At 47.7% G+C, this 474,512-nt stretch overlaps 4 protein-coding genes, 2 long non-coding RNA genes and 1 pseudogene across 14 annotated transcripts; 3 read left to right on the forward strand and 4 right to left on the reverse strand.

Moving 5' to 3' along the window:
• Positions 1-35,285: 35,285 nt before the first annotated feature.
• On the reverse strand, positions 35,286-42,265 carry LOC121827592 (uncharacterized). Its single transcript, XR_006069901.2, has 3 exons — positions 42,153-42,265; positions 36,491-36,596; positions 35,286-35,405 (listed from the first exon to the last, which is right to left on the reverse strand). It is a non-coding gene; the product is annotated as an uncharacterized LOC121827592 (long non-coding RNA).
• Positions 42,266-217,045: 174,780 nt separating this feature from the next.
• On the forward strand, positions 217,046-217,170 carry LOC121827737 (small nucleolar RNA SNORA70; annotated as a pseudogene).
• A 23,104-nt stretch (positions 217,171-240,274) lies between these two features.
• On the forward strand, positions 240,275-412,232 carry Znf618 (zinc finger protein 618). Of its 6 annotated transcripts, XM_076564338.1 has the most exons (17): positions 240,275-240,460; positions 333,414-333,457; positions 342,235-342,342; positions 349,369-349,628; positions 361,878-361,973; positions 365,046-365,123; positions 365,675-365,713; positions 370,780-370,869; positions 371,626-371,661; positions 371,754-371,831; positions 380,339-380,428; positions 392,514-392,753; positions 396,203-396,283; positions 398,195-398,239; positions 399,134-399,211; positions 409,871-409,972; positions 410,587-412,232. In XM_076564338.1, the coding sequence occupies exons 1-17, from the start codon at positions 240,428-240,430 to the stop codon at positions 412,101-412,103; spliced, it is 3,015 nt and encodes a 1,004-aa protein (XP_076420453.1). In that variant the 5' UTR covers positions 240,275-240,427; the 3' UTR covers positions 412,104-412,232. The 6 variants fall into 6 exon arrangements, with proteins under 6 accessions (XP_076420453.1, XP_076420457.1, XP_076420454.1 ...); XM_076564342.1 differs by lacking the exon at positions 342,235-342,342; XM_076564339.1 differs by lacking the exon at positions 398,195-398,239 and having other exon boundaries at positions 240,276-240,460.
• Positions 412,233-420,930: 8,698 nt separating this feature from the next.
• LOC107401504 (protein AMBP-like) lies at positions 420,931-432,458 on the reverse strand. Of its 2 annotated transcripts, none has more exons than XM_076564347.1 (12): positions 432,384-432,458; positions 431,883-432,004; positions 431,699-431,768; positions 430,783-430,843; positions 430,141-430,402; positions 429,168-429,332; positions 426,422-426,564; positions 424,735-424,811; positions 423,422-423,538; positions 422,584-422,685; positions 421,861-421,907; positions 420,931-421,052 (listed from the first exon to the last, which is right to left on the reverse strand). In XM_076564347.1, the coding sequence occupies exons 7-12, from the start codon at positions 426,487-426,489 to the stop codon at positions 421,038-421,040; spliced, it is 426 nt and encodes a 141-aa protein (XP_076420462.1). In that variant the 5' UTR covers positions 426,490-426,564; positions 429,168-429,332; positions 430,141-430,402; positions 430,783-430,843; positions 431,699-431,768; positions 431,883-432,004; positions 432,384-432,458; the 3' UTR covers positions 420,931-421,037. The 2 variants fall into 2 exon arrangements, with proteins under 2 accessions (XP_076420462.1, XP_076420461.1); XM_076564346.1 differs by lacking the exon at positions 431,883-432,004 and adding an exon at positions 427,642-427,952 and having other exon boundaries at positions 432,384-432,425.
• Positions 432,459-434,949: 2,491 nt separating this feature from the next.
• On the forward strand, positions 434,950-441,165 carry LOC143271868 (uncharacterized). Its single transcript, XR_013049149.1, has 2 exons — positions 434,950-435,328; positions 440,728-441,165. It is a non-coding gene; the product is annotated as an uncharacterized LOC143271868 (long non-coding RNA).
• Positions 436,527-448,688, reverse strand: LOC102922692 (protein AMBP). The gene is made up of 10 exons (XM_076564345.1): positions 448,481-448,688; positions 447,295-447,437; positions 445,881-445,957; positions 444,578-444,694; positions 443,734-443,835; positions 442,946-442,992; positions 440,297-440,378; positions 439,080-439,247; positions 438,607-438,780; positions 436,527-436,648 (listed from the first exon to the last, which is right to left on the reverse strand). The coding sequence occupies exons 1-10, from the start codon at positions 448,592-448,594 to the stop codon at positions 436,623-436,625; spliced, it is 1,050 nt and encodes a 349-aa protein (XP_076420460.1). The 5' UTR covers positions 448,595-448,688; the 3' UTR covers positions 436,527-436,622.
• An 11,914-nt stretch (positions 448,689-460,602) lies between these two features.
• Kif12 (kinesin family member 12) lies at positions 460,603-467,650 on the reverse strand. Of its 3 annotated transcripts, none has more exons than XM_076564349.1 (19): positions 467,501-467,647; positions 467,340-467,405; positions 467,172-467,250; positions 466,646-466,773; positions 466,480-466,555; positions 466,001-466,135; positions 465,727-465,862; positions 465,019-465,110; positions 464,683-464,839; positions 464,002-464,120; positions 463,809-463,913; positions 463,181-463,283; positions 463,007-463,091; positions 462,752-462,838; positions 462,377-462,461; positions 462,202-462,300; positions 461,534-461,637; positions 461,338-461,453; positions 460,603-461,076 (listed from the first exon to the last, which is right to left on the reverse strand). In XM_076564349.1, exons 1-18 carry the CDS (start codon positions 467,524-467,526, stop codon positions 461,339-461,341), a joined length of 1,797 nt encoding a protein of 598 aa, XP_076420464.1. In that variant the 5' UTR covers positions 467,527-467,647; the 3' UTR covers positions 460,603-461,076; position 461,338. The 3 variants fall into 3 exon arrangements, 2 of the variants coding, with proteins under 2 accessions (XP_076420464.1, XP_042127205.1); XM_042271271.2 differs by having other exon boundaries at positions 463,007-463,097; XR_013049150.1 differs by lacking the exons at positions 460,603-461,076; positions 461,338-461,453 and having other exon boundaries at positions 461,534-461,634; positions 462,377-462,838; positions 463,007-463,097; positions 467,501-467,650.
• Between the last annotated feature and the right edge of the window lie 6,862 nt (positions 467,651-474,512).

Below are 474,512 nucleotides of genomic sequence, written 5' to 3' on the forward strand. Positions count from 1 at the left end.
ATTCAAAGTCCTCAGACACTCACGCCCCCGAAGACAGACCCAACAAAATTACCCAAGAAACTTCAAGAGGGCTGGAAGAGCCCCCAAGAACATGGCTCTGAGACGTGCTTGGAGTCCACAGGTGCCCACCTTCTCTCTATCCCCACCACCTCTTTCACAGATGGGGAAACCAAGGCCTGGAGAGGAGCGGGACAATGACTCCAAGTCACCGGGCAAGTCAGAAGTTGAGCTGGCCTCTGGCTGGCTGGCTTCCTTCCCCTGCATTCTGCCTGCCCTCCTTGAGCATTCCAAGGCACGGTGTAACAGGAAAGGAAGTGTCAGCACTGCCCCCCCCCCCCCGTGCCCCCACCCCCCACTCACCACACACAGCCCTCACTCTCACAGTCAGGCTCCATGAGCCTGCTTTTTCCAGACCAGGATGGGGACCAGATTACCCAAACCAGCATCTACTTTTATTTCCCAAGCCTTAAGTCAGCAGTTTTGCTCCGAGCAAAGTGCTCAGGGGCCCTGGATGTACACCCCCAAAGTCCCCTCCGGGTCTGCCTTAGCATCTTCAAGGTGTGTGTCATGGACCCTGAGACACAGCACCTTTCTCTGTCACCCCTTCTCCTTACACTTCTAAAGCGGAGGGTGGGCCCCTGAGTGGTTCTATCCACAATGCACAGCAGAAAACCTCTCTGCCCCGAATGTCCTGGGTGTTGAGCTGTGGGCATACTGTGCAGGATGTTGGAAGTCTAGATGTGAATCACGGTTTTGCCTCTGAAGTGTGGTGTGAGCTTCAGTACCGGCCCCTCCATTTCTGGGCCTCTCCCACTGTCTGCACCAAGAGGAAACAGAAGGAGCATGTCTCTGGGGCCTCTGCGGTGTGGGCCAGTGTGGACTCTGCAGTCCAGGAGGCCTGAGACCAGCCGATGCCTTAAAGTGGCTGTCACAGGAGGGAGATCCATCCACTCCTGCGCCTAAAGGGTGGACAATCAGCTCTCTTGGGTTCCTCCCCCAAGCACAGTATCCTAACTCCAGCTCTACCAGGAATGGAAAAACCTCTATCTGCCAATGACCTCACTCTGGAAAACTTCAGGAGGCGGAGCCCAGCCTCACTCCGGGGGAAGTAGCCAGGGAAAGGCTCCCAGCTGCCAGCAGGGCTCCAGAGCCCCACTGATCTCAGGAAGGCCCCAGTCCTTGGTGAAGTTCACATGTTCTCCTTCCTACTCCACAAAGGGCACGCCGGAGAATGACCAGGACCTTCTCACTGGACAGACACCCTTAATACCTTTGGGGCTCTGCATGTAGAATTTTAGAGGCCTCTGGGTTCCAGGTCCACACCATGAGAGGCTCCCCAGGCCCTGAGAGGCACAGGTGGGGACTGAGGAAACAGGAAAGGGGTCGCCCTGCCTGATAGAGAGGACACTGGACTGACCCTGGAGGTTTGTCATGTGACCCACCCACCAGCCCAGAATCTTCTTGCTCTAGAGTTGGGGAGAATGCTCTACCCCATGCAGTGATGGCAGATAACATCCTAGTGTCTGCTGCAGCGGGGGTGTTTGTGAAAAGAGCCCATGATGATGCCCACAGCTCAGCTTACCAACCCACAGAATGAGAGGACTGTAAAGATCAGCTTCAGGCTGCTGAGCTGGTCCAGTGGCAGAAGCCACTTGCCGCCATGCCTGATGGTCCAAGTTTGATCCCCAGGAGTCACATAAAGGAAGGAGAGGACTGATTCCTGCAAGTGGTCCTCTGGTGTGTGGGTGTGTGCATGCGCGGGTGTGTGCATGCACACATGTGTGTATAGGCACATGTACTAAATAAGTAAATGTAAAAGAAAATTCTTTTAAGATCAGATCCAATGAGCAGAGGGAGCCTGGAAGGACTGGAGGCTTGGGTTCCAGTGCCCTCTGAGGCCTGGGGGAGGGGCACCTTTCTGCTGTAGCTCAGAGAAGCCCCCCCCACACACACACACAAGCAGAAAGTAGGGGGAGGCAGTTAGAGTCCCAGGACAGAGCACAGGAAGAGCAGCAGAGCCACCTTTCCCCCTGAGACCAGAATCCCCATGCATCCCTGCGGGGCTCTCAGTGGAGGAGGACAGGGCTGATCAACCACAGCCGCAGTGGAGGAGGAGGAGGCTGCCATGGAGGTCAGAAAAACACTGCTGCAAGAGCTGGGGCACTTACTTTTCCTGTCGCAAAACTCTCTTGCACAGTGCTTTGGGGAGATGCCAGCAAGGAGAGGTTAGCTAGCTGCTACTCAGCCTCTCCGAGCTCGCAGGTTTTCACCCCAGCCTTTGAGTCTCCAGTCTTATTTATAAATAGAATGATAGAGATTCAGTTAGAGCTGCCTTTAGCAGCGGCAACAGAGCCAGTGCCTGCGGGAACAGAATTCCTGCCAGGCTGCGGCCTGAGTGGCCAGGCTGCTGCCAGAGAAACAGGCTGGTAACTGCGGCGTGGCATTTGCTGGCCAAGATAGCAGTGGATTAAGGCACAGCCACCGTGCTGAAGATAGAACAATGGTTTTTCTTGTAAATTTTCTTCCCACTCCAGAAGCCTCCTGGTAGCTCCCTGAGCAAATAAAGAAAGCAGACCCCCCCACCCCACCCCCCCGTAATTAACGATGGTCTGGGAGGTCTGTCTTGTTACCTACGTAGTGAGGCCTTTATGTCCTCTTCCTCACATTCTAGTTTGGAGAAACTGCTCCATCCCTAGCCAATGACATGTGACATGTGACCTAGCCACTAGCTTCCTTAGGCCGCCTGGGCCAATCAGTCAGGTGTTCTGGTCAGGAAACTTGTAACTGGGATTCAGAGCAGGGGAGGACCACCTGTGGGGAGCTGTGGTGCAGGCCGGGTCAGTCTGGGGCTGAGGCCACACATGAGCAAGAGAGCAGTCCTCCTAGGCTGTGGCCAGGCAGCCAGGAGTCAGGCTGCCTGACCTCTGAGGTGGAGTGAGAAGACAGCAGTCCGGAGGCGGGGCTGCTCCAGTGAATTCACACAGAGAGTGAGGTATGGGGTGTGGCCGAGACTGATCCAAGGTCATGCTAGGGACAGGGCTACGCTAGCTAGCCTCGACTCTGCATGCCTGTTCCGTTTTCTTGCTGGCTGTGACTGGGATGAAGATGGCAGGCCTGTCCCCTCCCCCTGCCGTTCCACCTCAGCTCTGCTGTTTATCAGCAACTCTGGGGGGAAGGGGGGTGCACACCACGGCTAGTGTTCTCAGCTTCACTAACGGCTGCGAGAACCTGAGACGAAGAAACCCTCTTTATGGAATCTCTAGGCAGTTTGTCACTAGTATACTGCTTTGGGAGGCTGGCTTCATCAGAGAGGAGGAAATGGGCTCAGAGAGGGACAGGTGGCACAGAGATCAGAAGCAGGGCTACCTGTCATTACCAGAGCCTGGGATCTCTTCAAAGCAAGCTCAGACATGGAGACAAGCAGAGGCCAGGAGACAGGACCGGCAGCAAGATGCGCTTGTTCCAGGGAACCATGCAATGAGAAAGCCTTGGGAGTCAGAGCCGAAGGCACTGCCACGTCAAGTCCTTTCAGGGTCGAACCTCGCTCACCTCCTAAGGTGGGGTTGGCCTGGTGCCGTCTGTGACCCCTGAGCACTCTCTGGGCTGAGAGGGGCCCAGGGTCAGAGGTCTGAGGCAGGAGAGCTTCTTGTCAGCGGAGGGTTGTTACCCACCGCTTCAGAGGCCCAGCTCTGCTCAAGCCGCGTAAGCTGCACGTCATCTTTGGTTCTCACGTCTGTAAAGTGGGGTCGGGACGGTTCTAGATGCTTCTCCATGTAACTATTGAATCCTGCGACGTCGGCCGGCACCAGTGCTCCTGCGTGCGCATTGACGGATTAGGTGCTGTCACCCGCTGTCACCCACTGTCCCGCACTCTCCCTGGGGCTGGTGAGTGGCTGGGGCCTCCTGTCCCACTGAACATCGTCCCTTCCCCAACTGCAGGGCAGCTCTGGGATCTAGCCGCTGGCCCCCGTGGGCTCATTTCCTGGGCAGAATGAGTCCATGAGCTCGGAGACATGACACACTGCCTGGCCTCCCCCCACTGACCGCAGGCAGCCAGGCCCTGTGCTAAAAATACCCAGTTCATGAATGGAGCCAGGGAGACGATCCCGACCCCACACTTAGCCTCAGTCATAAACCTACTCTCTGCTCCCCATAGGGTGCTCAGTCCACCTGGGCCACTCTGCTCAGCTGCTCTGGGCTGGAAGGCTGGGGGATGCTCAGAATAAGCAGTGGGTACCAGTCCTTTGACAGGTAAGGAGTCAGCTCTCCCTCTTACACAGAGAGAGAGGGCGTTGATGAGAATGAATATAAAAGGATTAGATTCCCCTTTGTGGTAGAAACAGACCTCTGTTTGCAGAGTGCTCAGCCAGGGGAGAGAGGTAAACTTGAGACTCTGAGTGTGTCCATCAAGTCCATCCCATCACTTGCTACCCTGGAGAAATCTTCTGGGTGGGTGGAGTGCTGGGTGATGAGCTCAGACATCTTCCCTCTTTCCTTGGAAACAAGTGACTGGAAGTGAGGGCCAAGCTCCCAGAGCAGTAGATGCAGACCTGAAACCCAACTGGGGACATCCAAGGGTCACTAGGTGATGGACCAGGCCCAGGGTGGGAATAATCTTGGGAAAACTCCTAGACTCACTGAAAGCCACAGACTCCTGGGTTCTTCCTCTAGTGGCGGGGGCTGACGGCTGGTATCCTTGAGACGGGACAGCAGATACAGGTGAAGACCACCATCTCAAAGGGGGTCCAATGTAATTAGGCCATGGGTTGCTAAGATCTCTCCCAGGGTCCCTCTCTTGGAAGATTATTGCTCTCTGAGGGCAGAGTTCTGAGGAATGGGAATAGACAAACAGGTGGGCTCTGGAATCGAGATAGAAAAAGACTTGGGGACTCAGGGGCGTAGAGGGTAGTGGGGGTTCCAGGGGATCACAGAAAAAAGGTTAAGATTAAGAAAAAGGTTAAGGTTAAGGGACCTTGTCTTGGAGATCACTGAACTCGGGAATGACTGCCCCTCAAGAGTCTTAGGGACAGCCATTCCCAAGGGGTCAACCAGGGTCCTGCCAACTTCTCCTACTCTTCATAGTGGCCTCAGGTGGGACTGTTGGGATCTAGGAGGCTGAACTTTCGAAGCCTGTGGTGGTGGGAGAATCCGGGAGTATCAGAGCTTCAGAAACCTCAGTATCCTGGAAACTTCAGAACCCCTGGACTCTTACGACCTAGTAAACTCATAGGGTCTTGGACTCCTTTGACATTTTAGAGTTTTGGGGGATTTAAACTTGGGGCTCCTTGATTCTGAGCGTGATGTGTGTCCCCTTGGTGGGCATTTGTCAGCACCTCTGACTGCAGGATTTTAAGAAGTTTTCATTCTGGATTTAAGAAATAAAATCCTAGTGTTGAGTGTTGTATCTCTCAACTGACAGTATTTGTTGGCCTATGGGACTCTCTCTCAAGCTTATATATATATAGTTTATTTGTGTACATTCCATTGTGGTTATGTGGAGGTCAGAGGGAGTTTGTTATGTGGGTCCTGGGGATGGACACAAGCTGTCAGGCTTGGCAGGAAGTGGTGTTTTAGTTGTTTTTTGTTTGTTTTGTTTTTAAAACCCAGTGAACCAACTTGCTGGCCCTCAACTATTTTTGTTTCTTATATGACAGACTCACCAAATATTAGTATTCACTTGAGTGTAGGACATAGAAATTGCCTACTTTTGCAGGTGGGGAAACAGAAGCCCAGGGGTGGTGGTGTCCATCTTTGGCTTAGAGTGAGATAGATCAGAGGTGGAAGTGGGCTTCTTGCCCCTGCACTTGAGTGCTGACCCCAACACCACATTCTTAGAGCCTCCTCTCACTTCCAGGCTCCAGCCCTCTGCATTGGGTCAGTGGGTCCTTGAGTCAGGCCTGGCCACATGCCCAGAACTGCTACATGATTGAGGAGCAGGGGTGCTGCGGGGTCCCTTCCAGCCAGTGGTGAATAAGGAGCTGAAGCCTCCTCTCACCTTGCCGGGGCTCCCATCCAGAGGGTGGTGTCCTCCACAGCGCCTCTCCGTGCTCCTTGTGTGGGTGCTCCCAGTCCCCAGCTGCTGTTCCCGCCTCCACCAATCTGCCTCCAGCTTCCCGTGGCCCAGTCTGTGTTTCCTGTGAGCTCACAGCTTCTGCAAGCCATCTCTCTACGTCCCTTCCCGAATCTCAGCCTCACTGTCACAACCAGTTAACATACTCCATGTCCCTCAAAAGTGGGACTTGCGTGGTTGGGGACTCTTGCCAATACAGAACCTGAGTTATATGCTTTCACCCTGAAATCCTAATTCTGCAACATCAGTCAGAGGTCACCACAGTCCTACTCAAGGCTGATGTCATCTCCTGGTGTTAGCTCAACCCCCCCACAGGTTGGTGGCTCGGTCCCATGGGGCTGTCCCCTCTGCATCCAGCACAAGGCAGGGTCCATCTATACACCCCAGAGAATGACCATGGGCTGGGGTATCCACAAGCCTCCTGTCTACAGCCTGAAGTCTTTCTTACACCTGCCTTTCTGGGGACACACTAAACCTGCAAAGTTATCTGACTCACGGGCAGGCCACATGCTCCTGGGGTGGGCTCCCGTCCACTTCCTTTGTTTAGCACTATGCAGGGCATCTTGGGTAAGCCTGGCCAGGCTGACAGCTACCCTATGTGGGTGCTCTGGAATCAACGATGGTCACACCACACAAGGGCAGTGAGTTAAGCCAGGTATGGTGGCTCATACCTGTAGCCTAGCTATTCATGTGACTGAGATTGAAGGAGTGCCTAAGCCTAGGAGTTTGGGCTAGCCTGGGCAACATAGCAAGACTATGTTTAGAGAGAGGGAGACAGACAAAGAGAAAGAGAGGGAAAGGGAAGAGGTAAGAAAGGGAAGGGAAGGAAGAGTAAAAAAACAATAACTTGAATATTTAGCAATAGCCAATTAAAAATACACGGTTGTAATCGAGAATGGAGTTTCCTGGTCCTTAAGTCAATCTGAAAGCAGACGGGAGCTCAACAGCCGAATCTGTCATCAGGAAAACAGAAATCAAAACCACAGTGAGGTTCCCTTCTCACTCTCGGGGGTGGCTATGGTTTTTTGTTTTTTGGGTTATTTTTCAGAGAGAAAAGAAGATGTGCAGTGTTGGTGAGGATGTGGAGAAGTCAGAGTCCTTACACTAGGCTGGTGGGAATGTAAAACTGTGCAACCACAGTGGCAAAGAACCTGGCCGCCTCTCAGAAAGCTAAACATAGAATTACCATAATCGCAGCAATTCTGCTTCTAGGTATGTATTAAAGAAAAGGAAAACACCACACAAAACCTTCCCCATGGCTGAGAGGATCATCTGCCACTTGTAAAATGTGCAGATGACTCAAATGTTGGTCAAGCGGTGAGTGAACAAAACGTGGCACATCCGTGTAATGGAATATTATTCAGCCATCAAGAGGAACGGGGCAGTGAGTCACTGTAACGTGATGAACCCTGACAGCAGTACGCTCTGTGAAAGCGGCCGGGCTGCTGCTGCTGACTCCATTGTGTGGCTTAGCCAGAAGGGCAAATCCTGAGAGACAGGAAATGGGTTTTGGTTGCTAGGGCATGGTGTGTGTGTGTGTGTGTGTGTGTGTGTGTGTGTGTGTGTGCGCGCACGCGCTCCAGAATTGGGATGATTGGTATTACACAATGCTTCTTTGGAGCACAGCAGTGCTCTGGGACAAGGCAGCCAGCCGTGACAGTCTCATACACAATGAATACACGAAAGGCTCCCAGGCTGTGCTCTTTCGGAGGGTGACTTTCAAGTCTTGGGGCTCACACCCCCTTCCTGCTTTGGGGAATGGGCAGAGGCAATCTTTATAAGCCATCCTGCCATGTGCTTGCAACAGAAAGCAAGATGGTAAATGCTTACAGAGTTGTCTCTGGGGGGAATTATGTTATTTTCTTTATTTTAATTTCATACTGTTTTGAGGGTTTTTTTTTTCTTCTCAATGACTGCATACCGTTTTATTAATAAGTACAATTTAGAACGTATCTTAGTTACTATTATATTGACCAAAGCAACCCTTAAAAAGAAAACATTTAATCAGGGGCTTGCTTGTAGCTTGTTTATGTCATGGCAAGAAGCAGACAGGCATGTTGCTGGAGCAGTAGCTGAGAGCTTTACATCCACAGGCAGGAGGAGAGAGAGAGAGAGAGAGAGAGAGAGAGAGAGAGAGAGAGAGAGAGAGAGAGAGAGGAGAGAGGGAGGGAGGGAGGGAGGGAGGGAGGAGAGAGAGAGACAGAGAGAGAGAGGGAGAGAGAGAGAGAGAGAGAGAGAGAGAGGGAGGGAGAGAGAGAGAGAGAGAGAGAGAGAGAGAGAGAGAGAGAGAGAGAGAGAGAGAGAGAGAGACTGGTCCTGCATAGGCTTTTGAAACCCCAAAGCCCACCCCCAAAGACACACCTCCTCCAACAATGCTACACCTCCTAATCCTTCCCAACAGTTCTATTCCCTAATGACCAAGCATTCAAATATATGAGCCTATGAGGACCATTTTCAAACCACTACAGAAGGTGAGACTAGAAACACACCTGTAACCCCAGCACTCTGAGAGCTGGGGCAGGAAGATTGCTATGAGTCTGAGGCCAACCTCAGCTACATAGAGAGAACTAGTTTAATTAGGTATAACAAGAAATCCACAGAGACTATTTAAAGGGCAAAGGATTTATTAAGGGGAAAACTTATTGTACAGAACAAAATTGATACAGATTCTGGACCACTGTTCCAGCTGCCTGGGTCAGTTTTGCACCCAAGTCCCGTGATGGAGCGAAAAGAGGGATGCCTACATGCATCCCAGGTCTTAAAGATCTGAGAGCCATGCCCCCGGGGAGAGCCATGACTTTAAGGTCATAGGCAGGCGGAGCAGTTACATAGCAAGATTCTGCCTCAAAAACATCAATCAATCCATCAATAATAAATAGAACAGGAGGAGCTGGGGTGTATCTCAGTGGCAAAGTGTGTGCTTGGTATGCGCACAGCCCTTGGTTAATCCCTCGGTCTTCTGAATAAGTTGAATAAATAAAAGTGGCTTTTAAACCTGCTATTTATTATTCTGCTAAAGAAACATGCAGTGAAATGACTCTTAATGACACACTGCTGTACTCACAGGCCAGCGCCTCACTCAGCACTTGTCAGAGGAGCTTCCTTTTGCAGAAGATGCCCATTAACACAAAGACCACACTGGACAATGTGCAGACATCGGGGGAAATCGGAGCACTCAGTCCCGAAAGGGATGACTTCATCAAATGCCTCCCCTGGGGGCTCAGGGACCTCTGTGGCAGAGAAGGCAGGAAGATTGTAAGTGCCAGAGGGAATGGAGGACTCCATGAAAGAGTGTCTTCCAGACACGTATGCACTTGAAGACACTGTGACAGGACAAGACTGCACAGGTTCAAAGCGGACAAAACCCCAGCACGGAGAAGGGAAGTGGACACAAGTCCTACCATAAGGAAGAAGCTGTCTGCCGTTGATGGCGGCTGGCCAAGGCAAGATCAGCTTCTCCAATGGAGCCTCATGAGAATATCAAGCCCACTCCAGGACAGGCCCCATGCGCAGTAGTTGGCCACCACAAAGGACTCCATGGTTTTTATTTTTATTTATTGTTTTGGTACATTTTGTCTTATTTTTTGTTTGCTTTTATTTTGTTTCACATACATACACAGATAAAGAGAGACAGACAGACGGAACATGACGTGATGTGGGTAGGGAGGCAGAGATGATCTGGGAGGAGTTGGGGGAGGAGAAAAACATGATATTAATATATTGCATTAAACCTTTTAAATTAAAAATTAGCATTTAAACTAAACCCACCTCTTGCTACATGTTTTTTTGCTTTCCTTTCCACGAGACCCAAGGTCCGGCCCTCCTCAGACCCCATCGGGTCCCTCTAGCCACAGTGGAGGGGGGGGGGGCACTGAGGCTTAGCCGCCTGTCTAGACAATGGGGGCTGTGGACAATGGGTCTCAGTCCCTACATGGAACGCTACCTCAGAGGTGCAGACTTCGCAGAGGAAATGGCAGAGAATGCCTTGGGCCTGGAACCAGGAAACAGTTGGGAGGCAGAAGGCTGCTGAGAAAGCCCTTGAAGAGAGGCCAGGGGGCCAGGGGCCCCTTTTCCTGAAGGAGTTGCAGCCTCTGTTCCCTGGGGTTGGGGCTGGGTCAGCTCAAGTGTTCTGGAGAAGGGGGAACAGGGGATGCTGGCTGGGTTCTTGGAGGACCACCGTCCTCAGCCCACAGCGTGTTTCCGAGTTGTGGTCCTGCAGTCCTGCCAGTGAACCCCTGTGAGAATCTTCTGGGAGGGGCCTAGATCTATGTGGGGTGGGATAGGTGTGGAGTCAGGAATTCATGGGGCAGAGATAGGACTGAAGGGTGCCTATAAGTGGGACCCAGATAGCAGCCTCATCAGGTGATTAAACACCCCTTCTTTTCAAGCTGCACCTGGCGTCTGAGGAACCCCACATCTTCCGGGTGACAGTCTTTCTTGGTGACTCAGGAAGAAGCTAAAAGGTTTGTCTCAGTGGGTGTGTCAGGATCCAAGATGGCGTGGCGGGGGTGCCTGGGTGATCTTCGGCTACAGTGATCAACCAGGTAGCAGCAGAGAGGGAGGAGGAGATCCCTGACAGAGCACTGCCCCGTGGTGGGTTTGCTGGGCTGTGTCCCACTGAGCCTGGTCTCAGAGGTGACACTGGGGTGTCACGGTCCCTTCTCTACTACTCAGGCCAGTTCCCTAAGGCAGATTTCTCACCCCAAGATAGTGCAGACAGAGACACAGGGGCCCCAAAGGGAGAGATGATATCCTTGGATCTCTGACCATCTTTCTGGGCCCTGTTGCAGCCCCTGGCTCCTTCCAACAGTACGGGAGATGTGGGACAAGTAGTGATGTCCCCATCACCAGGCAAATAAAAGAACTTCTGCCCTGAGGAAGAACACGTCCCCGCTCTGGGTCAGCTCTGGAACTCAGTGTGGGCCTTGTGGGGAGGCCTGTGGGGATTGCTGCTTTGCTTGTAGGCCTGGGCCATGGAGTTAAAGGTCAGGCCCTGCCAAGGAAACCAGCAGATCTGTGTGGCCTCGTGCTGCGCTTATCAGTTGTGGAGAGAGGTGCATGCACATGTGTACCCAGCTCCCAACACTTTCCTTCCCTCAAGGCTCTCCTGGTGAGGCCACCCACAAGGGGCACTGTGCCCTGGAGGTCACAGACTATGACACAGAACAGGGGCACGAAATTCCAGGAGAAAGCTGCTGGGGGAGGGGCCCTGACATGTTTCCTGTGGGGAGCCTGGTCCTTCTGTCCAGCAAGGCTGGCTGGGGGCGGGAGGGGGATGGGGAGGGCCTGCCTAAGGAGACATGATTGCTCCCAGAGGGCAGGAGCCACAGGAGTGTCCTGACCAAGCTCTCTAGACGACCTTCTCTCTCTCTCTCTCTCCACCTGCCCCTTGCATCTCTACAGGGAGGTCAGAGGGCAGGAGAATCTGACCACCAGGTTCCTTGGAATTCCCCAGGCCAGGAAGGCCCTGAGCATTCCCCTAAAAGGCCTGGCAGGGACAGCTGGGCTCAAAGAATCCAGATGACATCAAAGAGGACGGAAGCAATCTGGCCAGCGCTTCCTGGTGGAAGGTACCAGCGACATTCTTGGCTGTGAGGTGGCTCGGAGGAGAAGGGGCAGCCAGCCCCACCAGAGCCCCAGCGTGGGAAAACAGCTGGAGACAGCAGGGATTAGGAATCCATCCTCCGTGCCTGGCTCACCCAGGAGGATTTGATCTGGTGCTGTAAACAGGTTTAAGGAGGCTTCCAGAAACCTCCGAGCAGGGGAAGGGGAAGGTTTCAGATCCACACTGGAGTTCTGAGCCGCCTGCCTTCCTGGTATGGTTCTTGCATCTTGGCAGTGGGTGTGGGGTTTCTGTTTTCTGTTTTGTGGTACATGCTGCGAGAAAGAATCTGAAAACTAAAGCCAAAATAAAAAAAAAAAATTGTCAAAGTTCAAATCCATCAATTACTACTGAACGTGTGTGTATGTGTGTGTGTGTGTGTGTGTGTGTGTGTGTGTGTGTGTGTGTGTGTGTGTGTGTGATATCGTGTGTGATAGCATGAAGGAAACATGACCCAGTACATGATTGTGTGGCGTGGGCTGTGGGATCAGAGAGCTTATATCACTTGCCCAGAACCACACAGCAGTCAGTGGGCGACTTGGCTTCTTCATCCTTGTGCTCAGGAGGCTGAGGTAGGTTGCCCAAGTTGGTGGTCATTCTCATTCTTCCTCCGTGCAAGGTGCTGATCCTGGGACAAGAGATGAGACCCTGTTTCCACGGTTACACACTCCCTGGCGCTGCTCTGAAGGAGACCCCTCTAGAAGCTCCAAGTCCAGAAACCTGGTCCAGGGACACGACCGTGACCGGCAGACAGTGCCGCCGCAGAGGCCGGAGGAGGCAGGGCTGACGGGAATGTCGGCTGCAGCTCTCCGGGGGAAGGTGGCTGGACTAATGAGGACACTCACCCCCAGCTCTAGTCACGAGAGGGTTCACAGTGGCTGGAGGGCCCTCAGAGTCAGGGCGAGGAGAGAGTTAGGGACACTGGCTTTACAACCAGCCAGCTCTGGACTCCAACCCAGCTCTGGCTCTCTGTGCCTTTGAGCAAATTACTCGCCCCTCTCTGAGCCTCAGTTTCCCCAACTGTTCATGAAGGGTGATACCACTTTCCTTGCAGGGAGGTCACAGGCAAAGCATTTGACCCCGTGGTCAGAGCAGCAGACATGTTCCCAAGAGGGAGGTGCTGGTTCACCCCGTGCCTGGGCACACTCTTCTCCATGTTCCCTCAGGTAACTCTGGGGGGTGGTGGTGCTCTGGGAGGTCAGGGCTTCTTCCTTGGGTAGGGTGACCCAGGCCAGGTCCCCACGGAGATCAAGTTCCCAGCTACTCCATGGAGCCAGATAAACACAGGGGAGACCGCGCGGCTCCTTGGCCTGCCCACTAACTACCAGATTCCGAAGCTCCACAGCTGTGGCTGCCCACTGTGATTGTGCCTGGCTCCAGTGTCCCTGGCCTGCTGTACCCCCCTCCTGGGACCCGGAGGCCTGGGCTGAGGGGTGTGGGGGAGGTGGGGCTAGCCTTGGCAGCCCTTTCCCAGGCAGAAGCCCTGCCTTCTGGAGTTGCCCTGCCCAGCTGCCTCCTCTCCCCTTTGGTGGTGATGTCACTGGGCCCGTGTGACGGACCCCTGGACTCTAAGGACACCCCTACACTTGGGCATCTCAGCTCTCTACTCTCAAGGCCAGGGGCCTCCATTTGATAAAGTCTACATTCTTCTAGTCTTTGTTTTTACTTCCCGGAGCAAATCAGTCTGTATTTAGGGGGCACGGCCTGAATTTTCAGCATAGATAAGCAAGAGGTGGAATTCTAAGTCCTTAATGAGTTTATAAAAGCGCCTGGTGAACTCTTACCAACCCTCCAAAGCCCAGCTCAAATACCCTTTCTTCCCTCTCTGCGACTTGCCTCAGGCCACTCCCTCAAGAGTTTTCTGCACAGAGCCAAGTGACCTTTCAGCCCTGGGGGATGGAAAGAGACTCTGAAGTTCCTTCAGGGGTGGGGGTGGGGCCTCCTGTGGTGCCGTCTTTGTTCCAAGCATCCTATACCTTTGAGAACCAGATTCAGGTGGGGTCCTCCCACAGGCAGAGCAGAAGGGCCAGACCACCACCGACTTGCAGGCTTTAATTAGTGTTTATGTGATGCCTGCTGGTCTCCCTTGCTGGAATGTAAATTCTGTGGGGACCTGGGGAGATGGGTGGTCTCAAAGACTAGTGTGCTTAACAGTCTAGTGTGCCTCTGTTAAAGTAGGCGTTTGTTCTGCACTCTGCCTCAGTTTCCCCAGGCTTATCTGCTCTCTCTCCTCCACATACCTCCTGGCAGTATTTCTTCTTTCGCAAAGCCTGTAACATACTGATTTTTTAAAATGTCTTATGTACAGAGAAAAGAATCCAGTAGGTCTATTGTTTATCAGCTGTCAATCAAGTGTCCCTTAACCACTGGAGCGAGTGTTACCAGCAGCTGGAACTCCAGCAGGCCTTCTCCTCCCTGCAAGGAGGTAGGACCTTGATTTCTGCTCACCTTGTTTACCTGTCATGCTGTTGGCCACGTGGCATCCTGCAAACCCGGGGATGAGTTGTGCTCACTGTGGGTCGCTCTGCAGGCTGGCACACCTCAGAGCTTCCGTGTGTTTGACATCTGCAACTTGGTGTCCCTCCCACAGCTCCTCCATCCCCCCTCCTCACATATCACCCTGGCAAACGATGTCACGTTTTCATCTAACCTACTACCCACATGCACTCTGCCCCCTGGTCCCCTGGGGCCCTTGCTCACTCTAGTTCTACTGAATGTCCCCAGTCACAGAATACACATTTCGTCACTTCGAATAACTAAGGCCAAACTATTTTGTGAAGTGTTTGTACTGATTTTTACTCTCTCCTCTTCCAGAGAGAGTTCTTACTGCTCCGTGGTCAACACGGAACCGGGGACATGGGCTTTGGGGCAAATGCAATTCCAGAGGACAGGACAGCGCTTTCTAAGAATGACTCTCTCAGTGTCCTCATGGCAAGCATAACAAACCTGATCCTTGCCCTGCACCACGGAATGAAACCAAACAACAAAACAAAGCAGAGCCTTCCACGTGGCGCCCACGTCTGCACGGTCTGGACTCTTCGTCTCCACTGGTCTTGTGGCACGTGTATTATTTCTTTCATTGACATTTTTACTTAGAGCCTCTGGGACTGGTTCCTGTGAGCACCGTTTCGGCTTGCAGTAGGCATCTGAACTTCCTGTTGTGGGGAAACAGTTGTCTCCTTTCTCCTTGGGAGTTCTTTGGATGGATTCTGGATCTGAGTTCTTTGTCTGATGCATTGTGGGAACATTGCCTCTAATCCTGAGGTGTGTTTCTACGTGGCTTCAGTGATGATCAGACATCTAACACACTTTTTAAATGTGTCGTTTTTCTAGAGGCTTAGTGCTTGCTCGTGTGTGTGTGTGTGTGTGTGTGTGTGTGTGTGTGTGTGTGTGTGTGTGCTTGCATGTGGTTGTATAGTGTATGTGCACACATGTGTCAAGGTGAGAACCACCCCCCTCATGTCCATGGAGGTCTGGTGTCTTCACTTACCTCATTCCTGTGAGATGGAGTCTCCTTCTGGACCTGGATCTAGGAGGGCAGCCAACAAGACCCCACATCTTCCTTTCTCCAACCCCAAAGTGCTGGGGTTACGTGACCAGCCTGGCTTTTTACATGGATGCCGGGGATTCGAACTCGGGTCCTCATGCTTGTCAACAAGCTCTTTAATCATGGACCATCTCCCCAGCCTGCTTAGTGCCTCTTAAGGAAACATTGGCCCCCTGGCTCCAGGCTAACTTTTGAAGTCTTGTCATTTGCTATCTTTAGATTTACATTTTGCACAGTGAGTTTCGTTTTCTGGAGTGGGGTCCAAGAGCTCACCTGACACATCTCATCTCCCGTGTCCACAGTGACCCCTCAGCCTGCCTCTGAGCTCTGTCTGAGGGACAGACTGATGTCCGTTCTGGCACCAATATCGTGCCTTGACAATGGCCTGTGGTGTGCATAGGAACTGTGAATCTTCCTGGTGGTTAATTTTCACACACCATCTTCCCAGCCTGGGTGTGAATCTCCCAGTTAGAACAGTGTGCTTGTGTGTGAACATATGTATAAGCCAACCAGCCACCCTGTGTCTAACCAGAGAATCTTCACTTGACTCACGCAGGAGGAAGGCTGGCCGTGAGGAATGCTGAGAAAGATGTCACAGACTGTGGCCCCCAACAGGGTCCCTCCATGCAAGACTTTTTAGAATGGCTTTAGGTCAACCAGTATTCTCTGTATGTGCTGACCTGAGCTCCAGCTTCCACAGACACAGAACTTCTCCAGGCCACCTACAGGACCAGCTTACCCAGTATCACCTCCAAGAATCCCTTCATGACCCACGGCTGTGGCTGGGATCTGGAATATTCTTCTTCCAAAGCCAGATTCCCCAGCATGGTGCTATTGGGATCCTTGCCCTTTAAGAGGTGGAGCTAGTGAGAGGTCTTTATGGAACTGGAAACAAGTCCTTGGAGGAGATGGGCCCTGGTTTGCCCCTTCTCTGTTTCTCTCCCCAGCTGTGGAGTGAGTGGTTCTGACCCACTCTGTGCTCTCTCCATGAGGCCCTGCCTCCCTACAAGTCCTAGAGCAACTGGGCTAGTTGATTACAAACGGAAACTTCCAGAAGTATGAGTCTACACAAACCTTTGTAAGTGATTACCGACAACGTTTGGTGCAGTGTGGGACAGCGTGCTTGCCTGCCAAGTTCCTCCACCAGTTTCAGTCCACACTCACCACCTTCCTCCACAGCTGGATTTAACCCCTCCTACCGTGCTGTGGGATGTTCTGTATGTCCTGCGGGAGCCCTTCTTGGGTTCTTTGTGGCGTTACCCAGCAGGTCCGTATAGAGGATGATTAGGACCATGGGCCTGAGTGCAGGTGTCTGAGATGGTCTGCACTTGGCTGTGCTGGGGGATGGTCTGTATGTCAAGTTGTTCTGATTGATCAATAAATAAAACCTGATCGGCTGTGGCTAGGCAGGAAGGATAGGCGGGACTAACAGAGAGGAGAAATAAAAGGACAGGAAGGCAGAAGGACTGACTGCCAGATGCCGCCATGACCAGCTGCATGTGAAGTCACCGGGAAGCCACCAGCCACGTGGCAAGGTATAGATTTATGGAAATGGACTAATTTAAGCTATAAGCACAGTTAGCAAGAAGCCTGCCACGGCCATACAGTTTGTAAGCAATATAAGTCTCTGTGTTGACTTGGTTGGGTCTGAGCGGCTATGGGACTGGCGGGTGACAAAGATTTGTCCTGACTGTGGGCAAGGCGGAAAACTCTAGCAACACTACCACGTGCGTGGATGGCACCATGCACTGTGTAGTGCTTTGCGTGTGGCGTCTTTTACTCAGCACACTGTTTCCGAGGGTCCTTCACCGGGTCTCAGTAGTGTAGTTTTGTTGCTATGATTGCACAGTCGGAACCCCGTCTTGCGCAGATCTACCTCAGTCTGTGCAGTCCCCTTGACTGGCATCCCAGCTTGGAAGTCTCACGGATAAAGCGACTAGAATTACTGATATCCAAGTCTTTCCACGCATGTGTGTTTCAGCTGCTCTTGGGACATCCTGAGGGGTGGTCAGACACCAGTCAACTCTGTCAAGGGCTGTCAATCAATCTTCAGAACGCCCTTTTACAGCCTCTCCTACTGATGCGTATCCTTGTCTATACGCGGCTCTTCCCTTCATTTTGTCGCTAGCCTCTCTCATGCACGTGCCCTGGAGTCGCTGCCATTTTTCATGTGTGCCTCTCTAGCAGGATATCTAGCATCTTACATATTTATTGGCTGACAACTCATGTATATTTTAAGGTATATACTCATGCATGTTAAATTTTGGATTGTCTTATTGAGTTGAAAATGCTCTTTGTATATTCTGGATCAAACTGTGGAATATAGCATTTTGAATATATCTTTAAAAATGCCTTTAAAAAACAGAAATGTCAATTGTGATGAAGTTCGTCTTAAATTTTTTCCCTCTCATGGTTAGTACATTTTATGTCCCATATAAGAAAATTTTTGGCTAGGAAGATGACTTGGTGGTTAAAGACTTCGATATGCAAGCATGAAGACTGGAGTTCGGGTCCCCAGAGCCACAAAGAGATTGAGACCAGACACATAGGTGAGCTCGGGGCTTGACCTGTCTCAGTGAGAAAGAATGGTGGAGGATGACTCCTGAGGTCAACCTTGGGCTGCCACAGGTACATGCAACCATGTACACGTGTACACACACACACACACACACACACACACACACACACACACACACACACACACACACACACACACACGGAGGATGCAGGGGCGGGGTGGGGTTGCTTAACCAAAACTGAAAAGGATTTTTTCCTTTCCTTCTAAAAGCTTTATAATTTCAGCAATTTTTCTTTCTTTGAGACAGAGTCTCATGTAGCTCAGGCTGGCCTCAAACTTACTGTGTAGCTCAGGTTGACCTTCAACTCCTGATCTTTCTTCCTCTACTTCCTGATTGCAAGGATGGTAGAGGCTTGTGCCTTTGTAAGTTCAATTTTGTGTCTAGGTCTATGTCTACTTGCTTTAATCTTTGCATGTGAACAGAGCGAGGGCAGGCTCTTTATCTCTCACCCAGATATCAAGTGTTCTGGCACCATTGCTGGAAGTCTGTCTTCCCTCATTGAATTCCCTTGGCACTTTTAGACAGGAACATGTATGGTCAGTTTAGCACATCTGCTTGGGCAGATTTTAAGATTCTAGCTTGTTCTATTTATCTTGCTGCGCAACCTTTTGCCAGAAACATATGAATTACTATAGCTTTATTGTTTAGAAATCAGGTAGTTTAACTCCCTAAAATTTGTTATTATTATTATTTTGGGGGATTTTTGTTTGTTTGTTTGTTTTTTGAGATAGGGTTTCTCTGTGTTGTTTTGGTGCCTTTCCTGGAACTCACTTTGTAGCCCAGGCTGGCCTCGAACTCACAGAGATCTGCCTGGCTCTGCCTCCCGAGTGCTGGGATTAAAGGTGTGTGCCACCACCACCCAGCTCCAAATGTGTTTTTGTAATCAACTGGTCTTTTTTATTTATTTATTTATTTTAAATCCTGATTGGATTTTGACTAGGACAGCATTGGGTAGGCAGACAAATTATAGTGATGTTGAGATTTCTGGTCACAGAACATGGGATGCCTCTCCATTTCCTCGGGATGTCTTGGATGCTTCTTAGTCATGTTTCACAGCTTTTTCTCATATCAATATTACATGTGCTGTGTTCAATATATTGCCCATTATTTAATGTCCTGATGCCATTGTGCTTCTTTATCAGTTCAGTCCCAAATGTTTGTTGCCGTTATATAAAAACACCATGCATTTAAAACTATTTATCTTGGATCATGTGACCCCGATGAACCCACCTTCATTCTAATAGCTCTTTATTGATACATTGTAGAAAGTAGTTTGGGAGAATTCTTTTTTATTTTTTTAGTTTAATTTTATTTAACTAACATTTTTTCATTTATTTTACAAACCAACCACAGTTTCCCCTCCCTCCTCTCCTTCCCTTCCCCCACCCCCACCCTCATCTACTCCCCTCTCCATCCGCTTCTCCTCTGGCTCTATTCAGAAAGGGTCTGGCCTCCCACGGGCTTGAACAAAGCATGGCACATCAAGGTGAGGTAGGACCGAGCTCCTCCCCCTGCATAAAGGCTGGGTGAGGTAATCCAGCATGGGGGACAGGTTCCCAAAAGCCAGCTAAGCGCCAGGGGAGGTCCTGATCTCACTGCTAGGAGCCTTACAAACAGACCAGGCTACACAACTGTCACACACCTGCAGAGGGTCTAGGTCGGTCCCATGGAGGCTAGTTTGGGAGAATTTTTAACAAATCAAGATCTCTTTACTTTTTATTGTCCAATAACTACGTATTTATTTCCTTTTCCTTCCTTATTGCTGTGGCCTGTGCCTCCCATACACCCCTACATCACGGAGTTTGCTCCAGGCCCCATGAGAAGGCAGGCAATGTTCACTGCTAAATATGAAGAATACGATTTTCACAGATCTTTTTTATAAAACATTAATTTCTATTTTTTTTTTTTTTTGAGCATCTCAAACTCATAGAGATCCGCCTGCCTCTACCTCCCAAGTGCTGGGATTAAAGGTGTGTGCGCTTGGCTTTTAAAAAATTTTTTTTTATTTCTATTGATTTGTGTGTGTGTGTGTGTGTGTGTGTGTGTGTGTGTGTGTGTGTGTGTTTGCTGAGAGTTTTAAACATGCTCCAATGTCAAATTTTATCAATTATTTTCTCAATTAGTTATAATAGTCTCTTTTTTCTATTATTCTTTCAGTGTTGTGAATGATATTAACTTTTGGTAACTGGGCCCATTTGGCAGTGTGAGTGATTTTACTTACCTCTTAGCAGATTGTCTTAGCTGAAATAGGACTTTTGTCTGTGTATGAGGGACCTTGTTTTGAAAAATGCACTGTGAATTACTTTATGTAATTTCCAAAAATTTAGAGACTTTTCAAAATACCCCCTTTTTTTTTTTGGTGACTGATTTCTGATTTTTTTGTTTTGTTTTATGTTTTTTGTTTTGTTTGTTTGTTTGTTTGTTTGTTTTTAAGACAGGGTTTCTCTATGTAGCCTTGGCTGTCATGGAACTTGATCTGTGGACCAGGTTGGCTCCAAACTCACAGAGATCCCCCTGCCTCTGCCTCCAGAGTACTGGGATTAAAGGTGTGCACCACCACCACCTGGCTTGATTTCTGATTTTATTCTACTGTTACCAGAGAGCTCACCCAGCGATGGCCGTCTTTTGAAATTCGCTTAGCCTTTCTGTGGCCCAGCACATGGTCTGTGTCAGTGGATGTTGCGTGTGCGGTGGGACAAGCATGTCCCGCCACTGTGGAGCCCCCTCTGAATGTCATTTTAGCTCAGGGGGCTGCAGTATCGCTTGAGTCTTACATCTCTGTTCTGGTTTTCCCAATCACCTTCACTGTTAGTGTGCAGATAGACCATGACAAGGTCAATCCAAAGAGCCAGACATGTGTGTGTGTGTGTGTGTGTGTGTGTGTGTGTGTGTGTGTGTGTGTGTGTGTGTGTGTAAGCCTGAAGCTGTCAATAGGCATCTTCCTCAGTTGCTCCCCACCTCATGTTTTCAGGCAAGGTCTCTCACTGAACCTAGAGCTTCCTTGTTACCTGGATTGGCTGGCCACTGAGCCCCAGGGAATCCTCCTGTCTCTGCCCCCAGGAACTGGAATTCTACATGAACAATGCCTCCCTCCCCCAGCCCCTTTGCTCTTGAGATATGGTCTGTCTATGCAGTCTGGGCTGGTTTTGAACTGGTGATCTTCATGCCTCAGCCTCCTGAGTGCATCCATTACAGACCTTCCCCTCTTCCTCTTTGTCTTCCTCCTCCTTTTTCTTCTTCTTTAAATCAAGAGACATGGCAGCCGCTGCTCTGAAGGGCAGGGCAAGGTGTCAGCAGGTAGCAGACTCCTTAGTCAGCTGAGAAGCTCCAAAGACCCCACGTTATCAGGCTCCTCACCAGAAGTCATTCTCTCAGAGCTCCCAGAGGCTCTGCCTTGGTCCCCAGACCTGTGCTGTTCAGCCTGCAGAGGAGATTATCCCAAGGACTCCCCACCAGCCAGGGCACCTGCCTCCATTGCGGAGGGCAAAAGGAGGTTCCAGCCACCAAGGCCCATGAGGCCCATGAAGTAAAATGACAGCTCCCTTCCTGATGGAAAGGCACCTGGGCAGGTGCTCTTGGAGGCCTTGAGAGAGGATGGGTGAAGAGGTCACATCCTCACTGAATGTGGGTCAGGCCATCAGTAGTAGGTCACCATTTGTGAACCCATAAAATACTAACTTCATGACTCACGAACCTGGGAAGTCTGGGCTTCCTGTCTTCTAGGGAGGAATTCCTGCCCCTCACCGTCTCTGTGGTGTTCACAACTACAGTAGCAGACATGATGCTACAAGTGCCCAGCATCTCCTCAGGGGAATGATGAGGATCCTGGGCACGGAACAGGAGACTGCTGACACGTGGGGTAGAGAATTCTCACCACCCCTTCCCCTGCACAGGAACACAGCCCATGGAGAGGGGGACACTGATAGGAAACTACCCACGGAGGCCTGGTTCTATGCCAGGGCTAGGCAAGGCACTCAGCTGTCACCAGTTAGCTGAGGTGTGTCCTCTTACGCCACTTAGGTTAGTAAACATCAAGTGGAGGTTCAGAGAGCCAGTAAACGGGCTGTCCCACATCACGTAGTCAGGGAACTGGGACCCGAATCCCAGAGCTCACCACTGTCAAGTCCATTTCCTCTGCTCTGCTTTCTCTGCGCACCTTCACCTTGCTCTCTTCTCCAGTGAGTCCGCACCCAGTGCTCTGGCTCCTCAAGCCTCCCTTACCCCCAAGGGCAAATTCAAGGTGGGGAAAAAGACACTGCAAGGTCACTGGGCCAAAGGTTACAGAGCAAGGAGAAAGAAGGGGCCGTCTGTCTCCCTTCTTCCTCTCTCTGGGCATCCTTGATCGTCCAACGGAGAACAGTTTCCTTGAATCCTGGAACAACTGGTCACCGCTGGGTTTTCTCTGTCACAGCCGTGTTTGCTTCCTTGGAGCAGATCTGTGTGCACGTGGAGTCCCACGTCCAGCTCAAGGGCTGACACCCAGTAGGCAAATGCTTGCGGAACAGACAGCTGTGCCATAGCTGTGGAGAAAGACGGGCTGGGCCGAGATCTGCGGCTAGCGTCCTCTCTTGGCGTTGCTGCGTTATAGAGAACAGCTCCTACACTACACTGCATCCGAGCTCGATGTCTAAGGCAGTGATAGAGAGCGTGACCAATGGTAACCGGGGAGCAGTGGGCTCATCGGGTTTATAGGTCCCAATCCACAGCCGATCAGCCAGGGAAGCCCGGGCAGGACCTCAGGCAAGAGCGGAGGCAGGAACTTCAGAGGAGAGCTGACCCACTGGCTGGCTCCGTTTGCCTTCTTGGACCACCTGCCCAGGGGTGGTACCATCCACAGTGATCTGGGCCCTCCCACATCAATTATAAGTCAAGAAAACACCTCCTCAGACTTGCCCGCAGGATAATCTGATGGAGGCAATACCTTAGGTTCCTTTGCACCAGATGACACTAATTTGTGTCAAGTTGACAAAAAACAAAACAACCCCAAGCCCCACAAATAAAAACCCCAAATGAATTAGCACAGCCCAGCCCCCTAAGGCAACCCTCACTATTAGAATGCCATTTACAAGCCTAGCTGAGAACCCTCTTACTTAGTGGCCACAGCGGGGGAGTCACGCTGCCCTGCTGGAGAGGCTGGGCCACTCTGACCTCCCTTCACCCTCCTCTACTGAAATAGACTTCCAGATGGCCCCTTGGAGAAATGGCTGCTGGAGTCTCAGAACACACGTCCCAGCCCGCGGGGCCCTGAGCCCTTGGAATCAAGGAACCGAGGCTCATAGGTAAAGCTGGCAGTGCAGGCCACCCCCCCACCCCACCCCCCGTCTCCCAGTTTGTCTCTACCTGCCCAGTCCCCAGGGGGCTTCCTGGTCACTATGTGTAGTGACTGAAGGGACACTTCAAAACCTGCTCACTGGCTGTGGAGAGAACCTTCGAGCGAGAGTAACGGGGAACTAACTGCCTTTATCATCCCCAACACTGATGTCCACAAGAGGAAGAACAACAGCACCTGCTGTGTGCTGGAATGTAACAGTGCATAAGGAATACGGCACACACTGGCTTGTAATTCTCATGACCACTTGAGATTTGCAGATGAGAAGCCAGGATATCGGAGGGCTGTGCCTAGGTTGTACCACTAGGAGGCAGTAGAGTAACATTTGAATGTCTTTTCTGCTTCCAGACTCTGCTGGCAGCCCAAGGGTCGGCCACACCTCTGGGTTCTTATCTTCTATTTCTGGGCCTTCCTTCACACTCCCTCACCCCCATGAGGCCCCAGGCTCATAGGACCAAAGTAGCAGGTGGCCTGTTGGGGTCTGAGCTGGGAGGAAACCTGGCTTCTGGGGTGTTAGGCGAAAACCGCATGGGAGGACCAATTTCGCCCCCCAGAGGCCTCTGTCTCTTTGGTGACCGGCACCCTGCAGGCCCCTCCAGGCCCCTGAGAGCCTTCAAGGCTGTGGGCCAAGTCCTTGGCAGATGGCCGACAGAGGATGCTGAGTGGAAGCAGATGTGTGGGCGTGTCTGGCTGTGGGCCCAGAGGAGCTCCACATCTGGAGTCCTGGGGCTTGGAGTGGGGGATGCTCAGATGGTGAGAGGGACCCAGGGTGGGTGGGACTCAGACATGCTCCCTCCCTCAGATCACAGTGTTTTAGTGCGCTTGGCCTCAGGAAGAAATAGCTTCATTTTTCTCTGTGTACACTGAAACTGTTTCCAAGGCAACAGTGGTTAGACATCAACATCCAGCCTCGTCTACATTTTTTCACATGGGGAAACTGAGGCCTAGGGAGGAGCAAGGATGAGGACATGCTATGGCAAGTGGGGTGACTGGAAGCCTTTCACTTGACATGACTGCAGCCATCGTGGTTACATCCACCATTTTCCCCTGCCAGGTGACCCTGAACCGCATCTGGAACGCTAGGGGTCAGAAAAGGTTGCTATGAGAGTCAGATGAGTGAGCTGGATGCCTGGACGGTTTCTCAGCTGAGGCTGACTTCTTCATGGCTTTAGTTTTAGGGAGGGCCGAGGGACATCCTATTTGGCTGCTGTTCAGCTTCAAATGGAGGCCTCTTTGTCCCACTAGGGTATCCTTAGGATCCTTCAGTTTTGCTATTGCCTAAGACACCCTTCTGTTCTACACTCTGGACAGACAGAACACCACCTTTCTCATCCTCTCTCTCTTTCTCTCCCTCTTCTTCTCTGTGTGTGTGCACATGTGTGTGTGTGCACATGTATATGCTCGCATGTAGAGGCCAGAGGTCAGCCATGAGTGTCTTCTTCAATATCTCCCCACATTATTTTTTTGAGACAGAGTCTCTCGCTGGCTCTGGAGTTCACTGATTGGCTAGACTGGCTGGCCAGCAAGCCCCAGGGGTCCTCCCTTCCCCTCCTCCCCCATGCTGGGATTCCAAGTGTGCACCTCAGTGCCTGGCTTTTATGTGGGTGTTGAGTGTGGAACTCAGGTCCTTGAGCTAGCATCGTGTACTTTACTGGGCTCCTCTCCTCTGCATGTCTCCTCCAGCCATCTACTTCCTGACAGTGTGTAAAGCCAGCCCCCCGAGGTAGGGAGAATGATATTCTCTTTGGGGAAGAGACCTGCTCAAGGATGTACAGAATCCACGAAGCCATGCTGCAGGGGCGCTGCAGAGCTTCCTGACCCTTAGTTCAGCGGTCATCTCCTCCTCGGGGGACCCCCTGCCCCCTGCCAAGCCACACGGGGATTGTGGGCACGGCCTCCAACCCTGGGTCCTCTCCCATGCCTCTTGGGAGAACTAGAGAGAGAGGCAAGGGCCAAAGTTTTGCGGTTTGCCTCTGCTTCCTGTTAGGAGGGGCTGTTGAGGCTTAACATCACAGACCTCATCGGAGATCTGGAGATTGCAGTCTGCTGGCCTCTGTCAGGATGCTTCCCTGATGGGAAGCTCATCACCTCCTCAGCACAGCCCACCCCATTCAGTGCTCACCCTGAGAACGCATTTCCATTCAGGTGGGGCCCTGACTCTTTGTCAAGGCCCCTCCACATCTCAGGCTGTCCGAGGCTACTCCTCAGCTGGAGGCACAGAGCAAACACCCGGAGTGGCCCAGCTCCCATCCTCCTACCTGGTCCCTGAGGCCCAAGCCCAAGAGTGTTGCCACCAGAGGTTGTGAAGTACCTGCAGCAGGTGGGCCCTCTCTCCCTGGCCAAGCCACAGGGGTTCCTGGTGCCTGTGAGCACCACAGTTCTGGACCATCCTACTGACGGATATCTCTCTCCTCACTGAGGAAGGGGAGACACTTCTGGTTCAGACTGGAAGTCGGCAAACAAAGATAAGCTTCTCCTCAAAACAGGGTATGATTCTCAGATGATGTGGTAGTTTGAAAAAAAAAAATGGAGGCATAATTAGGAGGTGTGGCCATGTTGGAGTAGGTGTGGTCTTGTTGGAGGAAGTGTGTCACTGTGAAGGAGGGCTTTGAGGTCTCATATATGCTCAAGCAATGCCCAGCAAGACAGACCACTTCCTGTTGCCTACAGGTCAACATGTAGGAATCTCAGCTCCTTCTCCAGCACCGTATCTGCCTGCAGGTAGCCACGTCCCACAATGAAGATAATTGACTAAACCTCTGATATTGTAAGCCCCTCAATTAAATATTTTTTTTTATAAGAGTTGCCACGGTCATAGTATCCCTTCACAGCAATGAACCCTCCCTAAGATGAGTCCTGAGCAGGTAGCCACAGGCACATGGGCCCCTGGAAGAGGCTCTAGTTGCTTGAGTTCTCAGCAATCTCCCAGGTGGATTCTGAGAGCACACTTGGGTCCCACAGGCAGTGAGTGACGAAGCATGGCTGGCACCACCCTCTTCCACCTGTGACCTTGGTTTGGAAGGCAGTGGACAACCTGAGACAGTCTTCTAGGGGGAATAGCTAACAGAAGCTAACCTGCTCTGCCTGGTGAATTCTAACATTAACCTTTGTAGCTTGCTATATTCAGGGAGAATCATGTCTGCAAGGACCGCCGGGAGGCCAGTGCTGGTGAACAGGGTATTCGCTAATTTGGAAATAACCACAAGGATTTCTTGCTCACTACAAAGGCTGGGGAGTCTGGGCAGCCAGCATCTTCTCGTGCCTCAGGCTAGGCCTTGTTGTTGGGAGGACAGGCTGACCGCCTATTCTGCCCTTGCAGGATATGTGGGCTTTAAGCTGACCCAGGAACTTGTCCCATGGGATGTTCTGCAGGCTGTCTGTCTGGATTCTTCAAGGGATTTGATTCCCCCCAAGAACAGAGTTGGGGAGATACAACACGCAGGATGCTTGATCAGACCCTATGTTGGGAAAAGATGGACAGATACACGGTGCGTGCAGGGGCAGGTGTGGGGACATGAGCGTGGGTCTTCTGTGGACCAGCACTGCCAGAGGACACTGGTTCTCTTCGCAGCACAGTCCTGTGAGTTGGACAGAGAACGTCCCTGCTCCTGGGTATGGGAGCTTGAGGGTCTGGGCTGAGATTCAGTCCGTCCTGGTGTAGAAGTCAAGGCCGCAGGAGCTTGAGCAGGTGGTCACACTGCATTCGAGTCGTGAAGAAGAGAGTGACGGATGCTGGCGCTCAGCTTGCTTGCTCCTTTCTATCCAGTCAGGTACCCAAGCCCAAGGAATGGTGCTGCCCACCTTCAGGATGTCTTCCAACCTCACTGAGCCTAGTTGAGATGATCTGGCATAGTCCTGTGCTAAGCTAATTTAGACAGTCCCTCATGGGCGTGCCTGGAGGCTTGCCTCCTGGGTAAATCCAGATTCTGTCAGGTTACAATCAACATTAACTGTATGGCAGGAAAAAAAATGTTTCAGCAGCCTCCCCTGTGCCTTCAAGTCGTGGTAATTGTGATGCCCCCACCTCACCCCATGCCAGTCCCAGAACTGCCCCTATCACACCCTGGCCCTGCCCTGGCTTACTGCCCCTGTCTGGGCTTCTCTGTATCGGACAGTGGCTAACCTTCTTCATCACATTTGGCTATCGGAAACAGGTTTTCAGGTGAGGTACCAGCGTGACGGAGCATTAGCATTTAGGTAGTGTATCAGAGTTGCTTAGGCCTTTCTCTGCTTCAGTTTTCCTATCTGTAAAGTAGGGAGAGCATTGGTATGTACTTCACAGTGCTGTCTTGAGGACTGAATGTAATTTAGACGATCTGGGCAGAGAACAAGAGTTCAGTCAATGATGACTGCTTGTCTTGTTCCAGGGTTAGTCACTTTGGTACAAGAGCCAGCCCCAAGTGTAGCTGCTGAGGCATCCCTGAGAGGCCGTGTCATGGAGGCAGATGGCCATCGCTGTTAACTTCCTTCTCCCAGGTTCCTCCTTTGGTGCATGAATGATCATACCAAGCAGCTACCAAGATCTTGGGCATGGCATGGCCACTCTCCTTGCTGAGGCTGCCAGGGGCTCAGTACCTCATGCTCTCCCCAATTCTGGTCTGCAGGGTAGCATGTAGGCTCTACCAAGCCCTTTGGGGCTCTGCACGAAGTGAGAGGTTGACCTCTGCCATGAGCCACCTTGTGGACATAGGAGCTGCCATGTTTCCAGTGTTCATATAGGTGAGGCGGAGCTGCCCTGTTCCAGGGATAAAGTCTCCCTGGAATGTTTGTTTACGCGAGGGTTAGCACTTTCTAAGTGTCTCTGGCCCCCGGCCAATGGATGGCCTCCGCTGCTCAGAAGCCTCCAAGGCTACTGAAATGCCATCTCATTTCTCCAAAGAGAGATTCTTGTCAGCTTCGTCTGCTCCCGGACACTCAGTCACCGACTTAGTCCAGACATGAAAATGAAGCCATCTTATTGGATCCTCTCCTGGGGAAGTTGGGTCTGGCTTTATCACAGCCAACACTCCTCTGCCTCTAGCCCCAGCTGCTGGGACGTCTGAAAGGCAGCTTGTTGGAAAGGGAGCCAGGAATGAAGGACAGAGCCCGGGCAAGAGCCAGAAAACCCAGACCACAGCCCAGCATTACTTCTTGGGGGCTCCCTGGCTGAAGAGCTAACAGCTTTGCATTCCCCTGCCTCGGGGCCTTTGCATCAGTTGGTCTCTGCTCACGCCCCTCTCTCCACTTGGTGACTCTAACACAGCCACAACACTTCGTTCTAAACACAGAATCATCACGTTCAATGCACTGTGTACCTCCTTTGGAGCAAACGCCTTCCTTAATTACGTGCTGGTGGGGCTCTGAGGGGCTGTGAGGGAATTTGGCTGGCTTGGTGAAGGCATGGGTGGATGATCTGTGCAAATCTGCCTTGTAGAGACTCCAGCTCCCTGGTTCTGGCAGAGTGGCTATGCCCAGCCCACTCCTCCTAGGAGCTGCAGAGGGCCCCTCTCTTTCTTCTGAGGGGTTAGGCTCCTTGGCAGGGTTAAGCAGCCCTGATCTGGCCCTGTGCTGCCCCCTGGTGTCCATTTCTGAAATAACATCTGGTGGAGTCACCTTTCTAGGAGGAAGGATGGTCCTAGGTTTGGGAAATAAAGTTTAAATTTGTTAACTTATCTTGGTAAATAATTATCAAATACCATAATTTTGAAGTCCTTTTCAAGAGTCTAGAACTTTCTTAGTAATCAGCACTCACAGAGCTAACACTTAGGCTGAACTGGATTGGGGGGGGTGGCAAGCAAATGAATAGAGATTCTCTCTCTCTCTCTCTCTCTCTCTCTCACACACACACACACACACACACACACACACAGACACACACAATTACAGGATGCCAGGGTGACCACAGCTGGTGCTTTGATGGGTCAGTTATCAATTTGCATCTCTGTGGTCATAGATAAATGGCCTGACTTGGACCCAGTGGTGACGATCATGGCTAACAACTCCATAAGACCTAACTCAGAGCCAGGTGCTGTTTTTTATCCTCATGACAACCTCACTGTCCCTACATTTCTCAGACAGAAAGCAAACCCGGAGAGGACAGGACACTCCCTTCCTTAAGATCACTCAGCAACATGGCCTGTCTTCTGAAGATGCTAAGTTTGGACCCCCACAGCTGAAGGCATGGCGGGCGGTGGCCACAAACTCGGTGTCCCTTTCTCCTCCCATCCCAGCAGGAAGGTTCGGAAAAGCCAGTTAGGCTGGTTTCATTTCCTGTGGTTGTGATGAAACACTCCGACAAAGCAACTTCAAGGAGGAAGGGCTGACTCTGGCTCACAGCTCGAGGGTAGAGTCCATCATGCCCGGGGAGGTCAAGGCAGCGGGGGCTTGAAGTGGCTGGCCACATCCCATCCATACTCAGGAGCAGAGAGCCATACATCCTGCTCAGCTCCGCACATACACAGTCCACGATCCCAGCCGGGGAATGGTGCGACCAAGGGTAGGTGGGTCTTCCCTCCTCGGTAGCATGCACAGAAGCCCTTTCCCAGGCGATTCAGATTGCCCAGGTTGACAGTTAACACTACCATCATATCATTCTGGCCAGTCCCCTCTCTAAACTATCCAAGAGACTTGGATTAGCGAGAACCTGGGAGAAGGGGTTGTGGAAGGCCCCTGCCCCCAGAGAGCCCGATGGACAGGCTGTGGGAACATCAGCCTTGAGGGACTATGAGGCAGTGGGTTCCGTGGGGAGGGAAGTATTCAGAGGTAAGGCTGAAGTGGGCGCAGGAGGTTGAGTAGGACTCGGAGGGGCAGCTTGGTGGCTCTCTGACGAGTCCTCCAGCCCTCCACCTCCATTCCTCCACTCCTTGCTTTGACTCGACAGTCACAGTACAATCCTCGAAGGATGGCCCACGTCACGCTTCTGTCTCCACCTGCCTCCAGCCTTCATCTTCCTCCTGTTCCTTCTCAAAGGTCACCAGAAGGCCTGGACAGTCCCCGACTGCTGCACAGAATAGGCAGCGAACCCAGCCCTCTGTGCACAAGGCTTCTCCTCTGCACATGTCTGTGGGAGAACCAGGTGGGAGACTGGCTCCCACATTTTATCCCAGGGTGCTCTTGAGGAGAGAGGGACAAGAGATTTAGTTAGAAAGACAGAGGGGAGAGAAACCGATAGAAACACAGGATAGCCTCGGGAGGGCCTGGATTTTTATCCACCAGCCCCTCCTGTCTCTCCTAAAGGGCTATGTATAGGAATGCCAAGGGGTTGAGCAAAAGACCTTCCCCCAGCACAGCCAAGTGCAGACCCTTTCCAATCACCTGGTAACCATGCACGTGGTCAAGCAGTCCTCTACTGCAGCTCTGCTGGGTAAAGCAAGCTCAGATCTCACTAGGAAACCTTTGTGGGCCTCTACACATGTCCTTGTGTGTGGCTGAGGGCACAGTGGGACTCGGTGCTCAAGATCAAGGTCTTATGAGCAGGGCAGGGGCAGAGTGAGCAGCTGCTAGACCATATCCTACCCACTTTTGAGTGACAGCTCCTGAGACAAATATCCAAGAGGGCAGAGAGATCAGTGTACACACATAGCTATATACACATCCATGTGTTACATACACCTGTAAACACCCACCTGAATGCATGGGCATACACAAACACTCACATGTATAACATACTTGTGCGCACACACTTATAGACATGCATGAAGTGCACCTAAACAATGTACATATACAAACACCTATGACCCCCACATGCACATGTACACACACACAGAGTATATACATATACTCATGTGCAAGCATACTAACACATACATGTCCACACACATGTGCATATATGTACACTTGTTTTTGAATCATGCTTCATATAGCCTAAGCTGGCCTCAAGCTTGCTATGTAGTCAAAGATGACCATGCACTTCTGATTCTCCTGCTTTCACCTCCTGCGTGCTGGAATTAAGGTATGCACTACCACACTTGGCTTATACGGTTCTGGGGATGAGACCCAGGGCCTCACGCATGCGAGGCCAGCATTCTACCAACTCAGCTGTAGTCCCAGGCTGCACATGTCTGCACTTCTGACACCTAACTCCCAGCCCCTCCCTTGCTGGGGTGATGACCTAGCTGCTCAGGGCCCCGTGCAGAGATTGGCTGGGTTGTGGCTGTGGACACCCAGGTCTCTCCAGAACGCTGGTGGAGGTAGAGCTGCCTAGGGGACGCCACTGAACCTCTGCTGACACCTTGTGGTGATGTTCCAGGTGGCACTAGTCTGCGACAGAATAGATTCTACTTGCTCTCAGTCCGCGCTCTTGGAAAGTTGTAGCATACCCTAAACCTGGACAGTCCTGGGACAGGCCACATGGGGGCTTCGTCAAATGCCACGGGTGTTCACTGGGCACGGAACAAGGTCCATACGCCTACGCCCACACACCCATTCGCTCCTCTTACCTACCACTGGGTCTCTGCTGCACTGCCTGCTGCCCAGTGAGCTCCTGGTAGCAGAGCCCTGACTGTGCTCATCTGGGTGTCTGGAACCTCCCTGGCCTCTGGTGTAGATGAATGCTCTGAGAACATGGAGATGGGACAGGTGAGTGGGAGGGGGCAGAGAAAATGGGTTTCCTTCTCCAGGAAACCCTTCAGACCGGAGAAGCTTGTATACCGGGGAGGGGACACTTAAAGGATTAAGCGACACCAAGAACATAGAGGGGGCTCCATGGGCTGGTGGAGATGGTGACTAAGGTCCTGTGTGTGTGGCAACAGATGAGGATGCTGCCATCTGGATGGTCTTGCCAGGCCCAATGGGGACAGCCTCCTGGGGGTGGGGGGGAGAAACGTTGGCACTACCAAGCCTTCTCTCAAAGCTAGGGAAAGGCTCCTTTTCCATAATGCCAGCCCACCTGGCAGAGCCTCAAGCCCCAATTAACAGGGTGTGCTGGCTAATCTTGAGTACCACCTTTATTAGTTAAGAGATGCCCAGAATACACAATGAAATGCCATGCTGGGCTATCTCAGGCATTTCCAGAGATGATTAGACCATGGAGACTCGGATTAGATCAGTGGGTCAACCCACCTGTGATTTCATTATAGGATGGATTACTGGGGAGGGGTGAAAAGATGAGACCTTAGGAGGCCGTCACCACAGGTGGTATCCTTGGGACTGTCTCTCGTCTGGTCCCTTCCAGCATTTCCCACATTTCCTGCTTCCTGGCAGCCATGATGTGGGTTGCCCTGTTCTACTACACCTTCCCTGCTGTGAGGTACTGAACCCCTGAATCCATGGGCCTAGATGAGCAATGCTTCCCCTAATTAGTTTCTGTCAGTATTTGGTCACAGAGACGAGCAAAGTAACGAACACAGGGCAGCTCTCAGCCTGGATGTGACATTAAAATCACGGGCCAGGAAACATCTAGGCTGACCCCACAGATACCACTCTCCACCCTCCTCCCCCACCACACCCCTGGCTTCTAGACCTAACCTGTCACTTTCTGGTGGCCCCCTGCCTCCTGTGCTCTGCAGAAGATGTCTCCGAGGGCCTGAGGTGGGCAGCTTTGGGGTCTTTGCTCACTTCTCCCAGGCGGTCCCCCTTCCTAGGTTATGGTACCATTGCCGCACTCACACGGCATCGAAGCCTTGTCTCCCTGGCTTATCTTTGACCAAGGCCTATCATGAATCTACCCAGGGCTGATTGCTACTTACTGCTCCAGCCCTGAGGCTGGAGGCTGCGTGAATGTCTACGGATCCTAGTTGAAGCTCACTGCTTACGGAGTGGTCCACACTAACATCTGTGCTGCGATTCTTCCATGGTCAGCCACTCAGGGTTCTGAGAACAGTGGGCTGTGGCTTTGCAAAGCTTTGGACAGATGGACAATAGCCTGGATGTTCTGGTTGGCAAAGGCCCTGGTGGGGCACAGACCACCGGTGGGAGTGTCTTCCCACCTTCTCTCTTCCAGATGGACTTTGTAAAAGGAACCAGTAAAGTCCAGATCAAATCCTGTGGCTCCCTTCCTGAAGCAATGTGCTGACTCCCCTCTGCCCTCACGTGCCCTCCCCATCACATGCCCTCACCTTCATCCCGAGTTGCCGCTCTGCCCTTGAACTTTACGTAGCTTCCTAAGTAACTGCCTCTGACTTCCATGCCTTTGCTGCAGCTGCTCCTGGGGTGACAGTGGCTTTTCCTTCCTCGGGAGAGACTGGTGATGCAGGGCTCAGGGGCACAGCTTCTGTGAACCTTCTATGACGTCCCCCCAGCTGGATGGAAGTCCCCCTTTCTCCCACCATGTTCATCTATCCACACATTGGCTGCTTTTCCCACAAACCCCACTTCTTTAAGGCCTGATGGCCTTCCTGACAGTCCTTTGTGAGGGACAGGTTGTGTAGGGTGACTTCATCACTCAGCAGTAGGCACACAATTTACTCCTTGTCACTAAGCCTCAGTGTACTTCTGGTGGCGGGTGATGCACGTGGGTGATCTGTGGAAAACTCAGACCTGACTTTGGGAGGACAGACTTAGGGATGCAAGGGCAGGGCTGTGGATGCATCTTAGTTGGTGGAGTGCTTGCCTAGCATGCATAAAATCGTGGGTTTGGTCCCCAGTGAGGCATAAAACCTGCGTGATGGCACACTTGCCTGTAATCCCAGCCCTGGGGTGGCAGGAGATCAGAGTTCAAGGTCATCCTTGATTACATAGTGAGTTTGAGGTCAGCCTGGAATACCTGGGACCATGTTACAACGACAAGAAAGGGCAGATCTCACATGACACAACTGGGCATTTCATGGGCTATCTATCCTTTTCCATTGGATGTTTTCAAAGCTGCGTTCCTAAACTGCTTTAGAAATTTACAAAGATCTCTGCAGAACCCATCCTTCTAAAGCCAGACACCCAGACCCCTCTGCTCATGGAACTGGATGTAAAAATAACCACCAACTCTAGTGCCGAAAGGTACTTCCTCAGGGAGGAGGCAGGTGAGGGGCGGGGGGTGGGGGGGTGGGGGGGGTAAGCAGGAGCAATGATGGGCAGGAATAGGCAGTTAAAAAACAAAACAAAATAACACAAAACTGTTCTCAGCCAGCCTCCTCTGGCAGCCCCCAAGTTGATGTGGAAGCCACCAAATGTGTGTATTTGTGGAGTCTTAAGTAGGTCAGATATTTCTGTCGCTAATTATTACTGTGGAAGAGATGTCGGGAGCTTGCCGCAGGGGGCGAGTATTGGAGCAGCATCGATCTTCAGAACCTCAGGCCCCTTCCTCCATGCAGGCCTGGTGCAGAGTAGCAACAGAACCAGAGGAATGTCACAAGGTGGAGTCCAAAGGGGTGTGGGGAGGCAGTTGAGGAAAAGTCTAGAAGGAAATAGGGAAATCCCCCATCCCAGCTCTACAGGGTCCTTCCTGCCTCTGGTCTGCCTCAGTTTCTCTTTGGGCTCTGTCTTCAGTTTGTGTGTAAATTCTGGCTCCTGAGCTCCTCAGTGGAAGATGATCTTTTGGGGTCCAGGGCTTCCCTCGTGACATCGGGATGGGGTCCATTTCTTATGGAAGGTAAACATCCCCCGAGAATCAGATGAGGAGTGAGACATCTCTGGATTAATACCAGGCAGCTGGTGAGGTGACTCAGGGGGGTACTGGTGTTCGCTGTCAGGGTCAATACGATTGATTCTCTTGACCCACGTGGTGGGAGGGGAGGGGACCAATCCCTGAAACTTGTCCTCTGACCTCTACATAACTCACTATGGCACGTGAGCACCCGTGCCCACATCCACACTTGTACACATATGCAGAACAAATAAATAGAATGTAAATGAAAATCAGGTGGAAAATTTTGCTGTCCATGGATCAGACCCACTCAATGCCTAAATATTGAATGAGTCCTGGTTGTGCGTTGGTCATTGTGCCAAGCAGTTGGACAGACAGACCCACATGTCTTGGCTTATCCTCTGGGAGAGGGTCTTACTACGCTGCCAGGTTGTTTGAATTTGTAACCCACTCCATCTCAGTCTCCCCTGTGCTTGCACCACTGAGGAGCTGTCAATCATTCCATAATTGTCCTTGTTGGTGAGGATCGGAAGGCAAGGTTCTTGGCCCCACGTTATACAGATAGCCAGCAGCAGACTTGGATGAAACTCCATCCCGGGGATGGGGATATAGCTCAGTTTGTGGAGCGTTTAGCATGTGTGAGGCTCAGGGTTTGATCCCCACCCAGCACCACAGAAACCTGGCTGGTGGTACACACCTGTCATCCCGGCACTTGGATGGTAGAGGTCAGAGGTTATCCTTGGTTATATAGCCAGTCCAAGGCCAACCGGGGCTACAAGAGACCCTGTCTCAAAAACCAAACAGGATCCAGTCAGACTGCAAGCCAGCCTCATAATGCTGGGTCAGCCCCACAGCTGTACTGAGGGGAGCAGCTCAGAATGCAAACACGTCCCCTCCCCTCCTAGGACAAGGCACATTCCTCTAATTAGTTTTCTTGTACAGGCTCTGGGACTTGTCAATGCTTTATGCAAAGTTATGCAGAATATGTAAATCAGCGGAGGCTCTGGTTGTCTCGTCACCAGTGGGGCCACAGTGAGTCTCTGATCTGAGGGGGTAAAGCTTCCGGGTGGCCTGGGCAGTGTGTGTGTGTGTGTGTGTGTGTGTGTGTGTGTGTGTGTGTGTGTGTGTACAGGGGCGTGCTGGGTTCCTATCCTCAGTGCCACCTCCTTGAAGGTCCCTGTGAGAACTGTGCCCCAGAACTGGAATGCAAAGGCTCCTGGGAAACAGAGAGAGCTGACTTCTTCAGACGCCTGGACAGGCATGGATCTATTTGTTTGGAAGCTCTTGGTTTTGAGTTTTGGAAAATGAACCTTAGTTTCTCCTCACTCTCAAATGGAAAGTAGGTGGGCTGGTCTCACAGGTTTTAAGTTTCTGCGATAACCACAGTTCAGATTCTTGTGTGGAGGCTTCTGGAAAGTACTGCTCTCTCGTTTCTCCACTGCTCCTTTTGTGGTTTTGCTTGTTTTCTTGAGCTCACTGTTGCTAAGGCCGTCTTCAAGCTTCTAAGTACAGGCAGCCTGGCTGTCGTCCCAGTGGCTGGGACTGCATCAGCATGCTGTTGCACTGGACTGGCTCTTTCAGTGACCTCTGTCCCCACCCATCTCCCATGGTCACACCCCTGACACTGCTTGTTGGTTCTCCAGGGAGGTTTCTGGCCTTCTAGAACCTGCCAAGACCTCTCCTGCCTCCTGTGACTTGTACCTGCTAACCCTACAAGCTGGAATGCCTATCCCTCCCTTCTCCTGCTAATCTCTTCTTCTCTGACCTCTTATCTTTCCTCAAGGGTCAATTCTATGTTCCCCTGCTCCCGCCACCCACTCCAGGCCAGCTGGGGCTTCCTTCATCCTGAGCCTTCCTGACCACACCTACCTGCCTTCCGCAGGAAGAGTGAGGATGTCCCCCAGTGACTGAGACCTGTCTTCTCCATGTTCCCAAGGCTTGTAGCACTCACTGGACCATCGTGGATCAACTGTCCCTAATTAACAGTGAAGAGTGGGTGAGTGAGAATGAATGTTCTCGCCCTCAGCCAGGACTGACCCCCAAAAGCGGTTGAGTTCCCCTCTCCGTTTGTGACTTTAGACTAAAAATAGGTACAAGGACACCAAGCTCCTCACGCGCCCTAATATACATTTTAATTTTTAATAACTTGAGAAATCAGTGACTATACCTGTGGGAAAATGATGAGGAGCCAGGCACATAAATTAATGGAAAGTGTGTGTTCACAGTATCTAACTGTATTAAGTGTGAATAATAATTAATTATAGATTCTGCACACAGTCATGGCCTAGAGAATTCTCTAAGCTGATGGGAAAGAATTTAAAAAGTCTTCCATCACCCCTGTGCTCCACCCCAGGCCATAACATAACAAGCAATAGCCAAAGAATTTTCCATAATTTATGAAAACTAGTATCTTGCAGAAAAAAAAGAGAGCTGGTATTAGGAGCATAATTGCTTGGGAAAAAGAGCTACAGCCAAGTGTGGTTTAGGCTATTTGAATTATCTGCCCACTTTCCTAATTTCCCATTCATTCATTCATTCATTCATTCATTCATTCATTCATTCATTCATCTATTCATCCATCCATTCACTCACTCACCACATACTCACCTGGTGTGTGTGGAGAGGTGGACAGTGGACACAAGGGAACATGAACTCTCAAGTGCTTCAATAATTATTTGGATTCCGATGAAAGTTTGTCTTCTGTCTGTGTGGTATTAAGCAAGTTGTGCAACCTTTCTGTGGCCCAGTTTTCTGAATGGTGGTAATCAATACCCTGTCTGGGAGGTTTCCTATGGAGGGTGAACGGAGTACTCTGGAAGTGCTTATCATGGTGTCTAAACACTCAGTAGATGCTGCCCTTAGCTGTGGCTGGGTGCTATGTGGATATTACTTAAGGCAGACCACGTTTCTGCCCTTGAAGGAGCTGCTGACCAGTACTGGCCAGACAGCCAGGAAGAAGCATGGTCAATGCCACAAACGGCCTGTGCCACTCCTGCAGGGCACTGCAGCACTGCCCCAGGGAAGAGCCCAGGCAGCTCCAGGCCAGACCTAAAGGTCCATAGGAGCTGGTTAGGTAACAAGTTAGTGGCAGAAGTTTTCAGGTCCTGGCTAGTGCTATACCTTCCTTCCATCAGGACACGCTTTACATGTGTACTGTGTGCGTGAAGGTGGAGGCCAGAGGCTACCCTTAGTGTCGTCCCTTGGGGTCTATCCACTTTGTTCTTGGAGGCAGAGCCTCTCAGTGAGACCTGATTAGCCCAGGCTGGCCAGTGAGCTCCAGGGATGCAGCACTAGCAGTCTGCAAAAACACTCTAGCTTTTTTTTTTTTTTTATGTGAATTCTGAGAATCGGACTGTGCAAGCACGTTACCAATGAAGCTGTCTCTCTAGGCCCTGCTTTGACTTTTTAAAGGAAGGACCCGCCACAGCAGATGTTAAGACACACCACAGAGCCCACACACTAAACATGTGATGAGGACACACACAGAAGGGAACTGGAGCGGAACCTCTGAAGGAAGATCCGTGGAGATTCTGGAGCTGGGTAGGTGAACCGCAGGCAAGAGAGGAGGTCGGGGCCCCTGGCCAGGGAAGACTAAGGGAGAAAAGAAAACTCAGTCCTGCCTCCCTCCCATCAGCCAGGTCAGCTCAGAACACAGCACTAGAGCCCCACAGAGAACCAAGGGAAGCTGGGGAGATCCCCGGACATAGACTCGAAGGGTAGGACTGTGGAAACAGGCACAAAGCAGTGTTCTTCAGCAGAGGAAAACACAGAGAAGGCAGGCAGGCAGGGGTGAAGCCAGGGAGACAGAGCAGAAAAGGCTCAGTGTGCACACTCTGCAAAGAACTCCTACAAACCACCCGTGATGCTCTCTGCAAATCGGCAGAGGAAGAAGTCCAGGAGCCCAGGAGCACTTGAGGAGATGTGTGGGCACACTAAAAAAGCCAAGGCATGGAGGTCGGGAAGGCTCAAGACCTGAGCACGGATCCCCAGCACCCATGGGGAACGTGTGTGTGTGTGTGTGTGTGTGTGTGTGTGTGTGTGTGTGTGTGTGTGTGTGTGTGTGTATAGATGTCCCCCCACATGTAACACACACACACACACACACACACACACACACACACACACACACACACACACACACGCATGCAAAAGAAACCCTGCTACTCCTCCCCAGCCTGTCTGGCAGCAGCTAGAAAGACAAGTGAACCCAGGGATGCAGGGGAAGGGCAGTCCTGGCCATGCCCTGCATGCGGGAGCCATTCTCTAGAGTGCTGTGCGTGGTCACCACAGCCTCAAGCTGTGCCTTTGGCCTAGGCCTGGGCAAGACAAAGGAAGGGTCTCTCTTCAAACCCGTGCCAGCTTCCCACCACCTGTGGGGCAAGCTGGAGTTGGTGGGGCAGCACCCACCTGGAGGGGGCAATCTTGCTTGACTGTAGGGTCCTGGCCTTTCAAAAGCTGTTTGAGAGAGGAATTTAGCATTTCCTCAGGACTGACCTAATTCTATTGCTGTGATAAACAATGTGACCAAAACGGCCTGGGGAGGAAAGTGTTTGTCTCACAGTTTACAGTCCATCCTTGAAGGAAGTCGGGCCAGGAACTCAAGCAGGGCGGAACACTGAAGCAGAAATCACGGAGGAATGCTGCTTCCTGGCTTGCTCCCAAGCTCACGTTCAGCCACGTTTCTTGTATAGCCCAGACTCGCTTGCCTAAGCACGATGCTGCCCACAGTAGGCTCGACTCTCTTACCTCGATTAGCAGTCAAAGGATGCCCGCAGACACCACTACAGACCAGTATAAGGGAGGCGACTCTTCAACTGAGGTTTCCTCTAAGTGTTTCCTCTTAGCCATCACAGTGACCCGACAAGGTCCTCCTGGACAACCACCCCAAGGCCACTTCACACAGGAGGAAAGGACGCTGCTAGAGAGCTATGACAGTGGTGCTTTGGGGTACCAGGGCTTTGGAGGCCACTTAGATGTCCTTCCCTGGGGAAATGCATGAGCAAGTGTGGCGCGTTCTGGTGGACTTCATACAGGTAGAGGCAGCTATGACATGCCTCGGCACACTCCTGGCACCGACCAATATAATAAAAATATAATAAAAAGACAGCTACAGCCCAGAATCAAGCCACGTTAGCGAAAACATCCAGAAGCAGGGAAACAGAGCGTGCATTGCAAGGATCCACACCTATTTAAGGACGTGTAGCAAACACATTCGTGAGGACGGTTGTGGGGAGGAGGACACAGCGGGGTAAGATACAAAGGAGAAAACGGTAGGAAACAGGGAAGTAACCCTGTGGAGAGGGTCTTGCCCAGTGTGAGGGTGGGGACACTGTGAGGAGGGGAGGACCCCGCTTTGCCTCAGTCTGGCAGAAGTGATAAGACAACAAAGCCAAGACAGAAAGGAAAATCTAACCTTGGAGGCCACTCTGGTCCGAATCTGAAGTGTGCCCCCACCCTACGGTCACATTTTGAACACTTGGTCTCCACTTGATGACGCCATTTTGGGAACTTCAAGAAGCACAGGGAAGCGGGGCCTGGCGGGTGGAAGGAGTCCTGTGGTGGTATTGTGTTCCCCAAAATATTGTGCACCCTAATAAACTTATCTGGGGTCAGAGAACAGAACAGCCACTAGATATGGAGGCCAGAAAATGGTGGCACACACGCCTTTGATCCTAGCATTCTGAAGGCAGAGATCCGCCTGGATCTCTGTGAGTTCAAAGCCACTGGAAACAGCCAGGCATGGTGACACATGCCTTTAATCCCAGGAAGTGATGGCAGAAAGCAGAATGGAATATAAGGTGTGAGGACCAGGAACCAGAGCTGGTTAAGCTTTTAGGCTTTTGAGCAGCAGTTCAGCTGAGATTCATTCTGGATGAGGACTCAGAAGCTTCCAGTCTGAGGAAACAGGATCAGCTGAGGAACTGGGGAGGTGAGGAAGCTGTGGCTTGTTCTGCTTCTCTGATCTTCCAGCGTTGACCCCAATAACTGGCACCGGGTTTGTTTTTTTTTTTTTTTTTTATTAATAAGACCTGTTAAGATTTGTGCTACAAGATCCTTTAGCGTGGGCCTTTAAGTTTATACCCAGCCTTTGGTCTCTGCCTCTCTGCTTCTGGGTCCACCATGATGTGAAGAGCATCTGCCACAGCCTCCTGCGGCCTGAAATGCTCTGCCCTTCCCTCCCTGTTATGAAGGCCTGAAACCGTGGCCAGTCCCTCTGTGATCCCTCAGGTGTTTCTGTCAGGCTCTTACGGTCCTAGTGACGCAAAGGTAAGTGATGGAGAGGCTCAGCTCACTGCCTGCTCCTCAGGGGCGGAGGCCATCTTTCCTCCTCCCAGAGCCCTGGCAATGGCCTCTCTCTGCCTGGGAAATGGGGGTGCGGTGGGGGAGGGCATCTGTACAGACATCATGCGCCTGTCACATTTTTCTCCCACTTAAAAACAGCTGGCCAAGCTGAAAGTCTGCCAGACTGATGTCCTATTTTCTCCACACGTCGTGTAACTGACCAGGCGGGAGGGAAGACGGTCTATGAGACACCCTGGCCCTCTTCCCACCACTTCAGAAAGAGTGGTCCCCAAGGAATCGAGATGTCCTTTGGAGCATCGTGCTGGGAGAGAGGAAAGGTGGAAAAGCTCATGGCAGCCAGAGAAGGAGTGTGACGCCTGGAAACACATTTTACCCAGTTCTGAAGTATTGTCAGACCACTTTACACGAGACCCTGGAGCTGGGACGATGGCTCAGTGACAGGGGGGATCACACCTCGGCCATGTCCACCTAATTACGTATACTTCCTGCCCTCTATTTCAACTTGAAACTCATATCGGAACCCGGAAGATGGACATGGGCGTCATCAGGATCCTTTGTGTCTCTTCCCAGTGTGGCTGCACGGAATAAATCTCCTTTCTCTATTTGTCTGTTTAATCGGCCTATTCAGGATGGGCTGCCACGGTCCAGGCTCTGACTACAGTAACTGGTTAATGATAGCAGTGTGATCCCATCAGCAACTGCCAGGAGGGGACAGTAGTGAGACCCAAGAAAGCAAGCGTCAGGAGTGTGGCCTCTTTTTGTCAAGTTGCTGAGTGGTCTAGGCTGATGACTTTTTCTTCCCAGGCCTCAGTTTCTCATTGGGGCCTTCTTAACAGAAGAGATTGGCTTCAATTCTCTTCAAAGATTCTCTGGTTCTTTCCAGGCCCACAGTCAGCCTAAACTTCAGCCCCTGTGATGAGGGGTGCTGGTTGTGAAGCCCGAGTTTCAGGCAGCAGAATGTGTCTAAGTGGCACTTGGAATAGCAGTAGCTCAGAATCCAAAAGGAGCCAGCCAAGTGCTGGGGTGTCTCCATGAAGTTGGTTCTATCCCATGATTCAGCTGAGAAAGCAGTTCTCTTCAGCATCCCAGGGCTTTACATGAGCCATTTGCTCAGCCCAGAATGTGCTTCCAGCCTCTCCTTCCCATCTTTGGAGCTAGACTTAAGTCACTTCCCTGAAGGTGTCTGGTCACTCTGAGCACCCTGTCCAGTCTGAATAGACATGCTTACCTTCCATGACATTCATCTCAGCTTCTCCTGCTTCTTCAGCTAATGGGCAGACTCTCTTTCCCAGAATGCATAGAGAGGCTCGCTGCTGGTTGGCTTTTGCCAACTTGACACAAACCTAGGAAAACATATCTAGGAAGAGGGGATTTTAATTAAGACAATGCCTCCGTCAGATTGGTCTGTAGAAAAGTTTATGGGGGTGCTCTCTTGATTAGTGGTTGGTGTAGGAGGGCCCAGTCAGTTGTGGGCAGTGTTACCCTGTGGACAGAAGTTTCTGCCCCCCCTTGTCCCGCAGTGGTTCAGTCCCACATAAACACACAGGGGTGTATATTAATTACAAACTGTTTGGTCTGTGGCTCGGGCTTCTTGCCAGCTAGCTCTTACAACTTAACCCGTTCCGATCAATCTATGTTTGCCGCGTGGCTTCATGGCGTTACCTGTTCTCTCACGTCTTGCTTCTCCTGGTGGCGGCTTGGAGAGGCTCCCGCTCAACCTTTCTATCTCTCTTGGATTTCCTGCCTGGCTCCATCCTGCCCTGCCATAGGCCAATGCAGCTTTATTTATCAACCAATGGGAGCAACACATATTCACAGCATACAGAAAGACATCCCACTGAATGTAGGTGGAAGTTTCCCTCCTGCCTGCCTGTTCCCAAATACCCGGCAGACGCTTCCCAAATAATTGACTTGGAAGCTTAACATTAATTACAAACCATTTGGCCCATGGCTTAGGCTTATTATTAACTAGCTCTTACACTTAAATTAACCATAATTCTTGTCTATATTTAACCACGTGGCTTGGTACTTTTTCTCAGTACAGCATTCTCATCTTGCTTCCTCTGTGTCTGGTTGGTGACTCCTGACTCCGCCCATCCTCTTCCCAGAGTTCTCCTCGTCTAGTTGCCTTGCCTATACTTCCTGCCTGGTTACCGACCAATCAGTGTTTATTAAACCAATTCAAGTGACAAATCTTTACATTATCCTCCACTACCCTTTGGTAATGGTCCTGGATGGTATAAGAAAGCAGGCTGAGAAAGTCATGGGGTGCAAGCCAGTAAGCAGGACTGTTCTGTGGTCTCTGCTTCAGTTCTGACTGTTACCTGGAAGTGTGAACGAAATAAACCCTTTCCTCCCTAGGTTCCTTTTGCTCATGGTGTTCAATCACAGCAACAGAAACTAACTAAAGCAGGCCCTTTCAGGTGGGTTCAAATGACGGTTAATGTATATAATACATAATGTTGCTTTCTTCTATGAAGCCCCAGTATCAGGGTTAGGAGTGTGTGTGTGTGTGTGTGTGTGTGTGTGTGTGTGTGTGTGTGTGTGTTGGGGAGTATGTATTTATTCTTTTAGGCTAGGCCCAGGCTCTCCAGGGCACCCCAAAGTGCCAGCACCCTCCACATAGTGAGGCTTTAGGGTGATTCTCCAGTGGCTCAGTAGGAGGGTGACTGCCAGGATAGACCCTCTGTGACCTCTCAGGCCTGCCAGCCTATCGATGACATCCTTTTTCATCCCTCACGAGGTATCCCGTGACCCTTGACCCACCATTGCCGCGTTAATGATTGGTGTAACTGTGGAAATGCTGTACCCGAACCACCGGCTGCCAAGTCGGGAGGAGGTGGCCAGGCCCATCCTGGGTGAACTGGATCCTGAGCTCTGCTGTGAGCACACAGTGAATGCAGGGCAATATTCCTTACTGGGACCTTGGAGTGGGACGGTAGAAGCGTTCTCCCTTCTGATGGATTTCTCAGAGCACTCAACACCCGACTGGGCGTCAGCGGAGGCTGACGGTGTTGCCGACACTTACCGGATCCCAGGAGTTCTTGCTGTGAGGAACACTGCTGTTGTATGAAATGGACTCTGACCTGAACTAACTTACTGGAGCAGTTGAGGCCATTTTTAAAGTCTCCAGTCACTGTCCAGCGCCGATGCTGACCCCATCTTCTCTCAGGCTGCCACGAACCCAGATGCTTTTGATAAACAACTGCAAACTCCCCTGATCTCTCCTGGCTGCTGAGACGTCACACCCTTGGCCACATGGCTCATGTTCCATGACCTCTCCCCACCCTATTGCTAGGAGCAGTACCTGTCCCTCGGGAAAGGAGCAAACTGGGATATGGGAAGAGATGAGAAAGGGGAAGGGTCATTTATGGGCACGCGGCTGGCATGCCGGTGCAGGGGAAGTCACCCGTCAGCTTGGTTATCTGCTCTGTGGGGTTTGCACCCCCCGAACCTCTATGGGCTGTCTGAAGTCCCCTGCCCTTTCTCAAGCATCAGGGTTATACAAAGAGCTCCAGAGTCCAGGGGTGACGCCCTGGCATACAGTGGAGACTGAAGAAGACAGACAGCCGCACTGGCCTGGGTCTGTTAGCTGATGACATCAGTTGGTGGGGGTGGGCCTTGAATATGGATTTCACCGTTGCCCCCATGCCTCGTTTTTTTTTTTTTTTTTTTGTGTATAACTTCCCTCAGTGATGGACTGTTCCCAGAACTTGTAAACAGAAGAAACCCTTCCCTCTCCAAGTTGCTTTTGGTCATGGCGTTTGCTCACAGCAATAGACACCCTGACTGACACTGACGGGTGCTAGCAATGGAATCCAGGCTTCCGATATCACTTCCACAAAGAACATCACATTTTTCTGAAAAGGAGAAGCAGGCTCAGGGAGGGGGCAGAGCTCACCAGAAGTCATGTTGAACCCGAATGTGTCTGAGCTGAGCTGAGAGCCAAGTTCTTGCCTCTGTCCCCATGGCTGCCACTCGGTCCCATTATTGAACTGTGAGCAAGTACTGCACACAGTCTATTGTCTATTCGACAGTCTATTCATCAATCTCCACAGAATACAGACCACTTTATCAGCCCCAAATGGGCACTTCTGGCCTCTGCAAGGGTCTGGCACACTTCCCTTCCTGGAATTTTCCACTTCCCATTCCCATTTAAGCTTGCTTCCTAAAACTGAAACCTTATAACTGAAATCTGACTGGCTCACCACATGCCCACCCCGGCAGCCAGCCTCTTTGTCTTCTAAAGATTTCTTTGCATTTTCTCAGTATCGTGTCTTTGATTTCATGACATTTCCACAATGCCCTAAGTGATCTTAGCATTTTCCCTAAACTGGAAAAATAAAAAAAGTAAAATGCTCTCCTAGGGAGAAAGGGCAAATTGTATGTTCTTTTGTTTACACATGTGTACAGAAAATCATTATTCTCCTTGGTGATTTTCCATGTGATAGCAAGAGAGAAATGGAGAGACTGGGACTTTGTAATGGCTCCTGAGGGACTCTTTCCTATTTGGTGACCCCAGAAAGGCTCCAAGCATCCAGCTATTTTTGAAAGAAAAGAGGAAATGCGGATGGTGGCCTCCCCCAGCCACAGGTCACCGAATGGCTAACTTATTCTTATGATTGCTTATTTTTATTTTTATTTAATCTGATGTTTTGATGCAATCGTTGGCATTTTGAGTTTGACCTTAGACTAGTACCATCCATCTTGGGCATGCAGAGAGTCAGTGGACTACATTCAAGAGAGGAGAAGTCACCTGGTTCCTTAAAATATGGCCACTCTGCTCATCCAGCTGATGAAGGCCAGGGTTTACTGGGGAGAGAAGGTTGACCCAGCTTTTATCTTCTTGTTTTTCCTTTTTAAACAAACAAACAAACAAACAAACAAACATCAGCATTTATTTACTCTTTTGCCACCTAGAGTAGAAGCCTGCTTCTTCTGGCCCAAGGTTTTTACCAAAATGTCTGTAAATCCAGGGATGAACTTGAGCCAAGTCCTGACCTGGGAGTCAGGTGTAACCCAGCTTCGTAACGGGCTGTCTTCCTAAGCGTCTGGGACTCATAAACTTCAGTTAAAGTCGGTGAGCACTGGACTGGGAGTCACCGTGGGAAGGAAGGTCAGTTGTGACCACTTCACCAAGAAGGATCCAGAGCCATGAAGTGTTGAACGCATTTCAGTACTGAAGCCTTGGTTAGAGTGCAGGAGGCTTTCTGTCTGTCTGGAGTCCCTTCAAACCTGGGGTGACCAGGGGTCAATCCCTTTTCTTCTCTGCCCCCTTCCTTCTCCTTTAAAATAAGGTATGTTGGATGAATGATTTCTAAAGCCTTCCCACCATGGGCTGCTTATAAAACATGACCTTCTTGAAGGTCCAGCAGGCACCCAGACCTTTACAGTCATGGCCAGGTTCAGTCAAGATGTGCAGAGAATTTGGCATGACTGAAGAAACAAGTCACCACGCTGTGTCTTACACATGGTCTACCCCGTGTCTCCGCTGGGTGCTCACCACTGTTTGGTGAAGAAGGTCCCATTACCACCCTCAGTCCGCAGGTGAGTACATATGCCTGAGGAGTGGTGGAGCCGTGAGAAGCCTGAGGGTCCTTTTCCATCCAAGCATGTTTGGAGTTAGCTCTCTGAACATATCTAGTGCAGAGTGTGAGCTAGGGCGGGGGCAGTATCTACAGGAGCCAGGGTCTGGCCCAAATAGATGCCCATCTGCACCGTGGCATGGATGGGTGGGTTGAGTACCCTCCATGCCCTGGTGCTAACTGTGCAGGGACTTCTGGCTGAAAAGGAAGTCCCACATGGAGAGATGGCCTAGGGGAAGCACCTGCCATTTCGGATCAGCAGCTGGAGCTGAGCCGCTTGGTACTCAGTCCTCGTGACTGCCTGGCCTGGACCACCAGCTCGGAACGGGGCTACAACTGGCCAAGTGCTTTGTAGAAATAGTGCCATTCCTTCTAAAGCAGTGTCTGGAGGACCAAGGACTCTATAACTTCATCCCTTTCTCTTGTTGGTTGAGTGTAGAGGGCCACTGTTAGCTCGTAAGTCTTTCTTTCTTTTTAAATATTTATTTTTAAGCATGTGTGTATGTGTGTGGGTGGATGCCTGAGGAGGCCAGAGGTGTCATATCCCATGGAGCCAGGGTTCCAGGCAGCTGTGAGCCCCCTGATATGGGTTCTGGGAATTGAACTCAGGTCTTCTGGAAATGATAATCCAGTCTTAAACCATCTTGTTTGTGCTTTTCGTCAGTTTCAAAATTTTGCATAATGACTTTTAAAAAGCAAAGTAACAGTTCCATATTTAGAGGTAGGGCCAGTTACAAGACTATGTCTTCATTTCCAAGCTTTGGGAATTGTACTACAGGGGTTGTTTGGCATCAAAAAGAATGATGGCTACCTGTCCCTTTAACAAACACAATGCTAGGAGAGCAAAGAGGCCGGTCATTACCGCTGATGCCCACAAGAGGGCGTCTCAGGGTCATCGAGAAGCAAACCCAAACCCAGGATCCTTGAGGCTCTGCAGTGAATGACCAATGAGTAGGCTCTGAAATACCAGTTGTGACCCCACCTTCCCAGCACTTTAAGGAGACCCTTTCTCTTCTACCTCGCTGGAACCATTTCTGCTCTCTTCAGCCCTGAGGGCACACTGGGCATTTGTGTGTGTGTGTGTGTGTGTGTGTGTGTGTGTGTGTGTGTGTGCAGAAATGGAAACTGCCTATCACAACTGTATTGCCCTGCACTCTCCCTAAAGATGTGACATTTCTGCCCTGGCAACAACACCCTCTCTTGGAAACTGAGGTCTGGAGCAGCCATATTAAAGATATCTGTCACCAACCTTGTCAAAACCAATTTGGAGGGAATATCGGCAGAGTCCCAGCAGGTGGAGGTGGGGGCGGGGCACGTCTTTTCTCTGGGACTCTGCAAAGGGAGGGAAGGGTGCCATCTTGGTGGGAACCCATTCAGGATATCGCGCATGGCATCTCTTTTGGGGCCCACAGGCCCAACAGAGAAGTGCTGTTAGCCCATTTTAACATGGGCAGACGGAGGCTCAGGGAAGGTAAGTCATCTGCTCAATGTGTCTCAGCCCTTCTGGGACACAAAGAATCAAGATGCCAATCCCGGAAGGGTCCACATTTCCCTAGGTCTCTACTTCTTCTGTAAGGAAGTGATGGGCCTTGGGGTGGGAGGCAGTGAAGAGCAGGGTGGGCAAGGCGCAGGCGCGCCTCCTGCATTCTCATAGGCTGCAGGGAGGCCTCGCTTTGTTTCCAGTGACCTGTGAGCCTGCGCAGGGAATCGTCGTCTCCCCCCCCCCCCCCCATTAATGCATGCTTTACTTACACTACTTGCTACAATTACTCTGCGGTAATTAACAAGGGAAATAACACATCTGGGGCTAACTGCGGCTCCAAACAGATGTTCAGGATGCAGAGGCGTGCCGAAGCCCTTATGCTTCTCTGACGGCTGTACTGAGCACCTTCTATGCGGTAGCAGTGAGCCTGGGAACAAGGTCCCTGCGGGCCACCAGGGTAGGCTCCGAGGGAGGGGTGGAGGGGTGCAGCATGCAGACAGCGGGTGCAGGAATAAAGCAACACTGTCAGCGAAGGATACGAGCTGTGAAGACAAAAAATGATGACGCGGCAGGGACAGCCCTTTCTTTCCCTTCCCAGGGGGGTGACATGTGAGCTGAGGGCTGTGGGGAGCCAGGGGGAAGCGTGGCCAGTTGGGAAAGGGCAAGGGCCAAAGCCCGGCAGCAGAATGAGTTGCTTACACTTTGGGAAGATGGGCAAACCAGCGTGGAGCAGAGGGATGCTATCAGGGTGAGGGGATGGCTCAGAGGAGGGCTAGATGGGGCCCCTGTCTGGTCTGGAGGCCGTAGAAAAGTGGTTAGATGTTCTAGAAAGCACAAAGGGAAGGCCTTGCTGGGACCTTTCGCGAGGTCTCTGAATAGTCTGATTCTGCGTAGTTCTGAAGGGTTTGCGCTTTTGTCTGTACAGGGCGATGGGTCCAGGGTCTTTGTATAAGCTGGAAGTGACCGGCCAGCCTAAGCCGGCCATCATTCCCGTCTGACCTTTTCCACGCTGGACAATCTCCGCTTGCCACTCTGCAAAAGGTGCCCCAAAGCCCTGCTGTGGGCCTGGGGCCTGCGTTGTCTGGGAGAAAAGTGGTAAACCTGACTCTCTGGACCTCCTGTGCCCTGCAGAAACCTGGGCCCTGCTTTGAAGGGCTTCTCTGCCCCGTGACAACTCCATACAAGCCCACTGGTCCAGGACCTATGGGGCACCTTCAACATCAGTCCTTTAGTTTGCAATCATCTTGAGGAAGACAGGAAGCAAGAGGGTGCAAGGCGGGCAGTGGACCTGGGAGGAGTGGATCGGCAAGATGGGAAAGAGATGGCCTCTCCAGAGGGCAAGGGCTTGTGGGAGCTGTTTCCACGGGCCCACAGGGGAGCAGGGGCAGAAGCCAGTTATCGCTGAGGGAGGAAGAGGTGCAGGCCACCCCGCCAAGGTGGCCTGGACCCTTCCTACCTCCAGCCTGGGGAGGGCCGCTCACAGAATCTGTCTAAGGCCATTGCTCTGTGCCAGGAGCTCCAAGGAGATACGGCCATGGTAGGGATGGGGGGTGGGGGGACCGAGTCCTTTACAGGTATAATTTCTCTGGAGCCTGTGAAACACTGTGAAACAGAGTGTGCGGGAAGGGGGATGATGGAGTGAATGAGGATGATGGAGCGAAGGGACTGTGGATATGGTAAGACCACCCTCCCCAGGGCTGGTGAGCCCTGTCTCCCTTTCTGCCTGGGACCTCATTCCTCCTGCAGGGCGGGTGGCCTCCTGGAAGGACTCTGGAACTTTCTCATCAGAACTTTCTATCTCCTTTTCTCTGCCTCCCAGTTTGGGACACTTCTGGCTTACCTCGGAGGCCAAGGGAGGGACTGTTATAAACCCAAGGGGGTCCCAGGAGAACGGCTCTGCTCTGGAGCCACCCACAGGAGGCAGATCCTTGTCACCCTGTTTCCTCACAGTTCCGAGTCACCCACAGCTTGCTTTTCTGGGACCCCAGGGACCTTCTACAAGGATCTTTTGATTGCTCCTGCTCATTTCTCCCCACTTATAATACACCCAGGGGCCTGCCCTGTCCCTGGTGGGTGTTCCTGGGGATATTTGCAGGCTGTGTGTTTGTGTGTCTGTGGGAATTGCCAGTGGCTTCAGAGGGCAGAGGTGGGAACTATGACGCCGTGTGGAGGCCTCTGGAGGGCAGTGGGTAGGGGACCCTGAGGGAGGAAGGGGCACCTCCAGCCCCAAATTCTTAATTCTATACCTGGATTGATTTTGATTCCTCCTCTTTGATCTCTCTGTTTCCTTTTTAGGAAACTGAGGCCATACCCAGAGAATGAATGGGTGATTGTTAAATGCATTTTTTTCTAGCAAGGCATATGTGTTTATGAGGGAGAGGGGGCTGGCTTGGGAGGTGAAGGGGTCAGACTCTGAAATCCAGTCACTTGGGTTCCAGTGCTAGCACTGAGTCACCTTTAAGGAGTCATTCAAGAGTTTTATGCCTCAGTTTCCCCTTGTGTGGAGTGTTACTTCCTGTGGGCTAGTCTGAAAATTCAATGACTTTTACACACGTAAAGTCATTAGCAGGGTGACTGGTACAAGATGTGCCCATTAAGTGTTGGCTGATGTCACTGTCACCCGTTACGCAGGTGGGTAAAGTGAGATCCTGGGAGCTTTCCTCTGCAGGAAAGTCCAGCTCTCAGCTTCCACCCCACCCCCAGCACCTTCTCAGGCTGTTCCTCTGACATGAGGTACAGCCTTTGGGACACACAGAGGTGCCCAGCAGGGGACTAGCCCTGAGCATCCAGGAGAAAATGATTTGCTAGGAGGAGGCCCCTAACCAAGAAGGCAGGCACTCTGGGTCCTGACTGTGCAGGGCTGTGGGTGGAACCCCGAGTTCTGAGGCGTCCCTGGAGATGCCTGCTGGACGGATGGACCCTTGAGAAGACCCCGGGTTATAGAGTCAGACAAACACGGGGTCTGCCTTTGCCGCTGATTCTGGGTGTCCTTGAGCTGTGCGTCATCTCTCAGGGATAAATGTCCTGAACTACACGCGGGAGCAGCAACCTCTGCTCTGGAGGATTGGCAAGACTCAGAGACGCCTACTTAGGCGAATACCTGTTCACAACGGGCGTTCAGGTTATCAAACACTGGGAATAGTGTGCGCATCACCTGCCGCCTGTGCTAAGCCTCATTTTTCGAGTCCTGGTAAGGAGGTAACTCTGTAACGCTGCATTGATGGAAATGTCCCTGTTCTTACCCGGCATGCCGCTGAACTCCCTGGATCTGTACACAGGGCTTTCTCTGGCTGTAGGATCACAGGTGACTGCTGTGAGCTGCTTGCCAATGGGCAGATGATCCAGGGAGTTAGCGCCCCCAGAGCAGCCCTCAGCCACCAATAGACTGATGGGGCTGATGCGTGATTCCCTCTGTTCTTTCTCCAGGGACAGTGTCAAAGCCCCCAAGAGCCGTTAGCACAAAGGACCTCCATTTGCCCACAGAAGTAACCCGCTGCTCCCTCATGTCCTCCAAATGGCATTCTTCACCACCTGGTGCCGTCTGCTCCTCAGCAGCACCTCCGGCAGTCACCGACCACATCTATTCATTCAGCCTAGGGCCAGACCTCTTCTCTAATGGTCCTCCAAGATGGCCACTGTCCAGCATGGGAGGCCTAAGGGGCAAGAGCTTGACCAGAAAATTCGGTCTCTTCCCTCCGCTGAAGGTCAAGACCAAGGGCCAATTGTTCCAGGTGTGTTGCTGGAGAGCTTCTCTCCAGATTCCCCAAGCCCCGCAGTCCCACAATCCACTTATAAAATAATCACTCAGACGCTTGTATCACTTATAAACTGTATGGCCGTGGCAGGCTTCTTGTTAACTGTTCTTATATCTTAAATTAACCCATTTTTATAAATCTATAGCTTGCCACGTGGCTGGTGGCTTACCGGCTTCTTTACATGCTCTTCTCCTGGCGGTGGCTGCCGTGTCTCTGGTCATGGCGGCGGCTGCAGCGTCTCCTTCTGCCTTTCTGTCCTTTTATTTCTCCTCTCTGTTAGTCCCGCCTATCTTTCCTGCCTAGCCACGGCCGATCAGGTTTTATTTATTAACCAATCAGAGCAACTTGACATACAGACCATCCCCCAGCACAGCCAAGTGCAGACCATCTCAAACACCTGCACTCAGGCCCATGGTCCTAATCATCCTCTATACGGACCTGCTGGGTAACGCCACAAAGAACCCAAGAAGGGCTCCCACAGGACAAACAGAACATCCCACAGCACAGGTGCTCCCAGAAGCAGGGACCAGGACTATGTTGATGTCACTACCTAGACCTCCAAAGATCCTTCAATGAATGGGCAGGGCAGGGAACACAGAGGACAGGGGTGAATGTGCAGTTTCACAGTCTCTCCCATGGGGTGGTGCTTCCAGGCTTCTGAAAAGGCTACACAAAATGGAGCACAGTACAGGGGTGGAAGGAGTAGGGGGGGTGGGGGTGGGGGCTAAGTGGCATGAGTCAGAATGTCTCGATTTACCCTGAGAGCCTTTGATTCAAGTCCATGTGTTCAATTCACGAGGCACCTTCACACCCATGACCTTATCTTCTGTTCCCAACAACCGGCCTGGGAGAGTGCAGCTGGACTTGACTATTACTGCTATCCAAGTCATCATGATTGCTTATTTCATTCTACTGTGGGAAGCTGTCACCCATTCCTGGTCCCTGGCCAGACATGAGCAATCAATCGACGATCTTTTGGCATTGTTGGGATCTTTTCCCACCTAGCACTCCAGGAAGTCACCATCAGTTGATGGAAGTTCTCAAGAGAGCTTGGGGTCATTTTTGTTTCCCATCTAGCAACTTTCCTAACAATAGCAAACTCTTTGAAACTGGCATGAAAGGCTCAAGGGGAAGCCGAAGACAGTCCCGGACCAGGGTTTCCCGATATACTCCCCATTTCAGGCCTTCACAGTAGACATTAGCCAGAGGAGTACCTTCTGAGACACTCAGTGGATACCTGAAACCTCAAATAAGACTGAGCCATATCCGCACAGCTATTTCCTATGCAGATATCTCTCTGACAAAGTCTAATGTATTAATCAGGCACAACGAGAGATTAAGAATAACTAATGATCAAATGCAGCAAGTCAGCTCTTTGCGACTGTGATGAAGGTGAGATTTATCTTGGCTCATTTCAGAGGGTTGAGCCCAAGGTTGCCTGCCTCCATTGCTTTGGGTCTGAGGTGGAGGGAAGGGGTGTGGTGGAGGAAGCTGCCCACCTCATGGTGGCCAGGAAGCAGAGAAAGACAGGATACACCTTTCCTGGCCACACCTTCAGTGACCTACTTCCCCCAGCTATGCCCCACTTCCTAATTTCTATAGTCTCCCAACAATGTCGCTGTGTTATGTATTTATCACTGGGTAAATCAACATCAGGACCAAATCCCCCACCTAGGAGCCCATCAGCCTTTAACACAGAGCCTTAGGGGGATGTGGGAGCCCGTTCTGGGGTTCCTCGTGGCTCTACCCAGCAGGTCCGAATAGAGGATGATCAGGACCACGGGCCTGAGTGCAGGTGTCTGAGATGGCCTGCACTTGGCTGTGCTGGGGGAGGAGGTCTTTTGCTCCACCCCTTGGCGTCTCTATAAAAACCCTGGACCAGAGACAGTCCGGGCCCGTTGGAATAGGTTCCAGGCCCTCTCGAGGCTATCCTTTATTTTCTATCTGTTTATCTCCACAAGATTCTCCACTATAAATCCTTCTATCTAATATTTCCTGCTGCTCGCACTCAAGAAAACTCTGGGAAGCTGTGGGGGTGGTGGGTAAACGCCCCACAGAATGGCGCCATGAACAGGGACTAAAGAAAAAAAGGGACTAAAGAAAAAAAGGGACTAAAGAAAAAAAGGGACTAAAGAAAGGGGAAAAAAGGGACTAAAGAAAGGGAAAAAAAAGGGACTAAAGAAAGGGGAAAAAAGGGACTAAAGAAAAAAGGGACAAAAAAAGGGGGGACTAAAGACAAATGAACAGGGACTAAAGACAAATGAATAGGGACTAAAGATAAAGGAAAATAATAGTTTTATTACAGAGTTTTTGGTGAAAGTGCTGAGTCAGCCCTGCCAGTGGAAAGGCATGCCGGTGTTATGGAATATATATATTTTTATATATATTTTTGGTGAGGCAGGGGTTTTATCCTCGAGAGAAAAGGAAAGCGGACTGGAAGGATGTCCGATGCTGCAGCGAAATTCTCTTCTGTCAAAATTTTCTATCTTCTATCCCTTTCTCAATTTCTATCTGTGATAAGTATAAGATATAGGGTAGTAATATAGTTTAGGAAAAACTTAGAAGTATAAGATTGTGTAGGAAAAAATAAGTAAGGCAACTAGACAGAAAAACTCAATTTTCTAACTTTGGGGGCTTTGAAAGCAAACTGGGGAAAAAAATCTTTCTTTGGGCTTTTCGGGTAGTAAAAAAGCTCTTCTTTGAGCTTATGGGGAAGGAAAAGTTTCCTATGGAAGCTTTTGACCTGGGGACAGCTGAAATGCCAAGTCCAAGCGGCAGGAGAAAGTAATTTCTCCCTGAGGCAAAAATGGGGGTGTAAGAAGTCAAAGCTTAAAGCTGGGAAGTTTTGGGAAAAGTTGGTCTTTCTCCTGGGGGGAAAAAAACCTTTCTCTTAAACTATAAAGCTTTTCTTGGAAAACTTGGGGGGAAAATCTCTCTAAAAAGCCTTAATCTTTCTCTCTTAAGAAACTTAGAAACTAAAGCCTTTAACTTTCTCAGAAGGACAAAAATTAGAATCACCTGAAGATATTAGTATGGGGACCACCTGTGATTAGCTCTAAGGGAAAACAACAAATGTAAGACAGCAAAACCTCTTAGCTCTTTCAAGCTTTAACAATCCTCCCTGCAATGCAGGAGGCAAGGACAAGTTTCTAAAAACCCCTTCTAAGCTCTGTCTCTTCAAGCTAGTAAAAGACAGTGGGTCAGAGTACCCTGAGGGAAACGCTTGTGGAGAGTGTGGGTGAAGAGCTACAGAGAGCCCAAAAGGGCAGCAAACTTTACCTGAGAAAAGCAAAATAGTCAAGCTTCACAGTTACAGCGGAGCTGAGGCAGCAAAGGTTCTGAGTGAGTGTTTCAGAATGAAAAGGTGCTCCTAATCCTCCTAATGCAAAGATCCCCTGAAGCAATGCAAACGGTTAGCACTGAATCCTTGTTTCTGACCAAAAACCCAGAGGCGACTGGCCAGCGTCTCTGAGTTGGAGTGCATTTCGGGGATACTAGGGTTCCTGCAGTTGTAAACTTCCTGGAGCACAGAGCTCAGGCAGGAAGGTGCAGCACCCAGGGGAAGATTGCTAATGAACAAACAAAGCTAAAGCCGGTGGGAACGGCACAGTTGTCCACTTTCCTACAAGTCCCGGGTTGATAGGTCCACAACTACAAAAAGTCTGAGAAAAAGCTTTCCTATCAGAGAAAGGACCTTTCTGGGAAAACAGTAAAGCTAAACTGTGTCTGAAACAGTTGTGCTGCCGAGTCAGAACGCTGTCTGGGAAAAGAGCCCAGCCAGGACAGAACAGAACTATCCAGGAGTAAAGCTTTCTTTCTGTCAGAGAAAGCATCTCTTTGAGAAAAGCTTTGTTTCAACTGACTCCCTGAGATGAGGGAGTATAGCCCTGAGGGGTGATTGCCTCTGACATAAGCTCTGTCCTTGAGCACCCAGACAAGCAAACACAACCCATTGGGGGACTGGGCCAGGTGAAGGCCTGATGATACAAAGCACCTGTCCTAATGGGAGTTTAGAAATGGCAAAAACCTCCCTTGTTAGATTTTCAGTCTGTACGCAAACAACACAGACCCCGAAAACAAACGGACAAAAAGCCCCTACCTTCAGTAGCAGGGAAAGCCGCCACTGTAGTGTCCGAAACCGTTTCTGGGGTAGAGGGGATAAACTGAGACCAAACTGGGGAACTGTCTGGGAGAAAGACTCTGAAGCAACAGAGGGGACAGATTCCTCCCCAGAAAATGTATGACCTGACAAAGCTGCTAGAATTTGAGGCAGATTCGGGGGAGAAAAAAAAGCCCCTACCTCCAAAGGCAGCTAGCAGAGGAACAGAGCCGCAGACAGATACCTGAAGCTCTGCATCTGGGGGGGAATGAACAAGCAAAATGAAAATAAGATCAGTGGGAGAAAATCTCTGAAAGAGCTATGAAAAGCTGTTGTAAATGATCTTGTTTTTCACCGACTGGCTAAGGCAAGCACAAGCAAAGTTGCTATCAGAAATGCCAGCCTCAATGCCGGCTAACGAGGCAGGTGTGGTTCTGATCCGGGGGCCAGTGTCTGATGAAGTTGAAACACCTGTTAAAGCCAGCCGAGGAGAATAGAAACCTCCCAATGTGCCACAGCTGAAAATGTAAAATGCTTGTTCAAATCTCCCATTGCAAAAGCAAAAAACTTTGTTCAAACCTCCCGGGCAAGAATTTGTAAGCAAGTCTGGTAAAAGAGAACCAGTTGACTCTCAAACCCAAAAAGAAAGATGGGAAATGATATAAGGGACTGAAATAAGGGACTGATATGGAACTGATATTATTATGGACTGATATAAGGGAAATGCATTCTGGGAAAGGTAGTTTTTCCGCTAAAGGTGGCGACATTGACCTGAAACACTTTTGTCAGCTCGAAAATACATTCATGGTAAACTTAAAAATACAGCCTTTAAAAAGAGTAAGGAGGAAAATCATCTAAGAGTTTAAGTGTCAGTTCCAATGAAAAATTGAAAGGATACGGAACTAGGTGCTTCGCGGTTTGGGGCTCCGTTGGTAAAATGCCTTATTTAGCCTAATAGCTGTGCAAAGTTTTTACGGTAATTGGATGACAAAAAAGCTACCTATAAGAGCAAACGAGTCACTTTAAAATCCTTAAAATACCACATAATAGCTGTTCAGTTTTTGGCAAAGAGCTTTTACAGCAGCTAAATATGATAACTTCACCCTCAGCATAAAGTTTTTCAGTAGAACAAACCAAAAGTACTGCTGTGATAGAAACGTTTGTTTGAATTGAAGTTCTTAGGGGAGCTATTATGAATTTGGGTGAAGGGACAACCTCTAGTTAAAAACCGTTTACCGTTGACAGTGCATCTCTGCCTCTTCGAAAAGGCCCACTCGCAACTTTGGAGTGTGGCTTTGTCCTGAGAATGTTACAATCCCCTAGCAACAAGTATCACAACTCTATAATGACAACACTCACTAAATCCCAGTGCTTTATAGCAAAGCTGACTATAAACTCTAAACTTTAGAAATGATGTACGTACTTCCTGTCTAGTTAAGAGAATCTTTATAATAGAGATAATGATAATAATTAAGAGTAAGAAGTAGAAAAATGAAAATATGTGAGTTTGTAGAAATTCTGTCTTGTTATATCGGTGTTAAGAAATCTTTAGGTGTTTGCTAAGTTAGATATATGCTAATGGTAGCCTATATAAGTTTGTAAAATAGATCTATAGAGTTCCTTTAAGAATATAAGCTTGTAAGAAGTATCTAAGGTAGTCTTAAGACATGTAGTAATAAACTTGTAAGATGCTAGTTGTAAATGTAAGTTTAAATAAGAAATAAAATGGAATGAATATAAGTATATAAGAATAAATAAGAAGTATATTTGCTAAAGTAGTTCTATAGTTTCCTTAAGAATATAAGCTTGTAAGAAGTATCTAAGGTAGTCTTAAGACATGTAGTAATAAGCTTGTAAGATGCTAGTTGTAAGTTTAAATAAGAAATAAGATGGAATGAATATAAGTATATAAGAATTAATAAGAAATATATTTGCTAAAGTAGTTCTATAAAGTATAAATAAGTAGATGTTAATATGATGTATGTGAGTGTAAATGTTGAATATAAGTCTAAATGCTTTGCAAGGCAAAAAAATGTTATATGTGAGTTTGTGAAAAAGTGTAAATGTTAAGTGTGAGTCTATTAATGTAAATGGTGAAAACACCTGAGACATAGGAGATAGTGTCCTAGTAGACTGCAAAGTAGGCAGTCTAAATGATTTCAAAAGCTCCAGAAGCCGCTAAGAAGCTAAGAATGGCGGACGCCAAAACCAGCACAAGGCATCCGCAGCTGAGATCCGTGGAATATCAACGCAGCACAGAAAAACCTGAGCTAACAGCAGAAACGGTGCGGTTTAAAATCTTACTATAACTAAAAAGGTCTGTCTGTGAGAACAAAAGTTGCAGAGACGCTTGTTTGAACAAAAATTATTAACTGCAAAAAGTTTTGGTTAAAAAAGTCTCTTCATATTTGGAAGTAAAAGCCTGATACCAGAATTTATTTCTTATTTAAACTTTTTGAACTTAAAATGAGATAAAATTACAAAAACATTTTGGTTATGGATTTCTTCAAATTTGGAAGGCTAGTACCAATATTTATCATTTGAATTTTGGTACTTAAATGAAATGAACAATAGAGATTTCATTGCAATGGGACAATTTTGAGCTTACTTATAGTAATGACCTAGGAACGGTTTTCTGGAATTGGGTTAAAAATGAAACTGTTTAAATGAAGAAATGTATTTCTACTTAGAATCAAGATGCAATTTTGTGTATGCGTATATGACTGGAGATTTATGAATTGTTTTGTGGAACTGTTTATGTAAAAATGGAATTACTTATGGAACTGGTTTTGTGTTACAAATGGAACTGTTCAAACAGATAAGTTTGGGTTCCTCTAACTAGGTTTGAGACTTTGTTTAAAAAATTATAAAGAAAAGGAGGAATTATGAGATTGAATTATGTTCGCAGAAACCTATTGATATTAATGCACCCTGGTTTTGTGGAGTTAAGAAAATGTTTAAGTTTGATGTGAATACATCGAAGTTTTTCCTATGTTCTGTTAACAAGAAAATTCAAATGAGTGAGTTAAAGTTGTAAGACGGAAAAAATTGTTAACTATATATAGCACCATATATGCTAATTCTAATGGTTCTGTTAAGAGTTTGCTTTGAGTTGTAAGATTGAGAGAATTGTGACTATGTATAGCAATATTTATGTTAACCTATTAATGGTAATGATGAAGCTAAGGGATTCTTTAAGTTTGTAGTTGCCTTAAGAGTTTTGGTTTAGAAAGGGCTTGAGGCAGCTAAGACTGCTGTAGTCACCTTGGACCTAATTCAAAAGAGAAATGCCATCTATATCATCCTCTACTCCCATACTGGGAGGTGTAACAGCTATGGAGATTGCTGTAAGCCATTAATAGTTATTTTTTATATATATTAAGAAGGGGGGACCTGTGGGAGCCCGTTCTGGGGTTCCTCGTGGCTCTACCCAGCAGGTCCGAATAGAGGATGATCAGGACCATGGGCCTGAGTGCAGGTGTCTGAGATGGCCTGCACTTGGCTGTGCTGGGGGAGGAGGTCTTTTGCTCCACCCCTTGGCGTCTCTATAAAAACCCTGGACCAGAGACAGTCCGGGCCCGTTGGAATAGGTTCCAGGCCCTCTCGAGGCTATCCTTTATTTTCTATCTGTTTATCTCCACAAGATTCTCCACTATAAATCCTTCTATCTAATATTTCCTGCTGCTCGCACTCAAGAAAACTCTGGGAAGCTGTGGGGGTGGTGGGTAAACGCCCCACAGGGGGATATCTCAAATTTAACTATAGTAGCACATCTCAAATATGACAGTTCTCTCTCTCTCTCTCTCTCTCTCTCTCTCTCTCTCTCTCTCCTCTCCTCTCCTCTCCTCTCCTCCTCCTCCTCCTCTCCCTCCTCCTCCTCCTTCTTCTTCAGATAAGGTAGCGTGGGTGGGGACCACTGGACAGTACTGGATACACATGGTAGACTCCTCTTACCTTAAAACTGAGATTAAAGGGAAAACAGCGGTAAACAGTGTTGGCCCCTGAGACCTGGTTGTTACTGTTAGGCCCAGTGTGGAAGAGGGTCAGGGACCTGGAGGAGGCCGGCGCTGTAGCACTACATCCCTGAGATAAAGAGTTTGCCTCCTCCTTCCCTCTCGCCAGGATGCTTGTGACTGATGATGGCACATTTTCTTCTTGCCATAGCAAGCACATGACTTGTGCTTTCATTTGCCACTTTCTAGACAGGAGTCTTCCTCTAGGAATTCAGATCAGCTTCTAGAAGTCCAGGGAAGAGGTGAAGCTGAGCCATGGTGAGGGTCAAGGCAGAAAGGGGCTGGCCTAATCTATGTGACTTCTCAGAGCCTCCCCGATCTGGACACGCAGCACACAGGCGTCCCTGCCCGACTGCCCCTGCACCTACCACACAGCACAGGCGATGGGCAGCTAAAAAGCATGGGCAACCTGCTCGGCTTCAGAGGGCTTCAGAGCCGTGTTCCCGCTGTGTGAGCATGCGGTCCCAAGACAGCCCAGAGAGGAAGCGACTGCCCTCCATCTCGTCGTCGTTAGCTCTCCGTTAGCTCCACGAATCCTTGTAAAAACCAAGGCAGCCAAGATGTCCTCTCTGCCCTGGTGCTATTGGTAGAACTTCCTAGAAGGATGAAGACGTCTCGTAGAGTTCAGAAGCTGCTAATGACAGGCAGCCAGTGAGCCCTTGAAATGTGGCTCGTGTCCTGAAGTATTGTCTTTTCAATTTGGCTTCACTTAAATTAATATAGAGTCAAAGAGCCCCATGTGGCTCGTGGTAACTTGGGTAGGCTTAGCGGATCTACACCTACAGCAAGGATCCCATTAGGCAGTAAATCATTTCACTCCCTGCCAGAGCCGACGCTCTACCTCCAGCAGCTGCTCTGCCTGTTAAGCTCAGAAGCCAGCTGAGGTCTCTGGCAGCTTTGGAGACCCATCAAGCTGATTCTGCCATTAAAAAAAAAAATCTAGTCGGGCTGGAGAGGCAGCTCAAGATGTAAAGTGCTTCTGGGAAACCCCAGGTCCTGAGTTTGGATCCCAGGACATGGAGCGCCGGGTGCAGGACGTGTCTGTCATAGCAGGCGCTGGGGAGGTGGCGACAAAGACCGCTGCGGCTCAGTGGCCAGCCAGCCTAGTGAGCAATGAACTCTAGGCTCGGTGAGAGACCCTGTCTCAAACCATAAGGGGGGGCGAGTGTCTTAGTTCGGGTTTCTGTTGCTCTAGAAACACCACGACCAGAAGCAACTTGGGGGAGAAAAGCAGGGCAGGAACCTGGAGGCAGGAACTGAAGCAGAGGCCTCGGAAGACTGCGGCTTACTGGCTTGCTCCCTCATGGTTTTCTCAGTCTGCTTTCTTATACCACCCAGGACCACTAGCCCAGAGGTGATAACTAAACAACGGGCCCTGGATGCTGTCAAGACCTTCTGGTGGGGTTACGGTGAGGGGAAGCGGGGAGAAGAACTCTCTCCTCTTTATACCTTTTAAATGTTGATTGTACCTATTCCAAAATGAACAAATAAAGGATTTATTTACAAAAAAAAATTATTGTGATACCTGTGTTATGCCCCAGTGGGCACAGATGAAATTAGAGGTCATTTCCCAGAATAGTAGTATTGGGGCTTGGTTTAGGATCAGGTGGTTCTCACCCCCAGAAGCCACATCTCACAGCTGCCCGAGGAGCTTTCAGACCTCCTGAAGCCTGGCCCTGCCCACAGAGGCTGTGGTAATTGGCCTGGGGCGTGGCTTCAATTTCAGGAATTTTTACAAAGCTCTACATGTGGTTCCAATGTGCTGCTAAATTAACAGCGCCCTGCCGTGGGGTGGGGTAGGATTCTGCTAAGAGACAGCTGGGGAGCGCACAGAATGGGCTCAGCGCAGGGCACAGCACGAGCTGGGGCCAGGCTGAAGTGGCGGATTTGTGTGGAAAGCATGAAAAAGAGGGACTTTGGAGGCGTTGATGCTGAAGCCACACAGAACAAAAGGGAACAGAGGTCTTCAGCTTTCTGTGCCCCAGTAATACCACGTTCAGGGGGTTGATTCACTGAAATGCCCAGCCTTTCTGGCTGAATCGATCCCTCCCCGGAGGACCAGATTTGAAGGCTGGTAGTCATTAGGTTGGGTAGCTGGGAGAAACAATCGCAGTATACAATTCTCCAGAGAATGGAGAGAGACCCTGTGTCAGGAAAACAGGGTGGGCAGTTATAGAGCCTCTGCACATTCAGTCACAGGTACGCACACACATGTATGCATACATCACACACACACACACACACACACACACACACACACACACACAGGCACACACACCAATCAGGTGACATTAATGTGAAGTGAAGCCAGAGAGCCACTGGATCAGGGAACATAGAACCAGGCTTTGGCCCAGGTTAGACCTCAGTACTGACACAGAGGTAAAACTTTGGGAACTGGGAATTTGCAGTCAGAAGGCTCAGTCAGCAGCAATACACCTGGAAGTAAATACAGTCAGGTCTTTCCTCGGGTCACAAACCACAATCCAGTCCAGATGGATGAATACATAGGCAGAAAGGACAAAATAACAAAGCTGACATATAGAGCAATACTTTCATAATTACGGGGAAGTGGGGGAGGAAGGACTTTTTCAAGCATGACACAAATCCCAGAAGCCACAAAGGAAAATGGCTGGCAGCCTGGCTGCCTCTCAAATTTAGGATCCTGTTCAGCAAATAAACAACAAAGGCAAAAGACATGTGAAATGTAAGAAGAAAGCATTTGAAACTTATAGTAAACCAAGGGTTTCTAAAAATAGGCGTTAACTTATAAATAATTAAGAGGACAGAAGCTCAATAAAAATGGACTAATGAGAGATGGCTCGGTGATGGTCATCATGTCTGATGACCCGAGTTCAATCCCTGAGACCCACATGGTAGAGAAAGGAGAGAAATTACTCCAGAAAATTGTCCTCTGACCTCTGACCTCATCATATGTGCTGTGACACGTGTTCACACTCACACACACACACACACACACACACACACACAAATGTAATAAAAGCAGACTAGTGATGCTGAACAATAATTCCCAGGAGAAGAAATACAGGAAAATATTGATGTATCTGCTAATAAGTATGCCAGAAGATGCTCAATTTCATGAACAATTGAAATGGATTTTTTTTTTAAACTTACTTGGTAAACAATGAAAAGTTTAATGTATCAGTCCTAGGGAAGATGAGGGAAAATGATAGGTCTCAACTGTTGTTGGTGGAACGTAAGTCAGACTTTATGGGCGCCAACTTGGAGAAATCATGAAAATGTAAAATGCACCGGTTGGTCTGACAATCCTGCATTAGAATCTATCCCGCTGTGGTTGGCTGATGAGCTGTCCCACATATTCTCAGGCATCCGAATACTCGAGCTCCATTTGGTGACTGTTTGGGTAGGTTTAGGACGTTTGGCTGGAGGAAGTATGTCACTGGGGTCTTTGAAGGTTCAGAAGCCTTGTGCCATTTCCAATGTGCTCGCTCTGCTTCCCGTCTGCCGGTTGAGAGGTGAGCTCTCTGCAGCCACTCCATCTGCCTGCTGCCTCTGCCTCTGTTCCGCCATCATGGACTCCTATTCCTCCGGAACCGTAAGCTATAAACACACCCTTTCTTCTCTAAGCTGCCCTGGTCACAGTGTTCATCACAGCAACAGAAAAGTAACTAATAAATGCCAACATCTGTACAACGCTTCTGGGCCAGGGCGCTCAGGGTACCTTTCAAATATATTAATGAATTGTGTGATTAGTTAATTGTGTAAGTGTGCATGTGTTCCACAGCCCACGTGTGGAGATCAGAGGACAGCATGCAGGGGTAGATTCTCAATCCTCCTAAGGCTGCAACCCTTTGATACAGCCCCTCATGCTGTGGTGACCCCCAGCAGTAACATTATTTTCATTGCGACTTCGTAACTGTAATTTTGCTACTGTTATCAATTGTAACGTAAATATTCGATATGCAGGATATCTGATATGCAACCCTCATGAAAGGAGCATTGATCCCTCAAAGGGGGCTGTGACCCACAGGTTGGGAACCTCAGTTCTACACTAGACCAGTGACTGTTCCCTGAGCAGGATGAGCAACAGGCAGAACTCTGTGCACAAGATGGAAAGATGTTCTTGACTTACAGTAAGCGACTGTCACACGCAGTGCTTGGGTTAGGAGAACAAGTCAGTGTGGGCTCACAGTGTCTGCCGCGATCCGCTTTGGGCAGCATATGAATTCCAGAAAAGCTGAGGTCCCTTTCTGGAGACATCACGGAGAGTCTTGGATAAGATCTTGTGAGAGCATGATAAAGAAATCTGTTTGTTTTGGGCTTAGAAACACAATGATAATAAGAATTCACGCCGTGACAATGGCTTCAGTGCTGTGTGTCCAGCTTTGTCCCACCTCCTTCCTTCAATGCTTCCAGGCAGAGTCATGTTCAAATCCTACTTACCCACTCCCTGCTCTCTGTCCCCAGAGAGATCACTCCCTGCACCGAGTCTCAGTTGGTAAATAAGGTGGCAGAGAAGGATGCTGATTTAAACGATGTGACCCTGCTGAGGGCCCCCTCCATGCGCACAAGTCACTGGCTGCTCACAGTTCACTTCCTAAAAGACACCCTCAGAATAGGACGCAGCTTAACTCAGCCCGTGTACCGACTTCCTTCCTTTAAGGCGCGGCTATCAACTTTCTGGAGATTTATTCATGGTTTCGTTTCAATTTTCCTGCTCTTGAACTCTCAGGGCAAGTCTTCAGTCTTGAAGCCATTCAGTGTCAATTTTATTACTTCCCAGAATGGGTTGCCCAGCCCTCTGTGACCCACTGAGGCCTCTGGCTGCATGTGACATTTTAAATACTAACTTTGGGGTGCTTGTCTTAAAGTGACGAAGAATTAAGTTCAAATTGTGGCTCTTTAGAAATCCATAAAACATGAGTGAGTTTTTTAATGGAAAGTACCACACAGGCTCAGCTAGGTAAGGCCAGGAACAGAGACGTTCATCTCCTCCCATTTTCAAAATCAAGAGGGAATATTTGTTTCCTCTTAACCAAGATGACCTCAGGCCTATTTTCTGTTGACGTAAAATAGCAAGAGTTGCTCAAGGCAAAAGGGAGCCAAAGGTGAGCATGCAATTTGGGGGTTCTTATTGCACAGCCAGTTAGGAAAAACTGAGCATTCCATTTAATGCTGCCCTTTCAGGGCTTGGGGACGTGGCCCAGTTAGGTAAAACGATTACCCTGCAGCCAGGGGGACCTGAGTTTGAGCCCCAGAACCCAGGTGAAGAAGCAGGATGTGGAGACACAGACTTGTAATCCCAGTGACTGAGACAGATAGATCCCAGGGCCAGCTGGCCTAAGTGACATACTTGCTGAGTTCCAGGCCTGTGAGACAGCTTGTCTCAAACAGAAAAGGAGGAGGCACCTGGGGAATGATTGTCCTCTGACCTCCACATGTACCCACACACACATGAACATACACACACACACACACACACACACACACACACACTCTAAAAATAAACACACAAAGTGAACTCTTCACAGGAAGATTCTTTACCTAAGGAACACACAAGGAACGGTGGTGTTCTTAGGAGTTCTAAAAGGCACGTGTTCAGCTCTGGGCTGACCACACAGAGTGCCTTCAGCTGGACATAAGCTTAATATATGGTTATTTAGCAACTGTCCAGAAACCAGCATTGGAAATCTGGTTGGTAAAAACCAAGTGGCATGGTAGCTCACTTGGTCATAAACCACAGACCCTGAGACCAGGTCACCTGGCTTTTAAGCTGGCCTCTGCTAATAGCCAATGGTATAAATTTGACCTGTCTTTAACAATAACAACAACAACACCACTCCTGTGTATCTTAAGCTGCAGAAGAGGAAAGGAGAACAGGAGAAGGAGCCTGACCATGCTGTTATAAGTAAATGTTCACTTGAAAGATATCTGACATCTTTCTAAGTTTTGACTTTATTTTCGAAAATAAAGTCAAAGATAGATAAAACTTATACTAGGTAGGGACCCTTCCCTGAGGTGACTTATTCTCTCTCTCTCTCTCTCTCTCTCTCTCTCTCTCTCTCTCTCTCTCTCTCTCTCTCTCTCTCTCTCAGAGATCCTTAACAGACAGGGTCATACCAAGTCAACTCCTTCTGCTGGTCAGACATGTTAGTTTCATGGGAAACCAGCATTGCTTCTCTCATCCTGGCAGCCTTGAGTGTCACCACATCATCTGATGGCCACGGGAAAGTCCCCGAGCCCCCTGACCACCCTTTCACCTCTCACAGCTCCGGAAATGGTCCTCAGCATCTCATCCCCCCACCTTGAAAGCCATGACAGCTGAGGGGATGCTCTCTGGGCATCCTCCCAGAATCTCATTCTGCCCCTCTCCAGAACTTCATCCCACTGCTACCCACTCCAGCTTCAGCCTTTCCTGGTGGGCTCACGCTATGTGCCAACTTGCCTAGGCTACGAGGTGCCCAGGTACCAAGTCACACATTACTCTGTGTGCACCCAAGACAGCTTCTGATGAGATTGAAATCTGAAGGGATGAGTCAGGAGGATGCTATCTCGGGTGGAAGCCTACTCAGAGCAATCAGGCCGACCTTTCCAGGGGTGAGGGGGATCTCCTTCAGTCTGGCTGAGTTGAGCTAGGATATCGGTCTTTTCCCGCCTTCAGTCTCCATCTGAAACACTCAGTTCTCCCTGAGTCTTGAGCCTTTGGCGGTAACCTTCCTAATGCTTCGATGACCCTTTAATACAATTCCAGGTGCTCATATGTGAGCATGCCTGCATGTGGGTGGACCTGCCTGGAGGCCATAGAGGAGCAGTGTCTCAGTTCCTAACACCATTGGAAATATGTGTTTTCTGAGGGTCTTAGGTGACTCCTGTGAAAGAACCATCTGACACCCGAGGGGTCGCAACCCACAGGTTGAGAACCACTGGCCTATGGTCTCCAGGCAGGAGCTCTCCACCCTATACTCAGCTGCTTCTCAGGCTTTGGACTTGCCCTGGAAGCATGCTGTGAGCTCTTTGGGTCTGACTGCAGATCCTGGGTTGTCTCCACATCCATTTTCATGTCAGCCATTTCCTTATGATAAGTCCATCCATCCATCTATCTGTAATCTGTCTATCTGTATGTCACCTCTATCATGTGCATCACACACACACACACACACATTATTGTGCATGTGTGCAGTCATGCAGGCATGCATATGTTGCAGCATGTGTGTGCAGGTCAGAGGATGACTCTTGGGAGATAGTTCTGTCCTGCTGCTGTGTGGTGTCTGGAGACGGGTAGCGCTTAGGCTGCAGGCTGTGCACAAGTACACTTCTACCAGACAAGTCATCTCACCTGCCATTTACACGTAAGGCCTATAAACATATACTTCACAGGCCGATATATATGACCTATAAATCCACATATTTTATATATCACACAGGCATCGTATGTGACCTGTTGGTTCTTTTTCTCTGTGAAATCCTGCCTGAGGCAGGCTGTAAGTGCAGCAGCAGCAGCAGCAGCAGCAGCAGCAGCAGCAGCAGCAGGGGATGTCCCTGCTCAGCTTCTTGCTCCTCAGAGCCCCGGGAAGGGCAGGCAATCTGTCAGTGTGCTGTAAGCAGATGCTGGGGTGGCTGGGATCCCTGTGTCAAGGTGGCAGCCCTCAGCCCTCAGCCCTCTGAAAGCCTTAACTAACAAAGCGTTCAGAGGACCTGTGCCGTTGGTGAGTGTCTCGGTAGGACTTTTGCCTCTCACTCTCCTCTAGTCTTTGGCTGGGATAAACCTCGCGTCCTAGTCTCCATCGATGTGGAATGATGGGGCTACCCTGTAGTGCAATGGTTCTCAACCTGTGGGTCTTGACCCCTCAGGAGTCGAATAGCTCTTTCATTGGAAAACCCAGATATCTGCATTACAGTTCAATTACAGTTATGAAGCAGCAATGGAAGTAGTGATATGATTGGGGCTCACCACACCATGAGGAGCTGTATTAAAGGGCCGCAGCATCAGGAAGGTTGAGAACCACTGTTGTGGTGGATACAGAGCCGATGGCAGACACACAGGCTTTTCCCTGGGGCCTGACCCCGGGTAGGAACTCAATCAATACTATTCATTATTTTGTGTTATTACATCAGGTTATTTCTATGAGTGTCAAGGAAAAAGCAAAAGGGAAATACTGCCCTCATTTTGTACAAGTGGTGTGAGAACTGAGAGAGCTCACCCAAGGGCACACGGCCCCGGCATGGCAGGACTGGAGTTCAAATTATCCTCTGTGGGACTCTAAGCCTTGAGCTTCCTGAAAGGCCACTCAGAGCGGATGGATCATTATGCCCAGATCATTGCTTCCATCTTTAACAGAAATATACGTCTTCATGCTTCATGGACAGTGACACTTACCTACGTATACAGAGGAGGACTTACGTGCGTGACCAAGATCTGCATGGGCTCCTTGATCCCTCTGATGTATCATTAGAATACCAGATCATGGACTGAACTTGGTCCAACTCAAATCCTGCAGCCAATCCAGACTAACCTGCTCTCAGCTCACAGCCAAGACAGCTAATAGGCCTTTTCGAGGCAGGGAGAAAAATGAATGCTGAGTATTCATATCATATCATAAAGTATTGAGTGTAGAGAGATTTGTTAGGCAGCATTACTGTTATAATCACTGGCTAATACACTTCCTTAAATGAAAAGTTTTTTCAAATGTCATATATGGAAAGAGCAAAGAGATCTCATAGGTTAATAAGAATAAGGATAAAAAGGTAAAGGTAGGTGAAAAAACACCAGTCCAAACATGTGTGGCCACCAAGTACATAAGACATTCAGCCTTGCTAATGATGTAATATGTTCATATCGAAGAAACTGCTTCTCTCACGAGTTGGCCATGGATGAAAACAGTCAGTGTGGATCAGCATCGGTCAGGATGCTGTAATAATTTCCAAGTACTCATTAATATAAAGGTTATTAATGATAGAATTATAATGATAAAACTCCCTAATGTATCTGTCATAAAATTAATGGTGAACTTAAATAATTGTTCTTCTTTCTTCTAAAGTATCTCCCTTGTTTTTAAAAATACATTTATTTGCTTATATAGATGCAACAATAATATCTAAAGAAAAAAGAGAGGGGGCATGAATTAGAGGGGGGAGGAGGAACACGGGAGAGGCTGGAGGTAGGAAAGGGAGGGGGAAATGATGTAAATATATTTTATTTTATTTATTTATTTTGATTTTTCGAGACAGGTTTCTCTGTATAACAGACCTGGCTGTCCTGGAACTCACTTTGTAGACCAGGCTGGCCTCAAACTCACAGAGATCTGCCTGCCTCTGCCTCCCAAGTGCTGGGATTAAAGGCGTGTGCCACCACCGTCCAGCTTAATATGTTTTAATTAAATAAAAAACTAAATGGTGTGAATTTCCAGGATACAGACGTAATTATATTCACGGAGAAGGTCACAACTTTAGACAGTGTTATTCATCAGGCAACTTTGTAAAGTACAGAAAAGGAACAAAAGTGAGTCCAAAGGGTTGATTTTATCAAAATCTCTAATTGTCCTAGGCTCCCAAAATGCACTCCTTGTTCATGTGACAAAAATCAGCTTCAGTGATACCCAGGCAACCTCAACTCCTTCTTGTCATTGTGTGAAAGACAATGGGTTAAATAAGAGTGACAGCTTCCGCCAGGCACTCCAGGAGGGATGTCAAAACTGGCTTCACACTCCTACTACAATACGCCGGGTCTGCAAGATGAGCTGATTATCATTTGATGGAGGCTGCGGTTTTCTCTGGCTCTGCATGCCATCTTGACCGTCACTGGCCTCCCAGGTCGTATGTGGCCTCCTCTGCTTGACTAGACATCTCTGAGATTTCAGAGTATGTTTCTCAGAGAAGTCTATGCACCAAACACTCCCAAGATCTGGTGCAGATCCAGCCTTTCAAACTGAGCCTTTCTGAGAGGCTCCGTACAGCGGGCTCTCTTCAGCTATGTGAAGGAAGGACATGAATTCGTGCCCTGAGTGCCATTTCTAGGGGAGATGTCATATACCACTTTTATTTTCCAACAATCCACTTCAAAATACAGTACTAGAAAGGAAACCAAAGAGAGAAATGAGTTGGGGGCTCAGGCCCTACCACCTACCCCAAAGCTGGTCTAAGTGCAGGCCAGGGGGGTTAAGGATTCTGGATCTTTTTCTGTACCCACATTTCAGTGTAGCTAGGGGCATGGCATCTGAAAGGGGAGACTGTGAAGGTGGCATCTGTGACTGTATATCTCTGTCCCATGGATGAGATGATGGAATCCCCTCAACCCTTCAAGCCACTCTCTGGGGAGGTCTTCCCATGGACGTTTTCAGGTCTTGGTATGACATATTCATCTAGGTTCTGGTGCTGTAACAAAATGCCAAAGGCTGTGTACTTTATAAAGAAAACAGTTTTAAGTTGCAGGATGAAGTTTCAAGATCTGGTAGCTTCATCTCTTCTGTTGTCTGGTGAGGCCCTCCAGTGACAGCTGTAGTGGGTGCAGATGCGATCACACAGTGAGAAGAAGCAGGAGGAAGAGAAGTCAGGTCTTCCGAGAACACAGGCTCTCTTGGGACCTGTGTTGGTTACTTGCTATAGTGACAAAATTCCTAACCAAAACAACTTAGAGAAGAAAGGGTTTATCTTGGCTCACGGGGCGCAGCCCATCATGGCAGGGAACTCGTAGTGGCAGGACTTTTCGGGTGTGAGTGGTGGGGAGGTGGTTACATTGCATCTACAGCCAGGATGCTGAATCAAGAATACTGGCGCTCAACTCACTTTCTCCTTTGTGTTTTGTCGGGGCCCCAGCCTAAGGAATGGTGCTGCCCAACACAGGTGTCTTCCTTCTTTAACTAAGTTAATCTAGAATCCCTCAAAGACATGTCCCGAAGTCCTGGGTGATTCCTGATCCTGCTAAGATGACAATCACGCGGGAACTAACCAGGGTCTCATTGTAACTGCATCAGCCCCTTCGAAGGCAATGTTGCCATTGAACAAAATACTTTCCCTTACATTCCATCGCTTCTCAACATCCCCTCAACAAGGACCAAGCTTCTAGCTCCAGAAGTGTTGGGGACTCACTCAAACCGTAGCACTTGGGGTTCTGGGTGGATTAGTCAGGGTTCTCCAGAGAAACGGAGCAGGGTGTGTGTGTGTGTGTGTGTGTGTGTGTGTGTTGGGGATGGCTCTGTAAAGTTAACCTGTGCTCTACCAACTGCTGTCAAGAGGCCTTCATCAGGGGCGATCAAGAGAGGCGTCACCCCCATTCCCATTCCCTTTTCTCACTGTGGGTGTACACAGACTCGCAGTGCACACAGACTCACAGTGCACACAGACTCGCAGTGCACACAGACTCGCAGTGCACACAGACTTGCAGTGCACACGCATTTGCAGTGCACACATTTTCAGTGCACACACATTTGCAGTGCACACACATTTGCAGTGCACACACATTGGCAGTGCACACACATTTGCAGTGCACACACATTGGCAGTGCACACACATTTGCAGTGCACGCATTTGCAATGCACACACACAGTTGCCTCAGAAGAACCAAGAAGAAACCCCAGAAGAAAGCCCAGGAAATGTGGGCTCAGGGGATAATCAATCCTAGGTTTTCACACCTGTCAGTCTCTGATAGAACACTTCACGGGGATTGAGACTGTAATTCACACTAGTTAACAGTTGACACAGAGGTTCAGTAACTTGTCTGGGTTCTTACTGCTGTAGAGACCAGGGTTAGAATCCAGCCTCCCAGAGTGCAGAGTCTGGGTGTGGAATCCCGAGGCTCTGCTGTCTGCCTCTGAGGAGGAATGGCAGGGGCTCCGTGGAGAGAGGCAGGGAGGGGCCACGAGATTCGGGGCATGGCTTCCAGCTGGAGGTGGCCCTTAGAGGAAGTAGCTCCCAAGGAGGGTGGAGCTGCTCCTTAATTCAGAGGTGGAACATGTGGAGAATGTGGCTGGCGGATGAGAGAAGTCGGCTGCCAAATCAAAGCAATAGAGGGGGCCTGAAGACACAGCACCCTGAGACCACGGGTGTGTGGGGGGAGTGGGGAGGGGCAAGCCCGTAGCTGGAGACCTTCCTGGCAGCTCCCACGGCACTGCCTGCTGCCTGCTCCCCCTTGGCTCTGGGAGCAGGCCAGAGTGCTCCCTCCCTCCCACTTGGCTCCTTCCTAGGCTTTGGCACTTGACACACTGACCCACTTCACAAGCCGCTGCATGCTCTGCCTACCTCCCCCGGCAGAGGCCACTTCCTTCATGCTGCTTACTCGAGGGCAGCCAGACAGGAAACCATCGGCCAGGGAGCTCTGGGCGCCTCCAGGGACAAAGAGTGTCTGGCCCCGTCAGCTGAGGTTCCCTCAAGGCCTGCTCTGCTCAGGAAGGTGTGGCTGTGGGGGCAGCCGGAGGCTGGGACAGCACGAGGCTGGGACAGCACGAGGCAGCTGCTCGTTCACATCTCAGTGGGTATGAAAACAGAGAAGGGAATCTGGCATTTCGCTTTCTCCTTTTTCTCTTTTCTTCTGTCTGGAACCCCAGCTCATGGGATGGATCTGCCCATATACAGGAGGGGTCTTTCCTCTTAAGTTAATCGTCTCTGGAAATACCCTTACAGACATACCCAGGAGTGAGCCCCACTATGCCCTAGGCATTAATTTTTCAAACCCAGTGGGGACAGTCAAAATGGACCACCATACCCATTCATCCCATTGACCTATGTGTTCATTTGTTCTGGAAGCAGTCTCTCAGATACACCCAGAAATAATGCTTTGCCATTTCTCCAGAAGTCCTAATCCAGGCCAGGGGGCACCTAACATTAGCCACCCCAGCAAGGCATCCATGTGGACCAACAGTCGATTACTCTTTCATTCAATCAACAAACACTTCTTGAGTACCTAGTATGGTGTTCAAGGAAGGCATATCTGCTTAGTTCTAAGGGTGGCAAACCCTGGTGGGGCCATCTTGTGGGATGTCTCTTCCTTAGGACCTTCCTCCTCCTGCACAAGACCAAACTGACCTCATCAACGTCATCTTTTATTTTCAGATTCCCTGTCCCCATGAGCGATACCACAAAGATCCCGTGGTCAGCCAGAGAGTGTCCCTGGCCTGCCTCGTCCTCTTGGCTTCCACCCAGTCCAGAGAGCTGCCTTTCAAAGCCTTTTCCTGTCTCACCCTGTGCTGAGAGTCAGACCTCTGCGCCCTTCCCCCAATCTGGGCTTTGGGTCTTCTCTTCTTTGCCCATGGCTATGGCTGCTTCCAGCTTACGATCCCTCCAGGGTTTCCCTACCGCCCTCAGGCAAAGGGCCAAGGCCCTGGGGTGTGGACTGAGCTGTGTGCCTCCCCCAACTCCTCTGCTGAATCTACCGCCTGTGACACGACCCTTGGAGAATGGGTCTTTAGCAGCTCTTGGAGGTGATGCCTTAGAGGCAGAGCCTTAGTCCAGTGGGACTGGTGTCCCTGCAAGAGGAGACACTACTGAGTTCTCTGCCATTTGAGGACACAGCAAGAAGACTTTTTGTGTGGCTTTTCCGAGGGAGACAGACGTTGAGGCTGTGGGCCCCTGGGATAGGAGAAGGGGACATAAAACCCCAGTTTGAGGGGTTTTGTTTTTAAATGGCTTTTTAATCCCCAACAATAGACAGTTTCCATTTCTCTGTGGCTTCTCCACCCCCCATCAGTAAATTTTTATTTCTCTGAAATGCAGCCCATTTCCCCTCACATGCGACAAGTCTCTCTGTGCCTGTCATACCTCGGAGAGCGGGGTGGGGGGTGGTGGGGGGTGGAGGGGGGTCTGCTCTCACTCAGTCAACAATTACAGAGGCAGACTCAGCTCCTGCTTTAGAAGAGACACAGGAAAAAAAAAAAAGAGAGACACAGCAGACAAAGGGAGGGGAGTGATCATGAGGTAAGGCACCCCCAAAACCCTTAGAGTGGTTGGTCCCTCAACCCTGGGGCCTTTCTCCACCTGAGAGGCCTGTAACACTTGCCAATGAACATGTCCATCTTACACTGCATCATTTCCCTCTTATAAATCTAATGGACAGCCGGGCAGCGGTGGTGGCGCACGCCTTTAATCCCAGCACTCGGGAGGCAGAGGCAGGCAGATCTCTGTGAGTTCGAGGCCAGCCTGGTCTCCAAAGCGAGTTCCAGGAAAGGCGCAAAGCTATACAGAGAAAACCTGTCTTGAAAAACCAAATAAATAAATAAAAATAAATAAATAAATAAATAAATAAATAAATAAATCTAATGGACAAAGGAAAAGAAGCCGCCCACCAGCCACTATCAATGTGAACCAATGTCTATTTACTCCAGATGGGGCACTGAGAACAAGCCTAAGTTCACCTTGGGAAACCAGTGAGCTCAGCGGGATTCCTTACAGGAGCATGGACTACCCAAAGCCCACGGACACTGAGAAGCCCACCCCAGTGTGGACCACCACTCAGCAAGGCCACCCTCCAGGAGTTTCCTGCATGGCAGTTTGGAGAGTCCCCCTCTCCTCAGCAGTAATTACTGCTTTTATCACCGTGAGGAAGGGACTTGTGAAGTTCATTTCTGGAGTCTCATGAGACTCCCTCCTCCCTCCAGGATGAGATGTTTCAATTCGGAAGCTGCTATTCAACAAGGCTCCTGCACTGTGAGCTTTGACCTTAGACTTGTAGAGATGCCATCACAGATGATCCTCTTGGAAGGCTGGTTGGTGCTGACCCTCCAGCAGGGGATGCTCAGTGTCCACACTCACCCCTGACCCCCAGCAGGGGATGCTCAGTGTCCACACCAACCCCTAACCCCCAGCAGGGGATGCTCAGTGTCCACACCTACCCCTGACCCCTAGCAGGAGAGGCTCTCAGTGTCCACACCTACCCCTGACCCCCAGCAGGAGAGGTTCTCAGTGTCCACACTCACCTAACCCCCAGCAAGGGATGCTCTCAGTATCCACACCCATTCCTGACCCCCCAGCAGGGGATGAGCAGTGTCCACACCCACCCCTGACCCCCAGCAGGAGAGGCTCTCAGTGTCCACACCCACTCCTGACCCCCAGCAGGAGAGGCTCTCAGTGTCCACACCCACCCCTGGCCCCCAGCAGGAGAGGCTCTCAGTGTCCACACCCACCCCAGGTTCTCCTGCAGCTGCAGTTAAGAACTGTCCCCAAGCACACCATCCCATGTGCATTGTCCTATGATAAGGCTTCCACCAGATGCCTGCTGGAGCTTAGAACTTTTTGTCTCTGCTTCCCATCCCGTCAAAGGACAGTTCAGAGACACATTTTGAACAATTCCTTGGTCTTCTCAAGCTGAGCTCCCATTGTTCCCAGGTACACCCAGTTCAACTTGGCACCCTCCCTGGCCTGCCTTCTGCAGTTTGATGCCTGCCCTCTCCTCACACTTGAGTCCTGAGGTCACTGAAAGGTCAAGTAAATGCCCTGCTCCTGAGTGCTTGCCTCTGCTCTGTTTTCAGGGCACTCAAACCAAGACACCTCCTCTTTCCTCCACAGGAGAGTCGATTCTTCTATTTTCTCCCTCAGCCACTCACCATTTGGTGTTGTGAAGGTCTGCCTAGGTGCTTGTCCTAGTTAGCTTTAATTATTAATGACGCAGCCTAGAATTATATGACATGATAGACTCAATTGAAGGATTGCATAGAGTACATTGGCCTGTGGGCATGTCTGCGGGGGATTATCTTAACTAATAATTGACGTAAGAGAGCCCAGCCAGCCCACTGTGGGCAGTGCCATTCCCTGGAAAGCTGGTTCTGGGCAGTATAAGGAAGAGAGCTAAGCACAAGTCTGTGAGCAAGGTGAAGAGCAAATCAGCCAGCAGCATTTCTGCACGGTGTCCATCTCAAGTTCCCGCCATGGCTTCTTTCAGTAATGAACTATGATCTGGAGGTGTTTGGTGAAAGTGTTTTATATCACAGAAACAAGGACAGTGCCCATCTCCTCCACTTCACTATGATCTGGAAAATAATAGGGACCTGTCCTTGTTCCCGAGAATATGCTTCACTTGGCATATGCAGCAAGTCCTCCATCAGCGCTGTGAAAGAATGAATAGAAGCAAGGTGCTGGCTATAAATACACCCAACAAATGTGTAGAGGGAGCATTCTCAACCTTATAAAGGGCATTTATAAAAGCAACAACAGGAAAACCGTGGTCCCATCATACCCTGTGTTGAACAGCCAGAAGCCTCCCCTGCCCAGGGTCAAGAATGTGTCCAGAATGCTTCCTCTTGCTGTGTCTTTTCAACACTAAACCAAAAGTTATAGTCAGAGAATCAGAACAATATCCATTCTTGCGTGAAAAAGGATCAATTATTTATTTTTGAATTGACAAAAATTATATATATTTGTGGAATACAACATGCTGTTTTGAAATATGCATATATGTTGGAATGCCTGAATCAAATTTGTGAATACCTTACCCCACCTCCTTAGCATTTATTTGTGGTAGGAATGCTTTAAATCTATTCTTAGCACGTTCCAAGTACACAATACTCTGCATCTGTAGATATTAAGTGCAGCTCTCCTCAAAGAAACCTCCTTTTTGCAGTAGATGGAGACCATTACAGGAAACCACAACTGGCCAGAATGCACACAACAGACCATTGGGTGTCCAGTCCAAATGGATACGTCTACAGCATAACCCCTACACTGAAGGCCCAGGGAATATCATGGAATAGGTGCAGAAAGATCGGAAGAGTCAGAGGACAAGGACATCCGCTGTGAGACAGTGTCTTCTATGTGTGCACCCATGAAGTTTCAACAATATGGTTTCCTAAACAAGAGATGGATGATGGGAACACTCAGCGACATGCCAATGTGGATGAGAGGAGATCTCACAAAGCCCCACCCTTAGACGTACAGCTACAGACAACTAATGGCTTCAGAGAGGGTGTGGTGATATTGTGTCCCCCAATATAATGTGTACCCTAATAAATTTATCTGGGGTCAGAGAACAGAACAGCCACTAGATAGCCATAGAGGCCGGAAAATGGTGGCACACACACCTTTAATCTTACCATTCCAGAGGCAGAGAGCCATCCAATCTCTGTGAGTTCAAGGCCACACTGGAAACAGCCAGGCATAGTGACACATACACCTTCTATCCCAGCACTTGAGATCTCATGTCTTGTTTGGGAAAGACACATGCCTTTAATCCCAGGAAGTGATGGTAGGAAGCAGAAAGGTATATAAGGCATGAGGACCAAGAACTAGAGGCTTTTAAGCTTTTAGGCTTTTGAGCAGCAGTTCAGCTGAAATCCATTTGGATGAGGACTCAGAGGCTTCCAGTTTGAGGAAACAGGATCGGCTGAGAAGTTGGCGAAGTGAGGTTAGATGTGGCTTGTTCTGCTTCTCTGATCTTTCAGAATTCACCCCAATATCTGGCTCCATGTTTTTTTTTTTTTTTTATTGAATAAGACCTTTTAAGATTCGTGTTACAAGAGGGGGAATCAGTCTTCTCCAGGGATGAGCTCCCTGATGGGTTATTCAGTCCCAAGTGGTCAGCCCTAAATAAATACACATGAGAAACACTAGGTGGACTCAGCAGGTTGTATTTATTTGTAATAATAGTGATTAAAGAATAAGATGTCAATAACTTTGAGAGAGAGCAGAGGTCATAGAAAGAGCTGGGGGCAGAAGAAGGAGGGGTCAAAATGATGTAAATATAGTACTTGTCTTAGGGTTACTATTGCTGTAATGAAAAACTATTACCAAAGCAACTTGGGGAGGAAAGGGTTTATGTGGCTTACACTTCCATGTCATAGTCCATCACTGAAGGAAGTCAGGACAGGAGCACAAACATGGCAGGAACCTGGAGGCAGGAGCAGATGCAGAAGCCATGGAGGGGTGCTGCTTACTGGTTTGCTCAGTTTGCTTTCTTATAGACTCCAGGACCACCAGCCCAAAGATGGAACCACCCACAATGGTCTGGGCCCTCCTCTATCAATCACTAATCAAGAAAATGCTACAGGCTTGCTTACAACCCAAGCTTATGGAGATATTTTCTCAGTTGAGGTTCTCGCCTCTCAAGTGACTTTAGCTTGTGTCAAATTGACATAAAACTATCCAGCACAGTACTCATGTGTGAAATTATTTTAGATATAAATGAAAACTATTCTTAGTAATTGTTAAGTATACATTATTATTATCCACAGTTACTATGCTGAATGACAGATCTCTTGAAAAAGCAAATTCTTAAAAATGCAATTAAAAGCATCCAGATGAAAAAGAAACAAAATTGTTTATATTTAAGTGATATGAAGCTAGTTACTAATTTTAAAGACTTGACAAAAACTGTGAAAACTAACAAGCAAATTCAGCAAAGTTACAGGGCAAAAAGTAAGTTATAAAAATCAGTTGAATTTCCTCATACTAGCAACAAACAATCCAAAATAGGAAGCAAGCAAACAATCCCATTGGAGATATCAAGAAAGGTACAAGATACTTAGAAATAAGTGTAACCAAGGAGGTAAGACATTGAAACAAAATAGTACCAAAGTAAAAGAAATCTAAACCAATGGAAAGACATCCAATGTTCATGGACTGGAAAGTGGACCATGAGCAAGATGTCAACACTCTGAACAAGACTACAGGTTCAATGCCATCCCCTCAGTGGGCTTCTTTTTATTTTTCTTCAGAAATGGAAAAGATGATCTTCAGATTTATCAGAAATTGCAAAGAATCTTGAATTCTCAATAAAACTTTGAAAAAAGAATGAGTAATTTCAAGATTTATCACAAATATATAGTAATCAAAATAATGCTGTCAAAACTGTATGTACAAGTAATGTTATATAGAACGAGTAGGTTATATTTAGAAATATAGATGTATGTACAAAAACATACAAGCATGCAATAACAATTAATGTAAAAAGAGACCATGAATTTGAAGAAGAGTAGGGAGGGAAGGGAAGGGATGGGAGAAATGTTGTAATTTATATTAACATCAAAAATTAAAAAAGGATGGATACATAGATCATGGAATAGAACTAAAGACTAGAAATAAACTCAAACTTTGGCCAGTTGATAGCGTGTATGTGTTTGTGTGTGTGCACATGAGCATGCATCAGGCCTCACGCATGACAGGCAAGTGGTCTACCACTGAGCTGTATCCCCAGTCAGCCAGTTTTCAATGAGGAGGGGAAGAAGGCTCTTCAGTAACACAGTGGTGCTGGGACAACTGTTGCCCAATGACAAAAAGAGAGGAAAAATGAAGCTGAGCCTCATCTTGCCCTATGTATATAACCGCCCCAAACAATGCCTATCCGAAGATCAAGTGTGTAAATGCATGAGCCCACAGGGAACATTGCAGATCCAAACCATCACATCTGGCCACGCCCATCTCCGCATCTCGTTTTGTACCAGTGCGCGAGGCCTCTGTAGATGGAGTCTCCCTTCATTAGTCCTTTGTGTTCCTCACAATACTGTCACCTGAGCCTGCCACAGACTTGTTCCACTTCTGAAGGCCACAGAGGGTGTCTCACATTTTGGAGTTCCTGGACTGGAAGTGCCTATCAGAATCTGGTCAGAAGAAGAGCTCTGGGTCACAGTGGCTGCCAACACAAGTGTGTGACTATTTATGACGGGTCCTGCGCCGCAAATTCACTTGTCCAGTTGCTAGTGGCCCTGTTTGCTTTCTTGCTGAGAATAAAAACTCAGTTTATGTCTCCATCAAATTCCTCGGGGGTCAGGGAACCCTGGGGAAGAGGAGTCAGAAAGGGTGTAAGAGCCAGAGAGGATGGAGGACACCAAGGAAACAAGGCCCTCTGAATCAGCAGGACTGATGCTCCTATAAACTCACAGAGACTGAGGCAGTACACGCAGGGCCTGCACGGGTCTGTGCATGATGAGGTCCTGGAGCTGAACAAAGTGGAAACATGTCCCCATCCCTAACCCAGAAGCCGTCTCCGACGGATAACTACTTGTCAATGAAAATTTAGTTATCTCCAACAGAGTCTCACTGGGGAAACGACTTACTCTTAAGGTTAGACTATGTGCCCAGCACTGGATGCCCAACAGAAACTGAGCTCAGTGACATCACTGGAAGTTCTCTGTCACATGTCAGGGCTTTTTTTTTTTTTTAATTTTTATTTCACTTTATCTTATTTTTTATTTTTATTTGTGTGTGTGTGTGTTTGTGTGTTTCTCTTTCTTTTTACCCTATGTGTCCTTTGAGTATGTCTTATGGCTTCCAGTTTGTGGTTTTAAGGGGTTCTTGAGTGTGTGACTCTCTGCATCTCTATTTGTTTCATGTGCCTTTTGTTGGGCTCTTTTCTATTGTTATTTTGTCCTATCCAGATGTATTAGTTTTTGTTTTATCTTATTATATTTTATTATTAAAAATCTTAATTTATAACAAAAACAAGCATTCCATTGAAGGTCTGGACTTTTAGGAGCCTACAAAGGCTCTGTGGAGATTTACTTTAGCCTAGTAAATATTTTGCCCCAGGGTGAGGCTTCAGAACTTCCTAATGATTCCTTTTGAAGGATTTGGTTATTGGACAACTCCTATAGGGTCTTTAATTTAATGGGACATAGTGACAAACAGAACGGACTCCTCGGAGAGCAGAGGATCCCTGGTGTCTGGGATGGCTTGCCATCCTAAAGGATCTTCAAAACACATGACCATGGAGGCATTCCTGGGAGAGGGAGGAGCTAGGTCTTGGCCTATGCAGAGGCTGTATGGGCTCATGTAATTCCTCCCTCCCTACTAGGCCTCAGTGTTTTTTTTTTTTTTTTTTTTTTTTTTTTTTTTTTTTTTTTTAGAAATGTCAGAATTAAGTTAGACATAATAAGACTTTGTGACTTCAGCATCCCATACTTGAGTTTTTTTCCAGAAAGAAAAAAAATCATCAAGGCAGAAAATTATACATTTAAAACTGTTCAAGGGCCAGCAAGATGGTGCAGCAGGTAAAGGTGCTTGCTACCAAATTTCATGTTCCCGGTTCAGTTCCCAGAACCCGCATGGTAGAAGGTGAGAACCAGTTCCTCAGACCTGTCTTTTGACTCCCACACTGGTGCCATGGCATGTGCCTGACCACCTATCTACACACATAAGCTTATAAAATAAATAAAATATAACACCATTTTTAAAAAATCCATCTAATGTAGTGTTATCCATTAAAGAAAAAGGCAAATCAACAAAAAGAACCCAAGAATTGGATGGAATTATGACACCATCTATGGTCTATTAGTTGGCATTTAATACAGTTGTAGGCAGGCACACCACCTTGGCCTCCACGCCACCCAGACAGGGATGACACTTGTTCAGATAAAACTCTGGTGCTCTCCAAGTGATGGGCTCACAGATGAGTTTTGTTTCCTTCTCTCTGCTATTACAGATTTTTTTGATTTTCTATAATGAACACATATTGCTTTAATAATCAGTAAAAAAAAGAAAACCCAAATGTCACTGAAACAGCAATTAATTCTATAAGGAATGTGCAACAAACGAGAAAAAGCTGAAGTCATATGTGAGAGGAGAAGCAAATCCAACAGGAAATGAATATTCAGATTGCGGCGATATTGAAATGCAAAGTCATTTCGCCTAATTGTCAATTCATCTCATAACCAATTCTCTACAAATTCACACACACACAGCCTTTAGGTTTTATAATTTTTTGTCTATTCAATTAGTGGATTCTTTCTCACTTTGCCATCTTATGACACGCTAAACATTTTTGTCCCACTGTCTGAAGTTACTACTTAATATTCTGTTCCTAGGAGTTAAATTGGCACTATCCCGCTGTCCTAAGATAGTTTTTTATCCCTGCATGTGCAATTGTTTCTTTTTAATCTACTTTTGAATAACTTAAGGACTCATTAGGTTGTTTGCTAAAAATCATTTCTTTAGAATTTCTTGTTTCAAACACACTTTTCTGTGGTGTCTGAACACTATGAGGACCATTCATTGTAATGTTAGCCTTTGTAAAAAGTTAAGACCCTTCCTTATAAGTCAGTTATGGACCAAGGAAGGCAGGCATGGAGTGCTAAACAAAACAAAACAAAACACCAACCAACCAAATGAATGAACAAAAACCCACTTTTATGAAACAGTAACAATTTGATCAGCATAAAATGCCCAAAAGATACAAGAAGGCATGAGATACAGAAGCAGATTCAACACAGGATTGAATTTTAGGCGACTACACTTATCTGTGGGTGTGAGGATAAACGTTTAGACTGTAGCTAGGGATTATGCTGATTTGGTAAATTAATGGCTGTAGATTCTCCTTCAATAACCATGACTTTACCAGCACTGAGTATTTGGCTAGGTTTCCAGGACCAGGCATGTTTTCCTTCTTGTTGAACAGGTCTCAAAGCACAATTAAAGGGCTGTTGGCTACAGCCAAGGTCTGTGTGCCATTACCGCCTCTTAGGGTTATTGTGCCGTAGTCATTGACGTGGTTCATAGGCATCATAGCTGGGTAGAACCGCTTGTTGCCTCTCTCCTTTGGAAGCTTGCATGGTACCTTCTGGTACCACAAAATCTCAGTGAGGGGATCATTTGGGTCAGGTCCAGCTTGGGGGTCTCTGGGCTCTGTTTCTGAAGTGCATGCTATCTTTAACAATAGGGACTCACCTTCCCTGTCTGGGAAGTCACCGAGGGCAATCGAAGTAGGCTGTATGTTTAGGAGTCTCTTGGACAGTCCTTAGGATTCCTTATGGCTTTTTCAGACACCTTTATTGTTATTTTACTCTCCTCCCTCTTTCTGTGTTCCCCTCCCTCTCCGCTGTCTAAAGAGGCTCCCTTTTCCATTTCCCCCATTTTGTACTCTGCTACTTCCCTCTTCACTGCTTCCACCCCACCCCCAAATCCCGACAATTGTCCATTTTTACATTCCTGGTTTCTGTAGTTACTCCAGGCTAGGTACTAGTATCTAAAGATTTGGAGCCAGGAGCCTCCACTGAGAGAGAACATGGGACGCTTGTCTTTCTGGATCCAAGTTATCTCACTCAATGCAATTTTTTCCCAGTTCCATCCATTTACCTGCAAAGTTCATGATTTCATTTTTTCCTTACAGCTGAATAGTATTTCATAGTGTCTATGTTCCACATTCTCTTGATCCATTCATCTGCTGAAAGACATTTAGATTGTTTCCACTTCCTAGCTGTTGTGAATGAAGCAGTAATGCATACGGCTGATGAAGTATCTGTGAAGTAAGATATTGAGTCATTTGGGCATAGGCCAAGGTCTAGTACAGCTGGGCCGTATAGTAGGTTTCCTTTTAGCTTTTTGAGAATGCCCCATACTGGTTTCCAAAGTGGCATCACCAGTTTGCCATCCCACCAGCAGTGAATGAGCGTTCCCTTTTCTCTGCATCCTCTCCAGCAGTTGTTAGTTGTTCTGTGGATAGCCCGAGCCACAGGAACCCTCCTGTCTCTGCCTCCCGGCACTGGGATTACAAGCATGCACCACTGCACGCAGATTTTTTTAAACATGAGTCTTCATGCCTGTGCAGCAAGCCCCTCCCTGCTGGGGCCGTCTCCCCTGGCCTAGACTTTGTTCTCATGTTTACAGTTTAAATTACTACATACCTTTCTTTCCAAGATTTATACTTGTTTTTCTCATATCCAATTGTTCTTGTTTCATTTCCATCATTACTAGGATCACAAAATCTTGTTCCTTTTTAACAGTTGGCAGCTTAAGTTTCTCCTAACTACCTTAAAGATACTTCTTTTAAAGTTTTTTTTCTCAATTGATCCAGTTGGTTAGATTTGAATGAAGTGAGTGTATGTGATTATTGATTTTTCTGGCTGTGAGATTAGTTTCCACCTCGTGTTTGTCTTTGTTCTTGCTTTTTAATTCAGATACCATAAGACTCACCCTTTTGGAGTGAAATGCTGTGGGATATCTGTACATTGTGTGAAAATGTATTGCTGTGATTGGTATAATGAAAAGCTGAATGGCCAATAGCTAGGCAGGAGGTGTAGGTGGGATTTCTGGGAGAGAGACAGGAAGAAGAGGAGATAATCAAGGCACAGGGGAGATGCCAAAGAGACATGGAGAGACTGTGACATACAGAATGAAACAAAGGTAAAAAGCCATGAGGCAAAATGTAGATTAATATCAATGGATTAATTTTTAAGAGCTAATGGGACAAGCCTAAACTAAGGCCTGGTTTTCATACTTAATAATACGTCTCCGTGTCATTATCTGGGAGCTGGCTGGAGGGACGAAGAAAGGTTGGTTGCAGTGAATGATGCCACAGTTTTTAAATAAACTCACAAGGCTGTGAAGCTATCATAACTGCCTGTTGACCATTTTCAGCTCCATTACTGTTACAGTCCTTTTCCATTACCTCTCCTCCTCACCGACAATCACTCATCTGAGTTCTGTCCATATACTTGCCCGCTGTGAATGGTCAACTGAATGAGAATGGCCCCGTAGGCTCAGGTGTTTGAATGCTTGGTCCTCAGTTGGTGGAACTCTTTGGGAAGGATTAGGTGGCCTTGTTGGAGGAAATGTGTCACGTAGGGCAGTCTTTGAGGTTTCAAAAAGCCCACATCATTTCCAATGTGCTCTCTGCTTCCTGATTGTGTCTCAAGATGGAAGGAAGCTCTCAGCTATGGCTCTAGTGCCATGCCTGCCTGCCTGTTGCCATATTCTCCACCATGATGGTCACAGACTGTACTGGCGGGTTTTGTGTGTCAACTCAGGACAAGCTAGAGTCCTCAGAGAGGAAGGAGCCTCAGCTGAGGAAATGCCCCCATGAGATCCAGCTGTAAGACATTTTTTCAATTAGTGATAAAAGAGGGAAGGACCAGCCCATGGTGGGTGATGCCATCCTTGGGCTGCAGGTCCTGAGTTCTATTAGAAGGTAGGCTAAGGAAGCCATGAGGAGTAAGCCAGTAAGGAGCACTCCTCCATGGCCTCTGCATCAGCTCCAGCCTTTGGGGTCCTGCCCTGCTTGAATTCCTGTTCCTTCCTTCAGTGACGAACAGCAATGCTGGAGTGTAAGTCAAATAAACCCTTTCCTCCCCAACTTGCTTTTTGGTCATGGTGTCACTTCACAGCAAAGGAAACCCTCCCTCACTAAGACACAGGCTCTAACCCTCTGAAACTGTGAAACCCCACATAAACTCTTCTGTAAGTTGCCTTGATCATGGTGTCTTATCACAGCCACAGAAAAGGAACTAAGATACCCGCTCTGCACAAATGCCACACAAACAGCATCCTATAGAACGTGACCAGATTCTTTGACCCAGCACAATGTTCATCTTCAAGTACAGATCTGTTACTTCATTCCTTTTCATGGTAAAATAGTACTCCACTGTGTGGTTGGGTCCCATGTTATTCACCCATTCATGAACTTACAAATTAAATTGCTTGTACTCTTTGATTATTATGAAGGCTACTGTGAGCGTTTGGGTACAAGTTTTTGTAGGGACTTAATTACATTACAATTATTTTCATGTGTTTGCAGATATGTGAGTGGCTGCCCACATGCCACACCACACCTGTGGAGGTCAGAGGCCAACTTTCTGGAGTCACTTCTCTCCTTTTATTAAGTGAGTCCCAGGGATCAAACAGGTCACCAGGCTCGGTGACAAGCACTGTTACGTACTGAGCTGTCCCGCTGGCCCTGTGTGGACATGTTTTCTTTCCTCTGCGTGATCAATTATGCTGTTAAGTCCCTCTACTAAAATTTTCATTTTAGTGATTATGTTCTTAAACTACAGGATATCTACCGGGCTCTTTTTTAAAAATTAATCTCTACATTTTATTGAAAGTGATATAAGCTAATAGAATTTACATGAGTATAAATTGATACAACTTTTCTACCTGGTAAGACATCATTCCATACATTTCTTTGTTTCTTTGATACGGTTCCTTTAGCTCACTGGATATACTTGTAGTAATCCGCCGAATAATTATCTAGAAAGGCCTGTGTGCAACCTTCTCAGGGAGTATGTGCCGAGTGCTCCTTCCTGGATATGGATCATATTTTCATGTTTTGTTTTGTGTGTGTGTGTTTTTTTGTTTTGTTTTCAGGAATTGTAATATTTTGCTAAGTTCTTGAAATTTAAAATAATATGATTTGGTAACTGTGGAACTTCTTCTTTAAGGTCCCTGTCCCTCGATGTGTGTGGGCACCTTGGTAAGTTCATTCTTCCTGGACTCGGCTGTGTGTGTGTTGGTACATGCTCTCCACACTCAGAGACAACCTGACAACCTGGCCTTAGCCTTCACTTCTCACTTGTGTGGCGTCTGAGCAATGGCGCGGTCCCAGACGCGTGCATAGCCCTGCATGTGTGCCCCAGCCTCTACATTCCCAAGATGAACTCAGACCTTTAAAACCCCCTGGCCTTACGCACTGTCTTTTCCTTCAAGCTTCTGTTTAGCCCCTTGTTCGCTCCAGTGACCAACCACCCCAGGAAGCCACAGATTTCATCAGTTGCCTCTAAGTGTTTTCAACAAACATCTAGGGCGGTAGTACTCAACCTTCCTCATGCTGCAACCCTTTAATACAGTTCATGTTGTGGTTACTGCCAACCGTAAAATTATTTTTGTTGCTATTTCATAACTATTTTGTTACTGTTATGTTATGACTCATAACATAAATGTCAATATGCAGGATATCTGATATGTGACTCCTGTGAAAGGGTCATTTGAGCTGGGTCTTGACCCACAGGTTGAGAACCACTGATCTAGGGAAGAAGCTTTTGGCGTTCCAAGGCAAGCCAGTGATGACTTTTGCAAGGGGTTTTCCAGGGAGGCACTAGACAGGTCCGATGATGACAGTTCTCTGGGAGTGAGACTCTAGAGGAAGTCCAATCCTGTTGTGTCCCGCCCACGGCTGTCAAGCTGATGGGTTTTGCTGTTGATTGTCAAGACCACCATGAAACTGAACAACATGAGATGGGGTCAGGTCAGATAAAAACATAACACTTGCTCTTCCCAGGATGCAGCTCTTTCTCTGGAATTTAAACTCCTAGACTATGGACTGCGCCCTCGAATTGTGAGCCTAAACAAACCTTCCCTAGCACAGGATGCTTAGGCTAGGTATTTTGTCCTGGCCACAGGAAAACTAGCAGATACGTGGATTCTATTTTATTTATTATTGATGTGTTTGGATGAAGAAGAACGGGTTTTAGCAGTAGGCAACGCACAGGAGCAATGCCACCTTACCTACACATTGGTTAATATCTGATGTCACTCAGATTGAAGCTAGGTCTTATCTAGAGACGGTATCTATTGACGATCTGCCGTGATTGATGGGGGATTTAGCTCAGCTGATTAAAAAATGACAATTGGTATCTATGGCTGAAGGGAACTCTGGGGGCCACATATCTGCAGCTCACGGGTGCTCAGGGGCTGCACCCCTGGGTGTCTTTCTCTGATGAGAGATTTCTGCTGCTTTCAAGCTCATGCAAACATACCAAGCATTTATCTTGATTTGGCTACACTAGAAAACACGGATGTAAGGCACCAATCACTGTAACAAGGAATTTCCCCTTTTCTGTTGTCAAGCATGTTTTATGGGGGAGAAGCAGCTCTGTGGAGGATAGACATAATTCCCAGAAACTCCACAATTCCGTTGAATTACAATACTTGAATGCATTTTATGGACTGGGATGAAAAACTGTAATTCCCAGCTGAGTAAGACTCTCCTAACAAGAAGTTTATAGACTAAACTGGCTTGATCCAGTCTGATTAGGATTCACTGAACCTTTAGAAGATACAACTTATGCTAGGCATTGAGGGGAATAGCAAATCTCAGTCACTTCTGTCCTCCAAGACTGGCAAGGGAATTAACGTGACTTGGGAGTAGGTGGTGTAGTCTACATAGGCCTGATATCTTCCAATGAAGTTATTCTGAGCATCAGCCTGAAGATCAGGCCACCTGGATTTTTTTTTTTTCCCCCCGAGATAGGGTTTCTCTGTGTAGTTTTGGTGTCTGTCCTGGATCTTGCTCTGTAGACCAGGCTGGTCTCAAATCCATAGAGATCCGCCTGGCTCTGCCTCCCGAATGCTGGGATTAAAGGCATGTGCCACCACTGCCCACTGCCACCTGGATTTTTAGGCACAAGCTTCACCATGCTGTTGAAGACCCAGTGATCATAAAATAATTGGTATCTGTATTTAAATGTTCTCTTTGGATCTTTACGGATTAGTTCACTATTCTAGAGGAAGAAATGCTATTGGCTAATCATCTGGGGTCAGTGCTCTGAACTTTCCAGAAAGTCCGTTATTTTGGTGTTGAGATCTAAATTGGGGGAGAAAGGGACTACCATAGCTCCATGTAAACCTCTTTACTTTTTAAACCGTATTTTGTGTTTTGTTTCCATGTTGTTTTGGAGAAAGGCTCTCATGAAGCCCAACCCAGCACCAGGGACAGACAGAGTTATGGGGAGCCTACCAGAGATGACCACTCGGATAGCTTATAGCCAACTGGAGCTACACTCATATTCAGGGACCCCAAGTGTAGCACTGAGAGTTCAGAGCAAAGGTTTTTTTTTTTTTTGGTTTTTGCTTTTTTGTTTTTTAAAGACAAAAACATCCTGGTATCTTGCTCAGCAGCTACAGGGTTATGAAAGCAAGCAGTTTAACAGAAGCCAAGATAAGCTGTTAGCTAGAGAAGGAGGTTTGTATAAGCAGGCAGCTTAACAGAAGCTAAGATAAGTTAGCTGGGGCATCTTGATCCAAGAGATTAGGGCTACCCACCCTTGAGTTGGGTAAAGTAATTTTCTGTGGGATTCTCCACCAAGGACATAGAATTCTAGTTAAATTGAAAATGACCTCAGCAAAAATACAAGATGGAGGATCTCTGTAGTTTCTTGCTGTCACACCAGGACAGACTCACCTGGTAACACCCACAAAGGAGGTGGGACAGCAGACTTTTTCTTGATGATGAGAGGGAGGGAGGAACCTACTTGGGATACAGATGTGGATACAGCGGGGGCCACAGAAAGAGCAGTCCAGGCAGATGAAGGTGAAGACTTAAACATTCTGATGACAGAGAAAGTGACATCAAAGATGGACACTTGGCAAGGCATGCTGAGGAAGCATGGAACAGGAACCAGGTACAAGGAACTAAGAACCATTCCCAGGGCCACAGCTTCACTCATGAACATGTTCCTGTTTGGAACACCCTCACATCTCTTTTCTCATCTCAACTTTTCTTTTGAGACACTATGTAGCCCTGGCTTGGAACTTACTATGTGGACCAGGCTGACCTCAAACTCAGAGATCCACCTTCCTTTGCCTCCTGAGTACCTATAATAGTCTTTTGTTGGTGCCTATTATTTGTTTGTTTTGAGACAGAATATTGTGAAGCCTGGACTGGACTTGAACTCGCCATGTAACAGAGGATGGTCATGAACTCCTGACCCTCTTGCCTCCATTTCCCCAAGACTGGAGTTATAGATGTGTACCACCAGCACCACATCTAGTTTGGATGTCTATTATGAAACAGGCAGTTAATACGTACACAGGACGCCCTCCCTATCTTGGAGTTATGCATCTGAAAATTCAACCAATCAAGGATTGAAATTCCTCTAAAAAGAAAATTACCCCTGTGTGGAGTGTGAATAGACTTCCTGTCATTAATCCCTGAGTAATACAGTAGAACAACGATTTGCATAGCATTTACATTGTATTAGGGATAATAAGTAACCTAGAGATGATTTAAAGTTTACTGGAGGATGTGTGTAGGATATATGCAAATGCCACATCATTTTGTATAAGGGACTTGAGCATCTGCAGATTTAGGTACCCCTGAAGAGACTGAGGACAGCAATTTTCTTCCAACCATGCCCTTGTTATAGTTTTAAGGGTTTGACAAAAATTTGTCTTTCTCTCATCTAAAATGAGGACCAGCTGAGAAGTAAGACCCAGGAGACCAGTGAACAGAGCTGGGCATTCGCTTTTTATTGATGAGACATTCAGAGAGCCCAGCTCTATGTTTGTGGTTGAACACCAAGCTAATAACCCTTTCTACCCTTCCCGAGCGAGTGAAGTCCTGGGACAGCCCACCAGGAGGAATCTCAGGCTTCAGAGCCCCCCATCGACGTAGAATTGGGGAGGCGAGAGGGGGCATCCCATGCCTCACAGGATTCTAGGTAATCATCAGTTGAATATTTCCTCTCAGTGGGAGCCAAGGTTAATGAGGTAAAGATCAGATAACTCACCTCCCTCCAGGCCTCAATGGAAGAAGAAGGGATGGGGCTAGAGATCAGGAGTGTTCTCTTTTCAAGTGCCTGCTATGTGGACACTTAGACAGGAGGCACTGAAATTCCACCCAACAAGCCCGGATGAAGGGAATTGTTTTAGCTTTGTGACAGCAGAGGAAGACAGCCCCTGAGATGTCCCTGGAGAGGTCACTCAGATAACAGGTGGCAGGGAATTCCAAAGCCAAATCTATTTAGCTCTGAACGCTTGCCTCTAGTCACTAGCTCTAGACTCTTTTAGACCCTGGAAGGAAGCATTATAGTAGAACGGGTGTGTGTTCCCAGCAGTGGCTGGCACAAGCTCCCTTACCATCAGAAGACGGCAGTGCACAGGCCCCAGGCTCTGGGCCACTTGCCTTACTTTGTCATTGTTTTCTGTTCGGACTCAGTTTCCCTCCTTCCCTCCCTCCCCAGCCCTAATTCTGCCCCCATCCCTTCCATCTTTATCTTCATCCCCAAATCTATCACTTTCATTTTTGAGGCTTGGTCTCACTAAGTCACCCAAATTAACCTTCAACCTGTGATCCTCCTGCCTCAGCTTCCCCAATGCTTGGATTATAGGTGTGTAGGCGTGCACCATCACACATGGCCATCAGCTCATTTCCTTGCTAAGACAGTGTACCTGAGAGCAGGAACTACAGATACTGCCAGAGACTTTCCACAATGCTGCAGGGTGTGCCATTATTTGATGTATAGTGTGAGATGCTTTGTGGCCTCCCTCCCTCCCTCCCTCCCTCCCTCCCTCCCTCCCTCCCTCCCTCCCTCCCTCCCTCCCTCCCTCCCTCCCTCCCAAATGACTGTCCTTAAACCACTGTGTCCAAAGCATTTCAAGAGAGTGGAGAGCGACTGGGTTAATCGAAATTGTGCAGAAAATTGAATTCAAGTGTGTACTTTTTAGTTTCCACTGGGGGGCGCTGTCTACTTTGATGGAAGTGCAGCTATGGTCCATTTCACCAATTCCAGCGACCTCTCAGCTTCCCGTGTGAACTTGTGTCCTAGGCAGTTGACCCACTGTCTACTAGGTACCTGGCTTTTCACAAAGCCCCACAATGCATTTGTACCAGGATCCACACAAGACCCTGGTCAGTCTAATTTCTACCGGGCTAAGCCCACACATTTAGAGGGCTCTTGTCGCCCTTCGTTGTCTTTTATGTGTTTTTTTTTTACTTCCAGCATCAGGCTCTACCTGGCTCCCCATGTATGTGTGCCTCTCCTACACTCTCCATACTGTCTGTGACATCATTTCCAACACTGCAAGCTTTGCCTATTGATAATAGCTCTGACGGGCATCTCTCCCAGGGGCGGGCTTCTTCGGTCCTCCCTTTTGTTTGGATTCATTGTGTACCTTCTCTCCACACTGTCAGCACATGGCTTTAGCACACAGGACTGCCTGAGCAGCTTGTGACAATAAGGATGGATACCTGTGTGGGTGTGGGTGCACACACACGATGCCCATGTGGAGGCCAGAGGACAAGGTTAGAGAGTTGACCCTCAAGTCCCTTTCACCCTCTTTTGTTCTGAGTCAGGGCCTCTCACGGGCTGGGGGCTTCTTCATGAAGTCGGGGTTCGCTGGCCCCTGAGCTGGCAGAGCTCCGTTTGTCTGGGCTCCCATCTCACAGCTCTGGGGTTACAGGCATGTCATGCCACCTGGCTTATATGGGTTTCCGGGATCTGAACTCAGGGCCTCACGTTTTCCAGGCAAATGCTTTACCCACTGACCCATCTCCTTGGCTCCTTGACCCTACTTTAAAGGTGAAGAATCCAAGATCCAAGGAGCAATGAGCATCTAGGGCCCCCACTAGAAGGGTGGGCAGCGGGGTGGCAGCTGGGACTCCAGCTTCAGTGCCGTTTGCACCACATGTGGGGGCCCCCGACCGTCAGTGGGACTGCCTCCCAGCACCCCGCTGCTCTTTTGTTCTCTGTTCCCTCCTGTGGCATGCTTCCAGCTGGGCTGATTCATGGATCTGGGACCGCATGGCTCCCATTAACTTCGAGGAAAGGCATAAGGCAAAACCCACATCAATCAAGACTCTAAATTACTCATCCATCTTTGCAGGTGACACATGGATTAAGATGAACTTGGAGAGAAGAATAACTATAGAAAAGCTATTTAGATTTATGAAAATTGCTTAAGAGTTTATATCAAGTCCCCAAATGGAAGCTGACTCTGTGTTCTCAGCACAGATGAGACGAAATGGCCGTGAGAAGAGCCAGGTTGTCACAATACAACAGCCTTGGGCTTGAAGTCACAGGGGCTGGGACTCCCCCATTCACTACCTGCGTAGCTTGTGTTGGTAGGCAAGTTCTTTTACCTGTAGGATTCATTTTCTCATTTTAAAATTGAACACGGATTTTTAATTATGCATAGGGGGGGGGCGCATGTGTGAATACAGTTGTTCACAGAGTCTAGAAGAGGGCACCGGGTATCTTGGAGCTTTGGGAAACTGAACTCAGGTCCTCTAAAGGAGCAATGCATGCTCTTAACCACTGAGTCATCTCTCCATCCCCTGTTTTCTGATTTCATTTTTCGTTCTCCCAATGAAACTGAAGAATCAGGTTTTGCCCCATTTTTACAGTTAGGGAAACTGAGGCACAGAAAGGTTAAGGTACTTGCTCAAGGTAGCATTGTTACCCAAGGATGAGGCAGTGTCAGATGTCTTTGTGCCACTTTATCTCCTAAATGAGACGTGAGTCCAAAGCATCAGGCACAGAGTAGGTGCTTCGTGAGGCTTTCTGAAGCCGAATCTCCGGGACAGTTGTCCCAGCACCGTGGGCCCTAGTAGGCGCTCAATTAGTCAAGTCGCATGGCACAGTTCTGTGGAAACGGCTCTGCTTTTATTTAATGACTTGCTTAGATGCGTTTTAATATGCAGACCACAATGCCGGTACACTGTCTTCTGGACGGCGAGGCGCAGGCATTCATTATTTTATGAGCTGCGTATGTCATGCAGAGCACAAGCCCCTTTCTTAAACCAACACAACATGCAAATAGAAATTTCATGTAAAATCACATTCAGACAGACTCAAAGTAGAAACAGATGTCTGAAAAATACGAACGCCGGGCTTATTAAATATTTTATCATCAAATATTTCATACATTTCAAAAATGTCATCTGTGAAAACAGAAATACCGCCTCAGGAGAACCAAAATATTTAATCACTTTCAAGAAATTCTTAAAAATAAGTCCTCACCCCAGAACTATTCCCAGGCAGAGAACAAATTTCCAGGTGCAGCAAGCTATATTTATTATATTTTCATCAAAATCAGTAACCTAGTTGAAGGAGATACAGTAATCAGTAAGGTCATTATTAGGTAAGATAATGACTTCTGAATGAATTCTCTCATTAATCTCATTACAAAATGGTAATGGTACCTGACTAATCATGCCAGAGGGGAGAGCTGTGTTGAATCAGAGCAAAATTAAGGCTGTAATCATTGAGCTGCTCTCCTTGTTTCTTCAGGAAAACCTCACTGGGCGCTTGGAGAGCGGCTTGAGGTTCCTCTGACCCACTGGACCGCAGATCTGAAGGCTGGGACACTCGCAGTGTTGAGGGCAGGTGGGGAGAGCTGGCTGGCAGCAGCAGCAGACCTGGGCTCTTCCTGCTTCTGTCCTCTACCTCCTGGGTGTCCTTGGCCAGGTCATTCCTGTCTCTGGGCTCCATTTGCTTGACTTGGTCCTCTGTTTCCATCCTTGATTCATTTATAGTCTGGGCTCTGTCCATCAACCCACATGGTCCAGAACGAAGGCTGGATCACTTCACTCCCCGCAAAGACTGCTCATCTCCCCCAGAGAAGTTCCCAGGCCCTTCCGTGGACCACCATGGCTTCCTTCATCCTCGATGCTGTTTTACTTCTACAGCATGAACCTTGTTACTGCTGTTTGAACACAGACACACCTGTTGTCACCACACACTGCCTGGCTTGTCCCTCAGGCCCACCCTGCATTTTTAGGATGTACCCCCTCACCTTCTCTTAGTCGCCACCTTAGTCCTGCCTTAGCCCAGCCCACCACACTGAGAGCTGCAACCTTTCTGTCATCACTCAAGGCCACTCTTTCTTTCTCCACATTCTTATTATTCACTGCATGATTTATTGAATGTCTTGTCCGTCTGCCTCCTCCACTTCCCCCTCAGGAATGTAAGCTCCCCAAGGGTTTAGCGTGGTGACGGTTCATCTACATGCCAGGCACACAGCAGATGCACAGTGTTTGAGGGATGGAGACCGGGCAGGAAGGCAGGAACCCAGTGAGGGGGACGGAGGACCAGGGATGACTAAGTGCATTCACAGGAGGGAGTGTGGGTGGGACTAGCCTTGCTGTTACAGACTGGAGCCGCACCAAGGCCCTTTATTTTATGAGAATGGACAGTGCCAGGGTCCAGGAAACCTGCACAGCCAGGAGGGTAGTACCGTCTGACTGTGGCCTTACCCCAAGATCCAGCACCAGTGTAGGTAGGGATTAGGAATGCTTGATTAGACTCCTTGTGGTGGAAATTAGGAAGGTGACAAACTCATGCATTGTCACAGAAGGAGCCTCTCACCCCTGGTTTGTAGTGGTGTCCATGAACGCTGTGTGGATGCTCAGTAAACACTCGGTGAATTAAGCTCTCAGTTAACACTTGAATTCATTTTTATAGGGTCCAGCAATAAACTGCCCAGTGCTAAAACAGAGTTTCGAAATCACACCTCTCAAGGGACGATGGGAAAATAAGGGAGTACTTATACTGAGTCATAGAAGGCGGAAATAGTGTAGTCTTCAGTACTTGCAGGACCAGTATACAACAGCTGGATGGTTTTTATTGTTCTGCGCCTTTAGAGCTAGGATAGCATCACATACCCTCACTCCAGATCAACCGTCAGTCAGTATCACTAGCTGGTCCTGGGCATTCTCCTGCCATGTCAGACCAAACCTGGGAATACTATTCCACACAACACAGCACGCCAAGCTTTCCAACCCAGCTGAATGAAATCTCACAGAAGGAATGGAATTGGCATGCTTTCTCTAGAATACAGGGATAGATCATGGATTGAAAGCCATGAGTATTAGGAAATATATTTATGTCCAAGTATAGTAGGAGCACAACTCTGATTCCAGCACCCTGGAGGGCGATGAGATTGAGGCTGTCCTGGGCTACATATGCAGAACGTGTCTCAAAACTAAACAACAAAATATTAACTGGCTGGGTGGTGGTGGCGCACACCTTTAATCCCAGCACTCGGGAGGCAGAGGCAGGCGGATCTCTGTGAGTTCGAGGCCAGCCTGGGCTACCAAGTGAGTTCCAGGAAAGGCGCAAAGCTATACAAGAGAAACCCTGTCTCGAAAAACCAAAAAAAAAAAAAAAAAAAAAATTAACTGGATGAGAGGATGACACATCTTTCTGGATGTGGGAGGGGCTGCTCAAGAGGCTGCTGCTGTCCCCTCCTTGCTGATGGTGGCCAGGAACAAGGAAAGCAGCCAAGTCCCCACTGGTAGTGTTGAATTTGACAGTTCAGACCTGTAGTTGTATCTGACCAGGCATCTTAACAGCTAGGGATGGTGAGTGGAGCTCAGGAAGAGGAGGGACAAGGCACACCGACTGGTCAACCCAGCACACAGCATCTGCATGTTTATGCACAGGGCCAGGAAGTTTGGCCATTTTCTTCTGCTGACCAGGTTCCGGCTTCGTGAGGTCTCCTTGGCATTTTTTTTTTAATTTGGTGTTTGATCCTGCAGCCTTCATGTCGTAGGGACCCCTTTGCCTCACTGTGGGCCCTGTGACGACCATGTACTCAGTACCTGCACTGGATAGTTTTTATGTTAGCTTGACACAAGCTAGAGTGTCTGGGAAAACGCCTCCAAAAGATTGGACTGTAGGCAAGCCTGTAGGGCGGTTTCTTAATTAGTGATGGAGGAGAGCCCAGCCCATGGTGGGTGGTGCCACATCTGGCTTGGTGGTCCTAGGTTCTATAAGAAGGCAGGCTGAGCATGTCATGGGGAGCAAGCCAGTCAGCAGCATTCCATCCATGACCTCTGCATCAGCTTCTGTCTTCAGGTTTCTGCCCAACTTGAGTTCCTCCCTTGCCTTCCCTCAGTGGAGTGTGATTTAGGATGCGTAAGCCAAATAAACCCTCTCCTCCCCAAGTTGCTTTTGGTCATGGTGTTTCATTACAGCAATAGAAACCCTAACCATTGCTTCCCACATGTTCTGTGCAAATACCTAAACACAGAATTTCTCTCGCGCTCCTTCCTTCCATCTTGTTTTCTCATGTAGGCACAGGACACCAGGAAGGCGTCTGACCTTGGCTTGGAAGGAGCATATGCTGGTACTTGAGCCAGTTACCCACAATCCCTTCTGCCCACGGTTCCTTCCAGACCAGGACACTGGAGTCTGCCCTCCATATAGTTCCTCATCACCCCCACTTCTTTCCTCTCCTTCTCCTTTCCCTCTGGTAAGAGTGTACCTTATCACTACCCTTTATGTCTACCACAGGGCATTATGAAGTAACTTCCGGTCCAAGTAGAGAAGTCATCCAGCATCTGAAGATGTTGGCTCTTTTCCCAACAGAGCCCTCTGTCAAGGCTTTCTTCTGCTCCTGTCTTTGTCTCACAGTTCTGGTCTGATCAGAACTGGGACGATGACCTTTCTGAGCTAGACTCTTAGGTGACACCCATGTTTCTCTCAGAAGGAAAGAAGACCATTGGTTCCATAAATGGGAAGTCACAAGACAATACGACAATACCAGGATATGCAAAACTGTTTATTATAGTATTATTTATAACAGAAATAAAGTCAGGAACAAATTGAATATCTAATGTAAGGGGATCAAAGCTTGATCTTAAATGATATTATAGAACATTGTTCATTTACACAGGCAGAATTTTATCACATATTATCAGGCAAGGAAAGATTAGTATAAATATAGTATGAAATATTATTACATTTTGTAAAAGTATATAACTACCTCCATGTGGCAAAATGACAAATTATTTTTTTATTTTCAAGACAGGGTTTCTCTGTGTAGCCCTGGCTGTCCTGTAACTTGCTCTGTAGACCAGTCTGGCCTGGAACTCAGGGATCTGCCTACTTCTGCCTCCTGAGTGCTGGGATTAAAGGTGTGTGCCATCATCACCCCACTGACCTGACGAGTGATTTTTTTTTTAATTTCTCCCTTGTTCTTTACAATATTTTCCAAATTCTAGTGGACATGGTTAGATGTGATGGCATTTTTTTTTCTGTCAGAAATAAAAGAATATTAAATGCTCTCATCACATTTTTAAAGAAGGAAGACTGGTAAGTCCTTGTTGGGAATAGCAAGGGTTCTGAAGGCACAGAGGATGTAGTAGCCAGCTTCTTCCTATTTGAGAGACTCTGGTCCTGTGTCCTTTCAACTTTGGCATCTTGCTCAGTGATGTGATGGAAGGGGGCCCTACTTTGGTGGTCCCCAGGCTCTTGGGCAGTGGCCAGTGCTCCCACCAGCACAGAAAGTGCCCCCCGCCCCATGAGGCCTTCCCACCACACTCCCATCACTCTGTATTGAACAGGCTTAGTAGGCGGAGAGCCTGCTGCCTGGTCTCCAAGCCCGAGTACCCTGGAGCTTCAATCTTTTATGAAATAGCTTTTCATTTTCCCTTCTCAACTAAGGGCTTTTACAAGCCACTGAGTGGTTCTTTGTACATCAATTTTTAATCTTGTTAAGGTTTTATTTTTCCACTTGACCAATACTCAGTTCATAAATAACACATCAAAAATTTGCTCCAATTCTTTCTGTAGGTTTTTGTTTGTTTGTGTTTATTTTTAAATGGTCTCCTATTGGGAAGGAAGAAAGTGGAGAACACGTCAAATGTCTGCCTGTCCTTCCCTTGTATACAGACTTCAATGTCTGCCTGTCCATCCCTTGAATACAGACTATAATGGCTGCCTGTCCTTCCCTTGTATACAGACTTCAATGTCTGCCTGTCCATCCCTTGAATACAGACTTTAATGGTTGCCTGTGGCCAAGCAGAGGAAGGCCCTGTTCTTAGCATAGCACTCAAGGTTGCCATGCCTGGCTCCTTATTCCCCCTTCAATCAACTCTCCTCCAGTACACCTGGGAAGGCAGAACCAAGCCCTGCTCCAGCACCTACTCTGATCCCCGGTCCTGCCATCTCTGCCTACCTTTAACCTCCATTTTGGGAGCTTAGGGAAGGCATAGAGTGATTTTGCTTCATTTATCATGTTTCTGTCTGGTTTTCTCTGAGCTGCATTTCTGAGTCACTAACTCTGTATTGCTTCTTTGTAGTTATGGCTGCATTAGTCAGTGCTGGACTTGAGGTCAGATAGATGTGTGAGAATCATACCCCATATCACTGTTTACAAGTTCTATGTATTTATTCACCAAAGTGAGGGGAGGGAGGGGAGGGAAGGAGGGAGGAGGAAGGAGAGAAAGAGAAAGAATTATTTAGGTTTAGATGGACAGTCTGACCAATGGTCAACAGACAGAGAGTTGGCTAGGCAGAGACAGTTAGCTAGATGGCCAGTGTTAACAGTGTTTGGAGAGAGATGGAGAACACACAGATACAAGAATACAGTGTAGCTAGGAGTTCAAATTCGGCCGAAGTCTCAGATCTCATGGCTACCGAAATCCTGTCATACATCCAACCTGTTGTTCTGCACCATGACGTGTGTATTTGTAGTTAATTCTCATCACTGACCTGTTAGGTAACTCTCTTTCTACCCCCTGCCTTCTTGCCCTCCCTTTCTCCTTCCCTCTCTCTGCCTTTCTCTCTCCTTCTCTTCCCCACCATCCCCACCACCCCATGTGTGTGTCATTGTGTGTGCGTTTCTCTGTCCAAGGCACTTGGAAGATGTCAGCAGATACAATGATTTGGCTCTTGGTGTCTGAGGATCAGAACATTCTCTTATATAACCAGAACATTCTCTTATATAGGATTTTGTCCAGAACACTAGCCATGATTCCATATAATCATTGTACAATGTGTGCCTGAAATGTACCCCAAAGGCCCGTGACTTAAAGGCTGACTGGAGCTGAGGGGTGGTGGAATCTACAACAGGCAGGAATATCCCCTTAGAGGGATTGAGGGATCCTGGTCTCTTCCTCTTTTTCCTATCACATCTTGACCATTCATTGAATGACTTTGCTCCTACAGTGATGTGCTGTCATGGACCCAAAGCAATGAGGACAATTGGTCATGTGGCCATGGCTGAAATATCCAAGACTGTGAACCAAAATAAATCCTTTTTCTTTATAAGCCTGTCTCCAGCATTTTGTTATAATACTGGAAAGCTGACTGTGACTGTAGCTATCTAATATCTATGCTTCATTAGCCCCCAACCAAGATCCAATCAATTCAGATAGTTCATCTTCACTGCCTCTTTTTTTAATCTAGAACATCTCTAATACTCATCTTTATTGACTTTGGGAAACTCTAGGCTACTGTCTTATGAAATGGTTCACATTTTGGAATTTCTTATTATTTCTTTGTATTATCATTTAACATTTTCCTTTATTCCTTGTATTTTCTATCAAATATTTAGCACAGAATATAGCCTACTACAATGGTAAGTATGGGCTTAATTCTTTTCCTTTCAGTACCAAGTTTTAGGGTAAAGAGTTGAAGTTGTGACTCTTTCAATGTTAGCATCTGACTTGATTCTCTTTCTTCCTCTGTTATTAATTATGTTTTTAGGGCCTGGAGAAATTGCTCAGGGGTTAAGAGCATGCACTACACTTGCCTAGAACCCAAGTTTAGATCCAATATCCATGTCCAGTGGCTCACAGCTGCCTGTCACTCCAGCTCTAGGGGATCCAACACCCTCTTCTGGCCTCCTCTGGCAACTGCACTTACTTGTACATGGACGGACACACACACACACACACACACACACACACACACACACACACACACACGATTCCAAGGAATCTACAAGGATAACCCCAGCTAAGACTCCTAGCAATAGCAGATACACAACCTGAGCTGCCCATCTCCTGTGACCAGATTGGTGCCTAGCCCAACTGTCATCAGAGAGGCTTCATCCAGCAACCGATGGAAACAGATACAGACCCACAGCCAAACATTAGGTGAAGTTTGGGGGAATCCTGAGAAGAGGAGGAGAAAGGATTGTAGGAGCCAGAGGGGTCAAGGACACCACATGAAAATTCACAAAATCAACCAACATGAGCTCATAGGGGCTCACAGAGACTGAACCAACATCCAGGAAGCCTGGGTGTGACTGACCTAGGCCTTCTGCATATATGTTACAGTTGTGTGGCTTGGTCCTCTTGTGGGACTCCTAACAGTGGGAGCAGGGGCTGTCTCCAACTCTTTTACAGGCTTTTGGGAACCTACTCCTCATACTGGGTAACCTTGCCCAGCCTTAGTGCATGGGAGGTGCTTAGTCTTACTGTAACTTGATATGTCATGTTTTGTTGAGACTCACGGGAGACCTCCCCTTTCCTAAACAGAAACAGAGGAGGAGTGAATTGGGGGTGGGATGTTAAACTCTTATATCCAAGAGTGGAGGTGGGGGAAGGGACTAGGAGGAGAGGAGAGAAACTGCAGCCAGGATGTAAAATAAATAGATAAATAAATTTATTAAAAAATAAATAAAAATAAAAATCTTGACTGAATCATTCTTTGAAGTCATTCCATCCACTGCTTTACTTAGTCATGAATTCATCAGATGATAGAAGGATCCAGGGATTCCCCCCATCCCAGTATACTATCTGGTTGTCACATGTTATTTATCTTAAAATCCACATGTCTTCAAGATTTTGCAATTTCCACTTTAATATTTCTGCGCACATGGAGTATTCCCATATTTCCATGTATAGTAAATCTGTTTCTGATCTCTTTACTCCATTCTATTGATGTATCTGTCAAGTTATGTGATGTTAAACTCTTATATCCAAGAGAACTAGCTTCCCTGGGCGTTGGTTTACATTCTTTTTTGCTTTTTCCTGAATGTTCCTATATTAGGACTGAGTTGTCTAGTTCCGAGAAAAAAGAAACATTGATATTTTTACTGTGATTGGACCAAATTTATAATTTGAGAACTGTATTTGAGAAAGGTCATATAAAAATGCCTATGGAGAGTTTCACATCATTTTTATTATTAAGTAATTATAAATTTAACTATTAATTATTATTACTATTTATGGGTGTATAAATTCCATAATATTGAACTATCCTTGAATTGTTATGTGTTATTTTTAAATATGCTTTTGGATTTCTTAATAAAGTTTCATTGTGATTTTTGTGTAATTACTGAGACATGAGATTGCCCAGGAGCCTTAGTTTTTTTTTTACACAATGTTTGTCAGGTTTACCTACCAATTTTATTTTGACTTTCTCCCCAGATTTATAAGTTTGCATTGTTTTCTGCCACTTTAAACAGTTTAAGTGACACAGAAATGATCTGATTTTGAACCCATAGATAGCGTTAATCACCTTTTCAAGTCATCTAACTCTGGGGTTTTTATGGTTGTCTAACGGTTCTATAACTTTCTCTACTATGGAAATGGATCTCTCCCAACTGGCTCCACAGTGTCTGTTCTCATCAGTTGTATTTCTCCTTGAACATTTTCTACCCATCTGCCTCAATTAGGGTTTCTATTGCTGTGAAAAGACACCGTGACCATGGCAACTCTTATAAGGAAAACATTTAATCGTGGTGTCTCATGTACAGTTCAGAGATTCAGTCCATTATCATCATGGTGTCTGGGAGTATGGCGGCATGCAGGCAGACATGGTGCTGGAGAATTAGCCATGAGTTCCACATCTTGCAGGCAACAGGAAGTGGTCTGTGACACTGAGTGAAGCGTAAGCAAAGGAGATCTCAAAGCCCGCCTCCACAGTGACACACTTCCTTCAACAAGGCCACATCTCCCAATAGTGCCACTCCCTATGAGCTTACAGTGACATTCAAATTGCCACATTATCTAAGCTTTCAAATTGTATGTGTTCATAATAATGCAAAGAAGAATTTTCCACATTTCTTCTGTTTCACTTGATACTTTCTCCCTGTTGCTTATTTTTATGTTTCTTTATGATTATAATTTTTTAATTTTTAAAATTACATTCAAAATTACTTCTTTTTTGTGGGGTGTGGGAAGCAGAAGAAGGCCTGACCTGAGTGGATACATAAGGAGTGGATGACGTTCTGAGTGAGTGTGTGTTATGGACAAGGGCCCCGGTGTCTCAGACCCATGGACATGGCAAGGAAATCCTCCTCTGGTCTGGGTGCAGATGTTGGCAGTGTGTGCAAAGACTAGCAGCCGCAGCTTCCTCCTCCTGGATGACTGCAACCTGGCCTGCTCCAGTGAGACTCGTTAGTCCCTGCTCCTGTCCTGTGTGTGATACATGTGCCGAGGGTCCAGGATGCTGGGTAGTGATCGCTGCGTCTCCATCAGAACTCGACAGCCCACCCAATCCCAGATTTCCTGTCTGTGCCTGCTTCTCCTCATTCCCTCGCAGGCCTCCTCAGGGGTCCAGGACCAGGTTGTGAAGGATGCAGCCGTGGGTTGGGAGATGCCTGTGAGGATGCACTCCCAGAGGTCAGAGGATAACTTGCGGGAGTCAGTTCTCTTCTTCCACCCACCCCAAAGTTGGAAATTTTGGAATTTGAATCAAGTTTCGGGGTTATCAGCTCCTGCTTTTGCCCCAAAGCCATCTTACTGGCCTTTATTTTTGAGATGTAATTTTGTGTAGTCCAGGCTAGACTTGAACTCCATATATAGCTGAGGCTAATTTTGAATACTCCTGATACACCTTATTTTCATATTATGCTATTTGTATGTTTCATTTGTATTTTTTTTCTATAACTTATTAAGGTTTCCAGTATGGCCTAATATGTTGTTGACTTTTGTGAATGTTTCATGTATGATTGAGAAAAAGACATATTTTCAATTATCAGGGCATATATTTAGATGGACACATAAGATTTATCTCATTTATTACCATTGATGATGTTGAGACAATCTTATTTCATATCATGGCCCAGAACTTGCACCAACCCCTCTGTTACAGATTCCCAAGTTCCCCTTACTTTCCTTGGAGTGAGGGCATTATTTGAAGTTTACCACTTTTGATTGGAGGCTTAAATACAGTTCTTTTTTCATATCTTAGTGTTTCTGCTTCATAAAGATAGTGATGTGTGTGTGTGTGTGTGTGTGTGTGTGTGTGTGTGTGTGTGTGTGTGTGTGTGAGAGAGAGAGAGACAGACAGACAGACAGACAGACAGACAGACAGACAGACAGAGGAGACAGGCAGGCAGAGGTGTATAGTTTATGCATCTGTGAATGTACCTGAGTACACTCACATGTGTGTGCCCTGGGTCACATGTGGAAATTAAAGGACAGCCTCAGCTATCTGTCTTTATCATCCACCTTGCTTGAGACAGGATCTCTTTGGTTTTTTTCTGCTATGTATGCCAGGCTAGCTCACCTTCGGGGGACTCTCCTGTCTCTGGCTCCCATACCTTTGTTGGACATTGGGGTTGTAGATGCCTACTCCTGTACCCTGCTTTCAGGCCCTTATGCTGTGCAGTGAACACCTAGCCACTGAGCTCTCCAGCCCAAATGGCATTCACATCTGTGCCATCTTCCAGATGAATTACAACCTATGACCACCAAGTGCTTCATTTTGTCTCAAGTCCTTTGGCCCAAAGTTTACTGGTTATATACAGGTCAAGCTGTCAGTTTTTCTGACTGCCATGCTTTGGCTCTGTCTTTTATTTATAGATGTCTGCTAGTTTTCAATACGTGTCTTTAAAACACAATGGAGTTGGATTTGGTTGAGTGAGTCGACCTGAAAATCCTTTTCCAGAAGGTAATCCTATTTACATTTATTGGTGTCATTTAAGCCTAGCCTCAGCTCTGCCATTTGTCATTAACACTTGGTGTCATTCGTTATCTGATCGCCTTAACCTTTTTCTTGGATTTTATTTCCTTGGTTCTTAATTTTTCATATTCTTGGTTATACAGTTGGCTTCCAGATCCACAGGGTTGCATTTGAGATTCAAGCAACTGCGCACTATATTTGGAAGAGAATTATGAACACGTGCTCTTGTTTCCCTTTTCCCCGTTTTCTTTTTTTGGGCAGGATCTTGTGTAGCTCAGGTTGACCTCAAATTCAAATATGTAGCCAAAGATCACCTTGAACTCTTGATGCCCCTGCCCTCTGTCTTCCAAGTATCAGGGTGCAGGCATGCATCACCACACCTGATGCATGGCCTAGTGCATGCTAGGCAAGAGTTCTAATTCACATATATCCCTAGCCCCGTACAGCCCTTTACATGCCATTTACATTGCATTGGGTATCATGAGTAACCCAGAGATAGAAAAGTGCACAGGAGGATTATGTAGGCACCATGCCAATTTATATAAGAAACTTTAACATTGCAGTGTTTGTTATTTCATGGTCCCCTAGGAAGATGAACAAGAATTGAACCAATAGACGTCCTGATAACAGGCAAAGAGTCAGGGAAGAAGCAGAGCATATGAAGATGGTTACAGGAGCTCCAAATGGACTTCGAGAGCAGGCAGTGCGTTGGTGTGGCACAAGAGGTGGTGGGAGCCAGGCCAGTGAGGCTGGGCCAGGAGTGGAGCCACGACACCTAGGGCCATGGGGAATCATGAAGGAGCAAGCACTGAGTCGCAGCGCCCGTGTGCAGAAGGGGCCTCACCAGTGACCTGGTCCACTTCCCACTCTGCACAAGAAGCCCCGCTGGAGGTGAGAGGAGCTCATTCTCCCGGACAGCCTGTAGCCTGGGTACCTCTGGTTAGCAGCACACTCTTCAGCTTCCCACCTGAAGCAGCGCCTCCCTTTTATCTCTCATCGACAGCCCGGCTCTGGAGCAGCACCAACCAGTCAAACCTGGAGACATTTTATTTTACTGCCTACAAGCTGTTCTGGCCCCAGGTCCTCATTACAGTGGCCCTAGTTTCTACTCTCTGAATCCTGCCCAGGTCCCCTCTTCATTTCATAGGCCTGTTCTTCAAAGCACTACAGCAAACTGACTTATTAAACAAATCCCATCTAATGGAAGTTCCACCACTGAGCACATCTGACCAGGGAAAGGGAGAATATTCCTCAGTCAGGAGTGCCTTTATTTCATGGGGGCCTGTCACTCACTGAAATTCACAGGAGAAAGAGAATCCCAAGAAAATCAAGGGCATTTGCATTACAATCCACCTCAGTGCCCAAAAATATCCTGCTGAGCATGCAGAATTTCAAGGGAGTGAGTGTGTTTTGCTTATTCGCAGGAAATAAATGAATGCTTTAGGGGTGGGGGTGGGGTGTGTGTGATTTAAACTCTCAGGCATGCGGAGTCAAACATTTAGTAAATGTTGACCAAAGAATCACCTTTGACCCTGCAGATTTGGGAGCAGCCAACAGAGCTGATGTAGGCAGGGGTAGAAAGGAATCTACTTACAGGATGGAGAGAAGGCTCTGTGTTTCAGCGGGGACCTAAAGGCTGGGAATCTTGACTTTCCTGCCCATCTGTTCTCTCCTCATTGGTAGAAGAAAGAGAGCAAGAACTTGACCCTCCATACCCTCCATCTTGCTGCTAGGAGTGGTACTAGGAGGCAGAGGGATGCCCTCTGTGCTTATCAAAGTGGAAGTGACTTTGAAGTCTTGTTCTTGACGTTGGGATTTCTTTACATTTGTTTGTTCGTGTGTACATTTATTTGGGAGTGCCACGGCATTTGTGTGGAGGTCGGAGGACAACATGCAGAAGTCTGTTCTCTCTTTCTATTATGTGTAAATCTGAGAGCATCCACCTCACCTCATCAGGCTTGGTCTCAAGTGTCCTTACTCACCAAGCTGCCTTGCAGGCCCTGAAGTTGCCAACAATCACACCAAGTATCTGCCAGATGCTGTTTTACTTCAAGACTTTAGGAAACTTTCCCACGGTCCTATGCTTAGGAAATGGCAGCTAAATCAAACTGATAGAACCCCACAGCACAGATGCAATCTCCCAGGCAGCCTGAGTCTCACAGCGACGAGGGAGGCATGGGCCAAAGAGGAAAGATGCTGCATCTGACTGACAAAGTAGTCGGACTTTATTTGGGGCCACCAGCCCCTAAATAATGACATGAAGACTTATGATTAGTTATGGAAGCTTAGGCTCATTCCCAGCTAGCTCCTATAACTTAAATTAACCCGTTTCTATTAATCTAAGTTCCTCCATATCGCGTTTAACCTCTCCTCCATCCTGTATGCCCAACTCCCCTCGTGTCTAGCTGGCACCCTCCTCACACCTAGATTCTAACCCTGAGTTCCTTTTTCCCTGGAAGTCCTACCTATCCTCTCCTTCTTCTAGCTATTGGCCACTCAGCTGTTTATTAAACCAATCAGGTGCCTTAGGCAGGCGAGGCAAGGTGTAGACACATCCTCATGCAATGTAAACAAATATCCATCAATATGGCACTCTGGACATCCCTTTCTCCTTGTACATTATGGTGTTTTAAGAATCCAGACTCCAGGGAAGATGTGGGTGCCAGGAATCTCTTACCCAGTCATTGTTTCTTCAGCAATGATTGGCAGGGGGAGAGGTACAGGGACTGACTAGAGAGATGTTTCCTCATTTGGCCTTGGGCAAGTCAAGATGATCCTCATTCTTCTGTGGTGATATTTTAATTGTACTGAAATGTGTTTTTATTTGTATGTTAATAAATAAAGTTTGCCTGGAGATCAGAGGTCACACAGCGAGCCAAAAGCAGAAGTCAAGCAGTGGTAGCACATGCCCTTAATCCAATCACATGGCAGGCAAAGTCTCTGTGTGGTCAAGGACACAGCCAAGTGTGGTGACACGAGCCTTTAATCCCACTACCAACCATAGAGACCTGGAGGTCTGTATAGACACGCAGTGATGAGGAAGTCATGTGGCTGGGCTTAGAGCCAATGAGAAGGCAGAACAGAAAGGCAATAAAAACATGAGTTAGACAGAAAGAAGCTCTCTCTGTAGAAGCTACTGCTGGTGGTAAGCTAAAGCTAGTCGTGGCTATTGCTCCGATCTCTTTGGCTATTTCCTCTGCATTTAGCTCTGTGTTTCTTATTTACTAAGACTGTTTAGAATTTTGTCTACATCCTTCTGTCCTGTCACAGGGAAATGCTCACAGAGGACATTCTAGGAAGGAAATATGGCATCTGTTGAGGGTTGTGGCAATTTTCTTTTTATTTGTATATTTGTGTGTGTGTGTGTGTGTGTGTGTGTGTGTTTGTGTGGTGTTTGCATAGGTGTACGTGGAGACCAGAAGTTGATGTCTGTTATCTTGCTTGATAGTGCTCCACTTTATTTACCAAGGCAGAGTCTTCCTATGAACTTTGATCTCCCCAATTTAGATAGTACAGGTAACCAACTTGCCCCCATGTCCCTAGCTCTGTCTCTTGAGTACTGGGATTACAGACAACCACCACATCTACTTGGTATTTTTATGTGGTTGTTGGAAATACACACACTGGTCCTGAAGTTTATGCAACAAGTGCTTTGCCCACTGAGCCATCCTACCTGGCCCAGGTGTGATTGTCATTACCCTGTATCCCAGTCTAGTGTCCCCTCTCCACCTGGTACTCAAGCCTGCCTTGGCTAGCAGATAACCTTATTGCTTTGACAGACAATCTGCTAATTGTTTGGAATATTAAATGCTAGTAAGAAATTTTACCCAGTGTTTCATGCCTCTCCTTTGGTTTTAAAGTCTCTCTGTTGATGACAGACTAGAAGGCAGTTTTCATCCATGTTTGCCTTCCAGTGTGTGATTCTCTATCTATCCTCAGTCCTGCAAAACCTCTATGAATAATTTTAGTCAGCTAGTAGCTAGTTCCACCCTCTGGAAACTTTCAAAGCAAACTTTATTGGCAGTCTCAGGAGCATCAGAATACAGAATGTGATCAAAACATCTCACAGCATTTCCCCCTTTTTGCCTAAATAAAAGGGGAAGGTTTTAACTAACACAGTAAAGCTATATATAATAAGAACAATTATCAGGTAAGAATGACATTCACAATGTCCAGTCCATTTGCATTTGGCAAATTCAGAGAAAAGACTCTGTTATCTATCCCATCATAGTGAGTTCAAAGTTTTAAACCCAATTCACTTTCTGTCCTGACTTGCGTTACCAACTCAAAACTATTTTTTTAGACCTTAAAACATTTTCTTAGAGAAATAACATAAGCTTCTATGTCTTTCAACATGTGGTGATACATTGTGTATCAAATAAAGCTTGCCTGAAGATCAGAGGACAGAGCTAGCCACAGAGTTAACCACAGAGGTCAGGCAGTGGTAGCATACACCTTTAATCCTAGCACTGGGAGACAGAGGCAGAGATCCATCTGGATTTCTGTGAATTCAAGGCCACACTGGGCTACATGAGGTTAATCCAGTCTAAAAGAGAAACAGAGCCACACATCTTTAATACCAGCACTTGGGATCACACACCTTTAATCCAAGCACTAGGATATACTGGGCAGAGAAAGGAATATAAGGTGAGAGGAGACAGGAATTCACTCTCTTGCAGGGGCTCTGCCAGGCTGAGGAGTTGGTGAGGAAAGAGGTGGTAGCTGTTGCTTGCTCTGCTTCTCTTATTTTTCAGCTTTCACTCTGATATCTGGCTCTGCGTTTTAATTATAAGACCATTTAGGATTCATGCAGGTTTGTCAGTTAACCATTGTAAAGGTAGGCTGTTGATACCTTTGAAAGATCAGCAGCTGTTGTGCCCTGCTTATGTATAACCTGAATGGTCGATGATTGTTCTCGATAATGCCTTTTAATAGTTCCTTCAGAAGTATTCTTTATTTTATAGTTTGTTTCTGAGATTGGAGAAATGTTAATCTGGGTTTTCCATTGCTGTAACAAATTATGTCCCATAAATTCATTGCTATATTAGCCACATATGGCTTTAATTTTCCTCTCTGCCCTTCTGGCCCTAAATACTTGACCTGTCTTGTACTTTGTTTTACCTGAGATAAAGGTCCAATCTCTAGAAACCGGACATTTACCTCCTGAAAAGGCCAATGTGGATGCCAAGATTTTGGTGAAATTATTGTTACATCTGCCCCTGTGTCTACCAAACCCTCAATTTCAATGCCATTTATTTGTATTTTTAACTTTGATAATTTATAAAAGTTTGATAAAATTCTTGTTTTATGGTATTTCCTAAAATTTTTGTTTTATCTATTGAAGCTGTGCTGGCATCCAGAGCAGTATGGTTTTTAACAACAGGCATTAAGTATTTAAATTGCTCTGTGGAGTAGTTTCCACAATGCTGACAGAAAAAGCTTGAACAATACTTGACACCAGGGCCTTCAAGAGGCCCCTAAGGCATTTCCCAATGGCAAAGGGTTACCTTATTTGATCCATGTTGGTCTGCATTCACTAGTGCAATGCTGACCTTTGGCATACCTTCTGCATATTCCAGAATTCTGAGGCCTTCTTTTTGGATTATCTCTAGAAAAAAACATTGTTTCTTAGAACATTTTGCCTATAATCCCTTTTCAGATGACCTGGTTTACCACAATTAAAACATCTAACCTTTTTTCTTAAAAAAAAAAAAATCACTTCTACTTAAGTATCATCATAAGTGTGAGATCCAATATCAGCTGTATTTCTAATCCATTCATCTATTGGTGCTGATCTTGCCTTTATAGGGCTAATATTCTTTTGAATTCTGAATTAGTATTTTGAAAATCCAAAGATTCAATTAGTATTTTCTAACTTCTGGATCTGATATCATTCTATTTACAGGTGAAGTCAATCTTGAAACAAATCAATGAAGGGTTCTTGTGGGCCTTGTATAATTTTAGTAAATGACTCAGTCCTCTTTCCTGATTCTTCAATTCTGTCCCAAGCATTCAAAGCTGCTATATAGCATAGAATCAGAGGGCTTGGGGCAGGTGGGAGGAAAAGCCAGCCATGGCAGCAGCTCTGTCGGCTGTAAAGTCAGTGGCTACCTCATGATCTTGTGTCCCTAGTTGGACATCAAACATTTGTCTAATTATTCTTTATTAATAAAAACTTGGGAGTCAGGTATCAGATTAAGAACTTGAATGATCAGAGAAGTGGCAGAGAAACAACCAGTGATCTCCTCTCTCAGTCCAAAAGGGCCAGGGCTCTCTCTAAGCCCCACCCTGTTATTTCCTGTGTCTCTCTATCTGTCTTTGGTCCTCCAAAACCTCTATGGCTAATGTTGGTCAGCTAGTAGCTAGCTCCACTCTCTGATTCAAAGCAAACTTTATTGACAGTCTTGGGAGCATCAGAATGAGATCAAAATATCCCATAACACTTACCAGTGTATGTAAAAGTTAGATTTATATTCAACTAGTCTATTAAGTATGAATTAATGTATATTAAATTTTTCATCTCTTAAAAACACTCCATTGCTAAAAATGCAAGTCATCAAAGCTATTAAGAACCTATGGGCCGGGCGGTGGTGGCACACGCCTTTAATCCCAGCACTCGGGAGGCAGAGCCAGGTGGATCTCTGTGAGTTCAAGGCCAGCCTGGGCTACCAAGTGAGCTCCAGGAAAGGCGCAAAGCTACACAGAGAAACCCTGTCTCGAAAAAAAAAAAAAAAAAAAAAAAAAAAAAAAAGAGAACCTGTGGTGCTGGTAGACTTACTTGACAAGGGGATAGCACAAGACTTTAAAAGACAGAGAATCTCCTCAGTGCAGTAAAGCAAAGCAGAATGAGGCAAAGTGTGCCCACTGTGTAGTTGAAGAGTTTCATCTCTGTGACAGACACGATTCATCTTTTAAAAGATGAGTGACAGACACACTCTCTCTCAGCCTCCCTTGCAGCTTTAGGGTATAGGTAGGTTACTTGATATCTGGATGCACCAACTCACTTTTAATTAGAAACTAGTGATAGAAAGAGCTGAGGACTTTGTAAACATCTGGCATGGCTGCAGGTGGCAGTGGCCACACTCCAGGGATAGACTGCTATTATTGGGGGCAAGGGGGCAGGTTGCTAATAGTGGCTATCCTGGTAATGTTTCTGTGGGTCCCTTCTGGAGCATGCCTTTGGGCACAGCTTTGGACTGAATACAGTTTTTTTTCTGGGAGTCTGTGAACTTACCCAGTGTTCATGAGTGCATTTCTCCTCTGAAATCAGGCTCTTTCACTGATGAAGCAAAAGCAAATGTGTATCAGTGGAGTTAAAAGGGGTTTGACGTTACTGCCTGCTTCATTGCATCCTTTTCTTAAATGATGATGAATCAAACGTGCTATTTTGGGCAAAATCTTCCTATTTTTAAGCCTCAGTGACACACTGGAAAGAAACCTAAATGAAAAACACTTCTAGGCAGAATACCCTCATGAATGATGCAGTGGTCCCAAGACCCTTAAGCTGTCTGTCTCACTTAAGGTTTGACCACTATACCACTGATCCCACCTTCACTAATATTCTTGAGATTTTCAAGTTGACAGTGTGCTGTCAAAAAATGACCCATGTGTTACTGAAAATTCTTCACTGTCTCATCCTGGAGATTTTATCAGACCCTTTATAAATAAAGCAATTAATAAGATATAAAATACCCCAAATCTTAACATGTAAGTCTTATCTAATATATGGAAAATAATGAGGGTAAGGGAAATGGCTTAATTGGTAAAGTGCTTGACACATAAGCTTGAAGACCTGCACACACACACACACACACACACACACACACACACACACACACACGGCCTGGTAATGTATGATTATAATCCCAGCCCTGGGGAGGTAGAGCCTGAGGATCCTTGGGCTCACTGGATAGCTAGTGTTGCTGAATCTCTGAGCTCTAGGTAACAAGAGACTTTGTCTCAGAAATTACAGTGGAGAGTGATTGAGGAAGATGCTCAGTGTCCACTCTGGCTGGCATCGTCTGCTGCTGGAACATGTCTATGGTGAGAACTAAAGCCAGGCCTGGGGAATATGGCTCAGTTTTAGCGTGCTTGCCTAGCCCATGTGAGGCCCCAGGTCAAATTCCTAGTGTGGCAAAAAAATTAAAATAAAAATTAAATTAAACCAGTTCTTATAATAATGAGGACAGCAAGGTCAAAAGCACACAGAAGCCAACTGAAAGAGCTCCCACAGGGCAAGAATTAAATAAACAAATAAACATAAAGACAAAATAAACAAAGTAAAGTAATATTACTTTATAACTCAAAGTATCCAATAAATTTACTATTCATTCTGGTATTAATGATTAGTGAGTGGGTAAGTAACTCAACAGGAGCAGAAAAATCTCCTGTGTAGAGGAATTCCCAGCACTGTGTGTAGATGGTCACTCTCATGGAGGTGAAACAGCTTCCCCTCAGAAGTGTACCTGTGCATGAGGACCTCACAAAAAGCAATGGGTAGAATAGGGGGAGAACCCGACAGACAGTCATGGACCTGGAGTTCAAGGTCAACAGCAGTGGCAGGAAGTGATGCTGATTTCACATCCCTTATTATGATATGATATAATGACTCTCTACCTGTGTCCGCCCACCAGAGGGAAAAACCAGGGTACTCCCAGCAGGACATCCTACAAAACATCTGACCAGTACTTTCTAAAATGCCAGTGTCCTGCAGAACAAGAAAAGTCTGAGAAGCTGCCACACTCTAGTGGAGTCCGAGGATACTGACGGCAAGCTGTGAGGTGGCATTGAGGTGCTGAAGCATGAACAGGCAAGGACAGAGGGACTCTGCAAAAGGACAGACTTCGGCCTCAAATACCCTGTCAACGCTGGCTGATCAGAATGACTGCACCACACTAAATACACGATGCTGATGAGGGCGGGCACTGGGTGTACCGTATACGACACAAGGTTTCTAGATGTCTATAAAGCTGTGAAACTATTGAGCTGGCAAAATGACTCAGTAAAGACACTTGCCACAAGCCTGAAGGCCTGACTGAGCTCAGTCTTTGACACACGGGGTAGAAGAAAGCAGACACAAGACTCACAAGCTGTCTTCTGGTCTTCACACATGCACATGTGCATAATAAGTCAAACTTAACAAAAATTGCTCTAAAATGGGCCCCTCTACACGAGCCTATGGGGTGATGTCGGAAGAGAGAATCGAGGAGACAGAATCGAAGAAATGATGGCTGAAACTTTTCACAAATTTTGTGCAGGAAACAAACATACAGATTTAAGATGCCAAGCTGTGGGTTAGAGAGATGGACCAGTGGTTAAAAGCACTAGCTGTACAGTGAGTGATGAGGAGGACCAGAGTTCAGATCCCAGCTCCCACATAACAGGCTAGGCGGTCCACAAATACCTGTAAGGCCAGCCTTGGGGGATCCAACCAGCTCCCTCTTCTGGCCTTTGTGCACACATGTGCATATACACTCACACAGTCACACACGGACACAAAAACAAATACGTAAGAATTTTAACAGGATCTACAGAGATGACTCTTAATGCTCTTCCAGAGGACAGGAGTTCATTTCCCAGCACCCATAGCAGGCAGTTCCCAGCTGCCTGTAACTTAAGCTCAGGTGAATCTGATGCCTTCCTCTATCCTCCTTGGCAGTGCACACATGTGATATACACCCACATACACATAAATAATAAGTAAAAAGGAATCTCCATAAACTCTCACTAGGGTGAGTAGAAAGAACCATGGCAGATATATCAGTGGATCTGCTTTAAAAAAATCTGTGTGTAGAAGTAAAAGATTTGTAGCTTTGATGATCACACAGAAATGCCAAAAAAAAGAAAGAAAAGAAAAAGAAAAAAAATCAAGAAAAGAAAAAGAAAGGGAGAGGATAACAGCAGAAATAAATAAAATTGAAAATAATTACACAATGAAAAGATTGAAGATATTAATTATACAGAAAACTCTCTGGCCAGACTGATATAATTAAAAGAGAAAACACAAATGTAGATTATTATTACAAATGAAAAGCGGAATAGCCACAGATGGAGAGAAACTATGAACAGATGTACGAAAAGCAATTGAATGTGTAAACAAAATAGACAATTTCTAACTATAGGCTGTTTATAACTGAATCAAGAGGAAATAGGAAACATTAACAATGTAGTGCTTTGTTTCCTTTTCCTGATTTTAATCGCACTGGGGAATGGACTTAGGGCCTTGTGCCTGTTAAGCAAATAGTCTGCCACTGAGCTATATCCTCTGCTTTCTTTTCATGGTTTGCTTTGAGATAAGGTCTCACTGGGTTGCCTAGGCTGGCACTGAACTCCTTCTGAAGCCCAGACAGGCTTAACCTGTAAACCTCTTGCCTTAGTCTCCTGAGTAGCTGGGATTACAGGCTTGTGCCACCAGGCCCTCACAATTCATTGTTTTTAAAGAAAGCAATTAGGCCTGTAAATCTTGAAAATGATTTCTAACAAACTGTCAAGAAACAAGTTCAGCCTTCTACAAGTTCTTCCCAGAAAGCCATAGACCAAGGGAGGTGCAGGCACTCACTGTATGAGGGGACCAGCACCTTGAAGCAGAGTGGACCAACGCTTCACAAGGAACATCATTCCCCACCTTCCTGCCTGGGACATGTAGGTGCAAAGCCATGGCGACACTTGGGAACCAAGTGTGCAGAATGCACGTACAATGACGTTTCCGGCAGTTACAGCTCAGGGATGCCCAGATGAGTGGAGTGAAAGGAGAAAGGAGGCCGTATGGGCATCTTGGTAGGTGCAGAGATCAGTGGAAACATTCAGCACCCTTTGGTGTGAGGGTGTCTGGGGAAGAAGGAAGAGAAGGACCATCCCAACCCCAGGAAGGGACAAGCACGCAGCAAGCCTATCTGATTAGACTACATCAAGAAGTGAACTGTTTCTACTGAGGAAAGGGCAGAGGTCCACTAGCATCGCTTCTGTACTGAAGACATCAGTCAGTGCATTAAGGAAAAGTAAAAATAATACCCACAGGGTAGAAGGAGAGAACCAGCTCCCAGGAGCTACCCTGACCTACACACACACACACACACACACACACACACACACACACACACACACACACACACCACATGCACACAAGTAAATAAGTAACTAACTAAATAGATTTTAGAAAGTAAAAAAAAAAATTGTTTGGAAAAGACAAATGAAAAGTACCAGTAACCACAGAGTAGATTACCATCACTCCAGAACTCAAAGGAACCTTTTAGTAATGAACAGGCTCTACAAGGTTCTCAATACAAAGATGAATACTCTTTCACCTCCCCCACACCAGTCACAGATTTTAGAAAAGGAGGGTGTCCAATCTCTGTATAGTTTAAAGGACACAAGAAGCATAGGAATGCATTTAACCGAACATGAGCACCACATTTGTGGAATCTGCTCCTTTAGTAAAAGAAGCAGAGACAATACTAAACAAAGCAAGTGGTATACTATGTCCATGAATAAGACCTAATATCAGGATATTTGCCAATTCCCTACAAACGAATCTACAAATTTAATATGCTCTCAATCAAAATCCTTATAAAATATTTTGTGGAGCTTGAAAACCTGATTCTAAAATGTGTGGGGAAGAGGAAAGAGCCATATTAATTAGGATAGTTTACAGAAGAGGATGGGGGTGGAGAGATAGCCTAGGAGGGAAGGTGCTTGCTGCCAAACCTGATGGCCTGAGTTCAGTTCCCATTACTCATATGATGAAAGGAGAAAACAGATTACCTTAAGCTGTCCTCTGCACTCCACACATGTGCCATGGTGCTCTCCCCCTCCCTTCCCACCACCACACACAAACACAACTGCACACCACCACACTTACAGTAATAGAAAGGAGATGGGTGGGTGGGCCCTGCAGTGCTTCTCAGTGTGACACTAGCAGCTGAAACTGCAGCTTTGACAGGCAGAGAGAAATGAATTAGTGACCCAAAACTGAGAGCCTGAAAAGCAACGCTAATGTGGAAATTTACTGTGGAACAAAGCTAACTGCAGGCCAGCAAGAGTGATGAGGTAACTCTTCAGCAGAGAGTTCATACGGAGAAAGTCAGAGCCGACCCCACACCTCATACACACACAAATTCCTGGAAGAGTAAGACCCTTAATGTAAAGGCAGCCACAATTAAGTCTGCTATAAGAAAATGTAGGTTATTCTTTTAAATTCACCACCAAGAACGATCCTCTAAAGATCCTTAATCTTTAAAGGAGGATCTGTGGAAGAACCGGTTAAGAACTGAAACTCGAACTGGGGATGTAGCTCAGAGGCAGAGCACCTGCCCAGCATGCACAGGGCCTTGGGTTCAATCCCCAATTCCACCAAAAGGAGTTAAATGTGTCTTGAACAAAAATATAGAAGAATTTAAGAATATAAGAAGGTAGAGCAATGTGCACATCAGAGTTAGCATGCAGGGTATTTCAAACATCTGTAACATCAAGATAGCTCAAAAGAGCACAGGAAACATAGGAAGAGGTGACATGCAGAGGAAAGTATTAAATGGGCAATAATCACACGCACAGGTGTTCAATTCATTGGCTGTCAGAATACAAAGTCAAACCACCGTGAGATGTAAGTTTACCTGACCAGCTAGGTAATCACTTAAAAGACTTATAGTATCACGTTCCAGGCCATCCCTCATTGGCCCTTCCAGGCTCACTCTGTACCTGTGACATCTAGAACAGTGGTTCTCAGCCTTCCTAACACTGGGACCCTTTAATACAGGTCCTCATGTTGTGGTGACCCCAACCACAACATTATTTTGTTGGTGCTTCATAACTGTAATTTTGCTACTGCTATGAATCGTAATGTAAATATTTGACATGTGACCTCAGAGGGGTCGAGACCCACAGGTTGAGAAACGCTGATCTAGACGAAGAAGGCTGGATGCACTTTTGGGTTTGGGGTTCGTGCCTCTAGTACCCCCTGGCCTGCCTAAGGTGATGGTGCCTGTGACACGTCCCTGATGCTAAGCCCCTACAGGAGCGCTGTCTCCTGTAGTTACGGCTCTCTCTTGTCACCAAGCCTCGGACCTGCCTCCAGACCTGGGCATTTTGACTTCCCGTTGTGGACACATCACCACCTCCCATTTAACAGTTCACAGTCATGTGACTAACCCCTCCATTTGAGTGTCTCTTCTCTCCAGCCAAGGGTTCCTGCACTATGCTTTGGATCTTAAATGCCACCCAAATGCTCAGGTGTTGGTCCCCAGCCTGTGGGGCTACTAAGAACCTTTGGGAGGTGGTCCTGGCGGAAGCAGCTTAGGGGTCTGGGGACTCCAGCCCTTTTTTCTCTCTTTGCTTCCTTGCTGTCTTGAGGGAAGGGGGTTGTTCTACCACACATTCTCTGCTGCGCTATGCACCCCTACTCCAGCCCAAAGCAACAAAATCAACAGATCATGAGCTAGAACAACTGAGGTTGAGATGCAAAATAAACCTTCCCTCTTTCTAAAGTGACAGTCTCAGGTATTTTGTTACATCATGGAAAACGGATCACACACCCTGATAAGCTAAGTACAGGTAGGAAGTTTAGATAAGAAAAGCCCACATACACCTATGGCAGTGTGACCTGGTGTACCAGTTACTTATTCTGATATGAGCCTGGCGCATCTGCTTCTCTGTGTTAGAAACGTATAAGGATGACCTTCACAGCCACGTTGTGATAATAAAAAATAAGGGACATGACCATCTACCAATAGGAAAAGGGTAAATAAATAGTCGAATGTTCACATAATACAGTGACATTGAGATTATTTGTAAACCTGGGGTTATATCTGTGGCTACTGATGCATGTCACAAACACGTATTTGAAAAGAACATGCATTGGGCTGGCAAGACAGTTTAATGGCTAAAGAGGCTTGCTGCCAAGTCTGATGTCCTGAGTTTGACCCCAGGGACCCACAACGTGGAAAGAGAAACCAACTCCCCTGACTTGTCCTTGGTCCTCCACATGTACATTGTGGCATGGCTGCATCTCCTTTCTCTCTCTCTCTCTCTCTCTCTCTCTCTCTCTCTCTCTCTCTCTCTCTCGCTCTCGCTCTCGCTCTCGCTCTCGCTCTCTCTCTCTGTCACACAAAATAAATAAAATTTACAAAACAAAAAGCTAAGGAGCATTTTCTGTGACAAAAAGTGGTAGAACACATACATAGAATGATTCCTTGGAGACATGACACGTATAACAACTGTACAAGGCAAGTATTTGGGAAGAGTTTATCCAGTGCAGAGCAGAGGTTGCCTGTGGGAGGGGGCAGGGATGAGGTGATTACGGAAGGGCATCTACCGAGGGAGTTAGCTGTGTTGACGAGGTTTCATTTCTTAAGCAGGGTGGCAGGTGTATGAATATACATGGTATTATTTTTAAACTGATTTTTTAGGTCTCAGTTATTGCATACACATTTAAAAATTTAAATAATAAAAGAGAAAGAAAAAAAAACCCAAAGTTTGCATTGAGGAGAAGCTACCATCTTCCTCTGAAGTTGCAACGTGTTAGTAAGGATAAACGAAAATACACCTAAAACAAGTCTTAGAACTGCACATATGATAAGCTTTCTTTTGCATATGGTTGACCATCTGTACATCATCTCTGGTAAAATATACATGAACTTGCTAATAGTGGACCCTCTGGCTTTGGAGGCTGAGTGACAGGAGCATGGCTTTCAGGTACATTTTTGTAACTATGAAGTTTATATTATGTGCTTCGATTAACAAATAGTTATGGTGCTTGAAAAGGCTCCACATAAAGCTCTGTTGACTTGCCGAGGAAGCACACCATGTGGCCTGGACTCATTAAAACAGGAGAGAGTGTTGTGTTGAAGACACTTCATAGCCCCCAAACCTACACTATCTACTCTCTGGCACTTTGGAGGGAAAGCACGCCACCTCTAAGACACAGAAGAGGGTGAGGGAGAGCGTTGGAAGATGTCTAAGCTTTGAGTTTGAGCCAACGGATGGAGGGAGGAACTCCCTGAGCTACAACATTAGAGCTCTGATGGGAGAGGGGTGAGGTAGACCAGTGAGGCTGTTCTGGAAGACTGTATAGATCTGGAGCTGTGAAGACAGGCCAGTGTAGCTGAAAGTGTTCTCAGGTCCTGTCTAGCCCCACAGTCCCGCATTCCTCTGGTCTGCCTGGCCCTGTGGTCCCTTACCTGCTTATAAAATAATCATTCAGAGGCTTAATATTATTTACACACTGTAAGGTCTATGGCAGGCCTCTTGCTAGCTAGCTCTTATATCTTAAATTAACCCATTTCTACTAATCTATGTTTTGCCACATGTTCTATGGCTTACCTGTCTCCTGGCATGTTGTCCCTTGGGCGACAGGCTGGCGTCTCTCCCCAGACTCTGCCTTTCTCTTTCCTGTCTCTCCTTGGATTTCCTGCCAGCCTCTGAGCTGCCTTGCCATAGGCCAAAGCAGCTTATTTATTAACCAATGGGAACAACATATATTCACAGTGTACAGAAAGACATCCCCCAGCAGGCCAGGGCTGGCAAAACAGAACTGGGGTCTCTGGCTGAGAGAAGACACAAAGACACGTAAAGCGTATGAGAGAACCGTGGGAGGGACAGAACCCAGGGCCAAAGAGCTTTACATCGTGTACAGAGAAGAGGTCGAGGGAAGACAGAGGAGCAGAAGGTGATGAGCGTGGAGGAAAACCAACGTACTATGGACTCTCAGACGCAAGGGGCAGGTTTGATTCCTAGAGGGGGAAACAGGACCACAGGCCAAATGGCATTGAGAGGCACTTAAAGAGGGAGACATAGCGGTGACCTGGAAAAGAACATTTCCAGGGAGACGCTTGGATTCTAACGAGATTTCGGTGGTCGGAGAATAAAAGAACAGACTCTCCAGGAGTTGGAATGGAAGAGAGCAAGAGCAAGAGAGGGAAAGAGAGAGAGAGAGAGAGAGAGAGAGAGAGAGAGAGAGAGAGAGAGAGAGAGAGAGAGAGAGAGAGAGTCAGCAAAGCTGGTGCCGTGTTGAAAGGATGGAGAAGAGAGAGTAGGAGTTCCTTCTGAAATTCCAGGTGCAGGAGGCTGAATCACATCTGCACACATCAGGGACCCAGGGCAGATGCGGAGCCCAGCAGTGCAGTTAAGCAAAGAGACACCTTTCTGTCTATTTTCCCTCCCTCCCTCCCTCCCTCCCTCCCTCCCTCCCTCCCTCCCTCCCTCCCTCCCTCCCTCCCTCCCTCCCTCCCTTCTTCCTTTCCTCCCTCCCTCCTTTCTCTTTTCTTTTCTTTCTTTTTTTTTTTTGAGACAGTTTCTGTTTAACAGTCCTGGCTGCCCTGGAATTCACTCTGTAGACCAGGCTAGTCTTGAATTCACAGAGATCCACCTGCCTCTGCATCCCAAGTGCTGGGATTAAAAGCATGCACCACCACTGCCCAACTGAGACATTTCTTTAAGAGAAGTGATCATGCTTGGCTCTCCCTGGGAGTGCCAAGACTCAGCTGGTTCCTCAGGAGGTTGAGATGCTACATTTAAAAACATTGTCCCTTCATCAGCCCCTGCTAAGGTCCAGCAGATGTGGAATTCATCTCATATGATTACACAGAATTGAGATGTTTTCTGACGCTTTGACATGCAAGAGCTGGGGAAATGGGAAGTGGCGGATCTGGGTACCAGTAAGTCTGATGAGGATTTAATTAAGAACTCAATTTTCCCAGACTTCCAGTACTCAGATGCCTGATGTTTCTTTAATAGGAACTGTTGATAGGGTCTAATTATGGTGGGTTATTTATGGGATGAAGTCTCTTCTCTTTGCTCAATTATGTTTTGTTTGAGAGATTTGCATTCTTTGAGGACTCTAGTTTTTAATTGGGTCTATTGTGTTCCCCAAAGATGCACTTAGTCTAGGGACCTCTCATTTGTGCCTTTTTTTTTTCTACCAGAGATCCCACTACTTCTGTCTTCCTCTTTCTTTCATTGATAAATCCCAAAGGCATGAGGAAGTGACTCCTTCTCCCATTCATAACATTACCAAGTTGAGTGGTTTCCTTTAATTCTCAGATTTCTTAAAACCTTGCCTGAACATTAGTTATCTCTGAAACTCCGTGCTGCGGAAATGGCTCAGGGGTTAAAGCGTTTGCTGTACAAGCTAGAGGAACAGTTTAGATTCCCACTGGGTAGGCATGGCAGCCCACCTGTGATTCTAGCCTTAGAGGGCAGAGATGGGGGTCCCTAGAGCAAGCTGGCTGCTGAGACTAGTCTCACATGCACACACACTCATGCCGTGTACACCCATACACATGCAAATATGCAGACACACTCACACATGAAAACGGAAGATAAAAACCTTTACGACAGACATACAACATTCTGCATAGAATCCAAACGAGGTCTTGAATTGGCTGCCTCACACGACTCACATGACTTCAAAGGACCGGAAAGGCATCAACCTCGATGTGAAGTCCTTAGGGAGGCTGCAAACCTTCAGACCCAAACCACATCAGAACTTTCTGTGTACACACAGGACCTGTGAGGGCGACATCAAGAGGTGAGGGACTGTCAAGAAAACAGAGCTGGCTGTCATTCTAGGTCAGAATCAGACGGTGGCAGAAGAGTGGAACCCGAGGAAGCAGGCTCTGGGGATCCCTGCAGAGGTTGAGAGGCACCCTGGGTATTGTTGAGTAGCAGTCAGGATAGCAAACTACATGCTGTGGTAACAAAATCACCCTCACTCCATCTAAATGCGCCCCAGACACAGATCTTTTTCACTCATGCCGTATTTCAGTTGTTGGGTTTTCCCAAATGTCATCATGCTATTGTCAGTCAGAGATTCAAACTGATGGAGTAGGGCTTCCCTGGAAGGCTGCCAGCCATGAAGAATGAGGGAGAAAGACCCGGAAACACACTTTAACTTCTAAACCCTCTCCTCATCCGGAGAAGAAATGCTTTTGTTTGCCTGTTGTCCTGGGGGCTCCCTTTGTGCATTCTAGTAATGATGTACTTAATGGTGACATTTACCTCCGCCGTCTCCCAGAGGCGCTCACACGTGTTACAGCACATGTTACAGGCCCTGCTGTGCTTAGAGGAGTCTGGTGTTTGCTCAGAGTCCACTGCTTTACCTCATGAGGCATGCAGGCTGGAGTGCTACTGTTTAAATCCCTACTTCTGCACGGCACGAGTTTCAGATTTCCTAATGTGTCCGATATTCTGGTCTGAGCCTTAGGCTCAGTCAAGAGTGCCTTGAAATTATGAGTCGGTTGCTCAGAGGCCATGTGACCCAGGCCAAGGAAAGTCACCTTGCTGAGATTCTGTTCTTCCTTAGTAAATTGAAATAACAACAGCTTTATCCTCACAGGTGTTCAGAGAATTGAGAGAGCACCTATAAAATGCACAGCTGGGTCCCAGGGATAAATACATCACAGCCATTACTGTTCAAAAATTTTGCTCAGTGTGATGGTTTGGCAAGAAATTTCCCCATAGGCTCATTCATGTATTTGAACACTTGGTTTCAAGTTGGTGGCGCTGTTTGGGGAGGTTATGGTACCTTTAGGAGACACAGCCTTGTTGCAGGAAGCATGTCACTGGGGGTGGGTTTTGAAATATGTCACTCATCCCACTTCCTGTTCTTCCTCTCTGTTTCCTGGGGGTGGGTGAACGTGATCACCTGCTCCATGCTCCAGCCACCGGCTGCCATGCTTTCCACACTATTATGGACTCTGGCTCTTTGAAGCAATAAGCCAAAATAAACTCTTTTGCCCCTTAATGTTGCCGGAGGGCTTCTCTCCAGGTTCCCCAAGCCCCGCAGTCCCACAATCCACATATAAAATAATCACTCAGACGCTTATATCACTTATAAACTGTATGGCCGTGGCAGGCTTCTAGCTAACTGTTCTTTTATCTTAAATTAACCCATTTTTATAAATCTATACCTTGCCACGTGGCTGGTGGCTTCCCAGCGTCTTCACAAGCTGCTTCTCCTGGCGGTGGCTGCAGTGTCTCTCCTCCTTCTTCCTGTTTCCCCAATTCTCCTCTCTCTTTGTCCCGCCTATACTTCCTGCCTGATCACTGGCCATCAGTGTTTTATTTACATAGAGTAATATCCACAGCACTTCCCCTTTTCTTCTTTTTTTAAAAAGGAAGGTTTTAACTTTAACATGGTAAAAATTACATATAACAAAACAATTACCGAGCAAGAATTACAGTTACAATATTAAAGAAGATGTCTTATCTATCTTATATTTGTGAGTTTAAGGTTTTATAGCTAACTTATCTTTTATCATAACTGAGGAAATTATAACTATCTAGTTTTCAACCACATCAAAGACCTGAGAAGGAACATAATGGTACCTGAGAAATGGTAGATGGATGCAAGCAACTTTCGGGAATCTTGCAAGAGTAGACCAAGACAGCTGGCAGCCTGGACAGTCACCTAATGTTTCTCAGCATTGTTGGTGCATTCAAATTGGCTACAGGCCTAGAGTATCTGACAGACCATTTTCAGAAGCAGGATTTCTGAAAGACCATCTTACCCTGTCTTGGCAGAGTACAGTGGTCACTTTCCTTGTGTCCCGCTTGTCCAGAAAGGACAGCATTGCATTTGTACTGTCAGCCATCAAGGCAAGGGCAGTTCTTTGCCCAGTAGGCCATTTTGTGCCAAAAAGACAAACTTCCAAATGGAAATGTCTTAGAAGCCCAACATTCTCTCGGGATCAAATTGGCGCAGCCAGGAGCAATTGTGTCTCATGTCAACAGAATTCTAAGTTATTTAAATGCCATATTCTCTAGGTCTATGAAGTGTTTGAAGATTACCTATCTATCTGAAATATATCTATGTATACCTAGAAGACTTAACTAACATGGTTACAAATATGATTATCATAAATGACTAATTATTAATCTATTTTTAATTATCCATTACAATTTTAAATGAGTTACATAAACATAATACCTCAAACAAGAATAGAAATATATATATACAGTATAACAAAATTAACTTTAAGTTTGTATCAATAAACTAAAATTTATACCAATGTAAAACATTTTAAACATAAACTAAAATCTATGCCAATGTAAAACATTTTAAACAAGTTGTTCTTTAAAAGTAGGTTCATTAATCTACCCTTTTATCTTATCATCTCCATATCCTCCTATATATCTAATCATATCCCCTTTTCTTTTTTAGAAAGAGCTCACATTTATAATCAACCTATTTTAAATAAAAATATTGGTTTTTCTCTGTCCCACACCAGAGGGCTCTTCTGATTTGGGACACAAGAATCTCTTAACCATTTTTTTTAAAGCAATATGTCTGGGTTTAGAGGGGGAGTGAGCCAATTCCACCTCTAAAGCCAGCTTGGTATATTTGGGAATTTGGGCGTAGCATCTCTTACTACTTCCTGCTGGAGGGGGGCGCTGTATCTTATGGGGATGCAAAGAAAATTTTAGACCTATGGGGTAGTCTGTGAGGCTGTATTGTTTGAACCAGTTGCCTTGAAACCGCTCTGGATGCTGGATCATCTGGGCCATGGTGTCATCGGAGACCTTTCAGGGGGTCTTGGCTGTTGAAACCTGATGTATCTTAATCTGGAACAAATCCACAGCCTCTGGCTTTCTGTGGAAACAAAAGCAGAACTTCTTTTCCAAAGCAACATATCCTTAAATCCAAATTTTGAAGTCAAGTTACCTTTAAAATATGCATATTGGTTTAATTCAATATCTTTTTTGATCAAATGTTTTTTTGCAGTTAAAAATCCCAAAGACAACACAATCCAGATTGTCTGAGTAATATTCATCTTTACGTGGCTTTTTACATTAATTTTTTTGTCTCTTTCAAGCCTACGTATATTTTACACACATTGCAAACGATGTTATCTGAATCAGTCTTTTTGTGAGCCTATTGCTTTAAACTGCATCCTTCTGAGCCTGAAACAGCGCTGTGGCGGCTGGCTCCGCCCACTTCAGCTTCCCAACATGGCAGCGGTACGTTTTCCGCCAGCTCTGGGAGTCATCAAGTCTCAGAAATAGTGGGTCTAAGCTTTTATCAAAGCAGCATGTAGCCCAGAAACTTTTTTTTTTTTTTTTTTTAAATACTGGTAAAGACTAAATCTACTACAAAGTATAATGTGCCTCTGGCAGACCCCTCATTCCCGCCATACTGCCGGTCAAACGTACACGCCAGGAACCCGCCAGTGTTCAAACCCGCGTTTTGCGGCGTCTAGCTGCCTGTATGAGACAAGAAGCAGGAACCTGGTTTTGGCTCTGTTTAGAATTGGTTATTAAATATTCTCAGGTTTAAGGTGGAAACTCGAGCCGTTGGGCGCCATTTGTTGCCGGAGGGCTTCTCTCCAGGTTCCCCAAGCCCCGCAGTCCCACAATCCACATATAAAATAATCACTCAGACGCTTATATCACTTATAAACTGTATGGCCGTGGCAGGCTTCTAGCTAACTGTTCTTTTATCTTAAATTAACCCATTTTTATAAATCTATACCTTGCCACGTGGCTGGTGGCTTCCCAGCGTCTTCACAAGCTGCTTCTCCTGGCGGTGGCTGCAGTGTCTCTCCTCCTTCTTCCTGTTTCCCCAATTCTCCTCTCTCTTTGTCCCGCCTATACTTCCTGCCTGATCACTGGCCATCAGTGTTTTATTTACATAGAGTAATATCCACAGCACCTTAAGTTGCTTTAGCACATGGTATTTTAATCACAGGAACACAAAAGATATACTCCACAATGTCAGTTCTACCCATGCCTAATTGGTTCAAGTCGTTTGGTCATGTCTAATTTGAAATGTGTTCACTTCAGTGGAAGAAGGGACCAGCTGTGGAGAATGGTCTCCCAACCTTTCCCACACTGTATCTTGCATGTGGTTCATACTAAATGCATTTAAACTTTAAAAACTCTAAGTTGTTATTTACCAGTGAGGATTTAGACACGTTTTTTTCTTTTTTCCTTATTCCTTTCTGACTGACTTCAACGGTTGGTGTTCACTGTCAACTTGAGAAAATCTACAGTTTCCTTGGAGAGGAACCTCTAGGCATGCCTGCAGGGGATTATCGTGATTACATTAACTGAAGGTGGGGAGACCCGACCCCTGTGGGTGGCGCCATTCCTTGCCTGGGATCTTGGATTGTGTAAGAGGAGAACAGGAACTGAGGAGCAATACGCACTCATCCCTGTGTGCTTCCTGATTGTGAATGGGATGTGGCCAGGTGCTTCAAGTTCCTGCTGCCTTATTATCCCTGCCACGAACTGTGAGCTGAAATAAATATTTTCCCCCTTAGGTTGTTTTTGTCAGGCCATTTTTATCACAGAATCAGGGAGTGAAAAATAAACCTATCCCAACCATAGTGTTTCAATGTGTTGGTGAATGCTGGACCCTGGACTGTCTTCGCTCATGGGGCCTGGCCACTAGTGTCTAGCAAAGCTGTTTACAAGTCACATACCCTTGGGTCAGTTTGATTGTGGAGAGAGAGAAACAAGGTCACAGCCTGCTGACATCTCCTGGGCTAGCCCGTTTTCCCATCTCAGCTATAGGTACCGCGATGTGGCCGGCTCTAGGGGGCTAGAGGAACAGTCCTTCCTGTACATTCCTCAGTCGTCACCATGCGATCTGCCATGGCCACACCTGGCTGTGGTGTGGACAGCACCACGAAGGACATGCCACATTTGCCATGGATGAGAAGGAAGTAAACGGGCACAGAGGGCATGACCACTGCTCAGAGGGAGACCCAGGAGCATGCTGGGAGACTGGCTCCAGGGAAATGGCCACCTGGGCAGCAGGGACAGCCTCCTGGGGTAGGTGACCTCTGGATGTGCTGAAGGAAAGGGTGCTTTCGAACTTGGTTGTTGTAGATCCTGATTTAAACAGTAATCTAATTTCATTGCTGAAATTTGGAATATAAAGTCTAAAGGAAAGAGGAGATTGTGGATAATAAGTACATCAGTCTAGACGTTCACCCAGTTTACATAACTGTGATATCATTGCAAGACTCTGCGGGCAGAATTCCCTCCAGCACTGTAAGTGGACTCTTTCTTTAACAACATGCGTGGATCTGTGTTGTTCTGAAGGATTACTGAGCTCGTCAGGCTGTGGATACATGGCCATCTCTAACAAATGTTCTGTTTGTGGACATCGGTTGTTTCCTACCTCATGACAAATGGCTTTGGGCATGCATCGTTGCACACATCCACAGTTATTTCTAATGAATCAATTTCTGGGAGGCGAACTTCAGAGCTCACAGACAGGTACTATATTAGGCTTTTCCCAGACTGGAGCTCATCGAACCCCAGCAGGTCAGATTGTAGCGGCAGTTAAAGATATGAGACCCGGGAAGGCCTGCTGGGGAGCTGGAATCTCAAGGAAAGTGTGACTCCTCAGAGACAGGGTGTGCATCAGGGCTGCTGTCCGCTGTAACAACAGTTAGACATCTCTCCAGCACTTGCTGGTCATGATAAGATCCATTTGGGGACCAGAGATAACACCCAGCTCCGTGGAGGTCTTCTAAGGGCTCTTCTCCTTCTTCCCTTTTCCTCACTGAGTGCAAGGCATGCAGTAGGCATGCATAGATGTTGCTCTTCGCTGAGTGGCCAGAGAAGTCTATTATCCATTGTATATCTTCATGTATATATCCGTAGTTAATCTTAGCCATCAACTTGACTGGATGCAGAATTTCCTGGAAGATGGTGAGGCAGGCCTCTGGGTATGTCTGTGAAGGAGTTTCCAGAGGGGGATTAATTGAAGAGAAAGTCCCACTCTGAAAGTAAGTGGCCCCTTCCTGTGGGCTGGGAGACAAGATGGAATGGAAGAAAGAAGGGGTGGGGAATAAGCCCTCAGAATGAATGCTTCTTCTTGGGCTGCCTCACTGTGGACCACACATTATACCTGTCACCATAGTATTCTGCCTATGCGCATGGGGCCAACCAACTTTGAACTGAGCCCTCTGAAACCATGGGAAAAAAACAGAAGATCCCTTCATTACATCTCCTCTCAGGAACTGTGGTCCCAGCAATGCAGTGACTGACTGCACCCTCAGCACCTTCCCAGACCAGGCGACCGAGCGGCCACCGGCAGTGGGAGTGGCGTAGGACAGTCACACAGCTGAGCAGGAAGAATTGCATCCTGGAAACATCTCTTTCTCTGGCCATTTGCACTACTGATTTGGATTCTATAGCCTTTTGATGTGAAGAAATATGCAATGGGAGAGAGTGAGAGGCCAGCATAACAATCATTTATCATTTCCACTGAGGAGAGGTATTGATTCTCCAGAGGGCTCATGAACCCCGGGACACTTCTGGAATGTGAAAGCTTTTTCCCTCAGCTCATCTCTTCTCTGCTCACCAGGGTCATTTCAAGCCCCCAGTGTTCTTGGCAGTAGGATGGAAACTCTTGAACAATCAGAAAAGTCGTCCCCAGCTATCTAGAGGGGGTCCCCTTCCTCCATCTCCAAATCTGATTCTGAAATAACGCCTTCCATCAAACTGTGCCATTGCTGTCCTTCCTGGACACACAGCGTAGGACTGTGTGAGACTGTCTACCTCCACAGTCGCGAAGTGGCCCCCAACTGTGGCAAGAAGTCTCGAGTTATTTTCTGCCATGGCGCTCCATGGCTTGTAGGAAGCCATGTTTGCTGTCTCCCAGGTCTGTGGTCTGGAGTGTGGGTACAGCCTGGATCCCCTGCTCATGCCATCTGCGATGGGAGCTCCCTGAGCCATACCTGGAAGAGCTCAGGATAACTCTGGTTTTAAATTCATCCAGGGCATTGGCCAGATCCAGCTCCTCGTGGAGTTAGGAGCAAAGCCCCGTTTTCTTGCTGACTTTCAGTCAGGGCCCTGCCTTCCTTGCCTGAGGCTGCATGTCTTGCTTTGTGCTGCTCTCTAGGTGGGTCTGCCAGCAACGGTCAGCCTTCCTCACGCTTCTGGTACCTCTCATCTCTTCCCCTTCAGTCTTCCAACTCCAGACAGAAAAGGTTTTCGGCTTTTAAACCCTTTGTGGTTATAGTGGACCGCTCCCTAGTTTGGGTTGTAATTTTAAATCATGTCCACAATATCTCTTCTGCCGTGTAAGTGCTCCTATTTGCACACATCCCCAGGTTCCCGAGATGATAGTGTGGCCACAGGGTGGGGCTTCCGCCCAATCCAAGAGCAACGTCAAGAGCCAAACTTCCTTTGCTGCCATCTCTCCAGCAAGATCTAGCAGGGCCCAATGTCTCGCCCACCTCTTCCCCACATCCTCACTCTGTGCTGAACTCTATGAGGGCCTGGCCCCAGCTTCTGAACATCTGATTCCAGCCATCTTTTCTTTCCCCACAGCACTTTACAGTCACTAAGGCAAGGAGGAGGAAAAGTGATGCTCACAAAGGATGAGTCGCACAGGATTTGGAGCTTTAACAGGAACCAGGTCATGTAGGAACGGAGCTCAGGTCCCCAGACTGTACGCCACTCATTGTCTTCCTCCCATCTGAGCAAGTTCCAGTCACTGGAAGCTTTCCAAAAGGACTCCAGCGGGGATGCTGGGAAGCCAAAGGAGAGTCCAGTGGCTGCCGTTGTCTCCAGCAACTGTGGATGTTTGGTGGCATAAGTCCTCACAGTGAATACCAATGCCTTGGGTAAGGTCCCATGCCTTACCAGCAGACACATGGCTCAGACTTGGCTGTGGATGTTTCAGAGAGATGCCTTGCAGAAAGAGAGAAAAATGGAACTGGAGAGATAGCTCAGCAGTTAAGAACACTTGCCACTCTTCCAGAGAACCTGGGTTTGGTTCCCAGCACCCAGGTCAGCCCATAATTATCTATAACTCCAGCTCTAGGGGATTGCATGCCTCTAGCCTTCTTGGACATCTGTATTTACGTGCACATACCCATATACTGGCACATATACATAACTAAAAATACTAAAAAAGTAATGCATATGTCGAGAGAGACAGAAACAGAGACAGAAGCAGACAGAGCACTGCAGAGCAGGGGGACTGGGCAGTTAGTAGCTTGCAGGTCGTGCAGTCCATACTAAACTAAAATCAACTGAGCTAAACTCTGAAGCCCACAGGGATGGAGGAATTGCCCATGTGCACCAGGACAATGGCCCAGCCATTCTGGTTTTCAGAGCAGGGCTCAGTCATCAACCTCATAATGCCTCAGTCTGTTCTCTCCAGCCCTGGGTGAACCTACCATCAACAACCACAACACCACAGCAGTGCATGGGCACAGAGTGTGCTTGATGTGAATAACACACACACACACACACACACACACACACACACACACACACACACACACACACCAGCAATCTTGGTAGAGTACAGTGGTGGCCGTCGTAGACTATGGCTCACTCAGTCTCTCTAGATTCAGATTCCTCTGAGTCAATCTTGGGCAAGTTGCTCCATCTCCCATGCCTGTGCTTCCTAATTCATAAATGAGACTGAGAATAATGCCTAGTTCTGAGTGTGTATGTGTGTGTGTGTGTGTGTGTGTGTGTGTGTGTGTGTGGTTTATATACATGTTTGTCAGTAGACACATACATGTTCATGTGTGTACATGTGCATGTAGAATCCAGAGGTTTATGTCAAGTGGCTTCTTCAATCACTCTCTCTTCTGAGATAGGGCCTCTCGCTGAACCAGGAGCTCATGGACTTGATTGGCTGACTGGCCGGCCAACCAGTCCTAGGGATCCGCCTGTCTCCACCTTTCCCAAGCTGAGGTCTTTGTTATGCCCAGCATTTACCTGGGTGCTGGGATCCGAACTCAAGCAACGATGATTGTGTTGTAAGTACTGAGCCGTCCCCCAGCTCGGGAGTGCCTGTTCCATCGGCCTGTTGTGAATTGCTACGTGTAAAGACCTTTAAATAGTGCCCGACGCGCAGCAGGTACCAAAACCCAGCACCTGGGAAGTGCGTGCCTGGCAGTTATCATTTCCAGAAGGCCGGTGCCATGCCTCCTGCTGTTCTCTTGGTTAGGAAATGATGGTCTAATGCGAGTAATAACCCAATTACACTCACAACAGAGAATGCCCGGAGGGTCCAGAACAGAAGTCAGTCACTGTGAGGAAAACTGCACGGTCCTATCCCCAGTTTTCACCACTACGGGAGAACCACCTCGCAGGCAGAGTAGAAGCCGGTGACTGTGTTTGTCTCAGAGTCTGGGGGTGATAGGGAGTGGTGGGGCCTGAGGTCCATCAGAGAGCGCATGACCCATCCAAAGCATGTTTGCTGCTTGGTTTAGCTGATTGTTGCCATGTGACAATTCAGATCTGGGCCTGTGAGCCTTCCTGATTTTTTTTTTCAAGACAAGCCAGAAATCGGCATTTTTAAAATGTAAAATGTCCCAATTATTAAAAGTTGGCTTGATTCTTTGAAAACATTAGCTGAGCCAAACTAAACATCTGTGGACCAGACTCAGCTGCAGCTGCCGGCTCGGAGTTCTCTTTCTGTGGCCCAGTCAGGATTCCCCTTCATCCCATGGCATCCCCAGGAGTGCCTTCAGGCTGCCAGCGATGGCTCCTTCTGGAATAACATATAAAATGGACCCTTGGGGGTTGCAGCTCACTGCAAGTTAACCCTGCCAGGTAGAGGGAAATCCGACAGAGCTGGAGCACTGATTCAGAGGATAAAGTGCTCATGTCACATTGGGCAGATCTGGGTTCAGACTCCAGCAGCCACATTACAAGCCAGATGAGTACAGCCGCCCACCTGTAGCTCACCGCCTGGGAGAAAGAAACAGAGGTGGAGACAGGGTTCCCCAGGGCAAGCAGGCTAAGAGACGAGATGGCAGTGAACTCTAGGTTCAGCAAGAGACCCTTCCTTAGTAAATAAAGGAGTCGCTATAGGAGACACTGGATGCCAACCTCTAGCGCACACACACACACACACACACACACACACACACACACACACGCAAATGGAGAGAGGAATCTGAGATTATAAACCAGATTCTCCGAAGAGTTCTACAAGTTTCTGACCTGGGGCCATTCATTCCTCCTCTAGGACTCAACTTTCCAAATAGCCAAACCCTGCCCTGTAGCTTTGGGGCTATTGGGGAGGATTATGATGTCGTGAATGAGAACATGCCAACCAACTGCAAATTCTTGTAGAAGTACATGCAGCAGCCTCTTATCGCAGTAGTTTTTAAAAGGCACACACTTTAAACTCTTCTCTGCCAAGGGAAGTGGATTGTAGACTTGTTTTTAATGTAGGCCAAACCCAGCATTGTCTGCATATAAAAAAATTGGAAATGATTTCAATAGATAAGGAACAGATAACGGGGTATGAAAGTATTGGGTGAAATGTTACACAGCACTTAAAAAAGACAAAATGTGCCGGGCGATAGTGGCACACGCCTTTAATCCCAGCACTTGGGAGGCAGAGGCAGGTGGATCTCTGTGAGTTCGAGGCCAGCCTGGTCTCCAAAGTGAGTTCCAGGAGAGGCACAAAGCTACACAGAGAAACCCTATCTCGAAAAAACCAAAAAAAAAAAAAAAAAGACAAAATGTGCATGCTTGTAAGAAATGACATGGATTGGTCCTGCAGAGGACAGTGTGGTGGTTTGAATAAATATGGCTTGTGTGTTTGAATGCTTAGTCATCAGGGAGTGACACTATTTGAGAAGGATTAGAAGGTGTGGCCTTGTTGAGTAGGTGTGGCCTTGTTGGAGGAAGAATGTCACTGGGGGTGGAGTTTGAGGTTATAAAAGCCCATGCCGAGTCAGTCTCTCTGTCTCTCTGTCTCTCTCTCTCTCTCTCTCTCTCTCTCTTCTCTGTTTCCCTACAGATCAGGATGTAGCTCTCAGCTACTGCTCCAGCACCTGCCTGCATGCTGCCATGCTCCCTGCCGTAGTGATAAAGACTAAGCCTCAGAAACTGAAGCAACCTCCAGTTAAATTCTTCCTTGCCTTGGTCGTGGTGTCTTTTCACAACAGCAGAACAGTGACTAAGATAGGCAGTGAGCGACAGGAGTAACTTTCATCCGCATGTACCGTGTGGAGACAGTTGCATAAAATTTGAGATCCCACCAGAATTTCTCTTCACTGTTTACTGACACCTAGTTATGTATTAAAACCTGTGAGGAAGTATGGGAAAGGAGTTTGCTGAACTTGTCACAATGGCTGCCTGTGGCTTGGAAGAGAGATGTGCAAAGGAGCTTCCGCTCCATCAGCAAGTATAACATCTTTTTAAAAAGAAACTGCAGGAGCTGGAGAAATGCTCAATGGTTAAAAGCAGGTAGAGCTTTTCCAGAGGACCCAAGTTCAGATCCCAGCACCCAGGTCAGAAAACTCATAGCCACCTATAACTCCAGCTCCAGAGAGGATCTGATGCCCTCTTCTGGACTCTGTGGGCATTGCATTCACATGCACATACACATACACACACATGCATATCATTTAAATAAGTAAATAAATAAAGTATGAAGCAGGACAAAATGTTAGTATCTGTCCATTTTAGAGGGTGAGCACATGGGTCTCCATCATTTTCTGGGATTTATTTGTTTATTTTATAATTGAAAGGGAGAGGGATAAAAGCCACCCTACTCAAAGCAATATTGGCCCTTGTTGGTGATACAGCTCAGTTGGTAGAGTGCTAACATAGGCCACACAAAGCCCTGGGTTTGATCTCTGGGCTCACATAGACCAGGCATCACGGTCCATGCCAGTAATACCAGTGTTCATAGAGATAAGAAGAAGAGAAGTCCAAAATGCTGCATGGCTGTGCATCGAGTTTGAGGTCAGCCTGGGCTATGTGAGGTCCTGTCTCAAAAAGCAAAACCAAAAAAAAAAATTGGTCCAATCTTTTACTATTACTATTATTATTATTATTATCATCATTATTATTACACAGGTTTTCACCATGTAGCCTCATCTGGCCTGAAACTTGCTATGTAGACTAGGTTAGCCTCAAACTAACTGAGATCTGCCTGCCTCTGCCTTCTGAGTTAAAAGTGCCTGCCTTTGGGTTCAGTCTTAGAGGTCACAGAAAACAGATGAACAGCAGATTACAAAGAATGTTTTTGTAACTGTATTCCGTTGGCCACAGCTTTACCACTTCTATAATGTTGATTTGCAGAGGGGATTCCTCATCTTAGAGTTGGCAACGGTTAGGCTCCACGGCCTGGTTCGGTAACACTGACTGCAGACGTGGAGAGTAGTTGCTTTGGTAGCTCCTGGCTGAGATCAGGAAGAAAGGAGGACTAATTTGATCTCCCAGATGACTTTAAAATGCAGAGGAATCCAACTCTGAGGGGCATGTCATCATGAAAATGCGGGAAATTCACACAAAGTTAGAAGGAAGGTGGCTGACAGCTTTGTGATCCCCCAAGAAGAGTTAATCCTGGTTTGAGAACCTGTGGATTTCCTGCTGGACATAATATCGAATTATGATCAACAGTGAAGAGTCGAGCCATTGTGGTGATGTGTACCTGTGATCCCATCACAGAGGCAGGATCATCAGGAGTTCAAGGCCAGCCTGGGGTACTTAAATAATTGGAGACCAAGCTGGGCTACAAGACACTCTGTCCCTGAAACACAAGTACCAATAAAGATGAGAAATGAAGGAGTGGGTGACTTCTCCCAGGGTTCACTAAGCACTGTCACCTCTGGAAGATGCCCCTTACTACCTGTCAAGGCCAGGCTAAGTGCCTTTCATGGGGTGACATCTGCCCTTTGGGATCTTTGCTTCCTTCTAATTACGGAACATTCCTTCTTCTATCCATGTGTTTCTGGCAGGGGTGTTTAGTAGGATACACAGCAGTTAAAATTCAGCCATTGAAGATGTAACCTAAGCCTGGCTGACCATATTTTGCCATCTTCCTGGAAATGCTGATTAATTTCTTTAAGATGTGAGACTCCAGAAGGGTCCAGAGAGAACTTCCTTGAAATTACTGGAGGAAAGAGGCATCTTGAGGTTGACAAGCTGGGTTGCAGTGGCTAGGTCCCAACCATAAAGGGACAATAAAAGTTTTTGGTTTTTTGTTTGTTTGTTTGATTGTTTTGTTTTTATTTTCCTGTGTAATTTTGGTGTCTGTCCTGGATCTCGCTCTGTAGACCAGGCTGGCCTCGAACTCATAGAGATTCGTCTGCCTCTGCCTCCCGAGTACTGGGATTAAAGGCGCACGCCACCACTGCCCAGTGGAACAATAAGAGAAAAAGAAGCCAGTAATGCAGGGAGAGAGTGACAGCGGAGGAAACACTTCAGAGGGACAGAGGAAGCAGTGCTGTGTTTTGCCCCAGGTGCTGATGCAGAGGCCCCAAGCCCCATGGTGGGGCTTCCTCAGCTTCCATGACTACCTAGTCATGCACTGAACTGTGGCAACCCACCAGCGCTTTTTCTCACCTTCTGCCATCTGCTTTCTATTGCTTGCTATCAAACACTTCAAACACTGACCTCAGAATCTTCTAGAATCTGCACAATTAGAGCTACGTTGGTTGTGTTTGCTATTGTGTCCCCAGAGCTAGGAAGAGTCCCTGATCCATAAGTTGGGGAAAGAATTATTAAATGAATAAACAGTTCATGAGTATCACCGCATAGGATCCTTATGCAAACACTGACAGGACACGTTATCAGCAGTTCCCAATCGTGCAGATAGAGTCCCAGTTTACTCATCTAGAAGGAAGGAGGGAGAGGCCAGTATGGGACATGAGTGTGTGTGTGTGTGTGTGTGTGTGTTTGGAGACAGGAGGTGACTGTCAGGTGTCTTCCTCTGTTAATCTCCATTTGTTTGAGACAGGGTCACACTGATTTGGGTAGACTGTGTCACAAGCTAGGGAGCCCCAGGAATCCACACATCTCCACCTTCTTGGCACTGTGGATTTTTACACAGCCCTTTATGCAGGTATTCACTTTACCAACAGAGCCCTCTCTCCAGCTCCTGGAAAATGACTCTTGAACCTGGTGCTCCATCCGCTTCCAGTCTGATGTGTCTCCTCCAACTGGAGCTGCAGCTCGATGGTAGAGCACCATTGAGAATCGGGGGTTCTGTTTCTGTATTACAAAACGTGCGCGTGCGCGTGCGTGTGTGTGTGTGTGTGTGTGTGTGTGTGTGTGTGTGTGTGGTGGGGGGACTTTCCACTTAATGCAGGGAATCAGAGAGGCCCCTGGAGAGCAGACCTAAGTCAGTCGCTCCTGCCTAATACCCTTGGCTGGTGTCTGCCTCTGGGAAGAGTCAGTGGTAGGGATGGTTCCTTTGGCTTCTCCATCACTGGCCTCTCCATCACCACTGCTACCCAGGACTGTGGCCTTGCCTTCCAGCATCTCCAGCTGCCAGATGGAGGTCCCGGCTGGTGGCTCCTCCTTCCCCCAGTTCCAATTCTCTGGTGAGTTATTGGAGCCTCAGTTTTAAATCTTTTTCATATGCAAGTAGTTTATTCTCATTAAGAGAAATCCTATCCTCTGCTTGTTTAACTCTGTCACTTAAATCCGTTAAGTTTATTTGTGTTTGCCCAGTGGTAATTTTTATTGAGAGAAAATCTGAAACCCTCCGCAGGGAGGAGGCGAGAGAAGCCTGCAGAGCGGCCCGCCTCTGGTCCTCACCCTCCTGATAGCTCTGCCACCCAGAACAGCGCCTGCCAGCCAGGAAGGTTGACCTCCAGGTCATACTTCCCAGAGTCCTTTGGGGGTTCTGCACTTGTGTAGAAACAGCCTTGACTTCTAAGATTTCACACGTGTGTGTGTTTGTGTTCGAGGGATTCAAAGAGAACTGACCCCGAAGAGAGAGGTACAGAGATGGCTGAGCCCCGGTGAGCACCAGTGGACAGGACTGGCTTCTGTTTTCTGACTTCAGATGAAGGGAGTGACCCGGAACTAATCTCCACTGTCAGGATAAGCTCACTCCTTCCTCTGTGCCTCACTATCCTTAGACCCCTGGTATCCACCCCCACCTGGGCAGATCCATCATCTTCCTTCCCTTGCTAAACCTTGAAGCCAGGAGCCAAGGACCTGTAGAATTTGTTCCTCTGTCTAGCTTACCCCATGGTGTTTTAATCTAGGAAAGGCTTTTTGGCATTTGATGGATGACGCAACAAACAGATGGGTGGACAGCTGGCTCCATGAACATCATCGTCTGGCATACCTCCTGCCTTCACAGAATGGTAGACAGGCTCAAGGACAGCCCACCTGCGGCTGGTCCTCTGGGCACCAAGGAAGTGGTTGCTACTGCATTGACGTCATTGCTGTTTTTACTGGGCGTTCAAACATTTAGTCCGATATCTTCATTTTCTCTAAGGAAAGAAGTGTGTGTTCATCTACTTAATCTAAGGTTTCCTGCATTTATTTGCTTTTTCTTTTCAACACAAATTGTAGTTTCCAAGTGATGCGGAACCAAGATAACCACAGTTGTGGAAGCCAGGCAGCTCAAGCAGGTAAACTGTGTTTCGGATGCACAAAGAAAATCCAAACGAAGCTTTGCCCGTCAGCTCCCCTCATCTCCACTTGCTGCTGGGTGTTCCAGAGTCTCATCTGACTTCAGTTTATAATCCTTGGAGATGAATCAGGCTGCCATCATTGTTAGTGGGCTTCTCATCAGAGGGCGCAGGAAGTAGAGTGGATGACAACCCCTGGGAAAAGCAGGTGAGAAAATAATTGAGTAAAATATGGTGGGAAGTCCAACAATGTACACTAGGAAACAAGAAGTGACAAGTTCAACTTTACAGCTGGCAGACAGAATGGAGTGATTTCTTTTTAAAAAAAAATGACTCATGTGTATGTGTGTGCACGTGATTTAGACCTAGTCCTGAGACTATCTTGGTTTTGTATGACCTTGAGAAAGCCATATAATATCTCAGATTAAATGAGATATAAATATTGAGGAGCCCAGCACAGTGCCAGACAGATAGGATGTCAAAATAAGTTAGCCTTTTGTGCTGGCTAATCTTGGTTGTCAACTTGATACACTTGGGAAGAAGAAACCCAGGTGAGGAATTACGTCCAACGCCTGTGAGCATGTCTATGGGGCACTTTCTTGATTGCTGATTGATATGCTTTGGCCATTGAGGCTTTGACCCACAGACTCCTAAGCAATAGCTGATGATTGTTGTCTTGAGCAATTAGACTTTGGGGTTGTTTCACAGCAAAACTAACTATTACATATAGATTGGAAATAACAGGGATCAATGAGCAAATGGAATCGGCTTTTCAGAAACTGGCTTGGTAAGTGACTTCTAATTTAATAACGGGCATGGATGAGTGGATGGACTTTCTTCTTTAGAAAATCACATGATAGGCGACTTTGTCACAGCTCAGCTAGATATCTGGATGCAAGGACCAGCTGTGTGAACAGACCTGTTGAATCCCAATGGGACCCTTGGTCAGGCCTTTAGCCAATTTAATCTACAGAAGTGACTGCTATGGCCAGAACAGTGAACTTGAATGTTTGGGTTGCTAATGCAAAAAGAAATTTAAGCTGTATTTACTCAAGTGCTGTGCCCTCTGTAGCTCCACCAAGAATGGCTGGGACACCACTGGTGTTCCAGCTTTCAGAGGGCCTGCTGCTGAGAGAAGCAGAGAGACAGTCAAACATGTGAGAGCCCACTTAGTATTTCCTAAAGACCCCCTGCAGAGAGAGGCACTGGTGTCTTGGCTGGGAAGAAATAGCGTTGCCCTCTTCAGAGAAAGTGACTTCACTTCTGAATTATATTGCTGCCTCTTCCTCCTTCTCATCACCACTCTCCTCCTCCTTTATATTCCTCTTCCCCTCTCCCCCTCCTTCCTCCTCCTCTCTTCCTCTTCTTTCTCCTCTTCCTCCTCCTCCTCATCAGTTCAGTTTTCCCATCTTCCCTGAGGCTGAGTTGATAAAACTACTTGACGCCATTGTTGCTGCAGTCCTCAATGGTGACCGTCTCTTTCCCGTTGGCCATTCCAAGGTTCCCACTCTGCCTACACTACCTTTCCATCCCCTGACCTAAGCATACCAGCTCTGACATGGTAACAGGAGCCCTCCTGCCCTCCTGGATCCTGAGTGAAAAACAGCGCAGGAGTAATCTTTTGAAGACACCTCTCTCCCATGATTCACCAAGCTCATAAACCTGCAACGGTTTCCTATTACCAGAGCCACTGAGACCCATCTTCTTTGCCTACTGTAGTGTTCCCTAGGGTTACCTAGCAAAGTACCACAAGCTACCTGGCTTCAACAACAACTGAAAGTACCACCTTGTGTTCTGAAGGGAGAATCCAAGGCTTGGTGGGGCTGCCTTCTTCCAGAGTGCTGTGTCGCCTTGGGCACCCCTCAGTTCATAGGCTGTGTTCTCTACACGTCTTCATCTCTTCCTCCCCATGAATATGTGTGTCTGTTTATCTCCCTCTCTCATTTTTGTTTGTTGTTTATTTATGTGCTCATTTTCTTGTTTTGGGGGGTGCACATGCCATAGCACACTTGTGAAAGGTATAATCAGACTTTCTTTGGCCCTCCAGCTCCCAAATAACGACACAGAGACTTATTAATTATGGAAACTTAGCTTTAGTTTAGGCTTGTTCCCAATTAGCTCTTATAACTTAAATTAACCTGTTTATATTAATCTACATTCTGCCACGTGGCTTGTTACCTCTGCTCAGTACTGTGGGTCCCACTTTCTCTGTGCCTGGCTGGTGAATTCCCTGTGCCAGAATCTAACCCAGAGTTCCTGTCTCTGCCCGGAAGTCCCACCTATCCTCTTCTGCCTAGTTATTGGACATCTAGCTCTTTATTCAATCAGAAGGTGCCTTGGCAGAGGCACATCTTCACAGTTTACAGAAAGGTTATCCCCCAACAGTAGGGTTTAAAGACAACTTGCAGAAGTTGATTCTCTCCTTCTCCCTTGTAGGTCCTGGGGATCAAACTCAGGTTGCCAGTCTTGGAAGCAAGTGCATCTACCCACTGAAAACATGTAGCAACCATCTCCAACTAGGACCCAGCCTAATAACACATCTAAATTTGGTCACCTGCCAAAATTCTAAGTACACTCACACTCGCAGGTCACACCTGAGGTCAGGACCTCACCCTCCATGGGGAGGGGTACACTTCTATCTACAACAGCTAGTTTTCAAGGCCCTTCATAGGTGGAGCTCAAACTCTGTGTTCCTGAAGATCCCAGTGACTTCTCGACTCTGGTGTGACTGGTGCTGATTCAGGTTTTTGTCCTGTCTCCTGCCAGGTCATTGCTCCGCCTGTGTCTCAGATTCTTCATCTTTAAAATGGGGGCAAGACTAGTACATACCTCAGGGCAGGGAGAGGGGTTGCCACGTGGCCTACAGCAGTTAAATCATTCATTCTAATGAAGACCTTGGCACAGTGCCTGGCTGGCAAGTATTCAGACCGAGTTAATCACTAATTACTTTTACATCTTCAGGGTTCTACCTTGTTCACGTTTTCACACTCCCCAAATAAGAGGTGGTGAAATCCCAAGGTCCACCGTTTCAGTCCCCAGTCGCTTCCCCTCAAGCTTGTCCTCTGCCTTGAATCAGTCTGGAGTGTTCCTCTTCTCCCTCTCCTGACTCTTGTCATTCCCGAGCCCTTCCATGGCGGGACCTCGAAACCCTTTCAGTCTTCAAAACCTGGCTTCCAACTTAAGCCGCCGAGCCCTGAGTGTTAGCAGACGCTGCCCTGTGCCCGTTTAATTTGTCACTCTGGGATACGGAGAGGACAGAAGCGCATCTAGCACCCGAGAACGGTGTGTCCCTAGTCTTCATCAGCATCCTAATTATTCCACACCTTTTTAATAGAGGAAGCATTAGCATTCCCAAACTGTGTGGGGCTCTGATTGAAATAATGTCTCCCGAATTATCTTTTTATAAACGGGGAGGAAAAAAGGAAGAAAGAAAGAAGTGGGAAGCTCCTGAGAAACTCCAGGGTTTGTGCCTGGAGTCCTCTGGCACAGTGACTGAGTGGGGCCGTGTTTGACGTGCTGAGGGCAGGAGTGTGGCAGTTCTCTTGGTCTCTCTTCCTCCATCCTTCCATACGGGGCTCAGGGCCTGATCATGTGACCCCCTCCCCCAGGAAGCATTCTCAGACTGAGCACACAGGGTACATCCTAGTCATTCTGTATGGGCAGCTTAAGGACAGAGCCCTCTAGGAGCTGGGACCCTCCTCTCTGACTGCTGGCACACACCCTTGGTTGTCAAGAAGTCTTTCTGCATGGCTGATAATGGAAGCGGACAAAATGAAAGAGCTGGAAGTCTCTCTGCCAAGTCCCTCCCACTTCCATCCAACTCCAGTTGTCACTCAAGAGATGAGCCAAGTCCCTCCCACTTCCATCCAACTCCAGTTGTCACTCAAGAGAAGCTGAGCCAAGTCCCTCCCACTTCCATCCAACTCCAGTTGTCACTCAAGAGGAGCTGAGCCAAGTCCCTCCCCTTCCATCCAACTCCAGTTGTCACTCAAGAGGAGCTGAGCCAAGTCCCTCCCACGTCCATCCAACTCCAGTTGTCACTCAAGAGGAGCTGAGCCAAGTCCCTCCCCTTCCATCCAACTCCAGTTGTCACTCAAGAGGAGCTGAGCCAAGTCCCTCCCACTTCCATCCAACTCCAGTTGTCACTCAAGAGGAGCTGAGCCAAGTCCCTCCCACGTCCATCCAACTCCAGTTGTCACTCAAAAGGAGCTGAGCCAAGTCCCTCCCCTTCCATCCAACTCCAGTTGTCACTCAAGAGGAGCTGAGCCAAGCTTGCCAGCATGTTCCACTCAGCACCCAGTGGGCACATCAGGGAAGAAGCTGCCTTGAAAGAGAGCAGTTTCCATGGCGAGGAGCTTGCCAGCAGCACACCTGAGGCCTTCCATGGCCAGGGTCTTGTGACACGAGAGTCCCAATCATTGTTTCCTGTCACCCCACACAAAGGAAGCACTAACTCCTTTTATGTAGCACCAAGACTGTGGGATCGCGAGTCTGTAGCCAGCGCTCGCTCGCCACTTTGCTAACACCGGTGCAAACAGAACGTCTGGAATTTCAGGGCTGTCACTCCACTGAGAGTCATTCACATAAACAACGAGGTCCTCGTGGGTCTGATGGGAACACAAACACCACTTCTGACTCAATTAAGGAAGCAGTAATTAAAACGGCGGAGCAGCACGCTGTAGCCTCTCGTGTAGAATTTTCCCACAGAAGCCCAGGTAGGTGTACGGGCTATGTGGCCTGGGGACAGAGCTTGCCCAGGGTGAGGAGAAAGGTGGCGGGGTGCGCACACAGCCCTTGACCCCAATGATGGCCCATCCCTCGCACCAGTCCTGGGGGATCAACTCATAAAAATTGCTGCCAATCATCAAAACACACCCAAGGAGACACAAGGTTGCTCCCTGGAGACGAAGCCCCATTTCTTGGTTCTCACCCATTCCCAGCATCTTATTTTTCCTATGTTCCCCACTGTCGTAACGATTTGTAGCTATGGAGTCACACCTGCTCCCAGGAAAACTGCGACCATAATGGGCTTTGTTTTTCCAGATAAGGAAACTGAGTCATGACCTTGAGGTCATTTAATTAGGAAGAGGCAAAACTAGTGCCTGGCTCTAGGGCCCGCCTATCTTACGATCTAAGTGACTACCTCTCACTCTCCAGAACGTTTTTTCGAGGCTCTGCCCTCTGTCATGCTAGTCTATTGCTTTGCCAGGAGCTGTGCTGTGTACTTATGGTCTGCCCCGTGAAGACTAGTCTTTGATCACCCCCATTTTACAGACTGAGAAAGTGAGGTAACAACCATCCATCACCCAGCAGAGGGACAGAGTTTGGAGTCAAGTCCACATCCCTGGATATCCCATCTAGAGTTACACCCTTTGCGCTGCACCCCAGTTCTGCCGTCTCTTCCCAGGGTTGCTCAGACTCTAAAGAACACCCTTCCTTGTCTGTAAAATGGGATGTCTCGAGACTGAGGAAGGGGTGAGGTCTACGTGGCAAAGGAGCATTCACAAAGTGAGGTACCTGATGCCAGGGAGTGAGTGGTCTGCTGGTCTAGGCTGGGCAGGGACAGCAAAAGGGGCCTCAGCTAGCTGTGACCCAGGACCACCCACTCCACGAACCCACTGAGGCTCACATCTCCCTAGAGGTTGGCATGCGGTCATTCCAGGGCAGAAACAGAGGCACAAGCTGTGAGGTGACTTCTCCAGGGTCCCATGGCTGTGCATTCAGAACCAGCTTCCACATGTTGCCCCAGCTCTGTCCCCTTGCTGTCTGTGTGGCAACAGAAAGAACCCCTGGCCGGTGCCCAGACAGCCCCCAATAGACCTGGTTCCACATAGTTCTGTGCCCTTTGGTGGCTCCAGAAGTCTCTATGGGATTTCTGGTCTCTAGAATGAAGGTTAAAATTCGAGGAGAGAGGATTTCATTAGATATGAATATATTCAGCCTGGGCACTGGACTGGGCAAGGGAAGGGCTAGATGCTAGAGCAGCCATGATGTTGAGGAAGAGGAAGAGGAAGAGGAAGGAAGAGGAGATGGCACCACAGATACATTTCCTGCTCTCTTGTGCTTCTGTCACTCCTCACCCAGCAGAGGTGAACTGATTGACCCTGACAGCCATGTGAAAGAAAGACCTGGTCACCTGCAGGCCACAGGCAGGACCTTCTTCGCATGATCTTGACAACCTGTTGCACCTCAAATGCAGCGGGCTTCCTCCACAAACCCTTGGAAGGCAAGGGCTGAGTCTGTAATCAATGGTGTTCCCATGGCCATTTACAGAATCTGAGGCGTGGTCAGCTCTGGGTAGTGCATCATGGCAGGAAGACAGGAGAGACAGTAGAGTGGCAATCCCGGGCAATTCCACCGAGTCTGTCGGAGAGTCAAAGGGGTTTCTTTTGAGTTAACTTACAACAAGTAAAGGGGAGTCGGTCGCGGGATCCAGGAGAGGCGAGGCGGAGTCCAACACGGTTCTCCACCATTCCAGCATCCAGCATCCAAGACCACGAGGTAGTCAAGACAGCGAGCAGTACACAGTGCAGTATGCATTTCAAGTCTTGAGGGATCCTCCCTCGGCCACGCCCCCAGGGGTGGCATTTACCCAGCAGTTACCTGCTTCCTACTAGGGGCGGTACTTCAGAGGTAAAGCACAGACCGCCATCCCTACAAAACTGTCATCTCCAGCCATTGAACAGGAAGATCTATGGCCTCTCCTGGCCTCAGGGCCAGTATCACCAGGGCCATACTTTGGTCTCCTTCAAGAGATTACTGTGGAAGTGGCAATGGCGGCCGTGTGTGTGTGTGTGTGTGTGTGTGTGTGTGTGTGTGTGTGTGTGTGTGTGGTGTGTATGTGTGTGTGTGTGAGACAGAGACAGAGAGACAAAGAGACGAGAGAGAGAGAGAGAGAGAGAGAGAGAGAGAGAGAGAGAGAGAGAGAGAGAGAGAGAGAGAGAGGTGTGCTTTGTATGTGTTTGTTTGTATGTGTGTTTTTTCCAAGAGGCCATCAGCATTCCAGCAGCGTCCTAAGAAACTCATCAAATTATTTAACCTTTGCAGGAATAAATAATACATGTGCTTTCTCAGGATTTGTTCTGATTAAGCCATTCTGGAGTGGTGCCAGGCCCAAGCCCGCCCTGGGAGAGGCAGGAAGGAGGCTTGGGGGGGTGCACAGGATGGAAAATCAGGAGGCCAGAGGAGGGCTGGATGGGAGGGGGGCAATGAGGCCAGGGACGGACCTTGGCAGCTCCACCAGATTGGTGGGTCACTGAAGAGGAAGGCAGGCCCCAGCAGCCTCTAGTACCCCCTGAATGTCACTCCCACATAGGCTGTCACCCTCATCTGGGCCTCCGGCCGTGAGGATGAGGTGCAGTGGAGGATGTACTGCACTTGGGGTTGGGATGTTCAGGCTGCCCAGAGGCTGTCCGCAGTTTCAGGAGGCTGAATGCCAGGCAGGCCTGGGTTTGAGTTTCTGTTCTGTTCTCTGCCAGCTGTAGTCCAGCCCTTCCTGGCACTCGCAGCCACAGACACACACCCACATCCACATGTACACACTCAGCTGGCGTGTTTAGAGCCAGCATCTGCCCCCAGTGCGTGCTAGACCAATACAGGGCTGGGATACACAGAATTGCTGGTAGATGACCAGTGCTCCTGTGTGAGAGGACAACTTCAGCTTTCTGCGGCTCCACCTGTCCGTGTATCGTCACAGTGACCACAAGTCCTAACACAAGGACTCAGGCTCTCTCTCAATACGTCCCTCCCTCCCTCTCCTCTCCTTCCCTCCCTCCCTCCCTCCCTCCCTCCCTCCCTCCCTCCCTCCCTCCCTTTCTTCCTTCCTCTCTTTTGCCATCCCTCTGACCCTCCCTCCCTCCTTCCTTCCTCCTCCCTCCCCCCTCCCTTCCTTTCTTCCATTTTCTTCCATTCTTACTTTTTTGTTTTGTTTTGTTTTGTTTGTTTTTTGAGACAGGGTTTCTCTGTGTAGCTTTGCGCCTTTCCTGGGACTCACTTGGTAGTCCAGGCTGGCCTCGAACTCACAGAGATCCACCTGCCTCTGCCTCCAGCCACCGCCGCTGCTGCCGCTGCCGCCGCTGCCACCGCCACCACCACCACCACCACCCAGCTTGACCTTGAACTTCTGATCCTGCCTCCAACTCTCAAGTGCTGGGACATCTATGTGTGCTACCACCCCTGGTTTGTGTGGTACTTGAGATGGACTCTTGGGCCCCATGAGCACCGGGCAAGCACTCTACCAACTGAGTTACACCCCCAGCCAGCCTCCAAATCACTTTAACCTTCAACTTCCTTGGAAGTCTGTACGTTATGATGATCATCCCAGAATGATCCAGGAGCTGCTTGAGGGCACCCAGCTGACAGAAGGACTGCCCGGGTTACAAAACCGGGTGTCACAGCTTGTTTCATTAGCATGCAATCACTTGGTATTTGCCTGTCCTGAGAGAACATGGCCGATAAACACATGGGCAGAAGGGACAGCAAAGGCTGTAGACGTCCAGACTGTGTCACTTGCGTGGGCGGCGAATGGTCAGTCAAGGATAGACAGTTCCAAGCCCATCGATGGCATGAATTTGATCAACACCAAGTGTTCAGCATGCTACAGAGCTACGGGCGGGGGGGGGGGGGGGGGGGACATGTGTAATGGTGTAATGAGCTTCTGCACACACAGCAGTGTCAGGATCCCAGGAAGGTTCTAGAAACTGCCTAGGAGCTGGCTGCAGGGAAGGAGCTCTCATCCCAGCAAAGGAGACCCCTCACTGGCTCGTCCTCACCCAGGCTGGGTTCGAGCACCACTGGCTGGATCCAGAGGAGAGGGGCCGGGCTCACATCCTCCTGGGAACTGCTACAGCCTCTCTGATGGGTGGCTAAGTGGCCTCTCTCCACATTCTTCAGAGTAGAGCCTGCAAAGCCAAGGAGAGCATGCCAGAGCTCTTTTTGGAACTCATTCCTTTATCTACCTGTAGACTGATGGGTTTGGATAAAAGAGCTTTGTCAGACTGGGAACTCCAGATCCAGCAGCGAACTTCTCCACAACCATGCCCAAGTAGGCCTGGATAGAAATAAGGGAACAGAACAGTGAAGCTCAGAGGACTAGCCTGGAGAGGAGGTAACTACGGCCAGCTCATCCCACATCCACTTGGACTCCAATCCCTCAGATCCCCAGTACAGAACTCAGCATCTCCAAAGATACCAGGCAGCTCAGCCCTGGCTCAGGATTGGGCTGGGACGGGGGAAACTTTCGTCGTCCTCACCCAGCGATAACCCTAGATAATCCGTCTTGCAACCACATATCATTTTCCCCTTAAAGAAATAAAATCTCTAATTAGAGTTTTCTCTTTGAAAAAAAAATTAAAAATGCATAAAGCCTCCTGTATCACGTATGTATATTTCATCGCCGCATAATTGGGATCTTTGTCAGCAGGCAGGGTGGCGGGCGACAGCCTTTCAATGGGCTACGGATGCTAATGCAGAGGGCGCCCTTCGCTCCTCGCCACTCAACTGCTCAGCCCGAGCCCAGAGTCCTCCCTAATAAGTATTTATGTCAAACCCCTTTTGGGGAGCGGGGAAAGAGCAGCTGTAGCACGGTTGAAAGACGGGGCTCTGATTACAGAGCGCCAGCAAAGGGGGGGCGCGCTTTTCAAGTGAAACAGTGTTAATCAAGTTAATCACAAAACCCGCACTATAATTGCTTCTACTCTCAGACAAAATTTTACTTTTATCTAAATTACTAAAGTGAGGAGAGTGCAATCCACTCTAATTTAGCTTTTGAGCTAAGGAGAGAGCGTGTGTGGAAGACTAGAGAGGTTTTTAAACATAGGGTGGGTGGGGGACTCCTCTCTCTCCCTCGCTCTTTCCTCCTGCCTTCCCTGCCGGGCAGCTCAGTCTCGCACTGGAATGTGTGGACTCCTGGGTCTGTTGCTTTGGGGTCCTGCGCCCAAGCTGCTCAGCCTCTAAGTGTCCTCATTCTACTCCTCTGTGAAATGGGGGCGACTGTGGTCTTTACCTCAGGGCAGTGGGGCTAGCAACGGGAACTAGCATGTGAACATGCATCACATGGGGTCCCGAGAGATGACTCAGCGGGTGAAGCAATTGCCGTGCAAGAGTGGGAGCCCACTCTCCACCCCAACACTCGTGTAGACAGCCAGACGTGATGCTGCGTGCCTGGAATCCCAGCACTGGGGAGGCAGACAGCCGGCGCTCCGGAGCTCGCTCGCCACTTAGCGCAACTAAACGCATGAGCTCCAGGTTCAAGGAGAGATCATGCCTCAAAAAACATGGTGGGAAGAGATGGAGGAAGACACCTGACGTCAGTCTCTGCCTCAATACACACAAGTACACACATGCATATACCACACATATACTCCTCAACACACACAAATACACACGCGCATATAACACACATACACTCCTCAGCACACACAAGTACACACACGCATATACCACACATACACTCCTCAACACACACAAATACACACACACATATACCACACACACACTCCTCAGCACACACAAGTACACACATGCATATACCACACACACACTCTATTAGTTGCTATGGTGATCTGTCAATCCGCCCCCTCCTCCCTCTCTCCCTTTTCTCTTTGCTTCAACCTCTCATTCCCCGACCTGTTCCTCTCTGCCCTCCCCCCAACTTCACTTCTCTGCCTTCTTCCTCCTCTCCACTCTTCTCTGCAACTTTCACCTCCAGCCCCTCAGGACCTCCTCTTCTGGCATGACCTGTGTTCAAGGACTCACAGTCTATCTGGCCTTGATTTGTTCCAGTGTAAGAGGGAAACCAGGAAACCCTAACACTGGAGAGCCCGGGGGCTGGCCAGAGGGAGGCTCTCCTCCTCGGGGTTGTCCGGGAAGTGCATCATCGAGGCTGGGCAGCAGGCTCGTTGAGATCAGGAGAGTGAGGAGTAAGGTCTGGGACTCCTGTGGCCAGAGGGAGGGCCAGCGTGTGTGAAGGCCTGCAGGGTGCTGAGCCAGTGCTGGGTACCACCAGCCAGACAGGAGCTGAGGCTGGCGCAGAACAGACCCAAGCTGTCGTTTCTGCTCTGTGCAGCCCCAAGTTCCCATTTGGCTTAAGAGGGGTCTTACATCCCTCATCGTCTCTGGGACCCCAGGTTGGATCCACATCTTTGGGCCTACAAGCTTCCACACCCCACCCACCCTCCATCCACCCCCAGGGGCCCTTCTCACGGGAGGCCTCTTGGGGGTCCTCCAAATTCACACTTAGTCCGACGAGGAGCTGATGTCATCCAACTTGCCCGGAAACACAGATTAGAGAAAACACACACAGTCAATTTAACTGGCAATTAAACAGGCTCCCCTATGTAATTAGCGTCAAGACAACTCACAATTACTATGGGGCGCGCTTTTGCAGCCGCTCTACATTTATATAGAACGACAATTACTAGGCGCTAATATCTTAACAGGAAGCGAAGGAAATTTGTGAAACCATTTTTAGGAGGCAACCATCCCATCCCTTTGCACTGTAAATAACTCCCTTGCAAATGCCACTGTAGAATTAAAGAGGGAACCCTTGAAATGAGGCTGGAGAAGAAGCGTATTTACTCCATTGAAAGGAGCAGATTGCTGGACGGGGATGATCCATTTCAGGAGACCCACTAGGTGGACATAATAATAACAATGAACACCACTGGCTCGGGGTTTCCCTGGTACCCGGGTTAACTGCATCCAGGCCTCAGTAATTCCCTACAGAGGAGGGGAACTGGGGTCATGCAGGGGAAGTAACTTACCTGGGGATCACACAGCTCACAGGCAGACAGCAGGACACAAATCTGGCTCCAAAACCTTTGTAAAAACTCACCACACACACACACACACACACACACACACACACACACACACACACACGCATGCGCGCGTGAGTGAGCACCTCTGTCTGTGCCTGGCCAGTTCACATCTACTCCCAGACTGATCAGCAAATGTGGAGGTGAGGATCAGAAAAGGGGAGGTTTATCCAAGGCCATGCGGTGGGTTCAAGACCCAGCAGGGCCTGCAGCCCAGGTCTCTCACCTCAGCTCTTTCCGCTGTGTTCTCTGACGTATATGAAAGCATGTCCTCTGGTGCATGTAGAAGCAAGTGACTTCATTTCTCCTAGAACTAACTACCTTGTGGGTTTAAGGTGCTTATCCTAGGGAAAGGGGATTCTGAAAAAATTTTTGGGTCCGCAGACTTCATGCAACACAACCCAATAAGAGCAACATCAAGCACCATTTGGGACACAGAATATTTTCCTTTTCATCCCCTCTCCCAGCCCTTTATTAACTCCTAAAAGGGTAGCAAACACCTCTCAGATTAGGAACCCAGTAACTAGCAATGCTTAGTCACTCTTAATGTACAAACTTTGTTCATCAAAGGCTGTTAGCTGTCAGAGCCATATTATCAGCTAGCTACTGCTGTGTAACAAGTCACTGACCTTCGGGAGTGTGAACACAATGACTTTCGCTTTCTGTCCTCTGTGCTGGCCAGCTGCAGATTGGCTGATCTAGAGTAAGTGGAGCTCCCTGTAGGTAGGTCTGGGGACTTGGAGGTAGCTCTGTTTCAGGCTGTGTCAGGCTGGGTGAACTAGCAGGTCACCTGTAATCTGAGCTTCCCCTCGGGGGAGCAAGGCTCAAAAGTGTGAGCAGAAACATTGCAGGAAAGGCTAGGGTTGTTCTGTCTGTGTGGTACTGGCCATCACAAGTCATATGGTTTGATTACATCACCCAAGGTTTCCTGCACTCAGAGCTTGACCCTGTTGTGGTGCTGAGATAATGGCACCTTTAAGAGGCGGGGCCTAGTAGAGAGTGATCAGGTCACTGGGGCACCATTCTCAGAAGACGTTCATGAGGTTCTCATAAGACCCTGGTAAGTCCTCTCAAGAATGGGTCCTATAAAGCTGGGTCTGTTTTGCACATGGCTGCTTCTCTTCCTGCTTCTCCACCATTCTATGGTATAACCCAGAAAGCCATTAGTAGAGGATGGACAGATCACCCATCTTGGCCTTTCTGGTATCTACAATTGTGAGCTAAGTAAATATATTTCTTTTACAAAGTACCTAGCTTTGGGCATTTTGTTACAGCAGCAACAACAAAACCTTAGTAAGACACCTATTCGAATCATACAGGGAGAAGAGAAGATTCGTGAGGAGGGAGATAATTACCACAGGGTAGAAAAACAATTCAGTTATTTCTTGCTTAAAAATCAGTCCTTGGGGCTGGGGGTGTGTGGGGCGTTTACCCACCACCCCCACAGCTTCCCAGAGTTTTCTTGAGTGCGAGCAGCAGGAAATATTAGATAGAAGGATTTATAGCGGAGAATCTTGCGGAGATAAACAGATAGAAAATAAAGCATAGCCTCGAGAGGGCCTGGAACCTATTCCAACGGGCCCCGACTGTCTCTGGCCCAGGGTTTTTATAGAGACGCCAAGGGGTGGAGCAAAAGACCTCCTCCCCCAGCACAGCCAAGTGCAGACCATCTCAGACACCTGCACTCAGGCCCGTGGTCCTGATCATCCTCTATTCGGACCTGCTGGGTAAAGCCACGAGGAACCCGAGAACGGGCTCCCACAGGGGTGGGTGGGTGTCTCGGCTGCTAAAGGGACTATGATGGGTGAGGACCTGAGTTTGGATGCCCTGTACCCATGTAAATGAATCCAGGCAGGCTGTGCATGTCTATGAGCCTAGAGCGCTAGGGAGAGGAAACAGAAAGATCCCCAGGTTGCTGGCCAGTTGCCAGGGCTCAGTGAGAGACCCTGTCGTAAAAGACAAGGTGGGGCTGGGAGATGCCTCAGTTGGTAAAAGCACGTGCCATCATGTCTAAGGACTTGAGTTCCACCCCTGGGACCTATGTGGTAGAAGAGAACCGGCCTCTGACCTCCACGAGCACGCCACGGTACCTGTGCCCGTGTGTATTTGTATAGGTAGGTATGTACCCCACACGAGTGCTGGGAACTGAACTCGGGTCAAGAGCAAGAACAGTGTGAGCTCTTAGCTCCTGCACCTCCCCCCGCCCCCGAGTTAAGGCTTTAATATATGAGTCTACACTGAGAGTCATTATTGGCTCCCGTGAGGCTTGAATGAAATAATCCACAGAATTTCTCAGTGCCCTCCCACCTGGGAAGTCAGCTGCAGTCACCGACCCCATCACCCAAGGGTGACCAACTCATGCTGGCTTACCCAGACACATCATCCTGGTGCCCCTGTAGTCCCAGGTAAACAAGGGTGGCTGTTCACCCTAACCGCACCTATCACCAGGCTAGTTTGTGCTAACCTTTACCACCAGGTATAGTGCCAGGTACGGGTGGGGGCAGGTTTTCCAGTTAACCCTTAGGGATGCCCCACACCGCAGGGGCCACTGTCTTCATGTTGCTGTGTCAGGGTCTCAGACAGCACCAGAGTAGGCAGAGACTAAAACATGATCGTTTGATGGATTCTTCCCTCGAGGGGCTGACCACTCTAGAATGGAACATGTGAACCCCGTACCTACTGAGAAGTCAATGTCCCCGAGGATGGCAAGGCTGGGACCCTAGACAATTAGCACCCGGGGACAGTGGGATGGCTCGGTGGGTTAGGGGGGCCAACAAGACTGGCGACCTGAGCTTCATCCCCAGAAGTCATGGTGTGGAAGGAGGGAACCAGTCCTTACAAGTTGTCCTCTGATTCTCACACGATCGCCTCTCTCTCTCTCTCTCTCTCTCTCTCTCTCTCTCTCTGTCTCTGTGTCTCTCTGTCTGTCTCTGTCTCTGTATGTCTCTGTCTCTCTGTGTCTTTCTGTGTCTCTCTGTGTCTCTGTCTCTCTGTGTCTCTGTCTCTGTGTGTCTTTCTGTGTCTCTGTCTATCTCTCTCTCTGTGTGTCTCTGTCTCTGTGTGTCTCTGTCTGTCTCTCTCTCTGTGTCTCTGTTTCTGTCTCTGTGTGTCTCTCTGTCTCTCTGTCCATCTCTCTCTCTCTGTGTCTCTGTCTCTGTCTCTGTGTGTCTCTCTGTCTGTCTCTGTCTCTGTGTGTGTCTCTCTCTGTGTCTCTGTCTGTCTCTGTCTCTGTGTGTCTCTCTGTCTCTGTCTCTCTCTGTGTCTCTGTCTCTCTCTGTCTCTGTGTGTCTCTGTCTCTCTGTGTCTCTCTGTCTCTGTCTCTGTCTCTCTCCTTTTTAAAATGAGCAGCCACGTTCCCTGGTATCTCTGTTCTATTTTGATAGCCAAGGTTTGGAATTTCATGTGAGAAACCCAAGGAAGATTATGTGTGACAAGAGTTCCCGTGACTTAGTTCCCTCACCAAGGGCTCTTCTAATGACATTTGGTTACAGACTGGAGAGCTTTTGAGTCACCCGAGGGCTGTGTAAGCATTTGGGGGATGGGGAGGACTCTGCATTCTGGGTCCTCTGTGCAATGCCAGCCCTCCTTGTCCACGTGGATACAGACACTGAATCAGCCCCACTGCTTCATGACTGGCCCGGCAGCTGGGCTCCTCCGCGCTGTGTTTTCATTGTTTTCTGAGCCACAGGTGAAGTACTGTCCCACCGGGAACAGAGCAGGAAAAAGACTTGGGGCTCAGTCCTGGGACCGCTGAAGGAGCAAGTACATGAAAACATTTTGAGGTGTGTCAAGGACTGTGAAGATTTTTTTCTTTCTTTTCCTTCTTTTTCTGATGCTGGGATAGAAGCCAGGGACCCTCCCATACCAGACAAGCACTCTGCTGCTGAGCTGCGTCCCCAACTTCCTTCTGAACTTTTGAGACAGGGCCACTAAGTTACTCAGGCCACTTTGAACTGACTCCGTCTCTCAGGCTGAACTTCCTGCCTCAGCCTCCCGGGGAGTTGGAATTACAGCTCCCCTACTGCATGCCCCACCTCCAGCCACTCTGCCTGTTAGCAGGGTAAATGCTCCACCTCTGGTCTCTCTGGCCAGACCCCAGTCACTCTCAGTGTGAATTCTCTCACCAGCCACCGACTTCTCACCAGGGCTCTGAGATCAGGTCTACTCTGGGCTGCAGAGAAACAGATCGGCGTTGGAAGCGCTGAGCTGGGAGTGTGTCTGTCTACACAGCGGCAAGGCAAAGGCAACCTTACGAGGTCCCTGTGTGTGGTGGGGAGGAGAAGAGAGCCCAAGAGGGCTTTGAGACAATTCTGGGAGAGGAAAATTAGGCTTTCTATCCCTGCCTCTTCTCACTGGTGGCTCTACATGACATTTTTAAGCTTCCTAGGCGATTTCTTGCTCTCCCAGTGGGGGTCATGACTGTGTTTGTCTCATAAGGTATGGTGACAATTAAATGAGGAATGTGTCATTGATGGAGAAGTACCCAGTAAGTTCAGCATTGGTGGGTGCCAGGTACTGTAGTAAGCAAGGGGTCTCTATGGTGGCAGAGCAGCCGAGGTCCCACGATGACTAGAAAGTAGCAATCCAGGGCAGTTGGTCTCTCTAATGCTGCTGTATTGGCTGGGAGGGAAGATTTATGTTGGCTCATGGTTTCAGCTCTTCATGGTAGGGGAGCCATGGCGGAAGAGCTTTAGGTCATTTCTGCTCACAACAGAGGCTGCGTGGACCCTGGAGTTCTAGGAGGTGGAGAAGGCAGTGGGGACCAGGGACTGGATATAACCTTCAGGGTCTGTCCTCCACTAGGCCTCATGTCTTGAAGTTCTCCGACACCCCAAATAGCACACAGTGGTGATAGAACAAGAGCTTGTGGGGAACACTTCAGACCATAGGAGAAGCCCAGGCCCAAGTGACCCCACTGCAGTGTCTAGAGGGCCGTTGCCTCTGCTAACTCTGCTGTAATTGTTAATACCCACTGTCTTAGGGTCTCCATAGCATGAAGGGACACCATGACCACAGCAACCCTTATAAAGGAAAACCATTTCACTGGGGCTGGCTGACAGTTTCAGAGGTTTAGTCCATTACCATCATGGTGGGACATGGTGGCGTGCAGGCAGACGTGGTGCTGGAGAAGGAGCTGAGAGTTCTACATCTTGATCCACTAAGTGTTACTGGTCATAGCTTGAGCATGGGAGATCTCAAAACCCATTCCCACAGTGACACACTTCCTCCAACAAGGCCACACCAAGCATTCAAACACATGAGTCCATGGGGGCCATAACTATTCAAACCACCACAACCATGATTTACTGGAAACAAATGTATCATATATTACATGCCTTATGTTCAAGATTACGTGGATTCTTTTTATTTATTTATTTATTTATTTATTTATTTATTTATTTATTTATTTATTTATTTATTTATTTTTGTGATATATATTTTTTATTTTACAATATCATTCAGTTCTACATATCAGCCATGGGTTCCCCTATTCTCCCCCCTCCCACGCCCTCCCCTTACCCCCAGCCCACCCTCCATTCCCACCTCCTCCAGGACAAGTCCTCCCCCGAGGACTGTGATCAACTTGGTAGACTCAGTCCAGGGAGGTCCAGTCCCTTCCTCCCAGACTAAGCCAAGTGTCCCTGCATAAGTTCCAGGTTTCAGACAGCCAACTCATGCAATGAGCACAGGACTTGGTCCCACTGCCTAGATGCCTCCCAAACTGATCAAGCCAATCAACTGTCTCACCTATTCAGAGGACCTGATCCATATGGGGGCCCCTCTGCCTTTGGTTCATAGTTCATGTGTTTCCATTCATTTGGCTATTTTTTTTAATAATTGAGTAAAACTGAAATTTATTATATGCCACAGTCGTCCTAGGGACCTCCATGCTATATATATAGCCTCTATGGTTCTATGGGTTGTGGTCTGATTGTTCTTTATTTTATATCTAGAATCCACCAATGAGTGAGTACATACCATAACTGTCTTTCTGGGTTTGGGTTACCTCACTCAGGATGATTTTTTCTAGTTCCATCCATTTGCCTGCAAATTTCATGCTTTCATTGTTTTTCTCTGCTGAGTAGTACTCCATTGTGTATATGTACCACATTTTTTTCATCCATTCTTCCGTTGATGGGCATCTAGGTTGTTTCCAGGTTCTGGCTATTACAAATAGTGCTGCTATGAACATAGCTGAGCATGTATCTTTATGGTATAAATCAGCATTCCTTGGGTAGATGCCCAAGAGTGGGATGGCTGGGTCTTGAGGTAGTTCGATTCCTAATTTTCTGAGAAACCGCCATACTGATTTCCACAGTGGTTGTACAAGTTTACATTCCCACCAACAGTGGAGGAGTGTTCCCTTTGCTTCACATCCTCTCCAACATTGGTTGTCATTGGTGTTTTTGATCGTAGCCATTCTGACAGGTGTAAGGTGGTATCTCAGAGTCGTTTTGATTTGCATTTCTCTGATGATTAAGGATGTTGAGCATTTCTTTAAATGTCTTTCAGCCATTTGTAGTTCTTGTTTTGTGAATTCTCTGTTTAGCTCTTTAGCCCATTTTTTAATTGGACTGTTCAGTGCTTTGATGTCTAGTTTCTTGAGTTCTTTATATATTGTAGAGATCAATCCTCTGTCAGATGTGGGGTTGGTGAAGATCTTTTCCCAATCTGTTGGCTGTCTTTTTGTCTTACTGACTGTGTCTTTTGCCCTGCAAAAGCTTCTCAGTTTCGAGAGGTCCCATTTATTAATGGTTGTGCTCAGGGTCTGTGCTGTCGGTGTTTTATTTAGGAAATGGTCTCCGGTGCCAATGCGTTCAAGAGTGCTTCCTATTTTCTTTTCTATTAAGTTTAGTGTAACTGGATTTATGTTTAGGTCTTTGATCCACTTGGACTTGAGTTTTGTGCATGGTGACAGATATGGATCTATTTGTAATCTTTTACATATTGACATCCAGTTATGCCAGCACCATTTGTTGAAGATACTTTCTTTGTTCCATTGTATAGTTTTGGCTCCTTTGTCAAAAACCAGGTGTTCATATGTGCATGGATTAATGTCAGGGTCTTCAATTCGATTCCATTGGTCCGTATGTCGGTTTTTATACCAGTACCAAGCTGTTTTTATTACTATAGCTCTATAGTAGAGTTTGAGGTCCGGGATGGTGATGCCTCCAAGGGTTGCTTTATTGTATAGGATTCTTTTAGCTATCCTGGGTCTTTTGTTTTTCCATATAAAGTTGAGTATTTTTCTTTCCAAGTCTGTGAAGAATTGTGTTGGGATTTTGATGGGGATTGCATTGAATCTGTAGATTACTTTTGGTAAGATTGCCATTTTTACTATGTTAATCCTACCTATCCATGAGCATGGGAGATCCTTCCATTTTCTGATATCTTCTTCAATTTCTTTCTTTAGAGATTTAAAGTTCTTATCAAAAAGGTCTTTCACTTGTTTAGTTAGTGTTATCCCAAGGTATTTTATATTATTTGTGGCTATTGTAAAGGGTGATGTTTCTCTGACTTCTTTCTCAGCCCTTTTATCATTTGTGTATAGGAGGGCTACTGATTTTTTTGAGTTGATCTTGTATCCTGCCACTTTACTGAAGGAGTTTATCAGCTGTAGAAGTTCCCTGGTAGAGTTTTTGGGGTCACTTATGTATACTATCATATCATCTGCAAATAGTGAAAGTTTGACTTCTTCCTTGCCAATTTGTATCCCTTTGATCTCCTTTTGTTGTCTTATTGCTCTAGCTAAAACTTCTAGTACTATATTGAATAAATATGGGGAGAGTGGACAGCCTTGTCTTGTTCCTGAATTTAGTGGTATCGCTTTGAGTTTCTCTCCATTTAATTTGATGTTTGCTGTTGGCTTGCTATAAATTGCTTTTATTATGCTTAGAAATGTTCCTTGTATTCCTAATCTTTCTAAGACCTTTATCATGAAGGGGTGTTGGATTTTGTCAAAGGCTTTTTCAGCATCTAAGGAGATGATCATGTGGTTTTTTTCTTTCAGTTTGTTTATATGGTGTATTACATTGACTAATTTCCGTATGTTGAACCATCCTTGCATCCCTGGGATGAATCCTACTTGGTCGTGATGGATGATTGTTTTGATGTATTCTTGGATTCGGTTTGCCAATATTTTGTTGAGTATTTTTGCATCAATGTTCATGAGGGAGATTGGTCTGTAGATCTCTTTCTTTGTTGCATCTTTGTGTGGTTTGGGTATCAGGGTAATTGTATCCTCATAAAAAGAGTTTGGTAGTGTTCCTTCTGTTTCTATTGTGTGGAACACTTTGAAGAGGATTGGTATTAGTTCTTCTTTGAAAGTCTGGTAGAATTCTGCACTGAAACCATCTGGTCCTGGGCTTTTTTTGCTTGGGAGACTTTTGATAACTGTTTCTATTTCTTTAGGGGTTATTGGTCTATTTAAATGGTTTATCTGATCTTGATTTAATTTTGGTATGTAGTATTTATCCAGAAAATTGTCCATTTCTTCCTGGTTTTCCATTTTTGTGGAGTACAGGTTTTTGAAGTATGATCTGATGATTCTCTGGATTTCCTCATTGTCTGTTGTTATGTCTCCCTTTTCATTTCTGATTTTGTGAATTTGGGTGCTCTCTCTTTGCCTTTTGGTTAATTTGGCTAGTGGTTTGTCTATCTTGTTGATTTTTTCAAAGAACCAACTCTTTGTTTCATTGATTTTTTGTATTGTTCTCTTGTTTTCTATTTCGTTGATTTCAGCCCTCAATTTGATTATTTCCTGGCGTCTATTTCTCCTGGGTGAGTTTGTTTCTTTTTGTTCTAGAGCTTTCAGTTGTGCTGTTAATTCATTGGTATGGGATTGCTCCATCTTCTTTATGTGTGCATTTAGAGCTATGAATTTTCCTCTTAGCACTGCTTTCATAGTGTCCCATAAGTTTGGGTATGTTGTACTTTCATTTTCATTGAATTCTAGGAACTCTTTAATTTCTGTTTTTATTTCTTCCTTGACCCATTGATGTTTCAGGTGGGCATTATTCAGTTTCCATGAGTTTTTGGGTTTTCTATAATTTTTGTTGTTATTGAGTTCTAACTTTAAGGCATGGTGGTCTGATAAGATACAGGAGGTTATTCCAATTTTTTTGTATCTGTTGAGATTTGTTTTGTGTCCAAGCATGTGGTCAATTTTTGAGAAGGTTCCATGGGGTGCTGAGAAGAAGGTATATTCTTTTGTTTTAGGATGGAATATTCTGTAGATATCTATTAGGTCCATTTGAGTCATAACATCTGTTAAGTCCTTTATTTCTTTGTTAAGTTTCAGTCTGGTAGATCTATCTTTTGGTGAGAGTGGTGTGTTAAAATCTCCCACTACTAATGTGTGGGGTTTGATGTGCGTTTTAAACTTTAGTAGTGTTTCTTTTATGAATGTGGGTGCTTTTGTATTTGGAGCATAGATGTTTAGAATCGAGACTTCATCTTGGTGGATTTTTCCCGTGATGAATATGTAATGTCCATCCTGGTCTCTTTTGATTGATTTTAGTTTGAAGTCTATTTTATTAGATATTAGGATAGCTACACCAGCTTGTTTCTTAGGTCCATTTGCTTGGAAAACCTTTTCCCAGCCCTTTACTCGGAGGTAGTGTCTGTCTTTGGAGTTAAGGTGTGTTTCTTGTATGCAGCATATGGATGGGTCCTGTTTTCTTATCCATTCTGTTAGCCTGTGTCTTTTTATGGGTGAGTTGAGACCATTGATATTGATGGATATTAATGACCAGTGATTGTTAATTCCTGTTATTTTTTTGGTTGTGTTGTGTTGTCCTTCTGTGGTGTATGTTGGTGTAGGATTATCTATTGCTTGATTTTTCATGGATGTGTTTAACTTCTTTGGGTTGAATTTTCCCTTCTAGTGCTTTCTGTAGGGCTGGGTTTGTGGACAGGTATTGATTAAATCTGGTTTTATCCTGGAATATTTTGTTTACTCCGCCTATGGTGATTGAGAGTTTTGCTGGGTATAATAGTCTGGGTTGGCATCCGTGGTCTCTTAGTGTCTGCATGAGGTTTGTCCAAGATCTTCTAGCTTTCATAGTCTCTATTGAGTAGTCTGGTGTTATTCTGATGGGTTTGCCTTTGTATGTTACTTGGTCCTTTTCCTTTGCAGCTCTTAATATTTTTTCCTTATTCTGTGTGTTTAGTGTTTTGATTATTATGTGGCGAGGGGACTTTTTTTTTGGATCTAGCCTATTCGGTGTTCTGTAAGCTTCTTGTATCTTCATAGGTATTTCTTTCTTTAGGTTAGGAAAGTTTTCTTCTATGATTTTGTTGAATATATTTTCTGTGCCTTTGAGTTGGTATTCTTCTCCTTCTTCTATCCCTATTATTCTTAGGTTTGGTCTTTTCATGGTGTCCCAAATTTCCTGGACGTTTTGTGTTAGAACTTTTTTGTCTTTATTGTTTTCTTTGACTGACGAATCTATTTTCTCTATCGTGTCTTCAGCGTCAGAGATTCTCTGTTCCATCTCTTGCAATTGGTTGGTTATGCTTGTTTCTGTAGTTCCTGTTCGTTTAGTCAGGATTTCTATTTCCAGCATTCCCTCAGCATGTGTTTTCTTTATTGTCTCAAATTCATTTTTCAGATCTTGGAATGTTTCTTTCATCTGTTTAATTGCTTTTTCTTGGCTTGATTTGATTTCTTCCCATTTTTTGTTCGTTTTTTCTTCCATTTCTTTAAGGGAGTTTTTCATTTCCTCTTTAATGGAGTTTTTCATTTCCTCTTTAAGGGAAGTTTTTATTTCCTCTTTAAGGGAGTTTTTTATTTCCTCTTTAAGGAAAGTTTTTATTTCCTCTTTAAGGTAGTTTTTCATTTCCTCTTTAAGGAAAGTTTTTATTTCCTCATTGAGGGAATGTTTTATTTCTTCTTTAAGGGCCTCTATCATCTTCTTAAAGTCATTTTTAGGGTTGATTTCTTCTGTTTCTTCTTTCATGGTATGTTTAGGTCTTGCAGGTGTAGAATCATTAGGTTCTGATGTTGTCATGTAGGTCTTTATGTTGTTGCCTGTATTTTTGCACTGGCGTCTACTCATCTCTTCCTCTGTGCGGTGCAGGTGGTGTCTGTGTCTGAGAGTGCTTCTCTTGTTCTAATTTTTAGTCTTGGTTTAGTAGTGGTTCTTGGTTAAATTGGTGCTATTGGGCTATTTCTTCAGGGGCAGCTGATTTCGATCGGTGAATTATATACTTATGATTCTGGTGATCTGGTTTGGTGTCTGGGTAGCGCCTTCTTCTGTGTTCCCAGGTCACGTTTTGTTCATTTGTCAACTCCTCAGCTAATCTTGTTTCTTCAGACTTTAAACTGTAGGCATCTGAATCCTCTCCCAGATGGGTTTCAGCTGAGCAGGGTAGTCTCACCAACACCTCCAAGTTGTTGGGTTTCACAGGATCAGCAGCTGGGCCCTGGGTTGTCCTCAGAAGAAGTGTTCAGATTCGTTCTGGTTCTGACCCATGGAGATAGCTTCTTCCCCAGATGTTGGGGTTAGGGGCGTCCCTGTTCCAAGCTGCGTCTGCTTGTCTCCGTCCCTGGGCCTGTCTACCTCTGCGGTCCGCCACCGGGTCTATATGTCCCTGTCAGCTGCCGCTGGGTCTGTCTGCCTCTGGGGGCCGCCACCGGGCCTGAATGTTTCTGCCGGCTGCCGCCGGGCCTGAATGTCCCTGTCGGCCGCTGCCGCCGGCCCATTTACCTCAGCGGGCCGCCGCTGGGCCCGTCTACCTCTGTGGGCCGCCGCTGGGCCTGAATGTCTCTGCTGGCTGCCGCCGGGCCTGAATAGCCCTGTCGGCTGCTGCCGCTGGGCACGTCTACCTCAGCCGGCTGCTGCTGGGCCCGTCTACCTCTGCGGGCTGTCGCCGCAGGCCTACCTGCGTCTGCTTGTCTCTGCCGCCGGGCCTGTCTACCTCTGTGGGCCGCCGCTGGGCCTGAATGTCCCTGTTGTCCGCTGCCGCTGGGCCCGTTTACCTCAGCGGGCCGCCGCTGGGCCCGTCTACCTCTGTGGGCCGCCGCTGGGCCTGAATGTCTCTGCCGCTGCCGCCGGGTCTGAATATCCCTGTTGGCTGCCGCCGGGTCTGAATATCCCTGTCGGCTGCCGCCGCTGGGCCCGTCTAGCTCCACGGACCGCCGCCACAGGCCTACCTGCGTCTGCTTGTCTCCGCCGCTGGGCCTGTCTACCTCTGTGGACCGCCGCTGGGTCTGAATGTCTCTGCCGGCTGCCGCCGCTGGGCCTGTCTACCTCCACGGGCCGCTGCCACAGGCCTACCTGCGTCTCACGTGGATTCTTATAACACCCCTAGGAAGCAGGAATCACTAAACTACACTGCAAAGGTAAGCTGAGGTACAAAAGAGTGATTTGTCTGGGTCATGTCTTGGGTAGCAGAGAAAAGACTGAATGTCAACAGGCCTCCTCTTGGAGAGTGAGCCTGAGGAACTGGTGTGTGATGGAGCAAGTTGGTTCCCAGCCTTCCTGGAACCAGAGAGCTGCTGGGATGATGTTTGGTAAACCATTTACCCTCCAGTGGTTCTCCACTTCCTAATGCTGCGACCCTTTCATACAGTTCCTCATGTTGTGGTGACCCCCAACCATGAAATTATTTCATGGCTACTTCATAACTGTAATTTTTGCAGTTATGAATTATAATGCAAATATCTGCTTTGCAGGACATCTGATATGTGACCTCTGTTGGGGTCATGACCCATAGACTGAGAACCACTTCTCTATGGCCTCAGTTTCCTCTGCTGTAAGATGGAGCTCTCACAACTGTCCACTGAACTGCTGCTACTGAGTGTTAGTTGGGTTTAAAGCACTTGAATTTTGCAAAGAGTGTTTATTGTGGGAGGCTCAGTGAGTATCTTCTGGCACTGCCTCCCTGCAGAGAGTAAGAGCCTTGCCTCCAGTGGAGGAGGCACCGTTCCCAGGAGTCAACCTTCCCAGGGCCTTTGAGCACAAAGTGACGAGCCCTCCACTAGCAACATGCACGTTTACAGTAGTTTTGAATCGTTGACATTAATTCCTGTTTGCAATTCTCACCACATTGGTTCCCTGGTAACCTCTTTCTTCACTCTGCTGGGAGAACCATCACTCCCCTGGTCCTTGGTTGCTGCTCCAGGCTAGGGGCCACCAAGTCATCTCCATCTTCTTTGTGAGAGTCCTTTGTGGGCCACATGTTTTATGCCACCCTTGGCACCCTCAGTGAGGTCTCCCTCCTCTCAGGAATCCAGCAGCTTTCCCCAGTCTCCCTGTTGGTTCTGAAGCCCCTGATGTAGGAGTGACCACCTGCCACCCTTCTTCTTGATTTTCCATCCCTGGCTGCCACTGAGGACTCTCACTTCACCGCTTGTAGGCTGTGCCTGGGAAGCTTATGTCGCTCAGGAGTGAGAGACAGAATGAAAGACATCAGCAAACACCTCCTTCCAGAAGATCTGCTGAGCTGAAGGTCAGATTGTGGGCCTGCAAGCCGAGCCCAATAAGCTCTTTGCTCCCGACTCTGTCCACATTCCCTGGTCTCCTCCACAACTGGTTAGTTATATGTAAGTATCAACTTGGTTGTGCTATAACATCCAGAAATTTGGTCAAACATTCTTCTGTGAAGGTTATTTTTAGATGAAATTGACCTTTACAGTAGTTGACTAATGAAGATTGTCCCCACTGTGAGAGTGGAGTAGATCCAGTCAATTGAAGGTCTTCGGGGGCTGAGTGGCGGAGGTGGGGGGGTGAGGGGTGGGGTGGGGAGTGGGATGGGAGTAGGGGAGCAGGGTTACTCCAAGGAAGAGAGAATTCCGCTAGCAAACTGTTTTGAACCTGGGCTTTCAAGTCTTTCCAGAGTCTCCAGCCCACTGGCGTAGTCCGCAGATTTAGAACTTGTAGCTATCCACTAGTGCATGAACCAGTTCTGAGAGTCAGGGGACACTGGTGTGATGGCTAGCTTTGATTGTCAACTTGACACAGCCTAGAATCACCTGGGAAGAGAGTCTCAATGAGGGACTGTCTACACTGGGTTGGCTCATGGGCATGTCTGTGGAGGATGGTCTTAGTTAATTCAGTTGATGTTGAAAGACCCTGCCTACTGTGGGTGGCAGCATTCCCTAGGCAGAGGGTCTTGAACTGTCTGAGTGGAAATTCATCTGAGCACAGCAAGCAAGTGAATGAGGATGCATGCTTCTGTTTCTTTCCCTGCTCCTGACTAAGGATGAGTGATATGATTAGTTGTTTGAAGTCCTTACCTTGACTTCCCTGCCCTGCTGGAATATAACCAGGAATTCTAAGCTGAAATGATACTCTTTCTTTCCCAAGTTGCTTTTGGTCATGGTATTTTATCAGCATGATAGAAATGAAACCAGAACGCCCTGGCTTCTTCCTAATGGTGTAGATAGATATGAAGTCTGAACCAGAACTTGAAAGCCCAAGTCGATCGGCACCACTCCCAGGCCTGAAGGTTGTGTGAACTATCTGGAATTAGTGAACTATCTGTGGCATGTGTTCATTCACTCATTTAACAACAAATCCTTATTACTTGTTTCCCATGCACAAGGCCTGTGTCACATACTGGGTACAGAGAAGGATGGTTCAGGATGGAACGGTATAGAGACCTGGCAATCAACCACGGAAAACACGGAAGTAGATAATGGCCATCTGCGCCACACTGTCTTACTGTTGCTAAAATGGAGCATCTGATGCCGAGTAATGCATAAAACAAAGAGGTTTGTTTGGCTTGCGTTTCCACTGATGACTGAATGGTCCGAGCAACACAGAGTCAATAGCAAGGTGAGAGTCCCTGGGCTGTGCCACAACATGACAGAGAAAGAAAAGAAACTAGCTCCCGGACAGTCCAGCCAGTTCCCAGCGATAGGGACAGACCTGAGGGCGGGAGGCGCCTCAAGCGCTAAACTGGAAGCAAAGCTATACAATGTTGGTCTCTGACTGAATTTGAGAGTATCTCCCAGGAGAAGCAAGAGCCAAAGGAGGACTTCAAATACAAGATGGTATGGTCCACTTGAGGGCTGCTTGTTGTTGCCAGTGCGCCTAATGTTTTGGTGGATAGGCACCTTGATGTTGACCCAATTGTCCCAGGCATTAAGGCACCGGTGGGAAATGGCAGCCGCCCCCTAGTGGATAGAGGGGGCATAGCATCCAGAGCACATCCTGGTGATTTTGAGACTGGAAGAAACCAGAGCCCCAGACTGTCCTCTGCCGCTCAGCCACCTCCATGCTCACGAGGATGGGTCAGGGATTGAGCTGCAACATCAGACCATGCAAAAGGAGCTGCTGTAATTAAAGGTCCGTCAGTGTTTCCGCTAGAAAGAGGATCATTCCAAGGGCACATGCTCGGGTTTTGCTTGCTTCCCTCCGTGGGTATAAGGGCCTGGGCAGGGCTTGCTGATTGTGCATGCGAGACAGGTCTCCAGGCCGTTGTGCAAGTGTTAGCGTTCCGTTACAATATCCAGTAATGAATTGGGGCTTTCAGAGTAATAGCCGTCTGTGCTATTGGCCAAAATGAGTGTATTCATCTTAATTTTAAACATCTATCGCCTTGGAGGAGCTTTTATAATTAAATGTTTGGATGCGCCAGCAAATACGAGGAAGTAAGTTTCCTCTCATGGAATGGAAGGTTCTTATGACTTCCACCCAGCAAATAACCCTGGCTCTGGACACAAACGCAGCTGCTCTTTCTCTACCTACAGTCAGAATGGGGGTTTTAATTCCAGCTCCTTACACAAAGCGTCTTTAGGGTGATCACTGTGTTCTGGAAATAGGCTGAATTCTTTCTTGAGGTAATAGGTTCCCTCACTGCTTTCAGGCATAGACTATCAGCTGATCATCCATTCCAACATTAGAAAAGGGATTTATGTTTCCAAGGTACAAGGTTTTGTGGCTAGATCAACACAGGACCATCTTTGAGCCTGCACTGTAAGGAAGGTACTTTGGGGCAAATTGTTCAGCCACTTAAGGAATTTTAATGAAAACTTCGGGTAGCAAACGGCAGGCTTCTCTCCCATGCTCTATCCATACTGTTCATTTCCAGTCAAGAGTTCCTGGAGGCCTGGCAACATGGTGTTCTCTGGGTCCTTGAATATCCTTATGAACAATAAAACTGGGTCCCTTTGACCTGCTCCCACTTCAGCTGCTCCTCCAATTGGCCTTCGAAAGTTCAGCAAAGCTTGGTGGATGTTTCTATCCGTGCTTCAAAGAGGCGGCTGGGGAGAGTGGGTGGCAATGGGACGCGGAGAGCGTGAGTTAGGGTGGCTGGTGCATGATGAGTTCCTGAACAATGAGTCAGTCCCAAGACCCTTCTCTGTCGACTCCAAAGAGCCGCCTCAGTGCCACTGTGGACCTGCCGTCTCCTTCTCTGCACAAGTCAGATTCGAGCAGATATGGAATCCTTTTGTCCTAACGGTCATTTCCAGGATTCCTACTGCACAGCGAGGGTTTGGGAGTTGCTGCTGCATGAGGCAGCAGTGGAAGGGAGACAAGGGGCATTTCCCAGAAACGCTCATTCCTACACTGGCCTCTGTCCACAGGCACAGCAGCCTCGCCACCCCCTCCCCTTGTCCAGTGTGTCCCCAAGGAAGGCTACAAGGGTGTGGGCCCTGCGGGGAGCCAGGAGGCATGATGCTGTTCCTGCAGGGGCTCTGCTCGTCTTCCTGTGGTCTCGTCACCTTAGTCCTTACGTTCATGCTGCCCTGCTCAGCATCTAGCTCTTGGTAAACATCCATGAAATAGGTGTGGGGTGGACAGACGGATGACGGGGTGGAAGGATGGAGACCACCCCCTCTAGATTCCTGGTCAGCTCAGGCACGTCTTTCTACTTTTCCTCCTCTCTCACTTCCTCCCTTAAGAGCATCCATCTGTGCTCGAACCCAGTACCTGATGAGTGCCCCACACTTCCTGGCCATGTCCATCACTACATGTGAGTTTCAAGTGAGGAAACTGAGGCAGAGACTATGGGATATCAGTTAGGAGAGGGAGGACCTAGATCTTTGATTACAAGACCAAGGCACTGGTGAGATGCACCCCAAAGCCTTGCCACTTCTAGGATGACGACCCGGGAAACAGCCTTTTGGAGAGGTCACCCCTCTTTTCACCTCACGTAGCCCACCCATGCTTTGGTCCCTGCCTCTCCCTTCTGATGTCCTCATAACTGTACCATGGCTTGTTCTGTGAGGGCTTCGCCTCAGCAGGCAATTACCTGAGTTCACATGGTTAATTGAAATATTCCTTTTCCTAGAGTTTTAATTCACCAGCGTAGTTCCAGGAGCCACAGATAATAAGACCTAATTTATAATTAGGGCTTATCAAGAATCAGCTAATTTCCAGACCCCCGATTCCCAAGGAGGGAGAGCAGGGTGGGGGCTTCTCTTCTCTTTCCAGGGAGTTGCTACCCACGAAGCTCCGTGAGGCACCAGGGAGGCAGGAGAACTAATTGGGAGCTGGCCCTCCATCTTGGACAATTTATTAATTGGATTATGGGAAATCTCAGGCCCCAGGCAAATCCCAAGGAGGCCCCACCACCTCCCTGGTTTATGGTGAGAATATCAGATGTGGAGATTCAAGACTCAGACCCACTTAGTCTTTCAGGAGCTGAGAATCTTTAAATAAGTCCCTGCATACTGTCTCTCACCTCAGTTTACCCAACTATCCAATGGCCAAGATTGTCTCTGTCCTGCAGCCTTCAGAGATTTAGTGGAAACTGCAGGAGGCAGTTGGGCAGGTCCATTTCCAGAGCTGTCATGATTAGTCTTGGGGCCTTTGTGCTTGGAATGGGCCCCCAAACCAGTCAGAAGAGAGTGTCTTAGCCCAGGGAACCCCCAGCCTGAGGGAGACCGAAGCTGACCAGAACTCTATAAGAAGTAAGAGTCGAGATCTGCTTTGTGCCTGGTTTTCCTGATTCTTTCTCCACACCCGCATGGGCCTACAGTCTTGGGTTCCTGTCCCCCTGTTCCTTACTTACTCCAGGCTCCATTTCTTTCTGGAAGCTTCTCACATACCCACACAGGTAGTGTGAGCAGCTGAAAAAGGTAAGGGTGGTACCATGGAGAGAAGCTTTGGGGGATCACGTGGGGCTTCAACCCATGCTAGAAAAGTCCCAGCTGCATAGAAGAGCTAGCTTCAGGCACAGCTGGATCCAGGGGCTCAGTGGTGAGGACAGAGATGTCTCCCTCCCACTCACGGTCATGTTCCTCTCTACATTTGTTTCCTTTTTCAGTGGGGAGAAGCTGGGAAAAGATGGCTTGGCCCATCCTTGAGACCATAAGGGGAGGTGGAAAGCGCCTGTTTTTTACGAGCAGAATTTCCTTGAAGGGTAAGAAAGGGGGAATGTGAGGATCAGAAGCCAGGTGATCAGAAGCCACTCACCCACTCCAGCTGACTCTTCCTCTCATCAATGCCAACAGCCATGCTGCCGGAGGCAAGATAAATATACAAGAAGTGATGTAAGTTTGACACTAGCAACAAAAGAACAAACAAAAGGGACAGAAGAATTTCACATTAAAGTCACTTCAGAGAGGATACTTAGTACATGCAGCAACGGAAGAGCAACACTTTGCCCCTCAAAACTACAAAGCATCACTGAAAGAAAAGAATGGAGAGCTAAAGATGTCCCATGCTTGTGGAAGATTTACTATTGCTGAGACATTCATGAAACTGGTCTACAGAGCGAGATCCAGGACAGGCACCAAAACTACACAGGGAAACTCAGTCTCGAAAAACAAAACCAAAAAAAAAAAAAAAAAAAAAAAGGAAAAGAAAAAGGAAACGAAATCAGCAAGCTGATCCTAAACCCCACAGAAATGTAAGGGGCCAGGATTAACCAAACTATACTGAAAATGTAAAGACCAATTTTCAGTTTCAACATTTTCTCCAAATCAACAGGAATGAGTGTCTTTGGTAGCATTACTATTGCTCAGATGAAACACTATGAACAAAGCAATGTGGGGAGGAAAGCGTTTATCTGGCTTACACTTCCATATTGTAGTCTATCACTGAAGGAAGTCAGGACAGGAACTCAAACAGGGCAGGAACATGGAGGCAGGAACTGATGCAGAGGCCAGGGAAGGGTGCTGCTTACTAGCTTGCTCTTTATGGCTTGCTCAGACTGCTTTCTTGTAGCCCAGGGGTGGCCTCACCTACAATGGGCTGGGCCCTCCCCCATCAATCACTAATTCCCTACAGGCTTTCTTATAGTCCCATCTTATGGAGGCATTTTCTTAATTGAGGCTCTCTCCCCTCCGATGACTAGCCTGTGTCATGCTGACAGAAAATTGTCGAGCACACGAAGGCAACATAGTACTGGTCTAAGGACTGGAACAGAGATCAAGGGCACAGACCTGAGCGTTTAGAAAACAAGCCCTACATCTATGGCTGGTGACTGAGTTTAGACAAGGGTGCTGAGACAATTCAAGGGGCAGAGTAGTCTTGTCAGTAAATAGTCTGGGACCCGAGGGCACAGCTCAGTTGGCAGAGTGGTAGTCTAGGACACGTGAAACCCAGAGTTCAATCTCCAGTAACACACAAACAGGTCCAGTAGAGCACCCCTGTAGCCCCAGCTCTCAGGAGGGAGAGACAGGAGGATCAGAAGTTCAAGGCCACCCTTGGCTACACAGTGAGTTTGAGGCCAGCCTGGGAAATGTGAGGCCCTGTCTCTTGATAAATAAATAAAAGTCAGCTGATATATGGGCTTTCCACATGCAAATGAGTAAGCTTACCCTTTGCCCGTTATTAAAACTAACGCCAAGTGGACCATCAATCCAAACGTGAGAGCTAGAACAATAAAACCCTTAGACAAAATAGAGGTATAGATGCAGGTGGCTTCAGATGAAACAGTATGTTGTTTTAGGCATAGCGCCAAAAATTCCAAGGAAACAGATCAACTGGACTTCAAAGAATAAAATATTTTTAATTAAAAAGATGCTACCAAAAATGGGAGGAAGTAACCTGCAACTCATGCATCTGATATGAGAATTGTGTGCAGAAGACATAAAGAAGTATTGCAGCTCAAGATGGTTTGAAGGTTGTTGTTTCTCCAAATACTGAAAGATTTGTTACACGTCTGAAGGAGGACACACACATAATGGAAGGCACTGAACAGGCAAAAGAAAGCCCAAACCATAGGGCAGGGCCATGTCATGTCTGCTGTGATGGCCATAATTGCAAGGATACAGAATCACATGATGGACATGCAAAGAAACTGAGCTCCAGAGGCCTGGTCACTTTGGAAACTAATACGGTAGTAACCTATGACCCAGGAGTTCCTCACTCAGTAGACCCACTCTGCCATTGGCGAAGGAATTAAAGACACATATGTACACAAAAACACCCGGAGGATGGTCACAGCAGTAGCAGCATACTAGACAACCAGTGGAGAGCCTCACCTGATCATTGGAAATCCACAGTGGATTTTAGCTGTACTGTGGAATATTATTCAGTCACAAAATAGAGCTGCAACATGGGTGCACTTCAAAAGCATCATGGTACATGGAAGAAACCAGTCATATTGACTGGGCATGGTGTCACCCGCCTGTAATCCCAGCACTTGGGAGGCTGAGGTAGAGGATCATGAGTTCAAAGCCGGCCTAAGGTATATAGTAAGTTCAGGGCCATCTTGGGCTACACAGTGGTCCCTGTCTTTAAAGAAGCTGTATATTATATAAATTCACGCCTGTGAGATAGCTAGATTCAGTTATCTGTGTGACAGAACACAGGTGAGTGGTTGCCAGAGGCTTGAAGTGAGGGTAGGGAATAACTGTTAAAGGGTTTAGGGTTCCTGTGGGAGGTAATGAGAGTCCCCGAACTATAGTAGCAATGTTTGCGGATTTGACAGATAGTAAAACTGCTGGGCCGTGCATGTCAAGATGAATAGGCAGTAATTCTACCTCAATAAAGGTATAGTTTCTAAAACCCAGACATCCCGCATACAGCGTAGTTGTGGGGAACGAACTGATCTGAAGCACCTAGCACATGCCAGGCATACGTAAGTACTTTGCGCACCCCCTTTCCTTTCCTTTTCTAGATAACCACTCCCACTTTCTCAGCTACCCTCCCCAGCCCTGGCGAAGTGATCCCCAACACCTCCCCTCGCCCCCCCCCCCCCCCGCCGCCCCTGCCCCGACCCAGTGTGCAAGGTAGAACTTGGAAGCATTCCGCGCAGGCTGGCCACACTTGGCTACTGGAGCAGCGGGGTCATTACTAAGATGGTTAGGCCAGTCCTGCTGATATTCCTGTTCGTGAGAATGTGGCCAGCTCTCCATGTAGCCCCGGGACTGCAGAGGAGACCTGCAGCCCTGTGAATGCGAGCGGGCGTCTCAGCCACTTTGATTGGATTCCTTCTGGTCAGTTCCCATGTAGGTGGTTTATTAGCCCACGATGACAGGGATCCCAGATACTGGGCATTTGGCTGGGGATGACGGGGAAGTTATTTTTAAGTCCCTGGAGTTCAAGGGTATGTGCCTCAGCGCTTTTGTTTGAATTGATTTGTAGTTCTGCTTGCTTGACCTTGCTATTTAAAATAGTTCCAAGAAGAACAGAAAGAAAAGAGCCATTCTAACCAGAGATGTGCATGGGCCCTCGCCAAAACCACCTCCCTCTGACCTTGAACGGGGGCGTCCAATGGTGGCAGAGTCACCATGCAGCCAGAGGACAGCTCAGCAGAACAATCCAGCTACCTCGGTGAAGACCTGGGGGCGGGGTTGGGGGAAGGGGGTGCTGCCCAAGGTCAGTAAAAGAGTCAATGACAGAGAGCACTTAAATCCAGATTGTTTCAACACCAATAGAAGTGTTTACCTTTTGCTAAGTACCATGTGCCGAGCACCCTTGTGCCTTAGGATACTACCTCCCTTGATCCATACAGCGGGCGGGGAGCTAAGGTGTGACGGGTGTCCTGATCTCACAAATGAAGAAACAGAGTCCCTACTTGGTAGACAGTTTCCCTACAAGTCCAAGCTCATATGGCCAGTAGGATGGACGGCAGGGGCGGACTCTGACCATAGAACCAGCCCTCCTGCCACCAGCCCCAGCCCCAGCCCCAGCCCCAGCCCACCCTATCCACTCATTTCTTCAGGAAACCAGCAGTGCCCCCCAGGCTCTGAGCAGGAACCAAGTCAGCAGGGAGATATCCCCCGGCCCTCTGTGACACCTCCTGCAAGACGCAGGCAGACGACATCATTCTTTGACAATCATTCCTCCACTTGGGTTTCCTGGGAGCCAGAAGCAAGCTAGTCAGTGTGAAATATACCTCATCTTGGAGCCATCTCCCTTCCTTCTGGCCAGACTGAGTCCAGTCCCAGCCAGAGCCACACAGACTACTGGGTTTTGTCACTAACAGCTGAATCCTAAGCCTGAATTGAGAGCCAGGACATCCATGTGGGATTCCTGTGTGTCCTCGAATAAGTCATTTCACCTCTCTGCCCTCCAGTTACCTTGTACATGAGATAAATTAAGGACACTTGCTTTTCCGACAAGGTTGTTCTGTAGATTTAGAGAACTTGCAGGATGTGGGTGAATTACCTATAGAGCCCTCCCAACCGATGGGGTGTAATGAGAGGAAGTGACCAGTAGGTGGCAGTGCTTCAAAGCGGCCCGTAGGAGGTCCAAAGGAACTTCTAGAGTCACCTCTCAATCAAGCGTGGGGGACATTCCACGAGGACCCTCCTCACACCTGTAAAGGTAAACCGGAAACTCAGAGAGAAGTGTCCCCTCCAAGGGCTCAGGGCACTACAGTGGCAGAATCAGGACCAGACCCCTGGGTTGGCTTTTTTGCTGAATGCCCCCACTCAACCCCTGATTATCAGATTCCCCTCAGAGTGCAAGCGCTTCTGGGAGCCCTTTCTCCTGATCCTTACTGCTGACGCCTGCCTGTTCCCCACCACCACCACCGCCACTCAGTCAACCACTTCTGTCCTCCCTCTGCTTCTGGATGGGTGCTCACCACCGTGCCCCTAGACCAGACAGGGATAGCTAACAGACTCATCCTGGATGGATCAGGGGCCCAAGAAGACTGTTTCCAGTCCCAGCTGCTCTCCAGATTGCTGTGACCTTGTCTAAGGTGTTCAATAGTAGCTCATACAATCAATTCAGTGGGTGGGAAAACCAAACCAAACCAAACAATGTAACAACAAAAAAGTACCATGTGTCTGCTGCGGTACAAAATGGTTCTGCTTTTATACACACACCCTGAGAGAAAAGACATTCTTGGCTTTTGTTCCGTGTGTGTGTGTGTGTGTGTGTGTGTGTGTGTGTGTGTGTGTGTCACACAAATGTGTGGAGGTCAGAAAACAGCCTTGCCTCCTAAGGAGCGGGTTTAGAGACACATATACGAGGAGGACCCTGGGGATCCGAACTCAGGTCCTCAGGCTTGCCAAGCAAGCGCCTTACCCACTGAGCCATTCCCCAAGACATAAAGGGCATTTCTCTTGTGAATCAAAAATGCACCGTTGAGATCTGAGGACCTCCCTAACGAGTAGTTCCAACTATGCCGTGCACTGACCACTCCCTCGCTTCGCGGCTGCAAGCCGGGGACCCCCTAGCGAGAGTGTTTCTGCCTGTGATCTGATCCCACATCGTCATCGCCTCCCTTCCCGATAACCCCCTCCCCCATCCCATCCTCCGCGCATTTGCACGGAGAAGATGTGACCCCCACCTACGGAGCAAACCAAGGCCTCACCACAGGCTGGGGGCAGTTGTGCCCTCGCAGAGCTCAGAGAGGAACTGCCTTCTGCCCGAGGCTGAGAGTCGAAAAGGGCCTGAGCCCTCAGCTTCCACGCGGCTCGCTAGCACCCTCCATTCCTCTTGTTCCAAGTCACTTTTATTTTCTCTCTCTTTCAAGTTTGATTGAATTTACAGTTAATGAATCCAACTCTGTCATTTAGGAGATGTTGGTGCAATAAGGCCTGACAGGAAGTGAGTGATGGTGCAATAAGCCTCGCAGGAGCCGCGGCCCTCCCTGCTCGCCGCCTTGAGCAATGGCTGCCGCATCTGGCTCGGCCACTGGACTCTCAGCGAGGAGCAAGCCGGGGTGGGGGCCGTTTCGTTCAGGTGCAGAGCTCAGAGCAGGCTTCTGGATTAGACCTTGCAAAGAGGGCTGGGAATGGGATGGGAGGGGCAGAGAAATGGGACAAGTGGAGGTTAACTCTGCCACTGGGCCGCTTGCTGTGCATCCTCAGACGAGTCACCTAGCCTCTCTGGTCTTCGGTTTCTTCATCTGCAGAATGGAGCAATGGCCCAAGATGGTGGCTTTCTAAATTGCAGGAAGGGACATAGACAGTTGTCAGATGGATTTCAAAGGTGATTGGTTGACTGTCAAGTGAGTACCCGAAGTCTCTCTCCAAGGGAGCTCTGCCTCCGGACCCACCCTGGGCAGGGGTGGGTCAGGGAAGGCTCCTGGGATAATGGGAGAGAACAATCTCGGATAAACCAAACACACGAAACTTCAGAACTTACTAAAGTGAGAGCTAGCACTTTGCATGGGAAACACAAGACATGCGAGGTAAAACTGGGGCTTAGGGGGTGGACCCACCGGTCCCAGCAGGGGTAGAAGTGTCTGGGGCTACCTCCTCATTCTTCTCTGGATGTTTCCCCTGCCCCATACACTGTTCTTCAAAAGGAAGGGGAGGGAAAGTTCATGAAACGCGAGGGAAGTGTGGACAGACCAACTGCTTCCCTCCCCTGAAGCCTCCCTCCCGACTCCCAAGCCCACCCGACACAGGCAGCCCTGTCTGTGCCTCTGTCCCTTCCGTTTTAGTTGTTCATGGCCTTACATTTGAAAAGCAATAATAGCTTGGAGGGAGGCAAGATGGCCCAGTGGGTAAAGGGCTTGATGCCAAGAGTGATGACCCGAGTTCAATCCCTGGAGTCTACATGTTGGAAGAAAAGAACCAAATCCTGAAAGATACCCTCTGACCATCACACATGTGAATACACATGCACACACACACACATACTCACGCCAGGGTGCACACACAGGGAATAGTTTCATTTTACCTATATTTGAAATGTATAGAAATATAATCCTGTAGCCGGGCGGTGGTGGCGCACGCCTTTAATCCCAGCACTCGGGAGGCAGAGGCAGGCGGATCTCTGTGAGTTCGAGGCCAGCCTGGGCTACCAAGTGAGCTCCAGGAAAGGCGCAAAGCTACACAGAGAAACCCTGTCTCGAAAAACCAAAAAAAAAAAAAAAAAAAAAAAAAAAGAAATATAATCCTGCTATATGTATTTTGTGGGTAGGTGTGGAAGACAACATTAGAGAAGCTTCTCTTCCTTCCTTTCTTTTTCTCTTTCTCCTCCCTTCTTCTTCTTCTTCTCCTTCTCCTTCTCCTTCTCCTTCTCCTTCTCCTTCTCCTTCTCCTTCTCCTTCTCCTTCTTCTTCTTCTTCTTCTTCTTCTTCTTCTTCTTCTTCTTCTTCTTCTTCTTCTTCGACAGGGTCTTGTTATGCAGCCTTAGTTGGCCTCAAACTCAGTTTGTAGCTCTCACTAGCCTTGAAATCTTGACTTCCCTGTGACTTGATAGGGTTATTATTGCTGTGATGAAATACCATGACCAAAGTGACTTGGAGCTGAAAGGGTTTATTTGACTCAAGTTTCCACATTACAATTCTTCATCAAAGGAAGTCAGGACAGGAACTCAAGCAGGGCAGGGACCTGGAGACAGGAGCTGATGCAGAGGCCATGGAGGTTACTGCTTACTGGTCCACACGGCTTGTTCTGTCTGCTTTCTTACAGAACCTAGGACAATCTGCCCAGGGTGGCACCACCCACAATGGGCTGGGCTCTCCCCCATCAATTGCTAAAGAAGAAAATGCCATATAGCTGGATTATGAAGACATTTTCTCAGTTGAGATTCCCTCCTTTCAGATGACTCTAACTTGTGTCAAGTTGACATAAGACTAGCCAGTACACCCTCTCTAAGCCTCCCCAGTTCTAGGATTACAGGGGTGCACCATCATGCCTGGTTCATCATTATGTTTTTAAAACGCATCTGTGGTGGTTTGAAAGCAAATGGCCCCCAAAGGGAGTGGCACTATTAGGAGGTGTGGCCTTGTTGGAGTCGCTGGAGGAAGTGTGTCACTGTGGAGGCTGGCTTTGAGGTCTCATATATGCTCAAGCCACAACCAGTGAGACAGTTCACTTCCTGTTGCTTTGGGATCAAGATGTAGAATTCTCCAGCACCCCAGCACCATGTCTGCCTGCATGTCGCCATATTCTCAACCGCCATGCTTCCTACCACGATGATAGTGGACTAAACCTCTGAAACTTTAAGCTGTCACCTCAATTAAATGCTTTCCTTTATAAGAGCTGCCATGGTCATGGTGTCTCTTCACGGCAATAAAAACCCTAAGTAAGACAACAATCTAGAGACTGTAACTCGGTGGTAAAGAGTCTGCTTGCCATGTATGAGGCCCTGGGTTCAATCCTCGTATTTCTATAAGGAAAGAAAGAGAAAGGAAATGCTTTGGGTGAGGCTATAGCTGCGAGTGTCTGATGCTGTAGCCACTGACCTGTGGTAAGAAGATGTCTGTGACTTTTATTGGAGACATGTCATAGCATGGCTAGCGTGGCTCCAGTTTGTTTAAAGAATGCTGAATTTCAGTTGAGATATTAGTAAAAATAAAGAAAAATAGTGACGTAGATCCCCCCCCCCATTCCCTGAGTTCTAACAGGACTCTTTGTAAGTTCCTCCAGGTGTCTGAGACTGTTTTTATTAATAACGAAATAGCCCACGGTAAAGCCATGAGTCTCCTGGGAGTCCATTTCTCCTTTTACAAACACATGAATACAGAAGGAGACGCAGCCACCTGCAGGACCCAACCACGGTGGTAAAGGACGCAGGGGTGGGTGGGGCTGGAGATGCAGAGGGTGCCTGATACAGAAGGAAGCATTCCTAGGGGCTGAGGAGATAGATGGTCAGCTGCTCAATGTTTCCTGTGAAAGCATGTGAACCTGAGTTTGATCCTCAGAACCCACGTAAGAAAGCCAGACATATATAATCCAGCAGAGCCAGGAGGATCACTGGAGCTCACTGGCGGGCCAGCCTAACCTAGCCAATGAGAGATCGTGTCTCAAAACAAACAAAGACACAAACAATCAAAGCACGCAGCGGAGCTGACAAGTGGCATGGGAAGGATGTTTGGCACAAAAGCACTCCTGGGGCCAGGGGAGACGGCTCGGTTAGGAAAGTGTTCACTGGGCAAGCATGAGAGGCCAAGTTTGATGCCCAGAGTTCTCGTCAATGTGGGAGGAGAGAACGGACTCCATGAAGTTGTCTTCCAACCTCCACACAGGTGCTGCGGCATGCATGCCACCCCCCCACCACATTCACATCATGCCCACTCACACAATAATCAAAAGGCAGATGGCACCTGAGGAATGACACCCAAAGTTGACCCCTGGGCTGCACACACACACACACACACACACACACACACACACACACACACACACACACCAATTCCTGGAAGTCGTCTTTGGGTCAGCTATTTCCCAATGCCCCTCCCAACAACACAGTCATTACGGCCCCCTCCCTCATATTACACACTGTACATCTTAAGATCACAGGCAGTCGCTTAGCCTGTCAGTGGGCATGAACTCCTTCACAGGCTTTTTTAACTTAAAGACTGTAAACCACAAAGAAACCACGTGCTCTGGACCCTGGACAGCAGGGTCTTCTTACCCCACCCGCAGTGTGCACTCAGACCCTAAGGAAAATATTAAGCTGGGAAGAAAGATGATAGGAGGAATAAACAAATTAGAAGACACAAAAACAGAGGGATCAATAAATAAAACCCAGAGCTGGCTCTCTGTGAGAGCTAATAAAAAAAAGACCAACCTCTGGCAAATATAATCAAGAAAAGAAAAGAGGCCCAAATGAAATCAGAAATGAGGAAGTGATTATAACAATGAATCAAAAAGATTAAAACCTATCGAGGGGGGAGCACACATAATTCTACAGCAAATTTGTTTTAAAATTATCAATTAAACAGATGACAGGCTACAAAATTATAAAGTAACGCAACAGACACAAGAAATGTGGGTGAGACCGGCAGACAATGAAAAATCTGAGAGCGGGAGAAATGTATTAAAGAGAGATCTTCCCCACTCCCGAAAAGGACATTCTTATCCACCGGAATGTCTCTGGAGAAATCTATCCAAATTTTACAGAACACTGCATTTCCATGTTACATAAATTATTCTTTAACATAGAGAAAGAATGGTGAAAAAAAAAATCTGCTAATTCATTTTGCAAGGCAAATACAGTTCTGATTTTGAGCTCTGATAAAGAACTGTTTTTCTAAAAAAAAAGAAAGAAAGAAAGAAAGAAAGAAACAGGATCTAATATCGCTTAAGAATACAGTCCCAGAGAATGAGGTTCAGCAACTTATTAGGAGAGTAAACCACCATGACCATGGAGGGTCTCCAGCAATGCAAGGCAGGGTCAGCACAAGGACTGTTAATACAACACAGCAGATCAATAGATTAAATAATAGAAACCATACGATCATTCTAGTGTGTGCCAAAAATGTGTTTCAATGGATGTCAAAACAGTTTTTTAAAAATAGGAACAGTATGACACTTCTTATCATAGTAAAGATCTATTAAAAACCAAGCTAGCGACTTTAATGGAAAAAGGCAGAGACTTTCCCATTAGGAAAGCGGAGGTGGGCAGGTGAGCAGTGTACTGCTCTTGTTATTCAATAGTATACTGATAATTCAGGCTGATGTGATAAGACATGAAAAAGAAAGCATAGGAATAACTCTCAGAGAGGTAGAAAGAAGGTTCCTCCACAGAGGCTGTGATTATTCACTTTAAAATCTGATGTTTGGGCTGGAGAGATGGTTCAGAAGTTAAGAGTGCATGTTCTCTTGCAGAGGACCTGAGTTCAGTTTCCAGCACCCACATAAGGCCGCTCACAACCACCTGTAACTCCAGCTCCAGGGGTTCCGATGTTCTCTCCTGGCCTCTGGGAGCACCTGCACACATGTGCACACTCAGACATACCTCATACACATTAATAATTTTTTTAAGTCTTAAAAAAGTAAAAAGAAGTTGATTATTTTCATCAATGCAACAATAGTGATAATATACTAGTTTAATAACTAATGTCATGAAAGTGTGATAGCTATTTTTAAATTAATAATTTTCATAAACAGATATAAGACAGAAAACAAATTAAAACCAAGATCTACTTCACAATCAGATATAAACAGCAAAATACAAAGACTGAAGACCCCCAGAAACAACATAGTTTTCCATGAAAGCAATAATAGAAAATTTGAATAATGGGGGGAAAAATGTAACTTTTTTTCCAGAAGATAATATAAATTGTATGATTTTATGTTTTACTCTAAAAGGATTTCTTTTAGAATTTGACAAAATGCATTTTAAAATAATTTGGAACAGAATTGGCAAAATGGTGGCGAGAGTCCTGGCAAGCAGAGAGGTGACATTAACAGTGTTAAGTAAGTCATGGATAACTAATATCAAAGTGGTGTACTTTGGAGCAAATTAGCACTGTGGCTCAAAGTATCCAAAAGTCCAAAGGTAAGTACAGTGCCACAAACAAATTTAATATGTAAGACGTGTGTCACAAGGGCTGGAGAGATGGCTCAGTAGTTAAGAGCACTGGCTGCTCTTGCAGAGAACCAGGCTTTGGTTCCCAGAAACCATACAAGGACTCAAAATTCCACTGTCACTCCCATCCCAGGGAACCCAGCTCCCTCCTCAGGCCTCCATGGGCAGCAGATATGCATGTGATGCACAAATACATCCAGGCAAAACATTTCTATACATGCAATAAAATAATGATCTCTTTTAAAAAGTATGTCACAAAATGGCAAAGGAAAGAAACGTCCTATAATAAAGGAAGCAGGGAAGCCAGGGAGTGATTGCAGAGTTGACCTAAGTCTACATCGAAAAACACATTCTAGATTTAGAAGTGGCCAGTTCAAACACTGCTGTAGTCAACCCAGCGCCAGTAAATGGTGTGCGGATGCTCATTCCTCACCTTGCAATGGGGCTGCATCTATTTACACACTCACCTTACCAAGCACCCTTCATAGCAACAGAGGACACCATAGAGTATCCATTGTTTACCCTTGTCTGCAGCTGCCAAGGTCACTTCAGAATCCCATACTGCACATCACCAGCCCAGGAAGACTCCAACACTCACACCTCATACTGAGAAGTCTGGGTGTTCAGGGTGAGTCTTACTGTACGCAACTGTTAAAAATCAAAAGCCAGACCCCTGTAAGTCAGGTGCTGTCTGTATTTGTTCCATGTGAGGAGTTGTAGTTCAAGAATAAAGGACACAGGAGAAATAACAAAGGGGAAAGACTGATAGAGTAAATCAAAGTAACAAGCTGCATATATGCATATGCAAACACCGAGAGTAGAAGGCAAAGGAAATAATATGCCAAGGGGATGATTTGCAACAAATGGGTGTTTAGCTCCCTCCCCCTTCCTCCCCTCCTCCTCCCCCTTCCTCTTCTTCTCCTCTTCTCTTCCTCCCCTTCTCTCTTCTCCTCCCCTCCTCTTCTCCTCCTGTTCTTTTCTTCTTCCTCCTCTTCCTCCTCCCCTTCTTTTTTCTTCTTCTTACTCCTCCCTCTTCATATTGCTATGATTTGGGGGTGCTGGGGTTGAATCCAGGGGCTTGCACGTGCTAGGCAAGTGTCATACATCTGCAGCCATACTTTCAAATTTTCTTTTCTTTCATTCTTTTTATTTTTAAAACTGGTACATATTCACTGTATACAGTGCTTGGTTTAATAAATACAATTTCTTTCTATTATATCATGGGTTCTGACCGTGACACACACACACACACACACACACACACACACACACACACACACACACACACGTGCACTCACACATACACACCTCTGCGTCTCTCTTCCCTCTCCTTTCCACTTTCTCACTAGTTTCCTTCCAAGTTTCTCTTTTGCTTTCACACCAAATTTGTGTGTGTGTGTATATATATATATATAACTCTCGGGATTATTTCCTGAGCGATTACAGTCTTTCCCAGGAAGTCTGTACCTGGACTCGAATTTCTGAAGTGTCTTCCTTCAGTTTTCCTTTAATGACTTCAGAGTTCCAGACCTTTGGACTATTTTGAGTTGGTTTTTCTACAGGGGAGAGAGAAGGTGTTGGTTATTCATTAAGCGGCGCTGTTACCATGTGAGAAAAGCCATGGGGCGTGACAAAACCCACCATCAGAGTTTATTCGGGAAGGAGGGACAGAAGAGAAAGTGCTTAGGCCTATGGAAGACATTGGGGGGAGGTGGAGAAGAAGGGGGAGGAGTGACCGGCTTTTTATGGATTCCCCCACACATGCGCATATGGGCTTACGGAGCTATGCCACGCATGCACATAGATTGTGTGAGCACACTACACACAAATTATGCAATCACGCAGAGCGGATTACGTAGAAAGTAAAGCCCTAGAATGACTAATAGGGTTTTTTTTTTGGGGGGGGGGTTGTTTGTTTGTTTGTTTGTTTTTTTGTTTTTTTGAGACAGAGTTTCTCTGTGTAGTTTTGGTGCCTTTCCTGGAACTCACTTGGTAGCCCAGGCTGGCCTGGAACTCACAGAGATCCGCCTGGCTCTGCCTCCCAAGTGTTGGGATTAAAGGTGTGCACCACCACCGCCCGGCGTTGTCCAGGGCCTTCTACTAATTTTAAGATTGTGTTTTAGTTCTATGAGGAATGCCATTAGAATTTTTCTGGGAGCTTCCCTGAGACTGTCGATTGCTTTTGCTAATTTAGACGCATTCCCTATATCAGTTCTGGCAACTCATGGGCACAGGGGTCCTTTCCATCTCCTCAAGCCTTTCATTTCTCTCTTCAGTGTTTTAAAATTGTCAGTGTAGTCTTCCACATCCCTTGGTTAGGCTTACTGCTTTATGTTTTTAAGTTATCTTTTTTAAAGCGTTTGTTTTCTTGATTTCTTTCTCAGTATTTCCACTATTGGCATAAAGAAAAGCTACTAATTCTAGTTTTGTATGTTGATTTTGTGTCTTTCTCTCCACTGAAACTGTTCAAGGAGCTTTCTGGGAATGTAGAGCCTTATGTACAGCATCATTCTCATCTGCAAATAGAGATAAGTTGACTTCCTCCTTTACTATTTTTGTCCCATTCATTCCCTTTCTTGTCTTATGGATGTAGCTAAGACTTCAAGGACTGACTTTGTTGAATGAGAATACAGGGAGTGGACATCCTTCTCTGGTTCCTGATGTTAGTGGTTACTCTTGAGTCTTTGATTGTTTCATATAATGTTAATAACAGGCTTGTCATGTATGTGCTTTATTATGTTGAAGTAAACACCTTTTGTTCCTCTTTAGGGCTTTTGTCATTAAGGGGTGTTGGACTTTGTCAAAGTTTTTTCATACATCATAGTTCAGAATAATATGCAGAGACTCTACCTGTGTGTGGACGTCTATTTAGTTGTGAGAATTTGTATTACTATTTCTATCTTGTTGCTTGTTATAGATCTATTTGTTTATAGACTCTTGGTTTAGTTTGGTTACTTATTGATAATTTATCATTTTCTCCTAGGTTTTCCAATTTATTAGAATCTAAGTTCCCAGAGTACACCCCAGGGAGCCTCTGGATTCCATTGGCATCTGTTGGAACATCTGCCTCTTCATCTCAAATGTTATTAATTGGTGTCTTCCCTCTCTTTTGATTAGTTTGACTACAAGATTGTTTAACTTTGCAAAAAATCATTGATTTTTTATATTGTTCTTTTCATTCACATTTTATTAATTTCTGCCCTGATCTTTATTTCTTTATATCTTTATTTCTTTCTGTCTACTGACTATGGGCTTGGCTTTGTTTTTATTTTTCTGAGAACTTGAGGTGCATTATTAATTTATTTGAGATTCCTCCAACTTTTTTATTTATTTATGTATCTATCTATCTATCTATCTATCTATCTATTTATTATTGGTGTGTGTGTGTGTGTGTGTGTGTGTGAGAGAGAGAGAGAGAGAGAGAGAGAGAGACAGACAGACAGACAGACAGACAGACAGACAGAGAGACAGATGTGTGTGGAGGTCAGAGATTAACTTTATGGCATCAGTTCTCCCCTTGAGCTTTTATGTGTGTTCTGGGAATGGGATTCAGGCCATCAGGCTTGCATTGTGACTACTTCACCTACGGAATCATCTCAGTAGCCCCCTATTGTTTTAACATTTATTTGTCTGTGGTGGGGTGAGGTGCACACAAGTGAAGGGCAGATTACCAGTTGCTAGGGTCAGTTCCCTCCTTCCACCATGTGGGATACAGGACATTGAGTTCAGGTCCACCCCAGACTATGCCTCAGACCAGATATCCACTACATGGAACTCTATGATTCTGACTCAAAGTTTCTTCCCTCCCTAGAGTCAATTAAGCAGCCAAGGTCTGAGAGTGCAGTCCCATGGTGTTGCTCTGAGTTCTCAGAATGAGATATGCATTGAGAGACTTTTGCCTCCATAGCCACCTACCCAGCAGGAGCCTTTATACATGGCTTCTTCCCCCTGCTCTAGTGGGGTGCCAACACTACCCCTCTTGCTGCTCTCTCTCTCTCTCTCTCTCTCTCTCTCTCTCTCTCTCTCTCTCTCTCTCTCTCCCTCTCTCTCTCTCAATGAAAGTATACTGTAACTTTTCTTGGTTTTTCCCTGGATCCTAGTCCACAGTTCTCTTTCTCTGCAGCTGTGCTCACACTGTGAGCAAGTACTCCTCTGTCAGGCCAAGTCCTCCAGAATAGACTCAGGACTCCCCCGTTCTATTCCCCAAAGTTCCCTCTCCAGTTTTGTTACTGACACTGGCATCTCCACCATCCTCCAACGGTTAAGATGGCCGTCCTCCGGCTGCGCCTGGTTTATTCTTCAGATCGTCTCTAATCCTCTGCGTGGGTATCATGCCATCTTCTTCCTTCTACAGCGTTTTTTCTCCTTTCTCTTTCATTCTCATTTTCATGGGGTGGGTGATTGGGTGGGTTGGTTTAGAAAGAGTGTTGCTGTGTGTCCAGGCTGACATCAAACCCACAATCCTCTTACCTCCACCTCTTGAGTGCTGGGATTGCAGTGTGCACTGCCACACCTTTTTTAAAAATTTAAACCTTTCTTTAAAAAAAGTAACAATTTTTTAAAAATTTAAACTTTTTGAGAATCTGAGGAAAGTTAAGAAACCCTTCACAATTACATATGGGCATGTATACCTGCACAGATACACACACACATGTGCACACACATGCGCACACACACACATACATACACATACATACACACTCACACTGACACAGATAAACACACACAGACGTAGACACATGCATTTATGGCACACACATCTTCTAGGACTATTAGACTCCCTTACACCTCTCCTTGGACCAAGGCTGAAAATGTTTCATCCAGAAAAAAAAAAATCAAAAAATTGCTTAAGAACCCCCCAAGGCCAAATTACTAAATGAGCAAAGGTATGACAGAGGATTCTCTGCACAGGAAATAGAAACAGTGAACACAAGGACAGGCAATCAATAGCGCTAAATAATGCCCGGCTTTCTTCCTCCACACCGTCAGCTGATTTCAGAAAGCAAACTTAACGCTGATGAAGTCCCAGGAAAATTGCCATCTGCTGGTCCCCTATCTGAAGTCACTTAAAATGCCCACGATCTGCCCAACACCATCAATACTTCTCAAACTTTGGGGCCTTCTTCTGGGAAGTCACACTCATGGAATAAATTTGAAGAGCAAAGTTCCTTCAAAGCTTTCATGGCTTCATTTAGAGGCAATGCGGTGTGAGAGCGAAGCACCTCACACCGAGGCTGGAGGTGGGAAACAACTCAGGTGAGAACAGAACGCTCTGCTGACCTTAGAAGGAAAAGGAGAACGCGGTTGTGACGTGCGAAATGAGGGCGGACAGACTTGTGTAGTTAATACAAAATGGCGGTGGGACTTTGATTTTTTCTATGTATTCCATTCAAAGCATGGGGAGGCCATTATCCTAACATAGACTCTGAGGAAGAGAAGAAGTTTGTGGGTGTGAGTCTCAAATTCGGGGATCCAGAGTTAATTAATGAGTTATTTGAGACCCACAGGATCTGTGGAGTGGCTGGGATGAACTCAGAATTCCCTCTCCTCTCCTCCCCTCTCACTCCTCTCTCTCCTCTCCCCGAAATTGTCCCCTTCCTCTGTTCTCCAAACTCTCCTCCCCATCCTCTCTTCTGGTCTCCTTTCTTCTTCTCTTTTTATTTGAATTTGTGCCCTCCTTAGAGAGATACATCCTTCTTATACTCATCATCATGACTTGACTGTACCACTAACCCCATCATAAAGAATTCACAATCCCTATCGGTACTAACGACGAGGATCTATATTATAAAGCAACGTGATGTGAATCAGCTCACTTGGAGGGAGAGAAAAATCCTCATCTTGTGGGCTACGACTCTTGTCTAGATCTCAAGCTGCATGCCTGTCTTCTTCCACCACTGAGCCACCAGCATCCAGAACAATACTTGGCGTGTGGTCGCTGCTCAGCAGATAACACGTGGAGGGAGTAGATGAACGGGATGAAGAAAGCTTCCCCTAAGACATAAAGAGACACCAAGCTGTGATCTGAGATCATTTGCTGATCATGGAAAGCAAATCAAAGATTTTGGAAATGCCCATACTTGGAGCACGGGGCTGAAGCAGTTTCCCCCTCTTCCCAGGAGATGCACTAAGGGTGATACCTAAATTGAGATGGATAATCAGACCTGCTGGGAAAGTTGGCTGGACCTTGGGTATCCCTGCTCTGTAGGAGTTTGAATGACGCTTTGATGAGTATCCACTGGTTTCAATAACTTAGAGCTCATCCTGGTGCCTGGGATCAGAGTTGACACTGAAGATGAACTAAAGGGCAATAAGAGGCTGAGAGGATGAACTGAGCATGCCCAGGGCTGCACACAGAAGGGTGAGTTGTCCAGTTCCATAGACAGTGAAATCCGATGAATATCCAGGAAACATACTCCCAGGCGAAGAAATATAAAGACAATTTTTATTATCAAATTCGTATTTCCATGAGATTAGAGAATACACAGTGCTTTTTCAAAGGGTGACTGTGAGTTTAGACCATTTTACTTTAAGATGAAAATCATGATTGTTGGATTTGAAAATGTAGAAGAGCCATGAGGAGCATATTAAAAATTGAAGGAAGTAGAATAAATAATTTAAATCATCTGTTCAGAAAAAGAAAATCTCCCAGAATTCAGAGAGAAGCATGGAGGGATAAAAGAAAAGCAAAACATCAGAGTCAATCTGAAATTGGCCAAAACAAAAACAGTCTGGGGTAGGAAATGCCTACACAGAGCAGCAAAACTAAAGGAAACCACTCTCAACTAGATACAACTGGGAAAGGGTTCACATGTTCCATGCATAGAAGATGAGTCCAGAATTAGTAAGGTTTTTTATTTTTAAAATAGAATCAGCCAAAATAAAAAAGAATACATGTAAATTATGAGATTAGTAAAAGAAGAAAGTGGAAAACATGAGCACAATATGCAGAGGGTGAGGAAGAAAATAAGAGGAGACATGAAATACAATGACAGTATTAGCAGAAAGACACTGGTCATCACAATAAATATAAACAGATCAAACTTCTCTCTACAAGGACAAAGATTATCATACTAAGTACAAAAGCAAATTCCACTTGGACTAGAATAATAATGTTTAAAACAAAAGAATGGATGAAAGATATAAGATAATCATTAATATGTCAAAGGAATATTGTGACAATATTAATATAAAATCTCAATTCATACCAGGTATTTTAATGGGAGGACAGGAATAAACCTTTTTTTATTTTTTATTTATTTTTTATTTTTTTGAGATGGGGCTTTTCTGAGTAGCCATGGCTGTCCCGGAACTCTCTTTGTAGATCAGGCTGGCCTCAAATTCGTAGAGATCTGCCTGCCTCTGCCTCCCAAGTGCTGGGATTAAAGACCACTGCCCAGAAAGGATAAACCATTTTTTTATATAAAAGTGAGATTCTCATTATAAAGAATAGTAAACACTAGTCACTAAATAACATGGAATTCTAATACACAAAGCAATCAACTTGATGACTTATAGTCACTATTTTATCTACACATTCATTTACAACCATGATAGAAAAATTAAAATGAGAGTCACTTCTTGTTCTAAACATCTAAAAATCTTGGCAGCACTGATTAATCAACTGTTGTCAAGCCAGTCCGACCTGACAGTCAATGAAAACTTATCAGCTTTATAGTGAAGCAGAAAAACACCAACTATGAGGGAAAAAATAGTGCACTGAACCCCAGAGGTGATACTGATGAGTATTTGAAGATGTTAATGTAATATAACTCCATTTCACACATCAAGAGAACTAAAGAATGGCTGAACAAGTTAAGTGCAGCTGTTAGAAAACACACACGAAAATGATTTAACCCACAGAGAAAAATTATACTGCATGAAATAAGACACACAAAATCTGGGATTACCTGTGGGTTTGATGTTACATATGGAAAGATTAGTGAAGTGGACTCATATGCTAGGAAGTTTTCAAAATGAAATGGAAAAGAAGATGAAAAACACTAGGTGATGATGCATGTGCCATGGGAAACTTCAAATAAAGCAGCATAAAAATGTCCAGGGGAAAAAAATCATGCTCAAAGAAAAAAAATGGCAGTTTTGTACATTAGATAGAATGTATGTACCAAAAGATAAAAAACAAGTTAACAAACTTCAACCACAAAATGAAAAGAGACTCACTGAGGGGCACCATAACCAAGTTACTTACAAATAATTATAAAGAGAAGTTCTCTACAGCAGCATCCAAAGAAAGATGTATTAATTACAGAGGAACTAGGTGAGTATGACATCAGATTTCTCATCACAAACAACCCAAGATGGGGTATATTGCAGCAACATAGGCCTGAAAAAAAAGACCTTTTAAGATCTGATTCTACAACCAACAACAGTTGAATAACAAAAAACAAAATAATCTTCAAATACACAGTCTTGAAGAATTTATCTAAAGATAACAATGACAAATTTTAAAAAATCCTTCAAGGACTGAAGGGATGGGTCATCAATTGAGAACCTTTGCCATTCGTCCAGAAGACCAGAGTTTGGTTCCCAGCATCCACCTACAGTGGCTTGCAACTGCATGTAACTCCAGCTCCAGAGGATCTGATGCCCTCTTCTGGCCAACTCAGGCATCCACACTCACAAATCTCTATCTCTTACAGAGAGAGAGAAAGAGAGAGAGAGAGAGAGAGAGAGAGAGAGAGAGAGAGAGAGAGAGAGAGAGAGAGAAATGATTTTAAAATCCCTTCAAAGATACAATGATAAAATACAGAAATATGAATCTACAAAAGGAATGAAGAGTCCCCCAAATGACCGCTACTTCAATAATAATAAATAATTCCTTATTAGTTACGTCTCTCTGAAGATCATTGATCATCTGAAGCAAACACAATGGTGTGAGCTTACAACATATGTAAAAGTAAAATGTATGATGAGGCAGCAGCTGAATGCAGGAACCAAAGCAAGGGAGGACCAGGGCAGAGTGAACCAGACAGAAGGGTCATCGTACGGCAAAGTTAGACAATAGAACTCATTCAACCTGAAGAACAGACCGCATACAGACACCGGGTGGAATGTGCTCCGAAACACGTGTACCAAGTAAGAACATCAAAAAGCGCCCGTGGACTGGAGAGACAGATGGCTCAGTGGTTAAGAGCACTGGCTTCTCGTCCAGAAAATCCACGTCACAGCATCTGCATGTTGGCTCACAACCTCTGGATCTTCATTTCCAGGGGATAGGATGCCTTCTTCTGGCCTCCTCAAGCACTGCACACATGGCACACAGATATACATGCAGGCAAAACGTTTATACACATAAAATAAAAAATATTGAAAGACTATGTTAAAAATGAGTAAATAGATATTTAAATCACAAGCAGCTTTATAAGGGCACTGGCACTGAGAATTTCTTCAGCCACATGGAATTGAACCAAGAATCAGAGACATAAAGGAGAAATCTCCTAGTGCTGGGAAACAGACCATCACTTCTAAATGACCCACTGGACAGAGAGGAGGATTCAAGAGGGATAAAAAAAAATACACAGAACTGAATAAAGTGAAAATACAGTGTATCAAAATTGGTGGACACAGCCAGGGAATTACTGAGGGAAATTTATTACACTACACTCATGCATAAACAGATGAACAGTTTCCAATCAGCAATCTAAGCTCCCTCAGGAATCTTGGAAAACAAAAGCAGAATAGACTCAAAGCAAAAGAGCAAAAGAGAATAATAAATCTAAGATAGGAAAAAAAATCAATGAAAATTTAAAAATAGAAAAAAAATGAAACAAAGAACTTATTCTTTGAAAAGATCAATAAAGTTAAAAAACTGGCAATACTCACAGATGACACATTTCCCAGTATCAGCAACAAAAAGAAAACCACCATAGACTCTGCAGGTCACAAAAGGACGTTAGGTGGGGCCGTGGTGATGGCTCACGGGAAAAGACGTAAGTTCTGGTCCCTAGCACTGGTGTAGAAAGCTGGGTGTGGCAGTGTGTGTCTGAAACCCACACTGGGGAGGCGGCGACAGGTGGAGCCCAGGACCTCAAGGCAGTCTGAAACCATAAGACGTGGATCAGTGACTGAGCTGCGAGCTCCACACCTGCACACACTCAGCACATGTGCATGCACGCTCAGGCTCACACACCCACAAGGACATTAGACAAATCATTCAAACTACACAGGGTAACTTCGAAATTGAGATGACATGGACTAGAACCTTTCTTTTTTGTTTTGGTTTTTCGAGACAGGGTTTCTCTGTGTAGCTTTGCGCCTTTTCTGGGACTCACTTGGTAGTCCAGGCTGGCCTCGAACTCACAGAGATCCGCCTGGCTCTGCCTCCCGAGCGCTGGGATTAAAGGCGTGTGCCACCACTGCCTGGCGGACTAGAACCTTTGAAAAGCACAAACTAATGCAACTCATCCATTACTAAAGCAGGCAACTGAATATCCAATAATTTATAAGAAATGAAGTTTATAATAAAAAATCTGAGTGATTTCTCAGTCAGTAAGGATCAAATAAGGAAGGAGAGGCAGAGGATACTGATTACACAGATATGCAGGAGTGTGAAATGACACAGGCAGCCTAAGAATGTATTATTCTCAAATGTTCACACAACAGTTTTTAAGTTAATGATTTTAGGAATCACAAAAGAAAACAATGGATCCAAAAGGGGAGGACTTCGTTGATGACTCTACATACTACAATGCAATCAAATAAAGAACAGGCTGCAAAATAAATAAAAACCACTTAGAAAATTAAAAGTGCCCTCATAAATAAAAAAGTCAAAAATAAAAATCACATATCACAAGGCCTAGGAAAAATTAGAGCAGTGTGTATGGGGACTCAGGGGAGTCCGGGGGCTGCCCCCAGGATAACGCATGATTTCAGTATTTTTTTTTTTTGAAAAGAATAGACATCTTTTTATAAAAACGTAACACTAGTAATGAACAATCAGGATGTTTCCCCCTCGCTGCAGAACTGATCATGATTTCAGTATTACTCATCACAAAACAGAGAAAGATCAAAACAGCTGGAGACCAGGCTAGCCTCAGACTCACAGAGATCCACCTGCCTCTGCCTCCCAAGTGCTGGGATTAAAGGTGTGTGCCACCACCGCCCAGCTCAAGAAGTTTTTTTTAAAGGCACATTTTTAAATGGACTGAACTAAAAATGAAAATATTCGACAATAAGTATGACATCAATGACTTGGAAAAGAAATGAAAAGGGAACTGTTGAATTCTAATTATTAAAATGCGAACAAGAGTGCTGGCAAAATCAATCAGAAAGAGAAAAGGCTAAGGGGTGGGAGTTTGTTAACATTCGGACCAACGTTTGTGGAAACAGCAAAGACTTGTATAATTCTCTCCTCCGTGAGAGCAATGAAGGAGCTGGGAAACTGTCAGAAGGGATTTTTCCAGGGCTCTGAAAAAATAAGCCAAAGGCTGCAGCAGTGTGCAGAGTATTTGCTTGGTTAAAACGGCTGAAGGTTAGGGTTAGGGCTGGCCTTAGAGCTAGTGTAAGGGCTGGGGTTAGGGTTAGGGTTAGGATTAAGGTTAGGGTAGAACAGTATTTAGGACCAGTGGTATTTTCCTCGCTGTAACCCTACCTCCCTCTCTGAAATTCTGCAGATGCTTTGAATATGCCTTATCTCAGTGTACATTGTTACCTGGTTGCTACTAGAGTGATCCCAATAGTTCTGTATCCCTTTCAAAGCCTGTTTCTTGTTGAATTTCTGGTGACTTATGAGCTCTCCCTCTTCTTGGGTTATAGTTTTTCTTACCTTATTTACTTCTTGTCAAAACATAAAGATGTTTGTTAGCTACTATCCCAGGCAAGTCTTTTGACTTCTTGGCTTCCTGAGTTGATTGGCTGCAATGGACATTATAGACAAAACCAGCAGGTAGGTTCTGGTGGAGGAGCTGGGAGGAGACTTACATAACTCTAATGTTGCAATAAATTCCATCTGCCTCCCCTCCCCCAACCCACACACCTCAATATCAGAACTCTGGCCCTAAAATGTATATGAAATTCAGGGAGCTGGGTATATTCTAAACATCTCTCATTGATAGAGTAAAGTTGGAGGCCTTGTCATTTCCAGTGTCAGAATGGAGATTACAAAGCTATTGTAACCAGGACCTCCTGCTGGTAGTGTAAGGGAAGCCATGAAAATCTGAAATTGAGAACTCATAAATGAACTCATGCAGCTTCAGGCTCCTATCGCCACCAAGAAAATTCCCAGAGGTGGCTCAGTGATTGACAGCATTGCTGCTTTTGCAGAAGACCAGAGTTCCAATCCCAGCCCCACTCCCCTTCTCAGGTGTCTAGCGCCCTCTGTTGGCTTCCATGAGGACACATGTGCAGGTGGCACAGAGAGACACATAGGCAAAAATAATAAAATTAGTCTTTTTTAAAAAAGAAACTGGTGTGGAGATTATTTTAAATTTTTAAAGAAAATTCATGATCTTTTAAAAATTACATTTTATTTGTTTATGTGTGTCTTTGTTTATCTGTGTGTTTGTTGACAGGGGTGTGCCATATGTGGAGATCAGAGGACAATTTTGGGGAGACATTTCTCTCCTTCCATAATGTGGGACCTGGGGACTGAACTCAGACCATCATGATAGGCAGCAAGCAGCTCTACCCACTGAGCCATCTCACAGACCCCAAGAAGAAAACTCAATGAAGAAAGAAGAATCTGATGAAAAATTGGTGTAGAAAAGCCGGCTGTCATGTGCAGGTGAGATTGGATTCGTAATTCACAGCATATGCAAAAATTAACCCAAAATGGATCAAAGACAAAACACAAAGGCTAAACACATAAAACTATTAGGGAAAAACATAAATATTCTCCATTAACCAGCAGTTTCTTAGGTTGAAAAGGGGGCTGGGGAGAGGCCTCAGACATTGACAGCACATCCTGCTCTTCCCACAGCCCATTTGCTCAGTTCCTAGCTCCCATGCTGGACAATTCACAACTGCCTGGAATTCCAGTTCTAGGTGATCTGGTGCCCTCTTCTGGCTTCCTTGGGCACCTGAACTCATACGCACATACCCACACACCAACAGGCACACATACATACACATGAATAAATAATAAATCGATCTTGGTAGTAAATAAAATAAAAGAAGTTGAAAAGCTACCCATAGGATGGAGAAAATATTTGCAAATCACTTTTATGTGACAATAGTATATCCAAGAAGTACCATGAACCCAGAATATGTAAAGACCCCTTTAGGATTCAACAATAAAGGTACAAATAACTCAGCAGGCCAGGGGTAAAAATAGGCACTCTCCCAAAAAACGATACAAATGGTAAATAAGTGTGTGATGAAATGCTCATCATTATCTTTCATGTCTTTATAGAAATACAGATGAAATCCATTCCATTCCTTCAGGGGGATGGCCATAATTTTTTAAAAATAGTTGATTTAAAGGTGTAATGTAGAGAAAACTCGTTACCAGAGGAAGTTTTATGATGGTACAGCCACTTTGGAGCGGTCAGTTCCTCAAAGATTAGAGTGACATATGACCCAGCAATGTCACTCCTAGAGGTATACAGAAGAGAATGAAAAATGTATCCAGCAAAAAAAATGCACTTCAATGTTAAGCATTATTTTTAACATTTCAAAGTGTAACTAATACAAGTGTCCATCAAAATTGACAAGAAAAAAAATCAACATACACATGCATCAGAGGAAGAGTATTTAATCATAAGAAGGTATGAAGCATCAATACACCCATTACATGGATAAATCTGGAAAATATTCTTGCTAAATGAAAGAATCCAGGCACAAAAGGATATGAGAGCTATGATCCTGTTTGTATGAAACATCTTGAATGATCAAGTCCAAAGACAGAAAGTGGATTAGTGGCTGATGAGCTGGGAGAGGGAGCATGGGGAAAGGCAGCTTAAGGGGCACCGGGTTTCCTCTGAGTTATAACAGTGTTCTAGAATTAACCTGTGGTGATGTCATAAAGTTGGTGAATATAGCAAAAAGCAGGGAGCTGTGAACCTTCAAAGGGTCAATTTTATGGTATGTGAATAGTATCTTAGTTTTTCAATTATTCTATTCGGAATGATGAAACTGCTTTACTACAGACCTAGAGGAAAGTGCCATCTTAAAGCATATATTACAGAAATCACAAATTGCTAGGCTCAAAAACTGATGCTTAAGGATCTGGAGACATGGCTCAGAGGTTAAGAGCACTGGCTGTACTTGCAGAGGACCTGGGCTCAGTTCCCAGCATCCACAGGGCTGCTCACAGCCATCTACAACTCTAGTTCCAGGATATCTGACCCCCTCTTCTGGTCTCTCCCACACATGGTACACAGACGTGCAAAACACACACACACACACACACACACACACACACACACACACACACACTCTAAATGTATTTTTTCAAAATTTGAGATTTTTGGTGAAGCAAATTCTTTTGTAAGTCTTAGCTCCCTGAAATGGATTCAAAAAGAGATAGAAACTGAAACAAAAATCAAAACAATAGGGCTGGGGAGAGGACCTGAGTTCAAATCCCAGCACTGAGGAGCTGGAAACGGGGTTGGGGGTGGGGGGTTGGGGGTAGGGGGATGGGAGAGGGAGAGGGAGAGGGAGAGGGAGAGAGGGAGAGGGAGAGGGAGAGGGAGAGGGAGAGAGAGAGAGAGAGAGAGAGAGAGAGAGAGAGAGAGAGAGAGAGAGAACAATAAAAGAGTGGAAGCAATTTACATAGACTAAAAACTATAATTGGACATTTTTTTTAAGGAGAGAATACAAAGCACTGTGTCTCTGTTGTTTAACTGGGAGGGGGTCATCCAGACTCAAGTCTGATAACATTTATAGACAAACCCAGGAAAGAAAGCCAATAACCAACTGTGTTTGGGGATGTGGATATGAAATTTCTTTTTCTTTTTCTTTTCTTTCTTTTTCTTTTTTTAAAAGGATGATTGAATCAAGCTGCACATTAAGAAAATAATATACTACCACCAAATAGGGCCCATTATGAGAATAAGAGGTCAATTCAACATTAAAAGTCTACTATTTTAACTAACCATATTAGTATGTCAAAGATGGCAAACAATATTAAATTCTTTATATACCAAAAATAATGCTCACAAAATTTGATTTTTTAATTACATTCAATCAAATATCAGCATTATGAAAAGCACTAAAAACATAATTAAATTCAGTAAAAGCAATAACAAGGCCCCAGCCATCAGTGTTGCTTAACTTCATCTTATCACCGCCTGCCAATGCAATTTGTCATAAAACCTAATAAAAACGCGACTATTCCAAAGGCTAACTAAGGATTCGGTAATAAAAACATATATACTAAAAATAACAAAATTTTATTGTTTTGTACTCTTTAGGGAAACAAAGTTGTCTCTACCTACATATCATAAACTTTCTTGCCATTCTTAGAGATAAAACATTAAATTGTTATCAGATTATTTTAGTAACTTCCAAACCATTTGCTGATTTCTAGAAGTTGTTGGCGCAACTTTAAAAACACAGATATCACAAATCAAGTGATCAATAATCTGACACACAGAGCACATCTAATTCTCCCAGCCACTTAACCACTAATTAGTACTAGGTGGCTGACTGGTGTCACATGTCTCTTAAGATCACAATATTGTTCAAATGCTGATGAATCTGTCAGCTTCCACTGAACACCCAGCAACCAATCCAAACATTTCTAACCTTTAAAATATTCAGTTTTTACATTTTCAAATCCATTATTCTTGAGGCCATGCAGAACTTGAGGACTATAATGTTGTACGACCACATGCCATATAACACATTTAATCAGGGAGGGATAGGCGGCCTGTCAGCTGGTCATCTGCAAAGACTGCATCTCCTGTGACGCGACAAGCATCTGAGGTGGTCAGTACCCTCTGCCATGGTGCACAAATGTGGGATCACCTAGCCCATACTCCTCAGAACGTTTTCCCACTGCCGAGTGATACATGACTGTATTTAATTACAAAAATCATTTCATCAACCATCATTTACCTTGATCCATTTGGAGAGCCAAATAGTGGTCATACCAACAGTAATAATACATTTTAAAACACAGTTTAGTGAGAAAAAAAATAAAGAAAAAATTTATTTTTATGTTTTTGCTTTTGCCATTAAACACCAAATAAGTTTTCTGACTGTTTATGGATTGGATGTATTTTCTCTTCAATGTTTCTCCCATCAGAAAGAGTCTATTATCTTTATTTCTATTAAACCTCTTTTTTCCTTTGGTTTTCTGTGTTCCCACATTTTTTTTTTAGTGTTCATCACATTAATCTGCCTCCAATCATTAGTAAAACTTCACATTAAACTGTCACTATTCCTATTTTACTTTCAAATTAACTTACAGTGGAGTTTCTTTCTAAAAGAAAGAGGGCAATTTTCTCAATGTTTGCTCCGATTACACTATTTTTGTTAAATTGATAAATTCAAAAATTTCAAACTACTTTTGCAATCCATCACAGCTCAAGCATTCTAAGTCCCATTGTTTCAACTTTCAAATCTTTGGCTCTATTATTAATTTTTCCCTGAAACTATATAATGCGTGACAATAAATCAAACACTAATTTAGAAGGCATTCATAATCACTTACCTACTTTATACAGGTCAGCCACAGGGATTCTCAGCTTCAGTGAGTCAGACAGCACCTGATTAAAATGTCCTGGAAGTTTGCTAAAATGTTGTTTGAAACTGTGGGTTCTCTCCCCAGCTCTTCACAGGCTTATGCGAAATCTAATAAGTATTTCATGGAAATATTGTTCATTGGAACCATTTTTCTTATGTGTCAACAATAAATTTTGATAAATTATTTCAGGTGCTTTTCCTTCCTGCCTCATGAGATCAACAAAAGCCATTAAATTATCTTCAAACTCTTGAAGTTCTTGTGTTAAATAAATTATTAAAACTATTTTATATGAAATGGTTGAGACTTCATCAATAATGATTGACATTTTACTGCCTTGATTTATACATTTTCCAAAAAGTTGTTTTCTTCTCTCAGCAGATAAATATTTCTGCAACAAGCAAGTCCATATATTTAGATTGCAGTGATAAGCACATATTAATGGCATTCCTTACTTGAAGCTTATTAAATATTTTATGTCTGAGGATGTACAATTATTTTTAAAGACACAGACAGTATTCTCTAGATGTTTTTCATTTGCTTTATCAATATTTTGATAAACTTTAAGAAATTTTATTACAAATACTTATCATGTGAAATTGATTCCTAATGATTTTTATGATTTTTCTCATTGATGAGAGAAATTATTCTTTATTTAAAATGCAGGTTTTGACAGACATAATCGTCACTCTTGTGAAATGGGGAAATATGGTATTTTCAACTTAAAATCACTTTTTAGATTTACTGATTTTACTTTTATGTGAGTGAGTGCTTTTCCTGTATGTATGTATGTATGTATGTGTACCACATGCATGCCTGGTGTTCATGGAGGTCAGTAGAGGGTAACAGATCTCCTAGAACTAGAGTTACAGTTGGCTGTGAGCCACCATGTGAATGCTGAGAATAAAGCCCAGGTCTTCTGCAAGCACAGCCAGTGCTCATAACCAATGACCTGTCTTTCTAGCCCTCAGCTCCTTTTATTTTAAGTTTTTATAGAACAACTTTCGGGAGTCGGCTCTCTCCATTGGAGGTTCTGGGGCTTGAACTCAGGCCATCAGGCTTGCAATTCAGGAGAACTTTTACCCACTGAGCCACCTCACAGGCTCCCTTTGAGCTTTTAAATATACGAAGTTTGGAGCATTCTGATGATCTGGGCAACTTACCGGTTCCAAGTGCAGCCTCTGATATGACAAAGCCACCACTTTATGTCTGTTGATGTGACCACATTGCTGTCGTTGAATTCACTTCATTACTGTTCTCCTTTGCCATCTCTACAGTTTCTAAAGGTCCCAGGTTCTGGTATCTGCACAGTATCAGAGGCTGCTTCCCCACATAGTTCAATGTTAGGAATGTGGCTTCTTTGTTCTCCCACAGCCAGAAAATTCATGTTTATAATACTTAAAAAGAACACGAAGGAACTTATCCCAAAGCCTGCTGTATCTTCAATCTGGATTTCATTGTTAATATTTTATTATGAAGTCTTGAATTTATAAACATCAAAAACACTGCACAATTACTACTTACACAACTAATTATAGCCCACTAACAATAAAAGCAAAGCAGGAATGGCTGTATTTAGAAGCAGGAGTAATTGCATAATTTAGCCTCAAGCCATAGTTCTCAAACTTTTTGTCCTCAAAATACTTTCTCATTGTTAAAAATGATTTAAGATACCCACGGAACTTTGGTTGGAGTGAGTTATGGCTGTGGATACTTACTGTACTAGATGTGAGGACAGAACATGACTTTATTGTTATTTATTTAATTACAATAACGATAATAAAGTCATTCAATGTTAGCATAAACAACATGTTTGTGAAAATAACTACATTTTCCAAAACAGAAAGAAAAAGAGTGAGAGCAGTGCCACTCTAACTCTTATGAACTGCTTTGATGTTCGCCTTAATAGAAATCAGCTGGCCCCTCCCATCTGTTTGCATATTCAGAAGGATGGACTCCCTCATGTCACGCAGCCTTCAGAACATTCCGGTCACACGGACTATCTCATGTCACGCAGCTTCCAAACATTCTAAAAACATCTATGCTAAAATCAGAGGGAAGGGGGGCAAATGAGCCCTGGCCCCAGAGGGATCCCTAGGTCACCAGCCTGAATGCTTTAAAACACTTTGTAAGTGCTTTATAACCCCTGCTTCAGGCACATAGTACACACTTCTGAATGGTGCCAGGCAGCCGTGCTGCCGTCTCTGAAACGGGGCAAACTGGCAGAAGAGATTGCTAAGATGTTACTGTGATGGGGGAGCAAGCTATTTCAGTGGATGCTGTCGCAAGCCATCCCCATGGATTTGAATTAACCAATTTACATTAGAACATATGTCATTAACTGGCTTTGCTGCACTTTGCTGTTTACTAACATTGTTTACTAACATTCAAAGACGTCTCAAACGATAAAGACTGGTCAGACGTGCTGGACAGCATCATTAGAACATTGGTCTTGCTGAGGGCTTTAAATAGTTAATGAGGGAAGTTACAGTCTTCATTCATGCACTGCCATATGAAAGCCAGGAAGAACACATGAAAAAAAAAAAGTAATTAGGGATATTGAGTAAGGAAAAGTTGTTGCTAAAACATCCTGCTGCTGGGGCAGAGAGACAGCTTAGTGGATAAGAGTGGCATTGCTATTGCAGAGTGCCGGAGTTCGGTGGCCAGCCCTCAGGAAGGACAGTTCATAACCACCTCCATCTCAACCTTTAGGGCATTAGCACCCTCTTCTGGACTCCACAGGTACCTGCACTCACATGTGCACATACCTATACACAACACACACATAATTTTAAAAACAAATCTTAAAATATGTTGTCGCTGCCTATATGAGAGGTCCAGAGATAGCTCCATCAGCCAAGTGTTTGACATGCAAGCCCGAGGACCTGAGTTCAGATCTCCAGAGCCCATGTAGGATTCTGGGTGTAGTGGTGCCTGTCTGTAATTCCAGCCTCAAGAAGGTGATAACAAGGGACTTGCTGGAGCTGGAAGGCCAGCTAGCTTCAGTGAGAGACCTTGTCTCTAAAAATAAGGTGAAGAGCAACCAAAGAAGATGTCCAGTGCACTCACCAGCAGGTACACACACACACACACACACACACACACACACACACACACACACAATTATATGTATGGGAATACTGACATCCACATCTATGTCTAATTTTCCTGAATAACAAGGGCAATTTAAATTTAATAAAATATGCATGACACATATGAAGAGCAGAACTTGATTCAAGGATATAAAAGAAACCATATTATTATCCAAAACAGAGGGTTCAATGGCTCGATGTTCTATATTCAATACTATTTCTATCAACATAATGTTATTTTTATACTTGATAAAATTAAAGGTATTTGTATTAAATTTGATTTAAAATATACGCAAGAATAGCAAAATAAAGGAAGAAGAGAGAGAGGATGGGAGGGAGTCAGAAAGGGAAGAGTAGACAGTATCTGGTCTGCTTTGTTAAATGCTAATATGTATTAAAATGTGCAGTATGAAAATAGCACAGTTCTAAGACCAGAATAAATAATCACATAAATAAAACAGAACAGATACTTTCCCCCAAAGACTCAGCATGTATAACCTCAGTTTCTAAAATGAAAAGAGAATTATTCCATAAACAGTGGTTCAACTGGCTACTATTTTGGGGGGAAGTTAAGATGCCTAAGTTACAACACACCAAAATAAATCCACCAACATTAAAGATTTAAACATCAATGAGACATTTAGAGCAACTGTACACAGATACAGAAGAACAGATGTAATCGTGAAACAGAAAAGGCTTTTCTACACAACAACAACAACAACAAAAAATGAGAGATTTGACCAGATAGCAAGAAAATGACTGCAGAAAATAATGCATAAAGTAAGAAAAAGCTGAGTCAATACACTGGACGTTCTGATAGAGAAGTGGACACCAGCCCTACTCACAAGTCAACACAGGCAGCCAGAAAGCAAAGAAATTCCTGACCCAATGCAAGGAAAGAATGAGGCTGGAGGATGGCTAATAGAGAAGCACTCGTCCAGCTTGCAGTGGGGTCCTGGGTTTGATCACCAGTACTATAGAAACAAACAACTAACCCCTATCTCAAGAAACCAGTTTCCATCTACCATATTTTCCAAGTGTAAAATTAATCACACAGTCTATTGGTTAAAACAAGGAAAAAGGAAAGTATAAATTAGAAGTGTTTGGAATGGGGGTGACCAGGTGAATAAACTTAGTAGAATTATTTAAATGCACATAATCCATAGCATAGCAGTTCCATTTCTTTAAAAAAAACACATTTTAAATTTATTTATTTACTTGTGTGTGTGAGTGTTTGAGTGTGTGTGTGTGTGAGTGTGTGAGTGAGTGTGCACGCACACACATGTGCAGGTGCCACAGTGTGCGTAGTGAGGTCAGAGGACAACCCACACTGGAGTCGGTTCTCTTCCTGCCATGTAGTACCATGTTCACATAGTACCATGTCCATGTAGTACCATGTCCACGTAGTACCATGTCCACGTAGTACCATGTCCACGTAGTACCATGTCCACGTAGTACCATGTCCATGTAGTACCATGTCCACGTAGTACCATGTCCACGTAGTACCATGGCCATGTAGTACTATGTCCACGTAGTACCATGTCCATGTAGTACCATGTCCACGTAGTACCATGTCCACGTAGTACCATGGCCATGTAGTACCATGTCCACGTAGTACCATGTCCACGTAGGCCCCTAGGGTCAGACTCGAGTCATCAGACTTAGCAGCAGGCTCTTTCCCCCACTGAGCCATCTCATTGGCCCAACAGTTTCTTTCTTAAGGAGAAATCCAAGTAGGTCCATTACAGGATGAATGTGTTCAGGATGTTCTTCACAATAGTGTCTCTTCAAGAAAAAAAAATACCAAAACCATGTTATCAAATGATAAGGATTTAGTATGTTTATGTAACTGTATCATAAGAGAATGTTTTTCTATGCCTTGTGATATACCAAAAATATCATATAATAAAGGTTATGTTCATACTGACAAACTATTAAGCTATCCATAAATATGATACAATATCATTCCAAGCAACATTTTGAATAGGATTTTGTTGTTTTTAAAAGCTTACTATTCATGCATCTGTGTTACTGTACTGGCTACTTTTATATCCACTTGACCCAAGCTAGCATTATCTGGAAGGAGGGAACCTCATTGAGAAAATGCTTCCATAGGACTGGGCTGTAAGGCATTTTCATAATTAGTGACTGATGGGGGAGGGCCCAGCCCATTGTGGATAGTACTATCCCTGGGCTTCTGGTCCTGGATCCTATAGGAAAGCAGGTTGAACAAGCCACGAGGAGCAAGCCAGAAAGCAGCCCCCCTCCATGGCCTCTGCATCAGCTCCTACCTTCAGGTTCCTGCCGCATTTGAGTTTCTGCCCTGACTTCCTTCAATGATGGACTGTCACGTGGAACTGTGAGTGAAATAAACCCTTTCCTCCCTATGTTCATGGCATTTCATTGCAATGGTAACCCCACCTAAGACAATTATAGATAATCACGGACAATATTTATGAGCTGTGCACAAAAATACTAACAGCTTGAGGGTGAGTTTAAATACAGTTTTCCTTTTTGCTCTTTTTGCTGATCTGTATTTTTCAGCATTAGATGTGGATGGCTTTTACAATATATTTATCTTAAATTTTGCATGACTAGTTACCAGTTGAGTTTGGTCCTTAATACTTGAGGGGTGCTGTGGTGGCTTAATGTGAATGTCTCCCCATGGGCTCACATAGTTGAACACTTGGTTCCATGTTGGTGGTGGTGTCTGGGGGGGGGTTAGGAGGGGTGTCTTTGCTGGAGGAAGTCCACCCCTGGGGCGGCCTGGAGAGCTTCTGTCTCCACCCTATTTGCAGTTTTCTACTCTGGTTCTTGCTGATGGTAAAGGATGCGATCTCTCTGTGGTCTGCTCCAGCCCCCTTGTCAGCTTCTTGCTGCCTTGTCTTCTTCCCACTCCTTCCCCCACGGTAGATTCTTATCCCTCTAGATCAGTGGTTCTCCACCTCTGGGCCACAACTCCTTTGGCAAACCTCTCTTCCCAAATCACATTTATATTATGATTCATAGCAGTAGCAAAATTACAATTATGAAGTAGCAACAGAAATAATTTTGTCGTTGGGTATAACACAAATTGCTAAATGGTCTTATTTTAAAAAATGGAGCCAGATATTGGGGTGAAAGCTGAAAGATCAGAGAAGCAGAACAAACCACAGCCAATCTCACCTCACCAACTCCTCAGCCGATCCTGTTTCCAGGAATCCTCAGACTGAGGATTCTGAGTCCTCACCCCTGAGGGATTCAGTTGAACTGCTGCTTAGTTTCTGTCTCCTCATGCCTTATGTACCATTCTCCACCCAGCCATCACTTCCTAGGATTAAGGAAGTGACATGGTGTGTGTAGTTTCCAAGTGTGTGCTTTCCAAGCAAAGGCATGAGATCTCAAGTGCTGGGATTAAGGGTGTGTGTCACCACTGCCTGACTGTTCCCAGTGTGGCTTTGAACTCACAGAGATCCAAACAGATCTCTGCTTTCTGAGTGATAGGATTAAAGATGTATGCCTCAACTGTCTGGCCTCTCTGTCTAATATAGTGGCTGGCTCTGTCCTCTGATCCACAGATAAGTTTATTAGGGTACACAATGTATTGGGGTACACAATACATTACCACAGTTGGTAGTCACCACAACAAGAGGAACTGTATTAAGGTATTGCAACATTAGGAAGGTTGAGAACCACTGCACTAGAAACATAAATCCATATAAATCCTTGTGTCTCTAACTTGCCTTGATCATGGTGTTTTATCAAAGCAATAGAAATGCATGCCTCCATGTGATGGAGGGAGGAGACTGGTCTCAGGACTGGCTCAGACTCCCCAGACTGATGCTGTTGGAGGATCTAAAGGAACAAATGGATGACGACGAGAAGAGACAGCCAGACCCCTGGCTTCTGGAAGATGGAGCCCACGGACAGCCTTCTCAGGCTGCAGGGAACGCCCCCACCCCCACCCTATTCACAGACAGTGTTCTTTCACAGACTTAAGGCCCCCTTCAGGGAAGCCCTGGAGAATGTGGACTCCACCCCACTCGCCCAGCCCTCCAGTACTAATACTCTCTACTTCTTATTTCTTTCACTACTGACCATCATTGTCCTTTAGGTCAAATGGCTCAAACAAGGACAAATACGGCCGTGCTCAGCTATCAGGTCAACTTTTCTGTCCTCACCAAGCCAGTGCTAAGTGATGTACCACCCCACAGGACTCCATGCTTGTAGATCTGTGTCTTTCATCAGACCTGCCTTCCACTAGTTCTGGAACTCATCTGACTTGTTCCTGAAACCCTTGTATTTAGCCAGACACAGTAAATCTGTTAGTGATCTTTGGAAATTAGCAACAATTTTTTTAACGTGCCACCATTCCCCAATAGAATCCATCCATTCATTTGTTCATTCCCTCAAATAAATGCCCAGCATAGACTATCTTTGCTCTCACACTCACTGCTTTCCTGATTAAATAGGACCTACCAGCAGCGGGCAAACACCAATCCAGTGACTAACAAGGTGGCCAGAGCGATGGGGTTAGGCCATGGGCTAAGAGAGGGCTTCCATCTTCCTGTTCCCTTTACTCAGAGCTCTCACACCAGCAGGGACAATCCAAGGATTTGAGTATCAAATAATGATTCAGCCACATAAAAATAGTGGGCAACTGACTCTGTATTTCCGAACTTGTTTCTTTGCTTGTGAGCTTGGGACCCAAAGTAACATATATTATGGAGTTGTGTAGCCGGAAGGTTTCTCCGATCCTGCCTGGCCCTGCAGTCAGGATGAACTCTCCCACCCACATCCTGCAGCTGCTTGGCCCTAAGTAAACACACAGGGGCTTATAATATTTACAAACTCTACGGCCTATGGCAGGCTTCTTGCTAGCTAGCTCTTTCATCTTAAATTAACCCATTTCTATTCATCTATGTTTTGCCCATTCCTATTAATCTGTTTTGCCAGTGGCTTTACCAGTCTGTTGGCATCTTGCTTCTCCTTTAGTGGCTGCTGGCATCTCTCCAGACTCCACTTTTTTTCTTCCTTTTTCTCTTCTTGGATTTCCTGCCTGCCTCTAAGCTGTGTTGCTATAGGCCAAAGCAGCTTATTTATCAACCAATGGGAACAACATATATTCAGAGTGTACAGAAAGACATTCCCCAGCAGAATTGCTTTGACCCCTGCTTATTGAAATGGTGCAGGTGAAGTTGACAGAATTGGGCCCACTAAGTGGAGCCTTAGCTATTGCTGGCATTTTCCTTGTGATTATTATATTAGAGGAGTTAGGTCTAGTGGCAATGAAGGACCTTGCCTGACCCCACCACCTTCCTTTCTCTTGCTTTGGGTCGTAGTGGAGCCTGAGAACTCCCCTAGAACCTGGGAGGGTACGAAGGTCCAGAGGAGGTGTGGCTTGCTTAAGAGCATCCAGTAACCCTACTGACGTGGACCCAAGACCCAGACCTCTTGCCTCCCAAGCTGGTGCCTTCCAATAAAGTTCCCACCCCCTTTGAAGAACAGAGCCTTTAATAAAACACAAGTTTCAGGGATAAGGTGCGTGTTCCATTCTCCTGCTTTAGCCATGGTTTTGTTGGTATAGGGACTGACATGCCATCAGTAGGTGGTGAAGGTGGGCTGATGTTCCCTGTACTGTTTTACACTTGCCAGTTCCGTCTTGACAGTGTGCATGCAACCCTTCTGGTTGGCAACAAAATTGTTCTGGACTCCCTGCATGGAAATGTGGCTGCCCTTCATGTGGCTTATGAACTCTGAGCACAGTGTGCCCAGGCATTAAAACACTGCCTTGTGAGGACCAGCGTGTCACACACACACACACACACACACACACACACACACACACACACACACACACACGCCCCCGAGGATGCCAGTCAGTACTTCCTCACCCTGAAGACTGACAGCTTTGCCAAAACTCTGAAGGGAGGTGATGGTTCCACATTTTTCTTACATACATACTCCCTGAAAATTGACCAATAAAACCCCCAAAGAGTACTCAAGAAGGGAGCCCATCACCTCACATTTTAAAATTGCAGTTGACACAAATCCAACTTTTTAAAATTCACCTTTTCCTTAGTGTACAAAATAACAGGTATTTAAGACACTTTTATACATGTGTATCATTGACCTTCACCCACATTTGCTCCCCATCACCTCCTCCTTGCCCCTCCCACTATCTCATGCCAGTCAGCCTCAAACAACACCCCATGTCTCTTTGTATCTCTATCCCGATTGGAGTTTCTTCACAGGACTCAGCACACAACATAGCAGGTTGTTCTGAGCTTTCTGCGTATGTTTCTCACTTGCCTCCCTCTCTGGAATATGAACTCCAGGTGAAACACTTTGTCCCGTCTGCTGCCCATCTTACTTACAGACACCATAGGACCTACACAGAAGCCATCGGAAAAATAAACACGCTTGCTAAAGATTTTCCAGTGTCTTTGGGGCCTGCAAGATGGCTCAGCAGGTAAAGGCTTTTGCTGCCAAGTCTGACACCTGAGTTCATCCTCCTTAGAACCCACATGGTGGAAAGAAAGAAGTGATGCCTACCATTTGTCCTCTGACCTCCACACACACATGCATAAACATGCACTCAAATGTGCGCTCTCTCTCTCTCTCTCTCTCTCTCTCTCTCTCTCTCTCTCTCTCTCTCTCTCTCTCTCTCTCCCTCTCCCTCTCTCTCTCCCTTTCCCTCTTTCTCTCTCCATGAAGTTAAAATGTTTCTAAAAGATTTCAGAGTCATGAAATTTCATTTCCATGAATATCAACGAGAAGATGGCCTGTGATAATCCTTTGTCTCAGACAAGAATCTATTGGCCAATTGATATAATTTAACTTGTTTGTAACAATTAACATGAACTCTACAAAGTGGGAAATTAATGGCAAATAATTAAATTTAGTAAAAGTGATTAGATTAAAACAGAAATGCAGAGAGCTCCCTCAAGCAGTCCACGCCTCCTTCAGAAGTAACCCTGAGGCACCCCGCCTCCTCTCTACCGAGCCAGTTAGTCCTCACAGCTACCTGGGAAGGAAGGAGTGAGACTCAAGGGCTTCTAAACATTCCTCAGAAAGAGGATGAATTTACAGATCGGCTTGGAAGAGGTTCATTCGGAAAACATGTGGTTTTCCAGTCCACGAACATGTGATGTCTTTTAGTATTACTTAGATTTTCTTTGTGTTTTTCTCCGTAACGTTTTACAGTTGCAAATGCACACATCTAGCATCTCCTTTGTTAAAATTAAATAAGTATTTTATTCTCTTTGTATTTTATTGCTAGCGGGCTGGATTTATTTCACTGTGCAGGGAATCACTTGATTAGGCTGTTTGTAGAAAGATCATTTGCTCTTGCAAATCTGTCTCCTGCTACCACGCTTCCAAAGGCTTCTTGGTTCTAGCCACTCTGTGTGGGTTCCTTAGGGAACCTGGGGTGCAGAGTCTCAGCTGAGGTCGGTCACTCCTCCTTTGTGAACTTGTTTGCCTTCCTTTTATTTTCTCATGCTGTGGAATAATGCTTCTGTACACTGATTTAATAAAACACTGATTGGTCAGGCAGGAAGTATAGGAGGGATAAGTAGACAAGGAGAATTCTGGGAAGAGGAAGGCTGAGTCAGGAGACACCAGCCTGCTGTCCAGGGAGCTACATGTAATGGCACACAGGTAAAGCCACAGAACATGTAGTAACATATAGATTAACAGAAATGGGCTGAGTTTAAGTGTAAGAGCTAGTCAGTAGTAATCCTGAGCTAATGGCTGAGCAGTTTTAATTAATATAAACCTCTGTGTGTTTACTTGGATCTGAGTGGCTGTGGACCGGGCAGGACACAGGAAAACTTCAGCTATATTCTCGCTTTGCTTATTTTGTCCTTTGCCTTGTTTCCCTGCTGGAAACAGCCCATGTGGTCACACAGAAGCGATGACAGTACACCTTCTCTGTCCCTGATGTCAATGCTAACACCGTCTTTCAAGGTTTTAAGTATGATGGCAACCTTGGCTGTTTCATAGACACCTCGGTCCCCCTAGCTTTTTGACATCTTATCAATAACTTTAGCAGTTAGATTTTTGTCTGACATATTCTCTGAATCTATAGAGATGATTGTGGAAATTTAAAAAAATTTTTGCCCTTCAAAACTATGTTGATTTTCCCATGTCAAACCCAACTTTGAATTCCTGGGATAAACTTCTCTTGATCACAGTGTGTTATTAGTTGGATATGTTGTGTTAAATGCCAGCCTTTGCTGAGGATTTTGTGTCTAGACTCAGTAGAGGCAACAGTCTGTAGCTTTCTTATGACACCCTTGTCTTGCTCTGTCTCCGGGTAATATTGGCTATATTGAGTAAGTTAGAAAGTAGCCTGGTGTGGAGGTGTATTCCTGTAATGTGAGTACTCCTGGTGTGGTGGTGTATTCCTGTAATGTGAGTACTCCTGGTGTGGAGGTGTATTCCTGTAATGTGAGTACTCCTGGTGTGGTAGTATATTCCTGTAATGTGAGTACTCCTGGTGTGGAGGTGTATTCCTGTAATGTGAGTACTCCTGGTGTGGAGGTGTATTCCTGTAATGTGAGTACTCCTGGTGTGGTGGTGTATTCCTGTAATGTGAGTACTCCTGGTGTGGAGGTGTATTCCTGTAGTGTGAGTACTCCTGGTGTGGAGGTGTATTCCTGTAGTGTGAGTACTCCTAGTGTGGTGGTGTATTCCTGTAATGTGAGTACTCCTGATGTGGAGGTGTATTCCTGTAATGTGAGTACTCCTAGTGTGGTGGTATATTCCTGTAATGTGAGTACTCCTGGTGTGGAGGTATATTCCTGTAGTGTGAGTACTCCTGGTGTGGAGGTGTATTCCTGTAATGTGAGTACTCCTAATGTGGAGGTGTATTCCTGTAATGTGAGTACTCCTGGTGTGGTGGTGTATTCCTGTAATGTGAGTACTCCTGCTGTGGTGATGTATTCCTGTAATGTGAGTACTCCTGGTGTGGAGGTGTATTCCTGTAATGTGAGTACTCCTGGTGTGGAGGTGTATTCCTGTAATGTGAATACTCCTGCTGTGATGGTGTATTCCTGTAATGTGAGTATTCCTGGTGTGGAGGTGTATTCCTGTATTGTGAGTACTCCTAGTGTGGAGGTGTATTCCTGTAATGTGAGTACTCCTGGTGTGGTGGTGTATTCCTGTAATGTGAGTACTCCTGGTGTGGAGGTGTATTCCTGTAATGTGAGTACTCCTGGTGTGGAGGTGTATTCCTGTAATGTGAGTACTCCTGGTGTGGTAGTATATTCCTGTAATGTGAGTACTCCTAGTGTGGTGGTGTATTCCTGTAATGTGAGTACTCCTGGTGTGGAGGTGTATTCCTGTAATGTGAGTACTCCTGGTGTGGAGGTGTATTCCTGTAATGTGAGTACTCCTGGTGTGGAGGTGTATTCCTGTAATGTGAGTACTCCTGGTGTGGAGGTGTATTCCTGTAATGTGAGTACTCCTGGTGTGGAGGTGTATTCCTGTAATGTGAGTACTCCTGGTGTGGTGGTGTATTCCTGTAATGTGAGTACTCCTGGTGTGGAGGTGTATTCCTGTAATGTGAGTACTCCTGGTGTGGAGGTGTATTCCTGTAATGTGAGTACTCCTGGTGTGGAGGTATATTCCTGTAGTGTGAGTACTCCTGGTGTGGAGGTATATTCCTGTAGTGTGAGTACTCCTGGTGTGGAGGTGTATTCCTGTAATGTGAGTACTCCTGGTGTGGAGGTGTATTCCTGTAATGTGAGTACTCCTAGTGTGGTAGTATATTCCTGTAATGTGAGTACTCCTGGTGTGGAGGTGTATTCCTGTAATGTGAGTACTCCTGGTGTGGTGGTGTATTCCTGTAATGTGAGTACTCCTGGTGTGGAGGTGTATTCCTGTAATGTGAGTACTCAGGAAGCTGAGGTAGGGGTTGGAGACTGGACTGAGCTACATAGAAAATTTGAAACCAGCCTCCTATATGGTGGGCCCGTATCCAAAAAGAGAAAAGGGAAAAAAAGAAAAGAATTTCCTTCTCATATATTTTGTGAAATTGTGTTTTTCTTAAATCTATGATAAAACTCACCAGTGACCGCCTTCAAAACTTGAGGTTTTTTTTTTCTTTGCAGAATGATTTCATTGCTAATTAGATTTTTTATTATGTATTCTATATGTTGCATGTGTCTATTCTGGTTTCCAATCTCTTTTTGAGTCATTCTGATCATCTGGTATTTTAACACTTGATCTCTTGAAATTATCTAATGTACTGGCACAGAGTGCAAACATCCCTTTATCATCTTTTCACTTATGTAATCAACCAAATTCAAAGAATCAACTCTTTAAAGAGATACTTTATTTTAATTACATGTATGTATCTCTGTGTGGGTGTAGGTGCTTGTGAATACAGGTGCCTGTGGAAGTGAGAGTGTCAGATCCCCTGGAGCTGGAATTGCAGGTGGCTGGCCATAGAATCACCTAATGTGGGTGCACAGAACCCAAAACATGTTCTCAGAAAGAGAAACTTTTAACTGCTGAATCTATCTCCTCCGCCCCAAGAATCAACTTTTGACTGTTTTCTATTTCTCTCTCTCTCTCCTCTCTCTCTCCTCTCTCTCTCTCTCTCTCTCTCTCTCTCTCTCTCTCTCTCTCTCTCTCTCTCTCTCGTAGTCTTTATTATTTACTCTTTTTGTGTGTTTGTTTTTTTCTCCTTTTATTTGTCTAATTTCTGAAGGTCAAATTTTATATATATATATATATATATATATATATATACATGATATAATCACAAGAACAGTGTTGATGGACTTTGTATCCACTTCAGATTTTATCTCTGGCACAGGTATACATTTTCCTCTCAGGACACTTTTAGCTGCATCCCATAAATATTGATGTGTTTCCATTTACAGCAAGCTGAAGACATTTTTCTCACTACCTTGTGGTTTCATCATTAACCAGTTTATCATTTACATGTATATTTTTAAAATTTCCTAATGTTTATTCAGTCCCAAAATTCCCTTCCATTGTTGAGTTCTAACTTAATTCTATAGTGTTTGGAGAACATAGTTTATATTATTTCAATCTGTTTGGGTTTATTGAGATTTGTTTTATTGTCTAATATACTGTCTACTTTGGAAAATGTTCCATATGCGCTCAGAAAGCGTGTGAATTCTGCTTTTGTTGGATGGAGCATTCAGTAGATGTTACTCACGTCAGCTGATTGGTAGAGCTGTGTAAATCTTATTGCTAAGCATTTTGAAGATAGGGTATAAAATGATCATTATTGCTATATTTCTTTGTATTATTAAACATCTGTTTTCACACTATGAAAATAGCGAGCTCTTTTACACACTGTCTGCTTGGAATGTCCTTTTCCATTCTTTCTTTGTGAACCATCTCACACGGGTTCTTTGCAGGGAGCATGTAGGTGGCTTGCGTGCTTTGGTCCAGTCTGCTATGGTCCTTCTGACTGAGGTGATGAGAGAGATGCGGAGTTTTAATGTCATTACTGGCAGCCTAGAGTTATATTTGCCATTTGTGCTTGTTATGTATCTTTTTCTCCTTATATCTCTTTATTTCCTTATTTTGTCCCAAATAAATAATTCTTTGTAGCATTTTTACTCCATTAGATTCCTTAGTTATGTTCTTATTGGCTTCATTAAGGTTATAATATATGTGATAATTTGCCCCTGGGAACGTCTAACCAGTATGCACTGAATTCTGGGAAAATACAAACCCCTTCCCCTCCCCTAACTCCCTCCCATATTATGCTAGCGCATTTATATAATAACATAGAATAAACATAACTATGTAAAGGTGATACTATTTTTACATCTTTTGCAAAAGTGAAGGGAATAAAACAGAAATGGGGAAAGAGAGAGACTCTGGTAGTAAGTCACATATTTATCATTTATGGCAGTTTCCACTTCTCCCTGGAGATTCTGATCAGCATCTGGGTTCAATCCCTTTCTGCCCAAAGGATTTTTTATATCGTCTTGTAAGACAAGGCCTCGAGTCATGACGGCTGCTAGCCCTTTATCCACTGACTTATATTTTAATCTGGGACTCTCTTTATTTAGCTCTTGTGTGAAGGATATTTTTGATTACTGTAGAATTCTTCTTTTGGCAGGTTTAGTGGTTTTTTTTAAACCAATGCTTTTTAATATGTCCCTTTGGTTTCCATTATCTTATATGAAAAGGCAGGATTGAAGTTAATGTGCTGTCTAGATGTGTGGAATCATTTTTCTCTTGCTGCTTTGTGTGTGTGTGTGTGTGTGTGTGTGTGTGTGTGTGTGTGTGTGTGTGTGTGTGTCTATGTGACAACTTTGGCTGTCATTCCTCAGGAGGGTGTCCATCTTTATTTTATTTTTCTAAGCCAGGATCTCTCATTGGCCCGGAACTCACCAAGCAGAGTAAGCTGGTTGGCCCATGAGACTCAAGGATCCATCTCTATGTGCTCAGTACTGCGATTGCAAGCACAAGCACAGACCACCTTTCCTGGCCTTTTAAAAACATCTTAATTTTTTTTAATGTGGGTTCTAGGGTCATCATGCTTGTAAGGTGTGGTGGTTTGAATGAAAATGGTCTCCCTAGGCCCATAGGGAGTGGTACTACTAGGGGGTGTGGCTTTGTTGGAGTGGGTGTGGCCTTGTTGGAGGAAGTATGTTACTGTGGAGGCGGGCTTTGAGGTCTCGGATATTCTCAAGTCGTGCCCAGTGTGAGAGTTTACTTCCTGTTGCCTGTGGATCCACATGTAGAACTCTCAGCTCCCTAACACCATGTCCACCTGCATGCTGCCTTGCTCTCCTCATGATGATGATGGACTAAACCAACCGTAAGCCATCCAGTTAAATGTTGCCCTTTGTAAGCGTTGCCGTGGCCATGGTGTCTCTTCACAGCACTAGAAACCCTAAGACACGAGGTCTGTGTCACTGACTAAGCTCTCCCCACTCCTCTCTTGGGAGTTTTGCTCTTTGTCTTTTGAGGCAGGGACTCCCTACTGTAGCCTTGGCTGGCCAGGAAGTGACAGAGATCCTCCTGCCTCTGCCTTGGCAGTGCTGGGATCAAAGGTGTGCAACACCATTCTCAACTTCTCCAGCTGCTTCTAAGATGTTTTCCTTTGGTCTTTGTTTTCCACAGTTGAGCTATGGTGCATGCGGGTGTGGGTCCTTTTGTTTTGAGACACAAGAATATCTGTTCTTTTGTTACTTATTTTCTTTCCATTTTTTTCCTTTCTGTCCTCCAAAACGGGTCATTTGTACTGATCTGTTTCCTCCCTCCCTCCCTCCCTCCCCACCTCTCTGCTGTGTGTGTGTGTGTGTGTGTGTGTGTGTGTATGTGTGTATGTGTGTGTGTATGTATGTATGTGTGTATGTGTGTGTGTATGTACGTATGTGTGTGTGTGTGTGTGTGTGTGTGTGTGTGTGTGATGCATGTGGAAGCAAGAGGTCAATATTGGCTATCTTCCTCAGCCATTCTCCCCTTAAATTTTTTTTATAACAAATACTTTTATTGATTATTTGGGATTTCTCATAACGCACCCTAATCATCCCTACTTCCTAGTCCTCCCAGGTCTGCTCCCCCCATTGTGGCCTCCTCCCCCGACCAAAAAAAAAGATTTAAAAAGTCCAATTTGTGTTGTTCATATTGACACCAAAGCATGGTCAAACTCCAAGAGGCCAGCCTCTTAAAGAAAAGTGAGTCCCCACCCTCACCCCCTCACACCCCTCCCTAGTAGACATCTCTTGTGGAGAGCTAGACTTCAGCATCATTATCACAATTTTTAAGGTCTCTTTGAGCCGGGCGATGGTGGCGCACACCTTTAATCCCAGCACTCGGGAGGCAGAGGCAGGTGGATCTTTGTGAGTTCGAGGCCAGCTTGGGCTACAGAGTGAGTTCCAGGAAAGGGGCAAAGCTACACAGAGAAACCCTGTCTCAATGCCCCCCACCCCCAGAAAAAAAAAAGAGTCTCTTCAAATGCTTCCTGTCGAGGTTGTTACTTTTGGGGGAGACTGGGGTGGGGGCTGTCACAGAAGCCTTCTATGTCTCTCTTTCTCAACTGTGGGTCTGCCGTCATTGATGGCACTGCAGAAGAAGGTTCCTTGTCCTTTATAGTCAGCAGGAGAACGGATCACGGACTTCCACATGGTGTCTGGTCACAGCACAGACCACAGACATCCATCTGGCCTCTGGCATCAGCTATTTCCACGGACCTCAACATGGTCTCAGGTGGTAGTACTGGTCACGGACACCAATATTGTTCCAGCCTGCAGCCCATGGATGTCATCGTGGCTTCAAGTGGCAACACAAACCACAGACATCACATCATATTTCAGTAATAACATGGGCCACCGACATCAGCATAGCCCCTGGCTGTAGCTGGACACAGACATGGCCCCTAGCGTCAGCATGGACCACAGACATGGACAGGCCCTTGATCAGGAGTACAGGGCACGTACGTCAACATGGCCTCTCAGCGTTAGCTCAGGCCTTAGACGTCAGCATGTTCAGCCTCTCTCCACCACATCTGCATCACTGCATTCCTCTATCCTCCCCACCACTCCACTGCAAATTCGTACGTTGCAGTGGCATTGAAAAACTGCATTGTGTTACTCAGTACATTTTTTTTGTCCACACAGCTCTTCATGCAAATACTCGTTGCCATGAGTCATTGGTCTGGCTCAAGGCCTCTGGTCTCTGAAGCACCATAAACACCGGACCATTGCCATGACTTCTTTGAGCACAACCACGCTTCAGATTTTCATCTTCAGTGTCGATGACGTGCTCCTGGATCTGGTTTGGCAGCACCAGCCCCTCCTCGAGGCCTAGCAGTTTGTAGGTGGAGTAGGTGTTGGGATTGACGGAATCAAAGCTCTGGATCTGGGCCTGATAGCTGCCAAGTTGGTCAGGCCACCCTGCTGGACCTCAGGCTCTTCCTCCACCTTAAGTTTTGAGACAGAGTTTCTCACTGACGCTGGAGCCCCTCAGTTCAGCTGGACTGACTGAAAAGTAAGCTGCAGGGGTCTGCCTGTGTCCATCTTCCCAGTGCTGGGATTTATAGGCACAAGCTACCATATATCTGGCTTACATCCCGTGAGTACTAGGGATCGGAATTCAGGTCCTCGTGGTTCCACAGCAGGTATTTTACTGACTCAGCTCTCCCCACATCCCTTTTTTAAATTTTATTCTTGCATTTCTTTTCAAGGATATCTTCCTAAGGGCCAGTCCTGGGCCTGTGTTTTAATAGTCAGTGGTTGTCAGAGTTCTATTGAGACACTTCAAGCAAGTAGGGCTGCCATCCACTGCTGACATCTATCAGTGGGTAGGAGAATAGACTCGAAATGCAGGGCACTTTACAGTCTGCTCCAACATTCCCTCTCTGCTAAGCCCTTTTGGTTTGCCCACACGTGTGTGCAGCCTGGGAAGCCAGCCAGACTTTTGTGTTTTGGCTTATGCCATCATCTGGTCTCTGTTGCCCGTATGTGTTGCCCCAGCCAGAAATATGCTTGCCCTAACCTTGACCAGAATCTTAGACTAATAAAGCTGCTCACCTCCATGTACAACCGCCGCCAAAGGCAGCCTTTTGTGTGTGCTATTGTACTTGTGTGTGCCTCTCGCTGTGACCCAGGAAAGTCCTCTGACTTCAGCAATACAATGCCTGTCCTCACAGCCTGCCACACTTTGGCAGACCCTGTACGTCTCCTGAACTAGGAGGTTGGGCTCAGAAGCAGCCCAGGCCAAGGCACCACTGAGGTACTGCCCTTTGCCTGTTCTTACCCAGCATCCAATAGTTGGATTTGTCCATTCGCTTCTGTGACAAGGTAATCCAGGCTGGCCTTAAACTTTCATGTCCACACCCTCCCTAGACCTAAGACTACAAGCATGCTCCAGTACATCAGGCTAGCCATAATTTCAAAGTCAGGCTATAGTTTTAAGTCCGGATTCTGATCGTTAGCGTATATGTTGGTTCTCTTCTCTACTATTCCATGTAGCTACCATGTTGATTTATAAGTATTACTGCATTTAGTACTCAGGACAATACACTTTTCACTTTCCTTATTCTAGCTCTGGGCTTGAGGACAGCCTCGGGTGTAAGAGGTACTAGGGGTGACACAGAGGGGAGAAATTGGGTCCAGGGAGAAAGACATTAGGCAAAGCTAAACAATGGGTCAGTGGGTCTGCTTGAACCTGAGCTTGGGTGCTCTGCTTCCAGATGATGGCCTGGGTATACCACCGGTCTGATTTCTTCTGGGGGAGAACCAGGGTAAGAGTACTGCTCTCCTCTCCATCCGAGGCCTGACCCTGCCCCAACACAGCTCCAGCCCAGCTCCAGCCCAACCCAGCCCAGCCCAGCCCAGCCCAGCCCAGCCCAGCCCAGCCCCAGCCCAGCCCCAGCCCGATTACTAGGTCCCTGGAGCTCCCTGCCCCTAGAGGGCGCTGCTGTCATCATAAAGGGATCACAGGTTGCCTAGAAAAGGGATTTAAAGTTTGGTTTAGGGCAGCTGTACACATTCTTTTGTTCTAATTATAGAAGGATTAATCTGCCTTTAATAGATAACTATTAATAATTCATATAATTATCTTTAATAATAAATTTCTGTTTAAAAATGGCCATTTCTTATTGCTCTTCCCAGGGACTTCCCTTCAGTTCTGGGGCTTGGTTAAAGCATTAGCCGATCATTAAAGCTTCCATGAATGGAAAGTTAATCAGGCAAGTTTTTAGAGAAATAAGGATCCGTTTCCAAAGGAAGAAGATGTCAAAGAATTGGTAACGTTCAAATAAATATACATGTGCATGAGAGTTACAAGAAAAATAAAAACATTTTAAAGAGCTCAAAATCCTCCTGCCTCAGCCGCATGTGATTTCAGATTCTCTAGGGCCAGATCTCTTGGTTCTGCTGTGGCTTTCCTTTGTTGTTTTTGTTCAACTACACATGTTCAGCTCAAAATGGAGAGTGTGGTGGACACTTTCCCCTCTGGCCTGTATTCTCGGTCAAGGCGATTGAGATCTGAGAGAGCCATCCACTGGTTTCCCGGCCCTTTGGCTGTTGGTTAGTTTGGCCAACAGAAAACACTAGCAAGAAAACGGGAGGTTGGACAGGTTTAACTCTGGTTTGGCAGTGACCATGTTCTTCTATTTAACACCCAGCTCGTATGGGTGGCTTTCTGCTGAGGCTACAGGCTTCCCAGGATCCTGAGCAGGACACCTTCCCTGTGTGCCCTAAGCCTAAGAATGCAACCCACTTGCCCATCTTGATAGGCCTTGGTGTGCGTGTACTGTCAACGCAGGGTTAGTAGACTCTGCTGCTCTTGCTAACCCATGATCTTTCTGTGCAAGCACACGCTAGATCGTCGGTTCTCAACCCGTGGGTCGAGACCCCTCGGCGGGTGGAACAACCCTTTCACAGTGGTCACGTAAGACCATCTGCGTATCAGATATTTACTTTATGACTCGTAACAGAAGCAAAATTACAGTTACGAAGTAACAACAAAAATAACGTTATGGTTGGGGGTCACCAGGACATATAAGGAACTGGGTTAAAGGGTCACAGTGTTAGGAAGGCTGAGGACCCCTGATCTAGAGGAATGTTCACTTCTTTGATGCCTTTGGAGTGCTGGGACTTCGTGGAACTCTGATGCAGAGAGCTGGCTTTGATTAGGAGTCAAGTGCTGTGGTGTTCACAGTGTCAATTTGACACTTAGAAGACAAGCTCTGGGCCAGCTTGTGAGGTTATCTAGATGGAATTAATTGAAGTTGAAAGACCCATCTTAACTGTGGTCAGCACCATCCCATGGTCTGGGGCCCTGGACTAAAAGTAAAGGAAAAAGTAGGCTGAACACCAGTGTTTATCTGTAGTTGGACTTTCTCTGTCCTGCCAGTCAGCTCCCAAATCACCACATGGAAACTTATTATTAATTATGAAAGCTCAGCCTATCACTTAGGCTTGTTTCTAACTAGCTCTTATAACTTAAATTAACCCATTTCAATTCACCTACGTGTTGCCACATGACTCGTAGCTTTACCTCTCCTCCTGCATGTCTGTTCCCTCTTGTCTACTGGCGACCCAACCTTCTTCTTCCCAGCATCCTCTGTGCCTGGAAATCCTGTCTAGCTATTGGCCATTCAGCTCTTTATTAAACCAATCACAGTGACATATCAGTCTCTGCTTCCTGACGGTGCCCAGGGTGTGGCCAGGGCTTCAAGATGCTGTCACTATAATTTTCCTCCCGTAATTGACCATCCTCTGGAACTATGAGCCAGAAGCAACGCTCTCTTCCTTAAGCTGCTTTTGGTAGGTATTTTGTTGTAGCAAGAAGAAAAGTAGCTAATACAAGGGCCGAATAAGGAGTTCTAAGACTTTTGAGGTAGGCCCGGCTTGGGTATTACTTTGCTATATGACCTTTCCACCCTCTGGATTTCAAGAGCTTCATCTGTATAAAGAAGCACTTGAATAAAATCAGAGGCCTTTGTGCATCTTTTTTTTCCTATGTGCCTTGAAAGGAAATATGAAAAATCTCCATAATGACACACTTTTAAAAATATATTGTTCTCTGAGTTTGAGGCCAGCCTGGTCTACAGAGTGAGTTCCAGGACAGTCAGGACTACACAGAGAAGCCCTGTCTCAGAAAAAAAAAAAAAAACCCGAAAAAAAAACCCAACACCAACAAAAAAGTATTGTTATTTTAAATAGTTATAAAGCATGCAGTTTGTTATTATTAATATTTAAATATAAAATGTTTACATCATTGTTTTCAAATATATCTAATGCAATTTCAATATCCTAGTGATTTTTGGATGCAATATCATTTGTTTAAAAAATAGATGTTGGCAACCAGTTAAGCCAACCAGGTTCCTTTACTCTCAGGGATGGCTTTGCAGTGATTTCGAACACCCCCCTCCTTGGTAGCCTATTTCCTATATGGACTGACCTAAGGTAACTTGGAGACAATGTTTTGGCATATATTCATGTCTCTGATCTCAGTATTGTCCACAGTATAGGCTCCTGACAGGTTGGTAGGGTGCCTTTGTGAATCTTCAGAACACAACAGGTCATCATGTACATTCACCCTAAGCTGCAGAATGACATGTGATTGAGGCCCTGCATAGAGCCAAATTCCCAGCTACCAGAAGATCCATATCTCAAAGAAATGGGACTTCTCTAATGTAGATGAATTTGAAGATATGGTAGCTGAGAAGCAGCTTATCCATGATAGCTGTGATCAACTATATCCCCAACTGTGGTCCCCTGGAGCACCACACCTTAGGGCTTCTACCGGGCTGTCCGACATCCCCACCAAATCATGTTTAGTAATAAATCTTTTAGCAGGGATCTTAAAAGTTCTTATTAATAAAATCAAACCTGAGCCAGGTATTGGGGTGAATGCTGGAAGATCAGAGAGACAGAACAAGCCACAGCTACCTCACCTGGCCAACTTCTCAGCTGATCATGTTTCCTCAGACTGGAAGCCTCTGTGTCTTCATATCCAAATGGCTCTCAGCTGAACTGTGCTGCTCAAAACCTAAAAGCTTAACCGGCAAAATGCTTAACCGGCCGAAAGCTTCTAGTTTCTGGTCTTCATGCCTTATATATCTTTCTGCTTTTGCCCTCACTCCCTGGGATTAAAGGCTCACTTCCTGGGATTAAAGGCTCACTTCCTGGGATTAAAGGCTTGCTTTCTGGGATTAAAGGCGTGAGTCACCATGCCTGGCTGTTTCCAGTGTGGCCTTGAACTCACAGAGATCCAGATGGATTTCTGCCTCTGGAGTGCTAGGATTAAAGGTGAGTGCCACCATTTTCTAGCCTTTGTATCTAGTGGCTGTTCTGTCTCTGACCCCAGATAAGTTTACTAGGGTGCACAATATTTTGGGGAACACTATGCCACCACAGAATCTCACATCCAGTCTGAGGGAAAGTAAACAAAAACATATGGCTCCCTTTGCATGGCACCTCCTGGACAGTAGGCTGTGTTAAGATGAGGCTGAATGTCTCCTTCCCAGCCAAGAAACTCATTGCAGTGGGTGGCGGACTCAAGCTTTGTATGTTTAGTGAGAAGCGCATGGCCACACAAGTGGCGTGAAGAATGGAAGAGTTGCGTGGTCCAAATCAGTGGTGGGAATGGCAAACAAGTTTTTCCATGAAGCAACGTGTCTTGACCCACAGCAGAGTAGACCTGCTGTTGAATAAGGGCCATTCTTGTTATAGACCAAAGAGAGCTGGAGAGAGGAGGCACACGTCTATTCCAGGTGCATTTTGGATGCTGGTCTGTCTGAGTGATTTCAACTTGGTTTTTGTAAAAAAAGAAGGAGGAGGAGGAGGAGGAGGAGGAGGAGGAGGAGGAGGAGGAGAGAGAGAGAGAGAGAGAGAGAGAGAGAGAGAGAGAGAGAGAGAGAGAGAGAGGATATTCCTGGACTGACAGATACTATTCTGCCTCAGTGGCTGGGGTCCAAAAGAGCTACCAGAATCCTAAAGCTTTCACTCTCTCTAAAGAAGACGATGTCTGCCAATGTGTTTTCAGATAGCCATTAAAAAAGAAAGTCAGAAGTCCAGGATCAAAGCACCCAAGATTCAATGTCTTATTACTCCATGTATAACACAAACACAGACAAATTGCTCTTAAAAAAAACACACTAATAAAAATAAGGAGGAGATATGCTAAACTTTTGGTCAAGAGAATGAAGGAAGCCAAAGAAAACCACTAGGATTGTCTTGGCATCACAGCTAAATGAATACTGTGTTTATAGATGGAAATGTAAAAGTTTTATGTTTTCTGGAGTCATAAGGCTTTCATTCATTCATATATACATATATATACATATATGTATATATGAATATATAAAATTGAGTCATTAATGCAATTGGGGACATTGTGAGTCAAAATTTGGATCACTTTGTTAAACAGGAAAAAATGAAAAGAAGTTGATGTTGCAACGAAAAGGATGGAGAGTGGTGTCTTCATTAAAGGCATCTCTGCCCCCCCAAACATTCGGAACCAGATATCCCCCTGCCACAAACTCAGGTGATGCCCCCACAGTAAGAGTAGAGGGCTGGGGAGACGGCTCAGTGAAAAAAGTGCTTGCTGCACAAGCTTGAGGACCTGAGTTCGGATCCCCACCACTCATGTACGAAGTCGGGCACAACAGTGCACACTTGTACTCCCAGCATTGGAGGAAGACGGTGGTAAGAGGGTTCCTAGAGCTTGCTGACCAGCCAGGCTAGCCAATCGACGAGCTCCAGGCTCAAGGGGACACTGTCTCAAAGAACAAGGGGGAGAAAAATCAAGGCATACATTCAGTATCAATCTCTGACTTTTATAGGCACCTGCGTACATGTGTGTGCATGCCCATACATGTGTCCCTGCCCTTCCCCCTGAACACATGAAATAACTGTAATGGATAATCAGTGGAGAAGGGTGTTGAAGAAGATGAGACAAGAAAATAATCCAGGTTCCTTCCTTTCCCTGGGAGCCCCAGGCATTTCAGTTTCAGAGACTCTAGACACAGATCTCTTCAATACCCCGGCTGGCCAATCAGTCCCATTGGAAATTGTATTCCCAGAGACTATGGATGCCTTGACTTGAGAGCAACCGAGCTTGCTGATTTCTGAAGGAAGGGCACTCATGCATGGGTGGCTTCTTGGAGCCACATCTGAGAGGGCCAATGCTGCAGTCAGACACACAGTTGTGTGGTGTGGGCAGTTTCCATCACTAAAGTGGGCTGCCTCATTTCCATGATCTGCAAAACGAAGATGCCCACTGCCTCACCTCGGGCTCTCCACCTCCTCGTGTGTGTGTGTGTGTGTGTGTGTGTGTGTGTGTGTGTGTGTGTGTGTGTGTGTGTGTGTGCTGGCCAGAGGCCGACCTCAACGGTGCTTTTCCTTGGGTGCTGTCCACTTTTATTTTATTTTATTTTATTTTTTTTTGAGACAGGCCCTCTCACTGGCCTGGAACTTGCCAAATAGACAAGGCTGGCTACCTAGCTAGATCCAGGGATCCAAGTGTTTTCACCTCTCAGACCTGAGATCACAAGTGCATGCCTCCAGCCTGGCATCTTTACCTGGGGACTGGGGACTGAACTCAGGTCCTTATGCTTACAAGGCAGGCGTTTTACCAACCAAACCAAACCACCTCCCTTACCCCTCCTGGGGATCCTTTCAGGGTTGATTGAGATAACAAATATAAAGAGCCAGTACATGACGAACGCTTGAAGAAGAGTTCGAGAATTCTGGGGATTTCTCCCAACCAATGCACTCTGGGAAGGAAGCCAAGATTCCCCTTGCCTCCAGTCCCCACCAAGCAGCCTGTTTCCCTCCATCAGTGCCCCGAGTGAAGGCGATGCTGTCACTGAGACTGTCTTGGCACCCCTGTGACAGAAAGCAGAGCGCTCGTTGGCTCACTTTCGTGTGTTTAGTTTTTGTTTGGGGTAAGTTTTTCCAGCTACTGAGGCTTTTTTTGATTTAAAACGAAATGTTTACACCAGTCAATATTTACCCACAGGTCCTGACCTTTCTTTCTTCAGGAGGGTTGACCATTTCTGGTATCTCCCACCAGAAACAACAGCCATGGATTTGGACGTTTGGAGAGTGGTTTTGGCAGGCTTCCTGGGGTTCCCCATTTCTCAGGGAGAGGATTATAATCAGCCTGTGTGCAGGGTGTGTGAGCCCAGAAAATGACAGTTGCTGCTTTCCAGGAACAGAAAGAAAATAGATACTCACGCGTGCCCTCCTGGAAGCGCTGGGGTTGCCTGGGGGCCAACTTTGAATCAGGCGATCCAATATTTGAGCTTTCTACAGGAGAAACAAAACGAGACATTGATATGCTAAGAAGTCACTAACTGAGTCACTGTAGCTACTGCCTGCTCTGATGTCGCTGCTATGCTAACTTTATTGCTGGCACAGTGGCTGGCAGTGACTGCCACCTTGACTCCAGATGGGGACCTCACTGCACTCTGTTTCCTGCAGGTGCAAAGAGAGCTCTGTTTTCTCTCTCCAAAGAACCACTTGTGCACATTTTCCTACTGCACACACACACACACACACACACACCCCTTCTTCACTGCCCTTCAGAGTTCACCTGAAATGGATGCGTCTTGGGTGGTGCTTTGTCTAAATGGCTTTTTTACTTGAAATTTAGTTTTGTTCTGAGGCAGGCCTGAGAGCTTGGTCTGGAAGGTGCTTGTCGTACTGGTGTGAGGATCTTAGTTCAATGCCCAGCACCACCGGTGCAGAACGCTGGATGTGGTGGCATGTGCATGGAATTCTAGTCCTGGGGAGACAGTGACAGGTGGGTCTCTAGGGCTTGCCAGCCAGTCAGCCTAGCTAGTCAGGAAGCCAGCGAGAGACCCTGTCCCAGTGGGAGAACCTGCTTCCAAAAAAACAAGGTAGATGGTACTTAGACATACAGATGCATCTCTCTCTCTCTCTCTCTCTCTCTCTCTCTCTCTCTCTCTCTCTCTCTCTCTCTCTCTCTCAGAAGGATGAAAAGTCATAGGTTGTGTGTATTTATGGCCCAATTTCTTATCCCTCTCTGTGTTCATTCCTTGAACCATACAATCATAATACCCTCCCAACCTGACTCAGGTCCTACCGTATGACTAGATGACCTGCTTTGGCCAATGGAATGCTAGCAAAGGTGAATCTACACACAAGTTTGCTGAGTGCATGCACACTGAGATCATGTGCTTCTGCCCCTCTGCCATTGTCTGGGCTAGCCTGCTAGAAGGTATGAGGCCTGTGGTTCAGAATCAAGTATCTCAGTATGTCCTAGCCAGCACAGGTCAGCTAAGAGTCACTTAAATCTAGACATGTGGCCAAGTCCAGCCAAGCCCAGAACCTTCAACTGACCTGCAGACTGATGAGGGGAATGGTGTTTGGGGGATGTTTGCTAAACTGCATTGCTAGGTAGTAGACAGTGTGTATAGAATACGGTTGTGGGGACAGCCCTGCTCTCTGGGAACAGAATCCTGGGAACACTGAGCCCACATATAACCCTTCCCGAGGGCTCTGGAAATGGTGAGAATTGGAAAAAGGAGGAAGTCTTAAAAGTAACATTCAGCTACTTCTACCATGAGGTAAGGGATCTACATCAGTGAGATTCAGCATCGATAAAGATGCACATAGGAAAGAATTCAAGCCCTAGGATGCAGCATCTGGGTCCAAAGCCCAGATCTATGCATGTGCTTCATGTCCTTGAGCAAGATAGTTTAAGCTCCTGGTCCTGTGTCCCTTACTTGTGAAACAGAAAAGCAATAAACAGCACCTACCTCATAAAGCTCTGAGAAAGAGCAATAGGTTTTTTAAACCTTAAAAAATTTAAATTGACAAATAAAATGTGTATTTTTTAGTGTACAACACAATGTTTTAAAATATGTATTCATTATGAAATGAATGCTAAGCCAAACTAATTAGCATACACATTACCTCACATGCTTTATTTTTCCTGGCGAGAACACTTAAAATCTACTCTCTTAGTAATTTTCAAGTACACGATACGTTGTCGTTAACGATACTCCCCGGGTTGTACAACACAGCTCTTGATCTTCAGTCTCCTGCCGGTTTGAAATCTGTGTCATTTTACCATCATCTCTGTTTACATCATCCTCAGCCGACGAGGATGCTCTATACCCTTTCCTGAGCTTCCCGCCTCTCAGATTCTACATAATAGGTGAGATCATAGAACATTGGTCTCTCTCTGCCCAGCTCATTTCCCTTAGCACAATATCCTATAGGGTTATCTATATTATCACAGATGGCAGGGTGTCCATTTTTTTAAACTTATAATCTGTTATGGATGAACACCATGTTTTCTTTATCCATCCATCCCTTAATAGACAGTTAGATCAATTACACATCTTGGCTCTTTTGAATAGTGTTGCAATCAACGTGGAAATGCAGATGACTGACATTTTGCTCTTAACTTCTGTAGGCTATATACCAAGCAGCAGAATTGCTGGATCATATGGTCTGCTTCTAGTTACTTGGGAAACTGCCGTACTGATTTCACAATGGCTATATATTTACATTCCTATTAACAGATTCTGGGGGTCCCTTCCTCACCACTTCCCCGTCAGTACTTGTTATTTTCCAGTTTGGGGAAATAGTCATTGTATCAGGTGTGAAGTGGTATCTCACTGTGGTTTTGAATGGCATTGCCCTGGTGATTAGTGGTGCCAAACACCTTGTCATATACCTGTTGGCCATTTGTACATTTTCCCTAGAAAAAAATGTCTATTCAGGTCCTTTGTCCATGGTTTAATGGGGTTCTTTGCTTTCTTGCTATCAACCTACTTGAGTTTGTTTATTTGGGGCACTACTCTCTTATATTCTGGCTTATTAATAACTTCTTCTATTCTGTAGATTGTCTCTTCCCCTGGTGGCTTGTTTTCTTTGCTATGCAGAAGCTTTGTTGTTGAAGTTGTCCCCTGTGTGTGGCTGTCTGTCTTACATGCGCTTTTGCAGCAATACCCCAAATGTCACTGCCCAGACCACTGTCATGGAACTTAGGTTCTGTGTTTTCTACTAGCTAATTGACAGTTTTATGTCTACACGTAAGGGTTTAGTTCATTTTCAGTTGATTTTTGTGCGTGTTTTGAGATAAAGGTCTAGCTTCATTCTTCTGTATGTGGATACCCAGTTTTCCCAACACTATTTATAGAAGAAACTATCCTTTGCCCCCTGTGTGTTCTTGACATTTTAGCAAAAACCAATTGATCTTAACGCACTTTGAATTGCCCATTGTGAGGCCTGGGTTAGTATTTGTTAAATAAATATAGTGTGACCTCATTTATGCTCAAGGCTTGGTAACCTCTGGGGGCATCTGGGCCATGTTGTCTTTGATAGGGTGGGTACACTTGCATCATGGGAAGGCTGGTTTTCATTCATATAGGTAGCCATTAACTCTAAAGAACTAAATGCATACTCAAAAATGGCGAGGAAAATAATTTTTCTTTGAAAATGTACTCCATCGTACAAATGTGCTGCTCTCACGTACTTCTTGAGAGGCTGGGGGAAGTACTGGATGTGGGGTTTCAGGAAGGGCAGGAAGAATGACGCTATCTGATTTCCAGAAAAATTTCCATTCCAAGCTATTGAAATCTGGGTTTAGGCACCTAGAAAGGAAGTCCTCCACTTCTTGAAAACCTGCAGTGAGAATATCTCTGCAGACACTTTAAAGCTGGGCTTTTGCTACACTGTCTCTTCAAGTAACATATGTGGGTCAATGGCTTGTAGTTCTGCTGTGGTAGGGAAGGCAAACAATGGAGAGGCATATGAGTGTGTGAGCGTGTGTGTATGTGTATGAACAAGTGTGCATGAGAGTGTGTATGTGCAGTGTGTGTGTGTGTGTGTGTGTGTGTGTGTGTGTGTGTGTGCCCACATGCATGTATGTACAAGGCCTCTGTCCTTTCCTGTCTCAGAGTTGATAAGGTATGGGCAAGAGCTTATCCTCATCGCCCCGCTGACTCCCCTGACTTCCTCTGACTAGTCTTTCCTCCTCTTCCCCTCCTCTCCTTCACAGTACTCCTGGGCCATTATCAGAGCCTTGGACATTAGAAGATTTCAATCACATAAAACTGCAAGAACAAAACCACCTCTACCCATCTAAATCACAGAAAAGCAGAGCGGTAATGTCTTGATTTTGGCCAGGTCCTTATAAGGAAGTAACATCAAAGCCTCAACAAGACTATGTTGTAGAGAAGCTCACAGCCAATGGACAGCCTGGGAAGACCATCCCCTTGGATAAGGACAAAAGACTCATGGAAACTGGCTGCAGGGAGTGTTTTTACAGGGGGAGAGGGGTCTGATGACACAGCAGTGACTCTGGTAGCCAAGGTTTCCCTTCCACTGTGCATCATGGACATCATAGTTGATACACAGTTTTCAAATGGGACCTTCTCTTTCATTCTTTTTTTCTTTTTCTTTGTTGTTTTTTTTTTTTCCCCGAGACAGGGTTTCTCGGTGTAGTTTTGGTGCCTGTCCTGGATCTCGCTCTGTAGACCAGGCTGGCCTCAAACTCACAGAGATCCGCCTGGCTCTGCCTCCTGAGTGTTGGGACTAAAGGCGTGCGCCACCACCGCTCGGCTTCACTTCCCTTCTTTATGGCTGTGTTACAAACAACTTCCAACAGTAGAGGTTTTAAAGAACCATTTCGTTAAGCTTCTGGGTTATAAGGTTGGGATTTGAACATGGTGTAGAAGAGAGATGTCTGGCTTTGTTCCATGATGTCTGTGGTCAGTAGGAGAGATTTGAATGCTGAGAAGGGAGTCTGCATCTGGGTACTGGAACGATCCAGGGGCTCACTGCTTGTCGGCCTGGTGCCTGAGCAGGGGTGACCCGAAGACTGGGGACCATGAATTCATTACCAACTAACTGTGAGATGAGTACACATCTATTCTTTCACAACTTCTGTGGGTCAGGAATCTTCTCTAAAGGTTGTAATTACAGGTGTGCTGGTTAGTTTTACGTCAACATGTCACAAGCTAGAGTCATTGAAGAGAAGGGAACCTCAAGAGAGAAAATGCCTCCATAAGATTGGGCTGTAGGGCATTTTCTCAACTAGTGATGGATGGGAAGCGACCTAGCCCATTGTGGGCGGGGCTACTCCTGGGTTGCTGGTTCTGGGTTCTATATGAAAGCAGGCTGAGCAAGCCATGAGGAGCAAGCCAGTGAGCAATGCTCCTCCATGGCCTCTGCATCAGCTCCTGCCTCTAGGTTCCTGCCCTGTTGGAGTTCCTGTCCTGATTTCCTTTGATGATGAACTGTGATGTGGACGTGTAAGCCAAATGAATCCTATCCTCCACAAGTTTCTTTGGTCATGGTGTCTCATCACAGCAACAGCAACCCTGACTAAGACAACAGGTTTCACAGAAGGCTCATCGGGGAGAAGTCTGCATCTATGTGCACTTATACGAATGCAGAGGGTCTCAGGTACTTGTGGTTAAGGACTGGGTATGGCTATTGTCAGAGGCTGTCTCCAGTGCCTTGCCTTACTTTGCCACAAATGGCAGCTTTTGAGCAGTTGGGTTTCATTCACAATGGGCCACAACTCCAAGTTCAAAAAATTCTAGTGAAAACTCGACTGTCTTTCATGCCTGGGTCTAGGAAGTCATTCTCCTTGACTTCCTGCTTATCCAAATTTGAGGACAAGAGAATTAGAATTCATTTCTTGAGGAAGAGAGAGGTACTGTCTTACATAGGGTGACTATTGCTGTGAGGAAACACCATGACCAAAGCAACTTGGGGAGGACAGGCTTTATTTGGCTTATACTTCTATATAACAGTTCATCATCGAAGGAAGTCAGGACAGGAACCTGGAGGCAGGGGCTGATGCAGAGGCCATGGAAGGGTGCTACTTACTGACTTGCTCCCCATTCTTACTCAACCTGTTTTCTTATAGACCCAAGGATCACCAGCCCAGGGATAGCCTCACCCACAGTATCCTGCCCCCACTTCATCAACCACTGGCTTAGTTCGGGTTTTATTGCTGTGAAGAGACACCATGACCACTTCTGGAACACAGCTTCTGTGTGCTGACCCTAAGGAAACACTTCCAGAAGACTTCACGACAGTGATGTTCGCCTCTTCTTCCTAACAGCTGAATCTTCAGTCCCAGCTGACCGGGATCCATTGTCCCGGTCAAACAAAGATTTCGCTTGAGTGGTTCAGGTATCTTGTTAATCACAGCTGATTCTTCAGCTCCAGCTGACTGGGACCGCAGATTCTTCACACAAATGGCCTGTAGAGTCTTTGCTTCCCTCTGAAGCTTCATAAGTTAGGACTCCATTGTCTGCTCAACCTTCTTATCTTCCAAGCTCCTACAGCACAGCCCACGGAGCTCTCCACACTCAATGGCTTTTCTAGCCCAAAGTTCCAAAGTCCTTCCACGATCCTCCCCCAAACAACACGGTCAGGTCTGTCACAGCGGCATCTCACTCCTGCTACCAATTTGTCCTAGGCAGGGTTACTATTGCTATGATGAAGCGCCATGACCAAAGCAACTTGGGGAGTGCCTTAGGGTTTCTATTGCTGCAGTGAAACACCATGACCAAAAAGCAGGTCGGGAGGAAAGGGTTCATTTGGCTTATACTTCCACATCACTGTTCATCACTGAAGGAAATCAGGACAGGGATTTAAACAGGGCAGGAACCTGGAGGCAGGAGCTGATGCAGAGGCCATGGAGGAATGCTATTTACTGCTTTGCTCTCCATGGCTTGCTCAGTCTGCTTTCTTATAGAACCCAAGACCACCAGCCCAGGGGTGGAACCTCCCATAATGAGCTGGACCCTCCCCCATCAATCACTAATTAAGAAAACGCCCAATAGCTGGATTTTATGGAGGCATTTTCTCAAGTGAAGTTCCCTCCTTTCAGATGACTCTAGCTTGTGTCAAGTTGACATAAAACTAGCCAGGACAGATACCATGGCTGGCAACTGTGGACTCTGCCACACTATGCTGTTAGACTCCTATCGTTCACATTTGTGTGGGGGTTAATGTGATAAATACCAAATACCAAAGCAACTTGGGGAGGAAAGGGTTTATTTCATCTTCCAGTTTACAGTTCACCATGGAAGGAAACTAAAGCAGGTACTCAAAGACAGGAGCCTGGAGCAGAAATTGGAGCTGAGGCCACAGAGGAGTGCTGCTCACTGCTTTTGTTCCCCTGGCAAATAATAAAACCACCACACACCAAAATGAACTGGAATCAAAGTCTAAACAACTCTATGAAATTCTGTACATTTAGAATTGGCATTGGAATGGAAGCTATGGAACTTCACATTAAATTTTACAATTTTAGCATTGAAATATATATATATATATATGTTTGTTTCAAGACAGGGTTTCTCTGTGCAGTTTTGGTGCCTGTCCTGGATCTCGCTCTGTAGGCCAGGCTGGCCTCAAACTCACAGAGACCTACCTGGTTCTGCCTCCCGAGTGCTGGGATGAAAGGCGTGTGCCACCACCGCCCTGCACATTGAATATATTTTATGCACTTATCCACAGGTAATGGACATGAGTTACTAAGGAGGATATAAAGCTAATTGTTTTTCTAGGTCTAATGCTGTCATGGAATTTTTGTGTGTGGTAGATCAGTTACTTAGGCCCAGCCACATAGGTATATTACTGCCCACAGTGGTCTGGGTCCTCTTACATTAATCCAAGAAAATGCCGCATGGATGTGTCCACGGGCCAATCTGATGGAAGAACTTCCTCACTTGCAGTTCCTTCCTCCAAGCTATGTCAAGCTGATAACTTCAATTGTGACAGGGGTTATAAAGAATACAGATGGGACAGTAGAAGGACCAGTGGCCTGCTAAGAGTGACCATATGCTTTTTTTTTTTAATCCAAGCAATGACACTACTACAGTGAAAATTAGTGCTCTCAGTAATCACACTTGACACCAGACAGAACTCTCTAGAATAAACCAGCATGCCTCATCAGCCCAGACGTGCTCAATCACCCTCTTTCAGGATCCTGTCTGGACTTGGCCTGGGAGTCCCAGGTGGGCTCTATCAGTAGGAATGAGGACTGGGGGGGGGGGGTGGCGAGCCCAGTGGGATGAGGAATGTGGCCCAGCAGGAATGCAAGGAAAGCTACTCACTCAGTTCCAAGTCACAGATTCCTTACTGAAATTGTTTTCACAAAACAAACTCAAAGAATGTTTATTGATTTAGATAATTTAAACTTCCAAAGAAGCAGAGCTTCAGGCCTGGCTGGATCCAGGGTTTCTAACCATGTCATCAAGACCCCCCTTCTTCCCATCTTTAGGCCCTGCTTGCCAGTGTCAGCTGTGATGGTACACCTTGATGGCCAGCTCCACAGGGTTTAGATTCGCCTTAGGTGATAGACCACTGGTGTGTCTGTGAGGGAAGCAGGTGGTGGGAAGACACGCTCTGAATGTAGACAGTGCAATCCGTGGGGTGGGGTGGGGTGATTCTGGGAGGCAGAAAAAGGGGGAAGTGGGCCAAACCCTCCCATTCATCTCGCTCTGCTTCCTGACTGTGGACACAATATGACCAGGCGATTCCCATCTCTGCCACTGTGCTTTCCCAACACGATAGCCCATACCCTCTTAACTGTCTACCGAAAAAAACCCTCCCATCCTTGCGGCGCTTCAGTCACAGCAATAAGAAAAGCAAATGGCACCTCACTAGCTTTCTTCACAGGGTACCCTGGGAGTCTGTAACTTTATGTCTCCTTAGCAACCTCAATGGAGAACAAAACTTGCAGCTCAGACTCTTGGATCCAAGCATCATTGGCTCTGTCTGCCACATGGTCCGTGAACCAATGTGTGAATGGAAGGGATGGAATGCAGTAACTGGACAGACCAGGACAGCTTGCTGTTGGTACTCAGGGTTGGAGTAACTCTATGCGGACCGAGTCTGAGCACATAGAAGGCTTGTTCCGTGTGTGAGTCCGAGGTTTGTTTGCTGTGCCAAATGACCCTAGAGAACAAGGCAGGGAAGGAGAGAGTGACTTTGGTTCACTTTCAGAGTGTTCTGTCCACAGTGGCTGGACCTGTGGCTCTGGGCGTGAGACGAGGCAGAATCTCACGTCACGGGATTATGCCAGAGGCTGCTCCTGATGGTGGCTAGGAAGCAGAAAAAAGAGCCTGCCTACCTGGTAGACTTCTCTTTTCATCCCACTTGGACACCACGCTGTTGCAAGGTGTTGCCCATAGGAGGACAGATCGTCCTGCCTCATTTGATGTCCCACCTGGAAACATCCCCCAAAACACACCTGGGGTGGGACATACTAGTGTTCTGAGTCCTTCTCAATTTAGTCAGGTTGACAATCCAGATTTACTTTCACAGTTTGGGAGATAAATCGAGATATTGTCACCAGAGCCAGGGAAATGGAAACAGTGTCTCCAGTTCACCTTCATTATAAATTGAAGGATGGCAGCCTTCAAGATGGATAGGAGAAATGGGCCTGTGGATTACAGCTGTCAGAGGCCAAACCTGACTGAATCCGTCATTCACATCTCATGACAGCTCTGACTGAATCAGTCATTCACATCTCATGACAGCTCTGACTGAATCTGTCATTCACATCTCACGACAGCTCTATGAAAACAGTGGAATTTATTGCCTTCTTCTTTTTTGATAGATGCAGAAACTGCAGCTAATCAGAAGAGGAAGGAAGTGTGTATCAGTTACCCACTGCCATAATAATGCTGTGTAACAAACTACCCCAAACCCAGTCACACACAACAACAAGTGTTTGTTGTGGAATATTCCTTTACACTGTGTGAAGATGTGTCCCTGTGATTGGTTCAATAAAAAAGCTGAACGGCCAATAGCTAGGCAGGAGGTATAGCAGCGACTTCTGGACAGAGAGAGCTCTGGGAGGAAGAAAGGTGGAGCCATCAGCCAGATGCAGAGAGACAGCAAGACATGCAGAAAGAGAGGTAAATGCCACGAGTCACGTGGCAACACGCCGATGAATAGGAATGGGTTAATTCAAGTTGTAAGAGCCAGTGGGACAAACCTAAGCTGTAGGCTGAGCTCTCATAATTAATAATAAGTCTCTGTGTCATTTTTTGTGAGCTGATGGCCCAAAGAAAAGTCTGACTACAAGTGTTTCTGCTGCTCACACGTATGTGGACTTGGAATACAATGGAGATGGTCCTTCCAGGCTCCTCCAGCTCTCTCTGCCCCTGAGGATAGCCAGAGGTTGGCTAGGCGTTCACTCATCTGATGGGTGGCTAGAGAAACTTCTTTTTACCTTTCTCTCCTGGTTTTCCAGAAGACCGCTATGAACACATTCTCACAGTAAAGCTCAAGTGCAAGATGAACTGCAAAGTCAGTCAGTAGCACAACAGTACTTTGAAAACGTCTGCTAGCGAGTCTCACCAACACCGCCTGGGCCAAAGCAAGTCACAGCGCTAAGCGCAGACTCAAGGACCATCTGTTAGATCCTGCCGCTTTGGAGAAAACTGCAAAGTCACATTACAGAAAGGGATGGGCCCAAGGAGATGTGCGGAATTAGGTCCTTTAACACAGTCAGTCTCCCACAGAACAAAAGGAGGGTGTAACTTTCCTTGGTTCTTTGAGTTTGCTAAATAGAGATGAGTGGATGTTGTTTCTCAATAGACTCTGGATAAAATTCAGAAGGATTAATCATCACTTTACCTTATTGAAGCAGCTTTTAAAGACGTTCCTTTTTCAGCTGCTATGGAAAACATGATGGTTCATCAAAACCTAAAAATAGAATTACCCCGTGAACCAACAATTTCACATCTGTCTTTATACCCCGATGAACTGAAAGCAGGCAACCGAACAAACGTTTATATACAATGTTCATATACAATGTCCACAGCAGTGTTGTTCACAATAGCTAAAGGTGGAAACACCCTAAGCATTTACTGGATGAATGCATAACCAACATGAGGTATATATCCATACAATAGAATATCATTCAGTCTTAAAAATAATGAAATTCCAGTAATTAATAGGTGGCAGAAGCAGGAGTCCTCATTGACAGCCAGTTTGTTGAAGGCCAATTTGTTGGCTCCTACGATCCAACCATAGAACACATGTCAATGTCAGAGGTGACATATAAAAGTGATACTCCAGAACATGGGAATCTGCTCCTGTGCTGGAACATTCCTATGCAGAATCAGCTTTGTAAAGAAGGAACTGGGAGCAGAGTCTTTATTTTTGTCCCTGCCTGTTCCATTCAGCAGGAGCGCTTTGTGGAGATGTCAATCTTGAAAAGAAAGAATGAAAACACTAAAATAATAAATAAATTAATGAATGAAATTCCGGCACATGCAACATCATGGAACAATTTGAAGACATTATACTGGTGAAATGTGCTAGGCACAACAGGACAGATGCTGTGTGGTTATTTATGGGGGTCAGAGAGAGTAGTCTATATGGAGATAGAGTATATCAGTGGTCCCCAGAGGCTGCTGGGAGCTAATGGGGATTGATGTTTGATAGGCTCAGAGTTTCTATTTGGGATGATGAGGAATTCTGGGTTGTGATGGTTAGCCAGCAACATGAAAATGCTCAGTCACATCCTATAAACTTTACACTATGTTACATACATTTCACCATAATTTAGAAATGCAGGTTTCTTCTCTATTTAAGGTTTTAGTTGGGCCACCAGTCAAATAGCCAATGAATTTTCAGTGACTGTCAGTCTATGTGAGGATCTGGGCCAGCCAATAAGAAATCAACAAGCTTGACTCCTTCTCTCAAGGATTTCTTAGTTAAGATGGGAACAGACAGCTACAACAGTAGAGAGGACAATACTGGGGGATGTAAGATGTCCCCCACAGAAGGTTCATGGTTGGGTCCATGTCTGCTGCAGAACTTGGGAGTGGGGCCTGCTGAAACACAACCACCCAGGCCCCATCTGGCTTGGCAAGCTTGTCAATTTCAAACATTCTCAGCAGACTGAGATGCCCAGCCAGGGGTCCACACAAGCCCTAAGCCACCCCAACAAAGTTAATTTTGAAGGATTACATCTTATGGATAACAGTGAAAATTGCAAAATCACACACACACACACACACACACACACACACACACACGCACACGCACACGCACACGCACACACGCACACACACAAATTCACTTAAAAACAAGCAATAGAAAATAATACTGAGGAAGATTACTGAATCCCATATGCAGTAAATATCGTGATTGACTACAAATTGTGGCAGACCCTAAATCTCTGTGGTAAAATTTAGAACACAAAATTTGCCTAGGAAAATTGGACCTGTTAGGAATAATGGCCACAAATGAAAACTCACATCATTAGAAAAAAAAAAAATCAGCAGATTTTGATGCAGGTAAGTTCTGATCAATGAATCTTTTTTTTTTTTTTCCGTCAAACAAGCAATGAAAGATTCCATTGTGTTTAAAATAACTTCAAGGTCAGCTTCAAGCTGTTCTGAACATCTCAGACATTTTACTTTTTCTTAAACTTTTTATTTTGAAATAACATTAAAGTTACAGAAAAGTTGTAATAATAATACAAAGAAGGGCTGAGGATGTAGCTCCCAGGTAGAGCCCTTGTCTGGTATAATCAAGTCTCTGAGTCCAATTCCCAGCAAAAACACACACACACACAAACATACCACATACCCACCATACACACACACCACACATGCACCACACACCACACACATGCACCCACACTACTCACACACCACACACACCCCACATACACCACACACACACACACACACACACACACACACACACACCACATACACACCATACACACACGTAGTACAAAGAACTTTTGTATACTATTTATTTAAATTTACTAGTCATTAATATGTAATGGCATATTATTGCTTTGTATACATACATGCAGACATGTATGAAAGACTCTATATGTAGGCATACATAAATAATACATGCATTTATATACTTACATGTTGTGGAATATTATTTCATGGTGTGTTATATTTGTTTGTGCTATGAAACATTTGTTTAATGATGCAAAGATGTGTTGCATTTGTTTATGTTGCATTTGTTTAACTCTGTGAAGTTGTGTTACTGTGCCTGTCTAATATACCTGATGGTCTAATAAAAAGCTGAACGGCCAATAGTGAAGCAGGAGAAAGGATAGATGGGATTGGCAGGCAGAAAGGATAAATAGAAGCAGAACTCTGGGAGGAAAAGAAGAAGGAGCAAGAGAACAAGGAGGGGAGGATGCTAGGGGCCAGCCACTCAGCCACACAGTCAGCCATGGAGTAAGAGTGAAAGTAAGATATACAGAAGTAAGAAAAGGAAAAAGCCCAGAGGCAAAAGGTAGATGGGATAATTTAAAGTTAAGAAAAGCTGGCAAGAAACAAGCCAAGCTAAGGCCAGGGCATTTATAATTAAGAGTAAGCCTCCATGTGTGGTTTGTTTGGGAGCTGGGTGGTGGAACCCCAAAAAAGCAAAAGCAACTAACAACATTTTGGCATACAAACATGGGTTGAATTTCCATGTAGGGCCTGGGAATGCTGGGGAAAAAAGGGCACAGCTCCTTTAAGTGGTGCTGCTGTTAGCTGGCAGCACTAAATAGAAATGGTGGGCTGAGTAAAAACCATTTGTGGCAACGCAGGTACTGGCTTCCGATCTGCTAGGAAGGTTGAACGCAGTTCCTGGTCACACACCTCTGACCTGGCTATGAGTTTTAGGCTTGACTTTCTTGACCCCAGAAGCAGGTGGAGCCAGCCACCAAAGCTGTATGGAGGTCTGTGCCACTTAATAGTTTAAAGTTTGTTCATGTGGTCAAAAAAGACCAAAAGATACTCAGTAAAGACAGATCCAGACAGGAAAAAACCTCTAAACAGGCTCCAGGGGGTTTTACAAGGTGCATAGGCTTAAGAAAGAAAGAAAAAGGGTATGGACAGTCATAGAAAGAAATAAATACTTTAAAAATAATAATGTCTTTAAAGAGAGAAGTAAAATTAAAAAAAAAAAAAGAAGCCACACAGAGGTGGAAAATACACAGGGAAGCTGGATCCTGTATGTTATTGTGTTGATTTTGAATTTTTTATTGTTAATAAGCAAATAACAGCTGCTAAGAAACATGGGATTGAAAGGACTGCTGAAATAAACCAGCCTATATACTTTAGGAATGCCTTCACTTTAAAATGGAAGTAAAAAATGCTTAGGAGAAGAGGTTTTGCTTTTGTTTCTACAGGAAACAAGAGGCTGTGGATTTGTTCCAGGTTAATATGGATCAGGTTTGATCAAGGGAGAGCTCCTGAACCTTGACATGTGATATCTATCAACAAAGGTTATAGCTGGTCTTTCCAGGACTTGACCATTATCTCAAATTTTCTCAGGGACCCTAAAGATGCCTTTACCTACAGCCAGCAGGAAGCAGTCTGGAGAATATGATGCCCACATTCCCAAGAAGGTGTGTGTGTGTGGGGTGGTTATTTGGTGGGCCACGGATGTTTGTTATAATTTAGGGGAATATAGGATAAAAAAAACAACTATTAATCTCCGATATTTTGCATTGGCATGAATTTTGGTATATTGATACAAATTTGAAGTTATTTTTAGTATACTGTATATATGTTTCTATTCTTGTTTGGGGTATTGTGCTTATACAGCTCATTTAAAATTACAATGTATAATTAAGAAATGAGGTTGGTAGTTAATATATAATAATCAAACTTGTAGTCAAATTAGGTATGTTTTCAAGGTTAAATAGATATATTTAGATAGATAAATGGTCTTTAAACACTTCAAAGACCTGTAGAATATGGTATTTAAAATGTTTTGTTAACCTAAGGTTTTTCATGACAATGAGACACATCTGCTCCTGGCAGCATAATTTACTTCAGAGATGATGGGCATTGAAGAAATTCCTTATGGAGTTTGCTTTCATTGTGGCAAAGTTAGCCGGTGGATAAAGAACTGCTCTTGGCTTTGACTGCTGACAATGTGCTATGCAGACTGAATTTATAGGACCCACAGAAAAGTGACTACTGAACTTTGCAAAAACAAGACAGTACATTCCTTCGAGATTTTTGCTTCACAGAAGAATCTGCCAGACATTCTGCAGGATACAGAGGAAAGCAACTGATGAACTTTGCCAAAACAAGGCAGGACAGTCCTTCAAAATTCCTGCTTCACTGAAAAGCTTGCTAGATATTCTGGACCTGTAGGCTGAAGATGGATGCCCCAACATTGCAGAGAAACTTTGGGTGACTGTCCAGGCAACAAGATGTCTCTGTTGTTAGGTAATATTACATTTTTTCTGGGTCTTTGATATAATTAAAGACTAAATAATTAGAGTTATAGTTTTCCTTAGTTATGATAGAAAGTAAGTTAGGTATAAAACCTTAGACTTGGCTGGGCGGTTGTGGCCCACGCCTTTAATCCCAACACTTGGGAGGCAGAGGCAGGCGAATCTCTGTGAGTTCAAGGCCAGCCTGGTCTACAGAGTGAGTTCCAGGACAGTCTCCAAAGCTACACAGAGAAACCCTGTCTTGAAAAAAAACAGAAAAAAAAACCCCACAAAAAAACAAAAACTAAAACAAAAAACTTTGGACTCACTAAGATAGATAATGTAGTATTTTCTCTGAATTTGCTAAATGCAAATGGATTGAATATTGTAAATGTAGTTCTCGATAACTGTTTTTGTTGTATGTAGTTTTACTATGTTAAAGTTAAAACCTTCCTTTTTTATTTAGACAAAAAGGGGGAAATGTTGTGGAATATTATTTTAAGGTGTGTTACTTTTGTTTATGTTGCAGGTCCCCAGGCTCTATGCTGTACCTTTCTGTCTCCAAAACACCTGCCTGTGGTGAAAGCTTGACTTCTGTCCCCTCCCTCCCCTCAGCATCCTAACTCTGACCCCTGAATGTGGACAGGCTCCAGCAGGAGAGCTGTGGAGCGTGCCGGTCCTGAGTACAGCCCTGGGCTGAATATCTCGGGGAGTTCTCCAGTCCCTCCACAAAGGTGCATTGGATGGGTCTGTCCAGTGCCACATCCTTCCTATGCTTCCATCAGGGGGTGTCTCTGTGTACCAAGTGGCCCTGCCCTCTCCTTGGTCGTCGATGATCTGCACCCAGTGACACCTGAGCCAGGCCTAGCCAATCAAAGCCTCTTTCTTTGGAGTTTGGAGTGGTGCCCAAATATACCAGTCAGCACCTGTTGGCATAAGCAGACCTATGGACGACCCGTTTGACTGTGAGCCCAGAGAGGCAAGGACTCTCTCTCCCCACTCTGTGTGTGTATGTATGTATGTAAAACTAAAGAGACCTGTGTCACTGTGTGATGGAAGAGAAGATAGGGAGCTTCTGCCTTCATTTTATTTCCAGCCCTTGGATTCCACAACCCAATCCCTTAATTCAACAAAACAACACTCTGTTTTTAAACCTGTAGGTGTATGTTCCTACCTGTGTGGGGTCAGAGAACAACCTTGTGTGTCATTCATCAGGTCTCAGGTCTAACTCACCCTTTTTTTTTCCTTGTTGAGGCAATGTCTCTAACCAGCCTGGAGCTCTCCAGATAAACGGAATGGGTTGTCCAGTGAGTGCCAGGGATCCTCGTCTGTACCCTATGATGTCGATGTTCGCATTGTTTTTTTTTAAACGGGTGTTAGGCCACAAACTCAGGTTCTAAGCACTTTACTGATAGAGACATGTTTTCACTTTTAACTTTCTAGCATGCTTTTGTTTCTCCTGATGATAACCAAAAGAGGGCTCCCAAGACTGGTGAGGTTTTGGAATCCCATGGGTCAGAGTCAGAACCTAAGGCTCCACTTCATTCATTCCTGGCTCTGGCCTTGCCCTTTGTGATCTCAAGTAGACAATTCTGGCCTCTTCAAAAAGGCTTTGAGACATCATCTACTTCATGCTGGCTGGGTGGGAGTGCCCCAAGTCTTAAGTGAGAAATATGAGAAAATCCCTAAAACATGCCTAGGAAGGACAGAGGTCTCCATACCAGGCAGCCAATGGAATTCCTGTCCCTCATCCTCGCTTGCCAGGAGGCCAGGGTCACCCTGCTAAGGATGAATTGGTTGACTGCATGGGCTAGGCTTTTAGAAATCACAGCACATTGCAGGTGTGCTGGATACCCTTGGGAGCTCTGTCTAGATGAGGTTCAGGTCTTCTGACCTATGGGTGGTGGAGAAGCAGGAAGAAAAGGCTGAGGAGGACACAGGATTTTGCAAGCTAGAGGTGACAGGCTGTCTGTCATTCCCAGTTGGGGGGTCACTGAACCCTTTTTGGAAATTGGTGGAAAATATTTTCTCCCTTCAAATGGACGTGTAGACAAAGTTTGTTTAGGGGTTAGTTCCTGGGTCCTTAAACCAATGCAAGGACCTATGAACTCACACTTCTGTTCTGGAGAGACCCTCTATCTGATGAAGATCCTGGGGGAGGATGCTCTGCACATAGGCCAGTCAGGTGTAACTTCTGGAGTCTTTGCTGTGCTCTTGGAGTGGACTGGGCCCTTTCTCTTGCACCTCAATTTGTCCAGGTACTACAGTGGCTTGAAAAAGGGGTGTTTTTAAGCAAGCAGCTGCCGGGAATATAATGGAAATGTCAATTATTGGTCCCTTACCTCAAATGAATGAACTAAAAACTCCAGGGTGAGACCTGCCCATCTGGAGGATGGTTCAGGTTCCAGAAGGGCTGGGCCAAGCTTTTCTTGACGCCTTATCTGCCCTGCTAGATACACGTATACAGTAACTGCTCAGTGAACATCAGTGAACAGTTAACTGCATCCAGTTTTCCTGATTCTCAGAGTAGGGCTTTTCTCTTGATACCCACCACACCGTGAGTCTCCTTCCTTACTATTCTAGGGCATCCTATCAGGCTTAGCTTAGGCAGAGGAGGGGGCTTGCCCTGGACCTGGTAGATGCTCTGAAAACAGCGCACCAGGGGTGGGCCAGAGAGACACTGAACCAGAGGTGTCTCCAGATACCCAGGCTCCAGCATCCCGGAGGAGGAGAGGCAAGCAGGCAGGGGCTCCCTGGCAGAAGTAAGCCAACGGCTTTGCCAGGCTCAGCCGACTGCCAGCTCTCCTCCACACCTGATCCACACTGGCCTTGGCAGATGCTGCCAGATCTCTGCCAGGAACATACTTGTTAAGCTTGGGGGAGAAGAAACCACCACTTTTTTACCTTAAATGAATCGCTGATTTTAGGGTTTCCAGAAGTAACTAGAAGATTCCTCTTAACTTCTTATGTGATTATTTGCCAGGTCAGGGTGTGAGAGAGACCTGGGTTTCTTCATCCTGTTTCTTCCACAGAGGGCCACATTCCCACAGATTCTTCCAGGAGAGTGGTGTCTTTAAAAAATAATTATTTGTGTGTTTGTGTGTGTGTGTGTGGGGGAATGCGGGGGTGGGGGTAGGAGGTTAGAAGTGGTTCTTAGGGGACCATTTTAGAGCCCTTCATGTCCAGTGGAGTTTGTTTTTTAAACATTAAAAACTCCTACACGTTTTCTTAAGGTAGAGTCAGAAAAAGCACCCCGTTTACTACCCTTAATTTCCATTAAAGTCCAAACAAACCAAACAAACCAAACCCCACCCTTACTGTTTTTTCAAGGGAGGAGGTAGAGAAACATGCTGGTTCCTTTCTCATCTGATAGACTGCGATTCTTCAACTTTTTATCCTAACACTCACTCAGTTGTGGGAAGGAATCTGGGGCCCTCTCCAGTTTCCATATAGGCCAGGCCTTTCTGTTTTATTATTTTTAAAATCTATTTTGGGGAGTGGGAAGACAAAACAAAACACACCAACTCTCTTCCATCTTCCTAAGTCATAAGAAGGAAGCTCCTCCAGTAAGAAAAAGTTTTTTTTTTTTTTTTTCTGTATTTTAGGATTTTCCTAAAAGCCTGCGTCTTTTACACTTCAGTTCAAGAAAGAGCCCTTAGTCAAAATTTTCTTTTTCTAAATTGGAGGAGGGGCTGACCCTTGTTCAACCTTCAACCTCTCCTTTTACCATAGGGCCAGTGTCTAAGCTTAAAAAAAAAAAATGACATTAAGTCTTTTGGCAGGGGAGGGTAAAAGAGTCCTTCACTGACATTTCACAGAAGAGAGGCTCCTCAAATAGTACATTAAAAATCAGACTCGCGGGGGGCTTAGGGAGAGTCCCCTTGGCCCTCAGTTCTCAAACTTATGGGAGGGGGACTAGGGGCAGCCTGGGTTACCCGAATATTCCCAGGAAGTCCTCCAATTGCGCTCTTCGAAACTTTTATTTTCAAAATCAATCTGATTTGGGGGTGGGGTGGGGGTACTGGGGAGGGGAGAGGCGTTCCCATTAACCCCTTCTGTCCCAACAGAGACCGCTCCCCAAAACTTTTTGGTGCTCCCACCCCCGCCCCACACGAGCAAATGCCCCGCGCACGGGGCTGGCGCGGGAAAGTTTGGGGGGCCGGCGGCGGCGCGGGGGACCGGCGGCTTTGTGTGCGGCGCGGGGCGGCGCGGAGGCCGGCGGCGGAGGCCGAGGAGAGGCTGGGGGCCGGCGGCTGCTCGGAGGCCGGCGGGGGCGGTGCGGGGCGCGGCGCGGCGCGGCGGGCGCGGGCCGGCGGGGCGATCTGCGGTCCCCGCGGCGGTCCCCCCCGGCGCCCCCGGCCCCCGCCCCCCGGCCCGCGCGGGGCGGGCGGAGGAGGGAGCGGCAGCAGCGGCGGCGGCGGCGGCGGCGGCGGCGGCAGTGGTGGCAGCGGCATTGTGCGCGCGGCGCAGCCCGGCCCGGGAGGAGCAGGACGCGCCGGGGCCGCCTCCTCCCGCACGGACCGATGAGCCAGCCGGGCGGCGCGGCGGCTCCGCAGGTAACGCGGGGCCGGGGCCGGGGCGGGGGCCGCGCCAGCCCCGCGGGTTGCCGAGCGCGGGCGCCGGCTGGGGGCTCGGGAGCGGGGCCGGGCGGCCGGGGTGCGGGAGCGGCCCCCCTGGGGCGCTGCGGGGCGCGGGCGGCGCGGGGGCGGCGGCCGGGGCTGACGGGGACCCCGCACCGGGCGCCCCCCGCGGCCCCCAGCTCGGACCGGAGCCCAGAAACAAAGCGGCGAGAGCACGGAGCAGCCATTGCAGTTTGGACAATTCAGATTTTGCGAAAATGCAACCTTCTTCCAGCTCTCCCCCTCCCCCGAAATTTGCAATTTCCCCCTGACCCTCTCTGCGCTCAGGGTCCCTGGTGACCCCCCCAGGAGAGCTTTCCTTCCAGGCCCCCATCTTTGCAACAATTTTTTTTTAAAGGCCATATTTCCTTCTCTCAATTTTTTTTTTTTCTAATTTTTCTTCAAACGGTAGTTTTTTCCCATTAAAACGACGCCACCTAGAGGATACTATTTTGTAAATAATAAAAAAAAGAAATTAAAATTGAAAAGAAATATTTTTTATTTCTTATTTTTTCCAAAGTTTCCTCTACAAGGCGGTGGAGAGGGGGAAAGATTCTTTTTTTCTATCTTTTTTGGAGTGAAAATTGTCACTTTGATCATTGAAGGAACATGGAGACAATTTTTATTTCTGAAGCCAAATCCAGATAATATGTAAATGAAAATTAAGCTGGAATTTGAATGAATTCAATTCTTGAAGGGAAGAAAGCAAAAATACCTCCTAAAAGCAAAGACAGTTTAGGTACCCAAGTCATTTTAGTTTGAGGGGGGAAAAAAAAACTAATTGGAACGAGGGAAGGAGGGAAGTAGTTTAGTTTAAGGAAAGCTGGGAGAATTGGCTTTATGAAGCAATTACAAATTGTGTTTCATTGTAATTTGTGACTTGTTTTGCTTGGTGGGCAAGAATGACTAATTTTACCATTTGGCAGTGTTCAAAGTTTTTCCATTTCCAAGAAAGAAGGATTTAGAAGAGAAAATAGATCCTAAAATGTTGGCTTTGGACACACCCAAAAATTGTAGCTTTAAATTTTTTTTCATTTACATTTTACTGCATTTAACTCCTAAGATTCTAAGAAAAGCAGAAACTGGAAAAGTTAGAGTGAAATCCTGCCTGTCTTTTTTTCTGGTTTTTGTTAGGTTTTGTGTGTGTGTGTGTGTGTGTGTGTGTGTGTGTGTGTGTGTGTGTGTTTTGCTTTGATGGAATAATTACGACTCTTTCTTGATTTTGTTTGCTGCAAGGTCTAGGCATTTCTTGTTTTGTTGTTGTTTTATCTAGAAAATGTCAGGGACCTTTTCTTGAGCAATATTCGGAGGGGGAAAATGTCAATTCATATATTGTACAAACTGAGTAGCCCACAGATTTGTAGGAGAGGCCGCCATTAAAATAAGATATGCATAATTAACATTATTATGAAAAACTAACAGTGGATTCACAGAAGCCCATTTTTTTAATGGCACGCAAGTGAATCAATTGATGAAGATAGGGATAAAACAAATCCTCGTTAAAGAGAATTTCTTCTTCATATTGTTCATTCTTTCAACTAGAATATTATTATTATTATTTTAAAATTTGTGTTGGCTTCAGGTCTCTTTGTGATGTGGGGTTGGATAATTTATTAATATTTTGTATTTTTCATTTTTTTCATTACTTTCAAAGGAAAAGAAATTCATTAGCCTTGATCATTTGGGGAGTGTGTGTGTGTGTGTGTGTGTGTGTGTGTGTGTGTGTGTGTTAGTGGGGGTTTGTAACAACAACAAAAAAAAAGCACAAATTTTACTGACCCAGCAAGAAAATAAAAGATGAAAGGGAATGGCAGAGAGATGAAAATTCTGATTTGTATCCATCTTCCCTGGTAAAAAAACACTTTGCTGAAGAAATGGACTAAAACACCAACTCAGCTTTTTCTAGCAGCAAAATTTATTATTTTCTTTGAAAGAAAAACTAATCAGAATACACACAAAAGCCAAACCAGGAGATGCTGGCCTTTGGAATTTGAAGTCATTTTTACAAACAATATTTTATGTGGAGATTTGGGCCTTAAGATGACTCAAAGGGAGGTGAGACAAAAAAGAAAAAAAATTCAAATGACAAATATCAATCGGATTCAAATTTGACAGATGAAAATAAGATCTCTGCTCCCAGACAAGGGAAATTTGTGATAAATCAGAGTCTGGTTGGATGTGCTGAGATTTTTTTTTTTTTTTTTTTTTAAAAAAAAAAGTTCGAAAATTTCAGTCCAAAAGGAGTATGTTGGTAGCAGTTGGGGGGACCCTGTAGGACTTGAGGTGGGAGCTGGGGTGGGTTACCTGGGGTGGGGATGAGCCACCCTGGACCCATGAGCAACAGCCATCGGGTCTTGGAGGCCTGGTGGACCTAGTCTGTGCCTTGCCAACCTTGCCTTATGCTAATTGGGTTTCTGAAGGGCTCCTAATTCTGTGAAATGAATCTAACAGAGGCACAGGTTTGACAGTCCCCGTCATCGCCAGTGCATTTGGGAAATTTTCATTTCTTTCTTTTTTTTTTTTTTTGTAACAAAATCCTTCAAGGTTGACTGGCTACATTCTGACATATTTGGAATGAGTTTTTTTTTTTTTTTTTCCTCCTTAAATAGCATAATTAAAAATATTTTTTTTCTGTTGAATTATTTAGGGCAATGTCTTTACGGTCAAGGAATTTTTAATTTCAGGAGTTCTGGAGGCCTCCTGAGATTGTGGGCTCAAGTTTAGCAGGACTGGAGGGGAACTGAAGTAGGGACAGTTGGGTGAGGGCGTCGGAGGAAAAGTCAGGGCCGAAGAGAACAGGTTATCTCTAGTGCAAAGGAATGAAAATATTTCAGCCCATCCCTTTGTGTAGCCTGCAATCTGCCATGCCACTCAGATTCCTCCGATCTATTCTGCTGAACATTTTGTTTTGTTGTCTGTAGTTAGGGTTTATGGCTAGACCTGCAAATCATTTGTTTTGTAGACCTTTTTTCCTTTTTTTTTTTTTTTTTTTTTCCTGTCCTGAAGAATTGGTTATTCTCGTCATGTTGGATGTGTAGGAAATAGAGAAATGGAAGTGCATGCTGGTCCTGTTGGGGGCGGGGCTAGTTTTCTTTTGTTTCTCTTGGTGTCACTGAGGTGTGAGCTGACCTGGGCCTCATCTCTCTCTCTGCGTCTACTCTCTCAGATGACGTGTGGCCAGAAATGGATCCAGGAGCTATTTTTATTAGTTCACGTCTGTTTATCATACTCATATAATATTGGCCAAAAGATTTGGCAAATTGGACTTGAGGGGTGGTAATTTGATGATGGCCTGGGTCATTTTGGTGAAAGATAATTTATATTCCCTCTTACAGTGGAGAGTCTTATTACTTAATGTTTTGCTTTTCTGCCTAAGGAGATTTTTTTTTTTTTCTAATAAGGTTTGAAATTTCAAGGACTCGATTTATAGTTTGACTTGGACCAAGCCAGGGAGAACAGCTTGCTTATACTTTGGAGCTCTGCACAGAGGTAGAGTTGACAAGGTTGGCTTTGGCGGAACGACAAAGATGGCTGGTCAGCTGACTCTAGACGACGCACAGCCCATGGCTTGTGCCATTTGGGAACAGTTGTGAACTGCTCCAAGCTCAGATACATTTCTTCCCCACCTTTGCCTTGGCCCTTGGCCCGTTCTCTCCGCTGATCTCAGACTCCTTCCTCCTTCTTCGTGGGTGATGAGAACTTTCTTGCCCCGTTGGGCTGAGTATAGACAAGCTGGCTTTTTCACGGGCGTAGAGACTTCTCAATACTTTCACATTGTAGAATTTTATGATGGTTTGTGTCTTCTCTGTGGTAATGAGATGTGGCTTTGTGGGTACTCAGGGCTAGCTCTCCTGAGGCCTTGGTAAGTGACCTTGGACGAATCACTGTTTTTTGTAGAGCTGTGCTTGTGAAGTGAGCACATCAGACCAGTTAGAGGATGTGAATGCATTGGTTTCGCCGCTGATTCCGACTCTTTAAGGAGTTAGCTGTAGCCGCACCATCAGAGTGTTGAGAAAGCTGTGGAGGCCACATCTGGACTCCCACATTCTCGGGACAGAGGTGCAGTGGTCAGATGGCATGCATGCCTCCGAGTCACTGTGTCTCGGTTAGACTTAGAGTCACCATTTGTTGGTGAGTTGCAGAGTCACTTGGCAGATCAGTCAGCCTTAGAGAAGAGAAGCTAGAAGAGAATGCGGAGACAGAACATAGCAGAGGTGCTTCATGCAATGTATAGGCACCAGCGCATGGAACTTACCTATGCTTGAGGACGTCTGTATATGATGGGAAGCACAGAAGATCCCAGTCTAAAGTCATGGAACTAGATGAACTCCCTTGATAGGCTGGAAGTAACTTGAACTTCCTTGTTTATACGATGTTTTCTCATTTATTGCTTGGTTGGCTGTAGGGGAACTCTGTAGGGTAGGTGTCCTGCCCCCCCCCCCCCTTTGTTCCCTGTTTGAACGGCTTTACAGCCACCTGTGAATTCTTGGCTGTGTACATCAGGAGGCACGATCCCAGCTTGCTGGCCTTGGTGGGACACGCAGGCAGAGCCTGAGTCCTTATGCTGGAAAGATGATGGGGAGTGGCCTGGAGCTCTGTCTGGTAGGCCCAGTGGCTGTCATGGTTACTTGTATTTCCTACTTTCTTGTAGGTTCGCCAGAGAAGTCTTTCTGGGGTTAGCCCATGTCGGGGCTCTATTTACATTCTAATCACTCTGGAAGTTTGTGGGTTTGTGTGTGTGTGTGTGTGTGTGTGTGTGTGTGTGTGTGTGAAAATATTTCCTCTGCAGCACCTTTCTGGTTGTCTTCATTGTCTCATCCTTTGAACATGTCAGAGCAGTGTGGTCTAACAGAAATAGAATTCAAACCACAAGTCAGAGCTACATATGCCGTTTAGCATTCTCTAGTAATCTACTAAAGAGACTAAAAAGAAACAGGTGACATTGATTTTAATAAAATGTGATTTTAACCCTGAATTTGAACAGCGCCACCATTTTGACCCACCATCAATATAAAAAGTAATTAATGTGGCACTCTTTGAGCGGAGAGTATGAGTATTGGAAATCTGTGAGCACCTCCCTCCAGTAGTGACTCCCAGTTCTGACTGGCAGCCACGTTTCCTGCATTAAGTATTGATACGTGGCCATAGTGGACAGCGCAGGGCCAGACCCACATTCTGTCTGACTGTTGTTCAAGTTAGCCCCAGAAGGTTAGCAATGTCCTTTAACCCCTATGGTTTCATTAGTGGGGCTTCCTCCCTGAGTCCCATTTCAGTATTTCAGCTTCTGGTAGTCAAGTCCATGCGGCTAGTCCTGGTCAGAGTGGTCCACACCTCTGTTCTCTTAGTTGAAAATGACAGTAACTGAGGATGTGGTAGGATGTGGTGGGCATGTGTGCATGTGTGTCTGCGTGTGTACGTGTGTACGTGTGTGTGTGTGTGTGTGTGTGTGTGTGTGTGTGTGTGTGTGTGTGTGTGTGGTGGAGGTGAAGCTGAGCCCTGTGTGAAGAGGGCAGTCATTGGAATTTGGATTTAAATAAAGTGTTATCTGAAAGAGATGTGAAGAGGGTGGGGTGTGAGGAGAGGGAGGAGCTGAGGGGGTGTCAGCGAAATCCATTTCTTAAGTGAAAACCATGGGGCCATCAGGAAGCTACCTCAGGTCAGGTGTTATCTCAGATGCTCAGGAAGCTTCCTGGCGTTCACCCTGTTGGCAGTATGCAAAGCTAGGACCAGACTGTGAAATCCAACCTAGTGATGTGTGGTGAGCTTTGTGTCACTGTGGGAAAGTCACTTTTAGTTTTGGGACTACAGTTTCTGCATGTGGAGAAGGGGATGGATAGTTACCCTGACCTTGAAGGAGACTTTATGATGATATGAAGCAGCTGAGTGAAAACACCAGGCCGTGTGAGCTCCTTAGAGGGTGGACAATGTATGCCAGTTGACAGTTGATCAAGGGGCCAGTGAGTCTCCACCTGGGGAGACTGGGTCTCACTGACACTATGTACACTAGTTCAGGAAACATGGAGGCTTTTCTTTAATAGGTGGGTAATGTGTTTCTCTCTAGGGAACAGCTGAATACATACACACACACACACACACACACACACACACACACACACACACGCACCTTTTTCTCTCTTTAAAACTGACAGAGGTGATGCTTTTTATCAGTGTCCTGTCTTGTTCAGGGGTACTGAGTGTTTCCTGGTCCGGTCCGTTTCAAAGCCAGTGGCCTAGTCTTTAAAGAGGTGTGGTTACACTGAGGACCCTGCTTGGAGTTTCCTCCCTCATCTCTGTCCCAGAGCAGCTGAGACCCTTGGGAAGGTTCCTTTTCACCAGCTGGAGTTAAGTTTCTCTCCCTGTGCTCCTCCAGCTCTGTGGATTCAAGCCTGAACTGGCCGTTTGCACATCTGTTTCTCCAGCCAGCTGGTGACTTCCTTAAGGCTAGAGATCATGGCTTATTCATCCTGGGGTCTGGCACAGAGCAGAAGCTCAGTAAATATTTGATGACTTAATTTGGCTTTTGGAAATAGCTCAGCTGGAATTGAGTCCGGTGAGTAGTGGATGACCAATTTGGGTTTGGCTATTTGGTCCAAACTGGTGTCTTCTTAGGGAGTCATGGGCAGTGTTCTCTTACAATTGGCTCTGAAGCTCCAGGCTCCCTTGGGAAAGAAAGTCAACTGGAATCCTCAGCAGGGCAGGGAGTGAACTTCCTTTGACTTTACATGCCTTGGAGATTTTAAAAGTACTTATGACCACATTACCGCTCTCTTTTTCCCCCATTTGTGGGTGTGTGTTTGTGTGTGTGCAGATGTGCTGGCCTGTAAGTGTGTATGTAGAGGCCAGAGTGCACTCGGGTCTCTTCTTCCAGCACTCTCCACCTTCTTTTTTTGAGTCAGGGTCTCTCCTTGAACCTGGAGCTCACAGTTCAGCCAGACTGGCTGGCCAGCAAGGTCCCAGGATTCTCCAGTCTCTAACACCCTCACCCCCAGGGGGGTTACACGTGTAAGCGACTGTACCTAGCTTTTACGTGGAGGTTGGGAGCTGAACCTGGGACTTGATGCTTGCATAGCAAGCATTTTACCCATTAGCAGCTCCCCAGACCTGTAGTATTTCTCTGTGTGCATGTGCGTGTGCATGCGTGCGTGCGTGCGTGCGTGCGTGCGCGTGTGTGTGTGTGTGTGTGTGTGTGTGTGTGTGTGTGTGTGTGTGTATAGTCTGGTTGACATCGACTATTCTTAGTTGCTCTCTACCATATTTATTTACTTTTTTGAGATAGGGTCTCTCATTGAACGTGGAACCCTCCCATTCAGCTAATTTGACTGGCCTGCAAACTCCAAGTACCCTTTTCTGGGGTTACAGGCATGTGCCATCACACTTGGCTTAAAAAAAAAAGAAGAAGAAAACAAAAAACTTGTGTTCGGGAGTTGAGCTCAGATCTTCATGTATACTCGGCAAGCACCTTACAAAGCTGGTCTAAGGATTCAGTATTTCTCTAGACTGGGTTGGAATCGACAGGAGTCACCCTCTACTTGGTGGAGATACAGACTGTAAGTGGGGCAGAGCCAGCACCGCATGGAAGCGACATGCCAGCCATGCATGTGTTTGCTTGGGGAGAGGCTTAGCGGCTCGCCAGGGGGCTGTTTGCCGAACGCTGAACACAAGGGCCCTCAGACTTCAACTGGCTGTGTGATTTGATACCCAGCCAGCCTCATCTCCGGCCCAGTTCTGTGTTGCAGATGCCAAACTTCAACTAAAATTAATGATGGAAAACTGAGATTATTGTTTGCTTGCTTAATTTCTTTCTGTTTTATATGAAACTTTATCATTTTGACAGTTTGTGCCCCAGTTCAGCAAGGGAATGGGAATCTTAGTTTAGGGTTGACCACGTGTATTCAAAGTTCACTTCCATGTTCATTGTGTGTGTGTGTGTGTGTGTGTGTGTGTGTGTGTGTGTGTGTGTGTGTGTGTATGCAGGCCCATGTTGCTTTTCCACCTTGTTTGTTGAGGCAGTGTTGGCATTACAGGTGTGCACTCCCATGTGTGGAGTTTTATGTGGGTCCTGGGGATCTGAACTCAGGCCTTTGCATGCATCAGGTACTTCATCCACTTCGTGTTTCTGAGTTAAGGAGGTGCACCCAAGGGCTAGGATTCTTCGCACCAATCAGTTGTCCAGCTCCTGGTGGTGTATGCTGTGACCCATCCCTTCTGTTTGCCCCTGGCCTTGGCTGGGCTTGGTATCAGTGCAGAGAGGGTAGTCCTTCACCTAGAGAAGTGTCTGGAACTCTTGACCTCAGATCCCCCTTCCTGCTGTGTCTTTGGGCAGGTTGCCATCTTTTTGCTATGACCATCTCTAAAAGGTGTGAACAGCCTGTGGTGTCTCCTTCTCTGTCTCTGCCCTCCCCATTGCAGAACCCCAGTGTGACATTATCCAAAGGCTGATTGGATAGATCAGAGCTGGAGGGGCAAGGCCTAGTCCCCCCCCCCCCCCCCCCCCCGCACCTTGGCCAAGTTCTTTATTCTTTGCCAGTTATTTTCCTTATCTGTAATGTGGGGATGACAGTACTATCCATGATGGTGATGCTTATGGTTGTGAGATGTGAGAAAAACCTCTGTAACGGACAAGAGGCTTTTCATCATCATTGTGCTGATTTTCTGCTGCCTAATCCAGGGATGGTAAATAGGTAATATACATTCTGCCACTTCCCTTTCAAGCCCGTGCAGACATTACTAATCAATCATGGCTGCCTTCTTTTCCCTTCACTTGACTAGTAGCCTCAGTGTGCTTCTTAGTATGAGGCTCTCAGTCACTTGAGTTTAGCACGGGACATGAGCCAGTTTGTCCTTCCCGATCTAATCACGTTTATCCCCCAACACACAAACAGAGGAATGGAGGCTGGGGGAGGAAGGTGGGGTGACTTGTCCCCAAAACTCAGCAAGTAAGCAGAAGGAGGATTAAAAATCTCAGATTTCTTGACTCCACAACGAGTGCATTTCCTGCAGTATGCACATACCCTGTGTTAAAAGGAATTAAGGCTAATTTGGTCTTGAGAAATAGCCAGAGAATCCTGGCTCCTCCCTTCCTTGTTATAATTAGACACCCTTGGGGCTGTCATCAAAGCTGGGCTGGATGGCCTGCTTCTCAGCCCAAACCAAGCAGACTGATCAGATTTCAAAAGGAGGGTGCTGGTGGGGGCATGGCATGGCTCTGGCTGGAGAGGGTGTCCCTCCCTCCCTGGTAGAGTGTAGATGACAGCAGAGGGGGATGGCAGGCCCTGGGATCTCTGGAAGGTGGTGTGAGTTTGTGACATGCTTTCTGTTTGTATATAGAGACAACAGAGGGATGCCTTCGACCTTCTGTGTCTTCATTTCTATATCTGGGAAATGGGCTGGTAAGAATACTTCCCAGGAAGGAACTGAGTTGATGTGTTTGAAAATGAATTTTTTTTCTTTTTTAGTGTTTGGAGACAGGGTTTCTCTGTGTAACCCTGTCTGTCCTGGAACTCACTCTGTAGACCAGGCTGGCCTTGAACTCACAGAGATCCGCCTGCCTCTGCCTCCCGAGTGCTGGGATTAAAGGCATGCACCACCAGCACTCAGCTTGAAAATGCTTTTTAAACACCAAAGCCTCAGTGTGCTTCTTAGTATGTGACAGACTTCGAAGTGCTTAGGAACAGCAAAGATGTGGAGGAATACACTGGCGATGACTCTGTTCTTTTCTTAAACAGGGAAGGAGGGAAAACGAGGTAAGGATGGTATTGAGTCGACAGAAAAATGATATAAATATTTTGGCTGACAAAGCAGAATGGAGCCTCATATGAGCTAGAGAGAATAAGTGGAGTCAGGTGATACCAGGCTCCCAGTGGGCGGTGGACCACACAGGAGCATCACTGTGAAGTGAGTTGAACCTGGGCAGGGGTTGCTAGCTAGGCTGGCATCCTTGGGTACCAGCCCTGGGCCTGGGCAGGGCCAGGGAGGAGTGAAGCCTGGCAGATCCCCTGTGGGTAAGAGGCCTGGTGGCCTTTGGCCAGTCTCTGGCATTCAGTTTGCTCATCCTTTCCTAAGTCAGAAGCTGTTCTGGCTTTGTGCTCTGGATGTTATTGTCCAAGACAGCTCGCCTGAGGAGCTGGCCACTCGTCTTTCAGCTCTGAGCCCTGGTGTACAAATCCCCATCTGCCCCGGTATTTTTCTAGAAAACCTGAGGAGTGAGAGGGTGGGGATTTTTTGTTGGATACATTTTGCAAGGAATTTGTGTTTGGCTTTATTTTGAACTCAGAGTTCTGTGAGCCAACTTGATGTAAGCAGGACGCTTGGGATGGCCAGAGAGAAGAGGTGAAGACTGTAGCCGAATATTGGGGATTTTTTTTTCTTTTGATTTCATCAACTGGAAGAAATAACTACCAAAATTTAAGTGTGTTTGTGAGAGTGTTTCTTCCAGTGGATGCTGGAAAAGCAGAGAGTGGAACTGATCCAAAAGACGGTTGAAACCGGCCTGGAATGAGGCCCCTGGGAGGGAAACTTCCTTGGGGTGCACTAGCTTTAGGTGGAATTTGTTGTGTATCTGGTCTCCTTTCTGTCTGAGTCTATACCAGGACAGCTCAGGAGGATGGTCTGAGCCCCTGCCGTAAAGTATACTCTAGAGGTCACCAGCTGAAATGTGACTAGTGGATCCGCATCCGCTTTTTAAGGACTGAAGTGGGGGAAAAGTCTGACTGGTGCCACTTACAATGTGTAACATTGGTTGAGATGACTTTCTACATTGGCTTAAATAAGATACACTCTCAAGGTTAATTCACCACTTTCCCTTCCCATTTATTTGTTTATTTGTGTACGTTTGTGTCTGTGCAAGTGTGTGTGTGTGTGTGTGTGTGTGTGTGTGTGTGTGTGTGTGTACATGGGAAGACCAGAGATCAGCCTCAGGTATCGTCCGCAGGCGCTGTCCACCTTGTGCTTTGAGAGAGGATCTCTCATTGGGACCCACCGCTCACCAGTTGGGCTAGGCTGGCTAGGCCGTGAGCCTGAGGGTCCTTCTGGCTCCATCTCCCCAGGGCTGCGATTACAGGCTCATGCCACCACACTTGGCTTTTCCTGTGGGTGCTGGGAAGTGAAATCAAGACCTCGTACAGCAGTCATTTTACTGACTGAGCCACCCACTGCCCCCCAGCCTTCATTTTCCTAAAAAAAAGAAAGAAAGAAAGAAAGAAAGAAAGAAAGAAAGAAAGAAAGAAAGAAAGAAAGAAAGAAAGAAAGAAAGAAGAAAGAAGCAGTAATGGAGCTGTTAGGATCTCTGAAATTGCCCTCTGGGCTCAAATGATATTTCTACTGGCTAGTGCTGACCCAAGCCACCTCGCTCCACTCCCTCTGTGGTTGAGGAAGCAAAACCCCGGAGCGCGAGAGCAAGCCTTACCTAGGGTTGTCACACAGCAGCCTCCTGAGTGAGCTGGACAGAGTTCAGGACTCCAGTGCGGGCAGGAGACTAGAGATGATGTGGGGTGGGGTGGCAGGGGTATAACTGAGTGGAGAACACAGACCTGGCAATGGGAGCTCAGCAGAGCGCTGCGCACACAGCGCATGGGGCATGGGGACACAGACTGGTCATTTCCAGGGAAGAGTTAAAGAGTGTCCCATTCTGCTTACCGAGACCTCTAAACATTAGCCAAGACGTTTGAAAGAAAGGAAAACTAACAGGGCAGGCAGAAACCGGTCTAGACGACACCTGTTCCCCTACCCTCATCTCTGATAGTTTCTCTGCCTGCCGGATATCACCAAGTGTAGACAGTCTTTGAGGTCTTTGTGTGTGGGTGTTCCAGGTGGGCCTGGAGACCCAGCTATACTGGAGGGCTCTGGGCTTTGAGGCCTAGGGGTCCTGGAAGCCCTTCTTTTATGGAGTCTGGTTTGTTCCATCATTGCTGGGAAAGCAGGGCTTCTGGAAGGTCCAGAGTGCACGCAGCCTCAGTGGGCGAAGCAGGCAGGTGGGGGGCCCTCTAGCCCCGGCTTCTCACTTGGTCCTGAGTCCTGGAGGAAGACGAGAGCCAGCAGCGTGGTGTCTGACTTTCCGCCCCGGACTCTCCCTCTGAGTGCTCTGGAAGCTGAAGCCGAGGGTTGGAAATTCAGCGGTGGTTTTGTTTTTAATTGGGATCTCCGTCAAAAGGTCACAGGGCGGCATTCATATTTATCTTACTTTAGTTTTGCAGAATGGGTTTTTTTTTTCTGCCTTGAAGTCTTTCTGCCACTGCACATTGGCTGAGTGTGTATCATAGGCTGGGCACTAGGCTAAGCAGTTAATAGCTGGCATCTCATTTAGTGCAGTCATCCATGTGGCTTTTCAGGGGCACACACTCGCACACAGTAAATATGTATGCGTGCGTGTGTGTCTATGTGGAACCCCTGAGATCTGCCTGTCACCATTCCCCGGTATTGGGGTTTCAGATGCATGCCCCTGTGCCTGTCTTTTACCTGGATGATGGGGATCTGAACTTGGGTCTTCTTGCTTATACAGCAGAACTTTTTACCCATTCAGCCGTTCCCTGCCCAGGCCCCTGTTGACTTACGTTTCCAATGTGAGTCAGTTGCAGTTGGAGATGAAAGGAGGTACTCCACTCTTGCCCAGGTAGCTTAGGAGGCAGTTGGATTCAGGTCCTGGTGGACACAGAATTCCAGGCCCTGTCTGAGCTGTGAGCTCTTGTTCTGTTATACAGCCAGGGAAAGTGTGGTGACACACGCAGTGTGTGGAGTTGTTAGCCGGACTGGACTTGAGCCCAAGTCTTGCAGACCCTGCCACTCTGCCCTTCACCTTGGCTGTGATGGATTTTCAGACTGGGATGTGGGGAAACTGCCCCGTTCTGTTCAGCATAGGCTCAGGACCCCCTGGCTTTTATTCCCCAGATTCTTACAAGCCTCAGCGGGCCAGCGGGGTGTGTTCTGTGTGCACAAAGCCTCTAATACGGCGTTTGAAAACAGTTGCAGGTCTGCTCTAATTAATTACATTTGACATACTTGGAACTGGGGCCTCCCGGTTGCAGAATGCAAATTTCTACCCAGACAGATGTAAGGTACGCTTGCAGCCAAGAGCTCTGGTGCGTCCCAGCCAGGCTTGGCAATGTTGCTCACGCTCCTCGTGGGACAGTGACAGACAGTGAGAAGTGGAGTCAAGACTCAGCCCTGGGGATGCCAGGAGCCCACAGGCAGTTGGCGGAGAAATAGCCAGGGGTTTTAGGTCTCCAGTCTGGGGCAATCCTTTTCCCTTCTTTGAGCCTCAGTTTCTCATGCTGTTCAGTGAGAGCTTTGACTGGGTGTTCTCCGAAGGTATGTGCTGTTCAGCTGTTCAGCGGAAGGAAGGCAATTAGACAAGCAGGGTTTCTTCTTAGAAGGAAAAAGGCTGGAGTTTGGAAATACAACTGCTGAGGTGAGGGAGGCTTGAATAGCAGGAAGCGGGAGGTTGTAGAACAAACCGAGTTGAGAGGAGGCGGGATACCTGATACATATGTTGCCGCTTGCAGAGCCGGGCAGCCGCACTGTCCTGCCTCTTAGACACACACGCATCTCCCCACCCGTACTGGGTATGTGTCACTCTGCAAGATGGTACCCTAAAACTCAGTGGCTTAACACAGCAACAGCCACCTCTGGTCTTCTGGTCTCTATGGGTTGGGGATTTGGGAGTATCCCAGGTGAGTTCTGACTCAGGGTGACTCTGTGGTCTCAATCACGTGGTGGCTGGGGCTGAAGTCATCTTAAAAGTTTTTTATGTGTACCTTGTTGCCAGGATTTTGAAGACTCAGTTGATGGATGGGGCTTCATAGAGGATGGTTCTGAAGGGACAGGGACCCTGTCCCTGTATGAGAGGGAGAGTGGGTGGGTGGGGTAGCATCCTTTATGATTCCATACTCCGGTAGCATACTTCACTGTGGCACTTCATTGATTGAGGTGGTTCCAGAGGTGTGCCCTTGTTAACACTACCTGCCTAAGGAGCCCCGACATGGCGTTGAGTTTTAGGATGGGAGATAGATTGACGTGGCTATCTTGGGGGAAATGCAGACCGCTGTTCTGGTTACCCACCGATCAATCTGTCTCAGTCCATCTCCTGAACCACCCATCTATGTATCCCATCCCTCCATCCTTTAGATACTTGTCCTCCTGCCTCACCATCTGCTCATCTGGCCATCCGTCCGTCCGTCCGTCCTGTTTAACACATCTTGAACACCTGATATGAGCCAGGTTCGACTACAGGAACATTCAGCAGTGAGCTCAAAGGGAAGAGAGCCCAGGATGAACTGAGAACGTCCCCAGCCTTGGTCTCTTTATCCTGTGACATAGACTTACCATCTTTATCTTCATACAGAGGAGCCAATGAATGCAGTGGCTAGCTGGCCTGCCCAAGCCCAAACCAATTTGTGTCAGGGCCAGATTCGAACCGGGGGCTTCCTGACCACATTGTCTCCAGCTCCCTCCACAGACGAGGCAATTTGCTCTCCAAGTATGAAATGTCTTTCCAGAGTTCTTTCCTCATTCCTGTTTTTTTTCCTAAGTGAAAATAGGTTTATTTTTTCTGACTATAAAAATAACACATTCATTACAAAAACATTCACGCAGTCCTGAAAAGTAGGAAGATTATTCTTTAAAAAAAAAAATCACCTGAATTCTGAGATAACCACTGTTCACATTTTGATGAACGTTATTCAAGTCATTTCTACATATTTAAGTATTTATGATTACAGTTTTACACAAATGGGATTATATTTTGCATGCTGTTCTGTGGCTGGCTTGCTTTTTGCTTTTAAAACTGAAGATATCTTTCATCTGTGAATATAAACATTTTTTAACTGGACTGTATTTTCACTATATGTATGCACCCCAATCCAGGGTCTTCCTGGATTTTGGTTGCCTTCAGTATTATAATCCACACAGTGAGACAAGTCTTTGTACATGTTGCTGCTTCTTGGTAGGAGATTCTCCTGACCCCTCCTCTGAAAAACCATTACTGGGCATGAAGACAGCCGTGGGTTCACCATATTCTCTCCCTCGGCGACCTGCCGCCTCTCCTGGGAGGTGCCTGGTGCTTATCTGACACTCTGGCTGTCATCTCATATTGCCAATCATGAAATTTTTTAAAAAACATTTTTATTTACTTTATTTATGTGTACATGTGTACAGAAAGGGGTGTCTGTGTGTGGTTGTCAGGGGACAGCTTGTGGGAATCAGTTCTCTCCTTCCCCTACTTGAGTCCGGGGGATTGAACTCAGGCCATCCGACTTGGCATTGCGTGCCTTTACCTACTGAGCCATCTCACCAGTCCTCTCTTAGGTTTGTTGTTGTTGATTTTGTTTTGTGAGATAGGGTTTGCTCAAGTAGCTGAGCCAGCCTCTAGCTCAGAATCTTCCCGCCACGGTTCCCTGAGTACATGGATTCTAGGCATGTGTCGCAATGAGTCTCTCTCTCTCTCTCTCTCTCTCTCTCTCTCTCTCTCTCTCTAACTCTTTGGGTTTAGAGCTGCTGGTTTTCTATTATTTATGCTCCAGGTATTATTTTTTTAAACCAATTTTTGTTACTTAGTACTGGTGGTGGCTAAGTAAAATGTTTAACTTTGAAAAACATTCATGTTTTTCTGTCTTAAATTTTGTTTTCTCTTTTTTTTACATCATGCTTAGACTTCTTTGCATTAAGAATTTATATCGAGAAAGCAAGATGTGGGAGGGAGGGAGATATTTGCAGACCATGCATACAGACCATGCATACTTGACAAGGAGTTGTTAGTCAAGCTATAGATGAAACCACAGCAATAGTACCTCCAGAGCCAAGTTTGGTGGCACATACATGTGACCCCAGCACTCAGGAGGTGCAGGCAGAAGGACCAGCCTGGGCTACATGAAACCCTGTCTGAAAACACCAGAAAAAGAAAAAAGAGGAGGAGGGGGAGGAGGAGGAGGGGGAAAGGGAAGAGGAGGAGGGGGGGAGGAGGAGGGGGAGGAGGGGGAGGAGGAAGTCCTTTAGCAACCAAACCACAAAAAGTGATCACAAGTCAGCAGCCACAACAAAGTAACTCAATTGAAAAGTGAGAAGGGATTCAAGGAATGACATCCCCATGGCAAAAAGCATGTGACGTGATGACACAGTGCTGCTCAGTGTCACCAGTCTGGGGAAATGCAGTTCAAACCCATAATGAACTATCTTACCCATAAAAGAGGGAGGAACTGATGGGACTGATGGCCGCCTGGCGGGCGGGCGGGAGGGAGGGAGGGAGGGAGGGAGGGACTGACGACTGCCAGGCGGGTGGGAGACACGAAATGAACAAGTAGTATTGGCAAGAATATGGAGAAATTGGACCCTGACTGTTGGTATCTGGGGTGAGTGCTCATATAAATGGAAGATAGAATCACCCCATAGTGCATGCAGTACAGCCATCCATAGTGAGCACATAACCCAAAGAATTTAAATCAGAAGATAAACAATATGGCAGATCTACACAATGGAGTATTATTCAACCTTTGAAAGAAGATCTTACCCACAAGGACGTGAGTGAGGCTTGAGGACATAGGAAAGACAGTGTTCTTAGAGGTCCACTTCTGTGAGTTTTCCCAGTCAGACTCAAAACTTCGAAGGAAAATGTTTGCCAGCAGCTGCAGGAAGGGAGCAGGGGGTTGTTCGGAGGGTACAGAGGTTCCCATTTGGAAAGCCCCCAAGTTAGTTACACAGAGTGTGAGTATACTCAACCTTATTGGACTGTACGTGTTAAGATGGTTAACACAGGGAAAGAAACAAGTCAAATATTTACATAACCTGACAAATCAGCCAGAATCAGAAAACAGAGAAATAAAAAGGTGGTCCTAAATAAATGCCCCCTCCCTCATATTCACCATGAAAACATTGGGGCGTTTTCTTCTAGGTATTCATAAGCATATTTCTTATTATCTAAGTCATAATATGTTAGAATTTTGCTTCTATGGTGTCTTCTTAATGATTTTCAAGACTCGGTAATATTTGTAGGAGAGAATTGATATGCTTTATCTAACTCATGTTGTATTGTTGAAGCTTGAGGTTGGTCCTCAGTCTTCATTTCCATAAAATTACATCTTACATATAGAAAACAGATTGATGTCTTAAAGTCTCTTCCAAAGAGAGATGATGAGGTCAAAGGTGCATATGAGTGTTCTGTTTCCAGCCGTCTTGCCTCTGTTATGGCATTTATTGGAGGCTGCTTGAGAACCTCTATTGACTTGGAAAAGAAACAGAATTCTTTTTAAAAATACCTTCTTGCTAGGTGTGGGAGGGCACACTTGAAATCCTAGTTTTTGGAAGGCTGAGGCAGGAAGTAGCAAGGCCAACATAGTGAGTTCCAGGTCAGCATGGGCTATGGTGTGTTTAAAAAAAAAAAGTCTTGATTTTGTTACTAAAAAAGGATTCAATGAAGAGAACAGAATTTATGCACAAAAGGACCAATAATCCCATGTTTCTCCAACTTTCCAAAATGAGCCCCACTTACTTCATGTTTATTTTTTTTACATTGTTATTTATACTAATACTCATTTTCAGTAAGACATTTCAAATCTTATGTCGTTCACCAGAATTCCCTCATAATGAGTCTTCTTCCCACGTTTGTGCTGGCATTTCATCTTCGGATGCCGATGCCCTTTTGAGTGGATCCATCTGCCCACCATCCGTTCCGTGTTTGGCCCACTGTGGTGCTGGCCCGTGAGGGGAGGAGCTGCTGAGTCAGTGTGGACTCTGCTCAGAGCATCCTGTCTTGAGCTCTGTGCTCTTGACTGGGCGCCAAGGCCGTGGCAGGGAAAAATGAACCCTGGGAAGCGCAGATTTTTGGAGGAAGAGACATTGAGCTTGATTTTCTGTTTGTGACTATATTTGCATTTAATTTATAGACCAAGTTGAGGTCTATAGATACACGGGGGAATTATTACTGTGCTGTATTCATTTTGTCCAGTAACATGGCTCTTTGTCCTCATCTATACTCCTGTATATGACTTAGCAGTTTTAGAGTTTTTCATCTAATTTTTGGATATTTATTATTAAGTGTTCTCTTCAGACATTTGGTATTTTTGCTGCAATTGTGAATGGGATAATTTTTCTCATTGTATACCATGAATATATTCTACCAAATTTGAATATGTAGTAAGTTTTTTCTTTTTTCTTCCTGTACTGGGCATTGAACCTAGGGCTTCTTGCATTCTGGACCAGTGTTCTATCATAAAGTTGTCCCTCTAGTCATTGTCTTAGTTTTTATTATTTTGACACAGGATGGAGTGGAGTTGGAGAGGGTCACTGAGTTGCCCAGGCTGGTTTTGAACTCACTCTAGCCTGGCCTTGAGCTCACCATACTTCTCCCACATAGGTGGGATTACAGGCCTGCACCATCACATCCAGCGAACCGTTGGTTTTTGTGTGTTGGTTTAGTTAGAGGATGCCTTGTATTATTTTTAGTTTCAGTGAATTCTGGATTGGCTCTGAGATATGTAAATACTGTTCAGCTTTGGCTCCCTCCCCCCCAACCTTACCTGATCCATCAACTAGACCTAGAATAATTAGACAAATAGCAAGAATACAGTCTTATTGTTCCTTTGGTAGGAAAAATTCTACTACTTTCTGGTCAAGTGTGGTGTTTGATTTGGGTTTCAGAAATATGTTATCACTAAGTAAATGTCCTTCCTCTGAGTTGCCAAGAGTTCTTTACTTGTAGAATTTTATCAGTTCGGAGGTGTGGGCTGTGCTATAGGAAGGATTCTCACTTTTCTATATTCGAAAATTCCCCCTTGCAACAGTGTGACTCGCCCCTCCCCCACTATAGAGCTACTTAGCAATAAGAGGGGGAAAGGGATGATGAATTTTTAACAAACGCCTTTTCATTATGTACCCAGATGGCCGTATGGTTTTTTTATGCCTTTGATCTGCTGATGTGATGAATTATATTAATAGGTTTCCAAGTATTAAACTATCCTGGAAGGAACCCATCTTGTTCACGGTGGTTCATTCTTTTAATACATCGTGGGTCCATCTTGTGGTGTTTCGTGTCTGTATTCATTAGTGAGATTGCCCTGTGGTTTTATTTTTAGTATGCTGTTTTTGTCATTTCTTTTTTTTTTTTTTTTTTTTTTTTTTTTTTTTTTTAATAGTCGTGTGCTACTGTCAGTCAGAACACTTTCTGTCATTTCCAAAGGTCTGGAGCAGGGGGCCTTAGAACAGTTGAGGTCGGGCAGCTATTGGAGGTGGCTCCTGTGCTCTCTGTGGAGAAGGATCCTGAGTCCTTGTCATGTGTAAACAACGTATTGTTTTGTGGGAGCATAGGAAACGAGAGTTTAAGTGTGCATGCCAGTTTTTTATTTGTAGGCCTGGCCTGGGTGATTTACACAGCGTAGGGATTGTCTATCTTTTGAAAGTTTAAAATAATTTAAATGAAAACTCTCTCTTATTGAATTTGGGAGACATTTCCTAGTGTAATTTTTTCTCCATTAACTTTTGGGCTCTGTTCTTCTCAAGACAATTTTGATCATTTATATTTTCTTAGGGACATACTTATTTCATCAGAGTTTGAACTATATTGGCATAGGGCAGAATGTTAGGTTATTTTTGGAAAGGCCCTCTGTGTTATTCTGTCTCCTAACTTGATTTTTTTTATAGCTGTTATACTTTCCCTCTAATTTATCATTTGAAGGACTTGTATCTAGGGGCCATTTAATTATTTTTGTACTTATAGCCTAAATTTTTAAAGTTATCTGTCAATTCTCACTACTTGAAATATCTCAAATTATTATACTTTTGTATTAAGTAAATTCACCCTCTCTTTTCTATAGATTTAAAATTCTTGAGCACTTAGCTCTTTATTTCATCTTTTAAAAATATTTTATTATTAATTATGTGTGCCTGTGTGTGGGTATGTGCACATAAGTGCCCACAGTGGCCAGCAGAGGGTGCCGGATTCCCCTGAAGCTGATGTGACAGGTGGTTGTAAACCATCCAATGTGGATGCTGGGAACTGAACTCAGGTCCTCTGGGAGAGCAGAAGAGCTGAGCCATCTCTCTAGCTACCTCTGATTTTTTTTCTAATTAGTAGTAAAAATGCTTTTCTTATTAGCACATGCTTAGTGACATTCATAAGCCTTATTTTAAAACTTTACTGGCTTTTTTTGTAAGTATAAAGATTATTTAAAAGTGCAATTTAAATTTCCTAATGATTTTTCTTTTGCTTTGCTTGTTCTTTTTTGTTTTGTTTCTTGAGACAGGATTTCTCTGTATAAAATCCTTGGCTGCCCTGGAAATCACTCTGTAGACCAGGCTGGGCTCAAACTCACAGCAATCATCCTGCCTCCACCTCAACACCCCCCATGTGGCTCGACATGATTTTTGTGTTTATTTTCATTCTTTTGTGATAAAATTTTACCTGTAATAATTCTGCTTTTGTAACTTACTGAGAGTTTTAAATTTGTATTAAATTAGTATTAATTTGTATAAATGTTTCATTTGCTTGCAAAAGAAATACTTCTTATTTGTAGGCTTAATTTCTTACTATATACCCATTATCATTTACGATTTATCATTGATGATTATATTTTTCAGATTTCCTGTAGGTCCCTAATCATACTATTTTTTATTAATTATTTCAAGAAATTAAGAGTCTGTTAATGTTTGCCAGTGATGCTTCTGTTTATTTTCACCTTTTGCTCTTTATACTTCATTGCTAGGCCATTTAGCAGGGACATACCTCTCTGCTACACTGTATTGTGAATGCCTTTAACTGTTAAAATAAGTCTTCCCTTCCTGTTTTTTTCCCCTTCTTCAATTCTCTGTTTTTCCTGGTTATTTCCTGCTCCATGGTTCATCTAAATTGACACAGAGTAACTGCACATGGTACAGGCTAGCTTTCACCTTCAGTTTTGGTGATTTTTGTAATGTATGTCATACTTCCTGCTTGTTCTTGGAGTTCTCCTGATTCTGTTTTACATAATTATTTTACTTTTGAGTTTTCTCTGCTCTTGAATAAAAAAGCCATATCTCTTTTGGTTAACGTGGTTGTTTTTTTAATCTCTCTCTCTCTCTCTCTCTCTCTCTCTCTCTCTCTCTCTCTCTCTGTGTGTGTGTGTGTGTGTGTGTGTGTGTGTGTGTGTGTATGCATGCACATGTGCATTTGTGTGTGAATGCAGGTGAGAGTATGTGGAGGCCAGAGGTCAACCTCAGATATGGGTCTTTCCACACTTTGAGGCAGAGTCTCTCTTTTCTTTTTGCCACACATGCCAGGCTAGTTTCCAGTGATTCTCCTGCCTGCACTTCCAGATTTTTGTGGGCGCTGATTACAGATGAGTACTCTGCCACATTCAGCTGGCTGAGATAGGTTTTTTTTCCTAAGTTTTCAAAAACTCAAGAGTTTGAGAATCTGTTTCAGAACATGAGATTTGCTGGGTGTGATGGCCTGTTTTTAGTTCCAGCACTCAGAAGGTACGGGCAGGAGTATCATTTCAGGGCTACCCTTGGCTAAATAACAAGTCTGAGGCTAGCCTGAGGTGCATGAGACCCTGTCTCAAAAATAAATAAATAAATAAAAAATAAAAAATCAGAAAAATAAAGACAGAAAAAAGAACTTAACTGCTGTAGTAGTGTATAATCCTTTCTCAAGTGAATGGCTGCTTGGCTGACAGAAACATTTGTGGATTATCTGTTTTGGCCCTCAAGCACGATATAGCTGGCCTTTCATTTTACATTGGGTGTTGGCTTGTGTTTTTGTTTGTCCTTTAGATTTATTTATCTTATTTATGTATGGGTATATTGCCTGCATGTATGTTTGTGCACCATGTGCTTGCTGGGTACCCCAGCCGGTCAGAGGAGACTGTCAGAACCCTGGTACCAGAGTTAGGATTGTTGTGAGCCATCTTGTGGGTCCTCTGCAGGGGCAGCTGGTGCTCTTCACCACTGAGCCAGCTCTGCGCCCCTGTCCCCTGATGGTGGTGGTTGTTTTGTTTTGGTGGCCCTGACACAAACTAAGGTCACCTATTATGACGGCTGGTCTTGGTTGCCAACTTGACAGCATCTGGAATTAACAGCTGGGTATATGGGTGAGGGGTTTTCCTTAATTAAATCATTTCAGGTGGGAAGACCCACTTTTAATCTTTTGAGGTGGGAAGAGCCACCTTAAATGTGGGCCACACCTTCTAGTGGCAGCCTAGGTAAAGGAGGTGGAAGAAAGAAGGTCTTTCTAGCTGATCTTTTCTTATTCCTCTCTCCTCCACCTAAGGACCCTTCTGAAGGTGGGAGCTGGACTCCCACCGGCGTATGACAAGAGCTCCGATAAAAAGACGGAATACTGCTTTGTTGTATGGCTGTGCCACGCTTGTCTGTCTGTCCGTCCATTAGCGGACGTTTGCATTGCTCCCTCCTTTGGGCCTCCGTGAACACGAGTACGCAGAGAGCTCTTTGAGATCCTGCCTTCAATCCCGTTGGGTTGATACCTAGAAATGGGATCCCAGACTCCATGGTAATTCTGTATTTTCAACCCCCAAATGAGTGCTCTGTATTTCACTTCAGCTCTGCTCTGAGTGGGCTGGGCAGGGATTCCTTCCTCCATTCCACACCAATAAACTGAGGCGTGGAGGAGGGCAGAGAGCAAGGCAGTGGCAGTGTGGAGGCTGAGACACAGGTCCTGCCTCCTGGCCTGGTCCCCACAGTCATGTGTCATGCATGGCCCTTCCTCATTGCCTGGTTTCTGAAGATCCCCATTTCCCCCTTGGTGGCGACCCTCATCTCCAGCTCCCTCCCAGGTCAGAATCACTCATGCCTTTGTCAAGCTCCAGTCTCTGCATCCCTGTTCACCTGCATCTTTCCGTGGTCCTTAGGTTCTCTTGCCTCTCGAGGCCTCAGTTTCTGCGTCTTTGAAATGGGCCTCTCCTCCCCAGCAGCAGTTGCTGTGGTCCCTCTATTTGTCCGCCGCCGCCGGGCTGGCTGGCCGCTGTTTTCTTACATGTGCGGGGAGCTGCTCATGGCCAAGCCAGCGTCTGTTTCCCCATCTGGTCCCAACTTCTTTCTTAATTACCCACTGAATTGGCGCTAACAAAACGCTGACAACTTGAGTGAGACATTAGCTGATCCATCAGCGCCCGGTGCCAGGGCTTCACCAGCTTCTCCAGAACAGGATGAACCACAGAGTCAAGCCTAAGCTCTTGTTTCCTGGTCAGAGACCTCATTCTGGCCCTGTGGCAGGTGCCAGCCGAGGTGCAGGTCATCCCGAGGTCTCCAACATTGTGGACCAAGGCTAACGAGACTGGAAAGTTCCCATGGCTCCGTCACAGACCTGGAAGGGAGGAAGTTTTGTTTTCTTTCCAGCTTCTCCCTTGGCCCCTCGTCCTCCACAAAATCTGTTTGGTTTTCTTCTCTGCAGTTCCAAGTGTGACTTGGGCCGTGGTACCTACCCTGTGTGCCATAGTTAGGGGACACTGCTTGGGAGTTCTTGGCCGTGCAGTGTGCGCTGTCTACCCTTCTGCCGACATACCCCTGTTTTTTCAGGTGCAGGAAAAGGTGTCCTGAGATGCTGTGAACCTCCCCTCCCAACTTCTCACGAGGCTTCCATTTTCTCACTGTGACCAGGGGGAATAGAGTCAGAGGCTGATGAGCTCCACAGTCACCCATCCTTGCCTCTGCTCCTCTTTCTGCCTCTCTGGGAGCACTGTCGAACCTGTCTGCATCCGAGTTTCCGCTTTGTAGATTGAAATGGGTCTCCATCAGTGAACCCAGAAGAGAGTGAGCTGAGCATCTTGAGGCAATCCACAGAAAGTATCCGGTGCAGGGGGAGAGCATGCCTGCACGCTTTCTGCCCCTTTGAAGCCCTGGTGTGGCAGGGTAACCAACCTCAGCCTTTGGCCTGTGTGCAGACCTTTCTTACTTGCTTCAGTTTCTAATCGCAATGCCTCTGCACCTGCTCTGCCCCTCACCTGGCTGCAACGGGCGGGCTCGCCCTGTGCGTTTATACGTCTTCTTAGAAGGAAGCACTGTTGTTTTATCTTAAAATGAGATGTCTTAGTTGGGGGTCTCTATTTCTTTAAAGGTCTCCTAGCCGGGATTTTTTTGAGGTTCACCCATATATGACTCATAGTGATGGAGTGAAACTACCACATTTGGCCTGTGCAGCCCTCGACACACTTCTCTTGTGGCATTTGTATTTAGTGCTCTGCCGTGTCCTTCTGTGAAGTGCTACATGTTGAGCATCTTAAAGTCCTGACATCTGAGATGGACTCAGATCTGAAACCTTTGAGTGATGACGGTTTTTGGATTCTGGAGTGCTTTGGGGATTTGCTTATTAGGGAGATCCAGCCAGTAAAGTTTGCATAGATATCCCAAACTCTGGAACCCTTAACACTTCTGGTGCCAAGCGTTTCAGAGAAGGGAGTCTTAGCCCACGCCACAGTGTGTGTTAGTCCCCTTCTGATGGATATCTTGAGTTTTCCCAGTTTCCGGCTGCTTTGACTGCAGACCCAGCTCTTGCTTGGTGCGTTGATGGAGGGTCCCTTCAGTGTTTGCATTTTTCTGCCTGCAGCTTCCTACACCCCAAGCACAGCCACACCAGGCACCTTCCCAGACAGACGGCGGGGAGTCTGTTTCTTACCATTATCCAGGGCTGGAGCAGATAGACTGAAGCAGAGGGTGGTTAGAGGGATCAAGGCAGCAGAAACTTTTGTGTACTCGGTTGGTGAAGTACTAACATCACTGGGCTGAAGAAATAGTTCACGATCAGCTTGACTTGAGTTGTGTGGCAAGGACTTCTTGGTGTGTGTTTGTGTCTGTCTGTCCATCTGTCTTTGTCTGTCTGTCTGTCTCTTTCTCTGTGTGTGTTTGCATTTGTACACGGAGGCCAGAGGTCAACTTACAGTGTCTTCATCAACTATCCTATACTTTATTTTTTGACACAGGGTCTCTCCTTGAATCTCATTGCTGACTCAGCTAGACGGCTAGCTGGCCGAGAAGGCCCGGGGATTCTCCTGCCTCCACTTCCCCAGCACTTGGGTTACAGACACACTCTACTGTATCAGACTTTACACACACACACACACACACTACATTCTATAAATATATTAATATTTATATTGCACATACATTACATTTAACTTAGCTGTGTGTATGTGTGTGTTTGCATGCTAGTAACGGCACCCGTGATGAGGTCAGGGGACAGTCTGTGGGCGTCAGTCCTTTCTTTCTGCGTCTCGGTCCTGAGGGCAGACCACCGAGACTATCTGAGCACAGACAGTCCTCAGGCTTGACAGCAGGTACTTCAGCCTGCCGAGCCACATCGCTGGCATTGCCTAAGCCTAGCTTTTACAGGGGTTCTGGGGATCTGAACTCAGGTCCTTGTGCTCACACAGAAAATGGTTTGCAGACTGACCTGTCACCCCCTTTCAATTGTAAACTCAAGGTCGTATGGACAACACCGTCTTTGAAAACAGTTCAGACGACACAGAAGTTAAACGAGTCAACTGGAAAGGACCCCTACCTGGGCCTCTTCTCTCCAGCCCTGTGGTTGGCAGGGCTGACAGGGCAGTGTCCCTGACAGCAGCTGTGTCCCACTCGGGCTTCCTAATACGTTCACAGGCACAGATGTGTTCCACTCACACTGTTTGGCAGCGTGGCTTTTCTTTCTTAATAGGGTGTTGCAAGGTTGTTCCCTGGTAGCCCCGATAAATCTGCTCCTGCTTTGCTTCTGTATTCGTAAGCAGCATTCTGTTGTAAGGGCCTGTGTGGTTCAAGCCATCAGTCCCCTCCTACTGGTACTTGGGGTGCCCTGGTTGCTATTACCAGAGAGCCCTGCCTCCTGGTACTGGCCAGCTGCTGCCAAACCTGTTGAGCTTGGTGCTTCTGTATTTTGCTTTTGTTTTTAATTGATATCGTTGCCAGCTGTAGGATTCTAGATGGATGCTTTTCCTTCTAGTACTTTGGAGGTGGGCTTCACTGTCCCCCGGCGAAACCATTTTCTGATAAGAAGGTGGCTACACTCTTCATCTTGGCTGCTCGTTATTTGAAGTCTTGAAACAAATTTCTGATGACTTAGGGAGATTTTTTTCTCTCCAGCTCTCATTTTAAGCAGTTTGATGTTTATGTACCTGAGACTGGTTGTTTCTTCGACTTGGGAATCATTGATTTTTCTGGGTCTTCAGGGTTTATAGTCTGCACTAAATTGGAAAACTTTAGGCCATTACTTTTCAAATACCCCATTTTGGGGTACTCTAATTGCATGTCTCCTAGCCCTTTTAAGGCTGTCCTCCAGCTCACTGATGCCCGGGTTCCTTTTCCCATCTGCTTTCCTTCTGAGCTTTATTGTTTGTTCGCAGGGTCTGTTGAAGCATCCCGAAGTTGCCAGTCTGCTCTTCTTTCTTGTCTTAGCTGTCCATAGTTCTACCCACTCTGTTGTTTCTCTCCCAGGATTGGACTTCCCACCCCTGAAAGTATGTTTTTTTTTTTAATTCTCTTGTGTCTCTATAACATGGAGGTGTATTTATAATAGCCATTTTAATATATTTAAAGCCTTTCATTTCTGGACATTTTTGACATTTTTGAGTCTCTTCCTGTTGATTGATTTTTCTACTTCTTTTGGGCTTAATAAATTTTGATTGACAGATTGTGTGCATCTCACTGTTTGCTGCTGGGTGTTTGGGCATCTGTCTTTTGTGCTTTGTTGCTGGGGTTGTGTTGGTTTTCCGTAGCTGCTCTGACAGATCAACAAACTGAGTGGCTATAATAAAGCAACACGGATTCATCATCTTGCTCAGTTAGGTACCACTTAATGATGCAAATAACTTCTGAGATATTTGTTAGAGGATTTTGTTGTGTGGACACTATTGCACGTGCTTATGAAAACCTAGAAGATCCAGCCTGTTACACTCATGGACTCTCTACAATACCCTGCTGCTATTGGGCCACACACCTGTACGGGGTGTACTGAATACCGTAGGCACGTGCCGCGTAGTGGTGGGGATCTGTCCTAGTTAGCTTAAACTCTCAACTTGACGCAGCCCAGAGTCACCCAAGAAGAGAATCTCCTTTGGGGAGTTGCTCAGATCAGACTGGCCCCATGGACATGTCTGTAAGGGGATGGTCTCAGTTGTTAGTTAATGTAGGCGGGTTCAGCCCACTGTGGGGAGCATCGTTCCCTAAACAGAGTAGTCCTGGCCTGTGTAAGAAAGCTAATTGAACATGAGCCTGTGAGTGAGCCAGAGAGTAAGCCAGCTATCTGAATTCTTCCATTGTTTCTACTTCAAATTCCTGTTTGAGTTCCTGCCTTGACTACTCTCATTGATGAACTTTGACCTGGAAGTGCAAACTCTAAGTTGCTCTTGGACTGAGTGTTTTTTTATCACAGCAACAGAGAGGAAACTAGAACAGGATCTGTATATTGAAGCACGTCAGACCAAGGAGAGGTCCAGTGAAAATACAATATAGAAGAAATGGCCCGCTTGTATGGAGTGTTTACTGTGAACCAGCTGGAGCCTGGACGGTGTGGCGTAAGTGGTGAGCGACAAGGAAGGCCATGGATGTCACCTTGCACTGACTGCTGTGGCATGGGTAATCACTCAGGCCCAATCACACCGAAGGTATTAAAACTCTTCCTTTAATAAGGAACTAACCTTAGCTTACTGTAAACTCTCCTATTTAGTAAATTGCTTTTCTCTGGGCCCCATACTTTCCAACTTCCTTTAAATTCCTACCCTTCTTTTAGCACAGAAGTGCCTGGGTCCTCCCTTTGCCCTGCAACTTGAAACCCTCCTGGCAGTGATCCAGGACGCTTGGAGGCCCGCTCATTGGCCGGTCTCATAGGGTTACTGGTCTGCACTGCCTGTTACTCAGGGTGGCAGTTCGCTCCGTCTTTATTAAGGTGGGCAGTAAATCTGGACCCCCCTTCATTATTTGAAGCCGCGGTGCTTCTTGAGTTAGTATTATTTGGCTTTAATGAGGGTACCTTTGGAAGAGAGCGATGTCTGGCCACACACTGTGCATTTTAACACTGTTAACCACTTCAACCATGGAGGGGCTGTGCTCTCTTGGACCTTGGAAAATCTCCTAAGGGCGGTGTTAGGACAGATGATGGGCAGGAAACTGCCTAGAGCTCCCTGGCTCCATGCCAGTGGCTGTGGCTCTGGAGGAAGGGTTTCCCTGGCAGCTTTCCCTTGATTCGGAATCTCAGGTGGCCCCCTTGCTCTTCTAAGCTATTCTTAGGCTGTATGGACACGGCAGTCCTTGTGACAAGATTTCCTTCAGTCTGTTTTGTTTCTTTCCTGACATCTGTGAGCATCGATGTCAAATTATGTCCAAGTGCCCCAGGTAGTCACTGTGAGGAAATTTCATTCCCACATCAGTGGAAACTCAGAGAGGTGGTGAGGCTAGCCCAAGATCACACAGCCCCTTCCCAGCAAAGCAAGGCTTTTCCCTGGCTCTTCCAGTTCGCGCAGCGGACCCCATGTTCTAGACGGGACCTCATTTTAGAGTCTCTTCAGTCAAAAGGGACACGTGTCAGCATCCCTCCTACGAACCCAGCTGTTTGCTGGGCACGGCTGGCCTGAGTACACAGGTGATGTCATTTGATGGGGCTCTTAGCTCTTGTTCCTCGTGTTGACATAGTTCCCAGGCAGGCCCATTCCCACCGCAAGGAGAGGCTCCCCCAGACTCTCAGACTGATCCTGGGTCATAGAGGCTGACCATGCCTACTCCACCTGGCTCTGGCGTTGGAGGCTGGGCATAATAGCCCTGACGGTTGAAGCACTTGGGTGGTGGGTAGTAGCCGCGATGATAAGATGGCTCTATGCTCTGGAGGAAGGTGTGGAATAGGCAAAAGCAAGCATGCCCACACCTCTCTGGCCTGTGACAGCAGGTGCTGCCTCTGTGCCCTGGGAACTCCATCACTCATGGTTCTCACAGTCTGAGTGTGGCCTCTCCTGTCTGGCTTTGGTTGGACAGGGGCACTATGCCCTCCCAGGTCCTGTCCCTTAACTTATGTTCAACTAAGGAGACATCCTGGTTCTAATGTCTCTTGTTAGAGCTATCTCTAGCCCCAGGGTGCAGCACGTGGCTTCCAGCCAGGTCATGGCAGCGTTAGGCTGGAGATCCTTGGCTCCGGAGCCAGGTTGTCCAGCCCCACTATGAGGCTGAGCTGCGCCCAGGGTGGTCAGAGCAGAGGAGCGATGTGAGGGAGTCGCTATTGCGTGCTACCAGAGAAATCCTCCACATTGTGAGACTTTTTATGAGGCTCCCAGGACACTGAATCCTTATTCATTGATTGGCCCCAGGAAACTGGGCCCAGCAGACTGAGGACCCCCCACAGTCCAGTTTCATCAGTAGGAGGGAGGCAGTTTAGAGGGTGGAGAGACCTCCTGGAGAGACCCAGGGCCCAGTGTTTCTGCATCTCTGGAAAGGGCGGCCTGTGAGATAGGTCCCCGGGTGAAGAAGGCCTTGCCGCCATGCCCTGCAAACGTGAGCTCAGTCCCTGGGACCCACGAGGTGGAAGGAAAGAAAGCACCAACTCCTGCGGGTTGTCCTGTGACCCCCGCATGTACATTGGCACCCCTGCACCCTCCCTCCCACGGTAAACACAGACGTGTCATTTTTCAAACGTTAGTGATGGGTTCGCAGAGTCTGCATACGATGAGGATGGAGTGCTCACTCAAGGCTGTGGTCCCCACCTCACCAGCTGGAGTGTCGTGGCTTCTGGTGGGATCATCGGGCTAGTTTATCCTGTTTTAAGGGGCAGCCTCCTCCGGTGACAGCCACTCCTTCAGGAGTGAGAGAGGGGTCACTGTTGGGAGAGCAGGTTCAGAGAGCGGTGTCTGTCCTGAAGAGGACAGCTGTGTGTCCACACTGCGGCTTCCGCTTCCTATGCCTTCCGACACACGTGAGAAGTGACGCAAAAGGAAAGGGTGGCACACCGTGGGTTTACACAAGGGTGGCACACGTGGGTTTACACAAGGGTGGCACACCGTGGGTTTACACAAGGGTGGCACACGTGGGTTTACGTGTCTCACTGAGAAACGTTGACACCTGAAGCCAGTGGCACAGGATTGAGGCCCAGACAGCCTACGGGATCTTCAGGTCTTGAATCTTGGGCTTGGAAATGCTCAGTGATTAATTCGTACCCTAGGTACAACCCTAACCCATGGAGAACCACGAGTCTCATCTGCTGCCGGCTTTCAGACAGGTTGCTAGCTTAACGTCCCTCTGTAAGTGCAATCTTACACAGCAGCCCAGGGCACTAAATAGGTACAAATTACTCTCTTAATTGAGGAGATCTGGCCACATCGTGACTCTGTGGACCCCAGGCACTTGTGCCTCTGGGGGAGTCCTTCCTTCATTAAAGAAAACACTAGAAGTTGTACCTTAATGACCAATTTTGGGGGGTTATAAAGGTGAAGATATTATATGTCAAACATTTTCTGTGACTTGAAAATTCAGTTTATTCTGGCTTTTTAAAAGAGTGAAAGGTGTGTGTGTGTGTGTGTGCGCGCGCGTGCGTGTGCGCGCGCGCGCGCGTGTGTGCACATGTACTTCTAAAAGCATTGTGTGCCCCACTGTGCCTGCCAAGCATCTGGAAAAAATTGGTTTTGAGGGAGACAAGTCCCTATTAATGTGAGTGGCCCAGAGGCCAGCTGGAGGAGGGATCTGTTTGATGGTCCCTGTGCCTGGTCACACGCTGCTGACTTCTGTTTCCCTGGGAGTGTTTGAAGAACTCAGAAGACCGGACAGTGAGGGACATCAGAAGTCCCTCACACCTGCCGAGGTCTGTCCCTTCGGAAACTCTCGTTGAGATTTGATTGCTGTTGGGCGGATGTCAGGAAGTGGGGACCTGAAGATAAGACTGAGCTGTTAGACGGGATTAATGGCTCCCTCTCAGGGACTGACTGCCTGGGTCAGTTCTCACAAGAGCAGACTGCTCTCCAGCCCCTTGCACTTCATCTGTTGGCTAAGCAGCCCCGTGCCCTTCTGCTTTTCTGCCACGGTGTGACAGCTTTGTCCCCACGAGGCCGTGCGAAGACTCTCCCCAAGGCCCTGGCCAGGTGGTAGCCCCCTGCCGTCAGACTTTCTGGCCTCCGGAACTGTGAAGCAGAATACACCCGCCCTGCCTTCTTTTTTGGGGTGGTATTGGGAATTGAACCCGTAGCCTCCCGTTTGGGGGGCTAGCCTTCTGCCACCGCGCTGCACTTCCGGCTTTCAGACTTGGGCTCCTGGTGACTCCCCCACTCCCAGGTCTTGTGAGTGCTAAGCACTGGCACTGTTTTTTACTCTTCAGCCCCTAAAAGAACAAGTTAGGTCTTGTCCTTCAACCTCGTAAGCATCCCTCCCGCTGACGGCTCAGCTTCCCAGCCTGGGCGTGAATGCCTTCGAGGGACCGGAGGGCGGTCCGCTCTGTTGTAGTCCTCCTCTCTGGTCTGTGTCCTGAGCCCTGGTGGGAGTGAGCTGCAGGGGCCTGAGGCACACCTCCGTCCCCCACTGCGGTGTGACTCAGGGCACCTCACTCCGGAAAGGAGAAGGGGAATATGGTGTCCTGTGTCCCCGCTGTGTGATGTGAAAGGGAGACCTGGGCACGTCAAGGGCAGTGGTGCCCGCAACTCAGATTATCCCGGGGTGTGGAGAGTTGGTTGGCGTTTGCCTGGAAGCCAAGGCCCATGTATTCCTACCCCACTCGGACCAGGGGGAGCTGGGACTTCAGCAACAGATGTGGAAGGAATGTGGGCATCAGGAATGGGAAGATGAGGTGACTCTAGGGCGTGGCTCCTCCTCTTCTTCTTGTCCCCACTGGGGATGCAGAATTTCTTCTAAACCCTGTCAAGGACACTTGGTCACCCCAGGGTCCTTCAGGCAGCTTTCCAGTGCACCCAGGGAGTCCTGTGCTTGTCATGTCGGGATGGAAGGAAGCGTGGTGACATGGCTTCCTCCGTAGGGTGTGCTGGCTCAAGGTGAAAGGTGTCACTGCCCGGAGGTCTGAGCCTTGTGGGGATGGACAGCAGGTTACAGAATGGACACGTCCCCATTTTTTCCTGTTCTCGAGCCTCCCCTAGGCTCTGGTGCTCACATCATGCTCTGATCCTGTATCCCAACTAGCTGGTACCTACAGTACAGCCTGTCTGTACAGCCCCTCCCCCAGGCTGGTTTTTTTTTTTTTTTTTTTTTTTTTCTTTTCTGCCATACTAAGTAGCTCTCCTGGATACTTCTTGATTCTCATCTCCATACTTTGTGCTTCTGTCTCTCCTGAGTGGCTGTTTATGCCATGGCTTTCCAGGCTACAGTGAAGATACAGATGACCCTATTCTGGCTGTTGGCAGAGAGCCTCCTAACCGGCCAGCCTCTCATCCCCGGTCTGGTGTTTGTTCACCTGGCTCCTGTTTGACACTTCATAATTACATGCTCCTGCTGAGGCCACTTAACAGGCCCTGCAGCCAACCCCGCTTTAGACTTAGAAGTTCCTGGAAACAGTGACATATTACTGACCTACCAACTCATGCATCTCTGCCAGCCAGGTGTGTTCAAGTGTGTGTGGGCTGCTCTGAAGCATGTCCTTGTGGGCACAGGGCTTTGGGCTCCGTTTCCATCTGGCTTCTTGAGGTGTTTTTTTTTTTCCCTTTCTCTTTCTCTCTCTCTCTTTCTCTCTTTCTATTTCTCTCTCTTTCCTTCCTTCCTTCCTTCCTTCCTTCCTTCCTTCCTTCCTTCCTTCCTTCCTTCCTTCCTTCCTTCCTTCCTTCCTTCCTTCCTTCTTAGAATTCATTTGATTATAAACCGAAAAAACTTGCACTTTCATAAAATGGTTCATCTGCCAGACTTTCTTTCATCTGCCCTTGCTTCCATTCACCTGCTCATTCCTCCATCAGTCAGTCAGTCTGTCCATCCTTCTTGCCTCTCTGTCCTCACCCCTGCCTTCTACCGTCTTCCTCCTCCCAGCCTAAGGACAGGAACAAGGACCCCCCAGACTGAGATCTCAGAAGTCCGTGTACTTCCCAGGTTACTATGGACCTTCCTGCTTCCTAAGCAGTCGCTTCCCATAGGATCTTTCTGTTTTATTTGAAACAACAATAAAGCCAAATTTGTGCTTCTTCGTTATCAAGAGTAGTAAGTGCTCCATTCTGCATAGAAAGAGTTAGGAAACAGAAAAGAACAAGGAAGAAAGAGAGTGACCTGGAACCCTAGTAGGTACTGACCCTGGCTGGTTAAATCTCATCTGAGGGTTGGTTTTTAACCAGTAGTCTGATGGATACTGATCCTTACTTCTCTCCTGATTGGAACCCATTAGTATTAGAAGCTTTGTATTTCCCTGTGGTTTTGCTCACAGGGCTCCTGTGAGTATGTATACTGCTTGGCCCAGCCTGGCCCTATCCGGTAACTATTTGGCTATTTCTAGTTTTTCCCCTTTTACACATAATGCTTGAGTAATTTGTGAGTGAGTGAGTTTTCCTGTTTCTGGTTGTAGACGGAATCTCGGCCCTCACCCAGACCACTTTCTTCCCTAATTCTGATGTGTTTCACAGTCCTGGGGAGGGTGGTGGTATCTGTTAAGATCCTGAGCTGGGCCCCATCCCAGAGCTTCTGACCAGGCAGGCACAGCTGCCACTGAAAGTCTGCATGTCCAGCCGCCGCCTGGACCATGCTCAAGCATAGCGTGAGGCAGCGTCTCCTAGGAGGAAATCAAGGCTATGGAGGTGGGGGTGTGTGGGCATCAGTAGACATCTCCTGGCTCCCATATGGGGTCTGCAACCACGGCCTTGCTATTCGTCATCTAGGCCCTTCAGGAGTGCAGTACGGGACCACATCCAGGGATCTCCTCGAGGTTTTAATTAGGGTGGCTTTCCCACAGTTGGGGCCTGGCCGATGTGGATTAGACCTACTAATGCCAGATCCAGGTGGGCTGTGTGAGATCCAGGTAGGATGATGGCTGGAACCTGTGGAGAGAAGTCTCATACATGTGCGTGAACCACAGACTTTCTAGCACATGAGGGGTTAACAGTCGGCTGGCACAGCCTCCCCGGAGCCAAAGGGGGGAACTCAGGAGTAAGTCGTGACTGCCTAATTAATTCAATTAAACTACTTTATAAGCTCCACTGGTGTCAGTAAATTGTTAAAGTCTATTAAAAAATCAGTGGAACGTGATGAGGGTTTGGGGATGCCTTATCTTCCTCCCCTGCAGTGGGGGGTGCTGCAGGAAGGACGCACAGGTGTCGCAGGTCCTGTCTGCTACCGCCGTTGACCTGCTGTGCATACTGAGATCAGCCCTGCCCTCTTGGGCCTCAGTTTCCCCATCACACAATTAGTGATGGCCAGCATCTGAGCATTCCTCTATCGATAATGATTGTAATTGAATAAACTGGCTCCTAGCGAGGTGGTGCTTGAGTACACGGATTTTCTTATGCCAAAGTTTGTGTTTGTTCTGGGATCCCAGAGGTGTGCTAAGCCCCGGGAACCTCACTCTTACATCCTTCCTCCAGCCAGGTCCTCAAGACCTGGAGGGCATGGCCCCTTGGGGGCTTGCCTCATGCACAGTTCTTTGAAGAGCATATGGTACCAGAAGACCCACTCTTCACCTGGTACTATGGGTGCTCAAGAGTCGCCTAATGGGCTCCTAATAGTCCTAATCATTCTAGCTGCTTGCTAGGGAGTTGGTGACCTCACGTGACCTTTTGGGGGGAACACTTGTTAAGGGAAATGCTAGCATAAACAATCTCTTAGGGGAAGAGCCTAAGGTGTGCACAGAGCCTGTCCATCTTGAAGCCATTGGAAATTTACCATTGGAATAGAAATACTAGGCTAAATGATCAAAACAGCCTTTCTGTTCAAAGGTGCTGCTATCCACAAGACGAGGAAGGAGGAGAGCTCCGCAGAGAAGTTAAGGCAGAGGTGAAAACGTGCTGGTCGCAATAGTCCATTTAGTTGCCCATCTTTAAACATTTGTTTTAGTGTGACCTGTATGGCAGTGTGAATACATGCCCTGCTGCAACAGCAGGGGAGTGCAGGTGCAGCAGCAGCAGCAGCAGCAGCAGCAGCAGCTCCCGTCTGCCTGGAACTTTCCCCGATTTCATGGGCGCTCTGGAAACTTGTAACCCTCACTTTCTAAGAACAATTTTCCATGTTATTTTCAGAGCACAGTGAGCATAAAGTCACTCATTTCCTTCCCAGTGAGCTGGAGAGGAAATCCTTACTGAACAGAGCTTTCAAACAGCAGCAGCCTGGACAGCCACTGGCTGTTTGTTTATTGAGCACCTACTATGAGCTAGGCACTGCCCTGGGATCCAATGTCCAGAAGAAGGATGCTCTGGGCCTGCCCTGAGTTAGCTCCTTGTACCTGTGGGCATCCCTGAACGCCAGCTGTCTGTCACCAGGAGCTTTTGCCTTGGCTGGGCTGGTCCCAGGAAGAGGATTCTGAAATCCACAGAGTCTTTGTGATGTCTGCTGTCATCAGAGATGAGCAGGATAGATGAGCCCCTGAAAGGCAGGCTGCTGGTTCTTGGGAGCTTTGGGGATGCCAAGAGGTAAGGGAGAAGAGGAATAGGGGAGGTGTGTGACCTTGTGGGTGGTCGGCAGAGGGGAGAGGAGAGGGTATCCCGGGCTCCGAGGAAGAGGTTATAATTAGCTGAGGCTTTGTATGCAAATGGCATTTCAAGATGTTTAAAAATATCTTCTGAGGGAGGCTGAAAATAGCAGGTGGTCTCTGTGAACAGAGTACTGGGGAGCCACTGTGGTACTGGGTTGGCCTTACCACAGGCATTTATAAGGCAGCCCAGTAAGAAGAAACTGTTACCCCATATACCAATGATGATGGGCAGTTCTCAGGGTTGTGTGTGTGTGTGTGTGTGTGTGTGTGTGTGTGTGTGTGTGTGTGAGAGAGAGAGAGAGAGAGAGAGAGAGAGAGAGAGAGAGAGAGAGAGAAAGAGGAGGAGGGAGGGAGGGAGAAACATGGGAACACCAGGAAGCTTTTTTTTTTTTTTTTTTTTTTTTTAACAGTGCTTTGAAATATTGATCAATTTGATTCCATTGTTTGACCCAGGGACAATTTTACTAGCAGAAAATATGACCGTGTTATATGACTGCAATAAAAAAAAATCGCAGGCATGAGCTTATGCTGAGAAGATGAACCAAGTTTACCTCAGTGTAAGCCTTGCTTGTAGATTCCTGTCTCCTAGGGTTAGTTTGCTGTCCCTTCCTGGTACTGATGACCATCTTGGATGCAGATAGGAGGTGGCAGGACCCTGCAGACAATTTGTAGAAGGAAAACCTATAGCCCAGTTCCACTTGGCTTCACATTAGCTTGCCTTTTGAGCAGGAAATGTCCAGTGTTTGTGCATTGCAGAGGTGAGGTGTGCTGATGGGGATGGGAACAGGAAATGTCCAGTGTTGATGCCTTGCAGAGGTGAGGTGTGCTGATGGGGATGGGAACAGGAAATGTCCAGTGTTGATGCCTTGCAGAGGTGAGGTGTGCTGATGGGGATGGGAACAGGAAATGTCCAGTGTTTGTGCATTGCAGAGGTGAGGTGTGCTGATGGGGATGGGAACAGGAAATGTCCAGTGTTTGTGCATTGCAGAGGTGAGGTGTGCTGATGGGGATGGGAACAGGAAATGTCCAGTGTTGATGCCTTGCAGAGGTGAGGTGTGTTGATGGGGATGGGAACAGGAAATGTCCAGTGTTGATGCCTTGCAGAGGTGAGGTGTGCTGATGGGGATGGGGATGGGAACAGGAAATGTCCAGTGTTGATGCCTTGCAGAGGTGAGGTGTGCTGATGGGGATGGGAACAGGAAATGTCCAGTGTTTGTGCATTGCAGAGGTGAGGTGTGCTGATGGGGATGGGAACAGGCAATGTCCAGTGTTTGTGCATTGCAGAGGTGAGGTGTGCTGATGGGGATGGGAACAGGAAATGTCCAGTGTTGATGCCTTGCAGAGGTGAGGTGTGCTGATGGGGATGGGGATGGGAACAGGAAATGTCCAGTGTTGATGCCTTGCAGAGGTGAGGTGTGCTGATGGGGATGGGAACAGGAAATGTCCAGTGTTGATGCCTTGCAGAGGTGAGGTGTGCTGATGGGGATGGGAACAGGCAATGTCCAGTGTTGATGCATTGCAGAGGCGTGGCTGATGAACAGGCATCCTTATATCTCATCAGCTGTGCACTTAACCATGAAGAACGCGGATCCTGGGTGACCAGTGCCCCGGTGGCCATGACAGGGAGATAAGGACTTCTCCTGCTCATCTGATCCCACGGGGAGTGAGAGGACCTAGTCCAGCTGACTGTGGCTCTTCAGCTGCAAGCTCAGAGTGTCTTGCTGTGTGACCCTCCATGCAGGACAGCATCTTCTCAGCAGGAAAAGCACCTTCTGTCCCAGTTCTGCAAGATAAACTTGGGGCTGGACTTCTAGAAGCAGCAGCAAGGTCTTCTTATGGGAAGTTTAAGCTACGTGGCTGGCTGTGGGACTTCAACTTGTTTATGATGACCCTGCTTTGTTTGGGGGTGCTCTTGCACCTGGTTCAGAGGGAACGGGGTAAAGAGAGGGTAGGATGGGCGATGGGGCAGCCAGCTCCCACAGAGGCAAGAATGGAATGGAAAGACGGCCCCAGCTCAGTTTGACAGCGTTTATCTCCCTTACACCATGTACGACAATCTTGGGGCCTCCGCACCGACTGTTCCTCGGCTGGCTTCCTTTCTGGCCCGTTCTGTCATGTGGAGGTACCTTTCTCACCAAGGCTTTTCTTAAGGACTCTTTAAAGTTGCTCGATCCCCCATCCTTTTTTGGCTTCATTTTTTTCCCCTGTGGTTCTGTTCCCATCTAACAGCACGTACCCTTTAAAAAGAGATTTATAGGTTTATTTTCCCTGTCTATGCTTCTCAATGATAGCCCTGAGACAGGGTTTAACATTACTTATTTTGAGCTTCTCATTTTTTAAAAATTGTATTTATTTATTCGCTCGTGTACACACATGTGCCACCGCAGATGCGGAGGCCAGAGCACAGCGTACAGGAGTTGGCTCCCTCCTCCTTCCATCGTGTGGGTCCCGGGGATTGAACCTAGGTGGTTCGTCTTGGCCACAGATTTCTTTACCTCTCTCCCTCTGCAGCCATCTCGCTGGCTCCAGCTTTTCATTTTAAAATAATTTCAAACTTAAAAAAAAAACTTACAAAAATATTATCAAACATTTCCACACATTTTCACCCAGCTTCTTCAAATGTTAACACCTTGTATAATTATTGTATAATGTTCAAGTTATGCTATGAAATTAATATTGATACAGGAAATTAAATTACAGGTTGAGTTTCTTTTATCTGGAATTCTTAAGGCCATAAGTATTCTAGATTTCATACTTTTTCACATTTTGAACTATCTGCATAGACTCTACTGGTTGAGCCTCTTTAGTCTTAAAAATCAGAAATATAAAGAAATGTGTTGAATCCAACATGTAAGTTTCATGTGTGCGAAGATCAGAAGACAGCATTGGCTGTTACTCCTCGGGCACCTTCTGCCTTTTGTTTGAGACAGGGTCTCTCAGTGGCCTGGAACTTGGCCAAGTACACTAAGCTGGCTGGCCAGCAAAGCGCTAGGATCCACCTGTCTCCATTGCTCGTCTGCACATTGCTGGGATCACAAGCATACACTGCTGTTCCCCATTTTTCACATGGATTCTGAGGGTCCAGAGTCAGGTTTCCATGCTTACTAAGCAAGCCCTTTGTCACGTGAGCCATCTCCCCAGCCCCCAAAACTAAAGGTTTTTTTTTTTTTTTTTTTTTTTTGGTAAATAATTCATTATCTATCATACCATACCATACCATATCATACCATTACTATTACCATACCATACCATACCATACCAATCATTACCATTACCATTACCATTACCATTACCATACCATTACTATTACCATACCATACCATACCAGTTTGTCTGTCTCTATCCAAAAGTTCTGAATTTCAGATTATTTAGATTTCTGGCTTTGGATCGGGCTTGCCTCAGTTTGTAGCGACAATACTATAAATTGATCTCTGTTTCTTATGCAGAGTTCACCAGTGGTCCCATGATGACCCTCTTCTGGCCCAGCATCCAATCCAGGATCCCACTTACACGTAGCTGCTGTGGCTCCTTTGGGGCCGGGTCCTTGGCCTTTCTTTGACTTCTGAGTCTTTGACCCCTTTAGTGAGCCTCTAGCGGTTGTCCAGGCCCACCCCCTGGCCTGTCCCTTGCTTGTCAGATGGCTGGAGCTGCTCAAATGGGACTATCCCAGTTCTGATGTCACCTTCTCTGTGTGTGACGTGTTGTGGATGCTGGTGACTGGCTGCTACTGGAGACTTCAACCTTGATCACCCAGTGGAGGTGGTGTCCGCCTGGTTTGCACTAACACATTCGTGGGCTGGCATTTGGAGACTAGACCAACATTTCACCACCTTTTCTCCACCAATTTGAGCATCTATTCTGGATTCCCGACTTCACAGTGAGGGCTGTGATTATTTTTTATTTCCTTCATTCCCCTCATATTTATTAATTAGTGTCCTCCTATACGAAGAGCCCTTCTTTCTGAATTTCTTTCTTTCACTCATTCTCTTATTCCCTTGTCTCGATGTACATGTAGATATGTATTTTATGTCCAAATCCAGCACATGGTTGTAGACTTGGGGTACGTATTTTAGTGGTTTCCTGTCAGTGCCAGTCGTTTTTCTGTGGCTTACATTGTCGCACATTTGGCTAGGGGCAGCCCCATCACAAGGCCCCCCTGTCTTTTAGAGTTGCCATCTTTCCTCGGGTACTTCTGAGCATTCTTGGGGGGGGGTGGTGCTCCTGGCTCACCTCGTACCTCAGCCTTGAGATCAGTCCCTAGTCCGGGAAACAAGGGAAGAGTTCTGCCTGTGGTCTTCGCCAGTGTATTCCTGCTGCACACAGTGTCAAGGCACATGGTAGGCTCCCAGGGAATCGTGGCTGGGTGGACAGATCGGTGGAGGAATCTGGAAAGAAAGATGTGGCGGCCGGCTTCCAGATGCCTCTCCTGCAAGGTTTGAATTAGCCTGTGTTTCCTCGTTTGTTGTCGGTCTTATAATGCATGTTAATGGTCTGACAGGAGCCCAGAGCTTCCCGATCATGTAGAGCCAAACACAGAGAACAGCAGGGAGGAAGCTGGCAGTCCAGGACCTGGCCAGCCCAGTCCTTGCCAAAGACTGTGTTGAACCCCCATCCATGGTGGGCATGCTGCTCTGTGGCTAATGGCAGAGCTCCTGGGGTCCCATGGAGTGGGTGGCTTGGGTTGCCTGAAGCCACTTTTAGTCTCCAGAGACAGGCAGGACTCACTTGAATATTTTATGAGTATTTCTTTATGAAAGATTTAAAACTCAGTCACATTGGCTTTAGAAAAGCCTGCGATAATCAGATTTTTATTTATGTGTGTGTGTGTGTGTGTGTGTGTGTGTGTGTGTGTGTGTGTGTGTGTACGCTAAATGTATGAGTGTGCTTATCCCTGAAGAGGAAACTGGCTGGTGGGCCTTCTAGCCATCCCTCCTGGCAGACTCTGGTGCCAGTAGTGAACTTGGCAACTTGTAGCCATTTCACAGTCAGGAGAGGCCTGGCTGCCTCCTGCTCTCCAGTTGCCAGGTCTTGCTCACACAGCGTCAAATCTTTGTGAAGTGGAGCCTTCTCCATGGCGCAGCAGCCGCACAAGTACCGCCTTCATCTAGCTGCTCAGTTTGCCTGTGGGTGACTGTGTTCTTGCTGATTCTGCACATTTGGTCTTGGGAAGTGGGTGAGGGGAGGATGGTTGGCCTAGCTCTGTAGAAGGAGAAACTGAGGCCCAGAGAAAGAAGTGATCAGCTCTCCACCGTGCAGAGGGGAGCGGAAATTCTAATGATCCTAAAATATTCTTCAGTCCATTGCAGAGCTGGCCCCAAAGAGTCATGTTATCCCTCCACCCCGAGGATGATTGACAGCGGTAGGTGGGGGCGCGGCAGCTTCACCTGGCCTGTGTTGGGCTGAGCTGTGTTGAGCAGGGGACTGAGCACCTGGTCCGAATTAGGCAGTGAGGGGAGTTGTGGGCTGGACATGGGTGCTGTAGATCCTGGGGCATAGTTTGGGAAGAGGTCCTTGCCCCTAAGGAGGTCACCCTCCCTTGCACCTTTATTACCCCCATGTTTCTGACCCGCTTCCCTCAGCCAGTTACCTTGGCAACAGGAATCACCTCTGTGGTGTCTTGATTTCTTTTCAAGAGAAGCTGTTAGTATGGTGGACCTAAGTGGCTAGGGGCCTGTGCTTATGAGGGTGGAGAGGGGATACCCCACAAGGGGCAATATTGGGGGCAAGGTACAAGAATATACTCAGTTTGTCTGCCTATAAAGTGGGCATATACCAACGTCTGTCATAGACAGTTGGAGGCATCGGCAAGTTAGTTTCAAGTGCCAGGCACAATGCCTGGCCCGTGGGAAGGGCTAAGTCATTGACAGTTGGTGGCAGTTATCATGGGACTTAGCCTTGGAGATACAGTAGGTCTGGTAGCTTTCTGTAGCTCCCTCTCAGCCATTCTTTTGTGCACCGTCTGAGGATGGAAATGCCACCTAGCAGTCCCTTTCGTAAGCGGGCATCAGTTGGTAGTTACTAGGAGTTGTGTGCTCCCTCTGCTGGCACCCCCCCTCCCTCTCTGCTGGCACCCCTCCTGTGCGCACATCAACAGCAGCTTTCAGACCTGGACTTGCTCAGAGCTTGCCTTGGATCACACACTGAACAGCTTTGCCAACTTTGGTACTGGAATGTATATATTGATGTATTATAATGCTTTGGCATCCATCAGACCAAGGTTGGAATTCTGTCCTGTTTTGTGCACCCTGTGTCTTGGTGACTATGGGCACTTGGTGACTATGGGCACATACCCCCCTGCTCTCTGGTCTGTCTGCTTCCTCACTGGGTCACTAGTACACACCTGGATATTGCTCTGGGCTTTGGATTGAAGGGATACACAGGGAAGCGGACCCTGGAGTGGGGTGTGCTGAGTGGTTGAGAGTTACTGTTCCGGTTCCTTGGGATTCCTAGGTGGGAGGACTTTCCCAAGGTCGAGATCTGGAAATACTTTAGACCCCTCCTTATTGGTGGGATCTGTTCTGTCACCACCCAGTCATCGAAGGGGCTCTTCCTTGGTGTGACCCAGCAGAGAACCCTGCCTGGTGTTCCAGGTCCAAAAGGGATACTCTAAAACCAGTGGTTCTCAGCCTTCCTAATGCTGTGGCCCTTTAATACAGTTCCTCATGTTGTGGTGACCCCCAACCATAAAATTATTTTCATTGCTACTTCACAACTGTAATTTTGCTACTATTATGTATCGTAATGTAAATATCTTACATGTGTGCAGGATATCTGATATCCGACCCCTGTGAAAGGGTCTTTCTACCCGCAAGGGGTTGACCACAGGTTGAGAACCACTGCTCTAGAGGCTGGTGGGTCTCGAGTCATTTAGCTTGGATCTGACTGGGCAGACTCTTGAGAAGAGGAGAGGACCTGTGCACTTCTGAAAGGATGGAGGAGGAGGAGTTCTTCTGCTGCTGCTTTCTTGGGAAGCAAGGATTTCTGAACTTAGCTTCCTTCACATCAAATCCTTCTATTGGCAACTACCCACATGTGAAATTCTTACAGAAATGCTTCTTTCAAAGCAAAGGACTCCTTCAGAAAGTAAATATTTACTCCTGATGTTTCCTACAAACCTGACCTGCCTTGTGTTTTCTTACTTTGTTGCCTCTGTTACTACTTTTGTTATATCAAAAGCAATATATGTTGACAGAATGTTTAGGTGAGCAAAAAGGAGTTGAGATTCCTTCAGTCCCAGACATAGTCATCGTGGATGTTGATGTCTGAAGGTTGAGATTCTAAAATGGTACATCTATTCAGAATGTGTTCAACAGTGACATCACTTCAACATTTAGTTATCTGTGAAATACTTACTGCATATCTACTGTTGGGAGATAAGGTAAGGGCCACATATGGACGTCAGTGACTCCAGAGAACAAGGTATGTAGTGAAAGGAAGAGAAGACCCTGAAGCAGACACAGGGCTGTGGGAAGGTCCGCAACCCACTGTGAACGCTGCCACCGTGAACGCTGCCACGGACCCTGAGAGTCCTGAGCTCACTAGGAGGTGATTGCGGTGACGTGGGTGTTGCACAGAGCAGAGGAGAGGTGGGTGGGCAGCTGTGCTGTTCGGTGGGAGGACTTGTGGTTGGAGTGTGGAGGCAGGCCTGAGCGGGCCTTGGTTTTGTTTTCTCCATGTGGAAGTCAGTTACTCCAGCAGCATCCTCTAGTGACCCATCTCACTGGAGTGGGCCTTGCTCCTCTGTTGAAGGTGGCTTGAAGGTATCGGCATGGCTCTGTCTCTGGGCTGCCGAGTCTGCTGCAGTGATCTACCTCTTGTCTTCGGTCAGCTCTCTGCTGTCTTGTTTACTGTAGCTGTAGAGTAGATTCTGAGGTTGGAAAGCACCAGGTGGTCCTCCACCTTGCTTGTTCCTCAGGATGTGCTTGAGTAGTCTAGGTCTTTAGACTTTTCATCCATCATTTACAATCAGTGTGTTTTATAGCCACACAGTAACTAGCTGGGCTTTTCATCAAGACTGGATTGAATCCCTCCATAAACTTGGGAAGAGCTGATATCTTTTTTTATTTGTTTGTTTATTCTTTGGGTCTTTTACATCATGCATCTCTATCCCATTCATTTCCCCATCCCTTCTTATCTACCCTCTGCCCTTGCAAACCCCCGTCCTCAATAATATAAAATTTAAGAGAAAAAAGAGAAAGAAAAAGAGAAGGGAAAAAAAGTCTCATCATGGAAGCTGTAGTGTGACACAGTGAGTCACACAGTAAACCCTTTTATCCGCATATCTTTACTTACAAGTGTTCATTGGTCTGGTTCGAGGCCTCTGGTTTCTGCTACACTGTCGATGCTGGGCCCTCACTGGGACTCCTCTTGGTTATCCTGCTGTTGCTCTGTGTTGTGGAGATCCTGGAGCTTTGGGTCTTAGGGTCAGGTCCCTTCCCATGCTTCAGCAGATCACAGCTGGGGGTGGATGTTGGCATGGGCTAACACATAACTTTGGTTCTGGGCCTGGGTAGTTGCATGGTTGGTCAGCCCTCCAGCTCTCCCTTGTCCTCACCACCAGTGTGAGGTCTCCTGCATTGTCCTGGGGAGCTCACCCCTTGCAGCTATGAGCAAGGTGTGGGACCAGTTCTACTTTCCGTCCTGAAGGTCAGATCTCCCGCACATCCAGTACCTTCAGGGCGTGCTCCACTATGTAGCCCAGGTGGCATAGGGGCCATTCTCCCGAGTGCTGCAGCTGACGAGGAGCAGGGACAGCTCTCACAACTGCCTCAGGCATTGATGGGCAGTGAGGGAGGGCATCTCTCCCCCACCCATGCTGCCACATGGCAGATGGGTAATAGAGACAGCTCTCCCATGCTCACAACTTTGGAACTGGCTCACCCACACCTCCACCAATGGGGTTGGAAAAGCTGGTATCTTGGTAATATGGAATCTTGGGAAAATACTCCGTGAACATGGAATGTCTTTCCAGCCATTAAAGTCTTTGATTCCTTTGATTTTATTCATTTTGTCAGGATATATTTATGTCTAACTTTCTGGTGCTGATACAAATGCTGTTGTGTGTTAGTTTTAGGTCACAGTTACTCACTGTTTGTCTTCTACAAGAAAGCAGTTGACTTGGACATTGGTCTCACAACCTGCAGCCATCTGGGGATTGCTTGTTAGTTTTAGGTTTTTGGGTTGCTTCTCTGCTACTTCCTACAATAGATGACCATGTCATCTATGAACAAAAACACCTACCTATGTACCCTGCCCACCCTCCTGTGGTGGTTTAAAAGAAAATGGCCCCCAAAGGGAGTGGCACTGTTAGAAGGTATGACCTTATTAGAGTAGGTATGCTCTTGTTGGAGGAAGTGTCACTGTGGAGGTGGGTGTTGAGGTCTCATATGTGTTCAAGCTACCACCCAGAGTCTCAGTCTACTTCCAGTTGCCTGCATATCAACATGTAGCAGCTCCTTCTCCAGCACCATGTCTGCCTGCATGCCGCCATGCCTCCTGCCATGACGATAATGGACTGAACCTCTGAAACTGTAAGCTGCCACCTCAATGAAATATTTTCCTTTATAAGAATTGTCATGGTCATGATGTCTCTTCACAGCAACCCTAACTAAGAAACCTCCTTCCTTCCTTATCTCATTAACTAGGACTTCTATTATGAGTTGGTATGGGAATGGTGCTAAATGCCATCCTTGCCTTATTTCTGGTCTTATGGAGTGGGTATTTGGTTTCTCTCCATTAATTAGAATACCAATTGCATGGAAATTTTCTTTTGCATATATTCTTTATCAAGTTGAGGGAAGTCTTGTTTTCTTACTTTGCAATCCTAAATGAATGCTGGTTCTTGTCAAATGTGTGTGTTGATAGGGGTGTGTGACTTCTTTTTAGTTTCTTGATATGATGAATTACACTGAGTTTAAGTGTTTAACTAACCTTGCAATATGATCAGGATGCCTTATTGACACATGTGAAATTGCCAAATAATAAATAGAAGATATTCTATTAAATGTAAAAAAATGTATTTTAATTTTACTTAGTTCAAGATTTTCATCTCTCTTGATAGTCCTGCTTTAACTTGTGATGTTTTTTATTAACTCTCCAAATGTTTTGGATTTTCTGGTAGCCTATTACTGAATTTCTAGATTAATGTCATATGATCTAAGGACTCAAAGGCTTTCTGTCCATTTCAGCTTGTTAAGGTGTTTCCTGTGGCCTCAAGTATGATCTGTCTCAGTGGGTATTCCACATGGGTTTGAAAAAAATGAATCCTATAGTATTACTGAATGAAATCCTCAATAAATGTCAATTAGATGAGGTTGATTGACAGTGCTGTTCAGTTTTAACTGTATTTGTACTGATTTCCTGCTCTCTGTATCTGTTAGCCGCAGGTAGATAACATTAACGGTGGATTTGTTCACCTCTCCTTCAAGGTGTTTAGCCTTACATGGTGATGCTGTGTTGTTCTGTTGAGGGTTGAGGTTTTCCCTGTATACTGGCTCCTTTATCACTGTGGAATGCTTCTTTTATGTCTGGTAGTTTTCCTTGCTCTGACTTCTGCTTTGTCTGAATTAGTGTACTGGCCCAGGTGTCTTGTAATTAGTTGTTGGTATGGTGTACGTTTTTCTGTGTGTCTTGACTTTCAGTCCAATATCTGCCCAGGCCTCTGTGTGTATTTTTTATTTAATGTAGGTTACGGTGATATTTTATTTTGTACTAAAATGTTACTTGTATATTAATAAATAGAGTTGCCCGGGGGTCAGAGCTATTATTAGCAAGCCATAGGAAAGCTGGGTGGTGGTGGCGTACGCTTGTAATCCCAGCACTTGGTAGGCAGAGCTAGGTTAAGTCTCTGTGTGTTCAGGGATACAGCCAGCATTGGATACACACGCCTTTAATCTCAATACCAACCATAGAAGACCTGGAGGTCTATACAGACAGGCAATGACGAGGCAGTCATGTAGGTTGGGTTTACAACCAATGAGAAGGCAGAACAGAAAGTCTATATAAAGACTTTAACACAGGAAGTAGTTCTCTTTTGGAGAGGTAGGACCACCGCAGGAGGAAGGGTAAGGTTTTAGCTCTTAGCTCTGACCTCTTGGCTTTCTTCTTTGCATTGGTTCTGTGTTTCTTATTTAATACGATGGTTGGTTACATCTACAGTAGGTTTCTTGTAGACAGTATATAGTTGGATCTTGTTTTTATTTATCTGTTCTGATAGTCTGCCTCTTAATTATGTTTAGAACACGCACATTAAAGTGATTGCCATGGTTGTCATTGCTTTCTATTTGCTGCCTGCATCAATTGTTTCTTTTCCTTGATTTTGTTAGTTTTTTTTGGGGGCGGGGCAGTGGTGTCTTCCACTCTTTTTCTTCTTTCTTTGATTTTAATTACACATTTTTTGCTTTCTCCTTTTTTTCACTATTATCAACTCTTAATTATCCATGAGTAGGCAGTTTCCATGTATAACACATCTCTTTTCAAACAGTACCCTGCCACTTCATAAGGAGTGCCGGATACACTTTTCTTACTATAGTTCAAACACTCTTTGACTTCTGATAGGTACTATATACCCCATAAACCCACTGTACGTCAAAAACACCATTGCCACCGATGTATTTAATGTCCCTGGATCATCATAAAGTCAAATAGGATGAGTTGAACAGTCCTGATCAGGGGCAGTCTCCAGTCTCAATCCCTCACAACATTGTTTTTATTCATTTCACTTATGAATATGTTGTAAATGCAACCTTTGATGTTATGTCTAATGAGCTTATCTGTTGGATTGATTAAAAATAAGGAAAATAAAAGACTGATTTAGGTTCAGTGATTCCTTCTCTCCTCGTTTACTTTTCTTTGTGTATACATTGAGTTTTTTGACCTGTATTCTTCTCTTTTTCTCTAAAGAACTTTTAGAATTTTTTTTGCAAGGTACTCCTTTCATTCTCTCTCTCTTTCTCTCTTTCTCTCTTTCTCTCTTTCTTTCTTTCTTTCTTTCTTTCTTTCTTTCTTTCTTTCTTTCTTTTTTTTTAATGTTAAAGATTGAACTGAGGGCATGTGCTCTACCTCTGAGTTTTAATTTCAACCCTCTCCTCCTCCTCCTCTTCCTTTTCTTTTATATCCTTCCTTCAACCCCTTCTCCTTTCTTTTCTTAGAAGTGTTTTGAGGTAGAGTCTCACCTACATAGCTAGCCCTGCCAGGCCTGGAACTCTGTGTAGCCCAGGCTGGCCTTGAGCTTTCAGCCGTCCTCCTGCCTCCGCTCCTCAGGTGCTGGGATTGCAGGGGTGCTCACCGCACGCACTGGGCTCTCCTTCACTGTATGCAGTGTCATTTGATGTGATCTGTAGGCTGGTGATTGTCCTCTTCCAACAATCTCTCTTCCTTATCATTTGTAAAGTGAAGTCTAAAGCTTTCACCTCCCCTCTCCATACAGGTGAGGCCCTCCCTCCCCACTTGTAATTTTTAATTAAGATTTCCCTCTCTTTGATTTTCTATACTTGTTTGAACTTGATGTGCAGATTGTGGAGGTTTTGTTTGTTTTTGTTTTTATCTTGGTTGGCTCCTCTCATCTTCCTGGATCTGTGGCTTAGTGTCTGCCATTGAGATATTTCTTCAGTTCCATTTCTTTATTTGTTGTTTCCTTCTGGGATGCTCATGATACACACACACAGACACACACACACACATTTGTAAATCATTGCATGGTTCTTAGGTATTGTGATGTGTTTTTTGAGGCAGTTGCATGTAGCCCAGGCTGTCCCCAAGCTCCCTATGTAGTCAGGGATGGCCTAGAACACCTGATTCTCCTGCTTCCACCTCTATGCTGTGGTTATAGGTATGTGCCACCAGACCTACTTTTGCTGTGCTGGGGATAAAACTTTGGGCCTCATGCATTCTAAACAAGAGTCCTACTTATAGAGCCACATCTCTGGGCTCTGTGTTCCTTTTGCATTCTTTTCCCCTTGTTTTTTTTTTTTTTTTAAGTTTGGAAAACTTTCTTTTTTAGCACTGTCGTGTGTGGAGGAGGCAGGGATTGACATTAAATAGCTTCATCATTCACTCTCCACTTAATTTTTTTGTAATAGCTTGTCTCAGTGAACCTGGAGCTCCCCCACTGGCTACACTGGCTGCCAGCAAGCCCCAGGATCATCCCGTCTTCACCTCCGCAATGCTGATAGTGCATGTGTGCCACCATGCCCACATTCATTTATTGACTTACTCGTGTATCTGTTTGTATGTATATGTGTACATGCACATGTGTGCGAGCTTGCTCGAAAATACACCCAGTGTACATGTCTCGGGGAGCATATGCAGGTCAGAGGCTAACTTGGAGGAGTTGGTTCTTTCTTTGCATCATCTGGGTCCCAGGTGGTGAACTCAGGTTAGTCTGGGCAGCAGGTGCCCTGACCTCCTAAGACACTTTCTGGCTTGCACTTACCGCTGTACACAAGTGCTGGAGGTCCAGACTCGGGACCTCATGCTTGCATGGCAGGCCTTTTATGGACTGAGCCAGTCTTCCTAGTCCTAGCAGTATCTTTCGATCATTAAGAGCTTTCGTCTCTCTCCTTAACTTACCACCCGCTTGTGCATCGTGTCCACCTTCTCCATTAGAGAGCCCTTAGTGCATTAATCACAGTTACTTTTTTTTTTTTTTTTGGTTTTTCGAAACAGGGTTTCTCTGTGTAGCTTTGCGCCTTTTCCTGGAACTCACTTGGTAGCCCAGGCTGGCCTCAAACTCACAGAGATCCGCCTGGCTCTGCCTCCCGAGTGCTGGGATTAAAGGCGTGCGCCACCTCTGCTTGGCCAACCACGGTAACTCTTATAAAGGAAAAACCTTTAACTGGGGTGGCTTACGTTTTCTGAGGTTTCATCCATCATCATCATGGTGCTGTGCAGGCAGACAGTGCTGGAGAAGGAGCTGAGAGTCCTACATCTTGACTTGCAGGCAACAGGAAATGGTCTGAACCAGGCTTAGCTTGAGCATAGGAGGTCGCAGAGCCCGCCTCCACAGGGACACACTTCCTACAACAAGGCCACACCTCCTAATAGTGCCACCTCCTATGAGCTTAAGGGGGCCAATTACATTCAAACTACTACAAGCAGTAAATGGGCCCATCTTCTGTGATCTTCTGTGTTTGTCTCTCGAGGGAGCTGGGTTGCATTTACAGCTGGCTGTGTCTATAAACAGCTCAATGCTTGGAGTCCCTTTGCTCTGCTGGGTTAGCAGTAGTGGGTAGGTGAGGAAAAGCTTTTGTGGCCCTTGGTCCTTTTGCAACCCCAGACTTTGGACCACAGTGGGTAGTAGCAGCAGCAGCCAGCCAGGAGCAGCAGTTATGGCTCCCTCTAGTGTTGGAGGTTTCGCTCAGGCCTCAGGAACTGAACCCTTGGCTGGACTGGTGTCAGAAGCTATAATGTGGGCCTCTGCAGTCCCTGGCCCTTGACTACAGTTTGTTTTGAGGGTTCCCTTGACAGTGGCCAGAGCTGCAGCTCCCAGGCCTAGCATCTAGACCGTTGGCCCTTAAGGCTGCCACACCACTGCTGTTGCTGATGTCAGGGCTACTGTACCACGGCTGCCCCCCCACCGGCTCCTGCCCCAGCGGCCTCTCTCCTGCTGCCTGCTCACTGCTCTCTGCCACTGCCAGTGCCTCTGCTGCTGCCAGGCTGCCATCTCTGTGCCTCTGTTCTTTCTGAGGCGACTCTCGGGTTTTCTTATGACTGTAGCCAGCCTTCCATCCTCTGGCTGTCAACACGGCCAGGCCACCTTCCAGCTCCTCCTCTTATGGAGGCCGCTCTACTGTCATTGCTGTTCTGCTGTGGCCACTGCTCTCTCTGTATCACCAGCTCAGTGCGCTTTATCAAAAATTGTAACTCAAGAGATCCCTTTGTTGGGTCTCAAAAATTGTAACTCAAGAGATCCCTTCATTGGGTCTCATGTAACTCTGGGGTGGGGGGTTACAGTTGGGGGGGAGTAGGGTACAACATGGAGGTGTCTCCCAGCAGTCTGCTTGTGTACCCCCCAAAGGGAAGTCACACCAGTCACTGCTGACTCTCTTGCAAGTGCAGGGCTGCTTACGTCCACCGTGCCTTTTCCCGTGAGCACTAGTATCGATGGTCCCTTGTACCAGGCCATTGGGGAAGATACCATCCTCTGGCATTTGTGGAAATGGTTGCGGGGAAGAGCCAGTGAAAGCTGTTTGAAGTAGTCCTGGCTGGTAGGTAGCACACGTCAGGAGCTGGAGTTGTGATTCAACAGCAGTTGGCTGCGGTTGTCATGGGCTTCACCAGTCAGTGGCGTGTTCTCAGCAGCACGTGCTGGTGCATGGTCATGCCGCTGTGTCTTTGACTGACAGTCCCCTTTCCTTCCTTCCTTCCTTCCTTCCTTCCTTCCTTCCTTCCTTCCTTCCTTCCTTCCTTCCTTCCTTCCTTCCGTGGTTTGTATGTGAACATGAGTGTTCATGTTAGTGTGCATGTGTATGTGCACACCTTAAGTTGACATGGATGTGTTCCTCATTTGCTCCCCCCCTATTTTTGGAGGGTCTCTCTCTCTCTCTCTCTCTCTCTCTCTCTCTCTCTCTCTCTCTCTCTCTCTCTCACTGAACTTAGAACTCACTGATGGGCTTGGCTGGCTGGCCAGTGAGCCCCAGGGTTGGCTGTCTCAACCAGCTCCCCAGCGCTGGGGTTAGAAACAGGCTCCATGTGCCTGGCTTTTACGTGGGTGCTAGGATCCAGACTCAGCTCCTCACGCGTATACAGCACGCTCTTTACCAACTGAGTCACCTTCCTAGTCCCCGACGGTCGTTTTCCTAAGACAGCCGATACCAGAAACCAGTCTGAACAGCTGTCATTTAGGGCGTCAGGTTCCCCACCCCCCAATATCTTCGTTTATTTACAGGAAGATAAACACAGAAGTACTTACAATAAGAGCTCACTGTTAACACTGATGATTGATTTTAACAGTGCTTTTAACAGCCTTCCCAGCTGCCCAGCACAGCAGCGAGAGGCGGGTCCCCCTCATGGGTCTAATCTGTAGGTCTCACAGGGCAGTGTCCTCTAGGGTCCTGTTTGGGTTTTCTTCTGTTCCTTTGATAGTGCCTGCCCGAGCCATGTAAGTCCACGTGGGGCCCTCTGTTAGAGAGGAGCCAACCGATAAAGGGACCTGTAGGGAAGGTACTCTAGAGCCTTCCCTATACTGCTCAGTCCCAAGTGAGCCTGCTCCCCCAGAAAGCAAGCTTCACAAATGGTTCTCAGACCCTCCCCTGGTGAGACAGAAAGGCTCAGGGAGGTTAAGCATGGATTCATCCCTTCCCCCATCCTTGCCAGAGGTCCTATTGGAGGTACCTCAAGATTGTTACTTTTTCCTTCTTTTGGGGGTGGGAGCCAGTGAGGCAGCCGGAGCTGAGGCTTGCAGAAGGTGGAAGCTCTCGGTCAGCTCCGAGCCAGCCTGTGCCCTGTGGGCAGCTTCTGGCCCTGGCCACAGCTCCAGTGAGGGTAAGCTGGTTCTTTTTACTTGCCTGTCCCTCTACCTTATGAGACCTGTGGCTTGTTCTGTGTCCTGCAATCCCTGTTGGACCTAAGACAAGCTGTTAAATTTGTTTTTTTTTTTTTTGGGGGGGGGGGGCGGTTTCGAGACAGGGTTTCTCTGTATAGCTTTGCACCTTTCCTGGAACTCACTTGGTAGCCCAGGCTGGCCTGGAACTCACGGAGATCCACCTGCCTCTACCTCCCGAGTGCTGGGATTAAAGGCGTGTGCCACCACCTCCCGGCTAAGCTGTTGAGTTTGGATTTGTGTTAGCTTTTTTCTCTTCTCTCTCTTATTTCCTTGATCTTTGTACGTGTAAATGTTTTGCCTGATGTTATATATGTGCACCGTGTGTGTATCTGGTGTCCAAGGTGGGAAGAGGGTGTTGGATCCCCTGGAATTAGATTTTCAGATGGTTGTGAGTACCGCGTGGGTGCTGGGAACTGAACCCAGCTCCTCTGTAAGAGCAACAAGCGCTCTTGACTCCCTCTCACCAGCCCCTCAGCTTGTTCCTCGCTGTGACCTCCATGCCCTTTGTGTGTTCTGTATTAAACCTGAGTCTCCCACCGTCTGGTTTCATTTTATTTTATCTCGTTGCATTTCAGTTTGGATAGTTTCTGTCGGTTGGTTCCCAGCTCTGATTGTTTTCTCAAGATGTGTCAGTCAGGTCTACCAAGGAGCCCATCATAAAAAGCCTGCGTGATTTCTGAGGCTGTGCGTTTGTGGCCCGGCCTTCTCTCCTTAGGCTTCTTCAGTAGCCCCTTTGCTTCTCTGTTAACCGTCTGTTGGTGGCTGCTGTCTGGGTTTTCCACGGCTACCCATAGCACTTTTCAGAGATGTTCAGGGTTAGCTAGTCCAGTTCAGAAAAGTCTGTGTTGTTTCTGAGGCTGGATGTGGTGAATGCTGTGGTTTTTGTTTTGTTTTGTTTTCTTGCCTTTTGGAATGCCATGTTTTGTTTTGTTTTGGAATTAGACATGACTTATCCAGTAAATTATATGGGCGTATGTGAGACTAGGTCCCAGGCTATACTCGGTGTTTGCTGTGTGTGTGTGTGTGTGTGTGTGTGTGTGTGTGTGTGTGTGTGTGTGTGTGTGTCTGTCTGTCTGTCTGTCTGTCTGTCTGTCTGCCTGTGTTCTCACACTTGTGCCTGCAGAGGTCAGAGGACAGCTTGTAGGCCTTAGTCCTTTCTTCCACCACATGGGTTCCAGGGATCAGTCTCAGATTGTCAGTTTTAGTGTCAAGTGTCTTGACTCTGGGGTGTCTCGTTAGCTCCCATTTTTTCTCTTGTTGTTATTGTTAGTTTGTTTTGTTTCTTGTTTTCTCTGCCTCCTGTCTTTGGGTTTCCCTGAGAACTCTTTCCTGAATAGACTCTGTCTAGAAGCTTTCATTTGTAATTACCGGCGTCTTTTTCATGTAGTCCTAGGGTGCCAGGGAGAGGAAACGGTCGAACTCTTAGGACTTAATCTCAGTTGCTTCATTTGTTTATTTTATTATGGAGTTATTTATTTAGTGTATGAGAATCTGCTTCCTTGGCCTGTGACCTTTGGAAACATGTCTGAGCTTTCTCATTTTCTGCCTCGGGGAGACTGGCAGGATAGGCACTCACTCTCCTGGGCTTGAGTTGCTGGGCTTCCCTCCTTTCCCCCAGCTTGATGACCACCCTTTGCCTACAGTAAATAGGGATAATCCACTCCTCCTGGCTTAAGCCAATGGGTTTTGCTTAAAACCTTTCCAGGAGATGTTTTGGGGATTTTGAGAGTAACAAACCAGCCTTGAAAGGTGGAGACCCCCAGGAGCTTGGGGTACACTTTGGGCTGGCCTCCAGCAGTCAGATAGGCAACATTGAAGTGTCCTGGCCATCCACATCTCCTGGAAGAGGTTCTGGCAGTTACCTCTTCCTTGCTGAGGTGGAATGTCAGAGGACGAGAGGATAATTTCAGCGCACAGTTTCAGGGGTTTCCACCCATGGTCACGTGGGCTTGTTGTTCAGGGACTTGTGGAGAGACAGAGGAAGGGAGCTCATGGTGTGGAGCACTGTTGCTGACCTTGTGGGAGCTGCAAACCAGAGGGTAGCCCCTCCCTCCTCCTCACTCCTTTTCCAGCCTCCTTTCCCAAATCTTCACCTCCTAAAGGCTCGTTGACTTTCTGGTAGCCACAGGCTGGGGCCAGCCTTGAGCACATGGCTCTCTTGGGACATTTTAGATCCAGCCCATAGCCATATGGCTCCGCTTTTGTGTGTCTCCAGTTTATAAGCGTCAATTGCTCTATGACTGCTCTATGCCCTGTGTTCTCCAGAGAACCTAAGAGGAGGAGTTTTCAATTTTTCCACCTCTTCTTGTGAGGACAGGAAGGATGATGTTTGAGCCGTTTACACACTGGAAATCACCACGTGGTGGTTCTTGACACTCTCCGATGTCACTATGATTCTGGAGAGCTTGCTGTCTCTAAACTAGCCTTGAGACTGGTGGAGCCAAACAGGTCTGGGCATGCGTGATAACTTGTTCCAATGTCTTCATTCTTGGCTTTGGGATTTGGTTAGTATTCCTGCCCTTGTGAGGGACCAGTGGTGGATGGACAGGCTACAGGGCTAGATGTTTTGTGTCAAGGTCTACTCTCCTCTGACCTAGGGCCTTAGTTTTCCCATCTGTGCAATGGGGACAAGGTCAAAGCCTGCCAGCATTCGTGCTGTGATGAGAAAAGAAGTGCTTGGAATGAATAACTGGGTTTGGGAAATGGAGAGGGCCAGAAAGGGGGTAGAGTGCTGAGACTGGGAACCAGTTAGGAAAAGTCACCTGGAAGCAAGCCTTGTGATTAATGGGAGAAAGTATTCTAGGAGCAGAACAGTAAGCGAAAAGGCCCTGAGGTTGGAATGAGCTGGCTGTGTTGGAGGAAGCAGCAGAACACTCCCCCTGTGGGGAGGCGGGGAAAATGAGAAAGTAAGTGGGTGGTCGATCGTCTTAGAGGCCACGGAGGAGGAGTTGGTTTCTTTATTGTTTCTGTTTTTGTTGTTTTGGTAAGGTTCTGGCAGGTCGACACGGCCTGGCTTGGGTTTTCAAAGGCTCTCCTGGCTGCTACGAGAAGAAACAGTGGAAAAGAGGATGATGGGAAAAGTAGGGTCCCAGAGACAGGTGGTGCTGATGAGGAGAGGTGTCGGGGAAGAGAGATGGAGGTGAATGGTGACGTGGAGCCAGAGTGCTCGTGCACATCACACAGGTGATGGAGGTGAGAAGAGGAGGCACAACTTACCAAGCCTCAGTCTACCCGTGGTCCCAGTGCTTGGTGGGATGGGACTTGGAGAATGGTCTTGGGCGGGAGCGGGGTGGAGGTGGAGATAGGAACCTTTACACAGTGTCTGAGCTGCCCTAGCATTGATGGTGAAGTCAGGAGCCAGAGACAAGTCTGGACCAGGCCAGGCATGTCAGGATTGACCACCAGCATGCGGGCATTTGACCACAGGCCTTGTGGCCCGCCTGGGAAGTGTGAGGGGAAGGAAAGCCAGGAAAGAAGGCTCCTCAAAGCCAAGAAGAAAGAGTCCAGGAGAGAAGGCAAAGTTAGCCATGTTCCCTGAGGTTGAGGACCCTAAGGATCCTGTTGGTTTGGCATCAGAGGCCACTAGTGACCTTGGACACAGTGATCTCCATGGAGTGTCATGGTGGAGGTGGCACTCAGTGTGAGTAGAATCGGTGCCTGGGCATTGAGCAAGGGGAATTAGTTCAGGTCGCTTCAGGGAGTTCTGTGCAGGAGTCCAGTTAGGATCCAGTGGTCTATGGAGACTTCCTAAGTATGAGGGGGAGGCGGCCTGTTTTGTCATCCTGCCTGAGAGAGCATCTGGTGACAAGCGAGCAGGACGCTGCAGGAGAGCTGAGGGAAGTCGCCTGGGCAGTGGCCTGTATTGGCATGATGGCGTTGACCCAGTGTCCGACTGGGAAGGTCCAGCTTAGCCACTATGACAGGGCAAGAGCCGTCCCGTGGAGATGGAGGCGGGCTGCTGGGGTCAGTGGTATGCTAATAGAGTGTTCTCTTTTGATTTTTCTTTCATTTTGATTTTACTTTCATTTTCTCCAGAAAGCAACCATTGTTGGAGAACAGGTTGGCTGTGGTTTAGGGAACTAGACCACCTTAAACACTCATGTTAGGAGTGTAGACCGTGAGGGAGATTATCAGTGGATCCAGGGCCCGCTGGAGGCCTGTGGTCTCAGCCTCACAGTGTGATAAGCCCCCAGCACTAGGGGCTTGCCGGGGTGAAGGCAGAGAGGAGCCGGGTTGAGAATGGTGACACACAGGGTCGTTGTGGTGGGTCTGGCTTTAGCTATGACAGACAGCAGTGAGGGGAGGGGCCAGACGTCTGGAGTAGGTGTGATTGGATAAGGAGCAGAGGTCCTATGGGGGCCAGGATTGGTGGAAGGCCTGGGAGTCTGAGAATGGACGCTTGAAGTTTCGATGGTGGTGTTTCTGGTGAGGCCTAAGTCTGAGGTGTTGACTGGGAGAGGTCCAGCTGGTGGGAGGGTTGGGGATAGGAAGACTCTGGAGAAAAAGAGGTTAATGAATGAACTGTGAGGGCCAGACTTCTGCCTGTTCAAGCTGCTAAAATTGAGGCCAGGCATAAAGGTGACAGTGAGAAAGACAATGAGTGAAACTGCCCTCCAGCACGTGATATATATGTTTGGTCTCACAATGGTGTCCTCAGAGGCCCATGCTGTCACACAGAAGTGGGCTTCTGCGTCACTGCCATATTTTGAAGGAGGTTGGTGGGACCGTGCCATGGAGGTGACATCAGCGAAGAGGACAATCAGGTGTGTGTCACCCCCTAGATCTGCCACCCCTGCATCCTCCTTGAAAGGTGGGGACAGCAGTTGTCTAATCCCTGTGTCAGTTGTGAGGAAGTGACAGGGTGCGTAGGTGGTCCTTGAGCCCAGTGCCCAGCTGATGGGAAGCTCCCAGGGGAAAACTGGCTTCCAGAGACAGCATGCTTCCCGAAGAGGATGGCTGGGCACGGGGGGTGCATGGCCCAGAAGGGCTCTCTGAAAGGGACTATTTTGGTTATATTCGCCCTGGCAAGTAGGTTGAATGAGGTTTTTGGGTACTCGATAGAGGTACGTCTGATGGATTTATTCTGGATGGGGGGATGTTCTCAGGTGGGGTCACCTGGGTAGATGGCAGGAGTCAAGGGGGAGGCCTTGGGCAGCTCTGACAGTCTGAACATGGCAGGGCATGGTCCTTCATGCCACGTAAGCTCACTTGCCATGGCAACTTCCAGAAGGTGCCATGGGGGCACAATGCAGAGGAGGACAGGACGCTTGTAATTATCTAGTCATGCTCAGTATTCCCCAATCCTTACCCTGTGCAAACACAGGCCAGAGCGACTGCTGATCTGAGGCCTGATTTTACAAAAGGCCGCAAGACCCCAGGGCTGAGCAAGGATGAAAGGACTGTGGATGGCCTGACTAGAGCCCTGGTGGCTGGTCTGTGGGGGACAGTTACTTGCTGGAAAGCTGTCTTATGGCCTAGTCCCTTGGGTAGGAGCCTTGTGGCTTTTCCTGACCTCTCAGCCTGTCCATCCCAGGTGACATCACTGCCAGCTCCAGCAGGTTCAACTAAGGAGAGCTGAGGTAGGAGCTGCAGGGCCAGGGGTGGGTGCAGGAGCGAGCATGCCAATGTTCTTGGCATCTGCTCTCACCCTTGGAGCCACACTGGGCTGCATGTGCTACCCCCTCCTGGGTCCTGGAAGCATCCAGTACCATGCCCATGGTGTCGCTGTGCCACAGAGGAGGTGTGTACAGGACAGGATCTGGCAGCCTGGAATTCAGGCCGGCCTCTTCCTGCCTGGTAATCGGAGAAGCAGCAGACCCTTTTGTGCCCTGGGGTTGCTTCTGGGCGGTGGGTCTAGGTCTCTGCTCAGGCCCCTTTCTTCTTCCCGACTTCCGTTTTTCCTCTCATCCACGTCAGGCTTAGCTGGTTCCATCAGTAACTGGGTGACTAAACGCTTACCTTTCTGCACTGGGTACTTCTTGAGGATGGGCAGAGTCTCTTAACCCTCAGTGATGTCCCCAAGATGGGCACGTTGTCGCTGCTCAGAATATTCGTTGAATGGATCACATCCATGTTTACTTGTCTTTCATGGCAAATCCGGGTGTGGTGGTCCAGCGGCTGCCACAGAATCAAATCTGGCTGATTTCTCTAGTGTGTTTTAGGATTGGTGTCTTTATCTTAGGGGAATTGGCCATTGGCTTAGGGCACTGACTTGTGTCTTCAATCTTTTTCCAGGAGGCTCTAGAGGTGATGTAGTCTAGTGATCCAGCGACCAGACTTGAGAGGCCAGGTGGACTTGGGTCCACATTCTCATGCTGACCAGTTAGCCATGCTGTCTTTGGCATCTCTCTTTCTCAGTATCTGAGCCTCAACTTTAAAAAAAAGAAAAAAAAAAAAAAAAAGAAACACTAAAAGCTACCTCAGGGTGACAGTGTGAATTTCAGAGACAGGAAATAAAGTTCCAACTATGGTGACATTGTGAAGAGGCAATTCAGTGGCTGAGCAGTGTAGAAGGAGTAGTTGAGAACCTTCTAGAGTCCTCCAGCTCTGAGGTAAATGTCTAGTTTGTTGCACTACCGTAAAGGACCTGGGGCTTCTGCAGAGGTGGTGTAGAAGGGTGTGTGGTGGAACAGCGTCTGGAGTGTGGAAGGTGCCCTGGCCTGTGACCTGAGGTTCTGTCTCTGTGAGTCCCATCTTCATACCTGAGGCATGAGGTCCATGAGGGTCAGGTGAGACACACGTGGAAGGTGCTTAGAACAGACCCAGAGCATTGGCTAGCTCCTTGTCCCTTATAGCCCGGACGTTTCCTACGGAACAGTTCAAGGACAGAGGATCCCCAGTCTCACACTGTTTTTATTTTACTTTGTTTTCAGAAGATGCTTAGAAATACCTCTTCATTGCAGTGTTTTCAGAATTGCCCTGTGTTTGGTTTTTGGTGTTGCCCCCCTGCTTCCCACTGAGCTGTTGATTCCATCTGGAATTTCCTCACCTGTATTTTCTCCAGGTGTCCCACTCTCGTCTCTTCACTTCACGAGTTTTATTTGTTTTTGTGGTACCTGAGTCATTTAGTGGAAGTTGGTGGTGGGAGCCACACCGCTCTCCTGGCCTCCTTCCTTACCACTTTGGAGGTAACAGAGAATTTGGTACCTCTAACTCCCAGGCGGGATTTAGAATATGTTACGCATAGGTGAGATGTAACTATCCCAAGGGGCCTTGCAGCTCGGACTTTTCCTTTCCAAAAACTTATTTTGGTGTAATGTAGGCTTACAGAAAAGCTGTAAGAATTGTACAGAGAATATCTGAGTGTTGTTCACTCACTTTCCCCAGATAGAGTTCCCACACGGCTGGATCCTTCTCCCCTCCTCTCCCCTTCTCTCCCCTTCCTGCCTTCTTGACTTTTATAGGACTCTGTTTCTTGATCAGTTAAGCCAACATCTCTATACACTTCAGGATATATTTCCTAAAACCAAGGACATTCACCTACATAACTGTAGCACAGTAACCAAATTGGGAAATGACTGCAGAAGAATGCTATTATCTGCAGACCTGATTCTCACCTCCCATCTACTCCAGTGCCCCTACAGCAGAAGTCCCTTCCTGTCTGACTTAGAAGCAATCTTGGGTCTTTTCAATCTTTATGTCTTTTAGTAGGCCAGGCTAGTCATGTTGTAGACTACCCCTCACTTTGAGTCTGTGTGGACTTTCCTTTGTAGACTACCCCTCACTTTGAGTCTATGTGGACTTTCCTGTTAGCTGAATTAAAGATAAGCATGCTTTAGAGAACTCTCCAGAAGCATGGGGCTTTCTGAGCAGCTCTTGAGGGTCTGCATGACCAGGTACATAGCTGTTTTCTCCTCACATGCTATATTCAGAGTTTCCAAAATTCTCCAGTGTCTGTGGGCTGCCTTTGGACTTGTTCCCTTAAATGCACCGGCTGGCTTACCTAACCATTTTTTCACCTGTTTTAGGTGCTCAGTGTGAGACCGTAGGTTATTATTCTAAAAGATGTACAGAGTCTGTACCAGAAGCCAATCATTTGTTTTCTGCATGAGCTTGGTGTGGACTCCACAAGGTCCCCCAGGAATCCTCTTAGCATTTTGCCTAGCATCACTGGAATTTGTGAATTCATTTTGAAGGAAGTGATGTATTTATGGTGTGCCGGCTTCCTGTACAGAAAGTACTCTCACATGCTAGGTGAGCACTCTACCAGTGCGCTATGTCCCATCCCTACCTGTTCTATTTCTCATTAATTATTATTGGTACCGACTTGTGACTATATATCCTGCATCTGGTTACTTGGCCAGAAATCTCTTTTTCCTGAAAATGCTCTTCCAGTTGGTCCTCTTAGGTTGTTGATGAATACAGTTGTGTCTGTAAATAATGGCAGCTTTGCCGATTCCTTTTCAGTATTTATACTTCTGTCTTCCCACCCAGTCTTTTGATAGTGGCCCGGATCTCCAGAACAGTGTTGAGGAATACGGGCATTTTTGAACATCCCCAACTCTTAACCGGAAAAGTGCCCCTGTTTTACTATTATTTGTGTGAAGTTTCTGAGAGCTATCTATTAAGAAGGTGTAGAGAAAATTTCTAGTAAAATAAATCTTTCTTTTTTGGAATGCTATTGCTTTTGTGGTTTGGTACCATATTTTATTTGCTAACATTTATTTAAAGAAGTTTGGTTCTGTATGTTTTATTAAAAACTTAGTCACAATTTTTTGCTAACATTTATTTAAAAGAAGTTTGGATTTGTATGATTTGCATAAAATTTAGACTCATTTTTTCCCCCTCTAAAATTTCCCTTGCCCGATTTTAGTAGAAGTTTTGGCTTTGTAGCAAGAAGTTGAATGGTTCCCACCTCCTGCCCAGCAATTCAGAAAATAGTTTTTTTTTCTGAGAATTTAGTATATTTGCCTGTGGAATTATTTGTTTAGTCACGATAATTTTATAATTTCTATTTTTCTCCCAGACTATTGGCCTATTCAAGGGTTTTGTTTCCTCTTGAGTCAGTTTTATATACTTTTCATTTATTTAGAAAACGTCTATTCCATGTACATTTGAAAATACATCCATCTAAAGCCTTCTTTATTGTCTCTTCTTATTATTAAAATTTGAATTTATTTGTATTTCCTTGACCAGACTGAGGGCCAGGCAGGTAACTATTTGATTAGTGATTTCAAAGCGCCTCTCCTTGGTTTTGTTCTCAAGTCTTCTGATTTTCTTTCCTTTAACTTCTTATTTTTCATTCATTTCCTTTTCTGATTTTTTTCTTCTCATTTGTCCCCATTTTGAATGACTGCTTCAGAAATATCCCCTGGGCATTCCTATATAGTACCCTCATTGTTCATTTTTAAAGAGTCTGCATTCTTTAGTCTCTTTAAAAAATACTCCCTTAAATGACCTTCAGGTTACAGTTACAAGTGGTTAAATTTTTGTGGTTTTCTTTTTGTTTAATTTTTAGTTTTATTGCTTTGTGGTCAGAGAATATGGCCTATATAACTTCTAATTTTTAAAAAATTGGGGTTTTCTTTGTGGCCTCTCACATCATCTGCTTGTGATTGTTCTGTGGATTTTTTGAGAAGTATATTATATTATAAATGTGTATGAAATATATCAAAAAGGTTAATTGTGTTTTTAAAGTCTTTTATTGTCTCATTTGTGGGTTTTTTTTCTTTGTTTTAATCACGATCTGTCCATTTCTGGGAGGAGTGCTCAGGCTCTGAATTTTAATGGGCTTTCCCTCCATTCCTCCATGTATTTTCAGCGGTTTTCATCTGTGCATTTTTAATGGAGATACAAAAATTCCTTATTGTGCATCTTCTGACACATTTAAGATTTTGTTCAGCTGGGTGGTGGTCTACAGAACAAGTTCCAGGACAACCAGGGCTACACAGAGAAACCCTGTCTTGAAAAAGCAAACAAACAAACAAACAAACAAACAAAAAAACCAAAGATTTTGTTCCTTATAAATTTGTTTTTGTCTTGGGTCCTGTTATTACTTCCACATGTTATTGACATGGGTCTGGTGTAATTTATTAGTTTCTTATTTGACATACACTGCACAAGAAACCACAGTAGACTGTTGCAGGCTCCTTTGTGTGCTGTCCGGCCTTCTCCTGGCTGCCTCCCCATCACCTCAGGCCCCTCTGTTTTCCTTACCTTTTTGTGTCTCTTTCCAGCCCCTGACCTGCCTGCCTCACCCAGTTTGTGATGCTCAGTTTTTAACAGGGGGTTTTTAACAGGGGAATTTGCATACTATCTATCTTTAATACAATTACTTTATAAATTTTCAACGTCTTCCTTTTCGCCTCATTTTGATTTCCCCCACCCCTGCTTTGTTGGGTTGCCAAAGTTTTCTTTTCTTTTAAATTCCACTCTATTTCCTGTTTTTTTCTGCCCTCCCCTCGTCCCAACCTTGGTTTGTTCTTGTGATTTGGAAGTCATGGTCCTCTTTCTCATTTCTTGTGGGTAACTCTGTAACAAAGATGTTTAAACTTGAGAGCACGAATAAATTAGCATTGCTAACACCCCACCCCAACCCCTTGCAAAGAATGTCCACCCTCCCTGGCCCATGTAGAATTGACCTTTCCATGCACTTCTTCCTGGCTGGCCCTTCTTCCAATCTCTTCCTGGTTAATGGAATATGGAATTTTAATTTTCAGCTTTTAAGAGGGAGGGAACCCCATCTGTCTTATTTTGGGAGATCATAAGCCGCCTTGAGTCCTCTGTCACCGCTTAGATTTAGCTCTGTCTGGCCCAGTTACGGTCTTCCTTTTACAGTTGAATCCTTCCCTTCATGATCTCGGGGTGGGTGAGATGGCGCAGGTCTGGAAAGGACATTGTTTTCCTTGAGTGCTGGGTTGGGAACGTTCTCCAGCGCTCTAGCCACCGCACCCCTGGGCTTGTCTTTTTGTAGCTTTTTCCCTTATGGAGGCATTAGGGATTTCCACCTTGTCTTCAGATTGGGAATCTTATCAGAAGTGTCTCAGTGTCCTGTTTTATTTCTCTTCCTCTTTGGTCTTTGGCTCTGGAAACTCTGGCCCCTTTTCAGGTCCTGTTCTCTGCTGCGGAGACCTTTGTGAGTGCTGGGTCAGTCCGTCTTTGGGGTAGAATGGTTGTGGATCTCTGGCAGCCAGAGTGCCTGGGACACCTAGTCCACTAAGACTGGCTTTCCTCATCTGGAGGAGGCTCTGGGACAAGGCTGCGGCTGGGGTAGGAAGGGTTCTTCCTGGCAGATGGCAGAGATGGAGGCAGGATTTGAGTCAGACTTGGAGAGTGGGCAAGCTACAACCTCGGAGCCTCGCCTCACTTTCCCACTGAAAATGATGGAACTTGTAGATTTTTACCTTCATTTTATTATTTAAAATTTTCATGTAAAAGAATGACTTGGTGGGAGATACTTTTGCATGCTTGCATCTTTTTTTCTTTCTTTTTTCATTTATTTAATTTTTTTTTTTCATTTTACATATCAACCCCAGTTCCCCTTCCTTCCCCTTCTCCTGTTCACCTACCCCCACCCCAATCCCATCCCCATCTACTCCTGAGAGTGGATAAGGTCTCCTTAGGTAGTCAACAAAGTCTGGCATACCAAGTTAAGGCAGGGCCTAGTGCCTCCCCCTGCATCAAGACCGAGCAAGGTATCCAACCATAGGGGATGGGCTCCAAAGAGCCAGTTCATACACCTGGGATAAGTCCTGGTCCCACTGCCAGGAGTCCCAAAAGCAGATCAAGCCACACAGCTGTTCCCCACATTCAGAGGGCCTAGTTCTGTCTCATGCATGCTCCCCAGCTGTCAGTCCAGGGTCCATGAGCTCCTACTAGCTCAGGTCAGTTGTCTCTGTGGTTTTCCCATCATGATCTTGACCCTACCCCTCCACCCCTTGTTCCTTCTCCCTCTCTTCGACTGAACTCCAGGAGCTCGGCCAGGTGCTTGGCTGTGGGTCTCTGCATCTGCTTCCATCAGTCACTGATGTAGGTTCTGTGATGACAATCAGGGTAGTCACCAATCTGAGTGCAGGGGAAGGCTAGTTCAGGCATCCTCTCCACCATTGCTAGTAGTCGTATCTGGGGACATCCTTGTGGGTTCCTGGGGATTTCCCTAGCACCAGGTTTCTCCCTAACCTCATACTGGCTCACTCTGTCAAGATATCTCTTTCATTGCTCTTCCTTTCTGTCCTTCCCCAAGATCAGCCATCTCGATCCCTCATGTTCACACACCCATCTCCTCCCTTCTACTCTTCCTTCCCAGTTTACCCAAGAGATCTTAACCCTTTTTCCTCCCTGGGGTGATCCTTGTGCACTGTAGTCTGGTTATCCTTCGCTTCGCATCTAATATATGGCAGAAAATTGGGATCAACCTACCTCGAGACCACTCTTGGGCATATACCCAAAAGATGCTCAACCACACCACAAAGACACTTGCTCAACTATGTTCATAGCAGCATTATTCATAATAGCCAGAACCTGGAAACAACCTAGATGCCCCTCAACCGAAGAATGGATAAAGAAAATGTGGTACACATACACAATGGAGTATTACTCAGCGGTTAAAAAAATATGATATCATGAAATTTCTAGGCAAATGGATGGAACTAGAAAAAATTATCCGGAGGCCAGGTGGTGGTGGCACACGTCTTTAATCCCAGCACTTGGGAGGCAGAGCCAGGCAGATCTCTGTGAGTTCAAGGCCAGCCTGGTCTAGAGAGCGAGATCCAGGACAGGCACCAAAGTTACACAGAGAAACCCTGTCTCAAAAAACCAAAAAACAAAACAAAACAAAACAAAAAACCATCCAGAATGAGGTAACCCAGACTCAGAAACACAAACGCGGTATGTACTTACTCATAGGTGGATACCAGATAGATACTTGAACCGTAATGCTTCTCACTTACCCTTTTCCTCATTGCCCCCTCCCCCATCTCCTCATCACCCCCTCCCCCATCTCCTCCTCATCACCCCCCACCCCCCACCCATTATATTTGTTTTTTTTCTGGTTAATGAGACTCTGCTGAAGCCAGAATCTGGACATTCAGAGAGCTCTGACTTTGACATAACATGCTTTAGACTTTACCAGAACCCACTTCGGTCCAGTAAATGAGAAGCGGCAGGTCTTTGTGCATGTTTGGTGCCCGGTGTGCCCTCTTCTGTTCTCTTCTGTGTGTGTGTGGCCACTTGTCAGCCGAACAGCCGCCCGCCCACCTGTGCATGTCCAGGCCGCGCATGCAGTAGGTGCTTAGAGAATGGTAGAGAGCAGGAGTCAGCAGTCCACTGTTCCTGCACTGGGAAGTGATTTCGTCTCACCTCACCGGGCAGGGTTCCCTTGCATTTACAGTTTCATGAAAGATTTTATTTGTGGTTGAATGACAGCGGGAGTTCTTTTAGGAAAACGAGAAGAACTGGTTTAGAACCATTGTGAAACTCCATTTTTAAGAGCAGCAGGGCAGGGCCCAGGCCACTTCAAAGGGGGCAGTCAAGAATTCTTGTTTACACAACAGAAAAAGAGGCGATTAAGTGGCTTCAGAGTTACCTCAAACTCTGTGTAATCTTCAGCTTCTAATGATTTTTTTTAACCCACTCAGGTAGTTAATGAACGTGTAATGTATTTAGAAGGATGCTCAAGGTTGGTTTCACCAAATGGACCAGTGGCCCAGGAACATCACCAGGAGACAGATCTATCCAGGGGAGGGTATGGTATCCACATGTCTTCTCTTTGCTTAGCAGGCAGTTTTGAGCATCTGTGCTCCGTGTGATAGCCCAGCCATAAGAATGGGGACTTTCGGGGGAGGCTGGGAGCAGGGCAGGGCTGGGAAGCCCTGGTCCACAGAGGAACGTGTCCTCATTAGCCTCTGATGGTTTTGGATATTGCCTCCTTGCGGTGGATAGGGGAACCCTTCATCCCGTTGGAGGGCTGCAGGTACCACTCAGCCGCTCTGATTAGTGCCAGAGATCACCAAGAATGCAGAGAGACTCAGGGTCCCGATGGGACAGGCCCACCCAGTGTTGCCCTAGCCGATGGAAGGAAAGAGGGTTTGGTCTTCAGTTTTGAAAAGGAAGTGTTGGGGACTCACTAGCACCACCCCGCCATCTTTATCAGGGCTCAAGACACGAGAGGAGGAAGGCCTAGCAGGCATCTTACACCTGAAGTCCCAATACTTGGAGGCTAAGGTAGCAATGTTCCTTGAGTTCCAGACCTGCCTGGGTTGACCCAGTGAGTTCTGGGCCATCCTGGGCTACAGAGTCAGACTCTGTTTCTAAAATCTAAAGAGAAAACGAAGGGGGGTGATGGTTACATTTTTTTAATTTTCTTTTAGCATTTTTCATTGATAAATCTGGCTAACTGGTGTGATGGGAGACAGTGGAGACAGGATGGCCTTTTCATGCCCCTTGCTTGGCCTCCCACCGTTGGAACCCACTGGAATTCCTCCCTTTGCTTCTCCTTGGCTTTGTTGAAGAGTGGGAAGGGGATCAGAGAACTAGGCTCAGGCCTAAGCCAGCCCTGGGGGAGGGCCTGCTGCTTGCCGCCCCCTGCACTAGGTAGCTACATTTTTATTTAAAACGCCTTTGTTCTTAAACACAGATCACACAGCTATCCAGCAGAAATACAAAGCAAGCTGTGCGTGTCGCTTTAAATTTTCTAGTGGCCGGATTGAAAAAGGAAAGATGACACAGGTGAAATTAATTTGAATAACGCATTTCACATAACCCAGGATCTCTAGAGTTGCCGGTCCAACATGCAATCATAATAAGAATTCTTACAAAGGTAGTATATGTTTCTTATCTTGTAGAGCGTCTCCGGAATCAGTACATGTTTTTCAAGGACAGTGCACCTCAGTGTGGGGATGAACCCCATCACAATGGCATAATAGCCACATGGGCTATTATGGTGACCATGCTGGACACTGTGGCTGCACCAGGTATACATGAAAAGCACAAAAACCCCAGTGACCAGCTCTGGAGAAGGGCCTGTGTCTTTCTGCTTCCTAGGAATGGAATTCCCCAGTTCCCTAGCCTTTCTTGTCCTGTCTCTCTGCTCCCTCCCAGTGGCTTGCCGGGAGTTTCTCTTCTGGCTTCTGAACCCTCCTCTGATAGTGTATTCCTGTCTCCTGAATTGGGTTCCTCCCGTGCCTAGCTCATACCAAGGTGATCTTTGCGGTTAAGTACCCATTTTTCAGGGTGGCCTTTGTTCACCTCCATGCCCCCATCTCCGGCACCCGTGTTGGGTGCTGTCATGAGGAGGAGAGGGGTCCTTCTTCTCAGCACCGTCTGCGGTGGTACTCGGCTCTTGAACACCTACCTCTCCGAGCCTTGTGCATTCCTGCAGCAAAAGGGCCCTGACTTCTTTGTTCTCTGATTTCTCCCCAGCAGCTGGCGAGGTGGCTACAGAAAACTGATGATCAATAAATAGGAAATGAATGATGACGGTGGGCTGAATCAATCGTGTGGAGTAGTAGCCTAGGCTCACGGGACCCCATCCCACCCCCACCCAGAGGCCCCCAGACCTCTGACAGCCAGAGCAGGAGCTCAGCTCTTCCGGCCAGCACTAGCCTTCCTGCTTCATTTTCGACAGAACTGTCCTCTTCCTCTCCCTCTCTTGACTGGCTTTCAGTTGCCTATAAATTATATTTTTGGTGGCTGTTAATAAAAATATAGGGCTGGGGAAGAAAAAAAAAGACTTCTCCTAATAGAATTTTATTAAATGGCACTAGTTTAAAAATGTCTCGTAAAAAGTTAATTAATTTGGGATTTGGGGATGAAAGGCGTGATATAAATGTCAGTTATTATTATTACAATTTCAGCCTCACGCTTATGCTCTGGATCCAGACCTTGATCTGGAGTCTCTGAATCCCATGGCCTAGTAGCTCCACTGACATGCCAGAGGCAGATTGGAGCTCTGAGGTCCTGTGGGGATGGAGAGGGCCTCACCAGGGTAGGTGGTCCTGCCTGTTCATTCAGACTGAGACGAGGCCTTGAGAGCTGGCACCGTGGCCAGGCCACAGCTATTCTGAGTGGGAGGGTCTTGGCACTCCAGGGAGCCTCCAGCTACAGTCACCTGCCATATCAAGGTCACGGGCTTGTCCCCGTCACAGAATTCTGGGATGTTCTAGCTGTAAGTGAGCCGCGAGCGTTTAGCTCTGCTCTCGTTTTATATAGAGGGAAACTGAGTTTGCAGGGGAGGCGGTAGCTCCTCTAACCCAAGGTCGTGTAGCAAGTTAATTAAATTTATGGAGAAAAAATGCAGCGAATGCAATTAGTGAAATGGGGGAAGCCGTTGAAAAAGGGTTCGGACAATTTATGGGTGGCGGGTCCAGAGTTTGTTTGCCCATGAAGCAGAGCCCTGGGACTTGCTGTGAGTTCTCAGAGACCGACAGCCCTTGGCTCCTTCAGGACACCTCACCTTCACTCCCTGATGGCACAGATGGTACCTAGAGGGGGGAGGGCAGCCCTTTCCTTGTGTGCAATTACCAGAGTGGGGGGGGGCCGCGCCGCCGCTATGCTAATTGAGTGGCTGCATGCTTGTTCCTGTCTTTTTAAAAGAGGGCATGCAAGCATCCTTTAAGAAGTAGGAACGAGGAGGTGGAGACCATGAATCTCCGTGGATCTCACAGCCTCGCTGGAGTCTAGCCTCAGAGCTGAGGGAGACCCTACACACTGGTTGGTCATCTGAGACCCTTGGTGACTGCTCACTCTTTTCTGTAAGCATCTGGCAAGTGTCTGCTCGTTCAGAGATGGACTCACCCGCTTCTTCCTCCGTAGCCTCTCCTGTTGGGAATGGTCTCAGAAAGGTGTGGCCCCGAGGAGCTTCTGCCTAGCTGTCCTGCAGTCCTTACATTTTGGGAGTTGACATCTCCTGTCTCCCTGTTGAGTGAGGCCTCATTACTCAGAGTTACTAGTCATCAAAGTCACATATCGAGTGTTCAGGTGTGTGTGTGGAGGAGGGGGCGGGGGTGGGGTGGGGGGGCTGGGAGGCGGGGTGGTAGAGGCTCAGGTAGCAAGGAGGCAAGCTTGATCAACTCCAGCCTGGGCTTATTAGTGAATTGCCCACTACCAGTGGTTAGTATTGTCCAGGGAAATTTGAATTCCGACACAGTTGAATTTGAAGCTGGCCTCTCCTGGAACGAGATACTCCATCTCAGTGGTCCTCTGTCTCTGGACACTGGGGACAGGAACTACTCTGGAGTATTACTGTAAGCACCAAGAGGAAGGATGCCTGGGTACTGCTTGCATCAAACTTGGTGGGACTCCAGTCATGTCAGCCCTGACAGTGTCCTCGTGACTCCTGTCACCTTGTTGGTCCTCCTGGACAGGGAGTTTTTGAGGTGTTCATCTTTCTAAGTCCCCAAAATTCAGCACAGGAATTCCCACAGAGCCTACCAGAACCTTCCAGTTACATAGTCACATGCCCCTGCTCAGTGAGCTGGATGGGGGGACTCTGGCCTCTACCTACATTAGGTTTCTCAGGTCTCCCCAAGCTGACAGGCCTGACACGAAGCTTTCTGTGGAGAACAGCAAATTCCCTCCCTTCTAGAAAAAAGGGAGGTCCAGGATGGATGTGTCTTTGGTGGGCACCTTGGCCTTCTTGACAAGGACAGTCCATGCTGGAGCCGAAGGACCATTTGACCAGGTAGGGGTTCTCCTCAGCAGCAGAGCGCCTCTCCCTCTGGTCTTCATGTGTCAGTGAGCCTGGCTACTCTGGGTCACACATGTTGTGCACCCTCATAAACAGAGTTGTGGAACCTTGGCTGCCTGTGTACTGTGGGTCCTCAGCAGACCCCACTGCTACTGTGGACCTTGAATGCTTCGGGGACAGAAAACCCAGCATACTGACTTCTCCTGGGCAGCCAAGGGTGTTTGGGATACAGTGGTACACTGTTAGTAGACACAAACTAATTAGAAGACCTGCCCTGCCCAAGGCTCCTGAGTGGTGGGTCTTTGCCTGGAGATCATGTCCTTATCTTTCCCGTGGAATGTATCAGGGCCCTAAAGGGTCTCCAAGGCCTTAAGCCTCACTGCTCCACAGTGGAGCAGAGGATGTGTGTAGCCTTGGGAATTAGAAGGTTCAGGAAGGATTCTGGGAAAGCATCTCCTCTGATCCTGTAGCGAGAGGCTTCAAACTGAGAGAATTCAAGCATCATCTGTTGTTTTGTCAGAGTTCCTGGTAGTCATGGCCCTTGTGTGTCATACAGCCATCTCTGTCAGGCACAGGGGAATCCATGATTTCATGCCATGGACAGAAAACAGTGCTAGTGGGGGAACTAACCAGGACGGCTCTGCCCTCACCAACGCAAGGTCCACCCGCGGTCACAGTCATCACTGCCTTGACTGCGAAGCATCGCATGTCTCAGCATTTGGAAACTGGGCAGCCATGCCTCCTTGTCCCCGGCCTTTCTCCCAGAAGTGGAAACGGAAGGGCAGCGATGCAGCTGGTCTCCTCTCGGTTTTCTCAGCCTGGCCGTAGCAGGAGTGAAGCTAGAATCCTGGCTTCCTGGTTTCTAATCCTGGAATAGCAGGGGCCACCACAGTAGTGAGCTTGCCCGGCTTTGGACTTCCTGTTGGGACATCACTACTTCCACATGGAGGTAGCTGTGGGTTGCTAGGATGCTACCTGCCTTTGAGAAAATAACTAGAAAAGGAATGTTTTCCATGTAGCCACCATAGAGGGCTAGCTTCCCTATGTAAGTGCATAACTCAGGGGATCATGGATGGAGTCGTCCTAAAGCGGAAGTGAGCCTTTCTTTCTCTTAAGACTCCTTTCCTCTCTGTGGCCTGGAGAGAGAGCAGATTCCGTCCTTTAGAGTCACCCAGTTCATTCTCGCATCCTGCAACCCAACTTGAATGGCTCTGTTGCCATGGTTCTTACTGACTCTCATTCAGATTCTCCCCCTAAGGCAGATGCTCCTCTTTGTCTCAGAGCTGCCTCCTCCTGGTTTGTCAGCGGACCACACGGTCTCCTGGTGCAGTGGAGGGGCCCACACCAGCCAACACACGCTGGCTCCACCTGGGAAAACACTGTCCTCCCACGTGTGACTCTGTCACCGCCGGTTATACTTGGATGGTTCCAAGAGCAAGGGCTTTGCTAGGATTGCTTCCCGATTAACTAGGTCAACATTTCCAAAACCAATTTCCAGCAAAGTGGAGCCATCTGGTTAGTGTCATTCCCCACCCAGCCAGGCCAGGGAGTTGACATGGGAGGCAATTCCCTGGCTTTGGCATGGGGAGACCTTGTCTCTACCTGAGAAGAAAGTCACATTCCATGGTTCTTCTGTGATTACCCCGACTTTTTATTTTATCTGCCCCCCCTTCAAATCTTCCATTAAACCCCTGTAGATCTTGTTTCAAACAGGCAATTAGACTAACAACGTAATTATATCCCTCCGTGCTAATTGTAACTGGTTTAGGGGAAAAACAAAGAGAAAGAGGCTTTGAAATTTCTGGAAACCGAAAGCCATGTTGTAATTGCAGGTATTTCTTGTGTCTACTTCTCTCAGTGTCAGTTGACTTGGTCTAGGGCGTCACTAGGACCACCCTAGAGCTGTCTCTTTTCCTGAGTGTGCCCGTGGCTCTTCCCTGTCCCTGGCCAGCCATAGTTTCCCATTTCTCCTGCCCTACCTTTGCTGACCATGACTCTCGCCTCTGATTGAACTGTATTCACTCACAGAAATAAAGACAAGGCCATGAGGCCAAAGGATGAAGGAGATAGCTTTTCTTTCTGCTCCTGTTTGGGTTGTGTTCCTTGGGAGGTTGTGGGAACCCAGGGAGATTGGACAGAATTGGCCCAGGTCCTAGGGTTTGAACCCAAGGTTGTAGGACATAGATGCCCTGGGGTGACAATTTCTGTCACCTTACTCATATTTAGCATTTGTCTGAGTGTGTCTTCTTGGGGCCAGGCCAAGGCTTGGTGAACGAACCTTGGTCCCTCTAGGCTGCATTCAGCCTGGGGAAGGAGTCAGGTGGGCAGTTGAACCAGTGTGGCCTTTGGGAAGAGTGACATCAGAAGTGCTCCACAGTCTTGAGTGGTGGACATCAAGGGCATAGGGAAGGGCTGCAGAGCATGCCCCAGGGTGTCCTGGTGTAAAGGCCATTCAGGGCCAGACTGGGAAGATGGGAGAGAAAACAGCCTGATGGGAACAGATACAGGAATGCAGGTGTGATGGACACCAGGTGTGAAGATAGCTGCAGGTGAAGGGATGCAGGTGTGATGGACACCAGGTGTGAAGGTAGCTGCAGGTGAAGGGATGCAGGTGTGATGGACACCTGGTGTGAAGATAGCTGCAGATATAGGAATGCAAGTGTGATGAACACCAGGTGTGAAGATAGCTGCAGGTGAAGGGATGCAGGTGTGATGGACACCAGGTGTGAAGATAGCTGCAGGTGAAGGGATGCAGGTGTGATGGATACCAGGTGTGAAGATAGCTGCAGATACAGGAATGCAGGTGTGATGAACATCAGGTGTGAAGATAGCTGCAGGTGAAGGGATGCAGGTGTGATGAACACCAGGTGTGAAGATAGCTGCAGGTGAAGGGATGCAGGTGTGATGAACACCAGGTGTGAAGATAGCTGCAGGTGAAGGGATGCAGGTGTGATGAACACCAGGTGTGAAGATAGCTGCAGGTGAAGGGATGCAGGTGTGATGGACACCAGGTGTGAAGATAGCTGCAGGTGAAGGGATGCAGGTGTGGTGAACACCAGGTGTGAAGATAGCTACAGGTGAAGGGATGCAGGTGTGATGAACACCAGGTGTGAAGATAGCTGCAGGTGAAGGGATGCAGGTGTGATGGACACCAGGGATGAAGATAGCTGCAGGTGAAGGGATGCAGGTGTGATGGACACCAGGTGTGAAGATAGCTGCAGGTGAAGGGATGCAGGTGTGATGGACACCAGGTGTGAAGATAGCTGCAGGTGAAGGGATGCAGGTGTGATGAACACCAGGGGTGAAGCTAGCTGCAGGTGAAGGGATGCAGGTGTGATGGACACCAGGTGTGAAGATAGCTGCAGGTGAAGGGATGCAGGTGTGATGGACACCAGGTGTGAAGATAGCTGCAGGTGAAGGGATGCAGGTGTGATGGACACCAGGGATGAAGATAGCTGCAGATATAGGAATGCAGGTGTGATGAACACCAGGTGTGAAGATAGCTGCAGATATAGGAATGCAGGTGTGATGGACACCAGGTGTGAAGATAGCTACAGATACAGGAATGCAGGTGTGATGAACACCAGGTGTGAAGATAGCTGCAGGTGAAGGGATGCAGGTGTGATGGACACCAGGTGTGAAGATAGCTGCAGATACAGGAATGCAGGTGTGATGAACACCAGGGGTGAAGATAGCTACAGATACAGGAATGCAGGTGTGATGGACACCAGGTGTGAAGATAGCTGCAGGTGAAGGGATGCAGGTGTGATGAACACCAGGTATGTAGATAGCTGCAGGTGAAGGGATGCAGGTGTGATGAACACCAGGTGTGAAGATAGGTGCAGATATAGGAATGCAGGTGTGATGGACACCAGGTGTGAAGATAGCTGCAGGTGAAGGGATGCAGGTGTGATGGACACCAGGTGTGAAGATAGCTACAGGAGAACAGTGGCTGGAGAAGAGCAGCAGCTGTCCTGAAGGAGGAGGGTATGGTTTTCATCTTGGTAGAAATGAGAGTCCAGGATGCAGTGCTTTAGGAGAGAGGATGACAGGGTCAGCCTTGTGCCTCAGAAAGGTCAGACAGATCAAGCAAGTGCAGGTGGTGTGTAAGTGGAGATAGGGAAGCCTCATGTGGAGCAGAGGTCAGATCAGCATTTCTGGCTAGGAGCCCTGTGCCAACCACACCCAAAGCTTCTTCTCCATTAGGCGCCCTCTGTCCACTGTCCATGTCCAGATGAGTGGAGCTCCGTGGTTCTGTGGCTGTGGCCCTCTCAGATGTGTTTTTCCAGCTGTGCCTTTTGCCCTTTTGTCCTCAGCCTATGGAAGAACCGGTGTGTGTGTGTGTGTGTGTGTGTGTGTGTGTGTGTGTGTGTGTGAGAGAGAGAGAGAGAGAGAGAGAGAGAGAGAGAGAGAGAGAGAGAGAGAGAGAGAGAGAGAGATCTCCCTTGTTTCAGAAATAGCTTTCCAATTGGGTGACAGATGTGACCACGTCTCCCTTAGGACAGATGTCACTCCATGGCGGTTCTGAGGTCTGGCATGAAGAGATCTTGTCATGCTTTAGAGGGAGATCTGCTTGGATCTACTTCCTTTCATTGTCTGTCTTCATACCTAGTGGCACCCTCTTTGGACTACTTGGTGCCAGGTGTTTCAACCCTGGGCTTGCCAACAGCTATGTAGAACTGGCATTTCATTGAAATTCCATTAACTATTTTTTCTTTTTTTTTTTTAAACCAATGAGCAATTTATAGATTCATTAACTTTTTACAACACTTGTGAAATCAGGAAGAAGGGAATAAAGCAAATGAAATACTTGGTCCACAGAGTTTCACTCAAAGATGGTGGCCCTTAAAGAGGGACCATAAAAGGTGGGCGATGAAGGCCAGGCTGAGAAGCATTAGGAAGGTCTGAGATCTTCTAGAAGTATCCAAGACTAAAGGACCCAACACACACACACACACACACACACACACACACACACACACACACACACACACACACATTTTTTTCCACTAACACTTAGTCTTTCATCCAAATCTGTTGAATGGTTTCCTCCTGTCACAACGTGGCTGCTGTCCTGTGCTGATGGCCTGTGGGAGCTCACCACATCCGGCAGTGACTTTGCACGTATTTCCTTAGGTTGAAGTCGGTGTTTTCTTGTGGCTCTTGTTTTCTTTCCTTGAGGGGAAGGTCAGATGACTTGATGGTTGAACATGTGGGCTTCGGGGCCAGACAAGCTTGGCCTCAAATATTGGCCTTGTTGCACACGGGACAGTGTGAATGGGGACATGTGACTTTGTTAATCTAATCCTCTATTTGTATGAAATTGTAATAGTGCTAGAATCTCTAGGAAGTCCCAGGAAAAGGACATGGATATTTTGTTACTGTGTTTGAACTTCTGATCTTCCTGCCCTGACCCTTCTGGGTGCTAGGATTGCAGACATGCACTGGCTTTATGGGGAGCTGTGGATTGAGATGCAAGGTAGACATTCTGCCTTCTGAGCTACATCACTAGTTCATGAATAAACTTTAGCACACAATTATCTGGTGAGGATGAAATGGAATGTGGCCTAACTCCACTCTCATTCCAGCCTGGACTGTGTGATTGGACCACAGGATTGGACCACTTTGCCATCCACAAGTGTCCTCAGTCCACTTCTGTTCCACCAACAGCAGGACCTATCAACCTTTGACCCTTCAGTTTACTCAGTTGTAAAGAGAATGAGTGGCTCCTCATAGTGAGGCTGCTAGACAAGATCACCATGCTGGATTCGAAGAGCCTTTTTGGGTGCTGGGCACTTCAGAGGGCCCTGCTGTTGGGGTTACCACCACTTGTGTTATAAAAATTTAGCCAGTTTGTGTATTATTATAGAGCCGCTTGGAGATTTACTGCCCCAAGGGACCTCAGAAGGGGAAAATGGGGGCTGGAGGGAGAGGGCTCAGCAGTCAAGAGCACTTACTGCTCTTCTAGAGGACGTGAGTTCAGGTCCCAGCACCCACATCAAACTTACCACAACTGCCTGTCACTCCACCTCCAGGGGATCCAACACCATCCTCTGACCTCCAAGGACGCTATCATGTGGCACTCACATTTGTATGGCAGTCAGAGGTTAATTTCTAAGCGACATCTGTCTCAAGAGCTTTGGAAGCTCATACTTGGTGGTTGTGATCACAGAGCCCCATATACAGCTTAGCTAAGGAGGAGATAAGGCTGTGGAGGTTTGCAGCCTACATTCAAACACATACGACCTTGTGCACTTTATTTTTCATGCATACAACATGCTACCTGGCTCAAAAGGCCATGCATCAGTGGTATATCTTTTATACTGAATACATCCACTAGTGAAACTGATGTGGCTACAGGAAGGGGAACTGCAAGCTGAGCTTTGGAGAAGGCAGTTGTGCTTGGTACAGGGAGGTTAGTGTTTTGGGTAGACTTCTGAGAATCTTGCTATGTCTTCAGATGTTTTCTTTAATTTTTAAGTCCTATATCTTCACATAATTTCCCAGCTTAAATTAGACACAGGCACTTTCAATGGTCTACTACTTTGCTTCTGTATTTTGTTTACTATGGGTATTGTGATAGGTTGGCTTGTGGAAACAAGTTCCCTGGTGATGGATACAACAGTATGGATGGTGACGGTGACGAGTTGTTATTTGCATAGAGCTTGATCTGTGCTGGCCATTGATCTAAGAGCCTTACAATTTCGAACTCCTCTTCATTGAGTGATTTCATCAAATCAGCCCAATTTATGAAAGAGAAATATGATGTGGGACCTTGGAAAGGGAAGGAACTTGGTATTTGTCTTAAAAGATGAGAATTCAAATCTGTGCATGGCTTCTAACCATATGACATTCAGTAAAGTGACCCAAAGCCTGCTCATTCCTCTCTGACATGGAAAGCATGACTCCAGCCTGGTGAGCTGAATGAATGGGTGTAGCAATCCCCCATCACTAAGCAGATGGATGCCCAGGGCTGAGGGGACATGTCTTCCTCCCAGGTTTCCCAGAACCTTAGTCATCTTCCCTAGATAGCAGGAAGTAATTTTAAGAACATGATGCTCACATTCCCAAGAGGTAGGGTGGGTGGTTTTTGGTTGTTCGATGGGCTATGGATAATTGTCATTGTTGAGGATGGTTGGTTACAAGTTGTTATTGTTAATGGTCAGGAAAAAGGCTAAACAAAGGAGATTAGATTTAGGGTTCTTGTTTTAAAAAAAAGAAAAAGAAAAGAAGGGAATATAGAAAAAGATAAAAGGTAGATTATTGAATCTACTCTGAAAAGAAAAAAAAGAGGATATAGATATTATAAGAGAATCTACTCTGAAAAAAATATAGAAATGATGGATAAAGGGTAGATTACTGAATCTACTCTGAAAAGAAAAAAGTGAAAATATGGATATGATAAGATAAAAAGGTAGATTATTGAATCTACCTTTAAAAAGCAATTATTAATTTTAAATATTTTACATTGGATTGGATTTTTATATATTGTATACAAAATTTTGAATATTGATACAAATTTGAGCTTAATTTTGTTAGAAAATGCTGTACATATATTTCTAATCTTGTTCAAGGCATTGTATCTGTAGAGCTCATTTAACAGTGTGATGCAAATTGCTAGTCCTTGAAAATTATTACCAAATAATTAGGGTATAAGAAATGCAAGTTAATAGTCATTACAATCCAACATGTAGTCATGTTTTCAAGGTAAAATAGAAATATATTTTAGATAGACAGATCATCTTCAAATGCTTCAGAGATCTATAGAATATGGCATTTAAGATGTTTTAATAGCACTGATTTTTTTATTATTATTATTTATTTTACAATACTATTCAGTTCTACATAATAGCCACAGATTCCCTTGTTCTCTCCCTTCCTGCCCCCCTCCCCTTCCCCCCAGCACACCTCCCATTCCCACCTCCTCCAGATCAAGGTCTCTCCCGAGGACTGGGATCGACCTGATAGACTCAGTCCAGGCAGGTCCAGTCCCCTCCTCCCAGATTGAGCCAAGCATCCCTGCATAAGTCCCAGGTTTCAAACAGCTAACTCATGCAACGAGCCCAGGACCTGGTACCACTGCCTAGATGCCTCCCAAACAGATCAAGCCAATCAACTGTCTCACCTATTCAGAGGGCCTGATCCAGTTGGGGGCCCCTCAGTCTTTGGTTCATAGATCATGTGTTTCCATTCATTTGGTTATTTGTCCCTGTGCTTTATCCAACCTTGGTTTCAACAATTCTCGCTCATATAAACCCTCCTCTTTCTCACTAATTAGACTCCCAGCGCTCCACCCGGGGCCTAGCCGTGGATGTCTGCATCCAGATTCCTCAGTCCTTGGATGGGGTTTATGGCACAACTATTAGGGTGTTTGGCCATCCCATCACCAGAGTAGGTCAGTCCCAGCTGTCTCTCGACCATTGCCAGCAGTCTTTTGTGGGGGTATCTTTGTGGATTTCTGTGGGCCTCTTTCTGATTTTTTTTTTAAATGACAATGAGACATGTCTGCTCCTGGCAGCACCAATATACTTCAGAGAAGATGATGGCCATCGAAGAAACTCCATATGGAGTTTATTTACGTTATGGCAAGTTAACCACTGGGCAAAAAAATGCCCTCACATCAACTGCTGACATTTGCTGTCCAAAATGGACAAGCAGGACACAAAAGAAAGGACTGATGAACCTTACCAAGGCAAGGTAGGAAGGCCCTTTAGAAAATCCTGCTTCACAGATGAGTCTGTCAGATGTAGCTGGAGATTTCTCTAGTCCTGCCGGGGCCTACAGCCACTCAGACCCAAGTAAACACACAGAGACTTATATTACTTATAAACTGTATGGCCGTGGCAGGCTTCTTGCTATCTAGTTCTTACATCTTAAATTAACCCATTTCTATTCATCTATAAGTTGCCATATGGCTTGTGGCTTACTGGTATTTTACATCTTACTTCTCATGGCAGCAGCTGGCAGCGTCTCCTGACTCAGCTTTCCTGTTCCCAGAATTCTCCTCTCTGCTTGTCCGGCCTGTACTATACTTCCTGCCTGGCTACTGGCCAATCAGAGTTTTATTTATCAATCAATCAGAGAAACACATTCACAACATACAGAAAGACATCTCCAGCAGTCATATATGCTAGGTCTGTAGGCCGAAGATGGATGCCTCAGCGTTGCAGAGAAATATTGGGTGACTGTCCAACAACCAGCTGTTTCTGTCATTTCTCACATTTTTTGGCAGTTGCTTGTCTGTACTTCCTGCTTACTTAGGTAATATTATTTCCTTCTCGGGTCTCTGGGGGAGTTGAAGATTAGTTATAGTTTTTCTTGTTAACAAATTCAGAAAAGATAACTCACTAAAGATGTGTAAAGTATATACGTTTGAAAGACATCAAAAGATAGTTTTTGGTTGGTAATACAAGTTAGGATAGAAAGTGAATTAGGTACAACATTTTGGACTCACCAAAATAGGATAAATAATAGAGTTTTTTGTCTGAATTTGTCAAATGTTAATGGCCTGGATATTGTTAATGTAATGTAAAATAATTCTGGACTGTATATATTGTATATACTTATTGTATTTAGTTTTTCTTATATTAGTTATAACCTTTTATTATTTTTGACAAAAAAGGAGAAAATGTGGTGATATATTGTGTACCCTAATAAAGCTCACCTGAGGATCAGAGGACAGAGCCAGCCACTAGATTAGACATAGAGGCCAGACAGCGGTGGCACACACCCTTAATTCTATCACGTGGGAGACAGATCTGTCTGGACCTCTGTGAGTTCAAGGCCACCCTGGAAACAGAGCCAGGCAGTGGTGGCACACACCCTTAATCCTATCACTCAGGAGACAGAGATCCATCTGGATCTCTGTGAATTCAAGGCCATACTGGAAACAGAGCCAGGCAGTGTGACACACACCTTTAATCCCAGTACTGGGAAGCACACACGCCTTTAATCCCAGGAAGTTACAGCAGGGCAGAGAAAGGCATATAAGATGTGAGGAAACAAGAACTAAACCAGTTCCATTGAGACCCGATTGGGTGAGGACTCAGAGGCTTTCAGTCTGAGGATTTGTGGAAACAGGATCAGCTGAGGAGTTGGTGAAGTGAGCTTGGCTGTGGTTTGCTCTGCTTCTCTAATCTTTCAGCATTCACCCCAGTATCTGGCTTTATTATTATTATTATTATTATTATTATTATTATTATTAAAGACCATCTAAGATTCAAACAACACTATGTAGACACGCTCATCTTTGGACACCAGAGAATACAGAGCATGGCCCCTGCTGGGGAAGATGGATGGTCCAGCTGAGAAGACAGGCCATAAAAAGATGACTGAGTATCCCAGCTGCTTGATCAATACTGTTTGAATGGCTCAGGCCATAAGTGCTTTAACAAAACAGGGAGGGAGGTGGCCTCTGTGGCTCAGGGGAGGCGGGAACTGAGCCTTGAAGGCAGTCTTCCATAGAATGTATCTAAATCAAGCCTTTCCCAATAGGCAGGACAAAGAGAATCCCAGGGATGCAGCTGTGCCCTGGTGTGGTAGGAATGCTGTTGTCTTTAGCAAACTTAAACTGCAACAAAAAGTTGTAGTGATCTGGAGTGGCCCTGAAGGTGGAAGAATTTGGAAGGAACCCAAGGAGCTTCTGTCCCTGAGGGTAGTGATTGGTCTGGTCAAGGGATGCTTCCTGAGTGCTTGGATCTCCTGGGTGGTGGGTTAGGACAGCTAGCCTTCCATGTTTTTGGTTAACAGTAGGCTCTCAGAAAAGGCTGGAAGTAAAAGTTTTCATGAAGGTCATGCAGGCATCCCCCGTCATGTGTCAGGGGTGGAGACTGTGGATAGATTTCACACACTTTCCAACTGGGATCTAGAGATATCAGAGGGTTCCAAAATTCCACCTTGTCTAGTTGTGGTGCTTGGTAGAGGACTACATTTCCCAGGTGCCTTTGCTATCTGGCCTTCAACTCCTTCAGCCCATAGGAGGAGATTGGAATAGAAGGAGAAACCTCGAGTTTTTCTCTTCTCTCTGCTTCATGAGGTGTTTCCTGTGTGGCTGCAGCCCTCCTCTTGGGGTTCTTTCCACTTGGGTAGCTCTTGTTGTAATTTTACTCATGTCGAGTGGCTTTAACTTTTGGCAAGATACATTTTTTGACTCTCCAGGTCCTGGCTGCCAGCAGTGGGTCCCTAGATGCTACTCTGCCCAGAGAGCTCACAGTCCCATTAGGGGTCTGAGCTCATATCTCTATGTTAAATTGCCTGTATTTAAAAGACCCTCAGTGATTTTTTTTCCTCCTTTAAAAAACATTGTCTGCTTGTTTGTTCTTCTTTTTATTTGTTTTGGCCCATCCGCTGGGGAGACATAACTAGTTGGGCCCAAAGAATGCCCTGAACTGGGCGCTCTAACACCCCACTGTCTCATGGAAGCCCATGTGAAAAGTCACAGCATCACAGCTAATCCATTTTTTTTTTTTGCATTTGAGAAGAAAACAGAATTATAGAATAATTTTAAAATAGTCTGGCTACCCAGATTCCCCAGCAGGCACCCACTGGGGTGTGTAGAATTACCATTTTCTTAGCTTTGTAAGGTTTTGTAAGGTTTCTCATTTTGTTGGGAAGTGGGTGACTCCTTCCTTTCCAACTGAGAGAGGAACTATTTTGATTTTGAAAAAATTCATGCAGTTGTTCCTCCTCCTCCCCCTGTTTGCCTGGACTGTTGATCTTGTGATGTATTTATAGAGCTTGTGGTTGGCTGGCCAGGAGTTATTTTGCAAGAGGAATTCATAAGATTTTAACTTGGAGTGTGTATTCTAGACTTTTTTTTTCTTTCTTAAAAAAAAAATCTCAGAACATTACTTTGCCCTTTATAATTATTTTTCTTACACACACACACACACACACACACACACACACACACACACACTTTTCTGTGTGGATTTGTTTCTGGGTCTCTCTCTGTTTCTGTCTCTGTCTCTTGTGTGTGTTTGTGTGTCTGTGTGTGTGTGTACATATATAAATATATATATTTTTTTCCCTCCAAAACTTAAATGTCCCAAACTCCATTGTGTTGGGATATTTTGCATTGTGATGACCTGGAAAGTGGTATTTGGAGGGTCAGGAGACTCCATCTGTACAAAGAAAGTATTGGGCTAGTTTAGAAGTGTGAGCAGGCTACCATCCTCAGCTTAGTTCACTGTAGACATTGGTAATGGATCATCACACTCTCTAGAGGCGCTCTAATGTGGCTCCAGAATCCTCTGAGCACATTGTCCCAGGCAGCCTCTGCTAACTGATTAAAATTGGCACTGAAATAAAACCTGCTTACCATTCTTGGACTAGATGATTCCCTAGACCCCAGTTAGTACCACAGTTCTCTCAGTATTGGCAGTACGATTCATTTATGTTTTCAACCAGTTGACTGGTCCCATGAAGCCCCACCCACAAGTAGCACAGCCCCAGCCCTGGATGCTGTGGAGCCCCAAAGAAGCATCAAGCTGCTAGCCACCCTCGGGGAGCAAGACTGCAGGAGTTGATGGTCCTTGGTGTCTTGGGTCCTTAGTGCTGTAGGGCCAAGTTGTCCCTGTGATGTGAGGGCTTCCTGGTCAGAATAAACCAGGCAGCAAGACGGCAGGACAAAGAGACAGAGTCAGGACACTTCAGAACTGGGGGAGTCCTCAGAAACCCTTTCTGTCAAAATTCTTTGTACTCGAGGCAACTGGAGTTTGGAGAAAAAAGGGACTTGCTGGATTCGTAAATGAAAATATATTTTACCTCTTGTTTATTCATATGTATACTTTTAATTTACTTTTGGACAGGGTCTTGCTATGTAGCCTGAGCTGGCCTTGAACTCTTGATCCCCCATCATAGTCTCCTGACTGCTGGGATTATGGCTGTGCCTCACCACTCTGGACAATAAATGATGGTTTTATGAAGCCCACTACTGAGAACCCACTTTAGGAAGAGGTCATTATGTGTGCCGGTCTCAGGGTGAGCCAAGTGCTGTTTAGAGAGCTTTGTATTGCAGATTCAGCCCTCAGGAATCTTGTGAGTGCTGTTATTATCCCCCTTTGGTAGACAAGGAAACTGAGTCAAGAGTTAATGTGTCCCCCAGATACTGAGTTATGGAGCCAGAGTTTATTTGAAATCCAGCCATCAGCCTCTGTATGCCATGCTGAGAGTCACTGTACAAAATCTGTCTTGCCGGAGTAATCAGGATTTTTTTTTAAGCATTAATTTTATATCTTAACATCTGTGTCATCAGAATGACGGTCTTTGGGTCTTTAGGTCATGGAACATTTTAACACTGACTAAGAATGTCCTGGCAGCCTTGTAAAAGAGCTGATTTTTAATCTCTGTTTGACATTGGAGGAAAAGGAGACTCAGAGACAGACTGTGTCTGGAGCAAGGTCACAGCGCAATTGTCCGGGCAGAATTTGAATTCACGTCCACCTGGTTTCACAGGTCAGTGTTAGAGGGCTTGAGAACCTTCCAGTCTCGCACTCCATTGGGCAAACGGGCAAACTGTGGACCAGGAGCATTCACCCCAGCAGGCCATATAGGCTCTTCTCTTCTCTGGCAAGGTCATCTGGGCAGCTTACAGGGGGTCCAAGCCTCAAGTCTGTTCTTGAAGCATGGCGGGGTGGCCTCTTCCACACCCATCTCTCTTAAAGACAGCCCTATCCCGCCATTCTTGGCCATCTCGTTCAGACTTCACAGCCCTTCCTGTATTTATAATAGATCTTTTTTTCTCTCCAGGAAACAACAACAACAAAAGTTTTCTTTTTTGTGTGCACCCCTCCCCCACTTCCTGCTGCTCTGAAGTGAATATTTATCACGTCTTTAATGAGTAATCTGAGTCTTGGCATGGGGAGAGTGTGCCAGAACATGGTTTATGGCTGATCTGGTTTTAACTCGCTCCAGGCGGTTTTCCCTGGAGTTTTCTGTAAAATCATAAACCTGGAGAGAGAATTTTTGTGGAATTCGGTCACATGACTCATTCTGCTGTAAACTGAGAGGTTAATCGTGTGACTGCAAAGAGATGCGCTTTTCCCCCCTCCTTTTCCTTTTCCTTTAAGAAAACAAACAGAGCTGCATCAGTACACCCAGAAGAGCGTGTCCCCTCCAGATGACAGAGAAAGTCACTCTCCAAGGTCACCTTGCAGCCTGGCAATCAAGCTGCCATTGGAGTGGGACGGTCCAGGCCCAAGCCCTGTGAGGTTTTCCTAACTGGTCTCTGTGTCCAGCCCACTGTGAGGCTGGGTCTGGCCATCAGAAGTGTCCCCACATTGGAGAGTGGCGGAGGATACATGCCATGTCCTGAGCTGCTCCTGCATTACAAGATTATCTTCTAATGGTGCTGCCACCACCATGGATGGAAGACCCCATTTGGAGCATGTGACTGATCAACTTATTTCATCTGTAACCATAGCAGGGCGAGATGGACACAATACCTCCCATCTTCATTTACAGAGAGAAGAGTTGGACCACTCTGAATTCCCGACTTGTCTAATAGTTGACTTGGTGCCCATGCTGTCAGGGAGGACACTCCTGTCTCTGTCAGTGGCTTCCTCTTCCTGCTGTGAATCTTGAACGTGAAGGTTTTGTGATTTCTTAGCCTATACCTGAGCTGGCCCTGCCTGGGTTTCCACTTCTGACTCTCCCTACTTTTAAGATCTCTGCTCTGAGCTACTTTGAAGACAGAATTCTGACAGTGTCTGCTCTCCCGAAGGCCCTCATTTTGGATGAAAGATGGACAAGGGCCTCCATACTATCTCTGTCTGTCCTTTGAAAATATAAAATGAGTTTAACGTATTTAAAAGCCACAACACCTCACTGGGCCTGACCCAGGAGAACTCACTTTCTGAAGCAACATTTAGAAGCTTTGTGACCCACCCAGTGTGGGGAAGGCAAGAACAGACAATGAGAACTGGAGCCATCATAGCGCCCTTTGGATTCGTGAGTGGCCTTGAGGTAACAACTGGTCCCTAGACTGGGAACCAGGACTGTGCAGTCTGGAGATCCGTGCCTGGCAGTGCAGGGGGACTGCTGTTACTTCTAAGGTCCCATCAGAGGTGCTTCTTATCTTACCTTCCTCCTTTTTGTGCAGGTCTGTGCAAGCAGGTGATCCCACCCTCTGCACACACTGGAAGAATGACAGGGACTTCGTAACAGCACAGAACTCTATTTTGGGACGTAGCAACAAAACCTTGCTCCCGTCTGATCAACTCCCAGGTGTCTGTTTGGTACTGGGGCATTTTCTTCATGCCATCTTAGTTAATTGATCCCTGCCTGGAGGGCAGCCTGGCTCTGGCTTAGGGGGCAGTCAGGAGCACTTGGTGGGAGCCTGTACACACTGGTAGGCTGGTGCCCCATCCAGAGGTGGAGGCTGCAGCATGGACAGTATGGCGCCCTTGTCTCTGCCCTGCACCTGGTGTGGCGTTGCTCCCTTCCGTATGCAGGCTCTCTTCACCTCTCCATCCTTTACTCCCTCCACTCAGCCTAAATGCCACGCGCCCTTCCCCTCCCTCGGATGGACCCTCTAGTCTTGTTAGACCCTGTTGCTAGAGACGAGCTTGGAACCCTGCCTTTCTCTTTGGAGCACATTCTTGATAACTGTAGGTCATTAAGTCCCCATTGGCTCTCTCATCAACTGTTTCTGTATAATTCTTCCAGTGCCCAGCCCATCACAGGTAGTCATACACAGAAATGTCTGCATGAGTGAAGAAAGACCGTGTTTGCTTTCAGTCTGCCCAAGGCCTTGCTTAAACACCTGTGTGTTTACAGGAAACAACATTTAGCTGAGTTCCAGTTCTTTCTTCCCCACATCCCCTCTGCTGTCCCTACTCACCCCTCAGGCTCGGAATCCCGGGCAGTCAGTGGCTTTGAGCAACCATGTTCAGTTGGGAAAGGGGACACACATTTGAAACCCAAGTACCATATAAACAAAGTAAATCATAGCGTGAGGTCTGAGCAGCATGGTCTAACTGGGGAGATTATAATACGCTCAGTTTGGGGGGAACAGCTTGAAGCTCTTTATAACTTGCAAAGTTTTGGCTCTGCATCGGCACAGTCAGCCTGCTTTGGTGAGCACCAGGGGAAAACAAATAAGGACTCCCTGAGCCTGGGTGGGGTTGGGAGGGGAGGTAGGAAGACACCTCGTCCACTTTGCTTAGAACCAGATTTTGCCCCAAGGTTTTGGAGCTGAAGGTGCGAGTACATGAAGAAGAGGGATATAGAGTGAGGAGAACTGTGTGAGTCTGGCCAACTGCTCACAGCCATGTGACGCCGAAACATTTCTTTGGCCCCTGTGGCTGCTGGGTTAATTTCTATCAGAAGGGTATGGCTAATAGTGGTGTCTCCTCCTCAGGATCTTCAGGACAGTCCACATGGCGCAGTCCTCTATCCCTCCATGTACTAGGGGTTGTTAACGTTGGGTACCAGAAAGCTGTCCATTTTTCCTTAGTGTTCCTGTTCCACGTTTTTTGTTTTTGTTTTGTTTTATTTTTATTTTTTTATATTTTGTTTTGTCTTGTTTTTTAATGCACCCTAACCGCAGCCTCACCAGCTTCCTCCTCAGGGCCTGTTTGCAACACAGCAGCCATTGCAGTCTTTCTGAACACCCAAGGCTCTCTAGTGGCCTCTCAGGGCCCCCTGTGAGGTGACCCTCATGACTTCTCCTTGTCTCTCACTGACTCTGCTCAGTCCACCAGCATCCTTTTTGGTCATGAGCACACTAGGCATACCCCTGGCCTGTGGGCTTTGCAGTGGCCATTCAGCCTGGCCCAGGTACCTCATGGCCAGGCCTTCACCTCTTCCTTGTGTTCTCTCGGTGGTGCCTATCCTGACCACACTTAATTATGTTCACAACCCACAGCCTGGCCTTGTGCCCAGCATTCCTGACATCTCTTCCATTGCCCCTGCATAGAACTCTTCAAGAAGGATACATACTTGACCGATTATGTCTAGTGGTGCCATCTACCACTTGAGTGCAGCACTGTGAGGGTAGGATAACTTGTGGAAGGTATAATGAGCCTTTTTCAGACTGTCAGCCCCCAAATAATGACATGGAGACTTATTACTAATTATGAAAGCTTGGTCTTTAGACTAGGCTTGTTCCTAACTAGCTCTTACAACTTAAATTAACCTGTTTCTATTAATCTACATTCTGCCACATGGCTTCTTACCTCTCCTCCATTCTGTATGTCCGACTTCCTCAGTGCCTTGCTTCTTCTCCAGTTCCTCCCTCTCCCCGGAAGTCCTGCCTATTCTCTCCTGCCTCCCTATTGGCCATTCAGCTCTTTATTAAAGCAATCAGAAGGTACCTTTCACACAGTGTGATCAAATATCCTGCAATAGGAAGGCACCCTGTGAGTGAAGAGCAGGTGACTTCTTATTCCTTGCTCACTGGGGAAGGGAGACCATTATGTGATTCATTTGGAGCCAGTGCTGGCTATTGGAAAGGAAAAGGATATGTTAACGTGGTCCTCCATAAATAGTAAGGAACATAGAATTATCCCCTGGGCAGGCCCTGGGGCTCTGACAGCTGCTTCTTGCTGGGAGAGCTTCACCCTACCTACAGGGCTGAGTGTACCAGTTGACATACAAGCAGACTTTTATTTTAAATTTTTAAACTAACATACATACTAAATGTGGACACCCACACATACACACATATATTTTATGGACACCTAAGAATGTGACCTTCATGTGAATCGGTATGATGGAGCGTGCAGAGAGCCTTCCTTTGCATGTGTCCAGTTCCTGCGGATACAACAAACAGCAAAGTGTGCTGACCGCTGGAGGTTTGTTCAGAACTCGGTACAGTACTTAGGTTTCCGTGAAATCCAGAGCGAGGCGTGACCGGTCATTAAAACTCAGTTAGTGAGGACTGGGGAGCAGCTCAGCTGGCCGCACAAGTGTGTGGATGCGAGCCCCCGTGTGAGAATGGAGGAGCAGTGTGCACTTGTGATCCCAGCGTGGAGGAAGTGAAGGTCCCCCGGGGACCCTGGGACTCGCCAGTCTAGCTGAATCTGTGAGAGACCTTGTCTCAGAAAGTCTGGTAGAAAAGTAATTGAAACAACCACCTCGTGTCGACCCTTTACCTCCATCTGTGTGAGGACACGCAAGCACACATGTATGTGTGTGAGAGCCTTCACACACATTTCATCCATGTTGGATTCCCAGTGTGGTTTGTTCACCAGGCCAACCTTGCAGTCAGAATTTTCTGAGCAGTGATCCCTGTAAACAAATCCAACAGTATGTTGTTGAGTGTTTTCACTCAGCCAGGTACTGGAGACATGGCCGCATGTGGGGTATGGTCTTTGCCTGGGAGGCGTGGCACCCCAAGAAGGGGGCCCCCCACCCTGTGGAGTTGGTGGAAGAGTCTGATGGTAGTGTCTTAGCAGTGCTGGGAGAATAATGCACAGGGACAAATTAAATCTCCTTGGGGGAGGGGAGCCAGTCAGTCCTCCAGGGAGGAAGTGATTTTCAAGTTGCCATGGGGGATGGCAAAGCCAAGAGCCTAATTATACCACTGCGGAAATGCACCATGCAGGGGCCTGTCCTGGCGCCATCTTGGACATGCCCACTCTAAGATGGTGGCCCCTCTACCTTCACGGAGGTGGGGGGATCACATTTGTGGTACCACCCCAGCCTCTGGCTCCGCTCTCTTATCACAGAAAGGCATTTCATTCTTCGCGATCAGGCGGCCAGGGCCCAAGGAGCTGTTTTTCCTCCATTGTGCAAGCATGACAAATCATTAATTTTTGATTGATTTGCTTAGAATTATGGGCGCCCCAGCATTCTTCCCGCCACTGAACAGCTGTATAACAAATGAATATATCACAGTGCACAAAAGATTGGAGATCTAAGAGAAGCAATTACATTGGCCACCCTCCCCCTCCCCCACCCCTTTCCAGCCAGGGAAGGAGGAAATTTTTTACCAGAAATTCCTCAAGTGGCTTTACAAAAAAAAAAAAAAAAGAAAAAGAAAGAGAGAAAAAAGAAAGAAAGAAAAAAACAACCTTTTCATAATTGAATTAAATCTTTATCTCTTTGTCTTTTACAGCTGATTTCCAAACACACACCAGTTTTCCATATGCTTGGTTGGGTTCTGTCCATTCAGGAAGAATCTTTAAGAATGAAATCTCAACTTTTGAATTAAAACCAAAATGGAAAAAAAAAAAAAAAAGGAAGGAAGAGAGAGGAGAAGGCTCATATTCTACCCTTTTTTGGTTTTTTTTTTTTGGTTTTTTTTTTTTTTGGTTGCTGCTATGCCTTTAAGATTTTGGAACTGTACCCGTGCACTAAATGTGACCTCCATAACTTTTAAATTAAGAATTTATGCTGGCTTGAAATTTATGAAATATTTCAGCATGAAAGAAAGCCTTTTTCCCTCAGGAAAATTGAGCAATAAATCACAGCGCTGTGGATTTACTGCCCTAGAGCCAGCAAGAGATAGGATTTTTTTTTTTTTTGCTTCATTCTGAAAAAAAAAAAAAAATGTAATCATATAAGACAGCTTAGCTGCTGTCCTCCCACTCTCTAGAATTTTTAATTTCAGCTGTTTCTGCTTGGATTTATTTCCAATATTCCTGCTCGGCTTTTCAATTTCCTCAGTTATTAAATTTTAATTCAGTGCATTAGCATTTAAATTAAAAAAGGGTTTATTTTATCGAAATCGTTGGCCAGCCCCCATCCCCGTAGCACACGAATTGCCTGTTTCTGCCATTTGCACAAAATGTGAAATGCAGCTAATGTCTTACAACTTACATTTGCACAAATTTAGAAATAAAAATTCTGGGTTTGGAATAATATTTTCTTTCCAAGAAAACCCTTAATAAGAGAATGGAAAAGAACAACTTAACGTGCATTTGGGAGGGAGGGAGGGAACCAAAAATAGCCTTGCCCAGGTGCTGGAGAGAATCTGGGGTATAAGGAATGGATGGAGCTGGGAAAGAGGGTGGGGTACCATCTCTACTCCCAGCCAGCAAGAATGAGAAGGAGAGTTCCCCACTGACCCATCCATATCTCATTGGTCATAGAGTTGGGGTCCCTCAACATAGAGTGGCAGAGGTGGCGGGGGTGGAGGGTGGGGGAGGGGTCTGAGTTCATCCCACTGTGCCCACCCCCACTTTGACCTGTGGAGAGCTTTAGGTCTAGAGGAATTTTGCCTGAAGTTCAAAGTAAGACCCAGACAGAACCAGGGTGAGGAGCTACATCCTTTCGGAGCATGTTCACGTGACCACAGCAGTCACATTATCTGAGCTGTTACAACTTGGGCTCTCCCTGGACTTGATGCTAAACAGTATTTGGGGTCACCTGGACCATTGGAAATAGCCTTGGGGTTATGGTGGTCTGGTAGAACCTACTGACATGCCGTCTTGAGCAAGGGATTCTGGGAAAGTTCAGCCTGGCTCTGCAGCTTGTTCAGACCATTCTGCTTTCCCAAGCCTTGATTTCCTAGACCCCGTGAATGTTGGTTTCTGTAACTACTTCTGGGGCTGCTAATGGTTATTATTGCCACGTTAAATATTTTAACATATGTGGCCTTATTTATCTCATACCAGTCACAGAAGCTGTGCTTACCATGTGCTATTGTGATAGTGACATGTTATCTTGGAGTCCCCCCACCGTATCCATTGCCCAATCACCCTCCATCCTGTCCCAGAATTCCCACATGGGAATGGACATTTCCCAGTGTAGATAGTCCTGCCTTTAGCAGGTCTGGTACACGGCACTCCTCCCCCCCCCCCCATTCTCTGCAAAAGGACCCATTTCAACAAGAGTTTGAATAATTGGGAACATTTTGTCTTTGTCACCCATTTTTATAAAACAAGTAGGAGTGACCTCCAGCTATATGAAGCCAAGAGTCAATGACAGAGAAGCAGGTGAAGACTGCCAAGTGTGCCCCCAACAGAGCATCCGTCACCCTTTGCTGCACATTCACTGTGTGGGACCTAGCCAACCTGGCAGAAAATTGTGATGGGAAGGCCTGGAGAGATGGCTCAGCATTTAAGAGCACTGGCTGCTCTTGTAGAGGACCAGAGTTTGGTTCCCAGCACCCATATAGTGCAGCTCACAACTATCTATAACTCCAGCTCCAGGGGACCTTACACCTTCTGACCTTCATGGGTATCTGTATGGATGTGTGCACATAAACCCATGTAGACACATGCACACACACACACACACACACACACACACACACACACACACACATAAACAAATAATAAATCTTTTACAAATTGTGAGGGAAAAGACAACATTAAAAGTGTATATGAAATGTTACAAATCCACACCCTGAGTTCAGTCTGAAAGGTAACAGATTATTTCTGAAAACTCTGAGGATCAAACATCTCCTGCTTTGTAGGACCTGCCTGAACACAAAAGCAGCCTTGCATCAAGCTGAGGAATGCAGGATAATATATGGAAGCGGCCATAGCTGATCCCATTCCTTTGCTTCCGTGAAATGACGGGCCTTTCCCACCTGTTTCTTCTGACGTCACAGTGTCATTCTTACCAGACCACACATGCGCGTGGCACCTTTTCTGTCTCCACCTTTCCCATTGTCCGCGTGTGGCAATTGGGAGCTCCATGGGGTCACTTCGCTCTTCTCAAACATTGGCAGAGGACAAAGGATTCTAGGGCTGAGAGAGGTAGCTTTTTGGTCTGTACTCAGAGCTGTGAGACTTTGTATAAAGAAAGTCCTTGAGCCTCTGAGTGGGGACCCACAGTGAGCATTACAGGGGGGTAGGCATCCATGCCCCACACTGGCACTCACTGAGAAGTAGACAAGGGGGGCCTGTCACAGGGACCAAGCAGGTGTTGGCTCCGAGACGAGGAAGGAATGAGGACTGAAGAAGCAGAAATGTCACCACTGCTTGCCTGTTACTCTGTAGGACTGAATGTCACTCCCGAATAACCTGGTGTTTGGGTTTGGCTTGTTTTTAAGAGAAACTGAAAACATGGCCTTTGGGGATGAAACTTTTTTTTTTTTTTTTTTTTTTTAATATCGATGGTCTGTTCGAGTCAAACCCAGCCTCATAGTTTCACCAGTTTTTTAACTGTAAGCACACATCAAAAGACAGCTGTAGTTTTTACTTTGGATCCTCAGCCCTTCGTCCACAGCTCTAAAAGGTAGAAAGCTTGGAAACAAAAAGACCGTGACCTTTAGGCAGTAGAACTTAACCGGGGGTGGGGGGGTTTTATCATGTGGTTGTCACCCAGGAATCTATGCGATGTGGCTGTGTGTGTTTTTATCATGGAAATAGCAGGTTAAGTTACCTTGCTAAGTTACCAAGGTGCCACAGACCCTGCCAGGAGTGTGGGGAAATGTGGGGGCATGCAGTGGGTCTCTCTCAGCTTGGTCAGATTCTGGATAGTGGGCACATACTCTTGAGCTCTGGACGTGTTCTAGAATTACTGTGGCTGCAGGTAATTTCAGATAGCCAAGAAGGGCATTGCCCACAGCCAGTGATGGAGGAGGATCTTGGCACTGTTCACCTTCCTGTAGCCTCCTTTGGTCTCTGTGCCAGAGCCTTCCTGATCCCTGGACTAAGAGTCATGACCCCAGGCCATTGTCAGTCAGCCCTCATAAGACTGGAAACAGCTCCCAGGACCATGGTCTCTCCATCCGAACCAGGATTTTCTGATTTGTGGAAATTTCATTTGGTCAGTTTTATCTCCCCACCCCCCTCGCCCCCAAATAAAAAGATTAAGAGCTGGCCCTCTCTTGCATTCCTCCGCTCATAGGGTGGGGGGGACAGAATATTTTAACATAATGGGATTTTTCCCCTCCGGTTGGTAGGAATAAATCTGCAGCTACTGTTTTATTGGAAATCCCAGCAGAAAATAAAAGCAGAGCAATTCAATCTCAGATTTAACTAGTTACTTACTTCTCACTGGGTCCCCAGGGTGTGCGGTTACTGGCTTTGTGTTGGCAGTAGGGGCCTGTGTTGGCAGTGGGTCCTCTCCTGGATTTAAAGGGCCAAGCAGATGGGGGTGGGCAGGTGGCCAGACTCGCTCCTGCCAACTGAGGACTCGAGTCCTTCGTCCCTGGAGGGATGGAGCAGGAGTTTGTGGACCGACTATCCACCTGAAGGCGAGTGTTCTGTGAGCACCGCGCAGGGTAGTAGTGGTGGCTAGAATCTATGTCTTCTGCTTTGGCTGATGGAGGTGTTCTGGGTTTCTTTTGCAGGCTGACGGAGCCAGTGCAGCCAGAAGGAAAAGCACGGTTAGCAGGTACATCCCTCACCATGCCACGCCCCTTCCTGTCCCTGGTCTTGGCCACTGGGAGGATGAGAAGCATCTGTACACCCTCAAGGATATGAGCGGGTGGGCAGTATTTCCCATGTGCCCTCTGCGGGCATCTGTGACATGACTCACTGGAGAACTTAGTGAGTGGCTGCGAAAGTTGGCGTGAGCCCAAGCGGGGAGCTCAGCAGATAAGTGACAACTTTAGGGTACCAGCCCAGCTTAGTATGGCATTCCTGGGCCCACGTGCTTGGGACTGGGTTTTCGTTCTGAACCCATCACTCCAAAGCAAGGCTGTGGGCCGTCCATGGGCTGGCCGAGGGGTCCATCCTCACCCTTGAAGTTGGCAGGAGATGGGAGGAGATGGCCAGAGGAGAGCTGGGTTAGTATTGCCGGACAAGGGAGGAAGACAAAGAGACATGGCCATGAGACCTGGCGTTGCCCAGTTGGCATTTGGCAAGTTTAGCCTGAGTGCTGCTGCTGTGCCTTGGGGAAAGCCTGAGTGACCATGTGACCTTTGCTTGAGGCCTGAGAAGAGAGATGTCTCCCTAGCACAGATAGTCAGGGGTCACCTGCGAGACTGGAAGGTCATATTGGAGTGCCTCATGGATTCCCCAAACACCGGTTCTTTCAAGTTGATGAATTTTTGTGGGAGGTCTGAAGAAGGCTCTTTCTGTGGCCACATTTACTGGGAGAACTGTGGAATAAACAAAGGTTTTTTTGTTGTTGTTTTTGTTTTCTTTTCTTTCTTTCTTTCTTTCTTTCTTTTTTTTTTTTTGCTGTGGGACATTTTAGACTAAAATGTGGTTATTGACTTGTTCGAGTGGGGAAGGAAAGGGGGGGGACGGGATGATAATAATCATGTTTCTTAAACCTAATGAACTATGGAACCCTTTATGGAGATTGACCTCCCTCACTTACGTGTTCCTTGGAACACCCTTTGGGAATCCTTGGGAAGTGTGTCCGTTGAGCTGAAGGGCAACGTGTTCAGCTTTGTTTCAGCGGGTGGGGGGGTGGTCGTCATGACACCCGGAGGGAGGTCCCTTCAGCACATGTGACCTCGTAGGGTCAGGTCCATATTTTATGCAGTGCAGGAGACGGTTAAGTGGGGGTGATACAGGAGGAGTGTGTGTAGGCTGGAATGGAGGAGAGTGTTTTTTTTGTTTTTTAATTTACGTTCCTGTGATAAAATATTTTTTGACAGAAACAGCTTAGAGGAGAGTAGGTTTACTTTAGCTCACAAACCGGGATGCAGTTGATTATGGGGAAGCCAGTGGCGCAGTGTCCTGACACAGCTAGTCCGTCATGGCTAGTCAAGAGTGTGTGTGTGTGTGTGTGTGTGTGTGTGTGTGTGTGTGTGTGTGTGTGAAAGTGTGCATGCGTGCTCACTTACTTGCTTATTGGTGCTCAGCTTGATTTCTCACTTTTGTACGCTCTGGGACCTCTTGCTCAGGGAATGGTGCCACCCACAGTGGGATGGTTATTACCACACAGTTAAGACAGTCCCCCACAGATCTATTTATCTCCATAGGCTAATCCAATGTAGACACTTCCTCATTGGAGAGACTCTCTTCTCAGGTGATTCTGGGTGGTGTCAAGTGGACAACTGAAGCGCTCAGATTGGTGGGTCAGGCCAGGCCTGTGAACACGGTTGGTGATATTGGTGGTAAAGCTTATAGCGCTCTGGGTACAGCTTTTCCTGGAGCCTGATGGTGGACTTTGTGTGTGGGGGTCTGTGGCCTCCAAGGGAGTGGCTCCCATAAGTTCAGGACTGGAAGGGGCCTGGGAATGTGTATAGTCTACCCTCTCGATGTACATGTGGGGACACTGAGGCTCCGGCAAGGAACTCTCCTGCTCAGGGTCATCAGAAAAGTGAGTGACCGTGCCAGACCTGGAACTTGTCAGAGATGGTGCCTTCCCCTCTCCTGCACTCAAGTGGGGACATAGCCCACTGCTCCCCCCCTCTTCCTCGTCGGCCTTGCACCTGCTGGAGTGCGCCTTGGGCTGTGTACTGGGTGCTTGGATGGGTCAAGTCGTAACTGATCCAGCCGGCTTGTGTGGCTTCTGTGTGCCAGGCACTGTTCGAAGTGTTGCCAGGCAGAGAAATGAAGCTCCATCCACACTGTGACTCCGGTAGGGATGAGGTACTGGTGTTTATCATCTATACACTGGCCTGTCCTACTCCAGAGCGTGTATCTGGGTCATTGTAGCCAGAGCACATAGATGGGTTTCCCCATAGCGCTAGTATGTAGTTGTGGCTGTGCATTGACTACAGTCTCGTGACCGTGGTCAATGGCAGAGTCCAGAGACTGATTATTGACTCCTACCCAGGGAAGGACAGAAGGAGGGTTATGTGTGATACCTTTTCCTGAGCAGCCAGGGCTCTCCACCACTTAGATTTAGGGACTGAACCCCCTGTGAGGGACACATTTGTATTATTCTGAGTGTCCGCTGAGGCAGCGGAGGGATTGATGTGCCTAAGGATGCTCAGCTGGAAAGATGCAGGGGGGCCAGGCTGCCTGCCAGTCTGACGTCTCTGATGTCTTTGCCCACTCTGCTCTCCTGCTTCTCCAGGTAAAGGGGCTCAGTTAGGAGTTCAGTAGTGAGCTAGGGGTCCGGGAGGAGGGGGTTGCTGTCTGGTGGTGTAGACTGACTACTTGGAAGATTGAGAGACAGATAGTTTATGAGTTCAAAGTCTACCTGGGTTGCAGAATGAGTCCAAGATTAGCCTGAATAACTTAGGGAGACCCTATTTCAAAATAAAAAAAAGGAAGACAATAGAAAAGGAAAGGTAAGGGTTCCTGGGTAAGTTTGTGTGATTCCTTGACTGGAACTCACAATAACCTCTAGAGCAGTGGTTCTCAACCTTCCTACTGCTGTGGCCTGTAAATACAGTTCCTCACACTGTGGTGACCCCCCCAACCATAAAATTATTTTCATTGCTACTTCGTAACTGTAATTTCGCTACTGTTATGAATTATAATGTGAATATCCGTGTTTTCTGATGTCTTAGGTGACCCCTGTGAAAGGGTCATTTGACTCCCAAGGGGTCACGACCACACAGTGTGGCTGGTGAGTGGCTCAGTGGCCCCAGGAGTGACTGACGTGTTAAAGCGTCAGGGGAACTTAGGCCTCTAGAGAGTGTGACCCTGGCCAGGCCGGGTGTGGTGGACACTGGCACATCAGAGCTTACTCAGCCAGTTTCAGATGGAAAAATAAAGGTTTCAAGCCCCCCCGACACCCCTCCCCCACACCAAAGTCAAGACTGAGACTAGAAAGCCGTGGGCAGAAATGACCTTGAAGGGTGGACAGCGCCCCCTGGAGGCCTGTGCTCCCTGCCTGTTAGGGCGTCCTCTCACCGCACCAAGTGCCCTTTTAGCCCTGTGCCCTCTCTTTGGCCTAGAACACACAATTTTGTTATTTTTTCCCCCCGAGGGCCTCTGGCTAACCCCCAAAACTAACAGCATGGCCTGCTAAGGAATTAGAGTTAAATTGAGGGGGACAGGGGAGAGGCGGGGTTCCTGGTATTAAGGAGCAGACAAATGTAGTTCACAGTACTTCCTTCCCTGTAACCCAGGCCAGGCTGCTCTTACAAGCCCAGTGATCCAGGGCTTGGGTGATGCTGATCGAATGTGCAGGTTGCTACCCACGTACCAGCGCAGCAGCCAAATGCTGCTTGTCCCAAGGGGCCGGGGACGGTACCTGGAACGTTCTAGAGAAAATGCAGGCTTTATGATGAAGCAGGTACAGATAGCTCTAGGCTTGCTGTCTTGGAGAACTGTGCCCATTTGGCCTGTGGAAAGAGCCTAATGACCTAGCAAAACCCTCCAGACAGCCAGAGATAGGAGAGGGTCAGCCACTCATGCCTCCTTGCATATGGCAGGTGTGCATAGAATCCTAAGATGGGAAAGCAAGGTCTCGTTCATTCACTCCTTCATTCCATAAGATACTACTTAATGCCTAAATTCTGATGATACTGCACTGGGCACAACAGACTGCAGGCCCTGCCCTCGAGGAGTCGGGGTTCTGGTGGGGCAAATATGTGAAGTGCCTGCTTGTGGGATCTAATGAGTGCCTCGGCAGAAGGAGCGGGGAGGGTGGCAGGGAGACTGTGAGAGGCTGTTGGCTCGTCAGCTTGGGTGCTTAGTCACTAAAGGCACCACTGGGGAGGGGACTCTGAAACAAGGACATGAAAGAGGCCAAACCTAGCGGTTCTCTGAGGGAAGTGTGTTCCAGAGAGAACTACAGGTGCCAGGCCCTGGGGCTGGGGCATGCCCTTTGCACTGGAGTAGCATCCAAGAGGGCACTGTGACTTTGGCACTTACTGTGCTCGCCGTCAGGAGGCACTAGGGATTTTGAACAGAGATGACGCTGTATTTGATTTGAAAAGGGTCATCGTGCCTTTAAGAGGACAGGAGTGGGAGGCAAGATGTTAGAGGAGATACTGCTGAGGGTTCAGACCCACAGGGCTGTAGAAGGTAGGCATAGAGGTAAGCACGTGATGGCCTGTTGTGTTTTGAGCACATGATGGACTGTTGCGTTTTGAGCTGGAGGACACTGACTGGGAGAAGCCTATATCTGAAATGCACAGCCTCCTGCTTGGTCCTGGGACAGCCCCAGACTGGGCACTCATATCCACATGGCACCCCTCTTCCCAACCTTGGCATTCCCTGTTTGGTTGGTTGGTTGGTTGGTTGGTTGTATATCTCTGCCTTCCCTCTAGCCATGCTGAGAACCAGGCAGCTCACACAAAGTCTGCCTGGGTTCGGATCCTGGTGTTGCCACTTCCTGGTTGTTACCCGACCTGCGTTTTGGCACATTTTGGTTTCCTCATCTGGACGGTGAAGGTTGTGTCAGTTCCACACCTCAGTGTGCTGGTAAGGTGGCTGCCCTCTGCAAGACGCCCAGCCATAGCAGGTGGTCAGACAACATCCACTTTCCTTGTCACCGTGCTGGCAGGGTGTAGAGGAGAGGGTGAGGATGGAGCTTGGTTGTTGAGGGACCTTGGGATCTGGTCACCATGCCTTGACAACGCACATGCCTTCTTTGCTCCTCGGAACACCTTCTAAAGCGGTGCCTGATGTCCTCCTTCAGATCCAGTTGAAGATGCCCAAGGTCACTCGTACAGTTGAATAGCTTTGTGCTTAACTGAGTCTTACCCTTAATGCCAAGGCCTTTTACCAGTAGACTGTGTAATCATGACCTCATGTGTGAGCCTGCATTCTTTAGAGAGTAATTTTTGATTAGCATTCTGGTTTTCAGCAGCAAAATAAAGGTTGTCCCAGACAAACCGGTTTCATTAGCACTGACTTTTGTTTTGTTGTTGTTGTTTTGATTTGGTTTTTCAAGACAGGGTTTCTCTGTGTAGCTTGTGCCTTTCCTGGAACTCACTCTGTAGTCCAGGCTGGCCTCGAACTCACAGAGATCCACCTGGCTCTGCCTCCTGAGTGCTGGGATTAAAGGCGTGCGCCACCACCGCCCAGCAGCACTGACTTTTCATAGTAACTGTCACCTAGCTCTAGTGAATGATACAGTGTAGATGGAAGAGACTCTTTGAGAATTGGCTTGCTTCAATCAGGAAGCTTCTTCCTCTGGCTCCAGGCTTATGCTCCCAAGTGACAGAGCTTGGATTTGATGTCCAGAAATGGCCCTTCTCCCTCTGCCAGACTCTAGGCAAAGTGTGAGTCCTGGACCCTCTTACCCTGACGGTTGACTGTAAGGTCTGTGCCCTTGCTCCAAGGAACTGGTTGCTTTTTTAGTAGGCAGAGTTCAGTTTTTGCTTAATCAGTTACTACTAAACCTAGACTGTAAGTAGAGAAGATTCTGGAATGTTCACATGCAACTCTTGCTGCCCGACAGAGACAGCCAGAGAAATGCACAGCCTCGCTCACATGTATTGGGATCCACAGGTCGTCGTCACCAAAGAGCATTTGAGTTTGGGGTGACCTTACACAGAGAACTGAGCAGGGTCTCCTGGGACTTTTGCTTGGCTCTCTCTGCTCTGCTTCCTGCTGTGTGTGTTCTATGAGCAGAGGGGGTTCTTCCTGAGAAGCTGCCTCTGCTGATGGGGGAGGAAGCACCCTCACTCAGCTGAAACTCGCTCACACACCATTCAAAGCATGCTGGTAAAGAAGGTCCCCCTACTCCATAGCTGCCTCCTGGTTCCCTTGGGTCTGTTTCTCACAGTCTCTGCCTCATCTTTGCTGCTGGCTGGACAGCAGCCACGCCCACCACTCCTTTTGTTTTCGTTGGGGCTGAAAATTCCCTGGTTCCCTTCATGTAGAAAGCATTCTTGACCGATGGGCTGAAAGGCTGGCCATCCTTCCCATAGTCCGAGCAAACATCACATTTTGTCTCCTTTGTAGGAACTAGAGAAAATAGCTACTTGTTGGGTCCCGGATATGGACAGATGTCTGTGTGGGATGAGGGAGGTCCAGGACTCCCACCCCCCCCAAGGATACTGAGTCCTGTGATGCTCAGGGCCCATCTGAAAATGGGTTATATTTGCCTGTCATCTCTGCACGTCCTTCCATATGCTTTGGATTTCCTCTGGGTTATTCATAACTGGCACAGTGTAACTGTCCTGTGATGGGTTGCTAGACCGCATAGCTTAGGGAGTTATGACAAGGATACAACTCTGTCCTCGCCCAACACACACACACACACACACACACACACACACACACACACACACACACACCCAGACAATCTAGCACTTGGAATGTGGACATGGAGCCTAAGGAGACAGAGAGCCAGCTGTATGTGGTAGCATACAGGGTGCCTCATGCATGGCTGACCTTGAACCTTCTGAACTGTTTGAGTCGGCATTAGCATCCCTGAAGGCACATACAGAGAGGGGCGGTTAGCAGTAACCCAGTGTTAGCTAGCTCTACATCCAGTTTCTCACCCTCAGGGCCCCTGTGAGGGTAACAGCAGGACAGAGTCTGGTGTGGGTCTGTACACTTGAGCTCATTGCTCCCTGGAGAACGCTGTACTCAGAGACGGCTAGGTACGAGAGACGCTGTGTATCACCCACTAGTCTTAAGGTCTGGCGGGGGATTGAGGGGAAACCATTGGAGGGAAGGACTACAGAGCATCTACTAGCATGGGACCAAAAGGAGGAGGAGGGGCCGTCCTGTGAGGAGCTTCTCCCTTTGTCAATCCTAGGAAGACGTGAGGGGCAGGGAGAGAGAGGAAGGGGAGTTATTAAGCCATAGGCTTGTCTGGAAATAAGGTCAGTAGTCAGAAAGTTGATTCTGGTTCTGAGACCTGCAGGAAGACTGCCTATGGGGCCGCCTGCCCTCTGGGATCTGTCTGTATGAGCCCGTGTGTCCTGGAGCAGGGCTGTGTAGGATCTTGGGCACAGACCTCCTCCATCAACTCCCTATCTGCCTATTCAGATGCTGTTGTGTGGGTGCTAGTGGCTGGGGCTGCAGTGTCATTATGTGTGAGAGCAGGGAACAGGGCACATTTGAGACAGTTCAGAATTACAGTGCTGCCAGGCCCGTTGGCAAAGCCAAGCCATGTGTTGATTTAAAATGCTACTAATGCTAATCCCATGTAATGGCCAGGTCTGGGTCAGCCTCCAATGGGATGTGTCCCCGTGCCCATGAAGTGAGCTCCCGGGTCTTAAGCAGAACACCCTACTAGCTGAATCTTGGCATTCGCGATTTGATGGGGTTGCCTGAGACTATTTCTTTTTCCTGCTTTAGTTTTCAATTAACTAGGGAATTTTCTCTTAATATTTAAATCTTAACGTTGTCTCTCTGAGCGGCAATATTAGTCAGTGTTGTGGCTGACTGACACCATGCATTGAAGAAAATTAAGTGCCTAAGAATTATCTCAAAGTAATGATGTATTTATGTATTGTAGGTTATTTTGAGTTTCTAGAATGTTAAGAGTTGTTTAATAGGTTAATAGTTTCAATCTATTAATTTAATCTTTTCTTCTTGACTATTTATTAAAATATATCAGTGATACATGACAGGAATGGAAGCTCAGACAATTTGGAGGGTTATTGAGGGGCAGATAATGGAGTAAGGATTGGAAACTTGGGCAGAATAGTAAGTACAGGCCCCGGGCTGGTCCTGTCTCTCCAGCCTGAGGTCTCACTCCAGAGTCCTTTGGCGCCCTCCCGGTCTCTCAGTCCGAAGTCTGTCATTCCGCTGTATGTCCAAAGGACACATTGTCGCAAGCAACTACCTGAGCAGCATCATGGAGCATTAGAGGTTGACAGTGTGCACCAAGCCCAGGTAGCTTTCTCTGGGGAGGAGAGGACCCCTCCACTCTTCACTGTCTCCGTCCTGTATGGGTACTCCCTATTTCCTGGAGTTCCTGGTGCTCGTCCCACATCTGTTTATTCATCGGCAGGTGTTTTCCCAGTCTCTCTTGTTTTGAGAAGTGAAAACTAAACCTGTCCAAATAGTCAAAAGCCTCAGCTTTGGAGTCAGGCAGACCCTGGCAGGATCATCTTTCTGTCATGAGGAAGCTCAGAGGCCCTCCAAAAGTCACATTGTCATTATTCCTGTCCCTGCCTCCTCGTCTGTAATGCAGGAACTGCCTGCCTTGTAAGGTGCCATACAGGGCTAGTGGGAGCAGGTGTCCGGCATGCAGTGCCACAGCTGGACACTACGTCACAGAGCTCCCCTTCCTCCCCACACTGTGGGTACTGTTCTTATCACCGCAGCATCACGGCCAGCTTCACCTCTGCCCTGTGCACTGATGTGCTGATGTCTAGTCATTTTCTGTTTGTATTGTTCTCTCAGCAGACCTTGGCTGCTCCCCACCGGGGCCCAGGCACAGAAGACAAGCACAGTGAGTGGAGCTGTGGCCTCTGGATGTCTCTCAGAGTTGCATGGAAATCATAGGTGCAGGTGAGGGCTTGGGGCAGGATGCATTAGAGTGGAGGAAGCCTGCAGATTCCAGGGCCTAAGCCTCACTCAGGAGTGTTTGCCCTGGTGTCTTAGTTAGGGTTTCTAATTGCTGTGAAGAGACACCCTGACCACAGCAACTCTTACAAGGATGAGATGAGGATTCCACACAATACACAAGAGTCGCCAGAAGGTGGGAGGCCCTCGGGTGAGTTCAGTGCCAAGTGTGGGGAAGGGGAGAATCAGCGGCTGAAGACAGAAAGCACCTTGGGTGGAGACTGGGGCGGGACAGCCGCATTTAACAACCCAGATTTCATGGGGCCTCAGAAAAGCAGTTCCGGGGATGCAGGGGAGACCAGCAGCTCTATAGACTATAGACGGAAGCATTGCCAAGGCAGGGTCTGTGATGACCCACAGGAAACAAGTCTGACTGAGATCATCAGTGGGAGGGCAGCTTGGTGGGGAACAGTGGACTTGATCTGAGGTCAGCCTCTGCAGCAGGGTCCTATGACCCCTGCAGGCATGCAGTGTGTGTTTCGGTTTATTTCAGATGCCGGCGTTGTCGGTACGTTCTGGAGACAGTAGTTAAATGGAGCTTGAGGCAGTGGAATTTTGCTCTGGAGGGAGTAAGCAAGGCACTGTTTGCATGCCGCAGCAATTAGCGCTGCTTTCAGTGGATGAGCACCATGGCAAATGGCACCTTTGGAAGAACTAGGCTGACTCTAGGGGTGCGGGCAAACACACTGCTTCCCATCTTCTAGTGAGAGACACACACCTGAGCACACAGGGTTCGCCCCTGTGTGGGCGTTCTACGTCTCAGGTAGAGAAACTGAATCCCAGAAGCCTGACGTGGTATCACTGGGCTGATGGTCCCAGCCACTCAGAAGGTGGAGACTCAAGGAGCAGTTGAGCTCAGGAATGTGAAACTGGCCTGGGCAGCATAGTGAGACACCCACCCCCGCATCTCAGAAGGCAGAAAGGTTTGCAAAATCAGTCGAAGGGAGTCAGGCTCAGGGTTCAAGTCCAGGGAGTTGATGTCTCTATTTACTGGGACTATGTAGAACTTCCTATGTTAGTATTTTTGGTGGACTGGTGTAGAAATTATGCCTAAGAACAACATTGTCTGGCTCAGGTACCTAGGGTCACTTGGGACCTGTCCTCCAGCATTCCCAGGTCTTGGATTCACTGATGACGTCATCTTAGGCTGTGGGTTTGTGATTGCCGGACAACAATAGAAGCCAGAATCGTTTTTTACCCTATGTTGGTTATAAGTCAACGTTCTGTGACCTTGGGCATGACCTTTGTTCACCCGTGTGCACTGAATTGCTACTGTTTGGTATGCCTAGTGCTTTGGGTTCCCCATCTGGCAGCAGGACTTGAAAACGCAGGTGGGCTGGGTGGGTACGGCCACTTGAACGGCCAGGTAAGACTCGGAGGAGGAAGATTGTTTCTGGGGCTTCATTCCGAGTCTTTGGGCACAGGAGACCGGCCACATGCCTAGGACAGCAAGCCAGGAACAAGAAGAGTGAGCACCGGCGGGAGAGGAGGGCTGGATTCAGAGACCTCACGGCTCGGAGGAGCCATCACTTCAGAATTACTTCTCTACAGTGTGTTTTTTCCCTGTGGCCTATCCAACAGGTTACAGTAGTTCCCCACCCCCACCCCCTCCACTGCTCGCAGTTTCGCTTTCTGTGGTTTCAGAACTATATCCAAAAATATTAAACAAAACAATTCCAGAAATACACCGCCTGCAAGTTTTTCAGTGACTTACTGCTCTCTATGGTGTTGTGAAATCCCATGCAGTCCTGGGTGCTCAGGACGCCGGTCAGGGTATCCACACTGTGTCTACCACCCACCCCTTCCCACTAGTGCTTACCGCGGTTCTCATCTCAGCTGTCTCAGCTTGTGTTTAAGTGGCCCTAATGCCACTTAATCATGTTCCCAAACCACAGAAGTTGTGATGCAAAGAGAGCCGAGCACAGCACCCTGGAAGGACAGGGTGCCTTTGGTGCTATGCTCTAGAGCTGTGGGGCACATAGGAAAAAACGTCCGCACAGCCCAAGCTTCAAGCATACACATAGGGGGTCTTGAATACGTCCCTTACAGAGAAGAAGAGCCTGTTGCACCTCAGATTGGGTGGCTTAGAGCCACAGAGGTTTATTCCTGCAAAATCTCGAGACAGCAATCAGAAATCAGCGAGCCAACAGATTAACACTCACTCTGGAGGCCTCTAGGGGCCAAATGTTTGCTCTTGCTTCTGGCAGCTGTCATTGTTCCTTGATGTATGGCCACATCTACCTGCATGTCCAGTAGCTTCCTCCATTTCTCTGAGACCTCTTCTATCTCTAATATCCGTGCTCTCGGCAATACTTGCTATTGCACATAGGATGAGTTCACTTCCAACATCCTTACATCTGCAAACATCTATTGTTGTTGTTTTCAAAGAAGCTCACATTTGGGGCTGCAGAGATGGTCTCAGTGCTTGCCATACAGCAGGAGACCAGGGTTCAGATCTCAAGTACTCACACAAAAGCCAGATGGGCATGGTGGCATGCTTGTAATCCCAGCACCACTGGAGAGGTAGAAACGGAATGCTCAGAGCCAGTTGGCAAGCCCGACGGTTAATGGTTCCATGAGATCTGGGTTAAGGGAGAGACCCTGAAGGTAAAGTGAGGGAGGTGTTAGCTTCTTGCTAGCACCCCCCCACACACACACACATAAGCCCACACATACACATTGCAGAAAAAGCATGTTCACAGATTCTAGGGTTAGGATGTAGCCATGCCTTTTGGGGGAGCTCCAGTCACCCCACTACAAGGAAGAAACTCAAATATCAGTGTCAGGCAACAAAACAAAGTTGTGTCTATTGAAAATGAAGGAAATAGGGTCTTGGAGTCCTACTCAAGGCCATTCTCGCCATCCCAGCCTCCTGGGTGATTGTGAGCCTTTGTAACAGAACACCTAAGCCCTCGAGGAACACATCTGGAGAACCATTACCCAAGAGATGGGCAGGAGCTTTCAGCACCTCTTTGGGCAGGGGACCCGTTTGGTCTGGCCTCTCTCCGGTCAGTCCACATTCAGAGTAACCAGTGACCAGGGGCAGCAGGTACTTACTGAGAAATACCCTTCCAGTGCCCATCTTTGGATTTGATGTTGAAGTGTGACTCGGGTTAAATATAAAATTCACAGCATATCTTGAGCAACTATTTTGTAGTTATCTATATATAAATCTATTTTACAGCGACACAAATAGAATAGATTATGGAGTGTCAGCATGTAGATAGATTCTGAGTGCTTTTCCACTAATATACCTAATGATTCGTGCTGAGAATATTCAAGGGCTCCACTGTACATTTAAATGGATATAATTAAAATAATGAGCTCTATTTTAAAAAATGATATATGAAAAAAATTTTTTAAGAAGTTGGAAGGAGCTGCACCACTAATTCAAAGTGATCTAAGTACTTGTGTGATGCCGTTGTTATTAGGACACCTAATTAAATGCGGAGCAGCTGAGGAAGAGAGAGGTTTGGGCTTGTAAATCTCAGTGCAGGAGTTGGGGAAGAGATGGAAGCTGCCCGTGTGTGTCCTGAGCACCAGGAGCATTAACAGAAGGGGAGCCGGTAGCTCTGTGCCGTGCCGTCACACACATACCTGTGGCAAGAGCGCGGCTCTCATGATCCCCATCCATAGGCCGAGTCAAGGGGTCAGGCTGCTCACGCAGCTGCAGATGGATTTCCAGAGCCAGCTCCTATTTAGAATGTAGCAGGGTCGGGGAGGGGGCTAAGAGTCTTACCTGCCCTTGGGGAGAAGTCATTTGCTCGTCCTCACTCTAGAACCCTGGTGACCCGTCTGGAGGTCCCAGGGGTCAGGAGACATGGCCTCAAGTCCTGAGTTGGTGCTATGCCCTGAAGTCTCCCTGTACTATATTTCCTCCCAGGCCTGTTGCGGATGGGTATGGCTGGCTACCTTAAGCGTAGATCCATCTGCTGTCTTGGCGAGCCCTTTTGTGGGTCACAGCAAGCAGGAGTCCTGATGCCTGTTCACCAGGTGGCATGTCTTCTCTTGATCGTTGAGCAGGTACAGCACTTATGGAGCATCTGCTGTGTGCCTGCTGTATGCTGGAGGTAGAGTGTTACACAGACATCTGTTAGGGCGTGCACAATTTGGTGAGTCATCAATGGACAAGGCATTGCAGACAGCAGCCAGGGCTAGGAAGAAAATAGACAAGGTGATGGCGGAGAGGCTGGACAGTGAAGTCACAAAGGGGACAAGAGGGCCAAAGAGAATTCATAAGTGTACCCAGTCGCTGTGGGAGTCACCTGTGGGAGGGAGATGCGCCTTCCGCAGAGGAGTTATGGCTCCGTCATGCTCGGAAGGCTTCATGGTGGCCAGAGTGACAACATCATGAACCAGTGTCATTGTCATAATGATAACTGCTATTTGAAATTTGTGTGGACATCCACTTCAGGCAGATGTCCCCACCCATCCTCGTGTCCATCAAGGATCTCCACGTAACAGACATGGAAACGAAGGCTCGGGGAGGGTTTTTTGAGGAACAGGGCAGGGTCTGTGGGTGAGCAGGTTAGAGTGACACAGTGTGTCTGACCCACAGTTCCTCTTGCCCTCACGGGGTGGCCTGGAACTAATGAGGACCTTAGGATCGAGAAGGGACATGGGGTTTCTCCAGGGTGGGTAACAGTGCTGAAATTGAGAATACGGCGGAGCAAGCTGGGGAGGAGACGGCGATGTTCCTTTCTGTCCTGTTTCTGAACTTGGCAAACCTTGGAGAGATCAGGCCTTGGCCAGGCCTTTGGCAGTTCTCTTCATGTCTGAAAATGTGACTCGTGGCCACCTTTCCTCAATCAGTATGTTTATTTCTGTCTCATGAGCAGCTCGGGGTCTCCCTTCCTGGTTCTCAGCCATGGTGGAGCTGGCGTTTGGAGAGCCGTGGGTTGAATGCATTGCAGTCCGTGTGCTAGACTACATGCCATGGAAAAGTCTTCCGTGCTCCCTATATTAATCTGTGTTCTGTTGATGTCATCAACTACTCAAGGCTGAGTAGTTTCTAAAGAACAGAGATTTATTCAGCTTGCACCCGTGGAAGTTCAAGAGCCAGCATGAGTTCGGCTCTGGTGAGGTCTCCCGGCAGGCAGCTTCACCAGGACCTAGTAGCAGGTCAATATTAATGGGCCAAGTACTCGGCTAAGGGTTTTCTGTGTGTTCACCCGTGACAACCCGTAGCTGTGCTTGCAGATGAGGAGACCCAGGCTTCAAGGTGAGGTGCTGAGTAGGGAGTGAACAGCTGGCCCCTCCCCTGCTTTCCTTGGATGGTGGTTAATGGAATACCAGGCATAGTGTTTCACCAGGCTGGAGACTTGAGGCCAAGTCTGGAGTCAGATGGCTTAAGCTCCGGGGAGGGGCGACTGCCAAGCTTGCAGACAACCACTGTGCCCTCTGTTGGAGAGAGTAACGGTTGTGAACTTATTTGTCATGGGGTGGGGGGCATGTTATAAAGTATGTGGAGGGCAAAGAGCGACCTGTGGGAGTCAGTTCTCTCCTTCCACTATGTGAGTCACAGGGATGAAACTCAGGTCATCCGGCTTGATGACAAACGCCTTTCCTGGCTGAGCCTTCTTGCTGGTCCAAGAGTCACTAACGTCATCATCAAGGCTCCACCGTGGGGATCTCATTTAACTCTCATTATTTCCCAATCACTGTGGCCCCCAGAAACAGCCACGTTTGCGGTTTGGATATTAGTGCGTGAATTTGGGGGTGGGTGGGCACAGTTTGGTCCAGAGTAGCTCCCCGGTGGCCTTTCTCTGTGCCTCCCTTGTAAGCAGGTCCTCCAGGATTCTCTCTTTGCTCAGCGTCAACCTTTTGCCCCTCTGGGAGCAGCTGCGGCTAGAGAATCAACTTGTGCAGTGAAACCATTGCTCCTCGACTATTGTAGCTTCTGAGACCCAGAGAGCAGGGCTTCTACGGGTCCACACCGCAGGGTCCAGGTAGATCCAGGACCAAGTCCCAGGCCCTGCTTCCCACATCTCCACGCCTTCACAGTGCTCCGCTTTGCTCGACACGTGGCCAGGCCTGAGCATGCCTTGAGTCTAGGCTTCTCTGAGCAGAAGAAAGGACCAGGCGTGGCCAGGCAGTGTCCCTGGGCCTGGAATGAGACTCGATTTTCATCTTGTGCCTACCTTGCCTTACTCCCCTTCCACATGGAAGTCGTGAGGATGGTTCACCTACTGAAAGGATGTGGGAACCCATGGAGAGCCATGGGGAAAGAGTGGACCGGGTGTGGGTGCCAGAGCCCTGGCTGCATGTGTTCGCCTGCGCCTGCCTTTATGACCTAGGCAAGTCATGGCTCTGTTCCAGGCTACAGACTGCACTCAGCGTCCTGCCCAGTTCCATCCGACCTCAGGTCCTTGAGGATGTTCTCAAATGCTTGGAGAGCAGTCCCGTGCCAACCCATTGACTCTTTCGCACCCTCGCCACGAGAGCCTCTTGGGACCGATGTTTTCCCATCTAAAGTGGGAGTAGAAAAGAGCTTGGATGGGATCTGTGGTCCTGCTGCCAAGGAACAGAAACAGTGCGAGATACTTGGCATGCTCTGATCGCGCTGCTCAGAGTGCTGTTGGCAGACCAGACCCCCAGCTTGGCCTGGGGCTTGTTAGAAATAGAGTCGCAGGCCCTAGCCCAGGCTGCCTGAACCAGACCTCGAATCTATGAAGGCAGGACCCCCAGCTTAAAGTTGGACAGGAATACATTGCCAATAGCCAGAGGTGCCCCTTGAGGTAGCTTGTGACTTCAGTTGTACAAATGATAGGAGGTCAGCTGGGTACTCCTGGGAGTCTTTAGACCTCCACTTACCCAGATGTAAAATGGAGCTGATGGGGGAGGCCAAGGAGCCCTCCTTTGCATTCAATACAGAGCGTTGACCTAAGTCTGTATGGTGCTCAGGGCTGGTGGGTTCCCTGTGTGCCAGCGGGCTGTTACGGATCCCCTCTGAACGGCCTCTCTTCTTCCCAGGGAGCGCTTGAAGCGCAGTCAGAAGAACGCCAAGGTGGAGGGCCCAGAGCCAGTGCCTGCTGAGGCCTCGCTGAGTGCTGAGCAGGGGACGATGACGGAGGTGAAGGTGAAAACGGAACTGCCGGACGACTACATACAGGAGGTCATCTGGCAGGGCGAGGCCAAGGAGGAGAAGAAGGCGGTGGGCAAGGACGGAACTGGCGATGTACCTGCCGAGATCTGCGTGGTGATCGGCGGCGTCCGCAACCAGCAGACCCTGGGTGAGTGCTTGAGTGAGGACCCGGACCTCAAGGTAGAAATGCGTGGCCGGAAAGAGGCTGGCCTCTCTGAGAGGCTGTGTCTTGCTCTGCCCCAGGAAGAGAGCAGAGCTCCCGAGAATTGCCTTTGCATGTTGAATTCTAGCCTGCAGAGTTCACTTTCTTCCTGATGTGACAAGACCCCATGCTTCTGTCAAGCCTTTGTTGGGGTCAGATATTTAGAATATCTGCTGGTCCAGTGAATCCATCGCACCTTGAGGCCCCAAGCCCCTGGTGAGGAACCAGCATAAGCCCTTACTGCTTGCTTGGTATCTTGAATGCATGTCCTGTCTGTCTTGTCCCTGGCTTGACTGGGAACTTTTGGAGAAGTTCCCAGGGCTGGTCCTGGTCATCTTTTGATCAGTGGCAGGTAGGTGCCTTCCTGTACTTGGAAGAGTCTGGTAATAACTTGCTCTAAGGCAGTGATGATTCAAGGACTCAGATGGTCACACGGCCTAACAGGCCGGCTTAGCATATGTAGCGAGAGCCTGCAGGACATGAGATGGCGATTGTGCCCAGCTGCCCTGTGTACAGAGGGCAGCTGCTCCTACAACCACAATGCTTGACAGCCTCTTAAGAGTCACTTCAAGTGGGGACCTGGGCTCAGCCCTGCCAGATCTCTGCACAGATCCTGTGCCCAACATGTGAACATATTGGTGTGAATTCTTTTGGCTTTCAACATTGGCTCTCAGATTGGCTTTTGAAAGCTGCCAAACAAAACATATTGGTGGCTTCATGTCGTTCCACGAGCCACAGCTTTGAATCCCAGAGACAGTGAAATAAGGCCCATGTTCCTTACCCTGCTCCCTAGTCTGGCCCCACGTGTACATGTACATGTCCATCCTTACCTTCATCCATGGTTGCCTTGCCCAGAGTGTTCAGGGGCATGCTGTTCCCTCCACCATCGCCATCTACCCTTCACAGTCTCGGTCTGGCCTGCCCTTCCTGACTTCTCAGCCCCTCTGTCTTCCTGGCTTGCATACTGTGTGTGGCTTACAGGGCATCAGGGGGAGATGCCCTTTGTTTCCAAGGTTCACCCTCAAGTCCTGATGCCTTTTCTCCCTAACTGCTGGCCTCCGCCTCCTGCTCTCTTGTCCACTGTTACTCAGTGTCCCCACGTGCGTCACCACAGCATCCCATGACCAGCCATACTTCTGTGTCTCTCTGCCTGACATATCATAGCAAATAAAAACCACATACTATGTTGTCCTTCCTTACAAACCTTGAGACTGACTCCGGCCATGTCCAGAACTGTGGCCACAGCACCGGGATCCTCCAATAGTCCTTTGTCTTTGGCCTCTGATCATCCCAGACCTCTCAGCACAGTATTCATCCTGTCATCCTGTCTGCTCTTGCTGCTTCCCCTTCTGGGAATACCTACACCCATTTCCCAAGTCCAACTTGTCCTTCAGGGCCAATTCCAGGGCCGCCTCCTTCCTTCCCTCATCTCCTCTGGTCAGAGGGGTCTACATGAACTGTGCTTGTCCCCTGCCAAGTTTGGGAGCTCCTGGAGATTGGATCTCTGGGACCTGCCTGACTTCTGCACCTTGTTCCTACTCCACAGCATGGTGCTGGCTTCTGGGGAGCTGTGTTGTTGTGGTACTGTGATAGTCAGAATGGGGCGAGGTGATGGTGTGGTAAAGAGAGGTCTCAAAAGTAGTAGATCTTGGTAACTCAGAACCCTGAAAATGTATTTCTTCTTAACACTCTCCATTGTGGCTCACACAGGGCTCTACTTGTCTCTGAACTCTAGCACAAGTTAGCTATGTTCATAGACAGCCGGATGGCAGAGGATACCAAGCTCCAGATGACCTCAAGCAGGCCATTTATGGTAGAGCCAGAAGGGAGAGGTATAGATTTCATTGACAACTGTCACACCAAACATCTGAGGGAGCTAGGAGGTACCCACATCCCAAGAGCAGCATGAAGGACAGTTGGGCATGAGGAGGGGAGCCTTGCCTGACTTCTGCCCCTCAGCATTTACTTCCCAAAGCCAAGGACCACGCTTCCTCCATCTGTGAATGGAGGTGAGGTTATGCTCTTATTCTCACTGACAAGGATATGTTAATACTCTTTAAGCCCAGCAACCATTGCTGACATCCAGCAACCATTGCTGCCCTTCCCAGGATGTCCTGTGAAGGGTAGCTGAGTGAAGATCCAGTCAGGGAGGCCTCTGGTAGGCAGGCCAGCCAGAAGCACCATTTCCCACTCAGCTGCTGCTCAACAGCCAGGTCTTTGGCTTGCACTGTCCATTAGTGTCCTGTTCTGTTAGATGAGGACCCACCCTGGCCACCTCATGGATGTGGGGATCGAAATAGAAGTGGACAGAACAGTGTTGACAGAGGAGCTCATCTCCGTGGTGCCTGTGATGGAGAGCACATCTAGGTTCTCCGACTCATGGTGTGAGGCCTCTGTGTACCACAGTGCCCACCAAACAGATTCATGGGTTATGTGAGGACATAGGATGTGTGCTAAGTGCCTGGTGCTATGCCTAGTGATGAGTGGATAAGCTCTTAGTAGTATAGTCTGAGTGTTGGTAACTGTAGTTGGAATTTTCTTTGGGCTGCTAACCAGCTCCTAAATAATGACATGGAGAGTTATTAATTATGAAAGTTCGGCCGTTAGCTTAAGCTTGTTCCACTAACTCTTACAACTTAATTGAATCCATTTCTATTCGTCTACATTTTGCTTTGTGGCTTTTTACCTTTCATATTGCATGTTTGACTCCCTCCAGGTCTCATTGGTATCTCCCAACACCATGATTATCTCCTCCTCCTTCCTCTTGCTGTGCCCAGAAGTCCTGCCAATACCTCCTGCCTAGCTATTGGTCATTTAGCTTTTTATTATACCAATCACAGTAATACATTTTTCACACACTGTACAAATATTCCACATTTCCCCCTTTTTGTCTAAATAAAAAGGAAAGGCTTTAACGCTAACATAGTAAAACTATATACAATAAGAACAATTAGCAGTTAAGAATTACATTTACAATATTCAGTCCATTTGTATTTGGCAAATTCAGAGAAAATACTCCATTATTTATCCTATCTTGGTGAGTCCAAAGTTTTGCACCTAATTTACCTTCTATCATAACTTCAACTATAACTATCTAGTCTTCAACTCCATCAAAGACCTAAGAAGGATATAACATTACCTGAATAAACAGGAAATGCAGTGCAAGCCACTTCCAAAACTATAGAAATGACAGAGACATTTGTCTGCCTGGACAGTCATCCAAGGTTCATTTGCAATGCTGGGGCATCTGTCTTCGGCCTAAGACCTAGAATATCTGGCAAACTTTTCTATGAAGCAGGAATTTTAAAGGACTATCCCACCTTGTCTTGGCAAAGTTCGGCAGTCTTTTTCATATGTGTCCTGCTTTATACAGTATACTTAATGTTAGCAGTTGAGGCAAGGGCAGTTTCTTGCCCATATGGCTAGCTTTGCCACAGTGAAAGCAAACTCCATATGAAGAGTCTTCAACACACATCATCCTTTTATGAAGTGGATTGGTGCTGCCAGGAACAGAAATGTCTCAGTATCATTAAAAGCCTTAAGTTACTAAACATCTTAAATGCCATATTCTGTAGGTCTCTGAAGTGTTTGAAGATCCCCTATCTATCTAAAATATAGCTCTTTAACCTTGAAAACATACCTAACATAACTACAAGTGTGATCGTTATAGATGACTAACTACTAACGTGTGTTTTTAATTATCCTAACCAGTTTGTAATAATAGCTTTCAAGGACTAGAACTTTATATACATTTTAATGAACTGCATAACTACAATACCTTAAACAAGAGTAGAAACATATGTATGGTACAACAAAATTAGCCTTAAATTTGTATCAATACACAAAAACCCATATCATTGTAAAATATTTGAGATGAATGGTTGTCTTTTTATCCTATATTCCTAAATCCCCACTAAATGATGACAAATATTCATAACCCACCGAGTTTACCAAAAACCATCCACCCCACCTCTTGGGAATGTAGGTATTATGTTCTCTAGACTGCTTCCTATTGTCTGGGGGCGATGGCATCTCCAGGGGACTCTGAGAAAATTGAAACAATGGTCAAGTCCTGGGACTTGTAACATTTGTTGTCCAGTTTCAGAACTGTTCCCATGCAGAGGGATCAGCATATACGTCACCCGTCTTTTATTTTTTTCTGGTTTATTTCTTTATATCTGTAGCCAAGATTTTCAGGAGGTCTCACCCGATCAAACCTGATCTCTATTAACTTTGAAGGAATCCACAGCCTTTCATTTCCTGTTGAAACAAAATCATAACCTCTCCCCCAATGCAATACATTTTCTGAATTCCATCTTAAAGTTGACATCCCTAAAATATCTAGGCTGGTTTATTTCAGCAGTTCCTTTTACAATCCCATGTCTCTTAGCAGCGGTCATGTGCTCATCAGCATTCATAAAATTCAAAGTCAGCACAATACCATACAGGATCCAGACCCCTGTATATTTCCCATCTTTACGTGGCTTTTCCCCTTTATATTACTTTATTCTCTCTTTAAAGACTTTATTGTTTTTAAACTATTGATTTTTTTCCTTCGACTATCTATCTATCCCCATTTTCTTATATTTATTAAATGCCTATACACATTTTTAAACACACTGTAACCTGTTTAAATTTTTTTTTTCAGTCTGGACCTGCTGCTTTACTGTGTACCTGTGACATTCTCTGACTGTATGAGCCAAACCTTAAACTCTAAGTGGCAGCTAGGCCCTCCACTGTGTGGTTCTGATGGTTGGCTCCACTTCCTCCTTGGATCCATGAGAGCCAAGCCTTAAGCCCACAGGCCTGGCAGAGAGCTGTGTTTAACTGGGAGCTGCATTTAACAGAGGGATGCATTTAACCACCCCAGCTCTAGGAAGTTGGAGCCCACACTGTGGCAGGCGTTTTTCCTTAGTTTATTGTTTCTACTTAACGTCCTGGCTGCTCAAGTGCTCTCTGCATGGCAGAGCGGTGCCTCTGTGTGTGACGAACATTGGGTTACTAGGAAGCTGTGTAGGGTTTTTCCCCTCAGCTTTCTCAGGCCCTATGTAGAAATCTGTGCCCCATGTTGGGCACCAAATGTAGCAGGCTTTCTTGGACCACCAGCCCCCAAATCATGACACGGAGACTTATTATTAATTGTGAATGCTCGGCCTTAGCTTAGGCATGTTTCTAGATAGCTCTTTATTTTTTTAACTTAAATTAACCCATTTCTATTAATCTATGTGCTGCCCTGAGGCCTGTTTACCTCATTTACATACTGCCCATCCTGCTTTCCTGCTGCCACTGTGTCTGTCTGTCTGGACCCCAGGTGGCTGGCTGGTTCCTCTCTTCTTTCTGCCAGCCTGCCCCACCTATTTATTCCTCCCCTGCCTAGCTATCAGATGTTCAGCTTTTTATTACACCAGTCACAGCAATCCATTTTCACACAGTGTGCAGATATCCCACAACAGGTCATGTGAAGTACCTCTTCAGTACCTGCTTTTCTCCCTAGTCTAAGAACTGAGTCGGTGTGGTGTGGACTAGGGGACGGGAATGAGAAATAAAATCAGCATCACGCCGGGCGTGGTGGCGCACGCCTTTAATCCCAGCACTCGGGAGGCAGAGCCAGGCGGATCTTTGTGAGTTCGAGGCCAGCCTGGGCTACCAAGTGAGCTCCAGGAAAGGCGCAAAGCTACACAGAGAAACCCTGTCTTGAAAAAACCAAAAAAAAAAAAAAAAAAAAAAAATCAGCGTCACATAATTTCTCGTTCTCTTCTATGTTGTTGGCCTCCCCAAGACTCAAGTCTTGAGTAACTTGGGTATTTACCTCATAACCTTCTCTTAGCACACCCTGCTGGAAGAGGTTGTGGAAACCCCAGAGAAGACCTCAAGGCAAACTACCATTTTGGAAAGCTGTGCCACATAGGACCATGTGGCTCCTCTCCTGTCCACAAGGCAGATTCTCCTCCTTGCTGTGTAGTTGGTGCAGAGAGTCAGGCTCAGGAGAAGCTATCCTGATCTTGTCACCAACCAAGAAGGTCTTGGGAAGAACCCAGTGGTTGTCTGTGTTGAGGGAAATAAACTCGTCTTTTGCTGGCGAGTGGATTTTACCTGAAGCTCCAATCCTGGTCTCATCCATGGCTATGGAGAGTTCAGTGTTGAGGGTCTTGAAGGGTGAATGGTTGACTGTTGGAGTCTGTGCTGGGTGTACATGTGGACAGTGGGGCTATGCATGCTACCACTTGAGCTGACCCACCCCATAATTTTATAGGGAGGCAAATCTTGTGGAAAGCAGGAGAGTCCTTCACCACACAGCACACTGGTGGTATATTACTCCTGTTTCAAGGAGCCCACTCTCCTGATAGGGTCTGCCTTACCCCCGCTTTCGAGCCTAAGTGAACAAGTGACAGGAAGTGCTGGCGTGTGCACCTTCTGTGCCCTGGTGTCTGAGTGTGCTGAGCTCATGCCCCTGAGACACTTTGCAGCAAGCATGTGCTTTGCTGGCCGAGCACACTCTCGGCTCAGGAACAGGCTGTGTTACCGAATGGAATGGTGTCCCTGCTCAGTCACGCAACTGTGGGCATTGGAAACCTCCCCAAGTCCACACTGGACCTACGCCATCAGATGGTTTTCCAGTGACGTAAATGGTATATCTCCCTTGGAGGAACCAGGGTCATGGCCACATGGATGGCATTGACTGGGAGAGTCCTGCTGTAGGTGTTGGTGCCCAGAAGGCTGGCTGCTGCCTAGAGAGGACCTGTGCTGAGAAGGGCATGTCTTGCTCTTAGCATGTCAACGCAGTTACAGCTGATGTGGGATTTATTGGACAGACCCAGGGGTTCATTTTTTTTTTCAGCAAGAGCAGAGATGATATTGAGCTCGACAGTGTTGTTAGATAAAACCAGAAGTGAATGGATGAGTTAATAGATGCCTTGCCCATCTGACAAGCTATAGGCACAGCTCTGCCCTGTAGCCCGGGGAGGGGCTGGAGCATGAGGTTTCAGCTCCTTTGTGGAGAATGACATATGCAGGCATCACTATTGCCACTCCCAATCCCACGTTCATGGTGGGCATCACTAATGGACCCCTGTACACCGTTCCATCAGTGTTCCTCAGAATCCTTAACACAACACACTGCCAGATGGCTGGAATCAGAAGATTGGATGTGGAAACCTGTTTGCTATCACTATGCAAGATGGGGACAAGGAAAGCCAGCTGGGCTCACCACAGTCCGGACGTCATCGTGGACCATTGACTGGTCCCAAGAGATAAGAATGGCAGGCACTCATCCCTGTTTTCAAAATGTACCCTCAATCAGTGAGTGCTCTTCTCTATGCTGTGGAGCCAACCAGGGGCTGGGTGGCCCAGGGAGGGTTCATGTTCATGGAGACAGAGCCAGGGAACAGTCTTGCCTCCACTGGACTCTGCTTCTTGTGAAGTCTGAACCAACCAGGTGTTAACCGTGTAGGGAGGGACACGGGGACAAGCCTAGGACTGTGTGTCTTGGAGAAGCAACAGAGCCTGTAGGGGACATGGAGTAGGGTGATGGAGGCTAGATATCCACAGCCCACAGAATTTTAGGATACTTAACACACACATTCCAAAAAGTCCAACCAGTATGGAGTGGCCACCAGGAAGTCATTTGTGTCAGAAATTGTTTGGTGACCAAATATAACCTGTGAGGGAATGAGTTTCTGGTCCTAGAGGTAGGCAAACAGAGAGGAAGGATGGCAGCCAGCCAAGCTACAAGAGAAGAATCAAGGGTCAGATAGAAACTAGATTCTGCAGGGAGGTGTCTGTCCTAGGCAGTGAATAGGTGCAAAGTGTACCCAAGAAGGAAGGACAGTTCTCATACACAAGCACGCCCACAAAGCCATCCTGGGAGAGGGAGTGGAGGAGGAAGGGGGAACCCCAGGCAGTAGGAAGCCACAGGGCTGTGGCTCTGGATGGAGTGATGAGTTCCACAACTACTCAGACACAGCCACGTGGGCTTCGGTCCTTGACAAGTCCAGGAGGCGAAGGTGCCAGGTCCTATTTGGTAGTCCCAGCTGATAGCAAGTTTCCTATTTCAATAGGCTGTTGGCAGGTCTTGGTGCCTGAGCCTGCCAGAACCAACACTTAGGGTTTTTTTTTTTTTGCTACAGCCACGAGGGAAGGAGGAGTCCTGGCTGCCCTCCTGGGCCGGTTTTCTCTGCTATTGAATCTGTGTCTGGGGTAAACTGGGGAGGGGTCTGGGTGGAAAACCCCTATTGGAAGGGGATCCTGGCTGTAAGTTAGGAGACCTGGGGTCTACCCCACTGTGTGTGGGACGCTCAGTGGTTTAAATCTGCGGGATCGTTAGGACAAGAGTTGTGAGAATGTCTCTAAAGGTGGACTAAAACACAGGATAGGTTCTGGCATCAGCTGAGGCCTCAGGGCCTTGGCACCCCCAGGATGAATGCGGTGATGAGAGGAACACCACAGACCAGTGCATCAAACACCTTTAGTTTAGTGCCTCCTAAAAGACTGGCTTTCATTTCTCACCAGTTGCAAAGGTTATAATTCCTGGAATATTGTATTGTTTTTTAAAGGCAGAATTATGGAAATGATCACAATGCCACTGCTATTTAGGGCCCGCCATTGTCGCTTTAAAAAGCATGTGAACAAGCTCATCTTTAGCAGACAGGAATTTTATATCCTCTTTTTCTCTCCTTGAACTCCTCTTTCTAGTCCACTTCCCCCATGGGGGTTTATCCTAATGTAATATATTTTTTATGCTTGGAAGTCTTTTATTGATCACTGTTTCACACTCGTCTGCCACAACAAGAGGTACATAAATTGAAATAGAAATTTCTGGAGGAAAAAAAAAATTTCCTGGGATCATAAAGCTCTACATTTTAAAACCTTTTAATTTTTTTCCCCCAGACCGAGTTGTGATTAGCATGCAAATTGTCAAAAACAAATTTAGATAAATAGTAAGTGTAAAAATAAAAAAAAATTATCCAAAGCACACTTCTCGATAAAATGGGTAAGGCTTTCTTTCTTTCTCGATCAGCTCATGTATCTGTGAATTAATATTTCTTACTGGTAGAATGAGACAGGACGTGGCCCTCCTTTCGTGCTGGTTTTCAGTGTTTGGAGGGCTGGAGCGTGTGAACAGGGAGCCGGAGACCATGGGGCTTGCTTCACCATGTCACTCGATTCCTTGAATTTTTCCAAGACGTATGCCAAAAACCACAGGAGGGTCCGTCTTCAGACAGTATTTTTAATGGCCTCTTCATTTACAGCCCTGTTAGATCCGTGTGTGTGTGTGTGTGTGTGTGTGTGTGTGTGTGTGTGTGTGTGTGTGTGTGCGCGTGCACGTGTGTGTGTGTGTGTCCCCGTCCACATGTGTAAGAATACAGGTATGGAAGCCGGAAGTCAGTGTGGGGTGTCTCTCTTACTCCGTCCCTTTATTTTTTTGAGACAGGGTCTCTTGCTGAACCCGGAGCTCGGCTGTTTGGCTAGTCTGACTGGATCCCCAAGGATCCTTCTGTCTTTGCCTTCTTCTCCAGCAGTAGGATCCCAGCTGTGCGCTGCCGCCCCTGACTGATGTGTGGGTGAGGGGGCTCCAAACTCAGGTCCTCGCGCTTGTACAGCGGCCACTTCACCACGGAGCCGTTCTCCCTGCCCTTCCATCTCCATTCCGAGGGAGAGCGGAGAACTGGAAACCCCTGATCGGAGAGCAGGCTGTCTGTCCCCAGTCTTTAGAGCCAGTCACTTCTCTGTGCTCAGAACGTCAGTGTTGTCCTGCCCCTGCGGAGGGCACCAGCCCTGCAGAAGGGTGAGAGCTTAGTGGTTAGCGCTTGGCGGTTAGCACTGGCAGACTGGGAGAAGCTGAAGGAGAGAGTGACAGAGGAGACCAGTGGGCAGTGCCTCCCCACCTGCTCTGATTGATTGGGTTAAGGGGGAAAGTGCTTTGAAGTTGACAGCAGGGAAGCAATTGTCTTACAGCCACTGTCCTCAAGCGCCCCTTTGAGAAGGCCCTGCTCCAGAGGGCGTTCAGTTGGGGCCAAGCCCTTGGGAGCCTTAGGAAGCCCACTTGTCACAACTTCCCACTCCAAAGCCTGCCTTTATCAAGTTCTGGGAACTGGGGGGTGAGGGGCATAGATATCCATGGGCCTCAGGTCTGTGATCTTCCATCCATCTCCTTTGGGTGTCGGTCATTTTATATTTTGTCTAGATGTCCAAGCTTCTCTGGACATGGCAGCTGGGTATACACACTTGCAGTCAAGGGTCCTACACACATTTCCTGTCCTCAGAATACTGCTTCCTCTCCTGGTCCCCCTCATACATTCCTCTCCCACAGGACTCCAGGCCAAAGCCTCTGCCAGGGATGTAGCAAAGTACTAAGTGGGAGCTGCTGATAAGGCTCTGTTTGCAGCCTGGGAGCCATCTTGCAGGGAAACAGGGACAGGGATGGGGAAAGACTGAACTGGGCAGGCAAGTCCTGCCAGCCCGCCCCTTCAGAGCAGGAGAGTCCCTCCCAGAACTGAGAGTCCGTCCGTCCGTCCGGGATGTGGTGTCAGATCTGGTAAGGACCCTAGCTCTGGAGAGTGTATGGCCTCACCACTAAGGAGAACATAACTTGCTTGGCATCCAGAAAGAGAGACCTACTGTGCTGGCACAGGCCTACCTCTGGAATCCTGGGGACTGGCTTTGAGTGTGTGTCCTCACCAGCCCCAGAGCCCCAGGCCTGGGCATCTTCAGGACCATGTGCTCTCCAGTGATGCAGTGGAGTGGAAAGGTGGGGAGGGGAAGCAAGGCCTGTACCTGCTCACCAGCGCTGCGCTAAGGACGTCCTCTGTGAAGCTGATGGTGACACTCAGTTTTGCAGAACCGAGCGACCTTGGGTCAGGATGTGTCACCTTCTTGGTCCTCCCTTCCCTCTGTTGAAAAATGGAGATAGTAGCGACCCCTCTTCTCCAGAGCTTTGAAGAGGTGTTGAACTAATGGGAGAAGCCCCCAAGCTGGCATCTTGTACTCCCCGCCCCCCAGCCCTACAGCCTGGGCAGATTCCGGAGTGTGCCTGCCTCCATCTCTGCTCCCCCAGCTGTGCCGAGTCAGAGGCCAGCCCCATTCCGAGATGTCCCAGGTGACGGGCACTGCAGTGTTTTACAGAGGAGCCAGCCAAAGAGGAAGCATGCAGGGCAGGAGTCCCAGGGCTAGGGGTGGAGGTTGGGGCAGGGGGCAGTGGTGGGAGTTGGTCTGAGCTGACAGTACCAGAGGCATTCCTCCAGTGCCCCAGCACCAAAAAGGGTCAGGGGTGGCCATGAGAGGTGGACAGAGGTCAAAGTGAGCATGCCATGTGTCTCCTTCAAGGATCATTTTATTGGGAACTTTTTATTGGGCGGCAGGGGTGGGGTGGGGTGTTATGCTCATGTGCCAATGAGAATTTCTAGAAAACAAAACATCGGGAGGGTTGGCCTATCCACTGCTTCTGCCCTCCTAACAGCCCTGGAGAACACATGAATGACCATGGTCAATACTAATATTTGGTGTGTGTGTGTGTGTGTGTGTGTGTGTGTGTGTGTGTGTGTGTGTGTGTGTGGTGCATGCATGCATGTGTGTCGAGGCCACAGGACAACCTCAGGTACTCAGTATCATTCCTCAGGTACCACATGCCTCCTTTTCTTGGATCCAGGCAGGGTCTCTCGTTGGCTCAGAACTCACCAAGTATGATAAGCTGGCTGTCTAGCCAGCACCAGGGATCTCTCTGTCCTGACCTCCAGTGCTGGGATTAGGAGTGTGCACCACAGTGTCTTTTATGTGGTGTCTGGGGATAAAATTCAGATCCTCGTGCTTGTAATGTTAGTACTATACCAGCTGAGCTGTCTCCCCAGCCCTGTTTATTTGTTTTGAGAAAGGGTCTGGCTCTTTAGCTCAGGCTGGCCTAAGATTCACTAGGTAGTAGAGCAGGCTAACCTTGAACCTGCCATCCTCCCACCCCTGCCTCCTGAGATCTGGGATTGTAGGCGGGTGCCACCTCACCCAGGTGCCAGCACAAGTTTTCAAATGAGGAGGCTGCCACATGGCCCTAACTACTCTTACTGATGTCAGCTAGGGAGACTGAGGCCCTGATAGCCCAGGTGAGGTGCCTGGTCATCCCCTTCCCCCAGCTGGCCTTGACCCAAAGCTCAATCGTAAGGCATTCTCCAATGTTAAGGGCTCTTTCTGATTTCTTACGTAATTCAGATGGAAAAGCTCCAGAAGGCAGCCCCCACGGTGGATCTGTTCGGAGCCGGTATTCAGGGACCTGGATTTTTGACCAAGCTTTGAGATATGCATCTGGTACGTGATGGCTGAGGGATGGACGAGGCCTGATCGGGTCAGCATGGAGGGTGGGCACCGCTGGCCATGGCGGCCAGCTACATACCCTGAGCAAGCAAACTCTGCTAGTCTCTCAGGGCCTGAGGGGCCACCCTCCCTCCCCCACTCCCCATCCGGCCATTGTGAACAAATCTTGAGTCTGTACCCAGGGATGACAGGACGTCTGGAAATCGGGTGGTCTAGAGTCTCTGGACAATTTCAGCAAGACTTCCTCTGGGCCGCCGACAGCCACGGAGGAGAATGGTCCCCCAGCCACCTGTGTGTGTGGTGCCTCCATCCTTCCTTGCGGGACTTCCCAGCCTGCAGCAGCTGTGTGCTTCTGTCTCACCAGCACAGGGCCATGTGTTGAGCGTTTGCCCTGTCTCTGTTGGCTGTGGCCCTCCTCCTCCTCCTCCTCCTCTTCCTCCTCCTCCTCCTCCTCCTCCTCCTCCTCCTCTTCCTCCTCCTCCTCCTCCTCCTCCTCCTCCTCTTCCTCCTCCTCCTCCTCCTCCTCCTCCTCCTCCTCCTCCTCCTCCTCCTCCTCCTCCTCCTCCTCCGCATGCTAGAAACTTGCTTCTGAGGAAAACGCTTTTGAAATGCCGGTGGTAGCCAAAATGCTCCCTTGCTGAGTGCCAGCAGTAACCAGGCCTTCTGCTGAGACTCAGGGTCTCACCACATCTCATCCCCATGACGATCAGTCGCTTCACAGAGAGGACTCCTGGGGCTTTTCCTGACTGGCGCTCAGGGAGTTAAGATTTAGACCTCGGTGGGTTGCGGCTACTGCTCGGTGAGGCCACCACTCTCTTTTCTCTGTCCATGCACACCTTCTACCCACAGGGAACCTGGAGCCCCGGGGCACTGAGGGTGATCGGAAGGTGAGCTTCGGAGTCCCTCCTGCCAGCGTGTGGTACTTATCCTCCCTCTGTCAGGGGTAGGGAGATGGTCAGAAGCCTCACAACAAGGCAGCCTGAACTCTCAGCTCCCCACCAGCAGAAGATGTGGTCTGCCTTATAGGCACTCATTGTAAACAGTATTGACTCCGTAGACTGCACTCCTCTACAAACCGGGCCAGGGTCCCACCTCGAGCCTCCAGGTCCTATTCTGGCTGTCACGACACCGTCACCAAGTTATCCCCAGGCCTGCTGACCTATCTGCCCCCCATTAGACGGAGGGCAGGGATCACATCTATCTCCTTGCCGAGCCTCGGTGCCTGGCCATCTCCGATGCTCAATAAATCCTTGGTTGGTGGAAAGAAACTGGCAGAAACTGTTAGAGGGGGTGGAGGCGCCAAGACGACAGTCAGGAAGTTACCACTTGGTGATGGATGAGCCCGGCAGCAAGCCACCATGAAATACTGAGTCCTCGCTGTGTGCCAGCTACGGGGCTGAGTGCAGAGAAATGTGTGCGCTCTGTTGCTTCGCGTTTGTATCTTTCCCAGTGTGGCAGGGGTGATGTATATGCAACCCTGAGAGGCAGACTGCTCGGTGCTGTGCGGGATTCGGATGCCAGTGTCCCTGAAGTAACTCGCAGTACCACGGGCACTGGCTACTGTCTCCTAGAGCAGTGCTTCTCAACTTTCCTAGTGCTGCGACCCCTTAATACAGGTCCCCATGTGGTGGTGACCCCCAACCATAAAGGTATTATTGTTGCTGCTTCGTTACTATAATTCTGCTACTGTGATGAGTCCAAATGTACATATCTGTGTTCCCCGATGGCCTTAGGCGGTCCCTGTGAAAGGGTCCTTTGCCCTAGTGCTTCCTCTGTGCCAGAGGCTCGTGTGCTATCTGTGTGCCCTGCTCTCATTGGGAGAGGCAGGAGCCACAGTCCTGTTGGCACATGAAGGATCCAAGCTGTAGACAAGTGAAAGTGGGTTCTAGAGGAGGAGCGGGGTTGGCATACAGACTCTCCCAGGCGCTTGACCGAAGAGTCTCTGCTTCTGGGCACAGAAGAAAAGAGTGGCAGTTGGTGATCGTTACCGCTCCCCAGGGGTCCTCAGGGAACGTGGTTCTTGTGTGTTCAGTCTTCCCATTAACTCCCTTGCCTTTTCCAAAGAAGAGACTTGGGCACAGCCTGTGAATGGCAGAGTCGAGCCCCTTCGCACTGAAGGAGTGATGCTCCCACCTTGACTGCTAGGTGCCAGTCGTTTCCTGGGAAGTCACGTGCCTAGGCCCCCAGAGCCAGCAGCTTGAGTATGACCTGTGCTGGGACCAAGACCTCTTGCACATGCTTCCTGGCCTTCCTGTTCTAGAAGGTGGAAGCTGGGCCCAAGTAGTCTCAAGCCTGCAGGAGGCCTCTGCCCACTGGAGCTGGGCAGGCTCTTTACCTGGGGTCCCTGCCAGGTTGGCTGTGTCCAGCCTCCCTGCCATGGACTTTGTCCCAGACTCTACATGGTGGGTCATTTTGGGGGCGGTCAGCCTTTTTAGTTCTCTGTACCTGGGAAAAGGCTCCACGCAGAGGAAGTGTGTGTGTGTGTGTGTGTGTGTGTGTGTGTGTGTGTGTGTGTGTGTGTGTGTGTTGGGGGGTATTCTCTGTGTCTGAGAGCACCATGGCTCCTTGGCAGATGTGGACTGCTGTTCTTGGTGAGCTTGTCTATAGTGGGACTGGACACTTGCTAGGGGGAGTGAAGGGCCAGCTGGAGGGCGGTGCACAGAGCACAGCCTGCTGTGGAGAAATTACCAAGGCCAGACTGGTGGCAGGTGCGGCGGAATGGGGACCCGAACCCCTGTGGCCTGATTTGAAGCCTGTGGTCTTCCTCTCTGTCCCTTGCTGGAGTGACGTCCTTATGGTGTGGTGGCCCACCCCAGCACTCTGGGTCCCTCTCCTTTTTCCTCTCAATGTGTATGTGCAGGGCTCAGTCCAGGCTGTCACCTTTATCCTGCAGCTTCGGAAGCCGGGGAACAGAGGTGGCTGCAGGTGGATGTAGGACCCAGGCTTCATGAACTCCAGCTCAAGGCTGTCTCTGTGGCCCTCGACACCCTTTTGTCTGCCAAGGGACCTTGTGGGTCCTGGGCCTTGTGGTGGCACAGTAGCTCACTGTCCCCTGCTGTTTTCCAGGGTCCTACGAATGTGCGATCTGCGGCAAGAAGTACAAGTACTACAACTGCTTCCAGACCCACGTGCGGGCGCACCGAGGTGAGTGGCGCCTGGCTGCCCTGTGCTCTTCCCGGTGTCCCTGGAGACCCTGAGAGTTCATCCTCCTTCAGCCGTAGGAGTAGGGGCGTGGAGGGAGGGAGGAGCCTTCTTGGTGTGGGAAAAATAGTGTGTGTGTGGGGGGTGGAGGTGGGAGTCAGGCCTTGAGGGCTCTAGGGATGCTCAGTAGGAGTATCACCTCCCCTTCCCCAAAAGGCCATGTGCTCACATCATCTCTTGTTGCTCTTGACAACTCAAGAGAGGGGCCAGCAGCTCCTTAGTCTCCCATTCTGGAGTTCAGGGGACAAATGAGCTGGCACCTGCCGCAGCCTCCTGAGCTGGGGGGCAGGGGAGAGAAGCCCAGGTTCAGGCCCAGGTGATCTTGAGCCTCGGGGCAGAAGTGAGCCTTTGTCCCTCATAGCATCCATGCGTGGACAACACTCCGGACTCCCTCCAGCTGCTCCGCTCATGGTCTCTCCCTTGGCACAGCGCTGCCCCCGCCTTCATCTTTACCAGTTGCCTACCTCCTTCCTCTGTCTCTCTTTTTCTCACAGATACTGAAGCCACCTCAGGGGAGGGAGCCTCCCAGAGCAGTGAGTACTTTTCCCACCTCCTGGGTGGGTGGGGACCAAGCACCAGGCCTGGAAAGGAGCTGTCCCTTCCTCCCTGGGACAGCTTTGAAAAGCCTTTGAGAAACACGCTGCTGGAGACCAGGCCTTAGGACCAGAGGGGCCTTAGGAAATCAGAGCAGGCCTTCTCAAAGTGGGTGCTGAGGAGGGTTCTCTCTCAAAAGGCTTCTCTGGCCAAGTAACTTTGGGAAACCATGAGTTGTACCAACAGGGGCATCTTTGTCATGGGTGTCCCATGCCACCAAGAACATCTCCAGGAAGCACCTTCCTTGTACTTTGGATCCTGGCTCATGGGCCTGGTTCTGTAGCCTGTGCTGGGGAATAGTTCTCTTGGAGGACCCTCAGCCTTGGGCTCAGATGTCCTAGATGCCTGGTCCTAGGGTTCCAGATGCTGGGGCCCTGTGGTAGTTGCTCACAGGTCCTACCGGCCTCCACTTCCAACTCGATAACGCCATGGGATGATAAGAAGACAGCCCGCTGGGTTCACTCTGAGGTGAAACCTCTGCCCTTCCACCCACCCTGTGCACACCAGGAGCCTCGAGCGTTCACCCCTCCGTGACTGTCCCATGGGGGGCCCATGTCTGGGTCCATCCATCGGAAGATGCAAACTAGAATCTTCTGAGCGCATTGTCCCTGACCACTCAGATGCCACCCAGATTGCCCAGGGTTAGGAGTGGCTCAGTGAGTGCACTCACATAAAGGGCTGCCTGCAGAAGTGTGGGGGGGTGTGAATGCAGTCCAGCTCCCCGTGGGTGTGCACAGAGCTCTCAGCCCCGATGAGTGAGGCCAGCCCCAGAGGGGCTCGTCTGCTGTGACTGTCGGAAAGCACAGGCCTAGGGGGAGGGATGCCGATGGAAGTCAGGAGCCTGGGCACCCTTGGAAGGGTCTGCCTCCTGCTTCTTGAGCCAAGGGTTCAGTTCCGCAGGGCTCTCTGTGGCTGCAATGTGACCAAGCTGCTTGCTCAAGGCCTAAACACTTTGTTTGGTAGGGGCCAAGAAGTGTTTTCTGTAGAGGACCAGGTGAGGAGGAGGCTGTGCCCCGGGGCATAGCATCTCCAGCCTCAGCCCCTCACTTGTAGTGGGAACTTCAGGGGGACAGGATGGGGCTAGATTCCCACCAGTGAAGATGGCGGCCAGGATCTGGCCCAGGGAACCAGTATGACATCCTGTTACTTGTGTTTGTTGCACCACTATAAAATACTTAAAGATAACAAGTATCACTCAAAAAAGGGAGGTTAGGATATAAGCTAGCCTCAGCTGAAGAAGGGCCCCACCTGAGGCTAAGCCCCGAGAACACTGTTCTTGAGGCGCCCACTCTGGAGAGGTGAGCAAAGTTGATAGGAATCCTCTGTGTTCAGCTTGGCCAGACACCTGCCATAGACCGTAGCTCTGAGGCACAGCAGCTGTCTCTCCCCCAGCCCAGCCCTGTCGCTGTCTGCTTCAATAACTCCCCGCTTCTTTTCTGGCCCCTGTGGTCTGCCTGTGGTCAGCCACACATTTAAAGACCTTCCTTATTTATCCTTCCTTCCTTGGCTATTCTGGGTCCCTGGCCTCCCTGGAAGCCTGTCAGTGGGCTGTTGTTCTATGTCTGGCTTCCACTGTGCAGGCTCCCTAGTGTTGGTGCTGTGGTGGGAGTGTTTTTAGACCTTGCTTCATTTTCCCATTCCTCTATATGGGCCATTTTCCCCACGGCCAGGGTGCTGTCTCCTCTGTCCTACGTCCCAACCTAGGTCAGACCAGCAGCAGTTCTCTGTGTCTCGTGAGCTGATGGGTCGGCCTCGGCACGGGGCTGTAGAACATTGGATCTGAAAGGTTCCTGTGGAGAATATCAACTCCAGCCTGCCACCTTGCACATGAAGACCCTGAGTCTCAGAGTGTGGCAATTATGCAGCTTGTTAGCAGTAGAGGCAGGCCTGGATAAAAGGTCCTTGAACTTCCTCATCCAAGGACCTGTTGTATATTTAGCAGGGAGATAATCCAGTCACACACAGACATAGAGACACACCCACCCACTCGCCAATCCTTCAGAATGAGGGGATCAAAGAGCAGTCCCGCCATATACTTCCCTAGATCCCATCTTTATCTCCTAGGTCTTCTTTGGAAACCCTGCCCCGTGACATTTACCCTATTCGTTGGGGTGGTAGCCATTTTGACCTGTCTTATTTAGGGTTTCTATTGCTATAATGAAACGCCGTAACCAAAAGCTACCTGGGGAGGGAAGGGTTTATTTGACTTATACTTCCTCATCACTGTTCATCACTGAAGGAAGTCACAACAGGAACTCAAACAGGGCAGGAACCTGAACCTGGAGGCAGGAGCTGATGCAGAGGCCAGGGAGGGGAGCTGCTTACTGCCTTGCTTCTCATGGCTTGCTCAGCCTGCTTTCTTATAGAACCCAGGACCGCCAGCCCAGGGATAGTACCACTCAAAATGGGTTGGGCCCTCTGCTATCAATCACTAATTAAGAAAATGCCCTACAGCTGGATCTTGTTCTTTTCTTCATTACGAGGAGCTGTTGTTATTCCCATCTCACAGAGGCGTCAGGGAGTGTGTCCAAATTCAGTCATATTTTTGCCAACGGTAGAGTTGGGTTTGGGCTTAGGTGTGTCTCACTCCGGAATCTGCCTCCTGTAGCAGGTCCATGGTGGCATTCCTGAGCCGCCCGGCTCTCGTTTCACTGGCAGATGCCTTTGGGAATAACTCACTCTCTCCCTATTCAACTCCTCCATTAAAGTTCTGGGACATGAGGAGACCATGCAGATTCATCAGGGCAGATGGGGGTGGTTTTCAGTGACGGAAAGTTGGGGGGTGTGTGTGTTTTATTGGAGCTGGGAAACGTGGCCTGTGGGGAGAGGAGCAGGTCTGCGACAGGAGAGGCTGTGGGCAGAGATACATGCCAGCGGAGAGAGAGCGGCCTCGGAGGGCAGGCACCGCCGGGCAGTCTGAGAGAGGAAGGTCAGGACTGCACCTCAGCTGGAGTTAGCGCCCAGGCAGCTTTCCATGCTGGCATCCGGAGACGATGATGGGATTGTGGGAGAAGCTAAGGATTATGGTCCAGATGGGAGAGAATGGAAGGAAAGGTTTCCTCTGAGCTGCCTGGCTTGCCATGGGAAAGGAAGTGATGCTGAAGCAGAAGCCTAAGAAAGGACCCAGGGTCGCCTGATCTGTGTGCCCTGGACTTCCAAAATTAGACAGGGAAAATGAGGGGGGCGGAGACCACACCTCTCACCCCCCCACCCCCCACCAGCTCCTCTTTGGAAGACCCTGGTACTCCTTCCTGTGAGTGTCTACAAGTGCCTGAGCTGTGGGTCCTCCATGACAGTCCGTCTCTGCAGCCTTCTGGGACTACCATTCCAGGGATGGGCTGAGGGCGGAGGTGGGACGAAAGATGACCAGTGTCCTTCCTGTCCCTGAGTTCAGCTGAGAAGGGGAGCAGAACCCTTCTCACCCTTCTGCAGAGTGGTGCAGCCTTGGTGTGGAGTATTCCGTTGGCTCCTTCCTGTCCTGGATGCTGAGGAGCAGGAAATGGGTCCAGAGCACAGCACCCCACCACGCTTCATCCCAGCAGAGAAAGGCTGGGAACCCTGACTCGGCTCTAGCTTGAAGTTCAGTGAATATTGGTCCCTAGCTCTCTCTTCTTCTCTCCGTACAGCCTTGAGCAAGCTGCTGTACCTCTGTATGCTGCCTAGGGATCTTGGGAGATAAGATTGATGGGCCCTCCATAGGTCAGCCAGAGGAACACAATTCAACAGGGCTGAGCCAGTTCAGAAGCAAGAGGTTGTGCCCTGGAGGGAAAGGTATAGGTCTGGTTGCTGCTAGCCTCACTGTGGGAGGCCTAGGGAACAGGCAAACTTGGACCAGTGTTAGCTGTCAAGTCTATAAAACTTAATGATTCAGAGCAACCCACCCTGGTTTTCTCCCAGTTTCTATGGTTGGGAATTCGAGTGTGGCTTTTCAGGGTCCTCTGGTTTCGAGATTCCCACAGGACTACAGGCAGGTTTGGTCAGAGCTGTGGTCTCATCCCAGGCTTCAGCCGGTAGGTGTTTCTCCTAGGTTTGCTTGAGTGAGAAAGCCAGGATTTCAGGCCTCTGTACCTCTCAAACTGTTGCTCTGAGGGCCTCAGTTCCCACTGGCTCCTCACAGAGGGCCAAACTCAAGTCCTTGCCACCTGCATCTCCTCCCTGTGACTGAACTAAGAACACAGCAGCCAACCACAGACTGAGCAGGGGACAAGTGGTGTGTGCGAGGCCAACGCCCTGGCTGCCTGTCACCCAACTTCCAGAGTGACATCCCATCACTTCGACCATATTCTCCTAATCAGAAGCCCCCCGAGAGGAGTCACACAGGGTGTGAACACTAGCTGCAAGGGCCATCAGCGTGCCTCTGAAGCCAGGCTGCCTTGGGGCCGATCACGTCCCTTTAGTTCGCTCATACATTAATGGGAGACTGTTTCTTCCCTCTGTTGAAAAGACTGGTTGGGAGAACCCGAGGGAAGGGCCTGGGGTGGCACCTTGTTCAGTTACGTCTGGCCTTCACCATAGGAGCTGCAGTGGTGGATACTCCTCTGTGGTGGGAGCTGAGACCCATCTAGAACCAGGTCCTGGAGAACTTGAGTCTCACGGGGAGGGTTTGAGGGGTTGGTGTGGGAATCAGGCTCCCAGGTCTGTGGTTCTGGAGCTCCATAAAGAACACCTGTTGTCACAATCCAAGCCTTACAGTCTCAGAATGCATTCTAACTCGGCCCTGGCGTGGAGGCTGAGGGGGGTGTGGAGGGAGACCCGGCTACGCGTGGAAGAGGAGCGGCTCAGAGAGAGGTCCAGGGAGTGAGGAGAAGTAGCCTCTGTTCAGAAGAGGTGGGCATTGCGGGACTCAGACGGCTCAGGATCAAGTTCTCCGTGGGGCCCTCCAGTTGGGGCCAGACCGGGTTGGTCCTGTCTGGGTTCCAGAGTCTGGTGTACTGACCAGCAGCCTCACCGCAAGTGACCAGTGTCGTCCTTCTGTCCCACCCACACCCCCCCACCCCGCCCCCAGACAATTTCAGGTACACCTGTGACATCTGCGGAAAGAAATACAAATACTACAGCTGCTTCCAGGAGCACCGAGACCTCCACGCCGTGGATGGTGAGTCAGGCCCCTCACTCTTGGGAGTCACCTCAGAGAAAGAGCCTTCCTTAGGGGCGCCATCCCCTGTAACGCAGAGCCCCGGGGAGACGGATCTCTGCTGCAGGATTCTGGGGAGGGAATGTCCCTGCGTATCCACGTTCCCTTCTGTGGCTGATCCAAATGAAACTGCTGCTGCATTTTTTATTTTTTTTTTAGAGGTCAAAATGAGTCGAATGTTGAAACTTCGTCTCGTGCCGTTTTACAGTTTTATGTTGAGTGTTTGCATGCTGTAGCGAAATTAACCCAATTTGTTAAGATGAGCGATGTCCCTTGAGCATCTTATAGAGGCGGAGGTTGGAACAATAAATTCAAGTCTTTTATCTATAGCGTTCTAAGACTCCTAGAAAGAGGGTTTGGGACCCAGAAAGGACTTGAGGTTCCCTATCTAGCCCTACACCTCAGCCACTGAGCCGTGATGTAACACCAGGCTTGCCTCTTCCACAGCCTCCCCTCACCTCCCTTTTCCCTCTCCTCACCTTTGAGACTCCTCTGCTATGGCACTCATGCTGGGGAGTTGAGAGCAGCAAGTGTCCGGTGTGGGCCGCTGCCCCCAGGGAGGAGGAAAAATGGGTCAGGGTGGAGGTCAGGCCTCCTGGTGGCACAGACAACCCCGTGAAGCTAGGCATGGCTGGAAGAGGTAGCTGTGGCCAGGGACTCACAGGCCTTCTGTTTGCTTTTTTCCTCCTGTGGCTGTCGCCTCCCGCCTGGGTACAGTGTTCAGTGTGGAAGGGGCTCCCGAGAATCGGGCAGGTAAGTCTCTGTGGCTGTCCATTTTTCCTGTTTCCAGCTGGGTTCCTGTGTCCTGGCTGACCAGTATGCTAAGGCCGTGTGTTCTCCCACAGACCCCTTTGACCAAGGTGTTGTGGCCACGGATGAGGTGAAGGAGGAGCCTCCGGAGCCGTTCCAGAAAATTGGACCAAGTATGCGAGACCCTGGGGCCAAGGGCTGGCGGGGTCGGGGGAGGGAGGCGGCCTGAGCCACACTGCTAGAAAGGCTGTGGCCCAAACCTGCAGCCCTGTTGCTCACCTGTCGGTTGGGCTAAGCAGTCTCAGGACTTTAGCCTTCAAGGAACTGCAGACAGTGTGGGGTCAAGGCCAGGGTAGTGAAAGTAGCCAGTCCACAGTCTTACTTCATCAATTCGTTTATGGTGACCCCACAGTCTGTTAGTTTCCTGTACTTCAACCTCCCATAGCAATGAGAGAAATGCTCGCCGCAGACTCGGGAGATGTTAATGAGATCCCAGACTGCTAGTGCTGTAGCCCAGTGCCCGGAACAACGTACTAGGTGCTCAGAGGGTGATGACTGAAGTCGAGGGACATCTCAGTGAACAAAGCTAAGGAGGGCAGCCACCTGCAGACACAGACACTTATAGACACTTATCCCATACAACCCCTCAGGACAGGAACCACGCCTGTCACTTGGGTGTTTTCAGCAGACTTGTCTTGGATGTTGTACAGATGTAGATGGCAGACATGGCCCTGCACTCGGGTAATTCACATGGAGATCAGGGGTGTGGGAGGGTAGACAAGTGAGCAGTTAGAACCCAGAGCATCCAGATCTTCAGGGGTCAGAGAAGTCTTGCATGAGAACCAAGAAGCTTCCAGGGCAGATACAGGTAGGGATGGAGCCCCATGTCACATTCAGAGGTAGGGGATGTCACATTCAGAGGTAGGGAATGTCACATTCAGAGGTAGGGGATGTCACCACATTCAGAGGTAGGGGAGGATGCTGGCTCTGGCAAGGGAAGGAGACACAATGGTGGGTTCATATCTTAGAGGGCTTTGAGTATCTAGACTTTGTAGGCAGAGCTTTTTATCGGGACTGCTGGCTCCCAAATAAACACACAGAATCTTAATATTAATTATATATGTTCGGCTGATAGCTCAGGCTTATTCCTAACTAGTTCTTACAACTTAAATGAACCCATTTCTATTCATCTATTTTTTTGCCATGTGGCTCATGGCTTTACCTGTCCTCCAGCATGTCTTGTTCCCTCTGTGTCTCCTGGCAATTCCTCTGACTCCACCCTTCTTTTTCCCAGCCTCCTCTGTGTCTGTGTCTCCTGCCCAGTCACTTCCTGTCCAGCTTTTGGCCAGTCAGCTTCTTTATGAACAATGAGAGCAACACATTTTCACAATGTACAGGATTATTCCACAGCAGACTTGGTCCTTATAGGGCTGAGCCAGAGTTCAGAATGGAGAGGAACTTGGGTGACCATGAGGCTGCCAGGAGGAGACTAGATAGGGAAGGACCCCCCCCCATGGTCAGTGTAGGCAGGTACAGTAGGACCACAAAGAGGGAGACTCTTCCATCCAGCCCTTCAAGAAGTTCCAGCTTGTTCCTTTCACCTGTTTCCTGTGCCTCAGTTACTATCCTGCAAGAAGAGACCTTTATTGTCTTCAGCTCTTTATTACAATAAGGATCCAAGGCTGTTTGCGAAAACACACACCGAAACAGAATTCAGGGGTGAGGAAATCAGATGAGCTAACATGGAAGAGGGGTATGCTGTGCAGAAGAGAGCTCTACCTGGGATCTTGGAAGGTTCTAGATGCTGCCCGTGGGGCCTTTCCTTCGTGCTGTCTGAGCATGCTCAGAGGGTAGTTCTTAGATTTCTCTCTGCTTCTTCCTGAGTCATTCAGGAGCCTGCAGAGGACATGGTGTCTGCAGAGGGGATCAAACTGCCTGTCGCGAGCATAGTAGACACTGGATGCTTGGGAGGGTGAAAATCACCTCGTGGATTGAGAAGACAGTGAGATGTCCAACTGAGAGTGAGACTGTAGGAGAAGCAGGAACAGGTGCTTAGCCCTGCTCAGCGTGCTTTGGCTCACCTGGAAGCGGGGGACAGGAACGGTGGCATATTCTCCACGGCGAGAGAATGTATGTAGCAGTGTCGAGCCCAGTTCCTGTCTCTTATCCAGGGTGTAAGACGAGGGATGTCACTGGGAAGCCATCAGGTGTTCGAGAGCAGGCCCAAACCTACATCCCAACTCTAGTCCTAGTGCGTGGGACCCTCCCTGTTTCTGAAGTCTGTCCGATCTACTCCACAGTGGAGTGATGACAGCCCTCCCTTTCAGGATGGCCCCAGGGATAGGGTGGGACTCTGTTGTAAGTGAGTTAGCACGGTCCTTGTCACATTAACTAAGTGGGACCTGCAGACTGCCCATCAAGATGCAGGGCCGGGTGAACGGTGTTCTGTGCCTGATCCGATAGGAAGCCCTTGCTAGGATCTGGAGAACTCCCCACGGAGTACACTGGGGTTACCCTGAGGAAACTCAACCAGGGTTGGCAGCGGGCACCCCCACCTCTCCCCAGTGGGAGTAAGATTGCTTGCGGCAGCCATGTCAGATTCTCCATAGAGTCAGACTGAGTGCGAGTGGAGGATGCTGCTTCTTGAAAAGACTGGTGCTCTGGATCCCTAAAAAATAAACTAGGCATAGGACAAGGGAGCCTGGTTACTCTAAGGAAAGCTCCAAAGGTCCAGGGAAGAGGAGGATTTCCAGAGGAAAGTGCTTTCCATGTGGCCTCACCTGAGCAAATGGGAGAGGAAGAGACAAGGCCGTGAGGAGCAAGAGGGCAGCAGCTGGAAGAGTGTTGGTCGGGTGTCATGCCCGTCAGCTGCAGGCTGAGGATGACTGCTGTGGCTGTGGCCCGGAGGGACGTGGAGAACAGTTTCCATCATCTATTGAGGCAGGAAAGCTGGCCTCGAGTGACCTTTATGCTTGGATAAAGGAGGCAGCTTGAAAACAAGCAAAAGCTCAATAACGCTGAGAATTCCAGCAGACAAGAAAGAAGGTGCAGGAAAAGCCCAGGGAAGAGTGTATCTCTGAACACGGCCTGTCACAAAGTCTAGACAGAAACGTTTTTGTACAACCTCCATCACATATTATAACAGGCTCGATGTGGTGGCACACACTTGTAAGCCTAGTACTAAGAAAGTTAAGGCAGGAGGATTTCAAGTTCAAGGCCAGCCTGGACTACAAAGCAAGAATCCTGTATCAGGAGGAGGAGGAGGAAGAGGAAGTTACCACTCATCTCCCACTTGGCCTGCCATAAAACAAACAAAAAAAAAAAACCCCATAACCTGAAGGCTTTGCCATAACTGCTACAGCTCTGGAATCTGGAAGTCTGGTGGGGTTGGGTTCTGGTGAGGAGTCTCTTCCTGGTTTGCAGAGGACCTTATGTCGCCATTAAGGGTGATGGGAAGGGAGATGGGAGACTGAGATCTGGTGTCTCTCCTAAGGACACTAACCCCATCATATGGTTCCTCCTGTCATGATCTCACTGAATCCTCATTGCCTCTCAAAGGCCCCAATTCCAGATGGCATCACAGTAGAGCCCAGTGCCCGAGCGTGTGGATAGGGGAGGGACAGTCCACCCTTGCATGGCCCTGTGGTAAAGGAGCCTGGGATTGTATGATGAAAAGACATCGGGATAAGATGAAAAGGCACAGAGCAGCGTAAGATGGGAAAGGGGAAAACAGAACACAGGAGCAGTATGAAAAGCTGAACGACCGTAACGACAGAATCCGTCTGCACAAAACTGATTAGCAACGTGAAGGACAGCAGTCACGGAAGACCGCAAGAAACGTGAAAACGGGACCAGCTCCAGGTGACTGATGCTGTGACCAGTTGTGACAGACAAAGAGTGCAAAGAGCTAATGGAAGAAAACATTGCTGAGCTCACGGAGCCCTGTATGTGTGAGTTGGAAAGGTTTGTCATACTGTCAAACAGAGTCAACATAAGGAGACCCTAAGAATCAGCAGATCTTAATGGCTTCAAAGGTGTAGCTAGAAAGAGGAAAATTGAGATATCTACCTGTAAAAAAATAAGTTGTATCTACCTCTGAGTTCCAAGTAGACGTCTTGAGACTTCTCTGCAACATTGTATATCCAAAGAAAGTGGATATGTTTGGAAGGAAAGAGGCGGTAAGAATTTTATGCCTGGGCAAATTGGAATTGGCGTGCAAATCAAAATGAGAAAAACTTTTTCTGAAAGAACATACTTAGGGAACTGATTGATGGAACACATGTAGGCACTGGGGAATCTATAGTGTAAGAGGACTATGGACTCTGAACAAGTCAGTTTTAACCATTGTAAATCTAATTATGGAAGTTGAGTGTATGTGGTAGTGATTGACCTAAATATAGAGTTGAGTTACCAAAAAGGACCAGGATTAGCTCAGTTGGTAGGTAAGGTACTCACCTAGCATGCACAAACCCATCCTGGGTTTGATCTCCAGCACCCCATAAGTCAGGCATGGTAGTGCATGCCATAGCCACCTTCAGCTTCATAGTAAGTTCAGGGACACCATCGTGCCACAGCCATGTTCAGCTACATAGTGAGTTCAGGCCCAGCCTGAGCTATGTGAGACCCTGCCTTCCCCCCAAAAAATAATAAAAATTGAAAGAAGAGAGACATGGGGTAATGCACTAAAGTGTTTCAATGCTGTGCACAGTGAAGGACTGGCTGGTCCCACCCTGCGTGTGGTCCCAGACCAGCAAGATCAACCGCTCCTTGAAATTTACCTGAAATGTGAATTCTGTGACTCTAGCCCAAACCTGTGGCATCAGAATCTCTAGATTAGAACCCGGTGGTTGATCTATGCTGTGAGACTTTGTAGGGGATTTTTACATGTGCTAAAGTCTCAGAAAAGGTCTGGAGAAAGGGCTAGCGGTTAAAGGCCGCTCTCCCACAGGACCCAAGTTCAACTCACAGCACCTACATCCAGCAGTTGATAGCATACACCTCTTCTGGCTTCCGTGGGCACCCACACACATGTAGCATACACACAGAGACATATAAATGCAAATAAATATTTTTTCAGTTTAATAAGTACCAGGTTAAGCACCCTTTCTCAGCAGTGAAAGACTTTAAATGCCATCCCCCCCCCCCGTTAACTATTAAAGAAATATATGTTATATGCTTTCTAAAATAAAAAGGAATATTTAAAAATAATGGAACACAGGAGGAAATGGAAAAGCAAAGAGCTCGTATCCCAAACAGCCAGAGCTCAGAAGGACAAACCAGAGAGGGTGAGGCTAGAAAAACAGAAGATGAGCACAGGTTGGCTGTCCCATAGCTAAAATGTTTAAGACCTATTGGATTTTGGATTTTAAAATTTTTGCGTATCATAATGTACTATCCTAGGATGGGACCTGAGTCTAAATAGAAAATGTACTTACCTTTCATATATGGGTATAGATAACCTCTAAGTAATTTTCATTAAATATTTGTAATGACATTATGCGTGACACAAAGATTCAGAGCATGGAGTTTCCTCCTTGTGGCGTCCTGTTGGAGCATTTCAGGGTTGGGGATTAGGAATGTTCACCATGTAAAAACCAAATCGATCGTCGCAATAAAAGCAAGTGGTGTAATCTCTCCGGTGAGAAAAGAGGAGCTGTCAAGTTCATTGGAAATAATCCCAATCACTAATGGTTTACGAGCGTCCCACCTAGTTCATTCCTTATCTTTTCCCTTTGCTTCAGCCTGTCTTTCTCGGGGACTTGATTCTCTACTCCTTTAAAGAGATTAAAGGCCTCATTGTGGCACTTTGAGACACTGTTTCCTTGAGTGTACATACTACGGGTGCGGTTTGAAAGTCGTGTGATGGTTTGAGCGTTCCGTTTCCCTTTCCACACAGCTTTTTGAAGACAGGGACATGACAGTTTCTGCTCAGCCTCTACTTTAGTGCCGTCCCGGCTTAATGAATGAAAGTATAGGAACATGTAAGAACATGTCATTAGACACATGCAAACAAGTAGAAATCACGACCTGATGGATCACTAGGAACTTAATAATATTAATACCAGACGAACTAATAAAATGGTTTAATTAAACGTTCGAACGATGCTTCCTAAACTTTCCCATGCATTAGAATGTCCTTGTTAAAACATAAATTTATGGGCCACACCCGTAGAAATTTTCTCTCAGCAGATCTTGGGTAAATCCAGAGATGCTGGGTTTCTGTCAGGCTCCTGTGGTCCAGGAATCACTTAGGAGCGGTGTGTTAAGACTGAGTCTCATGTCATGTAGCCCAGGATGACTCAGAGCTCCATGTGTAGATGAGGGTCACTTTGAACCTCTGATCCTTTTCCCTCTGCCTTCCTATTGCTCTGATTGCAAGAGTTAGTACCATGTTCAGTTTCCACAGAGCTGAGGAGGGAACCTAGGATGTCCTGCAGGCTAGGCAAGTTCAGCTGACCACTCCATTCCCAGCCCTCCATTAGAGAGTTTGAGCTACAAGCTTTCTTACACCAAACAATAATGTACCTAAATAACAAAGTAAATCCAGGAAAGCAGTGGAATGGGAGGGTTTATCACAGCATTTAGACTTTCCTGGAGCAAGCAGACAAGGTTATATAATATTGGAATAATATAATTAATACAGTTGATCTAACAATCTTGACAAGAACTAAAAGGCATACCTTTTCAGCATTCATGAGTCAGCTCCAAAAATTGTTTAACTACCTGTAATCCTAAAGCCTCCAGGTTGGGAGAGGAAATCAAAAGAGACTTAAGAAGCCAGCTGAGACAAAGCTGTCTGTAATATATGTAACAAAATGTTGATATCATGAATCTATAAATAATGTGGTGATTTGTAAAAGAAATTCACAAAAGAAAAACTATACTAAATTATACAAGAAAAACAATTTCCTTAGAAATCAAGGAAATGGAAAATAAAGTCTGTAGTGTAATCGGGCTGTCCCTCCCAGGTCAGATATGCAAAATAGAGAGGTGGTAGGGATGCAGTGTGTGTGTGACCAGAGGCCTTCAGAAGGCGTGCCCCTCCCCCACCTCTTTATCCCTAGGAAGTCACAGGCAGGCTCCTGAGCAGTGGGCTTTATTTTGTAATCATGTGCCAAACTAATAGGCAAATATGCAAAAGCCCCTGCAAGGACGTGTATTACAGCATTTTTTTTTTTTTAACAAGGGGATGGGGTGTGTGGCTTGAAACAATCTGAATGTCCCCTGGTGGAGGGCAACTGGCTCAGCAAATTCCCAAGTCCCGTGGGAGCCATGCAGCCGATAAAGGCAGTCCTGGAGATCAATACTTATTGATTGGGCAAGATGTCCACAAAGTATTGTCGATTGAATACACCAGGTTACAAAGAGGATATTGATCAGGGCTGGCTAATTCAAGGCCATAGGAGCCAGACAAATGAATGGTAGCAGCAGAGAAACGCCCTAGAGGAGGGTGAAGGGGATGTGGGGGCAGGGTGGGGCAGCTGGTGAGGTCCTGGGGGAAGATGTTCCCCTTGGCGTAGGGATCGCAGAAGATAACGTGTGTTTCTTTTAAAAGCTTTGCACTTGTATTTATGAGTATTTTATCAGCACTGTCCCCAAATAAACCATTTTACACCAGACATCTTTAAAGGAGAATTTAGGCAGAACCTAGAGAGATGTGAAGATAAAAGGCTAATGATGGACCAGCACAGTGGCCCAAGGAGTAAACTGTGTGCCTTGTCCGCCTGATACCTGAACTTGTCCTGCAGAACCCATGCTGTTCTTCCCACCTCTCCATGTACTCAGTAGCACACACGCACCCACATGTACACCAGACACATGCAATAATTAATACGTAAATAAACAAATATCCAGGCCTACCGAGGACTAAGAAGTGTGACCCCAGCTCTGGTGGGTGGAGACACCTGGACACAAAGTCCTGGAGCTAAGGGACCATGGTGGTGACCATGCAGTGGGCAGGGCTTGCAGGAAGGCTGATGGAAAGGTTGACTGCGGGTCAGCTGGGGTCCCCCGAGTGTCAAGGCTGCCAGGCATTGTTCTAATCGTTTCATACTCAGAGTTAACCTCACAGCAGTCCACGATGGTGGCCCTTCTGTTCCCTCCCTTTCACAGGTAGAACAATGGAGGCACGAGGTGGTGAGGGGATGGAGAGTGGGCTCGGTTGGCAAAGCACTTGCATGCCGGCATGAGGACCTGAGTTCAGATCCCCAGGACCCATGTAAAAAGCCAGGTGCAGCAGCAGCCTGTGCCTCGAATCCCAGACTGAGAAGGCAAAAAAGGGTGGATTCCTGGAGCTCACTGGCCAGCCAGTTCCCCCAAATCAGTGAGCTCTAGGTTCAGCAAGAGGTCCTGTTTCAATAAACAAACAAACAACAAACAGCTGTGGAGAAAAGCACCCAAAGTTGACCTTGAGTCTCCACACGTATGATAACCTATGCACACATGTGTACATGGAACTGCCCCCTCTCCCCACACCCCCACCACACACAGCACCAACTGTCAGAGGTTATAGGAGACGCCACATTGGGATTTGAACCAGACAGTACCCCTCCACAGTCCGAGTTGAATCTGGTTGGTGGTCCCAGAATGAAGAGGAGTTTGGGGGCTAAGAAATGCTGATGTTTGGCTTGAGGTGGGGGAGGGCAGGTACCTGTTCTCATACCTCCTTCTCCTTCCGCAGAAACCGGCAATTACACCTGCGAGTTCTGCGGGAAGCAGTACAAGTACTACACGCCCTACCAGGAGCATGTCGCCTTACATGCGCCCATCAGTGAGTCCCTTCTCCAGCTGGGGGGGGGGGGGAGACCTGGGCAGGGGCAGGGGTTAGCCACTGGCCAGGACTCTGGAGCTTTGCTAGGGAGGGTGCCGGCAAGGCAAGCTTGGGTCTGGGCTGTCAGGTGTCTGGGTCTAGCTTGAGCCATGAGGTAGACTGTGAGGTAGACTAGCCTGGAAAGCCTCCTCAGAAGCAGAAACCAACCAGGCCAGGCTGTAGCATGAATCTTAAATGGTCTTATTAATAAAATCAAACCTGAAGCCAGGTATTGGGGTGAATGCTGGAAGATCAGAGAAGCAGAACAAGCCACGGCTACCTCACCTTGCCAATTCCTCAGCTGATCCTGTTTCCTCAGACTGGAAGCCTCTGAGTCCTCATCCAGAATGAATCTCAGCTGAACTGCTACTCAAAAGCCTAAAAGCTTAACCAGCCTAGTTCCTGGTCCTCATGCCTTAAATACCTTTTTGCTGTCTGCCATTACTCCCTGGGATTAAAGGCTCACTTTCTGGGATTAAAGGCGTGATGAGTCACCATGCTTGTCTGTATCCTTGAACACACAGAGATCCAGGTAGATCTCTGCCTCTGGAATGCTAGGATTAAAGGCGTGTGCTACCACTGCCTATCCTCTATGTTTAATATTGTGGCTGTCCTGTTTTCTGACCCCCACCCCAGATAAGTTTATTAGCGTGCACAATATTTCGGGGAATACACTACCACCACACCGGGCTCTCTCACAGTCGCTCAGAGGACTGGCTCTCATATTGGGCATCAGGAAAGTGGGTGGCGTTTGTCAAGGAACTTCTCCAAACACCTGCATGTGCCCACTTCCTGACTCTGCACCCCCCCCCCCCAGTATCTGTCCTGGGATGTAGCTTTCCTCCTAGTTGACCAAGGCCTAACCTCCCTGGTGGGAGGGCACCTAGGCAAGACAACCCTTAAGAAGGCAGGAGGCATGCTACTGTGCAAGGCAGAAGATCTGAAAACCAGGCCCAGGCATCTCGAGTCTCCTGGTGACCATGACCCATAATCCCTTCCTTCCGTCCTGACAAGGATAGAAAGGGGGTTCCATCTGGTACCATTGGTCCTCCACTCTCTGGATGCCTGTCAGCCTACCTGGTGACTTCCAGGTGTCTTTGTGCAGATGGGAGTCAGGGAAGGTCCATTCCTAAGTGTATGAGCCAGAGGGCCTCCGCCTTTTCACCCTTTCCTCTGCAGGTGGACGCATAAGTTGTGATGAGGCAGGACTTTCATAGCCTCTGGAAGAGTCGGGCGGGGTGTTTAGGAGTCTCTTCTAATTTCCCTGTGTGGACACCTCACTGTAGAACTATGGGGATCATCCTCCTTTCTGAGACTGGGAAGAGTTGGGTAGAGGAAGAGGGACAGCCTGTGGAGGTCACAGCATCAAAGCCCCTTGTCTGGGGTGGTCCCAGACCTTCAGTAGCAGCATAGGCAGGTGGCTTCCCTGAGGATATCCGATTAGGGGGACAGGTGTCTAGTGCTTCAATGGAGGTATCAGCAGCTTCCCAAGGAACTCCTCCCTGCTGGCGGGGTGGTAAGGCTGGGGTACACTCTACTCTAGATGGTAGCTTCAATCCTTCGTTCGCACTGGGCTGTGCTCTGTTCTTGGTCTGGTTCTATGCCCGGCTGTTGTGTGACTTTTTGCCTAGTGAGCTTCTCTGGGGCCAAGTTTCCCATCTGTGAAAGTCCTTGAGATCTTTCTGTCCCAGAGTCTGGACTGACATCTGCATCCGGCAGTGGCTTCCAGGTAGATATCTGCTGTGGCCCTAATGCACCCTATGTAGCCACGCCATGTAGAGAGAGTATCAGAGGGTCTGCTGGGTGGGTACCATCCTGTCCATTTGATCTCTACTCCTGATGCTGGTGCCCAGGCATTGGGCTGTTTGTGGGCAGCTGCTGCTAAGTGCCAATGAGGATGCTACCCAGAATGCACTTAGAGAGGCCTCACTCACAAGGCCAGAGGCAGCTGGGGTCTGTGCTGCTTCCTTTTCTTCCCAGAGAGTGTTGATAAGGTCATGGTGTTAGTAAGATGAGGAGTGGGTCCTGAAGCGCACCCAGCAGCTGTAAGCCTACCTCCACCCTGAAGCTGTCCAGCCTCCCTTGGCACATGACGGGAAGGGTAGCCCCTACTTGCACCCTAACTTCTTCCCCGACATCCTGGTGCTTCCCTCCCACAGGGCTCCCTACATCTCTTCCTGGTTTTCATTTGGTTTTTCTCTGTTTTAGACTTATGTTTTTTTGACTGTTTCTCTGGTACTCACTGCTGTCTTCTGAGGATTTTGGAAACACCTGTTTAAAATACAACATGAGATTTGGTCTAGTTTCAGCAGAGGATGGCTTCTGCAAGGCTGGGCGGGAGACAGTGTCTCGATGGCCTCAGGATTCGATCTGTGTCAGGGAGGCTTTGGGAGAGAGAGGTAGGAGGTGGGTGTGAAGATGTGATTGGATGGTGGCCATGGCTGGGCATGTGTCCCTGGTTCCGATGAACTGAAGGCTGACTGTGGAAGTTCTCCTGAGACCCATGTGTGCACTTATGTCTGCTTTTGATTTCATTCACAAAACGTTTTTAAGACTCATGTGTGTCATAACATCAGCTCCTTTTTACTGCTGATGGATCCCCACTGTGCAAACTCCGAGTCTGTTTGATCACTTGCCTGTTCACTTGGGTCAATTCCAGCTTCAGGCTGACATGAATGGGGCTACTGTGAAAGGCTTGCGTGATGCGTTCCGTGGGCTTGGGGGTCATTCCTTGAGGACAAATACCAAGGGGTGGAGCTACCGGGGAATAGGTTTGTTTCCTTTTTATTAGAACTGACATGCCATTTTCCAAAATGCCCATAGCATCTCAGCCTCCCCAGGAACTGTGCTGGCCCCAGTGTTCTGGGGTTTGGGTACATCGGGCTGTCTGTTTCTGGTTGTTCTAGTGTGTGGACAGTGGCATCTTGTGGCTTTGACTTCTACTTCCCTGGTAACTGGTGATGTTCACCCTCTTTACATTGACTTATTGTCCATTTCCTTATTTTAGTCTGGAAATATTTGTGTGGATGATATATATCCTCTCTCTCTCTCTCTCTCTCTCTCTCTCTCTCTCTCTCTCTCTCTCTCTCCCTCCCTCCCTCCCTCCCTCCCTCCCTCCCTCCCTCCCTCCCTCTCTCCCTCCCTCCCTTCCTCCCTTCCTCCCTCCCTCCCTCTCTCTCTTTCTCTTCCCTGTCCTTTTTCATTGGCTGTAGAAATTCTTTGTCTGAGTTGGTCCCCATCCTTCATCACATGGATGTTTTCTCCCAGCCTTTGGCAGACGTGGTAGTTTCCATGCAGAACCCACTGATAAGCAGGTGACTTTCTTTCATGAAGCATAATTTATCATTCTTTTCTACAGTAGGTGCTTCTGGATCTGGTATCCTCGCCTACCTAATAATGGTGAGGCTCTCTTCCTTGCCTTTTAGAAGTGTTTTGGATCATTTTAACTTCCACATTTGGGCCTGCAATTGAGTTGCATTAGCCCATGGCTGAGATGAGGTATGAGGTTGGTCCTATTCTGTGTAGACACTGGGTTGCCTGACAGCCTTTGTTGAAGGTACCCTTTCTTATTTAGTGGTTTGGTACCTTTGTTGGAACCAGTTGAACATCCACGGGTTAATGTCTTTCTTTTCTATTGATTCATTTTTCTACCTTTATACATACACCAGTGCTATTATTTATTACACCTCTTCAGGAAGTCTTAAAACAGCTCTCCTTGGATTTTTTCCACTTTATCCTTCCATTTGAAAGACTATATGGCTCATCTAGGAACTTTATTCTTTCACATAAATGTTAGAGGCTTGCCAGTTTCTACCAAAATAATAATGATGAGAAGGCGGGGAGAGGGAGGGGGACAGAAAGAAAAAATTCAGTTAGATTTGGGGGGGGGATTACATTGACTCTGTAGGCCAGTTTGAAGAGCACCAGCTTTGTGGTGGTGTTGGGTCTTCAGGGCCGGCGCATGGCTATGGTGATGGGTCTCCCAGCCAGCCCCTGGCCGTTGTGTAGCCCTCTGTATCTGGGGCTGCTTTAGTCCTCCTCAGTTCTAACACCGGCTTCATAGGTGTCTTGTGCCCTGTGATGCTGCTGTAATTCTTAAACTGGACTCTCCCAGTTGCCCCTGCTGTTTCCCGGGAGCGGTAGAATTTTGCGCTCTGCGTTTGTGTCCTGCAGGTTCACTGATTCCCTCGTCAGTCCCGTAGCTTCCTTTCTTTGTGGATTCCTTGCTCCTGGTGAGGTGATCAGCTTGTGAAAGCGACTCCCTTCCTGGTCTGTGTTCTTCCTGATGTCTGAGGGGTTGTGCTCTCCACCGTCCTGCTGGACGGAAGAAATGAGCAGGTGCGCCTGCCCGCTCCCCACCCCAGGGTTCGGTTGCTCACTGCTGAGCGTCACTGTTTTCATCACTGCCCTGTCAGCTCGGGCTGCCTTCCACCCAGTTTGCTGGAAGGTGGGCCTGTACATTAGGGTTGTGTGGCGTGTTCCTTCTGTTGAGATGAACGTATAGATTCTTAACTTTTGTTTTGTTTGTTTTTTGCTAGTGTACAAAATGGCATGCATTTTTAATGAGTCGCTATGCCTGTGTTTTATTAAAATAGGTTGAGGATATCAGAAAGTCAGAGTGCCACATGAACTGAAGAAAGCTACAATATTGAGATGTCTCTTCTTTGCCCAAATTGCTGTTTTAAAACAGTGTATGAGCCGGGCGTTGGTGGCGCACGCCTTTAATCCCAGCACTCGGGAGGCAGAGCCAGGCGGATCTCTGTGAGTTCGAGGCCAGCCTGGGCTACCAAGTGAGCTCCAGGAAAGGCGCAAAGCTACACAGAGAAACCCTGTCTCGAAAAACCAAAAAAAAAAAAAAAAAAAAAAAACAGTGTATGTGCGGTTGGGGAATTTAGCTCAGTGGTAGAGCACTTGGCCTAGCAAGCGCAAGGCCCTGGGTTCCGTCCTCAGCTCTGGAAAAAAAAACAAAAAACAAAACCCAGCGTGTGTTTAATGTATCCAACTCTGATTATATGTACACATATACAGACATAGAAGCGCGCACTGAAGATGCCATCACAGCAAGGGTTTTGCAGAGGAACTCTGAATTACAGAAGCATCGAGGTACTTGGATAGGTTACTTTGCTTTCAAGGGCGTGTTTTCTACTCACTTCTGTGTACAATTTCCCAGGATTCCCCCTGACATTTAGCCAAACTCTCCCGAGGGCAGGGAATACAATCCTAGATTAGGAATGTGCCCCATGATCAACCAGTGGGGTGTGACTAAGGGTCCTTAATCAAGGCAGTCGGTGTTGGCTGGGCAGTGGTGGCGCGCGCCTTTCATCCCAACTCTTGAGAGGCAGAGGCAGACGCAGGCAGATTTCTGAGTTCAAGGCCAGTGGGTTCCAGGACAGCCAGGGCAACACAGAGAGAAGGCTTGTCTTGAAAAAACAAAAACAGCAGCAACAACAAAAAGAAAGGAAGTATTTCTAATGAGTCTTTGAAGCACTAAATACCACCAGTGAGATGTATTAATCCCATAACAGAGTTCCCACCATTTATAGTGTGAAAGTGGGAACCTTTGGTCCATGGGTGTGCCAAGATTCAGATAATGAGTGCAAATCCAGTCACCATGTGCCCTTTCGTAATCCCTTATTCACTGTGTTCTCATCCGCCAGCAGTCACCAGTCTGCTTATGTTAGTGTTGATGACTTTGCATGTCCAACATAGGTGGACTCTGACAGAATGTGCTCCATTACTGAGGGGTAGCCTGCCTTTCAGTAGTTCACTCTGAACGCAGCCATCTTTCCCTTAAGGTCAGGCACATTCTAAGAAACACATCATTAGGGTTTTTTGTTGTACACTCATCAGAGAGCGACACTTACCCAAACTTAGACAACTGTGGCTTTATTAAACGGTACGACATTATGCAATCACCGTATACTGTGGTCTGTCATTGACCAAAGCACTGAATGGCAAATGGCAAACATATACCATGGTCTGCATAGACATTATCCAGCCCTTTATCTGTTTACTCTTGGGTGAATATTTAGAGTGTAAGGTGGAGATCTCTGCCTTAGATCTCATGGGAATGGAGCTGCCATAACTATATGTACACGTCTTTGTGGAATGGCCAGATCATCTGGTAGTTGTATGTTTAAGAGTAGCTGGTTGTTGAGACTGGTGGATAGCTCTGTGGGTAAAGTGCTTGATGTGCAAGCACAGGGACCTGAGTTTGGTTCCCAGCATCCACTTAAAAGCTGAGTATGGGCACCAGGTGCCTGTGATCCCAGTCCTGGGGGTTGGGAGTGGAGAGAGGTGAGTACCAAGGGCTTGCTGGCCAGCCATCCTTGCCCAGACAGTGAGCTCTGGATTCAGTGGCTGACTCTGTCTCAGAAATACTACTCTGAACATTAACAACAAAAGTACTAATGTGGGGGACTAATAAAGCTATCTGAGGCTGACCTCCGTCCTCCATGTGTGCACACACAGGTGAGTGTGCTCACAACACATGTGTGCACAACACATACATGTCCACAGATTAGCCGCTGTTTTCCAAGGTAGTTGAGCAACTTTAACTACAACAAGTACCATGCTCTTCCTGTAATGTCCTTGTATTTATTATGTGTCCGAACAATGCTGTTTCATAGAAGCAGTTTCAAAGAAACTTCCTTTCTCTTCCATTTTCTGAAGAATTTATATAGAGTTGGAATTACTTTCTATAAATATTTTTATAGAAATTCAACACTTACATGGTCAAACCTGGCATTTTCTTCATAGGAAACATCATTTAGAAAATGTATTCCCTTTCCATATATTAGTAAATTAATGATTTAAAATTTTTAATTTAATTCTAATATGGTCAAATACATATTGTGATTTCTAATCTTTGGAATTAATTGAGTTTTGTGGTCTACCATATATATGATCTCTCTTGGCTACGTCTTCCCTGTTCACTTCACCATAATTAATTAATTAATTAATTAATTAAGAGTAAGTTTATGATTTGTAGAGTCAGTTAGGTTAAGTTAGTTGATAATTTTCAAGTCTCTGTGGCCTTTCTTGCCTTTAAAAAGAAATTGTTTGCCTTATCAGGTACTAAGCCAAAAGTCTCAAAATCCTCAGCCTTCAGTCTGGGTTTTTCCATTGCCTCTTTAGGATGCATCCATTTTTGGCTAGTTTGTTTGGATGCCTGCTGTTAGATGTACACACTCTTTCAAATCTGTGCTCCTCCCCTTTAGAATATTTAAAAGTTGTTATTTTAAGCTTCAAATTAAAATGGAACATATAAGCCAGTCATGATGGTACATGACTTGAAAATCATCCCTCAGGAGGCAAAAGCACAGGGTTCCCTGTGAGTTCCAGACCAGCCAGAGCTACATAGAGAAACTCTATCTTAAAAAAAAAAAAAGAATATACAATTGTGGTACAATAAATGAACTATTTCCTCTTAGTTGAACAGTTTAACCCATTTACATTTAATATAGCATATTGATATGATTGGATTTCATTTGGTACTATATATTTTTCTTTTTGTTCATATTATTCAATTTCATTCTTATTTTCTTGCCTGCTGCAGTACTAGTCAAGTATTTTTTAATTTATTCCATTAATATTCTGCTATCAGCTTTTTCACTTTGTGGTTTAGAGTATATGTCTTCGATGTATTACAGTCTGTCATGGATTTAGATTGTAACCAGTGATTCATCTTTCAAGCCCTCTGAAGCCTTCTAAGTACTAACCTGTAAGACTAGTTCTTAGTAATTTTTGCTGAGATTTGTCAGCTTTGACCAAGAGATTTTTATTTTTCTTCCCTGGTTTCTTTTTCCTCTCACAGTACTTTAATTGCATGTGCATTAGATGTCTGATAGTGCTTACAGTGTTTATTCTTTCAGCCTAATTATCCCTCTGTGCTTCAGTTTGCCCTGCTTTTAAATTCATTCATCTTTTCTTCTACAATATCTAATCTCTGCAAATTCATTTTTATAGCTTTCCTTGTTCTCAGTTATATTCATGGTCTTCTTTAAACCTCTGAGTGCATTTATAATAATGGCTCCAAGGTCTTTGTCCCATAATTCCATCCTCATATTTATTTCTGTGCTTCTTCTGATTGGTTTTCCTTTTGATTTTTAACTACATATTCCTGGTTCCCCTTGAAAGTAATTGTTTTGTGCTGCATCTTATAGATGGTATGTTGTGGACTTGACTGGGTTGTGTTTTATTCCTTTGAAAAGCACTGCCTTGGTTCTGGCAGGCAATTAATTTCCTTACAGATTAACTAATGCTTCAGAGTCTTGTCTTAAACTGGGTTAGAGCAACAGGGATAGCTCTTCCTCAGCATTGCCTTAGCTTTCCAGGGCATGACCTGTGACTCTGCTGACGTCAGTAGGCCTTCTCCTCTCTGGCAGGTGGGACCCAGAGATCTCCTAATCTTGTGTGACTTCAGTGTGACCTCTGAGTCCTCATTCTCTCTCTCTCTCTCCCTCTCCCTCTCTCTCTCTCCCTCTCCCTCTCCCTCTCCCTCTCCCTCTCCCTCTCCCTCTCCCTCTCCCTCTCCCTCTCCCTCTCCCTCTCCCTCTCCCTCTCCCTCTCCCTCTCCCTCTCCCTCTCCCTCTCTCTCTCTCTCTCTCTCTCTCTCTCTCTCTCTCTCTCTCTCTCACACACACACACACACACACACACACACGTCTGTTTTCTCTGTGCAGAGACCCGCTCTACACACATGGTGCGGAATTCAGCTAAAGCCTTTAAGGAAGCCCCACTGCACATTTCTGGAATTCTTTCTTGGCTCAGTTATCTGTTGTTTGTTATTCTGCCCTGCAGTGTCCAGCCTCATCAGAAACCCTGACCTTGGTCACTGTCCTGGTTCATGTTCAGTGAGTGGGCATGCCCATTGGGCCCTGCTCTGTACTCTGAGCTTGCTATCTCCAGTGGAGATTTTGGAATGAGCTGGGATTCGAGTCTACTCCATGGATCACATGGTGAGGTCTGCACACCGTGGTTTGTTTTTCTAGCTTCATCAGAAACTCCAGTCCTGTTCCAATCACTTCATTGTGGCCAGAAGTCCTCTTTCCAGGACACAATTCCATGAAGGTTGTCCCCCCCTCCCCCTGTCCCCACCTTCAGCGTTAGGACACGGGGTTCCTTAAATTCACCCCTGCTTCCTAGAGTTTAGAGACAGCTCACGCCTCTGTAGCCTCTTTCTTTTCTCTTATTTTTTTTTCTGCCTTGGTTAATTTTTCAGCTTCCTACAGGAGAGACTTTGCACCCTGTCATTGTTAGGTGTGTTTGTATAAAAATCGCATATGTTTTTCTTACAATGAAAAATAGCCAATCTGTCTGAGATGCTCATTCCTAGTACAGGCCCAGGTAGAAGCCTGATGGGGTCCCGTGAGGCCAAACATATGGAGTAGACTGATATGAGTGAGTTAGGAACCTGCTGAGATAGATCCATCCATGCTTGGGGTCAACCCATTGAGTGACCCTGAAGTGGTGACCAGACCTCTGTGACCCCCTCTGCTTTACACTTCGAGGCAGGGGGAGGATAAGGTTAGCCTCGTGGCACCATTACAGCCTCTGTTGACTTCCTGGCTTTGATGCCCTCTACTCCATTGTTCTACATTTCACTCTTCTGGCTATTCAGTGCATTCATTCATGGATGGCATGGTTCTTCTGAATCATTCCCTGTGGTTCATTCAGGTAATGAGCTTCCAAGCCCAGTGCATGAAGATAGGGGGACAAACTAGACCACTCCGGCCTTTAGAGAGCAAACTCATCAAAGGTCACAGCAAATGTCATCGATGGCAGTCAGTTCCTGGAAAGGAAGAGGTGATGAGAGGGAGGGATGGATAGTCAAGAAAGTCAGTTTTAAGGAGGGCTCCCTAAGGAAGTGATGTTCAGTGCAGCACATAGGTCCAACAGTCAGAATGTGAAGGGATGAAAGGAAACAACATGACAACGGCCTTGAGCGTGGAAGAGAACGGATGTTAGAGGAGGTGAGAAAGTGGGGAGCTGAGGGGCCTGAGCAGAGTCTGGTGAGGTGAGAAGCCCCAGGCAGGGCAGCTGGAGCAAACAGATGATAGTCTATGTTTATTAGATCAAGTGCTTCATAGGTGCCCTGAGGTCCCTGCCATAAGCAATGCCAGGATTTTCACAGCAGGAACCAACTGAAACAGTCCCCAGAAGTGGGGTGCAGTGACAAAGACGGGTCTCTCAGGAGAGCAAGTGGCCAGGCAGCTCATGGACTCTCTGTCCTTGTACCCCAGGGCTCTGGATGTGTGGGTGAGTGTCATGTGATACGTGGAGGCGATACATGATATCGATAGGCCTTCTTGAGCTTCTGGCTGGCTTCAGATCCTGTGTCATCCAGCGCCTTCTTGCTGGGTGTCCCTAAGGATCTCACTGGAGCTCCTGGCTTAGATTCCCCGTCTCTAAGCAGGAACATCAGTAGCAGTTTCCATGTGAGGAGCCGTTACTTTAAGGTATCTCTCTGGCTTCTGGATGTCTCACTGAGTTCCTTGGGGGCTGCCCACTCGGGGGCGGGGTCGTCCTGCCTCATCAGTGGAAGTAGGAAGGGTAAACTCTGCTCCCCCTATAGTACAGAGCCCAGGACCATTGAGGCCAGAAGTCATGGAGCTAGGCTTCCACTATGAGCTGGCTTTTCCAGCCTCAGTTTAGGCCCGAGAGTGAGCCTCTAGCCATGGCTCCTAAACTGTTCCTCGCATAGGGAGACGGTGGAGCAGTCAGAGGCGGACCCGGGCAGCAGTATCGGGTTGAATGTGTCGGGTTTTTCTGTGGTAACAGTGAAGAGGGGGATCTACCCAACAAGCCATCCTTCCTGTTTGACTCAAGTGAGAAAGAACGGGCAAGGGGAGAAGGAAAACATGGAGGTGTCCTTTGCCAGCGAGAGCTCCCCGGGCCTTCCTCAGACTGAGGCCCCGGGGATCTCCTCAGCTAGGCTGGAGCTTGTTAGAGCTGTGACTGGATGACTCCCCTGGCACAGCCAGCCCTGTGCACAGGCAAGCATCTCCTGAGCTGTGCTCAGCTCCTCATGGAAGAGCTGTGGTTGTTCGCATGGGGTCCGGATTCCGTGGACCTCGACTTCTGCATCAGTGCTAGGAATGGCTGGAAGCCTGGGGCTCAGAGCCCTTCATCTCAGCCTCTGGTATGGGTAGTTTAAGTCTCCAACTCCCAGGATGGGCACTGCCCTGAGAGCAGGATTCTGACATGGCTCCACCACCCTCACAGAGCCAGGAAGCCCAAGGGGCTCAGAGCAGTGAGCCCAGGCCCCGTGCACAGGTAGGGCCTTCAGGATGATGCTCCTTCCTGTGGGTGGGTTCTGGGATCGCTCCCCACTCTGTTTGGTCCCCTCCTTTCCATCAGGAGACATAGCTGTAGACCTTACATGGTCTCAGCAAGCAGGCCTTGTGTGATGCTCTCCTGAGCGGGTCAGGTTAGGGCCGAGTGCAGGGCACCCAAGACCACCAGAGGTGGAAACTGCCGGAGAATCCACTCATTCTCAGAACCTGGCTCTGTGGAGGATGCGGGTAAGAGAGACTTCCCACGCCTCACGGGGGACAGGCGTATACCTCTGTGACAGTGACAGGCCCCAAGTCTCCTAAGGACAGCAGTTCCCAACCCCTGTCCCTTCCCTGCTCCACCGTCCAACCTGTCCGCTTCTCCTCGTCACGTAGGAGCCAGACTCCCTTGAAGGAAAAGGGCCGAACATTCTAGAAAATGTGCTTGGGCCTGGGGTAATGCTCCAGGTGCCCCGAGTCTAAGGATGTAGACACTCAGAAACTGCACAGAAGGGATGGTGACTTAACAGGTAGTCCTGAGCATGGACCGGAGGTCAGGCTTCCTTGAAGTGAAGAGAAAAGTGGGGAAGATTCTCGACTCTCAAAGGTCCTCAGGCTCCGGGTGGGAGCTCGAGCCCTTGTTCCCCATAGAATGAGGGCAGATTGGGCGTAGGTGTGTCAGAGTGAGCCTTCCGGGACCCGTGGCCTGAGAGGCCAGTCACTCGGCAGGCTCTGAAGGCCCTCAAGGACTGAGAACATGCCCCTCTCAGGTACCGCCCCCGGGTGGGAGCCGCCGGAAGATCCGGACACCGGTTCTGAGTGTTCCCATCCAGAGGTCACCCCATCTCCACGCTTCGTGGCAGCGAAGACCCAGACGAACCAGTCGGGGAAAAAAGCTCCAGCCTCCGTGGTCCGATGCACCACCCTCTTACACCGCACCCCTCCAGCTACCCAAACTCAGACGTTCCGCACCCCAAACTCGGGATCTCCAGCAAGCAAGGCAACTGCAGGTACGATGGCCTCCATTACCCACGCCTCCCTGGCTCCCCGCCCACGGCCGGCCATAGCTGTTGCCCTGCAAGAACAAGACAAAAGTCCCATCATGCTTTGGTACAGATTGGGACCCATGGCCTCTGGCTACTTGTGACCCTGGCAGACCAAGTCCTGGACCTCAATTGGAGGGTTAAACAACAAAATTTACAAACATTTTCAAAGTAATTTGATACATTTTCCCCCCCAAATCATGGCCTGAGGGAGTCTGTTTCATTTGGCCTTTATGAAGTTTAAAAGCTTTTTATAAAAGATCAATTGGAAGTGTTTGACCGTGAGAAGAGTCTGTGTAGAACTCTGGGTTTCTGACTGTGCTGAGACATCTGATCTGGCTCCTAGGCTGTGTTCCTGCAGGGCAGTGGTTGGTGCCTCCCTCACAATCAGTGTCTATGCACTTCCCCTGTTCCACAAGCCCTGCCACTCCCCGCTACACCCCTGCCTCAGTGGCCCCGTGGCGGGTGCCATTTACCATCGTGAGCACGCTGTTGTCTGTGACCATCCCGCCCAGTTCATTCTGCCTGGACTCCTTCGCATGAGCTTGCACTTTCACCTTCCAGAAAACTGTCTCAGGCTGTTTCAGCAGAGATGTTCTCCACCAAGTAGGGTGGCTGCCTCGAGCTCTGTCTCCCTGGCCTCCCACTCCCTAGAGTTCCCCCATGAAACCCTCCATGAGGTAGAGGCCCAGCAGGAAACCAGAGGATGCCAGCTCCAGAAGTTTCCAGGCCCATGCAAAAAGGAGCCCTGGCTCCAGAAGGTGACTGAGCAGCAAAGTCCCCAGTGATGGTTTCCTCTAGAATATAAGACCTACTATGTGCTAGTTACAGCTACCAGGAATCCCGAGTCTCAGACTCATATAAGGAAAGCCTTGGGCCACTTATCCAGATGATGGGGCTGTGGGCCTTTCATTTACCTTCAGGAGGCCAAAGCTAGCCACTAAACACACAGAATGATTCCACTGAAAGGTCAGATAAATGAGCCCCTGGCATCATTTGGTGACTATTGACCTGGCTGGGTAATTAGTGGTGCTTGCCTTTCTTCTGGTTTAACAAGCTAATTTGGGCCAAGCTGTGGTCTTTTGTTTCATGAGCTTATATCTCCCAAAAGGAGGGGAGTCAGCCAGCCTTGAAGTGTGGATTTTTTCAAGTACCGTGTGTTTGACTACAGTCAGGGGGATCAAAAGCTCAAGCCCTGCTTGGGCTATAGAGTGGGTTCAAGGCCAGACTGGGCAACTTAGACCCTGTCTTAAAGTAAGAAAAGAGGGTTGGGGAGATAGCTCAGTGGTAGAATGATTGTGGAAGGTCTTGCTTGGGTTCGGTCCTCAGCACCTTAAAAGGGTTGGAACGACTGGCCACCATGGTCCCCTTGGAGGCAGACATTGGTTCACCAAATGGTACGGTCATGGCTTTCTACCTTTGCTCCCCTCTTGAGCTTTGTGGCTGAGTTTGCATAGGCCCTCAGCTTCCACTGGGAATTGTCTGCCGGGCCTGGCATGGCATTTGGCACTCATTGAATGTCAACTATCTTCAGCCAAGTGCCCAGCGAGCCAAGGGCACACCAGCAGCTGCCTCTGAGACTCGGAAGCCCTGTGGTGGACCTTAATCTGGGCTAACCAGCTGGTCAAGTCCACGGGCAGCAGGTCGGGAGCAGGAGGTGGCAGGGGTTTTGAAGTGGTGTAAGGTGGAGACTGTCACTGTCACCCTCCTAGAGAATATGGCTGTTTGTGTGCATGTGGACATGCGCACGCTGGTCTCCAACCAGACACCCTGGCACCGGGAAAGTCGAGCAATGGAGGACTTCATACAGGTGCTGGTGACCTGAGTTGCACCAAGTCTCACCCACGTGCTAGTCAGAACAAAGATCCTGTCCACCTGCCTGTCCCCTGTGAGCACAGGCTGCAGTAGAGAAGAGGAGCCCTTCCTTCTTACAAGGGAAGCACCTGCCTCCAGTTGAGGCTCACTTGCTATCGTAGTGGCTAGGAGCCTGCTGACTTCAGTTTGTTTTTCTGCCCGTTCCGTGGGCAGTATCATATCACACAGCCTCATGGTGTGGGGAAGATTCAAGGAGACCATGATGGCAGACCTCTGGCCCTGTGGCTGGTATACAGTAGGTGCTCAAGAGTGAGAGCCCCTCACACTCTGTAGACAGAGAATGAACGGGACTCTGCCAGTTTACATGCTGTCTGGAGACGCTCAACCCAGGCTGTTATGGACACAGAGGGAGCATGGTCCTAATGCTAGCAGCCAATGCAGGCTATGGGAGACCTTGAAGTGATGGGAAAAGAACTGAGCAGGCCTATAGGAGCTGCCTCTGGCTGCCTTTGGCATCCATCACCCATGTCCCCCATGACCCAGAGCACCAACACCCAGCACTTTGTTGGGTAGGAGGGACCTGGTGAGTGGTGTTGCTCCAAGTGAATTCCCACAAACACCACTTGGAAAGATATTACAGAATCCAACCTTTAAAATGGGGTTCTGCCAGGACCCCCACTATTTTGGAGGATGCATCTATTAAAGTCCAGTGAATCGCCTTCTAGTCAGTTTCTCTGAGCCTGTGGTAGCCTCATCCAAGCTGTCAAAAGGGTCAGGGCTAGTTGAGTATCTCAAATTGACTTTCCCAAGACTCTCATCTGGATCAACCATGCCTTATGGAGCACCTGGTACCTGGAGCACCGTGGGAAGGCTGGTTATCTTCTGCAGCTGGGACTGTAGCTATAGCATTCTGCTTGGCTGAGCCCATCTCTGCATTATGGAGTTTCCGGGGAGAGAGCCTGGGAGATGGTGAGCCTTTGGAAAGATGCCAGGCATGGCTCACAAGGAGCCAAGCACGGCCCCTCCACTACGAGTTCCAACCCTCCTCACCTAGTCTTTGGCCTTTCCAGAGCAAATTCTACCCCCTTCCTCCTTGTCATGTGCCTGTCCCAAGACATCCTTTATGCCTTGAGATACTTGCTGGGTCCAGAAAATGGACTGTCATCCTCCATCCTCTTTTTTTTTTTTTTTTTTGGGGGGGGGGGGGAGGCTGTAGCAGCAGAACTTGCCAGGGGGAACAGAAGAAAGTTTGTTCCAATGACTTAGCCTTACACATATGGCCCTGGAGTGAAAAATGGGGCCCTGACCTATTCCCTGTCCGCTCGTTGGGTGCATTACATTGGTGTGTCCTTGGACAGGTCACTCCTTCCCCCTCCATCCCTGGACCTCCCAGACACTCGCCAGAGAGTCTCCTGGGACCAGGTGGCTCAGGGATCAGTGGAGTTCTTATATTCTCCCAGGTCTAGGAGCCTCCTGCCCACTCTGGCCTAACGAACAAGCTGGCCCCTGCCCATGTCATATTCTCATTCTCTCTCTCCGTCTCCCTCTCCCTCCTTCTCTCTCTCCTCCCCCCCCCCCCCCCCCCCGCGCCCACCCTGCAGAAAGCACCTTCAGCCGGCGGGTAGAAGGAAAAGCACAGAACCACTTTGAGGAGACCAACAGCAGCTCACAGAATTCCAGTGGTGAGTGCGCCTGTGAGGTGACAGTACGCGGGGCCTGTCCTGTCCTGTCCGTCTGTCGCCTCCTCCCTCAGAAGGGCAGTGCTGGGGTCTTCTGGTGTCGGTAAGAGGGGAACTGAGTAGTGAGATCAAGAGACAGCCGAGCCTGTGAAGAGCAGAAGGGGCATTTGTGCCCATGGAAGCCCTTCTGTGGCTGCACTTTGACCCTTTGTCCCGTGCCCCTGGAGAGGGAAACTGCCCTAATCCCAAACCCAGGCATCAGTTCAGCCAGCCCAGATGGGTAGCCCAAAGAGAGCCAATAGCTAAGTGAAAAGTAATACCATAGCACGCTTCTTTTTGGGAGACGCAAATGGGGTGCAGTATAAAGACGTCTTAAAGGAGCCAGAGGTCCCAGGTTCTGGACCCACACTGGACCTGGGACCACAGAACCGATGCTCTTCTAGCCCCCCCCCCCCCCCCCCCCGCAGTGCTATGGCTCTACATGAGCACTCCTGATAGCGTTTGCTGCCACCTGGTGGCTGCCTCGTTCTGGGTCCTAGTGGCAGGACAGACAGCTCTGGATTCCAGAGTTTACCCTTGGCAGGAATGTGCGTGGTCACCAGCAGTCTGTCTGAGAAAGGGACAGCAGGCTGGCATGCACAGTGATGGCCAGGACAGGAAGGGAACAGATCTTCTGCCATTGTGAAGCTGACGTCACCGAATACCAGGCTTGCGTGAATGCCCCCATGCCAGCGCTGCCTGGTGCACACAGGTAATGGTGTGCATCTTGGCCACCCTGGGCTTCAGCAAGTGGTGAGGAGCACAGACACCAGGTGGAGGCTTCTGCCTAGTAATAGTCGCAAGCTCCCTGGGGCCCAAGTTTGAACTTAGCTCTACTGCCTCCGGTGAGTGCCCTAGGTGAGCCCTAATCCCTCCTTGGTTGTTTGTACTTGAGTATGAGCATAAATGGCCCCGGAGAACACAGGCAGGAGAGGAGGGCATGCTGCTTTGAGGTTTGTTTGCCTTTTTGCCTTGGTTTGCTTTGATGTAAACCAAGCGGTTGGCACAAGTACCAATGCGGGGCTGTCACTGGGACTCCAGGGCCTCTCTAAGGGGTTAGTCGAGGAGGGATGTCGTGGCCCAGCAGAGGATGAAGTGGCAGCCTGGAACTAGAACCAAGACCTCCTGGCCTGGCCTGGGCTCCCAGCCAAGCCATGCTGCACCCCTTGCGCCTCTCCTGCCACCAAGGCTAACATCGGTTTGGGAACGAAGCTGCCGTGGGCGGCGGCAGCTGCTGCTGTTGCTGCTGGCAGCCGCCATTTATTGAGCGCTTACGACGTGGCTGGCACGTGTTCAGAGCTCTGTGTGTTGTATCTCTTTCACCCATGCCACAATCCTGTGGGGATAGTGTTCCGTTCATTCCCACTTTCTGGATGAGGGAACTGAGGCCCAGGAGAAGCCCATTGTGACCCCAGGTCCCCCAGGCTGTAGGCAGAGCCAGGAACCCCATACTCAGCCTGCTACCAGCTACACTGGAGGCTTGCCAGCCTCATCCTCTGGCAGTGCCAGGCAGTATGGGGGATTGCCAGCAAACAACCTTCCAGGGCCACTAGGGTGCTTTGGTACCAAGCACTCTAACCCTGGTGTCAGAACCTGGAAACAGCTTCCAGTATCCTGTCGCCAAGTGCGTGGCCACTTACTGGGCATCGTACCCGAGTCCCACTGTCAGAGCACCCTAGAGAAACGGCCCTACCAGCTCCACAGGATAGCTGCCCTCCCTGATACGCGGAGCCTCTCTGCCAGTACCCTCTCATCCACCTTCCTACACAGACCTGGGTGCTACTGCGAGCGCCCCCTGGCTCAGCATGTGTAATGACCTCCCAGCCCCAGGCCTGGAAAAAAAAAAGTCTTAGCTAAACTGTTTCTCTTTTGCAGAAACTGCAAGTCCCCTGATTTCCAATCCTTTCCCTCTCCTACAGAGTAAGTGATGGATGGTCCTGCTCGGGGGGCTGAAGAGGGCAAGGCAGGTCAGGGAGTGAACACTGCTGGCCTCACTGAGATGTAGACAGGCCTTGGGCCACCCTCCAGGGAACACCCAGCCTGGGGAGGCTGCAGAGGGCCCAGGAGATGGAGAAGCATGGGCAGGTAGACAGAGCCCTCCGTACACAGGAGGGACAGCTTTACCCACTCCTGGCTATCCAGACAGCCCCAGGACTTCTCTTCCCAGCCTCCCTCTTTCCCTCCCTTCTACCTAATAGCGATTTGCTTCCTTCTTCCCCCTCTTTGCCAGGTACTGGACTCACAGAGCTGATGGTGCAGCCTGTTCCCCTCAGCTCCCCCTCCTGTTCCTCTCCAGTGTACCCTGACGTTGCGCTTTCCTCCATCTCCTCTTTTCCTCCTTGCTTTCATCCCCTCCCCGTTGTGAATTTCCTCCTTTGTTCGTTTGTGCATCTCCTCATTTGTTCCCTCCGTGAGCAGTGACCCCCCCCCCCCGTGTGGCCCCACGGGCAGAGGGGCTGAGCTGAGGACCCCAAGGGACACAGTGTGTCTCCTGAGAGCGCTCGCTCGCTCGCTCCCTCACTCGCTTGGTGCCTGGACGTTGTCCTTCCCATGCACTCAGAACAGTGCCCGGCATGAAGTAAGCACTCGATAAGGGGGCCCAATGGTGGAGCAGCCCGCATCTGCGCGTCTTCCTTTCTCTGTGCCTCTGCCTCTCCTCAGCGTTTCCCTCTCTAGGCTAGTGACAGGCCAGTGGACAGGTTGGGCCCTGGGCCCCAAGAATGCATCTGGGTCCCCACCTTCAAAACTGCTTGCAGCCCAGTGTTGGGTTACCTGAGGGTGAGCCACCTGTCACATGTCACCTGTCTTCCCCAGAACCCTACACGTGCGGCGCCTGTGGGATTCAGTTTCAGTTCTACAGCAACCTGCTGGAGCACATGCAGTCCCATGCAGGTAAGACCAAGAGGGACCCCAGACACACAAATGGGAGCGGCCATCAGAGCCTGCCCAGAGCACACACCCCTTCCCCATCTCACCCCGAACCCGACACACACACACAATGCTGTCAGTCCTGGGCATCTACCCTGTGAGCCCCGGCCAGTGAAGTCCTTCATCACTGGCTAGTCTCAGCCCTGGGAGCTCAGCTCAGGCTCAGGATGAGACGGGGCTGGGGGTGGAAGACGGGCTTCCCAGAGGTGGCAGGCCAGGAAAAGGCCTGGAAATGGGCATTGAGTATGGTTCAAGGTCAACATGAGCAGAGGATGGTGGTAGAGAGACCGGCAGTTGGGTAGATTGGGCTCAGACCTTCCCCAGGCAGTCCCGTGCACTGACCGTTCTCTCTCTCCAAAGCCCTGGAGCTCCCGAAGGAATTAGCTGGAAGGATGTGGAGGCTGTTCACAGGCTGCTAGTGTAAGACACACTGCACGACTCCACCTGTCCTCACACTTGCACTGCACAGCACCGGTGTCCAGCTTCCCAGCCTGGACCTCCAGACATGAATTACAGTGCCTCCGGCTTCTGGTCTAATTCAGGGAAATACTGTGTGTCAATAGTGAGAGTCCCAGTTCCAGCATCTCCACAAACAGGTTACAATGTACCACATAGCCATGGCACAAGAAGTCTGGCTGGGGACCCCCCCATGTGGGTACTCAGGGATCCAGGTCCCCTCCCTCCTATGGCTGGGTACTCAGGGGCTTTCTTCTCTCTGGCTTGGTGGGTGTGGGGAGAGGCAAGGGAATATGCAAGTGACCCAAATCCTACGTGCTCAGTTTCTACCAGTGGGCATTTAGGCGCATGACCATCCTGAATCGGTGGCAGAATGGTGCCCAGAACCTCTGCTCAACCAACACTTACTTGCAAAAGGAACCATCATGCATCTGGGCAAAGGGGCAGCTGGCACCTGTCCCTCCACATAGTTCTTCTAGAGGCATTAGAAATAGCATGTGGAGTGGTGGTACACACCTACAATCTCAGCCTCTGGGAACCTGAGACAGGAGGATCACAGATCCAAGGCTATTCTGAGTAACACCGTAAGACCTTGTTTCCAAAAAAAGAAAGAAATATTATATAAAATGTATGTGGGACATGATGGGGGCTGAGTAGTTGGCACTGTTGATATCACCAGTTGTTGTTATTGTGTCCCCTGAGGTTTGCAGAGCCTCCAGATTGGGCCTGCCTAGCACTCAGCTTTACAGGTTGTTCTATTGCTGTGAAGAGACACCATGACCATGGCAACTCTTATAAAATAAAGCATTTAATTGGGGCTGGCTTACAGTTCAGGGGGTTAGTCCGTTAACATAGTGGGAGCATGGCGGCACTCAGGCAAATGTGGTGCCAGAGAAGTAGCTGAGAGTTCTACATCCGGATCCGTAGGTAGAAGAAAGAGAGACATACTGGGCCTGACTTTGGCTTTTGAAACCCCCAAACCCACTCCCAGTGACACACTTCCTCCCATAAGGCCACACCTCCTAATCCTTCTCAAGTAGTGCCACTCCCTGATGACCAGGCATTCAAAACATATAAAACTATGGGACCGTTCTTATTCAAACCACTACATTTCCACTCCTTGGCCCCCATAGACTTGTAGCCACATCCTAATCCAGAAATGCACATAGTCCAACTTCAAAAGTCTACATAGCCTATCACAGTCTCAACACTGTTTGAAAGTCCGAAGTTCAAAGTCTCTTATAAAGACTCATGACATTCTCTTAACTGTAATAACCTTTAAAACCAAAGTCAAAAAGCAGATCCTATGCTTCCAATATACAATGGCACAGAATATGCATTACCATTCCAAAACGGGGAAGGGAAGCATGGTGAGGAAATACTGGACCAAAACAAGACTAAAAATCAGCTGGGCAAACTCCACATTCCTCATCTTCATGTCTGAGGTCAAGGTGCTTTTCAGATCTCCAACTCTTTCCAGCTTTGTTGATAGTAACACATTTCTCTTTCTTGGGCTGGTTCCACACCCAGTCTGCAGCTCTCTTTGGCAGGAATCTCATGGCTCCGGCATCTTCAACATTTTGGGGTCTCCAACACAATCCAGGCTTCACCTTCACAGCTTCACACAATGGCCTCTCTGGGCTTCCATTCAGGGACACCCCTGGCACATGCCTGGCCTCAGCAGCTCTCCTTAGCCATGAGGAAAGTTTTTTAGGGAAATACCACAATCCCTTTCTTCTATCCATGACTCTAAAACCAGAACCATGTGACCAAAACTGCCAAATTCTGCTGCTTGCTGGGGCTGGAGTAGGGCCCCTTGTTCAGTTACATCTGCATCAGCTTTCTGTTGCTGACGGTTTCCTTCACTGCTTACTCTTTAATTCCTTTTCACAACTTGGAAGCTTAGCTAGTTGGGGTCGTGCCCTGAGGTCACCACTCCTTTTATCCCATTTAGCTTCAAGCTTTTCTTTAAATTTTTTGTGTCCTTGAGCCCTAGACTTAGCTCTCTTACATTTCCTGGTGCTCCTTTTCTCCTCAAACTGTACAATTTGTATTTTTTCCTTGCTCAACAACTTGATCTGCATAAGACCGGCCACTAATGACCATGTGACACCGTTATTGAAAATCTCTTTTGCCAGTGCCATCAATCCAAAACTCTTTAAATTAGACTCAAGTAGATTTTTTTCAGTCAAGGACAAATATCAGCCACATTCTTTGCCCAAAATATCACAAAAATTCTCTCTAGGCCATTTACTAATATTCTTCCCCTGTTAAACTTCTTGAGCTGGGCTCTACAGTTCAAATCAGCTTCAACACTGTCTTCCATGCTCCTACTAATATGGCCCATTAAACCCCACTTAAAGCATTCAACTGATTTCCTAATCCAAAGTCTACATTCCACCCACAAGCAATACAGTCAGGCCTGTCACAGTCATACCCCAGTCCCTGGTACCAACTTCTGTCTTAGTTTCTATTGGTATGAAGAGTCACCATGACCATAGCAACTCTTCCAAAAGAAAACATTTGATTGAGACCTTGCTTAGAGTTTCAGAGATTTGGTTCATTATCATCAAGGTGGAGAATGGGCGTGGCACTCTACAGGCAGACATGGTGCTGGTGAGTTAGCTGAGAGTTCCACATCCAGATCCACAGGTAGCAGGAGGAGAGAGTCATTGGGCCTGACTTTGGCTTTTGAAACCTGAGAGCCCACCCCCAGTGACTCACTTTCTCCCACAGGGCCACAGCTACCCTGACAAGGCCACACCTCATAATCCTTCTCAGGTAGTGCCACTCCCTGATGACTAAGCATTCAATACATAAGCCTCTGGGTACCATTCTTATTCAAACCACCACACAGAGTTAGACTTCATCCTCTAGATAATGTGATGTTACTCCAGCCTCCATTCACTCATTTCAAGGAGAGTGCTGTACATGAAGGCACTAATTTGTGTTGCCTTGGGAGAGCTTCCCCCACCCATAAGTCACTCTACAAACATAATTGAGTTGTGAGTGGTAGGACTCTGGGGTTCTAGTTCTTCTCTCTAGATGCTGTGAAACCTCAGGCAGGAAATTGTCCCCATCTCTAAAGCAGGGACACACACACACCTGTTGCCTGGTGTCTTCACCCCACTTACAGGTGTTTCCCATCTCCCAGTGATTCCATGATCTGCCAGGCATGGTTCAAAGCTTTTAGACATGTCCTCAAGGGGAACCTACAGCCTTGGATTGGTGGTAGCCATGGTCCCTGTCTTTGGGTACCAAGCCTGGTTCCTGAACCTCACAGCCCAGCCTCCCATAGTTAATTCATATTCATTCATGCCACCTTCCACCATCTGTCTCTGTTACACTCACTCTCTTTCTCTCTCTCTCTCTCTCTCTCTCTCTCTCTCTCTCTCTCTCTCTCTCTCTCTCTCTCTCCCCTCCTCTCCCTCCCCCTCCCCCTCCCCCTCCTCTCCTCTCCCTCTCCTCTCCTCTCCTCCCCCTCTCCTCTCCCTCTCCCTCTCCCTCTCCTCCCCCTCTCCTCCCCCTCTCCTCCCCCTCTCCTCTCCCTCTCCCTCTCCCTCTCCTCCCTCTCCTCCCCCTCTTCTCCCCCTCTCCTCCCCCTCTCCTCCCCCTCTCCTCCCCCTCTCCTGTCCCTCTCCCTCTCCTCTCCTCTCCCTCTCCTCCCTCTCCTCCCCCTCTCCTCCCCCTCTCCTCCCCCTCTCCTCTCCCTCTCCCTCTCCCTCTCCCTCTCCTCTCCTCCCCCTCTCCTCCCCCTCTCCTCCCCCTCTCCTCTCCCTCTCCTCCCTCTCCTCCCCCTCTCCTCCTCCTCTCCTCCCTCTCCTCCCCCTCTCCTCCCCTTCTCCTCCCCCTCTCCTCCCCCTCTCCTCCTCCCCCTCTCCTCCCCCTCTCCTCCCCCTCTCCTCCTCCCCCTCTCCTCCTCCCTCTCCTCCCCCTCTCCTCCCCCTCTCCTCTCCTCCCCTCCCCTCCCCTCCCCTCCCCTCCCCTCCCCTCCCCTCCTCTCCTCTCCTGAGCTTCCCCTGTTTCCACCAACTGGGGGAAGCTGTAATGAGGCATGAGTCTGTATGGGGGTGCTTCCCCATCACTCCAGCAGCTGGAAGACAAAACCATTATGATGCAGGTATGGCTCAGCCAGGAAGTGGCCCCCACTATTCCCCAGCACCTTGGCTTGTTCAGAGTTGCTGAAGGGTTGCTTTGTGCTGGTCCAGCGCAGCCAGAGAATGCCTTCCCCACAATCCAGTGCAAAGCCAGGCAGAATCCCAGCCAGGCTGAATCAGGATTAAAGGATTGGCTTCATGGAGGGAAATTAAGCATTGTGAGCGGCGCAGTTCTCAGCACCACTGATAAGGGGGATCAGCCTCAAGTAACACCAATCTCATTAAGAGCTGCTGAATGGCACAGGCTAATTCACGCCAGTAAACTTATGTGCTGGAGGGAACCTGTCTGCCATGGTGACAGTTCAGGAGTAGGTCTAGCAATCATAGTGCTAACTATAGCTTGCCATGTGTCAGGTGTATGTGTTGAGTGTGGTACATGAAACTCTACAAGTTTGACTTTCCATCCCCTTTGTCTAAAGGTCCAGAAAACACAATGCCTGGCAGAGCTCATAAGAACAGCCTGGCATCATTTCAGCTGATCCTTGCTGCCAGGTCTTGGTCTGAGAGTTAGACATGTTCACCATTTAATTCCCAAAGTGGCCCTCTAAAATGTCACATTAATGTGAACGCCATTTCACAGAAAAGGACACTGAAGAGCTGGGGAAATGGCTGTCAGTAGAGAGTTTGCCTTGTAAGAAGGAGAATCTGGGTTTGATTCCCAAAACCCACATAGAACAGCCAGGCATGGCAAGGCACACTTGTAATCCTAGCCTGGGGAGGCAATGATGGGTGAATGGATCCTTGGAGTTCCCTGGCCAGCCAGCCTGGCCTGTCTAATAAGGTACATGCCAGTGATAGACCCTGTCTCAAAAAAAAAAAAAAAGATGGGGACCGAGTGGCCCCTGAGGAACAGCAGTCAAGGTTACCCTCCAACCTTAGCACACATTGGTATGCACACATGGACCTGCACATATGAATACACACCCCAAGAAAAAGGAATCTGAAGCAAAAGTGGTTATGAAATCAGTGATAATAGACCAGCATTCTCTCTGGGGGGTCAGCTCCTTCCAGATGGCACAGCTTTAACCTCCACACTGAAGCTGTAGGCTGTCTGTCCTTGTGGAGTCAGCGGACTTGACTCCTCAGAGATCAGCCCTTGGACCTCACCAGCAGGGGTAGAAAGCACAGGTACAAGGCACCAGGAGACTCTCCAGAGAAGAAATGAAGTCAGTGGTCCTCTGTTTTAGATCGAGGTGGTGGACACCTCTGATTTCTGATGCCTGGAGCCACTTTACAGCTTTGGACTTCCTCGTTTCCACTGTAAGAGCTTTTGCTCCCAAAGATGAGGTTGCAGGGGTTATGTATCCAAAGACTATGGTGCTAAGATCCAGCCTGACAGGTATCTATTTCTCCATCAACTATTGGAGGTGCAGGTTGAGTATCCCTCTTCTGAAATGCTTGGAAGCAGAAGCGTTTCAGAAGCCACAAAGTCTACACAAAGCCAACTACAAAGTCTAGGATACTTGAATATATAGAGAGTGCATTCTTATTACTCTCATTCCCTACCCTCTCTCAACTTTTTATACTCCTGTCTACTTACCCCCCAAAAAACAACAACAACAACAACAACAACCCACTTCCCCACATTCCCATCTGTTTTGTTTTGTGACTCACTGAATTTAACTATAGCTATCTGCGTGACCATGGATGTTTTGTGTGTCAACTTGACACAAGCTAGAGTCATCAGAGGAAGGAACCTCAGCTGAGGAAATGCCTCCTTGAGATCCAGCTGTAAGGTATTTTCTCATTTAGTGATCAATGGGGGAGGGCCCAGCCCATGGTGGGTGGTGCCATCCCTGGACCGCTGGTCCTGGATTCTATAAGAAGACAAGCTGAGCAAGCCATGGGGAGCAAGCCAGGAAGCAGCACCCCTCCATGGCCTCTGCATCAGCTCCTGCCTCCCGGTGCCTGCCCTGTTTGAGTTCCTGCCTTGACTTCCTTCAGTGATGATCAGCAATGCTGAAGTATAAAGCCTTAATAAACCCTTTCCTCCCCGACTTGCTTTTATGGTCATGGTGTTTCGTCACAACAATAGAAACTCTAACTAAGACAGTGAGTGGGTTTAGAACTCTCCATTGGTGCACTTAGCAGTAGATACACAACTGAAGATGATTGCTCCCACATCTCCCAGAGTCTATTATAGCTATTAGTTTAGTAATGGGGGGGGGGGGCTCCTTAGCCCTTCCCACATCCATAGCTGATTATTGACAGGGCCAGTCTTATACAGGTCCAGTGCAGGTAACTACAGCTGCTGTGAGTTCATGATTAGAATGATTGTGTTGTGCCTAGATGACATTTGCAGTCCTTTTCCCTGTCTTGCAGCTCTTCCGTTCTTCCTGATCCCTCGTCCTCAGGGTTCCCTGAGCCTCAGTAGGAGTGGTATCCATTTTGTTTTAGGGGTGTGCACTCAGACATCACTTACTCTCAGTACCTTGGGCAGCCATGAGTCTCTGCGTCCACCTCCCCCCATTCACTGTAAAGAGAGGCTTAGCTAAGGCTAAGGGTGACTCTTGTCTGTTTGTGTAGAAGAGGTGCTTAGTTATTTTAGTTAAACAACAGTACTGTGTTATCCCCTTGGGCCTACGACTCCCCCAAGTGTGGATTGTTGACCTGGCTTACAACACTAAGCATGAATTCCTTCCTGTGCAGTGGGGCTCCAGTTGAATCAGAGGGTGATTAGTTGATTACATGACAGTTGTGCCATTAGTACACAGGTGGGTGCCTCTTGCCTAGAACGTTGGTTGGTTCGGTAGTTAGTAAGGTTCCTAGCTAGGTGTCCTGTGATGCCTTTTCTCTCCTAGTTGCCTGCATGCATCACAACTTCTGGCTCTTTGGAAGTTAACCAGGAGAGAGGAAGTTTCCAGCTGAGCTCCAGCTTTCTCTCTATTTTATAAAAATGTGTGTAGAGTCTTCAGCAACAGGGTCTTACACTCAAGTTTTGATTGGCATCCAGGAGGACTGACAAGAGCCTGAGTCATTTGGGGGCCTGACCAGCTCTTCAAGGTACCCAACACCTGGCACCTGGAATTTCATATGGTGACTCACTGCTTCCAAGAGAAATGTTATCAAGCCATAATGGGTATCTCTCGTAAATCTGGCTTTTATATTTTTAACTTTGATTACAAAATAGTATATTAACCCCCTATCCCTCATCTACCACTCCCTCACCCCACTTAGACATTTCTACCTCAGTGTTGCCACTCTCTACTTTCCTATTACCTGGCTTCTAGTCCCCTCCTTTTTTGGGTTATGGGTTTTGAAGAGAAACCCTACACACAGGGTTTCTCGGTGTGTAGCTTTGCTGTCCTGGAACTCACTCTGTAAACCAGGCTGGCCTTTAACTCAGAGTCTCTGCCTCTGCCTTCCAAATGCAACGATTAAAGGCGAGTGCCATCACTGCCTGGCTTTATAAACTGCCCCCCATCTCACCACCACCACCCCTGCTCCTTTAAGGCATCCCCACATCCTGATTTCCTCTTTCTAGTCTCCAGGGTTCCAGGTTAAAGCTAAGGAGTGGAAGCTGGGATTCACATTTGAAAAAAGACTGTGACATTTCTCCTGGCATGGGTTATCTCATTCAGTATAATTTTTTTCCAGTTCCAGTCATTTACCTGAAAACATCATAATTTAATTTTTCTTTATAGTTGGATGAAATTCCATCATGTATTTGTACCGCATTTTCATTATCCATTCATCAGTTGATGGGCATCTAGGCTGCTTTCATTTCTGTGATGTTGTGAATCAAGCAGCAGTGAATGTGGCTGTGCCAGTATCTCTGTAGTGTGATACGAGATCTTTTGGGCATATGCCCAGGGAATATTTAGCTAGGTCATCTGCTAGTTTGATTTCTTGTTTCTTTGTTTGTGAAGCCCTATTTCCAAGGTGTCTGTACTAGTTTACGATGAAACTGGATCTCTGTCTCTCGTCCTGCACAAAACTCAGCCTAAGAACTGATACCCTGAAACTGCCAGAGAAAGAAGTAGGGAGTGCACTTCAATAGTTAGAGACCTTCTGAATAGGACTTGGGGAAACACGGGGACTAAGACTAACAGTGGAGAAATGGAATCTCCTGAAACTAAAAGGCTTCTGGACAGCAAAAGAATCTATCAGAATAAAGAGGCAGCCTGCAAAATGGAAGAAAAAAATTCCATCTGTATATTGGGCAGAGGATTAGTATCTAGAAAGAACTAAAATAAATAAATAAATAAATAAATAAATAAATAAATAAATAAATAAATAAATGTGAAGACAACAATCCAATTTAAGAGGGGTTGTGGAATTAAGCAGAGAGTTCTTAAAAGAAATGCAGATGGCTAATTAAAACTTCTGAAAGTGTATCACATCCTTAGCGCTCAGGGAAATGCAGATTAAAGCTACTTTAAGGTTTCGTCTCATGGGGCTGGGGTGCTGGCCCAGTGATTCAAAGCACTGACTGCTCTCGCTGAGTACTCAGGTTCGATTCCCAGCTCCCACATGACAGCTTACAACCATCTATAACTCCAGTCCAAGGGGATCCAACACCCTCTTCTGGTCTCCATAGATACCAAGTATGCATGTGGTACACAGACATGCATGCAGGCAAAACATACATACACATAAAATGTTTTTTTTTAATGTTGGATTAAAAGATTCCATCTCCAGTCAGAATGTCTGTTGTCAAAAATACAAATAACAAGAATACTAGTCTCATAAGATGAATTGTGGGATAGTCTTACTACCCTTGTCTTCTGTGAGAATTTGTGTAGAATTTGTATTATTACTTAACTAAGTGTTTTATAAAATCAACCAGTGAACCTTTAAGGGTCTGGAGGTTTCTTTGTGGGAATTACTTTTATGCGCTGATTCTTTAATGGGCACAGAAATTCAAGTTACCCATTTCTTCTGGGATGAGCTTTGTTTCTGTGTCTTTGAGGTGCTTGTCTTTCCTAAATTGTTGAAATTGTTGGCCTAAAGTTCATAGTTACTTTTAGTCCTTTTGACATCTGTAGGCTCTCTAGTGATGACTCCTTTTTATCCTTGATCCTAATGATTTGTATCCTCTGGTGAGAGGCTTATTAAGTATATTGATCTTTACAAAGAATTGGCTTTTGTTTTCATTGGCTTTGCTCTTTTATGCTTGTCCATTTTCTATTTCATTCAATTTATGCTTCTGCTGAGTTATTTCTTCTCCTTACTTTTGACTCAGGTTGCTTATCATTAAGCCTCTATTTAAAATGGTTTATGTTTTATGTGTATTTGTCTGGGTGAGTGAATGCCACATGTGTGTGAGGTGCCTGTGGAGGCCAGAAGAGGTCATTAGATCCCTTGGAGCTGGAATTACAGGGCTGTAGAACACACTCAGGCCTTCTGGGAGATCAGTATTTATTCTTAACCTCTGAGTCATGGCTCCAGCCTATATAGAGACTTCCTGTGGTGTGCTCAGTCCATGTGTGTTCCTGCCCCTAACTCTTTTATTCTCAGTAACAGTTGCTAAGAGAAGTAAGTCAGATCCCTAGTAGTAATTTGCCCATTTTGTGTTAATTCAGTTTTCACTTTTGTGTTTTTAGACTTCCATAGTCTAAGGAAATTGGTCACTTTATCATCATACAGATTATTTTATTTTGCCTGGCAGCAGTCTGATTATCTAGTACCCTTTAAAGAAGTGAGAGATTGTGAGACACTTTGGAGCACTTAGAGCGCACACGAACACTTCAGAGCCGTGCTTTGTGGCTGTGGTGGGTGCAGGGCTCCTGGAGGGCTCATGCTCTCTAAGCGTCCCCTATGTCCTGGCCTCTTCTCTGTCATCTCTATAGTCCTTCCCGAAGTTGTGTGGTAGCCATACCATTGTCCTCAGTTTCCAGAGTGTGCAGATGAGGCTTTGAAAGCACAGACCGTTTCTGAGAAGCCTGAACTCAGCTCCCTGTGGCCATGTGTTGCTTTTCCCCTTGCCCCCACGTACACATGTTCTTACCTTACTCTTCAGCTTCCTCTTACCCTTCCAAGTGACCCGTTATTCCCACTGTGCCTGCAGCCGACAGTGAAAACAACATCACCTCCAACCAGTCCCGATCTCCACCTGCTGCAGTGGAAGAGAAGTGGAAACCTCAGGCCCAGAGGAACAGTGCCAACAACAGTAGGTCTCAGCATGCTGGAGCCTAGGGCTCCCAGAAGCCCCACTGCAGCTCTGTCCTTTCCCCTGCTGTTACCATCTCTACCTCCCGTGGGTCTGAAGATGATGCATACAGCTCCAAAGCATACTTGTACTTAGACTCGGGCAGGAATTCTTAACTTGTGGGTAGGTGAAAGGAAGCCAGGAAGAAGGGGTGTGTGTGTGTGTCCAAAGCACTACTTAATACCAGAATCACAACTAGAACCTCACATTTTCAGTTTATGTAAGCTTTTTTATTTGGCACTGACCCTAAAACACGTTAGTTACTAAAGATTCCTATGTAATTCCTGTTGAAGAAAAGGTTGTATTCAAAGGTTTAGGTGTTTGGCACATGTGACAAGTATGTTGCACACATATCACTATATACGATTCTTATGCCCATGGCAGGCATTATCAATCAATCATAGAACTTTATCCCTAAGGTACTGTCGACTGTAAAAAGAAGACCATACCAATTTGTATGCAACACAAAATCTATTTGTTATTCTTCATACTAGCTCTTTAGGGTGTTGTTGCAGCCGGGTTAAGCAGCTTTGAATGTCAGAAGTAATCCTTTTTCTCTTTGTGTCCCCTGCCAGCCACAACTAGTGGTTTGACACCCAACAGTGTAATCCCCGAGAAGGAGCGGCAGAACATCGCAGAACGGCTGCTGCGGGTCATGTGTGCTGACCTGGGTGCACTGAGCGTGGTCAGTGGGAAGGAGTTCCTCAAGTTGGCCCAAACCCTGGTAGACAGTGGCGCCCGCTATGGGGCCTTCTCCGTCACCGAGATCCTGGGCAACTTTAACACATTAGCACTGAAGCACCTGCCACGCATGTACAACCAGGTGAAGGTGAAGGTGACATGTGCCCTGGGCAGCAATGCCTGCCTGGGCATCGGTGTTACATGCCACTCCCAGAGTGTGGGCCCTGACTCCTGCTACATCCTTACAGCCTACCAGGCTGAGGGCAACCACATCAAGAGTTATGTGCTAGGTGTGAAGGGTGCAGACATTCGTGAGAGCGGTGACTTGGTGCATCACTGGGTGCAGAACGTGCTGTCAGAGTTTGTGATGTCAGAGATCCGGACCGTGTATGTCACCGACTGCCGGGTGAGCACATCCGCCTTCTCCAAGGCTGGCATGTGCCTTCGCTGCTCAGCCTGTGCCTTGAACTCAGTGGTGCAGAGTGTGCTGAGCAAGCGGACGCTGCAGGCCCGCAGCATGCATGAGGTCATCGAGCTGCTCAATGTGTGTGAGGACCTAGCAGGCTCTACGGGCCTGGCCAAGGAGACCTTTGGCTCTCTGGAGGAGACATCACCACCACCCTGCTGGAACTCAGTGACCGACTCGCTGCTTCTGGTACACGAGCGCTACGAGCAGATCTGCGAGTTCTACAGCCGTGCCAAGAAAATGAACCTCATCCAGAGCCTCAACAAGCACTTGCTGAGCAACCTGGCCGCCATCCTGACGCCCGTGAAGCAGGCAGTCATAGAGCTCAGTAATGAGAGCCAGCCCACCCTGCAGCTGGTGCTGCCCACCTACGTCCGGCTAGAGAAGCTGTTCACAGCCAAAGCCAACGACGCAGGCACGGTCAGCAAGCTGTGCCATCTCTTTCTAGAAGCACTCAAGGAGAACTTCAAGGTGCACCCAGCCCACAAGGTGGCCATGATCCTGGATCCTCAGCAGAAGCTTCGGCCAGTGCCACCCTATCAGCATGAGGAGATCATCAGCAAGGTGTGTGAGCTCATCAATGAGGTGAAGGAGTCCTGGGCTGAGGAGGCCGACTTTGAGCCCGCCACCAAGAAGGCACGTTCAGCCACCGGCGAGCACCCCACAGCTCAGGAAGATGACCGGCTGGGCAAGAATGAAGTATACGACTACCTTCAGGAACCCCTCTTCCAGGCCACTCCCGACCTCTTCCAGTACTGGTCATGTGTGACCCAAAAGCACACGAAACTTGCCAAGCTCGCCTTCTGGCTCCTGGCTGTTCCTGCTGTGGGGGCTCGAAGCGGGTGTGTAAATATGTGTGAACAAGCACTTCTGATCAAAAGGAGGCGGCTGCTCAGCCCGGAAGACATGAACAAGCTCATGTTTTTGAAATCTAACATGCTTTAAGACTCAACTTTGGGGAACAACAAACAAACAAAAAAAAGACGAAAAGAAGAAAAACGTTAGGAAAACACACACAACACTGTCACAAAGAAATTTAAGTTCTAAACACTGTGGAACCTCATTGTAAATGCCCCCTGGAAACTTAAGTGCTTTTTTTTCCAGTGTGTGTGTATGTTTGTGTGTATGTATATTTGTGTGTGTATGTGTGTGTGCACATGTGTCCACACCCACACGTGACATTTTGTGTGGGTAAAGGGTATGGGGAGCTCATGCTTAAATGCACAGCCAGAGAAGCTCCACACGTGCATATGCGCACATGCGCACACACACACACATACGCATGCACACACACACACATACACACAAACCTGGTGCGTGTATGCATGCCTGTCCTCGGGTGTGTGTGCATTGAGCTGGGTGTGTCAGGAAAGCTGAGAGACTGGGAAAGCAGGATGGCTTCACTTTCCTTGGGCAGGGGCTCTAAGGACTCCGTTTTCAGGTGTGCAGATTGGGAGAAGCTGAGATTGTGAAATGTTCAGGCAGCTGAGGGCTGAAGTGGCTTGAACTCCCATCCTCGACCCGAGCCCTTCCTTTCCATTCCTCCGTCCCTTCAACCCATGGTACCCATCCTCTGGCCCGGCTGCTCTGACAGACTCTCCAAACTGCATCAGATGGACAGTTTCTGCACTGGACTTCATTTCTTGTTTCACCTTCAGGGCATTAAGCTGCTGTACCCGTGACCTCCCCTTGGATGTCTGGGTCAGCTGCCTTAGAATACACACTATCTATCTCCCCAAATCAGGAAAGGAGACTTTAAAAATATAAAGCTGATGTTTTACTTTTTAATATAAGAGAGAGAGAGAAAGGACATTTTTTTTTCCAGAGATGTATAACTGACTCTACACTCAAGGTTTTTTTCATTTTGTTTGTTTGTTTGTTTGTTGTTTGTTTTTTTTCCTCCAATGCTTTAGCAATTTTTTTTATCGTTTGGGGGATTCAATTTCTTTTCACATTGACTTAGACTCTGCTGGGAGGCACTGAATATCGTAACTTATGTTCTAGAGTTTTGTTTCGTGTTTTTCTTCCCCTTCTAGTGCTCAAGTCACACTGTAAACTAGCTCATCTCAGTGGTGGTATTCAGGACTCACAAAACAAAGATCAAGGATATAGCTGTGTGTCTGGAGTAGGGAGTGGAGAGGAGACGTGGTTCTTTGACTGTGGGGTTTGGTGGAAGCCATAGTGGGCAGCATGTGGCTTTTGGGGTCCTGAATGTCAACGCGAGAGCTGCTGCCTGGTTCCTGCCTGTGGTAGTGTGAATGTCCACCTCATGAATGTTTGCCCCTTCCTGCTGCTCACCACATGCTGACCTCCAGCTCTGCGGGGACTGTGATTTACTCACTCCACATTTGTGTCTACCAGACCCACAGTCCCTCTCCCTCCCCAGACCCCAGGGGTTCTGGGAGCTTATAACCCTCAGAGGTCCTCACAGGCACCTCAGACCTGTAGTCAGGGCGGTGGTGGGGCACAGTACGTTGCTGGCTGAACATCCTGTGGGTGGATGCGCTTGATTCGATGCTGTGAAAGGGGCTGTTAGCCCTCACTCTGATCCCCCTGGCCAGGAGCTAATGTTTCTACACACAGACCAGATGCCAAGAGGGGACGCCATTCTCTTCCGAGGATGACGGGCACAACCACCCCATAAATAAAGACCTTGGTATCCCTGATTCTTCAGTGACCACAGCTGTGGGATGGGGGTGCATACACATCAGGCTGAGAATGTCCACCCCTGTGGGGCTATTTGCAAAAGCACCTCTACCACCTGGGGCTTGGACTGCCCTCCTCTTCTAGTCATAGAGCATTATTCAACTGAAAGATACCTCGACTTCAAAAAGCACTGTACCCATGGCCCTCTCCCCCCAGTCCCCAGCAGGACAGGAGTGAAGAGGGATTTAAAGACACAAAGGCTTCCGGTTCTCTTCAAGGTTTCAGAACACTGTCCTTGAGGACTAAGCCTGCACTCCCTGCCTCACAAGACGAACCCAGCTCTTCTGCAGAGTCTCAGATACACAGATAAATCAGAGAAGGCGATACTCACATTCACTCCAGCAAGCTATGTTCTCAGGAACCACCATACACTCTCTCCTCCAGGGGGACTTCCAGGCATTTTCAGCACAGTGTCTTCAACTTGGGTCTTAACCATCAGAGGAACCTCTGTCCACAGTGGAGAAATCTAGACAGGAACTCAGAGTCGCTCCCTGAAGAATGAAGGAATGTCTTCAGACTGCTTGGGGAACATTCCAGGAGGTGGGCTCTGGATAGCTAAGGGACAGTCTCCCTCAGCTGTTGGGGAAGGGGACACAACCTGGCACTTGTAGCCACACTGGGTGCTGAGTGCGGTCAGTGAGAACAGATCCTCAGGCAGAGCTGGTTTGAGCTGCTGTTAGTGGCTGACCATCAGCCAAGCCCAGATGTACATTTCAAGCATTCTTTTCGGAGCATGGAACATTCGCCCTCCAGAAAGAACATTAGTGTGAAACTCCAGGCTCCTGGTCAGAGGTCGTTACATCCTGTCCAGTTCATTGGCATCCCTGGGCTGAGATCGCCTCTGTAGGTTCAATGTGAGCCCCAGTCAGTCCTCAGAAACCTGTCTCCCAGGCTGCCTCGTCCTCACAGATTATAAGGTGGCAGGCTGTCAATCATTTCTCTCTAGTGTCATCAACCAGAAAGACTGTGCCCGGTGTCTGCTGTCATGTGGGCCATCTCACAGTGCATGCACATCCTGCAGCAAACAGCTCAATAAATCCCAAAGATCTCCCAGGCCCAGCCACAGGCCCCATCAACAGCAATAGCCACCTTACCAAATTCTACTTCAGCCAAAGCACTAAGATGGGCTCTTCCAGTTCCTCTCCAATGGCCTGGGCTGGCCTTGACCTTCAGAAAGATTTTGTCATCTGCCTCCTGGTTCTGTGACCACTAAAGGTCTTCACATCATAGGCTTTTGGGGTCTGGGAGACCAGGAAGCTGGGCCATTTCTGTCCTGTTCTCATAGCTTACCTCAAGCTGTATGATTCCCTGGCCAAAAATGGTCTTTGCTTTGACATCCCTGAATCCAAACATGGAAGTAGAGAAGATGCACTTCCGTTAGCAAGGTTCTCCGTGAATCTGAGGTCACTTTGTTTCCCCCAATGAAGCCCAAGCCAAGGCCTGCAGCTTGTTGGCCTGGGATTCAACATTCAAGAGGTCTCAGGTCTGTGAGGAGTCGTTATCCATGGAAACACTTGTTCTCAACGTGACTCTGTTCCCAACACCCAGGTCTACCTGCCAAGCCTCCCTTGCATGGCATTCACCAGGAAGCAAGATGGGTGCTGAGCACAGCTGTCTGTGTTTCATCCCTAGGGGTTGCCTGCACAGGAAGCCATGGGCCACAGCACATATGATGTCACCATCCCACTTGATGGCTTCACATTTGGCCTTGTGGGGCTGGCTCTGGGCTGAGGGAAAGGTACCTGTCTCCTGGTGAGAAGGGCAGCTGGTAATACTGATGAGAACTCAGCTCCAGGATTTTAGGAAGGAAGAATCTTCATTTCAGTTTGACAGATTTTATCTCCTGCACTTTGAAGAGTTGGAAGAATTCTACAAGGCATGTTTTCCACTGTGAAGCTTTGGAGCCCAAGGTCCCCTATTTTCCTGGCCTCAGGCTAGGCTGCCCAAGGAGTGGGGACAGCCGAGGAGAGTCTGGGCACCATACATACTCACCCTGAGGACACAGGGTCACCAAGAAGGATCAAAGCTGGGACGTAGGTCAAGGGATACCCTGTGAGATGCCACCCAGACCTTGCCCTGTCGTGCTTGAAGAGGGGCCCTCGGTATCCATGAGCTGGGCCCAGCCCCGAGCTGCCTGGCCTTGACAGTGCTGTGACACTATTGTGTCTGGAATATATCTAGAGGAAGGCTTCTGGGGGGCAGGACCAAGAGACTGAGTCTCAGGCTATACCCTGGAGACAGTGCACAGGGCTCCAGTCCCCAGGGCAGTGGGAGAGCTGGCAAGGAGGCCGGCCCTCCCTTTCACTGTGGCTAATGTTTGCTAGGCCAGTTATGGTGAACCAATGATACAGTGTTCTCTCTTGGGTTTCCTTCCTGTCTCCCCTTGACAGGGGCTCCAGGGGGATGCTATGGCTGGGGTGGTTTGTTTGTTTTTTTTTCCTGTCTCCTTTGGATCTGAGGATGGCAGTCTAGAGAGCCCTGGCTTGGACCAAGGGAACCTGTGGTCTCTGAGCAGATGTAGTCCTCACATGGAAGAGGGTGGCACCTTCAGGGTTCCACTCCCGTATGGGAAGTTGACAAGGCTTAGGGTTGGCATGAGCATCATGACCCACCAAGGTCCTACCCACCCAAGCATCCCATTGGGCACCTTGACTCTTTGAACCAAAGTTCCTAAAGGGCACAGCCTGGCCTTGTCCTTCGGGCCTGAATTTGCAGGCCAGCCAGAAGGGGGGCTCCTCCCACAACCCAGGTGCCCGAAGGCTCTCCTGGGACCCTTCTCCCACCCAGCCAGGGTGGGTGGCTTCCCAGGCAGGGCTCAAGCTTGTGGCCCGATGCAGGCTGAGGGTCTGGCCAGCCAGGAAAGAGCAAGAGCCATGTGGCAGGGCCTTCTGGACCCCAAGCATCAGGAAACCATTTTGTACAACAACCTGGAGCAGAGATATTTTTTAAGAGGCATGAGTTATTTTCAGTTGTCTCCTGATCCTGTCTTTTTTTTTTTTTCCTTTGCCCCACAACTTCATGTGGGTGATCCGTTCACATCAGGTAAATCTTGAGAACGCCTTGGTGCCCCCATCCCTCCTGCCCTCCTACTCAGTGACCACATGTGTGCGCCCCCATCCTGTCTCAGTAGTAAAGACGTTCTAGGCAATACCATAGACACATCCGTGTCTCGCTTCAAGTGCAAGAAACTCAAGTCATCTTAAAAAAAAAAAAACTAAAAACACAAAAAAATTTACAAAAAAGCAAACACACACACAAAAAAAATATCTTTTTTAGGCCAGAGTTTTCTACAGGTATTAATGAATATTTTTCTTAATCCTTATAAGTTTTATGTGTTTAATATTTCTTAATACCAGTAGCATTAATTTATACTTTTGTAGCAACATAATATTTTTATAAACAGCCAGCGCTTGGCTCAAGTCTTCACGGGGGTTTATGCAGGGCTATCTTAGGGACCCTGTGTACCATGTACTGTATTTAAAAAAAAAGTTACCTAGTGTCACACTTGCTGTGTTAATTAACAAAGATGTCGGTGGTCTCCTGTATCGATGGTGTGGATCCAGCAGTCCTTCAAGGAGCCACATTGCATGGGGGTTGAGTTGCCGGTTCTTGTGATACATAAACTCCCAAGGCCAAACTTGCGGGTTTCTTTAGGGTTTTATGTGTGTCCTTTGGGCTGTTTTGTTTTGGTTTGGATACTGTTTCTCCATTTTACAGCCAAGTCGATTTCATGATGTTTAAAAATTTTACTGATGTTAAATGGAGGAAAGGGACAGAAAAAAAAATTTTAAAAAGAGAGATTTTTACAAAGTAATAAAATTTAAAACTGAGCTGTTTCAATGTTGCTGTTTTTACCTGTCTGTTCTTGTCCAAAAGTGGAATGTTCCCATGGAGAAGAAAAAGGTTCCACTGCATTCCTTAAGTCACCAAAAGCCCCAGCCCAAGAATCAGTTCCTCCCCCGACTCCCAAACCATCTCCCAGTTGGTTGATGCCAAGGCAAAAAGACATCCTTTCAATGACTAGAGGATCAGTCGCCTAGTGTGTTCACAAGTTCATGTCAGTGTTGTATTTATGGTTTTACAATAAAACGACTTTAGGAACCTCCGGTGTGTGATGTGTTTCTTAGGGGTGGAGCTGGGCCATGCCATCCACTTAGCACAGGGCTGGGTGAGGAGGACAGGTCAGGCACCAAGATGGCTTGAGCCTGTCATACTCTGAGGTCATACTTGCCCACTCTTGGGGTCACTGGTTGTCACAGCATAGACCTGGCTCAGCCAGTGTTTAATGGCTATGAGAGACAGTTTCCAAGGAGACAGTGACCTGCTGTGAGATGGCTTGAAGAGGTTTGTTTCAGAATAAGGGATGGAGTTAATCAGTCCTGCTGGTTCAGTACATAAGGCACACATCATAGTGGGCCTGAGCTGGCCCCTGAGCTGTCCATGAGGATCTTGTACCTCTAATACATTGGCCAGAGTCCCCCATGCAATATATGTGTGTTAACAACTGTCCTATGTACCATTCATTTCCTGGGGAAGACTAGCCCAGTCTTGAAAGCATTGGGACTCTACACACACCAGAGTTGGCTCCCACAACTTGTTCAGGGCTTGATGCCACATATGAGGACATTCATGCTTTTCTTCTATAGACTCAAAGTTGAGGGAGAAAAGATCACACCAGAAAATGAACTGAGGCCTATGTAGAGGATAGAGTGCCTTAAGGGAGCCCAGCATGGAAAGGCTGCTTCTTGGTCTCCAGGTAAGTAAAGCCCAGGCCCCTCCCACCTCAGGCTCCACCCATGTCCCAGACTAGTGGAGGGTAACTCCACTCTAAGAAGCTGAGTCACTTGAGTCTTCTAGAAAAATCCTGTCAAATTATTTGTAGGTGTCATCTCTAAACTTGGGCCCTTCCCAGAGGGCAACAGCCCTGCCCTGCAGGCATGCCCCATGGAAGCTTCTCCAAGGGAACCATGGACCTCTGTGTGCCAGCAGGTAAAGTTGGTGCACAAGTTTCTCCATGGCTGCCATTATCAGGAAGTCAGTGGCATCCACAGATGTGCCTGAATTCCCTAGGCCTTGAGGGTCAGATAAGGCCAGGTCATGGCTGGTGGACCTCACCAGTGAAGGGCCAGCCTCTGGGTTATATGACCATTTAAGGTGTTTATTAAGCAGCTGCATGTGTACTGTAGCAAGGAAATCTGGTTAGTAACCACCAAAATCCCACAGCAAGACTGGAGATGCTGTGTGACTCTTCACGGTAAGGGCCAGCTTCCCGGGAATTAATCTTGGTCCCTTTTGAGATGAGTGGTGTGGATTTCTGGGACTAAGTTACAGGCAGGCCTCACCCCATTCCAGCAGAGGATAATTGTGTTGTTAGGGTACACCATTGTCCCTTTAAAGCTGCAGCAAGTCCCTGGGGAAGCCTGTGGGTGGGGGTGGGGGTGGGGGTGTTCCACAGAACGGTCACAGAAAGACGTGACTTCAAGACAGAAAATTGGAGATGGGACAAGTGAGCCACAGGATGATGTATGCTCAGGACACGACCCAAACCCCTGATGTGTCTTCCCACAAGAACTGAGCAGCCCATCCAGGGTGTGGTGGCGCACACTTCTGATCCCAGCACTGGATAGGTAGAGGCAGGACAATCATTGGTGTGAAGACAGCCTGGGCTACATAGAAGGATCTTATCTCAAAGCCTCCATGAGCAGATTTTCATGAGGACACTTGGTTTTATTAGGAAATTTAGAACTATGCAACAAACACACCACCACGAACCTGACATTCCACCCAGCGGTGGGAGCCATTCAGCATGTGGAACCTCTACCCTCTGTTAAACATTTGTCCCCCAGGCCAGTCCAAAGTGCCCCGATTCAGAGTGGTACCTCAAACACTCATTGGCAGCTCTGGTGTATGGGGATGGATATACAGGGTGATGATGTTTGTTAGCCCCAGTTGGAGGACCTTCCTGAAATTTCCCGCACAATTGCCTGTCTCCCTAGTGGATTCTACCCTGTCTACTTCAAACCGGAGCCATGATCGTAAGTCCTGTCCCTCCAGACAATCTCTTCAGTTGGAAACTGGAAACCCCAAGTTGCAGAATTTGAAGGACAAGGTAGTGTCTGTGTGTCTCAGGAGACTATAGAATCTTCTAGACTCGTCTCTCTGCCTGACAGAACACTTCACCAAATGGCCTACGGGCGGGAAAAGCAATCCCATTGCAGAACTGGCCATCAGTCTGGGGAATACGGTCACTTCCATGAGCACTGGCCTGGTTTCCGCTGCAGGGATGACTTTCCACTCAAAAGCATCATCAAGCCGGGAACCTTCACCCTCTGCTCATTATCTGCCCACCATAGAGGCACTGGGTAGATGTCGGTAGTACCAGTTACAGGAGACAACACGGCATGGTTGTGGAGCGTGCTTGTCCTCCAGCTCCTCTGGCCAGCCCACCACCTCCTCTCTTTCCTACATGGCGAGAATCCAGCCCTGCCCAGTGCTTTAAACTCTGCTCAAGGGCCCAGCTGGTTGTTGCAGATGCACTGGGAAGGCCAGGAGACAATCTACTAGGGCAGAAGACCAGGTGAGGACCCCAGAGGACAGGCCCTCCAGGTCAGGTTGGAGAAACATCCGGTGCTACAGCTCCAGGTAATTTGGGATGTGGATGAGACAAGCTAACAGGTGGAGGGAACCACCAGAAAGGACTTGGGTGTGACAAGGGTGGCGACAACCTCAGGCACCTGAACACTCCAGGACATCACTATTTATTTCTCCTTGGGTTTTTATGACCCCCAACCAACCTCTTCTAGAAACAAGTGCCCGAGATTCTAGGCCTCCTTTTTTCCTGTTTGTTTTAGTAAAAGAAAATACTCCCCCCCTCCCCTCTACACAAGCGCAGAATTAGGAGCTGTTGTGTTTGAAGCAGTGCACAGCCAGGATCTTATACTCCAGGAAGTTGTCCCATTGTGTCTCTCTCTCCTGGGAAGGCTGGATTACTCATGCCCAGAGCTTCCTTCTCCAGTCCCCGTACTACAACAACGTGACAGAGAGACTCCAACACACAGAAGGCACACAGAGTTGACAGCTTGTTTTATTGGGGTCCAGACCACCTGGGCCAGCCCACAATGGGAGGGATAGTGGCCACCATGTGGCTTGCAGACCGGTTCCTTCAGTTCTGTATTAGCTCCTTGTACCCTGCAGATACAAAGTCACTCAGGCTTAGGATGGGTTGAAACATTACTTGCTAAATGACTTCTCTCCCATGGCTGTTGCATGGAAGAGCCTGGCTTTCTGATTTGCTATAGGTACCATTTTCCAGTGGGGATAGCAAGGTCCTGAGAATGCTAAGTGGCCACCATATCCTGGTCATTCTTTTGGGAGCAGCTCCTACCAGCTGAGCGCTAACCCTACAGTGGGTACTGAGAAGTTGGAGAGGTGGGTGGTTTGAGCCTTTTTCCAAGAGCTTAAAGCTGGTTTCTAATTTCCCTCGTGGCCAGGCCTGGTAGTACAGGCTTGTATTCCCAGCTACTCAGGAAGATGAGGCAGGAAAATGATAAATCAAGGCCTTCCATGGCTAGAGGGAAAATTCAAGGCAGGCTGAGCACCTCACTGTGACCCTGTCTCAAAACAAAATCATTAAAAAGGAAAAAAGCCCAGCACCTAGCATGTGACAGGGCCTAGGTTCAACACTAAGCAAGGGAGGGGGATCCCTTTGGTCCCTGTGGTTAACAGGGAGGATCCGGAGGCCAGCTCCACCAAGATTCTCAGCTGCCCCACATGCCTTCTGCTGATGCCGAATTATTATCTTCACTGGTCCAGCCAGGACCAGCTAGGTCATGTCCCTGGCTTTGGCCCATTTCCGAGGTGAGAGGCTGAGGCAGAGAGTAGACCAGGCAGCTCATCCAGAAAGAGTCCACAGCTGGACTCTCCAGGCCCCACTCCTTACTTGGATGCTCCTGACTGCTTTCCTGGGCTGCTGAGGAAGGCTGGAAGACATACTCACCGGAAGTGAGGTGGGCTCTTGCTTCAGATCCCCGGGGACGCATTCCGCTAGGCAGAGGACACAAACGAGGAGTGAGCAAGAGACCCAGGTGTGGGAGGGCAGACAGAGATCCTAGACCCAGACTTCTGTTTGGTACCAAGTAAACAACGTGTCCTGCCACAGACTGCTGGCTGCACCATCACTACCATCTGTTGCCCCAGTAACATCCCATCCGTATCCTCAGGAGGTCCATGATAGTGGCATCTACAGAGCACTTCCAAGTCACCATGCTGCAGTCTCTAATGGCTTTAACTCACTGACACCTCAGAGCAGCCTTTGGGGAAGAACATTGTTATCCCATTTGACAGATGAGGAAAGGAAGGCTCTAGGAAGGCTGGCCAGAAGCCACGCCTCTCTGCTTGAACCACTAAATTGAATGTGGGTACCCGACTGTGGAGTCTGTGCCCTCAACCCCAAGGCTCTGCTGCTTCCTCAGCAGTGTCTGTGGATACGTGAATGGAGACTCGTGACCCCGGGACAAGAACGGAACTGGTCAAATGCTGGGTCTGCTACTGTGAGCTCTGAGAATTGGGAGGAACCCAGGAGCTCTCTCAGTCCCTGTAGAAAGGGAGAGGACTTGTTCGTCTCTGAGTGGTATAGGAAAGATGCAGGGACTGAGGATGTCCTCTGTGGGCAGGAAGGATGGGAGGACCAAAATTAAGACTGGGCCAAGATGTCACTTACCTCTGTCAACTATAAAAATGATGGCGTTCTCAGGGATGCCCACACCCAGGGCCACCTCCTTGAACTTCTGCAGAAAACCGTCCCTCAGCTGTGGCTCCCGGCCTGCAAATAGAAAGCAGAGGAGATACCTAAAGTCCAAGGCACCCAGGCTGGCCAGCTAGGGTGACTGTGTCCAGTGAAAAGTGTGGAAAGGATTGAGCCATTTAGTCTTCTTGACACACTGTTGAAATATGGCTCCCCAAGAGAGAGAGAGATTGGGCCCATCATAGGTCCTGGGTCCTTGTTCAGGGCTCTTCCTGTTGGCTCTGTCTGGGCTCTGGTGGCCCTGGAGTCACTTTCTCCCTGCCCCTTTCCATTTTCATGGGTGCACATGTGTTTGTCTATGTGGGCAGCTGTGCAGGTGGAGGCTGGGAGTTGAAAGAGGAAATCAACTTCCATTGCTCTCCTGCCTTACTCATTGGGGCGGGGTCTCTCATTCAGACTCAGAACTCACTGACACCGCTAGTCTACTTTCCAGCATGTGTGGGGGTCCCCTGTTGACTGGAATTACAGGCAGGAGACCATGCCCACCTTGTGTTTATGTGGGCTCTATGAATCCCAATTTGACTTCATGGCATCAGCTGTCTCCCAGCCCCAGGAGTTCCTTCTGGAGATGAAATGAGAAGTCATCCTCACCAGGGAGACTGGGCTCTTCATCCTCAAGGCAAAACCCCTTGTCCCTCCCTAACCAGAGTTCTCGCACCAAGAAAAAGCAAACTTCCTGCTCCTTCCCCATGGTCCATAGAGTAACAGTCTCTTCCCACACCAGCTCCAACAGGCTCACTGACAAGGCCTTTACCATAGAGCTTGGCAGTGATGGTGGGTCCATGGTCCCGGGTGAACTTTTTGGTGAGGAAGATGACATACTCGTCATAGTTGGTGTGGGCCACATAGGTTTCCAAGGTTGCATTCCATTCTGTGAGGGAGACACAGGCAGACCAGAGGTGTCAGTGGTCAGGCCCTTCACCCTAGAGGCCCATCACTGTCTTCCACTCAGCACGCCTGCATCCTTCCCCACAACCACATGACCCTTCCAGGGTCTCACCTTCTCCTCCAGCATCAGCCTCTCTCTCCACCTGCTAGACAGTACTGACTTACCCAGCTCCAGTCCATCCATCCCCTGCAGGTCCATTCCTCCTTGTCTGCCTCCCTCCCTGGTTCCTTCCCTCTCTTTTGCTCACCTCCCTCTTTTTCATCCCTTTCATCCTTCTTCCCAACCTCCCGCTCTCCTTCTCTCTACCCTTCCCCATCACCTCTCCTTCCATTTCTACTCTTTCCTTCTCCTTTTTTATTTTTTAAAGAAGAGTCTCAAGCTGGGTGGTGGTGGTGCACCCCTTTAATCCAGCACTCGGGAGGCAGAAACAGGCGGATCTCTGTCAGTTTGAGGCCTACCTGGTCTACAGAGTGAGTTCCAGGACAGGCTCCAAAACTACAGAGAGAAACTTTGTCTCAAACCCCCCCACCCAAAGAAGCCCTCAAAAAACAAAAAACAAAAAAAAGTAGAGTCTCATTTAGCCCAGGCTGGACTTTCGGCTTGTTATGTAGCCAAGGATGCCCTTGAACTTCTGGTCCTTCTTCCTCTACCTTATTGCTGGGAATATAAGCATGAACCACCATGCCCCGCTTTCCCTTCTTCCTTCCACCCTTCCCCTTCCTTCTCTCCTGTCTGTCTTTCCTTTTCTTCTTTTCTCCTTTGGTCACTCCATCCACCTGTCTTCAGATGGCCCATCCACTCATCTGTCATCCCATTCATCTACTTATTGTTGCTCACCTCATCAATGTTCCCGTCCTCTGTCAACTCTCAGTGTTCATCTCATGCACAATAATACGGCACACAGAGGAGATTTCACAGACGGTGTTAATCTGTGAGTCAATTTGGACCCACATTCCTCTGTCGCTTAGAACCAAACATGAGGCCTGCGTGTGGGGAGCTGCTAACATTGGCAATCTACACCTCTCCCAGTTCTGGACAGATGCTAAATGAGAGGAGCTGTGGAGCCCAAACATTTGAGGGCAGCCTGGATGACTTCTCAGATGTGCCAGAAAGAAGGTCGCAATGGTAGGGGGGAGAGAAAGGGGAGGGAAGGGACTGTGGTGTGTCCCCACACTCACTGGGATTGTAGGAGAGGAACTTTCCATCAATGTCTGTCTTCTCATAGGTCCAGGAGATCACATCGCAGACACCTCTCCTGTCAATGACCAAGCCAAAATGTCCTTTTTGTGTTTATTTGGAAATGAATGTTTCCAAATATCTTGTTTCATAGTCATCCTAGACCTTGGAAATCCCCTTTTTATTCCTGCTTCCTGGCAGGGTGAGCAGTAAAGTCACATTGTCATCTCTGCACATTACCCTGGTGGCAGCGGTGGACCAATGCTCAGCTTTCAGTCATGGCCTGATGTCCCCTATGGGGATGATGGCCCCCTGTGGCCATCAGGAAGATCACTGAGCATTGATCATGGATCATGTAGTATTCTAGCTATTGCAGTTTCATGATCACTCCTTGACCTGTGAATAGCTCTTGTGCCACATGCTGGGGACACAGAGGAGAGCCTTGAGTGGGGTTTGCCATAATGGGGGCCACAAAGTCCAGCCAGGGCCAGATGCCAACAGTGTATTCCTAACAACATAACAAACAGTGTATACATCACACAATAAGTAGAAACACTGCACTCAAGAGGCCATGTGATGTGGCCTGAACCTGGGGGTCCAGGAGAGTTTTCTGGAAGAAATGACATGGAACTAGCATTCCAAGGACTCACAGAATTAGGCCAGAGAGGCAGGGAAATGTGCCAAGTTCTGGAGGGCTAAGAGCTTGAAGGCCACCGGGAACTGAAAGATCTGCTGCCCAGGGTTCCAAAGATCATGGGAGAGCACGGAGCAGGGAGAGGCGAGAGCTGAAAGACCTAGAGGCTGCATCAAGATTTCACTCTTTTTTTTTTTTTTTAAGATTTATTTATTTATTATGTATATCTGTTTGCATGTATCCCTGAAGGCCAGAAGAGGGAGCCAGATCTCATTACAGATGGTTGTGAGCCCCCATGTGGGTGCTGGGAATTGAACTCAGGACCTCTGGAAGAACAGCCAAAATTCTTAACCTCTGAGCATCTCTCCAACCCCAAGATTTCACTTTTAATACTGAGGATAGTGGGAAGCCATGGAAGGTTCTCTTCAGTGGGTACGGTTTCTTTATTTAAGGTCATTCTGTTTGCTGGGTGAAGACTGGATCAGAGGGAAAGAGTGAGGTTGAAGGTGGGAAGGGAAGAAGACCAGCTGCAGGAGACAGGAAGGGAGGGATAGAGGAAGAAAGGAAGGAGGGAAGGAGGGAAGGAAGGAAGGAAGGAAGGAAGGAAGGAAGGAAGGAAGGAAGGAAGGAAGGAAGGAAGGAAGGAAGGAAGGAAGGAAAAGGAAGGAGGGAGGGAGGAGGCTTCTACCTCAGTGGCAGAAGTGGAGAGAGGCTAGGTGGGAGGGGCTTGGGAAAGGGGCAGATCTTCAGGATGGCTGTTTCCCAGCACTAAGGAGTGATAAGAGTCTAGGAACTCCACCCTAGACCTGCCGGACCAAGGCTGTCTGGCTAGGTCCCTAGGGTAGCTGTTCCCTTCCCCAGCCGAGGTATCCCCAAGGAAAGGCAGCTTGGACAAGAAGCCTAGGGTTGGAGGCACGGTCCCTGAGAGGCACACAATGTGTTTGTTGAGGGTGGATAGAAGTGACACCCGAGACTCAGAGGTAAAGTCCTAGCTGTGGTTTCCAGGACAAGGTGGGGGGTATTGGGAACTTGGTCGCTCCTGCGCCCCCACTCACCGCCATCGGGTGCTGGACACACTGATCTCTGCTTCTGTCTCCCCTTCTTGCAGCACCAGTGTGCTCATGCTTATCTTGTCCTTAATCTTCCTCAGCCACGGGCAGGTGGAGCCTATCGCCAGGTTGAACCATTTTCCATAGATCTAGGAAGAACCACAAGCTAGGATCTGGATTCACCCAGGCCTTTGAGAAGACATGTTCACATTCCCCTTCCTTCTTTGAAGGGCCAACCCTTTAGGATAGTGTCTTAAACTGATAATGGATTCCAGGCACAGCACAGTGAGGGCAGAGGTGTGCAATGCTCCCCCTGCCTTACACAAGGTGTACTCCATAGATGTAAAGTGTCTGTGATACCTCGGTAGGCAAGAGAGTCCAGACTGCATACTCTGAAAACTCCAGCCACCACTGCTCAGGAGTGTGAGGCTTGGGTTTTATACTTTCCACAGCAGTGTCCGACACCTTGTGAGGCAGCCTGTGGACGTGCCATGGAGACAAACCTGATAGGGCCTTGTGGGACCAGCCAACCACCTCTTCCCCTTGACTCCATGCTGATGGTGCTGACCTTCCAACCCCTAGACCCACAGCACACCTGTTCCTTGTCCTAAGGTATAGAAAATCACCTGGAGAGTTCTGAGAGTCCCTCAGATAGACCATGGAGACAGGGTCCCCCCAGACATATCACTTTATGATTCAGGACAATGATAGGGCTGCTGGCTCCACAATACATACATGTACACACACATACACACATGCATATACAAATATTTGCATAAACACACATCCACACAGACACATGAGTGCCATGCCTGCCAAAGGCCAGGGTACCCTTAGATTAATACTCCTCATCCCCATCAACCTGCTTCTCTTCCTCCCATGATCCCACAGGTCTGTCCCCAAAGCTCACAGGCCCATGCTCATCCTGTGCCTCCTGCCACATGTGGATTCCTCTGGGAACTTGTGAGGACAGGGCAGACTGGGAAGACATTAGGCTCACAGAGGGCCCCACAGACTGAATGACATATAAAGGAGTTGTAGCTTCAGAGAATCCCAGAATAACCTACCTAACAATCAGGCCAGGACAGAGCCCTAGGGATTGAGATGTTGTGTATAAGATGGGAAGACAGACAGACATCCCATGACAGACAGGCCTTGGCCAGCAAGGCCCAGTGGCATAGACATGCCACCATTGTGGCCATCTCAGCCAGAGAAGCGAATCTTACCCCAGACACGCTGAAATTCTCCTGAACCTGGATGTCTGGAAGTGTTTCCACTGGGTCAGCCTTTGAAGCCAGAGAGGCAGCCAGCAGCAGGAACAGAGTCCCGAGACCCTGCATGGCTCTGGGGTCTTTGGCCTTTGAGGTTTCACCACGTGGTGCAGAAGCAAAGGACTACTTCCCTGCCTGGGTCAGCTGCAGAGTGAAGCTGGGGAAGAGGCTGGAGCTATATGAGGACCGTGGTGTTTGCTCAGCCTGGTCAATCAGGGTCCTGGGCCAGCTTTAATCGATCCCTGCAGTCCAGCCCAGGTCCAACTCTGTGGACAGGAAGTCATGGTTCCTGACTCCGAAGGGACATTGACCAAGCACAATAGGGTTCAGACCCTAGAGAGGCTTTGTTGTAGGTCTAACCCTCCCCAGGGAAAACAGGGGCTGGGGGAGTCAGAAAATGACATCCGCTGATGCTTCCTCATGCCAGTGAGCTAGCCTGCTCTGCCTTGTTTCTCACATGATAAAACTAAGACCCGGGAAAGCTGACTGCAGAGCGAGACCAGGCCCTGGCATCCTTCGCAACAGGGTTCTTTTTCATCTCCAGCTTCTCAATCCCTGATGATCAATATAACAAGGAGGGATGATGTCCCTTCATGGAGCCACACTGGTTTCTCACAGTGGAAGTATCAGGACCCAGCTGAACCCCCCACACCCACCTCAGAAGCCTGTGCATGGCCCTTTCACAGACATATGTCCTGAGTCTCCCAGGAGTGACAGGAATGACCCAGGGCCCCACCATGAGAGAGGGAGCACCTGGAGGTTAAGGGCAGAGATTCCAAAGCCAGGCAGCTTCCTGTGGTCCTCCTGCTGTGTGAGCTTGGAAAGGTTGCTGGGCCTCTCTTTTCTTTACCCATAAGCAGAGCTAACATCAGTATCTGGATGCTAGCCCTGGGGTGAGGGCTGTAGCAGGAATCTTGAAGAGTCTTATTAATAAAATCAAACCTGAGCCAAGTATTGGGGTGAACACTGGAAGATCAGAGAGACAGAACAAGCCACAGCTAACCTCACCTGGCCAACTTCTCAGCTGATCTTGTTTCCTCAGACTGGAAGCCTCTGTGTCCCCATATCCAAATGGCTCTCAGCTGAACTATGCTGCTCAAAACCTAAAAGCTTAACCAGCCAAATGCTGCTAGTTTCTGGTCCTCATGCCTTATGTACCTTTTTGCTTTCTACCACCACTCCCTGGGATTAAAGGCTCGCTTTCTGGGATTAAAGGCGTGTCACCTTGCCTGGCTGTTTCCAATGTGGCCTTGAACTCACAGAGATCCAGAGGGATTTCTACCTCTGGAGTGCTAGGATTAAAGGCGTGAGTGCCACCATTTTCTAGCCTTTGTATCTAGTGGCTGTTCTGTCTCTGACCCCAGATAAGTTTATTAGGGTGCAAAATATTTTGGGGAACACAATACCACCACAGAGGGCTGAAGAGGTTACTCCAGTGGGCAGCAGCATTATCCCTGAATTGTCTTTGTGGGGTAACTTACCACCTCTGCAAGATGTATGTCCGTCCAGAACCCCAGATCAGGGTCTTCCTTTTAGATCAGTCATGGCAAGTTGGTTCAGGATGACACACTTATTTTGTTTTGTTCCTAGGGATTTGGAGTCTTTTGCAACAGCAGCCCAAGGAGGGTAACACAGTAACCTTTCATCTAAAGCAACAACAAAAATTTCTCTTTGAGACAGGGATTTATAGCTCAGCCTGGCCTTGAACCATTTGGAGTCAGAACTGCCTTTGAATATCTGATCCTCCTGCCTCCATGTCATGAGTGCCTGGATCACAGGCACGCCCTACCATTGCCTGGTTTATGCTGTGGTGGGGGTTAAACCCAGGGCTTTGTGCATCTTGGGCAAGAGCTCTACCAGCTGAGCTCCATCTTTGGCCTTTAGATTTACATATTCTAAAAGGAGTTTTTAAAAACTCCTTTCCATGATACTATGATCCGTCTCCATGTGCCTCTCTCTTCTCCAGGGGTCCCAGCCACCATCCTTCCTACCTCCCTGCTCCTCTTGTGACAGATTCCTTCATGCAGCAAGGAATCCCTGTTACAGCTGTCTCCTGAGAGCAAGGGCCCTGGGAGATTCAGGGGTTCCCTTCCATAGTCAGTGCCTGAGCAAATAGTGGGCTATTTCCTCCTGTGAGGCCCAGCAGACACAGTCCCCTTTTGCTGGTATCCAGAGCACATGTGTCTATTTGTAAATGAGAGGGTTTCCTTGCACCATAACTGACAGCTTGTCCATGGATGGAATTTGCTTTTTTGGGGGGCTCTGGTTGACAGAAAGCACAAGGCCTCCATATGCAGTTCAACACAGCAACTGTCTTGGCTTAACTTTCTGTCATAGTTACCCTCTTTTGTGTTCCTGATTCTCTGACTTTTTATAGATTAATATTGATTAATAGATTGGGAATAGTATGGACTGGAGTACACATGCACAGTGCATGTGCTGTGGTGGAGGTACCTGTGGACGTCTGAGGACAACGTGTGGAAGTCCGCTCTCTCCATCCACCATGTGGTTTCCAGGGATCACACTTGGCTTGTCAAGGTTGGCAGCAAGGCCTTTACCCACTAAACCATCTCAGCAGCCCAGTTTCTCAGTCTTTCACGGTTGACTAACGCTGGGCACAAGGAGGTGAACTGAGATGGAGAACAGAGAAGCAGAAGTGAGGCGTCTTGACTCCTTGTTCTGTGGTAGCTTGGGACAGCTTTCTCTCTCCCCTTATCTGTAAATGAGAGGACAGGACAGTTACCATTGAGTCCACCTGGAGGGCAAGAGAGACCCACTTGTAGATGCAGTCTGTGAATGTCCATGCCCACCCCAGTGACTCTCTCCTACTACCTGGGCTACATGCATTATACATCCATATATATAATTTATTATATAATAATATATTTATAATATATATTTTATAGAGTTATAGATATCTATTCCATATGAATATATTAATATGTAATATTAACAACATACAATGCTATAAAAAATGTAAGGTTATATATTCATATAACTATATAGCAATATATAAGATGTTTTATACATAATTGATATATAATATTTAATAACATATTATATATAATAAGTTATATATATGTATTTTATTCTCACCTTATGTTCATTGGTGGTTTGCCTTCATGTGTGTCTGTGTGAGGTGTCAGATGCCCTGAAACTGGAGTTACAGACAGATGTGAGCTGCCATGTGGGTGCTGGGAATTGAACTTGGGGTCTCATGAAGAGCAGCCACTGCTCTGAACTGTTGAACCAACTCTCTAGCCTCCAACATGACCTTTCTGACCTTCCTGGCAGGCTGAAAAACTTAAAGAACTCAGGGTACCCCAACTCTGACCTCAGACTCTTGGGGACAAGCCCGTATGCTCATAGTACAACCTGCTGCAGTGAGGGCAAGCTGGGAGTTTACTTAGTACTCAACATGCCCATGAGTGGAAGGAGTGGGGCAGGGGTGGGGGTGAGGTGAACACAGGATGGCCAGGTCTCTCTTCTTGCTCCAGATGTTTGCACTCCTGAGATTATTAACCAGAGCAAGCAGAGGGGACCCCAGCCAAGGCCATCTGGACTTTGAACCATTTTTAAACATTAACAGGGGCTGTAGGGAGAGAAGACAGGCAGACTTAGGATCCCCCATTCCCTCTTCTTCTTTATTTCAAAGTAGAAGCTGAGGGACCTCCCAGGGGGCCCAAAGTTAACAGGAATCATGATGATTCTGGAATAATTTGAAGGTGGGGATGATGTTGCTCACCCAGGAGCCCAGCACAGCAGACATTAGTTGTCTCAGTGTTCAGACGAACACATTGGGGAGAGGACTTGTTCAAGGTCACTCAGCTTATAGCCCAAGCCTACACCCTCACTCTCACATCATGGCTATTCAAGTGTTCATTCTTTCAACCTTGTCTCTAGGAACAGAAGAGGGACCCTGACAGGGTTTGAGGAGGTGGCCGGCAAATGAGGAAATGATCTAAGGCAGAGTATATTGATGGGAGGCAGAAGCCAGGGGAGGAGCACTCACCCAAAGAGAGGACATGTCCACACATGAGTGCACAGGAGAGTGAGGTCCGAGAAGGGAAATCATCTCAGCACTGGGGACAAAGTCACAAAAGTCTCAGGAGAGGAAAATGGAGAGAGACGTGCATCTCTCTCTCTCTCTCTCTCTCTCTCTCTCTCTCTCTCTCTCTCTCTCTCTCTCTCCTTACCTTTCTTCCTCTCCTCTCTCCTCTCTCCCTCTCCTCCCCTGAGCTTTCCCTGTTTCCACCAACTAGGGGAAGCTGTAACGAGGCATGAGTCTGTATGGGGGTGCTTCCCCAATACTCTGCAGCTGGAAGACAAAACCATTATGATACAAGTATGGCTGAGCCAGGAAGTGGCCCCACTATTCCCAGCATTTGGCTTATTCAGAGTCCTGAAGGGCTGCTTTGTGCTGGTCCAGCACAGCCAGAGAGTGCCTCCCCCACAATCCAGTGCAAAGCCAGGCTGAATCCAGGCCAGGCTGAATCACGGTTAAAGGATTGTTGTAGTTGGAGTTATCTCCAGTCCTGTCCAGGACCCGGAGCCACTCAGACTCAAATAAACACACAGACGCTTATATTATTTAAACTCTTTGGCCTAATGGCTCAAGGTTCTTGCTATATAGCTCTTATATCTTCAATTAACCCATTTCTATTCATCTATAAGTTGCTACGTGGCTCGTGGCTTACCGGTACTTTACATCTTGCCTCTCCTGGCGGCAGCTGGCAGCAACTCCTCACTCAGCCTTCCACTTCCCAGAATTCTCCTCTCTGTTTATCCCGCCTATACTATACTTTGTGCCTGGCTACTGACCAATCAGCGTTTTATTTATCAATCAATCAGAGTAACACTTTCACAGCTTACAGAGAGACATCCCCAGCAGATTGGCTTCATGGAGGGAAATTAAGCATTGTGAGCGGCGCAGTTCTCAGCACCACTGATAAGGGGGATCAGCCTCAAGTAACACCAATCTCATTAAGAGCTGCTGAATGGCACAGGCTAATTCACGCCAGTAAACTTATGTGCTGGAGGGAACCTGTCTGCCCTGGTGACAGTTCAGGAGTAGGTCTAGCAGTCACGATGCTAACTATAGCTTGCCATGTGTCAGGTGTATGTGTTGAGTGTGGTACATGAAACTCTACAAGTTTGACTTTCCATCCCCTTTGTAAAGGTCCAGAAAACACAATGCCTGGCAGAGCTCCTAAGAACAGCCTGGCATCATTTCAGCTGATCCTTGCTGCCAGGTCTTGGTCTGAGAGTTAGACATGTTCACCATCTAATTCCCAAAGTGGCCCTCTAAAATGTCACATTAATGTGAACGCCATTTCACAGAAAAGGACACTGAAGAGCTGGGGAAATGGCTGTCAGTAGAGTGTTTGCCTTGTAAGAATGAGAATCTGGGTTTGATTCCCAAAACCCACATAGAACAGCCAGGCATGGCAAGGCACACTTTACCTCCTGGGGCTTGGACTGTCCTCTTGTTCCTAGTCATAAAGCATTATTCAACTGAAAGATACCTCGACTTCAAAAGCACTGTACCCATGGCCCTCTCCCCCGAGTCCCCAGCAGAACAGGAGTGAAGAGGGTTTAAAGACACAAAGGCTTCCGGTTCTCTTCAAAGTTTCAGAACACTGTCCTTGAGGACTAAGCCCAAGACAAGGCCTGCGGCTTGTTGGCCTGGGATTCAACATTCAAGAGGTCTCAGGTCTGTGAGGAGTGGTTGTCCATGGAAACACTTGTTCTCAGCATGACTCTGTTCCCAACACCCAGGTCTACCGGCCAAGCCTCCCTTGCATGGCATTCACCAGGAAGCAAGATGGGTGCTGAGCACAGCTGTCTGCGTTTCATCCCTAGGGGTTGCCTGTGCAGGAAGCCATGGGCCACAGCACATATGATGTCACCATCCCACTTGATGGCTTCACATTTGGCCTTGTGGGGCTGGCTCTGGGCTGAGGGAAAGGTACCTGTCTCCTGGTGAGAAGGGCAGCTGGTAATACTGATGAGAACTCAGCTCCAGGTTTGTAGGAAGGAAGAGTTTCATTTCAGTTTGACAGATTTTATCTCCTGCACTTTGAAGAGTTGGAAGAATTCTACAAGGCATGTTTTCCACTGTGAAGCTTTGGAGCCCAAGGTCCCCTATTTTCCTAGCCTCAGGCTAGACTGCCCAAGAAGGGGGACACCTGAGGAGATTCTGGGCACCATACATACATACTCTTGGTGACTCACAGGGTCTCTGAGAAGGATCAAAGCTGGGATTTAGTTGAAGGGAAACCCTGTGAGGTGCTACCCGGCTTGGCTCAGTCTTCACGGGGGTTTATGCAGGGTTATTTGAGGGACCCTGTATACCATGTACTGTATTTTAAAAAGAGTTACCTAGTGTCACACTTGCTGTGTTAATTAACAAAGTTGTCATTGGTGGTCTCCTGTATAGATGGTATGGATCCAACAGTCCTTCAAGGAGCCACATTGCATGGGGGTTGAGTTGCCGGTTCTTGTGATACATAAACTCCCAAGGCCAAACTTGCGGGTTTCTTTAGGGTTTTCTGTGTGTCCTTTGGGGTGTTTTGTTTTTTGGTTTGGATACTGTGTCTCCATTTTACAACCAAGTTGATTTCATGATGTTTAAAAATTTTGCTGATGTTAATTGAAGGAAAGGGACAGAAAAAATTTTAAAAAGAGAGATTTTTACAAAGTAATAAAATTTAAATCTGAGCTGTTTCAATGTTGCTGTTTTTACCTGTCTGTTCTTGTCCAAAAGTGGAATGTTCCCATGGAGAAGAAAAAGGTTCCACTGCTTTCCTTAAGTCACCAAAAGCCCCAGCCCAAGAATCAGTTCCTCCCCCGACTCCCAAACCATCTCCCAGTTGGTTGATGCCAAGGCAAAAAGACATCCTTTCAATGACTAGAGGATCAGTCGCCTAGTGTGTTCACAAGTTCATGTCAGTGTTGTATTTATGGTTTTACAATAAAACGACTTTAGGAACCTCCGGTGTGTGATGTGTTTCTTAGGGGTGGAGCTGGGCCATGCCATCCACTTAGCACAGGGCTGGGTGAGAAGGACAGGTCAGGCACCAAGATGGCTTGAGCCTGTCATACTCTGAGGTCATACTTGCCCACTCTTGGGGTCATTGGTTGTCACAGCATAGACCTGGCTCAACCAGTGTTTGATGGCTATGAGAGACAGTTTCCAAGGAGACAATGACCTGCTGTGAGATGGCTTGAAGAGGTTTGTTTCAGAATAAGGGATGGAGTTAATCAGTCCTGCTGGTTCAGTACACAGGGCACACATCATAGTGGGCTTGGCCCCTGAGCTGTCCATGAGGATCTTGTACCTCTAATTACATTGGCCAGAGTCCCCCATGCAATGTATGTGTGCTAACAACTGTCCTATGTACCATTCATTTCCTGGGGAAGACTAGCCCAGTCTTGAAAGCATTGGGACTCTAAACACACAAGAGTTGGCTCCCACAACTTGTTCAGGGCCTGATGCCATAGACGGGATATTCATGCTTTTCTTCTATAGACTCAAAGTTGAGGGAGAAAAGATCGCACCAGAAAATGAACTGAGGCCTGTGTAGAGGATAGAGTGCCTTAAGGGAGCCCAGCATGGAAAGGCTGCCTTCTTGGTCTCCAGGTAAGTAAAGCCCAGGCCCCTCCCACCTCAGGCTCCACCCATGTCCCTGACCAGTGGAGGGTAACTCCACTCTAAGAAGCCGAGTCACTTGAGTCTTCTGGAAAAAATCCTGTCAAATTACATGTAGGTGTCATCTCTAAACTTGGGCCCTTCCCAGAGGGCAACAGCACTGCCCTGCAGGCATGCCCCATGGAAGCTTCTCCAAGGGAACCATGGACCTCTGTGTGCCAGCAGGTAAAGTTGGTGCACAAGTTTCTCCATGGCTGCCATTATCAGGAAGTCAGTGGCATCCACAGATGTGCCTGAATTCCCTAGGCCTTGAGGGTCAGATAAGGCCAGGTCATGGCCGGTGGACCTCACCAGTGAAGGGCCAGCCTCTGGGTTATATGACCATTTAAGGTGTTTATTAAGCAGCTGCATCTGGTTAGTAACCACCAAAATCCCACAGCAAGACTGGAGATGCTGTGTGACTCTTCACGGTAAGGGCCAGCTTCCAGGGAATTAATCTTGGTCCCTTTTGAGATGAGTGGTGTGGATTTCTGGGACTAAGTTACAGGCAGGCCTCACCCCATTCCAGCAGAGGGATAATTGTGTTGTTAGGGTACATCATTGTCCCTTTAAAGCTGCAGCAAGTCCCTGGGGAAGCCTGTCCTGGGGGGTATCACAGAACTGTCACAGAAACAGGTGATTTCAAGACAGAAAATTGGAGGTAGGACAAGTGAGCCACAGGATGATGTATGCTCAGGACACAATCCAAACCCCTGATGTGTCTTCGCACAAGAATTTGGGACGTGGATGAGACAAGCTAACAGGTGGAGGGAACCACTAGAAAGGACTTGGGTGTGACAAGGGTGGCGACAACCTCAGGCACCTGAACAATCCAGGACATCACTATTTATTTCTCCTTGGGTTTTTGTCACCCCCAACCAACCTCTTCTAGAAACAAGTGCCAGAGATTCTAGGCCTCCTTTTTTCCTGTTTGTTTTAGTAAAAGAAAATACTCCCCCCCTCTACACTAGCACAGAATTAGGGGCTGTTGTGTTTGGAGCGGTGCACAGCCAGGATCTTGTACTCCAGGAAGTTGGCCCATTGTGTCTCTCTCTCCTGGGAAGGCTGGATTACTCATGCCCAGAACTTCCTTCTCCAGTCCCCGTACTACAACAACGTGACAGAGAGACTCCAACACACAGAAGGCACACAGAGTTGACAGCTTGTTTTATTGGGGTCCAGATCACCTGGGCCAGCCCACACTGGGAGGGATAGTGGCCACCATGTGGCTTGCAGACCAGCTCCTTCAGCTCTGTATTAGCTCCTTGTACCCTGTGGATACAAAGTCACTCAGGCTTAGGATGGGTTGAAACATTTCTTGCTAAATGACTTCTCTCCCTTGTCTTTTGCATGGAACAGCCTGGACTTGGCTATGGGTACCATTTTCCAGTGGGGATAGCAAGGTCCTGAGAATGTTAAGTGGCCACCATACCCTGGTCATCCCTTTAAGAGCAGCTCCTACCAGCTGAGCGCTAACCCTACAGTGGGTACTGAGAAGTTGGAGAGGTGGGTGGTTTGAGCCTTTTTCCAGGAGCTTAAAGCTGGTTTCTAATTTCCCTTGCGGCCAGGCCTGGTAGTACAGGCTTGTATTCCCAGCGACTCAGGAAGATGAGGCAGGAAAGTAATAAAGGCCTTCCTGGGCTACAGGGAAAATTCAAGGCAGTGTAGGGAGAAGGGGCTGGCTAGAGAAACCCACCCTGACCCTGGAGCCCAGAATTAGGGAAAGATGGCTCAGATAAAGCCAATGAGAGAAACACAGTTTAGCTCAGATCAGAGCCATCTCTGCCCTGTCCAACTGACTTGTGAAATCAACCAATCACAGAACAGGACAGTAGAATCCTGGCCCTAGGGCCTAAGACCAGGGAAAGAAACACAGCCTGTGTTTGGGACCTGAGCCAGAGAAATGAACACTTTATCCCCAAACCCAAGACCCAGGAAATATGGTCTGACTCTGAAACTCGTACCAAAATAATACTCTTGGCCCCTAAAATCAGAGTCAGTGAAAAAAAAAATGTGCCCTGGCCTTAGAGGTAGTGTCAAAAAGCCAAGAAAGGTCAGTGAAAGAAACACAGTTTGGCCCTGAAATCAGGGCCATCTCTGTCCCTCACAAAACTGGCCAATCCCTGGGCAGAAAATAAACTAACCAATCACAGTTGACTCTGTCCCTTAGACATCTTATATAAACTGCCCTGCCTGGTCAGGTGTGAGCTGTTTTCTCCACCCTGGTAGAGGCAGCTACTCTCCTGGACTCTTGCTTCCCAAATAAACCTCTTTCTCAAAAGAGTATTGGGTGAAGACCTTCATTCACTGGTGCACAGAAGAACCTTGCTGGGACGTCCCATAGTGGACTGAGCAAGAAAGAGGTGGTAACACTGAGCCAGAGATTGTGGCTCTCCAGGAGAGGAGCAGGATTGCTGTGTCCTGCGGGGAAACCATCCCCCATCATACCATCATACCAGGTATATCCTGACTTTCCGGAAGAGTCAGGATACCCTTCCCTGCTGAAGCAGTTCCAGGCCTGACTCTCCCGAGAAGTCAGAAAACCTTCCTTTCCAAGGTTGGGCTGTTTCTTTGCAGTCTCAGCCATCAGAGCTGTGCTAAACAGCTTCAGGCGTCCGGGACACCTTCAGGGCAGAGCTCTTGTCCTAAGTAGCTCTGAGGTGTCCAGGATACTCGCCCTCTAGGGTTGAGCTGTCTCCTCGCAGTTTCAGCCATCAATTTACTAACATTTGGTGCCGAAACCCGGGATACCAAACTCAAGAGTTTTTGCAGTTTACTTACATTTGGTGCCAAAACCCAGGGCACCAAACCCAGAGCTTTTGCAGTTTACTTACAGGCAGGCTGAGCAACTCACTGTGACTCTGCCTCAAAACAAAAGCATTAAAAAGGAAAAAAGCCCAGCACCTAGCATGTGACAGGGCCTAGGTTCAACACTAAGCAAGGAAGGGGATCCCTTTGGTCCCTGTGGTTAGCCTGAAGGATCCTGAGGCCAACTCCTCCACCAATCGCCCTACATGCCTTCTGCTGATGCCGAGTTATTATCTTTGCTGGTCCAGCCAGGACCAGCCAGGTCATGTCCCTGGCTTTGGCCCATTTCCAAGGTGAGAAGCTGAAGCCTAGAGAATGGAGCAGACAGCTCATCTGGGAAAGCATCCACAGCTGGACTCCTCGGCCCCCACCCCTTACCAGGATGTCCCTGTCTGCTCCCCTGGCCTCCAAGGGCCTCTTACCATCACCAGGAACTCCACAGTACTCCTTGCACTCCTTCTCAGAGTAGAACTTGTTACCATTGCCGCTGCATCCCCCGTAGATGAACTGGATGCACTTCCCTTTGGCTGCATCAAAGGCCCAGAGTTCTATATAGGCTCGGCAGGGGCCTTGGACTATGGGGAGATTGCAGGCCGCTGTGGAGGAGAGAGGGACATGGAGTGTTAGTCACCCTTGCAGCTGCTGATGGCACATTCACAGGACGACTGAGACAGGGACAGAGGAGCCTGAACATCTAGAGTGCATAGTCCTTCTTCTTCCAGACTGGGAAACTGGATAGGTCTCTGGGGGAGGGGAGCATGACTGACCTAGGCCACGTGTATATAGATGTGGAATTCCTATGAGCTACCTTGTCTTGGATTTCACCCTGAGAAAACTTTAACTCCTGGTCATGGGCTAACTCCAGTGGGATGACGAGGCTTGGGGGTGTGCTCACCTACGGTCCGGCACGTCTGCAGACACTCCTTCTCAGAGATGAAGTTGTTGCCATTGCCCAGGCAGCCCCCATATTGGAAGGTCTCACAGGCCATGGACGTGCCATTGTAGTAATATCTCTGTATCATCCCTAGGCAGGGGCCTTCTGAGTAGTTGAGCTGGCAGGAATCTGGGAAGGAACAGAGGAGCAGGCCTTAGCTAGCGCTTGCTATGTACCTATGTATGACTTGATATGCATCATCCTTGCTAACAGCATTTTCTGTGTGCCTATGTATGACTTGGTGTGCATCACCCATGCTAACAGTACTTGCTGTGTGCCTGCATATGACTTGATGTGTACCATCCATGCTGAAAGGGCTATCAACTCATCCTTTGCATGAGAAGCAGGTGCCCCTTCCCTCCTTCATCCCTAGATGGGTGAAACGCAGAATGAATACCCAAACCGAGAGACTCAAAATTCCGTGTTCATTCCACCCTATAACCCAGAATGGGAGGTTTACCAATGACCCAAAGACCTATCTGCCCAGAGACTCTAGCTGGTTCCTTCTCTCCACAAAGCCTCCTTAACCCCTTCACCAAGTTGTTACCATGCCTTTGCTCTCCTGTGATGTTTAAAACCCTTCTTGATGCCTGGACAGGGCCTGAATTCCTTTGGCCTGGGAAGCTTCTTTCCTTACCTCACCACTGGCTTCTTAGGATCACCAGCACTTTCATGATGCTCTCCTTTGGACCTATCATTTGCTTCCTTGGGAGTCTCCTCATTAAAACCCAAAAGAGCCAAGAAGACCCCAACATCCAGCACAAGGCCTAGGGTGGGGTAGGCTTGGCGCTTGCTGAGCAAATTAAATGAACTGTCATCCACACAAAGCATCCTTATGTCCTTCCCCATTATTGACACAACAGCCCTAATGGTCAGCTCAGGAGATGAGTATCCCATTATATAGCAGAGAATACCAAGGCTTGGTGAGCATACAGACAGGAAAGAAATTCATTCCTCCTGGCAGAGCTGAACACTCCTGAGCCTGGGACCATATCTGCTGCTCCTCTCCCTCCAACCCCATGGGGTACAGAACCTCATCTGCCTTCTCTTGGCCAGCTGTCAACACTGTAGCGGAGAGATGGTCCTCATGGCCCTGCAGCAGCCAGGGGGAGCCAGTCACAGGCTCCCTTCTTTGTAGCATGGCTGAAGCAGGTGAACAGGTCAGAGTCCTTCCTTACCTTCTTTCTTGAGGACTTCAGTTACCAGTGGCCCAGTCCCTGATCCCTCGTTGTCTTGGGGAAGCACTGCCCTCCGGGCTCTCTGGAGAGAGGAAACACCAGCTTTGCAGAGGTCTCACTTCATTGCACCGGAACCACTGGACTTGTGTAAACAGACTAGACTGCCTAATGAGATGCTAGCCCCAGTATCAATCCAAATTCCAAAAGGGACTTCACAGAGTGCTATGCTCAAGAGGATGTCTGGCTGTAGAGCACCCTGAGGCAGAGTTCAAGGCCAAGTTAAAAAGGGATAGGTAGGGAGACTGCTGGTCACTAGGCAGCCTTTCTGCTCACAGGAGTGGTCTAAGACTTGAGAAGGCAGAACTATGGTGATCTTAGATTGTTCTTTTAAGAGGCAACTGAAAACTTTCAGGGCCCCTGGTCTCTTTCAGATCCATCTTAACCTGGTGGCATATAGTCCTTCTTCAGTGAGAAAGGAGAGACAGAGACAAAAGGGACAAGTTAGATCATTCAGCTGCTCAGAAGAACTGGATTAAATTGAAAGACGATTTCTACTGAACGAGGATGAGAGCAAGAAACATGAAAAAACTTAAGCCACCAATAAAATATTAGTGATATCCACCAATATAACAGCTACCATCAGCAATGGGGATCATTAGAGTCAGAAAAGATGCTGGGTGTAACCTCATAATTGAGATAATAAACTGCCATTTAGGTATTGCAGGAAATAAATCCACATCCTAGGCGTTGTAGAGGGAAGACAGATAGAGTAGAAATAATAGAAGAAAATTTTCTGAGTTAGAAAGAGTTGTGTTGCCCAATTATGGGGGGGGAAAATGAAATCATCAAAATTAAAAACAACAAACAAATAAACAAAAACTAAAAAGCAACTCCTTATAGACATTCCAGAAAAGAAGGACAAGGGCCCCACTGGCCCTCTGGGTAAATGACAGGATTTTAACCCGGAAGCTCAAGAACAAAACTTGTAGGTTGTGGAAAAGATTGCAACCCAGTAATTCTCCCCTCAGCCAAGCTGTTGACCATATGACAGACTCACAGAAACTGAGCCTAAGCTGGGCATGTGTGCCAGCTAGTTTTATGTCAAGCTAGATGGAGGGGAGGGAACCCCAGCTGAGCAAATGCCTCCATAAAACCAGGCTGCAGGCAAGCCGGAAGAGCACTTTCATGGCTGGAGATTAATATGGAAGGGCCCATCCATTCTGGGTGGCACTACTCCGGCTTCTGGAAGAAAGCAGGCTGAGCTTGCTACAAGGAGCAAGCCAGTAAGCAGCACTCCCCTGTGGTCTCTGCATCAGCTCCTGCCTTCAGGTTCCTGCCCTGTTTGTGTTCCTTCCTGACTTCCTTCAGTTGTGAACAGTGATGTGGAAGAGAAAACAAAATAAATGCTTTCCTGAGTTGCTTTTGGTCATGGTGTTTCATCACAGAAATAGAAATCCTAAGACAGCAAGAAATATGGCTTATGTGTTTTTCCTGGGCAGCGGGGGTGAGGGGGATGTTCATGATAGAAATATTTCCACCAAAGAAGAGGAAATTCAAATGCCAGAAGTAAAACGTAATTGTAAGGAGGCTGTGGCATCTTCCATGGAGGATTCAGCATGGCCATGGTTGTGGCCGGTGGCCGGGGGCAGAGGGTTCATGTGTGATGGGACAGGACAGTGCAGGGGCCCCTCCATCTTGCATTCTTGCTGAGACCATTTTAGGTTTAACTAGAACCTGGCCTCCTTGATGGAGAATCCCATGGGAAATGACCCAACTCTATTGTAGGAACCAGATGTTGGCATGTCCTCGCTAACTTAGCTTCTGTTATAACTGCTTGCTTCAAACTACTTATTTCCAAGAAGTCCTCACCCCATGTAGCTGCAGAGTGAGACAAGCATTTGAGGATATGGTTTCTGCCTTTTAAAAACCTGTGCTCTGGGTACTCGAGACTACACCCACGTCCCTGGACACTTGGGTGTGGTCCCCGCTAGCTGGAATAAAGACTTTCAATTGGCTTTATACTGTCAGAGTGGTCATCTCTGGTGAGCTCCCGTAACACATGGAGGCAAAGTTGAAGACAAGGAGCAGAATGTGGTCACCCAGCTGGGCCACCTGGTCAAGGACATGAACATCAAGTCCCTGGAGAAGATCTACCTGTTCTTCCTGACCATCCTGGAGATAGATTATTTAATTTTTCCTGGGAGCATCCCTTAAGGATGAGGTTTGAAAGATCACAGCAGGGCAGAAGCAGACTCGGGCTGGCCATTGGACCAGGTCAGTGTTTTTGTCATGATTGGGGACTACAGTGGCCATGGTGGTCTGGATGCTAAGTGCTCCAGAGAGGCAGCCACTGTCATCCAAGAAACCAACATCTTGGCCAAGCCTTCCCACTGTCCCAGTGTGGAGAGGCTATATGGGGGCAATACTGGCAAGCGCCACACTGTCCCACGCAAGGTGGCAGGCTGCTGTGGCTCTGTGCTTGTGTGCCTCATCCCTGCCCCCCACGCTCAGAGACTCTGGCATTGTCTCTGGCCTGTGCCCAAGAAACTGAGATTGCTGGCCAGTTCCTAAACCCCAGCAGGCTGATGGTCTTGAAGGTGCAGAGGGCCCGGGGTGTGACTGCTGAGGAAAGCTGGAACACATACTCACCGGAAGTGAAGAGGGCTCTTGCTGCAGATCCCCGGGGACGCATTCCCCTAGGCAGAGGACACAAATGAGGAGTGAGCAAGAGACCCAGGTTTGGGAGGGCAGACAGAGATCCTAGACCCAAACTTCTGTTTGGTACAAGCTAAACCCGGAGAAACAACGTGTTCTGTGCTTTAGAGCACTTGGTGGAGGGCCTTCTTCGAATCACCCAGAGCCACGGATGGGGACCATCCACAGACTGCTGGCTGCACCATCACTACCATCTGTTGCCCCAGTAACATCCCATCCGTATCCTCAGGAGGTCCACGATCTACAGAGCACTTCCAAGTCACCATGCTGCAGTCTCTAATGGCTTTAACTCACTGACACCTCATAGCAGGCTTTGGGGAAGAACATTATTATCCCACTTGACAGATGAGGGAAGGAAGGCTCTAGGAAGGCTAGCCAGAAGCCACGCCTCTCTGCTTGAACCACCCACTTGAATGTGGGTACCCGACTGTGGAGTCTGTGCCCTCAACCCCAAGACTCTGCTGCTTCCTCAGCAGTGTCTGTGGATACATGAATGGGAGACTCATGACCCTGGGACAAGAACGGAATTGGTCAAATGCTGGCTCTACTAGTGTTTTCTTTGAGAATTGGGGAAAATCCAGGTGCTCTCTCAGTCCCTGTAGAGAGGGAGAGGACTTGTTCATCTCTGAGTGGTATAGGAAAGATGCAGGGACTGAGGATGTCCTCTGTGGGCAGGAAGGATGGGAGGACCAAAATTCAGAGTGGGCCAGGATGCCACTTACCTCTGTCAACCATAAAAATGATGGAGTTCTCAGGGATGCCCACGCTCAGGGCCACCTCCCTGAACTCCAGCAGAAGGCTGTCCCTCAGCTGTGGCTCCCGGCCTGCAAATAGAAAGCAGAGGAGATACCCAAAGTCCAAGGCACCCAGGCTGGCCAGCTAGGGTGACTGTGTCCAGTGAAAAGTGTGGAAAGGATTGAGCCATTTAGTCTTCTTGACACACTGTTGAAATATGGCTCCCCAAAAGAGAGAGATTGGGACTGTCATAGGTCCTGGGTCCTTATTAAGGGCTCTTCCTGTTGGCTCTGTCTGGGCCCTGGTGGCCCTGGAGTCACTTTCTCCCTGCCCCTTTCCATTTTCATGGGTGCACATGTGTTTGTCTATGTGGGCAGCTGTGCAGGTGGAGGCTGGGAGTGAAGGAGGAAATCAACTTCCATTGCTCTCCTGCCTTACTCATTGGGGCGGGGTCTCTCAGTCAGACTCAGAACTCACTCACACCAGTAGTCTACTTTCCAGCATGTGTGGGGGTCCCCTGTTGACTGGAATTACAGGCAGGAGACCATGCCCACCTTGTGTTTATGTGGGCTCTATGAATCCCAATTCGACCTCATGGGATTTAACCACTGAACTGTCTCCCAGCCCCAGGAGTTCCTTCTGGAGATGGAATGAGAAGTCATCCTCACCAGGGAGACTGGGCTCTTCATCCTCAAGGCAAAACCCCTTGTCCCTCCCTAACCAGAGTTCTTGCACCAAGAAAAAGCAAACTTCCTGCTCCTTCCCCATGGTCCATAGAGTAACAGTCTCTTCCCACACCAGCTCCAACAGGCTCACTGACAAGGCCTTTACCATAGAGCTTGGCAGTGATGGTGGGTCCATGGTCCCGGGTGAACTTTTTGGTGATGAAGATGGCATACTCGTCATAGTTGGTGTGGACCACATAGGTTTCCAAGGTTGCGTTCCATTCTGTGTGGGAGACACAGGCAGACCAGAGGCATCAGTGGTCAGGCCCTTCACCCTAGAGGCCCATCACTGTCTTCCACTCAGCACGCCTGCATCCTTTCCCACAACCGCATGACCCTTCCAGGGTCTCACCTTCTGCTCCTCCAGCATCAGCCTCTCTCTCCACCTGCTAGACAGTACTGACTCACCCAGCTCCAGTCCATCCACCCCCTGCAGGTCCGTTCCTCCTTGTCTGCCTCCCTCCCTGGTTCCTTCCCTCTCTTTTGCTCACCTCCCTCTTTTCATCCCTTTCATCCTTCCTCTCAACTTCCCCTCTCCTCTCTTCCCTTCCCCATCACCTCTCCTTCCATTCCTGCTCTTTCCTTCTCCTTTTTTATTTTTTAAAGAAGAGTCTCAAGCTGGGTGGTGGTGGTGCACCCCTTTAATCCAGCACTCGGGAGGCAGAGACAGGCAGATCTCTGTGAGTTCCAGGCCAACCTGGTCTACAGAGTGAGTTCCAGGACAGGCACAAAGCTACACAGAGAAACTTTGTTTCAACTCCCCCCCCCAAAGAAAAAACCCAAAAAAACAAAAAAGTAGAGTCTCATTTAGCCCAGGCTGGCCTTTCGGCTTGTTATGTAGCCAAGGATGCCCTTGAACTTCTGGTCCTTTTTCTTCCACCTTATTGCTGGGAATATAAGCATGAACCACCACGCCCGGCTTTCCCTTCTTCCTTCCACCCTTCCTCTTCCTTCTCTCCTGTCTGTCTTTCCTTCCTTCTTTTCTCCTTTGGTCACTCCATCCACCTGTCTTCAGATGGCCCACCCACTCATCTGTCATCCCATTCATCTACTTATTGTTGCTCACCTCATCAATGTTCCCGTCCTCTGTCAACACTCAGTGTTCATCTCATGCACAATAATATGGCCCAAAGAGGAGACTCCACAGACAGTTGCTAAATCTATGAGTCAATTTGAACCCACATTCCTCTGTCGCTTAGAACCAAGCATGAGGCCTGCAGGTGGGGAGCTGCTAACATTGGCAATCTACACCTCTCCCAGTTCTGGACAGATGCTAAATGAGAGGAGCTGTGGAGCCCAAACATTTGAGGGCAGCCTGGATGACTTCTCAGATGTACCGGAAAGAAGGTCGCAATGGTAGGGGGGAGAGAAAGGGGAAGGAAGGGACTGTGGTGTGTCCCCACACTCACTGGGATTGTAGGAGAGGAACTTTCCATCGATGTCTGTCTTCTCATAGGTCCAGGAGATCTCCTCGCAGACACCTCTCCTGTCAATGACGAAGCCAAAATGTCCTTTTTGTGTCCATTTGGAAATGAATGTTTCCAAATATCTTGTTTCATAGTCATCCTAGACCTTGGAAATCCCCTTTTTATTCCTGCTTCCTGGCAGGGTGAGCAGTAAAGTCACATTGTTATTGCTGCACATTACCCTGGTGGCAGTGATGGACCAATGCTCAGCTTTCAGTCATGGCCTGATGTCCCCAGTGGGGATGATGGCCCCTTGTGGCCATCATTGGAATCACTGAGCATGGATCATGTAGTATTCTAGCTATTGCAGTTTCATGATCACTCCTTGTCCTGTGAACAGCTCTTGTGCCACATGCTGGGGACACAAAGGAGAGCCTTGAGTGGGCTTTGCCATAATGGGGCCACAAGTCCAGCCAGGGCCAGATGCCAACAGTGTATTCCTAACAACATAACAAACAGTGTATACATCACACAGTAAGTAGAAACACTGTACTCAAGAGGCCATGTGATGTGGCCTGAACCTGGGGGTCCAGGAGAGCCTTCTGGAAGAAATGACATGGAACTAGCATCCCAAGGACTCACAGAATTAGGCCAGAGAAGCAGGGAAATGTGCAAAGGTCTGGAGGTCTGAGAGCGAGAAGCACACCGGGAACTGAAGAGCTGCTGCCCAGGGTTCCAAAGGTCATGGGAGAGCACGGAGCAGGGAGAGGCGAGAGCTGAAAGACCTAGAGGCCCCGTCAAGATTTTACTATTAATACTGAGGACAGTGGGGTTCTGTCCTCATGAAAGTTCTCTTCATGGAAGGGAACCATGGAAGGTTCTCGTCAGTGAGTATGTTTTTTTAAAAAGGTTGTTCTGGTTGCTGGGTGAAGACTGGATCACAGGGAAAGAACAAGGTTGAAGGTGGAAAGGGAAGTAGACAGCTGCAGGAGATAGGAAGGAAGGGAGAGAGGGAGGGAAGGAGGAGGGAGGAAGGAAGGAGACTTCCATTGCAGTGGCAGGAGTGGAGAGAGGCTAGGTGGGAGGGGCTTGGAAAAGGGGCAGATCTTCAGGATGGCTGTTTCCCAGCACGAAGGAGTGATAAGAGTCTAGGAACTCCACCCTAGACCTGCTGGACCGAGGCTGCCTGGCTAGGTCCCTAGGGTAGCTGTTCCCTTCCCCAGCCGAGGTATCCCAAAGGAAAGGCAGCTTGCACAAGAAGCCTAGGGTTGGAGACACGGTCTCTGAGAGGCACACAATGTGTTTGTTGAGGGTGGACAGAAGTGACACCCGAGACTCAGAGGTAAAGTCCTAGCTGTGGTTTCCAGGACAAGGTGGGGGGTATTGGGAACTTGGTCGCTCCTGCGCCCCCACTCACCGCCATCGGGTGCTGGACACACTGATCTCTGCTTCTGTCTCCCCTTCTTGCAGCACCAGTGTGCTCATGCTTATCTTGTCCTTAATCTTCCTCAGCCATGGGCAGGTGGAGCCTATCGCCAGGTTGAACCATTTTCCATAGATCTAGGAAGAACCACAAGCTAGGATCTGGATTCACCCAGGCCTTTGAGAAGACATGTCCATGTTCCCCTTCCTTCTCCCAAGGGCCAGCCCTTTAGGACAGTGTCTTAAACTGATAATGGATTCCAGGCACAGCACAGTGAGGGCAGAGGTGTGCAATGCCCCCATGCCTTGCACAAGGTGTACTCCATAGATGTAAAATGTCTGTGATACCTCGGTAGGCAGGAAAGTCCAGACTGCATACTCTGAAAACTCCAGCCACCCCTGCTCAGGAGTGTGAGGCTTGGGTTTTATACCTTCCACAGCAGTGTCTGACACCTTGTGAGGCAGCCTGTGGACGTGCCATGGAGACACTACAGACCTGACAGGGCCTTGTGGGACCAGCCAACCACCTCTTCCCCTTGACACCATGCTGATGGTGCTGACCTTCCAAACCCTAGACCCACAGCACACCTGTTCCTTGTCCTAAGGTATAGAAAATCACCTGGAGAGTTCTGAGAGTCCCTCAGATAGACCATGGAGACAGGGTTCCCCAGACATATCACTTTATGATTCAGGACAAAGACAGGGCTGTTGGCTCCACAATACATACATGTACACACACATACACACATGCATATACAAATATTTGCACAAACACACATCCACACAGACACATTAGTGCCATTAGGCTCATATGCCTCAAACCCATCAACCCATGTCCTGCTTATCTTCCTCCCATGATCCCACAGGTCTGTCCCCAAAGCTCACAGCCCATGCCAATCCTGTGCCTGCTGCCATGTGTGGATTCCTCTAGGAACTCATGAGGTCAGGGCAGACTGGGAAGACATTAGGCTCTCAGAGGGCCCCACAGACTGAATGACATGAGCGGGAACTGTAGCTTCCCAGAAGCCCAGAATAACCTGCCTGACAGGCCAGAATGGGGCCCTAGGGATTGAGATGTTGTGTATAAGATGGGAAGACAGACATCCCATGACAGACAGCAGAGTCCAGTGGAATGGACATGCCACCATTGTGGCCATCTCAGACGGAGAAGCGAATCTTACCCGAGACTCGCTGAAATTCTCCTGAACCTGGATGTCTGGAAGTGTTTCCACTGGGTCAGCCTTTGAAGCCAGAGAGGCAGCCAGCAGCAGGAACAGAGTCCGGAGACCCTGCATGGCTCTGGGGTCTTTGGCCTTTGAGGTTTCACAACTGGTGCAGAAGCAAAGGACTACTTCCCTGCCTGGGTCAGCTGCAGAGTGAAGCTGGGGAAGAGGCCGGAGCTATATGATGACCGTGGTGTTTGCACAGCCTGGTCAATCAGGGTTCTGGGCCAGCTTTAATCGATCCCTGCAGTCCAGCCCAGGTCCAACTCTGTGGACAGGAAGTCATGGTTCCTGAATCCGAAGGGACATTGACCAAGCACAATAGGGTTCAGACCCTAGAGAGGCTTTGTTGTAGGTCTAACCCTCCCCAGGGAGCACAGGGGCTGGGGGAGTCAGAAAATGACTTCCTTTAGTCCTACCTCACACCAGTGAGCATCAGGTAGCCTGTGCTGGCCTGTTTCTCACATGATAAAACTGAGACCTGTGGATGCTGACTGCAGAGCGAGACCAGGCCCTAGCATCCTTCGCCACAGGGTTCTTTTTCATCTCCAGCTCTCAATCCCTGATGATCAATATAACAAGGAGGGATGATGTTCCTTCATGGAACCACACTGATTTCTCACAGTGGACATATTAGGACCCAGCTGAACCCTCCACACCCACCTTAGAAGCCTGTGCATGGCCCTTTCACAGACATATGTCATGAGTCTCCCAGGAGTGACAGGAATGACTCAGGGCCCCATCATGAGAGAGGGAGCACCTGGAGGAGGTTAAGGGCAGAGATTCCAAAGCCAGGCAGCTTCCTGTGGTCCTCCTGCTGTGTGAGCTTGGGAAGGTTGCTGGTCCTCTCTTTTCTTCACCCATAAGCAGAGCTAACATCAGTATCTGGATGCTAGCCCTGGATTGAGGGCTGAAGAGGTTATTCCAGTGGGCATCAGCATTATCCCTAAAGTGTCTGTGTAGGGTAATTTACCACCTCTGCAAGATGTTTGTCCGTCCAGAACCCCAGATCAGGGTCCTCCTTTTAGATGAAATCCATCATGGCAAGTTGGTTCAGGATGACACACTTATTTTGTTTTGTTCCTAGTGATTTGGAGTCTTTTGCAACAGCAGCCCAAGGAGGGTAACACAGTAACCTTTCATCTAAAGCAACAACAAAAATTTCTCTTTGAGACAGGGATTTATAGCTCAGCCTGGCCTTGAACCATTTGGAGTCAGAACTGCCTTGGAATATCTGATCCTCCTGCCTCCATGTCATGAGTGCCTGGATCACAGGCATGCCCTACCATTGCCTGGTTTATGCTGTGGTGGGGGTTAAACCCAGGGCTTTGTGCATCTTGGGCAAGAGCTCGACCAGCTGAGCTCCATCCTTGGCCTCTAGATTTCCATATGCTAAAAGGAGTTTTTAAAAACTCCTGTCCATGATACTATGATCCGTCTCCATGTGCCTCTCTCTTCTCCAGGGGTCCCAGCCACCATCCTTCCTACCTCCCTACTCCTCTTGTGACAGATTCCTTCATGCAGCAAGGAATCCCTGTTACAGCTGTCTCCTGAGAGCAAGGGCCCTGGGAGATTCAGGGGTTCCCTTCCATAGTCAGTACCTGAGCAAATAGTGGGCTATTTCCTCCTGTGAGGCCCAGCAGACACAGTCCCCTTTTGCTGGCATCCAGAGTGCATGTGTCTATTTGTAAATGAGAGGGTTTCCTGTGCACCATATGCAGTTCAACACAGCAACTGTCTTGGCTTAACTTTCTGGCATAGTTACCCTCTTTTGTGTTCCTGATTCTCTGACTTTTTAAAGATTAATTTTGATTTGTATGTGCGAATAGTATGGACTGGAGTACACATGCACAGTGCATGTGCTGTGGTGGAGGTACCTGTGGACGTCTGAGGACAACTTGCGGAAGTCCGCTCTCTCCATCCACCATGTGGGTTCCAGGGATCACACTTGGCTTGTCAAGGTTGGCAGCAAGGCCTTTACCCACTAAACCATCTCAGCAGCCCAGTTTCTCAGTCTTTCACGGTTGACTAACGCTGGGCACAAGGAGGTGAACTGAGATGGAGAACAGAGAAGCAGAAGTGAGGCATCTTGACTCCTTGTTCTGTGGGATCTTGGGACAGCTTTCTCTCTCCCCTTATCTGTAAATGAGAGGACAGGGCAGTTACCATTGAGTCCACCTGGAGGGCAAGAGAGACCCACTTGTAGATGCAGTCTGTGAATGTCCATGCCCACCCCAGTGACTGTCCTACTACCTGGGATACATGCATTATACATCTATCTATCTATCTATCTATCTATCTATCTATCTATCTATCTATCTATCTATCTATAATTTATTATATAATAATATATTTATAATATATATTTTATAGAGTTATAGAGATATATTCCATATGAATATATTAATATGTAATATTAATAACCTACAATGCTATAAAAATGTAAAGTTATATATTCATATAACTATATGGTAATATATGTTTCATATATAATTGATACATCATATGTAATAAAGTATTATATATAATAAGTTATATATATATGTATATGTATGTATTTTATTTTTCCTTTATGTTCATTGCTAGTTTAACTTCATGTATGTCTGTGTGAGGTGTCAGATGTCCTGGAACTGGAGTTACGGACAGATGTGAGTTGCCATGTGGTGCTGGGAATTGAACTTGGCATCTCATGAAGAGCAAAGCCACTGCTCTGAACTGTTGAACCATCTCTCTAGCCTCCAACATAACCTTTCTGACCTTCCTGGCAGGCTGGAAAGTTAAAGAACTCAGGGTACCCCAACTCTGATCTCAGACTCTTGGGGACAAGCCCGTATGCTCGTAGTACAACCTGCTGAGGTGAGGGCAAGCTGGGAGTTTACTTAGTACTCAACATGCCCGTAAGTGGAAGGAGTGGGGCAGGGGTGGGGGTGAGGTGACCACAGGATGGCCAGGGATGCCGATCACTCCTCTTGCTCCAGATGTTTGCACTCCTGAGATTATTAACCAGAGCAAGCAGAGGGGACCCCAGCCAAGGCCATCTGGACTTTGAACCATTTTTAAACATTAACAGGGGCTGTAGGGAGAGAAGACAGGCAGACCTAGGATCCCCCATTCCCTCTTCTCCTTTATTTCAAAGTAGAAGCTGAGGGGCCTCCCAGGGGGCCCAAAGTTCACAGGAATCATCATGATTCTGGAATAATTTGAAGGTGGGGATGATATTGCTCACCCAGGAGCCCAGCACAGCAGACATTAGTTGTCTCAGTGTTCAGATGAACACATTGGGGAGAGGACTTGTTCAAGGTCACTCAGCTTATAGCCCAAGCCTACACCCTCACTCTCACATCATGGCTATTCAAGTGTTCATTCTTTCAACCTTGTCGCTAGGAACAGAATAGGGACCCTGACAGGGTTTGGGGAGGAGGCCGGCAAATGAGGAAATGATCGAAGGCAGAGTATATTGATGGGAGGCAGAAGCCAGGGGAGGAGCACTCACCCAAAGAGAGGACATGTGCACACATGAGTGCACAGGAGAGTGAGGTCCCAGAAGGGAAGTCATCTCAGCACTGGGGACAAAGTCACAAAAGTCTCAGAAGAGGAAAATGGAGAGAGAGATGCATTTGAGATACAATAAATCAACCAATACCAGGGCTGGTGAGATGGCCGCACAGGTTAAGGTGCTTCCTGCCAAGCCTGTTGTCTTGACTTTGATCCTTGAAATCCACATGATGGAAGGAGAGGACCAGCTTCTGTAAGCTGTCCTCTGAACCCACACTCATGTGCACATATGTGCATGCTTATAAAAATCAATACATGTAAAGGTATTTTTAATTAAAATTAAAACCATCCCTCATCTGGGAGCTTGGATGATAGAGGGGAGGGGCTGGTCCCGTGTGACTGGCAGGATTGCCAGGCCTGGGGCTTTCCCCCCTGCTCTGTGTGTGGGGGCAGGAGCAGGGTTGCTTATGTTCAGAAGGCAGTAGAGAGCATATCTGAGGTCAGGGGAGATCAATGCGGAGACCGGGAAAGAGCTGGGGGACGGTAAGTGCTCAGGAGGCTTCCAGGAAGAGGGGAGGACCGGACAGTCGAAGCTGCTATGGTCCAGCAGGGACCTCAGGGTAGAACCAAGGCCAGTGGGTGTGGGCAAGCTTAGTGCCAAAGGGCATGGCAGGGTGGAGGCCCTGTCCACTGTCACGGGCTATCCATTCAGAGCCGCCAGAGGGAAGCAGGGGGGTGGGGGTGGGTGGGGAGGTGGATGCTAGGGCAGTGGAAAAAGGAAGTCCTTGCTGCCCAGCTGAGTTCCACGCTCTGCTTTTCACCCTGTGACCAAGAATATAGCCAGGCTGGGTTTCTATCTCTGTAAGTAAAATCCATTCCTAGCATGCATGAGGCCCTGGGTTCGAATCCCAGCAACTGCATAAACTAGGCACAGAGGCACATATTGTAATCTCATCTCTTGAGAGGCAGAGGGAAGAGGATCAGGAGTTCAAGGTCATCCTCAGCTACATACAAAATTCAAGGCTAGACTGGGCTACCTGTGACCCCGTCAAAAGAAAGACGGAGTTGAGGGATGCCACCTGGAGACTTGAGTATCAGTCCTCAGTGACTTACAGTCCTTTCCCTCCCTGGCTTCAGCTGTTTCTTCTAAACATCCAAACGGGACAGTGCTCACTCAAGTGACACAGAGGAAACAGGGCATGGCAGATGCCTGGGGAAACATCCCCAAAGTCTGTGGACTTGAGGAAGCCAAGCAGTTTTGGCCTCCGTACCTGGTTGGAATTGTGCTGGGAATGCATGAATGCCTCCTGTCCACCAGGGGGCAGCAGAGAACTTCCAAAAAGCAAAGAAGAGGGACTCAGAGGCCTGCAGCAAAGGCATGTGAAAGTAACAACAACAAGCCAAGGTTAGAGTCTGTCTTCCTTGAGCTGCTGTAACCCCCTCGTTACCTTCCGTCTTGACCTGCCAATCCCCATGCCTGTTGAGCCTGCTGTAACCCCCTCGTCACCTTCCGTCTTGACCTGCCAATCCCCATGCCTGTTAAGAGAGCTGAAGGGTTGAGAGAGGCCCTTAAACAAAACTAAAGTCCTTGGGGGTATTCTGCTGGGGAGCAGGAACTGAGCACACAGACTGTCAGGCACCCAGGAGACCTGCGGGTCCTGCAGGCTGTCTCTCTTAAGTCTCTGCTCAGGCCCTGACTATCGGGTAGCCTTGCTTTGCAGGTCAGAAAGCAGGCTGAGAGATGAGGTGTTGAAGGTCCCCTGCAGGTAAGTTATCATCGCTACAAACCCAGGGCTGCCTCCCTGATCACCAAGGCTCTCTGCTGACATCCCTACCCCTGGGCCCTGGTAACCGGCAGGACCTCTTGACCACACTGTCCAGGAACACCTCTGACCCCTGCTACCTGTTTTCTTGCCTGTTGTGACTCTGCTTTCTGTCCGGAGTGAAGTGGGGTGAGTGGGAGAGCAAAGGTGTGCATGAAGATGAACGGAGAGCAAAGGTGTGCATAAAGATGAACGGAGAGCAAAGGTGTGTCTGAAGATGAACGGAGAGCAAAGGTGTGCATGAAGATGAACGGAGAGCAAAGGTGTGCATGAAGATGAACGGCAAAAGAGCCCATCCTGCTCCTGCTCCTTGGAGAGAGCGAGGCTTAGTGAGTGGATGGAGCGTGAGATGCTGTCGGCTGGGACTGTAGGGAGCTGGTGACTTAGAGAGGGGGTCACCGTGGGGCTGTACTTGCCATGCAAACGGGAGAACTTGGGTAGTGTCCTCAGAACCCACAGAGAGAGGTCAGAGTGTGTGCTTGTGTGCATGCGTGTGTGTGTGTGTGTGTGTGTGTGTGTGTGTGTGTGTGTGTGTGTGTGTGTGTGAGCGTGCGCACGTGCACGCACACTTGTGCCCCCGTTATCCACAGATTCCAAGAGCTCTCTGGCCACCTGCCTAGCTGAATCAGCAAGTTCTGGGCCAGGTAAAAGACCCTGCTGTTGCATGAATCCTAAATGGTCTTATAACAAAAACCCAGAGCCAGATATTGGGGTGAGTGCTGAAAGATCAGAGGAAACAAGCCACAGCCACGTCTCACCTTGCCAACTCCTCCCCAAATCCTCAGACTGAATGCCTCTAAGTCCTCAGACAAAAGGGGCCTGAATTCCTGTCTCCTCCCACCTTATATGCCTTTCTTCGCCCAGCCATATCACTTCCTGTCTCAACCTTCCTAGTGCTGGGATTAATGACATGTGTGCTTCCCAAATACTGGTAGCCGAGGCATGAGATCTCAAGTGCTGGGATTAAAGGTGTGTGCTAGCAATGCCTGGTTCTGTTTCTTTTAGACTATATTAATCTCGTGTAGTCTAGGGTGGCCTTGAACTCACAGAGGTTCACATGGATCTCTGCCTCCTGAGTGCTAGGATTACAGGTGTGTGCCACCACTTCCTGACCTCTCTGGCTAACTCTGTGGCTAGCTCTGTCCTCTGTTCTTCAGGCAAGCTTTATTTCCTAGATGACAAACAATGTATCACCACACCCTGCCTCAAAAACCAAGGTGGACGACACTTGAGAGTACCACTTGAGGTTGACTTCTGGCCTCTACAAGCACATGGGAGTATGCCCTACACACACACACACACTTTCACACATAGCATGTACACACACACACACACACACACACACACACACACACACACACACACCTGAAGGTGGGACCCTGTGGAATTCAAAGCGTCCTAGAGATCCAGCTGTCCTGGAGACAAGGCTTGTCACCTGGTATCTGGAACCAGGAAGAAGGCCTCCAGAAGGAATTTGTGAAGTTTTTGTGAATGCCCTGGAAGGAAATATTGTCACTGTCTTGTACTTTGCAGGCTGGTCTCCTCTGTCCATGGAAGCAAGACTTTGGGGCTCTCCCCATTTTGGCTGACCATGTGAATGCACCCTGACATGTGTGGAAAGACAAAAGTGGTTCCTTCCTGCAGCCATGAGGTAAGTGGGGCTCCTCAGAGTGTGCCACTGGCCTTTCCTCGAGAAAGACAGGTGGAAATACCCCAACTATCACCTTGGACAAGAGTGGAATCTTTTCCCCGCTCCCCTCTGACTGGCCCCTGTTGTCCCTGAAGACTCGGTGTCCAGGGCATCCAGCGAAGGAAGAAGCCAGCAGAGATGACATCACCATCTGTAATAGCAGGAGGCCAGAGCCTCTGGGCTGTACCCAGTTCTCTCTGGGCAGGCACAGGAATGACAGGTCCCTGCTGGTGCTGAGAACATCTGTTGGTGACGACCTAGTGATAACAGCTAGCATCTATGTAGCACTGGCCAGGGCCAGGCTTTGGGCTTCAGGCTGTATGCATCCACTTTAATCCTATCATCCCCATGAGCGCTTGCATCTCTTTAGGGTAAATCATTTTATCCTCACTTCACAGAAGAAATTGAGGTCTAGTGAGGTTAATGCTTCATCATGTAGCTGGTAAGCTGGGCAGATGGAGGCTGAGAGAGAGCAAAGGCTGCTGAGACTCCAGAGCCTGGGGGCCATTCAGACCTGCCTTGTCCAAGGCCCTGCCCATTGGACATCACTGCCCTGCACTTCTGGCTCTCTCAATTCCAGCTGGGGCTGTACAAGTCCTACTTCCCTGAGAAGTCTGAAAGAATCCTTTTTAAAAATTAACTTCATTTCTTTATTTTGTGTGCATGTCTGTATATGTCTGTGGGTACACGTGTGTCATACATTGTGTGTGGATGTCAGAGGACAGCATTCAGAAGTTGGTTCTCTTCCTGACACTTGGGTCCCAGGGACTGAACTCAGACCATTAGGCTTGGAGGGAGATGCCATTATCTGCTGAGCCAGGTTGCCAGTGACGCAGTCTGAGGGATTCCCTGTCTGAGGGGTGGTAACACTTCCTCCTTGGGGGCAAACTTCTTCCTGACATGGTTGGGTCCTCTAGGCTCAAACTGACTATGTTCAGGGACCCCTGACTGGCCCTTCCCCTGGGGTCCAGCTGGACTGCTTGCACAGCGGCCTTTGAGAATGGTTTTTCCTCAGGAACCATTTCAAACACACGTACATCCTGCCTCTCCTTCCTTTAAACTGAGAAGGGCATCCTCATTGCTTCTGGTAGCTATTGAGGAACGAAGGCTCTGGCCCACTGCGAGGCTTGCGAGCAGGGCTTGGCACACACAGATGCGCTGGTTGTCACGATTTCCGCACAGTCATTGTCATTTGGCTTCTCTTTTCCTCATCACTTGGCTAGACGATCCACAAGAGCAGGGCGCTGGCTCAGCTTCAGGCTAGTATTACCAGCGTCTGCAAAGTAGAGGGCTTGTCTCTAAGTGAGGGCTTACAATCACAAGGAGTGAGAGCGCAGGGCCACAGCCCAACTCAACTGCCAAAGTTCATCCTAGGGCCAACATCAGTGACAACTAGGGCCGTGCAAGGCTCATGTAGCAGGTCTCCCGGTTAGAGTCCTGCTCTCCAGCCATGGCACTCACCTGTCTGGAGTTCCACTGATCGCTGTTCCCGATTCCTAGCAGGGCCACATCTATTTGCCTACTCGGCCCACCATGTTTATCTGGAAAACTAAGGCAGATGCATCCTGGACACCTAAGAAGTCAGAGATGGAACTGTCCTTTACAAGGAGACAAACTGTCCCCTGAGGGGCTGAAACTCCCACAAAAGCTCTAAAACGGAATATGAATTTGGGCAAATGTATGAGACCAAAGGAGAAATGCTTGAAGAGAAAAGAGCCACTGGGGAGTTGGGGTTAAAGCCACAAGCTGCTCTGACAGTAGTGTCCATTCTCCCTCGACTCTGACTCTTGGGCGTCTGTCTGGAGGTTCATCCCTGATGAGACTTCACTGTCTTTTTTAGGGTGATCTGATTTGAACCCAGGGCAAGTGCTCATCCCCTGAGCTATAAGCCTGGCCCTCCTCACGGTCATTTATTTTTATTGATTGATTTTGAAAACTTTATTTGTGTGTGCAGGCTGTGTGTGCATGCTGTGTGTGCATGCTGTGTGTGTGCAGGCTGTGTGTGCAGGCTGTGTGTGTGCAGGTTGTGTGTGTGCATGCTGTGTGTGTATGCTGTGTGTGTGCAGGTTGTGTGTGTGCAGGCTGTGTGTGCATGCTGTGTGTGTGCATGCTGTGTGTGTGCAGGTTGTGTGTGTACAGGCTGTGTGTGCATGCTGTGTGTGTGCAGGCTGTGTGTGCAGGCTGTGTGTGTGTGCAGGTTGTGTGTGTGCAGGATGTGTGTGCATGCTGTGTGTGTGCAGGTTGTATGTGCATGCTGTGTGTGCATGCTGTGTGTGTGCAGGTTGTGTGTGCAGGCTGTGTGTGTGCAAGTGCACAAGTGAGCATCTCCCAGTGGTTTGAACAGTGTCCTCAGAAGCATCTTCCTGAAACTGGTGCCATCTGTCCTACAGCTGTCTGTGGCTTCTGCACACACCCCACTCTTGCACTCTTGACAGCCTTTTAAACTGCCAAAGCCCTGCCCCCCAATTCCAGCAACCTGCCTTAGGCAGTGGCTTTTAGGATCCCAGAAGAGCCTGTTTGGAGTCTGCAGGTCTCGCTAAGGGCCAAGTGGATGTGAAGTCTCCCCTGGGACTAGAATCCTGTGGAATCCCCCAGAGCTTAGGGATCCTAGAAAAGTGGCCATCCTGGGGGGCGGGGAGGGCAGAGGGAATGGCGACATTGCTCTGGGCAGCCAGGGGCAGTGGAGGTCAGCAGAGTCCCGTATGTCTTGGGGAAAGGAAACGAGGCTTTTGCTGAGCTAAGGGCAGGAGCTGAAACTAGGAACCTGGCTGGCCGAAGAGGATCTTCCAAATGCTAATGAGGCAGCTGGGGCCAGGGTCCCCCCCCCCCCCCCCCGGTGGTCCCCATCCATCCTCCAACTCCCAGGGTGGCTAGGGAAGACTCTGACGTGCAGTGCCAGGGCCTTCTCTGCCTCAGGCAGAGGACTTCCCAACAAGCAGGGCTATACACCAGGCAGTGAGATGAGGGTCCAGGGGGCCAAGGAGGAGCAGGAAACGGCAAAGCCACCCACACTGATAAGGTGCTGCGAAAATGTCAGCAAAGGGACCTTATGCTGACATCTGGGATTCCCTCTCCCTTCCGGTCTCCTGTATAAGCATCACCTCCATGAGACTTTTCTAGAATCCCGTCTTGAGAAGCGCACCCCTGCCCAGGCAGAGCTCCTTGGCACTGCCTGTGAGAGCCACACACCCCCCAGGCAGGTTTGCCTATGTATCTGTCGAGCAGTTTGTGTGAATGTGTCTATGTGCATATTGTGCACATATGTGCATATTGTGCACATGCACATGGAAGCCAGAGGTCAACCTCAGGAACAATTTCTCAGGCACCATCTACCTCTTGTTTATGGGACAGAGCCTCTCACTAGCCTGTCTCGTTGATTAGGCTAGACTGACCGATCCCCAGGGATCCTCCTGTCTCTGCCTCCTCAGTTGTGGGGTTACAACAAGCATGTGCCGCTCCATCTGTATTTTGTGTGTATGTATGTATGCATGCATGCACATACTTGTCTGTCTGTCTGTTTTCGGTCTCCTGGAGGAGCCATGTTGCTCAGGTCGAGGTCAGGACACTTGGAGATGGTTGTCTTTCTACTACACATGGGTCCTGTGGATTGAACTCAGATTGACAGGCTTGGCAGCCAGTGCCTTTACTTGCTAGGCCACTTTGCCAGCCTCGCATGTTGATGTTCCTGTGTGCACTACAGACCGATGCTTGCACAGCCCTCCATCAACCGAGCCATCTCCAGAGTCAGGACCATAATTCTGTCAAACTGTCACGTGACTGTAACTTGCGTTTTGACCGAACTCTTGGCCAAACCCAAGAGAAGCCTCTTGTGACATTATTTCCAAATGTCAGAGAATTTCATCTGCGTTAAGAGTCATGTAAAGGAACATCACTATTCTGTCCATTTTGGACACAAGGTAACCTGGGCTCAGAGCAGCTAAGTTGCCCAGGACCACTTATGGAGAAGCAACAAGGTGATTGGAACCCATGTGGCTAAACCCACTCTGCCTGCCTGCCTCTGGCCATCACCCTGTCTCTGGATTCTGCTTTGACCCTGACCTTCTAAGGACATCCTGGCCTCTGCTGAATAGCCCCAATGTCTAGTCACAAAGTCACACCGCTCAACATCTGCTCCCTGGGGGCTGCAGCCTGGGCTGAACTAGTTAGTCCCAGCTTCCAGAACCTTCCCTACAGAGACTCAGGAGTCGGGGAGACTCAGAAAAGCCTAAGACACACCATATTCAGAGGGGCCTCAAGACACCCTGGTTTTATCTTTTTGTCCTTGTTCCCAAAGGAGACATCTTTGGAGACACTCAGGGCCTCATTTTCCGAATGCTGGGTGAGAGGTGCAGAGTCTTCTCTGCTTGGTCTTGTACCAGGAAGTACGGTGGAGAAACGGGTCCCGGTATCCACACCTGGGCCACCCTATTCAGTGATAGGAGGTCTCCAGGACAGTCTCGCAGCCCTTCCAGGCTCCCAGACGCTCCCTGGAGCTTCCTAACTAGTTTGGGTTGCTATTTCCCAAGGCTCCCACAGGCCTATGGCTGAGGCTTGCCTGCTTGGAGCCCTGGCCAGTCCCACAGCTCAGGTCTGAGAGGAGTTCCAGCTGCATGCCTGCTTAATACTGCAAACCAAGGTGCCTCTTTCTCTCTCTGACGATCTCTGCCAGTGTGCTGCTTCTACCTCCCACGGGGCCAACATGATCAAGACACAAACCTAAGCTGGGGACTTCTCAAGAGCCTTCCGAGGCTCCCCTATGCCTCGGACACAGCCCAAACTCTGCATGTGGCCAGGGCACCCTGAAGTCTTGGGGTTGTGTTTCTCAGTCCCACACCCCTCATGGACCACCCCTCATGGAAGTGACAGCCACCTAGAGGGCCACCCAGAGCACAAGACCAATTAGATTATAGCTGAGACCTTTCTCTTTCTCTTTCTTTTCTTTTCTTTTCTTTTCTTTTCTTTTCTTTTCTTTTCTTTTCTTTTCTTTTCTTTTCTTTTCTTCCTTCCTTCCTTCCTTTCTTTCTTTCTCTCTTTTCTTTTCTTTTTTTTTTTTTAAAGATTTATTTCCTGTGTATATAACATGTATGCATGCAGGCCAGAAGAGGGCACCAGATCTTATTACAGATGGCAGTGAGCAACCATGTGGTTGCTGGGAATTGAACTCAGGACCTCTGGAAGAGCAGCCAGTGCTCTTAACTGCCGAGCCATCTCTCCAGCCCCATTATTCAGACACTCCCACCCACTCCAGTCTCTTGAACCCAGTCTCAGGTTCAAGGCCTGGTGTGTGTGTGTGGGGGGGGGAAGGGGTTGTACTACCTTACAATCCCCCAGCTCTACCCAGCAACATTTCTTTCCCATTAACAGACAGAGATGTAGGTCCAGTGGGCAGAGCCAGTCTGGCAGTGTTTAATGAGGAGCGAGGCCTTGGCCAGGGCTCTTCACGCTCTCGCTGGGCTGTGGCTGACTGTGGCTGAGGTTCAGGGAGCTGTTGATCTGGCATGTGAGGGCCTCCGGCCTCTCGGTCAGGTTCAGGATCCCAGATCCTCCTATGGAGAAATTAAACTCAAAGCATGTATACCCCCTGCCTACCTCCCAGGCCTACTGAGGCCTAGGCTCTTCTGTGGAAGCCCCAAGCGCTCTCTCCCCAAATCCCCAGGCTCCAGTAGGGGTCATGACTAGAGGAGAGGACTCTGCCATGAGACTCAAAGGCTGGCAACTAGAAAGGTCTTAGAAATCACTTCCCATCATTCCCTGGTTCAAGATGGGAAGCCCAAGGCCCACAAAGCACAAAACCCCCAAATTTTCACCTCAGCATGGTGGCATGTTCAAGGACCCGGTGGGTAGGGGTGGTGCCGAGGGTACCATCTCCTCCCCTATCAGCATCTCTGCCAGGACTGGTGTCTGCGTCCAGTCACTGTGGCTCCTGGATGGACATGGAGGAACAGTGAGCCTGTTGCCTCCAGGCCTCCCCTTGCCCACTCTAACACCCCAGGTTTGGCCCACCTCTCTCGTGGGGGCTTGGAAGAGCCAGGGCTTGGTGGAGGTGCCCAGGGTGGGAGCCGAGAAGACAGAGAGATGTGACCTGGGGCGTCGGGCTCTAGCACCTGCTGAAAAGACCAAAGCCCGTCCTGGGTGACCTCAGGCTTTCAGGTCTGGGTACCACTGCCCCCATGCTGACCCCCAGCTATTCCAGCTGCACAGGATGCCAAGAGCAGCAGGCCAGCATACAGAGGTGGATCTCTCATTGCCTCTGTGGGCTACAGGTGGTTCTTGTAATGTCTTTCCCAGGGACTGGGAGCCCCTTGAAGGCAGAGACGGAAACAGAGGTGGGCCCAACGCTTGGGCTGGCGTAGGAAGGTGTCCAGAAGGAATGGGTGAATTGATGAAGGAAGTGAAGACACGGGTGAACATGTGTGAATGAGAGAATAAGTGAGAGAGAGAAAGAGAGAGAGAGAGAGAGAGAGAGAGAGAGAGAGAGAGAGAGAGAGAGAACTCCTAACAGAAGGCAGGACTAGAGGCCAGGCAAGCAGACGTTCTATATCCTGGGCAGAGAGAGGGACCTAGGCCCCGCCTTCACCCCCATGCCCCAGTCCAGAGCCCTGGGATCGCCAGGATCGCTGAAGCCTGGGTCAGTGCCTCCAGTTCTCCAGGCACATCTTGGCCTTTCTTACCTGTGGCACATGGCACTCTCTCCGTGGGCAGGCCCAGTGGGCCAGGGATACTCGGCACAGAGGGCAGGGGTGACAGCAGGAGCAGAGGGGTGGCAGTGCCTGCAAGAGGCCATCGCAGTGACTCGATGACATTCTAGCTTGTCTCCCACAACCCAGGGTGAGCAGGGGCACTCACATGGCAGGAGGCAGCTGGGCCCATCAAGCCGGGGCACATGGGGGCGGAGCCCTGCTGGGGACGGGAACAAGCAGAAAGGAGGTGCCTGGGAAGAAGAGCGGGGTCTGAGCCTTCAGGCCTCAGCCTCGACACCTCTCTATGAACTCATCCCCTCATCCGCAAACAACCCAGTAAGGCAGCCAAGCCAAGACCCCATCTCCCAGAAGAGGGGACCGGGAAATTCATGGTCAAATGATTAGCCGAGGTTGACACATGCAGCCAGGAGGTGACAGAATCAGGAGCTGAAGCCAATGATCAGAATCAGACTCTCACTTGTTTCGTGAAGTCCCCTCTGCCAGCGTCCACGTCCCAGGCCTTCCATATGGCTACACTCACCTCTCCAGTTCATGGACCTGCTGGGCCAGGACGTGCTGCTCTGCCCGGGCCAGGTCCCGGCTGCTCTGCAGCTGCCTCATTTCTTTCCTGCCAGGGAGCAGGCTCCAGGTGATGGGGGGCAGGACCAGCACCACAGGGAAGGTGGGAACCAGGAGGAGCAGAGAACCAGGGATGGGTAGGTAGTATCTTGGCCAAAATAGATGAGCAAGAAGGGGTAGGAACCGAGTCCCAGGGCTGGCCCCCATCTTGCTTTACCTAAGCCTCTCATTCTCCAGCATAAACTCCTGCAGCATCCCATAGAGGTTCTGCTGGGCCCAGGCCACCCGGGCCCCATGGATCCCTGGTGCTGCAGGGAAGCAGAGCATTGCTGTTATCTCAGCCACTCAGACTCTACCCACCACCCCGTCTCGGCCCCCAGGGAGCTCATACCCTTGGTCTGGATTTGATCCAGCTGGGACCGCAAGTGACGATTCTCCTCTTTGAGCTGCAGCAGCTCAGCCTCTGCTGGCTGGGGTGGCTTTACTCCAGGGGACTGCCAAGGAAGAAACCCAGGCCACTGTTTATGACTGCATAGGCTGGTGCACTGCACGAGGCCTTCCTGGTGTGGGGATGTGTGGAGCCCAAACTCCAGCCCCCCCCCCCCCCCCCCCCCCCCCCCCCCCCCCCCCCCGCTTCACTTGCCAGCTTTGCGTGCTGGCCCAGGCTGGGCCTTGTCTTTACTAGGTCATCCTGAAGGGACTCAGAACCAGACTTGATTCCAAGCCCAAACTCACTTCTGCCCCAGTCTTGGCTTAGATTGTGATTCCCCAAATTAACCCCATATCAGACCCCCCTATTAGACCTAACCAGCTGAAGTCTTGGATAGATCCTGATGACAGTCCAACTCAGCCTTCCAGCCCTAGGCCTGCCCAGACTTTAACTGTGACACAGACCCTTGCCTATGACCCTGACATCAACCATGACATCATTCCCAGGCTTCCAACCCAAATCCCAACTCTGATCTGGCCCTAGATTCCAACCAGGATGATAACTCGGGCTCTGGCTGTTGCCTGCTCACCTTGGGACCCTGTGGTCGGGTGGTGACCCTCTGAGCTCGGCTTGCATATCGCAGAGTGCTGAGAGTCTCGGGAAGGCACTGGGCTGAAGGGGACACGCAGGCAACCTAGAGAGGACCTCCTCTGAGTGCTTCTATGGAAGAGACCCTTCCTCAGGGCCCAGCCTCTCTACCAGCTCCCTCATCCATCAGATACCATGAGGGTGACCCCACGGCCCCCAAGTGAGTCTGCCAGCAACTTGGTGAGCTTGCTGTCTCGGAAGGGAATGTGGCTCTGCCTCCTCTGTGGGTCCAACAGCAGAGAGATGCAGTGGCCTGGCGAGAAGAGGGAGGCCCACAGAGATTGCATTGTGTGCCCAAAGTTGTCTGGCTGGGCTGCTACAGAGCAGGAAGCTCAGCCAGGCTGGCAAAACTCTAGTCCTATCTCATCAGTTTTCACATTGGTGTCCGGCAGCAGACCAGGCTCTCTGAAGGCACAGATGTGATGCTCACCCAATTTCCAACATTCAGCAGAGACGCAAGATATCTTCAACAAATAACTAACTGAAAAGGAATGTCACCAGCAGCTCCCACACCATAGGAAAGTACTGAGGCTAGCTCCCTAGGGTTCCAGGGCCAGCCATGCTGTTGGGTACACAGACCCATTCCTTTCCCCTTACTGTGGCTGTCTTCCAAGTGTATAAAGGATATGTGTAATGCTGCTGACTTTAGAACATACAGACTGATAACCAGAAAGGGAAAGTTAGCCTCAGACCTGATGCCAGAACTCCAGCCCTCCCTCATCTGTAACTATGAGTCCTGTGGTCGCCCTAGTATAGCAGTGGATCCAGAGCAAAGAAGGGACCCAGAAGTCAGACCTGTAGCCCCCAGTTCTTACCCAGTGCCAGGAGGCTGCGGTTAATACTATTGGCCTCGAGCATCAGCTGCCCTCGGGATCCTGTTGTCGCCACCTTCTCACTGCCTGCCAGGTCCACGAAGCACAGCTTTCCCCCGACAGGAGACTCCCCAGCATCCACAGGGGGTACCTGCTGAGGCTGGTGGACCAGGGCTTGATGGGAACTTAGAGGAGACTGTCTCCATCAAATTCACAAGGTCTTAAGGTCAAAGGTCCTCCCCCCAATACACCCAGAAGATCCAAGCTGGTTTATACATGCAAAGACAGAGCTTTGCTGGGTAGCCTTTCCTTAGCCCTTCCCCAAGGCTGGGCACTCACAGTTGGGCGGCTGACATACAGCGTGAACAGGGCATGGCTTCTGCTGGAGGCCTGGTTCAAGGTATGTGAGGAGCTCCTACGGCGGCTAAGGCCTGGGGAAGGGGACATCAGGAGCTGTCCACCCCAGGGAACGGGCCATCCCAGGGAAGGGTCGTCCCCTGGGAGCAAGAATGTCAGAGCGGCATCCAGACAGAGGCATGAAGGGCTGGCTCAGGGACTGAGTGCTGAGTATGAGAGAAGAGAGCAGAAGAAGGGCAGATAAGCACCTTTCCTGCTGTGTGGAAAGACAGAGAAATGAAAACAGAGATCAGCAGAGAAGTAGAATGCTGGGAGCAGATCCAGTGTCCCAGTGTCCTTAGTGTCTGCCAGAGGAAGGTTCTAAGTAAATGCTCAAATGAGTAACTAAGGCTGGAATAGCGGGACCTTATAGATAAGCTAGACTAAGGGGTATGGCCATTGCCCTTAGGCCTTGCAAAAGTGGAAGGTATAAAACCAAGAGGAGTGAGCAAGAGACATGGGCAGGCAATATGGAAGGCAAGGTAACCAGCATGTGGGCACCCTTGCCACGTCTTTGAATTGCTGCTTGGCTGGCCCTTCTCTGCCTTAAGAGTCCTTTCTGAAGTCCCAATTCCAGCATCCCCGATCCTCAGGGCGTCTCACAAGGAACTGAGGAATCCTTGCTCCCAAAGTTTCCGTGAAGCAGCTTACCCATCTGCAGGAGCTCCATCAGGGCCTCCAGACTAGCAAACTCCACCATCCGAAGCTGCTCCACATAGAAGCCCCGAGCCTTGTTCCACCTAACAGGCAGAGGCCGCGGAGACCCCCGGCTCAGCAAGTCCCGAACCTGGGAGAGGAGAGAGGAGAAGCAGGTTCCATCCACTCATAGCTCTTTGACCATGATCCCGTCTCCCCTTCCACTTCTTAGCATCCCTGGTCCTTGGAATATATGGCCTTCTTCCCAGGTGGACTGCCATTCTCCTACCTGTTCATTGTAGATCTCCAGGTAGGAGGCCCGGAGGGTGACAGGGACACCCAGGTGCTGCACGCGATCTAACAGCCAGGCGAAGGTCCTCTGCATAATGCCAACCAGGCTAGGGGGAACGGACACCCCTTCTCCCTGGGGACAAAGACAGCTGGAGCTGCAGCGTAGTCTACTCTTTTTGCAGTGCACTAACTGCGCCAGAAGCAGTGCCACGCTCCCCCACACTATCTCATTGGAATCTCAATCAGCAGTTCATCAGTGCCACCCAACAGACAAATTAACTGGAAGCGAGTCACTGATGTTGCCCAAGTTAGAATACAACGCTCCAAACTCTGCAAGTCCCCGGGAGCTTGCTTTTCGTTCCTCAGATACCAAGTCTACAAACCAACGGGGCGGGATTTCTTTGACCACTCCCCTTCCGCCCTGGAGTCCCGCCCATAACCCCGACCGGGGGCCAGATCCCAAACCCTGCTACCCACCTGCGGAGGAGGTCCTGTCAGAGTGTAAGTCTTCCCGGAGCCCGTCTGGCCAAAAGTGAAGACCGTGCAGGAGAAACTGCGGGCGACAAGGGCGTGGCTGGGCCCGGGAGGCGGGGATCCGGGCTGGGCGGACACCCACGCCCCGCGCAGCCCACGCCCCACTCACCCGCGCAGCGCCAGCTCGCCCAGGCGTTTCACGCCACACGCCCTGAACACGTCCTCCTGCGTGCGCGCCCCGTCCAGTACCGCGCCGAAGCGGAACGCCACGTCGGGACCGCCACCTGGGGGGCTCACCTGGAGTGGGGATGGCGTAGGGGCGGGGCACTGTGCAGGACCGGGCACCCAGGACGGGAAAGGTCATCTGAAGGAGGGCGGGGCACTCTGAAGGAAAGGGCTTTAGAGTAATGTGGCACCCTGGAGGGCAGGGACCCTCGGGCATGAGCGAGGCCTTGTGTAGGGATGGGGCATTTGGAGAGGCGGACACTCCGGACTGAGCGGGCTATCTAGGAGGGGTGGGGTATTTCTGGGGTGGGAGAGGGCACCCTGGGGAGGCAGGACAATTAAAAGGAGGGTGGGGCACTCTGTAGAGGAGGGGCAATCTACAGAGAGAAGGGTCCTAAGGCAATGTTGCTCCATTTGGGCCCCGGGTCCCCTCCACAGGTTCTTTTGCGGAGGTTGGGAAGGCTTCTCACCTGCAGAGTCCGGGTCCCTGAGCAGTGCAGAGCACTCTGCTCCCCTCTACGCAGCTCTGCCGTGCTCATGGGACGCACCCTGGTATCCAAGAGAGACCAGATGGTCCATCTGGATAGTGCTTTTGGTCCCTTTGTGGTCCGGGTGTTTCCTAGCCCATCCATACTTACCTGAGCACCACTTGAATGGGGGTTTCTGGTCCTTCTGGCCCCTGCTCCAGGCTCCGTGCTGGGTCTCTGTGTCCAAAAAGAGAGTTACCACCCCTGTGCTTCGTCGCTGTCCTCTGGGCCCGCTTCAAGGGCTCTGTAACTTCACATGAACTGTGCTTTACCCGTCAGGAGATCCACGTTCCTCCATGCCCTGTTTTGCACACGATTCCTTTCCTTTTCCAGTATCCCCCTCTTCACCAGAGCGGGACTGTCCACACACACACCTTACATCCTCCTCCCTAATCCCCCACAACCAGTCATCCAGAAAGACTCCAGCCTACCCAGAGCTAGCAAGTTAAAGATTTACCCACCCCACCCTGTGAGGTGGGGAAAGTCCCATGCCAGGGCATTCTGGCTAGGGGGTTCTGGAGCCTAAGGCTCGCTTGCTTTTGGGTAGTCTCTTCAGGAGGGATCCAAAGGACCACCAAGACCATTCTCCTTTGTTACAGAGAGACACAAATCAGGGGTGGGAAGGACTCAGCCAAGGCCAGGGAGCCAGAGAAAGAACTAGGCTCTTCTGGCACACACCCTCTGTCTCTCAATAGCTCAGCCTTTTCTCACCACAAAACCCAGGAAGCAGAGGACCACAGAAAACCCGGCTGGGCGGCTCCGGGCTGAACTGACATCAGCTTCCCAGCATCTGGTTAAACATTGGTGCACCTGCCTCTGCCAGGCCAAAGCTAATCCAAAGCCAGTGTGGTGTTTAACCCCACTGGTCTGGCTTACCAGAGCAGCAACAGCCCCAGAGATGTCTGTGAGTGTGCTCAGACTGGGCCATCACTCTTCCTTGCCAGTCGCCAGGGTGAACCCCTGGCCTGATCAATCCTATGTAGACCTGCCCGTTGCTGCTGAGGAGACAGGTGGTAACAACAAGGGTGTGGAGTCTTTGGGAGGCACAGAGGCTTGAAGTTGAGGGTGCATGGAGTGAGAAGGCAGGTGAGGAGCTCCAGGTGAAGCACAGCACTCAAGGAAGGCAAGGACGAGGTGCTTTGGGGCTGATGAGGGCTACATCCTCTGACACTCCTCAGAGAACCAGGAAGCCAGCAAGGGTCACGAACAGGGAATTGACAGGTTGTCATTGTTGATGAGTCAGCAAGAGGGTAAGAACAGAGGAGAGCACAGGAGGCATCATGGGCAACGTCTGTCATAGGACACTCGGACACTCTACGTCTTGGACTTCTACTCTGGGTTGATGGTGGAGGTGATGAGAAGAGTCAGACCTTGAATAGTCGAGAGCAAATAGTAGATGGAGTATTTAAGAGGAATAAGTGTTATTTATTAAGTGGTGCTGTTTACCATACGGGAGAAGCCATGAGGCACAACAAAACCCATGGTAGGAGTTTATTAAGGGAAAGGAATAGAAAGACCTATGGAGGGCAGGAGAGACGGCTCAGAGGTTAAGAGCACCAACTGCTCTTCCAGAGGGCCTGAGTTCAATTCCCAGCACCCATATGGTGGCTCACAACCATCTGTAATGAGATCTGGCACCCTCTTTTGTACACATAATGAACAAATAAGTCTTAAAAAAAAAGAAAGACCTATGGAATTCCATAGGCCTACGGAATGATTGTGCAGGAAGAGAGGGAAGGAATAGGTGAAACCTGTTTTATATGAGCTTATGTAGCTACACTATGCATGTAGTACATGCTCACGCAGTACACAGATTATGTAGGACGTAAGGCCTCAGGATGACTAAGCATCCTGCCTGGCTACTGGACAGCGCATGTACATTCTAACAATAAGTATAACACAAGCATGCGTGTGTGTGTGTGTGTGTGTGTGTGTGTGTGTGTGTGTGTGTATACACGCATGCACGCTCAAGTATGGGCATATGTCATGGCACAAGTATGACAGTCAGAGGACAATTTTAGGTGTCAAATCTTGCCTTCCACTAAGGATGGGGCAGATGGATGTAGCTCAGTTAGCAGAATGTTTGCCTAGCATGAATGAAGCCCTAAATCGAGTCCCTAAGAGCACAAAAACTAGACACATACCTGTAATCCCAACCGTCAGACATCAGAAGTTTAAGGTTGTCTTAGCTACATAGCAAGTTCAAGGGCAGCCTGGAATCTACAAGAACCTATACAATGGTTAATCTTGGTTGTTGACTTGACAGAATCTGGAATTATCTAAAGCACAATCATCTGGGTACTTGTGTGAGGGATTCTTTTGATCTGATTGTTTGAGGTGGGAAGACACACTCTAAATATGGGTAGCCCCTTCTGATGGCACCCTAGAGAAAAGAACATGGGAGAAGGAAACTGCTGTGGGATGGTCTTTCTGTACTCTGTGAATATATATATATATATATATATATATATATATATATATATATATATATATATATATATATTGCTACCACTGGTTAATAAAGAAGCTTCTATGGCCTATGGCAAGGCAGAATAGAGCCAGGTGGGGAATCCAAGCAGAGCAACAAGGAAAAGAAGGCAGAGTCAGAGGAGACGCTGAGCGCTGCTGGGGGAGCAAGATGTAATAGAACACAGGTAATGCCACAAAGCCACATGGCAAAACATAGATGAATATAAATGGCTTAATTTAAGAAGAAAGAGCTAGCTAATATGAAGCCTGAGCCATAGATCAAACAGTTTGTAATTAATATTAAGCCTCTGAGTGATTATTTTATAAGCTGCCATGGGCCTGGCGGGACACGGGAAAACTTCGGGCTACAGGAAACTTTGCTTTTTGCCTGCTTGCCCTCACTCTGCAGGCAAGTTCATCTTATCCTGTTGCTACCTCTGCTGCAACATTCCTTTGCTGATATTAGAACCAGCTTCTTCAGGCTTCCAACACAGAGGAGAAATAGACAAATCCACTGGCATAGATGGTGCATGTGTCAGCATGTATCCGGGTTCTCTAGAGCAACAGAAGTGATGGGAGGAATATGTACATATATATTGAAGAAGGGTTTAGTAGATTGGCTTATAGGACACAATCTGTGCACTCCAGCATTCTCTCTTCACACAGGAAAGGCTGAGACCTGGTAGATGCTCAATCTATGAGGCTGGAGGCCTCAGCACTCCCAATCTGCCTCTGCAGGCCTGGAGGATGCTGCAGAGCCACTAGTCTTCAATCATGTTGGAAGGATGAAGAAGCTGGGTTTGGATATCAGGGAAGAATGGTGGCAGCCTTGGCAGCCTTGGCATCAGCACCAGCAGCTGCTGCTGTAGCAGGGTAGATACACTCATGAACAGGGTAGATGAGCTTGCCAGCAAGACTCAAAGGCAAATAGCCCAAAGGAAAAAGCTTTGTATCTGTGCTGCCACTGGAATGTACCTACCACCCATGTTAAGAGAAGTCTTCCCATCTTAATTGTTGATGGCACCATCGACAATTGGTCCTGGGTTGAATAAGAAGGAGGAAGCCAGCTTCCAGGATCCATCAGTCTCTGCCTCCTGACGGTGGATGCAATATGATCATGCCTCTCTGGTAACTTTCTCACCATGATGAACTGTGCTCCCTCAAACTGTGAGCCCAAATAAACCCTTCTTGATGTTGCTTCTGCAAGATGCTTTGTCACAGTGTAACGAATGCAAAAGATTAAAAACCAATCATGAAAGAGCATCTAAAGCTCCCCTTTTCTACTTTTAACACCATCATGATTTTTATTCTGTTTTTGGAGTGGATCTGTGAATTCAACTTTCTGTCTCTTAAAGTAGCAAGAACCATTTTTGCATCCCAAAGAATTGAACATATGTTATTCCTTTGAGGCCATGACTGTGAACATTGAGCTCTCTTTTTAATTCCATTGACCATTGGTGCACTAGGAACAGGAAAAGACAAGTAACCAAATACTTTTGTCACCTTGACCCATTTAGAAAAAGTGATTAAAAAAATAATGTTCTGGAAAAGAGAGGTTTTCTAACCTGAACCTCCCCTACTTTGTTTAAAATAATATTATGCCAGTTATGATAATGTAAGCCCTTAATCCCAGTACTCAGGAGGCAGAGGTAGGCAGATCTCTGTGAGTTCAAGCCCAGCCTGATCTACATAGCAAGTTCCAGGCTACATAAAGATACCCTGTCTAAAAATAAAATTGTTTAAAAACTATACCAAATCATATTATTATAGTGTTATTTAATATGTATATTCTATGACTATACTTAAAGTATGGTTTTAAAAACCCATTTAAACAAACCATCTGAGCCAGAAAGATGGCTTGCTGAGCAGAGGGGCTTGAGGCTAAGACTGGAGATCTGGGTTTCATTCTTGGGACCCATAAGGTGGAAGGAGAGGACAGACTCTCACAAGCTGTCCTCTGACCACACAGGCACTATCACATATGTGCACCTTCACACAAACATGTACACACGTAAATAAATAAATAAATAAATAAATAAATAAATAAATAAATAAATAAATAAATGAAAACAGACAAAACCAATCATCCCTGTTTCCAGCTCAGGAAGTCTACAGCATAGTCAACCGAGGAAAGGAAGGAAGGAAGGAAATGGCCCGGCTAAGAGCAGAGACTAATGAGATACATAGCTGACACACAGCATGAAGTGCCAGCCAAGACAAAAGTTGTCTTTAAAATAATAGTAATAATAATGAGGGGGTTGGAGAGAGGGCTGAGCAGTTAAAAGCAAGTCCTTGTTCTCACAGAGAACCGAAGTTCAGTTCCCAACACCTATAAATCAGGCAGCTTACAACTGCCCATAATTCCAGCTCTGGGGGATTGAACACCCTCTTCAGGCCTCCAAGGGAGCCCACACAATGGAAAATGATGAAGAAGCACATGTTTAGAATTAGCTAGTTGGACTCCGCTTAGATGAGCCCAGTTTTGTTAACGGCACCCAAAGTGCTGCCATGAGGAGCCAGGTGAACCTGTGTCTTCTCCCCAACAAAATCAGGAAGTAAAGATAGCGAGACTGGAGTCACTTCCTCCTCTGCTTTAGATGCCATCTTGATGAAAAGGCAAAGCTGGCTTTTGGATGAGAACATTAACTTGTATAAATACCAAACTAATTAATACAGAGAGAAGCTAGAAAACAAAAAGCTCCAGTATCAGAAACAAAAGGGGATTTTGCTATGGACATTATAGACACTAAAAAATAAGGTGTTCCTATCAATGGCTTTATGGTAATAAATCTGAACTTGGCCCCATTCATAAATTTGTGGATAAATCTGTTAAGGCGCCTGCTTAGTAAAATGGTTAGGGGAATGGGTAGTTATCTGTGTAATTGCATATTGTTGAACAAGGTGGATTTGCAATTGAAAACCTCCCTACAAAGGGAACTCTTGGCCCAGCAGCCCTCACTGGGGAATCTTCCAAACACAAAAGAAGCAGTAATGTCAGTCTTGCACAAACCCACACCAGAGCCAGACGGAGCACTTCCAAGTTTCTTTTTTCTTTCTTTTCTTTTTTTTTTTCAATGAATTAGTCCCTAATACTCAATACTTAAAATGACATCAGACCAAAAAAAAGTGGCAGGCTTTTAACTCTAATGAATGCAAATGTTAAAAATCCCAAGGAATTGTCATCCAGTCAAACACAGTGAGATATAAAATGTTTTACACCTGAAAATTAACCAGTGTGGTTTAACACATTACAAGAAAAATACCAAACATCATCCCAATAAATACAAAAAACAATTATAAAATTTAACAGTTATTCGTGATTTAAAAAGTAAAAGCTCTGAGCAACAAGGAATCATACAGTGGATACTCCTTAATTGAAAAAAAAAGTCATTTATAAAAAAAATCTATGTTTAACATCCTATTTAATGATTAAAGTAACTCTTCCGTGACCATGATACAAATTGGTGAAGTTGTCTCTTGGTGTCCTTGGGAGGTCGGTTTCAGGGCACTCTCTCATACCACAACCCATGGATGCTCAAATCCCTTACAAAAAATGCGTAGTTAGGGGAGGGAGAGTGTTGCCTACACAAAGTGTGAGGACATGAGTTCAAGTTCCCAGCACACAGGTGGAGGAAATCTGGGTATGGCCATGCTCACCTGTAACCCCAGCGCTAGCGGGTTAAGATGGAGGATTGCCGAGGCACGCTGGTGGCCAGCCTAGCTGCAGATTCTGTGAGAGACCCTGTCTCAGAGGAATAGAGCGGAGATCAAGGCACCTGGTGTCTTCCTCTGGTTTCCACTAGGCATACATGCACTCAAATGTGTACACACATGTGATACAACACACTCTACCTTACGCACACACATGCACACGCTCACAAAATAAAAAAATAGAATGCATAGTATTTGCATGTCATCTAGGAACATTCTCACATTAGTGTAGATGATCTCTAGGTTCTTTGTTCTGCCTACTCAAAGCAAGTACTCTGTATGTCGTTGCTACAGTGTATTATTTAGGGAACAATACGGGGGAAGTTGTACATGTTCTATACAGAGGAGCCCCTTGTAGGCTTTTAACTACATTCTGATGAGTTGTTTGAATCTGTGGACGCAGAACCTGCAGCTGCAAACGTCCAATGGAATAATAACACCTGAAAGAAAAAAAAAATGGACATTGCAACTGGAAAGGAGGAAGTAAAGTTAGTAAAGCTGTTGTTTTCCACAGATGTGTGTGTATACAGGAAACTCGGAGGGTGCTCCAAAGCAGCTGCTGGAATTAGTGACCTCAAAGTCTCCAAACACAATGTCAACACATGTGTATTCTATAGTGTGAATGAAGGTTTGAGTCTGATCCCTGATGGTTCACATGTTGGTGCTTCTGTCTTCAGTGTGGTGATGGGAGAGGAGAAAGACTCTTAAGAGACTGAGCTTGGTGGATTAGGTCATTGGGTCACTGCCCTGAAGAGATGGGTGTAGTTATTGTGAGCCCTCCTGTCAGTTCGCTAGAGAGGGAGGTGTTGAATACAAAACAGTGAACCCATCCTCTCCCATGGTCTGCCTTCCTGTTCTGTCATGTGATCTCTCCCTCCCCCTGCTCACTTCCATCATGATGCCACCCACCATTATGTGATGGCCTGATGTGTGTGTGTTTGAACCTCAAGAGCTGTGACATTAGTAAACATGATTTTTTAAAAAATTAAATACTGTTGAATTACCTACTTGTGTGTATGTGTTGTGTGTGCAGTGTATGTGTATGCATGTGCTATATGAACATGAGTGTGCAGATAAGTACATCTGTGTGTGCACAAGCAGAAG

This window comes from Peromyscus maniculatus, chromosome 2 (genome assembly GCF_049852395.1).
Source record: "Peromyscus maniculatus bairdii isolate BWxNUB_F1_BW_parent chromosome 2, HU_Pman_BW_mat_3.1, whole genome shotgun sequence".
Lineage (NCBI taxonomy): Eukaryota > Metazoa > Chordata > Mammalia > Rodentia > Cricetidae > Peromyscus > Peromyscus maniculatus.

What these genes read in the sequence shown, in the direction of transcription:
- Znf618 (XM_076564338.1), top strand. Translation starts at nt 240,428, where the DNA reads ATGAGCCAGCCGGGCGGCGCGGCGGCTCCGCAG. An exon ending in GGAGGGAGCCTCCCAGAGCA is followed by an intron (nt 365,714 to 370,779) that starts GTGAGTACTTTT and finishes CCCCGCCCCCAG; the next exon opens with ACAATTTCAGGTACACCTGT. An exon ending in GTTCCAGAAAATTGGACCAA is followed by an intron (nt 371,832 to 380,338) that starts GTATGCGAGACC and finishes CTCCTTCCGCAG; the next exon opens with AAACCGGCAATTACACCTGC.
- LOC107401504 (XM_076564346.1), bottom strand. Translation starts at nt 427,755, where the DNA reads ATGCAGGGTCTCGGGACTCTGTTCCTGCTGCTGGCTGCCTCTCTGGCT. An exon ending in GTTCCTCTCCTACAATCCCA is followed by an intron (nt 423,539 to 424,734) that starts GTGAGTGTGGGG and finishes TCTCCCTCACAG; the next exon opens with AATGGAATGCAACCTTGGAA. An exon ending in CATTTTTATAGTTGACAGAG is followed by an intron (nt 421,908 to 422,583) that starts GTAAGTGACATC and finishes TCCTCTGCCTAG; the next exon opens with CGGAATGCGTCCCCGGGGAT.
- LOC102922692 (XM_076564345.1), bottom strand. Translation starts at nt 448,594, where the DNA reads ATGCAGGGTCTCCGGACTCTGTTCCTGCTGCTGGCTGCCTCTCTGGCT. An exon ending in TGAAGTCCTCAAGAAAGAAG is followed by an intron (nt 439,248 to 440,296) that starts GTAAGGAAGGAC and finishes GTTCCTTCCCAG; the next exon opens with ATTCCTGCCAGCTCAACTAC. An exon ending in GCAGACGTGCCGGACCGTAG is followed by an intron (nt 438,781 to 439,079) that starts GTGAGCACACCC and finishes TCTCCTCCACAG; the next exon opens with CGGCCTGCAATCTCCCCATA.
- Kif12 (XM_042271271.2), bottom strand. Translation starts at nt 467,526, where the DNA reads ATGGAGGAACGTGGATCTCCTGACGG. An exon ending in CCCGACCACAGGGTCCCAAG is followed by an intron (nt 463,284 to 463,808) that starts GTGAGCAGGCAA and finishes CTTCCTTGGCAG; the next exon opens with TCCCCTGGAGTAAAGCCACC. An exon ending in CTGGAGAATGAGAGGCTTAG is followed by an intron (nt 462,839 to 463,006) that starts GTAAAGCAAGAT and finishes GCTCCCTGGCAG; the next exon opens with GAAAGAAATGAGGCAGCTGC.